This window comes from Narcine bancroftii, chromosome 3, assembly GCF_036971445.1.
Source record: "Narcine bancroftii isolate sNarBan1 chromosome 3, sNarBan1.hap1, whole genome shotgun sequence".
Taxonomy (NCBI): Eukaryota; Metazoa; Chordata; class Chondrichthyes; order Torpediniformes; family Narcinidae; genus Narcine; species Narcine bancroftii.
The window spans coordinates 60,483,199-61,005,019 of NC_091471.1; the positions used below are offsets into that span (position 1 = coordinate 60,483,199).

General features: G+C 40.8%; 4 protein-coding genes across 10 annotated transcripts; 2 read left to right on the forward strand and 2 right to left on the reverse strand.

The window, feature by feature from the left end:
* Positions 1-55,741: 55,741 nt before the first annotated feature.
* Positions 55,742-259,961, reverse strand: kiaa1328 (KIAA1328 ortholog). Of its 3 annotated transcripts, XM_069924118.1 has the most exons (13): positions 259,847-259,961; positions 250,179-250,214; positions 239,870-240,018; positions 237,408-237,502; positions 218,775-218,890; positions 190,397-190,515; positions 184,574-184,635; positions 183,054-183,114; positions 152,143-152,801; positions 150,835-150,933; positions 111,765-111,919; positions 109,124-109,232; positions 55,742-58,662 (listed from the first exon to the last, which is right to left on the reverse strand). In XM_069924118.1, the coding sequence occupies exons 1-13, from the start codon at positions 259,893-259,895 to the stop codon at positions 58,440-58,442; spliced, it is 1,932 nt and encodes a 643-aa protein (XP_069780219.1). In that variant the 5' UTR covers positions 259,896-259,961; the 3' UTR covers positions 55,742-58,439. The 3 variants fall into 3 exon arrangements, with proteins under 3 accessions (XP_069780219.1, XP_069780222.1, XP_069780221.1); XM_069924121.1 differs by lacking the exon at positions 250,179-250,214 and having other exon boundaries at positions 259,875-259,949; XM_069924120.1 differs by lacking the exons at positions 183,054-183,114; positions 184,574-184,635.
* Positions 259,291-326,794, forward strand: tpgs2 (tubulin polyglutamylase complex subunit 2). 5 transcript variants are annotated; one of them, XM_069924124.1, is made up of 7 exons: positions 259,291-259,396; positions 293,556-293,635; positions 298,903-298,990; positions 311,087-311,218; positions 316,546-316,659; positions 320,654-320,817; positions 321,301-326,794. In XM_069924124.1, the coding sequence occupies exons 2-7, from the start codon at positions 293,615-293,617 to the stop codon at positions 321,520-321,522; spliced, it is 741 nt and encodes a 246-aa protein (XP_069780225.1). In that variant the 5' UTR covers positions 259,291-259,396; positions 293,556-293,614; the 3' UTR covers positions 321,523-326,794. The 5 variants fall into 5 exon arrangements, with proteins under 5 accessions (XP_069780225.1, XP_069780226.1, XP_069780223.1 ...); XM_069924125.1 differs by having other exon boundaries at positions 259,307-259,442; XM_069924122.1 differs by lacking the exon at positions 259,291-259,396 and adding an exon at positions 259,600-260,203.
* A 111,709-nt stretch (positions 326,795-438,503) lies between these two features.
* On the reverse strand, positions 438,504-462,755 carry LOC138756121 (aquaporin-3-like). Its single transcript, XM_069922766.1, has 6 exons — positions 462,648-462,755; positions 454,898-455,024; positions 453,132-453,269; positions 450,302-450,423; positions 449,377-449,594; positions 438,504-438,675 (listed from the first exon to the last, which is right to left on the reverse strand). Exons 1-6 carry the CDS (start codon positions 462,753-462,755, stop codon positions 438,504-438,506), a joined length of 885 nt encoding a protein of 294 aa, XP_069778867.1.
* Positions 462,756-507,927: 45,172 nt separating this feature from the next.
* Positions 507,928-512,769, forward strand: LOC138756682 (cytochrome c1-like; the record flags this gene model as incomplete). The annotated part of the gene is made up of 4 exons (XM_069923070.1): positions 507,928-507,969; positions 509,269-509,374; positions 511,973-512,206; positions 512,477-512,769. Coding segments are annotated over 4 exons (675 nt in total), but the record flags the coding sequence as incomplete, so codon positions are not given.
* Between the last annotated feature and the right edge of the window lie 9,052 nt (positions 512,770-521,821).

Below are 521,821 nucleotides of genomic sequence, written 5' to 3' on the forward strand. Positions count from 1 at the left end.
TGTGGACATCAACCAGGATGACAGCATGGAAAACAATCTTTCATGTATGGTGGCATTGGTGGCAGTGCACAGGAGGGATCTAATGGCATGGAATGCCTTTGGGCAGAGTAAGATTGGACAGAGACAGAGTCACCTATTGCCAGTAGGAGATGGGTAGGCTGTTTGACTTCAGAGCTAGGAGGACTGCCTTCCAAACAGTGGCATTCTCCCTTTCCACCTGGCCATTCCCTCAGGGGTTGTAACTGGTGGTCCTGCTGGTGGCGACACCCCTTGTCAACAGATATTGACACAACTCAAAACTCATAAAGGAGTTCCCCCCGGTTGCTGTGGATGTAGCTCGGGTAACCGCATAGGTCAAAGACGTGGTGCAGTGCTTTCACGACGGTAGCCATGGTCATGTCCAGGCAGGGGATGGCAAAGGGGAAGCAGGAGTACTCATCAGCAATGTTAAGGAAGTACACATTGCAGTTAGTGGAGGGCAGGGGTCCCTTGAAATCCATACTGAGGCATTCAAAGGGTTGGGTGGGCTTTAGCAGGTGTGACTTTACCGGCCAGTGGAAGTGTGGTTTGCACTCCACTCGGACCTCGCAGTTTCTGGTCAACACCCTGATATCTTCAATAGAGTAGGGGAGGTTTTGAGCTATAACAAAGTGGAAAAGCCTGGTGACCTCGGGGTGGTAGAGACCATTATAGATGGCTTGTAGTTGATTGGGCTGTGCGCTGGCACAAGTCCCCCGGGACAGGGCATCTGAAGGCTCGTTAAGTTTTCCAGGCTGGTACAAGATGTCATAGTTGTAGGTGAACAGTTTTATTCTCCACCTCAGAATCTTATCGTTCTTGATTTTACCACACTGATTATTATTAAACATAAAAGCGACTGCACGGTAGTCAATCAGCAGGGTAAATCTTTTTTTCCGGCCAGGTAGTGCTTTCAATGTCATACTGCCTCAACAACAGCCTGGGTCTCTTTCTCAATGGAGGAGTGCCAGAGTCCAGGTCCCTGGAGGGTGCAGAAGAAATAGGCTACAGGTCTACCCCCTTGGTCAGGAGTGGCGGCCAAGGCAAAGTCGGAGGCATTGCTCTCCACCTGAAATGGAGTGGATTCAATGCCTTGGCAATGTCTCCTTTGGTGCGGGTGAAGGCCTCTGGGTCTCTGTCAACAGGGGAAAAGAGGTGGCTTTCACTAGGGGTCAGGTCTTATCTACAAAATTGGGAACCCACTGGGCATAATACGAAACGAGCCTTGACGGTGTGGGAAAGTGGAAATTCCAACAGGGGCGCATGGGGTCAGGATCAGGGCCAATGACTTCATGCTCCACAACACAGGCAAGGATCATTCTGTTTTTGAAGTTAATTGATAGAGTATCAATTTTAATTGCTGACCCGAGTCCAGAGTTCATACTGGGGGAGGGGTCTGGGCATCACAGCCTTTATTAGGGGATTCCAAGGAGGGGCGTCACTGGTATAGTCAGCACAGAGGTGGGCCAGTCAAACATTCAGAGATGGTAACCAATTGTAATACAGTGATATCACCACAGGGATGAAGGGGTTTACCCTGCAGGGAGAGTCTTTCATTTCACCGGTGACTGTGGTATCCTATGCTCCATAGTGATATTGAGAGTTGCATGACCTGCTGCGTTTCTACTGAACTTTTGTGTATTGCATCAATAATAAGGTTCAGGCCTTACCTGCTGCACTGCAGAAAATTGGGAGAGCAGTGGAAGAGGGAAGAGGAGGCAGGGCAGAAGGGAAGCAAAGGGGAGAAAAGCAGAGAGAGGAGAAAAGAGGGGGGAAAAAAGGAAGAAGCAGCCAATAGAGACTGAGAAATCCTCTCTGGATGTGCTTTCTTCCCATATCCTGCCATTGACAAATTCCCAACCAATATGCCAGCCATTACACTCATGTGTTGAGCCTTGTCCTTTAATATAGGTTTTTTGCTCTACTTGAAAATGGAGAAGAGGAACATTTTGTTGCAGTAAAATAGCCAGTAGGTAAAACTTTATTTTCACACTGCAAGGGCACATTCTAATGAGTCACAGAAGTAACATTTCCCAAATAGGTTTATATCATGACAGTCTTATTTTATGGTTTAATCATTCTTAATGCACAATTACTTACAATCTAATATTCTTGTTGCTGTTCGCAGCGTGTGTCACCTTGCAGATGTCCAATTCTAATATATCCCTGGTGAGTAAACTGCAATGATTCTGGATATATAAAAGATGAACAGTCTATCCTCCACTCAGTGTGACAGCCATCAGCTATTGTAAAAAAAAATCAAAGCTGATTCCCAGGATTAGCAAATGGTCTTGGATTTGAAGTTCAGAGATCAAACAGAACTTCAAAGAGAGTAAATGTAATTTCTCATGTTCCCTCATTCTCAGATACAAACATCCAAAGGTTCTCAATGACTTTCTTGATGTCATTGTGAAGTTTTCAGCTGCTAAGTCAAGTCACATCAGGAAAGGCAATGTTATTCCTGCTGATCCTTTTCTTTTGCTGAGAAATAAGATAAGAAAAAGTAAAAAATTGTTAGATGTGAAATATTATTTAATTTGAAAAATATTGAAAATCAAAAACTGAAATATATGAAATATTAATTTTGAATGTATAACTAATTAGTTTCTTGGTTTTTTGGCTTGATACAGGTTTGGGGGCCAGGGTGGGCCCATTTCAAACAAAGCTGTTCTTGTATATTTAGAAAGCACAGAAAGCTGGAGGGAGCCACAGGAAAGGACTGGAGCACTCCCTTATTTTATCTGCTTCATTAAAGCCAAGTTCACGACATTGCAGTGGAGTTTGCATTTGAGCTTCTGTGGATGTAGCTCCAGGCAACAACAAGCACTTCTGGGAAAACGATTTTTAACAAAAGAAAATGCTACACGTGGACATCACCAGTGAAATGTATAAAGAATATTTACATTTTTAATAAGTTTTGGATGCAGCTCTTATAGTTTGTGGGCTGATATTGCCTCAAACCGTGCATCTTGGCGCCTCACAGTTCGGCGGGCAGCAACCTCCTTTGAAGAAGACCGCAGAGCCCACCTCACTGACAAAAGACAAAGGAGGAAAACCCCAACACCCAACCCCAACCAACCAATTTTCCCCTGCAACCGCTGCAACCGTGTCTGTCTGTCCCGCATCGGACTTGTCAGCCACAAACGAGCCTGCAGCTGACGTGGACATTTACCCCTCCATAAATCTTCCTCCGCGAAGCCAAGCCAAAGAAGACTCACATCCTAGCACCCTACCCCATTTCCAAATACCAAACCCAACTACGAGTCATTGTGAGTTACTCCACAAAAGAACTCCCAAGAAACTCTTCATTTTGAGCTATACAAATCACCAAGATCAATGGTGTATGTCGACATGGATAAGCACAAAGAAAATCAGGATAATATAATTGGGTACTGCCTTCATGAGGGAATGAAACACAGAAGTTTGCAGCCATTGGATTGTAGTAAAAAACACACAGTAAATGCTGGAGGAAGTCAGCCGGTCTCGCAGCAACCTTAGGATGAAAAAAATATATTACTGATGTTTTGGGCCTGAGCCTTTCTTCAAGGCCAGAATTGTTGGTAATATATCTTTACCTCCTATGGGCACAGCAAGATTGGTTGAGTTCCTCCAGCGTTTACTGTGTGTTTTTATTGCCTATCATGAATTTTTTTTTAGCTCATCTCATCTTCTTCCTATGGCTCAAAAGCTTGATTTTATTCAAATATTAGTTTTTGCAAAATATCTCCTCACTTAACATTTTTAAATAATTGTATTAAATATGAAACCACTTACAAACATATAATATTTCAAACATAATTCAAATACATGTGGTATTTTATATATATATAAAAAAGGGGAAAAAAAAGAAAAATCATCTCCCACCCACCCCCTCCCCACCAACCTTCTACAAACTTTGCATTCCAAAGGTATAAGATGATGAGTTCAATGCTTTATAAATGAAACTAATTCTTGAATTATTACAAAGTACAGAAAAAAATGTCAGCATAACATAATAAATGTAAAACAAATATAATTTTAGCACACTTATGAACTTTCTGGGTTGATTTTAAAATGATAAAGTTTTATAATGCTAGTAAAACATGCCTATAAATAGCCAACCTTTAAAATCTCTCTGTTGCCCTGAACAGAGTATATTTTATTATCTCTTAATGACCAGTCTTATTAATGACATTATTATGATGATATATTACTGTATGCAATGAGAAAAAGGCCTGGAAACTAGTTGGGTCCAGTCGAGATGAAACAAATGCTACACACACTCATGCGTTGTTAGGTCTGCTTTGAATTGTTAGGTCTGCTTTGTTCATGAATGAGTGAGACAAACAGCGTGCACACGCACGCACGCACGCACGCACGCACGCACGCACGCACGCACGCACGCCACAGTAAGACCAGATGCAAGATCATAGCAAATTAGTTCACGGGCTTCCTAAAATTACACTTGCAACATATGAAGTAAACCCTACATCTCTCCCTCACTTCAGAATCAGAATTTATTGTCATGAACAAGTCATGAAATTCAATGTTATGCGGCAGCATCACAGTGCAAACCTTCATATTATAACCATATTATGACATTTCAATAATAAAAATTATAATATACAAAAAATAAGGCAGTGTCTTTTGTTCATTGATTATTCAGCAATCTGAAGGCAGTAGGGAAGAAGCTGTCCTTATGCCATTGAGTGCTCGTCTTTAGGCTCCTGTACCTTTTCCGTGATGGTAGCAGAGTGAAGAGGGCATGGCCTGGGTGATGGGGGTCTTTGAGGATAGAGGTTGCTTTTTTTAAGACACTGCCTCATATAGATGTCCTCGATGGAGTGAAGTCTGGGGTCTGCGATGTCGCAGGCCGAGTTAACAACCCTCTGAAGTTTATTCTTGTCCTGAGAGTTGGCAGCTGCATACCAGACAGTGATGCAACCAGCCAGAATGCTCTCCACAGTACACCTGTAGAAGTTTATGAGATACATACCAACATACCATATCTCCTCAAACACTTCACAAAATATAGCTGATGGTGAGCCTCTTTGTGATTGCATCAACATGGAGGCTCCAGGACAGATCCTCAGAGATGTTGACACCCAGGAATTTAACCCTCTCCACCACTAAGCCCTTGATGAGGATTGAGTCCCCTGTCTTCCTCCTGAAGTCTACAGTCATCTCCTTTGTTTCTCTGATGTTGAGCGCCAGGTGGTTGACATTACACCATTCACCGAGCTGACCTCTCTCCCTCCTGTACACTTCCTCGTTTCCTTTTGTCATTCTGCCGACAACTGTGACAAACTTGTAGACTTCCTTCCACGTTAACCCACAGACCTTCCAGGTAAAGCAGAATTTTACATGCACATCATCCAAACTAATCTACTGCCTTCTATACATCAGTGAGACCAAACAAAAACTGGGTGATTGCTTTGCCAAACACCTATAATCTGTTTGAATGCTCTAAGCATTCAACACCTTTAACCATTTCTTCACAGACATGTCTGTCTTTAGTTTCACCTATTGTCAAGGTGAGGCCAAACTAAAGTTGTGGCAAAACACATGATATTCCTACCAGACAACCTTCAACCTAGTGTCATGAACACCAATTTTTCTCATTTTACATAACTCCCTCCTCCATCTTATACCACTGTTTCCATCTACTTTACCTACTCTTGTACTTACTTTTCTCTCTAACTTCCAAACCCTTCTGAAAGGTCTCTCCCTTGACCTATGTCTCCACCTTCTTCCTAATCAATACTCTATCTCCTCTTGGCCCCTACCATCACTCCTATCCACAATATTATCACCCTTTTCTTTAGTCTCTATAAAGGGTTCTGACCCTTGATGAAAGCCTCAGGCCCGAAACATTGGTGATGTATCTTCACCTTTGCTACATAAAGCACTGTTGGACCTGCTGAGTTTCTCCAGCATTTGTGTGTTTTTTCATCCTGACCTGAAATGTTGACTGACCATTTCTACCCATGGACACTGTCTGATCCACTGAGATCCTCCAGCAGCTCATTGTTTGAGGCAAAAGCAATGTCTGATCATGAGGAGAGCAAGTGTGTCCAGCTCACACATCAGGCCATGTACCATAGGTCCCAATATAACTCCTGCTTCTTATTCAAGCAAGTCAGAAATGTGAACCTCATCTTTGGAACCTTCCCCATTAGCCTCAGGGACCGATGGCTAGAATATTGCACAACTGGGTTCCCACATACTTTTTGTCCTGATCTCTCTTTTCCCAAACTGCAGCTGCATGAAGAACACAAGAAGCTACTATTAGTGTATCAAATAAAAGCAAAGAATAATGATATCTAAAATGGTATAATCATTCCTGAATTTATACTACTTCTTCTCAGATAGTTGTTTCAAGTCGAGGATGATTTGGTTCCCTCCATTCCTGTTGGGGCTTGAGGTGGGCAGAGAAATCTATCTGCAGCCTTGTGGAAACCTGACTTTCATGGAGTCTTCTCAGATGTTTTCCCACCAGTTTGAATGATGTCAGGCTAGAGTTTCCCACCAACCAGTATCATCTTCAAGGAAGCTTGCAGATGTCCTTGAAGTGCAGTCGCTGTTCACCTGGAATCCCCATACTGTGATGGAGTTAAATGATGTTTAAGCAGTCTGGGGTCAAGTCAGAGGGTATTATAGCCTGTCTTCTGGAGCTGATTATACACCAGCTTTGAAAGTCAAAGTGGTGCTAACGGTCATCGTAACATTGATATGAAACTTTCTCTCAGCTCTACATTAAAAAATGAAATACTTTATACAAATTTGACAGGCAATTAATGGCCTTGAAAAATATGAAGTGCTTGAGATGAGAGGTAACACATTTTTTGCAGCCTGATGATACAGTGACTTATTTTGCTTTCCAATCACGATAGATTTTCCAAGTAAATCCAATACCACAGTGTAAAGAAAATGTAATCTTGTGCTTCCAAATGAAATTTAGGGACTGTTGAACCTTCACTGTTGCAGTCTGCAACATTGTCTAAACCTCTCATTTTGCCGTGCTTGCCCTTGTGGATTTCAATTATTCTACAATAATGTAGCGAAATAAAGATCAGACTAAAAATAATTTAAAACTAAGAGGCAGGTCAATGGGCAATACCAATGTCAGACAATTATCTGCAGAATGTGGTGAACACTGACAGCCATGAAATGTACCGAAAATCTCTCATAGCTATCTAGTTTTGGACAGCCTCTTTCAGCATTCACACGAGCACAGTTAAATGCTGAAATCTTGAATTGGTTCCTCTAGTGCAAAGGTTTTCAACCTTTTTCGTTCCACTCTTATACCATTTTAAGTATTCCCTATACCAGAGGTGCTCTGTGATTAGTAAGGGATTACTTAAAGTGGGATGTGAGTGGGATGGGAAGGTTAAGAACTACTGCTCTAGACCCAATTGTTACTGAAATATTTTGCTTGAGAAAAATTGTCATTGGCCCATTTCCTTTGGAGTTATGAAACCGTGCACATAACGAGTCAATTAGGTACGATTAAAACAGCGGTTTTCAAACTTTTTCTTTCCACTCACATCCTACTTTAAGTAATCTCTTACTAATCACAGAACACCTATAGCATAGGGAATTCTTAAGGTGGGATGTGAGTGGAAAGAAAAAGCTTGAAAACCATTGCCCTAGTAGAATCTTGAATCTGTTCCTCTAATTCCATTATACTCCGGCAGTCAAATAAATTCAAAGTGATGAACTTGCACTCTTTTTATCCCTGAAACAATCAATAAACATACCATTCAAATGTAAGTGAATGTGTAGTTAAATGTTAGGATTAATTAAACTTCAAAAATAAGGTCTGGCAGTGTGAGATCCCATTCATTCAGAATGTATGTACTGATTTTTTTCTTTTTGTCTCATATATTTTTTTCATATTCAAAACTTTCTTTTCCTCTGCATCAAACATGCTTGGATGCTTTGAAATTTGATCAACCACTCTGCGTGCAGGAGAGGACTCTGCATCTAGGATCATAAACAAACCTTCCAGGTGAGGTGATTTTTCACATGCACCTCATCCAACAAATCTGCTGCATTTGATGGACTCATTGCAGCTTCCTCTACATCAGTATGACAAAGTGTAGACTGGGTGACCTCTTCCCCAAGCATTGACATTCTGTCAGTACCTGCAAGCTGGAACTCCCGGTTGCCAGCCATTTTAATCCCTTTCTCCATTTTAACACCGACCTGTCTGTCTTCAGCCTCATCCTTCGCCAGGGTGAGGCTGATTGTAAACTTAAGGAACAATCTATCATATTCCACCTGGATAGCTTCAAAGCTAACTGCATGAAAATTGAATTTTCCATTATCTGGTAACCCCAACCTCTGATTCAGTTCCACCGCTTCCACTTGTCCTTTACTTGCTCCCATATTTCAAGATTCCAGATTCACGATTCAAGATTCAATTTATTGTCATTGTAATAAAGCAGTCATATTACATGAAATTGCTTTTGTTTGCTGTAAGGAAGGCAGATTTGCCATCAGCAGAAATTGCCTGAAGTGTCTCTTACATTCAGAGAAAGAGAAGCAAAAGAGAGTCCCCCCAGAGTCACCAAGTGTCTGTAGATTTACCTCCAGTGCTTCTGCACCCTCCACAGCCACACAGAGTCCAATCCAAACCATTGGCAACCCGAGCTCCAGATCCAAACCTGATATGGTCAGCGCCTTTGGTACCGCCTTGCACCCCAGTTCCAATACTTGGTACTCCTTCAGCCAGTTTTGAGCCAGTTTTGAGCCAGTTTCCAGCAGCTGCAGCCCAGAGCAAGTCTCTCAACAGCAGTCTCCAGCAGCCTACAGCCTCTGTGGGTTCCTCACCTCAAGTCACCCAGTAGCCCATCGCATGTGTGAGTCTTTCAATCACAGAGCCCCCTCACTGGTCTGCCACCATGGTCACCATCTCGTGGATCATCTCCCCTGCTTCTCCTTCTCAGATGGCGAATGGTCTCCCTGTTTTCTGGTGCCTTGTGCCAGTCCTCGACTCCTCTGGAGTCTGCAACCTCTCGTGGCCGCAGGATTTTAAATGAAACTTCCATCATCTCCTTTAATGGGCCGTTCAAAGCCAGTGCATAGCTAACAGCAGTTGACTGGACGGTTGGTCCCTGAGGGAGCACTGTAGCTCTGCTCATTGCTCCCCATGGGTCCGCACCAGCAGCATCACTGCCGTTGCAGCGGCTCTGGCACCACCACCATTTTTGTTGAAATATTACTTGCTCTTCTCTCAATTATTTCTCACCATCATTTCTTCCTTTGCGCTTCTTCCACTTTCATTTGTGTTGCATCCTATTACCTTAACGCCCTTTTCAGGTCTCCCTCCCTACCCTTTCTTATGCTTGAATCTCCCTTTTTCACCCCAACCTTGAGAATGGGTCCTGACCCAAACTGTTGACTGACCATTTCTCTCCATTGATGCTGCCTGACCTGCTGAGTCCCTCCATCTCCTCTTTGTTTAGCTCAACATCCCTGCATCTGCAATCTTTGTTGTTCTCTAAGCAACACAACTGATGAGATAACTTTATGTTTACTGTAAATTTCTACAAAATATTATAGTTCACTGGATAAATATGGAGAATCATAATTAGTATACCTCAATATTTCAAGTATATGGTCTGGTCTTGATGGATTATTTTAATACTCTTTATTTATATTGAGATATTTGAAATCTTTGTAGATTAAATTTAAAACATCAATAATGATAACATTTGTAAATACCCATATTGCCATTTAGCTACAGATACATGAGTTTTGTCATTGAACGTTTTGTGTTTGACCTTTGTCTTCAGTATTGAAGTGTCCTTCACAATACAGTATTCTGATTAAACTAGAAATCAGAGAAATAAAACACATCCTAAAGAAATCAAATTGTATATCAATAATTTATAAATTAAATTTTATCTGAACATAGTATAGTGTTAAACAATTTAGGTTTTATTCTTCAAACGCACACACTTTATAAAAGAGTTAAAAAAAAGATCAGTTTTTGGTTTAACGAAGAGAGGAGGTGAAAAGATATGAATAGAAATTGCAGAAATATATTATAACAAGTTGAAATTAAATTACCAGGTTTGAAGGTTAATAAATAATGGCAAACACAATTAGAAAATTCATAATTCTCATTGAATGTAGATTCCACTGGGAAATAAAAACTCCAAGGGAAAAGTAATTTATTCACAGCTAACTTTAGAGAATAGGATAAGATTAGATTAAAAAGAGTTATAACGTTGTCGAGTAGAATTGGAAATGTCTAGGAAAAGTTTCAGAAAGTAGAAATGTGTGATCAAAATATTGATAAAATAAGCCTCATATCAATGCACAGGAAAGTCCTGGAATTATTACAATGACTAACAGGGCACTTACAAATACATGATTAGTTAGAGACAACCTGATTTTAATTCAAGAGAAATTATGTTTGATAGATCTAATAGAGTTTGGAGCCTTCAATTCATGAGATGGGAAAAAGGATAACCAAGTCAAAGATGGTATTTATTTTTGTTCAAAAGGCATTTAGAATAGTGGGCTCACAAAAAGATTCTTGTACAGAGTAATTGCTCACAGAATTGGTAATTAGCATTGCTGGAGGATTGATTAAATGACAGAACAGAAGTAGAAATTAATTTGCCATTTGTTAGATTGTCAGAGTGATCCTCGTGCTTCATGCTGAACAATTTACAATCATCGTTGATAGCTTGGTTAGAAAGACGAGTGTCCTGTGTGCAAATGTACTGATGGTGCCAAGGAAAATATTTGCAAAGTAATATGAACAGAGAAAGTGAGAGGCTAAGAGGGTGCTAGATGGATTATTATGTGAGGATATGTGCAGTTTTTCACTTTGAGAGAAAGAATAGAATATTCAGTGAAAATTCAAGAACCATCACAAAACAATTAAAACAAATGAAAATATAAAAATAAATCACTTAAATAATTAAGAATATTTAAATAATTTAGCCCATTTAAAACTCAACTTATTTAAAAATAAAGTATTCTTTTCCAAAAGAGATCACATTCCTGCCCAAGATGAACTTGTCCCAGGTTCAGGGAGCAAAATTGGCAGCAACAAGTATGTGCTCTGCTGCTGGAGTCAGAGTGTGCCTGTGATACTTGAACATTTAGACAGGAGTCCTACATTTCAATGACTAGGGCAAAATGCTAGCAGTTCAACATGGAACTGTCAGTATTTCCTAGAAAGTTAATATGAATGTTCAGCAATCAATTGGGGACACCTGTATAGGTGAGGTTAAGGGAGTGGTTTTGGAATTCAAGAATGATGTGATCCTGCTACAAAACTGGGCCTTTGACAGCCCATTATTTCTGTCATTAAGAAAGAAATAATATCAGAAAATATTAGAAAAAAATCAGCAACTCTGGAGAGAAGAACAAAGCTAACATTTCTGGTTGATGACTGAAACATTAGCTCAATCGTCTTTCTCTACATTAAAGCCTAACTTGCTGAATATTTCCACCACTTTCTCTTTCTATTTTGGATATCTGATATCCATTGTATTTTGCTTTGGAAGCATCAAAGTTTGAGCATTAAAGATTCATTATATTAATGTCTGGAATAAGGGAGTTGTTTCATGAGGACTGATCCTCTGTCTCCTTTCCTTCAGCTCCCCACCCCTCCTCTTATCAGAGAACTACCCTTCTTATCCCTCTGCTCTTCCCTCCATCACCTCCCCCTGTATCCACCTATGACCTCTAGCATGTTAGCCTTGCTCCTCCCCTTCCCCTTCCTCCTCTCCTCTCCTCCTCCTCCCCTCATGCAGGTGCATGTTTTTCCTCATTCCCAACAAAGGGTTTACGCCCAAAACTGATAGGCTCTGTCAATAACCATGAAGTCAAGAGCAGGGCATTACTAAACACAAGACTTTGGCTGGCCCGGATCCAGGTACAGAAATGCCGGAAGGGGGGAGGGAGGTCGACCATTATGGCCACGTCATAAGGGGAGGAAACATAGGAGATGAGTTACTAGTGGGTGGGCCAGCCTCATACATACAACAGCACACAGGTAGGGAATAATGTACAAGGAGAAAACATGTCACTACAAAAACAATGACTGCCTTTTAGTTCCCTGGATGCTGTGTGACTTGCTGAGTTTCTCCAGCACTTTAATATATTTGCACTGGACCACGGCATCTGTAGATATTTTTTTAGTATAACTCCATTAGGGAAGAGAAAAATACATTGACTCCACTCGAGAAGATAGGACAGCATATATGAAAATTATTTGAAAAGGTGGAGGCTAAGAAGGTTCTGATGAAGGATCATCAGCCTAAGATGATCATTCACATACTCTCAAACATTCTCTAGTATTTTCTGTTCGGATTTCAGATTTCCAGCCTTTGCCATATTTTCTTTTTACAGAAGCTATTCATTTTGTGTACAGGGCCGAGAGCTCAGAGACATAACCTCAGGATAATTCAATGCCCATTTACGGCTAGAGGTAGGGAAAGTAATTAGAGGCTTCTAAATCTTAGTAATTCACTACCTTAGAGAGTGAGGGATGCTCAGTTATTGAACATATTCAAAAGTGAGACAGGTTTTTGGACCCTGAGAGAAACCTGGAATTAAGAGGATCAGCGTGAGAAAATGGAGTTGCAGTTAAGGAATAACTATGACATCAGCGAATACCAGCAGAGACTGAAGATATTGAATGACCTCCTCATATTCTTCATATGTATACAATGGAAAGCTCTTTGATGCTAGATCAGACTCCCCAATGGCTCTCTATATTTTGGTCCTTCTCATGACAATTTCTTCCAATTGTTCCATTTGACTCTTATCCAATCTCACTCAAATACCAATTATGTCATCCTAAACCTTGTGAGCTGTTCCACACTTGATGAATATTTAGACACGAGAGACTGCAGATGCTAGAAATTGGAGCAAAAAACAAACTGCTGGAGGAACTCAACAGCATCTGTGGGAGGAAAGGAATTGTTGGTGTTTCTCCATCAGGACCAAGAGTGGAGAAGGAAGAAAGCCACCTGTCAACCTGCTTTCCCCAGTACCTCCCATTTTCACTAACCTGCTGGACCATCTGGTCCATTAGGGTGAAGTTCATGATGTTTGGCATTTCTCTTTCGATTAGGTTGGGTATTCTTTGGCTTGGCTTCGCGGATGAAGATTTATGGAGAGGGTAAAAAGTCCACGTCGACTGCAGGCTCGTTTGTGGCTGACAAGTCCGATGCGGGACAGGCAGACACGATTGCAGCGGTTGCAAGGGAAAATTGGTTGGTTGGGGTTGGGTGTTGGGTTTTTCCTCCTTTGCCTTTTGTCAGTGAAGTGGGCTCTGCGGTCTTTTTCAAAGGAGGTTGCTGCCCGCCAAACTGTGAGGCGCCAAGATGCACGGTTTGAGGCGTTATCAGCCCAGTGGCGGTGGTCAATGTGGCAGGCACCAAGAGATTTCTTTAGGCAGTCTTTGTGCCTTTTCTTTGGTGCACCTCTGTCACGGTGGCCAGTGGAGAGCTCGCCATATAACACGATCTTGGGAAGGCGATGGTCCTCCATTCTGGAGATGTGACCCATCCAGCGCAGCTGGATCTTCAGCAGCGTGGACTCGATGCTGTCGACCTCTGCCATCTCGAGTACTTCGACGTTAGGGATGTAAGCGCTCCAATGGATGTTGAGGATGGAGCGGAGACAACGCTGGTGGAAGCGTTCTAGGAGCCGTAGGTGGTGCCGGTAGAGGACCCATGATTCGGAGCCGAACAGGAGTGTGGGTATGACAACGGCTCTGTATACGCTTATCTTTGTGAGGTTTTTCAGTTGGTTGTTTTTCCAGACTCTTTTGTGTAGTCTTCCAAAGGCGCTATTTGCCTTGGCGAGTCTGTTGTCTATCTCATTGTCGATCCTTGCATCTGATGAAATGGTGCAGCCGAGATAGGTAAACTGGTTGACCGTTTTGAGTTTTGTGTGCCCGATGGAGATGTGGGGGGGCTGGTAATCATGGTGGGGAGCTGGCTGATGGAGGACCTCAGTTTTCTTCAGGCTGACTTCCAGGCCAAACATTTTGGCAGTTTCCGCAAAGCAGGACGTCAAGCGCTGAAGAGCTGGCTCTGAATGGGCAACTAAAGCGGCATCGTCTGCAAAGAGTAGTTCACGGACAAGTTTCTCTTGTGTCTTGGTGTGAGCTTGCAGGCGCCTCAGATTGAAGAGACTGCCATCCGTGCGGTACCGGATGTAAACAGCGTCTTCATTGTTGGGGTCTTTCATGGCTTGGTTCAGCATCATGCTGAAGAAGATTGAAAAGAGGGTTGGTGCGAGAACACAGCCTTGCTTCATGCCATTGTTAATGGAGAAGGGTTCAGAGAGCTCATTGCTGTATCTGACCCGACCTTGTTGGTTTTCGTGCAGTTGGATAATCATGTTGAGGAACTTTGGGGGACATCCGATGCGCTCTAGTATTTGCCAAAGCCCTTTCCTGCTCACGGTGTCGAAGGCTTTGGTGAGGTCAACAAAGGTGATGTAGAGTCCTTTGTTTTGTTCTCTGCACTTTTCTTGGAGCTGTCTGAGGGCAAAGACCATGTCAGTAGTTCCTCTGTTTGCGCGAAAGCCGCACTGTGATTCTGGGAGAATATTCTCGGCGACACTAGGTATTATTCTATTTAGTAGAATCCTAGCGAAGATTTTGCCTGCAATGGAGAGCAACGTGATTCCCCTGTAGTTTGAGCAGTCTGATTTCTCGCCTTTGTTTTTGTACAGGGTGATGATGGTGGCATCACGAAGATCCTGAGGCAGTTTACCTTGGTCCCAACAAAGCTTGAAAAACTCATGCAGTTTGGCATGCAGAGTTTTGCCGCCAGCCTTCCAGACTTCTGGGGGGATTCCATCCATACCTGTTGCTTTGCCACTTTTCAGTTGTTCGATTGCCTTATATGTCTCATCCAGGGTGGGAACCTCATCCAGCTCTAGCCTTAGGGGCTGTTGAGGGAGCTGGAGCAGGGCGGAATCTTGGACTGAGCAGTTGGCACTGAAAAGAGATTGGAAGTGTTCTGACCATCGGTTGAGGATGGAGATCTTGTCGCTGAGGAGGACTTTGCCGTCTGAGCTGCGCAGCGGGCTTTGGACTTGGGGTGAGGGGCCATACACAGCCTTTAGAGCCTCGTAGAAACCCCTGAAGTCGCCAATGTCCGCGCTGAGCTGGGTTCGTTTGGCGAGGCTAGTCCACCACTCATTTTGGATCTCCCGGAGTTTGCGCTGAAGATGGCTGCATGCGCGACGGAAGGCTTGTTTCTTCTCTGGACAGGACGGCTTTGTAAGGTGAGCCTGGTGGGCAGCTCGCTTCTTTGCCAGCAGCTCCTGGATTTCCTGGCTGTTTTCGTCAAACCAGTCCTTGTTTTTCCTGGAGGAGAAGCCCAGTACCTCTTCAGTGGATTGCAGTATGGTAGTCTTCAACTGATCCCAGAGGGTTTCAGGGGACGGGTCCGTGAGGCGGGTTGCATCGTCGAGCTTTGCTTTGAGGTTTGCCTGGAAGTTTCCTCTCGCTTCGTCTGACTGCAGGTTTCCAACATTGAACCTCTCTGGGGGCTTTATTGTTCCTGGGCTTTGGCTTGAAGTGAAGGTTGAGCTTGCAGCGAACCAGCCGGTGGTCAGTGTGGCATTCCGCGCTAGGCATGACCCTGGTGTGGAGCACATCTCGTTTGTCACTTTCTCGCACCAGGATGTAGTCCAAGAGGTGCCAGTGTTTGGATCGGGGATGCATCCAGGTGGTCTTAAGGCTGTCCCTCTGCTGAAAAAGGGTGTTTGTAATGACAAGCCGCTGTTCTGCGCAGAGCTCCAACAGGAGGCGCCCATTGTCGTTGCACTTGCCGACGCCATGCTTGCCCAGGATTCCTGGCCAGGTTTCTGAGTCTTTGCCGACACGAGCGTTGAAGTCGCCCAGGATAACAACCTTGTCGGCTGTTGGGGTGCGTTGGATGAGGTTGCGCAGGTTGGTGTAGAACTTGTCCTTTTCTGCTGGTTCCGCCTGGAGGGTTGGAGCATAGACACTGATGAGGGTGATGTGACGCTTGTTTTGAAGGGGAAGTCGCATGGACATGATTCGGTCCGAGAGGCCTGTCGGAAGGTTTTCGAGTTTGGAGGCAATGAAGCTCTTGACCATGAAGCCTACACCAGATAGGCGTCGTTCATCCGAAGGCTTGCCAGACCAGTAGAGTGTGTATCCCGCGCCGCGTTCTTGGAGGCTGCCTACATCTGCCAGGCGGACTTCACTGAGAGCGGCTATGTCGATGTCAAGTCTGAGGAGTTCATGTGCAATGAGGGCAGACCGACGTTCAGGTCGGTGGCTGTCAGCCTTGTCTAGCATGGTTCTGATGTTCCAGCATGCTAGCTTGAGTTTGTGAGCATCTTTTGAGGGGGAGGACGTGGAGGGGGAGGACGTGGAGGGGGAGGACGTGGACCTGTCCTCGGGCCTGCGCAAAGGAGCTTTTAGGTGGAGTGCAGTGCGCGCAGTACTAGCCCCACCCTTTACACCCATGGTTCGTGTGCCGTGGCCAAGCAAGCTGGGACGTGGCAGCGAGGTCCTTGGGTCGTAGGTTTTATATCGGAGTGGCCTTCTCCTATGCAGGTTTTTTACCCGGGCTGGAGGGGCCTGCCTCCCCTCCTAGGTCGGTCCACACTGCCCGGACCGGGGCCGAGGCCGCCGCAGCTCACCCTGTGCCCGGACTGGGGCCGCCGCCTCCCACTCCCTGTCCGGACCGGGGCCTCCGCCTGCTTCACTCGACCGAGGCCGGGGCCGCCGCCTCCCCCTTGCTCCTGCCCGGATCGAGGCCGCCGCCGTCTACCCTTCGCCCGGACCGGGGCCGGGGCCGCTGCTGCTCTCCCTGTGCCCGGACTGGGGCCGCCGCCTCCCACTCCCTGTCCGGACCGGGGCCTCCGCCTGCCTCTCTCGACCGAGGCTGGGGCCGCCGTCTCCCCCTTGCTCCTGCCCTTATCGGGGCCGCCACCGTCTACCCTTCGCCCGGACCGGGGCCGGGGCCGCTGCTGCTCTCCCTGTGCCCGGACTGGGGCCGCCGCCTCCCACTCCCTGTCCGGACCGGGGCCTCCGCCTGCCTCACTCGACCGAGGCCGGGGCCGCCGCCTCCCCCTTGCTCCTGCCCGGATCGAGGCCGCCGCCGTCTACCCTTCGCCCGGACCGGGGCCGGGGCCGCTGCTGCTCTCCCTGTGCCCGGACTGGGGCCGCCGCCTCCCACTCCCTGCCCGGACCGGGGCCTCCACCTGCCTCACTCGACCGAGGCCGGGGCCGCCGTCGCCTACCCTTCGCCCGGACCGGGGCCGGGGCCGCTGCTGCTCTCCCTGTGCCCGGACTGGGGCCGCTGCCTCCCACTCTCTTGGGTATTAGGTGCAGTGCTATCATACAAATTCCAGGCTGACTTCCAGGCCAAACATTTTGGCAGTTTCCGCAAAGCAGGACGTCAAGCGCTGAAGAGCTGGCTCTGAATGGGCAACTAAAGCGGCATCATCTGCAAAGAGTAGTTCACGGACAAGTTTTTCTTGTGTCTTGGTGTGAGCTTGCAGGCGCCTCAGATTGAAGAGACTGCCATCCGTGCGGTACCGGATGTAAACAGCGTCTTCATTGTTGGGGTCTTTCATGGCTTGGTTCAGCATCATGCTGAAGAAGAAGAAGAAGAAAACTGAGGTCCTCCATCAGCCAGCTCCCCACCATGACTACCAGCCCCCCCACATCTCCATCGGGCACACAAAACTCAAAACGGTCAACCAGTTTACCTATCTCCGCTGCACCATTTCATCAGATGCAAGGATCGACAATGAGATAGACAACAGACTCGCCAAGGCAAATAGCGCCTTTGGAAGACTACACAAAAGAGTCTGGAAAAACAACCAACTGAAAAACCTCACAAAGATAAGCGTATACAGAGCCGTTGTCATACCCACACTCCTGTTCGGCTCCGAATCATGGGTCCTCTACCGGCACCACCTACGGCTCCTAGAACGCTTCCACCAGCGTTGTCTCCGCTCCATCCTCAACATCCATTGGAGCGCTTACACCCCTAACGTCGAAGTACTCGAGATGGCAGAGGTCGACAGCATCGAGTCCACGCTGCTAAAGATCCAGCTGCGCTGGATGGGTCACGTCTCCAGAATGGAGGACCATCGCCTTCCCAAGATCGTGTTATATGGCGAGCTCTCCACTGGCCACCGTGACAGAGGTGCACCAAAGAAAAGGTACAAGGACTGCCTAAAGAAATCTCTTGGTGCCTGCCACATTGACCACCGCCAGTGGGCTGATAACGCCTCAAACCGTGCATCTTGGCGCCTCACAGTTTGGCGGGCAGCAACCTCCTTTGAAGAAGACCGCAGAGCCCACCTCACTGACAAAAGGCAAAGGAGGAAAAACCCAACACCCAACCCCAACCAACCAATTTTCCCTTGCAACCGCTGCAATCGTGTCTGCCTGTCCCGCATCGGACTTGTCAGCCACAAACGAGCCTGCAGCTGACGTGGACTTTTTACCCCCTCCATAAATCTTCGTCCGCGAAGCCAAGCCAAAGATCATACAAATACAGAGATTGAGAGTTAGTCAGTAGCTGTGGCTAATTGATGCAAGAATTTAGGGCAAGTGCATAAAGGAAGGAAGAAGGAATCAGAATGGGGAGACTGAATAGAAAGCCCACAAGTGGCACACGGGTAGAATAAGAATCTTGCCACAAGATGTTATTTTTGCAAATGGTAGGATATGTAAAAAGAGAGCTATTGAAAACAGCAAATGAAGAGTAATTGTTTGGAATGAAAAAGAGTTATAGTGCAGCAGGGGAATGAGTGAGAGGAGCAGTGGCAGGTGTTATTGAGAGACTTGAATATCCATGCTGCTCTTGTGAGATTGTTCACAAATGGATTTTCAAGCACAATTGTACACCAGCTGTATAAAGAGATAATAAGGCAGATGTTTATTCAAATAGGTAGGTATAATAGAGCATCATAACAGAGGTATAGAGGCAGAGGGTATTAGAGAAGGGATTCTAGTGCCTGGAGCCTTTTCAATAGAAGCTACATCTACCAGTGGTGAAGTAATTACATTCTGGGATAATTTTGAGGCCAAACTAAAGGAGCTCAGGAATCTCAAAGAGTTAGGCCTGCTAAAGTGGTGAATTCAAGGTGAAATTAGGAAGCCAAGTTGAGAGTTTTAAATCCTAGCACTGCTAAGTATGAGGCTGAATGAAGGGTGAATGGGACAATTATGTGATCAAGTACAGGTGGCAAAGCTTATGGAATGCAGAAGGTCAGCGACCAGCCAGTGGTGTGTTAAAGGTGGCGAGTAGATGAAAATCTCAGCAGCAGATGAGGTAGGTGTTAGATGGTGCTATGGAGATGAATACAGTTAGTTTTCCTTCAGTGATCCTGGTATAAATATCCACAACAAGAAAATAAGGGCCTCACACATAAGTGATCAAAATATAGATGAAATGAATAAGAACAATTGTTGACTCTATAGGAGAAACCACAGGGCTAGTTAGGCGATATTGCTAAGATTAGCCCTCAACAAGTATGAATTACAGTGGAGAGAATGAGATGAGGCCATTGAGGTTTTGCCTAACAAGAAGGCAATGGTAAGGATTCCTATTTTCTCTCCTTTCAAGGATATCAAGGGAAACACAGAGAGAAGCCATAGATGGAATTGGGCTGAGAGAGTGGGATTATCAAGGACTATTTGAGGGCTGGGGTATGGGTTTGTGTGGAGGAAATATTAATGATGATGTTCTAAGAAACCAAAGATCCAGAGTAACACTGGTAATAATTTTTTTCAAGATTTTACTCAATAGTGAAACCAAAATTATATCTTCACTTTCAATAAATGCTCACAGCAGGAAATGAATGGACTACAATTTTCCCCCAGCTACCAGATGGGAAAACTATCAAATATATTCAAACAGGCCTTCAAATTTAAATAATCCATACATTGTGTTGGTGAAATTGAGAATATTTAGCACTAAACAGGCTCAAACAAGTTCATGTCAAGTTCAAGCCTGGGTTATGCTGCAATACATCAGATCAGCAATGGTCGCAGTTGTACTTGTCTGAATAATGTGATGGAAACTCGTCATGGGTGTATTTGGACAATGCAAGCCTGTGTTCTGAAAGGGCCTGTTACCATGCTGCGTCCCTAAATTGAATTCAAAATTTAATTAAATTAAAAGTTTGAAGAAAATTGGTTTTAGCTGTTGCAAATAATTATTGGAGATATTCTGGCTGGGCTAAAATAACCAATCCTTTTTTATAACATCAATTGAACTGCTGTACATGGGCAATACAAAGTTTAATGCACAATTGGGTTAAAGAATTAGGTGACACTGAGCTATCTGTAACACATTGGCAATATGAATAGATATCAAAGTTCAAATGTATTATCAGAGTACATACATGACATAACATACAACCATGAGATTCTTTTTCCTGTGGGCCAGGCAGAATTTATCATTTCCATTAACTGTAAACTGTACTCAAGAAGAAATAAATGTATATGAAAGAAATGTATTAAGATATTAAGAGAATTTCAAAATTTTAAGCAATATTATTCCTTCACTTTCATTAAATGCTCACTTTCTATCAGGAATTGAATGAAATAATTCTCATCAAATTGGCTAATTGAACTGTTTGCAAAGATGAATATTTCAACCTACTAAAAATTATGTCAGTTCACTCTTTTTGTCAGATGAATGTTATGGATTTGAATGGTAAAGGCTGTATGCTGCCCATTCGACTGGTGTGGAAGACATGAAGAAATGAAGAAATCTCTTACAGGATAAAAAGAGAACAAAATCAGCAAGTTCTTTACGAGTACTAGGACTGTTCACGGGTCCTGTCTATGTTCAACTGAATCCTGGGAGTGGTGCCCAGTGTGTGTTGGACAACACTCCACAAGTTCAACTTGTTCCTTCATGGAGAATCTAGGAGAAATATAATAGACTTCATGGGGTATAGGTTCAAAGTAAATGTGAAAGATTAGAGGAGAAAGGTTTTATCTGGGTATTTTCTTGAAGAGTTTTGGCCTCCAGGGCTACAGCTCTTGTGCTGGAAGAGGATATTATGTTGAGTACCTCTGTCTACCAAAATGTACACGATAAGCTGAATGGCATCCATTATGTCATTTTTTAAAATGAATCTGACAGTTTAGTGGATAGATTTGACGTATTGTGTGGTAGGGAAATCTTGACCAGCTCAGTTCTGAGGTCCATTTACGAATCAATCAAGGAAGTAGGGTACTCCATTAATTTGGAGGCAGTGAGGAGAAGAATTAAAGGCAAAGTTATTTAAAGTGGAGTCAGGTTCTGCCAAGCAGAGGAAGGTGATGGTAGAGGGTGACTGATCGGGTCTTTGGTCCAGAAACAAGCAAAGTGCTTTCAGATCTTCTGTGTAGGGGATGGTGGTATAAAGGGATTGAATATCCATCATGAAGATGAGGTTCAGGGAATTTGAAGTCATTGAGGAGATGAAGGGCATGTGATGTGCCATGGATGTAGGTGGGGAGGGATTGGACCAGGGGAGAAAAGATAGAGTCAAGGTAAGATTAAACCATTTCAATGGGGCAGGAGTAATGGTCTATCTGGATGGCTAGGTTTTTGTATTTTGGGTAGAAGGTAGATATGAGCAGTGCAGGGGTGGGAGACAATGAGGTTAGTGGCTGTGGAGGGGAGGCCACCAGAGGTGATGAGGTTGGAGATGGTGTTTGAGACAATGGCTTGATGTGCAGTGGTGTGGGAGAGGATGATAAGAGGAGGTATCTGAGAGCTGTCAACTGGTCTTGGCAAGGTAGAGGTCAGTGTGTCAGACCACAACTGCACCACCCTTGTCTGCGGGTTCAATGGTGAATTTGGGATTGTTGCAGAGAGAGTGGAGGACAGAGCGTTCAGAGGAAGTGAAGTTGGACTACAAGGGGGGGTAGTAAAGTTAAGACTGTTGATATCTAGGTGGCAGTTGGAAATAAAAAGACCCAGAATGGGCAGTTGGCCAGGACAAGATGTCCAGGCTTGAAGCAGGGGTGGTGGAGAGTCGCAGCCATTGAAGAGAGTCTGGAGGTGGAGTTGATGGAAGAAGAGATCAGAATTGTGGCATACGCAGAATTCATTAATGTGTGAGCTGAGGCGGATGAAGGTGAGGCCTCTACTGAGGACTAAGAACTCCGTGTCAGAGAAGGTAAGGACAGAGGGGATGGTAAAAACCAAGCAGGTATTAGGGTGAGGATCAGTGTAGTGGAGGGTGTTGGGGGAGGGGAAGGAGGAGGGTTGAGGAGGTCCAAGGATGGAAAGGGAAGGTGGGGGAGGTTGAAAGGAGAAGGAGGGGTTTGACAGGGAGGAGGGGGTGGTGGGGGGGTCAGAGAGGGGGGAAGTGGGGGTGGGTAGATCAAAGTTGGGGAGAGGAAGGTAGAGGGTAGCCAGAGACAGGGAAAGAGAAAGTGATGAGGTCTGAGGGTTGTGGGGTGGGAAAGAGGAGAGGTGTGGGAGGATAGCGAAGGGGCAGTGAGTGGGATAAGTAAATGGGATCAAGCAGTGGCATTAGGACTCCAGCAGCAGTCTGTGTTGGGAGCCACATAGTATGAATCAGATAGCAGCCTGTGTCGGAAATTGGCAGTCGAGGTGTCAGGAGCTCTGGTGAATAGGAGGTTGGGTCAGCTGTGGAATTAGGAGTACCGTCTTGTCACTGGCTGGGGCCCTGTTTGGATTGGGCGGCCATGGCATCAGGAGTACGATCGTGTCGGTGGCCGGGGTCCAGGTAGGATGGGTGGCTGTAGCGTCAAGAGTACCATTGTGTCAGCGCCCAAGACGTGGGTAGAAAGGGTGGCCGTAGCATCAGGAGTACCATCATGTCAGCGGCCAGGGTCCGGGTAGGATGGGCGGCTGTGGCATCAGAAGTACCGTGGTGTCACAGCCGGGGTATGGGTAGGATGGGATGCTGTAGCATCAGGATTAACCATCGTGTCAGTGGCCGGGGTGTGGGTAGGATGGGCAGCCGTAGCGTCAGCTTGATGTCTGTAGTTGGAAAAATGCTTGAAGCCGTCATTAAAGATGAAATAGTGAAACTTTTGGAATGTAAGGGTTCAATCAGGCAGATGCAGCATGGTTTTAGAAAGGGAAGATCTTGTTTGACAAACTTGTTAGGATTCTTTGAGGATATAATGGGTGTTGATGTTGTATATGTTGTATATTTGGATTTCCAGAAAGCGTTTGATAAGGTTCCGCACAAGAGACTTATCGTAAGTTACAGGAAAGTGGAGTCCGGGGAAATATATTGGCCTGGATTGAAAATTGGTTGTCTGACAGGAGGCAAAGAGTCGGGATAAATGGGAGTTTTTCAGGTTGGCAGAGAGTGGTAAGTGGGGTGCCGCAGGGGTCAGTGTTAGGCCCACAACTGTTCATCATTTACATTGATGACTTGGAGGAAGGGACAAAATGTGGTGTAGCCAAGTTTGTGGATGACACCAAATTGAGTGGAAGAGCAAATTGTAACGAGGATGTGGAGAGTCTGCAGAGGGCTATAGTTAAGCTGGATGAGTGGGCAAAGGTCTGGCAGATGGAGTACAATGTTAGTAAGTGTGAGGTTATCCACTTTGGCAAGAAAAATAAAAGAGCTGAATATTATTTAAAGGGTGAAAAACTACGGCATGCTGTTGTGCAGAGGGACTTGGGAGTGCTTGTGCATGAATCGCAAAAAGTTAGGTTGCAGGTGCAGCAGGTTATTAAGAAGGCAAATGGAATGTTGGCCTTCATCGCTAGAGGAATTGAATTCAGGAGTAGGGAGGTAATGTAGCAACTGTATAAGGTACTGGTGAGACCGCAGCTGGAGTTCTGTGTCCAGTTCTGGTCTCCATATTTGAGGAAGGATATACTGGCTTTGGAGACGGTCCAGAGGAGGTTTACTAGGTTGATCCCTGGGATGAAGGGGTTGACTTATGATGAAAGATTAAATCGTCTAGGATTGTATTTGCTCGAGTTCAGAAGAATGAGAGGAGATCTTATAGAAACATATAGGATTATGAAGGGTATGGATAGGATAGATGTAGGAAGGTTTTTTGACCTGGCCGGGGAACTAAAATGAGAGGACACAGTCTCAAGATTTGGGGGAGTAGATTTAGGACAGAGATGAGGAAAAGTAGTTTTTCCCAGAGAGTAGTAAATGTTTGGAATTCTCTAACCAGGGAAGTGGTTGAGGCTGCCTCATTAAACATATTTAAAATTCGGTTAGATAAATTTTTACATGATAGAGGAATTAGGGGATATGGGGAGAAGGCAGGTAGGTGGAGTTAGGTCATAAATTAGATCAGCCATGATCATATTGAATGGCGGAGCAGGGTCGATGGGCCATTTTTGGCCTACTCCTGTTCCTATTTCCTACGTTCCCATGTTCCTATGTCAGGAGTACCGTTGAGTTGATGGCTAGGGCCCAGGTGGGAGTGGGAGGCCATGACATTGAGAGATCCGTGGGATCCGCAGCCAGGGTTGTGTAATGGAAGATTCTAACCTGTTTTTTTAAACTTGCAGCTCTGGGTTCTGCAAAGCTGAGAACCTGCTTGTGTTTTAGAATAAGCTAAATTCCACCAAGGGGCCAGAGATGCTGTTATCTGACGAAAGGACCAAGAACATTTAATCTTTCTGCTTGTTTTGGTCACAGACTGTCAGAGGCCTAGCCTTGATGCAAAATAAACCATTGTATTCAAAGTGATAAGCTGAAAATTATGTTATTCGTTAGAAGCCTAGCATGCTAGCATGCTTGCATATCTTTCTTCCTGTGCTGGGAATAGGTGCTTGGGTAAGCAGTTTTTGGGTAATATAAGCCATAGTCCCGTTGCTGAAGTTTGAGACTCTCCGAGAGGTGGCAACATCTCTCAGCAAGAAGAAGAACTTCTGGAGTCCAGTCAACGTCCTGGTCAGGGGAGGTGGAGAAGCTGCTACCAGCGCCCTGACAACCTACTACAAGTGGGCAGTCGTTGCCTCGCTTCGACAGTTGGGACCAGTCCAAGCGTTGATAAGTATAGTTGGGAAGGGCTTTCATATTGTAGTGTGAAATCAGCTTTTGAATTTGTAATAAACATTTGTATAATCTGAACTGCTCTCGGTGTGTGTGTCTATTTTCTTTCGGTAGCTCAAACACTGTGACCAATCTAAAACAAACAAAATGAGAGGTATAAGTTTACCCAAGACAATTGGCGCTGCGAGCAGGATTGGTCTCAAGATGTTTTGCCGAAAGAAAGAGGTGTGCCCTGAGCAGTTCTTGATTCCAGGATGGACTTCCAAAGACGATGGGTTTGGCATGTTGGCCAATACCCTGTCTTTGTTGGGACCACCCATTAGTTGGGATGAGAGGTTAGATCCATCAAGTGCACCTCTGGGAGAGCGGGTTGCCACTCTCCTTCGAGAAGGAAAATTTCCTGATAAAAAGGGGACGTTGACGGATGGTTTTTGGTTGCTGGCCACAGCCTTACGCCACTCCGTTCAGTGTGCAGCAGAATCAGTTCAAAGAGAAGTAGAATCTCAGTGCAAGAGAAAGCAATTAGAGGAGGAGCTAGAAGCCATGCGACAATGTCGTTCCATGATGAGTGAGATTGTTCGCACCAGTCAGGACAGAGCCAAAGAATGGGAAGATAAGCATTTCCAAATGATCTGCCGTAATATTAAACTCCGGCAGCAGCTCTATGCAGATAAGGAAAGGCAAGGAGTAGAACCCGATCCACATCGTATTCATGCCATGATAAGGAATGGCGACGATCCTGATGTAATTGAGGATTGGGATGGGAATATCTGGAATGACAATGGTAATGATGCAGATACTCCCCAGCATGTGTCTAACATACTACCCTCTCCACCCGCTGTTCACGCCCGCCTTATAAGGCAGCAGATTTCCCAAACAGATAGAGGGTGGGATGATGTAAGGGTAGAGATTGAAGGGATAGATACCCCGGTCTCCCAAGTGGACCCAGGGGAAAATACCCAAACCCCTGCTTATGCTCTATGGCCTACTCCCTCTACTGGATAGCCTCGACCTCCTCCCCTAGACTGGGTGGAGGGCCCTGTGGGTCAAAGTGGGAACAGGGGTCGGAAACAGTCAATGATACGTGACTTCTCTGTAAACGAGCTGGCTGCCATTGGAGATCGATTTAGGCAAAAGGCGGGAGAAACTCTGGCAGCCTGACTCCTGCGTGTCTGAGAACAAGGAGGGGGTAATGTATTTTTAACCCCTGAGGAATTGTTGGGATTAGGAACATTATCTACTGATATCAGGGTCACTGCTGAGCTGCGGGGTAGAGGGAAAGAGATGGATTACTTACTTACTATTCTAGGGGATGCCCTGATGCGAGTATACCCATCACCAGTAGATTGGGATTTACATTTGCAGAACAATTGGAGAACCCCAGAGGAGGGTATAGCAGTAATTCGTCAACAGGCCCTGGCCTCTGCCTTGTATGCAGGGCATTTGAGGCTATGGGTACATAGGGGGAGCCCTGATGAAGAGATATTCACGGCCGGAATGCATACCAGATTGGTTCGTCTGCCCAACCCACTACACGGGGGCTGGTTCTGTCCGTATCTAGTCCACTAATTGGGCACCCTGTGTCTGAGGCGGTGCACGCCTTATCTGGGCTTAGAGAATTAGAGTTGGTAGGTAAAATCCACTCACATACAACCCCGGTTAAATCAGACAAGCAGGATGAAAGGAGAGGGGCTGCTGCTAATAACGGACCGACAAGAAAGGACCTTTTTCTAACCTTGTTAAAGTTAGGCCTACCTAAAAGTGATATTGATGGGAAACCTACTGCAGTCCTTTATGCCCTTTATAAGAGAAAAGCAGTGGAACATCATCCCCAGCTGCTGAGTCCTCTTGGCCCAGCTGTGCCCTCTGCTCCCCCTGCTGCTCCTATCGAGTAGGCTTCTCCTGCTCCAGTTACCCGTGATGAGGTACAACAAATGGTTAACAAGGCTCTAATGGATAATAGTGGCATGTGGGCCTGGAAGCCCCCGAACCCTACTAAAGCATGAAGGTGTGGGCAGGGCTCCCGTGTCTACACCATTGAGATACGGCAGATACACGGGGACCCACGGCCCTACATACCATTAACAATCCATTGGGGTGGGGGTAATGACCACCAATATTTGGCCTTGGTCGATACGGGTGCGGAGCACTCGGTGATTCCGGGTAACCTCGACCTCTGGACTGGACCGACCTTTCGAATAGAGGGGTTGGGAGGAGTGGTCACCCTGGAAAAGGAAATAAAAGTCCGTGCCACGGTGGGTGATAGCCCTTCCCCTATCTGGTTACATGCCCTGGTGGCTGCTACTGACGAGTGTATCCTGGGTATTAATATGTTGGCTGGTACGGCCCTTAATACTAGCCAAGGGGGATTTGCTTTTGGAATTCGGACTATTACAAAAAAACTAGTAGTGGGTCAGGCTAAGTGGGATCCTGTGATGGTGCCACCCCCCATGAAACCAGTGTGCATTCCACAATATCGCCTCTCTGGAGGGCAAAAAGAGATTACTGCCACCATCGATGGTTTGCAAGAAGAAGGGGTAGTGAGGCCCGCAAAGTTGCCCTTTAATAGCCCTGTTTGGCCGGTCCAGAAGCCGGATGGCTCCTGGAGAATGACAGTTGATTATCGCTTTTTGAACAAACATGCCCCACCACTTGCTTCAGCAGTTCTGGACATTGTTACCCTTATTGAAAACATTGCTACTGGAAACTCAGGAACATGGTATGCAGTCATTGATCTCGCTAATGCCTTCTTCAGTATTCTTATAGCTGAGGACTCACAGGATCAGTTCACCTTTACCTGGAAGGGGCACCAGTATACCTTCACTCGCCTCCCTCAGGGCTATGTACACTCTCCCGCTATTTGCCACAGCCTCATTGCCCGTGATCTGGAGACGGTGCCAGTATCGCCTTCCCTCTCAATTCACCATTTTTATTGATGATGTGATGATCCAAGGGGCCACAGAAGAGATGGTACAGGAAGGTTTGGAGAGTGTCCAAGATACCCTGATGCAAAGAGGGTGGGCCATTAACCCCGCCAAGATACAGGGCCCATCCCAGACAGTTATTTTCCTTGGAATTCAGTGGCAGGCTGGAGAACAAGTGGTTCCCGATAAAGTTCGCAATAAAATCGCAGACTTGGCCACTCCTACTAACAAAAAAGAGACCCAGCGTTTCCTGGGGTTATTGGGATACTGGCGACGCCATATTCCACACTTGGCATTGCTTTTACGTCCTCTGTATAAGGTTACCCAAAAGAAAACAGACTTTGTATGGGTGACGATCAGGAAATGGTGTTCCAGTCCTCCAAACAGGCTATTCTTCAGGCCCTGCCCATTGCTCCTCACATCCCAGATACCCCCTACGAACTACAGGTCTCGGTTACTGATGATATGGCCTGCTGGAGCCTCTGGCAGAAACAAGAGGGTCGCCGAGTCCCACTGGAATTCTGGTCACGTACCATGCCTGAGGCTGCCACTCATTATTCTGTTTTTGAACAACAGTTACTAGCCTGTTACTGGGCCCTGCTGGAGACTGATGCAGACGTTCAATTGAGACCTGCACTTCCAATAATGAATTGGGTTCTGGCTAATGATGCTAATCTAAAGATCGGGCGGGCGCAGCAGTCTTCTATTGTTAAATGGAAGTGGTATATTCAGAGTCGTGCAACCATAGGGCCTGAAGGGGTGGGCCGCATACACGAACAGGTGGCTGATCTTCCGTCTCGTCATGAGGACATTGAACCTGCCTTGCCCCCTCCTTTACCCCCTTCACCAGTTCAGTGGGGTAAACCATATGATTTGCTCACTCCAGCAGAACAAGAGGATGCCTGGTTTACTGATGGTAGCAGCTGGTGGGTGCAAGGAAAGCAAAAGTGGAAGGCTGTGGCTTACCATCCCAAGTCAGGAACTCACTTATCAGAGGAGGGGGATGGTGGCTCCAGTCAGTATGCTGAGTTGAAGGCAGTCACTTTACCACTAGATCCCCATGATCACCCTCTTCTCCTGTTTACTGATTCCTGGGCTGTGGTTAATGGACTTTTGGTATGGATGCCTGATTGGCAAAAGAACAACTGGATGATACATGACCGCCCAGTGTGGGGCAAACAGTTGTGGCAGCTGTTGTGGGATGCTTCCCACCACCGTGAGATAACCGTGTATCACGTTGACGCCCATACCAAGGTGGCGACTAACATGGCACAACATAATGCAGTAGCAGATCAGCTTGCCACTATCAGCCGCGCTGATACCGTCCCCCTGGCTCGATGGGCACATGAACAGAGTGGTCATTTGGGGGAGAAGCGATCAGCTATGTACACATGCTTTACCCATCCATCAGGATGATGTCCGCATGGTCGTGCGTACAATGTCAACTTGTGAAGTCCCGTGTCGTTCCTCCTGGTCCGCATGACCGAATAAAATGGGGTGCTCGCCCAGGTGCGGTTTGGCAAATTGATTACATAGGCCCTATGTCAGACTGTATGGGTAAACGTTACGTCCTAGTAATGGTTGACACCTTTTCGGGCCTGGTTTTTGCTTTTCCCACCAAGACGGGCTGACCAAGCTAGCACTATCCAAGGACTAAACCATTTAATTTCTCGTTATGATGTTCCAGAGGAGATTCAGTCTGATAATGGCTCGCACTTCTCTGGGAAGACAATCTGTGATTGGGCAAATTACAACGTATCTTATGGGTTCATCATATTCCTTATTACCCGCAGGATGCTGGGTTAGTTGAACGAATGAACAGCTTACTGAAGGAACAAATTCGTTTGTTAACACCACTGGGAACCCTGAAGGGGTGGTGCCATGTGCTGCAGCAAGCAGTCGACAATTAAAATCATCGCCCTTTAAAAGGAGGTACACCTTTCCACCGACTTCTTCACGCTTCTGAACTACAGCCTATTCCAGAGGAAAAACAATCATTACCCCCCACTCCTGAACTAGAGAATGCCGGACAAAAGGTATGGGTGGCACCACCAGGTAGTGGCCCTCCTGTAAAAGGAAAAATAGTGACACCTGCCCAGGGTAATACGGTGGGTAGCTATTGAGGGACAGGATGATTTAGTCTGTTTAAACACTGAATGCTTACGGCATCGTGAGTGACATGTGTCAGGCTTCTTTGTCCAGGTCCTCCGTTTTACACTCCTGGTGATCTGGCTTAACAGCTGCTTTGGTGCCAACAATTGGATTTGTAATGGCGAGGACGTTCCGAGTGAGTTGCCCGTGGGAGACACGGTCCGATGCATTACATCAAGGAAGTCCTCGGTCACCCGCCTCAAGTGCAGCTTATGTAAATATGTTATTGTTCAGCATGTTTCAAAATCTGTTCGTGAGCTCCAGTGTCTGGGTATTGTGGCCAACAAGGATAATGTGAGCCTTGGTTGGAATCCTTTTTCATGGTTAGCTGGTACATTTGGGGGGTTGGGCCACAATATTCTCCATTGGTTGCTTGCTTTATTGCTTGTTTTTGTGATTATTGCAGTTTTAATTTCTCTTTTACGCTCTTTTTGTACTCTTATGCTTGTCAAGTCTCGTGTCTGACAGCCTGTGACCAAGGGGTGGAATGTAATGGAAGATTCTAACCTGTTTTTTTAAACTTGCAGCTCTGGGTTCTGCAAAGCTGAGAACCTGCTTGTGTTTTAGAATCAGCAGACATAAGCTAAATTCCACCAAGGGGCCAGAGATGCTGTTATCTGACGAAAGGACATCTGTGTACCAAGAACATTTAATCTTCCTGCTTATTTTGGTCACAGACTGTCAGAGGCCTAGCCTTGATGCAAAATAAACCATTGTATTCCAAGTGATAAGCTGAAAATTATGTTATTCGTTAGAAGACTAGCCTACTAGCTTGCTTGCTTATCTTTCTTGCTGTACTGGGAATAGGTGCTTGGGTAAGCAGTTTTTGGGCAATATAAGCCATGGTCCCGCTGCTGAAGTTTGAGACTCTCCGAGAGGTGACAACATCTCTCAGCAAGAAGAAGAACTTCTGGAGTGCAGCCAACATCCCGGTCAGAAAGGTGGAGAAGCTGCTACCAGCGCCCTGACAACCTACTACAAGTGTGCAGTCGTTGCCTCGCTTCGGCAGTTGGGACCAGTCCAGGCGTTGATAAGTATAATTGGGAAGGACTTGCATATTGTAATTTGAAATCAGCTTTTGAATTTGTTATAAAGATTTGTATAAACTGAAGTGCTCTCGGTGTGTGTGTCTATTTTCTTTCGGTAGCTCAAACACTGTCACCAATCTAAAACAAACAAAATGAGAGATATAAGTTTACCCAAGACAGGTCGGTGTTCCAGTCAGTGGCTGTAGCGCTGGGAGGGCCGACCGGAGGGCAGCTAGGTCTCAGGCTCAAGTCATCGATGGTGGTGTGGGGAGCTCCTGTGAGTCGGTGGCCTTAGCGTTGAGATCTCTAGGGTTAGAATCAACGGCTGTGGCATCATTTGAATCCATATAAATTATATTCTCCCATTTATGTGATCTATATTATAGACTATTATTTCATATTAAAATTAAGATTCAAGATTAAATTTATTGTCATGTAATAAAAGCAGTGTCATATTACACAAAATTGCTTTTGCCTGCTGTAAGGCAGACAGATTCACCATTGGCAGAAATTGCCTGAAGTGCCTCTTACAGTCAGAGAAAAGAAAGCAAAAGAAAGTTCCTCCCCAGAGTCACTGCGTGTCCGTGGATTTGCCCCAGCGCTCCTGTAACCTCCGCAGCCACGCAGAGTCCAGTCCAAGCCATTGGCAACCTGAAGTCCAGACCTGAACTTCCAATACAATTCATAACCCTTTGGCGCCCTCGGCACTCTCTCGCATCCTGGTTCCAATACCTGGTACTCCTTCAGCCAGTTTTGAGCCGTCTCCAGCAGTCTACTGCCTGGTGTGAGACCCTTGACCGTAGACAACCAACTAGTGACAGAGAGCTGTAAAGAATGCAATATTATTGCTGTAGAATTCAGTTCTACAGAATAAGAGATGAGGTTTACAGAATAAAATTCAGAGGGCCATTTGGACATCAGGCTATGACAATTAAATTCAACCTATAAACAAAAAATTACCATTTTCTTTGAGATATATTTGCTTGGCTCAAATTTTGCTCTGTAAAAACACTTTCTATTCATTTTAATATAATATTTTGTTCTGTCTTCTGAACCAGTATTTTCTATGCCATGATTTATTCTTCACACGAATGTCTTCAGAAACATCTTTAATATATGTGACAATCAAATGTCAATTACTTATATGTAACTCTCCACATGAAGAGGAAGAAAACCAAAAACAGCTATCAAAAATCTCTGACAAATACATCAAATAGAATATATTGAACATATTGTTCAAATTTGCTGCTTGTTTGAAACCAATTGTTTATGATTTGTGTTGTGTAAATGACAGCAACGTTAAGACTCAGAACTCTGTAACCCAACAGGGAGCAACGATTTGTAAAGAACTGGTTATGGAGTTGTGTCACACCATTTTCAACATCTGTTTCATTTTCTAGACTCATAAATATTTAAGTACCAACTAAAGTGAGGGAGTGAATGAGGAGATCTATTCCTCCTCATAGAAACAGTCAAGAGACAAAACAGTTCCCCATAGCCTTTCTGTTATCATTATTAAGTACATCTCCTTCACATTCTAAATCAACAGCCAGGAGAAGTTGCATTCTTCAACATTATAGCCTTCTTGAGCTTCCAGATGCATGTTATTTCAACTTCCCTACCCTTTCCCATACTGACAATGGTGAATCCAAATTTAAACTCAAATGACAGCTCCTCATATTCCTCTCAGCAAACCCCCAACCCAATGGTATATAAATACTGAAGTTTATACACTGCATTCCTTTCCCACTACCAGCAATCCACCCGAGATCTCTCTACTTTTTCCCAACTCTTGCATCCTTCTCTCTACACTTTCTCCCCGCCCCCCCCCACCCCAAATTGGTATGAAGATTCATTATGTTCCCCACCTGGTTCCATCTGCCCATCAGTACATAGTTATCTACTTGTCCTTCTTCTCCATTTGTTCACTTTTCCTCTACCAATCCCCCACTTCATTCCATCTGCCAATCATCCCTTCCTTATCTAATTCCACCTATCATCTAGCAGATTCAGTCTCTACCCTTGGCTCTCCCCTCCCCATTACCTTCATCTGCCAATTTTTTCCTTATGGTTCCACCTATTACAAACTCGCCTCTGCCTCACTCTCTCACTTCTATATACTGGCTATGCTCCCTCTATACTCTCAGTCTTTATGCAAAGTCTCAATCCAAAATGTTCATCTGACCAGGTGCAGCTTGACCCACTAAGTTTTTATTTTACAAACCCCAGGGTGTTCTTACAAACTGCTGCGATCATGTGAGCTGAGATACAGTGAAAAACTTAGTTTGTGTACCATCCAGGCAAATCATCCCCTAGAACAGGGGTTCCCAACCTTTTTGTTCCTTGGGCATTTTTATAGCTTCCCGTGTACCACTAAAAATTAAGGATAAAAAAAACACATTGTGCAATCTGGCTGCAGATTACAACACCATGTATTGTACAGTAGTGGTTATTCTCTCAGACCCAATGTGCACCCTGAAAAGTGCAAATGTACCACTTGGGGTACATGTACCCCAGGTTGTGAACCCCTGCCCTAGAATGTTACATACTTCAATAAGATCAGTCTTCTAAATTCCCCAAAATACAGATCAAACCTACATTGAAAATAGAACATAGAACACTACAGCACAGTACAAGCCTTTCAGTCCTCGATGTTGTGCCGACCCATACATACCTTCAAAAAATGTACTAAACCCTTCCTTCCCTGTAACCCTTTATTTTTCTTCCATCCATGTACCTGACTAGGAGTTTCTTAAATGCCCCTAATGTTTCAACCTCCACCACCATCTCTGGCAAGGAATTCCAGGCACCCAAAACTCTCTGCATAAAAAAATTACCACTGTTGTCTCCCCTAAACTTCCCTCCCCTCACTTTATATTCATGTCCTCTGGTGTTTGATATTCCTGCCCTGGGAAACAGGTGCTGGCTGTCCACTCTATAATAAACTTGTAGACCTCTATTAAGCCTCCTCTCATCCTTCTATGCTCCAAAGAAAAAAGTCCCAGCTCTGCTAACCTTGCCTCATAAGACTTATTTTCCAATCCAGGTAACATCCTGGTAAATCTCCTCTGCACCCACTCCATAGCTTTCACATCTTTCATGTAATGTGGTGACCAGAACTGAACACCATATTCTAAGTGTGGTCTCACCTGAGATTTGTAGACTTGTGACATCATCTTTCTGCTCTTGAATTTAATCTCCCTATTAATGCAGCTCAGCATCCCATATGCCTTCTTAACTATTCTATCAACCTGTGCAGTGCCCTTGAGGGATATATGGATTTGGACCCCAAGGTCCTGCTATTCATCCACACTCTTAAATAACTGACCATTAACCCCGTACTCAGCTTTTTGGTTTGTCTTTCCAATATGCATCACTTCACATTTATCAGGATTGAACTCCATCTGCCACTTTTCTGCCCAACTCTGCATCCTGTCTATATTTTCTTGGTAACCTTTGACAATCTTCAGCTACATCCACAACTCCTCCAACCTTCGTATCATCCACAAACTTACTGACACATCCTTCCGCCTCAAAAATCACAAAGAGCAGGGGACCCAGAACAGACCCTTGTGGCACTCCATTAGTCACTGACCTCCAGAAAGAATAATTAACTTCCACTACTACTCTCTATTTTCTACCTGCAATTATATTATATTCAATATTTTATAATATAATGCAGATCAGGAAGACAAAGGAATTCTGGAAGTTAAATTGAATAAAAATGCCTAATTTGGTAATACCTAAATGTCTATTTGATAAATTAAATTCCGCCATGAATTGTTGTAAAGATGCAAAATTTAGTTGAATAAAAAGATCTTTAAAGCTTTTAATCCCTATCCAATTCCATTATTCAAAAGCTGCATCTAAAATGGAGGGGTAGAAAAGATGATAAGACAGAATTGGACTCGAGAGCAAAAATCCAAATAATCCAAAATATTTCTTGAATTGAACACAAATTTTAGTCTCTGTCTCATTCTTAACTTCTCTGTAAATTTTGGAATAGAAAAATGTAAGGATGAGCCTAAAACTGCCCACATAGAAGTATTTTTCAAAGATTTCAACTCCATTTCAACCCAGTTAGGGAAGTCATCTATTTAATCAAATTGAAACAACAATAAAATATTTCTTATATTTATTGCCCAATGATAGAATCTAAAACTGGGCCATGACAAACCTTTGTCATTTCTTGTATACTGAAGATAAATTTTATTTAATCGAGCTTTCTTCCCTTGCCATATATATGACATAATAAATTATTCCAATGTATAAAAAAAATTAAGAATAAATATTGGTAATGATTGAAATTTTAAAAAAATTATGATAAGATATTCATTTTGACTGAATTAATATGACCGAACATAGTTGGAGAAAGTGGTGACCATCCATATAATATTATCTTAGTTTGATTAAATAAAACTGCAAAATTTTCTTTAAAGAGGTTTTTAATGTTCTTAGTTACCATGATACCTAGATATATAAATTGTTCTTTCACTATTTTGAAGGGGAAATTAGAGTATAAAGTGAGACAGGCCTTTAATGGTAATAATTCACTCTTAAGTAAATTAAGTTCATAGCTGTCAAACTTATTAAAATATATAAGTAGCCTCAATATCTTTGGTATAGAGGTCTCTGAGCTAAATGCAAAAAAAGTAAAATATCATCTGCATATAAAGATAGCCAATGTTCAATTGTCCCTCTAAATAACCCCTTAAAATCTTCATTTGCATGAAAAGCAATAGCTAGCAGCTCCACCACCAGGTCAAAGGCAGGTGGCTTAGAGGCCAACTCTGTATAGTACCTCAATGTAATTTTTAAAACATTGATTGTTGGAAATGAGTGCAGATTGAAGCTATTGGACATGCACATAAAAGTTTTATCCATTGAATAAAAACTGGGTCAAAATTAAGTTTTTCTAGGGTAGCCAACAGATATTCCCATCCGACCCTATCAAATACCTTTTCAGCACCTAATGATCTAAAAAAAAGAGAGAATGCATTCATTAGATTGAGTGGAAGGAGGGTATATTGTAGCAGTATGCTGGTGCGGTGGGGGTGGTGGTGGAATGGGCAGGACCAGCACTAACAGCTCCAAACTCAAGATAGCTAGACACAACAGGCTGGCAACTAGCTACTATAGCATAGTGACTCAACAGCACCCGTAGGTCTATTGAGAAGCCCTGACCTACTCAAAGTGAATGTCATGAGGTAGTACACACTCCAGCTATCATGATGCCATGTCACTTGTTGTTTGTCTATATCTAGCCTGACAGCACGTTAATAAATTACTTTTACTCTTCTCTGGCTGAAACCTGAGGTGTGGTCTCATTATTCATCTTATTTCAACTTGATGGCATATGTCCATAACTTACATCTGCCACAATATAATATTTAATTGTCTATGAATGTTATAACAAGAATATCTATTATAGATACATCCATTTTGATCTATATTAATTATTCCAGGCAGAAGATTCTCCAATCTATGAGCTAAGATCTATGATAAGATCTTCATGCTGATGTTCAGTAAGGAGACTGGTCTATAGGATGTACAGTCCTTTAGATCCTTCCCTTTTATTAAGATGACTGAATTTGAAGCCTCACTAAATGAAGGAGGTAAATTTCCTTCTTGAAATGACTCATCCAATTTAGAAAATAATTTAAAAATTCAACCGGAAACCCATCAGGGTTTTGCCTGATTGTAAAGATATTGCCTTTTGTAATTCTACTTGTGATATTGGAGCCTCCAAACTTTCCTGTTTTTTTAATGAGAAAGAGTAGGTAAATTCAAATGATCTAAAAAAAGCCTTCATCAAATCTTGTTTATTATTAAAATATTGGTAAATTCCAATTTTAAAATTATTAGGGCATGATCTAAAATAACTATATCTTGATAGTCACAAGTTCTGGTCATGGTAATCAATTGATTATCTATTAAAAAGTAATCGATCCTAGTATAAGAATGATGTAGATTTGGAAAAAATAATAATAATCTCTACTAGTGGATCCAAAAATCTCCATATATCTGAGACTCCCATATTGGATAAGAAGGATTGAATTACCATTGCTAATTTGATAGGATTAATAGTTCTATTCGAAGAACAATCTAATATTATACTTAAATAACAATTAAAATCCCCACCTAGGATAAGTGAATATGGAGATAGATCCAGTAATAGACCAAAAAAAATTTCAAAGAAAGTTGGTTCATCCACATTTGGAGCATAAGTATTAGCTAATACAATGAATTTGTTATGTAATTTCCCAGTAAGGATAATGTAAGGCTCCATTGTGTAGTACAAATGGAAAATTTTGATGAATTAATATGGAGACACCGCTAATCTTATCTTCTGAAGAGTGATAACATTGTCCTCCCCATTTGAACATTAGCCTGTCTTTATCTGACTTTTTAAGAGGTGTTTCTTGAATAAAAAAGAAAAGTCGACCTTTAAGTATTTGATATAAGCAAATAACCTTCTTTGTTTTATAGGTTCATTGACCCCTTTAACATTCCATGATATGATTTTAAGAGATGCCATTATTCAAAGAACTTTTGATATGTAAGCAGTGGTAAATGGATGCTTTTTTAAAAAATATATATTTTTCACACTATGAACCATACTAACCAAACTACACACAAACATTTCCCTCTTGAATATACAGTCATTTTCTCCCCTTTTTCCCACCTCCCTTCCCTCCCTCCTTCACCCCCCCCTCCACACCCACTCAACGTTCAACCTATATGATACATTAAACCCATTAAACAATGTCATCACACAATGAAAATAAACAACTAAAATGACAGAAGGAGAAGAAGATGAAATGAACTGACCCATTATGTAAAAGTAGAAGACACAAATTTCTTGCTAAATGGATGCTTGTAGCACATTTTATCTTTACTCCAGAGGCCGCTGTCCCGGCTCCATGCTGCAAAACAGAACACAAGAAAACATGAAATATCAGTAGCAACCTTTTTCCTGAATAACCTAAACAAAATCTTCCCTTCCATCCCTCCCATATTTGAAGGGTACAAAACAAATTTGTGGCCAGCTCAAAAAAAACTTACAACCCCTATTGCCTGCACTGTTGACATTAACACTCCTAATTTAAACCATACAAAGTTTTATTTCTTCTTTGGGATAAGAATAAACAAAGTTTCCACCAGACTGATAAGACTCTGCTAGTGTTTGGAAAACATTCTACAATTGTGCATGCCCATTTCCTTAGCAACAGTTAATCAACTAAATTTCCCATTTAACAATAACTGCTAAAATACAATTATTTTAAAGGGAAAGATTTTAAAAATTTAAGTAGTCTGCCACTAACAAAGTTCTTCATGTCATACAGTCATCATATTTAAACCTTACCATTAGATTTAAACTAACATATTATCCAAAAACAAATGGACAAGATATTAGATATGTGCGCTATGAAAAAAAAGCACAACCGCATCATTCATTAAAAAAATTATTATTTTATGCTTTCATATCATTAGACTGTTCAAATAGGGGATGAGCTACTACCCTTCTTACACAAAAAAATGGCTCTAATTCTCCAATATATATGTAAATACTGCCAGTATTATCAAAAAATGTACTCAACAAGTCTAAAGTTATATATACGTAAGTCAAAAATCCCCTTCCCCAAAATGGAATCCACTAAAAAAATTGAGTTCTATTACACAGATCACTTTAGGAAAATGGGGGAAGAAAACATTTCTCCCCTCTCTTTGAAGTTAAACATGGAAAAAGTCTACTCATCTTGAACCTGACACCAATGCAGCGGACTCTCTTTTCACAAACTCCCAGGCTTCCTCATGTGAACTCAGAAAAATCTTTTGACCTCTATTGGTGATTCTCAATCTTTCCGAGTAGAGTAACGCAGCTTAAAGTCATTCTTAAAAAAACTCCGCCATTATCTTGTTTTTAACTGTACAAAGAGTAACCACTTCTAGGCAAAAATCCTCTACAAACCCTATTGCCTGCACTGTTGACATTACCACTCCTAATTTAAATCATACAAAGTTTTATTTCTTCTTTGGGATATGAATAAACTAACATATTATCCAAAAACATATCAGAATCCGTTGTTCCTGATATGTTAGGTCTTTCTTAGATCGAGCCATTCTCAAAATTTGTTCATTTTATTGAAACTAATGAAAGCAAAGTATCATTAATCCTAGGTGCTTTGAAGTAAGCTTTGGAGATAGAAAGCTGTGTGCTCATCCAATACTAAATCTTTCCTGAAAAATTCATCCCCAAAGAACTCAGTGAATAAATCAGTGAAGAATTTTACCGGTAGTTTTCCTTTCTCACTGTCCTCTTTTAGACCGAGAATACAAATATTGTAGTGACCACTCTGTCCTTCAAAGTTTAATGCCTGTGCTTTTAATTTTTTTTAATAATCAACCCTCAAAACTTCATTTTGCTCCTCTAATTTGTCTAATCTAGTATTCATAGTAATCCAGTCACCTTCCAGTGCTGACAAACATTCTTCAATCTGTGGCATTGTTTTGCAGAAAGGTGTCTAATTTCTTTTCAATCTCCTTGGACCAAACTTTCAAGGCTTTGTTTATATCTTCAGATTGCTTTTCGATCATTTTAGTAACCATTCCGAAAGTCGAGGGAATATCTGGTTCAGCCTCAGATTCTTCCGCCATTTCTTCTTCATATTTTTCCTTCAAAGCTTTGACTCTTTTTCCTCTTTTCAGCTTGAAATAACTGGTGATATTTGCAGATATTAGAATAAAAAATTAACTGAATTAAAAGTGAGTTAAAATTTGGGAATTATGAAAAGTTAGATGGAGCTCACGACCACATCTCCTCACTTCATAGAGTCGCCATCTACATTGCTCTTCCCTCACTTCCTACAGCAACTAGGGTATATTGTGTCCGGCCCCGGCGACTTAACAATCTTAATGTTTTTAAGAAGATCCAACAATTCCTTAATCTTAACACTGATCAAAGTCCTTTTCTATTGTGAATACTGAGACAAAGTATTCATTTAGGACCTCCCCAACCTCCTCCGCCTCCAGGCACACGTTGCCTCCTTTATCCTTTAGCAGCACCACCTTCTTTCTCGCATTCTTCTGTTCTTCATATGTGTATAGAATTCCTTGGGATTCTCCTTAATCCTACATGCTAAGGCCTTCTCATGCCCCCTTTGAGCTCTCCTAAGTTCCTTCCTGGCTACCATATACTTCTCATGCTTCCTTCTTCCTCTTGACTAGCTGCCTCTCCTGTTTCATCCTACCATCTTACCCTTGTCCCAGTGGGACAAACCCAGCACAAGTGGTCCCTAAACTTGTTCCACATGATTTCAGTGCTTTCTCTCTTGAACATCTGTTTCCAATTTACTCTCACTAGTTCTTATGATAACTTCTACTTTGAAAAACGACCATTTGACATCTTCAAGGTCAAAGGAATAGCTTTAGCTGGGACAGCAAAACGAGAGAGAGAGAGAGCTTGTTTTCGAAGCTAAATACAAGGCACACCGGAAGTAAATGAAGACTCCATAACTAGCTTACTTTCAAAACAGCTCACATTACAACAGTTCTTGCCTCATCCCATTGTAATTAGCCCTTCCCCAATTAAACACTTTCCCATTTTGTCTGCTTTTATCCTTTTCCATAACTATGCTAAAGCTCAGGCAGTTGTGGCCAATTTCACCTAAATCCTCCCCCACTGAGAGATCTGCCACCTGACCAGGTTCATTACCAAGAATTAGATCCAGTATGGCCTGCTCTCACATCGATTGATCCACATACTGTGCCAAGAATCTTTCTTGAACACACCTGACAAATTCAGACCCATCTATTCCTCTTGTAGTCAGGAGATGCCACTCAATATTAGGGAAGTTGAAATTATCCATAACTACAATCCTGTAATTCCTGCACCATTCCAAAATCTGACTGCTTATCAGCTCCTCGATCTCCAGTGAGCTATTTGAGGGCCTACAGACTATTTCCAGCACAGGAATAGCTCCCTTCCTATTGCTGACTTCCACGCACACCAACTCAGTCAAAATGCCCTCTACAGCCCCTTCCTTCTCTATAGCCATGAGACTATTATCCCTGATACTATTAACCCTGACTAGTAATGTTACTCCACGCCCCCCCTCCACTTCCTATTTTATTCCTTTTAAAACAGCTAAACCCTGGTACCTGCGTCAGCCAAGTTTCTGTTATAGCCATAACATCATAGTTCCACGTATTGATCCATGCTCTAAGTTCATCCCCTTTATTCCTAATACTCCTAGCGTTGAAATAGACACATTTCCACCCCTCTAACTGGCTACATGAAGTCTTGTACCCTGCCAGTCCTTCCTCACAAACTCAGAAAATGTAGCACCATGCTTTTGATCTTCTGCCCTAATCTCTGCACTCACAGTTTGGTTCCTACCCCCCTGCTAAGCTACTTTAAATCCTCCCCAAAAGCTCCAGCAAACTTGCCCACCAGGATATTGGTCCCCCTTCAGTTCAGGTGCAGCCCATCCTTTTAGTACAGGTCAGATCTTCCCCAGAGAGATCCTAATGATCCACAAATCTGAATCCCTGTCCCTTGCACCAACTACTCAGCCACAAATTCATCTGCCACAACTTCCTGTCCCTACCCTCTCTGGCATGTGGCACTGACAGAAATCCTGAGATTACCACCCCTGAGGTCCTGCTTTTTAACTTCTTCCCTAACTTCCCATTTTTCTTCTTCAGGACCACATCACTACTCCTATCCATGTCATTGGTCCCCACGTGAACCACAACCTCTGGCTGCTCCTCCCCCCCTCCAAAGTGCTGTGAAATCGATCAGAGACTTCCATGACTCTGGCACTTGGGAGGAAACATACCATCTGGGAGTCTCAATCTCATTCACAGAGCCTGTTCACCTGACCAAAGAATTCCCCAATCACTACTGCTCTCCTCTTCTCCCCCCTTTCCTTCTGAGCTGAGGGGCCAGCCTCTGCACCAGACATGTGACCACCACGATTTGACCCTGGGTAGATCATCCCCCCAACAGTATCCAAAACAGTATACTTGTTGTTGAGGGGAATGGCCACAGGAGCACTCTGCATTATCTGCCTCTTCCCCTTCCCTCTCCTAACAGTCACCCAGCTATCTGTTTCCTGACTTTTGGAGGTGACTGTCTCCCTGAAGTTCCTCTCTAACACTGCCTCTGCCTCCCGAATCATCCGGAATTCGTCCAGCTCCAGTTCCCTAACTCCCTTGGACTCCCAGGAGCTGCAGCTGGATGCACCTCTTACAGGTGTAGTCATCAGGAACATTTTTTTCTGTCCAAGATTTCCCACACCCTATACTCGGAGCATTCCACTGCCCTAGCTGCTGACTTCCTAATTTAAATTCAAAGATCTTGCCCCACTCTCCGCCCCCGCCAGTCAGCCAATCTTTCATCCATGCTATCTTTCCCGTAAAACCATGTGTTTCTCCTCCCCCACCCCCCCCCCCCCACCCCTCGTTTACCTCCCTATCCCTTTTCAAACATTTAATGTCCAGAACCTGTGGCATCCAAGACTCCAATTGCCGCAACATTCTAATTTTACATACTGATCCATGCTCTAAGTTCAACCCCTTTATTCCTAATACTCCCAGCACTGAAATAGACACATTTCAAACCCTCTATCTGTCTACATTTATGTTTTGTCCCCTGCCTGTTCTTTCTCAGAAATTCAGAACATATAGCATCAAGCTTTTGACCTTCGGCCCTATTCTCTGCACTCACATTTTGGTTCCTACCCCCCACCCCCGACAAACTGGTTTAAACCCTCCCCAACAGCTCTAGCAAACCTGGCTGCCAGGATATTTGATCCTGTCCAGTTCAGGTGCAGCCTGTCCTTTTTATACAGGTCAGACCTTCCCCAGAAGAGATCCCAATTATCCACAAATCTGAATGTCTGCCCCTCCACCAACTCTTCAGCCATGCATTCATCTGCCAAAACTTCCTATTCCTACCCTCTCTGGTGCATGACATAGGCAGAAATCCTGAGACTACCACTCCAGGTCGTGCTTTTTAATTTCTTACCTAACTCCCTATATTCCCTCTTCAGGATTTCATCACTGCTCCTGTCTATGTCATTGGTCCTCAGAATGCTGTCAACTCAATCAGAGACATCCTTGACCCTGGCACCTGGGAGGCAACATACCATCCAGGAGCCTCGTTCACAGAACATCCTATCCACTCATCTAACCAATGACTCTCCAATCACTATAGCTCTCCTCTTCTCCCCCTTTCCTTTCTGAGCCAAGTGACCAGCCTCTATGCCAGAGATGTGACCACCACAACTTGTCCCTGGTAGATCATCCCCCCAACAGAATCTAAAACAGTATACTATTTATTGAGGGGAATGCCCACAAGGGTGCTCTGCACTGTCTGCATATTCCCTTTCCCTCTCCTAACAGTCATCCAGTTACCTGCCTCCTGACTTTTGGTGGTGACTGTCTCCATGAAGTTCCTTTCTATCACTGCCTCTGCTTCCTGAATGATCCAGAGTTCATCTGGCTCCAGCTCCATTTCACTGATTTGGTCTCCCGGGAGCTACAGCTGGATGCACCTCTTGCAGATGTAGTCATCAGGTTCAATTTCTTTAGTCTCAGATTATATGACCATCTTCTCAATCCAAGAATCAGCCTGGTGATTCTCTTTTGGAGAGGGGATGCAATATTTCTTCTTAAATATAAGGTCCAAAAATACTGCCAGAATGACAATACCAATACTCTGCACAATTGTATAAATATTTTTGTATTTCTTAACTCAACCCCTTGCAATAAAGCATAATTTACTTCTAATGGCTTCTCACTTACTTGCTGCACCTGACTGTTAACTTTGCAATCTCTCTCCTTTTAGAGAATAGACTGCTTTTTAAATCCTCATAGAGAACTCATGTCAAGTTAATTGCCATCTGATGGCACAAGTACAACCCAACGAAACAGCGTTCTCCAGTCCTCGGTGTAAAACAGGCAGATGTACACCCAGACATACAGATATACACATACAGACAAACAATACACTTGCAGGACAAGAATTCATATATACAATTAATAAATATATAAACTTTGTTTTTTGAATATGAGAGTCTCGGATGGTTAGTGTGAGCAGTTCCTTTGGTCGTTCAGCATTCTCACTGCATGTGGGAAGAAGCTGTTCCTCAGCCTGGTGGTGCTGGCACTGATATTACTGTATTTCTTTCCTGACAGGAGGAACTAAAAGATGTTGTATGTGGGGTGGAAGTGGTCCTCAATTATTTTGCATCCCCTCTTCAAATCCTGATAGATCACGTTAATGGTGGGGGTGGGGGGGGTGGGAAGGGAAGGGAGACTCCAGTGATCCTCTCTGCCACTCTTATGGTCCTATGGACTTCCGAACCATTTCTCTGCAGCAACCGTATCACACTGAGATGCAGCCAATCAGGATGCTCTTGATAGCGCTCCTGTAGAAGGTAATGGTGGCTGGTAGCCTTGCCTGCTTCAGTCTTCTCAGGAAGTGCAGTCGCTGTTGTATCTTCCCAACAAGTGAGACGATGTTGAGTGTCCACAGTAGGTCACTAGTTAAGTGAACTCAAAGGAATTTGGTGCTCTTCATTCTCTCTACTACAGAATTGTTTATGTGCAGTGGAAGGTGGTCATTCCTGGTCCTCCTGAAGTCCACAATCATCTCCTTCATCTTGTCCCATGTTGTGACTCAGGTTGGTACTCTCGCACCATATCACGAGATTTTCTATTTCTTTTCTGTAGTGCGACTCATTATTGTTGCTGATTAGACCAACTACTGTTATGTCCTTTGCAAACCTAATAACACTGTTGGAGCTAGAGCTGGTGAAGCAGTCTTGGGTCAGTAGCATGTGAAGGTGCGAGCCGAGCACACAGCCCTAAAGTGCTCCAAGTTCTGCTACCGACCCAGACAAATTGTCGTCTTTCCATCAGTAAGTCCGGAATCCAGTTACATAAAGGGGTATTGAGTCTCTGCAAGAACAACTTCACCACCACCCTCTGGGAATGATCGTATTAAATGCCAAGCTGAATTCAATGAACAGCAGCCTGGTGTATGGGGTGTTGCTTTCCAAGTAGTCAGGATGGAGTGAAAGGACAAGGCTATAGCATCATCTGTGGAAAAAATACTTCTCTAGGTGAATTGAAACGGGTCCAGTGAAGTGCATGGCATCACAATTTCTCAATGCCAAGTTCTCATGCAGTCATCCATCCTATTAATATCCTGCTGCAGTGCATGATATCGTCATCATGACATACACCTATTTTAGATGAACAAACTTGGAAAATTTAACAAAGAGGTCTTTGATATAAATCTTAAGATCATAAGCATGAGGATTAAATAGGGGAAAAAACTCATATTTGTGGCACTCCACTAGTTGTGCCCTTCTGGCCTGTAAAGGACCTATCTACTCTGACTGTTCATGTCATAATCTTCCTTCAACCTATACCAACTCAGTTCCTTCAACTTTTTACATGGTAACTTGCCATATTCCTTTGGATATCCAAATACACTATATCCACAAATTCCCCTTTATCATCTCTGCTTGTTCCATCCTCAAAGAATGAACAGCAATGGTTGATATAGAGGGCAGCACATTTAGCACAACACTGTTACAGTGCCAGCGACCGGGATTCAAATCTGGCTCTGTCTGTAAGGAGTTTGCATGTTCTCCCTGTGTCTGCGTGGGTTTCCACAGGTGCTACGGTTTCTTCTCACCCTTCAATAACATACTGGAGTTGCCTATAATCTTATTTATGCAAGTCTCCAGGACACTAGATGCAGCACAGCTCAGATAAAGTTCATCACAATGGAATAGTTCCCGGCTCCCAGTGGCCATGTATCAGAACCCTTTGCTACCTCATCAAATCCATGTTGGATTTTCTGATCTCATTTATCTTTTGCCAGTTTTCAAGTGGCACAGGTTTTAATCCAGAAATTACTGTCCTTGAGGTTATGCTTTTCAATTTTACATCTAGATGCTCATAATCCCTCAGCAGAACCTTGTTCCTGGTCTTTCTTATATCATTAGTGGTCCAGTTCTTCTTCAAAGAGATTTTAACCCAAGCATCAAGCTTTATGCCTTTGCCACAAAGTGTGGTGTCTGTTCCTCTAACTATGCTATTCCCTATGATTACAACCTGCCTTTTCTCACCCACCCCCCAATCAACTTGTATGGCCCTATACCTGGTGCTATGATTGATGTGCACACCCTCTTTGCAGTTCTCATCCTTTTGCGAACCTTTTTATCTCCTCAAGTCTATTTGTCACCTTTATTTATAGTTCATACCATGCTCACATGGTAAAGGCGAGATGGCACTTCTCCAGGACCGCGGAGCATATTTACATAAATATGAATAGAACTTAAACACATTACAATATTAAAATAGTAAGACGTATGCAGTAACAGTCCATGGTACACTATCCACAAATGTTCTGGGAATTCAGGATCCTGATGGCTTGAGGAAAAAAACTGTTGACCAACCCGGACATAAGGGCCTGAGTGCTGCAGTACCTCCTACCAGATGGAAGAATGGAGAACAGTTTACATGAGGGGTGCGTGGAGTCCTTCACAATGTTTATTGCTTTCAGCTTGCATCGAGTGTTGTGGATATCCTTCATGGTAGGAAGGGAGCCCCCAAAGATCTTTTCCACTGACTTCACTATCCTCTGCAGTGTCTTGTGGTCCAAGGAGGTACAGCTTCCAAACCTGATGAAGAAAGGTCAGGGCTGAGGCCCCTCACCTACCCTCTGCATCCCTCTATCTACCTCTTTTGTGGTGAAACCAACCTGGCCTTGACCAATCATCAAATTTGAGGAGAGCATCCAGATAACTCTCAACCTCCCTAGGGTGTGGCAACACTTGAAACTCTGATATGAGCTTATTAATTACGAGTTGAAGTTCCTCAAGCAACCAACATTTTCTGCAGATATGATTACTTCTAACCACAGAGGGGGCCACCATTTCCCATGTAGCAACTAGACACAGGCTCTGTTTATTTTGAAGCAGAGAAGGTTAAGTCAGACTCAATAAAAGTTTTCAAAATGCCAAGGTGCTTTGCTATAAGAAACAAGAAGAAATAATTTTCTCCAAAAAATGGGTCCAATTTTTGATTAGATTTAACATTACCACAAAAATGAGAAAAAAGAGAATTTTTAAAAATAGTTTTGGTATTACCTGCAAATCCAGAGGATCAGATTTTTTAATGGTATTTCCAGAGCAATTTCATTCATAACTGAGTGGTAAAGAATGGCCTTTCAACAATTTTGTTCTGTATGCACTTTTCACCTGAGATGGAAATTTGTTAAATTATCAGTCATCTAAAATCATCATATACATCCTTCTAGCATCTTAACCGAAAGCGAGTCAGTCATTGGGACTTGTCAGGAAAGAGACAGATCTATCTAAAGTGCCTACAGGTCTATTCATAGGATGAAGTTTCCTGCCTCCCTTGCAAGCTTCAGCCTATGCTGTCTGGTTTCTCACTACATTGATAGATCTTTGCTTCTCCTGGCCAGTGTTCTGGATCCCACAGTTATGCAGCAACTAGTGATTGTCTCGCAACTCCAAAAACTCAATCCTGATCTCTTGTTCTGTGTGGAGTTTGTATATCCTCCCTGTGATCACATGGGTTTCCACTTGCCCCAGTTTCCTTCCATTTCCAAAAGTAATGAGGGTTAGTAACTTAGTGCCCAATGTAAATCGATCCAAGTGTGTTGATGAATGGTAGAATCTGGAAGTTGTAGGAATATCAACATGGAATTAGGTATAGAACCAGTGTAACTGGGTGTTTGGCGGTCCAGATTCAGGGGGCCAAAGCCGTTTTTAAACATATGCCTCTACTGAGTGCCCATGAGACTGCTTTTCCCAGCTATCAGTGGCAACACTGAAATTCTTGAGACTTTGCTCAACTATCTCACTGCAACATAGCTTCAACCTTTCTCTATGCCATGGGTAATTCTGAGAATGGCACATTGAATGCAAGGTTCAAGCTTCCTTTTATTGTCACATAATAATACATTAAAAATATAATATACAGGTACATGATATACTTCAACTTTTGTCTGCCATACGGCAAACAAAGAGTCACCATGAGTTTTACCCTGCACCCCTAACAATAGGAGAAAGAGAAGCAAAAGAGAATCCCTTGATATGTCTTGAGATAAGCAGCTTTCCTGCCTGATCCAGCAAAGCATGAAAATCTCTTTTTTATACTTGTTGCTGGTGATCCATTGATCCAAAAAAATTTCAGAGACATCAAAGTGGAAGCTGTTCAATCTCCTGTCCTTATTCAAGCTTCCACAGCTGCAAAAAAGGAGTATAGAAACAGACACATTTGTACTCAGGATTGGTAGCATAATTCTAGATATATGCAATATTTTTTTCTCAAAATTGACAAAGACCAAGAATTATTACATCAAGATTAAGTGAACAGGTAAAAGCTTAGCCAAAATTATGATCTATTGTATAGAGCAGCCATTCTCAATGGGAGCCCTACGACCCCCTGAGGGCCACAGCATATTTAAATACGAGCCTGTTTTCTTTTCACCTCATGTAACATAATATTTTTATTCTTTTTATGCAGTCAGTAGGAGAGAAGTACAGAAGAAACCAAAACTTGTCTGCTTCACGGGGAAGGGGGCCCATAAACTTTAAAGAGAGACCTCAGGGGACCATGGCCAAAGAAAGGTTGAGATTGGCTGGTCTAGAGCTTCAGTGTTTTAAGCAAACTCCTGCTATCAGGTGACATGAAAGCAGTTTGTTTGTACTGATTTTAGTGCACAAGTTGCGAGGACAAATGAATCCATTATGATCTGCAATTTATTGTCAATAATAGATAAATTCTGCATTTTGGGCATATTAACTCGAATTTAAAAGAATAAACAGACATCTCATAGAAACAAAAATTCAAATAGAAATACATATGGAATTTAATGCAGAGAAGTAAGAGGTGTTATATTTTTGAATTAAAACCCAAAGAAAATACACTGTAAATGGTAGGGCACTGAGGAGAGTGGTAGAACAAAGTGTTCTGGGAGAGCAGATCTATAATTCCCTAAAAGTGGCTTCACAGTTCAATGGATTGCAAAGAGAACTTTTGGCATATTGGCCTTCAAAAGAGTATAAGAGTTGTGATGTTATGGCAAAATTGTATATCAGTGAGGCCAAATTTGGTGTATTGTGTAGTTTTGGTCACCTAACTACAGGAAGTATAAGAATAAAGTTGAAAGAGTGCAGAGATTTACTGGGATGTCGCAGGGACTAGAGGAAGGCAGTAATAGGAACAGGTTAAACAGGTGAAGATTTTATTCCTAGACCGTAGAAGAATGAAGGGAGATCTGATAGAGTTATACAAAATTATGATGGGTATAGTTAGAATAAATGCAAGTAGGCTTTTTCCACTGAGGTTATGTGAGGTACAAACCAGAGGACATGGGTTAAATGTGAAAGTGGAGAAGTTTAAGGAGAATTTCTTTACACAGAGTGGTAAGACTATGAAATGAGCTGCCAGCTGAGGTGGTGAATGTGGGATCAATTTTAAATTTCAGAAAAAAATGAACAGGTAAATTGATGAGAAGGGTATGGAGAGATTATGGAATAGGTGCTGGTCAGTGGGATTAGCCAGAATAATAGTTCAACAGAGATTAGAAAGGCTAAAGGGCCTGTTTTCTGTGCTGTAATGTTCAATGGTTCTAAATAGATGGACAGAGGATGATTCCAACGGCTAAGGGCAAAGCCTCAGGTATTGGGAAATGGAATAAGGAAAACTACCTCATCCAGGGGGTTCTGAATCTGTGGAATTTTCTACCACAAAAGTCCATAAGAGATCAAATCAATATTGAATGAGGTATATTGTAGGAACAGAATATTTAAATGGAAAATTAGCCACGGTCATGTTGAATGATGAAGTAGTCTCAAATAACTGGGTAAAAACACAAAAATGTTGAAGGATAATTGGATATGGAGACAAGGAGAAAGGAAAGGTGAAAATTGATAAGGGGAGGGTTTGACTCTGAATGCAGAGCTGAGGTAAAGGAGACAGAAGGAAAAGGGGGGGAGAGAGAGAGAGAGAGAGAGAGAGAGAGAGAGAGAGAGAGAGAGAGAGAGAGAGAGTGAGCTATAGGAAAGGGGACAGGAGGGGTGGCTAACAGAAACCAGAGATGTCAATGTTAATAACATCCAGTTGGAGGGTGCTCAGACAGAATAAGAAGAGTTGTTCCTTTAGTTTGTGGGTGATCTCAATCTGGTAGAGCATGAGACCAAGGACAAACATGTCGACAAGTGAATGGGGCAGGGAATTGAAATGGGTGGTCACTGGGAGATCCCTTCTATTGCAGCAGACTGAGCTGAGGGGCTCAACGAAGCAATCTCCCAGTCTCTCCAATGCAGAACACCACAATGGGAGCATGAGATGCAGTGGATGATCCTTGCAGATTCACAAGTGAAGTATTGCTTCACTTAGAAAGACTGTTTGGGGCCCTGAATAGTATTGAAAGAGGAGGTTTGGATGCAAACGGAGCACCTCCTTGTGTTACAGAAATTGAAAGAAACAAATGGAACCCTTACAGGGGACAGGGAGTGAAGAGGTGTAATCGAGGTCACTGAGGGAATTGGTTGGTTTGTAGATGATGTGGAGAATTTATCTCCTGAGATAGATAATGTGGAGAATTTATCTCCTGAGATAAACTGACAAGAGCGATCAAAAGGGAGAGTGTTGCAAGAGATGGACCAAGTGAATTTGAAATTTTGGTGGAAGTTGGCAGCACCAAAGTAATCATCGATGTAGCAGAGGAAGAGTTGAGGGGCCTTGCCTGTGTCGACTTGTAGAATGGATTATTCCATATAGCTGACAAAAAAGCAGGCATAGCTGGGGGCCATGTGGGTACCCATGGCTATCCCTTTGATGGAAAAAAGTGGGATGAGTCAAAGAAGTTATGGAAGGAGAGGACAAGTTCTGCCTGCCATAGGAGGGTGGCAGTAGAGGGGGACTGGTTGAGTCTGTTGTCGAGAAACAATGAGTTTTGAGGGGGATGGAGGTGTAGCATGATTAAATGTCCATGGTAAAAATGAATTAAATTCAGTAGACTGGGAGTCGTTGAAGTGATGGAGGGTAGGTAAGTATTGCAGATGTAGGTGGGAAGAGAATGGGCCAAGAGGAACAAAACAGAAGTGGATATTAGTTCAGAGGGGAAGCACACAGAAGCAATGGGTCTGCCAAGATAATTGGGTTTGTATCTTGGGTAGGAGGTTGGGACATGTAATGTGGAGTTGAAAATGAGGTTGGAAATTACCTTAAGTGCTGCGTTCAGAAATGTTGCATGATACAGTGGTTTGATGAGTTTTGGTGTGGTCCTGGTGGAGGGGCAAGAGGAGGTGTCTGAAAGTTGTAGTCTGGCTGTGGCCAGATAGTGGCCAGAGCACCAGATCACAACAGCACCACTCTTGTCTGCAGGTTTGATGGTGCGGTTGGAATTAGTGTAGAGAGAATGGAGGCCCAGGCATTCTGAAGGGGTGAGATTGGAATAAGTGAGAGGAGGGTGAAATCGAGTCAGCTGATGTCTCAGCAACATTTGGAAATATAAAGGTTCAGAGCAGGCAGAAGGGAGGATTAAGGTTTAAAGTAGGAGAAGGAAATGGTCATGGGTGGAGGGTGTGCAGAATCCTGGTTGTAGAAATAGATATGGAAGAATTATGGAAGAATTCAGCATCATGGCCTGTGTAGAAATTGTTGAGGTATGGGCGAACGTGAGATCTCTACTGAGGACAGAGCTTTCATTTTCAAGAGTGGAAGGTGAAGACCAGGTAGGGGTTGGAGGGAGGGTCAATGGGGTGGATTTTGGTTTTGGGGAGGGTAAGATGATGGGGTGGTTCAGGAGGTGAGGGACTAGGGTGAGAGTTTATATCAGAGGATCGGTCCTGTGGATCACTGGGGCCAGAGGGTGAAGGCTTTTTCCTGTAGTCCACTGGGGTTGAGGTAAAGTCCCACTTTGGAGGCTCAGACCTGTAGACCGCCAGGGTCAGGGTGAGAACTCGCATCAGAGGCTTGGACCTCTGGATCACTGGGGCTGAGGTGGAGGCCTGTTTCAAAAGCTTGATCCTGTAGACCACTGGGGTTGAGGTGGAGACAGTGCAATGGAGGCTTCATCCTATAGGTCACTGGATCCATGGTGAAGACCTGCATCAGGAGTTCAGTCCTGAAGGCTGCCGGATCCAAGGTGAAAATTTGCTTGAGGCTCAGCTCTGTAGGTCTCTGGGGCCAAGGTGGGAGATCATGTTGGAGGCTCGGCTGGGTTGCCTATTCCAACCCTTTTTCCTAAATATCTGCACTCACCTATGTTTTTCCTCTTCACTTTATTGATATCAAGAAAATTCAATCATCCCTTCTCATTGCAACACAAAATTAATTTGTATATATTTGTATAATCTTTATATAATGGTGTTCTGCATTGTGTAAACTTGAAATGTCACCTTTCAATTAGTCTTTTTTTTAAATTCTTTTCTACAATTCATTCATATTTTACTGTTCATTACAGATTCATCTCCCAGTCTCTCCAGATTGCCACTCCTTTTATTTGAAATAGTGAAAAGCCGGAATCTATTTTTGGCCCAATATGGATGCCCCTAATATTTGCCTACATTGAAATCTATTGTAAGTTTGCTTAATATTTCTTCTTTGTTTCTGTCAAGCTTAATATATTTCATTTCTTTAATGTCAATTATCAGTTATTTTCCAATGCAGCCCTTTTTACATTAAAAATTGTGACTAATTTTTGACCATCCTTTGGCCTCCATGGATGCAATTTGACCCACGGAGTTCTACTCCTGATTCTAGCATCTGGAGATTTTTGACTGCATGGCTAATTTCTATTCCTTGGTTTTAAGCTTAAGTTACAAACTTTGTAATAGTTTTTATAAAACACAAAAATAATTTTAAAATCTATTTAAAAGTACAGCCATAAAAGAAATTAGACCCAATTTCTCAAGTTATATTCAGTATTTACAACCAATCTGAAAAAAACAAGTTTAAGCTAAAATATTTAACAACAAACCACTTCATTTTCCAATCAATTACTTTTTTTGCAGTGTAATGTATAAATATTGGGAGGAATTTGGTAAAATTAGAGTAGGTTACATATATACACACATTTTAAAACAGATCTTATTTTGAAAGACTGAAGAATTCATATTCAGTAACATTGCATGATCTATGGAGACTTTTATGCATATTTCACAAGTAGATGCTAATTGAAATGACATCATGAAATGAATAGCCATTGTTTTGGAGGAGACAAACTGGCTGTTTGCAAGTACCTAAGGGTGCTCACAGAAAGGTCACTCCTGTGTTTTGTTTATCTAGGACAACAGCTTGTCCAAGAGAAGAGAACTCCTATGGTTTGGTGAAGAAGGTAGGTTTTTGCAAGTGAGAGAATCACATGGGCTTTCTAGCAGTTGGGGAGGGGGGGGGGGGGGAGTGAGACCAATCTCAACAAGCTCTCTCAGCCAGTGTGTGTGTGTGACATTGAAAGCAGCTGAACAGTGCAAGCCAGGAAAAGCTGGTTGGAAACAGAAAGTTCCAGAGCAGTGGATGGCTGGAAGTGCTATCTGTCTGATGTTTCTCTTGAATAAGTGAAACAGAAAGGAACTCTGTGGTAGCCTGAAAGAAAGAGGTTACCATCTGGAGAACCCTGATGGGCAAGTTTCATCAGTGAGACCTTGAGGTGACTAATGGTGGTACCTCAGTTGTGGAAATCCTGGAACAACATCTCTCTCTGCAAACCCTACAAGAACCTTCCTGAGTGGTAAACATTTACCTTTCAAGCACCAAAGCCTGGTGAACTTTATACATGCTAAATTCTGTGCACAGTATGGTGATTGCCTGCAACAAGAGAACTTGGAAGGAGAAGTGAAATTGAACTGTGAACTATGAACTTTTCTTAAATTTACATACATATCATACATGTGTGCTGAGAATTTGAAGGGGGTTAATTATGAATTAGTTAAGTGTAGAGATAAGTTAAAGTTTGATTCTGTTTTCATGTTTAAAGTTGATTGAAAACAACTTTTGTTTTAAAAACTTCTTGTCTTGGTGAATGTCTATTGCTGCTGGGTTTTGGGGTCCTTTGCGGTCATAACAGCAGATTCATGAGAAAACATTATTTTAGTGGATGTTTGCAATCTAATTTAAATAGAGTTGTTCAGTGGATAGCTTAAAGGATTAAAGGACAATGACAAAGCCAAATAATTTTATTTTTATTTGAATCAACAAAGTCAGTAAAAACACATTTAGAACATTGAAACCTTCACAGGGCTTTAGTTTCTTTCTACAGCTACTCATTTTACTAATATCAGCTTCAAACAAAATTTAAAATCTACCCAAAAAAAATCCAAATGGAATATACTCTGATCTTCTCTGAAATGTAGAACACTTTAATGAAGTACACATCAAATCTCAAACTTCAGTGCTAATCCCAGATTTCATAAGGACCATTTCATAAATTTACATTAACCTCATGATTATTCTTTAAATTGCTTGAAAAAAATCTTATCACAAATTCTCATGTGCTCCCAATGAAAACATTAAGGTCAGGGTAAACAAGAAATCTATAGATGCGGAATTCTAGTGCAGTACAAAAAAGTCCTGGAATAACTCAGCCGGTCATTCAGTATCCATAGGCAATTGAAATTTCAGGCCTGAACCCATCTTCAGAATTGCCAAAAGTAATGCTAAATAAAATGGTGGGAGGGGAGGAGCACAGGCTAGCAGGTGATATAGGTCGATACAGGTAGGAGGGGAAAAAAGAGAAAGAAGCTAAGAAGTGATAAGGGAAAAGGATAGAGAGTGAAGATAGCTCTCTAATAGAAGAAAGAGAAGGGGTTAGGAGCTGGAGGAAGAGACACAGGGATGAGGGAAAGAGAGAGAAGGGAGTTAATGTAAATTGGAGATTTATATTGATGCTGTCTGGTTAGAGACTGCCGAGATTGAGTACAAGGTGTTCCTCCAATTTATGAGTGGCCTCATCTTGTCTGTACGAGGCCATAAACAGACATGTTAGTGTGGCAATGAGATGTGGATTTGAAGTGATTGGTCACTGCAGGTCCTTGCTGTTGTAGTGGACAAATCGATCATTTTAAGTCAACAGCAGCCTCTACCAAGTAGCAGAATTTTGGCTCTTTCTCATGACTAACAAATACGATGTCAATAATTTTTCACATTAATTTGAATAATCACTTTACTCAGAATCCTTTAAGCCATAGTGATAGTTAAAGAGAGAAAATGAATATTCATATTTGCCCAATATGCTACATCGTAGCACATTACTTATTGGACTGCATTATCTCCAGTAGTGCAACTTATGAATTGAATGTTAAACTCACCTGTTCATAGAGAAAACTGATATATTCTACGTTTCCTAGCCACTATTAACGGTCATTTGTTTCACTGTTTCTGAGATAACTTTAACATGCCAGCCACCACTTTTGCCAACAGAATAAGGTGGATATTTTAAAAGAATTAACTATATTTTTACACATATAACACGCTCATTATATGTTTATTTTACAAACCAGGCACCACCCCCCCCCCCACCCCAGCATTATATGCATGTGCGCACTATTCGAGAATATTTTTACAAGTTGAAAGAATGCGCACAATTAATAATGGTGATGGGAAAGATGCGCCAGCTATTTATATCGAGTGTGGGAATATTAGCATGTGGGAATATAATAGCAGCAATTGAATGAATGCACACAATTTATAGCGAGCATGGGAATATTACAGCAGGTATGAGAATGTAATAGTGGCAATGAAAGAATGGGCATAATTCATAGTGGACATGGGAAATTTAGATCTTGGGAATATCTCTTTGTACTGAATGCTATGGATTCCTATAAGAATGTTCTGGCTAGGGCACTGCACCTTATCAATGTTAATTACCCAGACCCAGACTCATGCCTAAGGGAGGAGATTAACATATTAAGTGACTGATTTGAGACAATATTAGAATTAAAATCCTGCTAAACTCTGAAGCCTGACTTCGATCTATTTAATTGAGTCTTCTCCAAAGTTTGTTAATGTGTTGCAACAGGATATCATCTATATAATGGGCGATTGACACCTCTGGGGGAAGTTGATTGGGTGTTAATTATGGGAGATTAACTCTGGCCAATTCTGGTTTATGCTTTTTCATGTTCCATTTAAAGGCAAATTGATATTGTCAGTCAGAATTTGGAACATTGTACCTGCGCGTTATATGCATGTGCACGCTATATGAAAATATTTTTACAATTTATGATTTTCTGCACATTATAAGAGTGTGCATTATCTGAGTAAAAATACGGTAATTGGTTGCGAACTGTATTCTACTGAAAAATGCCTTCTCTTTTCATTGTTTTTAAATCTAACATTGTATGTAACTTGTAATAAACTCTTTTAAACAATACCTTGTTCAGGCAAACCAAGGGGGCAATATCATCTAGATATAGATTTTATTCTGCACAAAATATGTAATTGTTGATTGTATTTGTCAGATGATCAGGTTGTAAATTCAGTTATACTGTATTTAAGAAGACAGTGAAGAGCAGGTGACTTAATAGTAACTTATAATTGGTGAGATAAATATCAAGGTGCTTTGGAATGCTAATATATGTAATAAATACTGCACAATATGCTGGCATATCATTGATATTCAAACATCAGCTACTAATAGATTGCATTTGTGAGTCAGCTGCTGCCTGATAATAAGTTTAAATGCCCAATTATCAAAAATCACCTTCATATTAACACTTGAACAGCTCGTCACCTTTTGTCAATTTCTTTTCATTGCAAGAAAATAATAATAAATATCCAGTTTTATTTAACACAAGCAAACCCATTTTAAAAATGCAGCAGGTTCCAAAGTTTTGTAATAATTGACATAAGAATTCCATTATCATGATAGGTGTTGATCTTTCTCACAAGGGTATAATTATATTAACACACTTAAAACTTCTCTTTTTAAGAATGTAGGTCAGCATATTTAGTCAATTAAGACCCATAAGGCAAAAGTTTTAACCTTGTCCGGATATGCATGAAACAGCTCTATTGAATAGAGTTATGTTATAAAAAAAGTGTTGGGTATTCATCTTCCAACTGTGGTGCTTCATTTCAAGTACTGCCCAAGTTAGAGAACATGGATCTTCTGATTCACAAAAAAGCAAATTAATTTTTAAGTTAGTCTGATTCCTAGATGTCAGAAGCTCAAAGTTCAAAACTGCTCCTACTTAGTAATAAATTGCATTCAATCTCAACACCCAAAAGATAGCTGACAAAAGATCAGGAGTACTAAAGTCATTCCTGAACCATGTTTTTGAGCCACACATCTAATACTGGATCCTCAAAAAAGTTTTTTTTTTCATTTTAAAAGTTAGATAATGGAAAAAGTATTCTTAAAAATGAAAACCAGTACTGTGCGCAGATGGCAAACATTGGGGCATATACTGGATATTTTTGATTATTTATCTCACTTATCACATCAGTAGAAATATGATTATACAGTCATCTTATGGATGGCTGTCGAAGTGGTTTATAACCTGCTCATTTCACTGCACCATTTTATCTGTAAATATTACCTCAGGATTTCAGATGGGCAACAATTACAATTTCAGTCCATATATTTCATCCGTACTGCAGAACTCCAGGAAGGATTCACTTCAATGTCACAGTCTGGCATTTTTAAAAAAATCTCTCTTGGGTTCTATCGCGTCAGTCACTAAGGTTTAACGATTCACGTCTCAAAATGTTAAGTACCAGATGACTTCAGTTATTTTTGTGATTTCTTTGCCAATACTCTGAATTGGCTGCTAAACATAATTATTGTGATAAATGCACCACTTGCTCAGATTATATTAATTAAGAACATTTATGAAGCAACAGAATCATTTGATAAGGCAACATTTTTTACGAAATAACATTTTGTAATTTATCATTTTTGAATGATCCTTTTTTAGTCACAGCATTTATAAAACACCTTACATATTGGAATTATACAGCAGGGCACACTTTGAGGTAGAAGTTCATCTTTGATTGTTTGCATTAAACATAAACTTTAGTACCAGTCAGTTCTACTGAAGACAAGCAGAATATTGAGAAGGGAGCATAATTGGAAACTTATTAAAGAGTTCATTTAGTATTATTGATTGCATTCAAATTTTTTACTCTGCTTCACTCAGTGGTCAACAACATCAAAAGTTAAAAGAAATCTTTTGATTGTACTTGTAATCGAAGACCAAAACATTAAAAGACTGCATAGTTTTAGCAAAAGAATTGGGGAAAAAAGTTTCATCATGCCAATGAAATTGTTCCACACTTTTTAAATGAAGAAAATGTCTTCCAGCATTCTGCTTTCTTCACGTTCTTCATCTGAATCTCTGTGCATTGGAGCTGTTCCAGTTCTAATGGGCCTTTGATGGTATCCACTTAGAGTTAGATTGCTTTTTCTTGGTGTACTGTATGCTTCTTTCATGCGCAAATTATGCTTTTGTGAATAAACCGGACTCAATGTATCCACCAAATGAACAAGGGAGGCGTCATAGCTTTAGGTTATTGAATGAAAGAGAAGACATGTTAAAACCAGTACATATTACATTTATTTATTCATAAAAAATATGCAAAAGAAACTGAAAGTATTGGCTGATTTGAGAGAACTTTCATAAATATTTAAAATTTGTAACTCAGAATATCTTTGGCATAAGCAAAATAACCTTGATAATAAACTGTCAATCTTACGATGTCTAATTTCTCATTTTAAATATTGTGTTAAATTAAGCATGCAATCCTAATAATTGTATCATAACTCCTGAAAGTTAATAGTTGAAATGTCTGCAACCTTAAATCTATATATGAGGGTCATATGGTTCACGGGGCATATGCCAGTGATATCAGCGCAACAGAAAATATGCCCCAGAAATTCACTCTTTTCCAAATTTCTCTTCATGATTTATTTAATACAAGAAATCTTTCATCCTTTCCACTAAATTTAAATAAAATAAATGCCTCTCATTACATTACTTTTTTTTAGCATAATTTATCTTTTAAACTAATGTCAATCCTCTGTGGATATGCTGGTATTTGAATAACAAACAATATCCATGAGGGAAATGGGCAAGGAGTTTTATTTCTCAATTCAGTTAATTTTAATGGTTTTTGTTTTTAATTTTTGAAAATGTTTTATGGCTCATCATTAATAGTTTTGATCATTCAATCTCAATGACAGGTTCAACAGCCTCGGGGTTGATCTTGGCCAATTGAGAAGGCACCTTTGTGAACAAAGCTTGCCATTTTCAATCAGAAAAGACCTGCAATGTGCTGTGTCTTGCCAGTCAACCTCGAGCTAGTTACCTGAGGAAATCTGCAATGGGGGACCCACTCAATGTATATGGAAGTTCAGTAGCAACCAGATTCAGAAGATGCCAGTCATCATTCTAATTCAAGTGCTATCATAAACATAAAACCAAACCCATAGTACTTCGTCATAACGAAAGCAGCTCGCTTTAGAAAAGCCTTTAAAATTTCATGATAATCTCAGACAAATGTTATACAACATTACTTCTTAGAGCACTGATTAATTTCATGATAATCCAATTTATAAATTAAGTCTACATAACTCACCTCATAATTTAAATTGAGCTCTTTTATTCACGAGTCAACAGAGTTGGAATTCAATTTTATACGCTGGTATTAAATATCCTAGAGCCAATACTGACACTGTAGTTTTCATTCTCTCATCATCAAAAAGGCAATAGCAAACAGGGAAGTCAGAAATCTCCCAGTACAGACAAAAACTTAGTCTTTACACACAAAAGAAACTGGATTGTGCTCCAAGACAACCAAGCCAGGAGAAGAAGCAACTGCTGATGGAATTTACCCAAAAAGCATGAACATCAGACAAACTGAGCAAACCAATACTACAAGCAGGGAAATCAGTTGATTCATATGGTATTATCATCTAGCTCTAAATAATGCAAAGCATAGCGAAAGTGGCAAAGAGCATTTGTGCTAATGCCACCTTCAAAAAGTGAGTGGAAATTGAAAGGATAGATTTGATGACAAGTGCTTGATATTTAATAGCATTACCATCATCAGTTCCCTCACCGTCAACATCCTGGGATCACTGCTGAACAGAAACACAATTTGTAACCCATTTCAATCCCATGGCTAATAAAACAACGTTATAGGGTCAATATCATGCATTGGGTGATTCATCTCTGGATATCCAAAGCACTTCTACCATTTTCAAAGCACATCAAGAGTCTGATGGAATATTCTCCACTTGACCGGATGACTGGAGCTTCAACATTACTTCAGTAGAAAGGAGGTCACTTAATTGCATGAGTGAACAGTATCTACCACCTACAAAATGCACGTCAGTTACTTGGCAACAGCACTGCTAGAACCTACAACCTCCACCATTTCCAACAAGAGCAACATATATACAGAAAAATCAACATTCACAGGTTATCAAAGTTGAACTCACTTTCCTGATTTTGAAATACATTGCTATACCTTCGCATCAGGTCTAAATCCTGGAACTTGTTACTACCTGGAGAAAGTGGCTCGCCACTGCTCTCAAGGATGGATATTAAACACTAACATGGGAATAATGGTCAAAATTTTCCAAGCTTGCACCCTTTCACACATCTTTTTTGTTCTACCTTGACCCTCTTTCCCACTTCAGATCAAATATCATTAAAACCTTTGAACATTACAATTCAGAAACAGGCCCTTCTAGTGTGTGCTGAACTATTTTTCTGCCTAGTCCCACTGACCTGCACCCAGTCCATAGCCCTCCCATCCATGTACCCGTCTAAATTATTCTTAAATATTAAAATTGAGCCCACATTCACCACTGCACCTGGCAGTTCAGAAAACCCTGTTCAACTACCACCAGTATGTAACTTCCTGTACCAGAGGTCCCAGCACACTTGATCACTGCTACACCAAGAAATGGAAGGCCTACCATTCTTTGCTGAGATTGCATTTTGGCACGTTGGAATACCTGGCTGTGCTCCTCCTGCCTTCAAACAGACAGTCTAAAAAGAGAGGCTCTGGCGATCAGGACAGTTAGAAGGTGGTCACAGGAGGCAAAAGAACAGTCGTAGGACTTCCTTGAGTCAGCAGATTGGGAAGTGTTCAAGGGCTCATCTGTGAATCTGAACGATTATACAGGGCTGTCACAGATTTTATCAAAATAGCAGTGGATGAGTGTGTCTCCACCAAATCGTTCAGGGTTTTCCCTAACCCTGGATGAACAATATATCTGGAATCTGCTAAGAGCAGGAACCTGCTGAGATCACAGGCATTTAAATTTGGAGATCCAGATCAATACAGAAGGAGCAGATATGACCTGTGAATGGTGAAGTGGAGATTCCAGATGAAAATGGAAACAAGGGACAGCCGATAGCTGTGGCAAGGCCTAAATGCCTTAATCTCCTACAAAAGAAAATCTAGTGAAGTAGCATACAGCAAAGCTTCGCTCCAAGAGAAACTCAATGCCTTCTTCAACTGATTTAACATCAGTAATAGTGAAGAACCACCCCTTGCACTCCCACATCCCCTGATGATCCCATCCTGTCCATATCTGAGGATGACGTGCAGGCTGCCTTCAGGAGAACGAAAGCATACAGCCCAGATGGAATTCCTGACTGAGTATTAAAAATTTGTGCTGTCCTACTTACCAATGTATTTAATTTAATATCTCATTCTAGCAGGGTTTGGTAGCCACCTGTTTCAAACAGGTATCAATCATACCAGTGCCCAAGAAGAGTTTAGTAACCTGGCTTAATGACTATCAACAGTGATGAAGTGCTTTAAAAGGCTGGGGTTGAAGCATGTCAGCTTCTGTCTGAGCAGAGAGATGGCTAGATTCCAGTTTGCCTATCGTAGCAACAAGTCCATGGTGGATGCCATCTCAGTGGCTCTACACAAAGCGCTGGAACTCCTGGACAGTAAAGGTGCATTCATTAGAATGCTCTTTATCGACTACAGTTTGACATTTAATACCATCAGCTCCTCAAAACTGATCATAAAACTCCAAGACCTGACACTCAACATCCCACTGTGTAATTGGATCATGGATTTCCTCACCTCCAGATCACAATCAGTGAGGATTGGCAAGAACATTTCTTCCACAATCTCCATCAGTACTGGAGCACCACAGGGCTGTGGTCTTAGCCCCCTGCTCTACTTACTTTATACCTACGATTGTGTGGCTCGGTACGGCAATAACATCATCTATAAATTTGCCGACAATACCAAAGTAATAGGGTGTATAAACAAAGGTGATGAGTCAGCATACAGGTGGGAGATTGAAAACTTGGCTGAATGGTGCACCAACAGCAGCTTTGCACTCAATGTCACCAGAACTAAGGAGCTGATCATTAACTTCAGGAAAGAAAAGCCAGAGATATACAATCAAGTGATCATTGGGAATCAGAGGTGGAGAAGGTGAACAAATTTAAGTTCCTGGGAGTCACTATCTCAGAGGATCTTTCCTGGACCCAACACACTAATGGCATCATGAAGAAAGTACATCAGCGCGTCTACTTCCTCAGGAGTTTGCGGAAGTTTGGTATGACACCAGAAACGTCAAATTTCTACAGATGTGTGATGGAAAGTGTGCTGACCGGCTGCATCATGGTCTAGAAAGGGGACACCAGTACCATTGAGCATAAAACCCTCCAAATGTTAGTGCATGTAGCCCAGGATATCACAGGCAAAACCCTCCCCACTATGGAGAACATTTACAGGGAACGCTGCTGGTGGAGAGCAGCAGCAATCATCAAGGATTCACTCCACCCACCACACGGTCTGTTCACGCTGCTGCCATCAGGAAGGAGGTAATACAAGACTCACACCACCAGGCTCAGGAACAGTTGTTACCCCTCCACCATCAGACTCAAAAACAAACTCAATCATGGACTCATTTAAGGATTCTTACTTGTGCACTTTATTGTCTTTTTTATCCTCTCTGTATTGCACAGTTTGTTTATATTCATTATCTGTTTATGATACTCTATTTGTTTACATGTATTCACTGTGTAATTTTTTTTTACATTATAAGTTGTAATTCTGCCTCGCCTGCAGGAAAAAGAATCTCAAGGTTGTATGTGATGTCATGTATGTACTTTGACAATAAATCTGACATTTGTACTCATTGGAATTTAGGAAAATGACGGGGGATCTCAAACATTTTGAATGTTGAAAGGCATGGATGGAGTAGATATAGAAAAGTTGTTTCCCATGGTGGGAGAGTCTTGAATAAGAGGGCACAACTTCAGGATTGACGGGTGTCCGCTGAGAACAGAGATGCAGAGGAATTACTTTAGCCAGAAGTTGGTAAATCTGTGGTATTTGTTACCACAGATTGTTGTGCAGTGCTTCAATAGGTAAATTTAAGGGAGAGATTGATAGGTTCTTGATTAGTCAGAGCATCAAAAGTTATGTGAAGAAAGCTGAGTAGTGGGGCTGAGTGGGAAAATAGATCAGCTCATGATTGAATGGCAGGGCAGACTTGATGGGCTGAATAGCCTATTTTTGCCCCTATGTCGTCTTGTCCAATTGAGTGAATCGAAATCAAATGAAGCAAATGCATTTAAAAGTTATTTTTGAAGCAAAATACAGTGCAAGTTTCTAAAAACTTCTCAGAAATAAAAAATTACTGCATTATGAACGTATGTCAATAATAAACATTCATCAGTTTGGGATTGAGATTTCTAGTAAAAAAATAAGTGTTATAAAATAGAAGTCAATTTCTCTCTCACACATTAGGCTGCTCAACTGGAACCAAATTCAAGCCGGAGTTATGAGGTAGAAGATTCATTACATTAATGATTCCCCATCCTCCCATTTGCTCATTTTAAGCAAGATTTTACTTGTAACAAAATCACAACTCAAAGAATCTGGCATTTATACCTTGAGCTTGCAGTATTAGACTGCATGTGATAGGTAGAAAATAACAAGTACAAAACATTCAAGTAAAATTAAATGTAAATTCAACCTTCCAAAAGCACTCCCAGTTACAAATGGATCTAATAAGGACAAAGGATTTGCTAGTAATTAGCAGACTAGTAACAAGTTATGTATCCAGAGACTTGGACGAAGGAACTGGAGACAGGATTTCAAGTCCCACCACAACAGCTGGGGAATTTAAATTCAGTTAATTAAATAAATCTGGAATAAAGTGTTAGCATCAGTAATGGCGATCATGAAACAATCCTTTAGGTCATAAAGACCCATCTGTTTCACCATACCCTTTGGGGAAGAAAATCTGTTCTTCTTACCCACATTGTCCTGTGTATGACCTCAGATCCACTGCAATGCAAATGACTCAGAAAACTGCCCTCTGGCCAGGGAGCGACAGCTGTTCAAGATGATGACTGAACTTCACCTTTTCAAGGACAATGAATGATGGACAAGAAATGCTGGATTTATGAGTGACCCCTACATCATGTGAATATAAAGAACTCTGGACAAAAAAATGCTTCTTGGAAAAAGATGCACGGTTAAAAGAAGTGTTAGAAAATTCCTTGCGAGAAGTAGAAAACATAAATGTTTTTATTTCCAAATGATTTGCTTCTCTGATGCAAGTTGTTTGACCAACAACTACCTCACTAAATATGGTTTTCAAGATAATTATATTTTATTAAGGGGATGATGCAGGTATTTACCATAGTCATGGTGATATCCAATAAATACATTGACTACATTAGCAAGCTCATTGAGGGTGTCATGGAGATAAAATGCTATACGACCATGGCTAACCAGAAATCATGGTTGGACGCAGAGCTCCTGATGCTGCCTTCAGAACAGGAGACAGATTAGCCAGGGCTGAACTCTCCTGTGCAATAAGGCAAAGCAAGGGTACGCACAGAAGATCCATAATCAACACAAAGTACATGTGGCAAAGGATCAAAACCATAACATAAAAACAATGACGCCTCATTTCTGGAAAACTGAATACCAACGCATAGGTTTGACAAGAAAAATAGGCTGATGCCAAAGAAAGCTCCATGTTCCCCTGATAAACTGATCCCTTGCATAGCCATAGTCAAGGTGAGAACCCTATCCAAGGTGAATCCACAAAAGCAGCGGGTCCAGACAACGCACCTGGTTGGGTACTGAGGGACTGTGCAGACAAACCAACGGAGGTCCTTGCAGAAATCTTCAACACGTATTTGCAGCAGTCCATCATCCCCGTGCATTTCAAAACAGCCACCATCATCCAAAGAGGGTGACAGTAACAGGCCTCAATCATGACCTCCCAGTGACAAGGACATCCACCATTATGAAGTACTTTGAAATCCTGTTGATGGAACACATCAAAGCGCATTTTCCAGAGACATTGGACCAATTTCACTTCACACTGTCCTGTCCATGATGGAGAATGACTCCTTATAAGCCAGGCTACTGTTCATTGACTTCAGCTTAGGGTTTAATACAATCATACCCAAAAAGCCAATGGAGAAGCTGTCCACTTCTCTCTATAACTGAAAGACCACAATTTGTCCGGGTTGGCAATAGAATGTCGAGTACCATCACGCTGAGTACTGGCATACCTCAAGGCTGTGTGCTCAGACCACATTTGTTCATGCTACTGACCAATGACTGCAATGCCAGATCTTGCTTCAACAGATTCATCAAGTTTGCAAATGACTTGACAGTAGTTGGCCTCAATGATGATAAGTTGCACTACAGAGAAACGGTGGAAAATCTCGTGAAATGGTGTGAGGATAACAGCCTGAGTCTCAACATGGACAAGATTAAGGAGATGATTGTGGACTTCAGGAAGACCAGGGCAGACCACCCTCCACAACACATTAATAGCTTGGTAGCAGAGAGAGTAGAAAGAACCAAATTCCTGAGAGTCCACCTAAGAAGTGGCCCATCCTTGACACAAAACATCTCTCTTGGCAGGACAGTGCATCAATGACTGCATTCCCTGAGAAGATAGAAGCAAGAAAAACTACTGGTTACCATCCTATCAACTTTCTACACCCGGCTGCATCACAGTGTGGTACAGTTGCTGCAGAGTATTGGATCAAAGATCAATCCACAAGACCATACCATAAAAGTGGCAGAGAGGATCACTAAGGTCCTCTGCCTCCCTCCCCTCCTCCAATCGATGGGATTTACCAGGATCGTTGTCAAAATCAGTGAGAATTCCTACCATTCTGCACATAGCATCTTTCAACTACTCCCATCGAGAAAGAGTCATAGGAGTATCATAGCCAGAACCACCAAGCTGAAAAACAACTTCTTTCCATGGGCAGTAAGACTGCTGAACGACTGATAATTTGTTCATATAAACCCTCCTTGATTCAACTATTTATTCAACAATAATATTTATTTATTTTAATATTTGTATACATTTGTATGTGTGCTTGCAGTGTTGCACTGAAGGCTGTACAATCCAATGATAAATGAACTTGATAAAAATACAAATATAGCAACCGGATGTTACACTAATCAGGTCTGACTGATCAGTTTTCAGGCATTTTGCCAAAAAAAAGGCACCAATCATTAGTCACTAACTTCAGAATTAAATGCATCTTTTAACCAGTTTGAATCTGAATGTCCTTGATCTCTGTTCATGATATACTTGGAAAGAATACTTGAAATTAACTTCCCATTTCTTTATTATTGTGTACTTTCATAATATCACCATTGATTTTCAAATCTGAAAATAAAAAAAATCACTCCAACTTTGCTTGATATTTTGATCTTCTGTCACGGAGGAAAAACTTTAACATAAGACAACCTCTTTAAACCACGAACAGCTCAATGAAGCACTAACATATTTGTAACAGAGGTGGGTGGGTTCATGAATTTTGTATTTCCATTTCAGTATTCAAATGTTGCTAAAGTAGCATAATTCTCTTAATTAGCATAAACCTTTGAGAGCTCCCAGCTTTAATGTATGTATATGCAAGTTTATTCCCCATGAACCATGCATTTAGCTATTAAACATTTCAAATGCTTTCCCTAGACATACTAAATAATTCATGAATTCACACAACTCTCAGAGCTGCTTTAGTGGGATTCAAACACAGCAACATGTGCACTTGAACACCGTTCAATTCACTTTTTTTCTAAAATTAAGTCACGGATATATAACAATCATCAATTTTCATTTTTATAATCACTTAAACTAGTGAAAAATTCTTGGGCCTCATCAAACAACCTTAGCTCCATTCCTTAACTAATCGTTCTACAAGTACTTTTATGAACATCAAATAGTTTTACATGGATTATTCCTGCAAGTTTTTTTCAGTCCATTTCTTCCTACCTAACTGTGTATTAGATGGCTCCATAAACCATTTACAGGAAAATAAATTTTAAACTAGAATTTTTTTTACCTGCTGATGACCATTAAACAATCCATGCAGCAGCAACAGTCTAAATTTGTTTCACTGAATGTTTTTAAAGATTATATTGGATACCACTGAAGTATTAAACATATTTCCATCCCTACTTGGATAGAACTTATTCAGCTGTGAAGATTTGATTAATATGCTATTAATTGCTTATTCTGGGCAACCTATTTCTCATTAACTTGTCATACAAAATGAATTGCATCTTCCTGCCGAAAATGGTTAACCATTGTGACCCACATCGCAGTCCTGAACTCAGAACTAGAAGGATCAAGATTAAATAATGTGGCCTCAACATAAAATTAAGGAGCACATTACTTAAAGGATTGAAAGACAGAAATAATCAATGATACCATTTAATGCAACTCTGTTGAGAACAAGTGGAATATATCTGAGGTATTTTTACACTACTAGATTTAAAATGGCATCCTGCAACTAATAACAACTGAAGTTTAAGATTCCATGTTTTCTCTTGGTGAAAACACAAAGATTAAAAGTCTTACAAGTTAAATCTCGGTTATTTCTAGCAACAATGAAAGTTTTAGCATGCCTTAAATTTAGTCTAAAGCCATCAATACCTAGAACAACATGGGTCTGAAGTTATGTAATCATTTTAAAGATGCTGGTTTTACCAAAGTAAATGTAGGTGCCAGAAATAATAATTTCTTTGACCTCTGAAGCTTTGCAAAGATCCTTTCCATGCAAAACAATTGTTGTGCAGAAGGAGCTGCTGCTCCGGCGGATTCAACCGTCCAGTACCAATGCTGGCAGCTCCGTACAGACTGTTACGGAGCCAAGGGTGTTTGTAAGTAAAATCCTGCATCCAGAAGTCTCTGCCTGTGGTGGTACACCACCGGCCTACTGCAGGGGGCAACGTCTAAACCTGGCCCAAGCTACAACTTTTCCCCTCCCTCCTGAGGTGCAAGCAGCCTTCATCTGCATCAGGCAAGACATTGCAGACGCCACGATGTAGGTCGTGGATGAGGACTCCCCCTTCCAGGTGGAGAGCAATGCCTCCGAGGTAGCCCTTGCCACTACCCTCAAACAAGAGGGGTACCCCATTGCTTTCTTTTCTAGGACCCTCCATAGCTCCAAGCTAGGGCATTCTGCCATTGAAAAGGAGGCCCAGGCGATCGTGGAAGCAGTCCGCCACTGGTGCCACTACCTGGCCGGCAGGAGAGTCACCCTCCTCATGGACCAGCGGGCCATGGCGTTCATGTTTAACACTACCCACAAGAGCAAGATCAAGAACAACAAGATCCTGCGCTGGAGAGTCAAGCTGGCAACCTTCAGCTATAACATCCAGTACCGGCCCGGGAAGTTTAATGACTCCCCCGATGCCCTCTCTTGGACCTGCGCGTCTATGCACGATGACAGGCTGCAGGCATTGCATGAGTCGCTCTGCCATCCGGGTGTCACCAGGTTGTACCACTTCATTAAGTCCTGGAACCTGCCGTATACCATCAGGGATGTCAGGGACAATACCGAGGCCTGCCAGGTCTGCACAGAGTGTAAACCCTGTTTCTTGCGCCCGCCCCAGGTCCACGTTGTAAAGGCCACTCAGCCCTTCGAGCATCTCGGCATAGACTTCAAAGGGCCCCTGCCTTCCACGAACCGAAACATCTACTTCCTCACGGTAGTGGACGAGTATTCATGCTTCCCTTTTGCCATCCTTTGTCCGGACACCTCCATGGCCACTGTCATCAGGGCCCTGGGGCACATCTTCAACATGTTTGGCTACCCAGCTTTCATCCAGGAGTCTAGTTTCATGAGTGATGAGCTGCGCCAGTACCTGACAGCGAGGGGCATCGCGACCAGTCGCATGAAGAGTTATAACCTGAGAGGCAACGGGCAAATGGAATGCAAAAACGGGGTTGCCTGGAAGGCAGTCCTCCTGGCTCTCAAGTCGAAAGGGTGGGCCATTGAGTACTGGCAGGATGCCCTGCCCAAGCCACTCCATGCCATTCAGTCGCTGCTGTGTACGGCTACCAATGAGACCCCTCATGAACATCTGTTCTCATTCCCCAGGAAGTCGGCAACTGGAATGTCCTTCCCAGCATGGCTCTCGTCTCCGGGACCAGTACTCCTGCTTAAGCACGTACGGACACACAAGGCCGATGCCCTGGTCGAGTAGGTCTTCCTCCTACATGTGTTCGGCAGTGGCAGAGAGGACACCGTCTCAACTAGGGACCTGGCACCAGCAGGAGCACCCAGCACCCCACGCCATCTTTCAGCCCAGGACGACGCCAACTGGGCATACATCCCCGTCCCCAGGCAGCTATGGTGCGTGCAAGATCTCCTTGACCACCAGGGGCCCACTTCAACCCTGGGGGATGAACCTGCCCCCCACCCATCCAATACGACTCTCACACATCAACCCTGGCCCCCTTGGCCACCCCTTCGTGCGGCACCACAACAGTCACGCAGACCACTGCCGCCAGCCCACCCCCCACTTCCCCTCCGACCAGTGACCAAGAGCCAGTCCTACGACGGTCACAGAGACCCCGGCGGCCACCAGATCGTCTCAATCTGTAAATATTGTATGTTGTATAGTGGGTACAATTCCTTGTTACTGCCTCCCCATCCCCCAGGGACATTTTTAAAGAAGGGGGTGAATGTGGTGGTACACCACTGGCCTATTGCAGGGGGCAACGTCTGTACCTGCAAGAGTGTACCGTCGCCCTACTGCAGGGAGCAACCTCTGTACCTGCAGGAGTGTAAGGGGACAGGACAACACCTGGCCAGCTGTCAATCAGTTGGCCTGAAGGAATCAAGCCCCACCCGGTCAGGTGTCAATCACCCTCCGGGATATAAGCCTGCGCTGACTTCCCGAAGCCTCACTCAGAGTTACTGCAGCTACAGCCAGCCTGGCTCTGTGGAAGTCTTTGTGGATTAAAGCCTGTTGTACAGTCTTTACCTTGTGTGTGTCTGATTCTGGCTAACAGCACATCACACTGCCCAAGGTGGTGGAGCCTGTGCTGGGAGCAGCCACTAGGGGTTGGAGACACTGGGAAGCGGTGGACCAGCACAGGTACCAGAAACAGGAGAAACACACCCGATTGAGAAGGAGAAGCAGAGTAGACAACCTTACAGGGAAGGTGACCACAGCAGCGATCCAGCAAGGGGCTTAGCAGGCTCCCCACACAAGCTGTAGGGAACTTGTGGTTGGGATACCTGCACAGGCTACTGGAGACAGGTTTAAGGGAACCAGGTATCTGAGCTGGGATTAGAGAGGATGATGATGGAAAGAAGGCCCTTGGGTGCTGACGTCTTGCAGATCATATAGGAGGTTTGGATGTGGAGCTTGGCTGCAGGACCACTGAAGATGAATCCACGGAAATTCAGTGTCTCAGAATGGACTCTCTTTTGATTCAGTTTATTTTACTGTATGGAGTGCCAGATGACACTAAAGGTGACTTTGTCTGCCTTACTACATGCAGAAAGCAATTTCATATAATATTACATTATTACGTGACAGTAAAATAATCTTGAATTACCAAACAAGCAGAAAATAGCAAATTAACAAGCATATACTGGCCCTGAATTTGCTGAATTGGATCCATCATCTCTATTCATTGCTCACAATGTCAATCATTGTACAGAAAGATGCTTTCACAAGTCTAAAACCATCAGCAGGAGCATTCTGGACCAGGCCACAATGTCCTACAGGACACCAGGGCCTAAAATGTATATGGAGACTTGGACCAGAAAAAAACCCTAGTCACAAAATGACAAATGGCAAAGGAGCAAAGCTGGAGGCATCAGTGTTGAAGCTGAACAACTCAGAAGGATGAAACTATGGAAAAAAAATTTATACTCCCCCAACTCACTTAAAAATAAATCTAGCAAACTATTTTTAAAATGTAACATGCCTGTCCTTTACCATGACATTCATAAACTTAACATTAAATCAATGATTTTTTAATATGTAGATGCCAGAAATCTGAAATAAAAGCAGAAAATGAAAAAAAAAAATTCAAGTCAGGCAGCAGCTGTGGAAATAGAAACTGTTAAGTTTTCAGATTGAATCCTTTAAGTCAATTTATGGGATCGATTTCCCTTTTTCTCAGCTCTGATGAAGGGTCTTCAACTTCAAACATTCATATTTTTCTATCTGCATCCTGTCTGATTCGCTGAGTTTTTCCAACATTTAATACTTTACTACTGATATGAATGGGCGGGTGGATTTTGTGCCCTAGTCTAAAGTGAAAATCTCAGCCAATTTGTGTTCCTGTTACTAAATGCCATATAGAGTCCAGCAACTGAGTACACAGATGAACCAGTATGGCTCTTCTGTGATTAGATGTGACTGCCTTCTGGCAAACATTGAAAGTTTATTGAAGAACTGCTGGAAACTTGTGTAAAATTCAGTCTACTGATGCAAGAATTTTAGTTTGCAGGTAACAACGAAAAGTAACATGAATATTTTCATGTGGCGCTGACCATCTTTGAACGACTGGTAATGGAATATATCAAATCACACCTTTCAGTGACATTCGATCCATTCGAGTGATATTTGATCCATTCTAGTTTGACTACTGTCCAAAAAGATCCATAGGTGTACTATAACCTTAACCCTTCATTCCATCCTGATCCACCTCATACACCAGTTGTTCATTGACTTCAGGTCAGCATTTAACACAATCATACCTCAGAGGCTATTGGATAAACTGTCCTCATTGAGACTCAACACTCCTTCCTGCAAGTGACTGAAAGATTACAGACAGTCCAGGGTGGCAGCAAAATCCCAAGTTCCATCAGGCTGAGCACTGGCGCACCTCAGTACTGTGTGCTCAGCCCACTACTGACCATGCTGCTAATTTGTAATCGCACTGTCAGATTCAGTTCAAACTGAATCACAAAATTTGTGGATGATACATTAGTAGTTAGCCTCATCAGCAGTAATGGTGAGCTGACTTCCAGAGAGGAGGTTGGGAGGTTCGTCAAATATGCCCAAAAAACAACCCAAGTCTCAACATGGTCAAGTCGAAGGAGAGGATTGTGGAATTCAGGAGGATGAAGGTTGACCACTCACAACCACATATCATTAGCTCTGGAGTGGAGAGCAAAAAGTGCCTTGGCGTGCATATCAGTGACAACCCATTCTGGACCCACCACACCTACTCATTAGTCAGGAAGGGACAGCCGCTCCCACACTTCCTAAGGTGGTTGTGGAGGTCAAGGCTACCAGCCTCCATCTTGACATTTTACAGAAACACAACTGAGAGTGTCCTGTCTGGCTGCATCATTGAGTGGTACAGTGGCTGAAAAGCATCGGACCACATTCATTCGTGAGACAGTATCTTTGACCTATTACCATCAAAAGTAAGACTGCTAGGCTAGAAAATTATATATTTATATTTCCGTGGTCCAGTGAAATGCTGTTTCATCTGGTTGTACATGTCAGATGATAATAAACATGAACCTGATTTTCAAAAGAGCAAACTGATTTTTCTGCTGCCCCATGCTTATACTTAAACAGATATGTATTTGTTCCAAGCACTCAGGAGAGTTATTCTGAAAGTCTGCTCAGCATCCATCTGCAGAATCTTGCAATGATGCGATGGTACATTCTGTAATACACAACCTGTTGTCTGCACTGTCCATAGCAGCATCTTAATGCTTAATGTACTCAAACAGTAGCACCAGGCAACAAAATACATGTACAAAATCAATTGAGTAAATATGGAGAAAAGTTAAGCTAAACTATGTTACTGTAGCAGCGGCTACACTGCTAACTGAAGGATCGCACAACCAGACAGGTTGAGTACAGTGAGCAAAACTGATTTATTGCAGGCTGCCTGGCTGGTCTTATACTTCCAGCCCGGACCTGGCTGAGAAACGCGCTGGGGGGGCCCCGATGTCACTGGGGCGTCACGTGGGTCCCCAAGCGTGGGCTTCAGAGCCCGGTGCCGAGGTCGGGAGGAAACCCCCCTGGCTGCCCTGCTGCATGCGTGACAAGCAGAGCCAGTTCGCCTGCCTAATAGCGTACTGCCACAGAGCGCCCCCACCCCCCAGAACCGGAGCCAATGTCCTTTTTTGCCAGGTGGCCTCGCTTCTTGGGTTGGGCCACAACTATTGGTTCTGTGGGGTCAAGGTGGGCTGGCTTTAACCTGTCCATCGTAAACAGTTCCCTCTTACCACCGATGTCCAGTGTAAAAGTGAATCCTGAACGCTGGATGACTTTGTATGGCCCTTCGTATGGTCTTTGTAGAGGTGCTGTGGATGGGCCCCACCTGATACAAACGTACTCTGCGTAGTACAGCTCACTGGGGACGTAAGAAGCCCATGTGCCGTGTCTGGGCGGCAGTGGGGGTGTGAAGGAATCCAACTGGGCCCAGAGGCGGAGAAGTAGACCATGCAGTGACTGCTGGGAGTTGTGAGGTGCGCTGATGAACTCACCAGGTAGCGGTGCACCGAAGACCAGCTCGGCTGATGATGCCTGTAGGTCTTCTTTGGCTGTCAAGCGGATGCCCAGGATCACCCAAGGCAACTCGTCCACCCAGTCGAGGCCGGTGAGGCAGGCGATCAGTGCCGACTTAAGGTGGCAGTGCAATCGTTCAACTAGCCCATTGGCCTATGGGTGATAGGCCGTGGTGTGTTGTAGCTTGATCCCCAACCTGTTGGTGAGCTGTGCTCAGAGTGCAGAGGTGAACTGGGCACCCCGATAACTGGTGAAGAGGTTTGCGATGCCGAACTGGGCAACCCAATCATTCAGAAGCAGGGATTTGAATTTCGTATTCATTTACGGGAGCTGGAGTCCGTGGAGGCATCTGGCATCGGGATCGCCTCAGGCCAACAAGTGGTGCGGTCAACCACTGTGAAAAGGTAATGGTTACCGCGGGAAATGGGTAAGAGTCCAACGATGTCCACATGTATGTGGCTGAACCGTTCCCGGACGTGTTAAAAATCTTGTAGTATGCCTGTGTACCTTGGAAAGCTAGCAATGGGTGCAGGTTCTGGCCCAGTCCGCAATATGCTTCCGAAGCTTGTGCCAGACGAAACGTTCTGCCACCATACGGACTGTGGACCTGATGGACGGGTGGGAAAGGTCATGAGTATGGTGGAAGACTTGCCTGTGCCACTGCTGGGGAACCACTGATCACGGGGTGCCCATGGAGGCATTGCACAGGATGGTGCCCTCACCGCGAGGAGTAGGGAGGTCCTGGAACCGCAGGCCTATGATGGCAGTCCTAAAGGCCCGTGTCTCCTCGTCGGACTTCTGGTCCCGGGCGAGCTGGTTGAAGTCGAGGTCGGGTGTCAGCGCGTAAATGGCCAGTCGTGAGAGTGCGTCGGTGACCACGTTGTCTTTCCCCGCCTTGTGCCGAATGTCGGTGGTGAATCCGATACGAAAGAGAGGTGACGCTGTTGGCGGGCTGACCAGGGATCTCTTGCCATAGCGAGCGCCTGAGTGAGGGGTTTGTAGTCGGTAAAAATGGTGAAAAGCCTCCTCTCCAAGAAATAGCGGAAATGATGCACCGCCAGGTACGTGTCCAGCAACTCACGATCGAAAGTGCTATACTTGCGCACTGGCGGGCGAAGAAGTTGGCAGGGCTGATGACACTTCCGAGCATTGGCTCCCCAGCACTGGTGGAAGAAGCAGAGGCCTGAAGTGGATGGCTTGCTTCTGCCTATGCTCTTTGAGGCCCCTGCAGGGGCCGGGTGTTCCACCGAAGCACTAGAGGAAGGCTTGCCATGGTCATGCCCGTGACTCGTAACCTGCTGCACTGCTGAGCCCTCCGGGAATCGTTCGAACCATACCTCCTGAGCCTATTGAGCAACTTTCCTAGGGTTGACGAAGCTCTCCTGGGACAGTAAAGGCCGGATATCTTCAGGCACATGGTCGAGGAAGATGCGCTTGAAGAGTGGGTAGTTTGTGTGATCGGCCATGAGCGCGAGCATCTCATCCATCAACTCAATTGGAGTCCTGTCCCCTAAGGCTTCGAGGTGCACATCCGAGTGGCACGCTGGCACCTGGAGAGGCCGATATAGCTGATGAGCACCCATTTGATGGCCCCGAACTTATCTTCCGCGGGTGGGTGCTAAACAAGGTGCAGCACTCGTTTGGCAGTGGCCTGGTCCAGGGCGGCCACCACATGGTAAAACCTTGTCGAATCCGATGAAATCTGGCGGAGGTGAAACTGAGCCTCTGCGTGACTGAACCAGGTCTCCGACTCCTGAACCCAGAAGTCAGGAAGCTTGATGGCTATAGCGTTGATGGAAGGGTCGTTCATGTTGGGTTCAAAGACGTTTGAACCTTTCGGGGTCACCAACTGTAGCGGCGGCTACACTGCTAACTGAAGGATCGCACAACCAGACGGGTTGAGTTCAGTGAGCAAAACTGATTTATTGCAGGCTGCCTGGCTGGTCTTATACTTCCAGCCTGCACCTTGCTGAAAACTGCGCTGGGGGGCCCTGACGTCACCGGGGTGTCACGTGGGTCCCCAAGCGTGGGCTTCTGAGCCCGGTGCCGAGGTTGGCCGGCTGCCCCGCCGTGTGTGTGACAAGCGGGGCCGGTTCACCTGCTTAATGGCATACCGCCACATTACAGTATTTACCCAACAGAATGCATATGACCATTATATTCAAAACACTGTATAAAGGAAATGCTCAAACCCTGGAGACATCAGTGGTTCACTTAATTAGATACAAGTGGTGAAACAATTTTGACAGAAAACAATCAAGTGGGAATCCTATAACATAAAAAGGTAAGATTGTAACATTATACTATGAGACACGGCAATACTGTATAGATGAGGAAATGCATTCAAAAAGGAAAATGGCATCCCAAATACAGATAAAAATGTACCAGCTGTAATATTAAGTCAATGCCCTTCATTTCTGCATTGACCCAGCATTCCTTAACCAGCCCTCGTATCATTTTGATGAATGTCTGCTTCCCCTACAGGGTTGTTATTTATTTCTTCATATTCCATGCCCCAAAATTAATGCAGTACTCCAGTTGGGATTTGACCAAGTTACTGAATAACTGAAGCATTACTTCCTCATTTTTGTATCCACCAATTTTAATATAAAAGGCAAACTCTATTCATTTTGTTTTGATTACTCATACCTGCAAAGTAGCTCTGAGTGACATGTTTCCATGGGCACTTTAAATGCTATGATGATTGGTGGGTAATCAGGAGAAAACTAAGTGATTTTATGCAAATGAGCTACAATGGATAAATGGCTCATCTGTAATTATCGTGATGAAACTTACAAACATTTACTAGCAGCTGTTGCATTGAAATAAAGCAGAAGCTTTCAGTCTCAAAACCATACAGCAGGCAATCAACAAGCCATAGCTACTATACAGCTACCATCCCTGGTCTTTTACAAACTTTTATAGCATCACACTTCGAAACTTGGAATACTAAACATGCAAGTCTAAGCTTTATTTCTAGAGAAACCTTTTCATTTTAAATAGCATTTGCCATCATTGCCAATCATAACTCCACCAAACCCCCGTAGCCTTATCGGTTAATGAGCCTAGAATTTCTACCACCCAGTTGCACTTTTTTAAAAAAAGATCACTCTTGTTCACAATGATGAGAAATTAAATTCATAAATGCTGTTGAGGAGATCTTTCAAGGTAATAGCTGATTACGTCTGGAATTAGAGTCAATGCATGGTCTAATAATATTTTATTGCTGATTATGTACTTAGTTATGTATATAGTGAATTATGTTTTATGGCTTGCGCTGGCTTATAGGGGTACAGTTGCACAGCTACTGGGCTAGCAGCCAGGCTTCTGGATCATTGATCAAGAGGCACAAGTTCAAGTCCCACCATAGCAGCTGGTAGATTTAAATACATAATTAAATAAATCTGGACTTTAGAAAGTAGTATCAGTCGTGGTAATCACCATTAGATTGTTGTAAAATCCCATCTGCTTCATTACTGTCCTTCAGGAAATCAATTCTGCCATTCTTACATGATCTGGCCTTTATGACTCCAGGTTCCCCAAGAAGTTGACATTTCACTGCCACCTCCATTCAGGACCAATGATGGGCAATAAATACCTGAATTGTCAATGAGATCTGCACCCCATAAATCAAAGAATAGATTATGTTTAAAGTCTTTTCATTGATGGGAAAATCCAGAACCTGGGGCCATGGTTTGAGGATAATAGGCAAACCATTTAGGACCGAGATGAGGAGAAATTTCTTGACCCAGAGGGTGGTGAATCTGTGGAATTCATTGCCACAGAGGGCAGTAGAGGCAGGTTCATTAAATCTATTTAAGAGGGAATTAGATCTATTTCTTCAGTATAAGGGTATTAAAGGTTACGGAGAGAAGGCGGGGACGGGGTACTGAAGATCAGCCATGATCTCGTTGAATGGCGGAGCAGGCTCGAAGGGTCGAATGACCTACTCCTGCTCCTATCTTCTATGTTTCTATGTTTCTCTCTTCTTTCAAACTTAATGAAAAAAGTGCAGTGGAGAACAGCAATATCCTCCTTTGAAAGTTCTTTCTCATCTCTCTTTCTAGAGGTGACTTGAAAATCACTAAAACGGAGTTAAAGTACTAAATTCAACAAGCTGTTATGCATCCTTTATTTATTCATTTTCTTGTGCATTTTATGTTTTCTAGAAACCCTTGCAAGTGCTGAAGGACAATTTCCAGATTAGGATTCAATGAAAATGGAAAGGTATGCAATAATAAACTGACAATTTGATTTGCTCGGCCATATACCCATTAAAAAAAGTAAGGTAAATGCATTTCCAATGTACAATTATTTTGCAATATGCAACTTTAGTGTGCTTATAGATGATATATAAATTGATGGATCTCATTTCCTGCACCATTTCATTCATGGATTCTTCCCCTGTTCCATCTATGGAAAGTAAATCCCTTTTTTCAGGTAAGGGAGCCAAAAATGTGCACAATATTCCAGGAATAGCCTCACCCAGACCAGATATAATTACAGTATGTTAACTTTACTCCTGAACTCAAATTATCTTGAAAAGATCTTCCTAATCACTGCTGTACTTGCAAGTTGGCTTTCAGTGACACAAGTTGCAGGGCGCTCGGGTGCCTTTGAATGTTAATAATAATCCCTCACCATTTTAAAAAAACCTATATTCTCCACCAAAATGTACAACTCCACATTTCCACCTCATAAGCAACTGCTATGTTCTTGCCCATTAACTCTGCTTGGAAGTGCTTTACATTCTTCCCCCTACTTTTGGTCTTCTTACTCAAATCATTAATTTAGATTGTGAACATATAGGCGCCAAGCAATAATAACCACTGAATTCTTTTCAGGAACCTTGGAGTGGATTGCAAGATGTATAAGAAGGATGAGGAAACCTCTCAATTCTTGATGAGGCATATATCAGGAAAGAGGTCTTGTTAGTGTTACAGAATAGATTAATAAAATTATGATCCACTTATTTGTGCTCCAAATCAATTAGAATATTCTTATAGGAGAGTGAAGCTTGGGGAGAGAGACAGAAGCTCCTGTAATATATAGAAAAATATTTATTTTTTTATGTAAATACTTTGCTGAAAGTCTGGGACAATGCAAGAGCCAGCAAACAGCAGATTTTTCTAAACTTAAAATCCCACAGAAGAAATCACTTTGATGCAAATCCTAGTTCTTGTTGGAGGGTGGGTGTTGGCAACTTGCCTATGTATATAATGATAGCTAGTGGAGTTGTTCAAGTGAACCGGTCCGTGCTGTAAACGGTTATATGGTTATATGGTTAAAATATATCTTAAAAGGGGTAAGTGTGAGATTTAGTTGTTAGATTCACAAACAAAATCTCAAGAGCCATGCAGAACTAGACTTCATGTCTCCAATTGCCTTTGCTGAGATACAAGTAGGTGTTAATAGATCAGCAGGTTTGTACAGGGCCAGGCTCAAGAACTGAACATATTTTGCTAGTAAGACTGGTGCCAGAAGTTTAAATTGCTGGTTGAAGGTTGCTGTGCTAAGAGGGGTCATGTGGTTTTGCAACAGAGAGAAAACATTCATTCTTTGGGGGGGAGAAAGAGACTGAGAGATTCAGCAGCAGTTTGTGCTGAAGAATTCAAGTCTGCAGCCCTGCTGCAAGGCCCCATTTTGAAACAGGTTGTGAGTTCCAACTACAGCCAACTACAAATCTTTGTAGTTAATTGCAGAGACTGTAGCTGGTTATTGTGGTTTCTCCTGAAATAGAGGAAAAAGAACTCTTTGTGGTAACCTGGAAGAAGAGGTTATCTTTTGAAAAAAACCCTAGAGGGGGAAAGTTTCTTTGGCAAGACACTTCAGTGGCTGATTGTAGGTGATCAGTTTGTGTGTCCAATGAAAAATGATTATCTCTCTGAAACCAACAAAGACCTTCCTGAGCGGTAACAATTTAAGTTAAAGTGCAGAGCCTGGTGAAGATTATAAATGTTTAATTCTCTGCACAGTATAGAAGATTGCCTGATACCAGTGAACTTGGAGAAGTGTAAAATGAATGATTGAATAGTGAAAAAAAAATTTCCCACACAAATATACATACACATGCGCTTAGAATTAGAAGGGGGTTAAGTTAATCGTAATAAGTTAAATATTGATCTTATCATTACCATATGTATTAAGAAAATAAAATCATTTTGTTTAAGTAGCCTTGGTCTTGATGAATTTCTGATGCTGCTGGTTTTTGAATCTTTTGGCTCATAATACGAGAACCATGTAAAATGTTAACTATATCACAGGTATAGTAATATAGCACAGAAAAAAGCACCAAAAATGACCTCTTTGCCGAACTGCATTATTTCCATTTACCAGCATTGGTATCCTTCTTTCTATACTTGGCCAGTTTAAGTGCCCGTCTAAATGTCTTTTAATTGCAGTGATAGTATCCAACTTCAGCACTTCCAATACCAGCTAGTTCCGGGTGGTGTTTAAAAACTCTTCCCCTTTAAAATTCCTTACTCTCGTTACAACAATGCCCACTTGCTTTTGAAACCCCTATCACAGAAGGGGTATACAAATTAGAAGGATTAAAATGTTCTAAAAATGAATATATTTCACCGAGTGATATTGATTTCACTACATAAAATTGATGGTGTATTAAAAGTCATCCACACATTTTGATTGAGTTTTTTTTTAAAAAGATGACCAAGAAGATTGGTGAGAGCAATGCTGTAGATGTGGTCTGTGTAGACTTTAGCAATGACTTTGACAAATCCTGCATGGTAAGTTGGTCCAGAAAGTTAGAACACATGGGATCCAGGGTGAGTGAACTAATTGGATACAAAATTAGTTTAATGGCAGGAGACAAAATGGTGGCAGTGGAAGGTTTTTTATTGCCTGGGGATCAGTGCTGTTGTTTGTCATGTTTATTAACATTCAGGGTAAGAATGCAGTTGCCATGGCTCATAAGTTTGATGGCTGAGGGGGCAGTACTAATAAAAAAGCTTGGCAGAACATCCTCTTTTGCAATAGCAGCAGCAGATTTTGAACAAAAAATGGTCAATTACTACCAATGTCAAGCTAGTTTTTATGCCAGGTCCATCTTTTCAAAGAATAGGAGATGCAAAAAGGCTTGTGATGTAAAAAGAGTGGAGAATGTTGAAACATATTGATATTTTATTGAAGAAACAAACATGAATGCTATCTATTGAATGAAAAGAATAGCTTGTGGTTGAGCCCACAAAGGAAAAGACAATATTGGATATGGTGCTGTGCAAAGAACTGGACTTGATTAGTGAGCTTAAGGTAAAGGAACCCTTAGGAGGGTTCAAAATGTGTGATATGATCATAATATGATAGAATTCACTCTGCTATTTAAAAAGGAGAAGCTAAAGTCAGATGTGTCAGTATCCCAATTGAGTAAACGTAACTATGGTGGCTTGAGAGTGGAGCTGGAGTGGAGAGTTGATTGGAATGGTGCTCTGGCAGAAAAGTTGGTAGAGCAGCAATGGCAGAAGCTTCTGGGAGTAATTCAGAAGATACAGGGTAGATTCATCTCAAAGAAATAGCACCATTCTAAGGGGAGAATCAGGCAACTATGGCTATCAAGGGAAATTAAAGATAGTATTAAGCGAAAGATAAGGCATATGGTCTTTCAAAAATTAGAAGTCGGAAGGTTGGGCAGATTTTAAAAACCAACTTAAAAAGCAATGAGAAGAAAAGATTAAATATAAGGATAACCTAGCTAGTAGCAGCTGGCGTAGCTGTTAGCGCAACGCGTTTACAGTGCCAACGATCAGGGCGGGCTTTCAAAACCCACATTGATTGTAAGGACTGTACATTCTCCCTGTGTCTGTGTGGGTTTTCCCCGGGCGCTCTAGTTTCCTTCTACCGTTCCAAACGTACCAGAGGTGTTGGTTAATTGGGTGAAAATTGGGCAGCATGGACTCGTGGGCCGAAATGGCGTGTTACTGTGCTGTATGTCTAAATTTAATTAAATTTTTTTTAAAATACCAGCAGTTTTTTTCTGATACATAAAGAGTAAAAAAGAAGCAAGAGTTGACATCAGACTGTTGGAAAATGATGCTGGATAAATGGTAATGGAGAACAGAGAAATGATAGATAAACTGAACAGGAATTTTGCTTCATTCTTTCCTGTGTCTGGCATGAGCGAAGTGCCAGAAATTCCAGAATTCGAGGTAGAAGTGAATGTAGTTGCTCTTAAGGAGAAGCTGAAGCTGGATAAGTCATCTGGACAGGTGGACCCTAGGGTTCTGAAAGAGGAAGCTAAAGAGTTTGTGAACATGCTAGTAGTGATCTTTCAAGAATCACTGGAGTTGGGAATGGTTCCAGAGTACTAGAAAGTTGCAAATCTTTAAGAAGGGAGAGAGGTAAAAGACAGGAAACTAGAGTGTGGTTAGCCTGACTTCAGTGGAAGGTGAGATTCTAGAGTTCATTATTAAGGATGAGGATTTCAGGGTACTTGAAAGCACAAAATAAAATAGACTCAGATCAGCATGGGTTCCTTCAAGGGAGATCTGACATCAAATTTGTTGGATGTCTTTGAGAAAGTAATGGGCAGGACAGACAAAGGAGAGTCAGTGGATATTATTTATTTGGATTTTCAGAAGGCCTTTGACAAAGTGCCACACATATGGCTGCTAAATAAGATAGGAGCACATGCTATTATGGGAAAGGTCCCAGCATGGATAGAAGATTGGTTGACTGGCAGAAGGCAGAATAGGAATTAAGAAGGCCTTTTCTGGCTGGCTGCCGGTGAAAAGTGATGATCTTCATGGGTTGATGTTGGGTCCATTACTTTTCACGTAGTATGTAAATGATTGAGATGAAGGGAATGTTGGCTTTGCAGCGAAGTTGCAGATGATACGAAGGTAGGTGGAGGGATGGGTAGTGTTGAGAAAGAAGGAAGTCTGCAGAGGGACTGGATAGGTTGAGCAAATGGGCAAAGAAGTGGCAGATGGAATGCTGTCCAGGAAAGTGCATTGTCATGTACTTTGGTAGAAGAAATAAAGATGTGGACAACTTTCAAAATGGGGACAAAATTCAAAAAGCAGAGCCCCAAAGTGACTTGCGAGTGCAGGATTCCCAAAGGGTTATCTTTTAGGTAGTCAGTAGAAAAGAAGGCAAATGCCATGGTAACGTTCATTTCAAGAGGATGAGAATAAGAACATAAGAAATAAGAGCAGGAGTAGGCCATCTAGCCCATTGAGCCTGCCCCATCATTCAATATGATTATGGTTGATCAGATGATAATCTATCCAACCTTATCTTAAGTACATTTACTGAAGTTGCTTCCATTGCTTTAATGGGCAGCTAATTCCACTGATTCACCACCCTCTGGGAAAAGCAGTTCCTCCTCAGCTCTGTCCTAAATTTACTACCCTGAATCTTGAGGCTATGCCCCCTAGTTCTGGTCTCTCTTACCACTGGAAATAATGTACAATCCTCAATCTTATCTTTGTTTTTCATAATTTTATGTTTCTATAAGATCCCCTCTCATTCTTCTAAATTCCAGCAACTACAGTCCCAGATGACTCAATCTCTCCTCATAGGTCAACCCTTTCATCTCTGGAATCAACTTGGCAAACCTCTTCTGCACCGCTTCCAAGGTCAGTACACCCTTCCTCAAGTAAGGAGACCAGAACTGCACACAGTATTCCGGATGTGGTCTTACCAGTACTTTGTATAGTTACAGCATAGCCTCCCTGCGATTACTGGGTTGTGGGTGCAGGATGCACCTTTCAAATCACAGCCAGAACTACCAGATAAATAGCCAACCCGGCAATTTACAGGGGATCCCACCCTGAGATGATGTGGTGAGTGACACATTACACTGTCAGTTCCCTTTCTGTTTTGAAGTTCTCCGAAATGCCCCTCCTCACCCTGGCATTCAGTCGTACCCTACCATCAGTCACCCACCGATGTGGGGGATTATGGGTAAGGAAGACGGCTACTGTACTCACATTCCCGCATTGATTCAGTGGCGTGAACCGGAGCAGAGTTTGCGGCAGCAGCACGTCACAGCGCCCCCAATTGCGGCAGAAACCACTCCCCTCCCCGTTTGCGGCAACGATACATCATGATCCACCCCCTCCCCCATCGCAGCAGCGGTACTTCAGTCAGTCAAGCGTTCTCATCACCAGAGTAACCAGGTCAGCCATTTCCCCATTCAATTCGCTGAAGGACGTCTGAGTAAGTTTTACTGGGTTCTGGGTCCTGGATGGGTTTTGACTGGGTTGACCCAGTTGGGCCCCTTCAAGTAGCCATGTACCTGGGTCGTCAACCGAGCAAACTGTGCAGATAACCCCATTTTACATGGCAATTTGAAAGGGCCTAGAGATTACCACCTTTTTTGGTTCTGCTTTTAAATTTGGTCCCTAGCTCTTCAAATTTCCTTAGCAGAATTTCTTTCCTGGTTCTACCTACGTTGTTGGTACCCTGAAGGACCACAGCAACTGAATCTTTCTCCTCCCACTGCAAATTCCTCTGCAAGTCAGTTATGACGTCCCAAACCCGGGCACCAGTTAAGCAACACACCCTTCGGGATACTCTATCCCTGCAACAGAGAACTTTGTCTATTCCCAAACTATACTATCCCCGATTACCACCACATGTCTCTTTTCTCCCCCCTCTTGAATGGCTTCCTATGGTCAAGTTGCTCATTCTTCCTAAAGCCCCCACTCTTATCCACACGAAGCAAAAATTTCAGACTTGTGAGACAAGATCAAGGGCTGAGGCTCCTCCAGTGTGGCCTCTTGGATCCCACTACCTGGCTCACTCACAATCAAACCCTCTTGTCTCTGACCACAGGATGAATTTAAGGCATCTATTCTAATGGGTGTGACTGCCTCCTGAAACACAATGCTCAGGACCTCTCCCCCTTCCTGGTGTGTCACAATGTTTGAAGCTCAGATTCTAGGTCATCAATTTTGAGCCTGAATTCTTCGAGCAACCAAAACTTGCTCCAGACGTGGTCAATCATGAACCACAATGGGGCTCTCACCTGTTCCCACATCATGCAGCTACACACATCACCTGATCGTGCATGTCTACTTTAATTACGTTTAATTTGATTTTTTATATAACCAATACAAAAAAGCTTTACCTGCACCGCCTCTCAAGCCAAAGCCTCAAAACGCCAATCCTACACTGAGCCACTCACACGTTGGCCGCTCCACTTGAGGCAAAGGCAATATGTAATGCTGAGGGTTTAAAAGTGTTGATCAGACCATGTTTACAGTATTGTACAACTCCTAATATTCAGTCTGGGCACTCTCCAACCAGACAGCATTAACATTGACTTCCCTAGTTTTCATTAACTCCCTGCCTCCCCGAGTCTCTCTTTCCCTATCCCTCTATCTCTTTTCCTCCAGCACCCCACTCCTTTCCATTCCCTCTCCCATTCAGAGAGCTACTCCCATCCTCATCACTTCTCAGCTTTTTTCTCTTCTACACTCTCACCTATATCCTCCTATGACCTCTTACCTGTTAGCCGGTGCTCCTCCCTCCACATTTTTGATCAGACGCCTGCCTGCTTTTTGCTTCTACCTTAATGAAGTGCTCAGGGCCAAACATTGGTCACCATTTACTTCCAATAGATGCTGCATGAAATGCAGTTTCTCCAGCACTTTGTGTATGCATGACAATCCCAGCATCTGCAAACGTTCCTGTTCAACCTCTTGCAGTATTGTGAACAGTTTTGGGCCACTTGTCTAATATGCTGGCTTTAGAGATAGATCAGAGATTTAGCATTCTGATCCCAGATATGAGAGGGTTAACGTATGAGGAGCACTTGATGGTTCTGGGTCTGGACTCTCAAAAACTTCTATAGGTGTACCATGGAGAGCATTCTGGCCAGTTGCATCAATGTCTGGTGGTACAAATGCACCAACATACAGGACAAGAAAAATCTCCAGAGGGTTTTAACTCAGCCTATGACATCACAGGCAGCAGTCTTCACTTCATTAAGAACATCTACAAGTGTCTAAAGAAAGCAGCCTCTATCCTCAAGGACCACCACCACCCAGGCCAAGCCCTCTTCACTCTGCTACCATCAGGAAAAAGGTACAGGAGCTGAAAATGAGCACTCAACGGCACAAGGATGGCTTCTTTCCCTCTGCTGTCAGATTCCTGAATGAACAATGAACCACAGACAGTGACTTACTTTGACTTTTCCTTACACTAATTTTATTTATTTTGTAAGGTGGTTTATATGAAGGTTTGCACTGTGATGCTGCCACAAAACATCGAATTTCGTGACATGTTCATGACAATAAATTCTGATTCTGAACTCGCTGGAGTTTAGAAGGATGGTGGGGGGGGGGGGGGGGGGGGCGGGAATCACATTGAAGCATACTAAATAAATACTGAAAGCCCTGAATAGCATGGACATGAAGAAGATGTTTCCTGTGGTGAGAGTTCAGGACCATAGAGCACAGCCCCCTTATCCCATTAGAACACAGATGAGGAGAAATTTCTTCAGCCATAGTGCGATGAATCTGTGAAATTAGTTGCAACAGATCACTGTGGAGGCTGTCATTGAGTACATTTAAAGTAAAGGTCTTGAATAGTAAGAATGTCAAAGATGATCGGAAAGGCAGGCAAATGGGGTTGAAAGGAAAATATACATCTGCCATGATTTGAATGGCAGAGCAGACTGAATGGGCCAAAGGGCCTCATTCTGTTCCTATCTCTTAAAATTGTATGGTTGGATAAGCCAGTGCATAGAATCCTCCATTAAAATCCATGGTTTTGCCCTTGCGGTATGTAGTCAGGTAGAACTGATCATCAGTCCTCATCATCCAACTATGCAGTTTCATGTCTTCAGACTGAAGATGTTTCAGGAAACCATCTACTGATTATGCCTTAGCTCTGTAAAGAAGCAGCAAAATCAGCTTCAATCATATTGAGCACTAGGTGTCAGAGGACTTACAGCATGAGGACAAAGAATATACGCTCGAAGAGTAGGTAGTGAGTGAACCAAAATGGGGGAAAAAAAACCTATCTGACAATGGCCAGCCAATAACAGCTGATTCTTTTAATCTTCATATTAGTAGTCATCATGCAATTTCTGCCACCACCTCATCCCACTGTGTTCAGCCCTTCAAAGCATTAAAATAAACATAAATAAACTTGACAGTTTACGCAAATGTTCAGGATAATGAGCAGCAACAGAACTTCATTCCACCATAATCCATAACTTCATATCCCAGCCCCTGTCTGATCCCTCTCTTTTTCAAGACAGTTAAATTAAACTAATCTTTGTTACACCAATACACTACAATCTATATTTGGCCAAATTACAAAGCAGACTTACAATGCCTCCATAATGTTTGGGATAAAGACACTTTATTTTTCACTGTGCTCCACAGTTTTAAATTTGTAATCAAACAATTCATGTAATTAAAGTGCACATTCCAAATTTTATTCAAGGTTATTTGTAGACATTTTGGTCAAAATTACAGCACTTTTTATATATCATTCCCTCATTTCAGGGCACCATTATGTTTGAGACATTTGGCTTCACAGGAGTTTGGGATCATCAAGCATGTTTAATTTCTTCATTAGTGCAGGTATAACAGAGCTAGGCTTGCTTCTAAGCTTTTGACCATCTTAGAAGCTGCCATTTTTTAACATGAGGACCAGAGTTGAGCCAATGAAAGTTAAAGAAGCCATTATGAGGCTAAAAACCAAGAATACAACAGTAAAAGATATCACCCAAACCTTAGGATTACCAAAATCAATTGTTTGGAGCATCATTCTTCATAATGATATCTTTTACTGTTTTATTGTTTATTCTTGTTGTACTGGTGAGCTCATTAATCACAAGGGGATTGGCAGGCCAAGAAAGACCTCCACCCCTGATGACAGGAGAATTCTCATTGGAACTAAGAAAATTCCCCAAACACCTGCCCGACAGATTAGAAACACGCCTCAGGAGGCAGTTGTAGATGTGTCAATAACTACTGTCCATAGAAGATTTCATGAACAGAAATACAGAGGGTACACTGCAAGATGCAAACCACTAGTTAGCCTCAGAAACAGGATGGTCAAATTACAATTTGCCAAGAAGTATTTAAAAGAGTCTGCAGAATTTTTGGGAAAAAAAAAGTCTTGTGGACAGATGTAAGAAAGATTAAGCAGTATCAGAATGATCGCAAGAGCAAAATGTGGAGGTGAAACGTAACTGCCCAAGATCCAAAGCATATAGTTACGGGATATGTTAGAACAGTTATCAGTAGAATATGTCTTTAAAAGAGATATATTGTGGGGTTTAGTGTAGATTTATAGGTCATCAATTTTGAGCCTGAATTCTTCAAGCAACCAAAGTTGCGATGTATTTCAACTTCAGAAACAGAGTAACACTTCATAAAAGACATCTCCTTTAAAAGCCAAGCGCTTTTGCTGAAGCTAGACGTTGAGGCTCTGGTTAACTGCAGAAGCAATGAAGAATGCTGATCTATTGTGTATGGGCAATAAAGTCCAGGCTCACAGATACTGATAAGATCTTTTGACTATTGAGTTTGGAGCCCTCGAAGAGGTCATGTAGTTTTTACAAGGAAAGAGAGAATAAACAAACAGGTGATTTCTCTTTTGGAGAGAGAGAGAAAAGTCAGTTCTACAGTACCAGTTGAGGCTGCAAAATGGCAAGCTGTCAGGCTTGTTGAAAAACCCCATTTTGAAGACGGGTTGTGAGTTCTGAGTTCAGCCTGTTCAAAACCCTTGAGATCCTTACGAGAGGAAATAGCTGGCTAGAGTATTTCTCCTGAAATGAGGGAAACAAGAGGAACTCTGTGGAAAACCCATGATGGGGCAAGTTTCTTCAGCAAGACACTGAAGTGACTGTTTAGTGGAAATCAGCTTGTGTGTGTCCAACAAGCAGCACATTTCTCTCTGAAACCAACAAGAACCTTCCTTTTTTTAAAAAAACTTTATTTATTCATTCAAAATACAGATAGTAAATAACATATACAACAATGAACCATAAACATGAATGTTATATTTTATATATATAAAAAAGAAAAGAAGAAAAAAATAGAACCCACCCCCCTCAGCCAACTCTCCTAAGGAGAGCCAAAAAGAAAAGAAAAAAAAATTAAGAAAAAATTAAGCATACAAAATAAGATCTAATTAACGTAAATCAAAAAGTAAATATTCTGAATATAACAACCACATTAATAAAGAAACTATAGTTATCACGCGAAGCATATGTAATTTTTTCCATTATAAAACAATATTTCATCTCATTATGCCATCTATTAATATCAATCGTATTCGTATCTTTCCACGTACTAGCAATACATTTTTTCGCTACAGATAAAGCTAAATATACAAAAGCAAGTTGAAATTTATTTAATCCAAAACCATTTAGAGGTTGCAAACTACCCAATAAAAATACTGTGGGATCTAAAGGTATTTTAATCTTATACAGGTATTCTAGAAACAATTGAATTTTCTTCCAAAAAGATTGTATATGTATACATGACCAAACCGCATGGAAAAAAGTTCCAACAGAGTTACCACATCTAAAACACAAATCTGATTCATGAAAACCATACTTTTTTAGTTTTTCAGGTGTTAAGTATAATTGATGTAAAAAATTATAATTAATCATTGCATAGCATGCATTTATCAGTCTAGTTACACTATCATAATAAATATCTATACCAATCATCCTCGTAAAAAATAAAACCGATATCTACTTCCCATTTACCTTTGGATTTATCCCAACCCTTTTTATCCATACCATCCTGTAATATTTGATACATAAATGAAATATAACCCTTCTCTGGTATCTTCATAAGAAAAGTCTCAAATTTATTCATTTCAGGTAAAATTATATCTCTACCAAACACGTTTTACCAAAGATCGAATTTGATAATAAAGAAACAAAGAATTCTTATCAATACCATAACTGTCCCTCATCTGATCAAAAGATAAAAATGTACCTTCTTTAAAACAATCTCCCAAATTTTCCACTCCTTTAAATCTCCAATGTAATCAACCGATTATGTATTGAGAAAGAAATAAGTTTATTATTATACAATGGAGTCAAAGCCGATAATTCACCCCTAGAACCTATCATTTTCTTTTTCTTTGTCCATAACTTCATTAAATGTTTTAATATAGGCACATTATGTTGCTGTAACAAGTTTACATTCCATCTAAACAAAAATTGATGTATTTCAAATTCAGAGATATTTGCCATCTCAATTTTGGCCCAACTAGGGGGCCGTTCCAAATCCATCAATGAACTGATAAATTTAAGTTGGGCTGCTTCATTATAATTTTGAAAATGCGGTAAACGTAGTCCCCCTAATTCATATTTCCAAGTTAATTTATTCAAGGCTACTCTTGAAAATTTACCTCTCCATAAAAACTCCCTAACCATTTTATTCAAATCTCGAAAAAAAATATTATCAAGTAAATACGGAATAGATTGAAACAAATATTGCATACGTGGAAAAATATTCATCTTAATTGTATTTATCCTACCCAATAAATTAATAGGTAAATCTTTCCATTTAATCAAATAAGTTTTAATTTTTTTAATTAACATAAATTTATATAAAGATTGATAATTAACATTAAAAATTATACCCAAATACTTAATTCGATCCATCCATTTCAAATTAAGAATATTCTTATAAAATGAATAATCTCCTTCACTTACCGGTAATATTTCACTTTTTTCCCAATTAATTTTATATCCAGAAAGACATCCATATTGTATCAAACACACCTTCAAGTGTAAAAGTGATTGAGCTGGATTTGTTAGATACACCAATACATCATCGGCAAATAAATTAATTTTATATTCCTCATACCTTGCATCTGTGCATTTTGTCTTATCAGCTGTGCCAAAGGTTCAATCACTAACGCAAACAAAGCTGGTGATAAAGGACAACCTTGACGAGTGGATCGAGTCAATTTAAATGGTTCCGAAATCAAACCATTCGTCAATACTCTAGCTACCAGTTTATTATATAAAGCCTAATCCAACCAATAAAAAAAGGACCAAACTTGAATTTCTCCAGAACTTTAAACAAAAAATTCCACTCAACTCTATCAAATGCTTTTTCGGCATCTAAAGATATCACCATTGGATGGTCTGAAGATTGTCGAAATCTATTAATCAAACTAATCACACACAAAATATTAGCTGAGGCATATCTATTCTTTATGAAACCTGTCTGATCTATATGAATCAACTTAGGTAAAAATTTAGCCAATCTATTCGCTAAAATTTTAGCTATTATTTTATAATCTACATTTAACAATGAAATCGGTCTATATGAGGATACTTTCAAAGGATCTCTATCTTTTTTTGGGATTACTGTAATTAAAGCACTAGAACAAGACTCAGGTAATTCATAATGTTCTCCAACCTGACGTAATACATCTCCAAACACTGTAGAAAAATCATCATTAAAAATTTTATAAAATTCGACCAAAAATCCATCGTCACCAGGCGATTTACCGTTCAGCATTTCCATCATAGCCATTTTAATTTCCGAGCCAGTAAATGGTACTTCCAACTCCTGTATATTTGTTTCCTCTAATGTTGGTAAATTTGACTGATAGAAAAAAAATCAATCGATCCATTTTCTTGTTTTCCATCAATGTATATAGCTTTTTATAAAATGAACAAAATTCATCATTAATCTCACGAGGTTTATGTGATAAGCGAATTCCGTCTAACAGCATTAATAGTCGTCGAAACCTGTTCTTTCTTTAATTGCCATGCCAATACCTTATGTGCTTTCTCTCCCCATTCATAATATCGTTGTTTAGTCCTATTAATCATACATTCAAATTGATAAGATTGCAAAGTAATATATTCCAGTTTCAACCTAGATAATTCTATTTTCTGATCTTCTGTAGCATCTTTCTGAAATTGCTTTTCTAACTCATCAATCTGTTTCTCTAATTCAAGACTCTGATTTAATCGATTCTTTTTTATTTTAGAAGTATAACTAATTATTTTTCTTCTCAAATAAGCTTTCATAGCGTCCCATAATACAAACTTACTTTGAACAGAATTAGAATTTTCCTTCAAAAAGAGATTAATTTGTTTTTTTTCAAAAAATCAATAAATTCCGTACTTTTTAACAACATTATATTAAACCTCCAACGATAGGCTACTTGAATTTTCTCAGAGGTTGCATATGTAAAGCATAACAAAGAATGATCTGAAATCACCCTACTTTTGTATTCTGCCTGTTGTATTTTCCCCTGTAAATGTGCCAATACTAAAAAGTCAATCCTTGAAAACGATTCATGTCTAGTTGAATAAAAAGAGAAATCCTTCTCTGTCGGATTAAGACGTCTCCAAATATGCACTAAATTAAGATCTTTCATCAATGCTTGAACCTGAACTGCCATTTTAGATTTCTTAACTTTCTTCAAAGATTTATCTAATAAAGGTTCCAAAACACAATTAAAATCACCACCAACTAAAACATTATCATTAGCCTGACCCAGATATAAAAATGCATCAGAAATAAATATTTCATCATCTACATTTGGGGCATAAATATTAAGTAAACTCCAAAATTCACTAAAAATCTTACAATTTAATTTAAGAATACATCCTGCCTTTTCCTCCATTTATTGTAATTCAAAAGATAAATTCTTATGTATCAAAATTGCTACACCTTTAGCCCTGGAATTAAATGAAGAAGAATATACATGCCCTACCCAGTCCCTCTTCAATTTCATTCTTTCTTTGACATTCAGATGTGTTTCTTGTAAAAAAGCAACATCAATTTTCATTTTCTTAATATACGCCAAAATGCGCTTACGCTTAATTGGACATTAAAAGTACCAAACCTCAACTTTGACATATCTACTAATATTACTAAGAACTAATAATATCGTTATATAGAAACTCAAATCAACGTAAATAGGCCCTTCAATAGGAGAAAAAAAATCACAAATTAAAGACTAAATAAAATGAAAATAAAAAAAATAATCATAAAAAAAGGAAGAACCCACCTCCCAAAAAAAACTACCAAAAGGTAGTAATCCCTAAACAAAATTTGGGTGTGGATCACCCACCAGTGGCTGATGACTAATAGAACTTAGAGCCAATCTCTCCCTCCCCAGCCAAACAAAGAATAACATCAAAATATCATAATAACATAAAAAATAAAATTAGAATAAGAAAGTTCTTCTATTCATCCAAGAGATTCCAAACCCAGAGACCCCATTTCAAGAGAAGTTGTTGACTCTTTCCATTCCCATTTCTCCCATTTCTGCCATTTCTTCCATTTCCAGAACAACCAGATTTTTCTTCAGGAGACAATGGTGGACTACGTCTTTGTCCTCTTGCATCTGGCAATAAATCAGCAAAAATCATTGCTTCACGATCATTCTCAAAAAATCGAGATTGAAAGTCTCCATAAAACACCTTCAACACTGCCGGATAGCGAAAAGTAGCCTTATAGCTTTTACGCCACAAAATTTCTTTAACTGGATTAAATCGACGTCGACGCTGAATTACCTCTTGACTCAAATCTGGATTTAAAAAAACTCTGCTATTCTGAATCAATAACGGAGTTTGTCGTTGTCTCGCATTTTGCACTGCTAGACGAAGTATTGCTTCTCTGTCCAAATAATTCAAACATCAAATTATCACAGGTCTCGGTGGTTGACCAGGTAAAGGTGTTCTTCCTAAAGCTCTATGAGCTCTTTCCAATACCAAGCCTCCAGAAAAAAATTCTTGCCCCAGTACTTGTGGGATCCAGTCTTTAAAAAAACTAAGAGGATCTTGTCCTTCCATACCTTCTGGCAAACCAACAATTTTCACATTATTCCTTCTGCTTTGATTCTCCAAATAGTCTATTTTCCTTTCTAACTCCTTCTCACGTTCTTGCAATTGTATAACGGATTTTTCAACCTTCAACACCTTTTCTGTATTGGAAGCCACTTGTTGTTGACATTCCAAAAAAGCAGACTGAATTTTTAAAAAATCTTCACAAGATGCTTCCACACATATTTTGACTGTATTCAATTCTGAACTTATCCTTTGAGCCATCTCATTCATCATAGGAAGGATGACAGCGTCAGAAAAGCTCAGCCCTGCTTTCTCTAACGTAGTGGTAGAACCATGTAACTGCAGCTCCTGCTGCAACTCAACAACAGGCAGTTTAACGGTTCTACTGCGGGTCTGGACTCCCAGCGACGGCACCCCGACTTCCTCAGGGGGTCGACGCTGGTCTCCCCCCCGCAGCTCGCTGTTGTTTCAAAAACTCACAGAAAAGATCGAGATCATCAGGTTGGAGTACTTCCTTAAGCGTTTCAAACAATGGAGTCGTCTTCCTGCATGCTCCCTCTGTTAAAGTCGGCAGGCTGCCAGAATCAGGATCCACTTCATGGGAACACGCACCTTCCTCCTGAGAACGGGTAATTCCAGTGCTGTCCTTCTCTTGGTGAGTAGTAGACATTTTTTTTCAGCTCCCACAGGCAATCTTTGTGGTTTAGGCACTAAGGAAGTTAAACCTGAAGCTGTAGCAAGCTGTTTAGGCCCCAAATCTTCAACACTTCAAAAATGTAACTTCTTCTGCACTTGAGGTTTAATCTTTTAACCATTAATGGTCATAACAGTTCCTTAAACTAAAATTTAAAAAGTTTAAACTTGAAAACAAAGGGTTAAAAACAGGTACTTAAAAGTCCGGCCAGAGAGATCACACGTCTAGACTCTACGCCATCTTGCCACGCCCACCCCCCCCCCCCCCCACCCCCCAACAAGAACCTTCCTGAGTGGTAACCATTTAACTTTAAGCACCAGAGCCTGGTGAAGATTCATAAATGTTAGATTCTGTGCACAGTATGAGAATTGCCTGATACCAGTGAACTTGGAGAAGTGAAAAGTGAATGATTGGACAGTGAAACATAGAACTTTCCTGAACAGATACACATTACATACACATGCATTTAGAATTAGAAGGGGGTTAAGTTAAGGGTAATAAGTTAAAGTTTGATCCTTTTATTATATTTAAAGAAAATTAAAAGAAACTTTTGTTTAAGTAACCATTGTCTTGGTGAATTTCTATTGCTGCTGGGTTTGGAGTCCTCTGGGCTCATAACAAGACCACCTCTTCTGTGAAACAAGGTGGTGGGTTGTTATGGCCTGGCCATGTATGGCTGCCACAGGTACTGGCACACTTATCTTCATTGATGATGTATGTGCTGATGGCAGTAGCAAAATTAATTTTGAGTTGTATAGAAACATTGTATGTGCTCAAGCTTCCAAACTTGACAGTATTTCATCCAACAACAAGACAATGATCCCAGACATACTGCTAAAGCAACAAAGAAGTTTTTCAAAGTTAAAAACTGGAAATTTCTTGAATGGCCAAGACAGTGTCCCAATCTGTATCCAATTGAGCATGTCTTCCATATTCTGACGAGAAAACTTAAGGGAACATGCTCCCGAACAAGCAGGAGCTGAAATGTCTGCAGTAGAGGTCTGGCAGAACACCACCAGAAAAGATACTCAGCATCTGGTGATGTCTATAGGTATTTTTATTGTGCCTTGAAGGCAGCTCAATGAAAATAAAAGAAATTGAACTTACCCTTTTTATGGAGAAGGCCTACAAGGTGGATCCAGTGTTGCTTTCTCACTGAGCAGTGACTGGAGTCATTTTCTGGAGCTGAGGGAGATGGGATGAGTGGTTCAGCAGTTCTGCCCATCTCTGTGATGCCATCCATATGCTCCAAGAAGAGAAAGTGCCCTACACCCAAAATGGTGACTGAAGAGCAAGTAAGAATGCTGGTGGAAATCTTTTCAAGCAGTCTTAGGACTCAGGCAGATCTGCGCAACGCAATTACCTGCATTACAGCATACAGTATTTTAAAAATCCTGTTCCTGGGTTACGGGCTGACAATATTATCGTGACGTCATCAGTCTGCTTTCAGCGGCATTGCCTAGAGTGAGATGTTGAAGAGAGTCACTCCACCTCTGACTCTACTGCTCTAGGCAGATCGGAGCTCGCCTCCTGAATCCGACCTCGGAGCTTTCAACAAGTTAAGCAATGTAAAGGTGGAGAATATCCGAATATCCACCTTTACATTTGCATTTTTTTCCACCAAAAAAGGCCTTATAAATCACAGTACAGGCAGTCAATACATGTAAGGGATATCCACAGAGTATTAAACATAACTTCTTTAATATGCATACCATTGCTATGTCCCAAATATTATGGTGTCCTGAAATGAGGGGACAATGTATAAAAGGTGCAATAATTTCTACACGGTTAAACCAAAATGTATACAAATAATCTTGAGTAAAATATGGAATATGCACTTTAATCACGTGAATTGTTTAATTACAAATTTAAAACTATGGAGTACATGGGCAAATAAAGGAAAAAAAATACACTTGTTAAAAATACACAAGTTAAAAGCAAAACCAAAGGCCACAAGCAAAAAATTTAAAGATCAAGTCAAAGCTCAACAGAGGTATGCAATCCAGTGTTCACTGGGGAATCAGAGGTGGAGAGGGTGAGCAAATTTAAGTTCTTGGGAGTCACTATCTAGGAGGATTTTTCCTAGACCTAACACACTAATGGTATTATGAAGAAAGCACATCAGTGTCTCTACTTCCTCAGGAGTTTGCAGTGGTTTGGTACGACACCAGAAACCCTGGCAAATTTATACAAATGTGTGGTGGAAAATGTGCTGAGCGGCTGCATCACAGACTGGTATGGAGACACCAATATCCGAGTGTAAAGCCCACAAAAAAGTAGTGGACACACCCCAGGACATTACAGGCAAAACCCACTATGGAGAAAATCTACAGGGAATACTGCCGTTGGAGAGCAGCAGCAATCATCACACCACCCAGTACAAGCTCTGTTCTCATTGCTGCCATCAGGAGAGAGGTATAGGTGCCACAAGACTTGCACCACGAAGTTCAAAAATAGCTGCTACCCCTCCACCATCAGACTTCTCAACAAAAACTCAATCAGGGACTCAGGGACTCATTCAAGGACTCTTGTATTGATTTTTTAAATTCCTTCTGTATTGCACAGTTTGTTTACATTTGTCATGTTCACAGTTTTTTATTTGTTTACCTGTATATCCACTACCAATAAGTGGTAATACTGTCTCGCCCACATGAAAAAAATCTCAGGGATAGATGTGGTGCCATGTAAATCTGACAATAAATCTGATATGTGAAATCTGAAATATTTTTGGAATCATAATGATGGATTCCTTTACAACTACATTTTACCATTATATACAGTTTGACCTTTCAGAGAGTTCTTAAATATGATGAGGCTAAGTAGCATTCATTTTGCGTGGTCACAAACACAAACCTCAAATGCATATCACTGACTCAATAAATAGAAGAATTCCAATGCCTTTAACATTGTCACCATCCTGGTAAATTACACTGTAACTACAGATGTCAGGGTGCAATGAAATATTGCTATTTGAAATATACTTTAATGAATAAAGCAAATCCTGTGGCAGCGCACATCCTCGTGGCGAACCGGCCCTGCTTGTACCACCGCACCTGCGGGGCAGCCTTGAGAAAATGGCGCTGTCGGGGGACCTCCATGCCTCGTGGCTTAGGCCAGGGCGCGCGCCTCAGGTGAGCGTGGTGACATCACCGCCGACGCAAGAGTGGAGTTCACATCACCCTTAAAGGGGCACGCACGAAGTTTAAATAAACAGTTTGTTTGAAACCTCCAAAGTGGTAGTGGTGCGTTTCATTCTGTGTAGCAGTCACTACAATCCCTTTAAAGTTCAGTGATTATTCCTGCTTTTTAATTAGGAATGATCAAATAGACACCTATTGGGAAAATTGAGAGAGCAAATTATTCAGTGCACAACAGTGACTGGGAGCACTGCACGCTAAACCTCATTTTCTAAACATTACATACTGAATGATATTGAACAAGGTGCGTTTGAAAAGGCATGTCAAAATACTAAACATTCATTTTTCATAAAAAAAACAACTATTAACATAAACTTAAATCCTTCATGCCACTGCTTCTTGTTTTCAATGAGAAAACAGAACACCAAAAATTCAAGGCCCCACGTCCATAAATCAGTGCTTTAGAGTTCAAAACATGAATGGATCTAGGATGTTTCCAAACCATGTGACCCATGCAATTGTGCAATATACAAATGTATTGGAGAAACTCAGATCACACAGTATCTATAGGAAGTAGAGGGTAACCAATGTTTCAGGTTTGAGCCCTTCCCTTGAGGAATGGTGAGGGGAGGGGTGATGGGTAGAGAGGCATAGTCCAACAGGTAATATGTGGAATTTGGATGGAGAGAAATTATGGAAAAAGAGAGCAGCACTCTGACAGAAGGAAGGGAAGAAGGTAGGGATAAGGATAGGAAAAGAGAGAAACATTGGGGCGGGGTTAACGGAAGTAGGAAGTCGATGTTAATTCCAACTGGTTAGAGTCTGGAAAAGTGATGAGAAAGGAGGTGTGGGTGCAAGTGTCAATACGAACTAAGGGGGTGATTAATGGGAAGGAATGAGTGTATGAGAGAGTCCCAGGGGGATCAGTCCTTGTGGAAAGTGAAGAGTGGAGGCGAACAAAACAGTCCTTCGGAGTGAAGCAACACTTCACTTGTGAATCTGTAGGGGTCAATTACAGCATCCAGTGCTCCAAATGTGACCTCTTCTACATCGGGGAGATTGAGCAGAAGATGGAATATCATTTAGTTGAGCAATTCTGCTCTGTCTGCTGCAACAGCAAGGACTTTCCAGTAGCTAACCATTTTAATTCCACACATCATTGTCTGTGGCAATTGGAAGAATACCTCCAATAATGTTCCCTGATGATTATCTACTTGTGTACTGCCTTCATGAGAGTGAACCCAAGGAAACCATCTGATATGGATGGAGTACCCGGATGAGTTCTAAAAACCTATGCTGACAAACTTTACAGTGTATTCACAGATATCTTTAACATAGGGTATGGAATCCACCTGTTTCAAACAGATGTCAATTGTTCCTGTGCATAAGAAGAGTGTGGTAACCTGCATAATTGACGACTGACCAGTGGCACTCACATCCATCATGAAGAAGAGTATTAAGAGGTTGGTGTTGAAGCATATCATCTATTGTCTGAGTGGCGACCTGGATCCATTCTAATTTGCCTACCATAGCAACAGGTCTATGGCAGATCCCACCTCTCTGGCTCTACACAAAGCCCTAGAACACCTGGACAATAAAGACGAATATATCAAGATACCTTATATGCCATTGTATAGGTCAACAGTGGAATTTCCACCTAAAATGGTAGTTTTGAGTGATACCCTTTGTATAAGATGACAAAGGCAGCACAGTTGACATAGTGGTTAGCGCAATGCCTTTACAGTGCCAGCAACTGGGACCAGATCGGGGTTCGAATACTGTGCTGTCTGTAAGGAGTTTGTATGTTCTCCCATTGTCTGTGTGGGTTTTCTCCAAAGGGTTCCGGCTTCTTCCCACCGTTCAAAACAGACAGGGGTTAATGGGGTGTAAATTTGGCGGCATGGACTTGTGGGCCGAAAAGGCCTGTTACTGTACTGTATGTCTAAATTTGTAAAAAAAATTAAAAATCCCCAAATCTGGCACTTACCACTGACCAATAGATATTTTAAAATAAACCAACGTCGGCTTCTGTAACAGGCCATTTAAAGCCTGTACAGAGCCAAGAGCAGCCAGAATAGGCAATGGACCCCACGGAGGAGCGCTAAGACTTCACAAATAACTAACAGGGCACATGCAATATTGCATCAGAGCCAGCAGGAAGAAGGTGATGATGTTGAGATTTTTTCGTCAAGGCAAGAATTTTAGACCCTTTGTATAGGACGACCATAATTTTAAGGTGAAATTTTTAAGCTTCGAGAATGGCCCCATAAAACGGCATATACAGCACAATCCGACTCACCTCCACGCAAGTGTCCTAGTCAGGCCCTTGGCACAGCCTGACACCTCCATCCAAGTGCCCCAGCCAGACTCTTGGCGCAACCTGACTCATCTCCGCAACAGTGTCCTAGTCAGGCCCTCAGTGCATCTTCTCCAAGCTGACAACCTAACTCACCTCCACGCAAGTGTCCTGGTCAGGCCCTCAGCATACCTCCCTTTAAATTCAAACTCCATTCACAAGCACTGTAACAGCATTGCATAGCCGCTGCACTGTCCTAATTAACCCCCTCTCCCAAGTTTACAGATAAAACCTTACTAATATACTTAATAATATTAGATTTCAGAATTTTTGTCGAGAGTACATGCATGACATCACATCCAACTCTGAGATTCTTTTTTCCTGTGGGAGCAGCAGAATTACCACAGGAAAAAAATAAACTGTACACAGCATAAACATCTAAATAAATAAAATAATTGTAAACAGATAACGAATGTAAACAAACTGCAATACAGAGAGATCAAAAGAAAATCAACAAAGTGCACAAGTAAGAGTCCTTAAATGAGTCTCTGATTGAGGAGTCTGATGGTGGAGGGGTAGCAGTTGTTCCTGAACCTGGTGGTGCAAGTCATGTAGCACCTTTACCTCTTTCCTGATGGCAGCAGTGAGAACAGAAATATTATCCATATTGAAAGTGTCTGCTGATCTTTCTTTTAAAATCACCACATATATGGCCACTGGAATCACAAAAAAACACACAAGGCATTTCTAGAGTGAATCAAATGGATTTACTCTTCATTACCTACACAACTTTTTAAAAGCCAGAATCATGCGCTCGACACATGCTGACGTTATCACACACTAATGTCACATGGGGAGTTCAATGCCTCCTGGGAGTTGTAGTGCTGCCATAGTGCCGCTACATGTCTCCCCACCACGCCCCCCTCCCCCCCAGAACTAACAGAAAGGTTTGTCTGTCTTTTAGGCTGTCGACCTCTGCATTGTTTGCTGCAGTGGGAAAACTTGTCCATATGAGCCTGTCAATAGTGAAAGACTGTGGCTTCCCACCAATGTCCAAAATACAGGTCGAACTAGTTTGAGCATCCTAGAAGGTCCTTTGGAAGATGTCTGTAAAGGTTGACCAAGAGTTCCCCTTCAGACAAAGACATATTCGCAGTTTTTGAGATCATCAGGTACAAAAGAAGAGTGATCTCCATGTAATGATGGTAGTATAGGGGGTCAATTTTCCTATGGTCTCCTTTGGCCTGCTCAATAGTTCCTTAGGATCATTGCTGGAGTTGGAATGGTAGGGGACCACAAGCCCTGCAACTTGTTCGAGCAGGCGTTCTTGGAGCAGCTGCCTGAGGACATCCAACTGCTCCTGGCTGACGCGGATTACAATGACCCCCCCCGCCCGGAAAGTCCCTCGGGCAGATATTCTGTGGAAGCAGAAACAGAAGTGCTCGGCTACCATGGGGCTCGTCACGAAGTCTCGCAACCAGACCAAGGCAGGCCCTGGAAAGGAGCGACAGGGATGGTGCTTCTACCACCAAAGATGGCACTCCGAGGATCGCCGATGCTGGTCACCCTGTGAGTTACAGGGAAATAATAAGGCCAGCTATCGTTAATGGCCACAGCGGCTGGCCATCGAGAGAGCCTCCTGTACGAATGGGATCGCCTTTCCAGTAGATGATTCTTGGTGGATACAGGAGTGGAGGTCAGCATGATGCCCCTGACAGATTTGGACATTAGCTGCAGGCAACCGGGACCCGCATTGAGGGTTGCCAACAACAGCAGCATACGGATCTATGGTATGCATAGGGCTGAGCTGTAGTTTGGAGGCAGTCGCTTCTCGTGGGAATTCACTCTGGCTGCAGTGGAACACCCACTCCTTAGAGCAGACTTCCAGTGAGCCCACAGCCTCCTAGTAGATCTCAAGTGCAAGAGACTTGTGCAAACCTTCCCACTGAGGGGCGCTGGACTCCCAGCCATGCACCCGGATACCGTCCACAGTTCAGAAGATGAGTTCTTCAAGGTGCTGGCCAAGTTCCCGGCAATCCTTTCCCTTCAGATCATTGTGGAAATGCCCTGACATGTCGTCAGGCATCACATCCTTACCAAAGGTCCAGCTCTCCATGCAAGGGCGAGACTACTTCCCCCAGAGAAGTTCCAACTGGCCAAGGAGGAGTTCTGCAAACTTGAAGAGTTGGGCATCGTTCAACAGTCGGACAGTCCATGGGCTTCTCCCCTGCACATGGTGCCTAAAGCATCTGGGGGCTGGAGACCATGCGGCGACTACCATCAACTTAATGAGGCCACCAGTCCAGGTCATTACCCCGTGCACAGAGCAATGATTTTCTCCAAAGTGGATGGTGTTAGGGTACCACCAAATTGCAGTGCACCCTGACGACATCCCCAAGATGGCGATCATCACTCCATTCGGGCTGGTCGAGTTCCTGAGGATGTCGTTCGGGTTCAAGAACATGGCACGGACCTTCCAGTGAAAGATGGATGTGGTGGGCTGAGACCTGGACGGCACCTTCACCTACTTAGACGATATCCTAGAGGCGAGCAGAACCCGGCAGGAACATCTACAACACCTCCAAAGCCTCTACAGTCACCGACGTGAGTTCGGCCTTACAATCAACCTGGCTAAATGCCAGTTCAGGCTGAGCATGATTAACTTCCTGGGCCACAGAATAACCAAATACAGGGCCACAACACTACCCAGCAAGGTGGAGGCTACCACAACTTTCCGAGGCCCAGTATGACCAAAGGACTGCAGGAGTTCATGGGGATGGTCAACTTTTATCACAGATTCATCCCTGCAGTGGCTCAAACTATGCACCCACTCTTCACCCTGATGACCAGCAAAGCGAAGGACTTGACCTGGGACGACAACTCCACACAAGCATTCATGGAAGCAAAGGAAGCCCTGGCTAATGCTGCACTCCTGGCCCACCCCAGGTCAGGCGCACCCACAGCCCTCATGGTCGATGCCTCAGGATCGGCAATTGGTGGAGTTCTGGAGCAACAGATAGAAGGAAGTTGGCATCCGCTAGCTTTCTTCAGCAAACATTTGCGGCTCCCTAAGCTAAAGTACAGTGCTTTCGACAAAGTTACTGACACTGTACTTAGCAATCCGCCACTTCCGGTACTTCCTAGAGGGAAGGGCCTTTATGGCCTTCACAGACCACAAACCACTGATGTTAACCCTGGCCAAGATCTCCAACCCCTGATCAGCCTGTCAGCAGAGACACTTGTCTTACATCTCGGAGTACCCCACCGATGTAAGCCATATCTCGGGTAAAGACAATGTGGTCAAAGCATCCTCTTGCTGGCTAACGGACTGGATTTCTTGGCACTGGCAGAGGCACAGCAGCAGAATGATGAGATACTTCAGTGCAGGACTGCTATCACAGGGCTGCAGCTTCAGGACATCCCAGTTGGCACAGGTAACACTACCCTCCTATGCGACGTAGCCACCGGGCAGGTTCAACCTATTGTCTCAATAGCATGGAGGCAACGAGTTTTTGACTCCATTAACGGGCTGACACACCCATCAATCAGGACCATGGTCCGCTTGGTGGCCAGCAAGTACGTGTAGTATGGGTTGGGGAAACAAGTCAGCAGGTAGGCCAAACAGCCAAGGTACAATGGCACACTAAGGACCCCCCACAGCCTTTCAAGCCAATGGAATGAGGGTTTGACCACATTCACATGGACATAGTGGGACCCTTACCAGTCTCACAGGGTTTCTGCTACCTGTTCAAAGTGGTCAACTGTTTCACTCTGTGGCCAGAAGCAATCCCCCTGGCCGACTCACCCACTAAGTCCTGCGCCAAGGCACTCGTCTCGTCTTGGGGAGCAAGGTTCGGGCTACCATGCCACATAACCTCCGACAGAGGCGCACAAATTACCTCCAGCCTGTGGACCAACGTGGCCAACCTATGGGGCGCTCAGCTACACCACACGACAGCATACTACCCGCAGTCTAACGGGCTGGTAGAGCGCTTCCACAGGCTTCCTCAAGGCCGCCCTTATGACCAGACTCAAGGGTCCCAACTGGGTGGACGAACTGCCATGGGCACCGCTGGGGATTCGAACAGCTCCGAAGGAAGACCTCCAAACATCCTCCACTGAGCTCGTCTAAGGAACTCCACTTATGGTCCCCGGGGATTTCATTCGAATGGCCAGAGGTTAACAGGAGGATACAACCACCTTCCTGGACAGGCTGCAGGAAAAGGTCAGTAACCTGGTTCCGATCCCACCCTCCAGACATGGGCAAGCCGAATTCAACATCCCTAAAGAAATCCAAAACTGTGAGTATGTGTTCGTGCACACAGGGCCACATCATCCACTGCTACAGAAGCCCTTTGAAGGTCCCTTCCAAGTCATCCGGAACAATGGGGCCTCCTTTGAACAGGTCATCTTTGGCAAACCAGAGGTCTTCACTGCAGACAGGCTCAAGTCAGCACACATGGACCTGACACTACCCGTGGAGACACCAGCACCTCGACGCAGAGGCAGACCACCAAAGACATTGAGGACTGCATCCAAGGACACTGTGAACTGTAGCGCCAGTTCTGGGGGATGGGGGTGTCATGTGGCGGCCCACCACCATGGAGATTGAGCCGGCACATTGCACGGCATGCGCAGTAGTAAACAGTAGCATAACACACCGTAATACATCCCTTAACATAGCAAACGGGCGTGGTTGAAAGCTGGAGCAGTACAAGACCAGCAGCCCTAAAATGGCACTGGCCAAGCTGCCCAGCTAACAGATCAATAATAGGCTGGGGAAGAAGGGTATTCACATCCAAAAATGTTCCTCCCCACTATTGTTATTCATGCAGCTGATGTCAGCCAATCAAACAAACGGTGGGAACTCCAACTGTCTTAAAGGAGCCTTTCCAGCCTCAATAAATCTCAGAGCTTAACCTCCCACACTGCGAGTGTGTGTGTTTCTTTATAGCAGTCGACTACACTGGTACCCAATATGGCAACAAATTATGGGAAACTTAATTTGTAATTGGATATTCAAATAGAATAATATATTAATTACTTGATCTATGTGTTCAATATCATTCAATTCCACTCAAACAAAAGATAGCAAATATCTATCAATTTAGTAAGTCAGGAATTATGAGTAAATTGAAGTATCAATAAAATTTTTGGAATGTCATCATTAATATTCCTTGTGCAATAATTTTAGTCCTCCAGAACGTGAAAGCAATTTTAGCAGGAATCCTTGATACATAGTAGCCTTGATTTTCCAACCATTCCTTTTAACTGTGAGAAAAGACTTGGGTGTGAATGCTGAGATTTCTAATTTGCTGCACCAAGAAGCAACATTCAAACAATTACCCATAAATACAATTAACATTTATGCCTGCGGAATAAAATCTAACCAAAACTAAATACATTTTCTGTTCATTTTAACCAACACATGAACTAATAGCCAAAGTGATAATTTTAAAGAGCAGACATCTATTTAGATTCATCATAAAGAATTTTAATGCAACTATGCCACATGCATTTCCTGATCAATTACATTTTTAAATGTTTCCAATATTATTTTGATTACTACAGAACTGTAAGCCAAGAAGTACAAATAATCCTCAATTCCAAACACAAGATTATTTTCATACTACACTTTAATTCAAGATTGATTACGATAAAGGTGAATCAGTGACAAAAAGGAGGAATTAGTGATGTGACCAATTTAAGTCATTTCTACTCAGTATTTTCTGTTGTGTTGCCATTTATCCATCCAATCACCTTCTTTCCTTAGCTTCACATGCTCAGCCTTCATTTTTGTCTCTTACTCTTATCTTAAGCACTGAAGTAGAAGCAATGTCATCTCTGAAAAACTCTCCAAGTCCATTGGAAGGACCAACTAAGCAATATCTATGCCTGTGCTTTCTCTCTAACATTAAAGTACAGATCACAGCCAGTTCACATGAACGAACCATCAAAAGACAAGTTCTCTTCAAAATTCTGCCACAGTAAATAATATCTTGTAAGGCAAAGAAACTATTCAGAAATGTTTTGAGAATATTCTTGAAGCATGGTCAGCATCTTTTCTAACTCATAGTAAACTCAAGTCCTAGTCAAACTGGAGGTGCAATTTTTAAGGAGGAGAACAGTTCAATCATTTCTGACGACAGTGCAGAAACTAAGATCAAGCGACGTGGTTCTTTGTTTTACTCTGAAGCTTTTTGGAAATTCAAATGAGTTACATTTGCTGCATAACTATTCCCCACCTGTTCAACTGCTAAGATTTTGCATTAGCTAACTGTGAGTTTGAAGTTAATTATTATTGTAAATTATTTTACTTGGGATTTGCCTCAGAAAGAAAGATTGCTTGAAATACTTAAATTGCCTTCACTGCTTGTACCATGAATGAAATATAAACTTAGCTACAATTGTTTTTAAAAAGATGCATTCTAATGTAATCAGGCTTTCAATACTATAACATAGAAGACAGCAGATACTGTAGTCCAAAGCCTAAAACAAACTAGGGAAGGATCTCAGTGAGTTAAACAACATGGTAGAGGCAAAGGAACAGTCGACATTTCACGTTGAGAACCTGAATCAGGACTTTCAATACCATGGTTGCATTTGTTCTTGAACAATTCAAGTAGTCTCCATCTGCCAGAAGGACATTATGAATGATTAATGTTGCATGGGATGTAAATCGGCCAGAACATAATGATTCCTTCCTTGAAGGACATCATTAACAAATTTGGGTTTGTAAAGACACTCTTGCAGCTTTTTCTGTAATTTCTTTTCTGGTATCAGCCAAAAAAAAATTATGTTATTAAAGTTAATTTCTCTAACTTCCCTGGTATCATTGAAACATGTCTTTTATTCATCAACTACAATTAACATTAGGTTCATTCACACTTCAAAAAATACTCCTGTAATAACATGCAGAAACAGTTGCAAAGTTGCAGTTCCAAAGAAAATAATTAAAACCAGAAATTATTCAGGAATTATAGCTACCAAAGAAGTGGTAATGGAGGCAGATACAGTAAAACCCTGGTATCTCGCACCTATGGGGATGAGTTGATGCCAGATATGTGTATTTTCCGGTTACTTAAGACTTACTCTTACAATGCCCTAATACACCTGCATTAAAATAAACAGTTTACAAGACAAAAGACAAAAATGCCCTCAGACAGCTCCAAGAAAAGTGCAGAGAACAAAACAAAGGACTCTACATCACCTTTGTTGACCTCACCAAAGCCTTCGACACCGTGAGCAGGAAATGGCTTTGGCAAATACTAGAGCGCATCGGATGCCCCCCAAAGTTCCTCAACATGGTTATCCAACTGCACGAAAACCAACAAGGTCGGGTCAGATACAGCAATGAGCTCTCCGAACCCTTCTCCATTAACAATGGCGTGAAGCAAGGCTGTGTTCTCGCACCAACCCTCTTTTCAATCTTCTTCAGCATGATGCTGAACCAAGCCATGAAAGACCTCAACAATGAAGACGCTGTTTACATCCGGTACCGCACGGATGGCAGTCTCTTCAATCTGAGGCGCCTGCAAGCTCACACCAAGACACAAGAGAAACTTGTCCGTGAACTACTCTTTGCAGACGATGCCGCTTTAGTTGCCCATTCAGAGCCAGCTCTTCAGCGCTTGACGTCCTGTTTTGCGGAAACTGCCAAAATGTTTGGCCTGGAAGTCAGCCTGAAGAAAACTGAGGTCCTCCATCAGCCAGCTCCCCACCATGACTACCAGCCTCCCCACATCTCCATCGGGCACACAAAACTCAAAACGGTCAACCAGTTTACCTATCTCAGCTGCACCATTTCATCAGATGCAAGGATCGACAACGAGATAGATAACAGACTCGCCAAGGGAAATAGCGCCTTTGGAAGACTACGCAAAAGAGTCTGGAAAAACAACAAACTGAAAAACCTCACAAAGATAAGCGTATACAGAGCCGTTGTCATACCCACACTCCTGTTCGGCTCCGAATCATGGGTCCTCTACCGGCATCACCTACGGCTCCTAGAACGCTTCCACCAGCGTTATCTCCGCTCCATCCTCAACATTCATTGGAGCGCCTTCATCCCTAACGTCGAAGTACTTGAGATGGCAGAGGTCAACAGCATCGTGTCAACGCTGCTGAAGATCCAGCTGCGCTGGGTGGGTCACGTCTCCAGAATGGAGGACCATCGCCTTCCCAAGATCGTGTTATATGGCGAGCTCTCCACTGGCCACCGTGACAGAGGTGCACCAAAGAAGAGGTACAAGGACTGCCTAAAGAAATCTCTTGGTGCCTGCCACATTGACCACCGCCAGTGGGCTGATATCGCCTCAAACTGTGCATCTTGGCGCCTCACAGTTCGGCGGGCAGCAACCTCCTTTGAAGAAGACCGCAGAGCCCACCTCACTGACAAAAGACGAAGGAGGAAAAACCCAACACCCAACCCCAACCAACCAATTTTCCCCTGCAACCGCTGCAACCGTGTCTACCTGTCCCGCATCGGACTTGTCAGCCACAAACGAGCCTGCAGCTGACGTGGACATTTACCCCCTCCATAAATCTTCATCCGCAAAGCCAAGCCAAAGAAGAAAGAAAATAAACAGTTTACAAGACAAAAGACAAAAATACTATACTCTACTTATACTGAACAAACTTCACTTGGATGAATATATAAACTTTAAAATATTTTACTTTATGTCCAGACACATTATTTGAAAACATTTAACCATCGCTGCATCTGCAGGTTCCTTCCCCTCTACTGAACCGTCCAAAAGATGAACAAGAACATGATATTTAATTATCATCCCCCCACCCCCAACCAGCCTCTGACTAGGGCAACTTTTACTCAGCAGGGATAAGGAGATACTTTAAGAAAGTCACCCCAATGGCGAGCGGCATCAACTAAATCTTCATCAAACAAAACTTTATTCAAAGTTTATTCAAATAGCTGCTACGAGCAAAGCACGACCAAGGCACTCTGTTGGCTGAATATTTGCTTCCATCTTCACCAAAGATTTGAGTTATTTCGGAGAACATTTAGTTTTAGAATTTTAAATTTCTGTATTTTTACCTATTATTTTATTCTTATTTATTTTTCTCAATTTTTTTTTGCCAGTGGCTTGAGTGTGCAGGTTGCTTGAATTCCGATACCAGGGGTTTTACTGCACAATTACAATGTTTAAAGTCATTTGGTCAGCTATTGGTTCAGAAAGGCATAGAGAGATGGACAATCAGGATCAGCAAAGATAGGCACTATGGTTGGCATGCAGAAGGTAGCTAACGCAGCCATTTCTGTGATGTACATTGCTACAAATCTATGATAACCTACCTCAGTGAATCAGGCCGAATGGGTGATGTTGCCAGATTAACTGGTTCATCTTTTTTGAAAACTGGTATAGGAGAAGTAGCCACATCCTTTTTAGCAAGTGATGTAGTCCCTATATAAAAAGTCATGAAGTCAAAATCAGAATCTATTGTTATGAAGAAGTCATGAAATTCGGTGTCTTGTGGCAGCATCATTAGGGCAAACATTCATATTATAACCATCTTACAACATTATTATAAAAAATAAAAATAATAGTGTACAAAAAGTAAGGCAGTGTCTTTGATTATTCAGGAATCTGATGGCAGTGGGGAAGAAGCTGTCCTTGTGCCGCTGAGTGCTCATCTTTAGGCTTCTGTACCTTTTTCCCGATGGTAGCAGAGTGAAGAGGGCATGGCCTGGGTGTTGGTGGTTTTTTAGGATAGAGGTTGTTTTTTTAAGACAATGCCTCATGTAGATGTCCTTGATGGAGTCAAGTCTGGTGACTGTGATTTCAAAGGCCAAGTTAACAATCCTCTGGAGTTTATTCTTGTCCTAAGAGTTGGTGCCTCCATACCAGGCAGTGATGTAACCAGCCAGAATGCTCTCCATGACACACCTGTAGAAGTTTTCGGTGACATACTGAATCTCCTCAGATATCTCACCAAGTATAGCTGCTGGCGAGCCTTCTCTGTGATTGCATCAACATGAAGGCTCCAGGACAGATCCTCGGAGATGCTGACTTCCAGGAATTTGAAGTTCTTGATCCTCTCCATTACTGAGCCCTTCCTCCTGAAGTCCACAATCATCTCCTTGGTTTTGCTGACATTAAGCACCATTCAATAAGCTGATCTATTTCCCTCCTGTACGTTTCCTCATTGCCATTTGTGATTCTGCTGACAACTATAGCGTCATCGGCAAACTTGTAAATAGCATTGCAATTGTGCCTTGGCACACAGTCAAGGGTGTATAATGAGTAGAGTAGTGGGCTAAGCACACATCCTTGGGGTGCGCCTGTGTTGATAATCAGTGACGAGGAGACGTTGTTTCCAATTTGTACGGACTGTGGTCTTCGATGAGAAAGTCAAGGATCCAGTTGCAGAGTGAGGTACAGAGGCCTAGAGTTAGTAGCTTCTTGACCAGCACTGAGGGAATATAGTATTGAAGGCCGAGCTGTAGTCGTTGAAGAGCAGCCATATGTATGAATTGGTGTTTTCAAGGTGAGCCATAGCTGAGTGGAGAGTCAGCAATATTGCATCTGCTGTGGAGCATTTGTGATGATAGGCGAATTGCAGTGGGTCCAGATCTTTGCTTAGGTACGTGTTAATTCTGGCCATCACCAGCCTCTCAAAGCACTTCATCAGTTAGTGCTACTGGTCAGCAGTCATTGAGGTAGCACACTACTCTTCTCGGGTACAGGGATGATTAAAATCCTTTTGAAGCAGGTGGGAAGTTAGATGAATGTAACATATTTCAAATGTAATCAGTGTCTTTTAACATGATCTTCATTTTCTAACTGCTAATCTTCCAATCTAGTCTAAATCTTAAAAACAAGCTTTTGCTAAAAATCTGCATACTGAAATATTAATTACACTACCTTCTGTATTCGAAGGAGAATAGAATTAACTCAAAAGAACAAATTTAAACTAAAATAATAGTTTTCATTGAATTATGCCAAAATGCACCTAGTTCAGCAGAAAGGAAGAATAAACATATATTTTTAACTTCCTCTAGGATTTTAAACTGGTATGAACTTTTTTTAAAGATGGAGGTTAAGATTCAAAATGAAGACTATTTTAGAAGAGCAGAATTTTTATTCATTACCCTTTTATTTGATTTTCCCCAGAATATTTGAAGCGGCATCTAACTTACTGTACATGACTAATTTTCAATCAAAGCTTCAGAAAAATTACAATTGATGATAAAGCAAATTTGGCATTTCATAAAAAATAGTGACAAATTAACTGAAATATCAAACACAAGTTATAACTAGATAAGACATTTCTAAAGTGAAGGCATTAACTGATGGGCTTGAGCGAATAGTTTTTTAAATGGCAGGAAATGTTGAGAGAGTGGTTACTGAAGTATATAGTAAATATGAGAACAGAACATAAAATTTTAAAAACACTGGCTAGTGTACTGAATTCACTGCAGGTCACTACACTTTAGTAGAATTCAAAGATACTCAAGGAAGCAGAGTAAAAATTTATGGGAATGATTGCAGAGAAGAGAATTTCAACCATACATTTTGGCTAGAGAGTTTAAGTGTATTGACTTTGGAGCAGAACAATGTAATGACATTTGATGGGTGGGAAACAAATCCCAAAGGGATTTGATGGAATAAGTAGAAAGAAGTGGTTCACCATTAGCAATGGTTCAAGGACCTGATATTGCAAATTTAAAATGCTGGTCCAAAGAAAGTGGGGGGTGGGGGGGGGAGTACAAAAAGAAACATGGACACACAGTGGAAAAAGTTATGATCTGTGAGTCTGGTTGTAGAGGTAAAAGAAAAGGCAATTTATGGAATTGCTCTGAAGCAAGCCAATACCAACTTAATAGACAAATAGCTTCCTCCTGCAATCACCAACAACTGTTATAAAACATAATAGACATGCTGAATACATGAAAAATGATTAAAATTAATTACCTATTTGCTGTCTATTCTTACCTTCAGCAGGACAAAAACCAGTACCCCTAAAAGTATTCAATTCTGAGTCAAAAAATCTTTCTTTGTTTCCAGTATTTAATTTTTCCCAGGGTTCTGCTGTTGATGTTTTAATGTTTCCTTCCAGATTTTGCAGATGATCTCCTAATTTCAAATACCTGTAGAGAGAATAATTAAATATTAAATTCACATTTGCAAATTTAAGTAGAAGAAAGAATTTACTTTAATATGAACAGCTTTCCAACCTCAAGATGCCCCAAAGCTATTTATGACCAAAAATGGATTTTTCAAATGAAGTAATGCAGCCAAACCACTATGAAAACAATGAGAATAACAACGTAAATTTGTTTTTGGTGTTATTGGCTGTACAAGGACCAGGTGATAGGAAGAACATCCCTCCTGTACTATGTGCATCTGCAAGACAAAAGCAACTTACTTCACTTCTCATCCATTGAGTTCTTAAATAAGCAGAACTCGGGTACCTCACTAATTACAAAGATAAAATTTTTCAACACCTTTTACCCAAGATACCACAGAAGACAAAGAAAATAAACTCTTAAACAAGGACACATTGGGATAGCATGATACTGCTAACCAAGATTTAGACATTAAAGAACATCTTAGGGCAGGATATTGTCATGGATAAATATATGGGAGAATTTGGATAGATTAGTGGGTTACATATATACACACATTTTAAAACAGATCTTATTTGAAAGACTGAAGAATTCATATTCAGTAACATTACAGGATCTTTGGAGACTTTTATGCACATTTCACAAGTAGGTGCTAATTGAAATGACGTCATGAAATTAATGACCATTGTAGGAGACAAACTGGCTGTTAGTGTGCTCACAGAAAGGTCATTCCTCGGTTTTGTTTATCTAAGTCACACATGTGAAACTCTGGCCCGCGGGCGATATAATTATATTTGGCCCGCAAGATCATTTCAAAAATGTATTAGAGGTGGCCCGCTGGCCGCCGCGCCAGTATAGCGCATGCACAGTAATACAACAAATCCCAGAATGCATTGGCGTCAGCCTGCTAATCGCCCCCACCTCCTCTGTTTACGTTGCAGGGTCTCACCGTGGACTCTGGTTTTGGGGCCTGGCCGGTGTCAGGGGAAGCCAAGGCCACTTCCCAGTGGCCGGAACCGGAGGCCTCGGGCCTGACCTCGCCAGGACCGTTGCCCACTCCCCCTCCCTGCCGCAGGCCGATCCACGACTCACGGTGACGGGGCCGCTGATCCGCCGAGATGCCACCCTGCAGCGAGAGCCGATGCCCCCGCACTGTCGTTGTCCAACCCGATCGCCCGCAAACACCGCCCTCCCGCACACAGGCCTGAGTAAGTATTATGAACTTTAATCTCAGGATAAAACGATCTTCCAATAGTTTCATGTCACAGTGAGAAATATATTCCTGGTTAAAAATGGTCCTGCACCTGGATACAAGCTCATTAGGCATAAAACTTGAAAAGTGTGTAAATCAAAGGATATCTGTACCAATGGAAAAAGGGCATGGCAAATAACCCTGCTAGCGTTCATGCCCACAATCAGTCACCCATTGGATTGTTTCAGGAATCATGTTATTCTCCCACATTCTCAATAGCCCTCAGATTTTACTATTCGACAGCACACTAGCAACATTTGACAAATCCTCTATAGAGAAATATTATTTATTGTATATTTTATTTCTCATTTGTTAATGCTTCTGGAAAGAGTTTATCCAAAACTATTATTAAACATTTATTTTAATAAGAAAAAGTTTAACATTACATATGTTGAAAGAAGACAAAACATGCAGATGTTGTTGAAAATTTTCAATAAATATTTAGTTCGGCCCTCAACTTAGTCCAAGTTTTTAATTTTGGCCCTCCGTGAGTTTGAGTTTGACACCTCTGATCTAAGTCAACAGCTTGACCAAGGAGAAGAACTCCTGTTGTTTGCTGAAGAAGGTGGGGGTTTTGCAAGTGAGTCACATAGGCTTTCTGATGTCTCAGTTGGAGAGAGGGAGAGAAGACAAGCCCTCTCAGCTAGTGTGTGTGACACTGAAAAGAGACTGAATAGTCACGACTGAAACAAGCCATGAAGAGCTGGTTGGAAACAGAAAGTTCCAGAGCAGTGGATGGCTGGAAGTGCCCTGATGTTTTTCTTGGAATAAGAGGAACAGAAAGGGACTCTATGGTAGCCTGAAGAAAGAGGTTACCATCTGGAAAACCCTGATGGGATATGTTTAATCAGCGAGACCTTGAGGTGAATAATGGTGGTACCTCAGTTGTGGAAATCCTGGAACAACAAATTTCTCTCTGCAAACCTAACAAGAACCTTCCTGAGCGGTAAACATTTACCTTTTGAGCACCAAAGCCTGGTGAACTTTATACATGTTAAATTCTGTGCACAGTATAAGAATTGCCTGCATCCAGAGAACTTGGAAGAAGAAGTGAGATTGAACTGTGAACCAAAGAACTTTTCTTAAATTTGTACACACATTACATGCACATGCACTTTGAATTAGAAGGGGGTAATTTGGGTTAGTTATGAATAGAGATAAGTTAAAGTTTGATTCTATTACCATGTTTAAAGTTGATTAAAAACAACTTTTGTTTTTAAAACTACTTGTCTTAGTGAATGTCTATTGCTGCTGGGTTTTGGGGTCCTTTGGGCTCATAACAATATTTTTTCAAACCATGGTTTCTGGTTAGAAACAAAAATATAGGTTCATCAATGCTTGTACCATTTGTCCCAAATCTTTCAGACAATGCACTTACCAATGAAGCCTAGTGAGCCAAATGCCTTCTTTCCCACCATATCTACAAGGGTACATGCTTAGTCCCTTACTCTATTCCCAACACTTGACTGTGGACAAGCAGCTCCAATGCAACCTATAAATTCTCTGATGACAACACTGTTGTAAGCCAAGTAACTGGAACTGATGAGTCAGACTACAGGATGGAGATCAAGAATCTGATTGAGTGATGCCAGAACAACAATCTTGCTCTCAACATCACCAAGAGAAAGAAGACTGAGGTTCCACACACACCTGCCCGCACTGATCAGATGGAGGTGGAAATTACTTGAACCTTCAAGTTCATGGGAGTCCTTGTATTGGAAGAGCTCTCTTAGAGCCAGCACAATAGGAAACCTTGAAGAAGGCATACCAACACCTTTAATTTCTAAATTGTCTCAGGGGATTTGGCATGTCATCAAATACCTTATCAAATTTTTACAGGTTTACTATTTGAGGCAGTGGTGGCCAATCTACAGCCCCCAGGGTAACTGTGGCCTGTTGCCCATTTTTAAGTGGCTTGTTAGCACTGCCAGAGCTGCTATCAAGGCAACGCTATCGCTGGTGAAGACCCACAAAGAGCAGGGAGCAAAGTCTCAGCGTTCCCCTGTGGGCTGCAACCACCCAATCCAGCTGCTGTCGACTCTAGAGACTTTAAACAGCCTGCTAAATGAGCTGACAGTGGATGAAAACTGCCAGACTTAATATCGTTTGGCCCGTGACTCCTCACATTTTTAAGTATGTGGCCCTGTAAGGTAAAACATCATGAGATGGGAATGTGTAAGGAGTTACCCTGTACAGGGCTGTAACAAGAAGGGGAGGTGTCCTTGTACTCCTGTTAGGTAAAACATCATGAGATGGGAATGTGCAGGGCTGTAACAAGATGTGAATGCATCCTTGTACTTACAAGATAAGAGAGACATTGATGGATTGAGAGGCAGGAAGCTAGCAGGGAAAGGATAGCAACAGTTTTAGTCATTGGACAAGTAATGATATGATGATGTTCTAAGCACATATCCAAGGGTATAAAAAATCACCATTTTGCTGATAACGGCAGAATGCATTCTCTGACTAACATGGTTAGTCGCAAGTGTTACAATCTGATAATAAAGAACAAAGAACCCTGATTTCGACTCAGCCTGGTGTTTGTCTCACTCATTCATGAACAAAGCAGACCTAACAGCCCACAACCAAAAATGTTTGGCAACCTTGGTTTAAGGTATATTGACTGGTTGCATCATGGCCTGGTTTGACAATTCAAGTGCCCAGGAATGCAGAAGGCGGAAAAGACAGCCAAGTCAATCAAAGACTCTGACATCCACACCCTGAATACATTTATGCGAGATGCTGCCTCAAGAAGACAACCAAAATTACAAGGAAGCGAAATAGAAGACACAAACCCAAGAGCAGACACAGAAGAAGAAGAATACCAAGCTCTCCACAGAGGAATAGGAGGTAAAATAAATGGACAGTACATAGATAAAAAAAAATTTCAAGAACAAATGAAAGCATTAAAAGAATTCTTGACACTAGAATTTAGTGAAATGAAGAGAAAAATGAAAAGTACAGAAGAAAAAGTGAGTAGAATAGAGCTGGTCATAACAGATGTAGGGAAAGGAGTAGAAAATGTGGAAGAATGTGTAATGGCAGTAGAAATGGAATGAACGACTTAAAAAGAAAATTGAAAGAAAGTGACAAAAAAGTTAAAGAAACACAGGAGTTGTTAGCTCAGAAGATGGATATAATGCAAAACTATAGTAGGCGAAACAATATGAAGATAGTGGGCCTTAAGGAAGATGAAGAAGGCAAAGATATTAAAGAATTTATAAAAGAATGAATCTCAAAAGTCCTGGGAATGCCAGAAATGCAGGAAGGAATGGAAATAGAAAGGGCACACAGAACATTAGCCCCGAAACCACAGACACAACAAAAACCAAGATCCGTTTTAGTAAAATTTATAATACACAAGAGAAAATATATTGGAGAAGGCAATGAATAAAATTAGAGAAGACAAAAAACCACTGAGATTACCACCATTGAGGTCCTGCTTTTCAGCTTCTTTCCTAACTCCCTATATTCCCTCCTCAGGATCTGATCCTACTCCTATGTCATTGGTCCCCACATGGACCATGACATCTGGCTGCTCACCCTTCCCCTCCACATGCCATGGACTTGATCAGAGATGTCCAATACCATCCGGGAACTTCGATCTTGTTCACAGAACCTCCTGCTGTTCGCCTAACTAATAAATCTCCAATAGTTCTCCTCTTCTTCCACATTCCCTTCTTAGCCACATTACCAAATTCTGTGCCAGAGACCTGACCATCACTTGCCCCTGGTAGGTCATCACCCCCAACATTATCCAAAACAGGCCAACAATGGATGCCATTGCCACTGCTCTTCACATTGCACTAATCCACCTTGAAGGCCAAGGAAGCTATGTGAGGATGTTTTTTATAGACTTCAGCTCTGCCTTTAACACTGTTACACTGGGCAGACTGGTTACAAAACTTGATTTAGCTTTAGGATGTTCCCAATCTATTTGTCTCTGGATTAAGGACTTTCTAATGAACTGCTTCCAGACAGCTAAAATTGGCATTCATCTCTCCTCTACCCTTTTACTCTATACCAGCTCCCCACAAGGGTGTGCATTGAGTCCCATCCTCTACTCTCTTTATACCCATGATTGTGCCTCCATGTATTCTACCAACACCATCATCAAATTTGCAGATGACACAAATGTGGTTGGAATTGTTTCAAGAGGAGGCAAAGAGAGTCTACAGGGATGAAGTCCAAAGACTGACAGCGTGGTGTTCAGAGAACAATCTCGTCTTGATCTCCTCAAAAACAAAAGAATTTACAATAGACTTCAGGAGGAACAGTACAGTTCCAGACTGTGTGGAAAGGATCACTCCATTCAGGTTTCTAGGTACGCATTTTGCTGAAGATCTCTCTTGGACTATCAATACCATCACAGTAATTAAAAAGGCTCAACAACGACTCCATGCCGTGAGGATTCTCAGGAAGATCAAACTGCACGAAAAATTGCTGGTATAATCCTTTTATCACTGCTCCATTGAGTGTGCTGGCCTACTGCATTCCAACGTGGTTGCCTGCTTCTCGGCAGCATGGACCTTCAGAGGGTCATCAGCATGGCCCAGAAGATTATCAGATGCACTCTGCCCTCTTTGGAGAATTTATACAGATCTCGCTGCCTCAGTACAGCAGCCAAAATCCTGAAAGTCCCTCCCACCCTGGTCATCAACTGTTTGACCTGCTGCCCTCTGGTAGACATTTTAGGTCCATTAAGTCACGGACTTAAAAAAGTTTTTACCCCGGAGCCATACATGAACTGAATACTGCTAAAATATTTAATATTGTATTGTTTTATTGTGTTTTTTTAAAAATATTTTATTTGTTCAATGTATGCGTCCACCATGTGCGCCCAATTTTGTTGTACTTGTGCAAATGACAATAAAGGTTATCATAAATCTTATTGTTGAGGAGAATTGCCACAGGGGTGTTCTGCACTGTCTACCTATTCCTCTTCCCTTTCCTAATTGTCACCTATCTACATGCCTCCTGCCTCTTTGGGTGACTCCCTCCCTGAAGATCCTGTCCATCACTGCATCTGCCTCCCGAATGATCTGGAGTTCATCCAGCTCCAGTTCCTTAACTCGGTCTCCAAGGAGCTGCAGCTGGATGCACCTCTTGCAAGTAGCTTCACAAAATTTTCACTGTACTGATAGCAGCCATTTGACCAAAGACTGCTGTCTTATAACAGAGCAATCTCATCAATGCCATTTCTTTCCACTTTCCCCAAGGCTCAGAAAATCCCCATTCAGTTCCTTTTTCAAAGCAGTGATTAATTCTGTTTGCTTCATCTCTGGAGGCATCAAATGTCAGATCATAACCTTTCTCTGCATTCAGTAGCTCTTCCTCATTGATCAAAATTTTAATTTGCAAATGGAAACTGTTCCCTTTATCTTCCATCTAAACCAGTCATACACTTGCACACACCTATCTAATTTCCCCTTAGATTTAGACTCCAGAAAAAGCTTGCCACCTTATTCTCTAGGTCCTTTGTATGCTTCATGTGATCAGAGTTGGATGCAATCGTCCATTTGTAGCCTACCCAAAGTTTCATGATGATTCCAAACAACATTCCTATTTTTGCACTCCTTGTGTCCAATAATCTCAGGATTCTTCACCTACCACTTTTCAATATCATCTTATTTCTCTACTTTCAATATTTTAATAATCCTCTACCCATACAGGACGCAATAACAATGTAGATACCACCTACTTCGATTTGGAAATTTGGTCTTCTTCTGCAATTGTTGCATTCCGAGTTACTACTACTGATCATCAAACAGGAAGTTTTTGTGAACATCTTCAGTTTTTCGTATGGTGATCAGAAACCCTACCGGCTTCAAAAGAACTTCCATTATTCCACTGCCCAGGAAAGGAAGGTGATGTGCTTCAATAACCATCAGCCCGAAGCACTTGTGTATCAATTACTATGAGAGTTAGTTATGGAGCTCTTCAACTCTTAACTATTTCAATTTTCCCAGTGTCACAACAGTTCAATTGGAGATGCAATCTTGCTGGCTCTGTACTCAGCATCATATCACGTGGATGATTGACAGGAAAACCTACATCAGACTGATGAAGTTATCAATTACAGCTTGGCATTCAACATTATTATACCAGCAAAACCAAATATGGACTCTGCTCGTCCATCTGTAATTGAATCCTCACCTTTGCTACTGGCAGACACCAATCAGTATGAATGGGCATCACTACCTCCTCATTGATCATTAACATCAGAGGCATATTAACATAGTAGTGAAAGAAGCTTATGCTACAGACCCCAGATTTTCAAGGACCCCTGCATTTATGTGATATGAATTTTTTTTTTTTAAACATTTTTGTTGTCATCTTTCAAGGTGAGTGATTGTAGCCAATTATCACCTTTAATTGTGGTTATTAACACAGTCTACGTTTATGTTGCATTTCATAGAGCTGCTTCACAATATTCCAGGTTTCCAGCAGCTATGATACAACACACCTCTAATCGGGATTATTATTTACCACTGTCTATGGGTGTGTTGTAAAATGGAAATGGAAACACGCCTTAGCAGAACAAAAAAATAATCCTCATTTCAGCCACCCCAGTCAGCTGGTGGGTTTCGTTCATTTACATGTCGGGAAGCTGCATGCTGCAGATAGCAATGACGAGCAGGGGAGTTATTGGACGTCATTATGTTTCTGGAAGTGCTAAACGTAAAGGAACAAAAAGAAAGACCTACTTGTGATATCAAAAACATGAAAGTTGACAGAATATTTAAATGTTCATGGTGATAGAGTTATAACGGCTGAAGCTGGAAATTTAGGAACAAGTACTCGTGCGGCAGAAGGCATATAGCAACAGCCACCATCCACTGAATACGAAAGAATAAGTGAAAAGAACAAGTACTTTAATGATATTGGTGACTGGCTAAACAATCTAGATGATTGTGATAGTGAATATTGGAAAGGAAGTGATGAATGTCAACATGCTAATAGTTAAGACAGTTTAAAAAACCCAGCGTGTTGGTTTTGGGGAGGTTGTATGACAATGAAACCTTGGCACTGTCAGAGCTTCATAAACCACGAACAAGCAACATGCAAGAAATTGGTTATGCTATTCTGTTTCCTGTGCAAGGTTATGACTTCAGGATGTTCATCAAAGTTTACTGAAGAGGAGTTTAATGACTGGGAAAATGCAAGCAATCTAAAAGTTCACAAGTTTTAATTTTACTGTTGATGCGCAAAAACAAAGGGTTTCATGTCGATTCCCAACTTGTGAAAGAAATGGATACTGAACAAAAGTATTGGGGCACACTCCTAGAGCGAATAATTGAAGTTTTTAGCAGTATGAGGCCTTTCATTTTGTGGTCGTGATGAAACTGTTGGCTCTCCTCAAAATGGAAATTAATTGGGGGGGGTTTAGATTTACTGGCCAAGTTTGACCCTTTTCTGGCAGAGCATATAAATGCAAACCAAGGAAGGGGTCAAAAATTATACCTATCTAAAACAACATGTGAGGAACTCATCAATCTGATTGGATTCAGCATACTGGATCACGTTATCAGTTAAGTGAAGAAATGCAAATATTATTCTGTTTCATTGAATTCTACTCAGATATATCTAATGTGGACCAACTGACTTTGACTGTGCCATCTGGACCAGTTGAAAGCTTTTGGATAGGAAGGTTATAGTGCTGAACTGTTCGCTCAGAAAATGGAATTGATGTAAAAGATTGCCATGGTCAAAGTGATGACAATGCCAGCAAGATGAGTGGCAAGTGTAGTGGCTTACAAACATGAATTAAAGGGCGGAATGAGTTTGCGGATTACATTCCATGTTTTTCACATTCACTAAATTTGGTTGGAAAATGTGCTTGCGAATGTTGTCAAGAAGCATTAATTTTCTTTGAATTTGTAGGAAGCCTGTAAACATTTTTTACCTTTCTACCTATTGGTGGGATCTCCTTTCTACTGCGATAACTGATGGTAGTTGTGAAAAGAATGTCTGATGATACCAGGTGGTCAGCTCATGCATAGTTAACAGAAGCACATTCACACAACTTTCCTGCAATAAAATTAGTCTTGGATGAATTTTCAAATAACAATTATCACAAGGCAGAGTGCTGACAATAAGCTCGTGGACTTCTTTCAACCATGAGTAAGTTGGAAACAGGAATAATGGTAAGTATTACAGTTTTTTCAAACAACCAGGGCTTCTTTGCAATCTTCTGGCCAAAACTTGAACACAGCTTGCGCACTCTTTCAATCCTTATATGGATATATTCAAGCTATGTGGTCTATTTTTTCAGACATTGAACAAAAAGCTGACTTGAGTGTGGATTATCAACAAAAAAACTCGAAGAGAACACAAGCGAAATTGCACGTATGATGATATCAGTGATTCCAACACTCTTGATCCACTTGTTGAATCTCAAATGCCTTCCTTTGCTTTATGAATAGCATAACTAATTTCTCAGAAGTTTAAAAGCCAAACATTTCTTGCCATTATTGATAACTTGCTTTCTGCCCTATCAAAACACCAGAAAGCTTATCAAAAGTAGAATGGTGCATTTGGATTCCTTCATCGTTTACATCTGAAGAGATTTCAGAGGTCATCAAATCTTATCAAATCGTAACTGGGAGAAAGTCTTGGTGAAGAATTTGTGCAGTTTGCCTAACTGCTTAAAACTGATCTTGCTTCTCATGTTGCCGCCAAACAAGACCTTGTAGAGTTACAGTTTTACCGTTTGCTAACCGACAATTTTCTATCTTTGGAGTCTTGTTTTCCAAATATAGAAATTGCCTTGCACATCAATTTTCCACTGATGGTTATCAACTGCAGTGGAGAATGCTCACTTTCAAAACTGAGCGGGATTAAAAATGAACTAAGGAGCACCATGGGTCAAAACAGATGGAACAATCTCTCTCTAATGAGCATTGAACATGAATTTCTGCGTGGAATAGACATATATAATTATATTAGACAGTATCATCATCCAAATTTGTTCATGTTAAATCTAGAAAATGTAACTTTAAATTGTAGTTTTGTTATTTTTGACATTTGAAATTGATATCTGCATGTAAGTAATACTATCAGTGTTATATAATGGCTGGTTTGGTAGGAGTGGAGAATTGCTGGGAAATTAAATATGAAAGTTTAAAGGTGGTAGCCAAAATTATTAATGGGGGGGGGGGGTGCCACTGTCCTCTTCTGCCAGAGTTCACTGGAGAGCTGTGCCCGCATCTGATTCTGATCAGGCTGCTTCGGGGCTGCCCTGGCATCTCGCGGCGATGGCTCAGTACGGGAGCAATGGGCATCTTCGTTACCCATAACCCCCACACAGCTGGAACCGCTCTGCATTTCCCTGGCGCAGTAGTGGTGGCAAAGCAGTTCCAGCTGCGTGGGGGATTATAGGTAATGAAGATAGCCATTGATCCTGCATTGTGCCAGCCACTGTCATAAGTTTTGTTTTAACAAAATGTGTAAGTTTTATCAGGGGAGGGCACAATTTCAGTGTAAGTGTAAATGTAAATGTAAAAGAAGCAACTTCAATGCTTGCCATAGGCCCTAGATATGCCAGCCAGCAAAATTTAGGGCTCTTTTAAAATAAATGCTACAGCCCCTGTTGTGGACCTTGGACAATTTTATTTTTGACTGAGGACACCTACTGTGGAAGATTTGACAGCTGCTAAGAGCTGTAATAGCACTGGGCTACAAGGGAACTTTGGTGTCAAAGCTCGGGACCACGCACTGGAAGTCTGTGGGCTCGCTGGAGAGCGAGCCTGCGGCTGTTAACTTCTCTCCACCAATGGGGAGAGCTGGAGGCACCCGCTAGACAGTTTAAAAAACCCAGCGTGTTGGTTTTGGGGAGGTTAGTCAGTGGATTGGACTGCAGGCAGTTAGACAGTCGGTCTGGCTGTGTGTGCTCACCCAGCAGCTTCAGCAAGCCACACACTTTGTTGCTTTGTTCATGGGTGCTAGCACTGCCGTCTGGAGCTGTATGTCAGTGTGCTCATCCAGTAGTTTCAATAGAAAAAAGGAACTGAGCTACTTTGTCCATGGGTGTCAACATTATTGACCTGTCAGCAGTTTGGGGAACTCTGATACCCAAAGTGTGTGTGGAACTGACCAGTGCCTCTTCTTTCCCCTTTCAAGAGGAGGACTTCATGTGACAGGAGTCACAGGACCACTCAAGCCAGGCTGTCCAAAGGAGAGGACTTGAGTGACAGAGGTCACTTGTTAACTCTAAAGAGGGCTTCAGAGGTGTGAACCTTATGTGGTGACCAGGAGGCCATTGTGATATTCCCAGGTGAAGAAAGTAAAGGTGGAAATATCATCTAGACAAGGTTGTCCATTATCTCCTTTTTTATTGCATTAGCTATAGAACCTTTAGCTGTGATTAGAAGAGATAATGAGATTGAAGGCTTTAAGATAAATGATAAAGAATACAAAATTAATCTTTTTGCAGATGATGTAATACTATATCTTACAAAGCTCATTAAAAAAGTAAATGATTGGTTGGCAGAGTATGGGTTAGTATCAGGCTGCAAAATAAATATTGATAAAAGTGAAGTGATGCCAATGATCAAGACAGACTATGTTCAAGTTAAGAAAGGACAAAATTTAAATGGCAAAATGGTGCAATTAATGTTGATAAGAATTTAAATAATTTATTTAAATTGAATTACATACGTTTATTGAGGAAAATTAAAGAAGATTTATTAAGATGGAAAGATTTATCAATTTCTTTAATAGCAAGGATTAATTGTGTGAAGATGAATATCTTTCCTAAAATATAATACTTCTTTCAATCGTTACCAATTTTTGTACCAATAATGTTTTTTCAGGATTGAAATAAAAGTGTAAGAAGGTTTATTTCGAGGGTTAAAAAGCCTCGGATAACATTGGAAAAATTTGGTCAAGAGGGACTAATTGCCTAATTTTAAATATTATAAAGCAGCTTAATTTAGATTTTTGTCTTATTGTTATCAGACCGATGAAAAGATTACATGGGTGCAAATCGAAATGAGTAAAATAGGAGAAAATAATTCTGAATATATTTTATATAAATGGCATGAGGGATTATTAAAAGGAAAATCAGATACACCAATATTGAAGCATATACATAAAGTATAGATTGGAGTCCATGTAGAAAGCGGAATGAAGAATTATCAGTGGGCAAACATGATATTAAATCAAAATCCTTTAATTCCTTTTATGGTTAATAATCATCATTTTGATGTTTGGTATAATTGTGGAATAAAAAAATAAGGGATTGTTTTTTGGGATCCGTTTTTTTGACTATTGACCAATACTATTTTTTTTCTTATTATCAATTTAAATCATATTTAAAAATAAAATTAGGGAGGAATTTTAAATTACTAGAACAAAGTCCATTTGAATACCTAATAACAGATATGTTTATTGAAAGAGTTATTACTAATACGTATATCAAATTACAAGAGACTATTCAGAAAAAAGGATTTATTCAAATCTAAATCTAGATGGGAAAAAGATTTAAATATACAGATTCAAGAAGAAGTATGGTCAAAATTATGGTATGAAAATGTAACTAACACAATTAATGTTAGGTATCAAATGGTACAATTTAATTTTTTTACATCAATTATATTATACTCCATACAAATTACATGCACTTCATTCAAATTGTTCTGATCAATATTTTAGAAGTAATAAAGTGGGATCTTTTTTTTGCTTTCAGTTTGGCAACGTGAAAAGGATATAAGTATTTTATTGGGACAAGTTTTGAAGACGCAAATTTTGAAGGATTCCAGAGTATTTTTATTGGGAGATATTTCCCATTGAAGTTAGATATTTATCAAAAGTTTTTAAGTGTAGCAATAGCAATAGCAAAGAAATCTATAGCTGTAACATGAAAATCTGGTGATATTGTGGGGTTGAATAGATGGCGAACAGCATTATTAAATTGTACACCATTGGAGAGAATAACGTATAATTTATGAAATCAACCAGAAAAATTTGTTAAGATTTGGAAACCCTAATTGGATTTTATTGCTACGACTCTGCCTGCAGCGTCCACCACAGCCCCATTCAACCTGCCCTAATTAGTTATGGCTTAAGATTGTTATTTAAACCGCAATTAATTAATTAAAAAATATGTTTATTAGACAGGCTTTTCTTTTTCTTTTTTCAGGGAGGGAGGTGGGTGGGGGAGAGAAAACATATAAAAACTATTATTTTTATGTCATAGTTTTTATTATTTTTATGTAATGGATAAATACTGTATGTGTTTTGACGCAAATGAAAAATAAAATTTATAAAAAAAAAGAAAGTAAAGGTGGTTGTTGCCATTTTCTAAACTCAAGCAATTCTTGTGCTCCCCAGACAGGATTGAAAGCCTATAGGAACCATGGGCATCTGGATACAGCTGCAAACTAAGACCAGTGGGCAAGGAAACAAATAATCCCAAGTCTGTAGACCAGATTCATGAATGACATGAAGGTTGGAGGAGTTATGGACAGTGTTGAAGATTGTTGTAGGTTAAAACAGGATTTAGGCAGGATGCTGAGTTGGGCAGAAAAATGGCAGATGAAGTTCAATCCAGATAAGCATGATGTGATGCATTTTTGAAAGTCAAACTTGAAAGCAGAGTACATGATTAATGGTAGCATACTCGTCTGTGGAAGAACAAAAGGACCTTGGCATCCAAATCCAAAGATCATTCAAGGCCGCCTCACAAGTCGATAGGATAGTTAAGAAGGCCTATGGTATGTTGGGCTTCATTAGTCAGGGAATTAAGCTCAGGAGTTGTGAGGTAATGTTACAGCTCCATAAATCTCTATTGAGACCATATTTAAAATATTGCATTCAGTTTTTGTCACCTCATTACAGGAGGGATGTGAAAGCAATGGAGAGGATGCAGAGGAGATTTACCAGGTGTTTTCTGGATTGGAAAAATATATTTTATGAGGCAAGGCTAGCAGAACTAGGGCTTTTATCTTTGGAGTGAAGGTGGCTGAGTGGTGATTTAGATTATGAGAGGCATAGATAAGGTAGAAAGCCTGCACCTTCTTCCCAGAGCAGGAGTAGCAAACACCAGAGGACATCTGTACAAAGTGAAGGAAGGAAAGTTTAGGGGAGAAATCAGGGAGAAGTTTTATTTAAATACAGAGTTATAGGTGTCAGGTATTCATTACCAGGGGTGGTGGTGGAGATTTGAATGATAGGGACATTTAAGAGGCTCTTAGGTACATGGATGAAAGAAAAATAGTGGGTTATGAGTTGAGAGGTTTTTTTTGTATGTGTAAGCCAGCACAACATCAAGGGCCAAAGGGCCTGTACTCTGTTATAATATTCAATGTTCTAAGCTGTTTTTGTGCCACTTGTTCATCTTCAGTTGCCTGTACCTCCTTCCTAATGGTAACAGCATGAAGAGGGCATTGCCTGGGTTGAGGGTACTTGAGGCTGCTTTCTCAAGACCCCTGCCTCTTGTAATGTCCTTGAAGGAGTTGTAATGGAAGATTCTAACCGTGTTTCTAACTTTTCCAGCCTTTACTTCTGAAAGGCTGAGAACCTGCTTGTGTTTTAGAATCAGCAGACATAAGCTAAATTCCACCAAGGGGCCAGAGATGCTGTAATCTGACGAAAGGACATCTGTGTACCAAGAACATTTAATCTTCCTGCTTGTTTTGGTCATAGACTGTCAGAGGCCTAGCCTTGATGCAAAATAAACCATTGTATTCAAAGTGATAAGCTGAAAATTATGTTATTCGATAGAAGCCTCACATGCTAGCTTGCTCGCACAGAAACAGGCCATGTCGGCCCTTCAATCCGTACCGGTTCACTTGAACAACTCCACTAGCTCCTCCGCAAACTCCTGAGGAAGTAGAGGCTTTCTTCACTTATCTTTCTTGCTGTGCTGGGAATAGGTGCTTGGGTAAGCAGTTTTTGGGTAATATAAGCCATGGTCCCACTGCTGAAGTTTGAGACTCTCCGAGAGGTGGCAACATTTCTCAGCAAGAAGAAGAACTTCTAGAGTCCAGCCAACGTCCCGGTCAGGGGAGGTGGAGAAGCTGCTACCGGCGCCCTGACAACCTACTACAAGTGTGCAGTCGTTGCCTCGCTTCGGCAGTTGGGACCATTCCAAGCATTGATAAGTATAGTTGGGAAGGGCTTTCATATTGTAGTGTGAAATCAGCTTTTGAATTTGTAATAAACATTTGTATAATCTGAACTGCTCTTGGTGTGTGTGTCTATTTTCTTTCGATAGCTCAAACACTGTGACCAATCTAAAACGAACAAAATGAGAGGTATAAGTTTACCCAAGACAGGAGTGAAGACTGGTGCCCATGGGACTGGCAGAGTGCGTATGTATATTGTATAACATATATAACAATAAACATTATGATTTTGACACAGCTACCCCATAGCTGTTTGAAAGCAACTATTTTCCATGTCACTGCAATCATGAAGAAGGTTCACCAGTGGCTATATTTCATGAGGAGTTTGAGGAGATTTGGTATGTCACTGAAGTCTTGCAAATTTCCACAGATGTACCGTGGGGTGCATTCTGACTGGATGCATCAAACGGCTATCAGGTTCTTGAATCTCCCCTTGTTACACTAATCAGGGACTGGTTGCACACCACAAAAGGACTGTCTCCACTATTACAGTCACTTTTTTTGCACTAGAATAACTGAATATTATCTATCTTTTTTATTATTAGTCTCTTTTTAATTTAATTAAGTATACAGTTGTAGTTGTTTTGTTCAATGAGGTACCTGTCCAGCTGCAACAAGAATTTCAATGCATATGTATACCATATAATATGTATAACAATAAACATTATGATTTCCAAGTATGAATGCAGAAAATGAGTTTTCAATGACATCTTGCATTTTATGGTTTTGAATTCTTGAAGTAGACATAAAATATGACAGGAAATCACAAAAATAGGTTACATCTGGAAATCAGTCATGATCAGCAGCCCAAATCCAGAAGAATACATCTAAAAGTATTAAAAAAGCAAAATTTCCATTGTCCAGAGTCATCACAGCTTAGCCTACAAAGACTTGCTTAAAGGAACTCAGCAGCCAGACAGCATTCATGAATATAAAGAGTCAATGTTTCACGTCAGAATCCTTTAAAATAGGAAAATTTAGATATACAAGGGAAAAAAGGGATTGTCAAAAGGGGACAGAGGTGGCATAGCATAGGAAAGAGGGTGTGGAAGGAGGAGAGGCAGGTAGAGGGAGAAATTATTGGGGGGTGGATTAAAAGTTAAATGCAGAAAAAAAAATACAGTAATAGTTAAAAGAAATGGAATTAGTGGAACAGATTGGGGTGGGGGGTTACCAAAACTTAGAAAAGTCCTGGTATTATGTTTAAGGCTGCCCAGGAGGAATATCATGTGTGCTCCCCAAGTTACCTGTTGGCCTCACCCTGACAATGGATGAGCCCAAGGGCAGAAATGTCAGTATGTGAATAATTGGAGGAGTTAAAACAGTAAGCTGCAGGAAGCTCAAGTTGAGAACCACAAGCAGAGCATACGTCCTCAACAAAGTGCTCACTCAAACTGCCTTTAGTCTCACCAAAGAAGAGAAGGACACACCAAATGAAGTAGCTTAGGTTGTACAATGTGCATGTAAAGCTCTGTCTCATCTGGACGGTCAGTTTGTGACCCAAGATGAAAGTGAGGGAGAAGTAGGGAGAAGTTTTTCACTTTCTGCAGTTACATTTTTAGATTTGTACTATTTACTATTCACAGGTCGTACTATTTGCCAAACTACCTGAATATTTCAGTATCAGGGATAATGGTTGAAAACATTCACAGTGCTGCAAGTGGAAAATTCTTGCTGCTACCTTCCCTCACTAACACCAACGAGATATCCAAATGTCAGCTGTGACCTGACTTAATATTATTCCTTCACCTTCATGCTAACCAAATCTCCCTTTCTGCTGTTTCCAATTATAAGGGGAACATGAGGGGAAATTTCTTTACACAAAGGGTGGTAGGGATGTGGAATGAGCTTCTGGAAGATGTGGTTGAGGCGGGATCATTGGTTACATTTAAGGAAAGACTGGATAGTTACATGGAGAGGAGAGGACTGGAGGGGTATGGACCGGGTGCTGGTCAGTGGGACTAGGAGGGTGGGGATTTGTTACGGCATGGACTAGTAGGGCCGAACTGGCCTGTTCTGTGCTGTAAGTGGTTATATGGTTATATATGGTTAATCCTTCTGTTTAACTCTTTCTCAGTTCTCTCATCAGTTGTTTATAGTTATGACATTACATTATCTATGACACAAATTTTTCAATGCAGTTTTCCAAAACAGAGGATTATATAGCTATTAAAGTATAAGCTATTGTTTGAAGAAGTTTTAGTTTGCTCAAAGTGAAATCTGTATTAATTATTCTCTCAAAAATAAATCAAAATATCATTGTAATTACTAAAAAATTTTAATAGCATTAAACTGAAGGTGAGTCTGCTTACATTAAAAGTTTGTCAAAAATTAAAATATCCACTAAAAGACTGTTTCAGAAGCTTTAGAATTAAGGAAAGCCATATTCAATGCATCCATTTTCTTTAATGTTCCAGCGATCATATCCTTCACACCTCATCAGCTTCAGGGCCCTGAATTTCAATACAGTAGTACCTTTTCCCATTAGGCCATTTCATATCAAGCCTCCACCTTGAGAATGGCTATGGAGCGGATGGAAAAATGGGAACATGGCTTTCAGGCAGCAGTCCTAAAAGGCTGCTCCAGCAACTCATTCGTACCCAGAGGCGCCTCATAGCGCCCTCCAGATCCAATGGAGGTGGGGCCATAGGGCCACCCGTCATAAATACGCGACAGAGGAATGACTGTCTTCCCTACCGATAATCCTCCAGGCAGCTGGAATCGCTCTATGGGGCATTATGGGTAGGGAAGACGGCCATTGCTCTTCCACATTTTGTGCCACAGAGAATGGCCCGGAAGGTTGAAGTGACCTGGTGGGCTGACCCTGCCCGCACCGACTGCCCCTGCTGGCCCCCACTACCCCGCCGCCCCCAACTGACAACTCCTGCTGGCCCATGCTGACAGCTCCCACTGCCCCGAAAGTCCCTACTGCCCCGCTGGCCACCGCTGACAGCTCCCGCTGCCCCATTGGTCCCCTCTGCCCCACTGGCCCCCGTTGACAGCTCCCACTGTCCCGATGGTCCCCACTGCCCCTGACTTGGAGTGAGAGCGGTGAGTGAGAAGATAGGTCATGGGCTGATGGCATCATCAGTCTGCCCCTAAACAGCTGCTTAGCGTGGCTGTACATTCAGATTGATTGGTGGAGGGCTGCGATTATCCCTCTCGGTGATAGGTTGGATTATGCAACTTGGAGACTGCCTCCCCACATTCAGAAAGGCAGGTGATTATGCATTTTGGCAGAGTTTCTCCACCTTTATATCTCAACTTTTGGGCTATCTGAAATGGACTACTATTAATTCCCCTGACAGCCTCTTACCTTTACCACTTTTCCTCTTCAAGAACCTGCAGAATCCTTTAATGACGGTCTCTGTATTTACTTTTAACATAATTTCAATCTGTCTAATTGCCCTTTCAAAAAAATATCATTTTCCACTTTCTAAAATATTTCCAAGCTTTTGGACCATCACAAATTTTCAAATCATAGAAGTTTTTTGTTTAAATTTCATATTTAATTAGTTTGTCAGAGATCATTTAATTTTCCTCAATGTATTACATCACAGCTGAGAATATCGAAAAAACTCAGAAATTCTATTTTCTCATCCAATTTAGCCAAGACTGCTATTACATACTTATAACTGCTATTTACATTTTCACTGAAATTCAGACAAAAGTTTCTTACTCCCAAAATGAATATGAACTTTTATCACATTATAATGATTACCTGGAGAGAAATTCTTTGCAATGATATTAATGAATCCTCCTCATTACAGATGGCCAGATTTAAAACAGCCTTTTCCATGGTTGGTTCCACAATGTACCATTCTATAAAACTCAAACTCTTCGACAGGACTATCTTTACCAATCTAAGATAATTAAATTCACAATTATTGAGCTACCTCTCTCATATTTCTTGATTTAAATTGTGCCCTACAATCTAACCACCATTAGGGGACACCAGTAACATCTTCCCCTTGCTATTCTTACTTCCATCATCACAATATTTATTCCAATCATCTGAGTCAAGATCATTTCTCACAACTGTACTGATCCAATCCTCTTAACGGAGGTATCCTCAGCTTTACAAAATATTTTAATTAGCCCTCAAGTCCGCGAGTAATGTAGCAGAATCTAATTTCAAAAATATAAACAAAAGTAAAGAAACATGGGATTTTCAAACTAACACTATGGATCTTCATCAGAATTATTTAAAAAAACAGCTTGTGTATCGTAATGTATTAGCATCCCATAAGGTGTTGCTATTCAACTGGCCAGAAGCAATGCTTTACTGAACCAAACTCTGGAGCAACATTAAAGTGTTGCATTTTCATTAAAAAACAATTTGTGATAAAGACAGGATGTTCTAATAGCTTTTCAGGCCTAAAGCAGAATTATTCATATTTTAAAAGATGATTAACTAAAGAAAAAACTCTAAGAAGGAACATTAATCAATATTCATGAAAATGTCATTTGTGCAAACAAGTTTTATTGCATAGCTCTGAAATTGTTAATTGTTTATAAACTTAAACATCACATATTTAAGATAATTTTGAAGCTAGCAAATATAGTCAATCGAGCATCAAGACCTGTATGGAATTTTGACCTTTCAATCCTATTTGATACCATTTTAAAAGTTGTCACGAAAACAAAAAAAAAATTGCTGCAGCAGTTATAGCAAATTACAGGCATTATTTCCTCCTGAAAAAGATTTCTATAATCTAGTTATGTTATTATGCTCATGAATTACTTGTCTCTTAACTCTGAAATGTCCCCATAATCTCCTGCAAGTGAATGCATTTCTACCATGACAAAGCTGGAATAGATATTGTAATATTACTCGACTTGTTAGTTTGCTAGTGCATATTTATCCGATGAAGGACTGATTTTTTAACAAAATGACCCAAGTTCGCCCATACAACAGGAATAAATCTCAGCAGAATAAACCAGTTTCACTATTATATTTAAAAAGTTGAATTAAAAATGACCACAGTTGGCCATTTTGGAACCTGAACAGGTTTTAAAACCTACATCATAAATGTAGCAACTGTGTCGCAGTGCAAAATGAAGAACGAGAAAATGAGCAAATGTAGTCGAGTCGAAGTTCAGTAAAAGTCTTTTACACAGTCACATGGACTTTTTAAAAACCCCGTGTGTTCCAAATGGCATCATCAGAACCTCCCAAGCCAGTTCGATTAAGCTTCTGCTAAGCCGCTACATGGCCTCTCCCCCCAGAACTGGCGTGGGAGGCTAAACCTCTGGTGCCATTCCAGTCCAACACTCTTTGCGGTGTAACAGATTATGTTATTTTATATTGTAGATAGATATGTTTTAAAGGAGATAAATTGTGGCAGGTTTTTTTAGTGTAGGTCACAAACAAACACTTCAAAACAGATCTTATTTAAAATACCAGAGCTCTGCTCAAGCCAGACAGATCAGGCTTTGAAGAATGCCAATAAGGACTTCACAAGTAGGTGTTAATATGACATGCTGTGGAGTAATAGATTATTGTTTTGGAAAGCAACAGATGAACGAACTTGAAAGATTATGTCTGGAGCCGCAGTCTGTCTGAGTGCAGTTGGCTGTTCTAAGGGGATCATGTGGTTTTCTCTGGAGAGAGAGAGAGAGAGAATTCAGTTCTACAGTTCAGCAGCAGCAGGTCGGACTGGAACAGGACAAGCTGGCAAGGTTGTGGAAAAATCCCATTTTGAAGACTTGTTGTGAGTTCTTAGTTCAGCCTGGTCAAAGCCCTTGTGGTCCATACAAGAGGAGATGGCTGGCTGTATAATGTTTCATTTGAAATAAGGGAAACAGAAAAGGAACTCTGTGGTGACCTGAAAGAAAGAGTTATCATCTGGAAAACCCTGATGGAGCAAGTTTCTTCAGCAAGACACTGATGAGGCTGATCGGAAGGAATCAGTTTGTGTCCAACGAGCAACAAATCTCTCTCTGAAAACTGACAAGAACCTTCCTAAGTGGTAACCATTTACCTTTCAAGCACCAAAGCCTAGTGAAATTCATAAATGTTAAATTCTGCAACCAGTGAACTTGGAGGAGTAAGAAGTGAATCTAAGAGCTTTTCTGAACTTACACACACATTACATACACGTGCTCTTAGAATTAGAAGGAGGTTGTTAGGTTAAGTTAATAGTAATAAGTTGAAGTTTGATCCTGTTTTCACATACACGTGCTCTTAGAATTAGAAGGAGGTTGTTAGGTTAAGTTAATAGTAATAAGTTAAAGTTTGATCCTGTTTTCATGTTTAAAGATAATTAAAAGCTACTTTTATTTAAGTAACCATTTGTCTTGGTGAATTTCTATTGCTGCTGAGTTTTGGGGTCCTCTGGGGCCATAACAGCAGTCATCTGGAAGGACCGATCAAGGTCGAGATGAGCGGGCTTTAGTCTGAAAATAGTAAATATCTCTGGATGCCCCCAGTGTCCAGTACACAATTTACACAGTTGTTTCATAGCACTCTGAAGGGGCCCTCATACGGCTTCTGTAAGGGTGGTCTGTCTGCACAAACACAAATTCACAGTCCTGGAGTTCCTTTGGGATGAAGGTTGTCGTGGGAACTGGAGCCAATTTTCCAAGCCGCTCCCAGGAACAAACTCCCCAGGTAAAATGAGTGGGACTCCATACACCAAGTCTGTTGATGAGGAGTTGAGATCCTCTTTGGGTGGTATCCTTATTCCCAGCAGCTCATCTGCCAAATCAGGTCCCTGGAGGCAGGCCACCAGTGCAGCCTTCATATACCTGTGGAACCCCTCCACCAGGCTATTCGACTGTGGGGGTAGACTGTCGTGTTGTGGAGTTGTATTCCCAGCAGTCATGACAAAATGTCCCAGAGTGCGGAGGTAAGTTATGGGCCTCTGTCTGAGGTGATGTGTGTGGGTAGGCCAAACCAGGCAGAAATAAAAGCTCTGGCACATGAATTGGTTGATGAGTCCATCATAGGAGCAACCTCTTACCATCTAGTAAATCTGTCGATGACTGTTAACAAGTACCTAGACAATCGTGACACCGGAAGCAGGCCAACTATGTTGACATGCACATGGTCGAATCTACGCTACGATGGCTGGAAAGGCAGAAGCGGTGCCTTCACAATTTTGTAGATTGGCAATCCGTGCAGGTCTTTGCCCAGTATGCGATCTGCTTTTTGAGTCCATGCCATATAAACTTGTCAGCTATCAGGCAGATTGTCGCTCACATGGGGTGAGACAGTCTGTAAATGGCATCGAAAATGCAACATCTCCGCATCAGGGACGATAGGGCTAGGCTGACCTGTGGAAAGGTCACACAGGAGAGTGGTACCTTGCAGCCCCAAAGGCTACATCCTTGAGTTGCAGGCTTGTGACAGCAGTTTTATAAGGCAGGAATTCGTTGTCCTGGTGCTGAGCTTTGGCGAATGCCATGTAGTCTTTACCTGGAGAGAGGGCAGTACTGTTTGAATGAAGGAGTGGAACAGGACATCAGCCACCTATGTAAGATAGGTGGCATTGCTGGTGGGCTGACCAGGGATCTGATGCCTTCTCCAAGGCAAATGTCAGCAGTTTGTGGTCAGTAAAAACCATGAAGTCCCTGCCTTCCAAAAAATAGTGGATGTATCTGACCGCTAGGTTCAGTGCCAGCAGTTCCCTATCGAATGTGCTGAATTTTGTTTCTGAAGCCTGGAGGTGCCTACTAAAAAAATCTAGAGGCTTCCATTGTCCATTAATGTACTGTTCCAAGATCCCACTTAATGCTGCATCGGACACATCTATCGTCAAGGCTGTTGGTGCATCTGTTGGTGTTTCTTTCAACTTTTTTTAGTACGAGGAAAGAAGTGAGGGATTTTTGTAATGCCCTGTGCTCTAGTTGTGTGAGGGGATCTAAACAAAGTCACGATTCAACTTGTAGCTGAAAATTAAGCCTGCCGCTTCCAAGAAATATCCAGAAGTGTAACTTTAACCAAAATCAGTTCTAATATGCTACAGCACATATAGAGATTATATAGAGCTCAATTCTTATATTAATTTGGCATCATAGCCATAAAACTAATGATCCAAATAAAGTTTATTGATAATTGTTTTTTTTCCATTGGTGCTGGTTATAAAGTATTCGCAGGTCATTGTCTCAGATTTCTATGCATCCCTGCGCAATTCTAAAGGCCAGAAAGAATAAAGGTCAGATATTGGCACATTGATCGCCCTTTTTACCATATTAGCAACACTGATATGCTGAGAAAGGGTCTGGATGTACTTGGTAATTGTTCATTCAATAGTGTGAAACTCAAGTCTGCAGACACTCAGATTTCAGTAATACACAGAATGCTGGAAGAACTTAGCAGGTCTCACAGCATCCACAGGAGGTAAAGATAAATAATCAACATTTTGAATTTGAGTCCTTCTTCAAGGTAGCCTGAAAGGTTGGCTAAATATATTTTCCTTCTTTGAATGCTGCAAGACCTGCTGAGTTCCTCCAGCAATTTTGTGTTCATTCAATAGTTTACTGATTTAAAAATTGCACATCTTTTCTGTAAAACATGAAAGACCAAATGAGGTCCTTGACTATAAAAGTCAAATGTCTTTTATAGTCTCTCAGAAGCTCTCAATTTGCTTGTTCGTACAGGAATGTATCAAGAAAAACTCTGCTCAGTAAGACCAGAAAATTTTAGTAACAAGCCAACCCATTAACTTTGTTAGTTTTATGCAGTTAAGAGAAGTAACAAAATCACTACCTCCCCAAAAATAGTATTGTTAATTTTGGAAATAAAATAGACCATTTAATTTTAATGAACTATTAAATGAACAATTTTGCACAAATCCTAAAAATTATAACAGTCCATTCCTTGTATCGACGACTTGGTAGTAGAATAAAACTTGCCCCACATTTGTCCTTTAAATTAGTCCAGTGAGAAGGGTTCTTCTGCAAGCAGTCTAACTGGTCATCTCAAACATTCATGCAACCTTGTAAAAGTACAATTTACAGAGTATAGGGTTACAAAGAAAACTGAAGATCAATTAGTTGCAAGAAAGAGACTAATTAGTCCATGGAATGTCTGGACAACAACACCACCAATTTATTATAGTTTGTCTTCACTACAGTGCAAAACAAACTCAACCCTAAACTATATGACTTTGGCCTCAGCCCTCTCCCCACTTCACACTCTGCAATTAGATCCTTGACTTTCTGCCCTGCCGGTCAGTCAGTGAGGATTAAGAACAGAATCTCCATGATGATACTAGGCCTCACGAGGATGCATACTCAACCACCTTTCTACTTCTTGTACACCCATGACTGTGACTAAATACCACTCCAATTCCATTGATAAATTTGCAGATGACTCCAACATTGTAGCAACCTCTAACCACCTCTTCCAATGATATCAGAATATTAAAGGGAGAGACAGCACCTCTCTCTTAACATCACAAGGCTAAGGAGTTGGTCATAGGTTCTAAAAGGGTGTAATTAGTTTCCCTGCCTACATCAACAGTGTTGAGGTGGAGATAATAATATTTCTATCAATTTTACCTGTTTACCTTCATAATTTATGACCAAGAAAGCACACCAGCACCTTTACTTTCTCAGAAACCATCCATCAACATCTACGCCTCCTGCTGCCATGGAAAAGCAGCCAAGATATTAAGGGATTCATCCCACCCCAGACACACTCAAGATTTCTTTACTGCTATGTAATAAAACAGCCAAAACCTTAGTCTTCCAGAAGGCAGACAGATTTGCCATCAGCAGAAATTGCCAGGCACCTCTTATAATCAGAGAAAGAAAAGCAGGAGAGTCCACCCTTGAGTTATTGAGTGTCCGTGCATTCACCTCCAGTACTCCTGCAGCCACAAAGATTCCAGAACAAACCATCAGAAAACACAAGCTCCAGATCAGAACCTCCAATACGATCAGGAAGCCTTCAGTGCCCTTGGCACCCTCTCGCATCCCGGTTCCAATATCTGGTAGAACCTCAGCCAATCTCCAGCAGTCTGCAACCTGGAGTGAGTCCTTTGTCCAGTCGCTACCAGTCCACAGCAGGCATGGGTTCCTCAACTCGAATTGCTAACAGCTTACCACCTGTGTGTTCTTCAGCTGCTAAGGCCCTCAATGGTCCACTGCCATGGTCACTGTCCCATGGGTCACCTCCTCTGCTTCTCCTTCTCATATGAGGAGGGTGAGGCATGTCCTCATTTCCTGATGCCATGATGCTCACTTAGGTGCCACATCATGGGCCCAAACTCCGCAGTTGAAGGATTTTCTTTTACAAAAATATTTTTATTGAGTATAACAATCCATGTACAAAATATTTAAAAAAGCATGGCAAAATAATAATGTATGCATAACATAAAATTAAGGTAAATATACTGTATATCTTATTTTTAATTTGATTCCTTATTATTAAATGTGATTATGTTAAAATAATTATACATTTAAATCAATTAAATACTATTATAACAAATCACATTATATCATAAAATCTTGTAGCCGTGCTCTACTCGAAAGAAGACACACACACACACACACACACACACACACACACACACACACATAGTGTAGACAGGTTAAGCTCTCAGTTTTATTAGGGCTCAGGTCTGTCTTTTATGTTTGCACTGTTCCCAATGTGGCCTTCCCTTGGCTGATGTCACAACATGCAAAACGAAAGCGGGTTTCCCGCACACAGGTACTTTCCTGTATAACAATGCCCTTCTTCCCCGCGTGCTGTCCCCGTTGGCTGCGCAGCAAGGCCAGCGCCTTTTTTGGTTGGGCTCACTGCCTGGAATGCCGGCTCGATTGACCCCACCTCACCCCCCACCCCCCCCCCGCCCAGAACCAGCAGCATTGTCCTTGTTATTGTCCTTGGTAGTCGGAGGTAAAGTCTCTGCAGCCTTCGGTGCCTGCCACTTTGGCGTGGTGCTGGTATCTCGAACTGGCACACCAGGTCCACGTGCCGGCTTCAGCCTGTCTGTGGTGAAGACCTCCGTCTTGCCTCCTACCTCCAGCTTGAACATGGCCCTGTTGGTACAGATGACCTAGAAGGGACACATGTATGGCCTCTGAAGCAGTGGACGATCTGGACCCCTGCGAATGAAAACATACTCCCAGTCCTGCAGGTGCTTTTGGTGTGTTGATCCTTGCGTGTCTGTGCCTGGAAGGTGGAATCGGGGCCAGGTTGCCGACTCTTTCCCTTAGCCTGCTGAGGAATGCTGCAGAGTCGTCCTGCTGTCCACCTGGGAATGGTATGAATTCTCCTGGGACCACCAGTGGAGCTCCGTAAACAAGTTTGGCCAAAGAGTTGTGGTCCTTCTTGGGAGTCGTGCAAATGCCAACAGCACCCATGGTAGCTCGTCTACCCAGTTGGGTCCTTGGATTCTGGTCATGAGCATGGTTTTGGGATGCCTGTGGAAGCGATCCACCAACCCATTGGACTGTGGGCAGTAAGCTGTTGTGTGATGCAGCTGAGCACCCCACAGGCTAGCGAGGTTGGACCACAGACTGGAGGTGAACTGGGCCCCTCTGTCAAATGTGACGTGGGATGGTAACCCGAACCATGCCACCCAGGACAAGATGAGGGCCCTGGCACACGAGGCTATGGATGTATCTGCAAGTAGGATTGCTTCTGGCCACCTAGTGAAGTGGTCGACCATCATGAACAGGTAGCAGCAACCCTGGGATACTAGCAAGGGTCTGACTATGTCCACATGGATGTGGTGGAACCTTTGGACTGCAAGCTCTAAGTGCTGAGGTGGGGTCTTGGTGTGTGCTGCTGTACCTTAGTTGTTTGGCACTGCATGCACACCTTCGCCCATCCACTGACCTGTTTCCATAATCCATGCCACATGCATATGCTGGCCACCTGCCGGACCGTGGTCCTGATGGTCAAGCCAGTCCGTGGATGGAGTCAAAAACCCGTCACCTCCAAGATGACAGGTCTGATCTGACCGGTACCCATGTCGCACAGAAGGGTGGTGTTACCTGTGCCGAATTAGATGTCCTGAAGCTGCAGTCCCGATGTGGCATTCCTATATTGTGGCATCTCTTCATCTTTCTGCGGCACCTCCGCCAGTGCCACGAAGTCCACTCCCCTCAATACCGCATGGATACTTTGCCTGGACAGTGAGTCGGCCACCACGTTGTCCTTACGGGAGTCGTGCTTTACATCTGTGGTATACTCTGAGATGTAAGACAGGTGTTGTTGGTAGTGTGCTGACCAGTGGTCTGAGATTTTAGCCAAGGCAAAAGTCAGGGGCCTGTGGTCTGTGAAAGCCCTGAAGAACCTGCCCTCTAGGATGTACCTGAAGTGGCAGATGGCTAAATAGAATGACAGTAGCTCTCTGTACTGTACTTCATTTCTAGAGGTAGCAGATGTTTTCTGAAGAAAGCCAGCAGCCATCAACTTCCTTCGATCTGCTGCTCCAGAACTCCGTAGATCGCCAATCCTGAGGCATCCACCATCAGGGCCGTTGGAGCGTCTGACCTGGAACCTGCCAGGAGAGCAGCGTCCGCCAGGACTTCCTTGGCCTTCACGAAGGCTTCCACTGACTTCTTGTCCCAGGTGATGTCCTTCGCCTTGCCTGCCATCCGGGCAAACAAGGGGCGCTGAGGGGATGAAAATTATAATCCCCACGAACTCCTGTAATCCCTTGGTCATGTTTGGTCTGGGGAACTTCCAGATAGCCTCCAATGGCCTCCAATCCGAAATGGCAGTTGGCTGGGTTGATCGTCAGGCTGAACTCGCTCAGTCGGGTGTAGAAGTTGTTGAGGTGCACCATATGCTCCTGTTGATTCCTGCTAGCCACCAGTCATCCAGGTACACAAAGGTGCCATCCAGGTCTCAGCCCACTGCATCCATGAGTCATTGGAAGGTCTGTGCGGTGTTCTTTAGCTCGAACTGCATTCGGAGGAATTCTAAGAGGCCGAACGGGGTGATGATGGCGGTCTTGGAGATATTATTGGGGTGAACTGGGATCTGATGATATCCCCGCACGAGGTCCACCTTGCAGAAAATTCTTGCCCTGTTCAGGTTAACTACAAAGTCCTGGATGTGTGGCATGGGGAACCGATCCGATGTTATGCCCTTGTTGAGCTGGCAGTAGTTGCTGCATGGTCTCTAGCCCCCAGTTGCAGTGCAGGGAAGAAGCCCATGGGCTGTCTGACCGCCGTATGATGTCATGCTCATCCAGCTTCCTGAATTCCTCCTTCACCAGCAGGAGCTTTTCCACAGGAAGGCGTTTTGCACTTGCTTGGAGTGGCAGGCCCTGGATCAGGATGTGGTGCTCTACTCCATGTCAAGGCATCATCATGGTGAATTGGGGGGTGGGCACTACAGGGAACTCGGCCAGGACCCTAGCGTACTTGTCCAATCTCTATGGTCTGTGTTTGCCCAGGAGGGCCAGCGTCTCATTAATGAGGGCTAACGGAGGCCTGTCCCATAACCTGTCCAGGTGGAGCAGACATGCCCCTCTCTCATGCCATCAGAGCCTGAAGGTCTCGATCAGCAAGTCCTTGAAGACGGTGTACGTGTTTTACGTGCTTTCCCATGGGGGCTTCTGGATGAAGATGGCCACCCAGCCTGCTATGTCCTGGTCCAGGGTGCTCACCACATGGACTGGGTGGATTCTGCTGTGATATGCCAGATCTGGAACATACGCTTGGTCGATTCGTCCAGAAGGTCGGTAGCTTGAGAGCGACTGTGTTAACTGCTGCCTGTTCGCTCATCATTGCATTTAGATGCTGTCTACACCTTTGGGGTGACCAATTGTAGCCACGCGCTACTCGAAAGAAGACACACACACATAGTGTAGTCAGGTTAAGTTCTCAGTTTTATTAGGGCTCAGGCCAGATGTTTATACTTGCACTGTTCCTGCCGTGGCCCCCCCGGCTAACGTTGCCATAACAAAAGCAGGTTTCCTGCTCGCGGGTACTTTCCTGCAGATCAATGCCCTTCTTCCCCACATGCTGTCCCTGTCAGTTGGCTGCGCAGCTGTTCACCCGCCGGTTCGCTTGTTACAGCGGAGGCTGCTGGCCTTTGGTTGTGCTCACCGATTGGAGTGCTGGCTCGATCCCTGCCGCGGTGTCTCCACAATTTAATATGACAGATTATATCATATTTTATATTGTATATAGATATGATTTTTATGGAGATAGATAATGGGAGTACTGTAGATGACAAACAAACACTAACACTTCACAAAATATATCACATTTAAAATGTCAGAACTCTGCTCAAGCCAGACAGTCCAGGCTCTGAGTGCCTATGCAAAAACTTTGAAGCATGCCTGTAGAGACATCACAAATAGGTGTTAGTTGGACATGCTGTGGAATAAAGGATTATTGTTTTGAAAGCCACAGATGAACGAACTCAGAAGATTGGGTCCGGTGCTACAATCTGTCTGAATGCAGTTTGCTCTTCTAAGAAGGTCATGTGGTCTTTCTCTGTGAGAGTGTGAGTGAGAGAGTGTGAGTGAGAGAGAGAGAGAGAGAGAGAGAGAGAGAGAGAGAGAGAGAGAGAGAGAGAACTGGTTTCAGCAGCATGGCAAGCTGGCAGCTTGTTTAAAAAGTCCATTTTGAAGACAGGTTGTGAGTTCTGATTTCAGCCTATTGAAACAACTATTGTGGTCCTTACAAGAGGAAATGGCTGGCTGGAGCGTTTCACCTGAAATAAGGGAAACAAAAGGTAACTCTGTGGTAACCTGCAGAAGAAGAGGTTATTATTTGGAAAACCCTGATGGGGCAAGTTTCTTCGACAAGACACTGAACTGGCTAATCAGAGGGAATAAGTTTGTGTGTGTCCAACGGGCAATGAATCTCTCTCTGAACCAACGAGAACCTTCCTGAGCAGTAACCAATTACTTTTAAACACCAGAGCTTGGTTAAAATTCATAAATGTTGAATTCTGTGAACAGTAAAAGAATTGCCTGATACCAGTGAACTTGGAGGAGTGAAAAATGAGATTGAACTGTGAATCAAATAACTTTTTTGAACGTGTATACATTACATACATGTGTGGTTTAGAATTAGAAGGGGATTAACTTAAGTTAATAGTATTAAGTTAAAGTTTGATCCTGTTTTTATGTTTAAATAAAATTAAAAACTACTTTTGTTCAAGAAACCATTTGTCTTGGTGAATTTCTATTGCTGCTGGGTTTTTGGATCCTCTCAGCCTGTAACACTAAACGTAAGGGATATTATACAGGATAATTATAATTAAACCAACAACTCCACTTATCTAAAAAAAGAATGATTTTAAAATAAACCATCGTTGGCTCCTTTAACACACCATTTAATGCCTATACAGAGCCATTGTTATTTGAATTGAGCTGTTGAACCCTGCAGAGGAGCTTTGTGTCTCCGCTCCCTGCAAGTCCACACCAGCAATGGTATTGGCATTGCAGCAGCGCTTGTCATGTTGCAGACTCAAAAGCCAATGCAGAACTGAATTCTCTCTCTCCAAAGAATCACCTGTTTTTCTCTCCCTCTGCTTGCAAAACCACATGACACCCCCCCCTCCCAAGGCTCCAGACACAATCTTTGAAAAATCTTATCAGCCTCTTTAGCCCAGACTCTTCCATTTGCACCTGCTTTTGAAATTCTTTAGCAAAGTAGTCTCATTGTCTTTGCAAAGGTACTGGTGTTTGAATGTCCAGCTTGAGCAAAGCTCTTGCATTTTAAATGAGATCTCTTTTGTTAAGTGTTGCTGTCTTTTGTGAAATGACCTACATACTAAATCCCCACAATCTATCTCTTTTTAAAAACGTATTTATATATAAAATATAATATACCTCATAACACTATAAATACACTGTTGTTGCCTGAGCAACAGGTAATGATGAGTTAGAATATAGGAAGGACATTTAAAAGCTGGTTGTGTGGTGCAGAACAACAATCTTGCTTTTAACATCAGCAAGGCCAAGGAGCTTATTGTGCACTTTAAGAAGAAAGGCCAAGAAACTGTGCACTTGTCTTTGGTGGATGCTCAATAGCCTGATAGCAACAGGAAAATAAATCCTTGAATCTGGTGGTTCGGTGTTTTGAAACTCATGGTCAAGATTTAAGTTCATTTTGCATACCAAAGTGCAGTTAGAACATTTTTGTGAGCAATCTAGTTGGACATCCCATACATACTATAGCAGAATTACAGAGAGAGATTAAATAGTAGAGAAAATACAACATAATTTTAGTAGTCTGATGTTAATTCAGGAGTCTGAGAATAGTGACCAAGAAATTATCCTTAAATCTGGTTGCTTTTGATCTCACTGATAAATCTTCTTGGTGGAAGAAGGGTTAAGAGAGTGAAAGGAGGTTGAAAAAAAAAGCAGCGCTGCTGCAATGCCAATACCACTGCTGGTGTGGACTTGCAGGGAGCGGAGACACAAAGCTCCTCTGCAGGGTTCAACAGCTCAATTCAACTAACAACGGCTCTGTATAGGCATTAAATGGTGTGTTAAAGGAGCCAACGATGGTTTATTTTAAAATCATTCTTTTTCTTTTAGATAAGTAGAGTTGTTGGTTTAATTATAATTATCCTGTATAATATCCCTTACATTTAGTGTTACAGGCTGAGAGGATCCAAAAACCCAGCAGCAATAGAAATTCACCAAGACAAATGGTTTCTTGAACAAAAGTAGTGTTTAATTTTCTTTAAACATAAAAACAGAATCAAACTTTAACTTAATACTATTAACTTAAGTTAATCCCCTTCTAATTCTAACCACACACGTATGTAATGTATACAAGTTCAAAAAAGTTATTTGATTCACAGTTCAATCTCATTTCTCACTCCTCCAAGTTCACTGGTATCAGGCAATTCTTTTACTGTTCACGGAATTCAACATTTATGAATACCCCATTTTGAAAGACAGGTTGTGAGTTCTAAGTTCAGCCTGTAGAAAAACCTTTGTGGTCCTTACAAGAGGAAATGGCTGGCTCAAATGTTTCACCTGAAATGTGGTGGACTAGAAGAAGAGGTTATTATTTGGAAAACCCTGATACAGCAAGTTTCTTCTGCAAGACACTGAAGTGACTGATGGAAGTAAATCAGTTTGCGTGTGTCCAGTGAGCAACGAATCTCTCTCTGAAACCAACAAGAACTTCCTGAGCGGTAACCATTTAACTTTAAGCACCAGAGTCTTGTGAAAATTTATAAATGTTGAAATCTGTGCACAGTATAAGAATTGCCTGATACTAATGAACTTGGAGAAGTGAGAAGGGAGATTGAACAGTGAATCAAAGAACTTTCCTGAACATATACACATTATATAAATATGCACTTAGAATTAAAAGGGGGTTAAGTTAGGTTAAGTTAATAGTAATAAGTTAAAGCTTGATCCTGTTTTTATGTTTAAATAAAATTAAAAGCAGCTTTTGTTTAAGTAACCATTTGTCTTCGTAAATTTCTATTGCTGCTGGGTTTTGGAGTCCTCTGGACTCGTAACAATCGACTGCATTGGAGCCAAACTTGGCTACACACTCGTGGGTATAGAGGACAATCATAAGTGTACACGCAATAGACCAGGGGATTAAGCACAGTCTTGAGGTACCCATTTTGATCATCAAGAGCTGATATTGCCAAACCACACTGATTGGGGACTGCCTATGAAGTTCACAATTCATTTGGATGAAGAGAGTCCCAGATCCCAGAGTTTAATCATTTGTTGGTGTTAGACAACAAACCTTATTCAATGAACAACAGCCTGAGTTAGGTGTTCTTGTGGTCCAGCTAATCTAACGCAGAGTGCAAGTGAGATGGAAATCATCATAAAATTTGTATTAAGGTTTAAGTTACTTACTGCCTCAAGTTGTTTCTCAAGCTCCATCCAAATCGAGTCCAAGTTCTTTACTTCTTATATTACTTAGACGAAAGATCTCTGGATTTTTTTGGTATGTTGCTTTTTGTGATTTTATTTAATACCTGGTTAAGATCTTCCCAAAACTTTCCCATTTTCTCACATGCCCAAATTGCATGTACTGTTGTTCCCGTTTCCTTCTTACAGCGAAAACATCTATCTGATACTGTTGGGTCCCATTTATTTAACTTTTGGGGCATGGTGTATAGCCTGTGTAACCAATTATATTGGATCATGCGTAACCTCGTGTTTATTGTATTTCTCATAGTTCCGGAGCATAGCTTTTCCCATGTTTCTTATGTTTAGATCTTGTTCCCATTTTTGTTTGGGTTTACAGCTTGTTTCCTCATTCTCTTTCTCTTGCAGTTTGATGTACATGTTTGTTATAAATCTTTTAATTATCATTCTCTCTGTAATCACATATTCAAAATTGCTTCCTTCTGGTAACCTCAGCCTGCTTCCCAATTTGTCCTTTAAGTAGGTTTTCAGTTGGTGGTATGCAAACATTGTACTGTTAGTTATACCATATTTGTACTTCATTTGTTCAAATGATGGAGCACAAAAAAGATTTATTATGATAGCCTTAGCTGTAGCAAAAAAATGTATTGGGTCAACCAGGAAATTAGAAGATAGCCTGAGAATACAGCAATGGTACATAGAAATGAACCATTGGAAAAAATATATAATTTAAGAAATAAAGTCACAGTATTCGAACAATTTGGGAACCGTACATGGAACACAACAGAGAAGTCCTATCGTGGACCTCCACCACCTAAAATGACAGAAGAAGACGAAATGACTGACCCAGTATGTAAAAGTAGAAGACACAAATTTCTTGTTTATTTTCATTGTGTGATGACATTGTTTAATGGGTTTAATGTATCATATATGTTGAACGTTGAGTGGGTGGGGAGGGGGGTGAAGGAGGGAGGGAAGGGAGGGGGGAAAAGGGGAGAAAATGTCACTGTGTATATTCAAGAAGGAAATGTTTGTGTGTATTTTGGTCAGTAGGGTTCATAGTGTAAAAAATTTTTTAAAAAATTTTTTAAAGTTGTTTCTCAAGCTTAACCAAAAATAAAAAGTACTCCTGTCCAAGTCTGTCACACATCGCTATCTGGCCAGCAAAGGTTAACAACTTAAGCAGGTAAGAAAATAACTAAACAGGTGAGTGCAAGTTGCCAGGTAGCTTAGTCTAGTACCACAGATCAGATTTACTCATCACCAATACTTAAGCCAAGTCTGGGTGCAGGAATGATAGCAAAGAATTGCTTTTCTCTATTCCTAAATGCTCCCTGTATTCTGCAATCTTTCTCACTTCCCTTGATATACATACAATTCTCTCAAATATCCTTTCATATTCCTCAGCAGAAAATGTTATCCTGTTTACCCCTCTTTCATCTGACAATCATACTATTTACTAACCCAACTATTTTCTTTTGCCCATCAGGTGGTAAAATATATTACAATTTACCTCATTCAGTTCTACAAAAATTCAAACTCATCACTGCTCTTTGATTTCACCTCATCACCTCCAATGCATTAAGTCTGGTGATATCATGCACAATGGCCCTTGGCTGGTCACATTGATTTCTCAAATTTAAGAGTTTCAGTATAATTGCTGAAGCTTTCAATCTTTAATACAGTAACATGGCCAAGCACAAGGGAAAAATATTATTTTGCCCTTAGAGTACAATTTCAGAGTACATACTTAAAGACAAAATAACTTCTTATCCCATTCAATCTTTCACACTAGGGAAATAAAATTGCATTAGGTATTACATAGAATGTATAAACAAATTAATATAAACTACTTTCAACTTCAATTATCAAAAGCTGAAGACATGATGTGATGTTCAAATGAGGCATCTTGATATGAATTATTCAAACATACGTTCAACTTAATAGAAATGCTTGAACGATTATTCTGTAGACATGCTGGTAAAACTGGATATTTTCTCTTTTTTAAAAATTGTAAATGATTAAGTTTTAATAAAGACCAGTGCAAAGAATATCTGGAACAGGATTATTTAATATTGATTATAACTTATTAAATAAGTTTAACCTTCTCACTTTTCTAAAAATGTAGCAGAAAATTGTTGCCATAGATCTTGCAAAATTAAATTATTTAAAGCCACGCTCAGTTTAATTTGAATATTTCTTTAGGGAAAAGTGGTTAAACACATTTAATGCATTCTAATTATTTCAAATTTGCATGTTAATTAAGGTTGATCATTAAACAACAAAAGGAAAGGTGGTCTCTTCAGAATTTCACCTCTCAACAAAATTTTTCCAGCTCAACTTTGGCAGACCTAAATTATTCTATATCACTAGGCAACAATTTAACCAAAATTAAGAGACTTAAACAGATTCTTAACATTGGGTACAAAAAAAATTGTTAAATGTCACTTTATAATAGATTCACCATTAGCAGAGTTCTAATGGTGGTAAACCTAATTAAAACTTATCATTTACTCAGGGTATCATTGATTTTTGGAGTTTCAAGCACTAGAAAAGCATCTTCCAGCTGAAATTCAGGAATTGAAGAATGGGATTTCATGCTGTAAATCAAAGCCATGGCCTCTGATATCAAATTTAAAAGAATCCAAAATGCTCTTTAATTCCTGAATATATTTCTAACCATTTGTCTGAAACAAAATGTACTGTACACTCAAGTTAACATTTCAAAACCATTTTCCTGAAGCATAGATACTGACAGAGTCAATACCCCCTTTGACAAAGCTCGAAAGCCAGGTTTTATCTGCCTTTTGAGTGCTGTCTGAAAGAATCGCAAGGTGCATTGGGGGGGGTGGGGGTCTAGACTTACCCATCTTCAAATCACCCAAGTAGGTAGTCTCAGCGTTAGAGCGTATTTGACTCATGGAGCTGGCTTTTTTCAGTTCTGTGTGAACATGCAAGCCGGCTTCCTAAGTCGGGTCATGTCTATGGGAATACCGCAGCTTGAAGTATAAAAGGAGCTAATGAGGGCTTTCGTTTATCTTTCATAATAAGGGACTCATTAATTAAAACAAACACTGCAGCTAGCAGTCAAGAATCAGTAGCTGCTCTGGCAACTCATCCACAATCCAAATCACTCACTGCACCAATGCATTCCTCCATGCATACTAAGCAATTAAAAACTTCAAGGAAGAGATAGCTCAACAATCTTGATAGCACAAGAAGACAACAGAGTTCTAGTATTCCACTGCTTGAAAGTGTTTCCCACATTTTTAAGTGGTCTAACTCTAATTTTAAGAATATACTACTTGTGTAGTGGGCTGCACTATCCACAAGCGAACCGGGTCACGGAGACGCAGGTTGACATCACAATGGTCCTGGTGAGAGGGGCCGAAAAGGATCATGAAAAAGTTAGTGAGAAGCTCTTGGAGCATTCCAGTAAAGTCAGTTGGTTGGTTCAACTCACTCACAGCTTCTGTGTGTTTTTTCTCCTTCATACACTGCATCTTGGCGCCTCACAGTTTGGCGGGCAGCAACCTCCTTTGAAGAAGACCGCAAAGCCCACCTCACTGACAAAAGGCAAAGGAGGAAAAACCCAACACCCAACCCCAACCAACCATTTTTCCCCTGCAGCCGCTGCAACCGTGTCTGCCTGTCCCGCATCGGACTTGTCAGCCACAAACGAGCCTGCAGCTGACGTGGACTTTTACCCCCTCCATAAATCTTCGTCCGCGAAGCCAAGCCAAAGAAAAAGAAGACACTGCATAGCACATTGACCATAGTGGTGATCCCGATGGTCCAAAATGGCATTTTGGACCCCACGATGAACGACACGAGAACACAGGACGCAGACTTGCTGAAGTTGCCAATTTTCGACCATTATAATGCCACAGTTTTCAAACACAGTCCCAAACTTGGCATCTAGCAACCTCGTGCTGATGTTCTGTTCTGTACATCCATCCTCTCTGTGCAATCCCTGAGCCACGGAATCGACTATACAGCACTCACAGCGGATCAGTGGCAGAATGACGAGATACCAGATTACCACACTTCAGTCTCCGGGCTACAGCTGGAATATGTGCGTTTCAGGCCATCACTTCTCTGTGACATGTCCACCGGCTGATCTAAGCCCATCGATCCCACTGCGTGGAGGCGTCACGACTTCAACACACTACATGGGTTGGCCCACCCACCTATCTGGGTGACAACACAACTGGTTGCAGACAGATTCATGTGGTGTAGCCTGTGTAAACAGGTTGGCCATTGGGCCAGAACATGCCTGCACTGTCAGTCATCCAAGGTGCAGAGGCAAGTGAAAGGCCCTTTTCAGTCCTTCCTGCTGACACACAGATGATTTTACCACATCCACATGGGCATCGTCGGGCCACTGCCGGTTTCCAGAGGCGCCACGTACCTGTTCACAATGCTGGACAGGTTCACTAGATAGCCGAAAGCTGTCCCACTCTCGGACACTTCCACAACATCCTGCATCAAGGCCCTCACTGCCAATTAGATACCCCGTTTCAGCCTTACTTCCTATATCAGGTCGGACAGGGGCACAGTTCACGCCCGGCCCATGGGCAGTGCTGGCACAGCTCCTAGGGACCCAGTTATCACACCATGGCCAGGTGAAAAGGTTCCATCGGCATTTGAAGACAGCCTTCATGGCATAATGCCGAGGTCTGGATTGGGTGGACAAGTTGCCTTGAGAACTCCTTGGCATCCGCACAGAGCTGAAGGAGAATATGGCTACGTCCTCCATTGAGCTTGTCTATGGGGCCCCGCTGACAGTCCCGGGAGGGTTTGTGGCTGCGGCTCGCAGCCAGGAGGAAACACCTACAACACCACTAACGTGACCATAATGTGGGCACCTTAGTGCCACGGTCCAACTCCATCCTACTCTCGAAGGATCTCAAAGACTGCAAATACGTCTTCATAAGGAAAGGTGTGCACCGGACGTCCATTCAGCGCCCATATGAGGGTCCATACAAGGTGTTACAACACAATGGGACATTGGGGGTCGGCAGGAAATGTTCACAGTTGACTATCTCAAAATGGCACACCTTGACCTCGACCAACGGTGGAGAGGTTGGCTCTCAAGTGTACAAATCGTTTACAAACTGTGGACTTGGCACCTCCAAATGTCGGTTCGGGGTGGGGGGGGGGTAAGAGGGGGTCATGTAGCGAGCTGCACGGATCCACAAGTGAATCAAGTCAAGTCATTTGGTTGGTTCAACTCACTCACAGCTTCTGTGTGTTTTTTTTTCTTTCGTTCGCTGCACAGCACACCAACCACACTTGATCAAAATTCCCAACTATAGGAAATTATGCCTGCATATTTGAAGTCCTCAATCATTTAATGTTTTAAACAGGTGAACTTTTAAGTGAACTTTAGGTAGAAAATTTTACACCATGAGCAGAGGTGGATAAAGAATGATTACTAATGCTGGGATTTGGAATGTTTTAAAAAAATGTCCAGTCACAGAGCAGAGTTTTCACCCCTGCCCCTTCTCCTCACAATCTAAGTGATCTGTGAGCAGAGAAGAAAAGAAAATCATTAAATGGAATAGTGTATTTCATGCTAATTGCAAAGCAAATGAAGGGCATACAGGTGGTAAATTTAAGCATGATCTCTTGATCACAGCACGATGACAGTTGCCCACAACAGAAAAGGCCAATTGAAAATATTAAACATCAACAAATTAGAATGCATTGAAGCCATCTATATATTATAAACTAAGGAATGAATAGAAAAGAAGTTGAACTACATTTTCTAACCTTTCAGTGAATCCAGATGAATTTAGTAAAGAAATTCTTTTGATTGTTGGATCTTCACCATATGTCATGTTTTCTGCTTCTGATAGATGTAACTTGGACCTATGAAAAGATATTGAAAATTTCTTCAGTATGTTCATGATATGACATCCATTTATTTACTTTCTGATCCCAAACATGAAGAGGAACTCCAAAACAAAACTAGAGAAAACTATATCATGTTCCAAATCCATGTCTCAAGATACTAATTTGTAAGTGTAATTAGGAAAATGTAATCAGGTTATTATTTGTTTTTTAAAAAAAATTATATTTTGGCAAGCCAAATCTGTTTGCATCATCTGCAATGAGCTCTCAAATTATCATAGCCTTGCATATGTAACCCATAAACATTTAATGACATGGATACATTGCAGAATAGGGAACAACAAAACAGCTGAAATAGTTGACAGAGCAAGTAGTAGTATGCTTTTGTTCTACTACTGGAAGCCCAAGTTCTTTTATCCTCTGGAACAAAGCAAATAATCTTTGGGACTATGGTTACTATTTGCATTTTTTTCTATACTATTTTAATCTTTTTCTGCTTTTTTCCGTTGTGTAAAAATGAGCCATAGGTATCTTCATTATATTGCTAATATTCGTCCATATAACAATGGATAACAATTGACCATTTGATAATGAGGCATGCTGGAACCCCTCATGAACTATACAGGGGATGCTACACAAAACTTCAGAAGTACACTTCCACATTTATCCGTAAGATTTTTAATAACATTCCAACAATGTGGACCACAAACTGTTGCATGGTAATACAACTCCAAGCTAATAATGCAAAAGTTGGACTACATTTAATAATATATTTACAGTCTAAAATAAACTAAATAATCAATCTGATCTGAATATTATCTGCAACCCTACAACAGTCATTGTGCTCTTAATATGCAAAAACTCTTATGGTTACCACACAACTGCCATTGAAATTTGGTTTAACTGTCAATTACTGATAATTATTTTTTAATGTTGTTTAAACCTCTACTGAATTGCAGCTGTTCTAAACATAACAATATTCAGCCAGGCAGGTGTGAAATTAAAAAAAAATATGATCAGTTAAACTGAAAAATGGACAAGTTGCCACCACATGGGATCCATTTTCTTCAAACTCATTAAAGTTGTTCAAGGAAAGGATTTCAACGTCATTGTCAATAGACAAAACTGTCAGCTTTAATTAATATTTGGTTGCCAATCTAATAAAGGCTAAATTTAAAAGGTAAATGATCTTCATTAGGATAGTTCATGGTTCAATAGAGTTCTTACCTGCTATAATCCAACACTGACTCTTGTAACTGCTTTTGCTTTAAAAGGAGCAGAGACTCCTGTTGAGCAAGCAATCTCTGCAATGTTTCTTTCTCCCGCTCGAGTTCCTTTTTCTGACACAATAACTGCTGTTTTTGATTTGTAGGTATTTCCTTTTCATGCAAAATTTCTCCAGTCATCATTTCCATTTGACCATTCACTGCTGGATCACAAAACATTCCTGAGCTGGCATAATGTTCCATTAATGGTCTGAAATTCCTGTTATGTGCATTAGTAAATTGATTTCCATCATCATTTTTGCCTTTTAACATTCCACTTCGAGAAGATTGGTCACCAATAGGATCAAAACTAAAACTAGATGCACCAGCTTGCACATCTTTTATATTATAATGCCTTACCATGACTGGCTCTCCATGAGTTGAAGTCGCAGGTTTTACCTCACAACCACTCTGCAATTGAAGTATGTCCGTTGGGGAAACTTGATTGAATAGGCTATGGTTTGGAAAATAATGGACTGGCTCATACCGAGAGTGAGGTGCTAGGGATGGACCAACAGGGAGTTCCTCAGATTTATCAACAGCATTTAATGTACAAGAAGGCACAGTTCCAAGATAGGAGCCATCCAGGTTTGAAGCAGCTGGGTTCTTCTTGGTATTAATCTAAAAGCAACATATTTACAATAATTATGGAAGCATTTAAATATTAACTGGTGATCACATTATTTGTGATGCATTTCTAATGGAAATTATTCCTCATATTTAATTGAGTAACACACTTTCAAAGTGAGCAAATAAGATAGAAATAGCAAATGCTGGACACTCACATCAAGTCAAACAGCATCTATGGTGACAAAAATCAAAGAGTAGACTTTTACAGGGTGAATAAATGAGATTGGTTACAGATAAATCAAATGTAGGGAAAAAAAGAATCAATGTATCCAATAGCAACTCTAAACTACTGATTTGCAGGTTTCACCAAAATTGGGACAAGGGTCAAACTGGTACAGTACCCTCCATCATGTTTGGAACAGAGATGTTTTTTTTCCCGCTTTATTTGCTCCTGTGCTCCACAGTTTTAAATTTGTAATCAAACAATTCACGTGATTGAAGTGTACATTCCAGATTTAATGAAAGGGTATTTGCGTACATTTTGGTTTGACCATGTCGAAATTACTCCATTTTATATAGGTCCCCTATGTCCAATGAATCATGCAATAGGCTTCAAACTTCAGAGCATGCATCAAACCCCACAAGTCCCAGTTTTGTCTTCAAAGCTTCCCAATGCTCTTCTCTCAACACCACCTATGCAACTCACTCCAGAAAATATTCTGACCACTATTTTGAGATCCTTCATCAGAATGGTAATCATGAGGCATTTAAGGCTGTGAATCACATATTAGAACTTTTTTTAAAAATTGATTGATCATGGCACCCGTGGCATTCTAAAAACATTTTAATTTTTAACTGGTGAAATTTGGTCAATTGGAGTAGACATCTTCAGAACTAATAATCTGATAAAATGTATCCTGCCTTTTATCATTTTGTGGAATTGATTGAACCAAGCTTTGCTTCTGCTAAATTTTACTTTAAGGTGTTGTGATAGTACAGATCTATCACCAATGTACATAGTGTATATAGTTACTGTATCTAGACTGTGCTTACAGCGATTGGCTGAGAGCTAAGCCACGCCTATTGTCTGGGCCTTAAAGGGTTGTGTCCCTAGCCAGGTCAGATCATTCCGGACTGGTCGGCCACCTGTGAAGAGCTCCTGTCTTTTGCTAATAAAAGCCTTGGTTTGGATCAACAAGTCTTTGATTCTTTCGACGAGCTCTACAGGTGTTCTATTATACATTTCCATATCATGACCCAATCCAAAAGTCTTTGGAAATGCCACTTTCAATGACATCAGAATTCATTCTTACATTTGTTTTAAAACTCTCCTGGACAGAGCAACTGAAAACTGGAACATCAGTGAAAGTGATCAACAGTGGAGTGTAGTAAATATAATCAAACAAACCTTTACATGTCAAACAATAGAAAACTTGAGACTTAAAGCATTATAGGAAGAGTGAGTCATCTGACCCATTGAGCCTGGTCTGCCATTTAATAAAATCATGACTGATCTGGCTGTGCATTCAGCTCCACCTGCCTGTCTTTTCCCCATTATGCAAAAATATCAGTGTGTCTTAAAGATTCAAGATTCTTTTATTGGCATGTAATACAGTTTTTTCCCCCCACTACTGGGATCAGTAGAGAATTCTGCCTGGCTCTCCAGGAAAAAAATTCTCAGGGTTGCACGTGATGTAATTTATATACTCTGACAATAAATTCGAACATTGAATAAAACAAAAAATCTAATATTACACAAAATTTCCTTTATTCTGTTGTAAGGCAAAGAGTTGCCATTAGTATTGGCCAACAGAATGAGGCAGACTTAGTGCTTTCTTGGGTAGAAAATACCACAGATTCCCCTCATCAATGCTTTAAATCCACTTCCTTGAATCTTGAAGCTATGTCCCCTCGATCTAGTCTTACCTACCAGTGGAAACAACTTTCCTGCCTCTATCTTGTATGTTATTTTCATAATTTTATAGGTTTCTATAAGATCCCCACTCATTCCTCTGAATTCCAGCAAGTAAAGTCCCATTCTATCTCTCCTCATGGGCTAACCCCCTCACCTCCAGAATCAACCTGGTGAACCTCCTTTGCACCTCCTCCAAAATCAATTTTTTCTCTCTCAAGTAAGGAGATCAGAATTTCACAGTACTTTAGGGGTTATGTCACCAGCACCCTATGCACCTGCTCTAAAATGATCTCTCTAGCAATAAGGCCAGGATTACATTTTCCCTCTTGATTACCTGTTGCATTGCAAACTACCTCTTTGCGATTCTTGCACAAGCTCTCCCACATTCCTCTTCACAACAGCATGCTGCAATCTTTCACCATCCACTATTTTTCTTCTAAAATGGATTGCCTCATATTTACCAACATTGTACTCTATCTACCAGATCTTGCCCACTCATTTAGTCTATCAAAATCTCTATGCAGATTCTCTACATTAAATTTAGTGTTATCAACAAACTTTGATATACTACATTTGGTCCCTTCTACCAAATTGCTAATGTACATAAAAAGCAGCTTCAGCCCAGTACCAGACCCTGCAATACTCCACTCACTACTGAATGCCAACCAGAGAAGCACCCATTTATCCTAACTCTCTGCTTTCTATTGGTTAGCCAAACATCTATCCATGCTAATTACCTTCAACTCCATGCATAGTTATCTTTTAGAGGAGTCCTTTATGTGCCACCTTATTGTATGCCTTCTGAAAATACATATCAAACATCCACATGTTCCCCTCTATCCAGTGTGCTCATTATATTCTAAAAGAACTCCAGTATATTTGTCAAACATGATTTTCCCTTCCTGAATCCATGCTGCGTCTGCCTAATGGAACAATTTCTATCCAGATGTCTTACTATTTATTCTTTAATGATAGCTTCAAGCATTTTCCTGACTACAGACTTAAGATAATTGGCCTATAATTGCCTTTCTTCCTCCTACATCCTTTTTTTAAAAAAAACAATTGCTTAACATTTGCGGTCTTCCATTCTGCCAGGACCTGCTCAGAGTCGAGAGATTTTTTTTTAAATTACGATAAACCTTCTGCCATTTCTTCCATACCTTGGGATGCATTCAATCAGGACCAGGAGACTTATCTACCCTGAGACCCACTTGTTCACTCAGCACTATTTCTTTAATGTTAGCGACTGTATCAAGGCCCTCAGTCCTTTCCATACTTAACATCACTCTTTGGCATTTTAGACTTGTCTTTCACTGTGAAAACTGGCACAAAATCATTGTTCAAGGCCTTGGCCAATCCGCATTGCTCAATATTAATTCTCTCTTCTCACCTTCCAAGGGATTTGCATTCATTTTAGTCACCTTCATCCACTTTATATAATTAGAAAAAATTTAACCATCTGTTTTTATATTTTGTGCTAGTTTCATAATCTTTTCTTATTGCTTTCATGGTGGCTCTTTGTTGCTTTTTAAAGTTTTCCCAATCTCAGTTTCATGCTACTTTGAGAGAACATAAACCATTACGCATTGAAGGGGCAGCGGTGGAAAGGGTTAAAATCCTCGAATTCCTGGTTGACAATATCTCTGAAGATGTGCCCTGGGGCCTCCAGGCTCACCAGCTGCTGTACTTCATGAGGAGTTTGTGGAGATTTAATATGTCACCAAAGTCTCTTGCAAATTTCTACAGGTGGACTGTGGAGAGCATTCTGATTGGTTGCATCCCTGCCTGGTATAGAGGTGCCAATGCGCAGGACAGAATAAGACTAGAGAGTTGTGAACTCAGCTAGCACCATAATGGGCACCAGCCTTCACTCCATCGAGAACATCTACAAAAGGCAGTGACTTAAGAAAGCACCCTCAATCTTCAAGAACCGCCACCACCCAGGCCATGCCCTTATCACACTGCTATCCAATAGCAGTGGCACAAAAACAGCTTCTTCCCCTGTGCGATCAGATTTCTGAATGAATAATGACCCCCAGACACCTCACTTTCTCTTCATTTTGCATTACTTTATTTTATATGTAACTTATAGCTTTAATATTTGCACCTATAATGAATATTTGCATCTATAATGATGATGCAAAACAACAAATTTCGAAACATGTTCTTAATAATAAATTCAGATTCTTTTCTGAAAAGACTTTGTATGCACTCACTGATAATATGATGCATTCCTTTATTTCCTTAATAATCCAGGGCTAGCTCTCCCTACATTTACTGTCCTTGCTTTTAACTGGAGTACATTTTGTTGAGCATTATGTAAAATCTCTTGAAAGTCTCCCACTGTTCCACAACTGTCCCATTGTGTAGCTTGTGCTCCCAGTCTACGCCATACAATTCCTGCCTCATCCCCTGTTTAGGCATAATATTTTGGTTTTCAATTACTCTATAGCACCTTCCATTTTATGAGAACTTTAATCGCTGTTTCTGAAAGGATACGTATCACAAAAATCATAAGATAACATATCTCCTTGTAGGTTTGCGTAACGTGCTGTTCAAGTAAGAATCACAGATGCATTCTATGAACTCTTCTCAAGACTGTCTAAGCCGACTTGATTTGCCCAATCTATGTGTAAGTTGAAGTCTATGACAACTGATGTTCTGTTCTTCCATGCTTCCGATATTTCTTGGTTTAGAGCCTGTGCCACTGTAATATTATTTGGTGGCCTACAGACTACTCCCACTAATTAATTTTTCCCCCTTACCATTCTCCTTCCCATGGCAGTGAGAATGCTGAATGACCAAAGGACCATATGTATTGTTTATCTGTATGTGTGTCATGTCTGCATGTTTTGCATCGAGGACCAGAGAATGTTGTTTCATTGGATTGTACTTGTGCAATCAGATGACAAGAAACTTGACTCCTAATCTCTACCCAGATATTCCACATTCTGCTCCTTACATCTTTCATCATCTATCACCTGGTCTCGTCCTTAACTAAGAGCACTACACCTCCTCCCACACCTTCCTCCCTATCCTTCTAAATTATAAGATACTCTTGGATATTTAATTCCCAATCACCTCCAATTTACAACTATGTTTCTATAAATGGCCTCCGAATCATACCCCTTTGCATGAGTTCTTTGACTTATTTCAAATACTATGGGTCTTCAGATTAAGTGCCCTTCCACTCATTGCCCTTTCAGAATCTAATGATCTTTGTGCTTCTACACAAGGCAGTTTTAGAGACACAAATAATTTCACTAGCCAACTTATGTCTGATCAATTTGCTGAAATAGTGCAGCATGCCTTAACAAGAGGGACAAAATAGAAATTCAGAGCAGTATTCCAAAGGGTTAAATACTAAACTTAATTTGCTACAGGACATAAATACCAAAACATTTTTGTTCCATTTGTAAACTAATGAATTTTAGTGTGCACCTAAATTTATATTATTTGTCTCTTGCTTCTTTTTTGATTCATTGAATTAATAAAGTTGATGGTTACCGGATGTATGTACCATTATTTTATACATTGGAGTGTAGAAGGTTGAGGGGGGACTTGATAAAGGTATTTAAAATTATGAAAGGAATAGATAGACTAGACTCTTTCCCAAGGGCAGGGGAGGTTGGAACAAGAGGGCATGAGTTAAGGGTAAGGGGGCAAAACTTTAGGAGAAATATTAGAGGACGCTTTTTCACTCAGCGAGTGGTGGCAGAATGGATTGATCTTCCAAAAGAGATAGTTGTGGCAGGGTCCTTCTGTCATTTAAGAGAAGGTAAATGGAGGTGAGGGGGTTGAAGGGTTATGGGCAGAGAGTGGGAGAGTTGAGCTAGAGGAGTTGTATAAGTGAACCTGTGCGGACTTGAAGGGCCGACATGGCCTATTTCCGCACTGTAAACGGCTATATGGTTATATTGGCAATGTTTCTCCAGGCACAATTTCCTACAATGTACAAAATAATATGACGTTTTAATGAGTTAGGAAAGCAGACAATTATTGGCAAAGAAATAATATTATTTAGTATCATAACATGTACAACTGCAATAAATGCATTGCTGGGAATAAAAAGTGCAATTTTGGACATAACCAGCATTCTTTGTCATTACACAATGAAATTAATAATAATTTTTGGAATGTGGATGTGGTTAAACATTAAAATCTGGAAGATTTTGTCATTTTCTTTGCTTCTCTATAGGTGCATAGTTCTGCCATCTTTTCCAGTGGTGGCTTTCTATGTTAGTGATCAGATTTCAGGATTTACAAACTACAGTATTTAAATTCTGGGATTTTTTTTTAAATGGAATTGTTATATTTTATTGCCCAAGATTTAAATTTGTACTGAATTATTAATACTACAGCACTTTTCCCCATATTCAAAATTCTGTTAACCGAAAAGTTCTTTTTTTCGGCACCAACATGACATCACAAGTTTAAACAAATGTATCAATTTGCACCAGTTTGGTAACAACAGAGCTCAGAATCAACCAGGAAGACAGGCGCTGAATGACTGGATGTCAGCTCAGAGAAGCAGGCTGGAATCTCAAGCCATCAGTGAATGACTGGAGGAAGTCGACGGGTCAGGCAGTGCATGGGGAGAAATTAGAACACCGATTGTCCTTGTTTCAGGTAACTTCCTCCCATCTCTCTTCCCATTTATTCTTTATCCCCCACTGAACTTAGTTCTCCACTGTCCCGGAGTCATCAAGGAGAGCAGCTTCCCGAGGAGGAGCAGGGACTTCAGGCTCCCAAGCAGGAGTGGGGAACTCAATAGGGAGGTGTCAGGGATCGGCAGTGGCGGTGGGGAGGTGTCGGGGACCTGAAACAGCTGATGCTACTGTGCAATAACTGAAAATGGTTCAGTCCCAAGCTTTTCAGATATGGGGAAATGTACTATTTAACAAGCTCTCTCATCCTTTTAGCATTAAAAATACTCACACACAATCACAACTCTTCTTCACGATCACTATATCTCTATTTTAAAACCACAACTGATACAGAACATTTATTTGCACTATGGCCATGATTTTTATTTTCTGCTTCCTTTTCTTTTTGTTCTCGTGTTGTTGTACATTATGTATCCAAGAAGTTGCAGCAAGATTTTCATCACATCGGTACATTTTATTTATAACAATAAACAAACTTGAAATTGAATCATGTATAGAGGTTGTTTTCATTGTTCCATTTTGCACCATAATCCCACATGTACATCACTAGCCACAATTTGCACTTTGTTAAATGTTTACAAACAATAAAAAAATATATAGATTGCTGTATCAAAGAACTAAATCGGAAAAATTCTAACCAAAAGCCATCAACGCAAAACATTAACCATTTCTCTCACCAGAAATGCTTATTGACCTGTAAATAATATTCTTTTCATTCTTCAGTTTCCAGGTTACTAGCCACAGTTCTAAGCATATCTCAGAAACGTGTGAATTCAGAATGGCACAACTCCAATAATGCAACAAAAATCAACACATAAAACACTTCACACCTTGTTAATTCTTATTTTACAGGAAGTGTTTAACTATTTATTGAGACTAGGCTCTCTCTAACCTAGTTTATTAAAATACTTCAATTATCATTGATTGCTATCACTCCACTAATATTCCTATACTTCTTGATTCTCAGAACAGTATCAACCACCACCTACAAGAGGCCAATTGGCAAAAAGACAATTCATTTTCTTTTGCTGACATTTTTTTTATTGCCGGAGTCCAGCTACTAATTGTCTGATTTTGCACCAAGTGTATCCAGAAGACCAACCTTGCTTGCCCAGAGTAAGATTTAAGCAATAAGATCCTGGGCACTGTCATGGCTGCAAACAGTACAACAGAGGGTCATGTAGGAAATGAACAATCCTTGACAACAAAATTTCTCTGAAAACATTTAATAGGTGTATTCTGGAAAATAATAGCAAGATCCAGCTCTCCCAATGGATTCCCAGTAGAGTGGAAAGAGGAAATTCTCAGTTATCAGCCAGAATATTTGACCCAATTTTGAATTGGAATCCAGCAACTTCCCAGTATTTCTGAGAAATGTCAAGAACCAGCAGGATTCACAAATTCAGACCAGAATATAACCAAGACCCCACCACCTAAAAACCTGCCTCAATTTGTTGCTGATACTTGGCACAACAACATGTTAGAATATTTTTTGGCAGAGCAATTTAAAGTCAAGAGTTCAGTGGCTTCAGTAACCCACTGCTGAAATTCAAAAGGAAAAATAATATTGTGGTCCCCGGGTCAAAAATTTCAAAACGTCTCCATAACACTGGACAATGAAGATTTTGCTTCCTGGGCACTTTTGGGTGTATTTTATGGATTTGGGCTGCTGATCACAAAACTCATCTTAAAATTCTCCTATCATGAGCCATTTTTTTTAGATGAAACCTATTTTTGTGATTTCCTGTCATTATTTAAGTCTACTAGTATATTACCCACAAAGCAAGCTAATTTGGACCGTCCAAGCATACCTGGGCATGTACTCAGTGCAGGTGCTTGCAAATGACATCTTAGGTCTGGGTATGCTTGGAAGGCATATCAAGATGTTGACAATTCTCTTGGCAACTACAGAACATCGAACTACATACAGCTAATTGTCAATAGGCTTCAAGCACACAAAACCATGAAGTACAACATGCCACTGAAAATTCATTTTCTGTATTCACACTTGGGACTACTTCCCTGCTGTTCTTGGCGCAGTCAGTGACGAACTTGGTAAAAAGTTTCACCAGGACAGTGCAACCATGGAAAAGCAGTGTCAGGGCAACTGGAATCCATCAACGCTGACCAACTATTGTTGGACACAGACATGTGAGGCATCAAATGCTGAATACAAATGAAAATCAGTGACAAAACATTTTTAGGTTAGTTGAACTAGCACAAAGTGCCAGCATCATTATGCAATTAAACATGTTAGTGGTTCTCAATCTTTTTCTTTCCACTCACATACCACTTTAAGTAATCCCTATCTCATAAGTGCTCTGTGATCAGTAAGAGATTGCATAAGGTGGTATGTGGGTGGAAAGAAAAAGTTTTAATCATACCTAATTGACTCATTATGTGCACAGTTTCATAACTCCAAAGGAAATGGGCCAATGACAATTTTTCTCAATCAAAATATTTCAGTAACAATTGGGTCTAGAGCAGTGATTCTCAACCTTCCCTTCCCAGTCGCATATCACCTTCAGCAATCCCTTACTAATCGCAGAATACTGATGGCATAGGGATTACTTAAAGTAGTAAGGGAGTGGAAAGAAAAAGGTTGAGAACCACTGCACTAAATAAAAATTAATCTAATGTTTCTCCAACTTCTACATGATACAGCAAATCTGAAATTATCTTTGTGTTCAAGTTGAAGTTGTCTATCATAATCCACAATTATTTTTTTTCAGGAAGCAAACCTTTTGAAAAAAATGAGTTTTCCAGTGTAATCAATCATTATCAGGGACTGACAACTTACTGTGCTGGTCAAAATAACTGGTACACATGAAATGGTACAAGGACATCTTTGTAATTGACTTGGATCTCCTATTAGGAAACAAAACAGGACAGGTGTCAGAAGTATGTGTAGGGGACATTTTGGATCAAGTGATCATAAGGCCATTAGTTTCAAGTTAATTATGGAGAAGGATATGGCTGGGTCTCAGGTTGAGATTCTAAGTTTGAGAAAGGCCAAAAGCAGAAACCTGCTCATGTGTTTGAATAATATCAATATCTAAAGCACCAATTTGCAATTTTAAAATAGGCAAGGCAAGGTGACGAACCGACTTTCCCTCTGCATGTCTAGGATTTAAATATTTTAATAGTTTTAAATTAATACTGGCAAAATAGGATTTCTAGGATTTGGAAATCCTGTAGCCAGAGGGATACAAGGAAACCAGATTTAGACATACATACAGCATGGTAACAGGCCTATTCGGCCAAGAGCCCCTGCCGCACAATTACACCTAATTAACCTACAACCCCAGGTACTTTTTGTTTTAAAAATGGAGGAAGGAAACTGGTGCACTCGGGGAAAACCCACGCAGAACCAGAGAGAATATAAAAAATCCTTAGACAGTACAGGATTCGAAGGCCAGACCCGATTGCTGACGCTTTAACAGCATTACACTAACTACTATGGTAACCGTGCCGCCCTATGTCAGGTCATTGCAACTCCTTGTAGATGAAGAGGATAAGGACACACACTGCCTTTCCTCCAAGTTAACCTCTATTCTCCCCATAATTCAGTAATTCCCCCAATTTCCGCAACCCAAGGAAGCCTTTCCTTCTGCAATCACTGTCACCGTAATCCAATGATTTAGCAATTTCATGCCTCAAGTCTACAATTATCACCTGCTACTCCAAGGATTAAAAAACTTTAAAAATAATGTCTCTAGTGTAAGCAAAGACAGGAAACAGTCAATTTTAAAAAGGGAATATATCACACAATAATAAGGTCATTTCTGTAGTTGATGTAGGATGAACCTCAGTTTCTAATGAATTATGTTCTCTCCTGCACAAATAGTTTAGTTGTGCCATAAGAACCCAAAATTTTACTGATTGCACTGAATAGTAACTCCAAATCCCCCAAATAATTATTCCTTGCTTTTCGAATGACTGAAGATAGTTTAACTCAGTGGTTCTCAACCTTTTTTTAGGCGCTCTGTGTTTTTTTTAGGTGCAAGAGATTATTTAAGGTGGCATGTGAGTGGAAAGAAAAAGGTTGAGAACCATTGGTTTAATGTTTCCATTACAGAGATTAATAAACAAAATCATACATATATTAAAAAAAAGTTATTGTTTTAGTCACAGTTTCACACATTCTGTGGGGATGTCTCTTTACATTACAGGTAAAGATAATTAAAAAAAACCCAAAGTATATTCAATGTATCGTACATATTTAGAAACCCAAGAAAGCAAATGATATAGTGGACTTGAGACATATTAGCAGGTAAGGCTCAAAAAGGCATGTGTGCAACTTGTTTCTTTTCTGGTGGTCCTGATTTGCATCAACTTCCCCACTGAGCTCAGCCACATGCTGCACCTTCAGAATTCTGCCTGCCTGGAGTAAGTGTTGTACTAAAAATTTTCCATCCAAATCTTGCATCGTACAAGCTACTTCAATCAGTTTCTGTCCATTGAAGATGAAGATTAACTTTAGCCAGAGTCTTTCAAACAATTTTAGCACCCAAAGTTTTGCAGTCAATCCCACATCTCATTCAATTTTATTTATGTCTTGTAGATGCATATAATGCAGTTACTCAGCTGGAACAACTGCTCCTGGATGGCCCGACATGGGGCAGAAATGAATTAGAGCTTCAGCATTGGCACTCATTAGCTTTCTCTTTATTGATTCCAGTTATGAAACAACTCAGTATTAAGGGACTATATCCACATTCATCAATTTAACATCATGGAACTGTCTTTTTCCATTGCTTTATTATTCAATGCTATTGAATAATTTTTACAATCATAAAAACTGCATAATGCTGTCAAACAAAGATGTATATTCTAAGCAATAATAAAGGTTTCCACTGCTGCACACAATGAAGTTAAAGAATAAAAAAAACAAAATCACACTTCATTAGCTTTGACAAATACATAAATATTAAGTATTATGGTTGACAGCTTATATCCTAGCAAACTTTTTTTTGTAGTTATAAGCAGTATAAATATACAATGCAACTATGTATTGGGACTACAGAAGTTACTATTTTGACAAAGGGTCATCTGAACTTAATTGGCCTCAAATGGGTTTAGAGGTATGAGAAAGGGGGTGGTGATGGTGGAGTGCTGTATTTTTAGACTGAAAGCTTTTGGAAAGTGATGTGCCACAGGGATCTGTGCTTGGTCCACCACTGTTCATTTATATTAACCATCTGGATGAGAACATAACTGGCATAGATAATACATTTGCAGTCAATATCAAAATTATTGGTGCAGTGGACAATGAGGGAAGGCGATCAAAGATAACAATAGGATCTTGATCAGTCAATGAGTCAAGGAATGAGAGAGAGTTTAATTTGGAAAAGAACAAGATATTGCATTTTACTAAGTCAAACCAGGGCAGGCCTGACAGGAAAATGGTAGACCACTGATGAATGTTATATAACAGACACCTAGGGGAACAGATACATAGCTCGCTTAAAGTGGTGACACAGGTGGACAGGGTGGTGAAGAAGGTTTTTTGGCATGCTGCCTTCATCAGTCAGAGTAGTTGGGATGCCATGTTACAGCTGTACAAGATGTTGGTAAGGTCACATTTAGAAGATTGTGCAATTCTAGTCACATTCTTTTGTGAAGGATTTCATTAAATTAGAAAGGGTGCAAAAAAAATCACAAAATTTTTATGGATGGCTTGAGTTGCAAGGCTGGATATGTTAGAACCTTTTTTCCCTGGTGGATGAGGGGGTAACCTTATAAGAGGAATACAAAATCATTGGGCAAGTCATGTGTTTTCCCCAAGGAGGGAAGTCTAAAAGCAGAGCATAGGTTTAGTTGATGGTGGGGGCAGGTAAGATATACTTGGGACCTAAATGACAACTTTTTCAACATATTAATAAATGGAATGAGCTGTCAGATGAAGTGGTAATACTGGGTAAAATTATGGCATTTAAACTGGTACATGGATAGAAATTAGTTTAAGGGATGTGGGCAACTTAGCAGCATGGACAAGTGGGCTTGTATAACTGTTGCATGTGCTCTAGCTTTATAACTACAACTATTTTTGCCATTCCCTGATTCTCTTTGTGAAATGTCCAATTCTGATGGGACTAACATGAAATGTGTGAGAGATAATAATGCTAAGGTTAGGTGATAATATAGAGAAGGCAAGGAAAATGTTACAAGGATCCTATGCTGCTGTTCCCTAATGAGATTACAATTTTCCCACTTTGCAGTCTGACAGGTGGTATTACTCATTGTACAAATCTTTCATCACTATTCTGGAGAAAACCATCTCAGCACCAGTCATCCAGAATCAAAAAGGACCTCTTCATATCTACTGACTTGCTCAGAAACACCCACATTCCAGATACGAAACACAAGTTGAATTCACGCTACCTAGGCTGAAGACTACTATCATCTATCTACCACAAAAACATATCTGTCCTCTTAAATATATTCTAGTCCTTTTAATGGGAACATCATCCTTGCAAATGACAAACTGTTTAAATGGAACACAAGCACTTCCAACTTGACAAATACTTTTCAGTTAGATCTAACCACGTAAATGGCATACCTTTCACATCAAGCAAATGGTGTGGACTACTGCCCACCCAATTTACACTGCAACTTGAAACCAATGTCTGAAAATAAAATTATTACAAATCCATTTTGGTAAAAAATTATGCAATCAATACAAAATTATCGAGGCAAGAGCTTGCAGTTTTACCACATCTGGAGGAACAATTTTTACTCAGGGTTTGTAAAACTTATTTTGTACATTATGCCTGAATCTAAAATGATAAGGGAATCAAAGTTGTTCAATTATTTAGAATTCAACACTAATTGGTGTCTCACAAACTGGGAGCAACTGAAAAACACCAAGCAGCTTGCTGTGAAACATGCATACATAATTTATAAATTGCTCATTCAGTCACCCGCCTGCATGTCCACTGCAACATGTTATTTTATAACTAATAACCTGTTTTAACACCTGTACGTGTCACAGAACGCGTGAATAAGTAACCTGCCTCAATGATTTTCAGACAGCAAAATGTTTTATTGCAGGTGTTAACTGCACCAGAGAGAGCATCTCCACTTAATCTCTGATGTGACTACCTGGCATGCAGACCGCACAGATGTTACCAATGTTTGGGCAGCAGTTCAAACGTTGCAACGGCCCATTTACAATTCATTAGCCTTGTACCTGATCATTATTTCTATATTTCCTTCTAACTTTAATTTTAATAACCCGTTACTTCAAGATGCAAGTGTGTATCATTTACAGGTTTGCTCCAATGTTTGATGCTCCTTTTCTCCCTCCATCTTCTCCATGCAAGTTTGGGGTTCAACTTGTCACAGAAAATGCCTTTTATCTGGATTGATTTTTAGCCAGAGGATCACAAACCAATGAAGGATATATTCAAGGTTGTGGTGGACGTATGAATTAGATCCAACCCAGAATAATAATGCTAAATAGTACCTGCTTGTATACAACACATAAAAAGAGAAGGCCATTTAACCCCTTCAGCCTGTTCCATCAGATGATCAGCAATCTAACTTTATTCATCTGCTTTTGCTCCTATTTGGGCAAACAAAAATATATCGATCTTCAGCTTAATATTAATTGCTATTTGATAAATAGATTTCCAAATTCCCACCATTTTGTTTAAACCAGTATTTTAATGCCCAAGCATTAAGGCAGAATTGAACCAACTGTGGCAGGAAAAAGCCCTGGTTGTCTGCTGTTATCCCTCAAAGTGATGAAGGAATGGATTTGAAAAGCACTTTCATAGAAGCAAAAGTGAACTGTAATGTGCATCTTGGAAATCCCATGGTACAAAAAGGGAGACGATAAAGAACATTCAGGATAACAGATACCAGTGAGGACAGAATTTGGAAAAAGTAACATGCATTGTCCCCACACCAAAGTGAGAATTTTCTTTCACTCATTTAACTTAGTTTTGTACATGGTGAAAGGCCTTCAGAATAGTTCCTGACCAGCTGTTCTAGTTAAAACGTGTGTGCAGTGTCCAGTTAAATTCTCAACAAAGATGAACTCTTGGAATGTAGCAAAAGTAATGGCACTCAATATCAAAAGGCAGACAGATTTATTAAATTTGATGAAGGCCTTTGCCTAGAATATGGAGGACATATCTTAAAAATTGCAGAGCTAAACACAACACTAGTAGTTACAGCAATTAATTAGCAAGGCAAATTAAATATTGGCCGAGGGAAATAGTGAGGAAAACATGATACAAATTTAAGTCCTTTGGAGTCACTATCTTGGAGGATCACAAAAATGGCAACATGAATAAAAGCTCATCAGCGCCTCTACTTCCTCAGGCTTTTGCAGAAGTTTGGTATGGCATCAGAAACTCTGGCAAACTTCTACAGATGTGTTGTGGAAAGTATGCTGACCGGCTGCATCACGGTCTGGTATGGGGACACCAATATCCCTGAGCCCTGCAAAAGGTAGTGGACACAACCCAGGACATCATTGGTAAAACCTTCCCATTCATTAAGAATATCTATGGAGAATGCTGCCATCGGAGAGCAGTAGAATCATCAAGAATCCACACCACCAACCACACGCTCTGTTCTCACTGCTATCATCAGGAAAGAGGTGTAGGTCCCTCAAGACATGCACCACCAGGTTCAGGAACAGCTATTACCCTTTCATCATCAGACTCCTCAACAATAAACTCAATCAGGAACTTATTTATGGACTCTTACTTCTGCACTTCATTGATTTTTGTTCTATCTCTGCATTGCAGTTTACATTTCTTTAATTGTTTACATGTGTAATTGAATCAGTTTTGTTTTTTGCCCTGTCAAAAAATGGTAATTCTGCCTCAGCCACAGGAAAAAAGAATCTCAGGGTTGCATGTGATGTCATGTATGTACTTTGTCAATAAATCTAAAATTGGAATTGTTTACAGCTTTGGTGAGATTCCATCTAGTCTACATATATAGTTTTGGTTTCCATACTTGAGGAAGAACACATTCACCCTTGTGGCAATATGGATAAGGCTTATTTAGATTTCAGAGATGAAGGGGGTCATCTTACAAGGAATGATCAAGTGGCTTGGATTCTTCAGGGGCTTGACAGAATAAAAGGAGTGCAGAGTGCAAAGGAGAGTCTATCGATAAATGTACAGTCTCAAGAATAAAGGACCAAAATGAAGAATTTCTCTGGAAAGAATTTTTGGCATTTCAAGTGCTATGGGTAAAGACGTGGGGTTGTACAGCATGGAACAGGCCCTACAGCCAAATTTGTCCAACCAATTTGCCATTCTGGCTAGTCCAATTTTCCTGCATCTGCTCCTTGTTCTCACTGCTCACATCAACTTTTGTGTCAGATATAAATGTATTAATTATGTTAATTACACTGTTAATGATTTAGATGGCAAACAATAGTGTACCCAGTATTGACCTCTGCAGCACACCACTGATCAGAGGCCTCCAATCAAAAAAGCAAATTGCAAACCTCTCATCTCTTTCTACTCAACTATTTTTGAATCTAATTGGCCAGTTCACCTTGTTAAAATCCATATATAGGATATCCACCACCCTTCTCTCATCAACCCTCTTGGTCACATCTTCAAAAAAAACCTATTAAATTCATACTAAATCATCTTTATACCAAACTTCTTGGGAAATCACAGGTCATCCAGATCACACAGGAAATGATATTAGAGAATGACATAGCAACCACACAAAGCCTGTATCTATTAACGTTCTGTGTAACCTTTAGTTAAAACATTAGTGCCATACAAGCAAGCATTGGTGCCTCGCTGTTCTGTACACCCCTCTGGATCAGTTATCATTGTTTCAGCAGATCCCAATCCAAGTAATTTTTCTCTTCTAGTTCTGGTGGTCATATCTGCTCATCTTGCAAGTTTTCTATTCTTCCTACCTGTTTCGCCTTATGCCCAATCCAATCTGAGTTCTGCTCACTTGCTCCTGTGATTAATCCTTAATGGTTATTTCCTACAGCCCAATGTCAAATCATCTTTCAGCACCTCTTAAGTATTTTATCCCTGCCACCTCACCAAAATAGCCCTAAATTCACAAAATTATTTGCACCTTGAGTAAAAGAAAACAATTTTTCCTTACTCGTTTGCAGTCTTGGACGTGGGTAACTTCACTTATCCAGATTTGTGGGATCCTATCCTCATCAATCCAGAAATTTGCCTGCATTACCTTCACTTTCTTCATTGCTCCTTCCACTCTCTGATATAGATCCAGCCTTTGCTCCCTATTCCTCATCTACACATTCCTCTTAAAAAACAGCATCTAAATAAAATCAGGCTTCACACGATCATTGAGGAACCCGACTACCTCACCATATCTCGTAAAAAACACCAAAATGCTGGAGGAACTCAACCTGTCTTTTCAGCATCCGAAAAGGCAAAGATATACTGCCAAAGTTTGAGAATGAGCCAAAAGCAGGAAAAAAGTCTCCAAATTCTGACAGTGCTTGGGCTGGGGGAGGAATCCAGACCAACAAAAAGGTGTTAATTGGATAGGATAAACATGGAGGCATGGTTGGTGGAGTGGTTAGCACAACGCCTTTACAGCACCAGCGATTGGGACCTGGAGTTTGTATGTTCTCCCCACATCTGCAAGGGTTTTTGCTGGGGGCTTCGGCTTCCTTCCACCATTCAAAATGTACCGAGGGTGTAGGTAATTAGGTGTAAAAATTTGGTGGCATGGACTCGTAGGCCGAAATGGCCTGTTACCATGCTGCATGTCTAAATTTAAAAATTTAATCAGGGTAAGAATTTATCATGTTCGTGCGAAAGGAGAAGGAAAAGGGAGAGAGACAGAGTTGGGGGAAGGCAACAGGGGAAGAAGTGAGGTGGAGGGGCCTTTTAATGAAAACCAGAAAAGACTATATTAATGCCATTCGGTTGGAGGGTGCCCAGTCAGACGATAAAATGTTGTTCATCCAATTTGCAGGTGGTCTCAGTCTGGCAGTGCATGAGACCATGAATAGACATGTCAGCAAGGGAATAGGAAGGGGAATTGAAATGGGTGGCCACTGCGAGTTACACGCTATTGCAGTGGACAGAGCCGAGGTGGTCAACAAAGCGATCTACCAGTCTGCATCCCGTCTCTCTGACGTACAGGAGACCACAAAAGGAGGACTGGATGCAGTAGATGACCCCCTGCAGATTCACAAATGAAGCTTTGCTTCTCTTGGAAGGACTGTTTGGGGCCCCGAATGGTGCTGAGGGAGGAGGTGTGGATGCAAGTGGAGCATCTCCTGCAGTCACAGGGGTGGATCCCAAGGGGACAATTGCTGGGCGTGATGTTTCTTTTATTGTAATAAAGATTCAAGATGCCTCTACATGGTCTATAGCTAATATAGTTGTTTTTAAATAACCCGTTTCTTTATCACAATAAAAAGAAACAGCTGGGAGGGAGGAGGGGACAAGGGAGTCACAGAGGGAGCAGTCCCTGCGGAAGACTGAGAGGGGAATACATGTCTAGTGGCGGGATCACATAGTAGCTCACAGAAATGGGAGAGGAGGTTGTGTTGGATGCATCTTGTCCTTTTGCACAAGGGGGCAGAAGGGGCCAAGGCAAATGTGCAGGAAATGGAGGATATGCAGGTGAGTGCCAAGTTGATGGTGGTAGAGGGAAGCCAAGTTGTTTGAGGGAGGAAGACATCTCTGATTTCCTTATCCTGGGTACAGATGCAACGGAGACCGAGGAATTCAGAGAATGGAAGGAATCCTTACAAGGGATAGAGTGGGAAGAAATCTAATTGAGGTACCTAAGGCTCCAACTAGTTATCCTTTCCATCACATACAATGATCACTCCACTTCTAATAATACTCGTCTCTACCCTTTTCTCAGCTCATTTCCACCTGAAACATTAATCTGTGCCCTTGGTACCTCAATTGTTGCATTATTCACCTGGTCAGTTTCTACTCTTCCAAAACAAGCTATTCAAACCTCTCCAGCCTGCAACCCATTTCAAAACAATTGTTATTCTCTCACCATCTCAGTATCTATACTAAATATACTGTACCTCCACTAAGACCTAGATTGTAAAATTCTAATCCATCCAATCATATCTATTTACAGTGTTGCTCATTGTTATAGCTTTAACATTTGTAGCCCTAAAATGTCACACATTTGCTGAGAACTGTGTTTTTATGCATTCTCCCACTTCCTTTATTCTACAATTGATGCTTGCAACCAGTGCAATATTGCATGAATTTGTCACCATGGGGATATGATCACCTTGGATATCAAATTGTGCATCTGCCTACTCCCTCAGGGAAATGCAATAGATCCTGTGGTAAAAATGGTCCATTTGAGGGAAGAGCAAGGATGTCACAGATAAATATTTATCCGTCAATCAACAACACAATAACAATTATCTGCTCATGGTCATACAATGGTGAAGGTTTAATACGAATAAATTGGCTATCAATTACTACATTAAACAAGTAACAACAGTTCAAAATAAAAAAAAGCACATCATTGACTTCAAACCATCTTCAGACATAATGAAACGTACATAAACTGCAGAGTACAAGTCTCTTTTTTTCTTCCTATATTTTCATAATGAGTGACGTTGAGGAAGTGAACTTGCTTTTATTGTAGGAAAAAAAATTTGAGTGAAAATGTAAATCTTTACAAATCTGTTAGGCAAGGTTAATGCACATTAAATACATAGGGGTGATCATAAAATGTAATGAATACAGCATTTAAAATTCTTTAGTAAACTAGTTCGATATTGACATTTTTTTGCAGCCTTTGTAAGGCCAATATGCAGGGACATCATCTTATCAAAATGCAATCTTGAAGGATGCAGTAATAAACATTTTAAAAGGTGGATGAATACTTACATTTTTATTGAAATAACTTGAGTATCAAGGAAAAATTTCACAGAGCTTTCTTATATAAAAAAATAGAATTGCTTTGAGACCCCTACCCGATATATACCGATCTGTCCCCGTAGCTGAAGTCCCCAGTTGAGATAAAGAATCTTGGCCCAAAACATTGGCTGACTGTTCCCCTCTATGCACCGCTGAGCCCCTTCAGCTTCTCATTATATTAGCTCTCAGATCTCAGTGAATGTTCGCCGAACTCTCTCCAGTTTCAGCTGATCCTACGTGGCCTATACTGAAATGGGAATCACTGAAAATGTACGGGGTGTAGATGAATTGGATTATTTGTGCAGCTCAGACTCGTGACCTGGAAGGGCATTTTACTATTGCTGCATGTCTAAAATTTAAAAAAAAATAAAATGTAATTCTCAGTCACTTCCAAATCCTGCTGAAACTAACAATTTCTGAGAATTAACTTCATTAAGATTTTCCACTTTACAGGAAGAAGTGAATCTGTTTCATTGTTCAAGTGAACCAGCGTGGACTTGAAGGGCCGACATGGCTTGTTTCCACGCCGTAAACAGTTATATGGTTATATGGTCTTGACTTCATTTTTACCCTAGTTGCCATCTTCAGAAGTCTGATCCTAAATATACTACTGGACAAATTTAATTGTTGCCAATATTGCTTTCCTTTTGACTCAAAAATATATCCCACATCTTCCCTTCCCTTGCCTTGAATTTAGATTATTTTTTTCAAATCTCTTTTGTACATATTTCAATTCTGAACTACAAATGATCCACATTCTTAAATATACAAAGGTATATCTACGATTCACATTACATCATCAAAACCTTTTGTCACATCATGCAATCATCCTATTTGATATCACTGATTAATAACCTGTCATAACAAGTATTTACTCTGTTTCTATGGAATCCAATCAGAACTTTAACCCTGATGGGATCTCGGCTATTATTTTAAAGAGTACCAGTTATATCAGTTTTATTTTAATTTATCAAAATTTATCACTGAAACATTGGATCAACACTGATACTTTCTTAAAGTTGTCTCCCAAATGGTTTAGGCTAAACAAAGAATGTTAATACAACTTTCAACATGCAGATTCTATTTTTGATTTGTGGTACTTTATTCAAATTTGAACTTTATAACTAATCATGTGCCAAGTCATCCATCATTATCCTAGACATCTTTAAAAAAATTTTAGAGTTTGACACTGAGGATGCCTCAGGTTTCCATCATGTGACTATATTTATAGCTAAGCATGAAAGACCATTGACCAAAAACGTTTTTAAAATTTAAATATCGTAAATGTATTTATTTTTTAAAAATTTAGTCACAATAACGGGCCCTTTTGGCCCACAAGCCCATGCCGCCCAATTACACTTAATTAACCTACAACCCTCAGTACGTTTTGAATGGTGGGAGGAAACCAGAACACCTGGAAGAAACCCACGCAGTCACAGGAAGAACGTATAAACTCCTTACAGCATGGGATTTGAACCCCATTCCCAATCACCGGCGCTATAACTCCATTGCGCTGACTGTGCCATCCCACTGTCACAGATGATGCCCAAGCTGTTGACTACTTCCATCACTTTGTTATTTTGATGGGCCAGTGATCTTATTGATTTCACCTGGAGAAGATAGCTATGAGAAGAAAAGAAGAGCAAATTTCTTTCTGATTTTGATTGTTTGTTTGTTTATGCTTATATTTACATTTTTTATGTTCAATGTGTTAAAACATGTATATTAGTCATTTTAATTTTCCTTTTTAATGTTTGTGAATGTCAAAATTACTCAAGATTTCAATCTTAAATATAACTATGAGTACCTGTCAGGGCCATTTTACGGGCAGCAAAGCCCTAGTAGCTAGTTTCTTTGTGCAAGACAGTGGCCGGTAGACTGCTATAAGAATAGTTCAGAAGGCAGGCAACATACAAGCTTGGGCATCTTCCTTATTAGTGGAGGATCCACCTTAACATTGCTAATATTTAGCATTAGTATATATAGTAAAGACCTACAAATGTGGCAACCCTTTGGTTTTTGAATCTATCAGTTCATGAAAAACAGAACATACACCAAAAATAAAAAGTTCATTCTGACCATATATCAAAGGAGTGACCAGTTCAGTACTAAATAAGAATCAAGACATGTTTCATATCGCTAATAGATCACAAATACAAACAGTCTTGTCAAAATAGAGCCAATAGAAATATTTTATTTTAAAATCTCCTTATAATTGCTGCAGGAAAAGGAAAGATTTAGCCAAATTCAGATTATGCCTTTTCAACATTGCAGCTTTGTTTAATTAAATGATACTGAATTCTTTCAAGTAAAAGTTTATTTCTTGATCCGACAGTATTTTTATTGGGTAGTTTGCAACCTCTAAAAGGTTTGGGATTAAATAAATTTCAACTTGCTTTTGTATATTTAGCTTTATCTGTAGCGAAAAAATGTATTGCTAGTACGTGGAAAGATACAAATATGATTGATATTAATAGATGGCATGAGTTGAAATATTGTTTAATAATGAAAAAATCACATATGCTTCGCGTGATAATTAGTTTTTTTATTAATAAGTGTGTTATACTCAGAATATTTACATTTCAATTTATATTGATTAGATTTTAATATGTATGTTTAATTTTTCTTTAATATTTTTTCTTTTTTCTTTCTTTATGACTCTCCTTAGGAGAGTTGGCTGAAGGGGGTGGGGTTCTTTTCTTTACTTTTCTTTTTTTTCTATATATAAAAAATAACATTCATGTTTATGGCTAATTGTTATATATGTTATGTACTATTTGTTTTTTGAATGAACAAATAAAGTTTAAAAAAAAGTAAACGTTTACTTATCACCCAAACAATATGTCTAAAATAATTGTTAAAAATGGTATGACTTTCAAATTAGCCAGCATGGTTCGTGCAGTGGTTGGCGCAATGCTATTACAGGGCTAGCCACCTGGGTTCAAATCTGGCGCTGTCTGTTAGGAGTATGGACGATTTCTGTGTGGGTTTCCTCCAAGTGCTCCCACCTTTCAAAAATGTTTAGGGTTTGTAGGTTAATTGATGTATTTGAAGGGCATGTGAGCTGGAAGGGTATGTTAACGTGCTGCATGACAAAAAGTGAGAAAAAAATTAAAGTAAAAAAAAAACTTCTTTTTCTTCTTTGGCTTGGCTTCACAGACGAAGATTTATGAAGGGGTATGTCCACGTCTGCTGCAGGCTCGTTGGTGACTGACATGTCCGATGCGGGACAGGCAGGCACAGTTGCAGCGGTTGCAAGGGAAAATTGGTGGGTTGGGGTTGGGTGTTGGGTTTTTCCTCCTTTGTCTTTTGTCAGTGAGACAGGCGCTGCGGTCTTCTTCAAAGGAGGTTGCTGCCCGCCGAACTGTGAGGCGCCAAGATGCACGGTTGGAGGCGATATCAGTCTACTGGCGGTGGTCAATGTGGCAGGCACCAAGAGATTTCTTTAAGCAGTCCTTGTACCTCTTCTTTGGTGCACCTGTGTCTCGGTGGCCAGTGGAGAGCTCGCCATATAACATGATCTTGGGAAGGTGATGGTCCTCCATTCTGGAGACGTGACCCATCCAGCGCAGTTGGGTCTTCAGCAGCATGGATTCGACGCTTGCAGACTCTTCCAGTTCGAGTACTTCAATGTTGGTGATGAAGTCATTCCAATGAATGTTGAGGATGGAGCGGAGACAGCACTGATGGAAGCGTTCTAGGAGCCATAGGTGATGCCGGTAGAGGACCCGTGATTCGGAGCCGAACAGGAGCGTGGGTATGACAACGGCTCTGTACACGCTGATCTTTTGTAAGCCATAATGCATAAGACTTTTCAGTTGTCAAAACTGTCAAGAATGTAAAATTCTCTGATGTTCACATTCAGAAACACTCAATATCAATGACATCAACATTTTTAAGGATTAAAAATCTTAACAAAAAAAAAAAGTACATGTACCTTTCTGCCTTGCACCCATTAATATCTCATAATATCACTGGGCAATGAAGATTTAGCTTCCTGAACACGTTTGGGTGTATTTTATGGATTTTAGGCTGCTGATCACGAAAATTGCCTTAAAATGTTATAATCTATTTTTGTGATTTCCTGTCATATTTTTAACGTGCTTCAAGCAGACAAAACCAAGAAGTGCAACATGTTATTGAGAATTCATTTTCTGTATTTGCACTTGGGACTTCTTCCCAACTGATCTGAGTGGAGTCAGTGACGAACATGGTGAAAGGTTTCAACAGGTCAGTGCAATCATGGAAAAGCAGTGTCAGGGCAACTGGAATCCATCAATGCTGAATGACTATTGTAGGACACTGACACGAGAGGCTGATTAAAACTAAAATTGGCAGCAAAACATTTTTTAGGTCAATTGAACAATGTGTCAGCATCATTATGCAATTAAACATGCTAAATTCAAAAAATGTTGATTTAATATTTATCCAACTTCTTATGTGATTCAGCAAATCTGAAATTATCTGAGTTCAATTTGAAGTTGTCTATCATATTCCCAATTTTTTTCAGAAAGCAAGCCTTTTGAAAAAAATTTGTTGTCCAGTACATTCAATTAACCTGCTCAGTTCCAACCACCCAAAGATGACTTGGGCAGAAAAATCTGGACTTTTAGTGCAGTACTGCACTGTCAGAGTTACAGTGAAAACATGGCTCTCTTTTTTTTCTCAGATTGATGTACAAGATTTCATAACATTATCCTAAGTTTCAACAGTAATTCATTGTCTTTAAAAAATGTTATTTGGAGAATACCATTCCTGCTTTTACATGATTCCAAAATATTTTAAGACAATAAATTACTGTTGCAGCATAAAGGATTTTTTTGGAATATTTTATTTAAATTTTTAAAACCATGATACATACAGTAGAAAAAAAAGCAAATGGTACATATTGTCAATAAAGAATACATGGTATATAACCCAAAAAAAACCTCTAACCCACCCTACTATCATTACAACCCTCCCCCTCTACACCATCTCCCTACATCCCCTCCCCAATCCTCACCTAACCATCTAATCTAACCTCCAAAAAAAAGAAGAAAAAAAAGGAGATATAAACTTCAACAACATAATTAATTACCATGAATTGGAGCAATACTGGCCATAGAATTCAAAATTTAAAATCCATATAATTCAAATAAGAGCTCCAAACTTTCTGATAAAGAATATAATTATCACGTAAATTATACGTTATTTTTTCCAATGGTATACAAGATCTTAACTCCATATGCCACCTATGTAAATTCAAATTAATTTCATTTTTCCAGTATTGGCAATGCATTTTCTCGCTACTGCTAATACTAGTCTCAAAAATGCAATTTGAAATCTAGTTAATCTTAATTTCAAACATATCTTTTTAATATTACCTAGCAAAAATATTGATGGGTACATTGAAAATTTAACTTTAAAAATATCTTGTAAAATTCTTTATGTTGCATTCCTGCTTTTAGAAGATTCCAAATTTTTTTTTTCCTTTATGTATTATATATTTCAAACCTAGCTTTAGAAAAAAAAGGAAGGTTTGTGGTGACAGAACTACAATGAGAAATGGTGAACACATAATGAAATTATAAATACTAGTTTTTATGAACCTAATCTGTCAAATTTAAAGGCCAAAAGCAGCCAATCAAAGCCCTGAGCATCAATCTACCAAATTTCCAAGACAAACATTTCAAATTCTTGCCAAATTTATCATGCTATCTCCCTGACCAATTTTAAATGTATCATAGCATTTTGTGTAATTAATTACTTTAGAGGCACTGTGAATTACATATACAACACACCAGCCGTTCTGAACCAAACACACCACAGATGTAATGAATGATCAAATGGATATTGGCTAAAAGAGAAACATTGGCCAAGACTCTAGTCAATTCCTTTTCCAAGTATTTCCATGGAGTTTTTGCCATATATGGATAAGAAAGTCTACTAATACCTCCAATTACATAGCATTCCCCCAGTACCAGACAAGAACCCAAAAACACCAATTCACCAACAGCTGTATGATCACTAATCATTAACTATTTTCCTCAGTGACATGAAAAAGTATTTATTTCTCTTGCACAATTTTACATTGAAATTTCAAAAAGAGTGAAGGATAGATTTTCAATAATACAGCATATATTAAAATAGTTTCTTCAATGGGAAACACTATTATCAAATTATATACACATTTGCAAAGAATGTTTCACAAGGCCAGAAGATGAATACTGGAATTTCAAAATAATGTAAGGAAAGCAAATTGGAAATCACCAACCTTCTAGAAAGGTTATTCATTCCCCTCCTCCCCACCCACAAACCCCCCCTCCACATCTTCCTCCACAACACCAAATGCCCCAAATCATATTTGAATTTTACAAACAGAACACAAAACGTTACAGCGCAGTACAGCCCTTCGACCTAGAAAACCTACTCAACAAATCAAACCTTTCCTTCCTCACACCCATAGCTCTCTATTTTTCTTGCATCCATGTGCCTAAGAGTCTTTTAAATATCCCTTTTGTACCAACCTTCACCACCACCCCTGGCAATGCACTCCAGGCACCCACAATTCTATGTAAAAATCTAACCCCTTAAGATACTGCCTATTGTTGAAGTGAAGGCTGATGCCCATAATGGCACTGGCCGAGTTCACAACTTTCTGTAGCCTTTTCCTGTCTTGTGCATTGGCACCTCCATTCAAGACAGTGATGCAACCAGTTAGAATACTTTCCAGGGTACAACTGTTGACATTTTAAAGAGGCTTTTGTAACACACCAAATCTCTTCAAACTCCGCACAAAGTATAGCCACTGGAAAGCCTTCTTAGTAATTGTATCGACAGAGGCCCCAGAACAGGTCCTCAGAAATGTTGTAGTCCAGGAATTTGAGGATCTTAACCCTTATCTTTGCTGATCCCTTGATGAGGACTGGTTTGTGTTCTGCTCATTCCTCCCCTCCTGGTCCATAATCAGCTCCTTAGTTTTGTTAACACTGAGTGCAAGGTTGTTGTGATATCCCTCAAATACCTGATCTATCTCTCTCGTTTACACTTCCTCCTTGCCCACTGCTCTATTTGCTCTACACCCATGACCGTGGTATCATCGGCAAATTTATAAATGGCATTTGAATTGTACCTAGCCACACAGTCATGGGTGTAGAGTAAATAGAGCAGTGAGCTATGCATGCAATTTCATCTTGAGGTGGCCTGTCTTGAGGTAGTCAGTAAGGAGGAGACATGGTTTCAGATTCGTATTGACTGTCATTTTCCAATAAGGAAGTCCAGGATCCAGTTGCCTTTTCATATAATCTGATCAATTCCTCTTAAATGCTGGACTTCCATACAAAATTCCTCATATGATAAATTAAAACAGAATTCTCTATGATTCAGTATACAGATTTTTGTACTTCTTCTGTAAACTTTCCTCCAGTTGTTTTTTTGAAAATTTTATTTAAAATATTTTCCATACATGTACTCATAGCCAGGTGCAAAATACGGTAGTCAAATATTAGTATCAAATCTATTATACATGATGGCATACAATTCCAACCCCCAAACAAACCCCCCCAAAAAAAAAGAAAGATATGAAAATAAGAAAAGCATAGAAAAAGAAAGATAAGAAAAAGTAAGAAGAATAGAAACCTGGTTGCCAAAGGGCACCCCTCACCACACAGTTCTACTCATTTATATCCTTTAATACTTCCAAGAAAATTAACAAGGTTCAAAGCTTAGGGAAAACATCTATAAATTAATTCTCACCATTTGTAAATATGGATGCCAAATTTTCAAAATATATCATATTTATTTCTCAGATTATAAGTAATTTTCTCAAGAGGAAGATAGCTATGCATTTCTGCGTTTCATCACTCCAAAACTAGTTGGGTGTCCGATTTCAATGTTACTGCTATACATTTTCTTGCTACTGCTAAGGCAATCTTTACAAATTCTTCTTGTCATATAGATCATTTCATTTTTGGTCTTATCTCTTCAATATTACCTTACAAAAATAACATTGCATTTTGTGGAAATTTAATTCCTGTAATCTGTTCTAAATAAATTGCCAAATCTTACCAAAAAGTTATCACTTTGGGACAGGACCAAGTAGAATGTAAAAAGGTACCTATCTCCTGACCACATCTAAAACACCAGTCTGATAAATCTGATTTCATCTATTTAACTTCTGTTGCATAAGTCATAATTGATATAAAAAATTTATATTGAACTAATCTCTATCTAAACATTTATAGTATATGTCATACTATTTCAGCACAGATGTGACCCATTTATTTCATCAATGTTAATATTTAGATCCATATCCCATCGCTGTCTGGACCTAATGTATCCCCTGTTTGGAAGTCTCCTTCTGCAATGAAGTATACATCGCTGCAATAAATTTCTTTATATATCTATTAACCATATAACCACTTACAGCACAGAACAGGCCAGTTCGGCCCTACTAGTCCATGCCGTAACAAATTCCCACCCTCCTAGTCCCACTGACCAGCACCCGGTCCATACCCCTCCAGTCCTCTCCTCTCCATGTAACGATCCAGTCTATCCTTAAATGTAACCAATGATCCCGCCTCAACCACGTCTGCCGGAAGCTCATTCCACATCCCTACCACCCTTTGCATAAAGAAATTTCCCCTCATGTTCCCCTTATAATTTTCCCCCTTCAATCTTAAACCATGTCCTCTAGTTTGAATCTCCCCCACTCTTAATTGAAAAAGCCTATCCACATTTACTCTGTCTGTCCCTTTTAAAATCTTAAACACCTCTATCAAGTCCCCCCTCAATCTTCTACACTCCAGAGAAAAAAAGCCCTAGTCTGCACAACCTTTCCCTGTAACTCAAACCTTGAAATCCTGTCAACATTCTCGTCAACCTTCTCTGCACTCTCTCTATTTTGTATATATCTTTCCTATAATTTGGTGACCAAAACTGTACACAGTACTCCAAATTTGGCCTCACCAATGCCTTGTACAATTTCATCATAACCTCCCTATTCTTGAATTCAATACTCCGATTTATGAAGGCCAACATTCCAATTGCCTTCTTCACCACACCATCTACCTGAGTATCAGCCTTGAGGGTACTATTTACCATCACTCCTAAATCTCTTCGTTGCTCTGCACATCTCAATAGCCTACCATTTAATGCATATATCAACATTTAATGCATATATCAACATTTCTACATCACTGCATTTTGGTAATAACGCAGGACCCAATTTATCTCTTAAATAAGCCTTTAATAGATAATAAGAAAAAAGTGTATTATTTTGTACCTTATTTATTTTTCAATTGTTCAAATGATATTAAATTCCTTCTATTATAACAATCTTCTATATATCTAATTCCTTTCTGAGACCAAATGCTTAAAGATTGAAAATGGAATAAGTCGATTTTGTATCAAAGGCATTTTAGACAGGACAACCCTCCTCTTTCCAATTTTGTTGTTTAACTTATTCCAAATATTTATCAAATATTTCAACAAGGGTAATTCCCTCTCCCCTGATATTAATTTCAATTCCCATTTATATATAAAATATTCTGATATTCCCTCTCCTATTTCATCAATTTCCATTTAATCCATGCTGGTTTTTCCCCCTCATCAAAGAAAGACGACAAAAATCTCAATTGAGTTGCCTTATAGTAATTTTTAAAATTTGGTAACTGTAAATCTCCTAACTCAAACTTCCATGTCAATGTATCTAAAGAAATTCTTGACATCTTACACTTCCAAAGAAAACTTAGGTATTTATTTAATTCTTTAAAAAACTTTTATGTTATCATTATTGGTAGTGTTTGAAATAAATATTGTACTCTAGGAAATATATTCACTCTAACACAGTTAACCCTACCAAATAATGTCATTGGCACTATCTTCCACTTATTCAAATCTTCTCTAATTTTCTTATGAAAAGGTACATAATTCAATTTATACACAGTATCTAATTTATTATCTACCTGTATCACTATTATTTTATTCCATTCATCATCCATTTAAATTGGGTATCTTGTTGACACTATAGTAAGGGGCAAAATTTCACTTTTATCCCAATTGACTTTACCTCACGATATTTCTCTAGTCTTAAATATAATTTACGTAAGAATATTGGTTCTTTCAAGTAGATCAAAACATCATCAGCAAGTAAATTAAATTTATATTCTTCTTGATTAATGTTAAATCCTTTAATATAAGGATCAGACAATCAATTCTGCAAGAGGTTCAATCACTAAAATAAATAAAGCAAGTGATAATGGGCATCCTTGTCTACTAGATCTAGTTAATGAAAACAGTGCTAAAACCTGCCCATTTGTATCGACTTTAGCCTTTGGTTCATTATATAAAACTCAGACTCAATTTACAAATATCTGTCCCATTCCAAATCTTTCAAATATCCTAAACAAAAAGTCCCAATCTAATCTATCAAATGGTTTTCCTGCATCCAGAGCCACTGCCACACTTAGGTCTCCCTTCTTTTGTGCTAGATGTATTATACTAAGAAATCTAGTTATATTATCTGTAGACTTTCTCTTTTTCACAAACCCTGTTTGATTCATATGCATCAACTTTGGCAAAAAGTTCTTCAATCTATTAGCTAAAATGTTTGCAATTATCTTATAATTTACATTTAACAATGAAATAGGTCTACATGATGGCTTTAAAGTGTCACTGTCTTTTTTTGGTATTATTGCAGTAGAAAAAGATTCAAGGAGAGTGTGTGTTACCACCGTTTGATCTAATTCTTCCATTAAAGATGAATCAATAAATCTTTAAATTCTTTATAAAATTCAGATGAGAAACCATCTTCTCCCAGAGATTTATTACTTTGTAATGAGCTCAATGCTTCCCCTACCTCCATTGGGGTGAAAGGGGCATCCAGCGCCGCTTGCTCTTGTAAAGTTAACTTTGGTAACCTTAATTGTGACAAAAAAATCTTTTATTTTATTATCATCTCTCTGCAATTCTGATTTATATAACTGAAAATAAAGTTGCTTAAAAGCTTCAGTGATTCCTTGAGGTTTGTAGGAAGTCACATTCAACTCTAATTTAATTATATTTATTGTTTTTGAAACTTGTTCTGTTTTTAACTGGCAAGCAAGAACCTTATGACCCCTTTCACCTAACTCATAATATCTCTGCTTAGTTCTCATTATTGCTATGTAGTGATTGATACTGTAGGAAGATACGTTATTGTACAGTGTCTAATTTTTTTCAGAATTCTGGACCCTTTTAAATATATATGCACCAAATGTGGATGACAAAAAATTTATACAAGAAATATTTCTTAATTTGACAGGAGCACATGTTTGTAATGTATTATACTGAAGTTTCTTATTTAGAAGCCTTCTACATTTTTCCTCAGAAGCCCATCTTTTCAGATCTTTGTCAAAACATGTGATCCTTTTTTCCAATTGGTCCAATTCTTTCATATAGTCCTTCTTAATTTAAGAAGTATAACTTATAATTTGTTCTCTTAAATATGCTTCAATCACATCCCATTAAATAAATTTATCATTAACTGAATTAGAATTAGTCAAGAAAAAATTGAATTTGTCTTCTAACAAAAATCACAAAAGTCTGGTCTTTTTGATAACATTGAGTTAAATCTCCATCTATAAATTTATTCTTCTTTATCTAACATTTTAGACGTCATAATAAAGGTGAATGATCAGATAAAATACTTGCTTTATAGTCAACTTGAAATGTGCCGATAAAATAAATCTATCCTTGAACAAGAATCATGTCAATTGAATAAAAAGAATAATCACTCTCTCTTGGGTGAATTCTTCTCCATTTGTCTATTAAATTCAAGTCCTTCATTAATGTCAAAGTGGCTTTCGCTGCCTTTCCCCTTGTTATTGTTCTAGTTGATCTATCTAAAACTGAATCTAGACAAAAATTAAAGTCCTCAGCTATTAAAATATTTTGATGTGCTCCTACCAAATTAGGAAATGTTTCTTGTATAATTTTTTTGTCATCCACATTTGGCACATATATATTTAAAAGGGTCTAGAATTCTGAAAAAAATTGACAATGTACTATAACATATCTTCCTACAGGATCAATCACTACATTTTGCATTGTAACTGGAAGAGTCTTCTTTTTTCAAGATTGCCATTTCCATTGCTTTTGAATTAAATGAAGAAGCTGTGACATATCCCACCCAGTCTCTTTTTAATTACTGATGTTCTATTTCAATTAAATGAGTCTCTTGTAAAAAAGCTACATCTACTTTCATTTTTTAAAATATGTTTGAATATTTTCTTCCTCCTTACAGGACCATTTAGCCTGTTAACATTAAAACTTAAAAAGCTCTGTGTGTTACTCATTGATATTTAATTTAGTCCAAATTCAGCGACATTTCCCCTTCACCTCTCTCCCTGCATCTCCTCGGTCATCCAGTATTCATTGTCTACCGTGTTAAAGGTCCTCCTCTTCAGCAATCCAGGTAGAAAAAAGAAAGAAGAATTATACATAATCAGTTTAGCTGTATAACAATTATAATATTCAATAATTTTTAAAAAATGAAAAATAATAAAAATCGTCCCATTTAATGTTGTTTAAATAATGCACAACATTACCTCCATCCATTTTATGAGTTGTGGCATCTGCCACAAATACACGAATCAATAGTAGTCAGTACATAACTCCTCTAATCTCCACCCAACATCCACCTGCCAACACTGCCCCGGATAGTTACCATTATCAATCTAGTCTATGCAGAAAACTGAAAACATTAAAAATGCTTTATATTAATCAAAGCATTTTTAAACTCTCTCTTGCTGATTAACTGGTAGTGTTTCAACAAATTCTTCCACACGAACATGACCTGTAAAGATCTTGTTCTATCCTCCTTGCAAGAAAATCTTCAAAGAAGCAGAATGGCACAAAATGAATCTGTTACCCTTTTGTTATAAAGCAGATTTCATCGTATTAAATTATTTCATTCTCTTCAGCAATTCCAAACATATTAGGATTGTTGTGGTCCACAGCCGCCGCCACAGGCCAACAGACAAGACGCCATTAGAACACGACAATCAAATGCGCTGCAAAATGGGCTCTGCCAGCCAATCGCCAGTAACATATCGCAAAAGGGCCAATCGACGTCCAGGGCAGCACAAACCACACCCTTTGACGATGCTGCAGCAACGGGCCAATCCAGCGAATCGCTGATGGCAGGTCGAGAGAGCACTAATCAGAGCCTGAATGAACACGGGTCAAGCCCGTTGGTCACATGGCATCCAGGATCTGCCTAACTCTATAAAAGAGAGCAGCCTGTTCGTTAAATCAGTGTCAACAGCACTCCTTGTTGTGTGTGTCTTATTTCCGAACTAGAACCTCGAGACACGCCACAGTGGTGAATCCAAATGGTCCAAACGGCATTTTTGGATCCACTGCTGGATATCAAAATGGAAGACCAACCTTCAATCAATGTGGTCTCCCTGAAGCTGCCAAGCTCTGGATGTTGCAGCCATGGGTGTGGTTCCAGCAAGCTGAGGCACAGTTCGCCATTCGCCATATCTCCGCCAATGACACGCGCTACTACCACGTAGAAAGCACCCTCAACCTGGACACCATGGCCTAGATCAACTTCCTTCAGTAGACCCCGGAGGAAGGGACGTATGTGGAAATCAAGGAGCTACTAACACAGACTTTCGGGCTCTCGAGGTACGAATGCACAGCTCAACTGTTGCTTTTGGACAGTTTGGGGGACAGGGCCCCTTCCACCCTTATGAGTGAAATGTTTGCTCTCAACGATGGCCACACCTCTTACCCGCTGTTTCAACAGATCTTTTTGGAGTGTCTGCCTGAGGACATCCGGCTGCTCATCGCAGAACATTTCGCAGAACAGCTGCCTGAGCGGATGTGCTATGGACGGCGAAGAGAGATGCCTGTACTACACTGGAACAGGTGATGATACCTTGATAACAGCGAATAGCCAGGAAGCCCGCCGACCGACTACCCAAGCAATGGACCCCACCAGTGAGCCATTTATTTTTAACACCAATGCTAGGGTTCAGAGGCCCATCGATGCCACTCCCCCTTCGCATTCCTGGGAAACACCAGAACCGGCCATCGTTGATGGCTGCCACAGCCGGCATATGTCAAAGCCTGCTTCGTATACAGGACTCCTTATCAGACCACCAGTTTCTGGTCGACAAGGGGCTGAAGTCAGTGTCCTTCCTCCCCTCCGCCTCTGACATCCGCAGCCGAATGATAGGTCTAGAACTAAGGGGTGCCAATAACTCAAACACATGCACCTTCGGCACCTGCACCATTCCCCCTCATTTCGGCAACTGCTATTTTACCTGGAGGTTTACTTTGGCATCCAATTGACAGCCACTCCAAGCCAACTCTCTACTGGTGGACATTAAGGGACGGAGACTGGTACACTCAAAGATTTTCCAGTCCCTTTCACTCAGTGGGACTAGACTTACAGCTTCACATCTACATTCTGTGATTGCTGCTGACAATGCGTTTGCGCACATTATAGCCGAGTTTCCTTCCATTACAATGCCGCATTTCACCTCTACAACACCCAAACGTGGGGTTCAGTACCAGATCCTCACTCAGGGTCCTCTCCTCCACACCAGGGCACGCTGCCTGCCACCTGAGAAACTTAACCTGGCAAGTAAGGAATTATGTAAAATGGAGGAGCTTGGAATTGTACAACGACCTGACAGTCCATGGGCCTCACCGCTCCAGATCGTGCCCAAAGCATCAGGAGAATAGAGGCCTTGTGGAGACTACCAAAGTCTCAACTATGCCACCATACCCGACATGTATCCGGTCCCCCACATACAAGACCTCACCGCTAACCTTCAGGCCCAGATATTCTCAAAAGTTGTCATAATCCAGGACTATCATCAAATCCCGATCCACCCGGATATCACCAAGACCTCCATTATCACCCCCTTTGGATTTTTTGAGTTCCTCCGGATGCTCTTCAAATTTAAAAAAATGCAGCTCAAACCTTCCAGAGGTTAATGGACACAGTGGGCCTGGATCTCAAATTTGTTTTCATCTATCTCGATGATATTCTGATAGCTAGCCGTGACCACGCCAAACACACTACTCACTTGCCTGAGTGAGTATGGGTTGACCATTAACCCAGCAAAATGCCTGTTCGGCCATGAGTCTATTGACTTCTTGGGGCACCGGATTAATAAAGATGGGGCCAGGCCACTGCCCAAGAAGGTAAAGGTCATTCAGTTATTTGCTAGGCCAAATACAGTCAAAGGCCTACAAGAATTTGCCGGTATGATTAATTTTACCACCGATTCATACCAGCAGCAGCCCGCATCATGAGGCCATTATTCCCCCTCATTTCCAGTCATAAGAAAGACATTATATGGACAATTAGGCAGCTGAGGCTTTCCAATTCGTTAAGGATGCTCTGGTCAACAAAACGCTACTGATGCACCCTAGGCCTGATGCCCCGACTGCCCTCACAGTGGATGCCTCCAATACAGCGGTCAGGGGTGTGCTTGAACAGCTGGTGTATGGACAATGGCAGCCACTAACCTTTTTTAGCAAGCACTTCTGGCCACTGGAACTGAAATATAGTGTGTTCGACCGTGAACTGTTAGCTCTGTACCTGGCAGTGAGGCATTTTCAATATTTCCTGAGGGCAGGAAATTCCAGATCTCCATCGACCATAAACTTTGCTTTCAGCAAAGTTTCAGATCCATGGTCAGCAGGCAAAAGAGATACCTTTCTTATATTTCAAAATTCTCCACCAACATTAGTCACATCACGGGAAAATCCAATGTGGTCGCTGACACTTTGTCCCAACCCACCATTTCCGCCATGCATGCCTCTACCCCAGGCATCAACTACATGGCCTTGGCGAAAGCAGAACAAGCGGATCTCGACATCCGGCTTATCGGACTGCAGTAACTGGCCTGCAACTGGAGGTCTTTCCAATTGGTCCAGGTGAAATTACTCATTTGTGTGACACAGCTACCAGTAAGCCATACCCAATCATCCCAGCCCATTGGAAAAGCCAAATTTTCGACATGGTCCACAATCTAGCACATTCCTCCATTGGGACCACTGTCAGAATGGTAGATGACCGATTAATCTGGCATGGCCAGATCCAGACACTCGTTAAGGCCCCTCTCCAGACTTTCGAACCACCATGGCGAAGGTTCAGCCACATATCCATGGACATTGTGGCCCACTACCGGTGTCACGGGTTGCCCAATACCTGCTCAAAATTGTAGACCGTTCAAGAAGGTGGCCCAAAGCCATCCCGTTACCTGAGGTAGCCACCAAGACATGTGCTAGGGCTCTGCTAAACAACTGGGTGGCTCACTTTGGGATCCCAGAACATCTCACCTCTGATAGAGGAGCCAAATTTACCTCCAGTCTATGGGCAGCCTTTGCCAATATCCTGGGTACCCAACTCCACCAGATAACTGCATATTACCCACAAACCAATGAATTGGTGGAGAGATTTCATAGGCACCTCAAATCAGCCCTCAGGCCAGGCTCATCAGGGCCCAACTGGACAGATGAACTGCCGTGGGTCCTCCTGGGCATTCAAACTGGACCCAAGGAGGATTTCAATACGTCCGCAGCCGAGATGGTGTTCGGTGTGCCCTTAGTAATCCCGGGCAAATTCTTGGCTAGTACCCCGGAAGATCCACCAGATGCCGCCCTTGTCACACTGCGCGAACGCTTGGGAATGCTTGCCGCAACACTTCCCAAAGTGTATGGCTATCCCTGATCTATAGTCCCCAAAGACCTCAAGAACTGTAAATATTTTTTCATGAGGCATGCAGCGCTCACTGGCCACCACTCCAAAGATCGTATGAGGGGCCATATCATGTTCTCTGACACAATGGGTCCACCTGCATTCTGGACGTCTGCAGCAGGGAATAGACTCACGATTGACCAGCTCAAACCGGCACATTTGGACAGCAGCCAACCAATTACACTCACAATTCCTCGTCGCAGGGGTAGGCCTCCCAAAGGTACTAATACCTTTCCGATTCCAATGGGCCTTGTGTGTCTTTGGCACCTTGTGCTGCAAAAGTCAGTATTTTCTCTCTGTCTTGATAACAAAGACATTTTATAAGTATAGAGCTTAGCTTATGATCTGATGGAGGCCGGGATCTCAAAGTTCTATGTCACCCTTTCAATTTCAATAATATTTTCAAATTTGTCCAGTCCAAGGACCTCTGAAATCCATCGCTGAAAATATCTTATTGGATCATCACTTTCACCTTGTTTAAGGCCAACAATTTTAATATTATTTCTTCTACTAAAATTCTCTAGATCAATTTTTCTCAAAGTTTCTTCTTTTCAATGCCCCATGCATCAGTCTCATTTTCCGCTTTCACCATTCTATCCTGCACCCCTTCCATACGACCTTCCAGTCTTGACCCTTTCATCTATATTATCCAAATAATATACAAGAGCAAAGTACTTTTTCATCCTTTTATCTGATTTTGGGCATTCATCATCTGCAAATCAGCATTGCCATATTTCAAACAATGAATGAAAAATTAGGCCATCAATATTTACCAGATTCCCTGCCTGATGGCACATCACAATATAGAAACTGATCATAGCAATATATTTTCCCTATGCCAAACAGGTTTACTTAAAAGTATAACAAAGCAACTGCAATTAAATTCAAATCATTTGACATGGCTCACAGACTTGTGGCCTTAAGCCATAGGGTAAATTTAATAAACACACTAGAATATGAACATAGTTATCAGCAAAATTTGCAAATTTCCTGAGTCTCAGCATTTTCCAAGAAAAATTCTGCTGACATTCTTAGACAAAACTGAACTAGACTGTACATCAAAACCATGAAATCTTGTGAGAATTATTCATATTTAGCTGCAGCAACATTTACATTCAGACATTAAACCTATTTTACCAAAAGGAATGAGGACTTTTTTTTGTTATCAACATAAGGCCATTTATTTACTCTGGACTTCCCGGAAATGTACATCATGCAACCAAGTTACAAGCAGGATTGAGCATTCTTAACCTATGGCAGGTGTACCATTTCACCATTCTCAGTTCACTCCAATAGATGTTCAAACAGAATTCTCATCCATGTGACAAAGACTTAATCAGCATTTATCTTTGGTTGGTGGCAACATTTAATTTTAATTCTCACAACTATTCTCCACAAAATTTCCTTCATACTAATATTGGAAATGTGTGACTTACCTCCTGTTTACCATTGTTGCATTCAGTCAGTGACTGATTAAATTTCCCCTTCTGTTCAGACATATAATTCTGGTAAACAGTCAATTGCTCTTGGCATTTTGTATACTGACGCTGCAAGGGTATAATGCAGGTCAAAGGAAATAACATAATAAATAGGGAGGAAAAAAAATTAGACAATAAAAATTTTAAAATACAATTTCAATGACAAATCATTACAGAGAAACAATTCTCTCAAAACCAAAAAGAAACTCTTGAAGGACAGATGCTTTATCCATCATTAAATAGTTTAGCAAATTATACTGCAGCTTGCCATCTGAAATTACAAATAATGCAAGAAATTTTACATCAACTTAAAACACATTGTTTCCTATAAATGAGGCAGAGAAGAAATAATTAGTTTAAAATGAAAATAATATTGACTGACCACCAGTTTACTATCTTAAGCCACTTTCAGGTGGCCACAATACTTGACTGTAAAGCCACCTATTGTATTCCTATGCGGCTGTCAGGTGGCCACCTGAAAGTGGAGAATCCCCGCCACACCTGAACGCAGCACCAGCCAAAGCTGCTAGCAGCTTTCAGGTGCCTAGCAGGTGCTGGGCTGATGACAGTCAGCTGGAGACCCAACTCCCCGCTACCCTGCAGTCCCATGCCGGGGGGCGAGCTGTCAGGCAGCGGGGAGGCGAGCTGTCAGACGGCTGCCCCTGCCCGGACTCAGGAGCCTTTGTTTGCTCTGCAGCCCCTCTCCCCGCTTCAGACCTTTTAGGTGGCTGCCACCTGAACGTCCCTTCGCAGACACCCACAGCCGCATTCTCCAGGCGATTCCACCTAAAAGCGGTTTTACATAATGATTAAAACTGCAAAGACAATAGCATGTGACTCCCTATGATATCACCAATAGAAGAATAAAGCAGGCTAAAAAATGAAAATTCTGCTGATTCATAAGTTTTAACATGGGCAGTGGCATAACAAATTCATGACTTAATTCATTTATATAATGAATGCGTCTGCATGGAGAGCAAAAAAGTTACCAGTGAAGAAAGGGGCTATTAAATGGCATTATGTAACTAGGTGAGTAATTATGCATCTTGATTACTAATCTGGAGACAGAGATTCAAGACCCAAGATGGCTGACTCAGATTTTTTCAGCCAATTCAACTCTCTCCACAGGATACAAAGAAACTATTAACCAAACTTAACACAATGGACTAGTGGTTGTGGTCCCAATATTTGTGCTTCAGAAATAGTTGCAACTTTAGACAAACCACAATACTCTCAGCTATCCAATAGTGGAGAATTGCCCAAATATGTATAGTCCACAAAAAAAATAAAAGCAATCTGGGAGCCCATCGATCTTGATTTCATTCATCAACAGAATAATGTTATCAGCAGCACTTTCTCACCACCAACTCAATTGAGTTGCAACAGAAACACCCAGTTCCAGATCTCATTACTGCCATAGTCCAAATGAAAGAGAATGCAAGAGAAACAATTTCCAAAGGTAAATGAGGACACTTTTAACAATAATGCATTTCACCAGCCCTAATGAAAAAATCAGTGGGTTTCCATGATTATCCCCATTTTCCTTCAGATAGAGACATGGTAGGTAACTTTTTAAGTCTTTTAAGATCATAAATGATACAACAAAACTGAACTTGCCTTCATCTTCACAATTATTTACTACTATATATTGTCTTGAGGAACCCATAAGTAGCATAGTTAGTTTAAATGTCTCCTGGGTGATGATTACTACTTAGCTTTACCTAATCAACCAAGTAGAGGTTAAAGAGTGTGATAGATTATATGAAAGGAGAGATGAGATATGGTGTTTTTCATGTCTTCTACCATTTACTTAAAACATCAGAATTGTACAGCATAGAAACATGTCTTTCAGCTCCACAAGCCACGCCAACTAAGTTGTCTAAATAAAACATGGCGATGCTGACAGAGCTGCTGCAACAGGGGCCCAGCGGTGTGGGGAGCAGAAATAAGTGCTGCTCCACTGGATCATAGTGCCCCGCATAGACTTTAAGTGACATGTTAAAGGAGCCAACAGAATTCTTTTTAAATCCTGGCACCATGGGGTCTTCTGGGCAGCGGACCACAATGGGTTGCAGACTTGGTGGGGGGGGGAGGGGGGGGGAAGCAGTGGATTAGCCACAAGACACCAAAAGTGGAGATAACTCCCCACCCCATTGATGAGGAGAATAGGAAATGACCCTACAGGTCAATGACCATGATAGCGGGCCAGCGAAAACCTCAGGGGCTAGGACTCACACAGGCTGCTGACTGCTGGAGACTGGCTCATGGGAACCAGGTATCAGAACTGGGATTCAAGAGGCTGCTGAGCGCAAGAAGGGCTCCTGAAGAGCCTTGGACACTGAAGGCTTCCTGATTGCATTGGATGTTTAGATCTAGAGTTTGAGTTGCCAACTGACAGAACAGGGGTCCTTGCGGCTGCAGAGGCTGCAAGGGTGCTGGAGGCAAATCCACGGAAACTTTGTCTCTGAAGGGACACTTTTGTTTCTCATTCTCCTATCATTAGGGGTGCCAGGCAATGCTCATAACAACTCTTTGTTTGTCTTACAGCAGGCAAAAGTTGAAGTATATTTCATTTTTAATACATTACTTTTCAATAAAGGAATCTTTGAACCTTTATTTTAAACCTTTGAACCAGTCCACTGCCCTGTTTGTGGAAAAATGGTTTGCATAAAGGAATTCAGACTATGGGAAGATGATATAAAGATGGTGAGCAGATGGTGAGGAAGAAACACAGAGGCTGCAGAGAGACGGATAGATTCGTAGAATGGGCAAAGAAATGGTAAATGAAATACAATGTTGGAAAGTGTATGGTCATGCACTTTGGTAGAAAAAAAATAAAAGGACAGACTATTACTTGGATGGGGAGAAAATTCAAAATTCGGAAGTGCAAAAGGACCTGGGAATCCTCATGCAGGATACCCTATAGGTTAACCTTCGGGTTGAGTCGGTGGTGAAGAAAGCAAATGCAAGGGGAGTCACATGATGCTGAGGAAGGAGTAGGAGGGAAAAAAACAACCAAAAAAGACTTTAGGACTCAAAAAAAGAAAAGAATATTTGAAGAAATAGAGAAACACCACAGCAGTGGAGAAGGACAAAAAGATCACCTTAAAAGAAATCCTGACTTCAATATCCTCGAGGATCAAGAACTGTGGCCTCATGGCGGGGAAGATGGTGGAGCCTGCCCAATACATCCAGAGGCAGAGAAAAAAAAGTTGGAGTCGAGAACCACCCAGCAGCTGGATGGGCTTACTTGAAACCCTGAAAGCACTGGACAACACACACTGACAGGCTCTGGAAAGAGCGAGGAGGCCACCAGAGAGAAGACGACGCCAGCGCTGCAAAGTGAGCCCCACAAGCGGAGGCAGAGAAAGGTTGAAATCGGCATCGGGAGCGGCAGCGGGGTGAAGGGAGGCATGGGAAATAACAATCCGATGCCAAAAGACCAAGAGGAACAAGGAAAAGGTGCAGGCAATGCCACAAAAGTGATCCTGTAGCAGCCCACGACCCACTCCACGGGCCAACCAGCAGTCATCGAACATGACGATCGGGCAGACAGCCTGCGAGATGAGATGTCCGCTCCCATAGGCTCCAGAAATAGCGGTCAATCAGTCAATCAAAGTCAGCGGATCACAGGGGTCCAATCCGAGACCACCAGTCAGCAGCTGGCCTCGCTCAAGCCACGCCCTGGTGGTGACACGGCCGGCTGCCTATAAAAGGCAGAGCTGCAGCCCAATAAAGTCAGTGTCGATTACATTCCCTTGGTGTGCAAGTCTTGTTTCTACCTCGAGCCATAACCCAAGCTATAACCCTGCTATAGTGGTGACCCCGACTGGTTCAAACAGCACTTTGGACCCAATGATGGAGGAACAACTGCCGGATTTCTGGACGTCGCAATCACGGGTGTGGTTCCAGAAGGCCAAGCCACAGTTTGCCATTCGACAGATCTCTGCAGATGACACATGCTACTACCACATGGTCAGCGCCCTTGATCAAGACACCACAGCCCGCATCATCAACTTCTTCCACCAGCCACCGGAGAAAGGGAAGTATGTGGCCATCAAGGAACTACTAACCCGCACTTTCAGGCTCTCAAAGCATGAGTGCATGGCTCAACTGCTGCACATCGATGGATTGGGGGACAGGGCCCCTTCCGCCCTCATGAGCAAATGCTCATTGTCAATGATGGCCACCCCTCAGTAGATCTTTCTGGAGCAACCGCCTGAAGACATCCAGCTGCTCATCGTGGAGGACAACTTCGGCGACCCCTGGAGGTTGGCTGCCCAAGCAGAAATGCTATAGGCAGCGAAGAGTGATGCCTGCGTTTCACTTGAACAGGTTTCGGCACCTCATCAGCCACGCCCGGCCAGGAAACCCGTTGACCAACCGATCATCCGATTGACACACCCCACCGGGGATAAGTATTTTTTTTATCATCAACGGTGGGGTACCAAGGCCCATCGATGCTGCTCTCCCTGTGCATACCAGGGAAATGCCAAGGCCAGCTGATGGCTGTGACAACCGGCCAACTGCATAGACTCCTTCACATCCAAGCCTCCCTGTAGGGCCAACGTTTCTTGTGGACAGTACAGCATCTGTTCCTGTCCAGCCTAGAAGCCCGCAGGGGAAAGGTGGGCCGAGAGCTTCGAGCACCAAACGGCTCCAACTTTCGGACATTTCGCACCCATACAATTTCCCTCCACTTTGGGGACAGACAATTCACCTGGAAGTTTATGGTGGCAGCCATACAACAACCGTTACTGGGTGTCGATTTCCTGAGAGCTAACTCACTACTGGTGGACATTAAGGGGCATCAGCTGATATACGGCCAGACTTTTCAGACACTCTCTCTCAAGGGCACCAAACTTACTAACCCCATCTGCACTCGGTAAGTATTGCCAACAACAAATTTGCTTGAGTCTTAATGGAATTCCCCTTCATCACTATGCCCCATTTCAACTCGGTGGAACCCAAACACAGGGTGAAACACCAAATTATTACGGAGGGCCCTTCCCTCAAAGCCAGGGTGCGGCGTCTTCCCACTGAGAAACTCAACCTGGCTAGAGAAGCGTTTTGGAAGATGGAGGAACTCGACATTGTGCGGTGCTCGAATAGCCCATGGGCCTCCCCCCTCCATACGGTACTTGGAATGCGCAGGGGGAGGAGCATCGACGGGACTCAGAACCCCACCGTTGATGATAGAAACAGTACTTCTCACCGGTGGGGTGTGTCAATCGGGTAGTCGGTTGGAGGCCTTGCAATGACAGAAACTCTGATTCAAAAGGGAAACACAGGGAAGTTCATCTCGGCGATGTATTTCTTACTTCAAGCCCTAAACCAGGCCTTCACAAATCAAGGCAAAGGTGGGAGTCAGACTTAAGAACAACAATTGATGAGCGGAGCTGGTCATATCTGTGTCAGAACAGTATGACCGCGATTATTAATGCATGGTATAGGCTGAAGCAATATAACTTTCTCCACCAGCTATATTTGACACAACAAAAATTGAATAAGGCTAAATCAGAAATTTCAGATCAATGCTTTAGATGTGGCATTGCGACAGGAACCTTTGTGCACACAACCGGGACATGTACCAAGATGAGGCCCTTCTAGGTAAATAATTCCCACAGGACCTAGAGCTGTTCCTATTGGGAAATATGATGGACTTAAGGCTTAAGATGAAACTGTCCAAATTCCAAATCCAATTTGTAGTGATCGCATTGGCAGTGGCCAGGAAATGCACAGTGGTTACCTGAAAATCTGACTCTCACTTGGACATCGCGCACTGGAAACCTGACTCACACTTGGGCATTGCGCATTGGAATGTGGAAATGAAAAGCTGTGTTCCCGTGGAGAAAATTACCTATAATTTAAGGAAAAAATATTTTAAATTCTAAAAATTTGGCAACCATCTTTAAATTTCACAGGATCTGCATGCCTCACCACTGACTTCCCTGTCTATCCTTCTACTGAGGGAGACATGGGAGGATCAATTCCAGACCAATCAAGTAAAGTGAAGAAAAATGTAACAGCCTGGGTATTGGCTGTTGAGCTGTGACAAATCCCTAATACGTTCTCAACCTTTGTTGTAGGTGTCTTGAATATTGTATGCAAATGTGATCTCTCAAGTGTGGGGAGGGGGGAGGTGGGGAGAATGGCTTCGACTCAACAGCGAATCTTGAACATAATGGAAAACTGTAATTTATGACTGATTATTGGAAATTGTTTGAGTTTGAGAATTTATAAATAAAATATTCAAAGAAAGGGTTGAAAGGGTGGAAGATAACATGGAAATACTGGAAAGGGATAGAGATACCAGGGTTATGGAGAAAAAAAATGTGAAAGATTAGATGTTCTAGAAAATTTAAGCAAAACAAATAATAAAAATAATAGGGGTAAAAGAGGAGGTAGAAGGAAGAAACCCAATAACATTTTTTTTAGAAATTGGATCCCAGAGATATGGGGGAGAAAATAGGGAGAGACCTTCAGTTAGAGGAAGCTATCGATTCTCCCCTTTGAAAACCAAGTCCAGGCTTATAAAATATCAAGACAGAGAAAAGGTCCTGCGTGCAGCAGCTATTGGCGCTAGAGAGAGGGGTGGCCCTGCAGAATTTGAAGGGGGCAAAATTCACTTTTACCTGGACTGAACTACCACACTTTTTAAAAAAGTGCAAAGCATTTGACCCAGTTAAAGAAGCCCTAAGAAACAAGAGAATTAGGTCTTCCTTATTATACCCAGCAACCCTGAAGGTATTTTTTATCTGCGGGTGGAAGGATTTTTTTTTAAACGGAGGACAAGGTGGTACTAAAATATGTAAATACTTTGACTGCCATCCCAAAAAAACCCGAAGATGGTAAGAGAAAGAATTAAAGGAAAATGATTTTGTAAATAATTGGCTGTAAATAATCTAAATACTACAAAAATAAGTAGTACACTTTGTTTATCAAAAACTTTTCTTTTATATAAAGGAATAAAAACATTTGTTGCGAGCGCCAGAGTGACCGAGAGGGTGATGAGGTGAGAAGACAGGTGGAATGTGCACGCTCCAAGATGAGAAGGGAGGTGGCGTCAAAGGTTTTTGGGCTGGTGCCAGGGAGAAAAGGAAGAATAGGGGCTAGGGGAAAAGATGTATAGATAATATGTTATTTGTTTGTCTGTTTTTTGTACCTCTTGTTTTAGTTTTCCAGGATTTATTTTGAATGTGGTCAGCAGAGCCAATAGGATAAACATCATGGACCGGGTGAGGGACAAATGTTTTGAAAGAGAAAGATAAACGGAGAGAATCTGGAGAACAAGAACCAGAGGGCAATGGAGGAAACAGTTTTTGAGCTTCAATGTCGATGGCTTAATGAAACAGTGAAAAAGCAGAGAGTCTTGGCACACGTTTTAAAAATTGCAGGTGGATGTGGCTTTTTTTACAAGCAACAGGCATCAAAGGATGTAAAGGGGTTGGGTGAGACATGTGATAGTGTCCTCCTTTAACTCCAAGGTTAGGGTTGTAGCCATTTTAATAGGGAAAAATGTTCCAGTAAAAGTGGAAGACACAGTCATAAACCCAGTGGGAAGATTTGTAATCGTATACTGTCAAATATATTTGGAATGCTGAACACTAATGAATATATACACCCCCAATTTCGACGATGAAAATTTTATCCAAAATGTCTTTTTACAATTGACAGAAGGCCAGGAAAATGTCCTAATTGGAGGGGATTTTAATTTTTGCCTGGATCCAGCATTGGACAAATCTATAAAAAAAAGTGACAATAGCCAGGGCAGCAAAAACAACTCTAGGCCTCATGAAAGAGTTAAATTTGGTGGACTCTTGAAGATGCCTGCATCTGAGGGAGAGGGATTACTCCTTCTACTCTAAATAACATGATTCTTACACCAGAATTGACATGTTTCTAGCCCAGCTCGAGGGTAGAATTGTAGAAAATGAGTATACGGCAAGACTATTATCAGATCATTTGCCTTTAACTATTGTCATGCCAGACAAACAAGCTATGGCATACAGGTGGCACCTTAATCCATTGCTACTTAAAAAGCCAAAATTTTGTAGTTTCATTAGAGCTCAAATAGTAATATTTTGCAAGTCAAATTGTACCTCTACTGCCATCAAATTTCTGTTATTGGATGCATTAAAAGCTGATATGAGAGGACAAATAACTGGATACATTAAAAGCATTTAAAAAAGGGTATATGAGGGAGGTCAATGAATTGGATCAGGAGATTACTCAATTGGAAGAAAATTATCAAAAATCAGGCTCTAAGAAAGAATACAAAACACTAATAAATAAAAAGCTCAAGTATAATACCATGCAAACATATAAAATGGAAAAGGCAATATTGAGATTCAAACAAAGGTATTACGAGCTAGGGGAAGGAGCCCATAAGGGATTGTCTTGGCAGTTGAGTGCAGGCAGGTGAGTCCCACACTCTTCCAGAAACTTTTTCAAAGGCAATAATTACAGTCATTCCTAAAAAGGATAGGGACCCACTAGGCCAATCTCACATAAAAATAATAGCCAAGGCTCTGGCAAATGGATTGGCTCAGTATGTGCCAAAGCTAATAAATCCAGATCAGTTGGGGTTCATGCAGAAAAGACAATTGACAGACAATATAAGTAGGCTACTTAGTGTAATACATCTGGCACAGTCAAGGCCGGATCCAAGTATAACCGTGGCACCGGATGCATTAAGTAGGCCATTCCATCAAAGGTTATGTGGAGGAGGCAATAGAGTGGGGTTGAGTGGGGAAATGGATCAGCTCATGATGGAATGGCCTACTTCTGCTTTTATGGTCTTAAATAACTTTAGGTACGATTGGCTAGAAAAAAAACATAGATAAACAAAGGACAGTACAAAAGAGAGCTTTAGGGTTCAACGGAATAAAGTGTTTCAAGGTTTAGTGCCCAAATTTAGTCAACACATAAAAAGATATGATGGGCAAGTTTATCTGGTGTCAGAATAAGATATATGCAGAGTTGGTGAGCTGGTTTATAAAGGGTGACGAAAGGCAGGCCATTCAGCACAGCATTAAAGTAGTTCCATCTAAAGGTGCAAAACAACAAGTTATTGATTACAAGTATCCAAAACTTTTGTGCATAAACTAAAATTCTCGAGCAAGTTTAATTTCTTCTAACTAGTGTAATCTTAAAATATTTTGACAGAAGGCTAATGATTTGGCCAAAAAGGTCAGACATTTATCAGCTGCCAAAGTTGACTCAAGAACTAAACATTATCAATTCCACAGGCTCCTAAATAATTTGGGTTTCTTTGCAAAGCTTGTGTTGAATGTACAGATCTATTCAATGTTTCTTCAACTGAACAGCCATGTTACTTCAAGGACATGGCAGCATGCACATTCTCGCTTATCTGTCCCTAAAGTATCTTGAAAAATAATCACTTCAATCAAACTTCTTCAATCAAGCAAAGGTTATTGCTGTTGAGAAAATAATCTGCCAATCTCTCCAGGCACACTTGCCAAGCAGCACTTAACCCATCAACATCATGGCTATTTTTTTTCTCTAATGCTGTTAATTTAAGAATTAAGGAAACAACCAATAAGCCAGCTTCTGGACAAAATGTTTCAAACAAAGCAAGGTACTAATTCTTGTTCCAATAAAATCCCTCATGGTATTTCATATACCATCAATACAAAGAAATTTTGTAAATTCAGCTGCAAAATACATAAAGAACAGTTTTCTCTTTGGTACAAAGCTGCAAACCACGGTGACTGCTGCCCTCTACAGATCCCAGTGAATAACTCTGACCAATTAGCTTTATAATCGATCATGAAAATTATGAATCATAAAATCACAGAAAACATCAGCACAGAAGGTGGTCATTAAGGCGCTTGAGAGGCACAGCAAATAACACTGCTGCCTCACAGCTCCAGAAATCTGTGTTCAATCCTGAACTCAGGTGATTAAGTTTCCAAGTGATGCCTAGGTTTCCCCTGGATGCTTTGGTTTTGCGTCAAAATCCCAAAGACATGCTCATTTGCTAGGTTAATTAGCTGCCATGAATTACCCCTAGTCCAAGTGGGATATTGAAGAATTAACGGGAGTTACTGGGCATCTAAGATAGGTTAGGTTTTAGGGAAATGTGAAGAATGGGATTGCTCCAATAGCATCAAGTCCATGGGTGATTGGCCTTCTTCTGTCTTATGGAAATACAAAATATGGAGTATTGTCCATCATATTTGTGGCACTCAAAAAAGAACTACTGACCCAATTCTATCTTTAGGCAATGCGTTCATAGCCCTGCAAGATACAATTCTTCAAGTACTCAATCAAGTATTGTCTAGATATGTGGGTTTCTATCTCTAATGCATTTTCTGCAGTGAGCTTCAGACCCCTTCTAGCCTCTGGACAGAATTAGTTTATCTAATCATTTAACTCAAGTCTATACCACCTAGGTTTTGACCCATCTGCTAAGGAGAACTAGATGTTTATTAGGAACATGATGGAATACTAGATATTAGGAACAAGATAGAATTACCTCATTTGCTTGAATGAGTGTAGTGCCAACAACTCTCGAGAAGCTCCACACAATCCAGGACAAAGCAACCCACTTGACTGGCAATCCATCCCTCACATTAAACATTTATTTCTTCTATCATCAACGCACAGTTAATGCAATGCGTAACACAGAAAAAAACACATACCAAGGCTATCCAGGGTTCCTCTCAAGGAACCAAAAAAAATCTGATAGAGGAAAATAGTGGGTTGAGCAACATCTCAGGAGAAAAATTGTCAATATTTTGGGTCAAGACTCTGCATCAGAACTGAAAAAGTAGAGGAAAGATGGCTAGTATAAATAGGACAAGGAAAGAGCAAGAGAGGAGCCCAAGGGTGATATGAACCAAGATGGACAGATGGCGCTAGATGGAGAAGGAGAGGGCGAAAGTGGAATGTGCTGAAGATGAAAACCAAGGATATAAAGGCAACAAATAGTGCAATCTGATTAACAAGAAATGCGATTATGGCAACCATTAAGGGATAGATGTAACCAGGTGTGAGGGTGATCCAGTGGGCAAAGTGTGAAGGAGCAAGTGGCTGGAACCTGGAGGGAGAGGACAGTGAAAATGGGTGATAGGGGCTTTGAGGGGTGCATGGGAAAGGAACAAAAATCAGAGGGCAGAGATGAAATTAGGAGATATGGAAACAGAGGAGTTAAGAGTTACTAGAAATTGAGTCAATGTACACATCAGTGATTATAGACTACCCAGGTGAAATATGATGTTCTTCAAGCTTCCGATGAAATTACCTTGGCAGTAAAGGTTGGAGTGGAAATGAGAACAGGAATTGAAATGGCATACAACCAGAAGCTCAAAATATTGGCATTCTACAAACCAATCACCTTGTCTGAACTTGGTCTCGCCAATAGAGAAGCCACATCTGGAGTAGAAAATGTAGTCGACAAGGTTGGAGGAAGTAGATATGAATCTTTGCCTTACCTAGAAGGACTCTTTAGGCTCCTGGATGGTGGTGGCAGGAAAAAAGCTGGGATCAGAGTAGGATTTGTGAGGAGGGATGAAGCTAGGAGAAACAATGAACAATGCAGAAGCTAGTGAGGTGAAAGATGAGAACCTGGAGAACTCTTATCTCCTCTCATGCCTCTCCTACCCACCAAGAATAGAACCAGCAGGTAGCGGGCTGAGCGAACATACAGTTAGACAGGCTGAATCGCTGCCCCAGTTGTCTGACACAAGATGGCACGGGCCCCTCCCTTTTGAGAAGCCCGCGGGACATCGTTTCCATGTTGCGTGCCACTGGACGGGGAGTGACGCCGCAACGTGCTGACTTCACTTCCTAAGGCCAACGTGCCCCTCAGCGCACCCCTCATTGATCAGCATGAGGAATTCATAATAAAATTCAGTTACAGGTTCACTTTGTGCTGTGTGGACATGCTTCATTTCAGTAGTGTTGCTGTTACCAAATGCTATGGTGGTGACCCCGATGGTTCCAATGTCTTTGGAACCCACCAGGAATGCGAAAAAATGCAAGATGCTACTATCGCTACAGTCGCAACAGCTGCGACCAACGTTGTGGGCATGCATTTGCCGCCCTTCTGGGCAAATCAGACCAGGAATTGGTTACAACTGGCTGAATCACAGTTCCGCATCAGAGGCATTGTCTCGAAGGATACCAAGTTCTGGCACGTTGTCAGCACCCTGGAAGTCGCTACCTCAGCAAAAGTAAGCTCCTTTGTAGAAATCCTCCTAGTGGGCATAAATACGAACAACTCTGACATCTCCTCCTCGATTCCCTGGAACTCAGCCGACACAAGTGCACCATTTGCATCCTGAATAAGCAAGGACTACGTGATAGGAACCCCTCAGAGCTCATACACAAAATGGTGGCCTTAGCAGATGGATGGACATACAAATTGTTTCTTGTTCGAGGCCCTGTTCCTCTCCAAGCTCCCAATGCTTGTTTTCTCAGCAATATCCAACATGGATTTCAATGCCCCACATCTGGTAGCCAAAGAAGCAGACAGACTTTTCTGCCACCCACAACAGAGCTCCCACCGGGCCCCCCAACAGTAGCCGTGGCCCAGCTGCAAAGTAACGAGCATTCAAACATAGCAGTAACTGTTTCTACCACCGCAGATGGAGCCATAATGCCCTGTGGTGTGCCCCTCCATGCTCATACCCCAACGACAAGTCAAGCGCCATGGTGGGAAATGGATAGGCCGGCCGCCGATAGTGGCATCAGCGGTTGGCACACATAAAAGCCTACTCTACATCAGGGACCAGCGAACAAAGAGGGATTTCCTAGTTGACATGGGCGCAGAGATAAGCCTCATCCTGCCAACATATTTCGAACTCAAACACAATCCCAAGGGCCTTCCCTTACAGGCAGCCAGCAGTTCCTCCATTTTGAGTTTCGGCACCCACGTGGGCACAGTTTTCCACTGGAAGTGTACAATTGTGCCTGTGGGACAAATCCCACTCAGAGCAGATTTCCTCAGGGCACACAAGCTCCTGGTTGACACGAACAGATGCCTTTTGGTCAACGCTACCACATTCCAGTCATATCCCCTCACTCTACGGCAACGTTCCTTTCTGCTGTTAGAAATCCACACTCTGGGCTGTAATAAATACACCCTCCTACTGGCCAAGTACCCATATAAAAATTTATGGCATGGAAATAGGCCATCTCAGCCCTACAAGTCCTCGCCAGTTCACTCAAACAACTCTGCTAGCTCCCCCCGCCTATTCTCCACTCATAACCCTCTAATCCCCTCTTATCCATGTATATATCCAACCTCCTCTTAAATGAAAGAATTGACTCTGCCTCAACTATTTCCTCCGGAAGATTATTCCATTCAGCCACCACTCTCTGAGTGAAGAAGCATCCTCTAATGTTTCTCCTAAAATTTTGCCCCCTTACCCTCAACTTGTGCCCTCTTGTTTCAACCTCCCCTGCTCTCAGGGGGAAGAATCTACTCGCATCTAGTCTATCTATTCCCTTCATAATTTTAAACACCTCTATTAAATCCCCTCTCAACTATCTACCTTCCAATAAATAAAATCCTAACCTCTTCAATCTTTCTCTACACTCTAGGTATTTTAAGCCAGGCAACAGCCGTACTTTTGGCACCCAACTTCCACGACGCTACACCAGCACATGACATGGAGCACCACATCGAGACCACTGGGCCCCCAGTGTATGTATGGGCACTGAGTCTCCCCCAGGACAAACTCCTTCAAGCCAAGACTAAGTTCACTGCCATGGAGGAGTTGGGTATCATCCGCCAATCGAACAGCCCCTTGGTATTCCAGCTGCACATGGTTTAGAAGAACTCTGGTGGTTAGCGCCCATGTGGTGACTCAACGACACCACTGTCCCAGATAGATATCCCATACCATACGTCCAGGATTTTGCTACGAGGCTCCAGGGCTGCCAGAACCTTTCCAAGGTGGACCTCATCAAAAGGTACCATCAGATCCCAGTGCATCCTAACGATGTCCCGAAAACTACAATTATTACAGCTTTAGGCCTTTTTGAGTTCCTTCGGATGCCTTTCAGTCTAAAGAACACAGCCCAGATGTGGTTGGCAGGGACCTTGATTTCATCTTCTTCTTCTACCTGGATGACATTCTCATCACCAGGAGTTGTAGTTTAGATTCACTGTAAACCCAGCTAAGTGTCAGTTCAGCCTAGAAACAACGATTTCCTGGGACACCGAATCACCCAAGAGGGGGCCACACTGCTGCCGCATAAGGTGGAAGCCATCCAACATTTTTCCAGGCCGAGTATAATCAAAGGCCTACAAGAATTCCGAGGGATGATGAACTTCTATCATTGTTTCCTCCCAGGAGCGGCTACCCTCATGCAACCCCTATTCAACCTCATCAAATTCAGTGACAAGGCGCTCCAGTGGACACGCAAAACCATTGAAGCATTCCAGGCAGCCAAAGCGGCACTGACGGAGGCCACATCTTTGGTCCATCCAGACTCTTCCTCCCCTGGGCCCTTACAACAGAAGCATCGGAAAGAGCGGTCAGCGCAGTGCTGGAGCAGTGGGTCGATAAACATTGGCATGCCCTGGATTTATTCAGCAAACATCTCCGAACACTAAAACTCAAGTACAGCGCATTCGACCACAAACTGTTGGCCCTGTACCTGGCAATATGATATTTCTGGTACATGTTAGAATAGTGATTTATGTCCACCACTGGAGAGCCCAACTTTACTGTGTGACATGTCCACAGGCTTTCCCAGACCCATCCTACTTACATCCTGGCAAAGGCAAGTATTCAACCAAATACATGGCCTGTCACATCCTTCCGTAAGGTCCATGGTCCACCTGCTGTCTGAGAAGTTCATGTGGCATGACCCCCGCAATGTAACACTGTGGGCTAAGACTTGTTTGGACTGCCAATGCACCAAAGTGCACAGACACACCAAGGCCCCACTCCACAGCTTCGACCCGGTGCAACACCATTTCAACCATGTGCATGTGGACATCGTCAGCCCACTCCCCGTGAGCCAAAGTGTGTGGTATTTATTCACAGTAATCAACCGTTTTACCCAATGGAACAGATACCACATGTGGCACAGACACTCGTGCCAGAGCTTTCTTGTCCATTTGAGTAGCAAGCTTTGGAGTCCCAACCCACATCACCTTAGACTGAGAGGCCCAGTTCATGTCCTCACTGTTGGCCAACCTAGCCAAGTTCTACAGCAGCCAGTTACACCACACCACGGCCTACTATCCTCAGGGAAACAGCTTTGTCGAACGTTTCCACCACCACCTGAAAACAGCCCTGAAAGCTCGACTACAAGCCCCTAATTCCCATGGGTACTGTTAGCAATTCACACAGCACCAAAAGAGGACCTAGCAGCATCATCAGCTGAGATGGTGTACAGCTTCCCGCTTCCCATCGCAGGGGGCATTCACTTCAACCTTCCCAGCCCACAACCCAGAGCTCTAAATGTCCTCCAGCGATTGAAGGAACAAACAGGTAGACAGAAATCTCTACCACCTCCTGACACAGATCTCCACCCCCAAATTCGTTTTCATGCAGAGAGGGCAGCAAGGGATACCCCTACAAAGGCCCATTCAAGGTGTTGCAGCACAACAGTGTCGTTTTCACCTTGGATATTGGCTGGCTCCAGGATAGGTTTACCATTGACCACCTCAAGGCAACGCATCTGGACCCAAACCAGCCCAGCCTGGATCCCCAGGTCAGACACAGAGGTCGCCCGCCCAAAGACAGTACGGTAACTTGCTTAAAGTGTGGCAGCAATTCTTGGGGGGGGGGGGTGGGTGTAGCGGGCCGAGCCACCGCGTGGTTAGAAGTGCCGAACCAGTCATCCCACACAAGATGACTCAGGCCCCCCCTTCCCTTCTGAGGTGACACATGATGCCTGGGGGGACAGTGCTGTTTCCATGTTGATGCCGCTGGTCGGGAAGTGATGCCGCAATGCACTGAAGTCACTTCCTAAGGCCAGCGCACTCTTCACAGGAAGTGGGCGGTCTCCTCAAGCAGTTCAAGGAATTCAAAATAAAGGTCAGTTACTGGTTCACCTCATGCTGTGTGGACGTCTCTCATTTCAGTAGCACTGCCGTTAGCAGATGCTACAAGGACACAAATTGGAATACCATCACCAGCATGTCTCCCTCTTTGATGCACACCTTCTTGATTTAGAAATGTACAAGTAATCCTTCAATTCCTACTATCAGCAGTACATCACAGGGGATTAGGGATGGGCAATACTGACTTTTCCAACAATAACTAAATCCCTAAAAGTGATTTTGTTTTTTTAATTTCATTTCAGCCTCTGGTAATTTTATAAATAGCACCCGACAATTCAGATTTCTCCTCTGTCCCATAGAAAATAACTTCAGTTTATCCTATCATTTATCGTGGGCACAATTTATCAATCCTGACTACATCTTTGTTAAACTCCTCTGCACCCATTCCAATTAAATTACATTGTTCCTGTAGTAATGATGACAATGTTCAAGCTGTGGACTAATGAGCACTGCGGAGTTCTAGCATTCCATCCTGTTTTTGTATTTTGTGCCTTGACTAGTAATGAAAGCATCCTGTTCTTTTTTTCTTAGAAACCACTCTCTTGTACTTGTACTTCTGTTCTTTCATGTCACTCAATATCCAAACATTAATTATGTATTCCTTGAAATGACACATCTTTCCAAATTCGTTACTTTACATTTCTCTGGATGAAAAGAGCCTCCTCATCCACAAACATGTTAAGCATGCCATCAAAGCTCTGTACTTAGCCCTGTGAAAATTACCAGTGGCAGATTTTCAATTACAAAAATAAATCCATCAACTTTTGCTTCCTGTTGCTGAGTTAATCTTGGATCCAATTTACAACCACATCCCCACAAACCCCAACATCAAATGGACTTTGTCTTTTTTCAAAGAGCCTGTCATACATGACCTTTTGCAAAGTCTTGTTTAAATCCAGTTAGATCAATACACTAACACTAACCGTCCTTAACCAGCTCAAAAAATTCAATCATACTAGCCAGGCACGAACATTCCCTAACAATTCCACATTGACTTTCTGATTCATTTGTGCTTTTTTTTAAAAAGATACTGTCCCTTAAAATGCATGTTAATAATTTACCCACCAAGCACAAATTAATTCATTTAGTTTAACGCTACTTCCTTTCTCAAATGCTATGGTGATGGCACCATGGTTAAGATACAAGAGTAACAACCCCAAACTCCAAAAAACTTCATTTTTTCCATTAGCAAGAGCAGTGAGGCTGAAAACAAACTGAAGATGAGATCCGTAACTTCACTTTTAAAAAAGGTACTCTGATGTGTACTTGAAGAACTAAGCCCAAGGAAGTGGGTAATTAAAATTATTGCAAGTTTGACTGAGATTAACAAAATCTGTAGAATGGCCTAATTTTGCACTGTAAATTTCTTGGCTTTTAATTTTTAAAAATGTAGACATACAGTCCAGTAACGTGTCTTTTTGGCCCATGAGGCTGTGCTGCCGAAATATCCCAATTAACCTACAACCCCCATACATTTAAGGGAAGAATCGCACACTGACATGGGAAGAACATACAAACTCTTTACAGACAGCACCGGATTCAAACCCAGGTCGCTGGTACTTTAATTCCGCTAATCACTATGCTAGCCCGGCCACTTAATATCAGTATCATTGTTCTTGTATGTCATATCACCCCCTTTTCACCTTAGTCTCGATAAAGGGTCCCGACCGGAAATGTTGACTGACCATTTCTACTCCTTGACACTGTTTGACCCACTGAGTTCTTCCAGTAACTGTTTGCTCAAGATTCCAATTTCTGCAGTCTGTGTTTCTTCTCTACTGAATTTTTGACTGGCAGAGTTGTCAGAAAGGCATCTAGATAAAAGAAGCCAGAGCCCAGCACAACCAAGTATTCCAAAGCTGAAGGAACAACATGAACCTCAGTTCATGACTGTCAATTTCATGCAGTTGAGTTTAAATCAGACCTAGAGGCTCCCTCATCTCCTACTGGTGCCAATAAAAAGGAAACATTATAAAATAATGAGTTAACGTCCGCCAGTGATAAGTCCAGTGCAAATTGAACAGCATCACTCACAAAAAGTAAGAAAAATCGCTAAAACTGAATATGTAAGTGGGGAAAGGAGTTTTAAATTTGGTTATATTCAATTTTCTCTCATAAGAGCAGTATTTTCTGAATGCTTTCAGCCAAATTAATGACGAGGGCCGTGTTTAGGATCCATGTGGATACGGAGTTATGATCATAATATCTATGTCTGCTAGAGTATAGTTGGGATAAGATAAAAACTGCTCTTGCCCTGGAACACTCCAAAATGCTCCAATCACATCAATGACCTCGAATGCCATCTTCAGGAATGACCAATGACCAAGTAGAGGAACAGTGAATTCAACTGTGACATTGCTATAAATTGCAGCTTTGACTCCACCCTTCTGTGTTCTAAAAACTATCAAATTTCAAGCATTCAAATCATTTTGCTTTGATTTACTACCTTCATGGTGGAATAATTCCATTACCCAATTACATTGCTGTTTTTTAACAAAAATCAGCTAAGGCAGAATTGTACTTGCAACAGAACAAAATCTGACGAAACACTGAGAACAGAATACCAGCCATACCTGGGATGACAGGAGTGACTAAAAACACAATTAAAGAAGTTAATATACAAATTCCAAAGACACTCAGTACTCTCAAGATCAAAAATTAATGGGACCATTCAATTTATAATGCTAATTATGAATGATCCCTTAAAAAGTCAACTAAATATACTGTATATGCAAATAATAGAAAACTATACATATATATATATATATATAAATTAGGCAATCTTTCTCCAGGTGTACTTTGTTCCAACAGTGACCTGATTAGAAGAATGGTACTCTGCTAAATATAGTTCCATACTTGGGAAAAGGGGGCAAGGGAAATGTGCAATCACAGCAGAGCACACAATTCTCAAATGTCATTTTCTCTGATGTAAAGTTTCACACAATTTTCCTTCACATTAAAGGTATTGTTAGAAGAGGTATGAGAAAATAAACATGGGACAGCTAATCTTTTCTTTAAAAAAAGCAAATAAATGACAAGTTTTAAAAAGGTAACTAATAGATTTTTTAAATATTATTAAAAAGTGGGCATGAGTTAGATACTTAGCACCGCCTCATAGGTAACAGTATTCATAAAAAGCACCTCACTTGTACTTTCTAGAAGATTATCAGAGACACAACAGAACTCTGAGAAATCAACCTTATCCTTGGAGCAGAGAAGAATGAGAGGTTTCACTGAAAGTGTACAAAATCAAGAGTGACTTAAATGTTGCAAGTTGATAGCTGGGGGGTGAGGGGGGGGGGGGGGGGTCAAGGACCACAGGTTACAGATTTAAAGAGATATAAATACCCATGGTGACGCATATTGATTCAATTATGCTTTTAAAAATGTTTCCCATTTTGATTTTTATCATTATGCAATAGAGATTTAAAAAATACAGGTAATTCTTTAAATGAGCAGCTTGTCATAACTTTGTATGGGAATGTTATTATAAATTGGGAAAAGATGGCCCATTCATTATATGCACCTTTCTCTTTAATGACTTAGCTGCTAAACCTTCAAATCAGCATGCTGAACATCAACTACATTCCTGTTAGCTGTACACAAGAACTCTTTTAGCTATTAAAATTACTAGTAAATAAATAGACTTGCAAAGGTATAAATTTTAAAATCTGACACCTAAGAGGAAATCTAAGAGGAATGGGAATGGGAATGGGAACAGGAAGAAGGGGGAAATATCGCAAAGCTTGCTTGATATTGAAGATCCTGAACAATCTTTGTCTGGACTGGAAACAATAGGACGAACTTGGACAGGTTGATAAATTTTCAAAGAAGCTCAGCTGGGGAGGGGTGGATGACTCTGATACTTCCAAAGTCATCTGCCACTAGTGGTATTGACCACACCCAGTTAATTGGGGGTTTACTACATTTGTTGTAGTGTTGGGTTTTTTTTACATATATATTTCATTTTTTTTAGGGTTTTGTTGTGTTGTTTTAGAGAGGGATTTTTATTTACATAAGGGGAGCTTTTATTTTTGTGGTTGTATTTGCCGTGTGAGGTTTTTTTTAGTAAAATATGGCTAATTTGAATTTTGCAACTTTTAATGTTAAGGTCTTAATAACCTGATCAAGCAAAAGCGTGTTTTGGCGTATATTAAAAAGATGAAGGTTGATATTCCTTTTTATTACAGGAAACACATTTGACTGAGAGAGAACATATGAAGTTGAAACGGGATTGGGTTGGACATGTTATTGTTTTTTCTTTTAATTCTAGTAAATTATAATTTTTTTTACATCAGTTGTACTTGACTCCTGAAAAGTTAAAAAGATATGGTTTTAGTAATTCAGATTTATTAGATGTGGTCTTCATATTGGAAAGTTTTTACATGCAGTTTGATCTTGTGATAAAGTTCACCCATTTTGGATAAAAAACAAAAACTTTTTGGAAGATTTATTAAAGATAAAATTACCATTGGATCCAATTATTTTTTTTGTTGGGTTATACTGTATTTTTGATTTCTGGTTTGAAATTGGATAAGTTATAGATGGCATTTGTTCGTCTGGCATTAGCAGTAGCACAGAAGTGAATTGCAATTACATGGAAGGATAATGTGGAAGTGAATATGGCTCGTTGGCACAGTGAGTAGAGATCCTGTATTTATGTTGAGAAAATAACATGTAATCTGTAATAATAATTCTTTTTTTGCCCAGATGTGGCCGCCTTATTTAAAATTTATGGGCTTGGAAATATCCTATTTTTTTTAATATTGTAAATTTGACACATCACACAGCATATGTAATTAATTGATATATGTTTTTTTTGCTCCCCTTGTGGGGTTAGTTTGTGTTTTTTTATATAATGTATCTTAAATATATAAATAAAGTTTTAAAAAAAAACAGATGAATACTTAAAGGCTAGTACATACACAAGAGGGCTGAAAGTCCTGTTTCATTGCAGTGCAATTCTGATGTCTTTATAACTCCATTGCTTTCATCAGCATCTTCCAAACACGTAGCATTTACCACAGGTTATATGCTTTCCTGATGAGGAATTGTTTCTAAGTTTTTATCTTAAAATACCCTAGTATCTTTCTGATAAATATTTTAAGGAACAGTATATTTGGCAGCCTTCCATCCATATCAGAATGCAATTCTGATATCTTAAAAGTTTATTTCTCCAAGACATGCAATTCCATAACTACAACTATTCAAGAAAGCAACTTACTGCCATTATATTAAAAATAATTATCAATAGGAAAAATAATTTTGCTTGTGTTGTCACCCTCTCATGCTGTGCTCGCAGGTCCTTAAGAGTGTGGATAAACAGAGGAACCTTGGGGTTCAAATCCATACATTCCTCAAGACCACCGCACTGGTTGATAGGATAGTTAAAAAGGCCTATGGGATGCTGGCATTTATTAATATAGGGATTGAATACAGGAGTAAAGTCGTCATGTTGCAACTCTTCAAATCTCTGGTGAGACCACATAGTGTATTGTGTTCAATTCTGGTCACATTATAGGAAGGATGTGGAAGCCATGGAAGAGTGCCGAGGAGATTTATCAGGATGTAACCTGGATTGGGAAACAAGTCTTATTAAGCAAGGTTAGCAGAGCTAGGACTTTTCACTTTGGAGTGTAGAAAGATAAGAAGAGATTTGTGCTGTTTTGTTCTGTTATAATATAATGCAGGACCAGAACTACAAAGATGTTTGGCTAAGTTTGTTGTCAAGTTGAGTTATAAACATCAGTTAAGTTTTATTTTGAGTAACATTGAAACAATTTTCCACAATGAAATACTATTGGAGTTTCACATAGCAACAGAAAGAATCAGGACACTCCATTTTATCTCAAGGGTAAGAAACTGAACTCACTAGCACCTCTTCATCAAATTCTACAGTAGCATAAAACTGTTTCCACAACATCCCAGTTATAATAAATGCCATATTGGTAAAGGCATTAGCTTGTTTGTTCTAGATGCTAGTTTGGAAGTATATTGAATTGAAACTCAATCCTCAAGTTAACACCCTGTATTAAACATGTACAGTTAAACACCGAGCAACAGAAAGGACAGTCCAACATCATTTATTGATTACCGTTATTTAAAGGGATATTAACCATCCCTTCAAGTTCAACTACCTGAAGGTGCTGGGGGTTTGGTTGGGAAGGGCCAAGGTATCCAAGAAAAATTGGTTAGAACAGATAGAAAAAGTCTGCCAGAAATTAGGATTGTGGTAGTGGTGCTCCTTCTCAATAATAGGAAAGAATCTGGTCATCAGGTGTGAGGTGCTCATGGAACTGCTGTGCTTGGCGTAATTGTAGCTCATACCTCCACCCTGGCTGTCAACCGAGCTGCCTTCTGGTTTATCTGGAGATCCAAATTAAACAGATCTGACATGTGGCCATCTAAAATCACTTGACAACAGCGGCAATGGGCCAATGAGTCCTTGGTAGCCTTCACTCTCATGATCACCTTCATGTTTGGCTGCATCAAGCTGAGAGTGGAATCAAGATACAAGGGCACCATGTACTGCTACTTGCTGAGGTTATGGTCCAGCTGCCATGCAATATCCCAGTTGTGCATAGCCAAACCACTTATTCTTCGTGATAAAGTTTTTCCAGGAAAACAGTTTTGATCACAAATCCTTCAGGCAATGGTCAGTACAGAACATGCAAAGACTCCGAGGAACAATGACTCAATGGATATTGGGAGGTTACCTAAATAGACTGTCTAGATAATCCGACAGAAAGTATCATCGCCGGAACTCACTAGCAAGCACCAGAACCTGACCTGGCCCAGAGTGAGAGGAGCTCACTCAGTCAGAATCTTCCCGTGCCAATAGAACATCATGCCCATCACACATTGCCCTCAAGACAACTGTGATGGGGAGGAGACAGATGCCCACTTCTTTGCAGACTATGGATTTTCTAAATGTGTGAAAAGGATGCAAGGGCCCATAAATCGCATCAGCATCAGCTCATCAGAGGATTTATGGGCTGTTCCTAGGAATGCATGCAGAGACACACATCCTGCCTGAAGATGATCAACTCAGTGAAAGACTCTTTGGTCTGCTAGCACTGTGATATGTCAATGATGGAATGCAGCCGATTGGCACATTCCCTGCTGCAGGAGTACTTGCTAAGGGACACACTGAAGCTTGGCGCAGCCAATGGAACAGTTCTGTGGGCTACTGCACATTAAGGAGCTAAGATTCATGGGGAAGCCCCTCAAACAGAAGGGGAGAACCACATTACTGACGATGGTGCTATAAATGGTTAATGCTACAATAAACAAGGACAGAATGTACAAACGAATACGGCATTATAAATGTGAAAAGACTGTCTGTTTTCCTTTGTGTATGTACAAATATGACACTTAATGTGAAGAGACCTTAGAGTGTAAATTTTTTGTTTTGAAATTCTAAAAATCACTAGTTCGTTGCTGGTTAGTTTTCTGTGTTGTCACTGGGAATTTTGCAAATCTCTGGTGCATTCTAGAATAGGTTCATATCCACATGGATTGGTACATTTAGATTGAAAGAATTTTGATACCTTTCCATCTTTGAACTGACCACTAATTTATATAGTTGCACTATAATCTCTCTGCTTATATTTCTATGCTAGGGTTAGTGAAAGTACATCTTTTCAACCAACTTATCTACCTGCTCTGTTGCTTTCAGGGATCCTCAAATATGTATGCAAGTTCCCTCTGTTTCTCAGTAATGAATGCCATCATTAATTATTTGGTATCTTGATCATATTAGTACATCCAAAACATATCAACTCCCATTTTACCTCTTTGAAAAATGCAATCAGGCAAGGTGGTGTAACAGCTCTAGCGAGCCAGGTTCAAATCTGCTGCTAAGGTGTTTATATGTTCTCCCATGATCGCATGGGCTTCCTCCTGATGTTTTAGTTTCTTCCCACGGTCCAAAGGCAAGCAGATTATGAGATTAATTGGTCATGTGTGCAATTGGGTGATGTAGGTTCATAGGCTGGAAGGGCCTGTTACTGTGATGAATCTCTAAATTTAGCACAGAACAGATAGTATAGGCCCTTCAGTCCATGATGTTTAAATATCAGATAAGATGTCTGCTTAACAAAACAATGCTGTCTATACTTGATTAATCCATACCTCTCCAAGTGCAGACTAATCCCTCAGAGGTTTTCTTTCCAACAATTTCTCTATCACTGATGAAGGCACATGGTAATTATCTGGCTCATTCCCCCTGTGCTCTAGGAATAAAGGTACCACATCTGCTGGACCTCTCCCAAGGCTAAAAACTATTTGAAAATTTCTGTCAAAGTCCCAACAATCTCATTCCATGACTCCCATTGATGCCTGAAATACACATCATCAGGCCTAGCAAATTTATTAACTTTTAATTTATTAACATGTGGTTAGTTTGCAGGTGCAACAAGTAATAAAGAAGGAAAATGGAATTCTTCCCACGGGCAGTGAGAATGCTGAACAACCAAAGGAACTGCTCACACTAACCAACCGAGACTTTCATATTTACAAAACAATATCTATTTATATATTTATTTGTAATATGTGAGTACTTGTCCTGCACAAGTATTATTTGTCTGTATAGGTGTTATGTTTGATTGTGTGTCTGCATGTTTTGCAACAAGGACCAGAGAAAGCTGGGGTGTAAATCCCACACTCCCGGTAAGAAATTTGTACATTCTTCCCATATCTGCATGTTTTCCCCAGGGGCTCTGGTTTCCACCCACTGTTCAAAGCGTACCAGGGGGAGTGTAGGTTAATTGGGTGTAAATTGGGCAGCATGGACCATTGGGCTGAAATGGCATGTTACCATGCTGCATGTCTAAATTTAAAATTTAAATTTAATTCCTGAGGTGTGGGGTTTAGCCTGAGAAGAGATCAAGTCCCCTGGGACTATAATCACTGGAATTCAGGGGATCTCGTAGAAACAAAATTATGAAAAGGATGGATAAAAAAACAGAAAAGTCATATCCACTCGTAAATAAAATAAGAACGAGGAGACACAGCCCCACAATATGGGGAAATAGATAGCTAATAGAGATGAGAAGGAACTGCTTTTCCCAGTGTGATGGATTATATCATATTTTTTATTATTTATAGATATGTTTTTGAAGGAGATAGATTGTGACATTTGTGTAGGTCACAAACAAACAAAAACTTCACAAAACAGATCTCATTTAAAATGCAAGACCTTTGCTCAAACCAGACACTCCAGGCCCAGTACCTTTATAAAGATAATACAAACTGCTTTGCTAGAGGTTTTCAAAGGGAGTTCAAATAGAAGATCCCAAGCTCAAAAGACTTCACAAGTAGATGTTAATTGGACATGCTGTGGAGCAATAGATTATTGTTTTGAACGCAACAGATGAACAGGTTCAGAAGTTTGGGTCTGGTGCTGTTGGCTGTTTTCTGTCTGCTTACAGACAGAAAGTCAAGTGGTTTTTTGCAGAGAGAGAGAGAGAGAGAGAGAGAGAGAGAGAGAGAGAGAGAAAAGACCAAACAGGCTTTCAGAGAGAGAGAGAGAAAGAAAACTAGTTTTCTGCAGTGGCTTTTGGAGGCTGCAGCATGGCAAGCTGGCAGCTCGTTTAAACCACATTTTGAAAACAGGCTGAGTTCTGAGTTCAGCCTGTTCAAAGCCCTTGTAGTCCATACAAGAGGAAATGGTTGGCTAGAGTGTTTCACCTGAAATAAGGGAAACAAAAGAAACTCTGTGGTGACCTGCAGAAGATGTTATCATTTTGAAAACCCCGATGGGGCAAGTTTCTTCAGCAAGACACTGAAGTGGCTGATTGGAGGGAATCAGTTTGTGTGTGTCCAATGAGCAACAAATTTCTCTCCGAAACTGACAAGAACCTTTGTGAATGTTAAATTCTGTGCACAGTATAAGACGACTTAGTCAAGCATTGACTACAAGACTTCAGACATCATATTACAACTGCAAAAGACATTGCTGAGACCACACTTGGAAAAATGTGTGTCATTCTAGTCACTTAGCCATAGGAAGCATGTAATTAAGCTGAAAAGGGTGCAAAAAAGATTCACATGGATATTACCAAGACTAGATAACTTGAGTTATAAAAAAGAGGCTAGATGATCTGGGGATTATTTCCCTGGAACGGAGGCTGAAGGGTGATCTTAGAGGTGAACTTGGAGGAGTGAGAAGTGAGATTGGACTGTAAATCAAACAACTTTTCTGAACTTATACACATTACATACATGTTCGCTTAGAATTAGAAGGGGGTTATGTTAGGTTAAGTAAATAGTTATGTTAAAGTTTGATCCTGTTTTTATGTTTAAAGAAAATTTAAAATTACTTTTGTTTAAGTAACCATTTGTCTTGGTGAATTTCTATTGCTGCTGGGTTTTGGAGTCCTCTGGGCCCGTAACATCAGAGAGTAGCAAATCTGTGCAATTCACTGCCCAAGGAAGCAACGGAGACTACTTCATTAAATATATTTAAGATAGCTACGTTTGCATTATGGGGAAAAGGCAGATAGAGGAGCTGAATCCATGTCCATATCAGCCATGATCTTATTAACTGACAGAGCAAACTCAATATGCAAGTAGGCCTTCTCCTGCTCCTAGTTCTTGTGTCCTTATATTTAAGGCATCCGTTGCTGTTTGTTAATAGGGATTTTTTCTTGGGATTCCATTATTACCCTCCCTGTATTCTCAACTATAATGTCCTTCTCCATAATGAAAACAAATAGGAATAATTCAGTTAAATTATCAAATCTAGCTCCAGCATAGATTGCCACTTTGGTCCTTAATGGGTTCTACTTTTTCTTCCTCATTACCCGATTCTTCTAAATATACTTATAATGGGTTGAGATTTTCCAGTTTTGGAGGGCACTTCTTTTTAAGGGTGATTGTTGGCCTTATGGTAAATGTACAATTTTAAGAGGCTGCCAAAAGAATTGATGAGGACAGGGCAGTAGGCATTGCTATAGTTCGCATTGACAAAGTCCCATGTGGTAGGCTGATCCAGAAGGTTAGATCACATGGGATCCAGAATGACCTACCAAAATGGATACAAAATTCCCTGATGAAAGAAGTGAGTGGATGGTCATGGAAGATAGTTTTTCAGATTGGAATCCTATGATCAGCAGTTTCAGTTTATCATACACAGTATATAGACCTAGCAATATAAGTACACATTTCCAAAATAGTAGCAACATAGATAGATGTAGTTGTGAAAGCTGTGTTTGGCGTGCTGCCTTCAATGGTCAAGCATTGACTACAAGACTTAGGACATCATATTACAACTGCAAAAGACATTGCTGAGACCACACTTGGAAAAATGTGTGTCATTCTAGTTACTTAGCCATAGGAAGCATGTAATTAAGTTGAAAAGGGTGCAAAAAAGATTCACATGGATATTACCAAGACTAGAGAGCTTGAGTTATAAAAAAGAGGCTAGATGGTCTGGGGATTATTTCCCTGGAACGGAGGCTGAAGGGTGATCTTAGAGGTATATGAAATCACGGGAGCATAAATAAAATGAATGGTCAGCCTTTTTTCCCAGGATAGGTGAGTCTAAAACTAAAGGCACAGATTTAAGATGAAGGGAAAAAAATTAAGGTGGACCTAAAACGTAACATTTTTCCAGCAGAGGGTGGTGAGGTGGTGAGGCAATGGAACAAGATGCCCGTGCCAATCATGATGCCTAATTATATTAATCCCATCTGCCCACACATGTTCTATGTCCATCCATTCCCTAGGTGTTCATGAGCCTGTATAAATGCCTCTTAAACCTCACAACTGTATCTGTTGCCATCATCCCAACCACCCCCCCCACCTGCCTTGCACATCTCCTTTAAACTCTCCCCCCCCGCCCCAGTCTTAAACCTGTGCTCTCAAGTATTTAATATTTCCATCAAGGGAGTATGACCAACTACCCTATCTTTGCCTCTCATACTTTATTTACTCTATCAGATTTCCCCTCAGGTGCCGACGCTCCAGAGAAGGCAATCTAATTTGTCCAACTTCTCCTTGGACCTAATACATTCAAATCCAGCCAACATCCTGGTGAAATTTCTGTGCACTCTCTCCAAAGCCTTCACATCCTTTCTGTAATATAGCAACCAAAATTGCAGACAATAAATTTTTCTCTTACCTTTTTCTTTTACAGCCAAGCTATGGAACTGCAGTAGCTCTGCATTCCATCCAAGATTTGTCAAACCATATCTGCACCAAATTTGGAATTCAGTTAAATTCTACCATATTTTTGGAATTTAATATTTTCAAGTTTAAAACTATTAGACAAGTTAAGGATATCTTCCCGTTCAGTTACAATGAGGTCATTCTGATCCTCCAAATCTTTTATTTTCTTCTCAAAAGATTCCTGTTCAGCCTTTAATCGTTCTTTGGTTTCTTCTTTCTCTTCACTTACCCTAAATAAACAAGAGTATAAAATGTATACTTTATGTGGCAAAAGCAAACAAGAGTTATTATTTAACAAACAGAGTTATTATCTAATTATTTTCCAGTATTGGATTTGCAGGTATTCTAGTCAACATTTAATGAAACTGATTAGCTTAGTTCCTGAAAAATCCATTATATTGCAATTATAGTTACTGATATTTAAGACAAAGTTGTCTTAATTCTTGAGACATGATAAATTCGAAGTACATTACAATCGAACAAATACTGGCTTTACCAGCAACAACCCCATTCAATTTTTAAAAAAATTCTAATCTTCACTCTGATCTTTTCCAAGAATACATACAACCTTCATGCCAACGAAAATAGTTTCTATCCATTATAACAAATTTTCTACAACTTTGAACACTTCAATTAAATTTATCCTTAATCTTCCCTGCTCAAAAAAACACTCATTTTTTTAAGCCTTTCCCCATACCCCAAGTCCTTCATTCTTGATACAATAAATCACTTGAGCAAAGTCACTGACATTCTTCTATGCAGAATTGAACACAATACTGCAGTGGAGATCTAACAATCAATGTTTAAGGACAACTTTATTGTATTTGTTCTCTCCATTTACTACAAGGCCAAGGAACCAATCTGCTTTAACAATCAACTTGCTGCCATCTTCCAAAAACGTGCACACATGAAAATTCATATCTGCACACATTAAAATTCTGACATTCTTCCACAATACAGAATTTTACATATTTCCATATTAATTTCAACTATTACCTATGCTCTTATGTCATCATTCTCTCATGTCCACCTTTATACTTTTCAAGTTCTTGATTGTCAAGTCAAGGTATTACATCATTACTTCAAAAACTTCAATCAAATTCATTCACCTTGGTATACCTTCAACAAATAACAAATTTGATCTGTCCCCCAATTTGGCAATTTTTTGTATCTTAGTCTTTAATGAAAGTTCCCCCAAAACTGACTATCCTACAGTAAACTCAAGAATGCTGGAAAAACTCAGCAGGTCACACAGCATTCTTTATGTAAAAAGATACACAACCAACAGTTCTGGCCTGAGCCCTTCATCAAGGTACGAGAACAAAGTAGATAGGCGCCTGATTAAAATAGTGGAGGGGAGAGGCAAGGTTTAAGGTTGTCCACTGCAATAGCGGGGATATCCCAGTGGCCAATCCTTTCAATTCTGCTCCCCACTCCAATACCAACATGTCTGTCAATGCCCTCATGCATTGCCAAACCAAGGCCACCTCCAAATCGGAGGAGCAACACTAATCTTCAATTTGGGCACTCTCTAACTGGATGCCATGAACGTTGACTTCTCTGTCTTGCGTTAGACCCCTCCCCTCTCTCCTTTCCTCCAGCTCTCCACTTTTTCCTTCTCCATTCAGAAAGCTATCCCCTTCCCCCATCTCTTCTCAGCATCTTTTCTCTTATGCCCTCCCACCCATATCCACCTTTAACCCATGCTTGTGGGCCTGTGCTCCTTCCTCTATGCCTTGCCCCACCAACTTATTTAGGTGCCCACCTGCTAACTTGATGAAGGCTTCAGGCCTGAAAAGTTGGTGATGCATCTCTATCTACATTAAGCTTGCTAAGTTTCTCCAGTATTTTTATGTAAACTATAATCAGTGTCTCCAGACTTTCTTGTTTTACCGAACAGTTGCATCCAAAGGGTGGCTCTGCAAAACAATTTTTCTCACAATAAAAATAGCATCCTGATTTCAAATCCTCTGAATTTCACATCTCTCGTCTTCAATCCCCAGTTATCTGATATGTCTCACTGAAATTTTATATTATTCCCTTCAAAGTAGCAGTTTCCTCTGTGGGAATAAAGGAATTTCCTTTATATACTTTTCCACGTGTTCTTTAGTACATAAATTTTCTCTCCCCACACACTATAAAAACCATGGGCAAGTATAAATTCTTTCTTGATGGTCTTTTCACTTTACTAAAAAGACAAAAGATGTTCCTGGCAATCAGGATAATATCACTGTAGCTTGCAGCAGCTCCTTTCCCACCTGATCTGTGCTGTACGGTTGCATGAAAAAAATGCACATCATTTTGCAAATCTCTTAATCATATCCTAAAGTGGCCATAGGAAAGAATGCAAGGATATTAACAGTAGAAAATATAAAAGGGAAAACGGCAAAGGGAGAGTAGAACATGGAAGAACACTTAAAATTAGGTTAACGGGAGACTAAATGAGGAGAGAATGAGAAGAAAATTATAAAATCAAAAATACAAAAAACTCTCAAGGCAATGACCAAGTGAGGTACAAAAAGATACCTCTGGCAAATTGTTTTCAACAAATTTGTAGCACCATGCTGTAATTCTTGTTATATTTCAGTACATATTTTTATATTTGAAATTCAATGATTTTTGTCATATTATTGGCAAAGCCAGAAGTCACGACTAAGAGTAATACCAAATGAATGGGTTCTTAGTGAAACCATACCTTCTTTACCAAACATCCAACACTAGGTGGCACTGACACCTTTTGCTTCTGGCCTTCATTCTTTATCAATTTTTGATCATTGTTTAACAAGGCTCAAGTCAGTCGTGGAAAGAGCAAATAAATTATTAATTTCAGAATTTTTCCTAGTGCACTACAAAGGTAATGCTATGAACTGTAACCCCTATCACAATTTCATGATATTATTTCATGGTCAGAAAGAACTAATCAATATGTTTTGCCATCAGTGTCAAACACCATGACCACCTTTGCCAGCACTCCTAAATTCTGCCATGTTCTTTCCAGTTTCCTTCCACCTGTATATGTGAACATCAATCACATTCATACACAAATCCCAGTCCACTTTCTATCATTGGTTCTTTACTGCATATTATGATTAGACTGCAAAATGTTCCCAAGTGATCGGATTGTGTGGACCAGCAAAAAATAGACCATTAAAAAGTCTCCATATTTCCATGTCATAGAAGAAGTCCATTTCAACTCAGCATCCAAGTCCCAAGCACCAAGTTCAAACTTACTGTCAAATATATCAGAGATAAAGTGATAGACATTGTTTTGCAAACAGACCAGTACATTTGTCAAATCTTCATATACTCATTCATAGTACAAGTCAGTACAAGAAGAGCAAAGTTATAGAGAGACATCAGTTGGTATGAAGCAGAATCATTTAACAAAATTTGAGTCCAGTGGGAAAGAAACTGCCCTTGAATCAGGTGGTATGTGACCTCATAGTTGTGAATTTTCTTCCTAATAGGAGGAGGTTGAAAAATGTGTTGCCAGGTATGATGAGACTTTTAATCTCTTGTCTGATTTTCCAAGGCAGCAAGTTGTAGGTGAAGTCGATGGAGGGGAGGAGTGTATGTGATAACCTGGAAATGTATCAAGCAGTGATACATCCCATAAGGATGCTTTCCCTGTTGCACCATTAGAGGTAGCTAAGGGATGCAGGTAACATGCTAAATTTCCACAAGCTTCTGAGAAAGTAGACGTGCTGGTACTCCTTCTCAGCCTTTACATTGACATGAGTGGACTGGAAATGTTTATCCGGAGGACTTTGAAGCTGTTGCCAATCTCAAAATTTCCAAAAACCGAATTCCATGGCTTGTTCTGATTCTAATTTCCACCTCAGCACCATTTTTTTTTTCACACCATAAACCACAGACCATACACATACATTTTCCTTTCCAATATATACAGTGTCATTTTCTTCCCCCCCTCCTCCAATCCCACCCTCCCTACCTCCCCCCATCCATTTAAAGTACAAAATCTAAGATACATTAAACCAGTCAAACAATGTTGTCATTCAATAAAAATAAACAAGAAATTCCACTGAGTCAATTCTTTTCATTTCCTTCTCCTTTCGTTAATTTAGGTGGTAAATGTCCCCGGTAGGTTTTCTCTATTGTGTTTCATGTATGGCTCCCATATTTGTTCAAGTATTTCAATATTATTTCTTAAACTATATGTTATTTTTTCTAATGGAATACATTTATTCATTTCTATATACCATTGTTGTATTCTCAAATTATCTTCCAATTTCCAGGTTGACATAATACATTTTTTTGGTACGGCTAGAGCTATCTTAACAAATCTTTTTTGTGCACCATCCAAATCAAGTCCAAATTCTTTGTTTTTTTTTGTTACTTAGGAGGAAGATCTCTGGGTATTTTGGTATATTGTTTTCTGTAATTTTATTTAATATCTGGTTTAGATCTTCCCAAAATTTTTCTACTTTCTCACATGTCCAGATTGCATGAATTGCTGTTCCCATTTCTTTTTTTACAATGAAAACATCTGTCAGATACTGTTGGGTCCCATTTATTTAACTTTTGAGGTGTAATGTATAGCCTGTGTATCCAGTTATATTGTATCATACGTAACCTCGTATTTATTGTATTTCTCATCGTTCCAGAACATAACTTCTCCCATGTTTCCTTTTTTATCTTTATATTTAAATCTTGTTCCCATTTTTGTTTAGTTTTACCATTTGTTTCCTCATTCTCCTTTTCTTGCAGTTTAATATACATATTTGTTATAAATCTTTTGATTATCATTGTATCTGTAATCACATATTCAAAGTTACTTCCCTCTGGTAACCTCAGACTGCTTCCTAATTTGTCCTTCAAGTAGGATCTCAATTGGAAATATGCCAGCACTGTATCTTGAGTTATATTGTATTTATCTTTCATTTGTTCAAAGGATAATAATCTATTTCCTGAAAAACAATTTTCTATTCTTTTGATCCCTTTTTTCTCCCATTCTCTAAAGGAAAGGTTATCTATTGTAAAAGGGAGTAACTGATTTTGCGTCATTATTAGTTTTGGTAATTGGTAATTTGTTTTATTCCTTTCTACATGAATCTTCTTCCAAATATTGAGCAGATGATGTAATACTGGAGAACTCCTACATTGTACCAATTTTTCATCCCATTTATATAATATGTGTTCAGGTATATTTTCCCCTATTTTATCTAGTTCTAATCTAGTCCAATCTGGCTTTTCCCTTGTTTGGTAAAAATCTGATATATTTCTTAATTGTGCAGCTCCATAATAATTTTTAAAGTTTGGCAGTTGTAAGCCTCCTTGTTTATACCATTCTGTTAATTTATCTAGTGCTATCCTCGGTTTCCACGCTTTCCATAAAAATTTCCTTATTATTTTCTTTAACTCCTTGAAGAATTTCTCTGTCAAGTGTATTGGCAATGCCTGAAATAGGTATAATATCCTTGGGAAAATGTTCATTTTAATACAGTTTATCCTTCCTATTAGTGTTAATGGTAAATCTTTCCAATGCTCTAAATCGCCCTGTAATTTTTTCATTAGTGGATAATAATTGAGTTTATATAGATGGCCGAGGTATCTAGATACCTAGTTTATATAGATACCTAGATATCTTATTACTTGCATTTGCATCTGAATAGTGATTCCTTCTTAAATTTTGAGAAATCCGCATTATTCATTGGCATTGCTTCACTTTTATTTACGTTAATCTTGTAACCCGACACTTCTCCATATTCCTTCAATTTCTTATATAATTCTTTTATTGATAGTTCTGGTTCTGTTAAGTATACTATAACATCATCCGCAAGTAAACTGATTTTATATTCCTTGTCTTTTATTTTTATCCCTTTTATATTATTTTCTGTTCTTATCAATTCTGCTAGTGGTTCTATAGCTAACGCGAACAATAAGAGTGATAGTGGGCATCCCTGCCTTGTTGATCTGCTTAAGTTAAATTGCTTTGATATATATCCATTTACTGTCACTTTCGCCAATGGCCCCTTATATAATGCTTTAATCAAATTAATATACTTCTCTGGTAAACTGAATTTTTGCAATACTTTGAATAAATCCATTCTACTCTGTCAAAGGCCTTCTCTGCGTCTAAAGCAATTGCTACTGTTGGCGCTTTACTCCCTTCTACTGCATGAATTAAGTTAATAAATTTACAAATATTGTCTGTTGTGCGTCTTTTTTTAATAAATCCAGTTTGGTCTAGATTTACCATTTTAGGTACATATCTGCTAATCTGTTTGCTAATAGTTTAGCTATTATCTTATAATCTGTGTTAAGTAATGATATTGGTCTATATGACGCTGGTGCGAGTGGATCTTTCCCTTGCTTTGGTATTACTGTAATTATTGCTGTTTTACATGAATCTGGTAAGCTTTGTGTTTTGTCAATCTGGTTGATTACTTCCAGGAGGGGAGGAATTAATAAATCTTTAAATGTTTTATAGAATTCTTATGGGAATCCATCCTCTCCTGGTGTTTTATTATTTGGTAGTTTTTTTTATTATCTCTTGTATTTCTACTATTTCAAATGGTTCTGTTAATTTATTTTGTTCCTCTATTTGTAATTTTGGTAGTTCAATTTTAATTAAAAATTCATCTATTTTGCCTTCTTTCCCTTCGTTTTCAGTTTGGTATAATTGTTCATAGAATTCTCTAAAGTTTTAATTGATCTCCGATGGATTATATGTGATTTGTTTGTCTTTTTTCCTTGATGCCAATACCATTTTCTTAGCTTGTTCTGTCTTAAGCTGCCATGCTAGAATTTTGTGCGTTTTTCCCCTAGTTCATAATATTTCTGTTTTGTCTTCATTATGTTCTTCTCCACCTTATATGTTTGTAGTGTTTCATATTTTATTTTTTTATCTGCCAATTCTCTTCTTTTAGTTGTATCTTCCTTCATTGCTAATTCTTTTTCTATATTTACTATTTCCCTTTCCACTGCTCTGTTTCCTGATTATAGTCCTTCTTCATCTTGGTTACATAACTTATTATTTGCCCTCTAATGAACGCTTTTAAACTTATCTTTCACTGATTCCGTATTTATTTCAAAGTACATTTTAATTTGTCTTTCAATTAATTCTCTAAAATCCTGCCTTTTAAGTAGCATGGAGTTTAATCTCCATCTATACATTCTTGGAGGGATGTCCTCTAACTCTATTGTCAATATCAAGGGTGAATGGTCCAATAATATTCTAGCTTTATATTCTGTTTTTCTTGCTCTATCTTGCATACGAGCTGATAACAGAAATAGGTCTATTCTTGAGTATGTTTTATGTCTACCCGAATAATATGAATATTCCTTTTCCTTTGGGTGTTGTTTCCTCCATATATCCAAAAGTTGCATTTCTTCCATCGATTTAATTATAAATTTGGTTACTTTGTTCTTTCTGTTAATTTTTTTCCCAGTTTTATCCATATTTGAATCCAAATTAAGGTTGAAATCCCCTCCTATTAATATGTTCCCTTACGTATCTGCTATCTTCAAAAAAATATCTTGCATAAACTTTTGATCTTCTTCATTAGGTGAATATACATTGAGTAGATTCCAAAACTCCGAATATATCTGACATTTTATCATTACATATCTCCCTGCTGGATCTATTATTTCCTCTTCTATTTTAATTGGTACATTTTTACTGATTAATATAGCTACTCCTCTTGCTTTTGAATTATACGACGCTGCTGTTACATGTCCTACCCAATCTCTCTTTAATTTCTTGTGCTCCAATTCAGTTAAATGTGTTTCTTGCACAAATGCTATATCAATTTTTTTCTTTTTTCAGTAAATTTAGCAGTTTATTCCTTTTGATTTGGTTATGTATTCCGTTAATATTTAAAGTCATATAGTTCAACATAGCCATTTCATACTTTGTTTATCTTCCCTTTCCGTTTCTCCATCATCACCTTTCCTTCTTATCCATTTCTGCTTTCTTGTTTTGAACACTTTATAATAAAGATTTCAATTTTCATATGTAACAAAGGTCACTCTTTTAATTCCCTCCTTATTCCCTTATTAATTCTTATCTATACTCCATATATTTTCCTCTAAATACGGATACATTCATGTATACACACATATACATACACATCTACACATATATATTTATATATATATATATATATATATACCCATATACACACATACATATAGTTCGTGGTCATTTTTACTCTCATTACATGTCTTCATCTCTCTGCTTGTTTTGTAGTTGTTCTGCAAATTTTCATGCTTCCTCTGGATCCGAGAATAGCCTGTTTTGTTGCCCTGGAATAACTATTTTAAGTACCGCTGGGTACTTTAACATAAATTTATATCCTTTTTTCCATAAGATCGTTTTTGCTGTATTGAACTCCTTCCTCTTCTTCAGGAGTTCAAAACTTATGTCTGGATAGAAAAAAAAATTTTGACCTTTGTATTCCAGTGGCTTTTTGTCTTCTCTTATTTTCTTCATTGCTTTCTCCAATATATTTTCTCTTGTTGTATATCTTAAAAATTTTACTAAAATTGATCTTGGTTTTTGCTGTGTTTGTGGTTTCGGGGCTAATGTTCTATGTGCCCTCTCTATTTCCATTTCTTCCTGTAATTCTGGTCTTCCTAGGACCCTGGGGATCCAATCTTTTATAAATTCTCTCATATTCTTGCCTTCTTCATCTTCCTTAAGGCCCACTATCTTTATATTATTTCTTCTATTATAGTTTTCCATTATATCTATCTTCTGAGCTAACAGCTCATGTGCCTCTTTAACTTTTTTATTAGATTCTTCTAATTTCTCTTTTAAGTCCTCTACTTCCATTTCTATGATTATTTCTCGTTTTTTCAAATTATCCACTCTTTTTCCTATCTCTGATATGACCATTTCTATTTTATTCATTTTTTCTTCTGCATTCTTAATTCTTTTTATCTCATTAAATTCTTGTAATTGCCATTCTTTCACTGATTCCATATATTCTTTAAAAAAATATATATCCATTGTCTTGCCTTTCTCTTCTTCCATTTCTTTCTGTTCTTCTTCTTCCTCTGGGTTGACCATCTGTTGTTTCCTTGTTTTCTTTTTACCCTCTTCTTTCTTGTTGTCGTTATTTTCTGTGTTCTGCACCTGCTGCTGTGTTGCAGGTGTCTCTCTCAGCTGTGGAGATCGACTCCGCAGCTGTTCCTCCCTCCCGTCAGTGTGTTTTTTTTCATGCGCAGTTGCGCACTTTTACTCGGCTCTGCAAGCCATTTTTGAGGTCCCAAGCCCGGGACTTCCACTGACCTGAGGGAGCGGGCTTCTCTCTCCGCGGCGGGCCTCCTCGGACAGGTAAGGCCTTCACCTTCTTCCGACGTTCTTTCTTCTTCTCTTCTTCCCGTTGTTTTCGACTTTTCTCTCTTCGCTGCCATTTTCTTCTCACCTTTATTTTTACTTTGTTTTAAATTTTAATCTTGTACCTTTGTGTTTTGTGCATTTTTTTAAACTTTTCGGGAGAGGGCTGGAATTCCCTGACCGGCCACTACTCCATCACGTGACTCCCCTCTCCTCAGCACCATTGATGCAACTGGGAGTGAGCTCCACCCCCTTCCGGAAGTCTGTAACCAGATCCTTCATCTTGCTGACATTGATGTTGTCCTGACAGCACCTTAAGACCTTCCAGCTTTCTTTAATCCACCTAGATGGTTTGGAATCCTGCATATGACAATGGTATCATTCACAAATTTACTGAGAGTTGGAATACTGTTTGGTCACACATTAATGCTATACAGTGATGTTCCAGTATCAAGGACGATCACAGAGAAGGCGTTGTTACCAATCCTTGTTGATCGAGACCAGAGAGATAGAAAGTCATTCAGATTTTAGATTTATTGTCAGAGTACATATGTGACATCACATTCAAGCCCGAGATTCTTTTTTTGTGGGCACGGCAGAATTACCACTAATTGGTAGTGCAAAATATCTGTCTACAACATATACATGTAAATAAAGAACCGTAAAAAGAAAACAAATCTAAACAAATTGTGCAATACTGAGAGAATTAAAAAAATCAATAAAGTGCAAAAGTAAGAGTCCTTAAATGATCCTTGATTGATTTTGTTGTTGAGGAGACTGATGATGGAGGGGTAGCAGCTGTTCCTGAACCTGGTGGTGCAAGTCCTATAGCACCTTTATCTCTTTCCTGATGGCAGAAGCAAAAACAGATCTTGTGCTAGGTGGTGTAGATACTACAACAGCAGCATTTGGTGAGTTTGTTTGGTACTATTGCATTGAAAGTGGAGCTATAGTCAATGAATACTAGTCTGACACAAGTGTCCCTGTCCAGGTGTTCTAGGGCTGTGTCTAAGACAGCTGAAAAAGCAATTCAAAACAACCTCACTCCCCTCAAGTTTTTTTCCCAGATACATATAATGGGCAATTTTGTTCTAAACTAAAGAATAACACACAACAGTATGATAGGGGAAGAGAACCCCATGAGAAACCCACAAGATCAGAGGAATCTCCATACTATAGACAAGGTTGATGTTTTTCCATGGCAACTAAAAAAGTTACAATTTGTAGACAGCAGAACTGCCTCTCATGTTCTTGACTACTATCACTCAAAATTATTAACCTACTGGTAAATGCCACTTGTATCCACCTCACATCCTCATTCACTTCGTCAATTACAATTGCCTTTCCACTCTAGCCTGGTAATACACAAAGAGTTCAGGCAAAATAGTCAGTTTCTTAAAAGAAATGGTAGGTGGTATTGAAGGAGCAATGTTTAGAAATTTGGTCGTTTCAGCAGTTATGGTAAATATGCATAGTTTTATAATTTAAGTCTTAGGATATTGGAATATACAAAGGAACTGCTAGAGTTAAGTATTACAATTGGAATATTAAGATAATGCAGTAAAGTTAGAATATGGCACATAACCTTTAGCATAAATTCAGTTTCTCTCAATCTTTGTAATTCAGAAACAATGCAAGTGCAGATAAAGAGAGGAGTTGTAAGAAAAAAAATATTTCCAACCCTTTTATGCTGGGATTTGAATTTGCTCTTTACAACAAAACCAACTTTGTTCCCTTAACCAAATAATACTGATGGTGAGCAATCATTTGGTTTATAAATACCATCAATACATTTACTGCAGATCACTATTCTGGTTTACAATCTCTTAAGCAATTAAGAAGAATCTTTTAGATGTTATTATTTATCTTCAAGTTGCACCATAAATCCTAAAGCAACTTCTGGATGAGTTTTAAGATAAATAAGTAATATTTCTCAATAAGCAATACTGAACTAATTTCAGTCTTCAAAATTAAACAAATAACTTCGCTTGAGCTGGATTTTATATTCTATTCAATATTACAACAGGAATGTAGACAATAATCTAAAAAAAATCTATATAAATTGAATTATTTTTCATTACTTAAAAAAATTGAAGATGATTTTTTTTAATGGAAAACTTTACCTTTAACATTGATAGGATGGGTTAACTGTATAAAGATGAATATATTTCCAAGAATTCAATATCTTTTTCAAACTTTACCTATATTACTGCCACAAATGTTTTTTCAAGAATTAAATAAATATGTAATGAAATTTCTTTGTAAAGGTAAAATGTCAAGAGATTAACATGGAAATATGAATTGGGAGGCTTACAACTTCCAAACTTTCGGAACTATTACCAAGTGACTCAAATGAGATTCCTTACCTCTCTCTTTGAAGGAGTAGAAAAACCGGCATGGGTCAAAATAGTTAAATAAAATAGGAGAGGAATTTATATATAAAATAGGATTCAAAATTATTAATTGGGGTTAAAAAGACACCATTGTTGAAACACTAGATTACTGTTTGGTTAAGATAAAAGATGAAATTGGAATAAAAGGAAATACATTGTCTAAGATGTCCTGATTGATAATCAGCTTGTACCTTTTTCAAAGGATAACCGATTTTTAACTATCTGTTTACTAAGGGTATTAAAAATATCAAAGATTGTTATGAACAAGGCCAATTGAAGTCATTTGAATAATTGAGGATTAATATGGAATACCTAGCAACACTTTGTTCCGTTATTTCCAATTGAGAACATACTTAAGGGAAAAGTTAGGTTTAGAAATGTGGTTACCTCTTTGTCGTGAGTTGGAAACTCTGATTACGAGAGGAAATACCAAAAAAATTACTTCTGCAATATATTTTTTATTGCAAAAAGGAACTATTAAACAGGGAGTGCATAAATCTAGACAAAATTGAGAGCTGGATCTGAATATTATAATTGATATGCAAAGATGGTTAGATCATATTAATGTAAGATATAGATTAGTTCATTATAATTTTTTACATCACTATACTTAACACCACAAAAATTGAATATAATGAAATCAGATATTTCAGATCAATGTTTTAGGTGCGGTGAAGAGATAGGCATTTTCTTGCATTCAACTTGGTCATATTCCAAAGTACAACTCTTTTTTGGTGGATCTATGAAATTTCTTAGAATATGTTACAGGTATAGTACTTCCATTAAACGCGGATTTATTTTTATTGAAAAATATAGAAGGAACAAGACCCAAATTAAAAGTTTCAATATATCAAATGAAATTTGCTAAAATAGCATTGGCAGTAGCAAGGAAATATATTGCAATGACTTGAAAATCAGACTCATATTTAGATAATGGGAAGAAGGATTGCAGAAATTCAAAGTTACATACAATTTGAGAAATAAATATCCTATATTTACACGTATTTGAAACCGGTATACACAAATTTTAGGTATAAATATGTAGAAATGTTCTTCCAGCCTCTTCAAATGAAAACGATCAGATAAAATTTGTTGAGTTCCAATGTGTTGGGGAGTGAAGCTCTGGGAAATCCATGATACTAGTGTTTCTCTTTTTCTTCTTTTTATACTGTATATAATTCTTTATATACAAATATATTATTATTCTTTATGGGGGGGTGAGAGCTTTAGAGAGGTTGGGGTTATAACCATCATGTAGCGATTGAACATTTCTTCAATGTAAACACATTTTATTGTATAATGATAAATCATATATGAAATTTTTAAAATAAAATATTACCAAAAAAAATTACAACAGGATCTAGAATGGAGAAATGGGCCGAGTGGCAAAACACTTATTTTATTGTATAATGATAAATCATATAATATGAAATTTTTAAAAATAAAATATTCACAAAAAAATTACAAAAAGATCTAGAATGGAAAAATGGGCCAAGGAGTGGCAGATGAAATTTAACATGTCCAAAATGTTGCATAGTGAAAAGTTAAACCAAGATAGTGTTACAAGCCCAGAGGATCCCAAAACCCAGCAGCAATATTCACCAAGACAAATAGTTACTTAAACAAAAGTTGCTTTTATCTTTAAACATGAAAACAGAATCACACTTTAAATTATCACTTTTGACTTAACCCGTTTCTAATTCTAAGCGCATGTTTATGTAATGTGTGTGTAAGTTCAGAAAGATTCTTTGGTTCACAGTCCAATCTCACTTCTCATTCCTCCAAGTTCACTGGTTGCAGGCAATTCTTATACTCTGCACAGAATTTAACATTTATAAAGTTCACCAGGCTTTGGTGCGATAAATGGTTACCGCTCAGGAAGGTTCTTGTCGGTTTGCAGAGAGAGATTTGTTGTATGATGGACACCCAGCCACTTCAGTGTCTTGCCGAAGAAATGTGCCCCCTCAGGGTTCTCCAGATGATGACCTCTTTCAGGTTATCACAGAGTACCTTTTTGTTTCTCTTATTCCAAGTGAAACATTAGACAGCCAGTCCTCTCCTCTTGCATGAACTACAAGGGCTTTGATCAGGCTGAACAAAGCACACACAACCCGTCTTCCAAAACAGAGTTGTCCACAAGCTTGCCAACTTGTCCTCTTCCAGTTCCAGTTGCTGCTGACTGTAGAACTGATCTCTCTCTCTCTGTCACACACACAAAGAAAAGCCTGTTTCTCTCTCTGCTTGCAAAACCACATGACCCTCTTAGAACATCTCCAGATAATCTGCAGCTCCAACAAAATCTTTCATCTGTTGCCTTTTGTAAACCATTCATTAGTGAAGTCTCCTGAGCACTCTCCAAAGCTCTTGCAAAAGCTGTGGAGCCAATATGTCTAGCATTAGCAGAGCTCCAGTATTTCAAATAAGATCTGTTTTAAAGTGTTTGTATGTAACCTACTCTAACAAACCTTTCTCAATTTATCTCCCAAAAACATATCTATATACTCTGTCACAATAGGACTTACACAGTAAATGGCAGAGCCAAGGAGTTTTATAGGATAGAGAGACCTTTCCCTGAAAGTGGTGACATAAAGCCAGGTGGTGAAGAAGATAGATTATTGAGTACAAGAGTTGCAATGTTATTTGTCTTTTTGTTGGTGTTACAAGATCAAACCAGCAACCACAAAGAAGGCATATCACACGGGGGTAAAGATTGAACAATTACTTTATTAACAAAAAATTCACCTTCAAACTTTAATTCAAAATCCCTTCTTTTATAACAATGCCCACTTGTTACTAAGCAAATCTCTATAAGAGTGTAAAACTAATAAATTCCCCAGCCTAAATATAACATGCGTAATCAAAGTCTAAGCTACACTTCCAACCAGCCCACACAAAACCTTAGACACAAAACAAACACAAAGCACACAAGACTCACAAAACTTCAATCTCAACCGAAGCAAAGATCATACACAAAATTCAGTTTGTTTGGTAAACTGAAGCCAAAAGATCTTGAGAGAGAGAGAGAGAGAGAGAGAGAGAGAGAGAGAGAGAGAGAGAGAGAGAGAGAGAGCACAAAATTCAAAATTGTCTTGTGTTGCTTGCAGAGAGAGGAACAACGGCTTGGTCTGGATCCTTCTGGCTGCCTTCGGCATGTTCATCCTTTTTGAAATCCCAACATTCTAAACTGTCCTCCAGATTATGACTCGTGCTCTGGGCCTTCTTCCACTCCACAGCACCCCTAGTGGTGGTTTATCGTCCAAGTCCAGAAATTTTTAGATTATTTTTCTGCACATGCTCAGTCCGTCTACCACTCTCTCAGCAGTCCACCTTCACCTTGGCTCTCTAAGGCAAACTGTCACTTTTTAACATAAAACCACATAACACATAGGCCAATACACAACACAGAACTCTGTAACAGTTGGTTATTTGGAAAATTTATTATTCCAAACCTTCTCATGTAACACTCCCCAACTCTTTCTGTTACATTGATAATAGTATTGGTTCTACTGCCTGCACCTGTGTGGAACTCTTCAAGTTTATCACCTTCACTACTCATTTCCACTTCACGTTCCAATTTACATTCAAAACTTCCCTCCCTTTTCTGGATCTCTATATCTCCATCTCAGGAGGCAAACCATCTACCAACATTTACTATGTACACACAAGCTTCCACAGCTAGAATACACCTCTTCCTGTCATATCTCTTACAAGGATGCCACCCCTTTCTCCTAGTTTCTCTATGTTCACTGCATCTGCTCTCAAGATGGGGCCTTTCATTCCAGGACTTCTGAATCTCTAAATCCATCTATAAATTCTCAAATTGCAACACTGTTGCAGACCACATCTCAAATAATGAGTCAGAATATAGAATGGAGATAGTGGAACAAGTGGTTTTGTGCCAGAACAATATTATGCTCAAAGTCAGTAACTCTACAGACCTAGTCATAGACTTCCAGAAGAGCAGCAGACCTCACTCCCATGTCCACATCAACTGCGATGAACGAGAGAGTAGGCAGTAAGTTCCAAGGAGAAAACAACTACCAAGTTAACTTGATGTCACAGTAAGCACTCTCAAATTTTTCAGAAGTCTATGGAAATTCAACATGTCACCCGAGCCCCTCAACAACTTTGACAGATACACCATTGAAAGAATCCTGTAAGAAAGTATCACAGCCTATTATGGAAACTGCTCTGCCCAAGACTACAACAAACTGCTGTGCAGTAAGCACAGCTCATACCATCGCACCTTACCCACTCCCAACTTCCCCAATCAACACTTCATGCTGCCCTGGAAAAGCAGCCATATTAAAAGACTCATCCTACCCAGCTGCACTCTCTTCCCATCAGGAAGATTTAAGAGTGTGATATCACGCACCACCAAAGTAAAGGACATTTTTTCCCTAAATTGTTATCAGATTCCCAAATAACTCTCACAGTATGAATTGATGTTGTCTTTTGCTTTGTACTAACTGATCTCTCTGTAACTCTGCATTTCTGTACTGATTTTACTGTTGAGCTATGTATGGATTGATGAATGGACTACTCACAAAACAAACTCATTAGAACCTCGTACACGTGACAATTAATTGAGTCCTCACTCGTACTTCGTCAATTTCCCCAAGTGTTCACTCTCACTCCCCAGCAAACAGAAGAGTTAGTCCCCTTCATCTTCACCTTTTATTCTGCTAACTTGTATAGATCATCCTTCATCATTACACCCAGTTACAACAGAATCCCACCAAAATCCATAACTTCCCTTCCCTGCCCAATTCATCCTTCAGTAGTGACCATCCTCTCCATGGCTCCCCATTGTTTATTGATATTAATCTGAATGACAACATTGTAAATTTGCAGATGACACAAAAGTTGATGTATTATGGGATGAGACCTGAGACTCAACACACCACTTTTAATTGGATCCTTGATTTCCTCTCCACCAGACCACAATCAGTGAGGAGTGGCAAGAACATCTCCTCCATAATTTCCATCAGTGCTGGAATACAGGGCTGCATTCTTAGCCCCCTGCTCTACTCACTTACACCTATAACTGTGTAGCTCAATTGAACAACAACATTTAAAAATTTGCTGACAATATTATGGTAGTGTGCTGTAATAAAAAGGGGTGATGATTCATCTTACAGTAAGGAGAAAGATTGAAAACTTGGCTGAATGATGCACTGACAACCACTTTGCATTCAATGTCACCAAAACAAAGGAGCTGATTATTGATTTCATGAAGGGAACATCAGAGGTGTACAATCCAGTGATCATTGGAGAGAAGGACCAATTTAAGTTCTTGGGTGTCACTATCTCGGAAGATCTTTCCTGGACCCAACACACCAAAGGCATCATGAAGAAAGCATCTCATCATCTCCATTTCTTCTGCATTTGCGAAGGTTTGGTATAACATCAGAAGCACTGGGAAATTTCCACAACGTATGGTGGAAAGTGTGCTGACCGGCTACATCACGGTCTGGTATGGTGATACTGAGAGGAATGCCCTGCAAAAGGTAGTGGAGACAACCCAGGACATCACAGCCAAAACCCTCCCCACCATCAAGAACATTTACATGGAATGCTGCTGGTGGAGAACAGCAGCAATTATCAAGGATCCACACCAGCCAGCACATGCTCAGCTCTCACTGCTACCATCAGGAAATAGGTATAGGTGCCACAAGACTCACCACCAGGTTCAGGAACAGCAGCTACCTCTTTTTTTCCCCCTCTCGGTATTGCACAGTTTGTTCACATTTTTTATTTGTTTACATGAGTATTTTGTGTAGTTTTTTTTTGCAGTACCAATAAGTGGCAATTCTGCCTCACCTGCAGCCAAAAGAATCTCAAGGTTGTATGTAATGTTATGTATGTACTCTAACAGTAAATCTAAAATCTGAATCTGTTGCACTTTGGTCATTCAAACCAGGGCAGGAGTTACTCAGTCAATAGTCAAGCCATGAACAGTGTTTTAGAAGAATAAAAATGCACAGCTCCCTGAGAGTGGAAACTCCAGTTGTCAGAATGATGATGGGAGCATTTGGCATGGTTGCCTTCATTAGGTGGGATACAAATACAAAAGTTGGGACATCATGATACAGCTGCACATCATCAGTAAGACCGCACTTGGAGTAGCCTGCAGACCTAGTTGTACAGCTATAGGAAAGATGTCATTAAGTTGAAAAGGGTGCAGAAGAAGTTAATTTGCATACTGCAGCTATGGAAGGCTTAAACTGCAGGGGGAGGCTGGATAGGCTGGGTCTTAATTCCTGGAACATTTAAGGTGCCTTTACAGAGACAAAATTATAACAGACACAGATAAAATGATTGATGTTTTTTTTCCCAGGGTAAACGGTTCTGGAACTAGAAGGCACAGTTTTACAGTGAGAGGGAAGAGACCTGGAGGACTGGAGGGGAAGATATTTCCATACAGATTATAAATTATCTATGTGCCCTCAGCAGATAAAGTCTGCAAAATTCCTGAAGCAAGGTTACTGAAAGCAAGGTATTTTTGACTTTTTTTTGGGGGGGGGGGGGGGGGGGGAGGGGTGGAGGAAGATTCTGACTACAAGCATCAGTTCATACTTTTATTTTCAGATGTCATATTTATGATTGAGGATTACAATGAAGGTCAAGTAGCCATATGGACAATGCCAAGACTAGAAGCCTAGAGTTGATATGTGAATGAGCAGTAGAATCTGAGGAGGTGGGAGAGAAGGGGAAACAGTGATAGGAATATGGAGAAGAGAACATTGAGTTAGTGTGGGATCGGTGCAGGTGGGTGTGACTTAGTGAGCCAAAGGGCTTTATTTCCATGCTGTAAGTCCATAGCCTCAAATAAAGAATCCAAAAGCAAAATAATGCAGATGCTGGAAATCTGAAACAAGCACAGAGAATATTAGAAATAAGTAGTTCTCTGGAAACAGAAAGTGAGAGAATGAGAATGAGAATGGGAAAGCAGTAAGGATTGCAAGAAAAGAGGAGCAAGGAGAACAGAAAGGTCTGTGATAGGGTAGACACTGAACATTATTAGTGTTTGAAAGGTTTGTCACTCACCTTGCAAGCTCCCTGATTAAGTTAGCAATGCGCCTCTTGTCCTCTGGGCATAGGTCTTTCAAAGAAGCAGACCTGGACCCTTGCTTCTCTTTAACCTGATTCAGAAAAAAATCCAAGAAATTCTTGTCATAATTCTTCCACCATTAATAGCTGCTACATTTTTCTCCTATCTGCTGCCCCTGGGATTATGTTCAGGGTGTTCTACCATTGTGGAAAATAATGAGGTTATCCACATTATACCCCATCCGTCTTGTCCAATCCCAAAGTCCCAGTTTGCCTTTTTGCTTTGAAAACTCATGTTACATTCTCAATGCTATGCACAGATCTAGTTTTCATATCAAACTTGGAAATATGATATTTGGCTCCCACAGCCAAAGCATTGACAAATCGTGGCCCAAGCAGCAAATTTGCATCATAGCCTATCATTCCTGACAAAGACCACTTCCTACTCTTGATTTTCTATTAGCTATCACTTAACCCAAATTATTACATTACTCTGAAATACACCTTCCCTCACCTTGTTCATCAACCTCCAGTGTGAATCCTTTTTTAAATTCCAAGTACACCATTTCTACTGGCTTCCCTTTACTTAGTCTCTTAGTCACGTCCTCAAAAGATCTCCCAGAGAGTAGTTAAACATCATTTCCTTTTCAATCCGCATTTGGTAGTTCTTAACTTTTTCTCTTTCCTCGCTTTTTTAACTCATAGGATTATATTTGCTACCTTCCAATCCTCAAGAACAATTCCAGCGCAGGTATACAGTTTTCAAAGATAACCAGAGCATCAACTAACTCGTTTGCCACCTCTTTCACAGCCCTCGGATGCAGATCATCAGGTCTTTGGCGTTTATATTTTCAAGGTTATTATTTCCTTAGTGGTATTTTTCTTATTCACTTACTTTTTCTTGCAGTACACTGGACTTTTGGTTTTCCTGGATTTCTGGGAGGTTTTCTGCATCTTCTTCCAGGAAGCCAGACAAAGTATTTGCTTAATTCCTTTATTATGCCACCTATTTTTGTTAAGGACACATATGCCCTCTCCAATCTATTACTTTTTAACATACTTATGGATGCGATTACAGTTTTTTTTTAAATCACTAATTTACTCTCATTTTTTATTTTCCTTATCAAGACCTTCATCCGCTCTGCTGAATTCTAAAGCATTACAATTTTCAGGCTTGCTGCTTTTTTCTAGCAACTTTACAAACTTTATCCTTCAATTTACAACCTAAAACAGTACAGGACTTCAGCCCACAATGTTGTTGGACCAATATACACCTACTCCACATTGATCTTATCCTTCTCTCCCACTCATTCCGTAACCCTCCATTTTTCTTGTATCCAACAGCCTATGTAAGAGTCTTTTTAATGTCATTGTATCAGCCTCCACCGCAATCCCCAGCAGTGTTTTCCAACCATCCATCGCTCTATCAAAGCTTACATGCAACATCGCCACAAAAATTTTTTCCACTCACCTCAAACGGATGTCCTCTGGTATTAGTCATTGCCGCCGAGGGAAAAAAGGTACTGGCTGCTCACTTCATCAGTGCCTCTTATAATCTCGTGCAGTTATTAAGTCTATTCTTATCCCCTGTCGCTCCAAAAACAAAAGTCCTACCTCGATCAACCTTTCTTCATAAGGCCTGTTCTTCAATCCAGGCAGCACCTAGTATATATCCTCTGCACCCTTTCAAAAGCCTCCCTATCCTTTCTTCAATGAGATAACTGGAAATGAACACCATACTCAAGTGTGGGCTAATCAGAGTTTTTTGAAGCGGCAACATAACATTGCAGTTGTTGAACTCAATCCTCCGACTAATGAAACCCAGCACATCATACATGCTCTTAAGCATTCTATCAAATTGAGCGGCAACCTTGAATATCTATTGACTTGGGCCCCAGGATCCCTCTGTTCCTCAACACTGTTCAGAATCATACCACTAACCATGCACTCCACCTTTAGGTTCAATCTTCCGAAGCGTAACACAATCTTTAATTTCTCGGTCCATGTAACATAATTAGGCCTTAACAAAATGTTTGCTGCAAATCATTAAGTATTTCTTTACATGATGTCCACTATAATTGCTTTAAGGTAAATTACAAATCTATTACAGCTATCCTGCCCTTACAACTTCATTTTTTTTTTTACTTTGTTTAAATTTAAAACTCGCGTTTCAGATTGAACGATGTTAAATTTCAATTGTATATAAAATTCTATCATATTACGGTCACTCCTTCTGAGGGGGTCACATTACAAGATCGGCTATCCCAAAATTTAATATGCTTGCCATTCATTTCATTCCTCAATACTAATAGATTGAGGCAAATCAAATAAATGAATTATGATGACTGCAGCCAGTGACTCTAATTTCCTTATTTGTACTTTGCCTTATAGCACAACTGCTGAGCATGAGCATAATCTTCCATGGTTTACAAAATGCAATTTTTAAAAAAATCTTTGACCTGATTTGACATGGATAGCTTTACAGATCTGTTCTTCAGAGGATTCACAAAAACAGAATCAGGGTGTTGTGGGAGTTTTGCTCTAGCTTCTTGAATTTTGCACCATTTCGCATTTGTTTCAGGTCTGACATTTCCATCCACCAATAAACCTAAATGCAAAAAACATTTTGTAAAGAAACTCTACATCAAAGACTTTAAAAATTAACTTATAAAGGTAATTAGACATCAGTGCAGGCAATACAAGTAATGTCAAATTTAGTGACAACTTCAAGTTAAGATTGGTCAAGAGATCCAAAGCAACTGAACAATTCTTCCCCAATAATTGTTTCTTTCAGCAATAATTATGTGGACACTCGAGATACAGGAGAAATTTAGCATCCCTCCCCCAAGACCCAAAGATAATCAAATGGATCAGAAAGTCCGTTGGTAGCATTAGCCTCAGGATAAAATTGTCGATTATCAAATATTAATTCTGCAACTATGGAAGAGGAAGAGCAGACTATACTCTTATCCACATCAATAATCAATGGGGCTGATGTGGAAAAAAAAACAAAAAGCTTCACATCCATAGAAATAAACATCTCCAATAGCCTGACCAGGGACAAGCAAGCTGAAAGCACCTTTACTTTCTTAAAACACCAAGGAAGTTCGGAAGTTCAGAATACACGTTGTCCCTCAACAACTTCCATGGGTGCACCAGTGAAAGCATATTGGATGGATTCATCAAAGCGTGACATGGGTGCTGCTCTCCTCAAGGTTGGAAGTTACCAAAGATAGTGAATGCACATCAACACTTAAACACAAACTCTACTTCATCTACTTCTCCTGCTGCCTAGAAAAGGCAGTCAAATGTCCAAGATACACTTCCTCTTCCCATCGAGTAAAATGCTCAAGAGTGTGAAAATTTTTACTTTTAACTTTCCTGTGCCCATCAGGGCACTGAATGACTCATGCTGCTCTTGAATAAAGTCATGCTTCATGAATGAACCATCATGCTATTCTTGTTTGGTACTGATTTATCTTTTCCATTATAGCTCTATAATAAATTGTGCTCTTTACATGGCTCTGCGAGTGCTAGAGATAATCCATTAGACTGCTCAGAGAAGAAATCTTCTCACTGTACTAGTTATAATACGAAAAACTTAAACTCAAACTAAACATAAAAGAGGACTATACAGGAATAGGTCCTTCAGCCCATGCTTCTGCTTTTTCATCCAGCTTTTTGTTAAAGATTTGCATTACAAATTTTTAATGACGTAGGACCTGAGAAGACCAACAACAAGGAATGAAGTAAAGAGATGGGATCACACAGAACAGTTTGTGTCTGTGTGAACAGCTGTTTGCCCATAGCTCCAACAACCTAGCTTCAATCCTGATCTCCTGAGCAGTGTGTTCTCCCAGTGACCACATGGGCTTCCTCCAGATGCTCCAATTTCCTTTTATTTTCAAAAAACATGCATTTGATAGGTTAATTGACAACTGTAAAAAGCATACAATATGCAATTTCCTGATTGTTGATGGAAATGTGGTAAAGAAGTAGGATAGATGTTGATGGTCAGTGTGAACCAAATTAATTAAAGGGCTTGTTTCCATGCTGTATGCCTCCAAAATGCCAGACACAAAATAATGAGGAACATTAGCTGTTAAAGCAGCTGAATTTGAGTGGGTAAAGTGTACTTCTTTGAGAAACAACAAGCCCTGAAGATTTGCTGTAAACTATAGTCAATGGATAAAAATATTTAAATATACTGTTATCGTTAGACATTTCTTTATGGCATAATCATGGTCACCCTGAAAGCATCATAATCTTAAGAGAAAATTTCACACAAACCCCTGAAATTAATAAAAGGGAAAAAAAAACTATTTAAAAGTCACTGACCATGCCCAGAACCAGGCCTAAGGGTTTTCTTAAACAAACCACTGACTAAGAGGAAAGATCCAAATGCAGGATCTAATTCTGGATCGGACCAACTTCAATCGTTCCTCTTTAATGAACTGGGACACATTATAGTATTTTTAAGAACTATAATTATACCTGCATGTGCTTTTAGAAAATAATAAATTGACATAAAGAAGAAATATTTAAAAAAGCTGGACAAAGACAAAATTCCAGCAAGTTTAAAAGGGATCACTCTCATTGCTCAGGAATTTAAAAATTGGCAAGTGAAACAGTAAATGAAATAAGGGATGCTTTCAGAAAATCCAGAACCCAAATATCAACAGGTAAAGGATACACATCAAAAATATCGTATTACAATATTCTCCTTTTATAGTCCAATGAGATTGATAGAAAACGTCTACTGACACTTTAATTCTACAAAAAAAAATCAAAGTGAATGCATGAAATACAAAAGGATATTGTAACAGAAATTAGATATGTTTTTGGGAGAAAAATTGGGGCAGGTTTGTTAGTGTAGGTCACATACAAACACTTTAAAACAGATCTTATTTAAAACACTGGAGCTCTGCTAATGCTAGACATATCAGCCCCACAGCCTTTCCAAGATCTTTGGAAGTCCCCAAGAGACTTCCTTAATGGATTGTTGTTTACAAAAAGGCAACGGATGAAAGAGCTTGTCGGAGTTAAATTTTGTCTGGAGGGGAACTTGCTGTTCTAAGGTAATGTGGTTTTGCAAGCTGAGAGAGTCAAACAGGCTTTTATTTCTGTGTGTGTGTGTGTGTGAGAGAGAGAGAGAGAGAGAGAGAGAGAGAGAGAGAGAGAGAGAGAGAGAGAGAGAGAGAGAGAGAGAGAGAGAGAGAGAGAGATCAGTTCTACAGTCAGCAGCAACTGGAACTGGAAGAGGACGAGTTGGCAAGCTTGTGGACAACTCTGTTTTGGAAGACGGGTTGTGTGTGCTTTGTTCAGCCTGGTCAAAGCCCTTGTGGTTCATGCAAGAGGAGAGGACTGGCTGTCTAATGTTTTACTTTGAATAAGAGAAACAAAAAAGTACTCTGTGATAACCTGAAAGAGGTTATCATCTGGAGAACCCTGAGGGAGCACATTTCTTCGGCAAGACACTGAAGAGGCTGGGTGTCCATCATACAACAAACCTCTCTCTGCAAACCGACAAGAACCTTCCTGAGCGGTAACCATTTACCTTTCAAGCACCAAAGCCTGGTGAACTTTATAAATGTTAAATTCTGTGCACAGTATAAGAATTGCCTGCAACCAATGAACTTGGAGGAATAAGAAGTGGGATTGGATTGTGAACCAAAGAACTTTTATGAACTTACACACACACATTACATAAACATGCGCTTAGAATTAGAAGTGGGTTAAGTTTCGTTAGTTAAGTCAAAAGTGATAAGTTAAAATATGATTCTGTTTTCATGTTTAAAGATAATTAAAAGCAACTTTTGTTTAAGTAACCATTTGTCTTGGTGAATATCTATTGCTGCTGGGTTTTGGGATCCTCTGGGCTCGTAACAATATCATAATAAGTTATACCAAAAAGAGAAAAGAAAATTAATTATTTTCATATAACATAAGGAAACTGGAATTTTGCTACAAAAATAAATAAATACTTTAAAATGTGCTCAGAAGAATGATAGTGCAGTGGCTGCTCCAGGCAGTGCTACTGAAATGAAACACATCCACACAGCATGAGGGTAAACCAGTAACTAAACTTTAAAGGGACAACCCACTTCCTGTCTGGGATGCACTGGTCTAAGTGAGTGACAGTCAACGTATTGTGGAGTCACTAGCTGCCCAGTAACACAACCAGGAAGTGGCGTCACCTCCCGGGCAACGCGTTGCCAAACTCAGGCTTCTCCAAAGAACGGAAGGGAGGCCTCACGCCATCTTGTCTCATCCAACTGGGCCGGAGATTCAGCCCATATAACCTCGTGGTCACTCAGCCCGCTACACCACCTTCCACCCCATCCCCAGAATCGTTGCCACCCTTTGAGCAAGTCAAAGTATTGGCTTTAGGCAGGTAGCCTCTGTGTCTGACCTGGGGATACGAGGTGGGATGGCCTGAGTCCAAATGCGCTGCCTGGAGGCAGTCAGTGGTAAACATGTTCTGCCGCTTGCCAATGTCCAGGGTGAAAACAACACCATCATGCTGCAACATTTTGAATGGACCTTCGTAGGGGCATTGCAGAGGTGTTCCTTGCTGTCCTTTGCAAACGAAAATGAAGTCGGTGGACTGCAGATTCACAAGGACGTGGCAGGGTTGTGAGCAGTGTCAGGAAGGTGGCAGAGGTTTCAGCTTACCAATTCGTTCCCTCAAGCACTAGAGGATGTCTAAAGCATGGGGTTGTGGGCCGGGAGGGTTGAAGTGGGATGGCAAGTGAGGAGTTGTACACTATCTCAGCAGTCATTGCTGGCAAGTCTTCTTTTGGTTCTGTGTGAATTCCTAACAGCACCCATAAGAATTCATCCATCCAAATTGTGCTGCTTTCAGATGGGGTGAAAACATTCGACAAGTCCGTTTGCCTGCACCCATAGGAGTTCCTCCATCCAATTTGGGCTTTGTAGTCGAGCTTTCAGATCGGGTGAAAACATTCGACAAGTCCATTTGCCTGAGGATGGTAGACCGTGGTGTGGTGTAACTGGCTGCCGCAGAACTTGGTTGATCCAGAGCAAGGACGTGAACTGAGCCCTTTGTTTCAAGGTGATGTGGGTCAGGACGCCACAGTGTGCAACCCAGGTGGAAAAGAAAGCTCTGGCGCAAGACTCTGTGTCACATGTGGGCAGGGGTATGCTTCCACCAATGGGTAAAATGTTTGATTATTGTGAATACCGCATACCTTGGCTCACAGGTGTGTCTGTGCACTTTGGCAAGCTTGTCATCAAAACAACTCAGAATTACATCATGGTGGAGGCTGCGCTACACGAACTTGTCAGACAGCAGGCGGACCATAGACCTTATGGAAGGATATGACAGGCCATGAATTTGGTCGAACACCCGCAGTCGCCAAGCCACAGGTAGGATGGGTCTGGGAAAGCCTCTGGACATGTCATATAGTATCTGAAGAGAGTTGGGATTTGATCTTTAAATTGGTTAATACCTCATCATTATTTACTCATTATTCTCTCTTACAATTTATAGTCTATAGAGCTCATATGTCTAAAGATTAACTTTCTCATATCTACCTAAAAAGGAGTCCTTGTTGTGACAGATGTAGCAATGGGAATGCTACATTAATTCATACATTTTGGACTTGTTTGAGCCTTAGAAGATACTGAAGTTTTTTCAAACTTTATCAATAATTCTTGACTTAAACTAAGAACCTAATCCTTTAGTCACTCTTCTGCACTTCTGGAGAGAACAGCATGACTTTAATGCCAACTAAATATCTTTTACTTTGCTTATGCATAAGTGCGATACTACTTAGGTGGAAAGATGCTGCTCTGCCCACTCATGCTCAATGGTTATGTGAAATTATGTCTTGCCTTAATTTAGAGAAAAGCCAATGCTCTGTAACTGATACAAATATGAATTTTCAAAATATGTGGGACCATTTGTGAATTATTTTCAGAACTTCTAGAACAATAACAATTCTGATGATCATTTTATGTTCTTTTTATGCATTCTTTTTCTGTAGCAGAGTACTAATCTTTTTGCCATACAACTCTGGTCTAGGTAGTGGGGATAGATATTGTACATTATAGTAAAATATTTCAATCATTCCTTAATTTAGGGTTTGGAAGTGATTAGTTATATGATTACTGATTATAATAGCTTTGGATAAAGTGTTGTGTTACTTTCTGTACTTATTATGTACTCCATATATGCCATGTGTATATGTTTTATTATTATAAAATCAATAAAAAGATTGAAAAAGAAAGGAAATATACGACCATTGCAAACAAAGCAACAGTTTTGATTTGCAATCCGAAGTTCAAAGTTCAGATTTATTGTTATAGAGTACAACCCTGTGATTCTTTTTCCTGTGGGTCAAGCAGTATTACTTACTTCTTATCGGTAGTACAAAAAAATGTACTCAAGAAAAGATATATACAAAATGTAAACAAAGTAATAAATGTAAACATCTGGCTGTGAAATACTGAAAATAAATAATGTTCAATGTAAGAGTCCTTAAATGAGTGCCTGATTGAGTTTGTGTTCTGGAGTCTGATGGTGGAGGGTGTACCAAATGTGTGGTGGTACGAGTCTTGTGGCACCTATACCTCTTGCCTGTCAACAGGAGTGAGAACAGAGTATGTCCTGGGTGGTGTGGATCCATGATGATTGCTGCTGCTCTTTGAAGGCAAGTTCAAGTTTATTATCATCCAAGCGCACAAGTACAAACTGACGAAACAACATTCTCCGGTCCTCAGCGCAAAATATGCAGACGCACAACCAGATATAACACAAATATATACAAACAATACATATGCAGGACAAATAATGTTGCTTAATAAATATTAGTCTCAGATGGTTAGTATGAGCAATTCATTTGCTCTCTCAGCATTCTCACTACCCATGGGAAGAAGCTGTTTCTCAGCTTGGTAGTGCTGGCTTTGATACTCCTGTATCTCTTTCCTGGCAGGAGTAGCTAAAAACTGCTTGTGCAGGGTGATAGGGATCCTCAATGATTCTGGACACCCTCTTCAGACAATGATACCAGTAGATCATGTCGATGGGAATGGAGGAAGACTCCAGTGATCCTCTCAGTCACTCTTTTGTTCCTGTGGATTGACTTCCAATCCAATTCTCCTCAGAAACCATAACATACTGTGGTGTAGCTGGCCAGGACACTCTTGATAGAGTTCCTGTAGAAGATTGACATGATGGTGGCCTTACCCACTTCAGTATTATCAGGAAGTACAGTTGCTGTTGCAACTTCCTGACAACTCCATGATAGGTCATTTATTAAGTGAACTCCAAGAAACTTAATGCTCTCTACTCTCTCCACTACCAAGTTATTGATGTGTGGTAGAGGGTGGTTGTTCCTGGTCCTCCTGATGTTCACGATCCTTCACCTTGTCCATGCTGAGTCTCGGGTGTTATTCTATTCCTAGACCTTACCACGAGATTTTCCATCTCTTCTCTGTAGTGCGACTCACCGTTGTTGTTGAGGAGGCCAACTACTGTCAAGCATTTCCAGCATTTTGCATGCAGCTTTTATCTTTTAAATGTGAAGAAATTTATATGTCAGGAAAGCAGCCAATATATTAAAGGCCTCATCCCACCTCAGACTCCATTCTCACTCCTCCATCAGTAAGAAAATCTACTAGTATGATATCACACATCAGATTCAAGGGCACAGCAAAACCCCCAGTATCTTGAACCTATGGGGATTGGTAGATGCTGGATAAGTGAATTTTCCACATGCGTCCTTGGCAAACTGGCTGCTAGGTTTATTTTCTGTAACTTTTTTGCTGGTGGCTTGAGGCTGCCAGTTGCTTGAATCCTGGATAACGAGGATTTTACTGTAGTTTTCTTCCCGCAATCATGAGATCTGAATGAACCTTGCATTTGTAAAATAATGTTGCCCTAACTGTATTGCATTCTGTAACTCAGCACTGTGTGTTTTATTTGCTGTACAGTCGTTAAGTATAAGTTAACTTTCTGAATAGCTTGCAGAGTATTTTTCACTGTACAATTAATTTGAACTTGGAAAGGGTAAAATCCAGTCTATTTCTTTGCTCCAGCAGTCCAGTGTCCCCTCTTGGTTTTCTCTTAATCTTTACATAGCTGAGAAAACTTTTGGTATCCTATTATTGGTGAGTTTACTTTCATATTTCATCTTTTCTTCCTTTATTGCTTCTTTAGTTGCCTTTTATTAGTTTTAAAAGCTACCCAATCCTCTGACTTACCCCTAATTTTCACAAAATTGGACGGCTTCTCCATTGTTTTTGTCTTTGACTTCCACTGTCAGCCACAGCTAACTAATCCTCCTTTTAGAGTGCATCTTTGGAATGAAATGATGATGTATCTTCCAAATTATTCCAAGGAATAATTGCTGCTCTACCATCACACCTAGTAGAATCCCCTTTCAACTTTGCCCAGCTTCTCTTTCATATCTCTGCTGCTTTTACTCAAATATAAAAGAAATCAAATTTTAGCTCGGCCCTCTTAAGCTGCTGGGTAAACTCCAACATATTATGATCACTCCTAAGGGTTTCTTATTGTTTTTAAGTACTGTAAAAAGGATAGTACAAGATACAGCTTGTTGCCAAAATGTTACATCTGGAACTTGTTAGCCCTGATTTTTGGACTTCCTGCATGAAGCTTGCTTTCTGTCCTGAATATTTCTGCTAACTTGAGAAGTTGTACTCAGCAGATCATGGCAAAAAACATAATCTCTAGATTCTTAACCCTAGAGATCTGTATTTCTAGATTTTCCCCATGAGGAAATGCCCCCTCCACCATATGCAGTTGAGGATCCTCAGGATCTTCTGTTTCATTCAAGTCCCCGTTCTTAATTATGATATTTAGTTCATTATGATACCCCTTGCACAATGTATATGCTGACTGAAATTCTTACTTGCTGCAGCTGAACAGGTACTTATAAAGAAAACTACAGCTGAACAGGTACTTATAAAGAAAACTATAAATTAATTGGAGGCGTATCCACAGAGACTCCATGTCTCTGAAAGGACTCGCTCTTTCTCTTCATGAATCTCAAAAATAAATATAAAAAATAGTTAGTAAACATTCACAGTAATCCTCGTGCAAAAAAATGACTTGCAATTGATGATCCAAGAGAGATTCAAGAGTTTGATAGCTATTGGAAAGAAACTGCCCTTGTACCTCAAGGTGTTGGTTTTACGGCCTCTGCACCCTCTGCCCAAAGGTAGCAGTGACAACAAGTTGTGACCAGTGTAATGGACGTTCTTTATAATGTTGCCTGAAAAAGTTTGATAATCTGACGACATGCCAAATCTCCTCAGATGCCTTAGAAAGTAGAAGCACTAGCATGCCTTTTTCACTATTGTTTGAACATACTGGCTGCAAGACAGGTCTTACGAGGAAGAAACTACCAGAACATTGATGGTTCTAACTTTCTCCACCTCCTTCCTATCAATGAAGATAGGTGAAACACGGAAGTCTGGAGATGCTGTGATTGCAGTAAAAACAAATAAAAATGCTGTAGGAACCAATAGGCCTTTTCAACATTTAGAGGAGACATATATTGCTGACATTTTGGGACTGAGCCCTTGTTCAAGGAATAAACCAGCAGGAAATCTCAGAAAGTCTCAGAATTCAAACAATGCTGGTTAGGGGAGGAATCCAGACCAACAAAAGGTGTTAATTAGATACAAGGGACAAGAATTTATCCTGTTTTTGTTAAAGGAGATGGAATGGAGAGACAGAGCGAGAGGAAGGCAACAGGAGAAGAATGGGAGGTGGGGGGTGGTTTTAACAAAAGCCAGAGATCAATTTTAATACCATTTGGCTAGAGGGTGCCCAGTCGGAAGATGAGGTGCAGTTCCTCCAATTTGTGGGTGGTCTCAGTCTGGCAGTGCATGAGACCATGACAAGCATGGGAATGGGATGGAAACCTGAAAAGGATAGCCATTGGAAGATCCAAACTATTGCAGCGGCCAGAGTTGGGGTGCTCAACAAAGCAATCACCTCAACAGTTCCTCCAGCATTTTGGTATGTCTCAACCAGAGCCCAACTGCCTCCCTGGGGACAGCACATTTAATTAAAGGCTTTGTTTATTTTCATCTCGCATACATTTTATTTTTTTGTAGTCGGTAGAAGAGACAAATGGAAGAAACCAAAACTTGTCTGCTTCAGAGGGAAGGGGACCCATAAGCTTTGAGCAGAGTACTCAGAGAGGCATAGCCGATAAAGGTTGAAAATGGCTGCACTAGGCTCTCTCGGTATTCCAGAGGCACTGCAAGATATCACAAAGAATAATTGGTAGCAGTCCCCAAAGACTCCAGAACTTGAAAGTTTATTTGTACATTCAAATAGCTAGAATGCAATATCCATAACCACCCATTAAACAGAAAAGCTCAGGTAAGGCACCCAAAATTGAAACCAAAGTTATTCACTGAAGCAATGTAAAATAGTTATAACAAAAGACAATTCAACCAAAAAAACTTGGATGATCTGCAGTATTTTTACAATCATCTTTGCAAAAGACACAAATCATAAAAATTAAAAGGTCACAATCTAAAATTAAAATGCAATGGATTCCTTATAAATATATTTACCATTTTATTACTCAAGCTAAAATTTAGCTGCTAAGTCAATAAATATTTGATATTTTGTCCATTTTGTCCAGTTCTTTAGGGGATAAAATTTTAATCAAAATTGGAGAAATATTCAATGTTAATTTATAGAACATATTTAAACCAGGAATTATGACAAAGTGCATTGTAAAATATTTCCTCAAGCCATACCTGGTAAAAACACCACAGATTGTTCTTCATCTGATGCTAGATGCAATTGTCAAAGAAGATAAGATGTGCTAGGCACAGCATATGAGTTTGATACAGTCAGACTCCAACATACGACATAATCCAATTATTACAAAACAATACCCCGAAACATTCAGACACATTATATATAAATTTTTGAAACTAGCTGATTGAAAATGAGTTCATAATGAAGTGGACAGCATTCCTTTTCTCTCCAGTTCTTCACAGAACATTACAGCACAGAAACAGGCCCATTCATCACTTCTAGTCTGTGCCAAACCATTTTTTTTTTACCTAATTCCAATGATCTGCACCCAGTCCATGGCCCTCCATATATCTCCCACCCATGCACATTTCCAAATTCTTCTTAAATGTTAAAATTGAGCCTGCATTCACCACTCAGCTAGTAGCTCATTCCACACTCCAACCACTCTCTGTATAAAGCAGTTTGCCCTAAACTTTTCCCCTTTCATCCTTAACCCATCCTCTCGTTGCATCTCTCCTTCCATCAGTCTATCCCCCCCATAATTTTCAATTCTCCCTTCATTCTTCTACACTCTAAGGCAGGGTTGGGCAATCTACAGTCCGCGGGCAGATCCAAATTTATCTAACCCAGTACACGGCTGCCCCACCTCGGTGTGTAGCTTCCCCCACCCCTCGCTCTCTGTGCATGGATCCCCCGCTCTGTGCTTTGAAGGCTATCACTCTCTGTGCTTTGGAGGCTATCACTCTCTGTGCTTTGGAGGCTATCACTCTCTGTGCTTTGGAGGCTATCACTCTCTGTGCTTTGGAGGCTATCACTCTCTGTGCTTTGGAGGCTATCACTCTCTGTGCTTTGGAGGCTATCACTCTCTGTGCTTTGGAGGCTATCACTCTCTGTGCTTTGGAGGCTATCACTCTCTGTGCTTTGGAGGCTATCACTCTCTGTGCTTTGGAGGCTATCACTCTCTGTGCTTTGGAGGCTATCACTCTCTGTGCTTTGGAGGCTATCACTCTCTGTGCTTTGGAGGCTATCACTCTCTGTGCTTTGGAGGCTATCACTCTCTGTGCTTTGGAGGCTATCACTCTCTGTGCTTTGGAGGCTATCACTCTCTGTGCTTTGGAGGCTATCACTCTCTGTGCTTTGGAGGCTATCACTCTCTGTGCTTTGGAGGCTATCACTCTCTGTGCTTTGGAGGCTATCACTCTCTGTGCTTTGGAGGCTATCACTCTCTGTGCTTTGAAGGCAATCACTCTCTGTGCTTTGAAGGCAATCACTCTCTGTGCTTTGAAGGCAATCACTCTCTGTGCTTTGAAGGCAATCACTCTCTGTGCTTTGAAGGCTATCATTCTCTGTGCATGGCTCCCCGCTCACTGCTCTTTGGAGAACCACACTTTCCTCCGTCCTCTGCGCTGGAGACCTACCCCACCCTCTGAGCGAGACCCCCTCAAGACGTTCTCCCCATTTCATCTTGTATTCATATGTGTGAGTTCTTAGACAACATGTGGATGAAGAAAAAGGTTCTTTAAAGTTGTTGTAAACAGCACCATGAGGCGGCAAGCTCCATTACAGATCTAACATACTCTGTGTCAGCCCCTGCTGGCAGCCAAGTATAGTCAAACAGTAACTATAATCAAAGCCTTGCTAGTGGTCATGTAAACATGATAATTATCATTACACCCTCTCTCAAGGTGTCGTTCTTTCCCCCCCCCCTCATCTGAAGCAACAGAAGTCCAAAACATTGAGCTGCCAGTCCTGCCCCTCCTGTAACCGTATTTCATTAATGGCCACAATGCCATAATTCCACTTGCCAATCTGCACTCTAAGCTTGTTGGCCTTTCCAACAATGCTCCTTGCATTGAAATAGATGCTCATGAACGAGATGCTGGCCCTCCTGGAAGATGACAAGCCCTACATCATGTTCGAGAAGGTGTTCTTGGAGCAGCTGCCCGAGGACATCCAACTACTCCTAGCTGAGAGGATTTCAGCGACCCACGGAAAGTCGCAGCATGGGCAAATATTCTGTGGAAGCAGAAACAGAAGTGCTCGGATACCATGGGGCTCATCACAAAGTCTCGCAACCAGACCAAGACATGCCCTGGAAAGGAGCGGCAGGCAAAAGGCAGGGATGAGTCCATGGAGAGATGATGCTACTACCACAAAAGATGGGGCTCCGAGGCCCGCTGATGCCAGTCGCCCTACGAGTTCCAGGAAAATAACAAGGCCAGCTGTCGCTGATGGCCACAGCGGCTGCCCATCAATGGAGACTCCTATATGTATGGGATCGCCTTTCCAGTAGACAAGTCTTGTGGATACAGGAACAGAGGTCAGTGTGATGCCTCCGACAGGTTTTGATACTAGATGCAGGCAAGCTGGACCCGTGTTGAGGGCTGCCAACAATAGCAGCATATGCCGAGCTGCAGTTCAGAGGCAGTCATTTCTCATGGGAGTTCACGCTGACCACAGTGGAACAGCCACTCCTTGGAGCGGACATCCTGCGAGCCCACAGCATCCTAGCAGATCTCAAGGGAAAGAGGCTTGTGCACAGCTCAGATGATGAGTTCTCCAAGGTGCTGGCCAAGATCCCAGCAATCCTTTCTCCTCAGTTCATGGTGCAGGTGCCCAGACATGTCGTCAGGCATCACATCCTTATTAAGGGTCCACCTCTCCATGCAAGGGCGAGACTACTTCCCCCGTAGAAGTTCCAACTGGCTAAGGAGGAGTCCACACACTTGAGGAGTTAGGCATCTTTCGGCAGTCAAACAGTCCATGGATTTCTCCCCTGCACATGGAGCCTAAGCATCTGGGGACTGGAGACTGTGCAGCAATTACCATAAGCTTAACAAGGCCACCACTCCAGATCCTTACCACGTGCTGCATATCCAGGACTTTGCAGCAAACCTGCACGGAGCAACAATCCTCTCCAAAGTGGACTTGGTGCGAGGGTACCACCAAATTGCGGTGCACCCTGATGACATTACCAAGACGGCCATCATCATTCTGGCTATTCAAGGTCCTGAGGATGTCATTCGGACTCAAGAACGTGGCACAGACCTTCCAGTGACTGATGGACAAGGTGGGCCGAGACCTGGATGGCACCTTCATCTACTTAAATGATATCCTGGTGGCGAGCAGAACCTGAGTGGAACATCTACAACACCTCTGAAGCTTCTACAGTCGCCTACGTGAGTTCAGCCTTACAATCAACCTAGCTAAATGCCAGTTTGGGCTAAGCACGATTGACTTCCTGGGCCACAGGATTACCAAATGCAGGGTCACACCACTACCCAGCAAGGTGGAGGCTACCGCAACTTCCCAAGGCCCAGATTGACCAAAGGACTGCAGGAGTTTGTGGGGATGGTCAACTTTCATCACAGATTCATCCCCGCAAAACTTTTACATTGGACATTGGGGGCAGAAATGAACTGTTCACCAAAGACCGCCTAAAGGCAGCACATTTGGACTTCTCTCGGCTGGTGCAAATGGCCAAACCCAAACACCAAGGTCGTCCACCCAAGCGGCAGGACACATAAGCCGGTTCTGGTGGTGGGGGGGAGGGGGGGGGGTTGTGTGGCGACACACTCTCTCATGGCGAACCAGCCCTGCTTGTACTGCCAGCTGGTGGGGCAGCCATGAGAAGATGATGCCATCAGTTCTCCCTTGCCTTGTGTTTCCAGCCCAGCACGTGCCCCAGGCAGCCATTATGACATTACCATGCACGTGGTGGTCAAGCTCATGCTGCCCTTAAAGGGGAGCACGCGGGATTTGAATAAAACAGTCGTTGAGAACATTCAAACTGATGGGTGTGAGTTTCTTCACTGTAACCACCGCTACAGGTCTGCCTAAACAGAATATGTCATCTGCATATCATCCAGAATGTCAAAGGGCTTTGGAAAGTTTTCATTCGACCCTAAAAACAATGATGAGGACCTATTGTTGTGAAAATAAGGAAGAATGGGATGAGGGTGTTCGTTTGCAGTGAGAGAGTCTGCACAAGAATCATTAGGTTTTAATCCTTTTGAGTTGGTACTTGGACATGAATTTAGTGGACCTTTAATGTTGTTGAAGGGACAATGGGTTAATAAGGATGTGCAGTTGAATTTGTTAGATTATGGTTCAAGGTTTAAAGATCATTTGCAGAAAGTTTGTCAAATAGCTGAGGAGAATTTGAAAGCAGCTCAAGATAAAATGAAAGTCTGATATGATTTTTTTTAAAAAGCAAAAGAGAATTTTTAAATCAGGGGGACAAAGTGTTAATTCTGATCCCAATAAATTCAAATCCTTTAAGGGCAAAATTTTCAGGACCTTATGAGATAGGAGCCAAGGTAAATGAAGTCAATTATGTAGTTAAAACACCTGATCGGAGACATAAAACAAAGAGTTGCTATGTCAACATGTTAAAACTTTATTTTGAGAATTTGGATGTTAGTAAGAAGCAGCTTTCAACCAGAGGTATTAGTTATTGATAAAACTGAAGTGTTTGAGGATCTTAAGACATTTCAAGCTAGCTCTTGTGAGAGTCACTTCAAACAAAACATTGTCCCGGTTCATATAATTCAAGTATTTTGGAGAAGATGGCTCATCTGTAGCCTAGGAAAAGGAATAAATTAAACAGCTAATTTTAAAATTTAGAAACTTGTTTCCAGATGTGCCTCAGAGAACTTCAATAGCTTGTCATGGGTTAATGTTGGAGAAGAAAAACCTACTAAACAACATCCATATAGAATGAAGTGTAAACTGGTATTATTAAACTGGTATTGTTTCAGATTGGAGTTCACCTTGAGGCCAGATACCTAAATCAGATGGGACGGTGAGATTTTGCATTGATTATAGAAAAGTTAACGCAACAAAGACAGATGTTTATCCTATCCCTTGGGCCTCTGTGCATCACTCACTGAGTTTTTTTGCCATCCAGCAGAATTTCCAGTATTTGGCGCTGCATTTATCTTCTTTTGTAAGCAGAAATCTTTTTTTTTGCAAGTATAAAACGTTATTCACATTATTAAACGCATTATTCCAAAATCCAGGAATAAAAAAAATCAAACAAAAGAAACACTTCTGGTCCCGTGCATTTTGGATAAGGGGTACTCGACCTGTTAGGAGTTTATTGTCATAATCATCTGCATCAAAATTCTTTCTTTCTAAAGCCAAACAGGTATTTTGTAAACAAAAATGAAACAACAAGATGACATATTAACAACTTCATTGAATTAAAAACACAATAAACAATGAATAGATAGTAAATATTAAAATATCCTAATGACTTTAGCAATAATGTAGACAGTTCTTTTGAGATATCTGAGCAGTCCCTGATTCATGTTAACAAGGGGGAGAATCAAGAATCTGATAACTGTTGTCAAGGATCTGTTCTTGATCTTTTGGGCTCTTCATGTCACATGCTGGGCAACAGGGAAAATCTAATCCATAAAATGCACAAAATCTACTGCTCAAGAACAGGGAATATCACTAATTACAAATATCCCCAAGTCAGGTACCATTCTGGATTAGAAAAATATCACCAGTCACTTGATCAAAATGTTAACCTATCAATAGTCAGGGAGGTGAGCCTTAAGGTCTACAGCAGTCCTTTGGACAAGGAGAGATAGTAGGTCCTTTCAAACTGCTGTGTAAAATGGGGGTTAACCGAGCAATTTGCAGTTAACAATGATTTGAAAACAAAAATAGCCAACCCACTTATTCCGGTGATGTCAGTGCTTGCGTACATACGTCACCAGCCAGCCAGCATCCAAACATCCAGCAGTACTTCTGGTGAGTACATGACACATCATTTCAGGGTGGGATCCCCTTAAGTTGGTGATTTAATGGGTAGATCCCCCTGCAATTTAAAAGGTGCTTCCCCAGTAATCGCACATGGGTCCCAGGAGGGCTACCCAGATGGTTAGCAATAAATGATACCTTTGCTGGTGATGGCTACGTTCACAAAAAAAAACAAGCAGTAACTTGAAAACTTAAACAAGTTTCCACTGTTTGACCTGCTCCATGCCTACCTTCCAGAGCTCATTGGAGCCCGTGGAACTCTGCCCTGCAAACACTCCTTGGGTAAGTCTCCTTGATAATAGGTTTAACTGTGACTCTCCCTTCCCTTCCAATATTCACTCTGTTAAGATTGAAAGGTGAATTTAAGAGGAACGTTCAGGGGAACTTCCTCCAAGAGGAATGTTTGCGATATTCCAACCTAATTGCTTCAGTGTTGCATAATAGAATTTAACTGGCTTTTTGGGAAAAAAAAATTCTAAGTGCATATATAAAACAATGGTATTGAGGAAATGAGTATAATTTTACAATAAATCTGTTTAGTCATATCCTTAACTGCAAATGTTTTTCTTAAAAAACTTGATCATATTAGAGTATAGAAAATTTTCAGAATATGCTGCAGATTTGAATGATTGCCAAGCCATTTCATTTTCTGTTAAACCATCAATAACAGGGCTGTGGATCACATAAAGCCCAGCTCAGATTATGATTTCAAATTGGCTTCCTTGAACTTTTCCTTAATGACTTGATTGTTTTATTGTCATCAATAGAGGATGAGCAAATGTAGGTTCTTGGGAATCACCATCTCGGAAGATCTTTCCTGAAACCAACACACCAATGGTATCATGAAGAAAGCCTCTACTTCCTCAGGAGTTTGCGGAGGAGCTAGTGGAGTTGTTCAAGTGAACCGGTACGGACTTGAAGGGCCGACATGGCCTGTTTCCGTGGTGTAAACGGTTATATGGTTATATTAAGATTTTTGACAAAAATGAGTAATAATGTTCCAAAAATAGACTCAAAGGACTGCACTGGATATATTTTTCTTTACATTGCACCTTAAACCGTTGAAAGTGGGTTACATGCCACTTCTCTTAATTTCCAGCAACTCCCCATAATTGAAATCAAACTATAATTTTCCAAAATGGCTCTCTTTTTAAATACAGGCAAAATAATTTACTGGTCTTCGAATCACACAGGTCAGCCAATCAATTATGCATCGCGTATAGGGATTTATTGTCAGTAGCTCATTTTGAACAACCTCGTTGAGTTTTTTTTTTAAATGACCTCATAGCAAGATTTTATTTAATCCTTAATTTTAACGATGCATCGCGGGTTTCTTGGGCCTTGCTGTTTTGGAGGAGGGGGAGGGGGAGGAGGAGGGAGGGGGGGGGGGGGAGGGGGAGGAGGAGGGAGGGGGGGAGAGGGAGGGGGGGAGAGGGAGGGGGGGGAGAGGGAGGGGGGGGAGAGGGAGGGGGGGAGAGGGAGGGGGGGAGAGGGAGGGGGGGGGGAGAGGGAGGGGGGGAGAGGGAGGGGGGGAGAGGGAGGGGGGGAGAGGGAGGGGGGGAGAGGGAGGGGGGGAGAGGGAGGGGGGGAGAGGGAGGGGGGGAGAGGGAGGGGGGGAGAGGGAGGGGGGGAGAGGGAGGGGGGGAGAGGGAGGGGGGGAGAGGGAGGGGGGGAGAGGGAGGGGGGGAGAGGGAGGGGGGGAGAGGGAGGGGGGGAGGGGGAGGAGGAGGGAGGGGGGGGAGGAGGGGGGAGAGGGAGGGGGGGAGAGGGAGGGGGGAGAGGGAGGGGGGGAGAGGGAGGGGGGGAGAGGGAGGGGGGGAGAGGGAGGGGGGAGAGGGAGGGGGGGAGAGGGAGGGGGGGAGAGGGAGGGGGGGAGAGGGAGGGGGGGAGAGGGAGGGGGGGAGAGGGAGGGGGGAGAGAGGGGAGGGGGGGGGAGAGGGAGGGGGGGGAGAGGGAGGGGGGGAGAGGGAGGGGGGGGAGAGGGAGGGGGGGGAGAGGGAGGGGGGGAGAGGGAGGGGGGGAGAGGGAGGGGGGGAGAGGGAGGGGGGGGAGAGGGAGGGGGGGAGAGGGAGGGGGGAGAGGGAGGGGGGGAGAGGGAGGGGGGGAGAGGGAGGGGGGGAGAGGGAGGGGGGGGAGAGGGAGGGGGGGAGAGGGAGGGGGGGAGAGGGAGGGGGGGGGAGAGGGAGGGGGGGAGAGGGAGGGGGGGGGAGGGGGAGGGGGGGGAGGGGGGGAGGAGGGGGGAGGGGGAGGGGGGGAGGGGGGAGGGGGGGAGGGGGAGGGGGGGAGGGGGAGGGGGGGAGGGGAGGGGGGGAGGGGGAGGGGGGGAGGGGGAGGGGGGGAGGGGGAGGGGGGGAGGGGGAGGGGGGAGGGGGGGGAGGAGGAGGGAGGGGGGGAGGAGGAGGGAGGGGGGGAGGAGGAGGGAGGGGGGGGAGGAGGAGGGAGGGGGGGGAGAGGGAGGGGGGGAGGGGGAGGGGGGGAGGGGGAGGGGGGGAGGGGGAGGGGGGGAGGGGGAGGGGGGGAGGGGGAGGGGGGAGGGGGGAGGGGGGAGGGGGAGGGGGGGAGGGGGAGGGGGGAGGGGGAGGGGGGAGGGGGAGGGGGGGAGGGGGAGGGGGAGAGGGGGAGGGGGAGAGGGGGAGGGGGAGGGGGGGAGGGGGAGGGGGGGAGGGGGAGGGGGGGAGGGGGAGGGGGGGGAGGGGGGGAGGGGGAGGGGGGGAGGGGAGGGGGGGAGGGGAGAGGGGGAGGAGGGGGGGAGAGGAGGAGGGAGGGGGGGAGGAGGAGGGAGGGGGGGAGGAGGAGGGAGGGGGGGAGGAGGAGGGAGGGGGGGAGGAGGAGGGAGGGGGGGGAGGAGGAGGGAGGGGGGGAGGAGGAGGGAGGGGGGGAGGAGGAGGGGAGGGGGGGAGGAGGAGGGAGGGGGGGAGAGGGAGGGAGGGGGGGAGGAGGGGGGGAGGAGGAGGGAGGGGGAGGAGGAGGGAGGGGGAGGAGGAGGGAGGGGGGGAGGAGGAGGGAGGGGGGGAGGAGGAGGGAGGGGGGGAGGAGGAGGGAGGGGGGGAGGAGGAGGGAGGGGGGGAGGAGGAGGAGGGAGGGGGGAGGAGGAGGGAGGGGGGAGGAGGAGGGAGGGGGGGAGGAGGAGGGAGGGGGGAGGAGGAGGGAGGGGGGGAGGAGGAGGGAGGGGGGAGGAGGAGGGAGGGGGGGAGGGAGGGGGGGAGGGGGGGAGGAGGAGGGAGGGGGGGAGGAGGAGGGAGGGGGGGAGGGGGGAGGTAAACCGGAGCCACCTGAGATCACGGGAACAGACATTTTCGTCACCGCGCCGGATTCGAACCGTCGTCCCACGGTGCTGCAACTGCTAGGCGAACCGCGTTTGGAGGAACTCGGCAGAACTTAGCCGAGGTGTTCGGAGGTCAATGTGGAAAGACCAAGATTTCGGACCTGAGACGTCGTGAATGTACCTTTACCTCCTCTGGACGCTGCGCTTCCTCCAGCATTTGGGGGTGGGGAGGGGGGGGGAGGGGGAGGGGGGTGAGGGGAGGGGGGGGAGGGGAGGGGGGGGGAGGGGGGGGAGGAGGGGGGGAGGGGGGGAGGGGGCGGGGGAGAGGGGGAGGGGGAGGGGGCGGGGGAGGGGGGGGAGGGGGGGTGGGGTTCAATACAATCACAGCGACTACAGACTTTCCAGTTTTATTCCGTCCTTCTGCCTCTTCACTGGTAATAGATATTACCTAAAAGCATCTACACCTGTGACATTACCATGTCGTGAGGAGGGAATGGTTGGGAAGCACCAACCAGTAAATCAGATAAAGACCGTCATGTGTCATCCAAACTATCTAACTTCCAAAACCAATGTTGGTGAGTGAATAAATGAAACTTTGAACTGCGTCTTCCCTCGACAAAAGGATACAGTCTTTACTCCAGAAAGCTTCACTCACCGAGGGCACAGGTTTCGCCATCTTAAACAACCGCCACTCCCATGATGCACCACCCGCCGCAATCAGACCGCCCGTTCCACGGTGGAAACTACAATTCCCGACGTGCTTTGGGTTTGACGCATGCATTCACTGCGCAGCGGCAGATGACGTAGTCAAGGCTCCTGGAGGGGTTGCAGATTGGATTGATTTTTTTTAAATACCCACTTTAATGTGTATTCACGGCGAGGTAATATTCGGGAAAGGTCCCTGGATTAGGATGGAAGACGATAAAATGACGAACATGAAGGAATTGGTAGACCGGCTGACTTTAGGTGTAACCAGGATACTGGGTGAGTGGAGGGGGAAAGCAGCAGGTGAACCGGGCTCACCAAGTGGTTCAAGCGGGAAGAATATCAGCTCACAGAGGGTCAAGAAAGACACCCAAGAAACTGATGGAGTAGCTCTGATTCACCCGTACTTTCTTTATTGCTATTAACTAAGGCATGGAACGGGGATGAAGTTTTATTTTTCAGTACACACGCTGACACTCTGAAGTAAAAAACCGAATATGTTCTTTAGGTTGGGCAACGTTTGTGGAAAGAAAAGCACGGTTAACCTTTCAGTTCAAAGCCATTCAACAGAACCGAGAAGTGACCCTGTTCTGGATTAGGGTCTGAAACATGACAAGTTTCCATCGATGTCGCCTGAACAGTTGAGGAACTGTTTCTGGTTTCACTATGGAAAAAGGATGGAATTTTGTAAAACATTGAAGCTGAACACCCAATAGTAGTAAGAGTGGACTGCCTGTATAATCTATAACATGATGCTTAAGCATTGAATTCTCCAAGTTCAGGTAACCCCTGTGTCCCTTGCTCTTTCCTTCTCAGCCATCCAGTTGCTCTCACACACACTTCTTTCCAAGCCCTCTCCCTGAGCCCCATGTTTCTGGTTACTTCCTCCTCCTATTTATTAGCTCCATCTGCCCATCACCCATACTCCTCCCACTGGTTCCCATATCTCCTCTTCCTGTTATTCCCATCTGACCACCATTCCTCCCTTATCTGATTCCATTTGTCACCTTACTTTATTCTGTAATCTACATCTTTTTCTCCATCTGTCTTCTCCCAGCTTCTCATTATCTCCATCCTACCCTCTCACATCTGTTCCATCTGCCCATCAACCCCTCTTCACCTGGAACCAACAATCACTTACAAACCCCAACTCACCCTGAAACATTGAGCATCTCTTTCTCTCCACAAATGCTGTCTGACCCACTGATATTTTTTAAAAAAATCAGCAGCTGATGAAACTCAATGTACCAATTTCTATACAGTGTTCCTAAAGGTATACACACATCATATATTCTTCTGCTTTATCCTTTAATAAAACCATTTAATGAGATAGTGTAGAAAGATCATTAGTTAAGATGATGTAAAGCAAAAAAAACAAACTGCTGGAGGAACTTAGCAGGTCAAGCATCATCTGTGGATGTAAATGGGCATTTATCAATTAACTTTGTTTACATTTTCCATTCAGACATTCAATTAAATTAATAATCATAAATTTTAGTCAACTGGATTTTTTTTTTAAACCTTGAACATCCTCAACTAGAAGACTATTTTTTATATCTTGACAACCACTTAAATTACCAAGACATTGAATACAATGCACCAAGAGGTAATAAACATGATTTAATATAGATGAGAGCTAGTTGGTCAGCATGGACATGATGGGTCAAAGGACTGTTTCTGTGTTGTGTGATTCCATTACCAGGTATTACAAAAACTGGCAATGAAAATATTAGTTTGGTTATATAGATATATTGAGATCACAAGCCACAGGGAATAGTACAGCACAGGAACAGGCCTTTCAATCCACATGTCTGTGCTAAACATGGTCCAGATCAAACTAAAAATCTACTGCCTGTATTTCCATCCTCTTCATGTTCATGTGTTCATCTAAGAGCCTCTTAATGTTACTATTGTATCTGCTCCATCACTATTCCTGGCAGTCATTCCAAGCATCAACCACTGTGTAAAATATTTACCCTGCACATCACACTTTCCCTACTTTAAGCATGTGTCCTCTAGTGCATGACATTTTTGCTCTGGAGAGAAATGTCTGACTGTCCACTATCAATGTCTCTCATAATGTGTACGCTTCTATCAGGTCACTACTCAGGTTCTTAGGCTCCCAAGAAAACAATCCTAGTTTGTCCAATCACTCCCCATAATTCATACTCTCTAAATGAGGTAAATCACTTTTGTACCCTTTCCAAAGCCTCCATATATTTCCTAGGGAAACAAGATAGTTTTTCTTGCTTCCCACACCACACCCTCTCTACTTGCATGGCCACTTTCAATGAGCCATGTAACTGGACCCAAGATCCCTCTACACATCAAACTTTTAAAATCTAAAGCTTCATCACAACACTCACCCTCAATCACTTCCAAAATGGCCACTCCACTTTACTTTCTCTTGTTTTATTGGCTGCTATGCCTCGAAAAGGCCAATCACAATTCAGCTCCTTCTCAAAGCATTAGTTCAGCTGCTCACTGGTTTCTCTTCAAAGGCCACTAAACGTTCAGTCCTCCTCCTCCTCAATGCACTCATTCACGTGTAACATTTTATCTATTTCAAAATGCAAGATCTTCAGGACTGATGTCTTGGTATAAGGTCATTTGTTTAATATTAATGGTCCAGTAGCCATAGCTCCCCATATTTGCACCTTGCTGCACATTGATTTGAGATGTGGACAGCTGAATGAAATACTGAAAATACTGCAGCTTCACAAACATACCAAATGCAGAGGGGATATATACATCGTCATTACTTCTATTCAGGGTAATCTTATAGTGTTTACATAATTACACCATCTTTTTTTTAAAGATGACTTATGAAGTTGCACAAACCCTATGTTAAACTTTCAACAGCCCACTCTTTAACTTGCACAGCTCTACAAGCATTTAGGGAACTGGGTCTGGTCAACAGTTGATGGACATAGCTCCACATTAATGCACATGCAGGCTTTGTACTCAATTTTTATTCTGCAGAATTCAGTAAAAAAGGTGTTCTTATTGGCTCCAAAAGCTTCTATACACCTGATGTTATCATGTCAAATACATTGGCTCTCTTATCCACCAATAAGTGCGTAGAATATTACAGCACATTACAGACCTTTCAACCTACGATGTTGGCTGACCTAATATACCTGCCAAAAAAAAGCTAAACCCTCCTAGTCCTCTATTTTTCTTTCATCCATGTGCCTGCGTAAGTCTCTGAAATGCCCCTATTGTTCCAGTCCACTAGCCCTGACAATGCACTCTTGGTACCCACAACTCTCTGTGTAACTAAAAAGAAAACCTTGGTATTTCCCCTAAATGTTCCTCCCTTCACTTTGCACAGATACCCTCTGATGTTTCTACTCCTGCCCTGGGGAAAAAGATACTGGCTGTCTACCTTATCTATATCTCTCATAATCTTGTTGACCTCTATTAAGTCACCTCTCATCCTTCTTTGTTCCAAAGATAAAAGGTCTAGCTCTGCTAATCTTGCCTCATAAAACATATTTCCCAATCCAAGCAACAATCTATGTACTCCCTCCATAGCTTCCACATCATGTATTGAGGTGCCCAGAACTGAACATAATATTCTGTGTGGTCTCACCAGAGATTTGTAGAACTGCAATATCATTTCACTACTCCTGAACTCAATCCCCCAACTAATGAAGCCCTGCATACCGTGGGCCTTCTTAACTATCCGAGCAACCTGCGCGGTAATCTTGAGAGATTTATGGATTTGGATCCCAAGGTCCCTTTGTTCTTCCACACTGCTATATCTTACCATTAATCATGTACTCTGCCTTCAGGTTTGTTCTTCCAAAATGCATCAACTCACACTTAACCTGATTGAACTCCATCTGCCACTTTTCCACTCATTTCTGCATCCTGTTTGCTACACCTCCAAATTTCATATCATCTGTAAATTTACTGACCTATCCTATACTTCTTCATCCACGTTGTTTATAAAATTCACAAAGAGCAGGGGTTCCGGAATAGATCCCTGCAGATCTCCACTAGATGTTGGCATCCAGGCAGAATACTTTTAGTCCTCTACCACTCCCTGCTTTCTACAAACAAGCCAATTCTGAATCCACATAGCCAAGGTTCCATGATTTCCATGCCCATGACTTTCTGAAGGAGTCTCCCATGGGGGAAATTGTTAAATGCCTTATTAAAATCCATATATAGGATATACACTGCCCTACCTTAATTAATTTATTTTGTAACCTCTTCAAAAAACTTAATTAGGCTCGTGAGGCACAACCTTCCCTCACAAAGCCATATTGACTGTCCCTGAGAAGACTGTACTTTAAATGCTCATAAATCCTGTCCTTAAGAATCCTCTCCAATAGTTTGCCCACCATTGTTGCTAGACTCACTAATCGATAGACCCCAATGGGACTATATTTGCCATTCTCCAGTCCTTCAGCACATACCCTATGGCCAAGGAGGATGCAAAGATAATCACCAACAGCCCAGCAATATCTTCCCTCCCTCCCATAACAACCTGAGTTATATCTCATCCATTCCCAGGGATTTATCAGTCCTGACGTTCTTCCTTTCTTAATCTCAATATAATGCAGCACATAAGCGTGTTGTATTCTGACCTCATCTTGGTCAAGGTCCTTTTCTCTAATACCGAAGGAAATTAGTCATTTAGGACCTCTCCAACCTCCTCTGCCTCCAGGCACATATTGTCTCCTTTATCCTTAAGCAGGCCAACCTTCACTCTTGTCATCCTTCTGTTCTTCAGTTAAGAATAGAATGCTTTGGGATTTTCCTGAATCTTACTTGCCAAGGCCTTCTCATCCCTCCTTGATCTCCTGTCCTTCCTTCCTTCTTGGCTGCCATGTTATAATTATGAACCCTTCCTGTTTTTTGCTTCCTAAATTTAATGCATGCTTCCTTCTTCCTTTGACTAGCTGCCTCATCTCTTTTGTCAACCACAGTTCCCTTTTCCAACCATCATTTCCCTGTCTCAGCAGGATAAACTAATCCAAGAGTGATCCCTAAACATCCTCCACATTACTTCTGCACTTTCTCCTGAGAACACTCTGTTCCCAATTTACTCTTCCTCGTTCCTGCCTCATCCCTTCATAATTAGCCCTTCCTCAATTAAATTTTATTATTTTGTGTGTTTTTATCCTTGTCCTTAGCAATGCTAAAATTCAGAGAGATGTGATCACTATCAACGAAATGCTCCCCCACCAAGAGGTATCACATAACCAGATTCATTACCCAGTTCTAGATCCAGTATGGCCTCTCCTCTAGTCAGCTATTCCACATACTGTGTCAGGAATCCTTGGACACACCCAACAAATTCTGCCTTATCTATCCCTTTTGCAGTAAGGAGGTGCCACTCAATAGTTGGAAAGTTGAAGTCTTCCATAACCACAACCCTGTTAATTCTGCACCAATCCAAAATATGCCTGCATATCTATTCCTGAGTGTCCCAAGAGCAATTTGGAGGCCTATAGACTACTCTCAATACAGTGATTGCACACTTTCTATTACTGACTTCTCCCACACTCACTCAGTGCATACTCCCCTCCCTCTTTTATACCATCCCCCACCATCCTATCCCTTTTCAAACATCTAAACCCCAGTACCTGCATCAGACAATCTTGTCCTTGCCACAGCCAAGTCTCTGTAATGGCCACAACATCATAATTCCTCATACTGATCCATGTTCTAAGTTCACCTCCTTTATTTATAATTCTCCTTGCATTGAAAAAGACACATTTCAAACTCTCGAATTGACTACATTTATTTACCAATCCAGGCAATGTCATGGTAAATCTTCTCTGTACCCTCTCCATAGCATCCACATCCTTCCTTTAATGAGGAGACCAGAATTGAACACAATATTCTAAGTATGGTCTCACCAAAGATTTATATAGCAGTAACATCACTTCATGACTCCTGAACTGTCCTTTCTCACAAAAGCACAACACATTGCTTGATCCTTTCCATCTTCTGCTCTATTTTCTGCTTTCGTATTCTTGTTTCCATCCCCCAACACTCTCCAACATTTCTAATAAACCTGCCCAACAGTATATTAGTCCCTCTCCAGTTCAGGTGTAGCCTGTCCCTTTTGTACAGGGCATACTTTCCCCAGAAAAAATCCCAATGATCTATAGATCTGAACCCCTGCACCAACTCTTCAGCCACACATTCATCTACAACATCTTCCTATTCCTACCCTCACTGGCGTGTGGCACAGGAAGCAATCCCGAGATTACCACCCTTGAAGTCTGGCTTTACAGCTTCCTTCTTATCTCCCTATATTCCTTCTTCAGGACCTCATCCCTACTCCTGTCTATGTCATTGGTATCAACATGGACCACAATATCTGACTGCTTACCCTCCTGCTTAAGAATGCTGTGTACTGTCTGAAATGTCCCTGACCTGGCACCTGGGAAGCCACATAGCATCTGGAAGTCTGATCTTGATCACAGAACTTCCTATCCCTCTATTGAATCTTTAATCTCTATAGCTCTCCTCCCTTCTCTTCTTACTTATCAGAGACCAAGCCACCATGACGTTCCTGGTAGATTATCCCTCTTGATCAAAAATGGTATACTTATTGTTGAGAGGAACAGCCATAGGGAAGTTCTACACTGACTGCCTATTCCTCTTCCCTCTCCTAACAGTCTGCCTCTTGCCATTTGGATAGGACTATCTCCCTTTAGCTCTGCCTTTCACCCCCTCTGCCTTCTGAATGATCCGGAATTCATCCAGTCCTTAACTTGGTCTTTAAGGAGTTGTAGTTGGATGCATCTCTTGCAGTTATAGACATCAGGTATGCTCCCATATTTCCCACATACTGCAATCGGAGCATTCCACTGCCCTAGTTGCCATCCTACTACCTACTCTTTGTTACTATGAAAGGTCTCAAAGAAGTGCAAATTCTTTACTCAATAACACTGGGTATCCTATGTAAATGGCCACAATAATGTGTTGCTTCCTCGCCAGTTCTTTGAGATGGGTAGAGAATACTTACTGTTCATCATTATCAGTATCTCTTCGGTACCAGATAATGCACAATTATTCTACAGCAATATATAGAGCCATCTACAGCATTTTCCCAGCGTAAACCTGCAAAGTAGCGGGACTACATGCTTAAAAAGTTGAACTGAACAAATATTGCATGCTTTAAAACCATAACTTTATCATCCTGCTTCACACAGTCCAGCCATATTCTTAATTGATGATCATGGTCATGTGGACCATGATCCCCACAGCTGCAAAGCTAATATTAATTTCTGAATATAGCTTGTGAAATTTTAATCTGTTCACTGTGTAATGTTGCTCTTGGGCTGCTTCCATCACAGCTGTTCAGCTCTTTCCTACTTTTTAGGCTTTCTATCCAGAAATCTCAAGATATCTGTGAGCATTAGAATCATAATTTATTGTCATGAACATGTCACAAAATTCATTGATTTGCGGCAGCATTATGGCATGGTTAGTGTAGCGGTTAACACAACATTGTTACTGTGCAAACGACTGTGGTTTGAATCAAACATTGTCTGTAGGGAGTTTGTACATTCTCCCCGTGTCTGCGGGGGTTCCTTCAAATGCTCCAGTTTCCTTGCTCCCTTCAAAACAAACCAACCAGGTTGTAGGTCAGTTAGCTGTATTTGGGCGGCACCGGCTTGAGGGCCTAAAGGGCCCGTTATCATACTCTTTGTCTAAATTTTAAAATACCAGTGCAAATACTGGTATAAATTGCATTTTAAAATAAATGTATTCATGCAAAATAAGAGAAAGTAAGGTAGTGGCTGTGGGTCATTATCTATTCAGAAATTTAATGGTAGAGGAGAAGAAGCTATTTTTGTGCTGCTGGGTTTTTCTCTTCAGGCTCCTTTACCTCCTTCCTTCCCGATGGTAGCAGTGTGAAAAGGGAATGGTCTGGGTGGTGAGAGACCTTGAGGATAGCGGCTGCTTTCTTAAGACACTGTCTCTTGTAGATATCGTCGATGGAGTGAAGATTAATGCCCATGATGGTGCTGGCTGAGTTCACAACTCTCCAGTCTTTTCCTGTCCTGTGCATTGGCACCTCCATACCACACATGTGATGCCACAAGTCAGAATGTTCTCTATGGTACACCTGTAGAAATTTGCTACAGTCTTTGGTGATATATCAAATATCTTCAAACTCTGCATGAAGTACAGCAGCTGGTGAGCCTTCTTCATGAATATATTGATGTAGAGACCCCCAAGACAATCTTCAGAAAAGTTAACACCCGGGAATTTAACCATATACAGCACAGAACAGGCCAGTTTGGCCCTACTAGTCCATGCCGGAACAAATCCCCACCCTCCTAGTCCCACTGACCAGCACCTGGTCCATACCCCTCCAATCCTCTCCCCTCCATATAATTAGCCAGTCTTTCTTTAAATGTAAATAATGTCCTTGCTTCAACCACCTCTGCCGGAAGCTTATTCCACATCCCACCCACCCTTTGCGTGAAGCAATTTCCCCACATGTTCCCCTTGTAATTTTCCCCCTGCAATCTCAAACCATGGCCTCTGGTTTGAATAACCCCCACTCTTAATTTAAAAAGCCTATCCACGTTGACTCTGTCTGTCCCTTTTAAAATCTTGAACACCTCCATCAAATCCCCTCTCAATCTTCTACGCTCCAGAGAAAAAAGCCCCAGGCTGCTCACCCTTATTCTGTAACTCAATTTGAAGTTCCTAACCTGAGAAACAAAAAGAGGTCCCACCCTGCTGGTTCTTCACATATTCAATATACACAGAGAGGCATCAAACCTCATAAAATTATCTAATTTATTAATATAATTGCCACAGTGAAGTCTATTCTACCTTTTTAAAACATCCATGTCAACACTAATGTGCGATTTCTTATATTACTCAGCAAATACTGATGCTTCCACAATGTCAAATCTAAATATGTTTTTGCTGATATCATCAGCTGCACGTGCAGCCTTTAATTGTTTCTTCTGGTCTTTGGTTATACAAACTCTCAAAGATCTATGAAGGCATTGTGCTAAAATGTCAATTTAAGGATTAAAATGTATTTCATGCAAGCAAATTCTGTTTGTGGCTTTCAAGATGTTGTTTACATATTCTTTTTAGTTCTTTTTTTCTGAGAAATGGTAAGAAATTAGAATGTCCGACAATGATTTTGTCCATTTAACAAGGTTTTGGCACCATCTAACAGCATTTAATGGCTTGTAACAATGTATAGCAACTGATAATAATGTCAACTCTGGAAAACTCAACTCAACTATAGAGCAGATTTGTTTGAACGAGTCATAGACAACATTCTGATATCCTCTAAGCTATTATAAAGGAAAATACCAGTGGTCGCTACAATTTTTAATCAATAAAAATGTAATTAGGACAATAGAAAGTTGGAAATTAGATTTGGAATTTGGACTGGACTGATCAAGACCCGTTTAAAGCATTTTGAACTCAAGGAACACGATCATCAACAGCATCGCCAAGACCATTGAAAAAGCGATAAGCCTTACTATAAAATTCCTTCTGTGTGTTTATTGCAAGTTAGAACACAGTTTGGAGAAATTGTGGGTTGTCCTTTGAGGACTGTTTTGGTTTTGGAATTATTGTTGTGCATGTTTGATGCCTGAGTCCGAAGGTTTGCTGAAAGGAGAAGAATAATATGGCAGCCTCCTCTGAAGCTGCTGCCCCTGAGGAGCTATGTGTCAAAAAGATGAAGGTCACGGAACTTAAATAAGAATTGTAATGACAGCACTTAGATACAAGTGAAAGCAAAGCTGATCTCTTTGGGTGACTGATCAAGGCAATGAAGAATCAGAATGTAACGGCTGCTGAGAATACAAACCCCACAAAAGTACTGTAAAAATATCAATAGAAACTAAGATCAGCTACATGGAAATGGCTGAAGGTGCTCCACAAGATGGTGGTGAGCAAGATGGGCACTCCAGAGTGGTGACAAAGTCAAATATTAAGATGACGGGGGGCGTGGCAAGATGGCGTAAGGAACAGACGTGCCTTCCAGTCCTCTCCTGACTCTTTGTTATTGTTTTGTCTATAAGTGCCCATTGAAACTTTTTAAAAAGTTTATAAGTAGTTAGAGGTGTTAAACTAGCTTCTAATGGTACAATTGCTGAAAAAAAGTAAAAGAAAACGGAAACAGATTGCTAAGAAATTACATTTCCCGAAGTTATCTGAGCCTACCTGTTTACAAGAAGCCAGGACTCAGCGTGAAATGGATCCAAGAAGAGAAGTGCAGGTTTCAGCAAAGGAGCTCCGCACTGTACCGGTAGGGCTCTTTAAAGATGACGCCCGGCAGCCTTTGGAACAAAGGGCTAGCCAGGCGCATGTATTTCAATCAAAGCCCGCTATGAGTGCAGTCACTGAACTTTTGACAGCTGAAACAGCTGGGATGCCGCCAGCTGAAGACCCGACTTTAAAGAGACGTTCACCGATTGATGTAGCGGTGGCGCTGCGAAATGTACCACCAGTTATGAAGACTTCAACTGATCCCGATGTAATGAAGGCTCTTGATGTAATATGGGTTAAGGATAACCCTGAATACCAGTCTTCTGACACTGCTGAGGAGGTTGTGGCAGGGGTTTCTACACGTAGTCATACTGCAAGAAAAGCAGTTAAATTAAGGAAAGGATTAGAAGATCCTCTGGTTACTCAAAACAGCAGGATCCTATTTTGCCTGAATCTATTCCAGTTGATATGCTTATTAAGAATCTTGAATTTAAGTTATCTTCTTCAATCAAAGAGTTAGGTAAATCTTTGGTTCAAGTTAACACCAAGCTTAATACCTTGGTGGATATTAATACTCAACAGATGGTTGATTATGGAGCTTTTAAGCTTGAAACAAATGAAAAACTTGATGTTTGTGACCAAGGTATAGTTGAGGTACAAGACCAAATACAAGATGTAAATAAAACAATTGAAACTTTACAAATTCAGAATAAAAATTTAGCGAAAAAGGTTGATTATTTGGAGAATCAGTCTAGACCACACATGTCAAACTCTGGCCCGCGGGCCAAATTATATTTGGCCCGCAAGATCATATTAAATATATATTAGAGTTGGCCCGCTGGCCGCTGCGCCAGTATAGCGCATGAACACTGAAGGTGAAAATGAAGATGCCAGAGGTGTGGAGGGATCTCAGAGTCCCGAATCCCGGGGATCGGAGCGCCGCACTCAGCCCGCCCGGCTCCCGGACACACAGACATGGCTGGAGTTGGGGACCATCCTCGCTGGGTCTGCGCTTCAGCGGTGACACCGGACCGAACGTCTCGTTGGCGATGCCTTCCCCCTCGCTCCGTGCATGGCAGACCCTGCCTCCCGCTCCTTTTGTTGGAGACGAGCCCGGTGCCATGAGATCGCAGTTTAATCCCTCTCCAACCATGGGAGGGGGTGGGAGCAACGCGCTCTTCTCAGCCAATTCCTCCACCGCCCCGGACGCCGGAGTTTCAACGGGGGATTCGGGTGCCTTCGTCAGGCGACCGACCTGTTGGTCCAAGACAAGGGGAGAGCATACAAACTCTACACAGACAGCACCTGAACTCGGGTGAACGTGGAGCTGCGACCCCACATTCCACATCAGGACTGTGTGTAAGATTGGGAGCAGTGAGATGGAAGCTTATTTTGCTCCTGTGATTTCAGCCTTTCTTGGGGTGGGGGGGGGGGGTCCTTCTCTGACCACTTGCCTAAAAATTAACCTAATCAGATGTGGAGTTACCACAATACAACAGTTCTCAACCTTTTTCTTTCCACTCACGTCCCTGTGCCATTGGTGCTCTGTGATTAGTAAGGGATTGCTTAAGGTGGTCTGTGGGTGGGAAGAAAAAGTTTGAAGACCACTGCTTTAATAATCCCTCATTGACACGTCATGTGCACGGTTTCAGAATGCTAAAGGAAATGGGCCAATGAAAATTTTTCTCAAGCAAAATATTTCAGTAACAATTGTGTCTAGAGCAGTGATTCTCACCCTTTCCTTCCCACTCACATCCCACCTTAAGCAATCCCTTACTAATTACAGAGTTCCGATGGCATAGGGCACACATTTCAAACTCGCGCGAAATAATTATATTTGGCCCGCAAGATCATTTCAAAAATGTATTAGAGGTGGCCCGCTGGCCGCCGCACCAGTATAGCGCATGCACAGTAATACAAAAAATCCCAGAATGCATCGGTGTCAGCCCGCTAATCGCCCCCACCTCCTCTGTTTACGTTGCAGGGTCTCACCGTGGACTCTGGTTTTGGGGCCTGGCCGGTGTCAGGGGAAGCCAAGGCCGCTTCCCAGCGCCCGGAACCGGAGGCCTCAGGCCTGACCTCGCCAGGACCGTTGCCCACTCCCCCTCCCTGCCGCAGGCCGACCCGCGACTCACGGTGACAGGGCCGCTGATCCGCCGAGATGTCGTCCTGCAGCGAGAGCCGATGCCCCCGCACTGTCGTTGTCCAACCCGATCGCCCGCAAATCCTGCCCTCCCGCACACAGGCCTGAGTAAGTATTATGAACTTTAATCTCAGGATAAAACGATCTTCCAATAGTTTCATGTCACAGTGAGAAATATGTTCCTGGTTAAAAATGGTCCTGCACCTGGATTCAAGCTCATTAGGCATAAAACTTGAAAAGTGTGTAAATCAAAGGATATCTGTACCAATGGAAAAAGGGCATGGCAAATAACTCTGCTAGAGTTCATGCCCACAATCAGTCACCCATTTGATTGTTTCAGGAATCATGTTATTCTCCCACATTCTCAATAGCCCTCAGATTTTACTATTTGACAGCACACTAGCAACATTTGACAAATCCTCTATAGAGAAATAATATTTATTGAATATTTTATTTCTCATTTGTTAATGCTTCTGGAAAGAGTTTATCCAAAACTATTATTAAACATTTATTTTAATAAGAAAAAGTCTAACATTACATATGTTGAAAGAAGAGAAAACATGCAGATGTTGTTGAAAATTTTCAATAAATATTTAGTTCGGCCCTCGACTTAGTCCAAGTTTTTAATTTTGGCCCTCCGTGAATTTGAGTTTGACACCCCTGGTATAGACGAAACAACATAAAAATTATTGGTTTGCCAGAAGATATAGAAGGACCAGATCCAAGAAAATTCTTTACTGATTGGATCCCTCAAGTTTTAGGACAAGATAAGTTCCCGAATGGTTTAATACTGGAACGTGCTCATCGAGCTTTGAGAAGAAAACCTTTTTCAGGACAGAACCCAAGACCTGTACTGGTCCGTTGTCTAAACTATTATGATAGAGAGACAATTTTGCTTGTGGCTATTAGAAATGCTCAACAAAACAGATCTCCTTTGATGGTCCAGAACAATCGTGTTTTTTTTTATCCGGATTTGAGTCAGGAAATTATGTCTCAACGACGTGAATTTAATCCTGTGGAAGAAGTGTTATGGAAAAAAGGATATAAAGCAACATTTAGATACCCTGCAGTATTGAAGATTTTTCAGGATGGATATCAAAATTTTTTGACAATCTAAAGAAGCTATGAACTTTGCTCAATTGTTACCAATTACACAATTCTAGGAACGACGTAGTCCGCCATGGTCTCCGAAGAGAGTGGAGACGCAAGATGGGAATCGAATTTCAAGAAGAAATGGAAGCAATGGTGGTCGAAGTGACAAAGCTGATTAAATATTTTTTTTTTCTCGAGAAGATTTAGATAATGATGATAGTTTTATGTGAAATGGGAGTTAGGAGAGGGAACTGGGTGGGCATTATTTTCCAGAAGTCGTCAGCTACGTGTGAGTTATCTCACACCCAATATTTTGTGGGAGTTACTGCATTGTGCGGTTTAGACAGGAGGAGGTAGTCGTAACCTTTTACCTGTTTTTTTTTATTAATTTTTGCATTAAGGAGTGAAGTTTTTTTTTAATATTTTCTTTTTTTTAATTATTTTTTGTTGTTGTTTTAAGAGGGGATAAGGGGAGGGTTTTTTTCCTCTTTTTTTCTTGTTTTTTTTCTTTTTTTTCTTGTTCTGTTGTTGTAAGAAATGTCTAAATTAAAGTTTGCTTCTCTTAATGTTCAGGGTTTAAATAATCCTATTAAGCGTAAGAAAGTACTTGCTTACTTAAAAAAACTAAAAGTTGATGTGGCCTTTTTGCATTTAACGGATAAGGAACATTTGAAACTTAAACATGAATGGGTTGGAAAGTTTTTTATTCTTCATTTCTTTGGCTTGGCTTCGCGGACGAAGATTTAAGGAGGGGGTAAAAGGTTCACGTCAGCTGCAGGCTCGTTTGTGGCTGACAAGTCCAATGCGGGACAGGCAGATATGGTTGCAGCGGTTGCAGGGGAAAATTGGTTGGTTGAGGTTGGGTGTTGGGTTTTTCCTCCTTTGTCTTTTGTCAGTGAGGTGGGCTCTGCGGTCTTCTTCAAAGGAGGTTGCTGCCCGCCGAACTGTGAGGCGCCAAGATGCACGGTTTAAGGCGATATCAGCCCACTGGCGGTGGTCAATGTGGCAGGCACCAAGAGATTTCTTTAGGCAGTCCTTGTACCTCTTCTTTGGTGCACCTCTGTCACGGTGGCCAGTGGAGAGCTCGCCATATAACACGATCTTGGGAAGGGGATGGTCCTCCATTCTGGAGACGTGACCTACCCAGCGCAGTTGGATCTTCAGCAGCGTGGATTCGATGCTGTCGGCCTCTGCCATCTCGAGTACTTCGATGTTAGGGATGAAGTCGCTCCAATGAACGTTGAGGATGGAGCGGAGACAACACTGGTGGAAGCGTTCTAGGAGCCGTAGGTGATGCCGGTAGAGGACCCATGATTTGAAGCCGAACAGAAGTGTGGGTATGACAATGGCTCTGTATACGCTTATCTTTGTGAGGTTTTTCAGTTGGTTGTTTTTCCAGACTCTTTTGTGTAGTCTTCCAAAAGCGCTATTTGCCTTGGCGAGTCTGTTGTCTATCTCGTTGTCGATCCTTGCATCTGATGAAATGGTGCAGCCGAGATAGGTAAACTAGTTGACCGTTTTGAGTTTTGTGTGCCCGATGGAGATTTTGGGGGGCTGGTAGTCATGGTGGGGAGCTGGCTGATGGAGGACCTCAGTTTTCTTCAGGCTGACTTCCAGGCCAAACATTTTGGCAGTTTCCGCAAAACAGGACGTCAAGCGCTGAAGTGCTGGCTCTGAATGGGCAACTAAAGCGGCATCGTCTGCAAAGAGTAGTTCACGGACAAGTTGCTCTTGTGTCTTGGTGTGAGCTTGCAGGCGCCTCAAAGGCAAAAGGAGTGGCAGTTTTGGTGCACAAGAATCTACCATTTCAGTTACAGAATGAAGAGAAAAATGGTGGAAGATTATTAAAATTGAATTGTACAATCTTTAATGAGGTTTGGACTTTGCTTGACGTTTATGCTCCAAATGTTGAGGATACAACTTTTGTTGTGGATATGTCTTTATTACTTGGACAAGCAAATTCTAATGTGATGATTGGGGGAGATTTAAATGTGGTATTGGAGCCTTTATTGGACAAATATCCAAGAGCAATTAAGAAATCTAAGATGGCAGTGCAAGTGACTAATATGATGACAGATTTGAATTTAGTTGATATTTGGCGAAGATATAATCCTACAGAGAAAGATTTTTCTTTTTACTCTTCACGCCATAATTCTTTTTGAAGAATTGATTATTTTTTAATGTCAACGCATTTGCAAGATAGAGTTATATCTGTGGATTATAAGGCAAGGTTGGTTTCAGATCATTCATGACTATTATTAGAATATCAGAGTTCACAAGATGTTCAGAGAACCCCAAGATGGAGATTTAATACTATGTTATTACAAAAATCAGAATGTATTAGTTATTTAAAAAAACAAATTGAGGTTTTTATTAGTAATAATATTAATTCTGTTTCTGGTCATTTTGTTTTATGGGATGCAATGAAAGCTTTTTTATGAGGTCAAATTATTAGTTATGCTTCTAAAGTAAAGAAAGAGAGAATTAGAGAGATTGAAGATTTAGAGGAAAAGATAACTGTTACTGAAAAAGAATTTCAAAAAAATCCTACTGAAATGCAAAAGAATCAGTTAACTAATTTAAAATTTAAATATAATGAATTACAAACATATCGGTTTGAATGTTTAATGAATCGAACTAAACATAAGTTTTATGAATGGGGTGAGAAAGCTCATAAAATTCTTTCACGGCTGTTGAAAAAAGAACAATTATCTAGGATTATAACCAGCAATTAGAAAGAAATCGGGTATTACTTTTAGACAAAAAGAAATTAATGAGGATTTTTGTAATTTTTATTAAAAATTATATACTTCAGAATATAAAGACGTAGCTGAAGATACAATAGATTCTTTTTTGAAAAATATTAAATTGCCACAATTGAATCAAGAAGATAGACAAGAGTTGGATAAATCTTTTACAGAAAATGAAATTGAAATGGCAATAAGAGATATGCCAAATGGAAAGGCACCTGGTGAAGATGGGTTTTCTATAGAGTTTTATAAAACTTTTTATGTTGATATATCTTCTATTTATAAGGATGTAATACAGCAAATTTATAAAACTTTTCAATTACCTGAATCTTGTTCTAATGCTATAATTACAGTTATACCAAAAAAAAAGATAAAGTTCCTTTACAGGTTTCTTCTTATCAACCAATATCGTTGTTAAATGTGGATTATAAAATTGTAGCTAAAGTTATGGCTAATAGATTAGCTCAATATTTATCTAAAATAATACATAAAGACCAAACAGGATTTATAAAAAATAGAGATGCGTCTGATAATATTTTGCATTTAATAACTTTGATAAACAAATCTAAATCTCAAATGAATTATCCAATAATGGTTTCGTTGGATGCAGAAAAGGCTTTTGATAGAGTGGAGTGGAAGTTTTTATTTAAAGTACTTAAAAAATTTTGTTTTGGTTCCTCGTTTATTGGATTGATAAAGGCTTTATATTATAGTCCAAAGGCTAGAGTTGCTACCAATGGGCAGATTTCAGAATCCTTTGATTTAACAAGGTCTACTAGGCAAGGATGTCCATTGTCACCTGCTTTATTCGCTATAGTTATTGAACCTTTGGCACAATTAACATGTCAAAATGAAAATGTTAAGGGTATGAGAGTTTTGAATGAGGAATATAAGATTAATTTATTTGCTGATGATGTTTTATTATATTTGGTGGATCCTGATATTTCTTTATCAGCAATTCAAGAATCTTTAGAAAATTATGGTCAATTATCTGGTTATAAGGTAAACTGGGCTAAAAGTGAAATTTTGTCAATTTGTAAAGATGATTATTCAATATATAAAAATATTATAAATTTGAAGTGGACTAAACAAATTAAATATTTAGGAATTAATGTTAATACAGAATATCAAGATTTATATTCAATTAATTATCTTCATTTAATAAAAAAGATTAAGTTAGATTTGATTAGGTGGAAGGATTTACCTTTAGGTTTATTGGGGAGGATTAACACTATAAAAATGAATATTTTTCCTCGGATACAGTATTTGTTTCAATCAATTCCTTATTTTAAAAAAAAATTTAAGGATTTATATAAAGCAGTTAGAGATTTTTTATGGGAGGGAAAATTTCCGAGGGTAGCAATGAGAAAGTTGATGTGGGATTTTCAATTTGGAGGTTTGAGGTTACCGAATTTTCAATATTATTATAACATAACATAAAAACATAACAATTACAGCACAGAAACAGGCCATTAGGCCCTTCTAGTCCGCACCGAACCAAACACCCCTTTCTAATCCCACCTCCCTGCACAATGCCCATAACCCTCCATCTTCCTCTCATCCATATACCTGTCCAACCTTTTCTTAAATAATACAATTGACTCCGCCGCCACTATTTCTCCCGGAAGATCATTCCACACAGCTACCACTCTCTGAGTAAAGAAGTTCCCCCTCATGTTACCTCTAAACCTCTGCCCCTTAATTCTTAACTCATGTCCTCTTGTTTTAAACTTTCCTCCTCTTAACGGAAATAGTCTATCCACATCCATTCTGTCTATCCCTTTCATAATCTTAAATACTTCTATCAAATCCCCTCTCAACCTTCTACGCTCCAAAGAATAAAGACCTAATCTGTCCAATCTCTCCCCATACTCCAGATGCTTAAACCCAGGCAACATTCTGGTAAACCTTCTCTGCACTCTCTCCACTCTGTTTATATCCTTCCTATAATTAGGCGACCAGAACTGCACACAGAACTCCAAATTAGGCCGCACCAACGTCTTATACAATCTCAACATCACCTCCCAACTCCTATATTCCATGCAATGATTGATAAAGGCCAGCATACTAAAAGCCTTCTTCACCACCCTATTCATGTGAGTTTCTACCTTCAGGGAACGATGTACCGTCACTCCTAAATCTTTCTGCTCTTCTGTATTCCTCAATGCTCTCCCATTTACCACGTATGTCCTATTCTGATTCTTCTTACCAAAATGAAGCACCTCACACTTATCAGCATTAAATTCCATCTGCCATTTTTCAGCCCACTTTTCTAAGCAGCCCAAATCCCTCTGCAATCCTTGAAAACCTTCTTCATTATCCACTATTCCACCTATCTTAGTATCGTCTGCATATTTACTAATCCGATTCACCACCCCATCATCTAGATCATTAATGTATATAACGAACAACAATGGGCCCAATACAGATCCTTGAGGCACACCACTGGTCACCGGCCTCCAACCTGACAGACAATTATCCACTACCACTCTCTGGCCTCTCCCTTTCAGCCAATGTTCAATCCATTTGACTATCTCAAAATTTATACCTAAAGACTGCACCTTCCTAACTAACCTTCCATGTGGTACCTTATCGAAGGCCTTACTGAAGTCCATATAGACAACATCCACTGCACTACCCTCATCCACATTCCTAGTGACCTCTTCAAAAAATTCAATCAGATTGGTCAAACATGACCTTCCTCCCACAAATCCATGTTGAGTGCTCCTGATCAGACCCTGTCTATCCAGATGTTTATAAGTACTATCTCTAAGAATTTTCTCCATTAATTTACCTACCACAGACGTCAAACTTACAGGCCGATAGTTGCCAGGCTTCCTCCTTGAACCCTTTTTATGAGGCAGCTCAATTTAAATTTCTTAGTGCATTAATGAATACGGAGGACCTACCTAGTTGGGCAAAGATAGAAATGGCAGTTATTTCAGAAAAATTTCCACATGAGTTTTTGTTTCGATGGAATAAAAATTTATTACAAACTTATGATGTACCAATATTGAAACATTTATTGAATTTATGGACAAGTAAACTTAATAAATTGGGGCTTAAATATAAATGGTCTGGGCGATTGCCATTATATAATAATCAACTTGTTCCTTTTACAGTCTCCAATATTACTTTGAAACAATGGGAAAGGAAAGGAATAAAAAATTTATCAGATTGTTTTTTTGAAGGATGTTTTTGTTCTTTTGAGGAATTACAACGCAAATTTGGTATTAGTGGAAATTCTGTATTTGTATATTATCAGTTAAGATCATTTGTAAAACAGGTATGTGGCCGACATATGATTTTATTGCCTGAAACTAGTTTTGAGAAATATGTACTTTCTATACCAAATAAGGGGTATATATCTGATTTGTATTGTATTTTACAAGAAAATGAAAATAAGACAGATTGGGATAAAGATAAGTTGAAATGGGAAAAAGATTTAGGTTCTATAATAGCTGAAGAAGCTTGGATGGAAATTTGTCAGAATAGTATTCGGAAATTGATTAATGCTAGATTAGCAATGATTAATTATAATTTTATACATCAATTATATTTAACACCAGAGAAATTTAAAATGTTTGGTCTTAGTAAGGTAGATTGTTGTTTTCGTTGTGATCAGACGGCTAATACTTTTTTACATACAGTTTGGTTTTGTGATCGATTGCAACAGTTTTGGAAAGGTATTCAATCTATATTTAATAGTTTATATAATATCTATATTGTATTAGATCCTGATATATTTTTATTAGGGAATATGCATTCATTAATCGATTTAGGCTTAAATGATTATCAGATTTATTTTATCTATTTAGCCTTAGCAGTGGCTAAGAAATGTATAGCGCTTACTTAGATAGGTGGTATTTGGAGATGAAGTCTTGTTTAATTATGGAAAAGATATCTTTTTCAATTCAAGATAAGATGTCTTTTTATAAGTTGAAGTGGACTCCATTTGTTAAGTACTTGCAATTAAGTCTGATTTAAATATGTTTTATGTGTGATATTTTAGATTTGATAACTTTTTAATTAATATTTTTACTTGTTGTTTTCTTTTGTTTGTGAGTGTTTTTTATATATAATATTACTAACTTTATTAATTCTTCACTCTTTATTTTGGGGGGAAGGGTGGGTTTTTTTTTATATATATATTTTTTTAGTGGTCGTATAAATGGGGGGGTTAGATTGATTTAAGTTAGGTTATTAATGTTGTGTTGCAAGAATTACTTCATTTTTATTTTTTCTTTAAATGTAATTTCTTTGTTTTATTCATGTAATAAAATCTTTAAATAAAGTTTCAAAAAAAAAGGATATTAAGATGACCTCTGAAGTAGAGGATGATATATGACCAGATGATAGTGTGACAAATACTAGAAGCAGGAAAAGCAAGAGGAGTTCTAGAGAAAGCTCCAGTTCTTCAAGTACTGCATCTTCATGTGTGAAAGTTAAGGCTGAAAAGGCCACTCTTGAAATAGAATGAGAATGGCATAAGAATAAATATGCCTTAGAAGAACTAGAGAAAGAGGAGGAGGAAGAGCTATGAAGAGAACAGGAACAGCTAAGGAAGAAAGAGAAGCAGTTACGCAGAGAAAAGGAGCAGCTAAGGAAGCAGCTAAAAGGAGCAAATGGAACTGAGGAAAAAAAAAAGCTGTTAATGAGTCCAAGTTGAGGGTACTAGAAGGCTCAGAGGTATTTGGTGCTTGAAGTAAATTATCTTAAGTGACTCATGTTTTGGGGCCATGTTTTGAGGAAGGACAACAAAAAAAGTAAATATTTAATTCCAAAGAAGAGCCAGCATTACGGTTATGAGACGTGTATGGTCCTGAACTAGCCAAGTTAAGGCACGGTGGTGCCAAATCTCAAACCCCCATAATGACCCCAGTGGAAAGAGATGTGAGCCAAATGCCATCTTACAAAGCAGAATACGTGCTGCTACTGTCAGGTAATATAAATCTGAGTGGACAAAAGTAACGATGAACAGGGCAATATATTGTCAATCATGGGAAAAGAAAATGAAATTACTGCTTTATTAATACAGCAACAAGGCCTCTATTCCCTGCCCAAGAAGGAGATTCAAATTTTTGGTGAAGACCCACTTCAGTATCAAGCGTTCATTAAATCTTTTTAACACAATATTGAAAGCAGGTATAAAAACACCAGAGATCATTTTTATTATCTGGAACAGTATACTGAGGTACACCCAAAGGAACTTGTAAGGAGTTACCTACATATGGATCCAGAAAAGGGATTTCTGAAGGCAAGATCTTTACTACAAGAGCATTTTGGCAATGAGTATAGAATTGCAACAGCTTATATGGATAAGGCACCTTCATGACCATCAATAAAGTCAGATGACACAAAAGGCTTTACAGGCATATGCTCTCTTTTTAAGAGAATGTTGTAATGCCATGGAAGATATTGACCACATGCATGAGCTTAACATGTTTTCTAATATATTAATCATCAGCTAGAAGATGCCTTACCGGCTGAGGGATTTGTGGAGAGCAGGGGTTTGCGAACTTCAGATAAAATGTAAACAAAATGCTACTTTTGAAGATTTTGTGGATTTCCTGGAATGGTTTGCAACAGTACCAGGATTTGGAGATATCAAAGATCAAAGATGGGCAAAGAGATGAAAAGTTTCAAGATGCCACCTGAAATAAGATTTGAAAAAAAGTGCATTTGCCACCTCCCTGGTAGTTGTGGATAAAGAAATTAAGGAAAATGAAAGTTTGCCTGCTGTGAAGAAATGTTTGTTCTGAAGAATTAAGTCGGTTTCTTTAATTTGAAAGAATGAAAGAAAGATTTCAAAGACCAACCCAGACTCTTTTTTTATTATTATCAAATTAAATCAATATTATATGATTTTTTGGGGGAAGAATTTGTTTCTACCTAAAGAGTCGAATTTTGAAATTTTGGTTCTTGATGGAGGGAAGAAAAGATTTATTTCTGAAATGTATAAATTATTGCAACAGAAAATGTCTAAAATTGATTTGCATAAATCAAGGCTTAAATGGGAAAAAGATTTAGGAGTTGATTTGGATAGAGGTCATTGGAAAATTATTTGTAATTATAGCATGACAAAAATTATATATGTTTAGTATAGGCTTGTAACTTATAATTTTATATATCAATTATATTTAACTCCGGAGCATTTAAGTTTTTTTCTGATTTGTGTTTTCAATGTAATGGTCAGAAAGGTATGTCTTTACATTCAGTATGGTCTTGTGATAAGGTTAAGCCTTTTTGGTGTCGGGTTAAAGATTGTTTACAGAATATTTTGAAAATAATTTTTTTTAAAAATTGGGGATATGTGAGTTTTGTTTGGTATATAAATTGGATAAATTTAAAATAGCTTTTCTGAGATTGGCATTAGCTGTGCCAAGGAAATGTATAGCAATTTCGTGGAAAGATCAGGTAGAACTTAATTTACAGAGATGGCATTTAGAATTAAGGTCCTGTATTCCTTTAGAGAAGATAGCATATAATTTGAGGGATAAATATTATATTTTTAAAAAGATTTGGAGCCCATATTTGGATTATTTTAATTGGAAAATTTGAAGATTGTGATCTGGATGTAGTGGGGTTTCCTTATTCCACAATGTATTAATTTGTGTTTTGGTATTCTTTTTTCATTTTTTTTTCTTTTTTTCCTTTTTATTAGGAGTTATGTAGGTTATATGGGGTAAGATGGGAGGGCGGGATGTATTTGTAGGGGTAGGGGAGGGTTGAGGGGGTTTTGCTTTTTTTGTTTCTTAGGATTTTTTTATATATATAAACCATGTTAAAGTTAGGATATATTTGTATCATGGTTGCTTTTATTTTAAATAAATTATTTTAAAAAAGAAATGTTTGTTCTGTAACGATAAGCATGCTTTGAAAAAGTATGCAGAATGGAAAAGAAAATCGCTTTTTTGAGGGAAAATGGAGTATGTGTTGGCTGCCTGTGTAAAAGACACTTCAGCTAAAACCGCAAAAAGCTGCAACCAATGCAGTCAGAAGCATCCCTTCTTTTTTTAAAGTAGTTAAAATGAACCGTTGATCTACCAGCTTCCTCTTAATGATGAAGATGCTTCTGGACTCGCATGGCTTGATCTTTCTCTATGTTCTCTTGAAGCTTCCTCAACAAAATGTGTCAGATAAAAACAATCATTTTGTTATTGTAACAGGGAAATTATATAATAAATTTATAGTGTTTGCTAATGTTTATACTCTGAATGTGGATGACCCTGGATTTTTTGAATGTTTTTTTTTATCTTTGCCTGATCTGAGCCTTTACTTATTAGTGATGGGAGGAGACTTTAATTGCTGGTTAGATTTGATTTTAGACTGTTTGTCTTCTAATCCAGTCATTTAGAATAGATCGGCTTTATTTATTCAATCTTTTTTTATTAAAATGTGGTATTATTGATGTTTGGCTTTTTATTCCATCCAGAAGATGGGAAATATTCATTTTTTTTATTATTTTCATGACACATATTCATGGATCAATTATTTCTTTATTGACAGTCAAATAATCCCACTAATTTGATCTTGTGTTTTTATCTTTAAACTTCCATGATCTTCCCCAAACAAACAGATTATGGTGTTTTAATTCTACCTTACTTTCTGGTTAAAAAACAATTAAGTTCTTGGAGGAACAAATTATTTTGTTTTTTCAAAAAATATTGAGTAAGAGATTTCTAATCTTATTGTCTGGGACACATTCAAGGCTTTTATTCGGGGAAAATTATTTCTTATTCTGCAGATATTAAGGAAAGGGCGAATAAATAGAAAACTGATTTAGCTAACCAATTGAAAAGTGTGTTCTGGCTCCAGACCCTACTTTCTATAAACAGTGTGTCGAAATTAAAATAAAATATGATCTTCTAATGTATCGAATGGAAAACCAACTTTTAAAAGATAAAAGTTAATTTTATATTCATGGAGATAAAACAGGTAAACTATTGGCTAATCAATTAAAAGCTTCAGCAGCCAAACAACAAATTAAAGAAATTTACAAAGCTAATGGTATTTTGACAACTAATCATTTAGAAATAAATTATACCTTTAAGGAATTTTATTCTGAACTTTATAGTTCCGATTTTCCTAAGGGTAATGCAAGGAATATTTTTTTAGATCAATTGAATATTCCTATACTTACTACTGATTCAAGAAAGATTCTTCCTTTTATTCAGACTACACCAAAAGCGTGTTAAATGTGATATTTAAATGTTATGCAGAGAAAGTACCAGATAATATTTTGGAGCATAGTGATGGCAAAAATGGTACTTACATCATAGGGTTTTCAAGAAAAAACATCGTGGTGTTTGATTGTGGAGCAACCTTTTGGGGAGTTTCACTAAATTCTCAACTCTTATAGGGTCCTGATTTGACCAGTATGTTGATAGAAGTCTTAACTAGATTCCATAAAAAACCTGTTGTCATCACTGCAGACAGTGAAACAATGTACCAAATGAAGACTGTGACTTGTTACGATTCCTTTGGTGGCCTGATGGAGACTACGGTCAGAACACGGTAGAAGACTGAACGATAGGACATCTATTTGGAGCTACTTCATCAAGTTATGCAAATTTTGCCCTGAGGAAATGTGCTGAGGACAATATGGAACAATTTATCTCTCAAACTATAAGCACCATCAGGAATAACTTAAAGTGGATGATTCACTTCTGCAGCTACAGTAAAAGAAATAATAGCTCTTTATCATGAGCTAAGAGTGATCTGTTACAAAGGAAGCTTTCTACTTACGAAATGGATAAGTAACAATCAATAGATATTGGATGCCGTACCTGAAAGAGAGAGGGCAATAGAAATGAAGAATTTGGACTTAGACCATGTCAACCTTCCTGTGAAGAGGGTGTTAGATGTACAGTGATGTATTCAGTGTGATGTTTTAAAGTTTAAAATAATTTTGAAGGACCATTTCTCACAAGAAGGGGGATTCTATCAGTTCTGTCAGTTCAATATATGATCCTCTAGAAATATTGGTACCAGTTGTCCTGACTGCCAAGAAGATCCTGCAACTTTGTGTAGGAAAAAGATTGGTTGAGATGAAGAGATTGTACAGGAATGGACGTGTTAGATACAGGGATACAGGATCTTCGTAAGCTAGAAAACTTTAAGATTTACAAATACTTCAAACCCGGCCTAGATTTCTTCTGCAGCCTCAAAAGGAGTGGCCTCAATATCCTGATAAATGAAAATAAATTTTACCAGAGGACCATGAAATCAGGAGTAAGACTTCAAATACTGTTCAGATAATGTCTGAACGAATAGATACAATTACCCACTTAATCCATTACTTCTCATCCTGGAATCCTATGAAAAAGGCAACAGCATGGATGTTCAGATTTAAAAGATGGTTTCTGAATCGTAGCAGACAGAACAAACAAATAATCAATGTTCCTGCTCAATTTCAATCAGAAAACATTCATCAAAGAGATATACCATAAAAAGACACAAGAGATCTTGGGACTCAAAAAAATCAGTAGTCTCACTGTTGAAGAACTGGCTGATGCTGAAATAGAAATAATCCACTTTTGTCAGAAGAGGTTTGCTGATTAAATCTCAAATTTAAAAAAGGGAATAAACATCAAAAGGACAAGCCACAATTCTAAACTCAACCCTAGTCTCGAGAATGATGTTTTAAGAGTTGGTGGGTGCCTTAGTAGGGCAGCAGTGCCAGAAGAGATGAAACGTCCTGTCATATTGGCCAAAGATTTTCACATTTCAGATCTAATTCTTCGAGATAGTCACAAAGAGGTAGGTCATAGTGGTTGCAACTATATGTTATCCAGACTAAGACAAAAATATTGGATTTCTGGTACCATTTGGTTAATCAGAAAAATTGTGATTGAAATGTGTTATTTGTCAGCATGTAAATACAGCTGATGGCAGATTTGCCTCTGGACAGAGTCTCCAGATGAACGTCCATTTACACATGTTGGAGTTGATTATTTTGGACCTTTTGAGGTGAAGTATGCAAGAGGTGTTGTGAGGCGCTATGGTATTATTTTCAACTGTTTAGCCATGAGAGCAATTCACATCGAAGTAGCATCATCACTTGATACAGACTCTTTCATCAATGGCAAATGAAGGAACTAAGATCTGACAATGGCACTAATTTTGTGGGAGCTCAGCACAAGTTAAGAGAAACAATCATAAACTGGAAATCAGGCGCAAATCCATGATGAACTAGTCCAGAAAGAAATTAATTGGAAATTCAATTCCCCTGCTGGCTCACACCATAGAGGTGTATGGGAAAGATTGATTAGATCAGTGCGAAAAGTTCTTGATTCCATACTAAATGGACAGAATCTTGTCAAGGAAAGTCAACAGTCATCCAATCATGAAGGCTTCTAGAAATCTGAATGATATTGAGGCACTTACCCCAAATTATCTTTTGCTTCTTTAACACTGGGGCAGTTTCAGAAGGAAGACATATATGCGCCTCGCAGGTGGAAACGGGTGCAATTTAAGATGAAGATGGCACCTTACAGTGGCGATTCTTTGCAGGCAGTATGTTGCTACCGCAAAACACCAAATTTCATGACTTGATCATGATAGTAGATTCTGATTTATATCAAATTTGTTCTGGAAAAGATGGGTGAAAGAACACTATATAAGGAGTGACAGAAATGGTTTAAAATTAGGGGCAATTTCATGACTGGGGATGTCGTGATCATCATGGACCATTCATTACCTTGAAATTGCTGGTTGATGGGGAAGATTGTTGATACCATCCAGAACAAAAGAGCATTTGTATGTCAAGTTCTGATTAAGACTAAAACTGGCTTTTTGAACAGACCAATTACCAAAATCTGTCTTTTACAAGAGGCAGAAAGCTTTGATAATTGACTTTAACTTTCTTTTGAAATTTAACCAATATATGCTACTATGTACTATGTTTGATTTTTTTTTTCTTTGTGATCGTAATTATTATTTTTTAGACTTAATAATTAGGGCCAGTATTTTAAGGGTTAAATGTATTTCAAGCAAGCAATTTCTATTTGTGGCTTTCCAGATGTTGGTTATATATTCTTTGAGTGTCTTCTAGCAACAGCTTGAAGCCAAGATCCTACAGCTTGTTTGAGAGATTACACGTTAGTTTAGTTCCTTTGTTCCATGAAATGGTAAGAAATTAGAATATCTGACAATTTTTATTGACCATCTAACAACATTTAAAGGCTTGTAACAATGTATAGCAACTGATAATAATATTAACAATGTTTAATAAACTTTGGAAAACTCAACTCAACTTTAGTATGAATTTGTTTGACCAAGTTATAGACAATAACAACGATATTCTGATATCCTCCAAGCGATTATAAAGGAAAATAGTCGCTACAGTCAATTTCAAGTTCAAATTTATTTCAAAACAAATGTATTGTCAGAGTACATTCAGGACATCACAAACAACCCTGAGATTCATCCTATGGTCTAGGCAGAGTTTCTACTTATCGCTAGCGTAGAATAATCCAAAAAAAAAAGATGAGTATACTGTGACAGATTATGTTGTGTTTGGATTGTATATAGATATGTTTTTGGGAGATAAATTGGGGCAGATAAATTTGGAAGACAGGTTGTGAGTGTTTAGTTCAGCCTAGTCAAAGCCCTTGTGGTTCATGCAAGAGGAGAGAACTGGCTGTCTAATGTTTCACTTGAAAAAAGAGAAACAAAAAGGAACTCTGTGGTGACCTGAAAGAAAGAGGTTATTGTCTGGAAACCACAAGTTTCTTCAGCAAGACACTGAAGTGCCTGATTAAAAAGGACTCTGTTGTGGGTGTCCATCATACAACAAATCTCTCTCTCTGAAAACCGACAAAAACCTTCCTGAGCGGCTTTCAAGCACCAAAGCCTGGTGAACTTTATAAATGTTAAATTCTGTGCACAGTATAAGAATTGCCTGCAACCAGTGAACATGAGAAATGAGATTGGACTGTGAACCAAATAACTTTTCTGAACTTACACACACAATACATACACGTGCACTTAGAATTAGAAGGGGGTTAAGTTAGGTTAGTTAAGTCAATAGTGATGTTAGAGTGTGATTCTATTTTCATGGTTAAAGATAATTAAAAGCAACTTTTGTTTAAATAACCATTGGTCTTGGTGAATATCTATTGCTGCTGGGTTTTGGGGTCCTCTCGGCTTATAACAATACAAAAGAGAAATGTAAATAAAGAAATGTAAGCTAACTGACTGAACAAATAGAAATAAATATATTCAGTAATAAATAATGTGCAAAGTAAGAGACCTTAAATGCATCTCTGATTGAGTTTGATTGAGTGTTGTGTTTTTACTCTGATTGACTGTTGTTTAGGAGTCTAAAGGTGAACCTAGTACTATGTGTCTTGTGGCACCTGTGCTTCTTTCTTGATGTCATCAGCAAGAACAAAGCATGTCCTGGGTGGTGTGGATCATTGATGATTGCTGCTACTCTCCCATATAGAGGAGAGAGTTTTGCTTGTGATTTTCTGGACTGTGTCTACTACATTTTCCAGGACTTTCCACTCAGAGGAATTAGGGCACCCATACCAGGCTGTGATTCAACAAGTTAGCAGACTTTCTACTACACAGCTGTAGAAATTTGCCAAAGTTTCCCATGTCTTACTGAACTTCTGCACATTCCCGAGGAAGTACAGGCACTGACGTGCTTTCTTCACAATGGCATTTGTGTGTTGGGTCCAGGAAAGGTCTTCTAAAATAGTGACTCCCAGGAATTTAAATTTGATCACCTCTCCACCTCTGATCCCTCAATAATCACTGCATTGTATATCTCTGGTTTTCCCTTCCTGAAATCCACAATTGTTTCCTTTGTCTTATCCACATTGAGACTCAAGTTATTATTCTTGCACCATTTTACTTGAATTTCATATGTCTATCCCTACTACTAAGGCCACATGGTTCTGTTTTCTCTAATCCCAGCACGCTGATGACATAATTTTCACACAGGAACATCTTTACCTTTTTTATATAAAGAGTAAATTGGAATGACCATTTCCTCTTCTACAACTCACCAAAATGTTCACCACAAACACCTCCTGCTTTTATTTCTGTTCCATCCAGCGAACAGTTTTCTCTTTTACTTTCTGCTTGATTATTGCATTAATATGTTCTCAAGCAGCAGTATCTCAACAGTCATTGCCAACATAGTGTTTAAAGGTTATTCCATATTTTTCTTCATAAGACAAGTAGTCAGGATGTAACTTTGAACCAAACATTATGTATTTAAGATGCATTGCACCCAACTAACAATAAACAATAAATCAATAGTTACACCATAAATGTACATGCACACTGTTTTCGTACAGGCTCCAAAGGGAAACAACAGTGATGGAATTTAAGGTAACAGATTGTGGATTAACTTAAATATTTTTTAAGTTGAATGAATCCTTTATTCAAGAAAGGATACAAGGAAAAGCCTGGGAGTGACAGGCCAGTGACCCTATGATCTGTGATTGGTAAGTTACTAGAGGGCTTTCTGAGGGAGAAGATATGCATTCATTTGGATGAACAAGAGCTGATTAGGGATAGTCAGCATGGTTTTGTAACTGGGGTGTTATGTCTAACAAATCTAAATACAGATAAATATTTTGATGATATGACCAAGAAAGTTGGCGAGAGCATAAATGTACACACACATAGATTTCATTAAGGCATTTGACAAGGTTTCACAGAGTAGACTGCTCTGGAAAGTTAGCTTGCATGCGAATCAAGCTGAGATAGCAGCATGGATCAAACATTACCTTCATGGTAGAAAGCAGAGGGTGATGTTTTTCACACTGGAGGCTTATGACTGATGGTATGCCATAGGGATCGGTGCTGGGGCCATTGCTGTTTGTCTTCTGTATCAATGATTTTGGCCAATCCACAGCCCCTGGGCCAGCTGCAGCCCATTTCCCATTTTTAAGCCACCTAGGGCGAACTTTAAAAATAAATGGAATATGGTTAGTTACCAAATTGCACTGTATGTACTTGAACCTTCTTAGTTTCAACACTAGATGTCACTGCTATTTTGAACAACTACTAGACCAATCATTGAAATATTACACAACAATGAAAACATTAACCTCATTGTAAAAAAAAAAGTTTACCTCAGTTGATTAAACATGGTAGAACTGAAAAGATGGAAATTAGCAAGAAAGTGCCGAAAATTTCATACACGGGAAAATGATTTTTTTTCACTGAAGTCCAGGGGAAGTGTGTGTGTTTGATTTGCAAGGAATCTGTTAACTTTACTAGCCTCTCTACAGATTTACACATTGTATCATAATCATTAAGGTGGACACTTGGGTCATGAACTGTCTTCACTGTGAGTTGTGGAGGAATGTTGGAGACTGCTTTGCCCCTTTCTTGATCTTTTCTCTTGTTCTTATTTTGCACTAGCGTTTTAGTTTGCACTACTTTTTGAATGAGGGTTTTATTGTATTCACTGAAATTAAATTAAAGAGTAGCAATACGGAAATGCCTACTGTAATATGTGAACTGCTGTAATGTCAACAGTCAAACTGTGTTTTGAGATCCTAAAGTGTCCCCCGAAGTAATCCAAATCAATATATAGCTATGCTATGATGTATTTTAGATTTAGGTTTTAGTTTAGTAGGGTTAGTAAGAGTTGGGGTGGGGGGGGGAGGGGAGGGATTAGTTGGATTTTTTAAAAGTTTTTTCTCTTTTTTTTCTTATATATTAATAAACATATATTTGTAAACTATTATTGTGATTTATGATTTATTCATTGTTATGTGTTGATTTTACATAAAATATTTAAAAAACAGTTAAACTGTTCAATGGTGCCGTATAGTTATGTTGATAGAAAATTAATTTTCGATGACAATTGGGTTTTTCTGATCTAAAGACACCGGGGGTTTTTTTTTTAAGAGGTTGAAAACTACTGTGCATAATATTGTTTGGCCCGTGGCTCCTTATATTTTTCTGTGTGTGGCCCACAACCAAAACAGTTTGGCCACTCCTGATTTAGGAAAAATATACATGGCATGATTAGCAAGTTTGCAGATGACACAAAAGAGTCTCATGTTGAAGATAGTAAAGTTTGCAGCATCTTGATGAGTTGGACAGGTGTTCAGAGAAAGAGTTGATCGAATTTAATACAGAGAAAATGTGAGGTGTTGCAATTTGAGAAGTCTAACCTGGGAAGAGAATGGTAGGGATCTCTGGAGTGTTGTCGAGCAAAGGGATGTAGGAGTAGAGGTACATAATACCTTGAAAGTAGTGTCACAGGTAGATAGGGTGGTCAAAAAGTTTTTTGGCACATTGGCCTTCATTGTTCAGAGTATTGAGTATAGAAGTTGAGAGGTCTTTTTTTGGTATACAGCATGGTAACAGGCCCTTTCGCCCCACAAGTCCATGCTGCTCAATTACACCCAATTAAACTACAACCCCTGAACGTTTTTGAAGGGTGGGAGGAAACCGGAGCATCTGGAGGAATCACACGCAGACCCGAGAAGAATATGCAAACTCCTTACAGACAGCACTGAATTCCAACCCAGGTCACTGGCACTGTAACAGAGTTGCGCTAACCGTGCCACCCTGTTACAGTTGTATAAGATGTTGGTGAGGCCCCATTTGGAGTATAGTGTTCATTTTTGGTCACCGAACTGGAGGAAGGAGGACTGGAGGGTGCAGAGAAGATTTATGAGGATATTATCAGGATTCAGGTGTCTGAGCTAATGCGAGACATTTAGCAGGCTGAGTTTATTCCTTCGAGCACAGGAAGATGGGGGGTGATCTCATAGAGATATACAAAACCATGGGAGGAATAGATCTGGTGAACGCAGAAAGTCTTTTGCCCACAGTAGGCGTGTCAGTAACCAGAGGGCATAGGTTTAAGGTGAGGGGGAAAAATTTTAATATGAACCTGAAGGTTTACTTATTTTACTCAGAGGGTGGTGAGTGTATGAATTGGCTGCTGGAGGAGGTTGTTGAGGCAGGTACTATAGCAATATTTAAGAAAGTTTTGGACAGATACATGGATTGCATAGGTTTAGAGGGATATGGGCCAAACGCAGGCAGATGCAAGTAGTGTATGTAGTGTGGGAAAGTTGAGCCAAATTACCTGTTTCCACTCTGTATGACTTTATCACTATCAGTTGAAAATAATATATTTTATAATTTATATTTTATAAATGAAACTCCTCAAAGTGGAAGCAAGTGCAGATGAGATTCACCAAAATGTTGCCTAGATAGGAGGATTTTAGTTATGGGGAAAAATTGCATTGCAAGGCTTCGTTTCTTGGAGCGAAGGAAATTGAGGGAGTAATCTGATCGAAGTACAGGTACACGATCCTTTATCCGGAACCCTCGCGGGACAGTGTGTTTTGAATTTCGGATTTTTCCGGTTTTCGGAAAGCCCACCAGAATTGTGCTGCCCTATCCACCCCCACCGCCTTCCAGTCACCCAGCCATCTCCCCCAAGCACCAGTCCCTCAGCCACATCCCCCGAGCGCTGGCCGCCTGGCTACCTCCCCTGAGCGCCAGTCACCTCCCCTCAAGCACCAGCCACCTCCCCCTGAGCACTGGCCACCCGGCTGTCTCCCACGAGCGCCGGCCGCCTCCCCCGAGTGCCGGTCCCTCGGCTGCCTCCCCCAAGCGCCAGCCACCTGGTTGCCTCCCCTGAATGCCGATCACCTCCCCCGAGCCCGGCCACCACCCCCGAGCGCCGAGTGCCGGCCGCCTCCCCCGAGCGCCAGTCTCTCGGCCACCTCTCCCGAGCAACGGCCTCCTCCCCCGAGCACCAGTCCCTCGGCCGCCTCCCCCAAGTGCCGGCTGCCTCATGCAAGCGCCAGTCCCTCGGCCACCTCCACCAAGCACTGGCTGTCTCCCCCGAGCGCCGGCCGCCTCTCTCCCCACTTATAGGATTTTGGAGCTTTCTGGATTTTAGATGTCCGGATAAAGGATCATGTCCCTGTATATAAGATTATGAAAAGCATAGTCAAATTTGTTTTCATTTTGCAGGCATATAAAAAATGAGGACATAGCTTAAGGAGAAAGGTAGGAGGTTTAAGTCTTCGGGTTAGTTTTTTTTTAATACAGAAAATTATTCTCTCTGGAATGGACTGCCAGTAGAAGTGGTGGAATCGGGTACAATTACTACATATAAGAGGCAGTTGCACAGTCATTTTAATGGGTTAGGCATTGAAGGATAGCGTCCAAATGCAGAAAAATGGAAGATTGTTAAAGTTGAACAAAATCATAGGCATGGTGGGCTGTAGGGCCTGTTTTTTGTACTGAACAATTTTATTACTTTATGAATTTTAAATTCCCAGTCTTAGTCTGATGAAATTGATGTTACCAGAAAGTTTGTTCAGTAATTCAAGAGCTATTCAAATATAGACAACTTGAGTTAACAAATTGATCATCCTACAATAAAGAGATAAATATTTACTCTTTACTTATATTTCAGAAAGTCGACCTGGCATAACAGAAGTTAGATATGTGGAAAAGGAGCCAGCAGAGCGACATATGATTGTCTCATGGGAACAGGTGAGCAATTTTGCCATTTTTACAGGAGACTACTCAAACATCAGCTATTATCACTCTTCGGAATGCCCGTTCATATGAACAAGGCCTTTACCATTCATGAACAGTAAATTACTAGTTTGGTTGTAATGGTCTTGATGGAAATCTGGCTGAGGAATGTTGACACCTCATCTTCTATATGCAGCCACCCCATGGCCTGTGTTGTCTTAAGTATACACTTTAATATGTCCCTTTTCTTTGTCCACAGAAATCATCTTTCTTGTTTCCATATTTTATTAAGTTTCCCTGTCATGTCCCAATAGAAAAGTTATGTTTGCATTCAACCTTGTTGATTTGCATTTCCATCTTATCTGGAGCCATTTATAAATTTGTTTATAGTAGCTACATCAACAACAGGTTAGCCCATTAAATGTTAAACCACAGTTATTTCCACCACTTTTAGATCTTGTACTGTTAGTGAACATGGAACAGTAGATACAGGAACAGTTCCTTCGCTCATCAATGTCTGCACTGAATATGATGCCAGATGAAACTAAATCTCTTTTCCTGCACATGATACATATCCCTCTATTATTTCCATATTCGTATGTCTATCTAGAAACCTCTTAAAAGTTACTTTGTATCTGCTTCCACCTTTATGCCTGTCAGACCATTCCAGAAGCCTACCATTCTCTCTGGGGAAAAAAAACACTTGCCCCTCACTTCTCCATTAAACTCCACCCATCCCCACCCAACCTTTTCCTTAAATGGGAAATAGATTCTGACTGTCTACTCTATTTCAAAGTTCAAATTTATTGTCAGAGTTAATACATGTTAACACAGACAATCCTGAGATTCTTTTTCTGCAGCCAAAGTGGTATTTCTGATTACCATTAATTATAAACTGTACTCAAGGAAAGAAAGAACTGTAAACAAACTGACTACAAATACAGAAGTATAAAAACACAGTAATAAATAATGATCAAAGTTCAAGTCCTTAAATCAGTTTCTGAATGAGCCTGTTTTTCTGAAGTCTGATAGATTAAGGGTAACAACTATTCCTGAACCTGATGGTAGAAGTCCTGTGGCACCTACCTTCTTCCTGATGGCAGCAGTGAGAACAGAGCGTGTCCGAGAGGTGTGGATTCTTGATGCTGCTCTCTGGTGGCAACGTTCCATGTAGATGTCCTTAATGGTGGGGAGATTTTTTTCTCTAATGTACAGGGCTGAATCCACTATCCTTTGTAGGATTTTTTGATCAGAGGTATGGTGGCCCCACACCAGGCCCTGATGCATCCGATCAGCACACTTTCCATTACACATTTGTAAAAGTGGGGGGCGTGGCAAGATGGCGTAGGGAACAGACGTGTCTTCCAGACCTCTCCTGACTCTGATTTATTGTTTTGTCTTTAAGTGCCCGTTAAAGTTCTTTTAAAAGTTTATAAATAATAAGAGGTGTTGGATTAGTGTCTAATGGTTTATATGCAAAAAATGAGGTAAAAGAAAATATCAACAGACTGTTAAAAAACTACATTTTCCGAAATTGTCTGAGCCTACTTGTTTACAAGAAGCCAGGACTCAACGTAGAATGGATCCAGAGGAGGACATGCAGAGTTTGGCATTGAAGCTTTGTTTTAAGCCGGTGAGGCTCTCTGAAGGTCGCACTCAACAGCTTTCAGAACAAGAGGCTGGGCGGGTGCCAATGTTTCGCACGGTGGCCACTGCAGGTGTTGTTGCTGAGGCTTTGACAGTTGAATCAGCTGGGGCGCCACCAGCTGGAGAGTTAAAGAGCTGTCATTCGACTGCTATAGTGGTGGCGCTGCAAAATGCATCTTCAATTACAACGGTTTTTCCAGACATCGATTCAGTGAAGATGATTAAAGAGATTTGGCTTAAAGATAACCCTGATCTTCAGTCTCCTGGCATTACTGGGGGGACTTTGAGAGGGATTTTTATACAAAGTCAAACTGCTAGAAAAGATACTAAATTAAGGGAAGGGACAGAAGATCCTGTGGTATCTAAGGAACAGCAAGACCCCATTATGCCTGAATCTACTTCTGTTGAAATGTCTGTTAAGGATCTTGAAGATAAGATATATTCTGTATCGAGTCACTTAGCTAATTTTGTGAACCTGTTTATTTCCAAGATTAATGCGATGGCGGAAGTCATTAATGGAGCTTTTAAGCTTGAAACCATTGAAAGATTTGAAATGTGTGATCAAGGTTTAGTCGATGCACAGGATCAACTGCAAGATGAAAATAGAATAATTGAAACATTGCAGATCCAAAATAAAAATTTAGCAAAAAAGGTTGATTATTTGGAGAATCAATCTAGACGGAACAACGTGAAAATTGTTGGTTTGCCAGAAGGCATAGAAGGACCAGATCCAAGAAAATTTTTTACTGAATGGATTCCATGAGTGTTAGGACAGGATAAATTCCCTGAAGGTTTAATACTGGAACGTGCTTATAGAGTTTTAAGAAGAAAATCTTTTTCAGGACAGAATCCAAGATCTGTTTTGATCCGTTGTTTAAACTATTATGACAGAGAGACAATTTTACGTCCGGCTATTAGAAATGCCCAGCAAAATAGATCTCCTTTGATGGTTCAGAATAATCCTGTTTTCTTCTATCAAGATTTGAGTCAAGAAATTATGTTTCAACGACGCGAATTTAATTCTGTGAAAGAACGGTTGTGGAAAAAAAGACATAAGGGAACATTCAGGTATTCTGCAGTACTGAAGATTTTTTAGGATGGAAATTAGCCAAAGTTCTTTGACAATCCTAAAGAGGTTATGGACTTTGCTCAGTCTCTACCAATCATGCAGTTTCAGGAACGATGTAGTCCTTCAAGGTCTCCAAAGAGAGTAGAGATGTAAGGTGGGATCCAGTTTTTTAAAAGAAATGGAAGTAATGGTGACTGAAATGGTAACGTTGATTTAAAAAAATAAATCTTTTATCTTTTTTTGAGAAGAGTTTAAATAGTTTAAATAATGATGATAGTTTAATGAAATGGGAGTTGGGAGAGGGAACTGGGTGGGCACTAGTTTCCAGAAGTCATCAGCTACCTGTGAGTTATCTCACACCCAATATTTTGGGGGAGTTACCGCTTTGGGTGGTTTAAACAGGAGGAGGTAGTTGTGACCTCCGACCTGTTTTTTTTTTTCTTTTTAATTTTTGGGTTAAGAAGTGAAGGTTTTTTTATTATTATTTTTTTTAATAAATAATTTTTTTTAACTCTTTTTGTTTTCTGATTGTACTTGAGAGGGAATTAGGAGGTTTTTTTTCTCTCTTTTTTTTGGGGGGGTTTCTCTTTTTTCTTTCTTTTTTAAGAGGATGATGTCACAGAAGATAATAAGTCAAAAATTGAGGATGTTGAATTAGATGAAGAGGAAGATGAAGGGAAAGGTGATAAGAAGAAAAAGAAGAAAATTAAGTACAAATACATTGAGGGAGAAGAGTTTAATAAAATTAAGTTAATTTCGATAGAGAATTTTGAAGATGTTATAAATGAAGAATATGGAGAATTTTATAAGAGTTTGAACTTTTTTCTTTTTTTTTCTTTTTTTTATATAAGGGGAGGAGAAGGGAATAAAAAATTTATCTGATTGTTTTTCTAAGGGATGTTTTTGTTCTCTCGATGAATTATAAAGGAAACGGTATTAATGGAAATTCTGTATTTATGTATTATTAATTATGATTTTTTTGAATAACAGATATGTGGTTGATGTATGATTTTAATATTTGAACTTAGTTTTAAAGTGGATTTCATTTGTTAAATACATGTATTATGTTTGATTTAAATATATGTTTAAGGGTATTATTTTAGTATTGATATTTTTTTTGTTGTTAGTAATTTTTTTTGTTGTTAAGTTTTATCCTTTTTTTGTAAGTGGGGTTTTTTCTATTTTATTGACAATATTGTTAATTAATTCTTCACTCTTTATTTTGGGGGGAGGGTTGGACTAATTTTAAATTAGATGATTAATGTTGTGTTATAATTATTGGGGGGTTTATTTGTGTAGTTTAATGATGTAGTATTCTAATTTTTATGATCTTATTTTTTATTATTTCTTTAAATGTAATTTTTATTTTATTCATGTCATAAAATTTTAAATAAAGTTTAAAAAAAACACATTTGTAAAAGTTTGCAAGGTTTCCGATAACATACCAAATCTCTGCAAACTCCTGAGGAAATAGAGGCAGTGATGTCTTTTCTTCACAATAGCATTAATATGATGGGTTCAGGACAGGTCCTCCAAGATAGTGACACCCCCAGACATTTAAAGTTGCTGACCTTATCTTTATTTCTTATAATTTTAGAAACTTATATACGGTCTCCCTTCAGCCTCCAACTTCCAAAGTTTGTGTGGGAGAAATATTGCCATGTCAAGATAATAGTTCTGTCATACTCTATGTACAGCATATTAATTAACAATAGTCATTTACAATTTCAGTAACTTTTCAATTTCAACCTTTTCATCTTTGCTAAGGGTAAATTTAATAATGATGTAACACAGAAAAAAAAGATATGGGATATCTTCATGCTCCAAAGTAACTTTTGAATAGTGATTGGTTTGGCAGCTGCAGTTTGGGTTCTGTAGTGCCTTGTATTCCAGCCAGATCCAGCAATAAATTAATAAAAACCAGAAAATACTAACAATATTGAACTATTACTGTCTCTCAGGTATTTTCTACTTTTACTTCAGATTTCCAACATCCACAATATTTTGGTTTTTGAATTCATACGTCAATTGGGAGAGGGGTGAGATATAGAGAAATAGTTTTAATGGGGTCAGGAATGCAAGAAGTGGAGCTGAGGTGTGAGTGGTTAGATTAAAGGCTGTCAAGCTATTGTTACATGGAAGACCAAATAATTCACCTATGCAAGAGACACTCAGTTTTACTCCATTATGCTATTTTTCATTTTTAGGGGGTGTTTGGTGGTGGGGGGGGGAGAAAGCAACAATTTTTTAAAATACTATTTATTTATAATTTTCACAAAAATGGATGGAATTTCAGAAATGTATAAAATAATATGCAATAATGTAGAATTTTTTGATTCTTTTGTATCTCTGACAATAAATGACAATAATTATATTATTCACCTTTTTTGACATAAAACAATGTAAACCAACTTTCATGAGTATTAGCTGATTGTAGTTATATTGACACAACTTGAAATGGAGTATATTATACTTTCTTTATGCTCATTTTATCTGGCTTACTTGAACAATCTTAAAATAGCCATTTTTTATTTAAACCTAAACAATTTACTTTGTTTGTTCTCAGAAGAACTGCTGTTCACTCCCAGAGGATCTGAGGAACTTTTACCTAATGACTGATGGCTTTTTATTGACATGGAGTGTCAAATTTGATGGTAACACTGTTGTGAAATACTTTTCTATTTTACTAATCAATCTTCTGAAATGCTCATTGAACAAATGCAAAAAATAAAAATTCTTCTTAAATTATATGTTATTTTTTCCAATGGAATACATTTATTCATTTCTATGTACCATTGCTGTATTCTTAGGCTATCTTCTGATTTCCAGATTGACATTATACATTTTTTTGCTACAACTAAGGCTATCATAATAAATCTTTTTTTGTGCTTCATCCAAATCGAGGCCAAGTTCTTTACTTCTTATATTACTTAGAAGATCTCTGGATTTATCGCCTCAAACCGTGCATCTTGGCGCCTCACAGTTTGGCGGGCAGCAACCTCCTTTGAAGAAGACCGCAGAGCCCACCTCACTGACAAAAGGCAAAGGAGGAAAAACCCAACACCCAACCCCAACCAACCAATTTTCCCCTGCAACCGCTGCAACCGTGTCTGCCTGTCCCGCATCGGACTTGTCAGCCACAAACGAGCCTGCAGCTGACGTGGACATTTACCCCCTCCATAAATCTTCGTCCGCGAAGCCAAGCCAAAGATTTAATACCTGATTTAGATCTTCCCAAAACTTTTCCACTTTCTCACATGCCTAAATTGCATGTACTGTTGCTCCCGTTTCATTCTTACAGCGAAAACATCTATCTGATACTGTTGGGTCCCATTTATTTAACTTTTGGGGCGTGGTGTATAGCCTGTGTAACCAATTATATTTTATCATGCGTAACCTCATGTTTATTGTATTTCTCATAGTTCTGGAGCATAGCTTTTCCCATATTTCATTTTTTATTTTTATGTTTAGATCTTTGTCCCACTTTTGTTTGGGTTTACAGCTTATTTCATCATTCTCTTTCTCTTGCAGTTTGATGTACATGTTTGTTATAAATCTTTTAATTATCATTGTGTCTGTAATCACATATTCAAAACTGCTTCCTTCTGGTAATCTCAGCCTGCTTCCCAATTTGTCCTTCAAGTAGGTTTTCAGTTGTGGTATGCAAACATTGTACAGTGAGTTATACCATATTTGTACTTCATTTGTTTAAAAGATAATAATTTATTTCCCGAAAAACAATTTTCTATTCTTTTGATCTGGAATTAGGGGATATGGGGAGAAGGCAGGTAGGTGGAGTTAGGTCATAAATTAGATCAGCCATGATTGTATTGAATGGCGGAGCAGGCTCGATGGGCCATTTTTGGCCTACTCCTGTTCCTACTTCCTATGTTCCTATGATCCATTTTCTCTCCTACTCTCTAAAGGAGAGGTTGTCTATTGTGAAAGGGGTTAGTTGATTTTGCATCAATATTAATTTTGGTAGTTGATAATTTGCTTTTTTTCCTTTCTACGTGAATCTTCTTCCAAATGTTGAGCAGATGGTGCAGTACTGGTGAATTCCTATGTTGCACCAGCTTTTCATCCCACTTATATAGTATATGTTCAGGTACCTTCTCCCCTATTTTATCTAGCTCTAATCTGGTTCAATCTGGTTTTTCCCTTGTTTGATAAAAATCTGATAGGTATCTTAATTGTGCTACTCTATAATAATTCTTAAAGTTTGGTAGCTATAAGTCCCCTTGTTTGTACCATTCTGTTAATTTATCTAGCGCTATCCTCGGTTTCCCCCCTTTCCATAAGAATGTCCTTATTATTTTCTTTAGCTCCTTGAATTGGTAACGATTGAAATAGGTATTGTATCCTTGGGAAGATATTCATTTTAATACAATTTACCCTTTCTATCAGTGTTAGTGGTAAATCTTTCCAATGTTCCAAGTCATCTTGTAATTTCATTAATGGCTGATAATTTAATTTGTATAGATGTCCTAGATTATTATCTAGTTGAATACCTAAGTATCAGATTGCTTGTGTTTGCCATTTAAATGATGATTCTTTCTTAAACTTTGTGTAATCCGCATTGTTCATTGGCATCACTTCACTTTTATTTGCTTTGATCTTGTACCCCGATACTTCTCCATATTCCTTCAATTTCTTATGTAATTCTTTTATTGATAATTCTGGTTTTGTTAAGTATACTATGATGTCATCTGCAAATAGACTGATTTTATATTCCTTCTCTTTTATTTTTATCCCTCTTATTTTATTTTCTGTTCTTATCAGTTCTGCCAAGGGTTCTATAGCTAACGTGAACAGTGAGGGAGATAGTGGACATCTCTGTCTAGTTGACCTGCTTAATTTAAATTGGTTTGATATGTATCCATTTACTGTCACCTTCGCCAATGGTCCCTTGTATAATGCTTTAAACCAATTAATATATTTCTCTGGTAGGTTGAACCTCTGTAGTACTTTGAATAAATAATTCCATTCTACTCTGTCAAAGGCTTTCTCTGCATCTAAGGCAACCACCACTGTTGGCGTCTTGTTTCCTTGTACTGCATGGATTAAGTTAATGAACTTACAGATATTGTCCATTGTTCGTCTTTTCTTAATAAATCCAGTTTGATCTAGTTTTATTATTTTTGGTACACAGTCAGCCAACTGTTTGCTAATAGTCTAGCTATTGTCTTATAATCTGAGTTGAGTAGAGATATTGGTCTATACGATTCTGGTGTTCGTGGATCTTTCCCCGTCTTTGGTATTACTGTAATTATTGCTGTTTTGCATGAATCTGGTATGTTTTGTGTTTCTTCAATCTGGTTCATTACTTCCAGGAGAGGACGAATTAATAAGTCTTTAAATGTTTTATAGAATTCTATTGGGAGTCCGTCCTCTTCCGGCGTTTTATTGTTCTGTAGTTTTTTTTAATATATCCTGTATTTCTTCTATTTCAAATGATTTTATTAATTTGTTTTGCTCCTCTTGCAATTTTGGTAGTTCAGTTTTAGTAGAAACTCATCTATTTTGTCTTCTTTCCCTTCGTTCTCAGTTCGATATAATTGCTCGTAGAATTCCTTGAAGTTTTCGTTGATCTCTGTTGGGTTATATGTAATTTGTTTGTCCTTTTTCCTCGATGCCAATACCGTTCTTTTAGTTTGTTCTGTTTTAAGCTGCCAAGCTAGTATTTTGTGTGTTTTTTCTCCTAGCGCATAATACTTCTGCTTTGTCTCCACCTTGTACGTTTGTAGTGTTTCGTTTTTTTTTGTCCGCCAATTCTCTTCTTTTTATCATATCTTCTCTTGTTGCTAATTCTTTTTCTATACTTGCTATTTCCCTTTCCAGTTGTTCTATTTCCTGATTGTGGTCCTTCTTCATTTTAGTTACATAACTTATTATCTGCCCTCTGATGAAAGCTTTCATTGCATCCCATAGTATAAATTTATCTTTCACTGATTCCGTATTTATTTCAAAGTACATTTTAATTTGGCACTCAATGAATTCTCTAAAATCCTGTCTTTTAAGTAGCATGGAGTTTAATCTCCATCTATACATTCTCGGTGGGATGTCCTCCAGCTCTATTGCTAATAACAGGGGTGAGTGATCCGATAACAATCTAGCTTTATATTCCGGTTTTCTAACTCTCCCTTGGAATTGGGCTGACAACAGGAACAGGTCTATCCTTGAGTATGTTTTATGTCTACCCGAATAATATGAGTATTCCTTCTCCTTTGGGTGTTGTCTCCTCCATATATCCAATAGTTGCATTTCCTGCATCAATTTAACCATAAATTTGGTTACTTTGTTCTTTCTGCTAGTCTTTTTTCCAGTTTTATCCATCTTTGAGTCCAAATTAAGGTTAAAGTCCCCTCATATCAGTATATTCCCCTGCATATCTGCAATCTTCAAAAAGATATCTTGCATAAATTTTTGATCCTCTTCACTAGGTGCATATACATTGAGCAAATTCCAAAATTCTGAATATATCTGACACTTTATCATTGCATACCTCCCTACTGGATCTATTATTTCCTCCTCTATTTTGATTGGTACATTTTTATTGATTAATATAGCTACTCCTCTAGCTTTTGAATTATATGATGCTGCCGTTACGTGCCCTACCCAGTCTCTCCTTAATTTCTTGTGTTCCACTTCAGTCAGATGCGTTTCCTTCACGAATGCTATATCTATTTTTTCTTTCTTCAGTAAATTTAACAGCCTCTTCCTTTTGATTTGGTTATGTATTCCGTTAATATTTATAGTCATATAGTTCAACATGGCCATTTCATACTTTGTTTACCTCTCCTTTCCGCTTCCTCATCACCACCTTTCCCCCATATCCATTTCTGTTTTCTTTTTTTGAACACACTGTAAGACAACACTTCTAAAACATAAAATATTTCCACTATTCCCACATCTAAAATTCCTTTAACCCCAAATGTTCCCCCCCCCCCCTCTGTGTTGTCCCTTGTCCCTTGCCGGACAACCACAACTCTCCTCTCCATTAGGATTGCGAACCCGCTCGCAAGCGTCAACTGATTTCGCAGTGACTGTTATTCTCTCCCATCCAACTCCCTCCAGAAAAGACTTTTATCTTCACATATAACAAAGCTCACCCTCTTTATTCCCCCCTTCCTTCCTTCCCTTTTCTTCCCCTCCTTAATTCTTATACATTATTTTTCTTCTTTATATGAAGTTTGTCATCATTCTTTGTTCTTGTTACATCTCTTCATCTCTCTTTCTGTTTTGCAGGCGTTCTGCAAATTCTCATGCTTTCTCCGGATCCGAAAACAGTCTGCTTTGCTGCCCCGGGATAACAATTTTAAGCACTGTTGGATATCTTAACATAAATTTATAGCCTTTCTTTGCTGCGTTAAACTCCTTCCTCTTCTTCAGGAGCTCAAAACTTATGTCTGGGTAGAAAAATTTTTTTTGACCTTTGTAATCCAGTGGTTTTTTTGTCTTCTCATTTTTTTCATTGCCTTCTCCAATATATTTTCTCTTGTCGTATATCTCAGGAATTTTACAAAAATTGATCTTGGTTTTTGTTGTGGCTGTGGTTTCCGGGATAATGTTCTGTGTGCCCTTTATTTCCATTCCTTCCTGCATTTCTTGCATTTCTGACATTCCCAGGACCTTGGGGATCCATTCTTTTATAAATTCTTTCATATCTTTGCCTTCTTCATCTTCCTTAAGGCCCACTATCTTCATATTGTTTCTCCTATTATAGTTTTCCATTATATCCATCTGCTGTGCTAACAACTCCTGTGTTTCTTTAACTTTTTTTTATCAGTTTTTTCCAATTTTATTTTTAAGTTGTTCACTTCCATTTCTACGGCTGTTTCTCGTTCTTCCACCTTGTCTAACCTTTTCCCTATTTCTGTTATGACCAGCTCTATTCTACTCTGTACTTTTCATTTTTCTTTTTATTTCACTAAATTTTCATGTCAGCCATTCTTTTAATGATTCCCTATATTCTTGAAAAATTTTTTAATCTATGTACTGTCCATTCACTTTATCTTCTATTTCTCTGTGCAGAGCTTGATGTTCTCCTTCTTCTTTTGTGTCTGCTCTAGAGTTTGTGTCTTCTACTTCTCTTCCTTGTATCTGTGTTTCTTCTGACTTTCTTGTTGGGCTGCTTGTCTCAGTTTGTTGGGTATTTTTTTTATGGTGTCTTGATGTTGGTCGTCTTCTTCTGGGCTGGTTATCTGTTGTGTCTCTGGTTTCCTTTTTTCATTTCTCACCCCTCCCATTCCCATTATTTTCTGTATCTTCCCGCTGGGAGACCTACTGTCGGGTCATTCTCAGCTGTTCGTGCTGTAGAGTTCCACTCCACAGCTGGTACCCCCTCCCGTCAGTGTTGTCTTTGACATGCGCGGTTGCGCACCTTTGTTTGGCTCCGTTAGCCATTTTTGCAGTCCTGCGTTCGATAGGTCGCGATCCTGCGGGGTTTACACTGACCTCGGGGAGTGGGTTCCTCTTTCCACGGCGGGTCCCTGCTTTTTCGTACAGGTATTCCTTCCCCTTTCTCTTCCGGCGTCTTTCTTTCTTCTTTTCTTTTGGCTTTTCTTTCTTTGGTGCCATTTCCTCCACACCTTTATTTTTTATTTGTTGTGATTTGTGTGTCTGGGGCTCTGTTTTTTCCTCACTTTTTTCCTTCTTTTCTGGAGAGGGCTGGTATTCTCCTATCGGCCACTACTCAATCACGTGACTCCCCATAAAAATTATTCTTAATGTAATATATATTGTGCTCCTTTTATAAGTTATATTGCCTTCATTTCAAATTAAAACTTCCAGTACAAACTTAACATGTAATTGCATTCTCCTGCCTGTGATAGCATTTTAATGTTTCAATAATTAAGAAAGTGTAATTATAGCACAAGAAGTTTATAAAGTCTTTTCACTTTCAATCTGGATGTAAGAATTTAAAATGGAAAAAAGAACACTAAGATTTTTAATAAAGTTCTGTAGAGTAACATAAATTTGCATATTCAATAATTTGTAGGTTCTTGAAAATAATCTGTCTTAAACTGCTTAAGTGGCCAAATCTAAGATTGGTTGAATCCAATATTGTTAAAAATCTGGGAATGGGTGCCACATAAGGTTTGTAAGTTCAACTTTCATCTTGAGATGAGCAAAGCTCACTGCCTCATCTGCATCAGCGATGCAGAGGTGGGAAAAAAAATTGGAGTAAACATCTTTATTCACTTGCCCTGCCAACTTATGTCATTTTAATGGCCTAGATAGTGCATCAGTGGCTCTACTTCCTCAGAATGCAAAAGACATTTGTTTCTACAGATGCACACACACAACCCCCTTCCCCATAGGGAAGAAGATTCACAAGTGTGAGATCACAAACTATCAGATACAAGGACAGTTTCTTTCCTGCCATTATCAAAATGTCAAATTTATTGTCATTCACTTTGGCTTGGCTTCGCAGATGAAGATTTATGGAGGGGTAAATGTCCACGTCAGCTGCAGGCTCATTTGTGGCTGACAAGTCCGATGCGGGACAGGCAGACACTGTTGCAGCGGTTGCAGGGGAAAATTGGTTGGTTGGGGTTGGGTGTTGGGTTTTTCCTCCTTCGTCTTTTGTCAGTGAGGTGGGCTCTGCGGTCTTCTTCAAAGGAGGTTGCTGCCCGCCGAACTGTGAGGCGCCAAGATGCACGGTTTGAGGCGATATCAGCCCACTGGCGGTGGTCAATGTGGCAGGCACCAAGAGATTTCTTTAGGCAGACCTTGTACCTCTTCTTTGGTGCACCTCTGTCACAGTGGCCAGTGGAGAGCTCGCCATATAACATGATCTTGGGAAGGCGATGGTCCTCCATTCTGGAGACGTGACCTACCCAGCGCAGTTGGATCTTCAGCAGCGTGGATTCGATGCTGTCGCCCTCTGCCATCTCGAGTACTTCGATATTAGGGATGAAGTCGCTCCAATGAATGTTGAGGATGGAGCGGAGACAACGCTGGTGGAAGCGTTCTAGGAGCCGTAGATGATTCCGGTAGAGGACCCATGATTCGGAGCCGAACAGGAGTGTGGATATGACAACGGCTCTGTATACGCTAATCTTTGTGTGGTTTTTCAGTTGGTTGTTTTTCCAGACTCTTTTGGTTAGTCTTCCAAAGGCGCTATTTGCCTTGGCGAGTCTGTTGTCTATCTCAAGTACAACCCTACAAAACAGCGTTCTCCAGTCCTCAGTGCCAAACATGCTAACGCATAGCCAGACATAACACACACACACAAAAAATACATATGCAGAACAAATGTTCAAATATACAAATAAATAAATGTAGTTTTGTAAATATGAGAGTCTCGGATGGTTAGTGTGAGCAGTTATCAGACTCCTGAATGAATTTCACAATAGCAAGGTTATGCTGGCTTTGTTTTATATCAACTGATCCTTTTCTGTAACTCTTGTACTGCATCATGCTTGAACTATGTATGAAGTGTGTACTGGTCTGCACACAATACAACCTCCAAGACTGTATCTTGGTACTGTTACGAGCCCAGAGGACCCCAAAACCCAGCAGCAATAGATATTCACCAAGACAAATGGTTACTTAAACAAAAGTTGCTTTTAATTATATTTAAAAATGAAAATAGAATCAAACTTTAACTTATCACTGTTGACTTACTTAACCTAACTTAACCCCCTTCTAATTTTAAGCGCACGTGTATATAATATGTGTGTAAGTTCAGAAAAGTTCTTTGGTTCACAGTTTAATCTCACTTCTCATTGGTTCCAGACAATTCTTATACTGTGCACAGAATTTAACATTTATAAAGTTCAGCAGGTTTTGGTGCTTGAAAGATAAATGGTTACCGCTCAGGAAGGTTCTTGTAGGTTTTCAGAGAGAGATTTGTTATACGATGACATCCACAACTGATTCCTTTTTAATCAGGTTCTCCAGTGTCTTGCTGATGAAACTTGTCCCTACAGGGTCTCCAGATGATAACCTCTTTCTTTCAGTCACCACAAATTTCATTTTTGTTTCTCTTATTCCAAGTGAAACATTAGACAGCCTATCCTCTCCTCTTGCATGAACCACAAGGACTTTGACAAGGCTGTCTTCCAAAATGGGGCTTTCCATAAGCTTGTCAACTTGTCCAGTTCCAGTCCCAGCATCATGGGGCAGAGCTCCAGTATTTCCAATAAGATCTGTTTTAAAGTGTTTGTATACAACGTACTCTCACTGGCCACCGTGACAGAGGTGCACCAAAGAAAAGGTATAAGGACTGCCTAAAGAAATCTCTTGGTGCCTGCCACATTGACCACCGCCAGTGGGCTGATATCGCCTTCAACCGTGCATCTTGGCGCCTCACAGTTCAGCGGGCAGCAACCTCCTTTGAAGAAGACCGCAGAGCCCACCTCACTGACAAAAGGCTAAGGAGGAAAAACCCAACACCCAACCCCAACCAACCAATTTTCCCCTGCAGCCGCTGCAACCGTGTCTGCCTGTCCCGCATCGAACTTGTCAGCCACAGACGAGCCTGCAGCTGACGTGGACTTTTTACCCCCTCCATAAATCTTCGTCCGCGAAGCCAAGCCAAAGAAGAACTCTCACAAACCTTTCCCAATTTATCTCCCAAAAACATTTCTATATACTCTGTCACAGTACATCTGGCAATAAAGTTGAGGTGCAAGTTCAAACCCAACTTCATGTTAGGGATTCAAAGGCTTATTTTAAATACCTTTATCATTCAGTATGAATTGAATCCAAGCAAACTAAACCCTGTTACCCAGTGATATAATTTGTATCATAAAATTGGCCAAATCCCTTAGTCTTCTCTTCAGCAATATGATCACAGCAGTATCCTGCAGCTGAAATTGTTTCCTTCTCCGGCTACTGTGACAGATTATGTTGTATTTTGTATTGTATATAGATATGTTTTATAGGAGATAAATTGTGACAGGATTTTAGTATAGGTCACATACAAACACTTGAAAACAGATCTCATTTAAAATACTGGAGCTCTGCTCAAGACAAACAGGCCCGGCTCTGAGTGCCTTTGCAAAAACTTTGAAGAGTGCCCAAGGGACTTCACTAATGGATTGTTGTTTTGAAAAGCAACAGATGAAAGAACTTGGAGGATTATGTCCAGAGCCATAGGCTGCTTGAGTGCAGTTTGCTGTTCTAAGAGGGTCATGTGGTTTTGCAAGTAGAAAGAGTCAAACAGAGCTTTTCTCTGTGTGTGTGTGTGTGTGTGTGTGTGTGTGTGTGTGAAAGAGAGAGAGAGAATTCAGTTCTACAGTTCAACTGGAACATGACAAGCTGGCAAACGTGGAAACCCCATTTTAAAGATGGGTTGTGAGTACTTAGTTCAGCCTGGTCAAAGCCCTTGTGGTCAATACAAGAGGAGAGAACTGACTGCCTAATGTTCCACTTGAAATAAGAGAAACAAAAAGGAACTATTGTAATATAAATATTTAAATATTGGGAGAATTTGGTAAGATTAGTGGGTTACATACATACACATTTTAAAACCGATCTTATTTGAAAGACTGAAGAATTCATATTCAGTAACATTGCAGGATCTTTGGAGACTTTTATGCACATTTCACAAGTAGGTGCTAATTGAAATAATGTCATGAAATGAATAGCCATTGTTTTGGAGACAAACTGGCTGCAAGTATCTGCAAAGTGCTCACAGAAAGGTCACTCCTGGGGTTTGTTTATCTAAGACAACAACTTGACCAAGAGAGGAGAACTCTTGTGGTTTGCTGAAGAAAGGGGGGGGGGGTTGCAAGTAAGAGGGTCACATGAGTTTCCTGGCAGTCTCAATTGGAGAGAGAGAGAAAGAGAGGTGAGACCAATCTCAATAAGCTCTCTCAGCTTCTGTGTCTGACACTGAAAGGAGCTGAACAGTGCAAGCCAGGAAGAGCTGGTTGGAAACAGAAAGTACCAGAGCAGTAGATGGCTGGAAGTGCTATCTGTCTGATGTTTCTCTTGAATAAGTGAAACAGAAAGGAACTCTGTGGTAGCCTGAAAGAAAGAGGTTACCATCTGGAAAACCCTAATGGTGCAAGTTTCATCAGTGAGACATTGAGGTGACTAATGGTGGTACCTCAGTTGTGGAAATCCTGGAACAACAAATCTTTCTCTGAAAACCCTACAAGAACCTTCCTGAGTGGTAAACATTTACCTTTTGAGCACCAAAGCCTGGTGAACTTTATACATGTTGAATTCTGTGCACAGTATAAGAATTGCCTACAACTAGAGAACTTGGAAGAAGGAGAAGTGAGATTGAACTGTGAACCAAAGAACTTTCCTTAAATTTACACACACATTACATTCATGCGCGCTTAGAATTAAAAGTAGGTTAATTTGGGTTAGTTAACTATAGAGATAAGTTAAAGTTTGATTCTGTTTTCATGTTTAAAGATAATTAAAAACAACTTTTGTTTAAGTAACTACTTGTCTTGGTGAATGTCTATTGCTGCTGGGCTTTGGGGTCCTTTGGGCTCGTAATATTATGTGATGACCTGAAAGAAAGAAAACCCTGATGGGGAAAGTTTCTGACATGGCTGATTAGAAGGAAACAGTGAATGTCCAGTGAGCAACAAATCTCTCTCTAAAAACTGACAAGAACCTTTCTGAGCGTTAACTATTTACCTTTCATGCACCGAAGCCTGGTGAACTTTATAAATGTTAAATTCTGTGCACAGTATAAGAATTGCCTGCAACCAGTAAACTTGGAGGAATGAGAAGTGATACTGGACTATGAATCAAAGAACTTTTCTAGACTTACACACACATTACATACATGTGCGCTTAGAATTAGAAGGGGGTTAAGTTAAGTTAATAGTAATAAGTTAGAGTTTGGTCCTATTTTCGTGTTAAAGATAATTAAAAGCAACTTTTGTTTGAGTAACCATTTGTCTTGGTGAATATCTATTGCTGCTGGGTTTGTGGGTCCTCTAGGCTCATAATACTACTGTCTATCCCTTAACTGCACCCCATTTTTTTATTATGCTCTTGACATTTCCAGCATTTTTTTTAAATAAAAATATTCAAAAATCTAAATTGATTGAAGAAAGACATATTTGCTCCTCTTGCACTGAATCTTTTTAACATTGTGTTGCTCATTCTTTTGTACTTATTTTTTTTCCTTTCTGTCCTCTTTTTAGAGCTAGGGCACATTCAAGAGTTGTGGGATGTTTAGTTTGCTGGAAGAGAAGAGGTGAGCAGAGCAGAGGGAAAAGAAATTGGTCAAAATCTTCCTGATAGTCCATCAACTCTTGCTTACTGATTGTGAGGTTAGGATTGTTGTCTGATTTCAAGGTTATTCTTGATGTTCTCAGCGTTCCAGGCAATTCTGGCAGAGGAGGGCATGCCGATCTGGCATTTAGTGGCCAAACGAGGTGTCTGCATTATGCAGATGTGTAAATGCAGGTCAGAAACTACAGGTAGAATAATGTCTGGGATGGAATAAAAGTTATGCTTGAAATTAGGATTTCAATGGTAGAAATGGTAAGAAGGCATCTCCATGAATTATTTATATCTGCTTCCACCCTAAACTATACTTAAAAAGTTCAACAAAAACAAAGATTAAATTGCAATTTTGGTAGTGTTTTCAATTCTCCTGGAATTTTTTTAAGAGGTACAAATCTAATTGCTTAATTTTCCACACTGGTATAAAAGTAGAAGTTTATAATGCAGGTACTATTGAGGTTAAATCTGTTCCACCTCATGGCATACTATAAAAGTGATTTTTGTTTTATTGTACCAATAAAATTCTATTTCTTTCTTAGGCACTAACATGCAATTGGGAACAATGATCATCAACAGTATTTCTGCACTCTGTCGACTGGGCACAACATCAATTTACAGCTTACCAAATGCACCCACTTTGGCTGACCTGGAAAGTGATACAGATGATGAAGGTACTGTCCAGTTATAAAGTTCAGGGTTGTGGAGGGGGGGGCGAGATCCTGCCAAGTGCAGCATAGGCACTGTCTCAGCACAGGTAACTTGCAACATTCATAGAATCACAAAATGTCTATGATAGACTGTGAAGCAGCACCTCAAAATTATTAATCTTCATCATTAACAAATGCAGTAGCCCTGTTTTTAACAGCAAATAAAATAATCTTAAAATTTGGACTTTTTCTTAATACAGTATAACCCTTGGTATCCAGAATTCAAGCAATCGTCAGCCTCAAGCAACCAGCAAAAAAAATTGAGGAAAATAAATTTTAAAACTTAAAATAATTAAGAATAAAATAATAGGTAAAAAAAATCCTTAAGTTTAAAATTATAAAACTAAAAGTTCTTTGAAGTAACACATAAGCTTCTGGTGAAGATAGAAGCAAATATTCAACCAGCAGAGTGCCTTGCTTGTAATTAACTTGTGGTAGCTGTTTGAATAAAGTGTATGAAACAGCAGTGGTATCACCCATGATAAACAGTTGCTGCTCGTCATTGGGGTGACTCTTAAAATGTCTCCTTATCCCTGCTTAGTCAGGATTCCCCATTCAAAGGTGTTATCTGTAAACTTGGGGGAGGCAGGGGTAAATTATATTGTTATTTATTCGTCTTATGGGCGGCTTCGTGGAGGGGGAGGAATCAGAATTTATTGTCATGAACAAGTCATGAAATTTGTTGTTTTGAGGCAGCATCACAGTGCAAACCTTCAACTTATAAATAAAAAAAATAAAAATACTAGTGCACGAAAAGTAATGCAGTGTCTTTGGTTCGTTGATTAATTAGGAATCTGATGGCAGCAGGGAAGAAGCTGTCCTTGTGCCATTGAATGCTCGTCTTTAGTCTCCTGTACCTTTTTCCCAATGGCAGTAGAGTGAATAGGGCGTGGCTTGCATGGTCAGGGTCTTTGGGGATAAAGGCTGCTTTTTTAAGACACCGCCTCATGTAGATTTCCTCGATGGAGTGAAGTCTGGTGCCTGTGATGTTGCAGGCTGAGTTAACAACCCTCTGGAGTTTATTCTTGTTCTGAGAATTGGCCCCTACATACCAGGCAATTATGCAATCAGCCAGAAAGCTCTCTACAGCACACTTGTAGAAGTTTTCTATGACATACCGAATTTCCTCAAAGACACCTCATGAATTATAGCTGCTGGCGAGCCTTCTTTGTGACTGAATCAACATGGTGGCTCGGAGATGTTGACACCAAGGAATTTGAAGTTCTTGACTCTCTCCACTACTGAGCCCTCAATAAGGCCGGGGTCAAGTTCCCCTGACTTCCTTCTGAAGTCCACAATTATCTCCTTAGTTTAGCTAACGTTGAGCACAAGGTTGTTGTTGTAACACCATTCAACAAGCTGATCTATCTCCCTCCTATATACTTTCTCATTGCCATTTGTGATTCTATGCAAATGCAGCGATGGGTTAAATGTTTTCAAAATATGTGACTGAAAATAAAATAAAATGCTTTAAGGTTTGTATATTCATGCAAGTGAAGTTTGTTCAGTGTAGGTACATATACATTGTATTTTTGTCTTTTAAATTGTTTATTCTTAATGCAGGTGTATTACGGTAGTTAGGCATTGTAACATAAGTCTCAAGCAACAGGAAAATGTACATATCCGGCATCTACCAATCCCCATAGGTTCCAGACAATCTGGCTTTTACTTTATTTTGTAAACTAAAAGAAAAAAAAAATTTTAAATGCACTTAAATATTGAAATTTTATAATAAAATACTTTTCTGATAGCAGTTTATTTTCAAAAAGATTGCTGAAACAAAAGACAACAGTGGAAACTTGTTTGGTAAAATGAATGTCCAAATCTTAAACAGTTTCTATATATGAAATATAGAAAAGAAAAACAATCAATTTACGATAGGTCTAACATTATGTATAGATCAGAGAATGCAAGCATATCAGAATTCCTTTGTTAATGAACATTAGTGACCCATTTATGGGTTTTTTTCCATCAATCTGTTTATTTACTGCTACTGTTTGTTACCTAGAACAGATTTATTTGATTAATTATTTGAGTTTAATTTCTTCATGTGCAATGAACATGTCTTGGGACTTTGACAGATCAATGCATTACTAATCCTGCAGCATAATCAAGATGCTATAATGTATTTTCAATCATATTTTTCAAAAGCCTGTCATTTGTGCTATGTTGTAGCTCCACACATTTAATTCTTCACTTTTATGTATACTTGATGTTGTACCTGAACTACTCACTGAACAAGAATTGGTCTAATGATGATATTATTGTACAGAATACGTCAAACTATGGAATTGCTGAATGTGGAGGAATGAATTTATGTGGCTAATGATTAGATCCCCATTTTTGAACTATTAAATCTATCCCATTTTATAATCTTCATCATACAGCACAGTAGCAGGGTCTTTGGCCCATCATGTCTGTGCCAGCCAGTCTACAATGTCTATATTAATCCTATTTTCCAGGACTTGTTCTGTGAATTTCCTCATTATGGTACTCATTTAAGTACATCTTAAATCTTGTGAGAGTCACCACCACCTCCTCTGGATAGAAAAAAAAATTCTCAAATCTCCACATTTTCATACTCCTTAATTAACAGACTCGCCAAGGCAAATAGCGCCTTTGGAAGACTACACAAAAGAGTCTGGAAAAACAACCAACTGCAAAACCTTGCAAAGGTTAGCGTATACAGAGCCGTTGTCATACACACACTCCTGTTCGGCTCCGAATCATGGGTCCTCTACCGGCATCACCTACGGCTCCTAGAACGCTTCCACCAGCGTTGTCTCCGCTCCATCCTCAACATTCATTGGAGCGACTTCATCCCTAACATCGAAGTACTTGAGATGGCAGAGGCCGACAGCATCGAATCCACGCTGCTGAAGATCCAACTGCGCTGGGTAGGTCTCGTCTTCAGAATGGAGGACCATCGCCTTCCCAAGATCGTGTTATATGGCGAGCTCTCCACTGGCCACCGTGACAGAGGTGCACCAAAGAAGAGGTACAAGGACTGCCTAAAGAAATCTCTTGGTGCCTGCCACATTGACCACCGCCAGTGGGCTGATATCTCCTCAAACCGTGCATCTTGGTGCCTCACAGTTCGGCGGTCAGCAACCTCCTTTGAAGAAGACCGCAGAGCCCACCTCACTGACAAAAGACAAAGGAGGAAAAACCCAACACCCAACCCCAACCAACCAATTTTCCCTTGCAACCGTGTCTGCCTGTCCCGCATCAGACTTGTCAGTCACAAACGAGCCTGCAGCTGACGTGTACATTACCCCTCCATAAATCTTCGTCCGCGAAGCCAAGCCAAAGAATTTAAACCAATGGCCTCTACTCTTTAGTTTAGACCATTTGTTTTCAAACATTTTCTTTCCATTCACACACCACTTTAAGTAATCCCTATGCTATAAGTGCTCTGTGATTAGTAAGGGATTACTTAAGGTGAAAACCACTGTTTTGATCGTACCTAATTGACTCGTTATATGCACGGTTTCATAACTCCAAAGCAAATAGGCCAATGACAATTTTTCTCAAGCAAAATATTTCAATAACAATTGGGTCTAGAGCAGTGGTTCTCAACCTTTTTTTAATCACTCACATACCACATACCACCTTTAGTAATCCCTTACTAATCACAGAGCACCTATGGCATAGGGATTACTTAAAGTGGTGTGTGAGTAGAAAGAAAAGTTTAAAGACCACTGATTTAGGCCAATGCCCTCGAGTTGTGGGCATTTCTGTTAATTGAAGTATTTTCTCATTATCTGTGAGATCTATACCCCTCATAATTCTAAATACTTCAGTCAGATACTGCCTCATTTTCCTCTGCCCCAATTAAAATAAACCCAGCTTATCCAATCTCTCCTCACAACTGAAGTGCTGTACCTCAGGCAACATCCTGTTGAACATCCCTAACATCCTCTTCAGTGTAAGCACATCCTTCCTATAGTTTGATGATCAAAACTGCATACAGAATTCCAATTGTGGATAGGCTAATATTTAATATAGTTAGTTATACCATAAGCCAGCTGCTATTTTATTCTGTGCCCTGGCAAATGATGATCATCAAAGCTTATGTACAGTACAAATCTGATTATCCAAAATGGTCGGGAGTGGGCCTATTTCGGATAAATGTTTTTTTCAGAGAACTGGTCATTTTTTAAAAACAGCTCAGTGGCAACAGCAAATCACTTGTAACAGTGTTTATACAACAAAAATCAACGGGGGAAGGCTTTTTAGACATTAAAATAATTTTTAATTTGCACCAAAAAATTGCTGGCCACCACTTATCACAAACACTTCCCCACCGGGGCCCCATTCATACTGGGAACCCGAGGTTCCCACTCCTGCCCGGGAGCCCAAGGTCCACACGTTTGCCTGTAACCCGAGGTCCACTGCTGCTGGCAGGAGCCTAAGATCCTCACTGCAGCCAGGACCCCGAGATTCCCGCTGCCGTCAGGAGCCTGAGGTCCTGCTGGCACCCAGAGCCCGAGGTCCCCCTGCCACCAGCAGCTAGAGGTCCCTGCTGCCGCCAACAGCCCAAGGTCCCTGTTGTCGCTGGCAGCCCAAGGTCCAAAGTCAGTTCTGCTCTGAAAAAAATTTTGGATAAATGATGATTTCTGATTTGTTTGGGATAGCCTCATTTATCTGAAATTTTATTTAAATATTTGATAAATGAGAATTTTAGAGAATCTGATTTCAGATAATTGGAGTTGTACCGTACGTATTTTCCACAAATTTATTCTCTCAGCAATTGCAGGAAGCTACTCTGTCCACCGTATATCTTGGGATTCAGCCAACCTTGTCTATAATGGACCTACCAAACAACATTTATAATTTTGCGTCACACCTACATAGCGTGGTTCACCTACGCAGTGAGCAAACTGGCCCCAGCAGTCGCGAACAGGAAAGCAATCGATGGGATCTAGCAGCGTTTTAGATGCAGGATGAGCCTCATGCAGGAAGCCCACATCATTTACGCCTCGTTCGATGAGTGGGTTAAAGGGAAAGGGCGCGGGTGTTTGAATCAGGATTTTGGTTTTGAGTAAAGGAGTTCGCACTGAGACATTGCTGGACTCGACCTGTTTCTTTCACACTTCTCGCTCAACATCACCAACCTCCATTGCTCATTGTGGCATAAATTTTCTTAATGTCCACTTTGTATCCGAGTTGTACTTCTTTACTTCATTTGCAAAGAATGGACATTGGTCTTGTAGAACTACAGATTGCATAATATATAAAATTTGTTAAATCAGCTTACTGTATTAATTTATAATTTTTTAAAAACTTAGATAAAGAGGAACCTTTCAAGAAACCGCATTTTAATTCACAGTGTCGGATCTTTGAGTTGGACTGTTGTAATGGAAATGGGAAAGTTTGCCTGGTTTACAAAAACATCCAATCAGGTACTTTTTTTAACATCTTATCCAAGCAATGTGCATATGCTTACTTGAAAGTTACAAAAATTAAAATTGAAAGAGGACATAAGGATCCTTAAGCCATGCCTCTATAATTCTAAGCAACCATTACTGGTTAAATTAAAACTTTTGACCTCTCTAATCATCTACTTTCAGCTGAGGTTCAATGGTATAACCTTCTAGTGATTGATTGATTAGTTGGGGTTGAGCACAAACTCTGGATCATTAATGTACTGCAATGCTGGATGTATCATTAATCATATCATGCATTAAACCAAATTCCCTCAGGTGACCAGGTAAGTCTTGGTCCTCTTTAACTAACACAGGAGCTCCTTTCAATATTATTGTTAAGGCTTGCTTCCATGAGTGCCTCAAATGATCTGCATTCCTTGGACACTGAACAGAGGGAAAAAAATCTTTTATTCTTTAATGGATTTGTGTTAAAATTAATCTTTAAAGTTAAAATCTTTAGTTATAAAATATATATTTCTTAGTAAAGTTAAATTATAGAATTAAATATATTTCTAATGAGAGAATTGTAGGCTGGATTCAGGGTCACATCACATTTACAGAGACACTATTGCATTCAGAGAGTTCATTTCGGAGTCACTGAGTCTGAAAGAGCCAGATCATAATGAAACTGAAGTAGGTCTTAATTGATTCAAGGACAATGGATGTGTATGGTCAATTAAGCAAGTTCTTCCTTGAGTGTAAACCTCTTGGACAGAGATGAGGTCAGATCTTTTTATGGATGTGAAGTGATCATGTGAAGCATGATTGTGTGGAAAGAAACTGAAAGTGGTGATGTCATGTCACATGATTTCAGAGAAACTTTTCAGAAAAGGCAGAGAGAGACATTTTGAAACCAGACTGAAGAGCGATTGACCATCCTGTGAAAGACATGGGTAAAGCAGTAGTCTCTGGAGAGAGAGAGAAGTGCTGTTCAGTATTACATTATCTTTATCATAGGTGATGTACAAAATAAGTGAATTTAAATAAGTGAAACCACTTCACTCTTGATTAAAAAATAAATCATAATGAAGATCACAATTCCGTAACTGAACAAGGTAGGGGGAAACGTGAAAACACTCATATGAAGAATATCTCACTGAAAGACAACTCATCAAAAGAGATCTGAAGACATGATGTATAAAAGTGCTTCATAATTACTTCAAGCAACACAATATGTTTGATGCTGAAGTTTAAAATGGACTCTTCAGACATGCTTAAACTGTAATGGTTTGGATTTTGACACATACACATCCACATTTGCGCATAGTGGGAATTAAGTTAGAGTTAAGTTTAGAGATCAGTAAGAAATAAAATGTTATTAATAGTTTAATAAAAACTATTATTTTGAATTTACCGTTGTTAATTTGTAAGATATTCCCCTCTAATTATTCTACCAATTGCTTTAAGTACATATCCTCACATGTTACTGATTTCTCTCTTTAGGGAAGTAGATCATTCCTTTTCACTCCATTTTTGACTTTCGTAATCTTTCATAACACACAAGGCTCTGTGAATTAAGAAAGAAAATCTGTGCCAAACTCATAGATGAACGATTTGCCATAGAAATGGCCAGTTCTCATTACAGCCAAAGATAGAAAGTTACCTGAAGTTGTAGAATTTGATGAGGTTAAAGCTCAGCCATTTATATTGATGGTTGAGTGGACTCTAGAGGCTGAATGGTCTTTCTTTTTCTCCACCTTGGATCGCATGAAAAAATCAACCAGTTTGTTTATTTCACCATTATTTATAGCTCTAGGTTTTATAATGTCAATATATTTTAAACTATCAAAATTATTATTATTTAATGCATTTCTGAAACACTTTCAAAAGATTTTGATCCATATTCTGATAATTAGTTTATTTTCACATACAATGTACATGTTAACCAAAATTCTTTCTTGCTGCAGCAGAATCTTAATTTTTAAAAGCAACAACAATATTCTACATTAAATTAAATTAAAAAGAGATCATACATGCAAAAGATAGATAGATGATAAATATGTTCACAGTTACCATAGTTCAAGGATATAAAGTGGAGTTAATATAGTGCAGACAGTTCTTTTTGTGGTCCATGATTAACGTAACAAGGAGAGGTTCAAGAGCCTGATTACCATAGAAAAGAAACTGTTCTTCAACCTAGAAGTGCTGGTCTTGAGACTTCTGTACCTTCTGCCCAGAGGAAGCAGTGAGAAGAGGTTGTGACCTCTTTAAGATGTTCCCTGCCTTCTTGAGGTAGCGCCTCATATTAATGCCTTCAGTGAATAGGTCAGCGCCTGTGATTGACTTGACTATGTTTGCTACCTTCTGCAGCTTTTAGTGTTCCTGAGCATTCAAATTACCAAACCAATATGTGATACAACCAGTAGAAGTTTGATAGAGTATTCGACGACATACCAAATCTCCTCAGACTTAGAAAGTTTTTGGTGTGCCTTCTTCATGGTTGCCTTGATGTGATGGCTTCAGGAAATATCTTCTGAAATATGCTCTCCCTCAAGTTAAAGGTACTAACTCTCTCCACCTCTGTCACATCAGTACAGACAGTTGTTTGGTCCCTCGGCCTCTCCTTCCTAAAATCAACAGCAAGTTCCTTGATCTTGTTGACATTGAGAACAAGATTGTTGTTCTGTCACCACCCAATCAGATTCTCGATTTCCATTCTGTATTCTGACTCATTATTTCCAGTTAACAGTGGATTGATTGTGTTGGACCAAAATTTGGCTAAACAATCTTGAGTGTACTCGGATTAGTCACAAAGCCTTGGGGTGCTCCTGTGTTGATGATCAGCAAGGAGGAGGTAATGTTGCCACTTTGATCTAATTAGGATCTGCTGATGAAGAAATGCAGAGGGTCAAACAAAGTCCCAGATCCTTTGTTGTGGTCATAAGTTTTGCAAAAAGGGTAATGTTGAATGCCGAGCTGTAGTCAACACACAACAGGCTTGATGTGGTCAAGGAGATCGAGTGAAACAGGAGAGCCAGTGAGATGGTATCTGATGATGACCTGTGTGCCATAAGGTGAATTTAAGTTGGTCCAGGGCCTTCCTGAGACAAGAGTTGATCTGCTTCATTATGAACTTCTCAAAGCACTTCATCATGGTACATATAGATGCAACTGTCATTGAGGCTGGTGTCATTGGGCACCAGAATAATAAATGTCCTTTTGAAGTTGGTGTAGACCTCTGACTGTTGTATTGAAAATTTCTGCAAAATCTACAGGCAGTTAGTTCACACAGGATTTAAAGACACAGTATCTGTGCCCTTTGAAATATAAGTTTCAATCTGGTGGTTAATCAAACAGTAAGGAATTGAGATACGAATAGTTTCAGGTTGGGGCTTTCAGTAACTGGTTATCAGACTCAGTAGTCCAACTTCAAGTCAGGAACATGATTATAATTTTTATTTTGTTGCAAAATCCATAATATGCCATTTTCCAAATTTATGTCTTTGGCTGTTTGACAATTATGTCTCATTTTTACAGTTATTAAGGATAAATCTTGTTTTCAACAGTTGCTTGGTATTCAAAATGAATGTAGTGTTAAATGTAAAGTGAATAATTTGGCAATCGAAAGAAGTTTAATGTTATATAAATTAATGTTGAATCACTCCACCAGTAATTTTCATAGCACTGGTTGGTAAATTAAAGAAAATCTAACAATTTAATTAGTTTTGAAAACTGACATTGAAATCTTCAGAATGTGACTCTGCCTTGGATGCTATTACTGATGAAAGATATGTTACATATTAAACTCAATTGTAGTTTAGTGAAGATTATTATTATAATTTCAAATAAGGAATGGGAAGCAATTAAAGTTATAAAATAATTGAATTTATAGCTTTTTAAGTCTTATTCTTCTTAGTTGAGCATTTAAATGCATGAATATTCAACATGTGTTTAAAAAGCTTTTTTGAAGAAAGCTAGTCATTTATAAATAAATGTCCTAGTCATTTATAAATAAAACTTTCTTCTACAGGAGTCGTATCTTCTTGTGCTGGAATCTGGTTCTTGGATCGAGCACTTTATTGGCATTTTTTAACTGATACATTCACAGCCTATTATCGACTTATGCTCATTCACTTGGGACTGCCTCAATGGCAGTATGCATTAACAAAATATGGTATCAGTCCTCAGGCTAAGGTAAGGAGTACCTTATTTTATAATGCTGTAAACACAGTAAAGCTCCTTTTCAAATGAATAAATTAATGCTAGTTCACAGTAATAAAGTTCAAATGTGATGTTTTGTTTAGCTGCTTCCACAAATTCAGAAAAGAGGAATTCTAAATTTCATTACTTCAGAGAGGTTTGTTCAATTGTTTGCTGCTCAAGTAATTGTATGCCCATCAAAATTAGATAATTCATAGAGGCTTCCTTAGATTTCTTGGTATCTTTTAGTCTTTGACTTGCATGTATTAAGAATTCTAGTGCACACCCAAGTCAGTCATTCAGATTTCTCAACATTAGGTATTGTGCTATACTTTAAGAAATCACAGCTGCTAATGCATGGTCTTTGGCATCTTACCAATGCTTTATTTCAGCGTTTTCTTTGAAATTATTTGTTTTGCCAATCACATCTTGTCGCACATTCGAGATAATTTCACAGTGTATTCTCTTTATTTTCAGCAATGGTTCAACATGTACAAACCTGTTGCCTACAATCCCAGTATTGTAGTAGATGACAACGTGACTTTCATTAATAAGCTGGATCCGAACCAAGTTTTTAACAGTAAACTTCAGCCCACAAAGAAAAAGGCTTGTGTACAGCCAGCTGGACCTCAGAAGAGTCAGACCAGCTTGGTCACGAGTAAAAGCATAGCTCAAATGGGAAGTGCGACAAAAAAATGATTGCATAATATTTATCCTGACACCTGGAGTAACTGCACACATTTTGTTCTGTGTTGTCACCTGAGCTGTCTACTAATGCTGCCATCATAAAGGTGCAAAAAAGACGAGGTAATGAGAAAGAATATAATGTTGATCTGGCTTCCTTCAAGTTCAGAAAAAGTGCTATATGGATATTGTTCCATAAGTCACAATGAAAATTCTTGATTTACAAACATGACCAAAAGGACAATATTACGATGCCGGTTTCCACTGGAGCAGAACTAGTGTCAATAAGAACCAGTCATAAGTGTTCTTAAGTTTGTTTAATTTTTACATCCAAATTTGAAATCTGAATTAAGTACTGGTATGTTTTGTAAATCAAGTCTGTCATATTTACTTTTGTTATCCTCAATCAGATTTCAGTTTGTTTTAAAGCTACATCTCATTTTAATAACACAATGAACAATCCAGTGCAAGATTATTGATTTCAATCCAGAATTGATAGCCAGAAATAATGTTCTGACATCAATTAATTTGAAATTTCTCTCTTCCTGGTGGTTCATGAATTCCCATTGATAATAGAAAATAAGCTGGGATTCACAAATTTTGCGTGACAACAATACCTTTTAGCATGCTTCATTTCAAATATAAATTTAATTTCAACAAAGTATGTTTATAAGAATACCGAGCAGTCGTTAACTCCAACATACCACTCCACTCTATGTGCAATTTTGTCAATAATTGTTTGGAAAAAATGTTCAGCTGGAGAGTAAAATTTTCCTTTGCTTTCTTAATTAGCTTGTGTGTGAAATTTTTTTTAAAAAAGCAAGTCATTTGGAATTTATGCTTTCAGTTTTGTGTTTCTTAATAATGGTGCTTTTGTTGTGTTTGAAGATAATTTAGTTAGCCATTAATATCTGATTTACCTGGGACAATGTTGAAATTAGATTTTTAGAGGTTAAGGAAATCGAGATATTGAGCAGGAAAGATTAGCCATAATCATATTGAATGATGGAGCAGGTACGATGTTTCGAATAGTTTTCTCATGTTTCTATTTATTTTGCTTCCATGAAATTTCAGACTTAATCAGTCTATTTTAAAATATCTCATTTGGTTTACATAGCACCAAACCTGTTTATAAATTCCTGACATGTTTTATACTTTACTTTTGTTCAATTAAAATTGACTAGGTCCAAGAACGACACCTCTAGTTATTGAGCTATCTGAGATATGGAAAGCTTACTGTAACTCTTCCTGTCTTTTGAAAATTGCAGCTTACAAATTTTTTTCTATTTCCTTACAATTGATACTGTTCATTATACAGTGCTGCAAAATTGGAGCCAAAGTGAATCTCATCACTCTAGCTCTGGAGTATACTGTTAATGAGAAACTGTTTTGCACCTTCTACTTCTAGACTTAGTCAAACATGAGATTGATACTGATGGAATACCACATGCTTTCTGTAATATTCAAAGTTAATTTTTGATGTGCTTTATGTTCAGCTGAGTTTTTCCAGTGTTGTGTTTTTACTTCATTCACGGTGTCTCCAGACTTGTGTGTTTTACTCTCACAAAAAATACGAACATTGGTATTCCTCTTGATAACTACCTTGTCAAAATTAAAGTCCTTTGCATCATAGAGAGCTTCTCTTGAAATGTATTGATAATATTTAAAACAATATTTAAATATTATGATTAAATTGCTTTGTAGAGATCTTTGTTAGAAAAGATCACCATATTGTAAATATTTTTCTTGCATTCTTCACTGAACTTCATTTGTTTAACATGTACTCACCAGAGTGCCAAAAAGATGGAATATCCTATTTACACTTTTATTTTTAAATAGCACTGTAAAGCCATTCTAGTCAGGTGTGAAAATAAATTTAATCTTGTAAGGGGCCTTGCCAATTGTTTTATTTGAAATATTTTCTTTCAGTTGTGTAATTTGTTTTGTCAATTATTATTTTTAATGTTTCAATTGAACAAGTAAAGAATGAAAATCATTTCCTTCATCTTGTGTATTAAGACCCAATGTTTACGCATTAACAATTAAACAACATAATTTTACTTGGATTATAGCCCAAGAGATTGACATTTTAGAACATAAACCAGTACAGCACAGGAACAAGCACTTCAGACTGCAGTGAACATCATGGCCAAATTAAACTAAAACACTGCTGCCTGCACTTGATACATATTCCTCTATTCTTGTGTTTATCTAGAAGCCACCTAAATGGAACTATTCTATCAGCTTGCACCACTACCCAAGGCAGCCCATTCCAGGAACTAACCACATTCTGTTAAAAAAATATTTACTCCGCACATCTCATTTAAACCTTACCCCCTCACCTTAAATGTGTGATGTTTTTAACATGTGAAAAAAGATTGAGCGTCCACCTATCAATGCTCTTGTGGCAACTCACCTAAGCGCGCACTGAACTGGCTCCAAAAGTCGTGAGTGCGACGCAGATGTCAGCCGTCGGGAGGACGCTGACTGCAGGGCAAACAGTGGTCCGGAAGATAACGTCACTTCTGCCCCATTGTGTGCGAGGTTTCCCAGGAATAGGGTTTAAAAACGCATGTGTGAAAAACCAGAAAAGCTTTTCCAACTGAATGCCATTAAAATAAGACTTCTTTCTCTCAGCGCGACTACTCTCTCATAATTTTATAAACTTCTATCAGGTCTTCCATCAGCCTCCAATGTTCAAGAGAAAATAGCCCACATTTGTCCAACCTCTCCCAATTGCTCATGGCCTCTAATCCAGGCAACATCCTGGTAAATCTCTTCTGTACCTTTCAAAACCTCTACAGCCTTCCTGTAATGGGGTGACCAAAATTGCACACATTGCTACAAATGGAGCCTAATTAAACTTTTATATTGCTGAAATGTGACTTTCTTACTGAGGCAGTCCCTGGGTAATGAAGGAGATCCATTCTTAAGTCTGTCTTTAAGTCGAATTTGTAGTCAAGTCAGAACAAGTTTATACAGTTCTTATTTAGCGTCAGTTAGTTAAATGTTTGTCTTAGTATATAATATATATTTTGCCTTTCTATGTATATAAAACTACTGGAGTCAGTTTCTTGAAGTAGGTATGCTCAACACAATGTTAACAGCAACATAATCTGACTTAAAATGGCAGACGGTGTTCTCCTTACTCAAGCCATCACACCAGAAGCTGCATGTAGTCCGTTCGAGTTGTCTGTAAGTCTGACGTTCGTAACCCAGGGACTGCCTTTATCCTACCCTGATCAAAGATGCAACATGCCATAAGCCTTCCTTAACATCCATTTTCAAGGAGTTATGGAACTGAACCCCCAGTTCCCTCTGCATATCAATGCTTTTAAGGGCCTTGCCAATTCCTGTTACTTTCCCCAAACATATGACCTCCCAAAGTGCATCACCTCACATTAGTTCAGATTAAACTTTATCTGTTATTGCTATGCCTATATAACTGATCTATATCCTGTTGTATTTTTTCATACCCCTCTACACTGTCCACAACTCCACCAATTTTTGCGTCATCTGCAAACTTACTAACCCACCCACCAACTTTTTCATCCAAGGTATTTATGTATATCACAAATGGCAGGGAATCCTGCAGAACACCACTGGTCACAGATCACAAAACTTCCACCACTACCCTGTGCCTTCTAAAGGCAAGCTAACTCTGAATGTGAGCTGTCAATTTACTGCAATCCCATGCTCCTTTCTGAGGGACCTTGTCAATACTTTACCAAAGTCCACTTCACAATATCCACCTTCATCATTTCCTCAAAAAACTCTATCATATTTGTAAATCACAATCTGTCCTGCACAAAGCCATGCTGACTGTCCCCAATCTGACCATGACTTTCTATATATACATAAATTCTATTTCTAAATATCCTCACCAATAGCTTCCCAGCCACTGATGTGAGGCTCACTAGTCTTTCATTTCATGGAATATCCATGGAATATCCATATTTCCCTTCTTGGTTATTCTTCAGTCCTGGACCTCACCTGTTGCTAGTGAGGGTGCAACATCTTCTTCAATGCTCCAGCAATGTGCTCTTTGTGCCACTTTCAGTAACCTGAGATAATATCCCATCTCAGGGACATGGCATTTTGAATAGCAATAAAGTGGCTAAGAACCACCTGTTTCTTAAACTCAAAACACATTAACATTCTCCACACTGTTCTTACTGTCCTCCATCTACGTATTCTTGGTGAATACCAATTCAAAGTACCGTTACTCATTCAGCACCGCCCATTTCTTTGGACTCCAAGCATACATTCCCTCCTTTGTCCTTGAGTGGTCCTATCCTTTCTTTTGTTTACCTCTTGTTAAAGTAAGTATAAAATGCCTTTTGATTCTTATTGATTCGACTCACCAAGGCTATTTCATAGCTTGTTTTGGCCTTGCTAATGCCCTACTTTAGCTCTTTCCTACCATCTTTATATTTCTTAAGGGCTCTGTCTGATTTTAGCTTTCTAACTTTACATATGTTTGTGACTAAGTCCATGTCATTTCTCATCATCCAAAGTTGCCTTACATTTTTCTACATTATAGCATTGCATGACTTGCGTTATATAACTATCAAACATAGGTAACTTAACAGCACCATTAATATATACCAATCTTTCAGGCTACCTTCATTCTTTGAGTGCGAGCTATCATTACCAACAAGAAGAAAATTGAAGGTATCAACAAATGAAATCATGCGTGTCATTACAGTAAATGAGTGTAAATTAATGTAAAATTTCCTTTTCCCTCAAAATAGGCATGCTGATTAGTTTTCCTTCAGACAGTATAAAGCAATATAATTTAGCTTGTCCAAAATATGAATCACCAAGGGAAATTGAAGTGGTTGAGTGACAGATTGGGGCATGGGGAAAATTTCTTGAATGAGGTGGCTTTACGTAAACAGGCATTTTATTCTCAAATAAGATCAATAGTTCATCACATAAAGTTTAAAATTTACAGCATTTTGTAAAACAAAAAGAAAACAGCTGTGAAAAATATCATCTGTCTTAAATATAATCCCTCGAATCTTGAGGTTATGTCCCCTAGTTCTAGTGTGTCCTACCAGTGGAAGCATTAATATTTTACTGATATTTTGTTATGATCTCCTGATCAGAAAATTTATTTGCCAAAAAATTGAAAAGTTAATTTAATATAATTAATAATGAATGTGCGTGAGAGATGGAGTGGAGCTTAATATTGTTTTTTCACAATTATTCCTTATCTATGCAGAAACAATGTGTACAACTATGCAGATTGCTGAACAAATAAAATTAAATTATGTTGAAAATATATCACTTTCTTGAGATCTTATTTATAAATCAGTTTCTTGGAAGTATCAAAAGCCGTACAATGGAAATGTGTCACAGGTGCATAAAGAGATATTTTTGACTAAATATTGAGACTAAAATAAACATTATTATACACTTGATAGAGTTTATGAATGACTAACATCAATCCTGTAGTTTGGAATGTGAGATGGCCAATGTGGAACACACAAGAACTCTTCCACAGATGGGGCATGAGCTGTTTGTGGGGCAGGTAAGTGTGTAGTTTGGGAACAGATGTGCTCCTTCCACTGTTTATGCTGGGATTCCATGGGCTTCAGGCAAATTAATTTGTGGTTCTTTATACCATCCCAAATGATCCTGCATCATTTTGAGCTGTCATGGACAGCTCCAATATATTATTGGAGATGTTACACTTTTTCAAGGAGGCATTGCAAACATGCTTGATTTAATTCATCTGTTCACCTACTGATCTGATGTTGTGACAGAGCTTGGAACAAATCTATTTAACAATTCTGGTGTGAGCCTTAAGAGTGATATAACTTACCCATTAATGCTGACTTTATCTAAGAGAACATCCATATTGGCCTGTTGAGCATGCTTATGCTGGTTCTCTTATCCTGCTAGTAGATTTGGAAGATTTTGCAACAGCAAAAGTTGTATCTTTCCAGTGTTTTAAAATCTCTGTAGTTGATAGTCCATAACTCAGAAGTGCATAGGATGATGGGAATCACTTCAGTCCATTAGATCACAAGCTCAGTGCCTGATTTGAGGTCTTAATTACCCCTCTTCCCCCCCACCCTTCTATGAGGTTTATGCCTGAAGAGAGCTGCCTTTACAGAATCCTTAAAACCTTTTTCTTTGATAATGCCTGAAAATGATGCAGACATCTTTCCAGACTCTCCACCTGCCTCTCTTTTTCTCTCTCTGTATCTGTCTCTACCTTTTGCCCGCCAAACCATTGCCACCCAACTCCACCCCTCTGCTATTCCCACCTGGCTTCATCTGACCATCACCTCCTTCCTCATCTGGTCCCACAAATCACTTATCAACTTGACCTCCTCTACACTTGCTATCTTCCCTTGACAAACTAATGGAGCATCTCAAAATGAAACGTTGACCATCCCTTTGCCTCTCAGTTCCACTAGCAGTTTGCTCTTTGCTCCATATTACTGCTTCTGTAGTGTCTTTTGCGAAGGAAGGCCATTCTAATCATTTTTTTTCCTATAACGTAAAATACTCTTTTTTTTGTAAACTATCGTTTTAGCTTTGCTGCAATTCCACAACTCAATGACCTTATATAAAAGAATACACTTCTGTATTATTTCCAGTTTTGTCATTCATCCCTGAATTGGATTCTGACTAACGTTGCTTTAAGTTAGCAACATTGAGAAAATGCTACCTTGCATTGTGCAATCTTGACTGAGGCCCTAATAAATAGTTCATGTGGATGTAAGGGATGTTGGGATACTCTTCATAGCAGAATGAAGATTTCATCATTCAATCATTCTACAGTTAATACAATCAAAATTTCAAGATTCCTTTATTGTCATGTACATAAATACACAAAATGTGTTAACTTTTGTTTGGCCTGGTCCCCTTATCAAAAATTAAAAAAAGCAAAAGAGTCCTTTCAGAGTTACTGAGTTTCCATTGATTCTCCTCCAGCCTCTTGTCTGTTCAAATGGTGGACCCGAGCTAGTGTCAAATTCTGATACAATCGGGAAGATTTTAACACCCAAGACCCTTCAAGTGAACTTCCTGCCATTAGCATCCTCGCGTATCTTGATTCCAATACCTGGTTCTAACAAGCCAGTTACCTACAGCCTGATGTGAGTCTTTTGGCCTCTGAGCCACTCGCTTGTCTGTTGTTGTGGTCCCCTTTCCTATCAGGTCCTCTACCAGGCTTCTCCTTGGCCAGGGTGTTTTCTCTCTCTCTGCCCAACTGCTCTCCCAGAACCAGCAATCCTCATATTCTGCTAAGCATGGGCACTAACTGTCTTGGGCACAGACCTCCGTGAGTTTACCGATATTAAAACAAAACACAACCGGCCTTTTCTGAAGGCATTAGGACCCAACGGAGGAGCACTGTATTTCCACTCCCCACTCTCCTCTGTCTTCACTGGGGCAGCAAAGGCATTTTTTTTCCCAAAGCTGAGACCATAGCCTTGCTGTCTGTGAAACTTTGCTGTGCTTTTCTATATTTAAATTGCAAAAATTATGTATTGGCTGTGAAGCTCTTTATGTTCAAGAGATACAAAATGCTATTAAAATAGTTTCTGCTCTATTTCTAAATATCCATTTCTAACTGCTGCAAATTCAAAAATGAACACTTGAGGGCAGTACAAGAACACAGAGAACAATGTACGTAACATGCATTTGTCTACAAATAGTACTATCAAATGCATAATATTGTGGCATCTGCTTCTGAAATTTATTTGCATTAGTTTCAATGAATAATTGGGTATTCGATAAGGGAACAGATGTGAGGTTCTGTGAATATGACCTAGACCTCTGGATGATATGTTTCCTCCCAGGTGCCAGGGTCAGGAACATCTCAAATTGAGTCCACAGTATTTTCAAGTGGGAGGGTGAGTAGCAGATGTTATGTTGGTACCAATAACATAGATAGAAAAGGGTTGAGGTCCTGAAGAAGGTATATAGGGAGGTAGGAAGGAAGCTAAAAAGCAGGACATCAATGGTGGTAATCCCTGGATTGCTACCTGTGCCAAGCACCAGCAAGGGCAGGAATAGGAAGTTGTGGCAGATGAATGTGTGGCTAAAGAGTTGGTGCAGGGGGAAAAGATTCAAATTCGTAGAATATTGGAATCTCTTTTTGGAAAGGTATGATCTGGAGGGGGAACCAATATCCTGTCTGGTAGGCTCCTAGAACGCTTCCACCAGCGTTGTCTCCGCTCCATCCTCAACATCCATTGGAGCGCTTTCATCCCTAACGTCGAAGTACTCGAGATGGCAGAGGTCGACAGCATCGAGTCCACGCTGCTGAAGATCCAGCTGCGCTGGATGGGTCACGTCTCCAGAATGGAGGACCATCGCCTTCCCAAGATCGTGTTATATGGCGAGCTCTCCACTGGCCACCGTGACAGAGGTGCACCAAAGAAAAGGTACAAGGACTGCCTAAAGAAATCTCTTGGTGCCTGCCACATTGACCACCGCCAGTGGGCTGATATCGCCTCAAACCGTGCATCTTGGCGCCTCACAGTTCGGCGGGCAGCAACCTCCTTTGAAGAAGACCGCAGAGCCCACCTCACTGACAAAAGGCAAAGGAGGAAAAACCCCACACCCAACCCCAACCAACCAATTTTCCCTTGCAACCGCTGCAACCGTGTCTGCCTGTCCCGCATCGGACTTGTCAGCCACAAACGAGCCTGCAGCTGACGTGGACTTTTACCCCCTCCATAAATCTTCGTCCGCGAAGCCAAGCCAAAGAAAGAAAGAAGGTTGGTGAGAGATGTTGGGGAGAGTTTAAACTACATTGGCAGGGAAATGGGACCCAGAATATGAGGGCAGACAATAGAGCAGATGGTGGGTGCAATGAGTTGTGAGTTCGTGAGGAAGGACAGGCAGTGGAGGACGTTTTAATGTAGTCATTTAGAGGGTTTATTTTAATGCAAGAAGCATTAGGAATAAAGGAGATGAACTTGGAGCATGGATTACAATATTGTATTCGTTGCAGAGACTTGGCTGACACAGGTACTGGGGCTTAGATGTTTTAAATGGGATAGGATGGGAGGTAAAAGATGGGTGGGAGTAGCATTAGCGATAGTTTCACAGCTGTAGAAAGGGGGACATTGTGGAGGGATGGCTCACTGATTCAGTGTGGGTGGAAGTCAGAAACAAAAATGGAGTGATCACCATATTGGGAGTAGTCTATAGCCGCCTCCTCCCCCCCCCCCCCCCCCCCACCCCAAATAGCATTTGGGACACTGAGGAGCAGATAAGTAGGCAGATTTTTGAGTGGTGCAGAAAAAACATGGTTTCAGTTATGGGAGACTTCAACTTCCCAAATATTGATTGGGATCTCCTTACTGCAAGAGGGAAAGATGAGGTAGAATTTGTCAGTAGTGTGTAAAAAGATTTATGAGACAGTATGTGGATCAGCTGGTTAGAGGAGAAGCCATATTAGATTGAAACCTGGGTAATTAACCTGGTCAGGTGACAGCTTCTGGGGGGAGCATTTCAGTGAAACTCCCTGACCTTTAGCAGAGCTTCAGATAAGGATAAAATCAAACAAAACCACCCTCCCCCCCCCTCAAGAATAAAAGATATGGATAAAAGCAGATGAAATGATAAAATGTTTAATTGAGGAAGAGTTAATTATGTTGGGATCAGGCAGGAGCTATGGAAAGTCATTTGGATTTTCTTGGAAAAAGCACAGAAGAAATGTGAAGGATGTTTAGGGACCACTTGCATGGGATTCTGGATAGGTTTGCCCCCCCCCCCCACCCTGTGACAAGGAAAAGGGAACTGTGGCTGACAAAAGAGGTGAAGCAGCTAGTTAAGAGGAAGAATGAAGCATTCATAAGATTAAGGAAGTTTGTTCACGTTTATTTATCATCCAATTATACCAGTACAACCTGATGAAACAGGTTGTGGTCCAAGACACTGCAAGCACATATAGAGATAAACAATACATATACACATTTATTATACATTTATTACAGTAAATATTATTAATAAATAGCAATTATTAATAAATAGTAAATATTGTTTTTATTTCTTATTTAAGTATTTACAATGAAAAAATAGGAAGCGAAAGACAGAAAGGCCCAATATATAGTACCCAGGAAGGAACTTAAGAAAGGACTTAGGAGAGCTTGAAAGTGCACGAGAAGGGCTTGGCATTCTATACATAAGTGAAGAGCAGAAGGATAACGAGTGAAGGTAGGGCCACTTAAGGATAAAGGAGGTAATGTGCCTGGAGGCAGAGAAGCTAAGGGCAGTCCGAAATGAATACTTTGTTCACTAGAGAAAGTGATCTTGGTCAAGGTGAGATCCCAAAAGAACAAGCGCATATACTGCTTTGTTAAGAATGTTAAGTGCTAGATCTTTTAAAAGCATTAGGATTGATATGTTCTCGGCACCGGACAAGATATACCTCTTTGGGCATTTGCAATGATCTTTGCATCCTCTTTGGCTGCAGTGAAGGTACCAGAGAATTGGAAAATGGCAAATGTAATCCCTTTCTTTAAAAAAGGTACAATAATAGGGAGAATCATGGGAATTATAGGCAATTAAGTCTTTTGTTAGTGGTGGGCAAACTATTGGAGAAGATTCTAAGGGACAGGATTTACAGAGAAGTATAGTCTTCTCAAGGATAGCCAGCATACTTTGTTATGGGGAGGTCATGCATCATGAGCCTAATTAAGTTTTTTGAAGAAGTAACAAAAAAAGATTGATGAAGGTAGGGTGGTAGATGTGGTGTGTATGGATTTTAGTAAGCCATTTGACAAGGTCCCCCATGTTGGACTCTCCTTGAGAGAGTGCAGAACCGGAGCACTCTTGTCAGGAAATGAACCAGGGCAAGTGGCTGCAATGTCATACAAAAAATGTGGTGGAACAACAAAACGCAGCAAATCATGCACCATCCACGGGAAGTAAAAGATAACCAATATTTTGGGCCGGAGTCCTTTGTCAGGAATCTGGAAAAGCAAGTAAACACATGATTATGAAGGTAAGGGTATTGGGGAAAGTGGGGAGAAGGTAGGAAGGGGAGGAACACAGACTAACAGGTAAGAAGATAGAGCTTGCAGGTAGAAGCTGAGAAGTGAAGGGAGAGGGGACAGAGAGCTAATAGGAAAGAAGAAAGGAAAAAGAGAGACCATGGGGTGTGGGTGGATTTATGGAAACTGGAATTAGATATTAATTCTGTATCATTAGAGATTGGCAAGATGGAATATAAGGTGCTATTCCTCCCATTTGTATGTGATTTCAATTTGGCAGTAAAGGGCTTTCTGTGATTTCCCTGTGGAGATCAAAGGGTGTTGGTTGATTTAACATTGTAAGGTTGGATAGGATGTGGGAGGCAGGGATTTAGGTAGATACAATGATAGTGGGTTGTATAAAATGGAACAATGAGTCACCACACAGGAGGGAGATTGAAAACTTGGTTGAAGAGTGTACTGACAACAACTTCACACTCAATGTCACCAAAACGAAGCAGCTGATTGTGGACTTTAGGGAGGGAAAACCAGAGGTGTTCAATCATTGGAAATCAGAGTTGGAGAGGTGAACAAATTTAAATTTGTGGGAATCACTGTCTAGGAGAACCTTTCCTGGATGCAACGCACTAATGTCATTGTGAAGAAAGCACATCATCGCCTCTACTTCTTCAGGAGTTTGTGGAGCTTTGGCATGACAATGAATATCTTTTTGAAAGTTCTACAAATGTGTAGCGGAAAGTGTACTGCTTGGCTGCATCATGGTCTGGTGTGGGCAAACAATACTTGAGCAGAAAATCTTGCAAAAGCTAGTGGACGCAGCACAGTACATCATAGGAAAACTCTCCCCACAATCGAGAATATCTACATGGAACACTGCCTTCGGAGAACAGTAGCAATAATCAAGGATCCAGACCACCCAGTAAATGCTTTATTCCCACTAATGCCATCACAAACAAGGTACAAATGCCACAAGGATTGTATCACCAGATTCAGAAACAGTTGCTACCCCTCCATCATCGGAGTCCATAGAACCATTAACCAGAAATAGACCCATTCGGCCCTTCTAATCTTTGCTGAACCATTTTTCTGCCTAGTCCCACAGACCTGCACCTAGTTCATCGCCCTCCATACATCTCCAATCCATGCACCTGTCCAAATTTTTCTTGAATGTTAAAATTGAGCCTGCATTTACCACTTCAAATGGAAGCTCATTCCATACTCCCACCATTTTCTGTTTGAAGAAATTCCCCCTTATGTTCCCCTAAATGTTTTCCCTTTCACTCTTAACCCATGTCCTCTGGTTTGTTACTCACCTACCCTCAGTGGAAAAAGCCTACCTAGTTCATCTATCTCTATCTCCCTCATAATTTTCAATAACTCTATCAAATCTCCCCTCATTCTATGCTACAGGGAAAAAAGTTCTAACCTGTTTAACCTTTCACTGTAACACAGTTCCTGGAGTCCAGCGACATCCTAGTAAATGATCTCTGCACTCTTTTTATTGAAATCTTTCCTGTAGTTAGGTGACCAAAACTGCACACAATACTCTAAATTTGCCCTCACCAATATCTTACCATAACATCCCAACTCTTATACTCAATATTTTGATTTATGAAGGCCAAAATCCCAAAAGCCCTCTTTATGACCCTATCTATCTGTGACACCACTTTCAGGGAATTCTATATTGTTACGAGCTTAGAGGATCCCAAAACCCAGCAGCAATAAATATTCACCAAGACAAATGGTTACTTAAACAAAAGTTGCTTTTAATTATCTTTAAACATGAAAACTTTACCTTATTACTATTAACTTAACTAACCTAACTTAACTCCTTTTTAATTCTAAGCACACATGTATGTAATGTGTATAGAAGTTCAGAAAAGTGATTCACAGTCCAATCTCATTTCGCATTCCTCCAAGTTTACAGGTTGCAGGCAATTCTTATACTGTGCACAGAATTTAACATTTATGAAGTTCACAAGGCTTGGTGCTTGAAAGGTAAATGGTTACCGCTCAGGAAGGTTCTTGTCGGTTTTCAGAGAGAGATATGTTGTTTGCTGAACACCCACAACTGATTCCTTTTAATCAGCCATTTAACTGTCCTGCTGACGAAACTTGCCCCGTCAAGTTCTCCAGATGATAACCTCTTTCCTTCAGAACAGTTCCTTTTTGTTTCTCTCATTCCAAGTGAAACATTAGATAGCCAGTCTTCTCCTCTTGCATGAACCACAAGGGCTTTAACCAGGCTGAACTAAGCACTCACAACCCGTATTCCAAATGGGGGTTTTCCACAAGCTTGCCAGCTTGTCCTGTTCCAGTCTAAGCTGCTGCTGCTGACTGTAAAACTGTAGATCCCTCTCTCCCTCTCTCCCTCTTTCAGAGGAAAAGGCTGTTTTGCTCTCTCTCTGCTTGCAAAACCAAATGAACCTCCAGACAGCCTGCAGCTCTGACGAGTTATTTCATCTGTTGCCTTTTTGTAAATAACAATGCATTAGTGAAGTCTCTTGAGATCTCTCCAAAGCTTTTGCAAAGGATGTTGGTGCCAGCCTGTCTTGCATGAGAGCTCCAGTATTTTAAATAAGATCTGTGTTAAAGTGTTTGCATGTGACCAACACTAAAAACCCTGCCCCAATTTATCTCCCAAAAACATATCTATATACAATGCAAACGCAGCATAATCTGTCACAGTATTCCCAGATCCCTCTGTTCTACTGCTCTCCTCAGTGCCCTACCAGTTACTGAGTAGGTTAAATTTAAAATTTAAATTTAGACATACAGCTTGGCGACAGGCCATTTTGGCCCACGAATCCATGCTGCCCAATTTACACCCAATTAGCCTACATGCCTGCTATGTTTCAAATGGTGGGAGGAAACCAGAGTCCCACACAGAGTACTCCTGCCCAAGGGCCAATGGGAACCTTTATATGTAGCCAGTGATTGGCAGGGAGTAGGTGGAGCCAGCCTCCAAACTTACCTCCCTGCAGGTACAGTGGGTTTCCCCCTGCAGTAGGCAGGCAGGAATACAGACAGGTGCAGGCATTCACAGACAGTCCAGTGGTTGTATCACAACATTCACCCCCCTTGTTAAAATGAGTCGGTGGGGGGGGGAAATAAACAGTGTCCACCACTGTCTTCATGCCGAGTGTCCACTACATACAGAGCAGTTAGGGAGAAAAAACATATTTACAGATTTACAAATTCAGGCGATCTGGTAGTCACTATTGCCTTTGGGACCGTCACAGGATAGGCTGGTCAATGGTCGATGGGGAGAGGGCTACCTGAAGGTTGGTTGGGTCAGGGGTGGTTGGGGCGGCTGGTAGTGCGGATAGGGTGCTGCATGCCAGTGAGAGGGTGTAGATCTGGGGTGGGTTCACGGTCAGCAGGGTCCCGTGGTTGATGGTGGGTGGGGGGGGGGAGGATGTCAGCCCCAGGAGGGTTCTGGAGATGCCAGGGTGCCTGGGATGGGGGTTTAGGCTCCCACCAGTGCCAGGTCCTGGGTCAAGACGGTGTCCTCATGTCCATTGGGATACACCACGTAGGCGTAATGTGGGTTGGCATGGAGGAGGTGCACCTACTTAATCAAGGGGTCGGACTTGTGAGTCCTCACGTGTCTACAGAGGAGAATTGGTCCTGGAGACATCAGCCATGCCAGCAGTAAGACTCCCATTGCTGATTCCCTGCTGAAGGAAAAGAAGCATTCATGAGGCATCTGGTTGGCAGCTGAACGTAAGAGTGACCGAATGGCATAGAGCGCATCGGGAAGGGCCTCCTGGCAGTAGTTAGTGGACCATCTTTTTGACCTAACAGCCCTCCAGATTACCCTGTTCTCACATTCTACCTGCCCATTGTCCCTGGGTTGTAGCCAGTCATGCAACTAGATGCAATGGCTCGCATCACCATGTACTGGTGCAGCTCCTCACTCATGAAGCTAGACCCACGGTCACAAGGTTTCCAAACATGGTAAAAATCTGCGCCATTGCCTTGCAAAAGGAGGTGGTGGAAATATCAGGGCAAGGGATGGCGAATGGGAAACAGGAGTGTTCGACTATAACCGACAGGAAATAGACGTCTTGTTCATGGAAGGCACTGTCCCATTAAAGTCGATACTGAGTTGCTTGAAGGGCTGAGTGGCCTTTATTTCGTGGGCCTATGCTGGGTGGAAGAAGCGCAGTTTGCACTCCTCACAGACCCAGCAGGACTCAGTCATGGTCAAGACTTCCTGGACAGTGAAGGGGAGATTTCGGGATTTCACGAAATGATACAGGTGTATGATGCCTGGATGGAAAAAAGGGTGTCAAGCAATGCCTTAAGTTGGTCGGATTGTGCACTGGCACAGGTCCAGGACAGGGCATCTTGGGAGTCATTAAACTTCCCCAGCCTATACTAAATGTCGTAGCTGAACGTGGCCAGCTCAACTCTCCAGTGCCAGATCTTGTCATTTTTGATCTTGCCTCTGTAGGTGGTGCTGAACATGAATGTCACCGCATGCTGGCTATGAGGAAGGTGAACTTCCTGCCTGCCAGGCAGTGGCGCCAGTGGGTTGCTCCCTGCAGTAAGCAGGAAGGAATGCAGACAGGAGCAGGCAATCACAGACAGTCCAGTGGCAGTATCACCACACCCTCTTAGATCTGCTACTAACAGGAAAACGGTACAGGAGGATGAAGACGAACACTCAGCAGCGCAAGGACAGCTTCTTTCCCACTGCCGTTAGATTCCTGAATGATCATTGAACCAAAGTCACTACCTTACTTTGGCTTTTCACGCACTATTTTTATTTATTTTTGTCAGGTGGTTTATATAAAATGTTTGCACTCTGATGCTCCTGTTCATGGCAATAAATTCTGATACTGATTCTGAAAAAGACTATGTAGACAACATCCACAGACTTCCCTTCATCAACTTTCCTGGTAACCTCCTGTAAAAAACACTATAAGATTAGTTAAGCATGACCTACCACGCACAAAGCCATGTTGACTATCCCCTAATCAGTCCTTGGCTATCCAAATACCTGTATATCTGATCTCTTAGAAAACTTTCTAATAATTAATCTACTACTGATGTCAGGCTCAGTGGCCTAAAATTTCCAGGGTTATTTTTGGGGCTTTTTTTTTTTAAACAGCGGAACAACATGAGCTACCCTCCAATCTCCAGCACCACACCTGTGGCTAAGGACACTTTAAATATTTCTGCCAGAGCCCTTGCAATTTCTACACTAATCTCCCACAAGGTCCATGGGAATATCTTGTCAGGCCTTGGGGAATTAACCATCCTTATTTAAGACAGCAATTATTTCCTCTTCTTTAATCTATATAGGTTCCATGACCTTACTGCTTGCTTTCCTTATTTTTCTCGATGCTGCGATCGTTTCTTGAGAGAATACTGATACGAAAAACCCATTTAAGATCTCCACTATCCCTTTGGCTCCACACATAGCTGACCGGTTTGATCTTCAAAGGGACCAGTTTTGTCCCTTACTGTCCTTTTACTATACCTGTAGGAACCCTTACGATTTTCCTTCACATTGTTGGCCAAAGCAACCTCATGCCTTTTTTTTTAGCCTCCTCATTCCTTTCTTGAGGTTTTTCTTGCAATTTTATACTCCTCATGTACCTCATTTGCTGCATGTTGCCTATACCTGCCATACACCTCTCTTCTTCCAAACCAGATCACCAATATCCCTTAAAAACCAAAGTTCCCTATGCCTGCTAATTTTACCTTTAAATTCTTTTTTTTAATTTAGACATACAACATGGTAACAGGTCATATCTGCCTATAAGTCCATGCCCCAAATTTGCACCCAATTAACCCATAACCCCTGGTATGTTTCAAATGAGGGGAGGAAACCAGAGCCTTCAGGGAAACCTATGAAGACACGGGGAGAAGGCACAAACTCCTTACAGACAGCACAGGATTCGAACCCAGTTCCGATCACTGACTCTTTAAGGGCATTGCGCTAACTGCTATTCCAACCATACCGGCCTTTAATCCTGACAGGAACATACAAACTTTATACTCTTAAAATTTCACATTACCTCACACATCCTTTCCCGAAAACAACTTATCCCAATCCATTGAATCACTTTAAAAAAATGACTTAATATCCCATACTAATACATATGATCAGAATGTGGCAGGAAATTAATGAATGTATAGAAAAAAAAAGTAGGGACATCAATAAAAGCTCCACTACGTAAAAATGTGTTATTGCCTATGAATTTTTGATACAACAAAGGAATAGGATATATTAAAGACTGTTACACAGAAGAAACTCATGTCCTTTGAACAACTAAAACATAAATACAGAGTGGCCAATGGGATCTTCTATTGTTTTCTCCAGCTAAGATCATTCCTAAGAGAAAGATGAGGACCAATGTTGACCCCACCTGAAACTAGTGAAATGGAACAAATGGTCTGGATGGGGAATACACCTAAATTTATAACAAAAATGTACTATGCTCTCCAAATTGAAAGTGCAAAACCAGGTTAACAGAGGTCAAGGGAAAGATGGGAGTTGGACTTGGGTGAGGTAATCTCAGAAAGAAGCTGGACAGATTGGTGTACAGACAGAATGACGCCAATTGTAAATGCAAGATATGGACTAGTTCACTATAATTTTCTGCACCAATTATATCTTACTCTACGCAAGTTACATAGATCAAAAGCAGAAATATCAGAGATGTTTTTCAGATGTAGAACTGAAATAGGAACTTTGCTACATGGTTGTGCATAAAGGTGAGGCCATTTTGGCAGGATATCACAAACAAATTAACCAGGATAACAGGAGTGGCCTTCGTGGATGACCCAAAGCTATATCTACTAGACAATGGTATTGAAATAAGCCACAAATTGACTTAATATCAAATCTCATTTATAAAAATAGCACTGATGGTTGCAAAAAAATGTATTGTGATCACCTGGAAGCATAACTCCCTTCTGCTCATAGCACAATGGACTGCGGAAATGAACAGCTGTATATCTATGGGGAAAAAAAATCACATATAATTTAAAGAATAAGTATGACACTTTTGAAAATATTATTTTTCTGTATGATACATCAGTTTGTCTACATTTCTTTCTTAGTTTACATTTCTCTCTTTTGAATACATATCCAGTTTTTTTGCATTACTGATAAGTAGAACATCTTCCTGGCCTGCAGGAAATAAATCTTAGGGTGTGTGTGATGTCATGCATGTACAGGTGTACTCTGACAATAAATATGAACTTTGAAAATATTTCACTTCTTTTGCAGTAAAACCACCATTTTAGCATTTCCAAAACTGACTTTTCCTGGGACCATATGTGCTAAGTTCACCTTCACAGGAAGTTATTGCTTGTCCCTAATGTGGAAACTGTGACAGGGACATAGTCATGAATCATAGCTAGATGTGCACAGTCAATTTTTAAAGTGATACAATATATCATAATATGGGTTATTAATGTAAAACATGAAAGTCTGCAGACACTGCGTGAAGTTAAAAACACAATGCTGGAGAAACTCAGCTGGTCAAACAATATACTTTATGTAGCAAAAATAAAGATACATAACCAACATTTTGGGCTTGAGCCCTTCAAGCTATGGGTGGTTAATATATTTAATTAATGGAAAAAATCCCTGTAATAGTGTAATACCAAAAGAAAACCATTTATGCAATCATATTTCTAGGTATGCATGTGGCAACCTATTTTCTAAATGTGTGTAATATTACCATCACCTCAGATAAAGCAGTCTCCCACTCCCTTTCCAGCAAATTAAAAGTGCAATCTTGATCTATCTGTAGACTATTACTCTATGAATTCCCTTACTTCTCCAAAATACTTGAATATTTGAAGGAATATGTCTCCTCCAAATCCATGCACATTTGGAGTAATGCCCTATCCAGCACTGAAAAAGCCATAATCAAAATTACCAACAGTTTTTGATTAATTTATACAATTACGTTCACAATCAACAAATAAAGTGCAGTAATTAAGGAAATGCCACAATCAATTTGCACGCATATAAATATAACCAGATAATATTCATTTCCTGTGATGCTGTTTGATGACTAAATGTTGGCTTGGATGTCTTTTCAACTGTTTTGAAATAACTCCATGAGAATGCAGGCTGGGATAAAAAGTGAAAATGATGGAATGTTCCGCAGGTTGGGCAGTATCTCCGGAGAGAGAAAAACAAGAGTTAATGTTTGAGATCAATGACCGTTCATCAGATTTCAAGAATATTCTCAAAGCCTCCCTCCTCACCAATTACCTGACCCATGACCACTCAAAGTGGAGAACAATAGACAATAGAAGCTGGAGTAGGCCCTTCGGCCAGTCGAGCCAGCACCACCATTTTACAGATCATGGCTGATCACTACTATCAGTACCCCTTTCCAGCCTTATCCCCATAACCCTTAACTCCTTTGTCCACTAGAGTCTTATCTAACTCTCTTTTGAACATAATCAGCGAATCTGCCTCTACCACCCTCTGTGGCAGAGCATTCCACAGATTCACACTTCTCTGGAAGGAACATTTAGGATAGTGTTGGGGACACCGAATCTCAGAACTCCAGCAAAACTGACAAAAAGCGAAACCTCCCAACGGCCCATTCACCTCATCAAGCAGATCCTGTGCCACTTGTAACTAAATCCACCAATCCCATGTTGCCCTGATCAGCCACTTCAAGATCTGCTGAACTGGAGTGGAAGTAAGTCATCTTTGACCAAAGGCACTGCCTAAGAAGGTGGATGCATGTGTTTCTCTTTCCATTTAATCAATATCTTCTGAAAGTTTCATCCAAGAAACAGTAAGAGTATTCTTCGCTAACATAATACTGTATTTTGACTGCAGTCACGATAACAGCACTGAACGAAATAGCATGCCAGCTTTTTGATATCATACTTTTAACTCAATTCATGTATCTTTCAATTCATTCTTTAAAAATAAAACAAAATGAGCATTTTTTGAGGAAAAAAAATCAGAATGTGAATAACCAATTAGTTTGACACTTTAAATCAGTAGTTTTCAACCTTTTTCTTTCCACTCACAAACCACCTTTAGTAATCCCTATGCCATAAGTGTTCTGTGATTAGTAAGGACTTACTTAAAATGTTATGTGAGTGGGAAGGGAAGGTTGAGAACCACTGCTCTAGACCCAATTGTTGCTAAAATATTTTGCTTGAGAAAAATTGACATTGGTCCGTTCCCTTTGGAGTTATGAAACCGTGCACGTAAGAAGCCAATTAGGTATGATTAAAGCAGTGGTTTCCAAACTTTTTCTTTCCACTTACATACCACTTTAAGTAATCCCTTACTAATCACAGAGTATAGGGATTATTTGAGGTGGTATGTGAGTGGAAAGAAAAAGTATGAAAACCACTTGTTAGCATTTACCAACCGAGTTGGAATGTTTGTATCTACAGATTAAAATCAAGGACACACAACTCTTTCCTTTCCACGTTGCTATTATAATTACATTGGGCAACATATATTTTGCTTAACATAACATAACAATTACAGCACGGAAACAGGCCATTAGGCCCTTCTAGTCCGCACTGAACCAAACACCCCTTTCTAATCCCACCTCCCTGCACAATGTCCATAACCCTCCATCTTCCTCTCATCCATATACCTGTCCAACTTTTTCTTAAATAATACAATTGACTCCGCCGCCACTATTTCTCCCGGAAGATCATTCCACACAGCTACCACTCTCTGAGTAAAGAAGTTCCCCCTCATGTTACCTCTAAACCTCTGCCCCTTAATTCTTAACTCATGTCCTCTTGTTTTAATCTTTCCTCCTCTTAACGGAAATAGTCTATCCACATCCATTCTGTCTATCCCTTTCATAATCTTAAATACTTCTATCAAATCCCCTCTCAACCTTCTACGCTCCAAAGAATAAAGACCCAATCTGTCCAATCTCTCCCCATACTCCAGATGCTTAAACCCAGGCAACATTCTGGTAAACCTTCTCTGCACTCTCTCCACTCTGTTTATATCCTTCCTATAATTAGGCGACCAGAACTGCACACAGAACTCCAAATTAGGCCACACCAACGTCTTATACAATCTCAACATCACCTCCCAACTCCTATATTCCATGCAATGATTGATAAAGGCCAGCATACTAAAAGCCTTCTTCACCACCCTATTCACGTGAGTTTCTACCTTCAGGGAACGATGTACCGTCACTCCTAAATCTTTCTGCTCTTCTGTATTCCTCAATGCTCTCCCATTTACCACATATGTCCTATTCTGATTCTTCTTACCAAAATGAAGCACCTCACACTTATCAGCATTAAATTCCATCTGCCATTTTTCAGCCCACTTTTCTAAGCAGCCCAAATCCCTCTGCAATCCTTGAAAACCTTCTTCATTATCCACTATTCCACCTATCTTAGTATCGTCTGCATATTTACTAATCCAATTCACCACCCCATCATCTAGATCATTAATGTATATAACGAACAACAATGGGCCCAATACAGATCCTTGAGGCACACCACTGGTCACCGGCCTCCAACCTGACAGACAATTATCCACTACCACTCTCTGGCCTCTCCCTTTCAGCCAATGTTCAATCCATTTGACTATCTCAAAATTTATACCTAAAGACTGCACCTTCCTAACTAACCTTCCATGTGGTACCTTATCGAAGGCCTTACTGAAGTCCATATAGACAACATCCACTGCGCTACCCTCATCCACATTCCTAGTCACCTCTTCAAAAAATTCAATCAGATTGGTCAAACATGACCTTCCTCCCACAAATCCATGTTGAGTGCTCCTGATCAAACCCTGTCTATCCAGATGTTTATAAGTACTATCTCTAAGAATTTTCTCCATTAATTTACCTACCACAGACGTCAAACTTACAGGCCGATAGTTGCCAGGCTTCCTCCTTGAACCCTTTTTAAATAACGGAACCACATGCGCAATGTGCCAATCCTCCGGCACTATCCCCATATCTAATGACATTTGAAAAATTACCGCCAGAGCCTCTGCTATTTCCTCCTTCACTTCTCTCAATGTCCTGGGGAAGATCCCGTCTGGTCCCGGAGACTTATCCACCTTTATATTCTTCAAAAGCCTTAAAACTACACCTTTTGTAATCTCTATATTCCCCATATTTACCCAATTTGCTTTTTTTATCCCACATCTCCCAATATCCTTCTCCTTAGTGAATACCGAAGAAAAGAAACTGTTCAATATCTCCCCCATTTCTCTAGGTTCCACACACAGTTTTCCACTCTGATTTTCTAAGGGACCAATATTGTCTCTAGCTTCCTGAACACTTTTGGATGTATTTTATGGATTTTGGGCTGCTGATCACGAACATCACCTTAAAATCCTTTTCTCACACACCAATTTTTAGATATAACCTATTTTTGTGATTTCCTCTTATATTTTCCATCTACTTCAAGCATGCAAAACCATAAACAACATGTCATTGAAAATTCATTTTCTGGATTTATTTGAACTTCTTTCCTGCTGATCTTGGTGCAATCAGTGACAAACATGGTGAAAGACATTGCGACCATGGAAAAGTGCTATCAGGCCAACTGGAATCCATCAATGCTGGCCAATTATTATTAGACACTGACAGATGCTGTGGCCCATTGGCAGATTAACTACCACCCGGGGCCTAGATTTAGCTTTAGTAAGAAATCCCCTGACATTGCCCTCACCCACAGCCCCCACCTTTCATTGAATAAAGGGAAATTGTTCCATTTATTAGCCTTTAGGCGTGATGCCCTCACATATTCTAAATTTATCCACTGGGTATGTGCTGGGAATACACCAGTTGGTATTTGCTTGGAGGAGAGGAGGAAAAACTTCATTAAAATCAAACAAAACTTTACCTTACAGAAGCCGTCTGCTAGCCCTGAATAATTTGAAAAGTCTGTTAGTTACAAAAGGGTAAATAAAATCAGTTATATCAAAAGTCTCGATGTAAAAATAACACAGGGGAAGGGAAAGTCTTTTTTTTTTAAAAAGTAAACCTTCCATAAGTGATGTTGCACGAGTCGAGCTCTGCTGCAGGAGGCAGACCTCAGACTCGCACACAAGCATTAATTGACAGGTAGCATTGGGACCGGTGGAGCCCAAATGAATAGATGGGACCAACACCCCGAAGCTGATTGACAGGTGAAAGCAGTATTTACATGAGTCTTAATTGATGGGTGGACCGAGGAGGAATGTGAGCCCATATTGACAAATGGTGACATAGGTGTACCAGTGGTTGTGATGGGCCCCCATACCTTCTGGCCCCCTAGCTTCAGCCTACTCAGCCTAATAGTTAATCCGTCACTGCTGAGTACAAACAAAAATCAGGAGCAAAGCATTTTTAGGACAGTTGAATTAAAAGAATGTGTCAGCCTCATTATGTGATTAAACATGCTAAATTCATAAAGTTAATTTACTGTTTCCCCAACTTCCTACATGATACAGCAAATCTGAAATTATCTTTGTAGTCTATCTGTAGTCGTACATTCCCTTACACCTTAAAGTTGTCTGTCATAATCTCCCTTTTTTTTCAGAAAGCAAACCTTTTGAAATTAATTGTTGTATCTCAAAACAATACTGCTGAAGACACTCAATTCACCTGACTTTGGATTCTGCAATATTTTTTCAATTTCAATCCAATCTCGCTCTACTTTTTTTAATGCAAGTAGTCCTCAACTTACAACCTACACGAGTTCCATTCACCCACAAATATGACCAAACATTTTTTTCTTTAAATACTGTACAAATGCTGAGATTCTTCATTAAATGTTCATTTGTTGAAATTATTTTTGAAAAATTGCTTTGATACCTCATTAAGACATGCAAATCCGACTTACGACCAATCCCTCCTTCAGGTCCCAATTACAGTCGTAAATTGAGGACTACCAGTATTCAGCAAAGTGCAGTTCCTCCTGAGTGAAGAACAATATTTTGATGGAGCCCAGCGGTCATGGTCATATGAGGAGAAATACTGTTTTAGTTAAAAATAAATCATTTAGATAAATCCTTTAAAATCTGAGCCCTGTTACCCATGAATAACATTCAAGGAAAGCAAACTTTTATTCATTTTCTAAGGCCTATTAAAAACACTGGAAGCCATGAACTGTGGTGGCATGCCACTAGGCAGGCGAACCGGCCCCGCTTGTAATCCACGCGGCAGGGCAGTCAGCCAAAATGGCGTCGTCGGGGTTTCCCCTTCTTCTCAGCACCGGGCTCAGAAGCCCGCACTGGGGGACCACGTTATGCCCGAGTGATGTCGGCAACCCCCACCGTAGTTCTCAGCCAGGTCTGGGCTGACTGTATAAGTCCAGCCCAGCAGCCAGCAATAAATCAATTTTTATGCTCATTGAGCTCAACCCGTCTGGTTGTGTGTTCTTACAGTAGCAGTGTAGCTGCCGCTACAGTTGGTGACCCCGACTGTTTCAAGCATCTTTGAACCCAACAAGAATGAACCTGGGATCAGTGCTATAGCCATCAAGCTGCCTGACTTCTGGGTTCAGGAGCCGGAGACCTGGTTCGGCCATGCGGAGGCTCAGTTTCACCTCCGCCAAATTTCATCCAACATGACCAAATTCTAACATGTGATCGCCGCCCTGGACCAGGCCCCCGCCAAACATGTGCTGTACCTCATTCAGCACTCACCCACCAAAGACAAATACGGGACCATCAAGTGAGTGCTCACCAGATCCCTCAGGCTATCCAGGCGTCAGCGTGCCGCTCGGATGCTGAAACTTGACGCCTTGAGGGACAGGTGGAGCTGATGGACGAGATGCTCATGCTCATAGGTGATCACACCAACTGCCCACTCTTTGAGCAAATTTTCTTCGACCATCTGCCCAACGACATCTGGCTGTTACTGGCCCAAGAGAGCTTTACCGGCCCAAGGAAGATTGCTCAGAAGGCCCAAGTGCTATGGCTTGAGCGATTTCCAGAGGGCTCAGTGGTCCAGCAGGTCACAAGACACGGGCATGACAACACCAAGCCTGCCCCTAATGCTGCTGTAGAACACCCGGCCCCTGCAGGGGCCATGAAGAGCATAACCAGGGGGCATGGCCTCCATTCTGGGACTCTGCTTCTACCACCAGCACAGGGGAGCCAAGGTTCAGAAGTGTTGTCAGCCCTGCTCGTTCCATGGTGCGAGGGTTTTCTCCAAGGTTGACCTGGTGCGCGGGTATCACCAAATCTCGGTGCACCCTGAGGACATACCGAAGATGGCCATCAAGCTTGTTCGAATTCCTTCGCATGCCTTTCGGGCTCAATAACGTGCTCAGACCTTCCAGCGCCTCGTGGACTCAGTGGGCAGGGACCTTGATTTCGTCTTCATTTACTTGGACAACATCCAAGGGATCGGGTGTAACACAAGGCCCACCTGCGTACCCTCTTCTCCCGGTTGGCCAACTTCGGCCTCACCATCAACCCAGCCAAGTACCATCGTGGCCAAAGGAGCCACGCCCGCCGCTACGAAGGTTGCTGCTATCAAGGAGTTCCCACGCCTGGACAATCTCAAGGGGCTGCAGGAGTTCATGGGTATGGTCAACTTTTATAACCGATTCATCCCAGGAACCGCACGCATCATGCAGCCACTATTCACCCTCATCACAGCCAAGCACAAAACGCTCACCTGGACCCCAGAGGCCTGCAGTGCATTCGAGGCCACCAAGGACGCCCTCACGAAGGCTACCATGCTCGCCCACCCGCACACCAACCTCGATATGTTGCTCTCGGTCAATGCCTCTGCCACAGCCGTCGGCGCCATCCTGGAGCAGCAGGTGAATGGACAATGGAAGCCGCTGGCATTTTTCAGCAGGCTTCTCCTCCACCAGAGTGCAAGTATAGCGCCTTTGACCGTGAGTTACTGGGCATGTACCTGGCGGTGAGGCATTTCCACTATTTCTTGGAGGGGAGGACTTTTACCATCTTCACTGACCATAAACCCCTCACTCAGGTGCTCACGATGGCAAAGGATCCCTGGTTGGCCTGCCAGCAGCATCCCCTCTCCGTCGTGTCAGAGTTTACCACCAACATTCGGCACAAGGCAGGGAAGGACAACATGGTCACCGATGCATTCTCACGACTGGCCATCTGCACGCTGACACCCAGCTTCGACTTCGATCAGCTTGCCTGGGACCAGAAGTTCGATGAGAAGATGCGAGCCTTCAGGACTGTCATCACAGGCCTGCGGTTCTGAGACCTCCTGACTCCTAGCAGCAAAGGCACTGTCCTGTGTGATGTCTCCATGGGCATCCTGCGGCCAGTGGTTCCTCAGCAGTGGCGCAGGCAAGTCTTCCGCCACATCCATGACCTTTCACACCCGTCCATCAGGTCCATGGTCCACATGGTAGCAGAGCGGTTCATCTGGTATGGGCTTCGGAAGCAGATTGCGGGCTGGGCCAGAACATGCATCCATTCCCAGATGTCTAAGGTGCACAGGCACACCAGGGTGCCCGTGCAAGTGTTCGAGCATGTCCAGGAATGGTTCAGCCACATTCACGTGGACATAGTCAGGTCCTTATCAGTTTCCTGGGGCAACTGTTACCTGCTCACGGTGGTAGATTGCATGACTCATTGGCCCAAGGCAATCATGATGCTGGACACCTCCACGGATTCCTGCTCCCGAGCGCTGTTGCACGGTTGGGTCACCCAGTTCGGTGTTCTGAATCACTTTACCAGCGATCAAGGCGCCCAGTTCACCTCTGCGCTCTGGGCACAGCTTGCCAACAGGTTGGGGATAGAGCTACACCGCACCATGGCCTATCACCTGCTGGCCAATGGGCTGGTCGAGCGTCTGCTCCTCCACCTTAAGTCGGCACTTATGGCCCGACTCACCGGTCCCGACTGGGTGGACGAACTGTCTTGAGTGCTCCTGGGCATCCGATCCATGCCCAAGGAGGATTTTCAGGCATCATCAGCTGAGCTGGTCGACAGCGCACCGCTAGCTGGCACTGTCCGGTGAGTTCATCAATGCACCTCACAACCCCCGGCGGTCACTGCACGAGCTACTTCCCCACCTCCAGGCCCACTCGGACTCCTTCTCACCCCCACTGCCTCCCAGACAAGGCACACGGCCATCTTACGTCCCCAGCGAGCTGCACTCCACAGAGTACACTTTTATTCGGTGGGACCCGTCCGTGGCACCTCTGCAGAGACCTTACGTTCAGGGTCTACGTTCACGCTTGACATTGGCGGCAGGCAGGAGCTGTTTACTGTAGACAGGCTGAAGCCAGCTCACCTCAACCCCACCGAGCCAGTGATTGTGGCCCAGCCCAAGAAGCGAGGTCGCCCAGCTAAAAAGGGCATTGGCACTGGTTCTGGGGGGAGCTGTGGGGCGCATGCCACTAGGCAGGTGAACCGGCCTTGATTTTAATCCATGCGACGGGGCAGCCGGCCAAAATGGCGCCATCGGGGGTTTCACCTTCTTCTCAGCACCGGGCTCAGAAGCCCACGCTGGGGGACCACGTGACATCCGAGTGACGTCGGTGCCCCCCAGCGCGGTTCTCAGCCAGGTCCAGGCTGGGGGTATAAGTCCAGCCCGGCAGCCAGCAATAAACCAGTTTTCTGCTCACTGAGCTCAACCCGTCTGGTTGTGTGTTTTTTCAGTAGCAGTGTGGCTGCCGCCACAGAACCATGATTTTAATGAAGGAAGTGTCTGGTGATAATCTGCAAGTTTGAAGAGGAAAGAGCCAGTTTTGCATGTTTTATTAGCCCATCTGTAAACTGTGACATATGGAAAAACTTGTAAAAACTAGTGGGGGAACTTCAAAAGCACCATCATTTAATAATCTTACAAAATTATGATCTTAGGGTAACTGGGCAGTATTTTGATTCAATATAGAGCTTTAATGCAATCTAATTTTATATAATATTATAAATAAGGGACTTGAGTGGATTTTTACATTCCACATATATATTGTCTCTTATTTTTTCAGAAAATGATCCCTTACTTTAATAATTATTATATTTCTTGCTTGATATCTGCAACTAACAATCAGTTGGAGCAACTCCAGACAAATGAAAGGTTCCAGCTTGAAAAGTTGACTGTTCTTTTCCTCCCTCTGATATTTACTTAACTGCTAAATCCCTCCACCACATTGTTTGTTGCTCCATATTCCAATATCAAAAGTCTCCCGTGAGTCTCTTGATATCTGCAAGTTGTTTATTTATGGACGGTTTAGAATGAGCCTACTTCCATTACATAGAAATTAATATGAAAAAAAAATTCAGAGGTCATAAGTATATAGAAAATTGGAAACAATGTTTAGAAAGGCCATGATAGATTTCAAAAATCATCAATATAGCTTGAGAAGTTATAATGATAGAAACATCCTTTTGTGTAGTAAAATCTCTTGAAAAATGACCATTAAACCACAGATTAGACAGTGATGCAGGTGGTGGAGCTGCTACCCCCCCACTCCCACCCCCCCCCAGCAATCTTGGTTCAGTTCAAATGTTGTCTATCTGTAGTTGTACATTCCCTTACAGGCCTGGCTCCACCCAGGTGCCCTGGTTTCCTTCCACATACCAAAGACTGCCAGGTTATTCGGCCACTGTAAATTCCCTCTGATACTTGAAGCGGTTGATGAGAACATGAGGGAAATAAAATGAGTGTTTGGTGGTTGGCACGACACAGTGGGCCAGTTCTCACGCTGCGTGGCTATAACACTTAAAATGTTCTGGGACAGGTGCTGAAAAATGTGTACAACAAAGGGTGAATATTTTAAAAAAATGTTTTAAAGGATGAAAGACAGGCAGGGTGAAGTCGAGGTTTCGGATATTGGACCCTTGGCAGCTGAAGCTACAAATGCTAAGCATGGAGCAATTAAATTTGGAAATGATCAAGAGGATTAGAAAAGGACAGATACTTTCTCTAATTATAGGACTAAAAAGAGCCAACAGAGGAATAGAGCAGTGAAGATTTGGAGGGCTTTCAAATATTTTTTTAAATATTTTAGAGGTTCAGCCTAATAACAGGCCCTTCCAGCCCACAAGACTACACCACCCAAATATACCCAATTAACCTACCAACCATGTACTTCTTTGAAATGTGGGAAAAAAACTGAAGCATTCCAGGGGAACATACAGACTCCTTACTAACAATACTGGATTTAAACCCAGGTCACTGGCACAGTAAGAGCATTGCACTAACCTCTACACTAATATTTATGATTTTTTTAATATAAATATTGCTTCCTGGGAAACAGTATGATGGTGCAGGTTAACACAAAGGCAGAAGAGGGACATGTCGAACATAATTCTCAAGGAAGTAGAGATATGGGTGCAATTTCTTGCTCATCACATTAAAGTGTTTGTTCTGGGTCAGGTCAGTGGAGATATTTATTCCTTAATACTTGAAGACACGTACTCTTTCGATATCGACACCACTGATGTGAACAGGCGTGTGGATTCTGCTCCCTCTCCCTGAAATCAATGACTTTGAGAGTTGAGAGAGAGGTTATTATCTTGGCACCATGCCACTAGGCTTCCACTCTCTTTTGTGCATTCCGTCTTGTAGTTATTTGATACCCAGCCCACTACTGCGGTGTCATCGGCAAATATGAAGGAGTGGGAACAGTATTCAGCAAAACAGTCATGGGGATAGAGGGAGCATACTGGGGAACGAGCACACACCCTTGAGGAGTGATGGTGTTGAATGTGGTCAATGAGATGCTGTTTTTTTTGCCCATCTTCACTAATTGTGGTCTGTTAGGCAAGGATCTTGATTTTTTAATTAATTGTTCATATTTGAGTCAAAGGATGTTCAAACCATGTTTACACATTTCATTTCCATAACTGCTAATTCCAGCCTGCCTTAGTTCAAACCTTGCTGTAACCCTTACCTTGTTGTCTGTTGGGCCCAGACTTGACTAGTCCAGAACACTCATGGTCATCTTCCCTCATTATACTCTCCATGAATGAGGTTCTGCAGAACTCTTCCCCCATACTTTAACTGGGACTAAGCTGCCTTCCCTCATTAACTGTTGCTTGCCCTATTTTCATTGTTTCATTGGACTCCTGATTAAATAATGCATTGATTTAAAGTTTTCAGTTTTTAATTAATTCTATGGTTTCAAGCTAAATATTGAGTCTTATGTCCTTTTGACTGTGTGCCTTTCAAATTCTGTCCTCTTGAACTTTCCAAAATTACTGTCTTCAGAGAAATATACTGCACAGCAGCAGGTTTTTTAGCCAGCCATAATCTCAAGTGCCCATCTATGATAATCGTACTCATCAACCTTCTCTCTGTAGTCTCTATGCCTTGGTTATTCAAATATTTGTCTGGATACCTCTTAAATTTTGGGAGTATCTCTGCTTCCACCACTCCTTTACAGGTTATAGGTTCCAACTATCTTCTGGGTGGAAAAATTCCTCAAATCTCTCAAAACTTCTTACCATTTACATTAAACATAAGCTCTTTGGTCATGGAGATGTTTATTATGGGGAAATATTTCTTGTGTTACAAGCCCAGAGGACCCCAAAACCCTGCAGCAATAGATATTCACCAAGATGAATGGTGACTTAAACAAAAGTTGCTTTTAATTATCTTTAAACATGAAAACAGAATCACACTTTAACTTATCACTATTGACTTAACTAACCCCCTAACTTAACCCCCTTCTAATTGTAATGTGTGTAAGTTCAGAAAAGTTCTTTGATTCACAGTCCAATCTCACTTATTATTCCTCCAAGTTCACTGGTTGCAGGCAATTCTTATACTGTGCACAGAATTTAACGCTTATAAAGTTCACCAGGCTTTGGTGCCTGAAAGGTTAATGGTTACCACTCAGGAAGGTTCTTGTTGGTTTTCAGAGAGAGAGATTTTTTGTTCGCTGGACACCACAAAAGATTCCTTTTAATCAGCTACTTCAGTGTCTTGCCAAAGAAACTTGACCCACCATGGTTTTCCAGATGATGACCACTTTCTTTCAGGACACAACAGAGTTTCTTTTTGTTTCGCTTATTCCAACCAGTCCTCTCCTCTTGTATGAACCACAAGGGCTTTGACTAGGCTAAACTAAGCACTCACAACCTGTCTTCCAAATGGGATTTTCCAGAAGCTTGCCAGCTTGCCCTGCTCCAGTCCCAGCAGCTGCTACTGACTGTTGTTACGGAGTCCAGAGGACCCCAAAAACCAGCAGCAATAGATGTGCACCACAACACAAAGGGGTACTTAAACATAAGTAGTTTTTAATTATATTTGAACAAGAAAGCAGAATTAAACTTTAATTTATTACTATCAACTTAATTAATCTACCTAACCTACTTATTCCTCCCTCTAATACTAAATGCAAGATTAGAAAAGTTCTTTGGATCACAGTCCAATCTCACTGGTTGCAAGCAATTCTTGTACTGTGCACAGAAGTTAGCACTAATAAAGTTCACCAATCTTTGGTGCTGAACAGGCAAATGGTTACCACTCAGGAGGGTTCTTGCTGGTTTTCAGAGAGAGATTCCTTTTCCAGGACATCCACAACTGATTCCTTCTCAATTAGTCTTCCTGACAAAACTTGCGCCCTTCAGGGTTCTCCAGATGAGAACTGTCAGGTCATCTTTCAGACAAATAGCCTTCTCCTTTGACCAGACAGTCTTCCAAAAGTTTGCCAGTTTTGTCCTTCTGGAAATGATTTCTGTCTCCTCTCTCTCTGTTTCACACCCTCCCTCTCTGAGAGCAAAACTGTTTTGCCTGCCTGCAAAAATCATATGCTCTCCCAGGCAAACTGTATCTTGATACTTTGTTGCTCTTTTGCAAAAGGCACTCTGTAAAAGTCCTGAAAAAATTCTGTGTTTTAAAATGTGTGTGTTCAAGCTGCTCTAGCAATTCCTCCCAAGCCACCTCTAAATACTCTGTCACACAGTAAAACTGATCTCTCTCTCTCAGAGAAAAGCCTGTTTGACTCCCTCTCTGCTTGCAAAACCACATGACCCTCTTAGAACAACAAGCAGCACTCCCAGCCACATTGTGGCTTTGACCCTACTCCTCTGAGTTCTTTCATCTGTTGCTTTTCAAAACAACAATCCATTAGTGAAGTCCCTTGGGCTTTTGGTAAGGCTCTTGGAGCCGGCCTGTTTAATTTGAGCAGAGCTTCAGAATTTTAAATGACATCTGTTTTGAAGTGTTTGTATGTGACCTACAATAAAAAACCTGCTGTAGCAGCAGCTACTAACTCTGAAACACACCACAGGACACTGAGGGGTTTCAGTTGAACTGATTTATTCAAATTTCACATGTGCTCTTTAAGGGCAGGGTGAGCTCCGCCCCCGCGCTGGCGGTGACATCATCATGTTCGCCCAAGGTGCGTACTTTGGCCAAAGCCACGAGACACTGAGGTCCCCCAACAGCGCCATCTTCTTGCGGCTGTCCCGCAGGTGCGGCAATGCAAGTGGGGCTGGTTCACCTCGAGAGATGTGCACCACCACACAACCCCCCCAGAACCAGCTTACTCATCTCGCCGCTTGAGCGGCCGACCCCTTCGTTTTGGTCAGGCCATCAGTACTGGCTGGCTAAGGTCCAAGTGTGCTGCCTTGAGTCTATCAACTGTGAATATCTCCTCCCTGCCCCCAATTTCCAAAGTTAATATCTTACCTGAGCATTTCAGGACTTTGTAGGGGCCCTCATAGGGGCACTGCAGGGGCGCGGGGTGTGGGTCTTGCCGGACGAAAGTGAAGTCTGTCGTGGCCAGTTTCTTGGGGGTGCAAGACAGGTGGCTGCCATGGGGGGGGGGGGGTCGGTGGTGGGGGTGCGAATGAGGTGAGCTTGTCCCGCAAGTCTGCCAGTAGGGTTCAATTCTTGGTCATGGAACCAGTGCTTGGGCTGAAGAACTCCTCAGGTAGTGACAACGGTGCACCATAGACCAGCTCTGCGGACGATACCTGTAGGTCTTCCTTCGGGGCTGTTCTGATGCCAAGCAGGACCCAGGGCAATTCGTCCATCCAGTTGAGGCTAGTGATGCATGCCATGAGAGCTGACTTGAGGTGCCAGTGGAAGTGCTGTACGAGACCATTGGCTTGGGGATGGTACACGATGGTATGGTGGAGCTTGATCCCCAAGAGGTTCACCAGCTGTGACCAGAGGGCAGATGTGAACTGGGTGCCCCTGTCGCTCGTCATGTGTGCCGGAATGCCAAACTGGCGATTCAGAGGGCAAGCAAAGTTCTGGTACGGGACTCAGCGGAAGTGTCTTTCAGCAGGATGGCTTCTGATCACCTTGTCGTGCGGTCGACCACAATCAACAAGTAGCGAGTGTCCCTGGACACCGGTAGGGGGCCCACGATGTCGATGTGGATATGCTCGAATCTCACGGTTGGGGGGGGCGAACTGCTGCACCGGAGCCTTAACATGGCACTGGACTTTAGAGGCTTGGCACTGTGTGCAGTTTCTCGCCATCTGAGCTAATTGTTTCTTGAGGCCGTGCCACATGAAACATTCTGCTACCATGCGCACTAAGGCCTTGACCGAGGAGTGAGCCAAGTTGTGGACCATGCTGAAAGCCTCCATTGCAATGGGACTACCGGTCGTGGCGAGTAGGTGGAGACATCGCAGAGCAGCATGTCAGGGCTGTCTGGCAATTTAAGGTCCTTGAGGCGAAGTCCCATGATGGCAGTGCGGAAGGCCTGTGTTTCCTCGTCCTCCTTCTGTGCCTGCACTACCTGGGTGTAGGCTGGAGAACAGGTTGTGGATGGTGGGCCTTGAGAGCGCGTCTACAAATACATTGTCCTTACCCGCTCTGTGTCAGATGTCGGTGGTAAACTCTGAGACGTAGGACCGATGTCACTGCTAGCGTGCCACCAGGGATCTTTGGACATGGCAATGGCCTGTGTGAGCGGTTTGTGGTCGATGAATACCGTGAACAACCTGCCCTCCAAAAAATACCAGAAGATACAGGGGCAGGAGCTCCCTGTCGAAGGCACTGAACTTAAGTTCAGGAGCCCGGAGGTGCTTGCTGAAGAAACAAGTGGGTGCCACTGGCCGCTGACCGATTGCTCCAGGATGCCCCCGATGGCCATAGCCGAAGCATCCACTGAGAGTGCAGTGTTGGCGTCGGGCTGCAGGTGAGCCAGTAGTGTGGCACTTGCCAGGGCATCCTTCATCACGGTGAAAGCGTTCTCGGCCTTTTTCGTCCACTCCAGGGTCTTACTTTTGGCGGCGATCAGTCCGAACAATGGCCATATGATGCGATCCACCCCCAGCATGAAACAGTGGTAGAAGTTTACCATCCTGGTGAATTCTTGTAGACCCTTGAGGGTGTCGACCTTCGGGAACTGGCGTACAGCTGTGACCTTCTCAGGTGAGGGGGTGGCCCCGTCTGCAGAGATGGTATGGCCCAGGAACTGCAGGGACTTCTTGCTGAACTGACACTTGGCCATGTTGATGGTGAGGCCGAACTCTGCAAAACAAGCAAAGAGTGCGCGGAGATGGACTTTGCGTCCATCATGGTCCCGACTGGCGATGAGGATGTAATCGAGATAGATAAACACGAAATCCAGGTCTCTGCCCACTGCGAACATTAGCCGTTGAAATGTCTGGGCCACATTTTTAAGGTCAAAGGGCATCTGCAGAAACTCGAATAGGCCGAAGTGGGTGATGATGGCGGTCTTGCCGATATGGTCAGAGAGGACCGAGATTTGATGGTACCCCCGTACCAGGTCGACCTTCGAGAAAACTCGGGCGCCGTGCAAGTTGACCGTAAAGTCCTGTAAATGCGGGATTGGGTATTGGTCAGGCGTGGTCGCATTGTTCAGACAATGGTAGTCACCACATGGGTACCAGCCCCAGAAGCCTTCGGGACCATGTGGAGGAGGGAGGTCCAAGGGCTATCTGACCTGCGGACGAACCCCAGCTCCTGTAGTGAGAAGAACTCCTTTGCCAGTTGTAGTTTCTCAGGGGGGGGAATATCTGGCTTTGGCATGGAGGGGGGGCCCTGGGTTGAAATGTGGTGGCAGACGCCATGTTGGGGCATGGCAGAAGTGAACTGAGGCCGCAGGATGGTGGGGAGTTCTTTGAGTATGTGAGAATACTTGTCCTTGGTGGTGCTAATATAAGCTCTTCCTGGGTCGCACGTGTTTGTGGAATCGAGGCGAACGGATTGAAACGTGCGGGCATGCACCAATCGCTTGCCTTTAATGTCCACCAACAGGCTATGCACCCAGAGGAAATTGGCTCCCAACAGCGCTGTGCCCATCGTGGCCAGTACGAACATCCAGCAAAACTTGTCCTTGCCAATCTGGATCTGGGCGCTGTGTGTGGTGAAAGTTTTGATTGTGGATCCATAGCATGGGGCCTTGTGCTCGGGTGCAGGTCTCGAGGGCAGTCGGGGGAAGCACACTCAGCTCTGCTTTAGTGACTACCAGGAAATGTCAGCCACTGGTCTTATCGGTCACATGCAGGAGGCTAGTGTGTTAGTGTGGCCAGCCGTCACAGCCATCAACGGCAGCTGGCTGGGTCATTTCCCTGAAATGAACAGGCTGCCTGCACTTGCGAGCTTAGGCCCCCAGCGTTGATGGTAGAAGCACCAGGTGGAGGGGGGCTTTTCTGCTTTGTATTTGGGGGGCGCCAGTGGTCAGCTGGGTCCAGGGCAGGTGACCTGCTGAGGGCAGCTTCATTTTCTCGCTTGGACAACCAGAGGACATCCACGCAGGCTGCGGCTCACTGTGGATGCAAGAAATCCTCATTTGCCAGCAGGAGTTGGATGTCTTCAGGCATCTGTTCAAGGAAAGCCTGCTCAAACATTAGGCAGGGTCTGTGGCCCTCTGCCAGCGTGAGCATCTCATCCATGAGGGCAGATGGGGTTCTGTCACCCAGACCATCCAGGTGTAGGAGTCTGGCAGTGCGCTGCCAACGGGAGAGGCTGAAGGTCCCGAAGAGGAGGCTTTAGAGAGTGAGGTATTAACCTTCCTCCGGTAAGTTGTGAATCAGGTTGTCCACCCTGGCTGTGGTTTCTTAATCGAGTGCACTCATGATGTGGTAGAACATCGTGGCATCTGAAGTGATGTGCCTGAGGTAAAACTGCGCCTCCTCCTGCCCGAACCAAGTCCAGAAGGGGGGAGTTTCACAGCGATCACATTTACTGCTGCTGAATCCATCTCGGGAGGACAGAAAACCATCTGGACTCGCTGGGTTCACCAATGTAGCGGCAGCTACTAACTCTGAAACACACCACAGGATGCTGAGGGGTTTCAGTTGAACTGACTTATTTAAACTTCACGCATGCCCTTTAAGGGCGACGTGAGCTCTGCCCCTGCACTGGCAGTGACATCATCACGTTCACCCAAGGCACGCGCTTTGACCTAAGCCACGAGGCACTGAGGTCCCCCAATAGCACCATCTTCCCGCGGCTGCCCCGCCAGCATGGCGATACAAGTGGGGCCAGTTCACCACGAGAGATGTGCACTGCCACACAGTCTAAATTTATCGCCCCAAAACATATCTATAATCTGTCACACTTACTATTTACTCCCAGCCCCAAATCCCTTATAAATCTATAGCTATATACTTCCAACAGGTTCCCCCTTTGTCTCCAGTTCTCCGATGAAATCAAACCTAAACTATCCAATCTCCTCTCATAAATGAAATGGTCTATGTAGGGCAACATTCTGGTAAAACCCATCCACATCATCTCCAGCGCAATCACACCCTTCCTACAATGTGGCGACCAGAACTACAGCTGGTATTCCAGTGGTGGCCTAACAATGTTTATAGAGTTAAACAATAATGTCCCTTCTCTTAACATTATTGAAAGCAATGCCTTCTCTGCCTTCTTCATCACCTTATCTAACTCTGCTGTCACCATCAGGGACTTTGCACTTGTTCGCTGATGTCCCTCCGTCCTCATCTATATGCCCCAGATCCTTATCATTTATTACAAATGGTTAATCTTCCCAAAGTGTATAACCTTACACTTAACAGGACTTAATTCCATCTGCCATTGCTCTGCCCATCTGAGCAATATCATCTAACCTTCAGCTGCCAAAGCTGTGGGCTCTGGAATTCCCTCCCTAAACTCCTCAGCAATCCTGTTCCCCTTTTTCCCTTTATGACCACTCTGTTGATGGGGCTATCGATCATGTCTTTATTATATCAGTGTCAAATTCTGTGAATTTTGCTTATTTGAAGGAAATATGTTGTCGGTGTCTGGAGCAGCCTGTACGTTGATTTTGATGTATCAGTTTCTTTCCTTCATGTAGTCTTTAAAAGATGATTTCTGAGATAGAGGAAGTAGAATTTGGGATATTAATGACTTTAACACCCACATTTAGACATCGGTATTCAATGATGATGAATTGACATTGCCGTGCAATTCTGAACATACAGTTCCAATGCAAACTGTTACATCTGGGAAAGATAATGGTTGTTTTTCATGTCGGGAAAAGATTTATGTAGAAAATCAACAAAGTGATTAAAGAAGAGGAATTCATGAACCGGCTGGAGCTCATAAAGCTGCAGTAACATCAGTCTGGATCTGCACCTAGCAACAGGAGTGCAGGATCATGCACAATCTACTTTATCATTGTGAGAATGTGAGTGGTAAAGGGACTAATTTCCAAAATTCTGATTATTCTTTCAGTAGAACTCATAATTTAAACAATTTGCAAAGATATTGACAAATGAAAACAAGAAATGTACCATCTAAGCACATGCTGCTTCAGACACTAACAACAAAATACTTTCAAATAAGCAAAATTCATCAGGATATTTTCACAACAGAGCTATTTGATTTTATGTAGTGCAGTGGTAATTCTGGACTGTATTTATTCAATATGTTTCTATGAGGTCTACCTTCATTCTTCTAAACTCCAAGGAATACAGTCTAAGAGCTGTCAAATATTCCTTCATTCCAGAAATCATTCTTGTGAATCTTCCCTGCCATCAGAGAGCACAGCAATCATCAACGATCCACACCAGACAGGACATGCTCTCTTCTCACTGCTGCCATCAGAAAAGGGATATAGAAACCACAAGACTCAAACCACCAGATCCAGGAACAGTTGATACCCCTCCACCTCAGACTCCTAAATAACAAACTCAATCAGAAACTCATTTAAGAATTCTGACTTTGCACGTTATGTATTATTGTATTTTATCTGTATTGCACAGTCAATTTGTTTCCACTTCCCTCATTGTTTAGATTTCTCTTTTTTGTATACACATCTTTTCTTGAGTATTGTTTTTTTGTAGTATCGATGGGTAGAATTTCGGTCTGGCCTGCAGTATAAAGAATCCCAGATTGTATGTGAAGGTACTCTGACAATAAATCTGAAATTTGAGGAGTTGGGATGTTATGGTAAAGTAGTATAAGGCATTGGTGAAGTCAAATTTGGAATATTGTGTACAGTTTTGATCACCTAACTACAGGAAAACTATCTATAAAATTGATAATCAATAAAATAAAAAGTGCAAAGAAGATTTACTAGGCTGTTGTCAGGGTTTAAGGACTGACTAAACAGTTTAGGACTTTATTCCCTGGAGCAAAGAAGAATGAGGGGGGATTTGAACGAGGTTTACAAAATTATGATGGATATAAATAGAGTAAATGCAATCAGGCTTTTCTGCTGAGGTGAAATAAGTTAAAAACCAGAGGACATGAGTTAAAGGTGAAAAAAGAGAAGTTTGGGTGGAACAGTAGGGAAAATATCTTCACACAGAGAGAAGAAGAAGTGCTGAACAAGTTCCCAGATGAAAAGGTGAATGCTGGCTCAATTTCATCATTCAAGATGAGAGGGATATAGACTGGGCACAAGTCAGTGGGACAAGGCAAAATAATAGTTTGGCACAGACTAGAAGGGCCAAGGGGTCTGTTTTCTGTGCTGTAACGTTCGATTGGTCTGTGGTTCTAGGTGCGGAACCTTGCCTTTTGAAAATCCAAATATACAACATCCACTGCATCTGCTTGGTCAAGCCTGCTTGTGGTTTCCTCAAAGAATTGCAGTAGATTTGTCAGGCAAGATTTTCCTGAAAGATTTCTTCTTTCTTTTCTCACTCACTTTCTGATTTGGTAATGAACCAAAATAATGTTTTACATTCTAAAAGGGCAAAAAGGTAGGCAATATTATTAATGTAAAATCTGAGAAAACAACTTCAGGCTGGAGAAAATTTCTACTGAGCCTCATTTGCTGCACTTGTTCTCTCTCCTTAAACTTGTCAATACTGTATTTTCAAAAGTCTAATTGTATTGCTTAATTGTTTTTTTTTAAGTTGCCTTTGCATTTAAAAAGAAATATTAGCATTCAAACTTAGTTTCCCATGTTAATAAAACCCTTCAAATGTAATTCATTCATCAGGTAACAGAAAGTTACCTAGCCATGTTTAATATAATTCATCATATTGCCTTAAGTTAATGACCTATTTGACGTTACAAAGCATTTTCATGCTGTGTTTCAAGGAAAGAACATTTTGTAGCATCAAAGTCTAACAAATGTTTCCAATATAAAGGTTGTTTCAAGGAAATATATCCCAAGAGATGAAATGCTTTAAAATTCAGTAAAACACTTGTGTCGCCATTTGGCAGTACCATTGGCAGGTCATATATTCAAATTGACACATCTTTCAAAACTACAAATTCCTTCCTCTTCATTGACAACTCACAAAATATAAAGAAAATCAGAGAATCATCGTTTTTCATTAAATGAAGGATTAAATCATCTTATCTATTAGTGGAGATATGCGAGAGACTAAATATGGTGATTTGACTTCATTTAAATATTTCACACAAGGAAACAAGCAGCCATAAACATTCAATATTATTAATTCTTGTGCCCGCACTTCCTCTCTCACCACTATTCAGAGCCCAAACAGTCCTTGCAAGTGAAGCTTCACTTCACTTGTGAATCTACAGGGTCATCTAGTGCATATGGGGCTCCTGCTGTGACCTTTTCTATACAGGAGAGACTTGATGCAGAACTAGGAGATCGCTTTTCTGAGCACCTTCACTCGGACTATATCAACAGAATGGATCTCCCAATTCTACATCCCACTCCCACGCCAAAATTTCTGTCCCTGGCCTCATGCACTGCCAAACCAAAGCCACCATAAATTGGAGGTGCAATATTCCATCTAGACACTCCAACCAGTAGGACATTAACATTGATTTCTCTGGTTTCTGCTAGACCACACTCCATTCTCCCTCTTTTCCTCAGTCTTCTGTCTCCTTTCTTCCAGTTCTCCCATTTATTCCCTTTATATCATAAATTATCAAGGTGGGGCGTGAGGCTTAAGAATATTTTAGTGGGGCATAGGAATATTTTGGGAAATAATTAAAAAGTTGGTTTGAAAAAATAAACTCATTGTGTTGGTGTAACTTGGCAACACTCTCAGTTCAACACAATTGTGGTAACTTCCAAGTAAAATCACTTTGTTCTTTTTATTTTCATAACATGGGTTTTTGCTCTTCCAATCTTTCTCTATTGTTTCTCTTATTTTAACTGTTGTTATCCTTGGATAATATTATATTATTTTTCTGACAGGACTTGTTATCATTCATTCCAAATGATCTCATTGGCGACGGAGGATTCCAAATTATCTCAACAATTATGTCTCCATCCATACCCCTTTACTTTTTCAGTTCAGTAGTGAGTGAGACCTGTATCTGAATGTACCTTTGTGCACTAGCCTATTGATGAGGGGTGGGCGAGGGGAGGATCTGGCCCAGGCATCAGCTTGAGGAGGATGCCAAAATCAGAAAAAAAATATGGACCCCAGAAAGTAAAGCAGAAGGCTGGCACAGTTTTGATAGCCGTGCTTTTAGTGGTTTTTTTAGGGTCAGTTTTCTTCCTTTGATTCGATCATGACTTTTATTATATTTTTCAATTCTAAGATGTAATAAAATATTGATTAATCTGTTTCAGGGAGCTCACACTGTTGTATTAATTTATTTCAGGGAGCTCATGCTGTTGTATATTCAAAATGAGCAGACCAAGCAAACAAAAGGTTTGTCAATATTCAGTGAAATTCTTGAAGTTTGGGTTTATACCTGCTGTACACGATGAACGTGCACCTTTTTGCCTATTGTGCCAGCAGACTTTGACAAATGAATGAATGAAATCAGGCTGTCGTGAAGCTCATTTGAGGGTAAAACATCCTAACCATGTCAATTCAAAATTGGAATATTTTAAATCACTGAAAGAGAAGTTTATTTTTTCAAACCAATTTTTTAATTATTCCCCAAAATATTCCTATGCCCCATTAAAATATTCTTAAGCCCCACGCCCCACCAAAATATTCCCATTCCTCACCAGTGGGACATTGCCCGACCTTGAGAATCTATGGTCTAGAGGGTTATGAAATGGGAGCAGGTCAATGGGACTAGCGAAATGATGGTCAGCATGGTCCAGAAGGGTTGAATGGCCTGTTTTCTGTGCTGCAGCATTCTATGGTTCCAAATGCTATCTCCTTACTCAGTCAATATGAATCTGACTAATTTATTGTTTTCACGTTACTCTTAGCTGCAATGTTTCTGCGTTGCAGACTAGCTAAAACTTAGAGTGAATTGCAACCCAAATGGGATTTTAAAAAAGGTTTATTCCTGCAAATTACATCTGATCCCTAAAGCATATATATAGCTCAGAAATGTAAACAGTGTAACTCATCAGGAAATGCAGAAATTTTGCTAAAACCCACTTACAGGAGCCATAAAATTGAATTGAACTGCTTAATGTCACATGACCCATTTTCTGGTGGCAATTTAGATTATAAGAGATTTAGAGTTGCATAACTAAACAGTCACTGTTTCTATGCCAGCTATACTAATCCCACTTTCCTACATTAATTTCACATCTTTTCTCATTCAAGTACCTGTCATAATGCCTCTTTAAATGTTGTTATATCCATGTCTCCACATGGCAGCTTATTCCAGATACTAACTACTCTGTGAAAAATTCACCCTTTAAATTTCCTTTGAACCTCCTCTCCTTACACCCATGCCTCTAGTTTTAGTCACTTTGACCATGGGAAACAGACGCTGATTATCAACCATGTCTTATTAGTGACCCTATATCTTATAAGATCTACGCCCCTATCATGTCAAGTCGTTTATTGTCATTTGATTGCACAAGTGCAACCGATTGCACAAGTACAGCATTCTCCAATCCTTGGAGAAAATCATGTAGGTACACAACCAGACATAACACACATACAGACAAATAATACACATGCAGGTCAAATAAAAATAAATTAATTAATATTGTTTTGTCCAAATGAGATTCTCGGCTGGTCAGTGTGAGCAAGTCCTTTGGTCGTTCAGCGTTCTCACTGCCCGTGGGAAGAAGCTGTTCCTCGGCCTGGTGGTGGTGGCTCTGATGCTCCTGTATCTTTTCCCAATGATTTGAAGGGGTCCTCAATGATTTTTCATGCCCTCTTCAGACAATGATGCCAGTAGATCACATCCATGGTGGGGGGATGTGGGGGGAGAGAGGTGGGAAAGGGAGACTCCAGTGATCCTCTCTGCCACTCTTATGGTCCGATGGATGTCATTTTTCAGCCCTTTTTCTCCAGCAACAGCAGATATTCCTTTATTTTTCTTTAATTTAGATAGTCAACATAGTAATAGGCCATTTAGGCCTGTGAGTCTATACTCCCCTAATTTACACCCAATTAAACTACACTCTTGAAACCTGAGCCTCTAGGGAATACCCATGCAGCCACAGGGAGAATGTATAAACTCATTACAGACAGCACAGGATTCGAACCCTGGTCCTGATCACTGGCATTGCCACTGGCACTGTAAAGGCAATGCGCTGAACGCTGCGCCAACTGTGCCGCCCCCAATCTCTTATCCAATCTCCCCTTATAACTCTTGCCCTCCAATCCAGGTAACATCCTTGTGAATATTGACTGAGCCCACTCTAGCTTCAAGTCCTGCACAAAATAGTCCAAGGGCGAATACAATAGTCCACAGGAAATTCCACACAATAGTCCAATGTCTTGTACAACTGTAACATGGCATCCAAACTCATATACTCTATAGTTCAGCCAATGAAACATAGAAACATAGAAGATAGGAGCAGGAGTAGGTCATTCGACCCTTCGAGCCTGCTCCGCCATTCAACGAGATCATGGCTGATCTTTAGTACCCCGTCCCCGGCTTCTCTCCGTAACCTTTAATACCCTTATACTGAAGAAATAGATCTAATTCCCTCTTAAATATATTTAATGAACCTGCATCTACTGCCCTCTGTGGCAATGAATTCCACAGATTCACCACCCTCTGGGTAAAGAAATTCCCCCTCATCTCGGTCCTAAATGGTTTGCCTATTATCCTCAAACCATGGCCCCGGGTTCTGGATTTTCCCATCATTAGAAACATCCCATCTGCATCCATTCTGTCCAGTCCTGCCAGAATTTTATATGTCTCTATGAGATCCCCTCTCAATCTTCTAAACTCCAGCGAGTACAATCCCAATTTGCGCAATCCCTCCTCCTAAGTCATTCCTGCCATTCCAGGTATCAGCCTGGTGAATCGCCTCTGCACTCCCTCCACTGCAAGAACATCCTTCCTTAGATAAGGTGACCAAAACTGCACACAATACAGGTGGGGTCTCACCAAGGCCCTGTACAGCTGCAGTAAGGTATCCTTGTTCCTACACTCAAACCCTCTTGATATGAAGGCCAACATACCATTTGCCTTTTTAACCTCCTGCTGTACCTGCATGCTCACCTTCAGAGACTGGTGTACAAGTACCCCTAGGTCTCTCTGCACTTCCCCATCTCTTAATCTATTGCCATTCAAATAGTAATCTGCCCTCCGGTTTGTATTACCAAAGTGGATAACCTCACATTTATCCACATTGTAGTGCATTTGCCATGTATCTGCCCAGTCCCTCAATTTATCCAAATCACAAGGCAAGCATGCCATCATTATTCCTCACCACCCTGCCTACCACTTTCAGGGAACTATCAGTATGTACTTGTACTCCAAGGTCTTGCTACTTGGCAATGCTCCCCAGGCACATGCCATTCACTGGGTATACCCTACCCTAGTTTGACCAAAGATACATCACCACACTCATCTGCCAAAGCACCTTCGGACCTTATATTTCAATCAAGGGACATCTATCATGTGCAGGCAGCAGAGGTTCAGTTTGATGTGGACATCATGTTCAGCACAGACATAATTGGCCAAAGGGCCTATTTCTGTGCTGTACTGTTCTATGTTTAAGTCCTCCGTCACTCTTCTAAACCAACAGATGTAAGCCTAGGCTTTCCTCAGAAGACAATCCACCCATTCCAGGTATTAGAACGGATTAATATCCTTCTTTAAATTGGGAGACCAATGCTGCACACAGCACTCTAAATGTGCCCTTACAAATGGCTTTTATAACTGGAGCATAATGTCTTTACTTTTGTGGATGAAAAACTGAGCTAAGATTTCAGGTTGACAACCCTCATTAGAACTGATAGAGTGTAAAATTTTTGAGGCTTCATTGAACCATATGTTGTGGGCTTGCCCTAGTTTAGAAAAATTCAGGAAAGTCATTCTTCAAACACTGTCAGTGATTTTTAAGATCAAATTAGAACTGTACCCCTGAATTGCTTTATTTGGATATTGACTTCATTACAAAAGCAAATTTTAGCTTTTACCTCTCTGATAGCTGGACGGGCAATTTCGGTGAAATAGAAAGACGACGCTCCACCTACTCATATCCAATGGTCACATGATATCATGTCTTTCCTAAGTTTATTTTTAAAAATCAGATATACTATTAAAAATGTAAAGTTTAATTTTCATAAGAAGTGGGGCCCATTCATGGATTATTATCATAATTTAAAGAATTAAGGTGTTTAGATGCCCCTGAGACACACTGTCTGGTTTCTGGATGTCATAATCAATTAATGTGTATATTATTTATACAAGTTAACCTTGTTTAGAGGGAGTGGTTTGATTATTTGGAGGGGGAGATTCAATTATTTTCTTTCTTTTTTTAAAAGATATATTAGATAAATAGGAGTTTAAATGAAAATTGTAAACATTGATTATATTACAGAAGGTAAAGCTAATATCTGTGAAGTATAAATTCCTTTTTTTTTTAAAAAGGGAATTCTATTTAGAACTTAATTTATTTTAAAATAAAGTATATTTTTTGACTCAGTTTTTATTTTTTACTCTCCCCTTAATCTCCCTCTTCTTTTCTTTCTCTTTTCAATCTTTGATATATTATGAAGAATGTGTCAAATTATGGCTATGTTTTTGATTTAAAATTGTATTTATCTTTTGTATATGATATGGTTTTGGCCACTTATTAGATTATTATGTGTACAGGTTCTTTTATTAACTCAATAAAAAATATTATTTTAAATAAAGTTCTGATAAAGTGAGAAAATAAATGAAAGTTGCAGAACAAATGGGGATTAATAGATTGGATAAAGTAAATTTCTTTAATTGTGTGAGGTCAACTGATTTCTTTGAAGCTGTTTGATAAATAGATAAATAAGGAAATATGTAAAAAGAGAGACAGAAAGCAAACGCAGAGTCATGTTAAAACTATAAACTGCATCTCTGAGCTTTTGCTAAATTTGAAACCAAAGATGATTGCTATCAAGCCCGTCATATTAGTGACCTTGTCCTAATTTTGACCCGGTCTCTTAATATCAATACCCCTCTCAGCCCTCTTGCACCAGTGACAGCTGACCAATCTCTCCTCATAACTCAATCCCTTCTATCTAGGTAACATCCTTGTGAATATTAACTGAACCCGCTCTAGCTTCATCAGATTCTTCTGCACAAAATAGTCAAAGTGCAAATACAATAGCCCACAGGAAACTATAACTATAACATGACATCCAAACTCATGTACTCAAAAGTTCAGCTTTCCTCACCATCCTGTCGAATAATTTCAGGGAACGATGCAAGAACTGACGTAAATATGTAAGAATAATGCAAGAACCAAAGAAAGCAATCTGAAACAGTTAACTTTAGTATTGAGACCCGAAGACTACAATCTGCCCAGAAAAAAACTGAGATGCCTTTCCTCAAACTACTTTGGGTCTCACTTGAATAATGCAGGGAGCTTACATGCCTTCATTACAGTGTCAATGACCCAGGTTTGAATCCAGCGATGCCCATAAGAAGTTTGTACCTTCTTCCCATAACCTACATAGGAGTTCTCCCAGTGTCCTGATTTCTTCCTGCCCTGAAAAAAAAAACACAGCTTAATTGGGTGTAATTGGATGGATGGATTGCAAGGGTCTTCTACCATGCTGCATTGTTAAAGTTAAATATTAAAATGTAGATGAGAGGAGGTTCCTATCAAATGGTATAGCAGGCTTAAGGGGGCTCCTGCTTCTATTCTCTATGTGTGTTGGAGAATTAAACTGATATAGATAATTGGAAGATCAGGATCACCCAAAGGACCGAACAGTAGCCCTCTTCAATAAAAAGCAGCAAATCAAATATACCAGACTAGAAGAAAACCTGAAGTGGAATTGTTGTTTCACCTGGAGGACAGTTTGGGTCTTTGAATATTTTGATGAGTTAAAGAAGCAGGTGTTGAAGTTCATTGTCAGAACAGGACGTGAACTTTCCAACAAGAGGTGGGATCTGATGCCCCATGAGCCACACCTGAGACACTTTCCCATTTGTCATAGTGAGGTAAAGTGACAAAAGTCTTATTTCATTGAAGTGGGTTCCTGGGAATTTCCCAGTATTTCCCAAGGATGAAGCTTGATCATAATAACCAGCTAATCATGGTCTTAGATAATTAATTGTGGTAACTAGATCTTCATTCCCAAAATGTGAAGTATTATCGTGTACAGCTGTTATAACCAATTCCTTTACTAAGATGAGGTTATCTATATGTTTAATGTCTATAACTTAAACATTTTTGGACTAATTGTAATGTGCTTCTTGATTTTGAAAATGTCTCATCAAGGATAAGTTACTACTTGAAAAATATGTCAGATTTGCATTTCTTGAATGTTAACTTAAAATGTGGAAATAATTTTAGTATAGCGCCACTGGATGTGCAAATTTGAAATAACAGATTCCATTTTCCTGTATTTAGATTCTAAAGAGCAACTTAAAGATGAGCAGTAATCCTTTGGTCTTGTTGGACACTTAAATAAGCATTGTGCTCCAAGCATTTTGTTTTCATGTTTGAACCAGAATGTGCCTGAAGTGAGCAGAAATTTCATGTAAATGAATGTCAGATTTCCTGTATGGTTGAATTCCCATAAAACAAAACAAGCTCTACTGCAGGGGTGTCAAACTCAAATTCACGGAGGGCCAAAATTAAAAACTTGGACTAAGTCGAGGGCCGAACTAAATATTTATTGAAAATTTTCAACAATATCTGCATGTTTTCTCTTCTTTCAACATATGTAATGTCAAACTTTAGGATATAACTTTAGGAGGATAATGTTACAGGTCAGGAGTAGGTAGCTCAAGTTCACCCTTTGCTTGACCTGAGGGAAACATATTTGGTCCCTGTGGAGATGTAGTCAGCATTCACGGGCTGTGTCCATTTTGGCCTGCATCAGGACTCAGCATTTCCTGCTCACTCCTCAGGCTCTAGGCCTCTATTCACCCTCGACCCACCAACCCTCTACATGACCAGTCCTTTACCCAACCTCTACTCACCCCTCACTCCACTCGCTCTGCCTCTACCCACCCCATCCTATACACGCCCCTCTACTGCCACTCCCCTCAACCTGTTCCTCCCTCTACCTGTCTTTCACCCTCTAATCACCCCTCCCCTACTCGCCCTGCCCCTCCCCTTTTACCTCTTCCCTATCCACCCCTCCTTCTACTCATCCCTCCCTCTAACTTCCCCTCGCACCACCATAACTTCCCCTGCCCATTACTCCTCACCTACACCCTCTGCCCACCCCTGCTTACCCACCCACTCAGGCCCAGCGCACTGCCGATCAGCCTTTGCGGACAGCCACCATCTCTCTCTTCACATGCAGGGCCGAACCAGCCATCCCTGGGGTCCACGCGGGTGCAAGCGCTGAAGGCCGTGGCGACCGGGAGAAGTGCGCTCGCAATGTGGAAGGGCCGTCCGGTGCCAGTCACGTGGGGCTCGCACTGCCCGGGGGCCGTGCGCAGCCTGCCATGCCCATCGCGCCGACAGGAAATCACAGGCGCTCACCCATCCGCCTCACCGCTCGACAGGTGGGAGAAGTGACTGGTTGTGCGGGGAGCCTTCCAACTGGCTTGCCAGCTGATGACATCGACAGACTTCTCGTGTTACAATTCCTCGTGTTACAATGGGGAAGGATGTGCAATGAAGGGGGAGGATGGTGGGGATGACATTACCAAAAAACAGCATCGGCTCTCGCTGCAGGGTGGGCCACCTCTAATACATTTTTGAAATGATCTTGCGGGCCAAATATAATTATATCGCGGGCCAAATTTGGCCCGCGGGCCAGAGTTTGACATGTGTGCACTACTGCATCCTGAGCAATTATCCCAGCACCAAGGTATGATAATTTCCACATTGTTTTCTTTTTACTTATGTTTTTCCTCTTGCAGGAGATTTGGTCTGACCAGAGCACTATACAGTTTGATATGATCACTTTGATTTATAATGCATTCTTCTGCAAGAAAGTACAGAGGGATGTAAATGTGGCTCAGTCCAGAGTGTTAGGTCAGATGATGGAGCAGTTGGTGAAAGGTTAGATACTATGTGTAGTGAGACTGTGATGAAGGTCAGGCAGTGGATGGAACATAAATACAGTAAGTTGAATGGGCTGAAATATGTTGGTACTTTAATGCAAGGAGTATGAGGAATAGAGCAGACGAACTCAAAGCATGAGTATTTACATCACAGTGTGCCATTAAAGGCTATCTCATGGGCAGGAATGGTTGTTGAACGATCTGGGCTTTAGAAAAAGGACAGGGAGGAAGGTAAAAGAGGTGGGGAGTGGCATTGCTGGTCAGGGATACTATCACAGTACTGGAGGGGGAATGTCTACTGAATTAGTGTGTGTAAAAGTCAGGAACAGGAAGGGGGCAATAACTCTACTGGGTGTTTATTATAGACCCCCAATAGTAACAAAGTCTGAGGAGCAGAGAGGGAGAAAGATTCTAGAAATATGAAAAAATAATAAGGTTGTCTTGGTGGGTAATGGTAATTTTCTTAATATTGATTGGCACCACTTGGAGTGAAGGATTTGGATGAAGTCAAATTTGTTAGGTGCATTCAGGAAAGTTTCTTGACACAAAATGTAGATAGGCCATTTGGAGGGGAGGTTATATAGTGTGTGACCTGGTATTGAGAGATGAACCAGGTCAGCTGTCAGATCTTTCAGTGGGCAAACATTTCAGAGAATATAGAACATAAAGCATTGCAACATAGTTCAGGCCCTTCAGCCCACAATCTTGTGCTGACCAATATTTTAAATCTGCTCAACAATCAAAACCTTCCCTACCTCACTCCCATAGCCCTCTTTCTTTCTTGCATCCATGTGTCTGTGAAAGAGTCTTTGAAATGTCCCTATTGTACCAACCTCCACTATCAACCCAGCAATGCTTTCCTGACATCTACAACTCACTATGTAAAAAACTTATCCATCATGTCTCCTTTGAATTTTCCTTCCCTCACCTCAGACAGATAACCTCTGGTGTTTGCTAGTTGCCCTGGATAAAGGTACTGGTTGGTTGTCCATCCTATCTATACCTCTCACAATCTTATAGACCTCTTGAGGAAATAGGTTTGGTAGGTCTCAAAGGCAAGGACTCTGAACACAGTTTTTTGTAGTGAAGAATTTTATTTACAGAAGGCAAGTGTGGGAAATGGTAACAATGCCACCCACGCACTGTACGCACGCGCACGCACAATTTACAGTAGGCGAGGGAAAAGGCAGTGGCAGTGAAACAATGTGTACAGTTTAATAGCAATCGTGGGATAAAAATCGGGTCGGTACTGAACAACACATACAGTTTATTAGCAATCATGGGAAAAAGTCGATAAGCGATTAAACACATGCAGGCAACAAATAATGAACGTGGGAACAAACTGCATACACACACAACCAAACAACAACAAAAGTCAATATGATGTCTCCCACCCCTCGACTCTGTGCAGGCACGCCTATACACTATTTAGGGACAATAATCAACACTCCCAACCCTAATTAGAGCACAGCTCACCAACAGTTTCTCCAGCGCTCTTCCACATTTCTCAGCCTGGAGTGAAACAGGGTCATCCCTCAAAGATGGCAAAAGAGAGAGAACAGACACATGGCACCTTTATAGGGTGCAGCCAGGTCGTTAGCAGGGACCAATGGCTTGGTGCCAAGTACAGGCAGACTGAAGAGTCTAGTCCAGGTAATTTACACAGTGTGCACTAATGGGTGGGGCAGAACCAAACCTTGCTAGCGTGTCTTCCAACTAGGTAAAGGGCAGTGCTGTCATGTGACAGCCATGACCCTTCCCAATACACCACTACAGTCACCTCTTAGCCTTCTTTGCTCCAAGAGAAAAGTCCTAGCTCCTTAACACTGCCTCATAAAACACATTCTCTAATCCAGGCATCATCATGGTAAATCACTCTACACCCTCTCCACAACTTTCTTTCTGTAATGAGGTGACGAGAACTGAGCACATCTAAGTGTGGTCTGACCAGAGTTTTATAGAACTGCAACATTACCTCATCCCTCTTGAAATCAATCCCTCAACTAATGAAGGCTAGCATACCATAAGCCTACTTAGAGCACTACTTATCCCATCACTATATGGCAACCTTGGATTTAGACCCCAAGGTTCTTGTTCTTCTGCACTGTTGAGAATCCTGCCATTAACCATGTACTCCACCTTCAAGTTCAACCTTCAAAAATGTATCACTTCACACTTACCCAGATTGAATTCCATCTTCTGCTTTTCCGCCCAACTCTACATCCTGTCTATATCCTGTTGTAAGTGATCACAACTCTCTCTCTCCTTTACAATAGTTCTGGAGTTTGGCAGGAATAGACAATTTGGGAAAACATTCAAGTTGGATAGAGGAAAATATGATGCAATTAGATAGGAGTTTGGGAGCATAAATTGGGAGCAGATGTACTCTGGGAAATGTGAAAATGTTTAGGGAACATTTACATGGCACTCTGCACAAGAATATTCCTTTTAGACAGGAAAGGATGTTAAGGTGAAAGAACAAGGGATGTAGAAAAGCTGGTTAAGTTAAAAAAGCTTAAGAGATTTATGAAGATAAGAACTGATAGAACTCAGGAGAATCATGAGATTGCTAGGAAAGATCTTAGGAGAGCTAGAAGGGGCCATGAGAAGGCCTTAGCAGGCAGGATTAAGGAAACCCCTAAGGTGTTTGACAAGTATATGAAGAACAAGAGGAGAGTCATGTGAGGATAGGACCCCTCAGGGGATTAAGATACTGTTTATGTTAAACAAACTACAATATCTAATACTAATAATCAAAAATCTTCCCCAGTCAAATTGTTTCGAGGTACTAGACAAGGTGTTTCCCCCCCTTAGCTCTTTACTTTTTAATCTGGCGTTAGAACCCCTTGCAATTGCACTCCGTAATTCAAATGAGATTCAAAGTATTAGCAGAAAAGATGAAGTACATAAAGTCTCTCTATATGCAGATGATCTTTTCATCTATATTTCAGATCCTGATAATTCTATCCCTAGATAGAAACAAATTTTTAATAAAAGTGAATTATTCCCAATAAACTTATGATCCTATTGTTTAAATTAAATTTCTCTCCTTTATTAGATTTTATGAAACAATCTTTTACTAGATGGTCCCCATCAACTTTATCTTTGGTTAGTCATATTAATGTTGTTATGATATAATATTATCTAAATTTTTATACCTATTTCAAGTTGTCCCAATTTTTATTCCAAAATTTTATTTTAATAATATTGATTCTAGAATTTCATCTTATATTTGGAGTGGTAAGGATGCCAAATTGAATAAGCTTCACTTACAGAAACCTAATGGTCTTACTGAATTTGAGATTTTACTATTGGGCAATTAATATTCACTATATTATTTTATGAATTTATTACTTCGACAAATTTGATTGTCCTCTCTGGGTAGATTTGGAATTGAACTCTGTTCAGAATTATTCCTTAGCTTCTTTTTTAGGACCAGCATGACCTTTTAGACCATCTAAGATCAGTAAATATATTTCCAATCCAATTATTAAATAATCATTACGTATTTGGTTTCAATTTCAAAGGTTTTTTTTGGACTAAAAAATTTTGCCTTATATATCTTAATTAATTTTACACTATCTACTCTTGACCAAACTTTCTTTATTTGATGATTAAAGGAATTACCTCTTTTGTAGATTTATTTGCTGATGGTGGTTTGATGTCTTTTGAACAACTTTCTACCAAATATAAGTTACCTTACATGCATTTTGTTTAGATATTTGCAGATTAAATATTTCCTGAATATGTTAATACCAGATAATCTAACATTACAACAACCAGTTTTACTTGACACTTTGCTCTGGTTAAACCCCTTTCAGAAGGGTTTATTGGTACTATTTATACTTTTATATTAAATTTGAGATCAGTCCCCATAGATAAGATTCAACAAATATGGGAATTGGAATTTCATCTCACATTATCTCCTGAAACACGGGGAAGAATTACTAGACTAGATAATACTTGTTTGCTTTGTGCACATCATTCTTTAATACCATTTAAAATAGTTCATAGAGCTTATATGTCTAAAGATAAACCAGCTCACATCATTCCTAATACAAGCTGTACTTGTGACAAATGCAATACTGATGTTGCTTCATTGACTCATATGTTTTGGTTATATCCTGTTTTAGAAAAATTTTCGAAAGATATTTTTAAAACTCTATCAATGATACAGGTTATTCAATTACAATGTAACCCCTTAACTGCTCTTTTTGGAATTACAGATGTAGGTTGTTTACATACTTCTGTATATCGAGTTATAACTTTTTCTACACTATTAGCTAGAAGAGCCAATTTACTCAAATGGAAAGACTGATTCTCCTACATTATTTCAATGGCTTTCTCATATTATGTCTTTCTTAAATCTAGACAAAAATCAGAAGTCGTACTTTAGATACAACTATTAAATTTGAAAAAACATGGAAACCATGTTTTGATTACTTTCATGGGATTAATTAATTTTATGAATTAATTCTTCCTTTCCAGACATAATATAATTCTTGCTGTTTTTGTTATCTGTAGGTGTGGACCAGAGCTGTTTTAAACTATTTGACAGATCTTTGGGATAGGGCACTCAGTTGAGTTTTTTTTTAATTTTATTATATATTTTTGTTTAGTAGATTAGTTGGGTTTTTATATAATATAAATATTTCTTTATCTCAGTTATTTTTATTAAGAGAATTATTTCTAATATGTCACATTTTCACTTTTTGGAATTTATAAATGATGCTTACACAATGTAGACTTGGATATACCATTTTAATTGTGGTATTTCTATTCTCCAGGGGTGATAGTGGAAACGTAAGCATACATTCAAAAGAGCTTATGGAGGTCCTTAATTAATAATTTGCTTCAGTATTTACCAGAGAAAAGGGCCTTGGCAATTATGAGGATGAAACGCTTGATCATATTGACATTAAGAAAGAGGATGTATTGGAGCTTTTGAAAAGCATAAAGTTAGATAAGTCACCAGGACCAGAAGAGATTTACCTAAGGCTACTGCGATAAGTGAGAGAAGAGATTGCTGAGCCAATGGAGATGATTGACACTGGGGATAGGAGAAGTACTAGAGGATTAGAGAGTGGCAAATATTGTTCCCCTGTTCAAGAATGCCAGTAGAGATAACCCAGGAAATTGTGGACCAGTGGCATTAGTGGTGGGCAAGCTGTGGAGAAGATCCTAAGAGGCAGGATCTACAAGAATTTAGAGAGGCATAATTTGATCAAGAATAGTCAGAATGGCTTCATCAAGGGAACGTTGTGTCTCACGAGTCTGATTAAATGTTTTGAGGATGTCACGAAGCACGTTGATTAAGGTAGAGAGGTGGATATAGTGAATATGGATTCCAGTGAGGCATTTGATAAGGTTCCCCATGCAAGGCTCATTCAGAAAATAAGGAGGCATGGAATCCAAGGAGGCCTTGCTTTGTGGATATTGAATTATCTTGCTCAGAGAATGTAGAGAGTGGTTGTAGATTGTTCGTATTCTGCATGGAGATCGATGACCAGTGGTGTTCCATAGAGATGTGTCCTGCGAATCCTCCTCTTTGTGAATTTTATGGATGAGAAAGTGGAAGGGTGGGTTAGTAGTTTGCGGATGACACAATGGTTGGTAGTGTTGTGGATAGTCTGGAGGGTGCCAAAAGGTTACAGAGGGACATTTATAGGATGCAGAGATGCAGAGATAAGCTGAGAAATAAGATGAGAAGTGGCAGATGGTGTTTAAAGCAGGTCAAATCTGAAGGCAGAATTCAGTGTTAATGGTAGAATGGTAGAACACAAAGCAGTGTTGACCAACCAAGAGATCTTGGGGTCCATGTCCATAGAACTCTCAAAGCTGCTGCTCAGATTGATAGAAGTAAAGTGGAGTAAAACACAAAAGTTTTCAGGCACCACGATTGAAGTAAAAGCACAATGCTGGAGAAACTCAGCTAGGAAAATGACGTACTTTATGTAGCAAAGATAAAGATAGATAATCAATGCTTTGGGCCTGAGCCCTTCTTCAAGGTATGAAGGCAAATGCCTGAATAAAATGGTGGGAGGAGGGGCAGGGGGAGCAGCACAGACCTACAGGTAAGAGGTCATAGGTGGATAAGGGAAGGAGTGCTCAACAGCAAACACGAGAGGGAGTTGCCTCTGTGAATGTAGAGGGAAGAGGGTGGAGAGCTGCAGATAAGGAAACAGTATGGTGAAGAGAGGGAGCATGGGGAGTGGTCAAGCAGAAACCAAAGCTGATGTTAATGCCATCAGGTTAGAGAGTGCTCAGATGGAATATTAGTTGTTGCTCCTCCAATTTATCGGTGACCTTGGTTTGGCAGTGCATGAGGCCATGGACAGATATGTCAGCATGGGAGTGGGGTGCAGAATTGAAATTATTTACCACTGGGAGATTCCTGTCATTGATGCAGACAGAGCGAAGATGCTCAATGAAATTATCTCCCAGTTTGCCTCCTGTCTCGCCAATGTAGAAAAGGTCACAACAGGAGCACCGGATACAATAGATGACTGCCACAGATTCACAAGTGAAGTGTTGCTTCATTTGGGAGGACTGTTTGGGACCCTGAATGGTGCTGAGGGAGGAGGTGTGGTTGCAAATGTGGCAGTCACAAGGAAAGGTGGCAAGGGGGTGATTAGTGGGAAGGGATGAGTGGGCAAGGGAGTCATGGAGGGAGTGGTCCCTATGGAAGCTGGAGAGGGGAGGAGAGGGGAAGATGTGTCTGGTGGTGGAATCATGTTGTAGGTGATAGAAATTGTGGATAATATGTAGGATGTGGAAACTAGTGGGGTGATAGGTGAGGACAAGGGGAATGTGTTTTTGTTAAATCTAGGGGCAGAGGAGGCCAGGGCAAATGAGTGAGGAATGAAGGAGAAGTTGGTAAGGGCTGATTTCATGGTGGAAGAGGGGAAGCCATATTATTTGAAGAAGAACATCTTGTATTGATAGTGTTGTAGAAGGCATATGATGCGTTGACCTTTATTAATCAAGAGCCGTGAGGTAATGTTGAAGCTATACAAGAACTCAGTTGGACCCCTCTTGGAATATTGTGTTCAATTCTGGTCACCTCACTACAGGAAGGATGTGAATTCTATCGAGAGGGTGCAGATGAGAGTTACAAGGATGCTGCCTGGATTGGAGAGTGTGCTTCATGAGGATAGGTTAAGTGAACTTGGTTTTCACTTTGGAGAAAGAGGATGAGGGTGACCTGATAGAAATGTATAGGATGATGAGAGGTATTGACCATGTAGATGGCCAGAGGCTTTTTCCCAGGGCTGAAATGACTACACAAGTTTTAAGATGCTTGGGAGTAAGTACCGTGTGGATAAAAGAGGTAAGTTTTTCACACAGAGACCCAGTGGTGCATGGAATGGTTATAGAGGCTAGAACAGTAGGACATTTTGAGAATCTATTAGATAGGTTCTTGGAAATTAGAAAAATAGAGGGTTATGCAGTAGGAAAATTCTATGCAGTTGTTAGAGCAAATTATTAGGTCAGCACCACTCTGTGGCCTGAAGGGATATCTATGTTCTATCACATATACCACGCTCTCCTTCATCATGTATTTCTCCCATTGTTTTTTTTTTAATTCTCATTTTAACAATATAGCATGGTAGAAGGCTCTTTCAGCATGTAAAACTCATGCTGCCCAATTATTTTGGAGGGTGGGTTGAAACTGGAGCGCCAGGGAGAACATACAAACTCCTTACAGACAGCACTGTATTCAAACCCAGGTCGCTAATGCTGTAATAGCATTGATTTAACTGCTAGACTAAATGTATCTTAGAAAAGCAGACATCCTATTGAAAGACATATCCCATCCTAGCCCCAGTTTCTTCTCCTCTCCCTGCCTCCATCAAGAAGGATTTTGAGTATGCACCACCAGACTCAACGACAGTTTCCCAGTTTTCAAACTCTGAAATGAATGTCAAACTAGTAAAATGATGCTGCCTTTGCTCTGAAACATCTGACGAATTTAGGTAGCTCCACAATTTCTGTTCTGTGTCTTACTTATTGTACTATGTATGAAATTTCGAGTTGGTCTGTTCTGCAGAGCATACTCTATTACCGCATCTTGGAACACCTGACAATAAACAATAAACTTGTCGTTAATGATTCAATGTACACAGTTTTTTTTAAAGCTGTTTTGCCCTGCAGAGTCTGAGCCAGCTAATTGCCACATCTGCTGCCATCTCATTGGCTCAAGATTACATGCAAAATAAATGCACCTGAAATTATTGTGCATGTTTCCCATGCATCATTGAAACAGGAGAAAATGCTTGGAGTAGTCAGCTATTCAGACAGCATTTGTGGAGAAAAATACAAACTAATTGTAAAAGATAATTCCATAAAGCAATCACCCAATTGGTATTTGGCCTCTCCAAGGAGCCAGAGAGTCAATATAAAGCAGATGTCTTGCTCTGGGGAGTGGGTGGTATAGGTATCATGTAAAAATTAACCCGAATACCATGGAGAGAATGATTTATTGGAGTGCTGAGGGGAAAGAGTGGGTATCAGTAGTTTCAGTGCTTGCAGCATGTTCAAGGTGTTGTAATGTGAGGGCTGGGGTCTGGTAAAATCCCAGCATGGCTCTGGCAATGAAATAAAGGGGTGAGAACAGCAGGTCATGAATCAAATGTCTTCCTCAGCTGCGAGTGGAAAGGAACCCAGAGCTGAGGACAAAGAAAGATACAGTATATCAGAAGTATTACTTTGTAAAGTGACATTATCTGATGTAAAGAAGTCAGAAAATCTGAGAGAAGGGAGCAGAGTCCTTAAAGGAATCTGGTCTGGTAAAATGCAGTCAAGTTAACGGATAGAATCAGTGAACTTGCAATGAATATTGGTGTGGTAAACCTCTGTTGTGTCATGATTGGCTGCTGCCGGATGGACACGCCTCCCAAGATTGATTCTACCCATAGCCCCTTGCATGTTTCCCTTTCTCTTTACTTCAATCAATCAATGAGGTTGATTGTAGTTCCTGTCTTTAGTTAATAAAAGCCTGATCGTTTCACAATATCAGCCTTTTGTGATTATTGATGATGCATCAATTGGTTAACAGTCCATTCATTAAAATGGAAACAGAGAATTCAAGGAAGCAAAACGATATGAAATAGAAAGTAAGAACTGACCACAAAAATGATAACATTTTCTAGTTCAGGGTAAAAGCAGGAAGTGACATTAATGAAAAAGAGGTGAGAAAGGAGCCTGAGAAGTGGTTGAAATAAAAAATATTCTACATATTCCCACAAACAGACAGCATGACTTCAACCCAAATAGGTCATCTTAATTGGAGTGTAAAATGTGTTTTTATATAACAATTATCTTCAGGAGTGGAAATCTATCGACTCAGTATTTGGTTTAACTAAAACCACTCTGATTATTTTAAAAAATTATTAGAGTTATAGACGAAATCAATTTTTGATGGCTAAACATTACACAGCAACATCACAATGTATAGTTTGAGCACCTCCTGGCTTGGCACTAACATGTGGATCTGATATCAGGGCAACTATTTTTGTATTGAGATAAAAAGCAATTCATTGTTCAATGCAGCTTGAAAAACAGTATGCTATCAAATATTAAAGTTATACAAGTATGAAAGTGAATGACTAAAAGTAGGGTCAAATTTTCATTTAAATTCTCACCCCTTGAATTTATTCCATTTAAAAATAGCAGAAGGATGGATATCAAGTCAGTCAAAAACCATAACCAGACTCTTGCACAAAGCATCCTACAATCTCTACGCTGAGTTGGTGACATCCTTTATCTAAGTACATCCAGAATTCACATTTTGTTGAGGCCTTATCGTAAACTCTGTTTATCACTTATCGTCTTTCTATGGTTGATTATCTCCGGTGCCTAAATAAGGGGGCAACATCAGTTAATGATGCAGGATGATCCGTTGTTCTGAGGTCATGAAACCTCTGATCATCATCACAAGGTCACAAGATATAGGAGCAGAAGTAGGCCCGTGGGCCCATCAAGTCTGTTCTGCCATTCTAATCATGAGCTGATCCCATTCACTCACTCAGCCCCACTCTTCGGCTTTCTCCCTGTAATCCTGGCTAATCAAATACCTGTCAATCTCTGCCTTAAATACACCCAACAAGCTCACTTCCATAGCCGCCTATGGCAAAAAATTCCACAGACTTACAAATCTCTGACTAAAGCAATTTTTCCGCATCTGTTTTAAATTGATGCCCTTAAATCCCGAAATTATGCCCTCTTGTCCTAGAATTCCCTACCATGGGAAACATCCTTGCCACATCTACTCTGTCCAGGCTTTTCAGCATTTGAAATGCCTCGATGAGGTCCCCCTCATCCTTCTGTACTCCGAGTACAGTCTAAGAGCCGCCAATTGTTCCTCGTATACTAACCCTTTCATTCCTGGCAATTAAAATTGAAAAATCACTTGAATTACATAAGCATTCTGCTCCTAACTTGGTCCAATATCAAATAATATTATAGTCCTGGACAATCATATATAAACCCTAATTAATCTGCTTCACAAGATCAAAAGATAAAGGAACAGAAGCAGGCCACTAGGCCCATCGAGACTGTTTCATGACTCTACAGTAAGCTGAACTATGCTCACACCTAGTTCCAATTTCCTGCCTTTTCCTCATATCCCTTGCTACACTTAATAATTAGATACTTATCAATTTCCTGTTTAAATTCTCCCAATGATCTGGTCTCCATTGCTGTATGCAGCAGTGAGTTCCACAGATTCATAGCCCTCTGACTAAAGTTCTTCCTCCTCTCTGTTTTAAATGGATTACTTCTAATTTTAAGACTGTGACCACTTATCCTTGATTCACCCACCAAGGAAAACATTTTATCTACATCCACTCTGTCAAAACCTTTCAAAATTCAAAATGTTTCTATGAGATCCCCTCTCAATGAATACAACTCAAGAGCTGCCAAAAGCTCCTCATACGTAAGCCCTTGCATTCCAGGAATCATCCTAGTAAATCTCCTCTGCACTCTCTCCAACAACTTCACATCCTTTCTAAGATAGGGGGCCCAAAACTGCACACAATGCTTCAAATGGGGTCTCACCAGTGCCCCATAGAGCCTCATTAACACCTCTTTACTCTTATACACTATTCCTCTTGAAATGAATGTCAACCTAGCATTCGCTTTCTTCACTGCCAATCCCATCTGGTAATTAACTTGTAGGTTTCCCTGCACGAGGATGCCCAGGTCCCTTTGCACTTCCGAGGTTTGAATTTTCTCCCCATCCAAATAGTATTCTGCCTGTTTATTTCCACTATCAAAATGTAGAACCGTACATTTTTCAACATTGTATCTCATTTGCCATATTTTGGAAATATATTTATTTTGGAAATTTGCCTTTGGAAGACTACACAAAAGAGTCTGGAAAAACAACCAACTGAAAAACCTCACAAAGATAAGCGTATACAGAGCCGTTGTCATACCCACACTCCTGTTCGGCTCCGAATCATGGGTCCTCTACCGGCACCACCTACGGCTCCTAGAACGCTTCCACCAGCATTGTCTCCGCTCCATCCTCAACATCCATTGGAGCGCTTACATCCCTAACGTCGAAGTACTCGAGATGGCAGAGGTCGACAGCATCGAGTCCACGCTGCTGAAGATCCAGCTGCGCTGGATGGGTCACGTCTCCAGAATGGAGGACCATCGCCTTCCCAAGATCGTGTTATATGGCGAGCTCTCCACTGGCCACCGTGACAGAGGTGCACCAAAGAAAAGGTACAAGGACTGCCTAAAGAAATCTCTTGGTGCCTGCCACATTGACCACCGCCAGTGGGCTGATATCGCCTCAAACCGTGCATCTTGGCGCCTCACAGTTTGGCGGGCAGCAACCTCCTTTGAAGAAGACCGCAGAGCCTACCTCACTGACAAAAGGCAAAGGAGGAAAAACCCAACACCCAACCCCAACCAACCAATTTTCCCCTGCAACCGCTGCAATCGTGTCTGCCTGCCCTGCATCGGACTTGTCAGCCACAAACGAGCCTGCAGCTGACGTGGACTTTTTACCCCCTCCATAAATCTTCGTCCGCGAAGCCAAGCCAAAGAAAAATAAGATCTCATTTGCCATATTTTTGCCCACTCTCCTAATCTGTCTATATCCATCTGCAACTTTACAGTTTCTTCAAGACTTCCTGCTCTGCTACCTATCTTGGTGTCATCTGCAAATTTGGCCACAAAACCATTCATTCTATAATCCAAATCATTAATATAAATTGTAAACAACAGCGGCCCAAGACTGACCCCTGCCAAACATTGCTTGTTACAGGCAGCCATCCAGAATGGGATCCCTTAATTTCAGCCCTTTGCTTTCTGCTCATCAGCCAATTTTCTATCCAGTCTAATATTGTCCCTGTAATTCCATAGGCCCTCATCTTATTTAGCAGCCCTACATACAGCACCTTATTGAAAGCCTTTTGAAAATCCAAATATGCAACATCCACAACCTCATCTTTATCTATCCTACTTGAGATTTCTTCAAAAAAACTTAAATAGGTTGGTCAGGTAGGATCTACTCTTTAAAAAACCTTGCTGACTTGGATCTATCCTGTCATGCATCTCCAGATATTTCATAACCTCATTCTGGAGGATCAACTCTAATATCTTCCCAACCACCAACATCAGACTAATAGGCCTATAGTTTCCTTTCTTCTGCCTATCACCTTTCTTAAATAGCAGAACCACATTTGCAACCTTCCAATCCCCTGGAATCATGCCAGAGTCTGTTGATTTCTGGAAGATCATCGCCAAAGGGTCCACAATCTCCAAAGTCACCTCTTTCAGAACCCACGCATGCGCCTCATCCGGTCCGGGAGATTTATCAATCCTTAATCCATTCAGTTTGCCTAGCACAATTTCTCTAGTAATCTTAACTGTATCTAATTCTGCTCCCTGAAGCCTGTCTGTCAGGGATATTACTCATGTCTTCCACAGAGAAGACTGACATTCTTCTGCCATCTCTTTATGACCCATTATAATTTCCTCAGCATCATTTTCTATCAGTCCTATGTCAATGCATGTCTCTCTGTTATTCTTTATATATTTTTTTAAAACTCTATTTTTTTTTTATATATTGTTTGCCAATCTCCTTTCATAACTCATCTTTAGTTTCTGAATGACATTTTTTGTCTCTTTCTGTAATTGTCAAAAGAAATCACAGTCCTCTGATTTCCCACTAATTTTAGCTTCTTTGTATGTCCACCCCTTTGCTTTAATCTTGGCCTTCACCTCTTTTGTTAGCCACATTGGTACCATCTTTCCTTTGACAAATTTCATTTTCCTTGGAATATATCTATCCTGCATGCTTTTTATTACTTACAAAAATATCTTCGTTCCTCTGACTAGTTTTCTTTTCTAGTAGACTTGAGCCCATTCCTTTCTCATTCCACCGTAATTTCCTTTATTCCACTGAAAAATTGATGCATCCGATAATATTTTTTCCTTTTCAAATTTGAAATTAAATTCAACCATTAACTCCCTAATGACACATGGCCCAATCCAGAACTACGGATTCCCTGATGGGCTTCTCAATAAGCTGTTAAAAAAGGCATTTCTTAGGTTTCTACAAATAGTCTCTTCTGGGATCCAGTAATTTCCTGTCCTTCCCAATCATGTTAAAATCCCCCATAATTATTTTGATATTATCCTTGCGACATGCCCTTTGTATTTCCAACTGTAACTCATAGTCCACTTCCCAGCTGCTGTTTGGGAGCCTGTATATAACTGCTAATATGGTCTTTTTACCCTTGACATTTCTTAATAAAAGACCAACTTACTTTTAAAAAAAAGAAAAAGAAAAAAATAGGAAAAAAAAACTCAACTACTGCTAATCTAACCCTTCCCTCTAATCAAGGATGCTTATAAAAACAAAGAGAAGGGACAATGAAACTGAATTGGATTGCTCCCTCCAGAAGACAGACGGAGCATCACCAGAGGAACTTAACCATCTAAGACCCACCAACCATGATAATAATCTATGAATGGACCCCATATCTTTTCAAACTGGAACTTTTTATCTTTGATATTGTATCTAAATTATTTTCCAAACTTAAATATGCCATTATGTCGTGTACCCACTGCCCATGAGTCAGTGGAAGTTCATCTTTCCACTTCATTAAAACCCCTCATCTGGCTATCAACGTACTAAATGGCAACAAAGATATAGTTGGATCGCGAATGAAATGAAACAAGGCAATTAAAGGGCATGGATCTAATTTAGACTTAAAAATCATTAATAAAGATTGAAAAATGTTCTCCCAAAATCTTCCAAATTTGGGACATTCCCAAAACATGTAACATTTTAGATGTCTCACAAATTTACACCTCTCACACAGTGGATCAACATCTGCATAAAAACAAGATAATTTAAGTTTAGACATATATATTGTGTACCACTTTAAATTGTAATATACAATGTCTAGCACAAAGGTACAAATCATTAATCAAGCTAAGAGTGGAATGCCAGTCTTCATCTGAGAAGGTTCTCTTAAGATCCCCTTCCCAGTCATTTGTAAACTTAACCATTGAGGATAGTTTTAAATCCAGTAAATGATCAAAAATACGTGATATTAACCCATTGTGAATAAACTGCATCAATTCATAGATTTACTGGTGACACCACCGTTGTTGGCTAATTAACAGGAAATGATGACTCAAAATACATGATGGAAATTGAAAATCTGACTGTGTGATGCCAAAAATCTTATTCTCAACATTAGCAATGCTAAGAAGTTTATTGTGGCCTTTGGAAAGGGGAGGCAAAGGGACATGCACCTCCCTTCATTAATGGGACAATCGTGGAGAGTTCCAGGGGTCCACCTATTGGAGGTTCTCTTCTGGAGCCAGGACATTGAGACAATTGAGAAGAAAGGAGCTGAACACCTCTACTTTCCAAGAAGTCTGAAGAGATGTGACATGTTATTGAACACTTAATCAATTTAATTGGAACCTAATTCTTTAATTGCTCTTTATGGAACATTCTGAGAAGACAATGTGTTACCTACTCCAATTCAATGCTGCATTTTATCTTTTACTTCATTGATGGAGCAATTTTGATTACCCCCATCTATACATGCACCATGGGCAAGGGACATTATGTCTTGTTTAAATTTGGAAAAAATTAGATATGCAATCAATGGTTCAAATATTAAATTCCAAATGATATGCAATGGGCCCATGTTGTCTCATTCTAGGATTGGTTATATTAATGCTAATTTTCAACCTTCTTCAGGGTTTCCCAAATTAATTTGCTTTGCTATGTTCGTATTCTATTTTATTTTCATGATTGTGCTTTGGGATCCTTACTTATCATCATTTTGAAACTTTTTTATCTTGGTCTCATAGCACATTTCATAATTGTAATTTTTTTGGAAATGTTATTAAATCATGATGTCTGTGTTAAACATACAATTAATGAACAAAACTAAAAAGGCACAAAATATATACATGATGTTTTTTTATAAAAAACGAATCACATAAAACCCCCCCACCCCCTTCCCTAACCCACCCACCCCACCCCTCTAATCAACCCCCAAAAAGAAAAAGAAAATAAGAAAGAAAGAGGAGATCACATAACATAAAAATTCATCAGTTAATTACCATGGTTTGGAGCAATACCACTAATGTGTGGAAATGGGATTTAATAATTCAACCCCATATAATCCAAATACAGGCTCCAAGTTATTATATGTTATCTTTTCCAATGGAATATAAGACCTCAACTCCATATGCCATCACTGAATACTCAAATCAATCTCATTTTTACAAGTAATTGCCAAACATTTTCTAGCCACAGCTAAAGCCAATCTCAAAAACGCAATTTGAAATCTATTTAATTTCAATTCTAAACTAATCCTCTTAATATTACCCAACAAGAACACGACAGGATCTAATAAAAATTTCACTTTCAAAATAACTTCTAGAAATGCCTGGTTTATTCCAAAAGAGTTTCACCATTTCACACAACCAAGTAGAATGTAGAAAAGAATCTACTTCCTTTTTGATATCTAAAACATAAATCAGAAGAAATAAAATTCTATATTCTTAATTTTTCCAGAGTTAAATATATTGATGAATAAAATTATAATGAATCAATCGATACCTTATGTTTACAATTTTAGTCATACTATCCCTACATAAATTCATCCAATCATCCTGAGAAATACATACAGCTAAATCTTTCTCCCATTTCAATCTAGATTTATGAATATCCAGCTTAAGCATTTTATCCTGTAATAAAGTATACATCTCAGATATAAATCCCTTCTTACCACCCTCAATAAGTATAATTTCAAACTTAGATCATCTAGGTAACTGTAAAGTACATCCAAAATTATCCAACAGTAAGGCTTTAATTTGATAATAAGAAAAAAAAGAATATTTGAAGATATATGCTTCTCTTTCATTCTTTGAAAAGAAATAAAATATCTTGCTTCATAACAATCTTACACCAATTTAAAACCCTTTTGATCCCATAACTTCAAAAGTTGATTATTAATGTAAAGGGGAAAACTTGTTTTGATACAAAGGAGTTTCACCTGAAATCTTACCCTGAGTACCTAAGACTTCATTTTTTTTTATACCATAAATCCATTAAATGTTTCAAAATATGTAAATTATAATTACTCAATAATTTAGGATCACATCTATAAATAAACTGATCCATCTTCTTCTCACCATTCTGAGATGATTCAATATTATCCCATATCAAACATCCTATTAATAAATTTAAATTGTGCTAATTCATAATAATTTTTAAAATTAGGAAGTTGCAAGCCTCCTCATTCATATTTCCAAGTTAATTTCTGTAATGATACCCTTACAATTTTATCTTTCCATCAAAATTTCCTCACCAAAGCATTTAAATTCTTTAAAATTTTTGAGGAATCTTTCAAGGAATAGATTGAAAGAAATATTGAATTTAAGGAAAAATATTCATTTTAATACAATTGTCCTATTAATGTAATCGGTAAATCTTTCCACTGATTCAAATCATATTTAATTTTAGACAATAAAGGCAAATAATTCAATTCATATAAATGACTATAACACCTTAACAACTAAATATTTAATTCAATCTGACCATTTAAATTTCACAATATGCCTACATGAAGAATAATCCATTTCAGCTAAAGGCATAATCTCACTCTTTTCCAAATTAGTTTTATAACCTGATATCTCACCATACTGCTCCAATCTATCATGCAAGTTCCTCAAAGAATTCAGAGGTTCTGTTAAATATATCAAAACATCATCTGCAAACATATTTATTTTAAATTCATCATATTTCACCTTAATACCTTTAATATTCTTTTCTTTCTTTCTTCTTTGGCTTGGCTTCATGGGCGAAGATTTATGGAGGGGCAATGACCACGTCAGCTGCAGGCAAAATTCTACTCTTATATTCAGCCTTCAATACTCGACCTTGAAATTGTGCTGATACTAAAAATAAATCTATTCCAGAATAAGGATCATGTCAAAATGAATAAAACAAAAAAATCTTTCTTTTAGGATTTAACCTTTTCTATATATCTACTGAATTCATATATTTCATTAACACCATCAATTGTTAGGCTATGTTAACCTTAATTACTGATTTTGGAGATTTGTCTAATAATGGATTCAAACAACAATTAAAATCACCTCCTGCCCTAATTTTTTCATATGCCTGAATTAAATTAAGAAAAGAATCCAAAATAAGTTCCTCATCATCCAAATTAGGAGCTTAAATATTCATGAAAGTCCATCAATCAATCAGAAAAAGTTTTACAATTAACAATCAAAAGCCTACCAGCTGACTCAATAACTGATTCCAATTTAAAAGATAACTTTTTATTAATCAAAATAGCCACTCCTCTTGCTTTTAAATTAAATGAAGATGCTATAAGTTGTCCAAACCAATCTCTTTTTAATTTCTGATGTTCCTTCTCAGTCAAATGTATCTCTTGCAAAAAGGCAACATCAACCTTCAATATTTTAATTTATGCCAACACTCTTTTTCTCTTAATTGGATTATTAAGCCTGTTAACATTGAAAGTAGAAAAATTTAAATTAGCCATCATTACAAAACACTTCAATAACCACCTCACCACATGTGGTGAAGCTCCTCTCCATGGCACCACACAAAAAAACCAAAAGATCTCCTCAAAGAATTATTCTTTTCTTTGGCTTGGCTTCACAGATGAAGATTTATGGAGGGGTATGTCCACGTCTACTGCAGGCTCATTGGTGACTGACAAGTCCGATGTGGGACAGGCAGGCGCGGTTGCAAGGGATAATTGGTTGGTTGGGGTTGGGTTTTGGGTTTTTCCTCCTTTGTCTTTTGTCAGTGAGGTGGGCTCTGTGCTCTTCTTCAAAGGAGGTTGCTGCCCGCTGAACTGTGAGGCACCAAGATGCACGGTTGGAGGTGATATCAGCCCACTGGTGGTGGTCAATGTGGCAGGCACCACATTTGCAGAAACTCCCAAAATGTTTGGCCTGGAAGTCAGCCTGAAGAAAACTGAGGTCCTCCATCAGCCAGCTCCCCACCATGACTACCAGCCTCCCCCCCCCCCCCCCCGCCACATCTCCATTGGGAAACAGAACTCAAAACGGTCAACCAGTTTACCTACCTCGGCTGCACCATTTCATCTGAGGCAAGGATCAACAAAGAGATAGACAACAGACTCACCAAGGCAAATAGCGCCTTTGGAAGACTACACAAAAGAGTCTGGAAAAACAACCACCTGAAGAAACACAAAAAGATCAGCGTGTACAGAGCCGTTGTCATACCCACGCTCTTGTTCAGCTCCTCAAAGAATAAAGAAAAGGAAAAAAACCCATATTTAAAAAAAAACCAAAAAATGCTGTACTACAGTATTACCCCCCCCCCCACCCCACCCCCCTCAATTATACCGGAGTGACCAATGCCACAAAATAGCTGACAATTTTGGAAGGATCAGTAGCTAAACCACCTCCTCCAAACAGAACAAAAATAATATAAACAATTCATTTCAAGTGTGAAATGCTTCCTCCAGCTCTCTATTGATTTGATCATCATCAATATCAATATCGGTCAACTGCTGAGATTCCTTCTCTCGCCTTCTATTCTTCCTCTTCTGAACTAGAACAGGCTGTTGAAGAAATCTTTCTTGACTTTCCACCTGTTTGTTATCCGATAGAGAATTAGCAAATGTAAGAGCTTCGGTGTCATCACTAAAGAAACTGAGATTGAAAGTCTCCATAAAAAACTTTAAGTATGGCAGGAAAGCAGAAAGCAAATTTATATCCTTTCTTCCACAAAACAGTTTTAGCTAAATTAAATTCTTTAATAACAGCTTGGCTCAAATCAACATTAAAAAATGATTATTTTTAGCTACCAAAGGGCCTTGATTACTTCTCGCATTTTGAACTGCAACTCTTAAGATCAATTCTCCATCTTGATAATGTAAACATCTAATCAGGATAGAGCATGGAGCTTGACCTGGAAGAGGTTTCCTTTTTATCACTCTATGAGCTCTGTCCAATTCCAAACCATTCAGAAAATATTTTCCCCCGAAACTTCAGGAATCCACTTCTGAAAAAAATTGAACCACACCTGGACCTTCAAAATCTTCTGGGAGACCAACAATTTTAACATTATTTTTTTTGATTTTTCAACACTTCAATTTTCTTCTTAAATAATTTCTCTGAATTTCCCAACTTGTAAATGAATCCTCCATCTGACAACCTCCTTCAGACACTTTGCCATATCCAACTTAATAGAAAATATTTCCCCCTTCACATGAGCAAGTTGCTCCTTCATAGATGAAAACCTTGACCCATCTGAATTGCCAAATTTTCAATCTGTTTAGATAAATCAATTTGTGAAGTTGGATCTGAATGGTGAGGGTCAGATTTAAACTTTAAAGCCTGTTTAACTATGGGTCTACCCTTGTATCCAACCGCATGCATGATTGCTCCTCCTGGTCCAGAGGAGGATGATGTCGGGTGCCAGCGCTATCTTACGCAAGACTGCATGAAATCAGCGCCGGAGGACTGTCGTTGCAGTCTTGAGTGAGGAGGAATGAACTCTGGAGGTTCCACTTCAAAGGTAGGCCCAAATTCTTCTGTGCTTGATAGCTGTTTGGGAATTGTTTTTTTTTTAGCTGCTTGTGCTTTTGTTTTCCTCATAATTGCTTCTAGAATATATCAGCAATATTTTCAATATTTTCTGAAAATTTTTTTAAAACTTTAAAGACGGGTGTTTAATAGTTCTGCCAGGGAGAGGTGTCTCGCTCTGTCTTCTGCCTACGCCATCATGCCACACCCCCATTTCATAATTGTATTGTTCAAATTTTTTATTGTAAAATATTAATAAAAAATATTTTAAAGAGAACACGTGATCAAATTTCTACAGGTGTATTGTGGAAAGTATACCCATTGATTGCATCATAGCCCAGATTGGAAACTGTTGAGGAATGCAAAATACTGCAGAAAGGGCAAACCTGGTCAAGTCTTTCTCCTCCTGTCTATTAAAAGGATCTTTATGAAGCGCTGTCTCAAGAAGGCAACCATCATCATATAGGAACTCTATCACGGCCACAATCTGTTCTCACTGTTCCCTTCAGGCAGAAGATGTAGAAGACTGAAGTCCACCGTCTGCTGATTCACAGAAAATTTTTATCCAACACCCACCATGTTCTTGAATCTCCCTGAACTACCCTACTTCCCTAACCATACTCTAAAAATGGCACCGCTGCTAGGGCTACTGTAATGGCAGCACTGCCATTGGTGCAGATCTGGGAGATGAAGAGTGGAGACACAGTGCTCCTTCAAAGGGGTCAACCACCCAGTCCTAATGCCAGTGGCTCCACACGGGCTTTAAGGAGCTGATAGTGTTTTATTTAAAAATTCTGCAACCGTAGAGTCTGTGCCCAAGAAGGCGACGCCAGTGCTCGGCCGAGGCCATGAGGGTTTGCAGATTCTGGTGGAGCAGAGGACCACAACAGGGCACCAGAAACAGGTGGAACATCCCTCCTCCCAATCCCACCCCCTGAGGAAACAACCCTAAAGGAGGGTGATCACAACAGTGGACCAGCAAGAAGCTCAACGGCTGAAGGACCCACACCCCACATGGGCTGCACGCCGGTGGAGACTAGCTCATCGGAAAAAAATATCAAAACTGGGATTTAAGAGACTGCTGAGGGCAAGGAGGACTCTGCTCGGGTTGCCAATGGATCATACAGAAGTCTGTGCAGCTGCAGAGGCTACAGGACTGCTGGAGGAGAAGGGACTCTTGCTTCTCTTTCTCTCGTACTGTAAGGGATGCTAGGCAACACTAATGGCAAAGCTTTGTCAGTCATGCAGCTGGCTGAGGGCAATTTCATATAATATTACATGTTCTGTACTATTACATAACAATAAAGGAATCTTGAATCTGAACATAAACTACTCCAGAACAACCAAAAGATCTGTCTGCACTATGGAAATGTCTTTTTTCTTTGCATTAACTTCAACTGTGAATATTTATTAATCTATTCTTTAATATTCATTATTTGTTTTTCCTGCTGGGCATTTAATTTGTTGTCATTGTAATGGTATATTGTATGTGCCCTGTTCGGCTGCAGCAAGTAAACATTTCAGTGGATCTGTACATTGCATTTATAAACTCACATTGACATACGCCTTTCGTCAACAACCTTAAAGTGTAGATTTGGTCACTGTGCAATTCCTTTGGCCCAGAGAACCTTACACAATATCTTTGGGAATGCAGATACATTTAATCCAAGCTAGAAAAGTCTGCAGCATCACTCCACATTGCCAATTGCTTCAATTTTATTTCTCATTAAAGGTCTGGGAAATACTGCAGAATTCCATTTCCTTAAGACATTGTGAATTTACGCAGACTATTGGTTTAAAGAATTCCCAAACTAAATTAAGATGAGTTCAACTGATGCTCCACGAACAATTGCTTAATCTTACCAATAATCTTGTTTTAATTTAAGTGATGTAAGTGTTAAGTTGGATAAAACCAGTTACAATGACATAATATAATCAGGAACAATAAAACAAACCCAAACATTCTTAGCTGCATGTAATACCCTGTCACTCCTGCTTACCATTAAAAACATCCAACATTGAAATATACACACTGTCTTTGTGAAGAAGCTTGATTACAGGAAGAGAAGTTCAATATTCAGTGTCTCAAAACTGTCCTCCCATTTCAAATACAACATGGCAAAATCTGTACATCAGTTTCATTTGATGTTGTTTGAAATGAAAACACAAGAAAAAAATCTATTAATTTCAGCATGAAACTGTAATTCAGTATTTTCATGCACACTTTTGCTGATCTTATCTTTCCAATTAACAGAATTTATATCTGTCAGCTGCCTTGCTGGTATTTGAATTTGTCTATCATTAGTCAGGAACTCTGGATTTCTATTTCGATAACAACCATTATGCTACTTCACTTCCTTCAGGCAGTCCTTCCCAACCACCTCCCTTCATCTACAGTCCAGCCCATCAAATTTCACTGCACTAAACTTTCTATCTGGTGAGCTGGAACCTGAGCTTCGAAGGTGTGGTGCGGTGTTAGCCAGAATCAGGCACACACAAGATAAAGACTGTACAACTGGCTTTAATCCACAAAGACTTCCACAGAGCCAGGCTGGCTGTAGCTACAATAACTCTTGAGTGAGGCTTCGGGAGGCCAGCACAGGCTTATATCCCAGAGGGTGATTGACACCCGACCGGGTGGGGCTTGATCCCATCAGGCCAACTGATTGATAGCCGGTCAGATGTTGTCCTGTCCCCTTGCACTCCTGCAGGTACAGAGGTTGCCCCCTGCAGTAGGCCGGTGGTGTACCACCACATTCAACCACTTCTTTAAAAATGGGGGGGCAGTAACAAGGAATCGTACCCACTATACAGCATACAATATTTACAGATTGAGATGATCCGGCAGCTGCCGGGGTCTCTGTGACCATCGTAGGACTGGCTCTTGGTCACTGGTCAGAGGGGAAGTGGGTGGCTAGCAGCAGAGGTCTGTGTGACTGGTGTGGTGCCATGCGGAGGGGTGGCCAAGGTGGGGAGGGTCAATGTATGAGAATCGTATTGGATGGGTGGGGGGGCAGGTTCATCCCACAGGGCTGAAGCTGGCCCCTGGTGGTCAAGGAGGTCCTGCACGCCCCATAGCTGCCTGGGGATGGGGATATATGCCCAGTTGGCGGCGTCCTGGGCCGAAGGATGCCGTGGGATGGTGGGAGCTCCTGCTGATGCCAGGTCCCTGGTTGAGATGGTGTCTTCCCTGCCACTGCCGAACCTAACATAGGCATAGTTATGGTTTGCAGGTAGGAGGAAGACCTGCTCAACCAGAGCTTCGGCCTTGTGTGTCCGTATGTGCTTATGCAGGAGCACCGGTCCCGGGGATGTGAGCCATGCTGGGAGGAACATTCCAGTCGCCGACTTCCTGGGGAATGAGAATAGACGTTCATGAGGGGTCTCATTGGTAGCCATACGCAGCAGCGACCGAATGGCATGGAACACCTCGGGCAGGGCATCCTGCCAGTACTCAATGGCCCACCCTTTCAACTTGAGAGCCAGGAGGACTGCCTTCCAGACCACCCCGTTTTCGCGTTCCACTTGCCCATTGCCTCTCGGGTTATAACTCATCGTGTGACTGGTTGTGATTCTCCTCACTGTCAGGTACTGGCGCTGCTCATACCTCATGAAACTAGACCCCCGGTCGCTGTGGATGAAAGTGGGGTAACCAAACATGGTGAATATCAATAGACAATAGACAATAGACAATTAGGAGCTGGAGTAGGCCATTTGGCCCGTCGGGCCAGCACCGCCATTTTAGATCATGGCTGATCATTACCATCAGTACCCCTTTCCAGCCTTATCCCCATAACCCTTAACTCCGTTACCCACAAGAGTCTTATCTAACTCTCTTTTGAACATAGTCAGTGAATCCGCCTCTACCACCCTCTGTGGCAGAGCATTCCACAGATTCACACTTCTCTGGGTAAAAAAATGCTTTCTCATCTCCGTCCTAAAGGGCCTACCCTGTATTCTTAAACTATGCCCTCTAGTCCTCGTCTCCCCCATCATTGATGACGGTGGCCACGGAGGTGTCTGGGCAAGGGGTGGCAAAAGGGAAGCATGAGTACTCATCCACTACCATGAGGAAGTAGATGTTCAGTTCCTGGAAGGCAGGGGCCCTTTGAAGTCCATGCCGAGATGCTTGAAGGGCTGAGTGGCCTTTACAACATGGGCCTGGGGTAGGCGGGCATAGATCCAGCAGGCCTCAGTCATATCCCTGAAGTCCCTGATGGTATATGGCAGGTTCCGTCACTCAATAAAGTGGTACAACCTGGTGACACCCAGATGCTTGCAGCCTATCATCATGCATAGACATGCAGATCCGAGAGAGGGCATCAGGGGAGTCGTTAAACTTCCCAGGGCGGTACTGGCCGTCATAGCTGTAGGTGGCCACCTCGATTCTCCAGCGCAGGGTATTGTCGTTCTTGATGTTGCTCTTGTGGGTAGTGTTAAACATGAACGCCATGGCCCGCTGGTTCATGAGGAAGGTGAATCTCCTGCCGGCCAGGTAGTGGCGCCAGTGATGGACCGCTTCCACAATCACCCAGGCCTCCTTTTCAATGGCAGAATGCCCTAGCTCAGAGCCATGGAGGGTCCGAGAGAAGAAAGCGACGAGGCGCGCCCCCCCCCCCCCCCCCTTTGTTGAAGGTAGTGGCAAGTGCTACCTCGGAGGCATCGCTCTCCACCTGGAAGGCGGAGTCCTCATCCACGGCCTTCACCGTGGCGTCCGCGATGTCCTGCCTGATGCAGATGAAGGCTGCCTGCACCTCGGGAGGGAGGGGAAAAGTTGTAGCTTGGGCCAATGGCCGGACCTTGTCCGAGAAGCGAGGTACCCACTGCGAGTAATAGGAGAATAGGCCAAGGCACCTGCAGAGTGCCTTTTGCATGGGGGGGAGAGGTAGCTCCATTAATGGGCGCATCCTTTCTGGATCTGGGCCGACGACCCCATGGGCCACAATGTACCCCAGGATGGTGAGGCAGGTGGTGCTAAACACACACTTCTCCTTGTTGTAAGTGAGGTTCAGCTCCCCGGCCATCTGGAGAATTTTTCCAGGTTATCATTATGGTCCACCTGGTCACGGTCGCAGATAGTGACGTTATCCAGATACCGGAACGTCACCTTTAGCTTGTGCTGGTCTACCATGCGATCCATCTCCTGCTGGAAGATGGAGACCCTGTTCGTGACACCAAAGGGAACTCGGCGGAACTGGTACAGGTGCCCATCTGCCTCGAAGGCGGTGTAGGGTGGATGGGGATTTAGTGATATGCCAACTTCAGGTCAATCGTGGAGAAAATGTAATAGCAGGCTATCTCATTGACCATGTCAGCGATCCACAGCAGGGTGTAGACATCCATTTGGGTGTACCGGTTAATGGTCTGGCTGTAATCCACGACCATCCTTGGCTTACTTCTCCCTTTGACCACCAGGACTTGGGCTCTCCAAGGACTGTTACTGGGCTCTATGACACCTTCCGCCAGGAGTCGCCGGACTTCCAACTTTTTTTTTTTTGAAACTTTATTTATTAATTTTAACATATGAAGAAAGTAAGTAATTCACATACAGAAAAAATACAAAATAAAGTAATACAAGTACAAAGTAACATAGTTAATACAATACCAATCTCGGCATCTCCCCCTAACAACTAAAAACTAAGACTAAAAAAAACCTATTTTTTAACCCCTAAACCTCCCCCTCCCCACCCCCACAATAAAGAGTGAAGAATTAATACTATTATTATATAAAAAAAATAAAAAATATATATCTTAAAAAAAGATCGATATATATAAAAAAACAAAAAAAATTAATTAAGTATTAATTATTAATCCAAAAATTTTTTATTATATAAGAATATATATGAAAAAACAAAAACAAAAAGAACTTAAACAAAAAAAAACAAACTAATAAAAAACTAAAAAAAAGAAAAAAAAGAAAAAAAATAAAGAAAAAAAAGAAAACATATATATAGAAAAAATATATAATAAAAAAGTTTTTTAAAGAAAAAAAATGATTAATTCAAACTTATTTAAATTGTATAAAATCAATAAATGGGGTCCACTTTAACTCATAAAAAGACATCTTATCTTGTACAGAAAAAAATATTCTTTCCATAACCAAACAAAACTTAATCTCTGAATACCACCTATCTAAAGACAATACATTTCTATTCTTCCAAGTAATCGCTATGCATTTCTTGGCCACTGCCAGCGCTAAGTAAATAAAAGAGATCTGGTAATTATCTAATTCTAAATCAATCAACGGTTGAATATTCCCTAATAAAAATATATCAGGGTCTAATACAATATGAAGATTATATAGATTATTAAATACAGATTGAATACCTTTCCAAAATTGTTGTAACTGATCACACAACCAACAGCATGTAAAAAAGTACCAAAAACCTGATCACAATGAAAACAAAGATCTGACTTACTAAAACCAAATTTTTTTTAATTTTTTGGGTGTTAAATATAATTGATGTATAAAACTATAATTAATCATCGCCAATCTAGCATTAATCAATTTTCAAACACTATTACGGCAGATTTCAGACCAATCTTCTTCAGTTATTGTTAAACTTAAATCTTTTTCCCATTTCATTTTATCTTTATCCCAATCTATTTTACTTTCACTTTCCAACAAAATACGATACAAACCTGATATATAACCCTTTTTTGGAAATGAGAGCACATATTTCTCAAAATCAGTTTCAGACAGTAAATTCATTTGACGGCCGCATACCTGTTTTACAAAAGATCTTAACTGATAATACACAAATATAGAATAACCACTTTTTGGAGATTTGATACTCTTTTGCAATTCTACAAAAGAACAAAAATTACCTTCTAAAAAACAGTCAGATAAATTATGTATTCCTTTCTCCTCCCATTGTTTCAAAATAGTATTAGATACCGTGAAAGGAACAAGTTGATTATTATATAATGGTAATCTTCCCGACCACTTATTTTTCAATCCCATTTTATGTAATTTACTTGTCCATAAATTCATTAAATGTTTCAATATTGGTACATCATAAGTTCATAACAAATTTTTATTCCATCGAAATAAAAATTCATTCGAAAATTTTTCAGAAATAACTGCCAATTCTATCTGTGCCCAACTAGGCGTATCTCGTGTGGCCATTAATGCGCTAAGAAATCTAAATTGAGCTGCTTCATAATTAAATTGAAAGTTAGGTAGCCGTAACCCTCCAAATTGAAAATCCCACATCAATTTTTTCAACGCCACCCTAGGAAATTTTCCTTTCCACAAAAAATCCCTAATTACTTTATATAAATCCTTAAAAAATCTTTTTTGTAAACAACAAGGAATTGATTGAAATAAATATTGTATATGAGGAAAAATATTCATTTTTATAGTATTAATTCTTCCTAATAAACCCAAAGGTAAATCTTTTCATTTAACTAAATCTACCTTAATCTTCTTCATTAAAGGAAGATAATTAAGTGAATATAAATTTTGGTAAATATTCCCAAATATTTAATTTGTTTCGTCCACTTCAAATTCGTAATATTTCTAAACATTGAATAATCATCTTTACTAATTGATAAAATTTCATTTTTAGTTCAATTAATCTTATAACCAGATAATTGACCATAAATCTCTAAGGAATCTTGAAGTGCTGGCAGAGAAACATCAGGATCCACCAAATACAGCAAAACGTCATCCACAAACAAATTTATTTTATAATCTTCATTCAAGACTCTCATACCTTTGATACTATCATTCTGACATATTAATTGTGCTAGAGGTTCAATAACTAAAGCAAACAAGGCGGGTGATAATGGACATCCTTGTCTAGTAGATCTTGTTAAATTAAAGGATTCTGAAAGCAAACCATTAGTAACAACTCTAGCTTTCGGATCATTATACAGAGCCCTAATCATACCAATAAATGAGAGACCAAATGAAAACTTTTCAAGTACTTTAAATAAAAACTTCCATTCTACTCTATCGAATGCCTTTTCTGCATCCAATGAAACCACCATTGGATAATTCTTCTGAGATTTAGATCTATTTATCAAAGTAATTAATCGTAGAATATTATCCGAAGCATACCTATTTTTTTTATAAAACCTATTTGATCACGATGTATTATCTTTGGTAAATACTGAGCCAACCTATTAGCCATAACTTTAGCCACTATTTTATAGTCTACATTTAACAAAGATATAGGATGGTAAGAAGCTACCTGTAAGGGATCTTTATCTTTTTTTGGTATAACTGTAATTATAGCATTAGAACAGGACTCAGGTAATTGAAAAGTATCATAAAGTTGTTGAATTACATTCTTAAATAAGGAAGATATATCAACATAAAAAGTCTTGTAAAACTCAATAGAAAAACCATCTCCACCAGGCGCTTTTCCATTTGGCATACCTTTTATAGCCATTTCAATTTCACTATCCATAAAAGATTTATCTAACTCTTGACTATCTTCTTGAGATAACTGTGGTAAATTAATATTTTTCAAAAAAGAGTCTATTACATCTTCCTTTATCTCTTTACATTCAATCAAATAAAGTTTTTTGTAAAAATTACAAAATTCATCGTTAATTTCTTTTTGACTAAAAGTAATACCTGATTTATTTCTAAAAGCTGGTATAATCCTAGATAACTGTTCTTTTTTTAGTTGCCAAGCTAATACTTTATGAGCTTTCTCACCCCATTCATAAAATTTATTTTTTGAACGATTCAACAAACATTCAAATCGATATGACTGTAACTTATTATACTTCAACTTTAAATTAGTTAATTGGATCTTTTGGAATTCAGTAGCTTTCTTTTGAAATTCTTTTTCACAGATTGTTATTTTCTTCTCCAAATCCTCAGTTTATCTAACTCTCTCTTTCTTCAGTTTGGATGCATAACTGATAATTTGACATCGTAAAAAAGCTTTCATTGCGTCCCACAAAACAAACTGATCAGAAACAGAGTGAACATTATTAGCAATGAAATCCTCAATTTGTTTTCTCAAATAAACAATAAATTCTGGCTTTTGTAGTAACATAGTATTAAATCTCCATCTTAAAGTATGTTGTGTAACTTGAGAACTTTGATATTCCAATAATAACAATGAATGGTCCGAGACTAACCTTGCCTTATAATCCACAGATATAACCTTATCCTGTAAATGTGCTGAAATTAAAAAATAATCAAGTCTTGAAAAAGAATTATGTCGAGAAGAATAAAAAAAAGTCTTTCTGTGTAGGATTAAATCTACACCAAATATCAACTAAATTCAAATCTTTCATCATATTAGCCATATGTATTGCCATCTTAGATTTCTTAATTACCTTTGGATACCTATCCAATAACGGTTCTAATACCATATTTAAATCCCCCCAATCATCACATTGGAATTAGCTTGTCCCAATAATAAAGATATTTCTGTAATAAAAGCAGTGTCTTCAACATTTAGAGCATAAACATCAATCAAAGTCCAGGCTTCATTAGAGATCATACAATTCAACTTAAGTAGTCTTCCTCCATTTTTCTCCTCGTCTTGCAATTGAAACGGTAAATTCTTATGTACCAAAACCGCAACTCCTTTTGCCTTTGAATTAAATGAAGAATAGAAGACTTGTCCAACCCAGTCCCGCTTAAGTTTCAAATGTTCTTTATCTGTCAAATGAGTTTCCTGTAAAAAGGCCACATCTACTTTAATTTTTTTTAAATAAGCAAGTACTTTCTTACGCTTTATAGGATTATTCAAACCCTGAACATTAAGAGAAGCAAATTTAAATTTTGACATGTCTTACAACAGTTAGAAAAAAAAAACCCAAACTCTTACCCCCTTACCCTCTCTTAATACGATCAAAAAAAAGAAAAAAAAGAAAGAAGAGAAAAAAAGAAAAAAAAAAGAATTTTTTAAAAATTATTTAAACAAAAAAACCCCTTCACTCTTTAATCTATAATACAAAAAAAAGAAGAAAAAAAACGGGTAGGAGGTTAAAAATACACCCTCCTGTCTAAACCGTGCAATGCGGTAACTCCCAAAAAAATGGGTGTGAGATAACTCACAAGTAGCAGATGACTTTCAGAAAATAGTGCCTCTCCAGTTCTCTCCCCAAAATCTCACTTCATCTTAAACTAACATCATCATTATTTAATATCCCTTTTTTTTTGAAAAAAAGCATAAGTAAAAAAAGGACAACTCTTCTTTTAATCAGCTCCAACTGCCATTACGACCATTCCTTCTTGGAGCACGGCTATTTTCTTCCATCTCTTGTCTCCATGGAGATCGCGGCGGACTATATCTCTGTTGAAACTGAGTGATTGGCAACTCTTGGGCAAATGCTATAGCTTCCTTTGGAGAATCAAAGAACTTTGGTTGGTAACCATCTTGAAAAACCTTCAAAACAGCTGGATATCTAAAGGTTGCCTTATAACCTTTCTTCCACAACAACTCTAGCAGGGTTAAATTCCCGTCGTTGGAACATAACCTCTTGACTCAAATCTGCATAGAAGAAAACTCGATTATTTTGAATCATCAAGGGTGATTTTCTCTGTTGTGCATTTCTAATAGCCACTCGTAAAATTATTTCTCTGTCATAATAATTCAAGCAACGAACCAAAACAGGTCTTGGACTTTGACCTGAAATAGGTATTCTACGCAAGGCTCTGTGAGCACATTCCAGTATTATACCTTCCAGGAAATGTTCTTGACCCAGCACCTGCGGAATCCATTTAGTAAAATATTTTCTTGGGTCTGGTCCCTCCATACCTTCCGGCAAACCAATAATCTTTATATTGTTCCATCTGGATTGGTTTTCCAAATAATCAATCTTTTCCACCAAATTTTTATTTTGAGTTTGTAAGTCTTCAACCATTTTGGTCACATCAAGAACTTGATCCCGTATTTCGTCTATATCTTCTTCACACGAATTAAATTTATCTCTCACTTCAAGCTTAAAAGCTCCAAACTCAACCATCTGTTGAGAATGTATTTTCACCAGGGTATTAAACCTAGTACCAAGTTCAGTCATAATCTTGGATAATCCCTGCATTGTACAAGATAATTTAGATTCAAGATTCACAAGAATCTTTTCAATTGGAAGAGATTCTGGCTCAACAGATTCCTGCTTCTTCTGCATAACCAAAGGATCTTCTGTTCCTTCCTTCATTCTGGTTGCCTTCCTTGTAGTATGACTGCATGTGGAAACCCCAGTCACAGCCTCTCTAGCAGTGACTGGAGGACGCTGGCCGGGGTTTTCCCCAGTCCATAATGTATTAAGTTCTCCCAGTACATCAAGTTGTATAGGTTCTTCTATCTCAAGAGGTGCAGTTTGCAGCGCCACCACTACAGTTGACAAATGCCTTTCCCCAGCCGGTGTTTCAGCTGGTAATACTTCAGCTGATGATACTACAAGCGGTTCATTCATAACATTGCCGCCAGATGCTACTGCGCATGTGTGAACCTGAGTAACTCTTTGTTCTAAAGGCTGTTTGGCGCCCTCTTTAGGGGGCTCTACCAATGTAACATAGAGCTCTGCATCCGAACACTGTACCTCTCTCCTGGGATCCATTTCACGCTGAGTCCCGGCGTCTTTCCTGTAGGTAGGCTCCAAAACTTGAACTTTTGGAAAATGTAGTTTTTTGATGATCTGTTGTCGTTTTTTTTTTGCTCTTTTTCACCAATTGTACCATCAGAAGTTAAATTAACAGCACTGAAGTTATTTAAACTTTTAACGAATTTTAACGGGCATTTCTAGACAAAACAATAAGATAGAGTCAGGAGAGGACTGGAAGGCACGTCTGATCCTTACTCTTGCCACGCCAAACCCGCACTTCCACCTTGATGAAGTCTCTGTCTGCGACACAATAGTGCCTACTTCTGGCAGCAATTGGCTTGCAACCTAGCGTAAGATGTGAGAAGATCACCAGTGGGTTGATGTGTAGTGTGGAGAGGCTGCAGATTGGCCAAGGCTGGCAGGTGGCACTGGAAATCTAGGCCCAGGAGGGTGATTGACACCTGACTGGGTGGGGCTTGATCCCTTCAGGCCAACTGATTGACAGCCAGCCAGGTGTTGTCCTGTCCCTTTACACTCCTGCAAGTACAGATGTTGCCCCCTGCAGTAGGCTGGCGGTGAACCACCACAGTAGGTCAGAAGGATTACTATGAAACTGCCTGCAGAAAGTAGCAGCAACTATTGTGAGCACAAAACTGCTGTTTTCAATGAGGATAATTAGAATTATCAACCCACTTTTGCATGCTTATGTGCTACACGTAATTCCTAACTTTCAAAATATACATAGTGTTGGAGTCAGCTCTACTAGCTGTGACTATAAGAGTAAGTAATGTCTGGATGTGATGGGCTGCAGTGCAAACAAACAAGCTCGAACTACAAAGGCTGTTCTGCAGGCTTTAATTAGCTTAAAACTTGCACACCTAGTTCAGTATCCCTTCTGGCTCCATGTGCTCTACTGCTTACACAAGGGTCAGCATGAGCCTATATATGAGGCCGGTGATTGGTAGGTGGAGCCAGCATCACAAGTTACCTACCTGCAGGTACAGTAGATTGCCCCCTGCAGGCAGGAATACAGACAGGCGCAGGCAGTCATAGACAGTCCAGTGGTTGTATTACTACATTCACCCCCTTCTTAAAATGAGTCCCCCGGGGAGGGGGGATAAAAAACAGTTTCCACCACTGTCTTCATGCTGAATGTCCGCTAGATACAAAGTAATTGGGAGAGAAAAACATATTTGCAGATTTACAAATTCAGGCAATCTGGTGGTCGCCATTGCCTTTGGGACTGTCACAAGACAGGCTCCTGGACAATGGTCGGTGGGGACAGGGCCGCCTGAAGGTTGGCTGGGTCAGAGGTGGTTGGGGCAGCCAGTGGTGCAGGCAGGGTGCTGCAAGGCAGTGAGGGAGTGTAGGCTTGGGGTGGGTCCACAGGCAGCGGGGTCTCATGGTTGATAGTGGGTGGAGGGAGGATGTCGGCTCCAGGAAGGTTCTGGAAATGCCATGTTTTCCCAGGATGGGGGGGGGTGGGGTGCTGGGCTCCCACCAGTGCCAGGTCCCAAATTGAGATGGTGTCCTCACGTCCATGGGGGTACACCATGTAGGTGTAATGTGTGTTGGCATGGAGGAGGTGCACCTGCTTAACCTGAGGGAATATTTGTGAGTCCTCACACGTCTATGGAGAAGGATTGATCCTGGAGACATCTGCCATACCGGCAGTGAGACTTCCATTGCCGATTTCCTGGAAAAGATGCATTCATGAGGGGTCTGGTTGGTAGCCGTACGTAAGAATGACCAAGTGGCATGAATTGCCTCGGGAAGGGCCTCCTGCCAGTAGTTAGTGGGCCATCCTTTCAACCAAAGGACCAGAAGGACTGCCTTCCAGATTATCCCGCTCTCAAGTTCTACCTGCCTGTTGCCCCTGGGGTTGTAGCCAGTCATGTTACTAGATGCAATGCCTCGCATTGTCAGGTACTGATGCAGCTTCTCACTCATGAAGCTGAACCCACAGTCACTGTGAATGAAAGCTGGGTATCTAAACATGGTAAATCCTGCGCCAGCACCTTTGTAATGGAGGTGGTAGAGGTATCGGGGCAAGGAATGGCAAACAGGAAACAAGTGTGTTCATCTTTAACCAAGAGGAAATAGACGTTCTTGTTCGTGGAAAGTAGTGGCCCCTTAAATTCGATACTGAGTCACTCGAAGGGCCGAGTGGACTTTATTATGTGGGCCTGTACTGGATGGAAGAAGAGCGGTTTGCACTCTGCACAGACCCAGCAGGACTCCATCATAGTCTGGACTTCATGGACAGTGAAGGGGAGATTTTGGGATTTCTCAAAATTGTACAGGCACTTGATGCCTGGAAGGCAAAGGGTGTTGTGCAGTGTCTGAAGTTGGTTGGACTGTGCACTGGTGCAAGGCATCAGGGGAGTCATTGAGCTTCCCCAGCCTATACTGATTGTCATAGCTGAATGTGGCCAGCTTCCGCCAGAAGCTGTTGCATCTCAGCCTTGATAAAGGCCCTGTCAGCTGCACAGTAATGCATGTTCTTGGCCGTAATGGGTTTGCAGTCTGGCATCAGGTGGTTGAAGGGGGGTACCCACAGGGTGTACAGTCCGCAAGTGGGATGGGGGTGGTCACTAGGTTTGATGTTGTGGATGGTAAGAGGGAGGAGTGTGCCACCGAAAGCTAGAGTGACACTGTGGAGATGGCACCGGAAATCTAGTCCCAGGATAATCGGGGCACAGAGCTTTGGCATGACCAGGAGCCTGATCCCTTTGGACTTTTCCCCTCCCACAGTCAGTTTTACAGAACAGGACCCCAGCACTGAGATGGAGTGGTCCTGAGCGACAAAAGCAATGGAAAAGTTCACTGGGTGTACTTAGAGAGCAAGTGTATGGACCACGTGTGGGTGCATGAAGCTCTCAGTACTACCACTATCGAACAGGCATTTTATTACCTTCCCGTTGACAGCGATGTCCATCATTGAGTGCCTGAGTCCATGGGGTATGTTGTCCAATGGAGCAAGGACTGACTCAGGGTCCAAGTCACTGCTCCAAGCTGGCAGTGGCGTGTAGCGGTTAGTAGATGCAGGCATCTTGATTTTGCACGTAGCATGTGCCGGTGTTGGGTGCAACAAGTGCACTGTCCGGGCCCGCTTATGCATGCACTTGTTGACCACATTGCTGGGTCAGCGGGCGGAAGTGACGTGTTCAGTGCGAGTGGATGTCAGCCTGTCCAAGATGGTGGGCCCCGTTGGAGCACATGGTGGCAGTGTGGTTCGACGGCCGAGCCAAAAGTGACATCACCGGTGCGGGCAGATGTGACGGGTGGAGCAATAGCGCTGCCTGATAATCACACATGGAGGAACCCAGAGGGATGGGGGGGTTTCGACTAGTCGTGGAGGGCTCCAATGGGTTTGGAGAGGCACACTTTGGCAAAGTAGCCTTTCTTACCACATTGGGAGCAAAGCGAGTTCCCCACGGGGCAGTTCTTTTGGGAGCGTCTGTCAGACCCATTCTGTTCCTACAGTGCTCACAGCAGCGGGATGCATAGGCGACAGCAATCACTTCTCCACAGTAGCGCCCCTCAGCAGCAGCAGTCGTCTGTGTTGGTCAGCCAGGGAAGGTGGCAAGTGAGCATTGAAGGATTCTATAGCTTCCAGAGAACGGACCACATCAATGACCCTCGTGAGGAAAGCATTGCTTTCTTCCAGCAGTTTCTGTCAGGTCACCCTCAATCAAAGTCCTCGCACATACGCATCCCAGATGAGTCACTCCACTTCCCTGGTCTTGGTCATGCATGGCCACGCCAGTTCACACAGTGCCCCAAGGTAAGCCTCTACTGTCTCACCTGGTTGTTGTAGCCTAATGCTAAGCAGGTACCTGGAGTAGAGCACGTTCTCTGGAGGCTGGTAGATGTTTTCCAGGATGGCCATCGCTGATTCATACTCGGTGCAGTCATGGATCGCCTAGAACACAAATGGGCCCAGTTTTGTGCACAGTACCATGAGTCGCTTTTGGTCTGAATTGATTACCTTAGTCTGAGTGCGAAAGATTGCCCCGATCGCACGGGCTGTAGCTTTTGGACATTGGGGATCGATATCCAGCTTCTCTATGTTGAGAAACTTTTCTATGGTTCTTTTAAATTTAAGCTAATTAAATTGTGATGCACTGCAGTGTGAACAAACAAGCTCAAACAATAGCTTTAATTAACTTAAAACTTTCACACAAGTTTTAGTATCCCTTCTGGCTCCATGTGCTCTACTCACTACCCAAGGGCTGGTGTGAGCCTTTATATGTGGCCAGTGATTGGCAGGGAGTAGGTGGAGCCAGCCTTCCAGGTTACCTCCCTGCAGTAGGTAGGTAGAAATGCAGACAGCCACAGACTGTCCGTTAATTGCATTGCCACACTGCGTGACATAGCTATCACAGTTGAATATGTGCAAGCTATGGGATGTAGGTGTGAGATTTGCAACAGTGCTAGCTGAAGCAGATATAGTCAGGTAAAAGATTTCATCAATAAGGATCATTAGATGAGTCTTGTGACTATGGTGGATTAAGCAGGTCTAAGGCTAAAAGTGCACCTGATAGAGTGTATTCTCTGAACATGCTATCATAAACCTTGCATGCACTCTTTGAGTTCCTTGCTGAAATGTATGCTCAGTCATCACTACTGAAGACCAGCAATAAACATCATACATTTCCCATTGTATTTGTCTGGATGGCTTCCTGCATCTTATGGATACATGGCATGGCTTCTACTTCCCCCACAACACACAACAGGAAGAGACTAATCATACATCCAGGAGCTGCCAAATTTAATTCTCATATTACAGAGCAAGCAAAAAAAATTAGGTTCCAAGTACAGAAGTACAATAATTGCTGAATTTCTGGTACCTCATGGATTGGACTTGACTGCTATGCACCAACCAATCTACCACTGACCCAGCGGAATTCCTAAATATCAGCTTAATTAAATTATCTTGGAAGAGCTTCCAGCAGCATTACATTCTGTAAAAAAAAAATCTGAGTATAGGCACCTTGTTAAGGAGACTCTAGAACAGCTATTCTTAACATTTTTTTGGCTATGATTCTGCTCAAAGTTTATGGGCTCCTTCCCTGTGAAGCAGTCAAGCTTTGCTTTCTTCCGCACTTAACTCCTACCGACTACATTAAAACAATTAAAATATTTATGTGACATGAAGTGAAAAGAAAACAAGGCTTTTACTTAAATGTCTTCTGGCCCCCAGCAGGGCCATAGAGCCCTCACTGAGAATGAATAAAAAAGAAAATTGAGGGTTCATAATTATGCAGAAGAGGCCGATGATATTGAGCTCGAGTAATCATTAAATCTCCTTGTCAACTTAAGCCCCAAGGCTCCCTTTGGGTGACCTTGGTCTTATAGAGACCAAGTTTACTTTGAATTAAAAATAATCCTCATGCAAAGTAGACATCTTTATTTTCAAGAAATAAGATGGGAATAGCAAGAGCCCACATTGTGACTCTATGGGTCACGATATTGGTCATTATAGGTAGAATATACTCCCACAATAATATAGTTTTTATGTTGCTTATCATTTCAAATGCTTTTCTGTCTTAAAGTAATATACCCAAAGATCCTCATGCACTCAAATGTCCGATTCAATGTTATTCTTTACTGCCAACTATTGCCACGATGTTATGCCGACCAACATAAACTTACTACACAACAACCCAACTTTTCCCCACCTCAGACCCATTAGCCTCTATTTTTGCTTCATCATTGTGCTATCTAAGAATGCCCCTATTGTTCCAGCCTCAAACATCACCTAAAAATCTGAAATATAAAGATAGACTCAGTAATGATAAACATGGAAGTTATTGCAAAACTTCATCTGGTTCACTTAAATGCTTCTGAGAAGGAAATCTACCAATCCAGCAGATGTGTTGGGCTGAATGGCTGCATGATTCCATGACTCTATAACTGCTCTGAATCCTCTGTGACTCCAGACCCTCCACCACAATTGTTTCAACTGCTTCCTCCGGGAGAGAAATAAATATTGATGAACAGATTAAACAAAGGTAAAACTAAACTGGCTAATTCTGCAGACTTCTTCAGTAACTTTCCTCACTTTACCTTCATTGATTGGTGACTTTTAGACTATAATATTTTCAACTTCCTTCAGAAGCCTACACTTCTAATGGAAGTTTCCACATATCATATTGATTGATTGCTCTGCTTTTCCATGTTCCTCTTAAAGACTATCTACTGTTCTTACAGACTTCTTTTCCTCACAGTTCCCATGAATAAATGCAGAAATGCAAATGTTTTGACCAAGCTTTCCTTGTTGCTCTATCAAAATTGAAGTAAAACATTTAATAAAAAGATTGAACTACAGATACACGATCCTTTAACCGGACATCTAAAATCCAGAAAGCTCTAAAATCCGGCAAGTGGGGACCGGCGGTCTGGGGAGGCAGCCAAGAGACCAGCGGTTGGGGGAGACTGCTGGGGGGTCTGGGGAGGCAGCTGGGGGAGACTGCTGAGCAGCCGAGGAACCGGCGGTCGGCGGAGATGTCCAGGCGGCCGAGAGACCGTGATCAGGGAGACAGCCGGGAGGCTGAGGGACTGCGGTTAGGGGAGGCAGCCGAAGGACCTGCGGATGGGGGAGGATCCTTATTGGCTTCACGAACGAAGATTATGGAGGGGTAATGTCCACGTCAGCTGCAGGCTCGTTTTAGGCTGACAAGTCCGATGCGGGACAGGCAGACACGGATGCAGCGGTTGCAAGGGAAAATTGGTTGGTTGGGGTGGGTGTTGGGTTTTTCTTCCTTTGTCTTTTGTCAGTGAGGTGGGCTCTGCGGTCTTCTTCAAAGGAGGTTGCTGCCCGCCGAAGTGTGAGGCGCCAAGATGCACGGTTTGAGGCGATATCAGTCCACTGGTGGTGGTCAATGTGGCAGGCACCAAGAGATTTCTTTAGGCAGACCTTGTACCTCTTCTTTGGTGCACCTCTGTCATGGTGGCCAGAGGAGAGCTCGCCATATAACACGATCTTGGGAAAGTGATGGTCCTCCATTCTGGAGACGTGACCTACCCAGCGCAGTTGGATCTTCAGCAGCGTGGATTCGATGCTGTCAGCCTCTGCCATCTCGAGTACTTCGATGTTGGAGATGAAGTCGCTCCAATGAATGTTGAGGATGGAGCGGAGACAACACTGGTGGAAGCGTTCTAGGAGCCGTAGGTCATGCCAGTAGAGGACCCATGATTTGGAGCCGAACAAGAGTGTGGGTATGACAACGGCTCTGTATACGCTAATCTTTGTGAGGTTTTTCAGTTGGTTGTTTTTCCAGACTCTTTTGTGTAGTCTTCCAAAGGCACTATTTGCCTTGGCGAGTCTGTTGTCTATCTCGTTGTCGATCCTTGCATCTACTACTACTACAACTACTACAAAAGGCAGGGCAAAACAAAAAATCATGTTTGTTAATGTTTCAGAGCAAAGGTTCAGTAATTTTGGTTGCAGAAGACAAAAATATGAAAAATCCATTTCTGTGAAAGTCATAGGAGCAGGAGAAGGTCACTCAGCTTTTCAAAGTTGCACCACTATTCAATACGAGCATGGCTGATCATACAACCATAATAATCTATTTCTGCTCTCTGTCTCTCTCTATTCCCCTTGGTCTCTTTAGCCATATGGCTACTTCCAAATATGTCTAATGCATTGGCCTCAACAAGTTTCTGTGGCAGGGCATTCCTGAAATTCACAACTCACCAAGTGAAGAAGTTTCTCCTCATCTCAGTCATAAATGGCTTACCCCTTTTCTTCGACTGTGACACTATGCTCTGGGCATCCACAACCTTCTTCCTGCATCTATCCTGTATAGTCCTGTCACCATTTTATTTGTATCAAAAAGATGCCCCCTCATTCTTCTAAATTCCAGTACAACCTTGTTAATTGAGCCTTCAAGTGTCAATCAAGCATAAATCTCATTTTATGAGTCCTTTACAATGAAACTTCCCTTAAAGCAGGTTTAAAAAGGGACGAAGAGAAGTCCAGAGGTTGTACGTCAGTTAGGTGTAATTAGGCAACATGGGTTTGTGGGCTGAAAGGTTCTATTACCATGCAGTATGTCTAAATTTAAAATTTAAGTAGTGGATTAAAAATTGAGTTTGTGGTGATACTCTCAATTTGATTCTTGAGCAGGAATTTTATCAGCTAAATTCAAAGGATTTTCCAAGTCTTCCTCAACTTCAGATATGGTTTAAACCAAACTACCTAATTAGTCACACACTGAAGTCAACCCTCCAGTCAGGAAAGCTACCAAAAGTGCCATTCCCTGACATGAAGCAGTCTAACACAAAACAATGGCAGTTGATCAGATTGTACGCAGGTGAAGTTGATGTGAAAGAGCACTCATCTGACAGAACATATCTTTTTTATATTGTTGGTTACTGGGAGGAAATTGTTGAGCACAATCTGTCTTCAGTAGTCTTCTTTCAATATTTTTATTAGTTTCATCGTATAAATGTTACATAGTGTAGACAGCCACTCATATCGGCTGCTCTGCACCCGCTGCAGCCACCTTACTTGTCACAGCGTTCCTGTGCATGCGCTAGTTAAAAATGGAGCTTGGCTGGTAGCAGATGCCATTTCAAGAAGCTCCCATTGTACATTGTATTGTTGTTGGATTTAACAGTAAAGTGTTTGTCAGTGGTTGTCACTTGTCTGGTTATTTGATGCAATAACAAATATGGTATCAGAAGTCAGATCGCATGCATCCCAAGCCTGAAGCCCTGAAGCCTTCAAGTGAAAAGTGAATAACTAATGTCATGCCAGCAACACATTTGTAACTGCACCGTAATGGTGGATGGATTCAAAAAGCCCGACAGCTCAAGTTTGAGGGGAATGTGGCCGAGAATTGGTGCGTATTTGAACAAGAATACAACATTTTTATTGTGACAGCACATAGTGATAAGTCTGCCCGAGTCAGAGCATATATGTTACTAAATTTGGTGGGTCCTGAAGCTATCGAAAGGAAAAGGTCATTCATATATACAAACAAGGTGCGTGAAAGGGGTATCGTTATTAGCCTGGCTGAGTGTTTAAAAATAAAAATTTTGAGAAATGTGCAAACCACAAAAGACTTAACAATGGAAAGGCATAGATTTAATACCAGAAACCAGAGGCCTGGAGAGTCAATTCACTCATACATCAGGGCAAAGACCTGTGACTTCAGAGCGCTTTGTGAAGAGTTGATTAAAGACAGGATAGTCTGTGGCATCTACGACGAAAACATGAGAAAGGCACTGGTGCGCGACAATGAACTAATGCTCGTAATGGCTATCTCCACATATCTGGCCTTCGAAAGCTAGCCCCTCCACAGCAGAAAGGTGCGAGTTTAGACATGGTCCAGGCGGGATCTGCAAACAGGCAGTGGCCAGAAGCCAGAAGGAGACCAAACCCTACTACTACACCCCCACCCAGACAGAATGCGTTAAATGCGGCAACGACAAGTGGCAAGACGAGAGATGTGCCCAACATTCAGCCAACAGTGCAGAGCCTGCCAGAAATGGAACCATTTTAGCAGATGCTACAGAGCCAGACAGCAACTCACCCCAAGATCCAGATACAGAATGATAATTAACCAGTTAGAACCTGAGCAAGGACAAACCAACTCAGACAATGAGTATTACGTTGATGGATTGACTCTGCAGACAGCAAGTGACCCAGCAAGAATCAAAAGGAACAAGGAATCATTTGTAACAATAAAAATTAATGGTAAAATAACAGATATAAAAATTGACATTGGGCCAAGTGCAACATCAGGTCACAAAGAATGTTCAACCAACTGAGGAAGTCAGAACAGATCATACGGTGCACCAAGTCCACAAGCCTAATGGCATACGGGGGAAGATGAATCAGAACCGATGGCACAATGCAACTGCGGTGCTACGTACAAGGACAGCTGCACATACTAACTTTTTTCATAGTTCCAGAAGATGTCATGTCTTTACTGAGCCTGAGGGCAAGCATGGATATGGGACTTGTTTCATTCAGTACACCAGATAAACACGGCTGAAGATAGTTTGACACAGAATCTTTTCCGAGTACAGTGAACTTTTTACACAGTGATCTCTGTGTCAGGAACTGGGGAATTTGCCAGTGATATACTCCATGTGGTTGACCCAGAGTGAGTCCCGTGGTTTGACCAGCTCACTGAAGGACAGGGTTAAGGCCAAGCTGGGCAGGATGCAGGACCTGGGCGTGATTACCCCAGCCTCTGTCCCACTGAGTGGGTGTCCTCCATAGTGGCTGTTAAGAAAAAAGATGGACAGGAGATCCGGATCTGCATCAACCTTAGAGACCTTAATACAACTTCTAAATGACCACACCATCCAATGCGTACTGTGAAGGAAGTTACCTCGCCAATGACTGGTACGACCATTTTTGTTGGTCTTGGGTGCAAAGAATTTGTTCTGGCAAATCAAACTTGACTGCAGGTCACCACTGCTGACCAAATTCAGCACAAGTTTCGCCCAATACAGATTACTGCAAATGCTATTCGGAATCAATTCAGCCAGCAAGGTATTTCAAAGATCAATGGAGCAAATCTTTGCAGGGTATCCCTGTGCCACGATTGTTGATGACATAGGTGGCAAGGACTCAGAAGAACATGATGCAAATTTTAAAAAGATATTCTACAGAGCCCGGAAGGTAAACCTTAAACTCAATCCCTAGAAGTGCAGATTTTGGCTGAACCAGGTTCTTAGACAACACATGAAGGAAATAAAAGGTTCTTTACTTTAAAGTTGTTGTAAACAGCACCATGAGACATGCCATGAGGCTGCAAATCTCCATTACAGATCTGCATACTGTGTCTTTTGCTCTGTGTCAGCCCTTGCTGCCAGCCAAGTCTAATCAAACAGTAAGGCATTGCTAGTTACCATACAAACCTGATCACTATCATTAAACAGGTCAGTTGTGTAGCCCATGTTTTCACAGGAGAAGGCCTGAAGGTGGACCCTTCAAAGACTAGATCAATCAGTGAAATGCTGATACCAACTGACATGACAGTGCTACATTTCCTGGACATGGTCAATTACCTGGGAAAGTTAATCCCAAACTCTAATGATCTTTCTGCCCCACAAAGATGTGGTTTGGTTCTGGTATGAACAACAACAGAATGCATTTGACACATTAAAAAGGCATATATACGAAGACCAGTCATGCTTCACAGTACCGTCTGGATGCAGCATGACGGCAAGATGGAAAACCAGTGGCTTACACATCCCGGTCACTCACCAACACAGAGACCAGGTACGGCCAAATAGAGAAAGTTGTTGGCAGTAGTTTTCGCCTGCTCAAAATTCAGTTACTACATCTATGGTAGACCAGTGACCATAGAAAATGACCACTTACCTCTAGTCACAATCCTGAAGAAGCCAATTCACACAGCCCCTGGATGATTACAGAGAATGATGCTCAGGCTTTAGAAATACATCCTGACAAGTGCGGAAAAGAAATGCACTTAGCCAACCCGCTATCCCATGCTCCCAGAAAATGCGTGATCCAGCAAGTTGAGGGAGAAGACACTTCCGATATAATGACAGTAATGCACATCTCCTCCTCCTGGTTGAGGACCCTGGGCACTTTTATCAAGGGCGGCTAGCCAGACAAGCAGCCCACCTGAAATGCAACCCTACGCCCCATTCCGGGATGAATTACTCATCGATGACAGAATCATAATGAAGGGCCTGAAAGCAGTAGTCCTGAGTTCACTGCAAAACATCTATGTCAGCATCCTGTACAAAGGGCACCCAGGTGCAGAAATAGCCGGCTGCTCGTGCCATTAGCAGAAGGGCAAGTCATAAGGACGCAGACTTCACAGGGATATGACTGTATGAGAATAGTCAAAAGGAGCTGCCAGGAGCCCAGGTCATACCTGGTAAAATCAGAAGGAAGGGTGTATTGGAAAAACCGTCTACACATCCTACCTGTAAGGGAGCCATCCCAAACCATTCCTGATGAGACTATATACCAGGATCTGGAACATGAACCCGGGGTAAGCGGAGCTACCTCAGTAACAACCCATGAAACAAGTGGTTGCACCCCTGAGACCACGGATGGCATATCCACTCAAGCAGAAGCACCCCAAGCATCCATTTCCACCAATGGCTACTAAGAAACATGCTTATAAGCACAACCCAAAATATTGGGATTAAATTGGGTTGGCTGCTCACTGCTGAACTATAATTATTGTAATGTACGACTCCTACATGGATTGTGGTGTGTGGAGGGGGCTGCCAAAGAAAGGGGATGTAGACAGCTGCTTCCATCGGCTGCTCTGCACTCGCTGCAGCCACCATACTTGCCACAGTGCTATTGCGCATGCACCAGCCCCTACGTGGCGCGTTAGTTAGAAACGGAGCTTTGCTGGTAGCAGACGGCATTTCAAGAAGCTCCCATTTTACATTGTATTGCTGTTGGATTTAACAGTAAACCATTTGTCAATGGTTGCCATTTGCATTGTCAAGTTATTCAATGCAATAACGAACACATGAGAATAAAATAGAATATTAAAAATCTTATAGAATAATACAAATGGTATTGTAACCTATGTTACATTAATAAGAAAAAACATTAAAATACTATTCTACTTATCTAACCCTATCCTACAGAGGCTGTTGGCTTAACATGGACAGACCGCTACTGAATATGAAAAAATAAGGTAACCAATATGGTCATAAACCAGAAAATAGTTAATCTTACATATTTTGAAAAGAATTGAGTAAAGAACCCCATAAAGAAACAAAATTAAGATTAATTTCCAGCAGTGAAACATCTAATTCTTTCCAAAGTCAGAAATCCATCATCTCAGACAACCACTGAGTGTGAGTGGGAGGGACAGCATCTTTCCATCTCATCAATATAGCCCTTCTAGCGATAAGGGAAGCAAATGGGATTGTGAAGCAATCAATATCAGACCATTGGCCCACTTATTTCAAAGAGAGCGAGAAAAGGATTTGGAGACAAATTAATATTAAGAATTAAAGACAAAATATACCTTCCCAAAAATTGGAAAGAGAAGGACATAATCAGAACATATGATAGAGTGTACCTTCTTTGGTTATATATTTATCATATTTAGAAGAGAGATTAGAATAAAATTTCTCCAATTGCTCTTTTTGGAAAAGTGGGCCCGGTGAACTACCTTAAACTGCATTAATGAGTGTCTAACACAAAGTGAGGATGAATGCATTTGCTTCAGAATTTGTTTCAGAAAATAGCTGTAGAAACTCCTGTTACCATATTTTTTAAATTCTGTCCAGAGTACTATCCCTAGAATTTAGAAGTAATTAATAAAGGCCAGTTACCACCCTTTATAATTAGGTTGAAAATTGTATACCATCCCTAACATAACAGATTCAATCTCTCCATCATTCCTGATGTACATTTGCAGGCCAAGAGAAGTTTTGGAAATTCAGATCTCCTATGGAAATAGAGGCAATAAGGCTTTCTTTTACCCTGATGTTAGTGATGCACTTTTGAAGACCTGGAAGGTACTTGAGCCAACCAAAAGGCTACAACTGTGCATTGAGACACCTGGCCACCCTGAAAGTGATGTTACGGTGGGGGGGAAGGAAGTTTATTACTGACCCAGAGAGGGTAGAGCAATTTACTGAAGATTTCCCTATGCTTGGGGGTAAAAAGAAGAATTATAACCAAAATGGGGACTAAACCACAATGATCCGAATATTTATTGTGTATTGTAAAGTATTCTGGCATTAAAAGATGTAAATACTGTGTTCATAGCAAATAGAAGTGAAGTGATAAGTGTAATTTTTCTGGGAGTCAATGGGAGGTGGATATAGGTGAAAATGGATGCGAGGCACACAACCTGTTATAGCGGCAGGGATGGTGATGACCTAAAGGATATAGTCACCGAGGGAGGGAGGCGGGGTGCAATGCAGGTTGAGGATGCAATGGGAGAATCATTTATAGCTAACTAAATGTGTTACTTTAGTTTGTGTTTCTTTTGGTTAGCTATTTTAGTTTTTATTTCCTCAGGATCTGATATGGCTCAGGCGGTCAGGGGTGGACAGCTGAAGACAAAGAGCTAGATGAGGAAGGGACCCAGGGCAGTAGAGGTACAAAAGAAATATAACTATAATAACCCCTGGGGCAATGGATAAAAGCATAATATTTGCAAGTTTCAATGCCAATGGTTTGAATGGAACAATTAAGAGTAAAAGATTCTTGGCCCAAGAAACCATTTAATGGCTCAAGAGCATCAAAAGTTAAAAAGAGGATGGATGGGCCAGGTATTAGCCAGGTTTTAAAAAAGAAGCTGAAATATAACACGCTTCAAATGTACAGCATGGAAAAAACCATATTATGGTCTAAGCAAAAATACTGTGAATTGGGAGAAAGAGCCCATAAGGTCCTTGCATGGCAGTTGAAAGCAGAGCAGGCCTCAAGAACAATTAATGTGATACAAACTGGGGATGGAAGAATCTCTTACAAACCAAAGGAAATTAATGACACCTTCTGGAAATTCTACGAAGGTTTATATAAATCTGAATTGGTAGGGAGGTCGGATAAAATTGGTGAATTCCTGTCTAAGATAGAGTTGCCAACTTTAGATTCAGGAGGGCAGGAAGGTTTAGACTGTCCCTTTCACAGAAGAAGAAATAGAGAATGCATTGAATTCGCTGCAAACTAACAAGTCTCCAGGGAAGGATGTGTTTCCACCTGAGTTCTACAGAAATTCAAAGATTTGTTGAAACCTCTTCATATGGAAGTAATAAATCAGGCAATGGAGACCCATAGATTCCTAGAATCTTTATCGACAGCAATTATTACAATGATCTTGAAAAAAGATAAGGGCCCATTAATGCTGTCTTATTATAGACCTGAGATTAGGGTAGAAAGAAACCAGAGTGTAATGGTAGACACAGTTAAAATTGGAAATAAGTCCAAATTGATGTGCAGCAAAAAGGACAGACAAAGGAAAAAAAAACAAGATAATTTGGTGGACAATGGAACCACAGAGAAATCAGATACCAATCTAAGGGTATTGTACTTAAATGCACAGAGTATTAAGAAATAAGGTAAATTTCCTGATTGTGCACATGCGGATGCATATGACTATTGTGGCCTTCACCAAAATATGGCTGAAAAAGGGATGTGATTGGGAACTGAATGTATAGGGTTACACCTTATAGGCAGGTAGGTAGAGGAGGTGGCATGGCCCTGATCGTAAGCAATGCTATTAAATCATTTGAAAGAAGGGACAGAAGGACAGAAATTGTGGAGTCTTTATGGGTTGAAATAAGAAAAGGCAGGGGTAAAAAGCCCTTACTAGCTGTAATATACAGGCCCCCAAACACCAGCCGGGACGTGGACTGCGAGATGCAACTGGAATTAGAAAAAGTGTGTCAGAAGGAGAATGTCAAGATAATTATGGAAGATTTTATTGTGAATGGGGATTGGGAATGTCAGGAAGGTACAGGATCTCAGGAGAAAGAGTTTATAGAATGCCTAAAGGATGACTTTATGTATCAGCTAGTCGATCAGCCCACCAAATGGTCAATGGTTTTGGATTGGGTGATGTGTAATGAACCTGAAGTGGTTAGGGATTTAAAGGTTGTGGATCCCTTAGGAAGTAGTAATCACAACATGATAGAGTTCAGCTTCCAAATTGAAAGGGAAATAATTATATCAGGTGTGTCAATATTTCAGTGGAACGAAGGGAATTATAGTGGAATGAGAGAGAAACTTGCCCAAGTTGATTGGAAAAGTAAACTAGATAGAGGGATGGCAGAGCAGAATTGGTTGATATTTCTACAAAAAATAAAGAAAGCACAGGATAGATATATTCCAAGGAACAGGAAAATTATGATGTAGATGTAAAATGATGTAGATGTGGCTAACAAGAAAGGTTAAAGCGAAAACAAAAGCAAAAGGGAGGGCATACAGGGTAGAAAAAATTACTGGGAAATTTTTTAAAACTAACAGAAAGAGACAAAGAAAGTTATTAGGAAAGAAAAGATGAATTATGAAAGAAAATTGGTAAATAATATACAAAAGAGTTTCTTCAAAAATATAAAAAGTAAAAGAGAGACAAGGGTAGATATAGGGGCGATTGAAAATGAAGCTGGAGAAATTACAATGGGTAACAAAGAGATGGCAGAGGAATTAAATGGATATTTTGCATCAGTCTTCACTATGGACAATAGACAATAGGTGCTGAAGTAGCCCAATTGGCCCTTCGAGCCAGCACCGCCATTTATCGGATCATGGCTGATCTTTCCCTTTCAATAACCAATCCCAGACTTATCCCCATAAACCTTAACTCCCGTGCCCATAAGAGCCTTATCCAACTCTCTCTTAAATCTATCCAACAAATCCGCCCCCATTACCCTCTGTGGCAATGCATTCCACAGACCCATAACTCTCTGGGTAAAAAAAATTCTCCTCATTTCTGTGTTAAATGGCCTTCCCTGTATTCTTAACCAATGCCCTCTAGTCCTAGTCTCACCCATCATTGGGAACATGTGCTCTTATTTCACCCTGTCAAGCCCTTTGATAATCCTAAATACCTCAATCATGTCTCCCCTCATCCTTCTAAACTCCATCGCATATAATCCAAGTCTTTCTAACCTATCCGCATATGACAATCCTGCCATCCCGGGAACTAACTTTGTAAACCTGCGCTGCACTCCCTCTATAGCAAGTATGTCCTTTCTTAAATATGGGGATCAGAACTGGACACAATACTCCAGGTGAGATCTCACCAGGACTCTGTACAACTGCAAGAGGGCTTCTCTACACCTATACTCCAATCCCTTCTTTATGAAAGCCAACATACTGTTTGCCTTCTTCACCCCTTGCTGAACCTGCATGCTAGTTTTCAATGACTGGTGAACAAGTACATCCAGATCCCTTTGCATTACCCCACTTCCTAGCTTAACACCATTTAAATAATACTCTGCTCTCTTATTTCTGCTTCCAAAATGGACAACCTCACATTTACTCACGTTAAACTTAATTTGCCATCTTTCCACCCACTCCCCTAAACTGTCCAAGTCCTTTGCAATTTCCTGACATCCTCCTCACTCTTTACACTACCACCCAGTTTAGTGTCATCTGCGAATTTGCATATGTGGTTATTTATCCCCTCATCCAAATCATTTACATAAATGATAAAAATCTGAGGGCCCAACACCGACCCCTGCAGTAACCCACTCATCACATTCTGCCATCCAGAAAATTACCCGTTTATCCCAACTCTTTGTTTCCTATTTCTCAACCAATTATCTATCCATGACAGCACCCTACCCCCGATACCATGCTCCTTGATTTTGCAAACTAGCCTCCTGTGTGGGGCTTTATTGAAGGCTTTTTGAAAGTCCAAGTACACCACATCCACTGGCTCTCACAAATCCACCCTCCTTGTTACATCCTCGAAAAATTCCAGGAGATTAGTCAAGCAAGATTTTCCTTTAAGGAACCCATGCTGACTAGCACCGATACTACTATTCCTTCCGAAGTGTTCTGCTATTTCTCCTTTAATGATGGATTCCAATATCTTCCCCACCACCAACGTCAGGCTGACTGGTCTATAATTTTCCGTATTCTCTTTCCTTCCCTTCTTAAAAAGTGGTACAACATCAACCTTTCTCCAGTCTGCAGGCACTTTCCCTGAATCTAAAGAACTTTGGAAAATGTCAACTAGTGCTTCCACAATTTCCAGAACAACCTCTCTAAGCACTCTGGGATGCAGCCCATCAAGCCCAGGGGATTTATCAGGCCTCAGTTCTAACAATTTGCTCACAACCACCTGCTTCTGGATCTGAGTATCCATCAAATTCTCTGTTTCCTTCAGTAATTTCACCAAGCCCCTAGATACTGCTTGACCCCTACCCCTATTCTGATCATAACCTATATCCTCCTTGGTGAAAACACATGCAAAGTAATTGTTAAATTCCTCAGCTATCTCCATGTCCCCATTGATAATTTCACCTTTCTCCGTTTTCAAGGGCCGAATTTTGGCCCTACCCAATTTCTTCCTTTTAACATATTTGCTATCCCATTCTATATTACTTGCCAATTTGCCCTCGTAATTCATTTTCCCCTCCTGAATGACTTTCTTAGTTTCTCTCTGTTGGTTTTTAAAGGCCTCCCAATTCTCTAACCTCCCTCTCTGCTTTGGCATCTTATACTTATTTCTTTTAGACCTGATACTGCACTTGATCTCCTTTGTCAGCTACGGCTGCCATTTGCTCTTTGAAGAGCCTTTCCTCCTCTTTGGGATGAATATATTCTGAATCCTGTGAAAAATGTCTAGAAATACCTGCCATTTTTGCCCAGTTGTCTTACCAACTAGAGTGTCCTTGCATTTTATTTTGGCTAGTTCCTCCCTCATAGCTGTATAGTCACCCTTAATTAGCTGTAGCACTAATGTTACTGACTTCCTTCTCTTCTCCCTTTCCATTTGCAGATTAAAGGTAATATTATGGTCACTATTACCTAATGACACCCCTACCTCAAAGTCCCTTATTAACTCCATGTCGTTGCACAGTATCAAGACCAGAATCAACTTCCCCCTGGTAGGTTCTGTCACAAGCTGCTCCAAGAATGTATCTTGGAGACATTCAATAAACTCATTCTCTAGCTTTCCCACACCTACTTGATTTTCTTAGTCCACTTGTAAGTTGAAGTCACCCATAACTACTGTATCACTTCCACTCTGACATGCCATTTTTAATTCTTTATTTATACTGATTCCCACATCAGAGCCACTGTTTGGAGGTCTGTATATAACCCCCATTATGGTTCTTTTGCCTTTGCAATTTCTCAACTCTATCCAAACAGACTCTACTCCATCACCTGAATTTCATTCTTCACCAACAGAGCCACTCCACCTCCTCTACCTAACTTTCTGTCTTTTCGATAGGATGTATATCCTGGAACATTAATTTCCCAATCCTGTCCCTCCTGCAGACATGTCTCCGTTACTCCAATAACATCATAACCTCTAATGTCCAATTGTGCCTCAAGCTCATCCATTTTATTCCTTATACTCCATGCATTCATATACAATACCTTGAAACTGTACCACCCTGCTCTCTCCAATTTGCTGCCTGACACCCTCTCTAAAACTCTCCTATCCCTCTTTGCTCCCTCTGGCTTTGAGATTTCACAGACTATTGGAACTACCCCTATGTTCTCCTTCCTATACATTTCCCTATCAGTCTGGTTCCACTCCCCCTACCAATTCAGTTTAAAACATATCCAACAGCATTATTAAACCTTGTTGCAAATATATTTACCCCCTTTGGATTTAGGTGCGATCCATCCTTCCTGTAGAGGTCATGTCTCCCCCAGAAGAGATCCCAATGATCCATGAACCCGAAACCTTGCATCCTGCACCAATCCTCCAGCCATACATTTAACTTTCTGATTTTTTCATTTTTTTCCTTTTCCCACATGCAGCACAGGTAGCAACCCTGAGATTATGACCTTGGAATTCCGGCTTTTTAATCTCCAACCTAGCTCACGGTACTCCCTCTTCAGAACCTCCTCTCTTAATTTGTCTATGTCATTGGTACCTACGTGTACCAGGACATCCAGATGCTCACACATTCCTCTCAGAATACCATGAACCCTGTCCGAGATATCCTGCACTCTGGCTCCTTGAAGGCAACATACTGTTACAGAGTTCTGTGTGTATTGGCCTATGTTTTGTGTGGTTTTGTGTTGAAAAGTGATAGTTTGCCTGAGAGAGCCAAGGTGAAGGTGGAGTCCTGAGAGAGTGGGAGACAGACTGAGAATGTGCAGAAAATGATGTAAAAATTTCTGGACTTGGATGATAAACCACCACTGGGGGGTGCTGTGGAGTGGAAGAAGGCCCAGAATACGAGTCATTGTCTGGAAGACAGTTTAAAATGTTGGGATTTCAAAAAGGGTTGAACATTCCAAAGGCAGCCAGAAGGATCCAGACCAAGCCATTGTTCCTCTCTCTGCAAGCAACACAAGAAGACAACTTTGAATTTTGTGTTCTCCCTCTCTCTCAAAGATCTTTTAGCTTCAGTTTACCAAACAAACTGAACTTTGTTTATGATCTTTGCTTCGGTTGAGATTGAAGTTTTGTGAGTCTTGTGTATTTTGTGTTTGTTTTGTGTCTAAGTTTTTATGTGGACTGGTTGGAAATATAACTTAGACTTTAATTACATATGTTATATTTAGGCTGGGGAATTTATTAGTTTTACACTGTTATAGAAATTTGCATAGTAACCAGTGGGCATTGATTTAAAGTTTGAAGGTAAATTTTTGTTAATAAAGTAATTGTTCATCTTTACCCCTGTGTGATATGCCTTCTTTGTGGTTGCTGGTTTGATCTTGTAACAATACCATGCAGGAATACTTGTCAGGTGCACAGAACCTTCTGTCTGTTCTCCTGATGATGGAGTCCTCAATGACCACCTTGTTCCTCTTCCTTCCATTCTGCACCGCTGGCTCCCCTGATCCAATCTCAGACTGGCCATCTATGGAGGATATTAGCACTATACATGATATTCAAAGGTCTCCGGGAATAAAATTAAGTACCCTCAAGATTACAAGAGAGATAGTGCTTAGTAAGCTGAATGGTCTAAAAGTAGATAAGTCTCCAGGACCAGATGAGGTGCACCCATGGGTTCTGAAGTATGTGGCCTTGGAGATTGTAAAGGGATTCCAATTGATTTTCCAGATATCAATAGACTTAGGCATGGTTCCCGAGGATTGGAAGGTTGCAAATGTAGTTCCACTGTTTAAGAAAGGAGGGAGGCAGAAAAAAGGAAATTATAGGCCTATTATACTGGCTTTGGTAGTTGGAAAAAGACGAAGTTATGGAATTCTTCGAGGTGCATGGCATGATAGGTCCAAGTCAAAATGGTTTCATGAAGGGAAGATCCCGACTGACCACTGACCAACCTAATGGAATTTTTTTTAGGAAATCTCAAGTAGAGTGAACAAGGGAGAGGCTGTAGATGTATTTGGATTTTCAAAAGGCCTTCAATAAGGTGCGGCATAAAAGGCTGCTTAATAAGATAAGAGCCCATGGAATTACCAGAAAAATAATAGATTGCTTTCTGCCTATCAGCCAATGCTCTACTCAATGGGTGGGAATAAAGGGATCCTATTTTGGTTGGTTACCTGTTACTAGTGGTGTTCCGCAAGGGTCAGTGTTGGGGCTGCTTCTTTTTATGATATATATTGATGATTTAGATTGAGGATTAAATGATTTTGTGGCAAAGTTTGTGGCAAAGCTAGGACACAGCTTAGGAAAATGGGCGAAGATATGGAAAGTGGGATATAATGTTGAGAAATGTACAGTTGTACATTTTGGTAGAGGAAATAAATGGTTGGATTATTACTTGGATGGGGAGAAAATTCAAACCTCAGATGTACAGAGGGACTTGGGGGTCCTCATGCAGGATAACCTAAAAGTTGACTGCCAAGTTGAATAGGCAGTAAAAAAGGCGAATGCTATGTTGGCATTTGTTTCAAAGGGGATTGTGTATAAGAATAAAGAGGTGTTGATGAGACTCTGTGAGGCACTGGTGAGACCTCATTTGGAGTACTGTATGCAGTTTGGTGCCCCATATCTTAGAAAGGATATAGCATGGTTGGAGAGGGTATAGAGGAGGTTTACCACAATGATTCCAGGAATAAGAATGATAACATATCGCTTAGTGGTTCTTGGTCTCTATTCCTTGGAATATAGAAGAATAAGAGGGGATCTCATAGAAACATTTTGAATAATAATGGATTGGACAGAGTGAATGTAAATAAGATGTTTCCCCTGTTGGGTGATTCCAGGACAAGAGGGCACAGTCTTAAAAGTACCAATTTACAACAGAGATGAGGAGAAATTTCTTCAGCCAGAGGGTAGTAGATTTGTGGAATTCATTGCCACATGCAGCTGTGGAGGCCAGATCTTTAGGGGAAATTTATAGGTATCTAATTAGTCATAGTATCATGGGATATGGGGACAAGGCTGGAACTTGGAACTAGATGCAAGAACAGTTTAGCTCAGAGAGGTTTCATGGAGCAGACTCGATGGGCCAAATGGCCTGCTTCTGTTCCTTTTTCTTGTGATCTTGTGAAATGTGGACTAAAATATAATAACCAAAGCCCTGGCAAATAGATTGATGAAGCATTCACCAGAAGTAATCAATAAAGATCAAGTTGGCTTTGTGCAAAAAAGACGGGTGGCAGATAACATTGGCAGACTACTAAGTATAATACATTTGCACAAACTAGAAATGAGAGGGGTCTTGCCATGACCCTCGATGCAGAAAAGGCATTTGATAGCTTAGAGTGGGACTTTTTATTCAGAATGCTGGAAAAAGTAGGGTTAGGGCCAAATTTTATTTATTGGATAAGGGCACTATATCATGTATCCAAGGCAAAAGTTGTGACTAACAGGCAAATTCCTTCAGCCATCCCAATAACGAGATCAAGTAGACAGGGATGCCCACTATTTCCAGCTCTGTTTGTACTGGCTATGGAACTGTTGGCTGAAGCCATTCGCCAGGATCCAGACATTAAAGGGTTTAAAGTAGGCCAAGAAGAACACAACATCAGCTTATTTGTGATGATGTGCTGATATATTTGACAGACACAGTAAGCTCATTGTCCAAACTGCGCTCTACTTTGGAAGACTATGGGGAGGTCTCCGGGTGCAAGATTAATTGGGACAAGAGTCAAATTATGCCACTTACAGGAGGGAGAGGGAAACTATATCAAGAAAATAGTTACCTAAAGTGGCTGTGAAATGGGATTATGTACCTAGGAGACAAAATAGATAATAATCTAAACAATTTGTACAAATAAAATTACACCCCCTTGGTGGGAAAGATCAAGGAGGACCTAAACAGGTGGATGTTCCTGCCCATAATGCTGATGGGCAGGGTCACTGTGTGAAAATGAATGTGTTGCCAAGACTTCAGTATTTCTTTCAGACATTGCCCATAGCGTTGCCCAGGGATTTTTTCCAAATCCTGCTCTCATGACTAAGAACATTCCTATGGAATGGAAAGGTAGCTGGGGCCTCTATGGAGAATTTGACTTGGGATTACAGTCTGGGTGGATTGCAAATGCTGGACTTCAAAAATATTATTGGGCAGCCAATTTGAGATACACCTCCTCACTCTTTGCAGGGGGAGAGGTACCATCCTGGGCACAAATTGGTCTACATTTTGTGGGGGAGAGGGTGGCAGAAGACTTTATTTATAAATGAGATGCCAAATTGTTATATGGAAAAACAGACAGCCCCATATTAAAACAAATTATTCATATTTGGAACAATATTAATCAATATTTAGGAATAAAAGTGGGGCTGTCCTCAAAAATGCCCCAACTCCAAATTGACTAATACCTTTGATGGTAGGTAGCAAGATCCTGGTCACCTGGCATCAAAATGGCATCAGGTGCATAGAGGACTGTTACGAGCAGGGGCAGTTAATGTCATTTGAACAACTTAGGCAAAATTATGATTGATCAAATAAGACATTCCACTGCTACCTTCAGATTAGATTTTTTTTCAGGACAAATTAGGTCCAACCATGGCCCTACCAAATTGGAGTGATATAGAGACCATGATTCAAAGGGGGATCACATGGAAATTTATTTTGGCAGTGTATTTCCTGCTCCAAGTAGAAGGACCTAAACAAGATCTTCATAAATCAAGACAGAGGTTGGAGTTGGACTTAGGAATAACAATTGGTGAGCGGTGCTGGTCAAACTTATGCTGGGTTGGCATGAACTGCAGTCATCAATGTGAGGTAAAGGCTGGTGCTTTACAATTTTTTGCAGCAGTTGTACCTGACGCCACAAAAGATTAATACAGGTACACAATCCTTTATCCGGACATCTAAAATCTGGAAAGCTCCAAAAATCGGCAAGGTGGGGGGGGGGGGGGGGTGGGGAGAGATGGCAGCGAGACTCAGGCGGGCAAGGGGGAGAGGGCAGAGATTGCAATACTACTCAGGCAGGCAAGGAGGGAAGATGGCAGCGCGACTCAGATGGGCAAGGTGGGGAGATGGCAGTGCGACTGGAAGGTGGTGGGGTGGATACAGCAGCATAATTCAGGTGGGCTTAAATCTGGGGCAGCTGGCTTTTGTTCTGCAATCTATAAAATTCCAAAATTCGGAACACACTGTCCCCCAAGGGTTCTGGATAAAGGATTGTGTACCTGTAGATCTAAGCCAGAATTATCAAATCAATATCTTAGATGCAGCATTGAGACAGGAACCTTTGTACATGTGACCTGGACGTGTACCAAGTTGAGGCCCTTCTCGGTGGAACTAGGTAAATTCATAGGTAAAGAATTCTCAGGGGACCCAGAAGTATTCCTGTTGGGTAACATAGTGGACTCAAGATTTAAAATGAAGCTGTCCAAATTCCAAATTCAATTTGTAATGATCACATTGGTGATGGCCAGGAAATACATTGTGGTTACTGAGAAGTCTGACTCTTGAGTATTACACAGTGGAGCTGTTCCCCTAGAGAAAATTACCTATAACCTAAGGGGAAGGTATGGCACTTTCCAAAAAGTTTGGCAAACATACCTGAACTGCATAAGAGCACAGTTGTAAAGAGGACAATTTTGCCATGTAGCCCAGTCCGCTCCAATTTCTCCCCAACTCTGTGTAAAGGGAGGGGAGGAGGAGAGAGGTTTCCACCTCACTCCAGCCAGGAAAAGTCAAGGAAAAATAAAAATCGGCCCGATCTCGGCCTGCTGGGCCATATCAGATATAACTCCCCGATATGATTTACTCCTTTGTTGTAAATATTTCTAATGTCTTAAGTACTTTTCTTTGATTGGTTATATGTTAAGTGTTAGATGTTGAGGGAATTGGGGAGGGGGAAGGGATGAAGAGATGTTAGGCTTGGACTCAATAGAAAAGCCTGTATAGAATGGGTAAGGATAAGTTGTAATTGGTATAGATCTGTAATTACCAATAATGACTGAGTCCAAATTTGAAAAACTATAAATAAAATATTCAAAGTAAAACAATGAATTTGCAGACAAATGGTCTCAAATATTTGCCAGCTGACATCTGAAAAGGTTCTCCGTGTGCAATTGTGTGTCTTTGTAGGTGCCTATAAAATCCCTTTACTAAAAAAATTTATATATATAATAACAATTCCATCACAGGAGATGGTGCAGAGGTAGTTTACCAGGTTGATTCCAGAGATGAGGGGGTTAGCCTATGAGGAGAGGTTGAGTTATCTGGGATTGTGCTCACTGGAATTTAGAAGAATGAAAGGGGATCTTATAGAAACATGTAAAATTATGCAAGGCAAAGATAAGATACAGAGAGGTAAGTTGTTTCATTTGATGGGGCAAACTAGAATTAGGGTGCATCATCTCAAGATTCAGGGTGGTACATTTCGGGCAGAGAAGAGGAGGATCTGAATTTCCCAGAGGGTAATGAATCTATGGAATTCGCTGCGAAGCAATGGAGGCAACTTCAGTAGATATATTTAAGACAAGGTTGGATAGATTTTTACATAGTAGGGGAATTAAGGGATATGGGGAAAAGGAAGTCTGGTGGAGATGAGCCTATCATCAGATCAGCCATGATCTCATTGAATGGCAGAGCAGGCTCAATGGGCCTACTCCTCCTCCAATTTCTTAAGTTCTTATGTAAATAATTTGTATGTTCTTCCCTAGTCTGCATGGGTTTCCTTTCACCCTTCAAAACTTCCAGGTTGTCGGTTAATTGGGTACACTTGGGCAGCACAGGCTTGAAGGCCAAAAGGGCCTTTTTCCAGGCTGTATGTCTAAGAAGATATTTTTTGACTGTCATTTACATTATGGTCCATGTATCTCTCCAGCAATTTTCCCATTTCTAATCTGTTAATTATTTATGTTTCATTCCTAATTTTTTTTTACAAATATATTGAGTAATGGCAATTTCTTATTGATTCCTTTATCATGGGAAAGCAAGTAACCAGTAAAGACAGGAATTTACACAAACAGTTTAGTAATCCACTCATTACATTGGATGAAATAATCCATCTCAATTCCAATATTATATGCAATCAAAATTTCCTCCCAAAAGTTCTACCGAAGTATCTTCACCAAATCACTTTCTAGGACATTTGCACCTCACTGTGTTCTCTGAACAATGAAATTTATTTTACACATTAAATATTCACAGAAAAAAAAATCACAAACATTGACAAATCTTGTACAAAATGTTCCCCTCCCACCATCTCAAACAGATTGGAGTTCTGCATACCCCAGCCAACGAGTACAATCTAAACTGTCTCCCATTACTCATTCACAACTGATTCCCAAATCCATAGAAATATGTCTACAATATTATAAATTCAATTTCTTGGCAATCCTCTGGGACCAAGAGAATGTGCAGTATCCACCAAGCAGGTTTTATTGCATCTGAGCTGAATAAAAGCATAAATTATTCACAGATCATCAATCACGATAAAGGAGGATTTATTCATTCAGTTTTGCATTTCTGCCTTAACTCTCCACATCTGTGTTTCATTAGATGTACAAGGCAGTACCAACAGATTACTTAAAATGAATGTAGTTTGCTCAAATTAAATTGTGAATTAATTTCCAGTAGATTGTTAAATATCAGCCTTGGTAAGTGGAGTGCTAGATTAACAGACAATCAAAATCATCGGTTGAAATTTTAGTATTTATATTTTTTGGTCCATTTTAGTTTTTGGTTTCTTAAAAGGTTTTATTAAAACTTTTTATTTAAATTGTTCATGTCAATTTACTAACACTAAATCCTTCCCCTTTTGCATCTTTCAACTTTATTTCTTCTTCAAACTATCTCTTTGTCCAAGCATTTTTAAAAAGGGGAATCAGGACACAGGGGAACAGGATGAAAATGAGGATGTTAGATTGGAAAAAAAATAGACACAGTCTTATGGCATAGAGGAGCATACTTGAGGAGCCCCATGACCCACTCCTGCTCTTAATTCACTCCTTTGTTATCAGCCAGGCCAGTGAGCTTGACGCCAATTGTCAGAAAATTGATGGCAGGGACTAGAATCTAGTCACTAGATCTAACAGCATTTGGATAGGCAGGGATTGATTGGAGGTGGCCAGCATGGCTTTGTGAATGAAAGATCATGTCTCACAAGTCTGATAGAGATTTTTGAAGAGTTGACAGAGGATTAATGGGGGCAGGGTAGTGAACGTTAGCAAGGCCTTTGATAAGGTCCCAAATGACAAGTTAGTCTGGAAGGCCAGGTGACTTGGAAAACAAGGGAAGCTGACGCATAAGCTTCAGATTTGGCTTAGTAGAAGTAATTGGCCCATAACCAGTAGTGTGTCACAGGAGTCACTATTATTTAACATCTATATAATAATTTGGATGGAAATATAATTAACATAATCAATAAGTGTGCAGATGACACCAACATTTGTGTGTGGTGGACAGTGAGAAAGGATGTCTTAGTTTACAATGGGAGCTAGATCAGTTGGGAAAAGAGGCAAAGAGTGGGAAATGGATTTTGGTAAGTCAAACCTGGCTGTTATGAGCCCAGAGGACCCCAAAACCCAGCAGCAATAGATATTCACCAAGACAAATGGTTACTTAAACAAAAGTTGCTTTTAATTATATTTAAACATGAAAGCAGAATCACACTTTAACAACTCTATTGACTAACTTAACCTAACTTAACCCCCTTCTAATTCTAAGTGCACATGTATGTAATGTGTGTATAAGTTCAGAAAAATTATTTGGTTCACAGTCCAATCTCACTTCTCATTCCTCCAAGTTCACTGGTTGCAGGCAATTCTGTACACAGAATTTAACATTTATAAAGTTCACCAGGCTTTGGTGCTTGAAAGGTAAATAGTTACCGCTCAGGAAGGTTCTTGTCAGTTTTCAGAGAGAAATTTGTTGTTCCAGGACAGCCACAACTGATTTACTTCCATCAATCACCTCTGTCTTGCTGACGAAACTTGCCCCGTCAGGGTTCTCCAGATGTTAACCTGTTTCTTTCTGGTCATCACAAAGTCTTTCAGCGGCATACCTCTGCATCACGGGGCTGAGTGGAGACCATGTGGCTAATAATGTCCAGATGTGTTGGCTTGAGGCAGTCAACAGTGTCAGTCTCTTCCTTACTGCCAATATCCAGCACATATGTCGACCTGTTGTGTCTGACTACTTTATATGGCCCCTTGTAAGGCATTTGCAGAGGTGTTAGGTGTGCCCCCTCCAAATAAAAACTTACTCACAGGTCTCTAAATTTTGGGGGATATGGGGCTTGGCCTGGCTGCATGGCAGAGGCTGTGGAGGTGCTAGAGTGTCCAGTCTTTCCCTCAGCTTAGTCAGTGAGGCTGTTAGGACCTCTGGATCCTTGGCGGCAGCCAAGAATTCCCCTGGAATCACCAATGGTGCACCATACACCATCTCGGCTGCTGAGGTGTTGAAGTCTTCTTTCAGTGCATTGCGGATCCCCAGGAGGACCCAGGGTAGCTCGTATGTTCAGTTCACCCCCTTGAGCTGAGCCATCAAGGCCACCATTAAATGCCTGTTGAACTGCTCCACCAACCCATTGGCCTGAAGGTGGAGTTGGGTTCCCAGCAACTTGACCAGCACCACCCAGAGTACTGAAATTAACTGTGTACCCACTTCTAGCAGAGGCCATAAGCTCCGAGACTCCAAATATCAACAACCAGGTGTGGCGCAGGTCTCAGTAGTTGTGTCAGCCACCAGGACCACATCCAGCCACCTCGTGGAGCAGTCAATCATGATGAGGAGATATCTCACCCCCACAGGAAACCGGTAGTGGCCCTGCAAAGTTGATATGGCGATATGGACATGGCTGAACCTACATTGTGCTGCCTCAAAAGTCGGGGGGGTGCCTTGATGTGTGTCTGCACTTTGGACATCTGGCAGAGGTGCAGGTCTTGGCCCACTGGCCCACTGACTGACCTCTTTCTGGATGCTGTGCCAGACAAACCTACTGGCACAGTAGCATGCGCCAGGTTGTGCACTACATTGAAAACCTGCCATCTCCATGCTGTCAGCATGATGAGGCATGGTTTGCCAGTGGAGATGTCGCAGAGAACCATCTGGTTACCAGGGCCAATGGTTATTTCCTCCAGCCTGAGGCCGGAAACTGCTGTTCTGTATTTCGAGATCTCAGGGTCCTCTTGCAGTGCCTTGTCTCGGGTGGACGGACTCGATCATTGAGCAGGACAGTGCATCAGCCACCACATTGGCCTTACCCACGATGTATTGGATGTCTGTGGTGCTGCCTGCCTGGATCCAACACAGTATGGAAGGCAAAGGTTAATGGTTTATGATTCATGAAGACCCTGAATTGTCTACCTTCCAAAACAGACCTGAAGTGCCTGACTGCTAGGTACAGCGGCAATAGTTCACAGTCAAAGGCATATTTTGAGTTCAGGTGGCCGGTGGTGCCTTCCAAAGAAGGCCAAGGGCTGCCATTGCCCTTCGATGAATTACTCCAGTACGCCTCCTACTGCTGTGCTGGAGGTGTCTACTGTGAAAGTGGTTGGTGCCTCAGGCCAAGGTGGAGGGTGGAGTTGTCCAGTGCATCCTTGGCCTTCTGGAATGCCTCTGAGGTCTCATTGCCCCAGGTAATGTCTTTACCTTTCTTCGCCATGAGTGCAAAAAGGCGCCGCATGATGCAAGCCACTGCCAGTATGAATTGGTGATAAAAGTTAGTCATACTGGCAAATTCTTGCAACCCCTTCACTGTGCAGGGCTTGGCAAAGCACCAAACAGCCTGTACCTTTTCGGGCAGGTGTTTTGCTCCATCCTTGTTGATTCGATACCCCAGGAAGTCTATAATTTTCAACCCAAACTGGCACTTAGCAGGGTTTAGAGTTAGTCCGAATTCCTGCAGCTGGGTACACCGTCACCTTAGATGGGCCATGTGGTCTGTGTGAAGTGGCCACGCAGCTGGCGATGAGAATATTGTCCAACTAGATGAACACAAATGGGAGATGGCAGCCCATTGCATCCATCAGTCTGTGGAAGGTCTGGGCTACATTTTAAGTCCAAAGGGCATTCTCAGGAGCTCGAAAAATCCAAAAGGGGTAATGATGGCAGTTTTAGGGATGTCATCGTGATGAACCAGAGATTTCCCACTATTTATTCTCTGTTTACCCCAATCTTTACAAACAACTCTATTACGTTCTTTTTCTATCATCTCCCTCCCCCACCCCCCACTCTTCGTACAGAGCATCTTCCTTCTCTATCACCTGCCTATCCACCTCCAAACTTTGTCTACAAGCTTTCTCTGTTTGCAATCTAACCTTCTCTTTGCTGTTCTCCTTCGCTTGGCTCCCTCTCCCCCAACTATTCTAGTTTAAAGTCTCCTGAGTTTATTCTTTGGCTTGGCTTCGCGGACGAAGATTTATGGAGGGGGTAAAAAGTCCACGTCAGCTGCAGGCTCGTTTGTGGCTGACAAGTCCGATGCGGGACAGGCAGACACGATTGCAGCGGTTGCAGGGGAAAATTGGTGGGTTGGGGTTGGGTGTTGGGTTTTTCCTCCTCTGCCTTTTGTCAGTGAGTCTCCTGAGTAACCTTAGCAAATATCCCTGCCAGGATCAAGTGCAACCTGTCCAATCTGTACAGGGCTCATCTCCCTCAAAGAAGGACCCAGCGATCCAGAAACGAATCCCTGCCCCTTGCTCCATCCTTCAGCCACAAATTCATCCTCCACCTCATTCTGTTCCTGCTCACACTGTTGCATGGCACAGGCAGTAATCCCGAGATTACTCCCTTTGCAATCCTTCTTTGCAGCTCTCTACCTAACTCCCTGTACTCACTTTAGAACCTCTTTATGCTTTCTCCCTGTGTCTATATGTACCAGGACCTCTGGCTCATTTCCCTCCCATTTTAGGATATCTTGTACACAAGCAGCAATATCCCAACCCTAGCACCAGGGAGGCAAACCACCATCCGGTTCTCCTTACTTTGTCCACAGAATCCCCTATCTGTCCTCCTAACTGTTGAGTCCCTTAAGATTATTGCCCTCCTCTTCCTTTCCGTACCCTTCTGAACCACAGGGCCGACCCAGCTAGGCTTTCTCCCCCCCCCCCACCATCCCTCAACAGAACTCAAAGAGGAGAACCTATTATTGAGGGTTACAGCACAGGGGTCCTCTCTAGCACCTTACTCTTCCCTTTCCCTCTCCTAACTGTGACCCACATCCTCCTCCCATGGTCCTAGTGTGACCACCTGGCTGTAACTCTTATCTATAACTACCTCATTTTCCCTGACCAGAGCAAGCTTATCAAGCTGCAGCTCCAGTTCCATAACACAGTCCCTGAGAAGCCACAGCTCAGCACACCTGGCACAGGCATGGACGTCCAGGAGGCTAGAAGACTCCAGGACCTCTCACATCTGACACTGAGAACAGCAAACTGCTCTCACACTCATTCTTTCTCCTCTCTCCTCTTCCTCAAATGCAAAAGAAACGAACAACTAACCAGCCTTACCTTATGGCGAACAAGCTCGGCCTCAGCCTCTGCTCACCAAAGCAGTGAGCCGAAGCCTCTAAATCGTACTCCTTCACTCTCCCACTCATTCGCTGAGCCGCTCCTTTACCTTACCCTCCTTTTATTGGCCCTCTACCAATTAACCCACATCACTCTCACCTCCTCTCCTGGATGCCTCTGACTCCTACTCCTTGCTCAACAATTAGGTGGCACTTTCATGCCGTGAGAGCCTGAAGGTACGGGTTAATAGCTCCTCGAGGGCTTCATATTTGCCTTGCTCTGAAGGCTGCTGCAGGAAGTCGAAGACCCTTGTTGCTGGGTCCTGCTCTAGCAAGCTCACCATGTAGTAGTAACATGTGTCATCGGTGGTGATCTGTTGAAGGTGGACTGGGCCTCAGCCTTTTCAAACCACACGTGTGGCTTCGATGCCCAGAACATTGGCAGCTTCAACGTTGGATCTTCTGATCCAACTGGCGGTTGGACCTCCCTGGGTCACCAATGTAGCATGGATGCTACCACAAAGTGTGGAAAGAATGACACACACCCAGAAGTCAAAGACTGATTCATTGCACTGGCAGCTCTGCTTATATTCTCTCCCCGCTGCTGACGACAGCAGTGACGTCAAAACAGTGCTGGTCTTGGATTGGTCGTTGTTCCTGCTGTTGCTCGTTGTCTCCCACCTTGGAGGTTGTCACCTGGGTCGAAGGTCATTGGCTCCCATGTGGTCTGCGCGGTCACTGCGTTCTGTCTGCCATCTTGTGTACCAGGTTGCGTTCCAGTTAGTGGGCTGCTACAGTATCTTATTTGCCTTTGTAATTGTTTCATCCAACCACCCCAACAATTTCATACAAAGTTTCTTCTGTTCCTCTACTTCTCAGTATCCTACTATTCATCGTTAATTTCTATGACTTGCTTGGTCTTCCCAAATGCATGCACCCATACTTATTTGGATTGATTTTTGTTTACCGTGCATTGCAAAACTGACCAATTGCAAATATTCTGCTCTCATCCACATCTCAATTGGGAATGAGCATCAGAAAAACACTTTGAAGTTGTGGCTAAAATATGGTGGAAGAAATAATTTTACAAAAGAAAATTGATATGTAAAGATAAAGGACTTTAAGGAACAAGCCTCAGAACCATAAGAGTAAGGGTCTGTCACTACAGAAAGAAATTTGAAACATTTAATAGACCAGATTCATAAAATCATATTTTAGTGAGAAATATAATGAAGGGGATTGCAAAATTGGGTGTAATAGTATTAGGAAATATGTAAGAAAAAATTATTTTGAATGAGCATTTTAGTTATGAGTGGATGTGTGGAGATTAGTTTTGAGCCATATTTTCTTGGGAAATGCTTGCAATTCTCCATAAAATTGTTGACCCTTCCATTCATCAGGAAATTCATGACTTCCACATGCAAGAATGAACACACTAGTGCAATAATCAACAGTGTCAATTCTATTTGGCTCCAATATTATGTTACATTATTTCCTTATGACATGGAACATGCATTTCTCCTCCCGCCCCGGCTAAGGTGAATGCCATGGGTGTCCATTTGCCGCCATTTTGGGCCATCCAGCCACACATCTGGCTGCAACTAGCTGAGGCACAGTTCATGCTAAGAGGCATAACGGCTGAGGATACCAAATTTTGGCATGTTGTCATTGCCCTGGACCCAGTCACAGCAGCAAGAGTCGGCCCTTTTGTGAACCACCCGCCCTTGGAACGCAAGTATACCCTCTTTCATTGGTTCTTCCTCAACTCTTTCAAACTCAGCCAGTCATTCATGTACTTAACACAGGGACCTGGGGATGGCAACCCCTCTGACCTCATGCAGGAGCTAGTAGCATTAGCAGATGGACACACCAAGTTTCCTGTTTTAAGTCCTATTCTTGTCGAAGTTGCCAGTCCTCAGCCATCTCTGATATGGACTTTGCTAACCCACACCTCGTGGCCAAGGAAGCGGATCGCCTTTTCCAAATCCCTCAGCTGGACTCAATCCATGCCCAGCCTATTTGTGTGGTGGGTGCTTCCACACTGGCAGGGACTACTCAGTCCTCCTCCCTGGCAGCCATGGCAGCACTTTCCATGGATGTTGCCTGACCCACTGAGTCCCTGCAGCACTTCCAGCTCTACAGGCTTTTCATTACATTTTTATTCTGCTACAAAATCATTATTTCCTGCATTTTTTTTCCTTTTGGTTTTCCTACATATGAAGTAATAATGGCAGGATATCATATTAAAAGATCAAACTTAAGGTTTTGAAAAACTTTTCACCTTTAATTTTCTTAAAAAATTAATGGTGACCATTAACCAAGAAATTTCAGGATAGTTGATCATTTTTATCATATATTCTGACATATTGTGTGCACCAAATGTTTATTTACTTTAAAAAATATGTAAAATCTACCATACATTATTTCTGCATTAACATGTGTTATCGTTACAGGTGTGCCATCATTAAAAGACATTCAAAGCACAATTCTAATTGCCTCAAATAACCTCATTTTTAAACAGGATGGAAGTATGCACATTTTAATAAATGTGATTTAATTATAAATGAGAGCATGTTCTTGATCTAGGTGTGAATGCAGGATTTATTATCATCAGTCAAGTGTTCATACAATTTCTGAAACTTACCTTCAACTTGAAATGACATGAATTTCTGCCAACACCTTTATATGCTGGACTTGGTGGTGGTACTCAGAAAACAATTTCTGCATTATTACACATCCTATCCTGCTAATGTTTTGCATGTTAATACAAATAATGAACAAGATATTTGGTATGTGCTTCTCTTTGCCTCTACAACCAACATAGCAATTGCAATAAATTGTATTGTTAGTGTAATGGATAGCACCCGCAACGCTGATTCAAATCTGGTGCTGTCTGTAAGGAATTTCTACGTTCTCCCCATGTCTGCATGGGTTTCCTCCCACCCTTCAAAAATCTATGGGGTTTGTAGGTTAATTGGTGTATTTGGATGGCAAAGGCTCATGGGCTGGAAGGGCTGTATGTCTAATTTTTTTCAAAAAATGAAAGTTTCTAACTTATTGACTTTATAGAATTGATATTTTCTGATCTATTGTTAATGAAAATCAAAACCCCAAACTGACCCCAGATGAGCAAATATTACCACATTCTATTACCTAAACTATAATACACAAAATGAAACTTTTATTTAAAGACAAGGAGTAAATCCCAAGATGAATCTGTCACTAATTTATGAACTGCTTTTACATTGCGCGAATTTCTGCTTCAGGAAGGTCTGCTTTGGGCATCTAACTAGTTTCTAAAATACTTGGCAGGATTTGATTGGGTTTTTAACTGGAAAGAATTGACAAAAAAGCTTACCAGTAGATCTAGTAAAACTGAAGTTAAGTTTTAATTTAAAATTGATGCTTGTAAGGCATCAGAAGCTAAGATCGTCTGCCTTCACACAGTGTAAAAATAGGTCTGAAGCACAATCCTGGACCAATGAAAGACCAAGCCTATGCAATTATAATAGTCCAGATTCATTTTGAGTACAGTTTTGCCCCAGAGTCTGATAATGTGGCATCAAGTCCCATTCAAAAGATACCCTCCTCTGCAAAGCTGAATATAACATTGCCATCCAGATTCACTTGCTGTGGGCAGATTAGTTGTTACAATTTCCAATAACTGCTTTTCATTGAATAGAAAATATTTTGCAGTGTCAAAAGGCTATGTATGCAAATTTCCCTTCCAGTTCTTTCTGTCTGGAAGACTTTTTGTTGACCAATGCTTCTACATAAACTGATTACTCCCAGACATGGGTGTCATGAATTCACGGGCTTCCGTTCCAATATGATGAGGGGAATAGACACGAGACACACAAATGGGGAATGGCAGCTAAAAGATGATAACACAAGCAGGGAACTATTTGTGCCTCACTGAGATCTGCCATCTGCTGCAGTCATAAATTCAACCTCAATGCAGGGAAGGATCACCCTACCAATGCCCATCAAAATGATTGCAGCACTGAACACCGATGCTGCTCCTTTTTATCCAGAGTGAAACTAGAAATATTTGCAGTATCCCCACATTTGGTTCCGCATTCCCAGTTTTAAGAGTGAACCAGTTAGGTCAGAGAATAGTCAACTCATTTCAGAGAATTTTTATCAGGAAATAGATTGAGGCAGTGCAGTGAATGAGATGAATGTATAAAGAAGAGATTGCTTATATAAAGAGGCCATGACACTGATGATGAGCAGATACAAGTCTGAGGTGATAAATGACATGATTCAAACAAAGCCAATGGCTGGGACAGAGGTTGCCACAGTTTGTGGCAGGTGCTGAAGATAATGTCTTCAATCTGCCAATGTTCACCTTAAAGAACGTGCATCCTAAATATTATCTCTAACCATCTCTGTATAGATTCAACTGATATCTGAATATACATTGACAATATTAAACAATCTTGCAGGTTAAAAGCTCTTACAAATGCATCAGTTGATAAATAAATTTATTATTATTATAGCACAACTTCTAATAGATTTTATATTGTACCATACACTAATCAAGTGTATTTGGTCAATCGACAACTAGTTAAAACAGAGTTAATATGTAATATTGTATCTCAGTAAGTTGCATGAGTATTAATTTTGAACTAATGAAAAAAATAGTGAACTTTCTCATATGAATTTACATTGGCTCTGAACACAGGTTGAAAATGTAGAGTCAAGGCAACAATTCAAATTAATTGTTGAAATAACCAAATTAATATTGAGACTGAGAAACCTGCATCCAAACTCCAATTTCTTCCTAATTTCTTTAAATAGGTAAAGGGGAAACCTGTGGATAAAGTAAAACTGGACTGATGAAAAATCCACAAAAATATAATAATTTAATGAATTGCTTTCTCACACCATAATGCACTCATTAGCTGATCAGCAAGCACCAAATGAGCAAATATGCCTTTATTCTGCAAATGTAATCAGTGTCCCTTCCTAAGGAACAACTCCTAAAAGTGTAAATAACATCATTCTGGGCCAGTAATAGATTAAGTGGCTTTTGACAAATTTTGATTTCAGTGAATCATTTAGGTTGAACGTTTCACTTATCAACAAACTTTTGCCCAAGTCAGAAGAATTTTGCTGCAAATGACCAACTTTCTTTTTTTCATACTTGTTTTTGTGTCACTATTAAACTGTTTGTGCGGCAATCCCTGTGGTCATTTCTGTGTTTAATTTGTAGCATTGGAAATGTATCAAGACTTTGTTAGGTCAGATTGTAAAAAGCTGCAGTGCTTCCAAAAGGTTGATAAAATATGCTGTCATGTTCAAAATGTTTCTCCACAAGAGTAAATACAAGGATATTGCTCATGTTAATTTGACAAACATTTGCATGTGATCCACAGTGATTCATCAATTTTCTCTTAATTTTACGTTTGCCAGTTTTACACTTTCCTCTCCAATAGGTGAACCCTGTTCTTGGGGCTCAAGGTGTATGCCAACCATTAGTTGATATACAAGAACACCAACAATAGAACCAAGGAAAGGGGCAAAAATAGGGATCCAAAACCAGTAGTTTCCAGCTCTGCAAAAAAAGAAAGATGAAGAGACATTAACATTGAGAAGAGAAATTACACCTAATGCACCAAATCAAACAGAATCAAATTAAAATTTACTGATATTACTTAAACCATTCGACTGATTACAGCAGAAATCCTTTTGCTTACAGTGTGACAGAATATAGATATGTTTTTGGGAGATAAATTGGGAAAAGATTTTTTAATGTGAAATACTGGAGCTCTGCTAATGCTAGACACGTTGGGGCCAACAGTATTCACAAAGCTTTGGAGAATGCCCAAGAAATTTCACTAATGGATTGTTGTGTACAAATAGGCAACAGATGAAAGAGCTTGTCGGAGCCACATTCTGTCTGGAGTGGAACTTGCTGTTCAAGGAGGGTCGTGTGGTTTTGCAAGCAGAGAAAGTAAAATAGGCTTTCTCTCTGTGTGAGAGAGAGAGACAGAGATCAGTTCTACAGTGTTACAGTCAGCAGCAGCAACTGGAACAGGACAAGCTGGCAAGCTTGTGGAAAACCTCATTTGGAAGACGGGTTGTAAGTGCTTAGTTCAGCCTGGTCAAAGCCCTTGTGATTCATGCAAGAGGAGAGGACTGGCTGTCTAATGTTTCACTTGGAATAAGAGAAACAAAATGGCATTCTGTGGTGACCTGAAAGAAAGAGGCTATCATCTGGAGAACTCTGAGGGGGCAAGTTTCTTCGGCAAGACACTGAAGTGGCTGATTAAAAAGGAATCAGTTGTGGGTGTCCAGTGAACAACAAATCTCTCTCTGAACACCGACAAGAATCTTCCTGAGTGGTAACCATTTACCTTTCAAGCACCAAAGCCTGGTGAACATTTATAATGTTAAATTCTGTGTACAGTATAAGAATTGCCTGCAACCAGTGAACTTGGAGGAATGAGAAGTGAGGCTGGACTGTGAACCAAAGAACTTTTCTGAGCTTACACACACATTACATACACATGCGCTTAGAATTAGAAGGGGGTTAAGTTAGGTTAGTTAAATTAATAGTGATGTTAAAGTGTGATTTTGTTTTCATGTTGAAAGATAATTAAAAGCAATTTTTGTTTAAATAACCATCTGTCTTGGTGAATATCTATTGCTGCTGGATTTTGGGGTCCTCTGGGCTTGTAACAACAACAAGTTGCGTTCTACCCTGCAATTATCCAAATATGGTTGATTTATCTAAGAGGATGACAAATGTGAATGTCATTGATTGAGTGATTTTAATAGCTATTTCCTACTTTTGCCACTATATCGCTCCTAATGAGCACAACATTTTTGTTATCCAAGACCAACCACTGATCATTCTCCATGATAGAAAAAGAGAGGTTTCTTTTGTCTTGAGCTGCCTGCAAGGTAACACTCTTTGTAATTGGACACTAATTCTCTGCAAAGGACACAATGGTCACTATAATTAATTACATAAATGTCACAACTCTCAGCTATTTTGTGGAGCCACTAGCCAGTCTGATTAAATATATCCTGTTTTTTGCTGTTCAATTATCAGAATCACAGCACCACTGAGCAATTTATTGCCCGTGTCTGCTTGGCCTTGAGAAGGTCATGGTGAACCATCTTCTTGAACTGCTGCAGTCCTTCAAACATAGAAACATAGAAACATAGAAGATAGGAGCAGGAGTAGGTCATTCGACCCTTCGAGCCTGCTCCACCATTCAACGAGATCATGGCTGATCTTCAGTACCCCGTCCCCGCCTTCTCTCCGTAACCTTTAATACCCTTATACTGAAGAAATAGATCTAATTCCCTCTTAAATATATTTAATGAACCTGCCTCTACTGCCCTCTGTGGCAATGAATTCCACAGATTCACCACCCTCTGGGTACAGAAATTCCTCCTCATCTCGGTCCTAAATGGTTTGCCTATTATCCTCAAACCATGGCCCCAGGTTCTGGATTTTCCCATCATTGGAAACATCCCATCTGCATCCATTCTGTCCAGTCCTGCCAGAATTTTATATGTCTCTATGAGATCCCCTCTCAATCTTCTAAACTCCAGCGAGTACAATCCCAATTTGCGCAATCCCTCCTCCTAAGTCATTCCTGCCATTCCAGGTATCAGCCTGGTGAATCGCCTCTGCACTCCCTCCACTGCAAGAACATCCTTCCTTAGATAAGGTGACCAAAACTGCACACAATACAGGTGGGGTCTCACCAAGGCCCTGTACAGCTGCAGTAAGGTATCCTTGTTCCTACACTCAAACCCTCTTGATATGAAGGCCAACATACCATTTGCCTTTTTATCCGCCTGCTGTACCTGCATGCTCACCTTCAGAGACTGGTGTACAAGTACCCCTAGGTCTCTCTGCACTTCCCCATCTCTTAATCTATTGCCATTCAAATGGCAATAGATTGTATTACCAAAGTGGATAACCTCACATTTATCCACATTGTAGTGCATTTGCCATGTATCTGCCCAGTCCCTCAATTTATCCAAATCACACTGGAGCTTCCTGACCCCCTCTTCCATGCACACAACCCCTCCTAGCTTAGTGTCATCTGCAAATTTGGAGATATTACATCCAATCCCCTCATCCAGATCATTAATGTAAATTGTGAACAGCTGGGGTCCCAGTACAGATCCCTGTGGCACCCCACTGGTCACCGCCTGCCACTCAGAAAATGAGCCATTTATCCCAAATCTCTGTCTTCTACCTGCCAGCCAGTTCTTAATCCACATCAATACTTTGCCCCCAATCCCATGAGCCTTGATTTTGGAAGCCAGTCGTTTATGCGGGACCTTATCGAAGGCCTTTTGGAAGTCCAGGTACACCACATCCACTGGCTCTCCCCCATCTATTTTACCTGTCACCATCTCAAAGAATTCCAATAGATTTGTCAAGCACGATTTACCTTTTGTAAATCCATGTTGACTCCATCCGATCCCTTCTCTGCTAGTCATATGCTCCGCTATTACATCCTTAATAATGGATTCCATCATTTTGGCCACTACTGATGTAAGGCTCACCGGCTGATAATTCCCCGTTTTTTCTCTACCCCCCTTTTTAAATAGTGGGGTAACATTAGCTACCCTCCAATCCATGGGTACTGATCCTGAGTCTATCGAGTTCTTGAAAATAATTCTTAAAGCATCTGCTATCTGAATGGCCACTTCCTTGAGTACCCTAGGATGTAGATTATCAGGCCCTTGGGATTTATCTGCCTTCAATCCCATCAATTTCCCCAAGACCATGTCCTTAGAGATACTGATTTCTTTCAGTTCCTCCCTTGCATTAGTCTCTATGTTCCCCAACATCCTTGGGAGGTTATTTGTATCCTCTCTTGTAAAAACAGAACTAAAGTAAGAATTTAATTGGTCTGCCATTTCCTTATTCCCCATTATATATTCCCCTGATTCCGACTGCAAAGGACCTACTCTGGATTTCACCAATCTTTTCCTCTTGACATATTTATAAAAGCTTTTGCAGTCGGTTTTTATATTTGCCGCAAGCTTACTTTTGTAATTTATTTTTGCTCTCTTGATTAATCCCTTTGTCCTCCTTTGATGCATCTTGAACTGCTCCCAGTCTTCGGTTGCGGTACTTTTTTTGGCCAATTGATATGCTCTCTCTTTGGACCCAATGCTGTCTCTAATTTCTCTTGTTATCCACGGTTGAGTCACCTTTTTTGGTTTATTTTTATGCCAAACCGGTATAAACAATTTTTGCAATTTCCCCATTAGATCTGTGAATGCTTTCCATTATCTATCCACAGTCAACTCCCCCATAAACACCACCCAATCAATCTTACTCAACTCCCGTCTCATACCATCATAATTCCCTTTATTTAAATTCAGGACCTTAGTCTCGGTTTTAATTTCATCACTCTCCATGTCGAGTGAGAATTCAATCATACTGTGATCGCTCCTACCCAAAGGGCCTCGCACAACAAGATTGCTGATTAGCCCCTTATCATTGCATAATACCCAATCTAAAATGGCCTGCTCCCGAGTTGGTTCCTCGACATATTGGTCTAGATAACCGTCCCGTAAACATTCAAGGAATTCCTCCTCCTCTGTATTTTTACCAATTTGACTAGTCCAATCTATATGCAAATTAAAGTCTCCCATGATGACAGCTGTTCCCTTATTGCACGCTTTTCTAATTTCTCTTTTAATGCCTTCCCTCACCTCTACACTACTATTTGGAGGCCTATATACCACCCCCACTAACGTTTTCCGCCCCTTGCTGTTCCTTCAGGTGGAGGTACTCTCCTCATACTTTTGGCGAGGGAAGTCCAGGATTTATACTCAGTGACAGTGAAGGAAAATAATCCAAATTCAAAATTAATCCAAGTCAAACTAATCAACAAGTTGGAGGGAATCTGTAAATTATGATGTTTCTCTGCACCTAGAACTATCATCCTTGGAAGTAGAGATTACGGGTTCAGTCAGAAAAGCCAAGACAAGTAATGCATTTTGTAGATGGTACATTCTGCAGCTATTTTTGAAGTCTTGTGGACTCAATGCAGGGTTCTCCATATTTAGAGAGGGAACAGGCTGACACATTGAAACCAATAGAATAATCACTGCTAGGGCCTCAACAATTTACATTCTAAATTAATATGATATGAAGTTAGATAAAAGTAAACAAAGATGTGAGGAGAAGAGAGAGGTTAATGAGAGTAATGAAGTGGTTAAGTGAGTAGGCAAGAAATCATAAAGAGAGTTTAATGTGGGTAAATGTACACTTTTGTAAGACAAATGTTGAGCAGGCGAGAATGTTTGGAGATAAAGGGATGACAAGAAAGTGGGAGGCTTTTAAAAGGGTTCAGGTAATGAGGTATATTGAAGCTCTGGTCAGGAAAAAGGAGGAACTATACATCAAATTTAAGCGATCCAAATCAAGCATATCCCTCAGTGAGTATGAGTTATCGGAGTATAACATGGCTTTGTGCAAGGGAGATCATCTCTCACGAATCTGATTAAATTATTTGAAAAAGTAACCAAGGTGTGACCATCATGGGTAATCAAGGTGTGACTGCGGCTTAGTCACTGCAATGGGGTCCTGGAGAGTCTGCGGCACTTGAATGCAGTCGTCAGCATTGGTTTGATGGATGTGTGGCAACGAGTCTGGCATGCCATCTATTGGGGCTGGGGTAACCTGCCATGGCTCTGGTGCATCATGGGTGAAGATAGGAGAAGGGGGTGTGACATGGTCAGTCATGGTCTCCGGAACCCCTGAGAGTGCCAGGACCCTAACCAATTGTGTCCTTGTGCCCATCAGGGTATGCCACATAGGCATATTGGGGGTTGGCATGGAGGAGGTCGACCCGTTCAACCAGTGGATTGGACTTATGACTCCTTGCATGCTTCCAGAGTAGGACTGGCTCTGGGGATGTCAGCCAGACCAGCAGCATGGTCTTTGTTGTAGACTTCCTGGGGAAGGAAAACATTCTTTCATGTGGAGTCGCATTGGTGGCAGTACACAGGAGTGAGCTGATCGAGTGGAGTGCCTCAACGAGGACATCTTGACAGTGGGACACTGGAAGGCCTTTAGACTGCAGGGCTAGGAGGATGGTATTCTCCCTTTCTACCTACCTGTTCCTTCAGGGTTGTAGTTTGTGGTTCTGCTCGTGGTAATATCTCTGGCCAGCAGGTACTGGCGCAGCTCATCACTCATAAAAGAGGGCCCCCAGTTGCTATGGATATAGCAGGGGAACCCAAACAGAGTGAAGAGGCTGCGCAGTGCTTTGATGACTGTGGCAACTGCCATGTCTGGGCAGGGGACGGCGATCGGAAAATGTGAATACTCGTTGATAAGTATAAAATATGGTCAGAGGAGGGGGGTGTCCTTTGAAATCAATGCTCAGGCATTCAAAGGGGCAGGTGGCTTTTATCAGTTGCTCACTGTCTGGTTGAACGAAGTGCAGTTGCACATCATGCAGACTTGCCAGTTCCTTGTCATAGTCCTGATCTCCTCAATGGAGTAAGGCATATTGTGGACTTTAATAAAATGGAAGAATCTGGTGACTCCAGAGTGACAGAGATCATAGTGGATGGCTTGCAATCGGTCTATTTGTGCGCTGGTACACATACCGCGGGATAAAGCATCTGGGGGCTCATTGAGTTTCCCGCTACAAGATATCGTATTTGTAGGTGAAAAGTTCAATTCTCCACCTCAATATCTTTTTGTTTTTGATTTTACCCCAATGCTGGTTGTTGAACATGAGAGTCACCGCCAGTTGGTCAGTCAGTAAGGGAAATCATTTGCCGGCTAGGTAGTGTCTCCAATACCATACTGCCTTGACAATAGCTTGGGCCTCCTTCTCGACAGAGGAGTGTCGAATTTCAGGTCCTAGAGGGTGCATGAAAAGAAAGTGACGGGTCTGCCTGCCTGATTAAGTGTGGCTGCCAGGGCAAAGTCAGATGCATTGGTCTTCACATGGAACTCGATGGATTCATCCATGGTGTGCATCGTAGCCTTGGCAATGTCTTCTTTAATGTGGCTGAAAGCTGCAGTGGCCTCTGGTGCCAGGGAAAGAAGGTAGATTTAATGAGGGTCTGAGCCTTGTCTGCATAATTGGGGGCCTACTGGGCATAGTAGGAAAAAAAGGACCATCACCTTCCCAAGATCGTGTTATATGGCGAGCTCTCCACTGGCCACCGTGACAGAGGTGCACCAAAGAAAAGGTACAAGGACTGCCTAAAGAAATCTCTTGGTGCCTGCCACATTGACCACTGCCAGTGGGCTGATATCGCCTCAAACCGTGCATCTTGGCGCCTCACAGTTTGGCGGGCAGCAACCTCCTTTGAAGAAGACCACAGAGCCCACCTCACTGACAAAAGGCAAAGGAGGAAAAACCCAACACCCAACCCCAACCAACCAATTTTCCCCTGCAGCCGCTGCAACCGTGTCTGCCTGTCCCGCATCGGACTTGTCAGCCACAAACGAGCCTGCAGCTGACGTGGACTTTTACCCCCTCCATAAATCTTCGTCCGCGAAGCCAAGCCAAAGAAAGAAGAGGAAAAAAAGCCCAAAAACCTTTTCAGGGCCTTGAGGCTGTGGGGAGGGGGAATTCCAAAAGTGGGCACATGTGATCAGGCAATGACTCCGTTCTCCACAAGGCAGGTTGTGCGAGATATACATTTAGCCTTATTATATGAGAGGTTAAGGAGCTTGGTGGGCTGGAGGAATTCTTGGCATCATGGTCCTGCAGGTTGTGGTCACAAATAGTGACGTTGTCCAGATAAAGAGGTTGGCATCATGGTCCTGCAGGTTGTGGCCACAAATAGTGACATTGTCTAGATAAAGAGGTTGGCATCATGGTCCTGCAGGTTGTGGTCACAAATAGTGACGTTGTCCAGATAAAGAGGTTGGCATCATGGTCCTGCAGGTTGTGGTCACAAATAGTGACGTTGTCCAGATAAAGAGGTTGGCATCATGGTCATAGGAACATAGGAAGTAGGAACAGGAGTAGGCCAAAAATGCCCCATCGAGCCTGCTCCGCCATTCAATATGATCATGGCTGATCTAATTTATGACCTAACTCCATATACCTGCCTTCTCCCCATATCCCCTAATTCCTCTATCATGCAAAAATTTATCTAACCGAATTTTAAATATGTTTAATGTGGCAGCCTCAACCACTTCCCTGGTTGTGGCCACAAATAGTGACGTTGTCCAGATAAAAAGGTTGGCATCATGGTCCTGCAGGTTGTGGCCACAATAGTGACATTGTCCAGATATGGAAATGTGGCCTGCAGCTCATACTGGTCTACCATTCAGTCTATCTCCCACTGGCAGACTGAAACACCATTGGTGACACCAAAGGGAACTCTCAGGAAATGGTAGAGGCGGTCATCCACCTCAAAACCAGTGTATTGGCGGTCATCCAGGAGGATGGGGAGCCGGTGGTAAGCTGACATAAGGTTGATGGTGGAGAAAACCCGATATTAAGCGATTTGGTTTACTATATCGGATATGCAGGGAAGAGGATACGATCCAGCTCCATGTGTCTGCTAATGGTCTGTCTGTAGTCAATGACCATCCTGTTTTTCTCCCCATTCCTCACCACCACCACTTGGGCTCTCCAAGAGCTGGTGCTAGCTTCAATTATCCCCTCATTGAGTAGTCGCTGCACGTTTAACCTTATAAAGGCCCTGTCCCCAGCTACTGTCTACTGTCTACTTTTGGTGACCATGGGTTTGCAATTGGGTGTGAGGTTAGCGAACAGTGGTGGAGGGGTGATCTTGAGAGTTGAGAGTCTGCAGGATGGGCGCCACGGACAATATTCAGGTTGCTGGCTGGAAACGGTGGGGGTAGGGGCCAGAGGGTTCTTGCTGGTGGAAAGCACTGGGCAATTTAAAAGCTGCTGGTTACAGTAGGGGGGGAAGAGGTGGGGCCCATCGTACTCCATCATCACACTTTTAAGGTGGCTTGGATGTCCAGTCTCAGTAGCATGGCAATGCATAGTTGTGACATCATCAGGAGTTTAAAGTCTTTGTAGTCTGTGCTCATCAAAAGGCCTTTGATAAGATCCTGCATAATGGAATCCAAGGAAAACTGGCCAATTGGATTCAAAACTGGCCTTTTGGAAGATGTCAGGGGCTAGAAATTGAGAGTTGTTTTTCTGATCAGATGCCTTTGACTTGTGGCATGCCAGAGGATTTGATACTAAATACACTGATGTTTTTCATCTAATAATAACAATTTGGATGGAAAAGGAGTTGCTAAACTATAGGAAGGATATCAATAAAGTGGAAGGGTTGCAGATGAAATTCAGTAGGATGTTGCTGGGGCTGCAGGGCTTGAATTATAGGGGAGATCGGATAGGCTGGCTCTTTATTCCCTGGAATAAGAGGCTGACCAATCATGTCATGGAGATTTATAAAATAATGAGGGGCATAGATCAAGTGAATACTCGCTGTCGCTTTGCCAGGGCAGCTCATTCCAAGAGCGAGAAGGCATAGATTGGAGGTGAGAAAGAAGGGGGATTTTTTTCACTCAGAGGGTAGCCTGTATCTGGAATGAGCTGCCAGAAGAAGTTAAAGAAGTGGGTACAATTATGATATTCAAAAAACATTTGGAGATATCCATGGATAGGAATATTTGGGAAGGATAGGGATCAAATGTGGATAAATGGGACTCACCCAGAATGCCAGCCTAGTCAGCATGGTCTAGTTGTGCCAAAGGGCTTATTTCGTGCTGTATGACACTATGAATAGATTTTTTTTTGAACAGGGATCAACACTTCAATGGTGCTCAGAAGATTTGCATGAACTTCCACAAGTCATAGCTAAAACCAGCAATTAAGAAGATAAATGTCATATTCTCCTTTATTGTAAGGGGAAATGGAACATAAAATAAGAAGTCTTGCCATTGTTCAGTGACATGACCTAGTAGATGCTGAGAGGGTGTTTTCTTTTGATAAACAGATTTGCATTATGGGTCTTCTGAGGGTAAGGATAAGAGACAGACATTTAGAACTGATGACAGGAGAAAGCCTTTCCTCAAGAATTGCCAATGCTGGAAAGCTATGTCTGTTCAAAATGGAAACTTGTAGATCTGGGACAACTGAAAGCAGTGGGAAATCAAGCAAGAAAATAGAGCTGAGTCAGAATGCCCTGCATTTAGCCCATATCCCTCCATATACAGACCCCGACTTATGATGTAACGAGTTATGATATTTCAAAGTTACGATGATCAGAATCCATTTTGAATAAAGGTAAATCAGGGTCTACCTGTATCAACATGGTTGCTCTTCCTTCTCTGAAGGAAACACTTCCATCCAATCAGAGCACACAGATCGCTTCCCACCACCACCTCCCCAAACATCATAATTTTGGTGCTCCTCCTATAGTGATGTCAAGGAAATGTGCTTTGACGGAACCAATGCCGTTTTTTTAAAAAAAGGTGATTTGGAACACATGCGCAGATTGCCATCATTGTGGAAGGAGAGAAAGATTGAAGAGAGAGAGAGAGAGAGAGAGAGAGAGAGAGAGACTGATAGTGACGGCAATCTGCATGTGTTCCAAATCACAACGTAGTTGGCAAGGTGACGCCACTGTCCTTAGTCACCTGGTGCCACCTCGGGATCCCGGCAACAGTGGGGATGTCAGCCTCCCAACAGGACCAGGGATGTTGGTCTCCTGGCAGGAGTGGGGATGTCGGATCGTTGGGCTCCCAGGAGCACAATCTTTATGCTCCTAGAAGATCGTCATGCTCCCGGCAGGAGCAGGGGCATTAGGCTCCAGCAGGAAGGGTGGATGTTGGCCTCACAGCAGGAGCATGGTCATCAGGCTCCCAGCAGGGACAAGGCAAAATGCTACATGTACAGGTAGACCCTGACTTACGACGCAAGTCCCGGACCCAGACATCCCAAGTCGGTGTCTAGCTGTATAACCTTTCCTATCCATTTATCTGCCTAGACTCCTTCAGAATGTTACAATTGTCCCCATTTCTGTCACTTCCTCTGCCAGCTCATTCCATAAACCAAGCACCTTTTGTGTGAAGAAGGTGTCCTTTAGATCCATTTTAAATCTTTCCCCCCTCATATCTATGCCCTCTAGTTTTAAACTCCCCCAACTAGGGAAAAATATTATGACTACCTTATCTATGCCTGTCATTTATCATCACACAGGCTTAAGAAGCTTTGTAACCTACCTAGCTCCCATATCTTCTGTTTTTCTCATGGGTCTCACATAATTATAAAAAAACAAGTTACTTTAATGTAAGAAAACAACTTACGTGAAGACCTCAGCTCCCCAGCCAGCTATTGCTGTCATCAAACGAGGTCCAAGGTCTCTGGCAGGGTTGATAGCATAGCCAGCATTGAAGCCCATTGAGAGACCAATGACAAGCAATGTAAAGCCAATACAGAATGCTTCCAGTCCCTTTTGCACTATGCAGTTCCATTTGTCCACGATGGCAAGGACACACAGAATGAGAGCAGCTGTCCCAATCATCTGCATTTGGAAAAAGTATACTTCATTTGTTGTAGTACCAACAAGCAGTCAGATTTACTTCATTTTGCATGTATACATAGAGCAAGTTATGGCAAAATTTAATCAATGGAACTGGTCATTAACGTCTGTTAGTATGAAGTGAGGTCCAATACTAATCAAAGCTGTATAATTTTCCAGACAATCCTAAGGACAAACCTCTTTACCTAAAAGCATCTATAGGAAGTAAAAGCAGTCGATGATTCGGACCTGACCCCTTCATCTGGAGCACCAAAGATTTGGCAGATGCCAGAATAAAAAGGTGGGGTGGTGGAAGGGAAGGGTGAAAGAGCACAGGCTAAGACGTAAGAGGTAACAGGTGTATACAGGTGTGTTTTCTACCCTCTCACCAACTCCCCCCTCCTCTCCCACTGTTTTAGTCAGGTGTTTGCCCTACCAGCATTTACTGTATTTCCTATCCTTTGTTTCATGTGACATATTGTAATCAAGTCCTGATTTTGTGCTTCAAGTTTAGTGCAATGCATTTTAGCTGTGAATTGTTTAAGATATGACATTCCATGTGAATAGTTAATTTTAAAAAATAAACAAAGCAATTAGCCAAAGGAAATAACAAAAATTACACTAAATCTTCAATCAGACCAAAGATTCAAGGCTACATTTCACATCACACAGAAGGTAAAATGTAATTTAATAAACTTCTGCTTTCTCACCTGGTCAACAAACCCATTGGATAGGCTTAAATGTGGAGATGGGTATGTAGCAAAAATACCAGCTGTGGCATTAGGACCAGAAACGAATAGTTGGTTTTGACCGCTGAAGCTCCATATTGCATCTGGAATGGGATATTTGAGAAGTCTTTATTTCATCAATTTGGTTTCTAGCATTTTTAAAAGATTTAACAACATAATAATGTGATAATTCAACAAAATTCAGTTCCTAGCAGAATTAGGAAAATGCCCATCACTGGAAAATAAATGCAGAAAACGTAGTGCAAATTGAAACTGAACATCAAAATATACAAGTAAACATCGGGATGTTTGCATTCATCCAAGCCTTCGTAAACATTTGAATCATGCATTCTCATGAATTATTGCCAGGAAGATTTTCAGCATTCACCTGGAGATTGAGAAGCAAGTTTCTAAAGGTTCTTTCAAATGATAGAAAGCTCCTGGGTTAAACAAATTGAGGAGCTGAGCCAAGAGTGATGATTTAGGCTGCATTCACCGTACAATGCCACGTTGAAACACACTCGGAAAACAGCTGAGTAGAGGATCACAAAGAAGCTGATGATCAGGTTTTCTGTTGGTCTCCAGAGCCAAAATACTTGGCCAAGTTTGAAGGGGACATTTTAAATACTTAAGGACAATTGTCAACAATTTGATGCTCTGGCAACATTTATTCAGAGAATGCTCTGTAGGCTTCAACTAAAAATAGTGAATTATCTGATACTTGTTTATTGGATGTTTTATGGGATTACAAATTGAAATGGAATGCTTAGCATCATGCTAGGGTAGTCTGCAGGAGGAATTAACGGAGGTCACAAAACTAGGAAGAAAGCACCAGCTGCAGTAAGAGAGAAAAACAGGAAGTAAAGGAATTGACAAAATGCATCTTCCTGCCTGCAGGTACAAACCCCGCCCCCACCCCTCCACTCTTTGGTTCACTGCTTTAGGTTGTCTACTACTATGTCTGAGTATCCATGTGCCCTCTCTGTTGGTCCCTAACCTAATGTAAAACCTGCACTCTGCATTGGTAAAAATGCTCCGTACCTGCAGAAGTACTCCAGTATGTTCAAGGTGGAGATTAATAGGCATTGAAATCACATCTAATCTGAGAATATCAGGAAAATTTGTCTTAGACCAATATTCTACAAGTTTGCCAATGACACCACAGTTGTTGGCAGAATCACAAATGGCAATGAGGAAGCATACAGGAGGGAGATAGATCAGCTCGTTGAATGAACAATCTTACGCTCAACGTCAGCAAAACCAAGGAGATGATGGTGGACTTCAGGAGGAAGTCAGGGGAACACGACCTAGTCCTCATTGAGGGCTCAGTGGTGGAGAGAGTCAAGAACTTCAAATTCTTGGGTGTCAACATCTCTGAGGATCTGTCCTGGATCCTTCACATTGATACAATTACAAAGAAGGCTCACTAGCGACTATACTTTGTGGGGTGTCTGAGGAGATTCAGTATGTCACTGAAGACTCTCGGAAACTTCTACAGGTGTACCATGGAGAGCATTCTAGCTGGTTGCATCATTGCCTGGTATGGAGGTGCCAAATCTCAAAACAGGAATAAACTCCAGAAGGTTTTTAACTCAGCCTGTGACATCACAGGCACCAGACTTCATCCATTGAGGACATCTACATGAGGCGGTGTCTTAAAAAAGCAGCCTCTATCCTCAAAGACCCCAACCACCCAGGCCATGCCCTCTTCACTCCGCTACCATCAAGGAAAAGGTACAGGAGCCTGAAGACAAGCACTCAACAGCACAAGGACAGCTTCTTCCACACTGCCATCAGATTCCTGAATAACTATTGAACCATAGACACGGCCTTACTTTCCGTGCACTATTATTTTTACTGTTTTGATAGAAATGCCGTAAGATGGTTATAATATGAATATTTACACTGTGATGCTGGCACAAAACCCTGAACTTCATGACTTGTTTATAACAATAAGTTCTGATTCTGATATTAGGTCAGCCACAATCTTGCAGAGCAGACTCAAGGGGTTGCTTTTGCTCCTGTTCCTTATGTTATTATGAAGTGGATGGAAAAAAGCTGATGTACATGTTTCATGAAAATTACTTCGATTCACAGATTGAGTCTTTGACCTGCCACCATCTGTTTTAGCTCCTCCAGGTGCATTTAAATTATAGTTATCAGTAATTAGGACCAAAAAACATTATTATTATTAGGGAAATACCCATTCAGCACTATTCTTCATCTTTACAACAAAAAAAAAACCAAGGGCAGCATGGTTAGCGCAGCAGTTAGTGTAATGTTATTACTGCATCAGTGACCCAGTTTAAAATCAGCCACCATCTGTAAGGAGTTTGTAGGTTCTCCCTATGTCTCCTTTGGATTCCTCTGGGCACTCCGCTTTCCAACAACATTCCAAAGACGTAGAGGGTACTAAGGCTAATTGGTCACATGGGTGTGTTTAGGCAGAACGAGATTGTGGGCCAAAAAGCCCTGTAACTATTGTATGTCTCTAAATTAAATAAACCCTTGAATGTCTTCAATGAATGGTAAGTATCTATATGTACTGAGAAACAACGACATAATGGTCCAAAAATCCTTGGAAATGGCAGCACAGATTATTAGGATGATCAAGGTGTATAGGTTGATTGCCTTCATTAAACAAAGCAGAGAATGTAAAAGCAGGGCAGTCTTGGTTTACCTTATAAAACATTGGTTCGGCCATAACTGGAACATTGTGTCAATGTCTGGTTTCCACCTTACCTTGAATTTTCCTCTTCTATTTATGAAACACATTTTATAATGGAAAGTATTATGAAAATAAGTGACTTACCAAAATACAAACCAAAAATAATACCCGCTCCTAGGAAGGCACCTAGTGTTTGTGCCAAAAAGTAAAGGAGAAACTTTATCCAGGGCTCACGGGCAAGTAAGCACATGGCAAAGGTTACAGCAGGATTCAGATGTCCCCCTGTACAAGGAACAAAAGCACCACAAGAAATAAATGAATGCTTGTATGTCAAAATTGGACTGTGCTAAATTTTTACTGAACACAATCAAAATAGTCAGGGAGATTTACAGCACAGAAATAGACCCTTCGGCCAAAGCTGTCAACCTAAAGTAATCCCGTTTACCTTTGTTAAGGCCAAATCTCTTTGCATAAACCTAAATGCCCTTTAAACATGACAATTTCCCCCATCTCTACCATTCTTCTGGCAGATCATTCTATGTTCCCTTTTTAATCTTTCCCTTCCCTACCTTAATCTGGGCCCTCTAGTTTTAGATTCCCCTATCCTATGAGTATTTATGTTTTACTATTTGCCTGATTTCAGAGTTCTTACTTTTTATTTTAATACATTTTTGAAATATGGCACTTCATCGAGAATTTCACACCATGTATTAATTCTCCATTAAACAGAGGCTGCAAATGTTCTCACAATTGTTGATAAACTCCACCAAGTGTAGCAGAAAATCCAGTGAAATTATGACAACAGAATTGGAAAACCTCCAAGGACATTCTTGGTCATTGAGATTTTAACAAAGGAAACCATTCAGTAACATGGACAGACTGGGTGAGCTGCGACAATTTTCTTTTGAGCAGGGAAGGTTAAGAGGACATAAAGAAAAATAGGAACCATATGGAAAAACTGCTTATATATAGTTGAGTGTGTTTTAATGTATATACATCTCCATCGGGCACACAAAACACAAAACGGTCAACCAGTTTACCTATCTCGGCTGCACCATTTCATCAGATGCAAGGATCGACAATGAGATAGACAACAGACTCGCCAAGGCAAATAGCGCCTTTGGAAGACTACACAAAAGAGTCTGGAAAAACAACCAACTGAAAAACCTCACAAAGATAAGCGTATACAGAGCCGTTGTCATACCCACACTCCTGTTCGGCTCCGAATCATGGGTCCTCTACCGGCACCACCTACGGCTCCTAGAACGCTTCCACCAGCGTTGTCTCCGCTCCATCCTCAACATCCATTGGAGCGCTTACATCCCTAACGTCGAAGTACTCGAGATGGCAGAGGTCGACAGCATCGAGTCCACGCTGCTGAAGATCCAGCTGCGCTGGATGGGTCACGTCTCCAGAATGGAGGACCATCGCCTTCCCAAGATCGTGTTATATGGCGAGCTCTCCACTGGCCACCGTGACAGAGGTGCACCAAAGAAAAGGTACAAGGACTGCCTAAAGAAATCTCTTGGTGCCTGCCACATTGACCACCGCCAGTGGGCTGATATCGCCTCAAACCGTGCATCTTGGCGCCTCACAGTTTGGCGGGCAGCAACCTCCTTTGAAGAAGACCGCAGAGCCCACCTCACTGACAAAAGGCAAAGGAGGAAAAACCCAACACCCAACCCCAACCAACCAATTTTCCCCTGCAACCGCTGCCTGTCCCGCATCGGACTTGTCAGCCACAAACGAGCCTGCAGCTGACGTGGACTTTTTACCCCCTCCATAAATCTTCGTCCGCGAAGCCAAGCCAAAGAAGAATTTTTATATACAGTAGTATATATACTATACATAAACTATATACATTAATGTAGTAATATAAAAAGAGAGAGAGTAAATATACATAGATGTACCTGACACGTGGCCAGCTACGAGTATACCGAGCATCAATGCCAATCCAATAGCAAAGTTAACAGTCATAAATTGTCCATGTGTCCCCCTGCTGAGGATAACTTGTGCCACTGCTCCGCAACTAAATGTCTGTCAGGAGAAAAAATGAACATGATATACATTCAATTTTTATAGTTGATTTTTTTTTTACTTTCATTACATTCTTTTGACCTCCTTGCAGTGAGAGGGGAGGATCTGCATCTCAGGACTGTTGTTATTTTGGTCTGAATACTGCTAAGACATAACAGAATGCACTATGTCAACAGTAAAGACTGAGCTAAAACCTTGTTTTCAGCTGCACCTGTTCCCCATCAGTTAAGATTTCACTGGATCAAATTTCTCAGTGAAGAATTAGACAGCCTCTGAGTGATCAAGCTCAAGTAAAAACACAATTAGCCCTGCTGAGCACATTTGCACCCAAGATTAGATGTTCTGCTTGAACTGTTGAGTAAGTGTTTGCATGTTTTTCTGAATGCAATCATCTCATGTGCACCCATGAGGATATATAGACAAAGGTATTTCTATTTATGTTAGATCAAGCAGTGGTATTTAAGTCATCATTTAGGAAGCTATTGAAGAGTTTGGCCCCATGTAGTGCCTTTAACCTAATGAGTCCATTTAGCCTCATGGGTTCATGTGGATTCCCACACGAGTCAGCACATTAGTCCCTTTCTCAACTTCTTATTTCCCTGTACCCCTGCAAATTATTCTGTCTCTCACATAAATGCTGTAATCCACTGTCGTCAAAGGCACCACCTAACAAGCAACTGTACTGGGCCTACATGATGTAACCGAGAGCGACGATGGAAATAGGTAATGTACTATAAATTTTCCTTCTTAAAAAGAACCTGAACTGGTTGGTGATGTGTTCAGGGTGAAGAGTCATATTAGTAGCCAAGGTTATTTCAGAAGACACTTATTACAGATGATGACTTGCCTTGCAACAGGTGTTTGGGAGATACCATGTGCTGAAGAGTGATGCACCACAATCTTTCCAGATGAACTTCATCCTTTTTAAGCATGAAACTTAATCCAATGAAATCTCTACTTCACTGATTATAGGGTAGATTCCACTTGTTACAACCAAAAACAGACACAGAGATCAACCAAAAGCAGATTGTATAATTGCTTTGTGGATACTTACATTCAGTCTGCAGGACTGATCCTGGGCTTTTTGTTGCCTACCACTTCAATGTAGCCATCTCACTCACTCTGACCTTTGTTCCTGCTAGCCTCCTGTTCAAGACGCAGTGCAACCTGGGAAATGCCATTTCTTCATCTATCTGGGCACGTTGCAGACTTTGGGACTGCATACCAAATTCTCCAACTTTAAGTAACTTTTTATTTCTGTCTGTATCAAAACTGGCCCTTTCTACATGTTTTTCTTTCCATAAATAAACTTTATTCACAATGAAAATAAGTACAAGGATAAACAGTGCAAAGTTATCACATTCTTAGTGTCATATTCATATACTATACAAAGTAGGGTTAACCAATATACTACATAGCAAATGAGGCCCTTGAGGTTTACTCCACCTTCTGTTGTTTGAGGGGATTTCCCACTTTTCTCAGCCCCTCAACGTCTGGCAGCGGGAGGAACCCTGGACTGTGGTCCTTCCCCTCAGAGCCCTCGCATTGGCTGTACCAAGCTTCAGTGCGTCGCTCAGCACATACTCCTGCAGCCTGGAGCGTGCCAGTCAGCATCAGTCCCTCACTGACAGCTCACTGTGTGGAAGACCAACATGTTTTGGGCAGACCAAAGAGCATCTTTCACCAAGTTGATGATCTTCCAGCAGCTCTAGATGTCAGACTCTGTGTATGTCCTCCAGGAACAGCCCATAAATTAGAGTCTTCTGTCACGCTGTCGCTGGGATGAACCACGATAAGGATCCTTACATCCTTCTCAACACACTGAGCAAATCTACACTCTGCAAAGAGGTAGGCAACCATCTTGACCCCATTGCAGTCATCTCAAGGGCAATGTGCATTGTGGGTAATATTCCAGTTGTACAAGAAGGATCTGACCAGGAGGGCTCCTCTCACTGCTAGCCAGGCCAAGTCCTGGTATTTGTTAATGCGTTCTGGCAATGAAGCTTTCCACCAGATGATCTGGACAGTCTGCTCAGGGAACCACCACACGATATACACAAGTCCTTGTCCCTCAGTGTCTGCAGGATGTCCTATGCTGACCACTGCCTTATGGGGGTAATCAAAGGTGTTTGTATAAAAAACATTTCTGCTAAGGATAGGTAATGTGGTACTGTCTAGCTGACTAGGACTTTTCGCAACAGTGGGTCTAGGCCCATCATTCACGACACCTGGAACAGGTAAAAGCTCAGCATATATGGCAGTTATTGCTCTTGTACTTTGGTTCCACACACAGCCTGATGCAGCCACACATGAAGGTGGTCATCAGGTTGAAGGCCAAGTTGTGTAGGTCCTTCCCCATCCTCAAGTGACTTGTACATGGCCACGCGATAGACCTGTTCTATTGTGGATGCCCAGATGAACTGAAAGACAGCTGGTGACTGCAAAGGTGGAACCATGGGGATGGGCTACACCTGTGCCAAGTACAGCAGTCCTGAGAGTATGTCACAACTGATGACTAGGTTATTTCCTGTTTGTGAGAGGGAGCACCACTCCCACAGTCCTATTTTCTATTGGTCTATCTGCTTTGACCAATTTGTATTACATTTTGACCCCTCTAAAGCAGATCCCTAGCATCTTCAGGTAGTCAAACCTGGTTCTTCAGTTAAGTCTAGCCAATTCAAACTGGCTGTAGATGTCTACGGACCAATCGTTCATCTGAAAGGAAGACAGCAACATCATTCATGTACAGGGAAGCTTTGACCTGGGTGCCTCCACTGCCTGGAATCATCACCCCTCCCATGTACTCGACCTTCCTGACAGATTTAGTGAAGAGCTCTAGGCAGCCCACAAATGTGGCAGGAGAGAATAGTCAACCCTGCCTGACTCAAGTCCTGATGTTGAAGCCATCTGTTTCCCATCCATTAATTTGAACTGTATTATAGATGAGCATTTGAATCCAATTTCTATTGGCTTCCCCAAAGCCCACCTCTCGTATATGTTTGCAATTCTATCGATATTTCTGCTTGTTATCATTTTGCCTCAGTCTTCTTTTCTCAAGATAGTCTGACTCACTGAATTTGTCCCCTAAGCTTCGCCATTAGCCATGTGTTATATAGACAAAGAGCATAATGTGCTGTATTTCTTACTCTAACAGCACCCATTAACCGATTTGGTCTCCCATTAAACCCGATGATTGGTTGGGCTTTGAATGAAGCTGTGAGAGAAATTCTGGTGCTCATGATGATATATTCATCCTTCCAGATGCAATAATGGATTAACTGATTATTCACAGGAACAAATTCCTGGAGTACCTCAAGCATGCCCAGCAAGGCATCCCTGTTCTTACAACTGAGGGGTCACAGTTACTCGATTCAAGATTTTTTTAAGCAATGGTTATAATCCACTCTTTAAATCCTTTCCAAGAAGGAAGAGATTCAAACTTTTCAACCAATAGGATTGCTTCACTACACAAAAATAAATCAGACAGATTTTTATATATGCCTTTCACAACTTGAATATATATATATAATCCTTTCATTGGAGTTCAACTGAATCTCAAATGCTTTATAATATAGTAGATATATTACAGATAGATATTATAGGTAGAGATAGGTTTTAAGGAGAATACAGAAGATGTGAATGATTGGGAGGGAGAATATCAAACATGGGAAAGAGCCAATTGTGAGACCAAGTTCTTTGAAGAAGGTACTCTGGAGGAGATGGGGAAAGAGGAATGAGAGTTTAGAAATTTGTGAAGAAGATGAGATTGGCCAAGGATATGCCTCTGTCTTGACAGACATCGACATGACTAAGCCAATTCCTGCTATTTCTGTGCAACTGGCCATATCTTCAGCAGGACCAGGACGTCAGATCTTCCAGTATTAATGAGACTGTTGTGGCAATGCATTTGCTTCTTTGGCAATATTGTAACTGCATAAGTTGCAGATCAGTGCTACCAGGATTTCTGTGTTCCTCTGTTTTTTAGTCTGATCTGCAGCCAAATGAAGCACTGGAATTGGAACAGAAAGAGGGACAGGTGCCACAAGACTCACACCACCAGATTCAGAAACAGCTGCTATCCCTCCACCATCAAACTCCTCAACGACAAACTCCATCCGGGACTCATTTACTTTTGCACTTTATTGATTTTTTTTCCCTCTGTATTGCACAGTCAGTTGTCTACATTGTTTTATTTGTTTGCATATGGACATTGAATACAGTTCTTTTGCACTACCCATAAGTAGTAATTCTGCCTGGCCCACAGGAAAAGGAATCTCAGGGTTATATGTGATGTCATATATGTACTCTGACAATAAATCTGGTCTGAGACTTGGTATTCCTACATAGATTGTCCATCTTTTACAGAATGCATGAACTCGTGTGTTTTAGCAGACTCTGTGAATTTCAGATCACTTCACACAGCTGCTTACTACCTTCTTAATAAGTTTCTTCAGGACAAGAAATGCAGGGGTTCAGGAAGCAATCCAAAACTAACAGCCCTGGTCTATTGAAAATGACATTACATTGCCAGCTTTGACACAACTCAGCAACTGACATCTCTGTCAATTTCAGCCTCATAATGGCCTCACCTCACTTTTGTTCTACCCTTCACCAATGGATTCCTCCTCCAGTTAAAACCATTAATATCAATCCTAATCTCATCTCTCCCCAACTCCCACCTTTCGCTGCACCCTGCCATCATTTTCTATTCATGAATGGACAGAATAGTGTCAAAAAATAATCTGCTGGTAGAATTCAGCAGGTCTTTGGCTTTAGTTTCCAGCATCTGCTGTCTCTCCAGGATATTGTGTCATGTGCGCTTGAGATTTTCTATGGGATTTACTGCTGATCAGCTCTCCCTGCTGGGAATAAAAAGTCTAGGAATTTGAGAAAAAAAATGTGCAGGTCTACGTAGACAGGAGTAAGGGACTTGAGAAGATCCTTCATGGCAGCTTGATCCAGAAGGTATAGATGCATGGGATACAAGGTGATTCTACAGTTGGAAGGCAAAGGGTAATGGTGTTATTCTGACAGGAGGCCTGTGACCAGTGGTGTTCTGCACAATTTGTGATATACATAAATGACTTGGATTTAAAGTAGGTGGGTGGGATAACATCAAGATTAATGGAGCTGTCGACTATATAGAAGGCTTTCAAAGAAGACAACAGGATATAGTTATGGATATAGGCAGAGAAATGGCAGATGGAGTTTAAAGCAGATACTGTAAGTGTGATGTGTTGCACTTGGGATGTCAAATGTAAGGGAAACATATACAGTTAATAGTAGGACTATTAAAAGTATGTATGTGCAGAGGGATTTGGGGATTCTGGCCCATAGCTCCTTGAATACAGTGATGCAAATAGGGTGAGAAAGAAGGCATACAGTATGCTTGACTTCATTGGCTGGGGCACAGAGTACAAGAGGAAGTCAGGTGGCAGATGAATAAAAGTTTGATTAAACCACACGGAATATTGTGCAAAATTCTGGTCACCCTTTTACAAAAAGAATGTGAAGATTTGGAAAGAGTACAGAAGAGGTTTACCAGGATGTTGCCTGGATTAGAGGTTGGACAAACATAGGTTGTTTTACTCTGGAGCATTGTAGGCTGAGGCAACTTGATAGAGGTTTATAAAATGATGAGAGGGACTGATAAGATAGGCAACCAACTATCATTGGGGGCCATATGCCATCCCTCTTCCTAGGGGGGTGGGGGGGGAGCTCAGCACATTTAAGAGGCGGCCACAGACTGAAATCATAAAATGTTTTTATTTGGTTTTTATGTGGTTAGTTGGAGAGAAGTACGGAAGAAACCAACTAAACATGACTGCTTCTCAAGGAAGGGGGGCTATAAACTTTGAACAGAGTCCTAAAGGGGCCAAAGCCAAAAAAAGGTTGAGAATTCCTGAGGAAGACAGAATTTTTTCCCTGGGGTAAGAGTGTCACATACTGGAAGGCATACGTTTAAGGAGAAATGGATGTGGGGACATGTTAAAAGGAGATGTATGGGGCAATTTTTTTTAAACGGAGAATGGTAGGTGCCTGGAACAGGCTCCAGGGATGGTGGCATAATCAATGACAATAGTTGTGATTAGACAGACACGTGAACATGCAGGGAATAGAAAGATATGTATCATTTGCAAGACATTACGTTCAGCACAAACACATGGGCCAAAGGGCCTGTTCCTGTGTTGGACCATCTTATGAATGGCAACCTTGTGAACATGCATCACTTTGTCACCCTTCATCAGTGCCTTGGGCTGCTCTGGCAGTGTTCTTAATGTGTGGACTCCGCTGTTTCCCCCCCCCCCCCCAGATCTCCGATGGCAACAGTTCTAATATTGCCTTGTTCAGTGGAATTGTTACACTTCTTTCTTTCGTCCAGTGATTATATTTAGTTCTGAATCACTGTGAAACCTGTTTCATCCAGTCTGACATGCTATTGCAAGGAAATCAATCACTATGTGTAAGTGGTTTCATGGCTCTTTAACTAGCACTGCAATATGATGTGGGATTGGTATGCTGGAAATGAATTCACTGTCTGAAGACCAGTGCCACATTACCACTCTGTAGATGTAACAAAGAGGCAGAATATTTAATGGAAAAATTAATCTTCTCTGTTTGTAAAAAGATCTTTATTCAAATCGGGGAAGAACTCAGCAATATCGTTTGTTAGTATCAACTTTTTAAAAAATAAATGTTATCATTCTATACATAGAACAAGCAGTCAAGCCTCAGAAATCAAGAGTTTCCTTATTTATGCAACTGTCCAAACATTTGTATATAAATATTCATACAAATACCTGCAAAATTTGTTAAATTTACTGTCAGGTGCTGAAATTGGTTTCTTTGTACTGCTAAAGACCATTAGTTTATCTTGTGCATTTCCTAAATCTTCCATTTGTAACACCTCATTTATCTGCAAAAATTCAAGACAAACCTTTTTAAAATCTGAAGGTGTCTGGCAACGACTAATAAGCCCAACATATTTTTACAAAATATGTTTCAGATTGGATTGAATGAGGTGGAATACAATCAGAGCAAAGTATTCGTGCATGTTCTTAATGGAGGATACAAACTACTGATATCTGCAAGGAATTTCTAAACATTTTCAATGATGCAATAACTTTATTTGACTGATTTCCTTCTTGATTGATAAAGTGAAATGTTACAAAAGAACCAAAAGTCGGATAAATTCTAGTCACAAGTTATCCTCCCTTTACCAGCTAGTTTGTCCCTTCCCATAGAGTTCAACACAAATTTTCTTTCTGTTTGATTTATAAGTATTGCATTTCCTATAACAGATTTTTTTCCTTTAATTCATTGATCTCTCCTGTTTAAGCTAAAATCTTAACAAAAATAACTCTTTTAATTTAAATTTATTAATTAAACTGAATTAACAATCATTGCTTTAAAATTAGAAGTGTCAAAGGGATTTGAAATAAACAGATTCCAACACCTTTTTTCTACATTTCAAATTCTCTCTGCAATGCTCTATAACTTTCAAAGTAATTTCAACTTTATGACAAGTTGCAGCAAGTACTTTTTTGCAACAGTGTTCTCGAAATTATGTAAATAAAGTGCTTGACAATGGTAACAAATGAAATCTTGAAGTGAATCACTTACCACAAGAACCAACGTCCCTAAGCATTCAGCAAGGCATTGTCTTCCCAACAGATTTTGTATTCTTAATACTTTTTCAATTTTTCTGATTATTGCCTTCTGTCTTTCCATTCTGAATTGAGGTCTCAGTGAGCTAATCTTAGTGCAACCCTGGATGCAGTGCAACTGCAAACTACCGGAACTCTGCCTCTGCCTTTAAGTACCTTGGAGTCCTGTGGACAGCCTTGGGCAAAAACATGGTTTAAGAGCAAGAGTGTTTGGAATTTATCGAACAAAACCAAGTTAAAAGGTGTTGAAGGAATAATATATTAATGAATTATTACGTATGTTTCTAGACTTGATATTTAGTTTTACTGTTTTTGACTGAAAGTGTTATTCAACTATTCAGGCACAGATGAGTCTCATAGCTGTCATAAAATCCAATTATAGATAGATTGATTTACATGCTCCCAGTTTCACCAAAAGCCATAAAAAAATAAAGTGCTGCTGAACAAACCACCTTGTGGTCCTGAGATATTTTAATAGTTTGACTTTTTTTTGTCACATGAAACCTGGTGCAGTGAGATCTTCATGAGCAATCCAGCAAGGCAGGAATACCTGCATGCCTGCAGAAGTAGGAAAGCAAGAACACATTATAGTGCAGAGTATTACAGAGAAAGCTCAACAGTACAAAGCAAGGGTAGCATGAGCTCACTACTGAGGTAATCACGAAAGACTGAAGATGCAGCATACAAAATACTGGAGGAACTCAGTTAGTCAGGCACTAACCATATAACAATTACCGCATGGAAACAGGCCATCTCAGCTCTTCCAGTCCGCACAGAACCAAGTACTCTCCTCTAGTTCCACCTACCTTGCCCGTGACACTCCATTCCCCTCCCATCCACATACCTATCCAATTTTTCCTTAAATGACAAAATTGACCCTGCTGCCACTACTTCTCCCGAAAGCTCATTCCATGCAGCCACCACTCTCTGAGTGAAGAAGTTCCCCCTCATGTTACTTCTAAACTTTTGCCCCTTAACTCATTACCTCCTGTTTCTATCTCCCCTACCCTCAAGGGAAAAAGCCTATCCACATCAACTCTATCAGGCTCCCTCATAATCTTAAATACCTCTATCAAATCCCCCCTCAACCTTCTACGCTCCAAGGAATAAAGACTTGCTTGATCCAGGTTAAGTTTGAGGTGTTGCATTTTGTAGGGACAAACCAAGGAAGGACATACATGTTAAATGGAGGAGTGCGGTAGAACAAAAGGATCTTGGAATACAGATACATAATTCCCTGAAGGTGGTGTCATAGGTAAATAGGGTTGTAAAGTGATCTTTTGGCATATTGGCCTTCAGAAATTAAAATATTGAGAATAGGAGTTGGGATTGGTAAGATATTAGTGAGACCAAATTTGGAATATTATGTGCTCCTAACTGCAGGAAAGGTATCAATAAGATAGAAAGAGTGCAGAGAAGATTTACTAGGATATTGCCCAGACTTCAGGAATGGAGTTACAGGGAAAGGTTAATCAGGTTAGTACTTAATTCCCTGGAGCATAGAGGAATGAGGGGAGATTTGATAGAGGTATTTAAAATTATGAGGGGGATAGACAGAGTAAATATAGGAAGGCTTTTTTTTCCCTGAAAGTAGGTGAAATACAAACAAGAAGACATGGGTGAAGGGGGAAAAGTTCAGAGCGAAATTCTTCACACAGAAGTGGTGAAAGTGTGGAACGAACTGCCAGCTGAAATGATGAATGCAGGCTCAATTTTAACATTTAAAAAGAATTTAGACAGGTACAAGAAAGGGAGAGGTCTGATGGGCTATGGACTGGATGCAGGTCAGTGGGACTAGGCAGAAAAATGGTTCGACCCAGTCTAGAAGGCCAAAGGGGTCTGTTTCTATGCTGTAATGTTCTATGGTCAGGTCACTAGAAATGTTTACTCCAAAGAACCTGAAGCAATGTACTGTCTACACTACCCACCACCCCCACCCCCCCCCCCACCACAACCCCTCCACCACCACCCGAGGTCTATGGTCAGTTTTTTTGTATTACTGACATTTAAAAAAAGGTAACAATAATACAGTAGCTGACAGTCAAAGCAGATTATGGAGAAATACATCATTGCTGTAGGCTCATTCACCCATCATCAACCTGATCACTAGCCTACATGAACTGAGCCCATCAATACCTCAATTTTAAAGCTCACATCCTGGTCTTCACATTCCTCCCTGATCTTACCGTTGCATATTGCAATTCAAAAGCCCTCTGAAATCTCTAACCTCTTCCTGTAGTATTCTTTACCATTTCCAATTTTAATCACTCTAAAAAGAGACCAGCCACTGCCCTTTACAGTACATGATCCTATTCCCTCTCTAAAATTTGAAACCTATCTTTTTTTTAAACCAATATTAGTACATTTTTATGTGGTTTCAGATCAAAAGTTCTGTGTAATGCTGACATGAAGTATTTTAGAATATACTTACAATATGACATTATTTGTGTTGATCTTTCCTGGTTTGTCCCTCCAAAATGCCACACCTCAAACTTAACCTGGATCAACCATCTCAACATGACAGACAAGAAAGTGTACCAACACCTCTGCTTTGAAGACAAAGGAAGTTCAGCATATCCTCAATGTCCCTTTACAACTTCTACTGGAACACCAATAAATGCCCAGCAGTTGGATGCCTCTCAGATCAATGGCCATACATTGCTTAGCAAGGTTCAAGTACAGGTGTTTGGGATAGGATTTCCTTTAAAAACAGACAAGGGAACATTTGCCAATCAGAAATAAGTTCTTTTAAGTTAATACAAAGTACATGAGCAGCCTCTATCATCAAGGACCCTCACCACCCAGGCCATGCTCTCTTCACACTGTTACCATCAGGAAGGAGGTACAGGAGCCTGAGGGCGAACAGTGGTGAGGGTCCTTAATGATAGAGGCTGCTCATGTACTCCGTATTAACTTAAAAGAACTTATTTCTGATTGGCAAATCTGCCATCAGATTTCTGAACGGACAATGAACCACAGGCACAACTCACTTTCTCTTATTTTGTGCTAATTTATTTATTTTTAAATGTAATTTTATAGCAGTATCTGCATTGTAATGCTGCCACAAAACAACAAATTTTGCAACGTGTTCATCAAAATAAATTCTAATTTTAATGATCCTAAAGAATAAAGGAAGTTAAAGAGCTGTAAAAGAGCCTTTTTTTGGAAATAGAAATTATGCTGTGCATCAGTACAATAGAGTAAACAATGAATTGCAGGAGGAACTCTGCCAGTTAGAGAGTTTCAGGGAGAGAAATAGTCAGTCAATGTTTTGGCTCTGAACCCTTCATTTGGACTACTGTGAAGGGTGTGTATATAAAGGGGGAAAAAAGCTGGGGGACAGGGCATTGAGGTGATTGGGTATAGGACAGGTGTAAGAGGCAGAGAAAGGTAGAAGGAGCGACCACTGGGAAAGGAAGGAAAAGAACAGTTAGAGGGAGGAAGAAAGTTGATTTAAAAAGAAAAAAAAAATAAGTAAAAGAGTGAGTAAAGAAGAGATGGAAACCAGATGGAATTGGGGTTAATCTAAAGTTGGAAAAATTGAGGTTCATTCTTTGGGTTTAAGGTTATCCAGGAGGAATATGATTTGTTGTTCCTCAAATTTAAGTTTAACCTCGCCCTGACAATGGATGATGCAAAGAACAGACCTTTGTTGCAGGTAAGCAAGAAAATCTGCAGATGTTAGAACCTCATGCCATATACAAAAGTGCTGGAGAAACTCAGCAGGTCATGCAGCATCCATAGGAAGTAAATGAAAGTCAACATTTCAGTCCTGAGCCCTTCTTCAAGAGTGTGGTAAACCACTGTTTGTATATTTAACTGTCTGGGCAGGCCCATTGGCTCCTCCCACAGACTCCTGAATAAAGGTGACTGTTCTGCAGCCCCCTCCCCAGTTCAGGACAGTCAACCATCATGGACATGACTCCATTCTATTGTGAATAAAAGCCTTTCAGTTTTACATAACTTCTAGTCTTTTGGAGTTTTTAATGGTGCATCAAGGAGTGTTGGAAATTAGGTAGATGCCTGAATGTAAAGAAGAGAGGGGAGAAGGGGGAGGAACACAGGCTAACAGTCAAGAGATAATAGTTGGACACAGGTGGGATGTAAAAGAGAAAGAAGCTGAGAAGTGATAGGTGAGAGGGCAGAGAGCTAAGAAGGAGAGCTCTTTGATAGAATGAAGGAAAAGGGATGGGGAGCTGGAGGAAAGGAGACAGAGCATTGAGGGAAAGAGAAAGATCGGGGTAGGAGGTTAATGGATATTGGAGGTTGATGTTGGTGCCATCTGGTTGGAGACTGCTGAGATGGAATATAAGCTGTTGTTCCTCCAATTTCCAGATGGTCTCAACCTGGCAGAACATGAGACCATGCATCAGTGTGACAATGGGGTGTGGAATTGAAGTGGTTGGCTACTGGAAGGACTTTACTTTTGCAGCAGACAGAGCGAAGGTGCTCAATGAAACGATCTCCCAATCTGCGTCTTGCCAATATAGATGAGATCACATCAGGAGTGATGCAATAAATGGCCCCTGCCAATTCCCAAGTAAAGGACTGTTTGGGCCCAAATCGTAGTGAGGGAGCAGGTGCACGTGTAGCACTTCTTGAGGTCACAAGGTTAAGTACCAAGGGGGCAAATGGTGGGAAGAGATAAGTGGAGAAGAAGCCGCAGAGGGAGTGGTCCCAATGGAAAGTAGAGAGGGGAGTGGAAGATGGGTATCGTGGGATGTTGGGATCACCGCTAGTGAAATAAATGGTCTGAATCAGTAGCTCATTCAGATCTTTGGAGCTCTTGGAGTAGCAATAAGGGTAGTACAGGGAGGTTCAAGAAGCTGATGGCTGCTAAACAGAAACTATTCTTGAACTTGAGCATAGAACAAAGGACAATACAGCATAGAATCAGGCCCTTTATCTAACAATGGCATCTAACGATGCCAAATATAACACCAAATTAAACCAAATCTCTTCTGCCTGTATGTAATCTAATCATTCCATTCCCTGCATATTCTCATGTTGATCTAGAAACCTCTTAGAACCACAGAACAGAAATAGGCCCTTCAGCCCATCTAGTCCATGCTGAAATATGTATTCTGCTCTGTCCCATCGACCTTCACCTGGACTATACCCATTCATGTATCTATCCAATCTTCTCCTAAATGTTGAATTCAAAAACACATCCACCATCACCCCTGGCAACAGATTTGATGGGCTGAATAGCCTACTTCTACTCCTATGTCTTAGGGTCTTATATCCCGCTGTATTGTTTGATAACTCTCGACACAATCACAACTCTATCAACCTTTGCATCATCTGCAAATTTGTTAACTCACTCATCTACTTTTTCATGCATTTCACTTTGTCAAATCCCCTACACATAGACAACATCCACTGCCCTACTCTCATTAACCACCTGCATCATCTCAAAAAACTCAATCAAATTTGTAAGATTGGACTTGGTCCCTATAAGGCCATACTGACTGTCACTAATATGACCATGACTTTCCATTTGTGTGTGTATAAGCCCTCTCCTTAAGTATCTCCTAACATAGCTTCCCCCCAACACTGACGTTGGACTCACTGACTATAATTTCCTGGAGATTCCATTTCTCTTTTTGAACAAAGGAACAAGATTAACAACTCTCAAGTCTCTCCCACTCTAGTTTAAACCATTCCAAGCAGCACTAGTGAACCTCTGTGCAAGGATATTGGTTCCCCTCTGATTTATTTGTGACCCATCCCACATGTACAGGTCCTACTTGCCGTGGAAGCAAGCCCAAAGATCCATCTACGTTAATTCCTCTCATCTGCACCAATTCTTTAGCCCCTTATTGAATTGACATCACTAGGAGGGTGCAGACCGCACTGGGTGACACCATCAAAGGAGGGGACACTAAAATGTTGGTCTGTAAAGTTTTTGTGCAGTATTTCAGCAGGAATTTATTATTTTTTATTAAAATATCCCTGTAGTTAGTTATAACAACAAAATTTTTTTTCGTAAGCCAGCTTTCATGTACCAATATACCTAAAAGGCTAAAGCTCTTCACTAATTAACTTTTTTATCCTTTTAATGCGCTCTGGTCAGAGCTGTCATTATTACCCAATTACATTGCTGCTTCAAATCATGTGGTTTTATCTGCACGCACCATAAACACATACTGTTGTTTTTGTGGCTGCTAATGTTTTTATAGCCGCTGCTTTTGTCATATTTTCTGGTGTTTTAGCTATAATATTGTGGTAATTAGTATTACTAATTATTCTGTATGGTCTGTTACGAGAGAAGATCTATGGTGGGGGTGGGGGGGGATAACATCATGAGTTACCGCACTGGTTGACACCAACCCTAGTGATGCCATTGCGTGAGAGCATTATTGTAAAGTTATTCAGGAGCCTGGTGGCTGCAAACCCTTGGGCCTTCTCCTCAAGGAGGAGCTAGTGCATCCAGAGTGTAATTAGATCTTCAGTATGCTGGTTGCATTTTCTAAGCAGCAGGAGATATAGATTGAATCCATAGAGGGGAGAGAAGTTTGCGTGATGATCTCAGCTAGATTCACCATCTTCTGATCTTGTGCCGAGCAGCTCTCATAGCAAGTATGCCTTGAATGGTACACCTGCAGTAGTGGTTAGTGGACAAAGGGGACATGTCAAATTAGCTTAGTCTTCCAAGAAGGTAGAGATGTTGGTGTGTTTTCTTCTCTATTGTGTAGACGTGGCTTGTCCAGGTCAGATTGATAAAAATATTTTCTTCCAAGAACCTAAAGCAGTCTGAAGTAAAACACAAAAGGCTTCAGACACCGTGGTAGAAGTAAAAGCACAATACTGGAGAAACTCAACAGTGAAAAACTTTATATAGTGAAGAGCCATTTAGCCCTTACATTGCCCACCCTCCCCTATCCACCTATTACCTCCTGCCTTTGGAATTGTACTCCTCCTCCTGCCCCCATTCCCCTCTCACTTTTTTTGAATATTTTATTTAAAATATAAAAACCATGATACATACAATCAAAGAGATAAACATTACAAACATAATAAAAATACATGGTATACAAATCCCCACCACCACCCTAACCCCCTACCTCCCCCCATCCATTCCACCCATACCTAACCCTCAAGAAAGAAAGAAGAAAAAAAAGAAAGAAAGGAGGTAGAAGCCACAATAATATAATTAAATTAAATTAAATACCATGGATTAGAACAACACCACCGGAGAATTCACAATTTTAAACTTATATAGTCCAAATAAGGGCTCCAAACTTTACAATAAAAAAATAATTATCACCTTACTTAATTATACCTTACTTTTATCAGTGGAATACAGGATCTCAATTCCATATACCATCTATGTAAACTCCAATCAGTCTCATTTTTCCATGTAATCGCTATACATTTTCTAGCAACAGCTAATGCCAATCTCAAAAATGCTATTTGCTATCTAGTCAACTTCAGTTCCAAACTCAATTTTTAATACTTTCAAACAAAAATAATAGTGGATCTAATGGAACTTTAACCTTAAAAATATACTCTAATAACTCTAAGTCGCATCCAAAAAGACTTTACCATGTCACATGACCAAGTAGAATGAACCTACCTCCTTCCAACGTCTAAAACATAAATAATAATCTCTTTAATTTTTCCAGAATTAAATATAACTGATGTATAAAATTATAATGAACTAATCTATATCTTATGTTAATAATCTTTGTCATACTATCTTTACACAAATTCCTCCAATCATCTTAATTAATCACAATCCCTAAATCTTTTTTTTCCATTTTAACCTAACTTTTGCAAATCTGGCTGAAGCATTTTATTCTGCAATAACAAATAACATATAAATCTCTTCTTCCCACCTTCTATAAGTGAAGTTTCCAATTGAGATTGTCTGGAGAACCTCAAAGTATAACCATAGTTGTCCAGTAACAAAGCTCTAACTTGATCATAACATAAAAAAGAGTATTTTTGACAGTATTTCATATTCCTCTTTCATTCTTTGAAAGAGAAAAAATAGCCCACTTCAAATCAATCCTGTACAATTTTAATTCGTTTTCCATCCCATAATTAAATGTGAACAGGAAAAGTTTATTCTGATATAGAGGTGTTTGACCCAAAATTTTCCCTTGTTTACCACATTCCATAATTCCATCAAATGTATTAAAATAGGTGACTTATAATGATATAACAATTTAAAATTCAATTTATAAATAAATTGATCCATCTTCTTCTCACCAATCTGAGATAATTCAATATTTGCCCATACCAATGATTTTCCCAAATCAAACATTCTATTAATAAATTTTAATTGTGCCACTTTAAAATATTTTTTTAAATTCAGAAGCTGTAAACCCCTTAACTCATATTTCCAAATTAATTTTTTGTAAGGTCACCCTTGCCATCTTATATTTCCACAAAAATTTCCTTATAATAAAATTCAATTTTTTTTTTTAAATTTAGGAACTTTACAAGGAATAGACTGAAAAAATATTGCAATCTAGGAAAAACATTCATCTTACTCTACCTATTAATGTTATTGTTAAATCTTTCCATCGATTCAAATCATTTTTAATGTTATAAAATAAAGATAAATAATTTAATTCATATAAATGATTAAAATCTTTATCAACTTTAACTCCTAAATATTTAATTTGTCTGACCATCTAAATTTAACAATATCTTTACAATACTTCCATTAACATAGGTATTTAATAAATCTTTTATAAAATTCCACAGAAAATCCATCTTCACCAGGAGATTTCCCATTAGGCATAAATTGAAGTGCTTCCATTAGTTCTCTACAAATGAATGAAGCTTTCAAATCCTTAACATCCCAATTATTCAAAGAAGGTAAATTAAGATTAGATTAAAAATTATCAATTTTAACTTCATCCTTCTCTAATTTAGAAGTATACAACTTTGTATAAAATCCCTTAAATGCATCATTTATCTCTTGAAGTTTATATGTAATCTTAGAATCTTTCCTAACCACATTAATAGTTCTAGAAGCCTTCAACTGCCAAGCTAAATCCTTATGTGCTCTTTCCCCAATTCATAATATCTTTGATTAGTTCTATGTAATAATTTTTCAAATGTTTTTAATGAATTATATCTCAATTTCTTGTTAATCAATTGTATCTTTATAATTTCAGTTGAATTCTGCTGTATATATGTTTCTAATAACTATCTCCTCCTCCAGTTTATTAACCTCAAAATAATAGTCTTTGATGAAAAAGTAATAATTTGTCCTCTTAAATACACCTTCAAAGCATCCCATAAAACAAACTTATTATTAACTGAATCCATATTTATTTTTAAGAATTGCTGCCATGTCCCCCCCCCCCCCACCTCACTGTTTTGTTCGGGTGCCTGCCTACATTTTGTCATACCTTGATGAAGGGCTCAAGCTGAAAACATTGGCCTTTATCTTTGCTATATAAAGTATTCTGTTTGACCTGCTGACCTTCTCCAGTATTGTGTTTTGACTTAAGGCTGTCCACTCTTTTCCACTTCAGTGCCATTGATGTGGACAAAGGTGTGGTCTCAACACTCTCTCCTGAAGCCAGTGATCATCTCTTTCAACTTGTTGTTGGGAGAGGGGTTATTATTGTAGCACCTTGCCACTGAACTTTCAATCTCCCTTCTGTTTTCTATATCATGATTATTGTGGGTAATTAGATAGGGCTCCAGAGATTTCCTTTGACCTACTAATTATCTGTTGACATTTTTCTGCAACTCACTGCTTTTAGTGATAGACAAGTGTGATGGCTCATTCAATTGGATGTATTTAGCGTTCATAAGGACTGCATCAAAATATGCAGTCCTTTTAACCCAATGGGTGAATAAACCAATAGAGTAGCCATAACCAGAAATTTCTAGCAAACACACTTTACCTTAAAACAGAGCAACAAAAAACAACAGAAGAGATTTTAGGATCTGACAACAGTAAAATCCTTCATTGCTCCTTATTTGCTTCACTACTTGTTTTCATCTTTTAATAACATGATTTAATTCTTGTCCAATCAACTTTGTTGAGAGCAATGAGTGGTAATGACAACTAAACAAAAAAAGTTTAGCATTAATTTCAGAAGTAATTCAACAGTGCATCTTGAAGACGATCTACAGTCCCCCCAGGTAAAGAGACACTAGTGATTGCAGACTGTGGCACAAATCTCAGGGTTAGAAGAATTGTTAGAATTATGTTTCAGATCATCTTTGCATGTCGTTCTTGAATTTACTCACTGCAAGGTGAGGGAGGAAAGTAGTTTAAATCCAACTTTCCAAGGCTCTGAAAAGACTGCACATGTATCACTGAGTGCATAGGTCCTCTCCATATTAAAGGAAGAATATACTTGCATTGGAGATATGAAGGTTCACTACATAGATTCCAGGGATCCATGAAGAAAGGTTGAACAGGTTGGAACAATGCTCATCAGACTTTAGAAGAATCTGAAATGATCTAATTGAAACAAATAAGTTCCTGAAAGGAATTGATAGGCTGAAACTGGGAGGCTGTTTCCCTTTGAGGAAGCAAGTGCATAGAACAAGGAGGCAGACACTCAGAACAAAATTTTGCCCACATCAAATGGAAGCAATGAGGAAATTTTTTCCTTCAAAATTTGTGAATGTCTGCCCCAAAAGAGTGAGTCACTGAATGCATTCAAGGTGAGAATGATGGACATTTAAGCCACAGAGAGTAAAGTAGTGTGGAGAGAGTTGTAAAGTGGCCAATGTTGGTTAAGCCATGATTTTATTGAATACTAAAGAAAAGCTGAGCAACATGTTTCTGCTCTTCTTGTTTTATTATCTTCTTATGTTCTCATGACTCAGAGGGATCACAGTGAAATGGCTGTCAAATGCTTGAATCTTCAGAGAAACAGGGTAATGAAGGATATGTGGGGTAAGGCTCAGAGAGCACAAGGCTGCTGTTGCAGGCTGGTCCCCCTTGCAAATAAAAAAGTTGCAAAGGCTCCAGAGCCCTTCCTCGCAGTTTAGAAATCACAAATAAAATTGGCAAAAGTTCTATGGAAGGCCTGAATAGCCCTCCAGAATAACCCAAAGGAAAATAAAGCCCAGTAAATTTTAGTTATATTTTGTCTCAATTAGTCATCTAACATCAGCATTTTTTGCTAAAATATATTAATATTCAATGATCTATGAAAATAATCAAATGTAAGCTATCCAGGCAGTTGACCAAATGCACGACATGAAGCTGAACTTTTAAAGTTCTCCACCTTAACTGATCCAAAATACCGGTGAGTGCACTCACAGGCTCAAAGTTGAAAAGTTGTAGATGATCCAGTGGTAGAGTTCTGTCCCATAACTGTTAGATGTTTATTGATATAAAGTCACAATCTGTCATTATTAAATAATTACTTTTCAAAAATTCAATAGAGCACAACATCTGCCCTCTGTCTTACTTGCGGTATTTGGCATTGATTGTGTGGATGGTCAAAGGCTCTTTACCAGCGTTGAAAAAAAATGATGGGTCATAGTTTTAAGGTCCTTGGGAGTAAGTACGTAGTGGTGATGGGGGGGGGGGGGATATAAGAGGCAAGTTTTCCACACAGAGTAATGACTGCATGGAATGCACTCTGTAGGTGCAATAGGATCCTTTAGGAGATAGGTTGCCTAGAACAGATAGTGAAGTGGAGGAGGAAAAAGATGATGTAAAACTGCAGATAAATGCAGAAATCAAAGGGATGTGCGTGCTGAAAATGTCCTCAGGTGCAGCTATTTGAATGCTGGGAGTATTGAAGGAAAGACAGACAAGCTTAGAGTGTGGATTGCACACGGAAGTATGACTCTGTGGCCATTCATGAAACTTGGTTGCAGAACTGTCAGCTCAATGTTCCAGGGTTCCGTTGTTTCAGATGCAATATAGCAGGAGGGATGAAAATGGAAGGAGTGGCATTGCTCGACAGGGAAAATATCACAACTTTGTTCAGACAGGACAGACCAGAGGGCTCGTCTACTGAGGCTTTATGGTGGATTTGAGGGACAGTAAAAGTTTGACCACACTCATGGGGTTGTATTATAAACCACCCAATGGTCAGCAAGAATTGGAGGAGCAAATCTATAAAGAAATAGCAGACAGCTGCAGGAAACATAAGGTTGCAATAGAAGGAGATTTTAACTTTCCACATATTGACTGGGACTCACTCCCATACTGTAAAAGGACTGGATGGCTTGGAGTTCATCAAATGTGTCAGGAAAGTTTTTAAAATCAATATATAGAGGTATTAACTAGAGAGAGTGCAATATTAGATCTCTTACTGGGGAATAAGACAGGACAGGTGACAGAAGTATGTGTAGTGGAATATTTGAGGTCCAGTGATCATAATGCCATTAGTTTTGTTAATTATGGACAAGGAGGGGTCTGGTCCTTGGGTTGAGATTCAAAACTGGAGAAAGCCAATTTTGAGGAAATGAGAAAGAATCTAGAAAGCAGGGATTGGGACAATGTTTTCAGGCAAGGATGTATGTGGTCAGTAAGTGGAAGCCAATCAAAGGCAAAATTTTGAGAGAACAGAGTTTGTATGTTCCTGTCAGGATTAAAGGCAAAGTTAACAGAAAGAGGGAACCATAGCTCTCAAGGGATATTGAGGATCTGGATCAGAAAAAAAGAGAAGTGAATAGCAGGTGTTATGTTAATAGGCACATGGAACAAATTAAGTACTTGTGGAGTATTAAAACTATAAGATTTTTTTAAAACTTGAAACGGAAACCAGAAAAGCTAAAAGAAAACATGAGGTCACTTTGGCAGACAATGTGAAGGAAAAACCTAAGGGTTTCTACAGGTATATTAAGAGCAAACTGATAAGGAACAAAATTGTTCCCCTTGAAGATCAGAGTGATCAGGTATGTATGGAACCAAAAGAGGTGGAAGAGATCGTAAATGGGTTTTTTTGGATCAATATTTACCCAGGAAACTGGCAGAGTGGAAAACAAGCAGTGAGGTCATGGAACCTATATATATTAAAGAGGATAAGGTGCTTGCTATCTTAAAGTAAATAAGGATGGAAAACTCCCCTGGGCCTGATAAGGTAGGCCTTTGGACCTTGAGAGATGCTAGTGTAGAAATTGCAGGGGTCCTGGCAGTAAAATTTAAAATATTCTTAGCCACAGGCGAAGTGCCAGAGGATTGAAGGGTAGCTCATTTTGTACTGTTGTTTATAAAAGGCTCCAAATGTAACCCAGGATATTATAGGCAGGTGAGCCTGCCATCAGTAGTAGATAAATTATTGGAAGGGGTCTTAAGAGATCAGATATAAGAGTTTTTAGATAGTCAGGGATTGATTGCATGGACTTTAGTCAAGTCAAGTTTATCATCATCTGAATATACAAGTACAAACTGGCGAAACTGTGTTCTCCAGTCCTCAGTGCAAATCATACAACCAGACGTAAACCACATACAGACAAACAATACATATGCAGGACAAATATTTTATCTATAAAAATAAATATTCTTACTGTTTGTGGGAAGAAGCTGCTCTTCAGCCTGGTGGTTCTGGCTCTGATACTTCTGTATCTCTTCCCTGACAGGAACAGCTGAAAGATGCTGTGTGTGGGGTGGAAGGGGTTTTCAGTGATTTTGCGCACCCTCTGCAGACAACAATCCTGGTAGATAACGTCAATGGGAGGGGGGGAGGGAGACTCCAGTGATCCTCTCTGCCTCTCTTATGGTCCCGTGGATTGACCTCCGATCCACTCCTCTGCAGCAACCATACCACACTGTGATACAGCTGGCCAGGACACTCTCAACAGAGCTCCTGTTGAAGGTTGACATGATGGTAGCCAGTAGCCTTGCCAGCTTCAATCTTCTCAGGAAGTGCAATCACTGTTGCATCTTCCTAACAAGTGAGGAGATGTCGAGTGTCCATGATAAGTCACTAGTTAAGTGAACTCCAAGGAACTTGGTGCTTTCCACTTGCTCTATTACAGAGTTGTTGATGTGTAGTGGAAGGTGGTTGTTCCTGGTCCTCCTGAAGTCCACGATCATCTCCTTCGTCTTGTCCACATTGAGACTCAGGTTGTCACTCTTGCACCATTTCACGAGATTTTCCATACCTTCTCTATAGTGCAACTCGTCGTTGTCTGCAAACTTGATGATACCCTGGGCCTTGCCAGTATACTTTGGCTGCCTGTCATCATTTAGATAGTAACCAATTTATTCCTAATTGTATTTTCAGCACTTTGGATCAACATGTGTAATGTTAAATGCGCAATATAAATAAACTGCCTGTACATCTCCATCGGGCACACAAAACTCAAAACGGTCAACCAGTTTACCTATCTCGGCTGCACCATTTCATCGGATGCAAGGATCGACAACGAGATAGACAACAGATTCGCCAAGGCAAATAGCGCCTTTGGAAGACTACACAAAAGAGTCTGGAAAAACAACCAACTGAAAAACCTCACAAAGATTAGCGTATACAGAGCCGTTGTCATACCCACACTCCTGTTCAGCTCCAAATCATGGGTCTTTTACCAGCATCACCTACGGCTCCTAGAACGTTTCCACCAGCGTTGTCTCCACTCCATCCCCAACATTCATTGGAGCGACTTCATCTCCAATATCGAAGTACTCGAGATGGCAGAGGCCGACAGCATCGAATCCACACTGCTGAAGATCAAACTGCACTGGGTAGGTCACATCTCCAGAATGGAGGACCATCGCCTTCCCAAGATCGTGTTATATGGAGAGCTCTCCACTGGCCACCAAGACAGAGGTGCACCAAAGAAGAGGTTCAAGGACTGCCTAAAGAAAGCTCTTGGTGCCTGCCACATTGACCATCGCCAGTGGGCTGATATTGCCTCAAACCGTGCATCTTGGTGCCTCACAGTTCAGCGGGCAGCAACCTCCTTTAAAGAAGACCGCAGAGCCCACCACACTAACAAAAGACAAAGGAGGAAAAACCCAACACCCAACCCCAACCAACAAATTTTCCCTTGCAATCGCTGCAACCGTGTCTGCATCAGACTTGTCAGCCACAAACGAGCCTGCAGCTGACGTGGACATTACCCCTCCATAAATCTTCATCAGCCACAAACGAGCCTGCAGCTGACATGGACATTACTCCTCCATAATTCTTCATCCGCGAAGCCAAGCCAAAGAAAGAAAAGATAAATAAACTGCCTGTACTACACTGTTAGAGGTGGATCTGCCCATGCAGAGGGAGGGAAAAGATAGCTGGGTCTGGGGCATATGATCCTTGAGTCCTCCTTGGTTACACGAGAGGTGTCAGTGATTGGAGAAAAATAGAAGCACCCTGGAAATTATAGACTGGCAAGTCTTACATCACTGGTGTGCAAACTATTTAAGAGAATTCTTAAGGATAGGATTTATGAGTATTTGGAGAAGTACAGTCTACTTAGGGATAGTCAACATGCCTTTGAGTAGGGAAGGCTTTATTTCACAAACCTAATTGAGTTTCTTTGTGGAAGTAACAAAAGAAATTGATGAAGGTAGGGTGGTAGATGTGCCATATATGGATTTTAGTAAGGCACTTGACAAGGTCCCCCATGAGATGAGAGACTTGTTCAGAAAGTCATAAGGCATGGGATTCATGGAACTTCAGATGTGTGGACTAAAATTTGGCTTATATGTAGAAAGCAGAGAGGAGTAATGAGCAGAAAGTATTCTACCTGGAGTTCAGTGACTAATGGAGCTCCACATGGATTTGTTTTGCACCCCTGCTACTTGTGATTTTTTTATAAATGGCCTGGATGAAGATGGGTCAGTAAGTTTGCAGATGATACAAAGGTTGAAGGACTTGTAAAGGATGCAGAGTTGGACAGATACATGGCAGATGGAGTTCAATCTGGATACGTGTGAGGTGATGTATTTTAGTCAGTCAAATCAGAAGGCTGAGAACAGGGGTAATGGTCAGATACTTTACAGAGTGCAGGAAAAAAGTGACTTTGGGATCCAAGGTTGTTAGGAAAGTTAAGAGACCTGATGGCATACTGGGCTTCATTAGTCGGGTGATTCAATTCAAGAGTCATGTTGCAACTCTACAAATTTCTGATGTAACAACACTTGGAGCATGATGTTCATTTCTGGTCACCTCATCATCAGAAGGATATGGAAGTTGTGGAGTGGGTGTGAAGGAGATGGACAGTGCACATAAAGTGATGGGAGGAAAATTGGGGGAGACAACAGGGATAAGTATTTTTTTAATAAACACAGAGTTGTGGGTGCCTGGAATGCCTTGCCTGGGTGGTGGTGGAGGTTGAAACATTAGAAACATTTAAAAGAGACTCTTGGACAGGTACATATATGAAAGAAAAAATAGAAAGTTGCAAGGTAGGAAGGGTTTTGTGTTTTTTTGGTAGGAATGTATAGGTCAGCACAACATCGAGGGCTGAATGGCCTGTACTGTGCTGTAATGTTTAGGTTCTATATACATGTTATCAGACAGATTGTTACAAAAATATCTAGATAGCACCAAGTAAGTGCTAACTGTGAGGAAAATTAAAAGTGATCTTAGAATGGGAAGATAGCAAAAGTAGCATTGCATAAGTGAGAATAGTTTGTTTTAGGAAAATTTATAGATTGTAGTTTTAATATATTCTTGCATAACTGAAGCGGATAAATCTAAACTGTGTATATCTTAAATTCGGGCTCTGAGGCTTTTTAAAAAGCATGGCCAGGACTTTAGTGCCACTAAGGAGACTGGTTAATGTCTGGTCATCTTGCACTCAAAATGGGCTACCAACAAGTTACATCAGGCTCCCAATATACTGCTCAACTACTCTGGATGACTGTGATGCAATATTATCAAGTAACATCAGTGAAAGTTTAATAGAGAAATTACATTCTCTGGATGGAAGTTCGAAAGCCAGAGGAGGACATTCAGGAACCACTTTCTCCTGCAAACATTTTCCTGACAGGCTGTGGATGCCAAGTCATTTAGAGCTTTCATTATGAAGAGAAATTGATCCTGATTATTATCTGACATCAAGGCATATAGAAATCAAGTCATTGAAATACACATTGACCGTGAACTAATTTAATGCTGAGAAAGACGAAAGTAAACAATTAATCCATTTTCTAATTTGCACCCTTGTATGCATCCGGTCCGGATGGAGTACCTAGCCAAGTATTAAAAATCTGTGCTGGCCAACAATGTATTCATGGATATCTTCAACATCTCACTCCAGCAGGGCGTGTAACCCATCTGTTTCAAACAGATATCAATCATACTGCTATTAAAGAAGAGCATAATAGCCTGCCTTAATGACTATCGACCAGTAGCACTTACATCAACAGTGATGAAGTGTTTTGAAAGGTTGCATATCAGCTCCTGTCTGAGTGGCAACATGGATCCGTTCCAGTTCGCCTATCGTAGCAACAGGTCTACGGTGGATGCCATCTCCCTGGCTTTACACAAAGACCTGGAACGCCAGGACAGCAAAGATGCACTCATCAGGATGTTATTTATCAACTACAATTCAGCATTTAACACCATCATCCCCTCAAAAACTCCAAAGCCTGGGACTCAACACCCCACTGTGTAATTAGATCCTTGATTTCCTCACCTCCAGACCACCATCAGTGAGGATTTAGATGCTCCCTTCATGGCAAAAGATGTTAAATCAGGCAATGGAATCTCATTCCTCACCGGAATCTTTCTTAACTGCAATAATTACAGTTATACCAAAGAAAGATAGGGATCCATTAAATCCTCCATCTTATCAACCAATATCACTGCGGAATGTGGATTATTAAATTATTTCTAAAATTTTAGCAAATAGATTCACTAAATATTTATCAAATTTAATATAAACCAAAAAAGATTTGTTAAAAAGCAATAGTCTACTGATAATGTTGCTAGATTGATTAGCCTAATTAATTTAGCTCAAAAAAGAGGTGGTCAAAGTGTGGCAGTAGCCTTGGATGCAGAGAAGCCTTTTGATAATACTTGTGCAAAGGTGATGACTAATGGACAAGTTTCTACTTGTTTTCAATTAACTAGATCGAGTCAGCAGGATTGTCCTTTATCACCGGCCTTGTTCATTTTGGCAATAGAACCCTTAGTGGCACTTATAAGACAGGATTTTAAGATTAAAGTTATAAAGGTTAATCAAGAGCAATATAAAATTAATTTATTTGCAGGTGATGTTTTGGTTTATTTGACTGATTCTTTACATTCTTTGTCTCAACTACATGCAAGATTGGAAGAATATGGGGAAATATCGGAATAAAATTAATTGGGAAAAAAGTGAAATTATACCTCAGTGTAAAATGGCTACGAAATTTTATTCACAAATACTGGAATAAAAAAGGTATTCAGGTTGATAACAATTTTTAAAATTTATATAAATTAATTACCTTTTCTTAATAAAATTGCTGAGGATTTGAATAAGTTGAATATCCTACCTATTACTAAAGTAGGTAGGGTCAATTATGTTAAAATGAATATTTTTGCTAGAGTTCAATATCTTTTTTAGTCAATCCCCATCTCAATTCCTCAAAATTTCTTTAAGGATTTAAATGTGATTGTTAGGAAGTTTTTGTGGAAAGGAAAAATGGTGAGGGCTTCAACAGAAAAATTGACGGAATGAGATTGAATAATGAAATAGGTATGAAGGGTTTTGTTTCATGAAAAATGCCCCTTTGTCAAAATAGACATTCCATTTTTGAGGATTTGGATGAGGATGGATATTGAGAGGATAGGGGATTGTTTTGAAGCTGGATGATTTATAACATTTGAGTAATGAAGAATAAATTTAATGTGCTTTTATCTTTTGATTGATAAAATAGGTCCAAGTTTGATGATACCTAGCTGGAGTGAATTGGAATTATTGATTCGTAAGTAATTTATTTCAAAGGAATGCCCCCAAAATAGGGGTGCATAAATTGAGATTAAGATGGAAAGTAGATTTATATAGACAAATAAATGATAAAGATTGAATGGAATTATATAAGGATAATATGACAAAAATTATAAGCATTAAGTATAGAAATTCAATAGAAAATTTTTGCATCAGTTATATTTGACTCCACAAAAACTAAACAGATTGAATCCTGCACTATCAGATTTATGTTTTAGGTGTGGATGTGAAAGTGGATCTTTTTTGCATTCTAGTTCTGGTTGGATTCTGGTTGGAAGTCAGTGACTTTTCGAACAAATTATGGGGCTCAAGTTCCCTCAGGATCCAATGTTATTTTTATTGAGTAATATTAAGGTTATAAGACCTAAATAAAATTAACTATGTATCAAATTGAATTTGTGCAAATTGCTTTAGCAGTTTCTAGGAAATGTATAGCACTATCATAAAAGACAGATATAGATTTAGGTATGGAAAGATGGCACACAGAATTTCATAGCTGTCTACCACTTGAGAAGATTACTTACAGTTTGCAAAATAATTATCGTGGTTTTTGGAAAATGTGGTACCCATATTTAAAAAAAATATACAAACCCACATTTTGTAAATTTTTTATTTTTCACACTATGAACCATAATAACCAAAATGCACTCAAACATTTCCTTCTTGAATATACACAGTGTTATTTTCTCCCCCTTTTTCCCCCTTCCTTCCCACCCCCCTCCAAACCCATTAAACATTCAACAATTGCAATACAATAAACCCATTAAACAATGTCATCACACAATGAAAATATGGTGTCATATTCAAAGCTACTTCCTTCTGGTAACCTCAGCCTGCTTCCCAATTTGTCCTTTAAGTAGGTTTTCAGTTGGTGGTATGCAAACATTGTACCGTGAGTTATTCCATATTTGTACTTCATTTATTCAAAAGATAATAAATTATTTCCCAAAAAACAATTTTCTATTCTTTTGATCCCTTTTCTCTCCCATTCTCTAAAGGAAAGGTTATCTATTGTGAAAGGGATTAGTTGATTTTGCGTCAATAATAATTTTGGTAGTTGGTCTTTTATTTTTCCTTTCTATGTGAATCTTCCAAATGTTGAGCAGATAATATGTACTGGTGAACTTCTGTATTGCACCAGTTTTTCATCCCACTTATAAAGTACATGTTCTGGTACCTTCTCCCCTATTTTATCTAGCTCTAACCTGGTCCAATCTGGTTTTTCCCTTGTTTGATAAAAATCTGATAGATATCTTTATTGTGCTGCTCTATAATAATTTTTTACGTTTGGTAGCTGTAAGCCCCCTTGTTTGTACCATTCTGTCAATTTATCTAGCACTATCCTTGCCTTTCCATAAGAATTTCCTTATTATTTTCTTTAGCTCATTAAAGAATTTCTCTGTTAAGGGAATTGGTAACAATTGAAATAGGTATTGTATTGGTGGGAAGATATTTATTTTAATGTAATTTACCCTTCCTATTAGTGTTAGTGGTAAATCTTTCCAATGTTCTAAGTCATCTTGTAATTTCTTCATTAATGGCTGATAATTTAATTTGTATAGATGGCCTAGATTATTATCTAGTTGTATACCTAGGTATCGGATTGCTTGTGTTTGCCATTTAAATGGTGATTCTTTCTTAAACTTTGTGAAATCTGCATTATTCATTGGCAACACTTCATTTTTATTTGCGTTGATCTTGTACCCTGATACTTGTCTCATATTCCTTCAATTTCTTATGTAATTCTTTTATTGATACTTCTGATTCTGTTAAGTATACTATGATGTCATCTGCAAATAGAATGATTTTATATTCCTTCTCTTTTATTTTTATCCCTTTTATTTTATTTTCTGTTCTTATCAGTTCTGCCAAGGGTTCTATAGCTAAAGCGAACAGTGAGGGAGATAGTGGACATCCTTGCCTAGTTGACCTACTTAACTTAAATTGGTTCAATATATATCCATTTATTGTCACCTTCACCAATGGTCCCTTATATAATGCTTTAATCCAATTAATATTTTTCTCTGGTAGGTTGAACCTCTGTAGTACTTTGAACAAATAATTCCATTCTACCCTGTCAAAGGCTTTTTTTGCATCTAAAGCAACCGCCACTGTTGGCATCTTATTTCCTCGTCCTGCATGGACTAAGTTAATGAACTTACAGATATTGTCTATTGTTCGTCTTTTCTTAATAAATCCAGTTTGATCTAGTTTTAATATTTTTGGTACACATTGGGCCAATCTGTTTGCTAATAGTTTTGGTATTATCTTATAATCTGAGTTAAGTAGAGATATTGGTCTATATCACACATGTCAAACTCTGGCCCGCGGGCCAAATTTGGCCCGCGATATAATTATATCTGGCCCGCAAGATCATTTCAAAAATGTATTAGAGGTGGCCCGCTGGCCGCCGCGCCAGTATAGCGCATGCACAGTAATACAACAAATCCCAGAATGCATTGGCGTCAGCCCGCTAATCGCCCCCACCTCCTCTGTTTACGTTGCAGGGTCTCACTGTGGACTCTGGTTTTGGGGCCTGGCCGTTGTCAGGGGAAGCCAAGGCCGTTTCCCAACACCCGTAACCTGAGGCCTCAGTCCTGACCTCACCAGGACCGTTGCCCACTCCCCCTCCCTACCGCAGGCCGATCCGCGACTCACGGTGACGGGGCCGCGGATCCGCCGAGATGCCACCCTGCAGCGAGAGCCGATGCCCCCGCACTGTCGTTGTCCAACCCGATCGCCCGCAAACCCCGCCCTCCCACACACAGGCCTGAGTAAGTATTATGAACTTTAATCTCAGGATAAAACGATCTTCCAATAGTTTCATGTCACAGTGCGAAATATATTCCTGGTTAAAAATGGTCCTGCACCTGGATACAAGCTCATTAGGCATAAAACTTGAAAAGTGTGTAAATCAAAGGATATCTGTACCAATGGAAAAAGGGCATGGCAAATAACCCTGCTAGAGTTCATGCCCACAATCAGTCACCCATTTGATTGTTTCAGGAATCATGTTATTCTCCCACATTCTCAATAGCCCTCAGATTTTACTATTCGACAGCACACTAGCAACATTTGACAAATCCTCTATAGAGAAATATTATTTATTGAATATTTTATTTCTCATTTGTTAATGCTTCTGGAAAGAGTTTATCCAAAACTATTATTAAACATTTATTTTAATAAGAAAAAGTTTAACATTACATATGTTGAAAGAAGAGAAAATATGCAGATGTTGTTGAAAATTTTCAATAAATATTTAGTTCGGCCCTCAACTTAGTCCAAGTTTTTAATTTTGGCCCTCCGTGAATTTGAGTTTGACACCCCTGGTCTATATGATCCTGGATCTTAGTGGATCTTTCCCCATCTTTGGTATTACTGTAATTATTGCTGTTTTACATGAATCTGGCATGTTTGTGTTTCTTCTATCTGGTTAATTACTTCCAGGAGAGGAGGAATTAGTAACTCTTTAAATGTTTCATAGAATTCTATTGGGAGTCCATCCACCCCAGTTGTTTCATTGTTCGGTAGCTTTTTTAATATATCTTGTATTTCCTCTATTTCAAATGGTTTTATCAATTTTTTTTGTTCCTCTTGCAATTTCGGTAGTTCCATTTTAGCTAGAAACTTATCTATTTTGTCTTCTTTCCCTTCATTCTCAGTTCAGTATAATTGCTCGTAGAATTCCTTAAAGGTTTCATTGATCTCTTTTGCGTTATATGCAATTTGTTTGTCCTTTTTCCTTGATGCCAATACTGTTCTTTTAGCTTGTTCTGTTTTAAGCTGCCAGGCCAGTATTTTGTGCATTTTTTCTCCGAGCTCTTAATACTCTGCTTTATTTTCATTATATTCTTCTCCACCTTAAACGTTTATAGTGTTTCATATTTTATTTTAATGTCCGCCAATTCTCTTCTTTTTGTTGTATCTTCCCTTGTTGCTAGTTCTTTTTCTGTACTTACTATTTCCCTTTCCAGCTGTTCTATTTTCCGATTGTAGTCCTTCTTCATCTTAGTTACATAACTTATTATCTGCCCTCTGATGAAGGCTTTCGTTGCATCCCATAATATAAATTTGTCTATCACTGATTCTGTATTTATTTCAAAGTACATTTTAATTTGGCACTCAATAAATTCTCTAAAATCTTGCCTTTTAAGTAGCATGGAGTTTAATCTCCATCTATATGTTCTTGGTGGGATGTCCTCCAGTTCTATTGCTAATAACAGGGGTGAGTGATCCGATAACAATCTAGCTTTGTATTCCGTTTTCCTAACTCTCCCTTGGATATGGGCTGACAACAGGAACAGGTCAATCCTTGAGTATGTTTTATGTCTACTCGAATAATATGAGTATTCCTTCTCCTTTGGGTGTTGTCTTCTCCATATATCCAAAAGTTGCATTTCCTGCATTGATTTAACCATAAATTTTGTTACTTTGTTCTTTCTGCTAGTCTTTTGTTCAGTTTTATCCATCTTTGAATCCAAATTAAGGTTAAATTCTCCTCATATCAATATATTCCCCTGCGTATCTACAATCTTCAAAAAAATATCTGGCATAAACTTTTGATCCTCTTCATTAGGTGCATATACATTGACCAAATTCCAGAGTTCTGAATATATCTGACATTTTAGCATTACATATCTCTCTGCTGGATCTATTATTTCCTCCTCTATTTTGATTGGTACATTTTTATTGATTAATATAGCTACACCGCTGGCTTTTGAATTATATGATGGTGCCGTTACGTGCCCTACCCAGTCTCTCCTTAATTTATTATGTTCCACTTCAGTTAGATGCATTTCCTGCATGAATGCTATATCAATTTTTTCTTTTTTCAGTAAATTTAATAACCTCTTCCTTTTCATTTGGTTATGTATTCTGTTAATATTTGTAGTCATATAGTTCAACATGGCCATTTCATACTTTGTTTACATCTCATTTCTGCTTCCTCACCACCACCTTTCCCCATTTCCATTTCTCAGTTTTCTTTTTTTGAACACATTGTATGACAACACTTCTAAAACATAAAATATTTCAACCATTCCCACATCTAAAATTTCCTTAACCCCAAGTGCCACCACCCCCCTCTCTGAGTCGCCCCTTGTTCCTTGCCGGGCAACCACAACTCTCTTCTCCATTCGGACTGCGAACCCGTTCACAAGTGTCACCAGATTTCGCAGTGACTTGTTCTTTCCCACCCATCCCCCTCCAGAAAAGACTTTTATCTTCACATTACAACAAAACTCCCCCTCTTTTTCTTTTTTATTATTAATTTCTTTTTTAACCCCTCCTCTTTTCCCCCCTTCTCCCTTACTTCCCTTCTTTAGTTCTTACTTATACGTTATTTTTACATCTTTATATGTAGTCTGTCGTCGTTCTTTGTTTTTGTTACATCTCTTCATCTCTCTTTCTGTCTTACAGGCATTCTGCAAATTCTCGTGCTTTCTCCAGATCCGAGAACAGTGTGTTTTGCTGCCCCAGGATAACTATTTTAAGCACCGCTGGATATCTTAACATAAATTTATAGCCTTTCTTCCATAGGATCGATTTTGCTGCGTTAAACTCCTTCCTCTTCTTTAGGAGCTCAAAACTTATGTCTGGGTAGAAAATTTTTTTTTGATCTTTGTATTCCAGTGGTTTTTTTTGTCTTTTCTCATTTTATTCATTGCCTTCTCCAGTATATTTTCTCTTGTCGTGTATCTCAGAAATTTTACTAAAACGGATCTTGTTTTTTGTTGCGACTGTGGTTTCGGGGCTAATGATCTGTGTGCCCTTTCTATTTCCATTCCTTCCTGCATTTCTGGCATTCCCAGGACTTTTGGGATCCATTCTTTTATAAATTCTTTCATATCTTTGCCTTCTTCATCTTCCTTAAGGCCCACTATCTTTATATTGTTTCACCTACTATAGTTTTCCATTATATCCATCTTCTGAGCTAACAACTCTTGTGTTTCTTTAACCTTTTTGTCACTTTCTTCCAATTTTCTTTTTAAGTCATTCACTTCCATTTCTACAGCCATTACACATTCTTCCACATTTTCTAATCTTTTCCCTACCTCTGCTATGATCAGCTCTATTCTACTCACTTTTCTTCTGTACTTTTCATTTCACTAAATTCTAGTGTCAGCCATTTGTTCTTGAAAAGAATTTTTTATCTATGTACTGTCCATTCATTTTACCTCCTTTTTCTCTGTTCTTCTTCTTCTTCTGTGTCTGCTCTTGGGCTTGTGTCTTCTACTTCTCTTCCTTGTATTTGTGTCTCTTCTGACTTTCTTGTTGAGCTGCTTGACTCAGTTTGTTGGGGTTTTTTTTCCATGGTGTCTTGATGTTGGGTCCTCTTCTCCTGGGCTGGTTATCTGTTGTGTCTCTAGTTTCCTTTTTTCTTTCTCACCCCTCCCGTTCCCGTTGCTTTCTTTACCTTCCAGCTGGAAGCCCTGCTGTTGGGCCTTTCTCAGCTATTCATGCTGTGGAGAGAAACTCCACAGCTGGTCCTCCTTCCCGTCGGTGTTCTCCTTGCTGCGCGCATCGCTCATGCGATATTTGGCTCCATGAGCCATTTTTGTAGTCCTGCGATCAGTGGGTTGCGACCCTGCGGGGTCTCCACTAACCTCGGGGAGTGGGTTCCTCTTTCCATGGTGGGTCCCTGCTTTTTCATGCAAGTAAGGCTTTCACCTTTCTCTTTCGGTGTCTTTCTTTCTTCTTTTCTTCCCATTGTTTTTGGCTTTTCTTTCTTAGGTGCCATTTTCTCCACACCTTTATTTTTTTATTTGTTGTGGTTTGTGTGTCTGGGGCTTTGCTTTTTCTTCACTTTTTTCCTTCTTTTCTGGAGAGGGCTGGTATTCTCCTACCGGCCACTACTCCATCACGTGACTCCTCCGGTTTGTATATTTAATAGACTCTCTGAAGACCTCATTTCTTGGTAACCTCCAATATTAGACTTTATGAAATAAATGCTCTATCCCTTGGCATTCTCCAGACCTTCTTTATCTATTTTCCATTTTCTTTCTTTTTTTTTCTTTCCAGGGGTTGGTGGGAGGCCAGAGGAGGGGTTTATATACTATATGTATAACATTTTGAAATATCTTTGAATTGAATGTAATTATTATTGTGGTTTAACATTTGTAAAATATAAAAAAAGCAATAGTTGGCTTCTTCAGCAACAATGAGTCAGCTTAAAATTGACACGTTTGTACAGTGGTGGAAGAGCTTCAAGGTGGACAAGACAAAGGATATGATTTGGATTTCCAAAGGACGAAGGACCACTCTGTCATACAGAGCACAAACATCCTTGGCATTCGTTTGGAGGATAACCTATCCAGGACCCACAACATCTCCTCATTAGACAGGAAGGCACAGCAGCAACTACACTTCCTAAGGATGTTGAGGTCAAAGCTATCGGCCACCATCTTAATAACGTTCTACCAGTGCACAATAGTGTGTGTTCTGGCTGGCTGCATCATAGAGCAGTATGGTTGCTGCAATCAGTAGAGAAAGTGATTAAAGCTGCTGAGAATATCACTGGGGTGTCCAGGGAGTGGTGCTTAAGGACTCAGAGAATCTTCAAAGGCCCTTACCATCCAGCCCACAGCGTCTTTGAGACACTACCTTCAAGAAAGAGGTACAGAAGCATTTTTTAAAAATAGGACTGCTAGGCTGGGAAACAGCTTCTTCCTGCAGGTGATGAGACTGTTGAAAAATCCTAGAAAACTTTCAATTATTTTCAATCTATATTTATTTTGGACACTATGTTTATATGTTGTTTGTGCATAGGTGCACTATGTGCATGCACGATGGTCCAGAGATATGCTGTTTTGTCAAGTTGTACATCTACAATCAGATGACAATAAACCTGATCTTGAGGCAGCCTGAGCCCCCTCATCTGGAACCATTCTACCTGGTATGATCCTCTGCAATGGATTCATTGATTTATAAGCCCACAACATAGGCCTTTGAGTGTCTCTGAGTTAAACTGAAAAACTGGGCTCCAAAGGATCAATAGAACTATTTTGTCTGATCCTTGGCCCCAAAATATAAACACTTTTCATCAATCAGTGCAGTCACAAGTGAGGTCACAATATTTCAGCTGACTACGTGGTCAACTTCTGAAGATGTAGCCATATTTCAATAGCCTTTAAACAGCATCCTATAAAAACATTAACACTGATCAAAAGGAAGATGTTCTTCTCATTGGTTAAAAAAAACTGGTTTAACTGTATTTCCTCCATACCCTGTACTTTGACTTTGTAATACTGCACCCATTACTCTTTGATCTACCCTGCCACACCCTGCACTTATTTTTCATTATTGTGCTACCTGCTATAGTGAAGTATGGGTTAACTCGACTGGATACCATTTAACATAAAGCTTTTCACCTAGTACAAGCGACAATAAATTAAATTCAATTCAATCATTATTTGACTTTACAGAGTCTCTGCAAGGGAGAGGTCTCAAGGCACTCCAGTCTGGTATTAGCTTCCTTTCAGAGAAAGGTTACACATTTCACAGGATCTGTTCATGGTGGAGCCATCTCTCTCATGGAAAATAATCGCCTTTCATGAAAGATGCTGATTAAGAGCAATACGCGGAATGGTCCGAATGTTCTTTAATTCTTCCTGAATACTTACATCTGCTGGTTACCAGTATGCTCAAAGCTACTGCAAATCCAATGGCAAAAGTTAAAGGCAGAACTTCTTTGTGTGCCCCACAGTTGCGTACAAATTATACTGTTGCTGCACAGCTAAGCATCTGTAAAAGAAAAACGCCTATAATTAATGGGCAACATTTGCTCGTTTGGAGCTTGATGCATGACTGAAGAGGGGCAGAGGATGATTTTAGATTTTCAAAGAAGTCATTTGGGTCAAGGAGGGATGGAATGGAATTTGTAGGTTGTTATTTTTGAACTTCAATTTTGTTATCATGGTATCACAACTTCACTCTTTCATTTTTAGTTTATCAGCTTGTGATAGTACAGACCTATCACCAATGTATATAGTTACAGTATCTAGAGTATGTAATGACTGTGCTTACAGCGATTGGCTGAGAGCTTAGCCACGCCTACTGTCTGGGCCTTAAAGGGTTGTGTCCCTAGCCAGGTCGGATCATTCCAGACTGGTCGGCCACCTGTGAAGAGCTCCGGTCTTTTGCTAATAAAATTGTAGAGCTCGTCAAAAGAACCAAAGACTTGTTGATCCAAACCAAGGCTTTTATTAGCAAAAGACCGGAGCTCTTCACAGGTGGCCGACCAGTCCGGAATGATCCGACCTGGCTAGGGACACAACCCTTTAAGGCCCAGACGGTAGGCGTGGCTAAGCTCTCAGCCAATCGCTGTAAGCACAGTCATTACATACTCTAGATACTGTAACTATATGCATTGGTGTTAGGTCTGTACTATCACACAGCTGTCCGTAACAAACAAGAAAACTCAAATCTCAGCTTCTGCTGATATTGGTGACACACTAACCAAGCTTGATCCTACACCTCCTCCTCTTAAAGCTGGGGATCAAATTGACTCCTCATTAAATATGTGAACATTAAATTTAAAGCAAAAATAACACAAGTTTTCCTTAACTCAAGTGAAACTGTGAAAAGTAAAATGAAAAATCTTTAAATGCACATTAAGAAATCCACGAATATCATTTGCTTTTAATTAAATTCATAACAGAATTTTTAAGACAAACACAAAGTACATAAAATTACTACATTAAATGCAAGGAAATTGCGCAGATATTTTACTTGTTTATTTCTGCATTTTAAATTTATTTTGTGGATTAACCCATAATACTTCTTTTGTGATTTTCATTGCTATGTACATTTTTAAAACAGAAGATTCATTGAACCTGGTAACAAAACATGACAAATTTATTGAGAAAAGTAAGGGTATGAATGGGTACTCCCAAACATTCAGCCAGGCTTTGCTTTACCAGAATACTTAATTGTCATTTTTCTGAGGCTCTCCTCTTGCTTCCTCATTTAACCATATCACCATAAACAGCACAGAACAGGCCAGTTTGGCCCTACTAGTCCATGCTGGAACAAATCCCCACCCTCCTAGTCCCACTGACCAGCACCTGGTCCATACCCCTCCAATCCTCTCCCCTCCTTGTAATTATCCAGTCTTTCCTTAAATGTAAATAACGTCCTTGCTTCAACCACCTCCGCCAGAAGCTTATTCCACATCCCAACCACCCTTTGTGTGAAGAAATTTCCCCTCATGTTCCCCTTATAATTTTCCCCCTTCAATCTCAAACCATGGCCTTTGATTTGAATATCCCCCACTCTTAATTGAAAAAGCCTATCCACGTTGACTCTCTCTGTCCCTTTTAAAATCTTAAACACCTCTATCAAGTCCCCTCTCAATCTTCTACGCTCCAGAGAAAAAAGCCCCAGTCTGCACAACCTTTCCCTGTAACTCAAACCTTGAAATCCTGTCAACATTCTCGTGAACCTTCTCTGCACTCTCTCTATTTTGTTTATATCTTTCCTATAATTTGGTGACCAAAACTGTACACAGTATTCCAAACTTGGCCTCACCAATGCCTTGTACAATTTCATCATAACCTCCCTATTCTTGAATTCAATACTCCGATTTATGAAGGCCAATATTCCAAATGCCTTCTTCACCACACCATCTACCTGAGTATCAGCCTTGAGGGTACTATTTACCATCACTTCTAAATCCCTTTGTTGCTCTGCACTTCTCAATTGTCTACCATTCAATGTATATGACCTATTTAGATTTGCCTTTCCAAAATGCAACACTTCACACTTATCCGTATTAAATTCCATCAGCCATTTCTCAGTCCACTCCTCTCGCTTTCCTGTATCTCTTTTTAAGCTACGGTAATCTTCCTCACTGTCCACAATACCACCAATCTTTGTATCATCTGCAATCTTACTTATCCAATTTACCACCCCTTCTTCCAGATCGTTAATATATATAGCAAACAATAGAGGACCCAGGACCGATCCCTGAGGAACTCCACTAGTCACCGGCCTCCAATTTGACAAACAATTTTCTACCATTTCTCTCTGACACTTCCCATCCAACCATTGCTGAATCCATTTCACTACCTCCTTATTTGTACCTAATGTCTCCACCTTTTTTCCTAACCTCCTGTGGGGATCTTTGTCAAAAGCTTTACTAAAATCTAAATAGACAACATCCACAGCCTTCCCTTCATCAATCTTTTTTGTAACACCCCGCTTCAGGGAGAAATAATTGCTGGTGCAAACCACTTTCAGTTCAGTGCAAAAGTCCGTTCTTTGAGCTTTGAATTTCCCTTTAAATATATTGAGAAAGCCATTAAAACTGTCATTAAGTACTGGTTAGAACAGAGATAAACAGCATGCATTTTAATCGATATCAGTTACAGTAGCAAAACACCAGCACCATGGTAGAATTATGCCATTCTGAGTGAAACTATACATTTTTTCCAAAAAAAACTTTTCAATAAATATTCTGTTTGCAACATTAGTTTATGGTACATAGATCACAAACATAATGAGGAAAACAGATTTCAAGGAAAACAGATCTCAGGAAGTTATTATTTCAATGAATAATCGACATTTTGAACAAATTCAATCAGATTCAATGTTCCAAAATATTGTCAGTTGTACATCATAGAGCCAGGCCATATGACCCACCATGCCATACCAATCAGTGAGCACCCATCTGAATTACTCCCATTTGCCAGGACTTAATGATTACATCACGTTTAGAAGATGGGAGATGAAAAACATGGATTGTTGGACCTGCTTTATTTGGGCAGAAATTTCAGACTTAATTTCAGATCTAACCTCCAGACTTTCAACAACCTAAATAAAACATTGTCTGAAAAGCGATATAGGTCACAATAACCAATTTTATAGGATAAATCATTGTGGCACTTGGGCTGTTAAACAGATTTCAGTGGCCAAAATAATTTCTATTTTGGACATTAAAATGTTAAATTTATTATTGTAAACCCAGAATAGTTTTTGAATGTATGCCAAATTTCATTTACATTGCATTTTTCAGAATTTCCTGACTAAGACTTTTTATTCTGTCGTGGGATGCAAAGCCTAATGACTAATCTTTATTATTGTCAGGAAGAGAAATCTAAGCCAACTTCTTGAAAATGTGGTGAAGGTACTCCCAAAATTTTGTTGGGGAGGGTTTTCCATGATTTAGATCCAGTGACATTGAAAGATCAGCTTTATGTTTTCACAATTTTATCCTGTTTCATTTTGGATTTAGTAGAAGCAGGAATGCTTCTAGGTGTAGAAAATAATCACAAATCATTAATGGTCCATTCTATTCCCCTCCTCCATAGACCTGAACTTCCCAGATCGCTATCTAAGACCCAGTGGACCAGAGAGTTAGGAGCTGTATTCTGAAATATGGTGAAAAATCTCTAAGACAAATTTACCTGTTCTTCAGTCCCTTGATTTTGGTTCAGTGTCTATTGTGCTAAATCATTTCAAATGAATTTAGACCCTTCAGTCTTTTTAATTTGTTCTTATTTTCAGTTTTGCCTGAGAGCCACTGTTGATTGACTTGTACGTATGATTTACAATCAGAAAGATTATGCCTGCTCTCACTGTCACTCCTCTCCACATTCCCACTGACACATCCCAACTCTCAGCCACGTTTTGTTTTTAGATATTCAGACTCTGCTTCCACCTACCTTTGAGAAAGGGAAATCCAGAGTCTCACAACACTCTAAGAGAATACGTTTCACCTCATCTCTGTATAAAGGTAGTGATTTCTTATTTTAAAAGCCACACAGAATTCTAGATTTTCACATAACAGGTTGAACATTGATCTGGCAGGCCATTCTTCATGGAGCTGCTGACATTTGTCAATACACTAAGCATCGGACTTGTCAGTCACCAACGAGCCTGCAGCAGACATGGACGTACCCCTCCATAAATCTTCGTCCGCGAAGCCAAGCCAAAGAAGAAGAGTCGACAATGTTCTCAATTGTATAAAAAATATGGTTGGTATGGACATCAGAATACAATGTTCAAAAGACATTTAGACAAGTTCACGACAGAAAATGTTTAGAGAGATGTGGGCTGAATGTAAGCAAATGGGACTCACTCAGGATGATGACTTGATTGGCCAAAGGGCCTGTTTCCATGCTGTATGGCAATATTCTGGCTGACTGAATTTGAGTTCGAGATGTAGATTCTTCTTTGAAATATTAGCCGAAACCAGGACAGCTACTTGAAAATTTTCCCCATTATAATTTTGATTTATGTACACAAACTATTATTTCAAATTACTTACATCAAGAGATTGCAAATGATTGATGTGAAAATGCTTCATAGCTGGCAATATCAGGATGGGGCTTTGCCAGCTGTTGGGGCTTCCCAAAGACTTTTATGCTTCATGTCTTTCTCTAACTCGCTGCTGCCTCTCTTGCCATTTGGGAGTTCATCCACCTGGACAAACAGTGTCTGCCTTCCTGGCTTTTTTAAACCCAGCAGAATTAATGTCAAAACAAAGTCACAATTCTGAGCCATTACTTCTGTATTTGGAAATGGCAAAGGATGGGGCAATGGTTGAGCAATGAAGCTGCCAGCACTGAAAAGAATGCAAAGTATTAAAATGTGACATTAATAAAGTTGCCCTGCAGACATTTAATCAGCAAAAGAAAAATAATTACATTTTCCTGAAAAGTAAATTGGATAAACTTGGGTTGTTTTTTTCTGGATCATAGGAGGCTGAGGGAAGAACTGATTAAGGAGCACAAGGTTGTGTGAGGCAGTGATAAGGTAGAGAGTCACAATCGTTTCTCCAAAGCAAAAGCGCCACACACATGCATGTTTAAGGTGAGGGAAAAGAAGTTCAAAGGAGATGTGTGGGGCAAATATTTTACACAGATAGGGGCAGGTGCTTGGAACCTAACCCAGATGAGGTTTAGTAGAGTAATCCCAGGGATGAGAGGTTTAATGTATGAGGATCATTTGATCATTTTGGGCCTTACTCACTAGAGTTTAGAAAGATGAGGGAGATCTCATTGAATCCTTCTGGAAAGAGTGGGCATGGAGAAGATGCTTCCAGTAGAGGGTACAGCCACAGAATAAAAAGCATCCTACTGAAACAGAGATGATCAATTTCTTCAGCCAGAGGGTGATGAATCAGTTGAATCTTATCACAGACAGCAGTGAAGGCCAAGTCATTGGTAGATTTAAACCAGAGGATGCTAGGATCTTGATTAATAAGGCAGTCAAAGGTTATGGGGAGAAAGCAAGTAAATGGAGTTGATAGGAAAATTACTCAGCCATGAATGGGAGAGCAGACCTAATTCTGCTTTTATATCTTAAGGTCTTGTGAAATGGGCTGGTAGGAGTAGTATTTGAGAGGTTTCAAGATAGACACCTGAATATGAAGGGGAATGGAGGGATGTCAATAAGCTGCAAGCAGCAGTGTTTTAGTTTGATTAGAACATCATGTTTGGCATAGACATGTGGGCCAAAGGGCCTCTTCCTGTCAATAACAAACTAAATGGAATAGTGGAGTCAAGGGGTCTGATAATACAAATATAACAGTAAGAATCCCAATTAATAAGGTCAGTAAAAAGCCAAACCAAACTCTTCTTTCTTGTTAGGAAATGTGCAAAGGTTATGCTAGACAGCTGGAGAACAGTACAATTCTGGTCATCATCTCATGAAAGAGATAAAGGGACAATGATTATGGTGGGAAACAATCAACACAAACCCAGATTCACAATTTGACGTAATCCACCCTGTTTTTGGAATTTTCCTTTGAAATTGTCACTGAAAATCAGCTGTAGTTTGAGTTTTCTCTAGCAAACAACAGATGGAATTGATCCAAGAATAGTCATGGAAACAGGGGTAGGAAGAGTATTCCCTGATTTGTTCCTCTTAACAAGAGACATTAGAACAGCAACTGTTGTTCCAATTTTTAAACAAGGTCAGAGGTATGATCTTGAAAGTTATGGCCCCATTAGATCAGCATTAATTGCTGAAAAAAAATACAGGTCTATTAGAAAGGAAGCATTTGAAGTACATTTAGCAAATGTAAAGGTAATAAATTCCTGGCAGGCACAAAGTTTCTAAGTGGTAGGACATGCCTCACAAAGTTGTTGGAATCCACGAAGATCAAACAACGTGTAGTGGTCCAAAAACAAAATGTTGCAAGTCAAGTTTATTGTCATCTGATTATACAAGTACAACCCAATAAAACAGCATTCTCCAGTCCTCAATACAAAATATGCAAACAACCAGACATAACACACATTACAGACAAAAAATACATATACAGGACAAGTATTTCATAGCGACAATAAATAAATAAATATTTTTTCTTTGCACCTATGAGAGTTGGTATGATCAGTTCTTTTGGTTGTTCATCGTTCTCACTGCCCATGGAAAGTAGTAGTTACTTAGCCTAGTGGTGCTGGCTCTGATCTCCTGGACCTCTTCCCCAGTGGGAGCAGCTGAAAGATGCTGGGTTCAGGGTGGAAGGGGTCCTCAAATGACTTTGGGTGCCCTGTTCAGACAACAATCCTTGTAGATCACTTTGGAGGGGAGGTGGGGGGGAAGAGGTGGGGGGGAAGAGGTGGGGGAGAATCCAGTGACCCTCTCTGCCACTTTTATGGTCCTGTGGATTGGCCTCCAATCCACTTCTCTGCAGCAACTGTACCATACTGTGATGAAGCTGGCCAGGACGCTCTTGATCAAGGTCCTGCAGAAGATTGACATAATGGTGACCGGTTGCCTTTTTTTTGTCATTATTGCACCTTCCTGACAAGTGAGATGTTGAGTTTTCATGATAGGTCACTAGTTAAGTGAACTCCAAATGCTCTTCACTCTCTCTACCTCAGAGCTGTTCATGTGTAGTGGAGGGTGGTTATTCTTGGTCCTCCTGAAGTTCACTAAGTGAAGCATGAAAGTCTGCAGATGCTATGATTGTAGTAAAAACACAGCTCGACAAACTCAGCTGGTCTTTCCAGCATCCATAAAAAGCAAAGATATATTGGTGACGTTTTGGGCCTGAGCCCTTCTCAAGGAATAAACAGAATAATCCAGAACCAGGAAATCTCAGAAAGTCTCAGAATTCAGACAATGCTGGCTGGGTGGAGGAATCCAAACCAACAAAAGGTTAGGATAAGGGACGAGGCAGGAATTTATCATGTTGTTGCAAAAGGAGACAGGGATAAGAGAGAGACAGACAGAGCTGGGGGACGGCAATGGGACAGGGTCAGAGCCAGAAAGAATATTAGAGGGGGGCATGGGGAGGGGAGGGGAGAAGCACGGATGCTGTTCCTTCCTCCCAACGAACATTAATATCCTTCAACTCTCCTACATAGCAGACAAAAGTACTGCTTTTACTGCATCAAGCTTCACAAGCTAAACTTTAGTGACGCTGACACACGCTAGTGACATGGCTGGGGACAGATGGAGAGTAGCTAGTATACGTCAAGCTAGGCACTAATGATGCTGGACGCACACTAGTGATGCGGGTAGGGGGCTGGTCTGACGGTGAGCAATGGCCACATCCTTATGGAGGGCACAGCACCTCGCTTGAGGGGCAATGCCCGTGGATGCCTCACTTTGGCGCCGACCCTACGACGGGGGAAAAAGTGAAGGGGGTTTTAATGAAACCCAGAGAAGTGCATATTAATGCCATCCAGATGGAGGGTGCCCAGTCAGAAGATGAGCTGCTGTTCCTCCAATTTGCGAGTGGCCTCAGTCTGGCAGTGAATGAGACCATGGACAGACATGTCAGCAAGGGAATGGGATGGAGAATTGAAATGGGTGGCTACTGGGAGATCCACATTATTGAAGCTGACAGAGCCAAGGTGCTCAACAATATGAAGTATAAACTGAAAACATTAACAATATTTCGGAACTGATGAAAGTTTGTGGGCCTGAAATGTTCACTTAACTTTGAGGATACAGCATTACCTGCTCAGTATTCTCAATGCATTGAGTTTTTACATTACTGCTTCCATTATCCCAGTTAAAATGGCAAAGCTATAATTTTAAATATCAGCATTGTTTACACAAAGTCATTGGGATAAATTGAAATAGAATTGGAACACAAACAGGTGAAGCATCAGAGATCTGTCACCAGCAGTGGAAATCTCATTAACAATTTATCTTTATTTCCAATCAAAACATACAAGTTTGACAATATTTCAAGATTGTGATTCCATTTTTTTTATGCACAAAAATTTTTTTTTTTTTAAATGTCCTTTGTTTAGCCAGTAAAGGCACACACACAGGTATCAATACAGGGCCACTGACAAGACAAGAAAGATAAGCAAAAGGGAATCCTTTCAGAGACAGTGCCTGGGGATCCCACAACCTCATCCGATGCAGTCACTTGCTGCACTCCCGTAACATCACGGCCTCCTGTCCATTCTAGCGGTGAACCAAAGCTCGAGGCATCCAAGTCTATCTCCTCGGCCCTTAGCTCCAAATCCTCAATACAATGAGGAAGCTGTTAATTCCTGAGGCTTTTTGGGACCCCTGCTCACCATCAGCACCCTCATGAATCCTGGAATACCTGGTTTCCACAGGCCAATTACCAGCAGCCTAGTGTCAAGCCTTCAGGCTCTGAGAACCAAGCTGCTGACAGATCTCCGATGTTTAACCTGTTTGTGTTCCACCCTGTAGGTTCCTCTCACCCTACACCTTCTTCTCAGCTGTAAGATGGGGGAGGGGGTCTACCCCTGCACTGCGTAAATCCACTCCTCCCTCAGAGCCCTCAACCTTCCAGATTTGGGATGCCAAACATGGGTGCCATCACCTTGGGCACCAGACCTTTGTAGATCTTCAATGGAAAGAGGGAATTTCTCAGATTTGCCTCAGATCAGCTTCTCACTTTGTGTGTTGATCTAGCTACCCTCCCATCTCTCCTCTTGCCTTGCCTCAGATTCACGTCATCTATGCGATCCATCTCCAACTTCCTCAATCATATTCCCACAAAATTAATTTAGAAATTTCCTCTTCTCCCAGTCTCTGTCACCAAAATTCATGTCCAATAGTTAAATCCCTTTAACTTTCAGTCCTCTCACAGCACCAAAACCTCTCTTATTGACCAACTTAGACGTCAGCAAGGCCCTGGACCAAATCGTTAATTGTCTCTTATTTCCTATGGACACTGCATGACCTGCTGGATTTCTCCAGCACTGTTGTAAACTGCACTAGACACTGGAATCTGTAGATTTTCTTGTTTAATTCCATTCTAGTCCACCCCATCTCCACTATCATCCAGCTGGGAGGGGCCGTTTCACCAATTCCATTCTTATTTATCCAATCACCATCTGTAGCTTCCCTTTGAGCACCCACAATGTTGACTTTGGTAATCTCACTGTGGATCAAGCATTGTCCACACAGACATCATCCAGAAATACTGCCCAGTTTGGACTTAAGACCACATAAAACCATTACACAAAGAAGCAGAAATAGGCCATTGAGTCTGATCTGCCATTTAATCATGAGCCGATCCATTTTCCCCACTGAGCCCCACTGCCCACCCTTCTCCCCAAAACCTTTGATGCCCTGGCTAATTAAGAACCATTCAATATCTGCCTTAAATACACCCAATGACCTGGCCTCCAAAACTGCCTATGGCAAAAAATTCCACAGATTTACCACCCTCTAGCTCACACATGTCAAACTCTGGCGCGCGGGCCAAATTTGGCCCGCGATATAATTATATTTGGCCCGCAAGATCATATCAAAAATGTATTAGAGGTGGCCCGCTGGCTGCCGTGCCAGTATAGCGCATGCACAGTAACCGCTGTGTCCCAGGGTGAGAGAGAGAGAGAGAGAAAAATCCTGGTCCTTGAAAAGTAGTGGTGGGTGGTTTTATAAACACGCTGTTGTGTCCCCCCGCCCACCCCCCCACCGCAGCGCGGCCTGGCCGGTGTCAGGGGAAGCCAAGGCCGCTTCTCAGCGCCCGGAACCCCAGTGGCACAGCGTTTCTTGGAGCTGCAGATGGAGTCGGGACGCAGGTGGGAAGATTGGGGATCCCCGCCAGGCGATGGGGGCGCCGGCTGCCGGCCGCCCTGCGCCTTCCCACCGGACCAGCGGCGGGTGCCCGGAGTACACGTGGAGAGCGAGGCTGGTCGGGCAGGCAGGGTGGAACCCCCCGCCAATCTCGGGAGTGGCGTGGGCTGGATCGGGATTAGCCGCGCTCACCTGCTCCTCCACCGCTGACCGGGATCCCAGCGCAGTCCTGAGCGTGGAGACTGCCCTGGAAAGGTCCTGGGACACTGGCACGGAAAGAAAAGGGGGTCCGGGAGAAACTCAACAGGTCAAGGGGGGTCCGGGAGAAACTCAGCAGGTCAAGGGAGGTCCGGGAGAAACTCAGCAGGTCAAGGGGGGTCCGGGAGAAACTCAGCAGTCAAAGGGGGATGCGGGAGAAACTCAGCAGGTCAAAGGGGGATCCGGGAGAAACTCAGCAGGTCAAAGGGGGGTCCAAGAGAAACTCAGCAGGTCAAGGGGGAGGGGTCCGGGAGAAACTCAGAAGGTCAAGGGGAGGGGGTCCGGGAGAAACTCAGCAGGTCAAGGGGGATACGAGAGAAACTCAGCAGGTCAAGGGAGGTCTGGGAGAAACTCAGCAGGTCAAGGGGGGTCCGGGAGAAACTCAGCAGGTCAATGGGGGGTCCGAAAGAAACTCAGCAGGTCAAGGGGGAGGGGTCTGGGAGAAACTCAGAAGGTCAAGGGGAGGGGGTCCGGGAGAAACTCAGCAGGTCAAGGGGGATACGGGAGAAACTCAGCAGGTCAAGGGAGGTCTGGGAGAAACTCAGCAGGTCAAGGGGGGTCCGGGAGAAACTCAGCAGGTCAATGGGGGGTCCGAAAGAAACTCAGCAGGTCAAGGGGGAGGGGTCTGGGAGAAACTCAGCAGGTCAAGGGGAGTCCGGGAGAAACTCAGCAGGTCAAGGGGGGTCCGGCAGAAACTCAGCAGGTCAAGGGGGGTCCGGGAGAAACTCAGCAGGTCAAAGGAGGTCCGAGAGAAACTCAGCAGGTCAAGGGGGGTCCGGGAGAAACTCAGCAGGTCAAGGGGGGTCCGGGAGAAACTCAGCAGGTCAAGGGGGGTCCGGGAGAAACTCAGCAGGTCAAGGGAGGTCCGGGAGAAACTCAGCAGGTCAAGGGGGGTCCGGGAGAAACTCAGCAGGTCAAGGGGGGTCCGGGAGAAACTCAGCAGGTCAAAGGGGGATCCGGGAGAAACTCAGCAGGTCAAGGGAGGTCCAGGAGAAACTCAGCAGGTCAAGGGGGGTCTGGCAGAAACTCAGGGGGGGGCCTGACCTCGCCATGACCGTTGCCCACTCCCCCTCCCTGACGCAGGCCGATCCGCGACTCACGGTGACGGGGCCGCTGATCCGCCGAGATGCCGCCCTGCAGCGAGAGCCGATGCCCCCGCACTGTCGTTGTCCAACCCGATTGCCCGCAAACCCCACCCTCCCACACACAGGCCTGAGTAAGTATTATGAACTTTAATCTCAGGATAAAACGATCTTCCAATAGTTTCATGTCACAGTGAGAAATATATTCCTGGTTAAAAATGGTCCTGCACCTGGATACAAGCTCATTAGGCATAAAACTTGAAAAGTGTGTAAATCAAAGGATTTCTGTACCAATGGAAAAAGGGCATGGCAAATAACCCTGCAAGAGTTCATGCCCACATCAGTCACCCATTTGATTGTTTCAGGAATCATGTTATTCTCCCACATTCTCAATAGCCCTCAGATTTTACTATTCGACAGCACACTAGCAACATTTGACAAATCCTCTATAGAGAAATATTATTTATTGAATATTTTATTTCTCATTTGTTAATGCTTCTGGAAAGAGTTTATCCAAAACTATTATTAAACATTTATTCTAATAAGAAAAAGTTTAACATTACATATGTTGAAAGAAGAGAAAACATGCAGATGTTGTTGAAAATTTTCAATAAATATTTAGTTCGGCCCTCGACTTAGTCCAAGTTTTTAATTTTGGCCCTCCGTGAATTTGAGTTTGACACCCCTGCTCTAGCTAAAGACATTGCTCTGCATCTCTGTTCTAAGCGGATGTCCTCCAATCCTGACATGCTGAAAAACCTCAGCTCTATCACACCAATACTAACCGACCAATGTTCCCCACAAGCCTGTTTCATTAGACTGAAGCAAAACATTTCCAATATATTGAGACCAAAGTAATTGACTGTCCCCATATTGTTATTGTCATTTCCACCCCTTTCTCTGCCAATGTTCAAAATGGACCAAGTCTACCAGAAATTTATCACATTTGACCTCAAAACAAGGTTCCACTCACACTACTGTACAGTAACTAGGAGTTCCTATTTCTGCCCCATAACAAAGCCAGACTCTTCATCTCATCCCAAAACCATCTTAGTTTGCTAAACATTACCTCTCAAACATTCCTAACCTGCTTCCATTGTTCCATTATCCATGCTCTGCTCCCCAAGTCCAAAGCTGTACAGTCTTTTCGCCCACTGCTTGGTGATAACCTGGTAATCATAAAGAAGAGCATCAATTTAAGTCAATTTTCACTTTTGCTTCATAATCAATTCTCTCTAATCCCCTCCAGGCCCACAACTCTCCAAGATCACAGCTCTCCACCAATTCAGCCCTCTTGCTTAACCCAATTTTAATGGGAATTTAAAAAAGAGGAAAATTAGAGATATTGAGTAAGGCAACATCTGGAGAGAGAGAGAGAGAGTGTTAATGTTTGAGGTCAACTGCTGTTCATCTGAGCTCCCCTGAATTATGCCTCCCCTGATAGTCATGCTTTGGATCATGACCTCCTCTCTGGAAGTCCCCAAATAAATTAGTCAGGAAGTTCCATCTCCCTTTGCTCATTAAAAGGTTCACCTTCTTACCTTTTTTCCCTTTGATCAAATTTTTTTGGTCATTTGTGTTGATATAAATCGATGTTAAAATCGATTTGATATTACTCCTGTAAAATGTTTTCCAATATTTTACTGTCTTGCAAGTGCAAACTTATGTTGTTGTAAAAGTTGGTTGGCATCAATACACCAAATCCTTTCATAAAATACTTTCATAAATTTTCCAGGTAGTGTTCCCCAGTCTTCCAGAATTTAGATTAATGTTGGCATTTTACTTTTTTTTAAGCAGGAGACACTCCCACCAGCTGTCTTGAGGACACATTTCCACTAGCTCTCACAAGAAAACTTTTGATGGTCTGTGTCAGGAAACTGCAGATTCCATCCGCCAGTTCTTTATTCACACAGAATGCCTCCGTTGGCTCATGACACCACAACTCAGCTGGTTCTAGTGTGCAACAGATAGTTAGCAATTAAACATCCAAAAATATCATTGTGTTTACTGCCCTGAATGCCTCAGAAGTTCCTTTGTGTATATGAATGTTTAGTCAAAGGAGGCTTTCAAGTTACCTCTGCCAAGAAGTCACGTGATGGAGTAGTGGCCGGTAGGAGAATACCAGCCCTCTCCAGAAAAGAAGAAATAAAGTGAAGGAAATGCAAAGCTCAAGAAACACAAAACACAACAAATAAATGATAAAGGTGTGGAGAAAAGAAAGCAAATGACACCCAAGAAGGAAAAACCAAAAACAACGGGGAAAAAAAGAAAAGATGCCGGAAGAAAAAGGAGAAGGCCTTACTTGCATGAAGAGGCAGGGAGCCGTGGTGGAGAGAGGAGCCCGCTCCACGAGGTTGGTGGCGACCCCGCAGAGTCATGACCTCCCGACCGCTGGACTGCAAAAATAGCTCTCTAAGCCAAACAGAAGCGCGCAATGTTCACACCAAGGAAAAGGATAACACCGACGGGAGGGGGGCCCAGCTGAGGAGCGAATTTACACAGCGCGACCAGATGAGAGATGCCCGACAGCAAGGCTCTCAGCTGGAAGAAGAGGAAAGCGACAGGAAAGGGAGTGATAGGAAAGAAAAACAGTAACAGGAGGCCCAACAGATAACTAGCCCAGAAGAAGAAGACCAACAGCAAGAAGCCATGAAAAAAAACACCCAACAAACTGAGGGAAGCAGCTCAACAAGAAAGTCAGAAGAAACACAGATTCTAGTACTACTACAACAACAAGAAGCAACAGCAGATGAAGAAGAAGCAGCTGATGAAGAAGAAGCAGATTATGAAGAAGAAGCAGCTGATGAAGAAGAAGCATCAGATGAAGAAGCAGCTGATGAAGAAGAAGCAGCTGATGAAGAAGAAGCAGCTGATGAAGAAGAAGCAGCAGATGAAGAAGAAGCAGCAGATGAAGAAGAAGCAGCTGATGAAGAAGAAGCAGCAGATGAAGAAGAAGCAGCTGATGAAGAAGAAGCAGCTGATGAAGAAGCAGCAGATGATGAAGAAGCATCAGATGAAGAAGCATCAGAAGAAGAAGCAGCAGATGAAGAAGAAGCAGCTGATGAAGAAGAAGCAGAAGATGAAGAAGAAGCATCAGATGAAGAAGCAGCAGATGAAGAAGCAGCTGATGAAGAAGAAGCAGCAGATGAAGAAGAAGCAGCAGATGATGAAGCAGCAGATGAAGAAGAAGCAGCTGATGAAGAAGCATCAGATGAAGAAGCAGCAGATGAAGAAGAAGCAGCTGATGAAGAAGAAGCATCAGATGAAGAAGCAGCTGATGAAGAAGAAGCAGCTGATGAAGAAGAAGCATCAGATGAAGAAGCAGCTGATGAAGAAGAAGCAGCTGATGAAGAAGAAGCAGCAGCAGATGAAGAAGCAGCAGATGATGAAGAAGCATCAGATGAAGAAGCAGCAGATGAAGAAGCAGCTGATGAAGAAGCAGCAGATGAAGAAGAAGCAGCTGATGAAGAAGCAGCTGATGAAGAAGAAGCATCAGATGAAGCAGCTGATGAAGAAGAAGCAGCAGATGATGAAGAAGCAGCAGATGATGAAGAAGCAGCAGATGAAGAAGCAGCTGATGAAGAAGAAGCAGCTGATGAAGAAGAAGCAGCTGATGAAGAAGAAGCATCAGATGAAGAAGCAGCTGATGAAGAAGAAGCAGCTGATGAAGAAGAAGCAGCAGCAGATGAAGAAGAAGCAGCTGATGAAGAAGCAGCAGATGAAGAAGCAGCTGATGAAGAAGAAGCAGCAGATGAAGAAGAAGCAGCAGATGATGAAGAAGCATCAGATGAAGAAGCAGCAGATGAAGAAGAAGCAGCTGATGAAGAAGAAGCATCAGATGAAGAAGAAGCAGCTGATGAAGAAGAAGCAGCTGATGAAGAAGAAGCATCAGATGAAGAAGCAGCTGATGAAGAAGCAGATGATGAAGAAGAAGCATCAGATGAAGAAGCAGCTGATGAAGAAGAAGCAGCAGATGATGAAGAAGCATCAGATGAAGAAGCAGCAGATGAAGAAGCAGCTGATGAAGAAGAAGCAGCTGATGAAGAAGAAGCAGCTGATGAAGAAGAAGCATCAGATGAAGAAGCAGCTGATGAAGAAGCAGCTGATGAAGAAGCAGCTGATGAAGAAGAAGCAGCAGATGATGAAGAAGCATCAGATGAAGAAGAAGCAGCTGATGAAGAAGCAGCAGATGAAGAAGAAGCAGCTGATGAAGAAGAAGCAGCTGATGAAGAAGAAGCATCAGATGAAGAAGCAGCTGATGAAGAAGCAGCTGATGAAGAAGCAGATGATGAAGAAGAAGCAGCAGATGATGAAGAAGCATCAGATGAAGAAGAAGCAGCAGATGAAGAAGAAGCAGCTGATGAAGAAGAATCAGCTGATGAAGAAGAAGCATCAGATGAAGAAGCAGCTGATGAAGAAGAAGCATCAGATGAAGAAGCAGCTGATGAAGAAGAAGCAGCAGATGAAGAAGAAGCAGCAGATGATGAAGAAGCAGCAGCAGATGAAGAAGAAGCAGCAGGTGAAGAAGCAGCTGATGAAGAAGAAGCATCAGATGAAGAAGCAGCTGATGAAGAAGAAGCAGCTGATGAAGAAGAAGCAGCAGCAGATGAAGAAGCAGCAGATGATGAAGAAGCATCAGATGAAGAAGCAGCAGATGAAGAAGCAGCTGATGAAGAAGAAGCAGCAGATGATGAAGAAGCATCAGATGAAGAAGCAGCAGATGAAGAAGCAGCAGATGAAGAAGAAGCAGCTGATGAAGAAGAAGCATCAGATGAAGAAGCAGCTGATGAAGAAGAAGCAGCTGATGAAGAAGAAGCATCAGATGAAGAAGCAGCTGATGAAGAAGAAGCAGCAGATGATGAAGAAGCAGCAGATGATGAAGAAGCAGCAGATGAAGAAGCAGCTGATGAAGAAGCAGCTGATGAAGAAGAAGCAGCTGATGAAGAAGAAGCAGCTGATGAAGAAGAAGCATCAGATGAAGAAGCAGCTGATGAAGAAGCAGCTGATGAAGAAGAAGCAGCTGATGAAGAAGAAGCAGCTGCAGATGAAGAAGAAGCAGCTGATGAAGAAGCAGCAGCAGGTGAAGAAGCAGCTGATGAAGAAGAAGCAGGAGATGATGAAGAAGCATCAGATGAAGAAGCAGCAGATGAAGAAGCAGCAGATGAAGAAGAAGCAGCTGATGAAGAAGAAGCAGCTGATGAAGAAGAAGCATCAGATGAAGAAGCAGCTGATGAAGAAGCAGCTGATGAAGAAGAAGCAGAAGATGATGAAGAAGCATCAGATGAAGAAGAAGCAGCTGATGAAGAAGCAGCAGATGAAGAAGAAGCAGCTGATGAAGAAGAAGCAGCTGATGAAGAAGAAGCATCAGATGAAGAAGCAGCTGATGAAGCAGCAGATGATGAAGAAGAAGCAGCAGATGATGAAGAAGCATCAGATGAAGAAGAAGCAGCAGATGAAGAAGAAGCAGCAGATGAAGAAGCAGCAGATGAAGAAGAAGCAGCTGATGAAGAAGAATCAGCTGATGAAGAAGAAGCATCAGATGAAGAAGCAGCTGATGAAGAAGAAGCATCAGATGAAGAAGCAGCTGATGAAGAAGAAGCAGCAGATGAAGAAGAAGCAGCAGACGATGAAGAAGCATCAGATGAAGAAGCAGCAGATGAAGAAGAAGCAGCTGATGTAGAAGAAGCATCAGATGAAGAAGCAGCAGATGAAGAAGAAGCAGCTGATGAAGAAGAAGCATCAGATGAAGAAGCAGCTGATGAAGAAGAAGCAGCTGATGAAGAAGAAGCATCAGATGAAGAAGCAGCTGATGAAGAAGAAGCAGCTGATGAAGAAGAAGCAGCAGCAGATGAAGAAGCAGCAGATGATGAAGAAGCATCAGATGAAGAAGCAGCAGATGAAGAAGCAGCTGATGAAGAAGAAGCAGCAGATGATGAAGAAGCATCAGATGAAGAAGCAGCAGATGAAGAAGCAGCAGATGAAGAAGAAGCAGCTGATGAAGAAGCAGCTGATGAAGAAGAAGCATCAGATGAAGAAGCAGCTGATGAAGAAGAAGCAGCTGATGAAGAAGAAGCATCAGATGAAGAAGCAGCTGATGAAGAAGAAGCAGCAGATGAAGAAGAAGCAGCAGATGATGAAGAAGCATCAGATGAAGAAGCAGCAGATGAAGAAGAAGCAGCTGATGTAGAAGAAGCATCAGATGAAGAAGCAGCAGATGAAGAAGAAGCAGCAGCAGATGAAGAAGCAGCAGCAGATGAAGAAGAAGCAGCAGGTGAAGAAGCAGCTGATGAAGAAGAAGATTCAGATGAAGAAGCAGCTGATGAAGAAGAAGCAGCTGATGAAGAAGAAGCAGCAGCAGATGAAGAAGCAGCAGATGATGAAGAAGCATCAGATGAAGAAGCAGCAGATGAAGAAGCAGCTGATGAAGAAGAAGCAGCAGATGATGAAGAAGCATCAGATGAAGAAGCAGCAGATGAAGAAGCAGCAGATGAAGAAGAAGCAGCTGATGAAGAAGAAGCAGCTGATGAAGAAGAAGCATCAGATGAAGAAGCAGCTGATGAAGAAGAAGCAGCTGATGAAGAAGAAGCATCAGATGAAGAAGCAGCTGATGAAGAAGAAGCATCAGATGAAGAAGCATCAGATGAAGAAGCAGCAGATGAAGAAGAAGCAGCTGATGAAGAAGAAGCATCAGATGAAGAAGCAGCAGATGAAGAAGAAGCAGCTGATGAAGAAGAAGCATCAGATGAAGAAGCAGCAGATGAAGAAGAAGCAGCTGATGAAGAAGAAGCATCAGATGAAGAAGCAGCAGATGAAGAAGAAGCAGCTGATGAAGAATAAGCATCAGATAAAGAAGCAGCTGATGAAGAAGAAGCAGCTGATGAAGAAGAAGCAGCTGATGAAGAAGAAGCATCAGATGAAGAAGCAGCTGATGAAGAAGAAGCAGCTGATGAAGAAGAAGCAGCAGAAGATGAAGAAGCAGCAGCAGATGAAGAAGAAGCAGCAGGTGAAGAAGCAGCTGATGAAGAAGAAGCAACTGATGAAGAAGCAGCTGATGAAGAAGAAGCATCAGATGAAGAAGCAGCTGATGAAGAAGAAGCAGCTGATGAAGAAGAAGCATCAGATGAAGAAGCAGCAGATGAAGAAGAAGAAGCATCAGATGAAGAAGCAGCAGATGAAGAAGCAGCTGATGAAGAAAAAGCATCAGATGAAGAAGCAGCTGATGAAGAAGAAGCAGCTGATGAAGAAGAAGCATCAGATGAAGAAGCAGCTGATGAAGAAGAAGCAGCTGATGAAGAAGCAGCAGCAGTTGAAGAAGCAGCAGCAGATGAAGAAGAAGCAGCAGGTGAAGAAGAAGCAGCTGAAGAAGAAGCAGCTGATGAAGAAGAAGCATCAGATGAAGAAGCAGCTGATGAAGAAGAAGCAGCTGATGAAGAAGAAGCAGCTGATGAAGAAGAAGCATCAGATGAAGAAGCAGCTGATGAAGAAGAAACAGCTGATGAAGAAGAAGCAGCAGCAGATGAAGAAGCAGTAGCGGATGATGAAGAAGCAGCAGGTGAAGAAGCAGCAGATGAAGAAGAAGCATCAGATGAAGAAGCAGCTGATGAAGAAGAAGCATCAGATGAAGAAGCAGCTGATGAAGAAGAAGCAGCTGATGAAGAAGAAGCAGCTGATGAAGAAGAAGCAGCTGATGAAGAAGAAGCATCAGATGAAGAAGCAGCTGATGAAGAAGAAGCAGCTGATGAAGAAGCAGCAGCTGATGAAGAAGAAGCATCAGATGAAGAAGCAGCTGATGAAGAAGCAGATGATGAAGAAGAAGCAGCAGATGATGAAGAAGCATCAGATGAAGAAGAAGCAGCAGATGAAGAAGAAGCAGCAGATGAAGTAGCAGCAGATGAAGAAGAAGCAGCTGATGAAGAAGAATCAGCTGATGAAGAAGAAGCATCAGATGAAGAAGCAGCTGATGAAGAAGAAGCAGCTGATGAAGAAGAAGCATCAGATGAAGAAGCAGCTGATGAAGAAGAAGCAGCAGATGAAGAAGAAGCAGCAGATGATGAAGAAGCATCAGATGAAGAAGCAGCAGATGAAGAAGAAGCAGCTGATGAAGAAGAAGCATCAGATGAAGAAGCAGCAGATGAAGAAGAAGCAGTTGATGAAGAAGAAGCATCAGATGAAGAAGCAGCTGATGAAGAAGAAGCAGCTGATGAAGAAGAAGCATCAGATGAAGAAGCAGCTGATGAAGAAGAAGCAGCTGATGAAGAAGAAGCAGCAGCAGATGAAGAAGCAGCAGATGATGAAGAAGCATCAGATGAAGAAGCAGCAGATGAAGAAGCAGCTGATGAAGAAGAAGCAGCAGATGATGAAGAAGCATCAGATGAAGAAGCAGCAGATGAAGAAGCATCAGATGAAGAAGAAGCAGCTGATGAAGAAGCAGCTGATGAAGAAGAAGCATCAGATGAAGAAGCAGCTGATGAAGAAGAAGTAGCTGATGAAGAAGCATCAGATGAAGAAGCAGCTGATGAAGAAGAAGCAGCAGATGAAGAAGAAGCAGCAGATGATGAAGAAGCATCAGATGAAGAAGCAGCAGATGAAGAAGAAGCAGCTGATGAAGAAGAAGCATCAGATGAAGAAGCAGCAGATGAAGAAGAAGAAGCAGCAGATGAAGAAGCAGCAGCAGATGAAGAAGAAGCAGCAGGTGAAGAAGCAGCTGATGAAGAAGAAGCATCAGATGAAGAAGCAGCTGATGAAGAAGAAGGAGCTGATGAAGAAGAAGCAGCAGCAGATGAAGAAGCAGCAGATGATGAAGAAGCATCAGATGAAGAAGCAGCAGATGAAGAAGCAGCTGATGAAGAAGCAGCAGATGATGAAGAAGCATCTGATGAAGAAGCAGCAGATGAAGAAGAAGCAGCTGATGAAGAAGAAGCATCAGATGAAGAAGCAGCTGATGAAGAAGAAGCAGCTGATGAAGAAGAAGCATCAGATGAAGAAGCAGCTGATGAAGAAGAAGCAGCAGATGATGAAGAAGCATCAGATGAAGAAGCAGCAGATGAAGAAGAAGCAGCTGATGAAGAAGAAGCATCAGATGAAGAAGCAGCAGATGAAGAAGAAGCAGCTGATGAAGAAGAAGCATCAGATGAAGAAGCAGCAGATGAAGAAGAAGCAGCTGATGAAGAAGAAGCATCAGATGAAGAAGCAGCAGATGAAGAAGAAGTAGCTGATGAAGAAGAAGCATCAGATGAAGAAGCAGCTGATGAAGAAGAAGCAGCTGATGAAGAAGAAGCATCAGATGAAGAAGCAGCAGATGAAGAAGAAGCTGCAGATGAAGAAGAAGAAGCATCAGATGAAGAAGCAGCAGATGAAGAAGAAGCAGCTGATGAAGAAGAAGCATCAGATGAAGAAGCAGCTGATGAAGAAGAAGCAGCTGATGAAGAAGAAGCAGCTGATGAAGAAGAAGCATCAGATGAAGAAGCAGCTGATGAAGAAGAAGCAGCTGATGAAGAAGAAGCAGCAGCAGATGAAGAAGCAGCAGCAGATGAAGAAGAAGCAGCAGATGAAGAAGAAGCAGCTGATGAAGAAGAAGCATCAGATGAAGAAGCAGCTGATGAAGAAGAAGCAGCTGATGAAGAAGAAGCAGCTGATGAAGAAGAAGCATCAGATGAAGAAGCAGCTGATGAAGAAGAAGCAGCTGATGAAGAAGAAGCAGCAGCAGATGAAGAAGCAGCAGCAGATGAAGAAGAAGCAGCAGATGAAGAAGAAGCAGCAGGTGAAGAAGCAGCTGATTAAGAAGAAGCAGCTGATGAAGAAGCAGCTGATGAAGAAGAAGCATCAGATGAAGAAGCAGCTGATGAAGAAGAAGCAGCTGATGAAGAAGAAGCATCAGATGAAGAAGCAGCAGATGAAGAAGAAGAAGCATCAGATGAAGAAGCAGCAGATGAAGAAGCAGCTGATGAAGAAGAAGCATCAGATGAAGAAGCAGCTGATGAAGAAGAAGCAGCTGATGAAGAAGAAGCAGCTGATGAAGAAGCATCAGATGAAGAAGCAGCTGATGAAGAAGAAGCAGCTGATGAAGAAGAAGCAGCAGCAGATGAAGAAGCAGCAGCAGATGAAGAAGAAGCAGCAGGTGAAGAAGAAGCAGCTGATGAAGAAGAAGCAGCTGATGAAGAAGAAGCATCAGATGAAGAAGCAGCTGATGAAGAAGAAGCAGCTGATGAAGAAGAAGCAGCTGTTGAAGAAAAAGCATCAGATGAAGAAGCAGCTGATGAAGAAGAAGCAGCTGATGAAGAAGAAGCAGCAGCAGATGAAGAAGCAGCAGCAGATGAAGAAGAAGCAGCAGGTGAAGAAGAAGCAGCTGATGAAGAAGCAGTAGCGGATGATGAAGAAGCAGCAGGTGAAGAAGCAGCAGATGAAGAAGAAGCATCAGATGAAGAAGCAGCTGATGAAGAAGAAGCATCAGATGAAGAAGCAGCTGATGAAGAAGAAGCAGCTGATGAAGAAGAAGCAGCTGATGAAGAAGAAGCAGCTGATGAAGAAGAAGCAGCTGATGAAGAAGAAGCATCAGATGAAGAAGCAGCTGATGAAGAAGAAGCAGCTGATGAAGAAGAAGCAGCTGATGAAGAAGAAGCAGCTGATGAAGAAGAAGCAGCAGATGAAGAAGCAGCAGCTGATGAAGAAGAAGCAGCTGATGAAGAAGAAGCATCAGATGAAGAAGCAGCTGATGAAGAAGCAGCAGCGGTTGATGAAGAAGCAGCAGGTGAAGAAGCAGCAGATGAAGAAGAAGCAGCAGATGATGAAGAAGCATCAGATGAAGAAGCAGCTGATGAAGAAGCAGAAGACGATGATGACGATGAAGACCACAATGAAGATGACGACGAAGATGACGACGAAGAAGAAGATCAAGCTCTGCACAGAGGAATAGAAGGTAAAATAGATGGACAGTATATAGATTTTTAAAATTTCATGGACAAAAGACAGCATTAAAAGAATGGTTGACATTAGAATTTAGTGAAATGAAAAGAAAAATGAAAAGTACAGAAGAAAAGGTGAGCAGAATAGAGCTGATCATAACAGAAATAGGGAAAAGATTAGAAAATGTGGAAGAATGAGTAATGGCGGTCGAAATGGAAGTGAACAACTTAAGAAGAAAATTGGAAGAAAGTGACAAAAAGGTTAAAGTGTCACAAGAGTTGTTAGCTCAGAAGATGGATATAATCGAAAACTATATTAGGTGAAACAATATAAAGATAGTGGGCCTAAAGGAAGATGAAGAAGGCACAGATATGAAAGAATTTATAAAAGAATGGATCCCAAAGGTCCTGTGAATGCCAGAAATACAGGAAGGAATGGAAATAGAAAGGGCACACAGAACATTAGCCCCGAAACCACAAACACAACAAAAACCAAGATCTGTTTTAGTAGAATTTTTGAGATACATGACAAGAGAAAATATATTGGAGAGGGAAAGGAATAAAATTAGAGAAGACAAAAAACCACTGGACTACACAGGTCAAAAAATATTTTTTTACCCAGACATAAGTTTTGAACTCTTAAAGAAGAGGAAGGAGTTTAATACAGCACAATCAACCCTATGGAAAAAATGCTATAAATTTTTGTTAAGATATCCAGCTGTGCTGAAAATAGTTATCCTGGGTAGAAAAACAGACTGTTCTCAAATCCAGAGAAAGCACGAGAATTTGCAAGACAGAAAGAGAGATGAAGAGATGTAACAAGAAGGAAGAACGGTGACAAACTACATATTAAAGATGTAAAAATAATGTATAAGTAAGAACTAAAGAAGGGAAAGAAAAGGGAACTAGGGGAACAAAAAGGGAAAAAAGAGGGTGAGCTTTGTTAAATGTGAAAAAAAAGTCTTTTCTGGAGGGGATTGGGTTGGAGAGAATAACAGTCACTGCGAAATCAGTTGACGCTTGTAAGCAGGTTCGCAATCCAAATGAAGAGGGGAGTTGTGGTTGCCGGCAAGAGACAAGGGGCAACTTAGAGATGGTGGGGACACTTGGGGTTAAGGGAATATTAGATGTGGGAGTTTTTGAAATATTTTATGTTTTATGTTGAATTCAAAAAGGGAAAACTGAGAGATGAAAATGGGGAAAAGGGGGATGTGGTGGTGAGGAAGCAGAAATGAGGTGTAAACAGAGTATGAGATGGCTATGTTGAACTATATGACTATAAATATTAATAGAATACATAACCAAATCAAAAGGAAGAGGCTATTAAATTTACTGAAAAAAGAAATAATATAGAATTTGTGCAGGAAACGTATCTAATTGAAGTGGAACATAAATTAAGGAGAGACTGGGTAGGACACATAACGGCAGCATCATATAATTCAAAAGTCAGAGGTGTAGCTATATTAATTAATAAAAATGTACCAATCGAAATAGAGGAGGAAATAATAGATCCAGCAGGGAGGTAAGTAATGATAAAGTGTCAGATATATTCTGAATTCTGGAATTTTATCAATATATATGCACCTAATGAAGAGGATCAAAAGTTTATACAAGGTATTTTTTTGAAGATTGTAGAATGGCAGGGGAATATATTGATAGGAGGAGATTTTAACCTTAATTTGGACCGAATGTTGGATAAAACTGGACAAAAGGAATAAAGTGGCCAAATGTATGGTTAAATCAATGCAGGAAATGAAACTTATGGATATATGGAGGAGGCAGCACCCAAGGGAGAAGGAATACTCATATTATTCAAGTAGATATAAAACATACTCAAGGATTGACATGTTTTTGTTGTCAGCCCATATTCAAGGGAGAGTTAGAAAAAATGGAATATAAAGCTAGATTGCTATCTGATCATTCACCCCTGTTATTAGCAATAGAACTGGAGGACATTCCACCAAGAACTTATAGATGGAGGTTAAACTCCATGCTACTTAAAATACAGGAATTTAGAGAATTTATTGAACTCCAAATTAAAATGTACTTTGAAATAAATACAGAATCAGTGAAAGACAAATTTATATTATGGGATGCAATGAAAGCCTTCATTAGAGGGCATATAATAAGTTACGTAACTAAGATGAAAAAGGACTACAATCGGGAAATAGAACAGTTGGAAAGGGAGATAGTAAGTACAGAAAAAGAACTAGCAACAAGGGAAGATATAACAAAAAGAAGAGATTTGGCAGACAAAAAAATAAAATACGAAACATTATAAACATATATGGTGGAGAAGAACATAATGAAAATAAAGCAAAAGTATTACGAGCTAGGAGAAAAAAATGCACAAAATATTAACCTGGCAACTTAAAACAGAATAAGCTAAAAGAACTGTATTGGTATCAAGGAAAAAGGACAAACAAATTACATATAATCCAATAGAGATTAATGAGAACTTTAAGGAATTTTATGAACAATTATACCAAACTGAGAATGAGGGGAAAGAAGACAAAATAGATGAGTTTTTAGCTAAAATTTAACTGCCAAAATTGCAAGAAGAGGAGCAAAACAAGTTGATAAAACCATTTGAAATAGAGGAAATACAGGATATATTAAAAAAGCTGCCGAACAATAAAACGCCTGGAGAGGATGGACTCCCAATAAAACATTTAAAGAGTTATTAATTCCTCCTCTCCTGGAAGTAATGAACCAGATAGAAGAAACACAAAACTTGCCAGATTCATGTAAGACAGCAATAATTACAGTAATACCACAAGACGGGGAAGGATCCACTAACACCAGCATCATATAGACCAATATATCTCCTTAACTCAGATTATATGATAATAGCAAAATTAATAGCAAACAGATAGCCCGACTATGTACCAAAAATAGTAAAACAAGATCAAACTGGATTTATTAAGAAAAGACGAACAGCAGATAATGTCTGTAAGTTCACTAATTTAATCCATGCAGTTCAAGGAAACAAGATACCAACAGTGGTTGTTGCTCTTGATGCAAAAAAAGCCTTTGACAGGGTAGAATGGAATTATTTATTCAAAGTATTAGAGGTTCATCCTACCAGAAAAATATATTAATTGGATTAAAGCATTATATAATGAACCATTGGTGAAGGTGACAGTAAATGGATATGTATCGAACCAATTTAAATTAAGTAGGTCAACTAGGCAGGGATGTCCACCATCTCCTTCACTGTTTGCTTTAGCAATAGAACCACTGGCAGAACTGATAAGAACAGAAAATAAAACAAAAGGGATAAAAATAAAGGAGAAGGAATATAAAATCAATTTATTTGCAGATGACATCATAGTATACTTAACAGAACCAGAAATATCAATAAAAGAACTATATAAGAAATTGAAAGAATATGGAGAAATATCAGGGTAGAAGATCAACGCAAATAAAAGTGAAGCGATGCCAATGAATAATGCGGATTACACAGAATTTAAAAAAGAATTACCATTTAAATGGCAAACACAAGCAATCCGATAACTAGGTATTAGATTGGATAATAATTTAGGCCACCTATACAAATTAAATTATCAGCCATTAATGAAGAAATTACAGGATGACTTAGAACATTGGAAAGAATTGCCACTAACATTGATAGGGAGGGGAAATTGCATTAAAATGAATGTCTTCCAAAGGATACAATACCTATTTCAATCATTACCAATTCCCTTAACAGAGAAATTCTTCAATGAAATAAAGGGAATAATAAGGAAATTCTTATGGAAAGGGGGGAAAATAGAGGATAGCATTAGATAAATTAACAGAGTCGTACAAGGTGGTTTGCAGTAACCAAACTTTAAAAATTATTATAGAGCAGCACAATTAAGGTATTTATCAGATTTTTATCAGACAAGGGAAAAACCAGATTGGACCAGGTTAGAGCTAGATAAAATAGGGGAGAAGGTATACTTTAAAAGTGGGATGAAAAACTGGTGCAATATAGAAGTTCACCAGTACTGCACCATCTGCTCAACATTTGGAAGAAGATTCACGTAGAAAGGAAAAAAAAATAAATTACCAACTACCAAAATTATTATTGATGCAAAATTCCTTTCATGATAGATAACCTTTCCTTTAGAGAATGGGAGAAAAGGAATTAAAAGAATAGAAAATTGTTTTTTGGGAAATAATTTATTAACATTTGAACAAATGAAGTACAAATATGGAATAACTCACGGTACAATGTTTGCATACCATCAACTGAAAGCCTACTTAAAGGATAAATTGGGAAGCAGACTGAGATTACCAGAAGGAAGCAGCTTTGAATATGTGATTCCAGAAACAATGATAATAAAAAGATTTATAACAAACATGTACATCAAGCTGCAGGAGAAGGAAAATGATGAAATAAGCTATAAACCCAAACAAAAGTGGGAAAAAGATTTAAACATAAAGATTAAAAAAATGAAATATGGGAAAAGTTAGGCTCTGGAATTATGAAGAATATAATAAACACGAGGTTACGCTTGATACAATATAATTGGTTACACAAGTTATATATCACGCCCCAAAAGTTAAATAAATGGGATCCAACATTATCAGATAGATGTTTTCACTGTAAGAAGGAAATGAGAACAAGAGTACATGCAATTTGGGCATGTAAGAAAGTGATAAAGTTTTGGGAAGATCTAAATCGGGTATTAAATAAAATCACAAAAAGCAACATACCAAAAAATCCAGAGATCTTTCTTCTAAGTAATAGAAGAAGTAAAGAATTAGGCCTCAAACTGGATGAAGTGCAAAAAAAGATTTATTATAATAGGCTTAGCTGTAGCAAAAAAATGTATAATGTCAACTTGGAAATCAGAAGAGAACATGAGAGTACAGCAATGGTATATGGAAATGAATAAATGTATTCCATTGGAAAAAATAACATATAATTTAAAAAATAAAGTCACATTATTTGAACAAATTTAGGAACCGTACATGGAACCCAATGGAGAGGGCCTACCGCAGACCTCCACCCCCTAAAATGATAGAATGAGAAGACGAAATGAACTGGCCCAGTGTGTAAAAGTAGTTGACACAATTTTCTTGTTTATTTTCATTGTGTGATGGCATTGTTTAATGGTTTTATTGTATTGTATATGTTAACTGTTTAATGGGTTTGGAGGGGAGTGGGAAGGAATGTAGGGATGGGGAAAGGGGAGAAAATGCCACTGTGTATATTTAAGAGGGAAATGTTTGTATGTATTTTGATTGATATGGTTCAGTGTGAAAAATTTAAAAAATTTTAAAAGTTACCTCTGCCCACAAATATCAACTTCCATGAATTATATTTCCAATAAAATCCACGAAAGTAAATCAAACATCAGCTGACAATTGCTATCAGACATTTTACGCCTATCCCTTCGGGTCTCTTGAAAAGTTCATAATTAGCTAAAAGTTCATGTGGATGTAAAGCACATTTTAACAGTTGCATCTATCAACACCCCTCACCCAAGGTATTGGGACTTTCTACAGCACTTAGCCTGTGTGAATAATGCAAGAACCCTTGGCGATCATTTTAACAGCAACATCAAGTTCAATTCTCCATTGGGAATGTTCACCCTGATTTCTAGCCCTCAATCAGAAATGCAACTTTATATTTCCTCTTTTACAAAATGATAATTTTTGAAGTTGAAGACATTCTAAGGTTAGGCTGCAGGCCTTGTTTAATCATTAAATAAATAGAAGAAAATCAGGTAGTAAACTGCTCCGATGGCAATGACTTTAGTGCATTGGCTTAGTCTTCAACATGGTGCTCTAGCTCAAAGGCATGCAGAGATTGGGCTATATAAACTGACCTTCAATGTACTCGAATTTAATTGATCCAGGTTTATTAATAGAAACATAAACACATACATGTAAAAGTTTCAATACAAGTTCTTCGAGTCCCAATTGATGCTCATCTCTTACAAGTTATTGGCAAACAAATTTGCATGTTCTGATCTATTCAAAGTAGCAATGTGCATTCATTTGGTCATTTAAACAATGTACCAATCTGGCCACAATATTATCAAAATGATTGAAGGTTATGAAAAAGAGTCGATGTAAATGAAATGTTTCCACTTGCAGACAAGACCAGAATGCTAGCCACAAATTATAAGTATCAAACAAAGTCAAATATGGATTTCAGAAGGAAATTCTTCTGAATGTGGCACTAACAAAAGAATTGGTTGGAGGACTGGCATTAAATAAATAAACCGATAGACAGGAACTGACGTGGGTGTTGACAGATTTAGATGAAAAGTACAAGTATTTTGTGGATCAAAAGTCAATGTTGGGCCATCACTTTCTGCTATTCTTGACATTAAGATACATCTTTCACTAAATTGCTGTCAGACATCCTAAAGACGTATTCAGTACTTAATCTGCATGTATCTGAGCACTAGTTGTGCAAGCTAGGTATATTGATCTCATTCTTCTATTCAAATCCTCCTGAGGCTTCAACCTGTCCTATCTCTGTAATCTCAAACTCCAGTTCTACAAATTCATACATCTGTGCTCCTCAAATTCTGGCTTCTTGATCATTCCCAATTGCCCCAACTGTGGTAGTAGCCCTCTTCAACAGAACAAAATCTCTAGAATGGCTGATGTAGAAATCTTGGGTGAACATTGAGAAGCTGGAAGGACTTAGTGGGTCAGGCAGTGTCCATGGAGAAGAATGGTCAGTCAACTTTTCAGGTTAGAACACTTAATCAAGACTAAGGCTGCTGACCCAGAACACTGACTATTTCTTTCCATGGACAATGCTTTATCTGTCGAGTCCCTCCTGCTTCTCATTGTTCATACAAGCAACAAGATCTCACTTTTCCATTTTAAAATCTTCAGTGCACTCCTTCAAAAGATACCTCTGTCTTCAGATTTGGTCAAGTAGCAAAATCTTCCACAAGTCTCAAAAAAAGACCAAAGAATCTAAATCCAAAGCATTTGCTGCCCATTTCTCGACAGATGCTGAGGCCCTCCAATCTTTCGATGTTTGCTCAAAATCTTCTTGCATGGCTTCATGTTACATTTTGATTGTGGAGAACCTTGAGAGGTTTTGGTACATTAAAAAACATTTGTCTTGGTCTTCAGCACCAGTGCTAACATATAGTATACAACAAGCTACTATTTGCATGGGAGTATTGGCTGCATAATGCACAGACTTCCAGAAACCAGATGGCATCGCTCTAAACCACACATGTCAAACTCTGGCCCGCCGCGATATAGTTATATTTGGCCCGCAAGATCATTTCAAAAATGTATTGGAGGTGGCCCGCCCTGCAGCGAGAGCCGATGCTGTTTTTTGGTAATGTCACCCCCACCATCCTCCCCCTTCATTGCACATCCTTCCCCATTGTAACACGAGAAATTGTAACACGAGAAGTCTGTCGATGTCATCAGCCGGCAAGCCAGTTGGAAGGCTCCCCGCACAACCAGTCACTTCTCCCACCTGTCGAGCGGTGCAGCAGATGGGCGAGCGCCTGTGATTTCCTGTCGGCGCGACGGACAAGGCAGGCTGCGCACGGCCCCCGGGTAGCGCGAGCCCCGCGCAACTGGCACCGGACAGCCCTTCCACAGCGCGAGCACACTTCTCCCGGTCGCTACGGCCTTCAGCGCTTGCACCCACGCGGAACCCAAGGACGGCTGGTTCGGCCCTGCACGTGAAGAGAGAGATGGTGGCTGTCCGCAAAGGCTGATCGGCAGCGCACTGGGCCTGAGTGGGTGGGTAAGCAGGGGTGGGCAGAGGGTGTAGGTGAGGAGTAATGGGCAGGGGAAGTTATGGTGGTGCGAGGGGCAGTTAGAGGGAGGGATGAGTAGAAGGAGGGGTGGATAGGGAAGAGGTAAAAGGGGAGGGGCAGGGCGAGTAGGAGAGGGGTGATTAGAGGGTGAGAGACGGGTAGAGGGAGGAACAGGTTGAGGGGAGAGGCAGTAGAGGGGCGAGTATAGGATGGGGTGGGTAGAGGCAGAGCGAGTGGAGTGAGGGGTGAGTAGAGGTTGGGTAAAAGACTGGTCAGGTAGAGGGATGGTGGGTCGAGGGTGAATAGAGGCCTAGAGCCTGAGGAGTGAGCAGGAAATGCTGAGTCCTGATGCAGGCCAAAATGGACACAGCCTGTGAATGCTGACTACATCTCCACAGGGACCAAATAGGTTTCCCTCAGGTCAAGCAAAGGGTGAACTTGAGCTACCTACTCCTGACCTGTAACATTATCCTCCTAAAGTTTAACATTACATATGTTGAAAGAAGAGAAAACATGCAGATGTTGTTGAAAATTTTCAATAAATATTTAGTTCGGCCCTCGACTTAGTCCAAGTTTTTAATTTTGGCCCTCTGTGAATTTGAGTTTGACACCCCTGCTCTAAACTGTGCCCAAGACTGCACATAGAAGAAATTAAAGCCTTTATGTTATAAATAAATACGCTGCTTTGGATCAAAGGTAAACATCATGAACCCTTCATAACCCAGAGGAACTTGGGAAAAAAATTATGGCTTTATTTGCCACGTGTACCAAAATAAGATGGAAAACATTGCTGCTATCAAAGTCACCCCATACTCAAGTACCACAGTGAGTACAATAATAAACTAATGTGTGGAGTATGGTGTTACAGAGAAAAGTTCAATTAAGTGCTGCGACAAAGAAAGGTCTATGAGATCAAGAGATCCTCTTTTACTTTTGAGGTCTCCTCAAAAATCTGTTTAGAGCAGAAATGAAACAGACTTTAAATATGGTGGTGCCTGTACAGTTATTATTAAAGGGCAGTCCCAAGTTTTAAAAAAAAGTAAGTGCCTCGTTACGTCAAGGATAGTTATAGCAAAATAAAGCACAATAGAGAACTTCAAAATTAGATAGAAAATGATACCCAAATGCTATAAATTTGGGAGATCTGCAATTTCATATGGGGGGGGGGAATGTTAGAAAGAAAGCTTTTCCTGCTAATAACTGATGCACCTACCTCAGGGCCTTCAATAATAAATGAATAATCTATATACAAATTATTTTCAGATGTTGTTATTTTTTTCTCCGAGCAACAATTGTCATCTCCAGTTATCATTAATGTTGACAAGCAAGTTGTCAGTTGTTTATTCAAGTCCAATA

Excerpts from the sequence above, each read along its gene's own strand:
- tpgs2 (XM_069924122.1), top strand. The coding sequence starts at position 260,083 with ATGTGTATTCACGGCGAGGTAATATTCGGGAAAGGTCCCTGGATTAGG. Across the intron at positions 293,636-298,902 it reads TGATTGTCTCATGGGAACAG|AAGAACTGCTGTTCACTCCC; the intron begins GTGAGCAATTTT and ends GTTTGTTCTCAG. Across the intron at positions 316,660-320,653 it reads TTACAAAAACATCCAATCAG|GAGTCGTATCTTCTTGTGCT; the intron begins GTACTTTTTTTA and ends TTTCTTCTACAG.
- LOC138756121 (XM_069922766.1), bottom strand. The coding sequence starts at position 462,755 with ATGGAAAGACAGAAGGCAATAATCAGAAAAATTGAAAAAGTATTAAGA. Across the intron at positions 453,270-454,897 it reads CGTAGCTGGCCACGTGTCAG|GGGGACATCTGAATCCTGCT; the intron begins GTACATCTATGT and ends TTCCTTGTACAG. Across the intron at positions 450,424-453,131 it reads TATTTTTGGTTTGTATTTTG|ATGCAATATGGAGCTTCAGC; the intron begins GTAAGTCACTTA and ends ATCCCATTCCAG.
- kiaa1328 (XM_069924118.1), bottom strand. The coding sequence starts at position 259,895 with ATGGCGAAACCTGTGCCCTCGGTGAGTGAAGCTTTCTGGAGTAAAGAC. Across the intron at positions 152,802-183,053 it reads CCCCTTTCACCCCAATGGAG|ATTAATACCAAGAAGAACCC; the intron begins GTAGGGGAAGCA and ends TGTTGCTTTTAG. Across the intron at positions 58,663-109,123 it reads ATTCGGCCTGATTCACTGAG|CTATGACGCCTCCCTTGTTC; the intron begins GTAGGTTATCAT and ends AATAACCTAAAG.